Source organism: Pongo pygmaeus, chromosome 2 (genome assembly GCF_028885625.2).
Source record: "Pongo pygmaeus isolate AG05252 chromosome 2, NHGRI_mPonPyg2-v2.0_pri, whole genome shotgun sequence".
Lineage (NCBI taxonomy): Eukaryota > Metazoa > Chordata > Mammalia > Primates > Hominidae > Pongo > Pongo pygmaeus.
The window spans coordinates 55831638-56258098 of NC_085930.1; the positions used below are offsets into that span (position 1 = coordinate 55831638).

General features: G+C 46.6%; 3 protein-coding genes across 10 annotated transcripts; 2 read left to right on the plus strand and 1 right to left on the minus strand.

The window, feature by feature from the left end:
• Positions 1-14798: 14798 nt before the first annotated feature.
• Positions 14799-110611, plus strand: PDIA5 (protein disulfide isomerase family A member 5). Its single transcript, XM_054481593.2, has 17 exons — positions 14799-14994; positions 36906-37032; positions 39943-40030; positions 50040-50123; positions 50380-50425; positions 54394-54486; positions 58588-58648; positions 63865-63932; positions 71927-72018; positions 72133-72204; positions 78557-78693; positions 93562-93632; positions 94140-94300; positions 98282-98412; positions 103482-103552; positions 109830-109964; positions 110387-110611. Exons 1-17 carry the CDS (start codon positions 14953-14955, stop codon positions 110465-110467), a joined length of 1560 nt encoding a protein of 519 aa, XP_054337568.1. The 5' UTR covers positions 14799-14952; the 3' UTR covers positions 110468-110611.
• A 48632-nt stretch (positions 110612-159243) lies between these two features.
• On the plus strand, positions 159244-229562 carry SEC22A (SEC22 homolog A, vesicle trafficking protein). Of its 6 annotated transcripts, none has more exons than XM_054480633.2 (8): positions 159330-159458; positions 162170-162267; positions 166629-166829; positions 180999-181162; positions 182558-182752; positions 202808-202923; positions 216505-216570; positions 228473-229562. In XM_054480633.2, the coding sequence occupies exons 3-8, from the start codon at positions 166648-166650 to the stop codon at positions 228671-228673; spliced, it is 924 nt and encodes a 307-aa protein (XP_054336608.1). In that variant the 5' UTR covers positions 159330-159458; positions 162170-162267; positions 166629-166647; the 3' UTR covers positions 228674-229562. The 6 variants fall into 6 exon arrangements, with proteins under 6 accessions (XP_054336609.1, XP_054336608.1, XP_063517740.1 ...); XM_054480637.2 differs by having other exon boundaries at positions 159340-159458; positions 162170-162238; XM_054480638.2 differs by lacking the exon at positions 228473-229562 and adding an exon at positions 217819-218504 and having other exon boundaries at positions 159340-159458.
• Positions 229563-239271: 9709 nt separating this feature from the next.
• Positions 239272-406252, minus strand: ADCY5 (adenylate cyclase 5). 3 transcript variants are annotated; one of them, XM_054480641.2, is made up of 22 exons: positions 404581-406252; positions 309814-309963; positions 305145-305266; positions 289865-289976; positions 288200-288327; positions 285959-286117; positions 284935-285076; positions 282615-282755; positions 278021-278043; positions 276944-277088; positions 275289-275386; positions 271445-271532; positions 261217-261333; positions 260216-260380; positions 257281-257456; positions 254516-254545; positions 254142-254216; positions 253239-253371; positions 248130-248393; positions 246768-246972; positions 243669-243793; positions 239272-241727 (listed from the first exon to the last, which is right to left on the minus strand). In XM_054480641.2, exons 1-22 carry the CDS (start codon positions 405715-405717, stop codon positions 241599-241601), a joined length of 3864 nt encoding a protein of 1287 aa, XP_054336616.1. In that variant the 5' UTR covers positions 405718-406252; the 3' UTR covers positions 239272-241598. The 3 variants fall into 3 exon arrangements, with proteins under 3 accessions (XP_054336616.1, XP_054336615.1, XP_054336614.1); XM_054480640.2 differs by lacking the exon at positions 254142-254216 and having other exon boundaries at positions 257281-257402; positions 404581-406251; XM_054480639.2 differs by lacking the exon at positions 254142-254216 and having other exon boundaries at positions 404581-406249.
• Positions 406253-426461: the final 20209 nt, after the last annotated feature.

The following is a 426461-nucleotide window of genomic DNA, read 5'->3' on the forward strand; positions in this document are numbered from 1 at the left end:
AGCAAATGGTCCCCGAGGCCCCTGGTGTTGTCTTATATAGAAGGATGACTGGTTAATGCTTTTGCCTCCCAGTGGGGTAGAAGAAGACAGGTGTTCGCTCCCTTGGAATCTCTCCCTGCTCCACAGCATCCTCCACACTGGCACCAAGCTGTCATCCTGAAATAAAGGCCCAATCAGGTCCTCCTCTGCCTACAATTCCTCAGTAGCTTCTTGTTACCTGCAGAATCAATTCCACACTCCTTGGCAAAGCCAGACACATTCTGTGCCTACTCAGCTTTCCAAGTTAACATTTCATAGGAGAGGGGGCAGAAGTAGTAACTGAGCATGGAGACCCTGGGCTCAACCATCTCCTGGCCATGTGAACTTGGGCAGGTCTCTGAACCTCATCTGTAGAGTAGGAGTGATGGTAAGGTACCAAGGTAGAGGTCACGGTGAAGGGAGCAGAGATTATGCACATCAAACATATAAAACAATGTCATGTATCCAGTTAGCTCTCAGTGAATGTTTGCAATCACTTTCCACTTTTCATCTGACTACCCCGACACCTTAGATTATTTCCTCACCATTCTCTGACCATAGGATCGTACTCTTCCCCTCCCATTCCTATATCTTCTCTACCCACCAAATTCTCCCCTTGTCTCTAGGATGAACTCAACTGCCATTCCTCTGGAAAGGCTCTTTCCAGCCCCTCCCTACCAATGTGAAACTTCTCCACCCTCTCTCGTGGTCCCATAGTGCTTTGTACCTCCACTGGAGCACTTATTCTGTGGCACCTGCTCCGTCGTTCATTCTTCAATAGGGGACTTTCTCCATCACTGCTGCATAAATATCTTCTTGCTCATCTCCAGGAACCTCCCACTGAGTGATGGGCACTTTGCACATTGGAGAGGACAGCACCTGAGATGACTGTCCAGCAGGTGAACATCCCAGCCCTTTCTCTGAGACATGCCACTATCCCCAGCAATATTTTGTGCAGTGCAACTTCAATCCCACTTCCCAAGCCACTGTTGATAGGGCTAGGGCTGAACAACCAATCCAAGCTGGCCTGATCAGTATATGCAGTCCTGGGAATCATAAGTGGATGGAACAGCTGCTGCTGGTCTGGCCAGCACTGCCCCATCCCCACCAATTGTGGGTTGAATTGTGTCCCCTTCCCACCAGATAATGTTGAAATCCTAATCCCTAGCACGTGAATGTGACCTTATTTGAAAATGGAGTCTCTGGAAATAGATGATCCAGTTAAGGTGAGGTCATTAGGGTGGGCCCTAATCCAACATGACCAGTGTCCTTTATAGAAAGGGGAAATCTAGACACAGAGACAGACATGTACAAAGAGAAGATGACAAGGAGACAGGGGAAACACCGTCTATAAACCAAGGAATCCTGAGGCTACCAGACACTAGGAGAAAGGCAGAGAAAAGATTTTTCCTCACAGCCTTCAGAAGGAGCCAACCCTGCTGATACCTTGATTTCAGACTTCTGGCCTCCAAAACTGAGACACTAAATATTGTTCTAAGCCACCCAGTTTGTGATACTTTGTTACAGCAGTCCTAGGACACCCTAGTTTTGATGCGCTTCTCCTCCCCTCTCAAGCATGTGGTTCGAGAAGAAGTTACTCTTTTCCTCCTCCCCTGTGTTCATTGTCATTGCTGTCATCATCATCATCATCATCGTCAACATCATTATCATCATAACTAACCCATACAGAGCCTAACTTTGTGCTGGGCACTATTCTAAGCAGTCCAAATTTAATCTTTATAAAATCTATGAGATGCATCCTATTGATATCCCCACTTAACAGACAGGAACACTGAGATATAGAGAGGTTTAAGTGCCAAGAGTCACACAGCTAATCAGCAACAGAACCAGGATTTAAACCCAGGTAGTCTGACTTCGGAGACTATAAGGGGTAGAAGCATGTCCCAAGCAGGATCAAGTAGAATTCTAAGGGTTTTTTTAAAAAATTGAAATTTGGGGAAGAAGAGTCAAGCCTCTCAGGTGGTAAGATTTATCAGTCATCATCAGGGGTTCATGGCCTTCAACATGTGTAAAGGGCAGGTCTGTATTAAAGAAAGGATGCTCACAGTCAGAGAAAAGAAATGGGGATATAAATGATATCCAGTCCCTGTCACCCTCTGTCAAGGAGACTTAGTTCCAGCCCTGCCCTTTCCAAGGCTTGTTTATAAGAGCCCATAAATTATGGTTTTGTCTTAGCTGGTTATGTTGGGTTTTCATCATTTGCAAGCAGAAGATCCTGGACCAGCACACCTGCAAATTAAAAACTGGGACTGAAAGACTCCATTTCTATTGGGAGTGGTCTTTTGAGTGGCAGGGATAAAAATAAACCTTGGCTCCTTTGAGACAGGAATCTCATGCAAGAGACTGGGTATCAGAGAAAGCTGGGCTCTGCAGCCGGGGAGGAGGCAGTAGATGCCAAGAAAAGCAGAGAGGGGATGGAGAGAGAGCATGCCATGGAGTCCTGAGACTTTTCCAGTTCTGAGGCTTGGCTGCGTTCTCCCTGAATCCGTGTAATCCACACCCCCTTTTCAGTTTAAACTGGCACAAGTTGGTTTCAGTAGGTTGCATGCAAAGAATCATAAATAATACACATGCAATAGGAACTCAATAACTGTTGAATAGAATGCAAGGTTTTTAAGTGAGGCAGTAAGTAAGATGAAGATTATTTCTTAGGAATATTGCTCTGGAGACTGTATGGCGGGGAGATGAGGTGGTGGAGTGCAGACAGGGGCAGAGATTCTAGAGATACCCACGGAGGGGAGAGGCCAGCGTGGCTAAGAAGGGAAGTGGGGGTGCTGAAGGGAAGGACTTGGTGGGATTCCACAACCAAGGAGATGTGGGAGTAACAGGAGAGAGGATGTCAAAGATGACTGGGAATTTGTGCCTGATTTCCAGAAGGAAGGATGATACCATTAATAGAAGGAGGGAAGTCAGGAGAGAAGGTGAGCAGGCTCTGGCTCTCACACACCGATGCTGAGCTGAGGCACCAGTGATGGAGCTAATTAGCGTTAACTGAACAGAAAGAAATGGGGCCTGGTGTTCGGCAGAGAACTCAGCTGCAGAATTAGAAATTCAGGGATTCCCCTTAGCTGAGAGCTGAGGCCTGAGAGAGGCTGAGGCAGCCCAGGGAGAGCGCAGAGGAAAAAACCAGGGCAGACACATTATTTAGGAAACGAGAGACTAAATAACCTAAAAAATAAAGAGCAGGTAGAGAGGTGGGGCAGAAATGTAGCATGTGTAACACAGAGGAAATCAAGGAAGGAGAGGGTTTTCAGAAGAGGATCCTGGTGAATGGTGCTCAAAACCGCACACAGGCCAAACAAGGACGTTCTCAGGGGACTGAGACAAGGTGATTTAACTCACTGAGGAGGAGACCTTGGGAAACCTCCCAGGGAGCAGCAAGTCGATGATGAGGGTGGAAGACAGATGGGAAGGCCTTGGGGCAAGGAGGCTGCAAGTCATTTAATGCCACAGTGGTCTCCAGCTGTTTTTGCCTTCTCAGGGAGTGGTGACAATGATTTTACAACTAGGAAAATATCTGGATGCCCTGTTTGTTGAGAAAGGTTGAAGGCTCCAGGACATAACCTGGATATGCCGGTGAGGTCATGAGAATCCTGAGCTACCCTGCCTGATAAACCGGGTTGAGGGGTTGGGGCTGTGGATTGGGGGTGGAGGTTAGCAGCCACCTCATTAGTAGAGGGAGAAGATGTGGAGTGGTATCAGACAGGACTCTTGTTTGTAAACAACAGAAATGGACCCTGACCCTAGCTAACTTAAGCAGAAAAGAAATTCACAGGAAGGCTCACAGAATCCAGGAGAAGGCTGGGTGCAGTGGGTCACACCTATAATCCCAGCACTTTAAGAGGCTGAGGTAGGAGGATTGCTTGAGCCCAGCAGTTCGAGATCAGCCTGAGTAACATAGTAAGACCCCATCTCTACTAAAAATACAAAAAATTAGCCAGGCGAAGTGGCATGGGCCTGTAGTCCCAGCTACTCGGGTGGCTGAGGTGGGAGGATGGCTTGATCCCAGGAGGTCAAAGCTGCAGTGAGCCATAATGGTGCCACTACACTGCAGCCTGGGCAATGGGAGTGAGATCTGTCTAAAAAAAAAAAAAAAAAAAAAAATCCAGGAGAAGTATATTAGCTATTATGGTACATAACAAATTACCCCAAGGCTTGCAGGCAAAAAAATAACACACATTCATTGTCTCATAATTTCTGCGGGTTAAGGATTAGGGAGCAATTTAGCGGGGTGGTTCTGGTTTGGGATCTCTCATTAGGTTGTAGTTATGATGTCCGGTGGGCTTCAGTCTTCTGAAGTTTGACTAGGGCTGGAGGAGCTGCTTCCAAGATGGCTCACTCACTAGGATGCCGACAGGAAACCTCAGCATTTCACTGGCGGTTGGCATGGGGCTTCATTTTCACACAGGCAGGACTCTCCATAATCCCACCTCAGAGTCCTTAGGACATGGAAGGCAGCTTCTCCCATATGGGCAATCCGAGAGACAGAAAGGAGGAAGCCACAGTGCCTCTTCTGGCCTGGTCTCTCAAGTCACACATGGTCACTTCTGCCATATTCTTTTTTTTTTTTTCTTTTTGAGACAGAGTCTCACTCTGTTGGTCGGGCTGGAGTGCAGTGGCACGATCTTGGCTCACTGCAACCTCCGCCTCCTGGGCTCAAGCAATTCTCTTGCCTCAGCCTACCGAGTCGCTGGGATTACAGGCGTGTGCCACCACGCCTGGCTAATTTTTGTATTTTTAGTAGAGACGGGGTTTCACCATGTTGGCCAGGCTGGTCTCGAACTCTTGACCTCAAGTAATCCACCCACCTCGGCCTCCCAAAGTGCTGGGATTACAGGCATGAGCCACCACGCCCGGCCCACTTCTGCCACATTCTTTTCATAAGAAGAATGAGTCACTAAGTGAGTCACTAAGTCTAGCCCATCCTCACAGACAGGGGAAGTAACCCCCAGCTCTTGAAGGGGAGAAGTTATCAAATAATTTGTGGACATATACTAAAATTAAAACTATCCAGGAAAGTTGGAGAATGAGACTTGAAAAACAGGTAGAAAGCTGGACAGCCAATGCCCCAGCCAAGGCCACACCAAGGAGTAGCCTGCTCAGGGCTGGACACCCTAGGCCATGTTGCCCAGACATGGGTCCCGCTCTTATAAACTATAAACATTCCTTCCGTTATTCATAGCACTCACTCCAAAGATACGGTCACTGGCCTAGGCAGCTGGTTGGCTGAGTTTAGATCACTGTGCCCACACGTCAGCTACAATATGGCCTTCGGGGATGCTGCAAATATGAGGCAGGATTCTGACTGTCACCAAGATCTGTATGGTTGCAGGTCTGCCAAACACACGTACATGCACAGGCACCACTAGAGCAATCCCCATCACAGAAGGGTTTCTGTCTGATTGTCCAACCCCAGATGGGTGTCCAAAAATTCAATTCAATTCTAACACTGACTCCCAGAGTTAGTGTAGACCCCAAAGGTTAAGGGGCCGCATCATGTTTGTGTCAGCACAGGATGGAAAGAAACCAAAGTGCCAGTATCTCTAGCTCCAATATTTTGTTTCCACTGAGATATAGGAGCTAGAGATGACAAAGGAAAACATCTCATCCCTGAGAGCCCCCAGAATCCCTCTGTGAGAGTCCTTGATCGAGACTCTCCAAAGGTATTTAGTGGGGAGAAGGTGCTGGGTTGTTTCCCATCATAAGTGGGAAAAGGTTTTGAGTCATTTAAATGTAACTATTAACAGAAGGGTGACCCCACAAGATAGAGGATCTGAGGATATCCTGGATGCTGACATTTGGCTTTAAATATAAACTTGGAGTCTTCAGTAATGTGAATGTTATCGTTAAGGAAGAAAATGATGTCTTCCAAGGTCAGCCCTAGATTTAGTTATAGCAAGTCAATGTGTTTTTGTTGTTGTTGTTGTTTTAAATGAGCTAGAGCCTGGGGCCTTGTAGGTAAAATCAGTTGGCGAGTTAAGTTATGAAAAAAAATGGGGAAAGTGAAAAAAACACAGACACATTAGAGATATAGTTCTCAAGGGAGACCTTCTGAGGAGGATGAAGTTCAAATGCACTACCACAGGGTCCTCTGGTTTCACTTAGGGTCCATGAAAGAGGCCCAAAAGCACAGGTCCTGGAACCATGACTGGGTAGAGTTTGTCTGGGGGACTCCAGCCACATGAAGGGGTGGTCATAATTCTAACTGAAGGCCAAGGGGTGGGCCTGCAGGACTACAGGGTTAAACAACTCACCAGCTGGAGTCAGGATGGGTAGGTGGAAAGGAGGGCAAGATGGTCAGAAGAGATAAGGACCCAGACTGGGGAGGACAGGCAGAAAGCACACATACTAACTTGAGAACCGGGCTTTGTAATGTGATGTTTTCTCAATGAAATGTCAGATGCAGGCCCTGCAAATGAGTCTATGATGAATGTCCAATCAATGTCCAATAATGAGTTACTAATTATTGTTCCATAACCAACCATGCGCTTCCTAGGCCTGCCCTGAAACAAAGGTTGACCGTTGTCACGGTCAGTCTCTCCTGGAGGATGGGCTGCTCACCCAGCTTCATTCTCCTGAAGCTGTCCTTCTATGTGCTCATTTTTGGAAGGACGTAGCCTAGCCCAGGTCCGTGACAGTTCTTCTTTGGTCTTAAAATTACTTGATCAGTTTGTTCCGCTGTTTGTCTATATTCACGTTGAGAGGGTTTCCTTGTCTGTGTTGTCAAACCCTCTTGCTACAGTTCATTTCAGACATTTAATGAGCTCCTACTATGTGCCAGGCACTGGGGATGCGAAGACAAATGAAGTAAACCAGATGCTGTGCCATCTTTTTCCTTAAGAGTTCACACCGTGTGTGTGTGTGTGTGTGTATGTGTGTGTGCTCACATGTGTGTGTATGTTGGGATATGGGTGTTGGAGTGGTTGAGAAACTGGACATTGTAGGAAAATATAATATATTGTAAAGAGGACTATCAAAGAAAAGCTAAATATCCATCCAGTACAAATGCTAGCTAGATATTTTACACAGATCATCTCATTTACTCATCAATATAACTGTAAAGAAAGTACTGTTATTATTCCCATTTTACAGAAGGGGATGTGAGGTCATGTCACTTCTCTAAGGCCACACAGCTAGTAAGTGGCAGAGCCAGGACTCATATGCATGCCTTTCTAAAGTCACAGTTTTTTTTAATTGTAGTAAATACACATAACATAAAATTTACCATCTTAACTAGTTTTAAGTGTACATTCAGTAATATTAAGTACATTCACATCGTGGTATAACCAATCTCCAGAATTCTTTTTATCTTGCAAAATAGCAACTCTAAACTTATTAAACATCTACTTCCCATTTTCCCATTTGTTTCTCCCCTGACTCCTGGCAACCACCATTCTAGCTCCTGTCTCTATGAATTTGACAATCCTTAGTAATTCGTAAGTGGAATCGCACGGTATATGCCTTTTTGTGACTGGCTTATTTCACTTGAATAATGTCCTCAAGGTTCTTCAGTGTTGTAATTTTTATCAGAATTTCTCCCCTTGAAGGATGACTAATATTCCATTGCATATCATATTTTGTTTATTCAGTCATTCATCAGCGGACAGTTGCATTGCTTCCACGTTTTGGCTCTTGTGAATAATGCTGCTATGAACGTGGGTATACAAATATATCTTCAAGACACTCCTTTCAATTCTTTTGGATATATGCTCAGAAATGGAATTGCCGGGTCATATGGTATTTCTACATTTAATTTTTTGAGGAACTGTCATACTATTTTCCATAGTGGCCGCACCTTTTTACATTCCCACCAGCTGTGTACAAGGGCTCCAATTTTTCCACCCCTTGCCAGCACATGTTATTTCTCCATTTCTTTATTTAATTATTTTTTCCTTCCTTCTTTCCTCCCTCCCTCCCTTTCTCTCCTCCCTCCCTCCCTTCCTCCCTCCCTTTCTTTCTTTCTTTTTCTCTTTCTTTCTTTCTCTTTCTTCTTTCTTTTTCTTTATTTTTTCTTTCTTTCTCTCCTTTCTTCTCTCTCCTTCTCTCCTCTCTTTCTCTTTCTCTCCTCTCTTTCATCCCCCTCTCCTTTCTCTCCCTCCTCCCTCCCTCTCTCCTTCCTCCCTCCCTTCCTCCCTCCCCTCCCCTCCCGTTCCCTCCCCTTCCTTCCTTCCTTCCTTCCACTATAGCAGCTATCCCAATAGGTATGAGGGGGTGTCTCCTTGTGGTTTTGGTTTTCATTTCCCTAATGATTAGTAATGTTGAGCATATTTTCATGTGCTTCTTGTATATTTTCTTTGGATATGTCTATTCAAGTCCTTTGCCTATTTTTAAATGGTGTGTGTGTTTGTGAGTTCTTTCTATAGTCTGGATATTAACCCATTATTAGATATATCATTTGCAAGTATTTGCTCCCATTCTGTAGGTTGCTTTTTTACTCTGTTGATTGTGTCCTTTGAGGCACACAAGTTTTAAATTTTGACACAATCCAATTTATCTATTTTTACTTTTGTTATTCGTGCTTTTGGTTTCATATTTAAGAAATAATTGCTAAATCCAATATCATGAAGCTTTTCTACTGTGTTTTCACAGTAGAATTTTATAGTTTTAGCTCTTACGTGTAGGTCTTTGATCCATTTTGAGTTAATGTTTGTATATGGTGTGAGATAAGGGTCCAATTTTATTCTTTTGCATGTAGAAGTCTAGTTTTCCCAACACCATTTTTTGGTTCTCCATTGTTAGCCACTACTAAGTGTACCATTCAGTGGCATTAAGAACATTCATGTTGTTGGGCAACCATCACCATTATTCATCTCCAGAACTTTTCATCATGCCATACTGAAACTCTGTACCCATTAAACAATAGCTCCCCCGCTCCTGGCCCCTGGAAACCATGTTTCTACTTTCTGCCTCCATGAATGTGTCCCAGTCTTTGTCTTGAGGACCATGTTCTACATGGGAAATTGTAAGAGCACAGAGAAGGGACACTTAGCTCTGGACTGGTGGGGTGTCAGTAGGAGGATGACAAGTGTAAGAAAAGGCTTTTGAAGGAGAGGTGATCAAGCTGGGTAGGTACCAGCCAAGCAAGGGAGTGAGAGGGGAGCTGCATGTCAGTAGTTGGGATGAGCGGAAGCAAAGGCTTGTGAGGCAGCTTGGGGTATTCTGGGCACCATGAGTTGTCCCGGTCAGTCCCTCTTGGGGGGATGGGCTAATCGCCCAGGCATTGAGGTTACCGAATTATTTCCCAACCGTTTCTTCTTTGGGATCCCACCTTCCTTTCACCTTCCCTGTTCAGAGCTGACTTTTCTTTCCTTCCGTCTCATTCCTCCTCTTTTTTAAAATCATGAACTTCTTTGTGAAATGTAACATATGTACCTTGTATTATTAGTCCATTCTCGCACTGCTATAAAGAAATACCTGAGACTGGGTGATTTACAAGAAAAGAGGTTTAACTGGCTCATGGTTCTGCAGGCTGTTCAGGAAGTATGGCAGCATCTGCTTCTGGGGAGGCCTCAGGGAGCTTTTACTCATGGTGGAAGGCAAAGTGGGAACAGGCATCTTCACATGGCCAGAGCAGGAGGAAGAGAGAGAGGGGGGAGGTGCCACCCACTTTTAAACAACCAGATTTCACGAGAACTCACTCACTATACAGTACCAAGGGGGGAATGGTGCTAAACCATTCATGAGACCACCCCCATGATCCACTTACCTCCCACCAGGCTCCACCTCCAACACGGGATTACAATTTGACATTTGGGTGGGGCAACAGATCCAAACCATATCGTACCTTATAATCCATGGATGAGTGTGATTAATTCTCACAGTGTAAACATGCCCGTGGTGCCCTGATTCAGACGTGAAATCTTACCAGCAGCCCAAGAGACCCCTTCCCGTGACTACTGACATCCTTCCCCCAAGGGTAACCACTATTTTGACTTCTAACAAAATAGACATGCTTTGCCTCGTGTTTCTCATATAAACGAATCCTACAGAATATACTCTTCTGCGTCTGGCTTCTTTGGTTCAACATTCCTCCTTTTCTTTCTGGGCCGATTCTTATCTTGCCTGAATGCAGAAATTGGTCATTGTGCTAGTCCCCATCCCAGCTGAGATGATGGAGGGGAACTGGCTACACAAATATAAGGTGGTGTCACAATTCGCAATAAACTGCAGGACAAGAAGTGTCTCTGGCCTGGCCCCACGGGGCTGCTGCTGGAAAATGGATGGTGCCCATTGAGGGCTCTAATGGAGGAGGGACAGTGCTTGCCCTGTGCTATTCTCCTAATATTTCAAGAAGAGTGAAGCTTAGAATTGGTAAGCATTCCCAGAAGGGCTACAAATTGCATTTTAGCTTGTTTCAATTGCAGAATGAAATGGCTTGTTTTCTTGGAAATTTTTATTTCCCCTCCTCGGTCCCTTGCCCTCTGTTTCCCTGGCTCTCAGGTGCACAGCTTCCTTCCTCCCTTCCTCCCTTCAACTCTTCCCCCTTTTGGCAGTTACATTTCTGCAGAGTTCAGCCCTCCCTGGACCCAGGAACTTTTAGCCAGTCTTGAACTTGGAAGATACAAGAGCTACGAGGAATCCTGAAGATTAGCTGATTCACACCACCCTTCAATGTTTAGACTTAAGAAAAAGACTGAGAGATAGTGTATATAAAGTGTAAAATCTTAGTATACAGTTTAGACAATAAATCAATTCAGCTGGAATAATAAATTAATTTCAACACATGTTAAATGTCATGTAACTATCATTGAATCAAGATACAGGCTGGGCATGGTGGCTCATATCTGTAATCCCAGCACTTTGGGAGGCCAAGGCAGGCAGATCACTTGAGCCCAGGAGTTCAGGATCAGCCTGGGCAACATAGCAAAACCCTGTCTCTACTAAAAATACACAATTAGCCCGGTGTGGTGGTGTGAGCCTGAGGTCCCAGCTACTCGGACGACTGAGGTGGGAGCATGACTTGAGTCCAGGAGATGGAGGTTGCAGTGAGTGAGAGTGCATCATTGCACTCCAGCCTGGGTGGCCGAGTGAGCCTGTCTCAAAACAGAGAAACAAAAAAGCAAGATGCAGAGCATTTCCAGTACCTGGAAGATTTGTTCATGCTTTCCCCGCAGTCTGTCTCTATTCCTCATCCATTTGTTTTCTTTTATCATCACAGATTGTACTTGCCTGTTCTTGAACTTCAGATAAATGGAATCATACAGTATATATTATTTTGTGTCTGGCTACTTTTGCTCAACAATAGGGTTTTGAGATTCATCCACGTTGTTGCATATTATCAGTAGTTTGTTTTGTCTCTCTCTCTCTCTCTGTCTCTCTTTTTTGCAGAATATGCTATCGCTAATTTATCTACTTTCCTGTTCTGACAGTTGGGTTGTTTCCAGTTTGGGCTACTGTACCAGTTTGTTAGGGCTGCCATAACAGACCACCATAGACTGGGTGGCTTAAATGACAGAGGTTTTTTTTTTTTATTATTCTGAAATCTAGAAATCCACGATCAAGGTTTTGGCAGAGTTGATTTCTTCTGAGGGCCTCTCTCCTTGGCGTGTCACTGGCCGTTCTGTCTTCTCTCTGTGTCCTCACATAGTCTTTCCTCTATATATGTGTCCTACTGTCCTCTTTTTATAAGGATACCAGCCATATGGGATTAGGGTCCACCACAATGACCTGATTTAACCTTAATTACCTCTTTAAAGGCTCTAAGTACGGTCACATTCTGATGTAGTAGGGGTTAGTTAGGACTTCAACATATGAATTTGGGGGGGACACAAGTCCATAACAGCATCTGTGAATAAAGCTGCCATGAACATTTTGGCACAGATTTTGTACATGTACAGTTGTCCAAAGTAGGTGAGCCAATTTACACTCCCACAGCAATGTGTGAGTGTGCCAGTAGCTCTGCATCCTCACCAACCGCTTCATTTTACAGATGAGAAACAGAGACCCACAGAGAGGGGTGCAAGGCTCACTTTCCCATGTGCAGATCATAAGTTTGAGGTTGCAGAGCAGAGCGTGCCAAGGAAGCCCTGTCCCCAAACTGCTTTAGGAATTTCTGACACTTCCCAACACATTACCTCGCTCAATCATTCAGTCATTCATCAAAAAGAACAGTGAGAACCATCTGTGGCTCCGTCCTGTGCTAGGTCCTGGAAGCAAGTTGATGAACAGAGAGACAGGAAACTGACATTCAGGTTGGAGCACAAGACAATGAACACAAGGACTCAGTAAGTCTTGTGGATTGTAGTAGGTGCTGGGCAAAGAAGCAACAGAACCTAAGCAGAAGTTGAGATAGACGAAAAGGAGCTTGGCGGTGGGGAGGGTAAACTCACCTGTAGATGGGCTGCTCTGAAAGGCCTCTCTGAGAGGGGATAGATGGGAGAACCCTGAAGAGTACCAAGGTGCCAGCCAGACAAAGGCCAAGGAAATTGCTGAGGCAAAGAGAATAGGAGGAGCACAAGCCCTGAGGCAGGAGCAGCTCTGGAGAGGGGAGGGGTGAGGAAATAATGGTCTGTGTAACTGGACCCAGTGGACAGGGGTTGGGGGAGGCAGGAGATGAGGTGTACCAGGCGAGGGCCTAGACCATGCACGGCTTGCAGGTCGTGGGAAGAGTTTGGATTTTATTCTAAGGGTAATGGGAAACCACTGGAGCGTTTCAGGGGAGGGGCAAGCAAGATCCAACTGACATTAACAAATGGATGGCATGGGGGAGAAGCAGCCACACTCTTTCAGAGACTGTTACCCTTCCCTAGGTGACAGTCACTGACATGTCAGCGACTTAGACTTCGGAGGTGGCAGGAGAGATATATTTTGGAGGTAAAATTGACAGAATGTGGTGAGGGGTTGGATGGGCCTGTTGAGAATAGGAAGTGAGTGATGGATAACTTCTAAGTTTTGAGCTTTGACTCTCCTGACAGAAGGCAAGGACCTTTCAGCTATAACTTACCAACCTCTGACTGTGCAGTTCTCTTGTTCATCTCACTACTGGATATCTTGAGCCTCAGGACATAGTAAGTGTTCAATAAACATTCTTGAATGTATAAACTGACTGCATGCAAGAATGCTTTAGCACAGCAGGGCCCAACCTTTTTGTCACCAGGGACCGGTTTTGTGGAAGACAAGTTTTCCACAGATGGTGGGGGGGACAGGGGATGGTTTTGGGATGAAACTGTTCTACCTCGGATCATCAGGCATTAGATTCTCATAAGGCACCCACAACCTAGATTCCTTGAATGTGCAGTTCACAATAAGGTTCACACTCCTATGAGAATCTAATGCCACCGCTGCTCTGACAGGAGGCAGAGCTCAGGCGGTAATGCTCGCTGGCCTGCCGCTTGCCTCCTGGTTCCTAACAGGCCAGAGACTGTGCAGAGGCCCAGCGTTTGGGGATCCCTGCTTTAGCACAGGGAATGGGTTCAATAAAGCGTTTTTTTCTTTTGAAAATTTTTACTCAGGTGAAATTCTCATAACATCAATTAACCATTTTAAAGTGTACAGTTTAGTGGCATTTAGTACATTCACAATGTTGCGGAACCATCATCTCTATCTAGTTCCAAAATGTTTTATCACCCCCAAAGGAGTCTCCATACTCATTAAGCAGTCATTCCCCATTCCTTCCTCCCCACCCCCAGCCCCGGGCAACCACTACTATGCTTTCTGCCTCTGTGGATTTACCTATTCTAAATATTTCATAAGATGTAATCACATCATATGTGACTTTTTGTGTCTGGCTTCTTTCATTAGCATACATTTTTGAGATTCATTCATTGTGGCATGTATTAGCATTTTATTCCCCCCCCACCTTTTTTTTTTTTGAGACAGGGTCTCACTCTGTGGCCTAGGCTGGGGTGCAGTGGCATGATCTCGGCTCACTGCAGTCTCCATATCCCAGGTTCAAGCAATCCTCCCGCCTTAGCCTCCCGAGTAGTTGGAACTACAGTCCCTTGCCACCACACCAGCTATTTTATTTTATTTTTATTTTTAGCAGAGATGAGGTCTTGCTATGTTGCCCAGGCTGGTTTCAGACTCCTGGTCTTACACGATTCTCCTGCCTCAGCTTTCCAAAGTGTGGGATTACAGTCATGAGCTGCCCTGCTGGGCCACTTTATTCCTTTTAATGGCTAAATAACATTCCATTAGATGGATGTATCACACTTTGTTTATCCATTCATCCTTTGACAGACGTTAGAGTTGTTTTTTGGTTATTGTAAATGGTGTTGCTGTGAACACTGGTGTACGTGCATTTGTCTGAATACCTGTTTTCAATTCTTTTGGGTATTTGCCTAAGGGTGGAATTGCTGGTCATAATCTATGTTTAACTTTTTGAGGAACCACCGAATTGTTTTCCAACAGCTCAGTAATGTTTTACTGAAGTTGAATAGAATAAGCAGGGGGGGAGTCTGGGAGGCAGGGATGAGGGCTTTTCCTGTCCTTCACAGGCAGCCCTGGACTCTGCCATTTACCGGCTGTGTGATCTGGGTCAACGTACTTAAATTCCCTGGGCTGCCTCCTAATCCTCAAAGTGAAGAAAATAAAACCTAATTTCTGTGAGCTGCGTGAGATACTGTTTCTGAAGCTCCAGGCGCAGAGTAAGCCACCGCGCATTAATTGCCTTCCCTTACTCCCTGACCTTGCCTTTTCGCACTTCACTCGCTGCCACGTGGCCTCGGAGCCCAGTCCGCACCCGCAGCCCCCAGCTGAGCCAGGCTGCAGACTACAATTCCCAGCGAGCACTTCTTCCCGGCCGCCTCTCCCCGGCTGCTGCGCATGCTTTGGCAGACGTGGCACCGGGAACTCGGAGGCGGGGAGCGGCTGGGAAGTGGCCGTGGTGGTTGGCCGCGGTGGAGCTAGCAGGCGGGCGGGCGGGAGCGGGCGCCGGAGTGGAAAAAGGAGCCAGCCGTGGGCAGCGCTGCGGGGATGGCGCGGGCCGGGCCGGCGTGGCTGCTGCTGGCAATCTGGGTGAGACTGTGGGGCAGGGGTCCGGGCCGGGCCGGCACGTGTGTCCCGCGTGCCCTTCTGCGCTCTCTGCTCCAGCCCTCTCCGGAACGTGCGGGGAGCTGCCCCGGGGCACCGGGATGAGGGCGGTGCATGCCAGGCAGGCGGGCACTGGGTGCTACGCGGGAGACAGCGGGAGTCCCGGTGCCCTCCCCGCCAAGCGCTCCCGGACGCAGGGGCAGGAGGCAGCTGTGGGACGCCGGGCGATCCCTGGCAGGGTGCTTACGCCACGGCCACAACTTTGCGGGGATGCAGGTCGGAGAACAGCCGGTCGGGCAGGACGCCGGCGGGCTGCGGGGTGAGCTCCGCCCCAGACTCCGAGCTCTGCACCTGTGTGAGTGCGGGGTGGGGTGGGGGTGCTTACTACCTGCACTGCCGGAAACCTTGGTTTAGGGCCACCTTGTTCTTGGTTTCGACCCCAGGCGTCTGGGAAACTGCAGGCCACCACCTGGGCCTCCGCCCACAGGCCAGGCTCGGTGGGCTGGGTGGGGTCGACGCAGCCCGCCCCGACGGAGGAGCTGCTCCTACACCCAACTGAGGCTGGCTCAGCCTCAGCCACTTTCTAGCTGTGTGACGCGGCGGTTCATTTAATGTATCTGAGCTCGTCTCCTCATCCATGATATAGAAAGGCAAAGCTACCCCCATAGGGTGGTTCTGAGAGTCGGATGAGGTCTCAGAGGAGGAAGCTGTGTAAACTGCAAAATCTTACAAAAGTGGAAAAGGAGTGGACTCCAAGAGTAGTTTGCTGCACTTGGTGGTGGGACTCCAGGCATCCCTGAGAGAGGTCAGAATGGGTGTGCCTGCTGGCCCAGGACTGGGGTTTAGCCTTCGTTTGGCTGTGGGTGTGTGATGAGATATTGTGGCCTCCTTCCCCATCTTTTCCATAACTTATGCCCTCCCTTATTTTAGGACCATCCTGGTCCTTTTCCCCTGAAGTTCCAGGGAACTTCCTGCCCCTGGCACCCTCCCCCCAACCCAGATTTTCCCGTTCTTTTCCATTTGGGTGTGGCAAGGACACTTGGCAAATGGGAGGAGAAAAAGTGTGGGTTGAGTTGCTTGAAACACTTCCATCTCCCAATACCCTGGCCTTTTGGATCACCAGTGAGGAGTGGCCTGGTACTCTCTGGTTGGAAGTGGGTGGGGAAGGAAGCCCCCTGTTCTCTTCCGTCTGTGTTCTCCCTCTCGGGGAGAACCAGGCTAGAGTGGGGCAGTGTCACTTAATTGAGTCTGGGTTTGTTGAACGCTGGTTTGCCATCAGTTCCCTGGAGCCAGTTGGTCTGGGCGGGTCTCTGGGCCAGGAAGAGGGAGCTATCTCCTGAAATGCACCCCCATCGGTCTTTGCACTTGGGCTGAGTTGGAGGTCCTGCTTTCCTCCCTTTCCCCTCCCTCTTGTGAAAACAAACGGCTTGAGAATCTGAAATTTCATTCGGCAGACATTTATTTACCAATCACATTGTTTGGATTGATATTTTGCCCTCCACTGGGTTAGATTTTGGGTGGAGAGCAAAACACACATTGTGCCTGCCGTCTGGTGTTGCCCTGGATTGGGCAAAGGAGTCAGTCCTGTGAGCAAATAATGACAGAACAGCAAGTGCTGTGACCTTAAGTACTGGTATCGTTCACTGAACGGGAGCCATACATTGATTTAAAGGGAGGTCAGCCATGGCTTTCCTGAGGTGGTAGGGTTGAACAGAGTCCGAAAGGAGTGTGGTAGTTAGCTAGGCAGTGGAGGGCTGCAGGTCCCCTTCACCGGGAGGTGCGGAAGAGCAGGTAGGTTTGCTGAAAGCGCTAGAACCTGGGAGTCCTGAGCAAGCAATTTCAATCTTCTCCTTTCCCTAAGCCCTAGAGTTGGCTTAGCAGGTAGGAGGTGGAGGGAGCATGCCAACAGGAGAAGTGGTGAGTGATTGCTGGACAGCGGGTTGGGCCTTTGTAAATTTAAATGCTGTATCTATCTGATAAGGGCTCCCCAGGTTCCTGGAAGCCGGTTGGGTTTCTTTGTTCACTCAATATTTACTGAGGGCTGATATGTGCACAGGACTGGGCTGTTACCTGAAGGGTATAAAGGCATCTGCAGGGATTCGTGCACAGGGATATACACCCACCACATTTTTTACAACAGCAAAATGTGGAAATGGGTTAAATGCTCAATAATAGTGGCATGGTTAAATAATATCTTGCCTTGTCTATATCATGGAAAGTGATGGCCTGCTATAAGAAATATCCCATAGACTGGTGGTGTAGAACAATTGAAATGTATTTTTCACAGTTCTGCAGACCGAAAGTCCGAAATCAGGGTGCCAGCATGGTTGAATTCTGGTGAGGACCCTCCTCCAGAAGACTGTTGACTTCTCATTGTATCCTCATATGATAGAAAGAGGACTAAACAGTTCCCTTGGGTCCCTTTTTCAAGGAAACTAATTCTATTCATGAGCAATCCACCCTCATGATCTAATTACCTACCAAGGGCCCCACCTCCTAACACCATCACTTTGGGGGTTAGGATTTTAACATATGAAATTCCAGGGGAATGACAGAAATATTCAGTCCTGGCCAGGCACAGTTGCTCACACCTGTAATCCCAGCACTTTGGGAGGCTGAGGCGGGTGGATCACCTGAGGTCGGGAGTTCGAGACCAGCCTGGCCAACATGGTGAAACCGCGTCTCTACTAAAAATACAAAAATTAGCCAAGCGTGGTGGCGGGCGCATGTAGTCCCAGCTACTCAGGAGGCTGAGACAGGAGAATCGCTTGAACCCAGGAGGCAGAGGTTGCAGTGGGCTGAGATCTCGCCACTGCACTCCAGCCTGGGGGATGGAGGAAGACTCCATCTCAAAAAAAAAAAAAAAAAAAAAAAGAAGAAGAAGAAATATTCAGTCCATTGCAATGTTTATAAAGAATATTTATATTTACCAGAATATTGTTTATTATGAAAACATTTTATGATGTTTATGAAGAATATCTAAGGATGTGGAAAAATGCCCAAGTGTGATAACTAACGGAAAAGCAGGATGTAAAACCAAATCCCAGGGTGGCTGAAGTTACGTGTATGAAGAATTAGCAGTGCATCAAAATGTTAACAGTCATTGTTTTGGAAGGTGGAGTTGTGATGACTTCTGCTTCTTTGCTTATGCTTTTCTGTGGATTCCAAGTTTTTCACATGAATATGTATTAGTTTATAATCAGAAAAGTTAGTAAAGATTTTTTAAAATGTTGCTTTGGGAACCCTCAGCCTTCCAGAAGAATACTGGGGAGGAAGGTGTCACAGTCAAACACGTGGGATAGGTTAGTTCCAAGAGCTTCCAGGCTGGGTGTCTGTGCCCTCAGAGGCTATGGGTGGCGGTGCCCTCCCTGCCAAGTGCTCCTGGACACAGGGGCAGGAGGTAGCCCTAGGGCACAGGGCGATCCCTGCCGGGTCATGCTGCCCTGCTCCCATCCCTGTGCTGACTGCCTGCTTTCCTGCTGTCCAACTCAGCTGCTCCCTGCAGCTGACCCTTCTCTAGGGCCATCCATGCTGATTGTCCTGTGGGCTCCATCCAGCCTGTAGGATGGAGAAACATCGAGCTGGAGCGAACTCTAGGTCTCCTAGCTCAGTGGTTCTCAAGCATCGGGCCAAGGACTGAAGCTTGGCTGGGATAGAGTTTTCTGGTCTGCAGTCAAACTGGAAAAAAAAATGGTGTATTTTTTTGTTTGTTTGTTTTTCATGAATCCAAATGTTTTCAGTTTAAAAACTTGTCAATTTTTCTGACATGATGACCATATTTTGAGGGGGAGGGGGTTACAGCATCCTTTTGAAAAATGAGGCCGGTTGTAGTATATTGTGATTTCTTTTTAAAAGTCCTTTCTTGATAAAATTTATTTTTAATAATATAAAATCCATTTTATATTTAAAAATATATATATTCTGCTGATCTGTGAGATTCAGAACTGATCTAACTCAGCCTTCTCCTTTTATAGGAGAATAGCGAGGCTTAGGGAGGGAAGGGACTCACTCAAGGCCACCCAGTTAGTGAAGGCAGAGCTGGGAGAAGAGCCAGATCTGCTGAATGTAAATCGGGTTCTTCCCACTCCTCCATCTCCCGCCTGCTTCTCTGCCTCTGCCCCTGATGGTCGCTTGAAGCTCAGACCCTGGAGGACAGTGGGTGGAGGTGCAGGAGGCAGATGTTTGCTCCTGGCATCTCCTGTAGAGCTTTTAAGGTACACTTATTTAGGTTCCGTACTTCTCTGGAACCATTATATATTTAATAGGCTTTTGTGGGTTGGCCTGAGGACTGAATTGCCATTTAAAATGCTGTTTGGAAACTGGAGTGCACATTTCCCACAGAAATAAACACATTACAGCGGAAGTCTTAAAACAGACCCGGCATATAAGGTGGAAGTGTGGCTGAGTGCCATAAGAGCGGCAGCCCCCGCGTGCCAGGGATCCAGGACGAGGCCAAGCAGTGGGACACCGAGTGACCAGAGAAGGCCCCAGGAAAGAGCAAGGTGTGGGCTGGCCTCACAAGGAGGGCAGACTTGGAGCTCTGTGACAGCAGGGAGCCCCCTGTCCTGGCTGTGGTGTCCCCAGCATCTAGCCCAGGGCTTGGCATGTCATCGGCCCCGGTCCGTGTTTGGCCGATGGAATTAATGTCGCAGGCAGAGAAGGAAACCTTCCAAGCCAGAGACATGGTAAATGAGGAATGATAGGCCAGGCTAGATGGAGGGAGGGTTTGAGTCTGGGGATGAGGGGAGTAGGACTGAAAAAGTGGATCGTAAAGAACTTTAAATGCCTGGCAAAGCTATGGGGACTCGATTCTGTAGGTAATGGAGAGACATGATGAAAGCTGCCCTTTTAATAACAAGATCAATCAGGCCACATGTAGGGTTGGGTGGGAGGGGGAGAGACTGGATTAATTTTCCCAGAACAACACTTTCATCCTTACTTTCCTCTCTGTTATCTACAAGATAAATTCAAGTGTTATGTAGTGGAAAGAACATGGGCTTTTAGCCAGCTAGACACTCAGGAGCTGCGTGACCTTGGGCCCTGCCTCAGTTTTCTTGTTTGTAAGTGGTGGTAATGATATCCATCTTGCAGTGTTGAAAGGATTAGAAAAAATACAGGAAGCATCCAACACAGCGCTTGGCACGTGAAAGTGCCCAGTCACTGGGAGTCTCAGCAGTCATTGCCAGTTGTTGAGTAAGAGATGATGGGGAAGGCATTAAGAGGAGGAGGTGGGCAAGGAAGGGCCGGAGAGAGGCTGCATGATTTGAATGCCAGAGGCCCCCTGTGCTGCTAGGATTCTCCCCACGGGAGTTACTTGGAGCTGAGCTCTTGACTGCCTCCTTGCCCCCTCTCTGCCAGGCCGCTGCAGAGATCCCAGGTAGGGGGGTTGGTGCAGAAGGGCTCAGGATGTAAGTGTGCTTGGTTTCTCTCCCCTTTCTTCTGAAAGTAGATCCCCTCTTGAGAATGAAGACACCAAACACACTATATCCCTGGAGGGTTTTGCCCCAGCTTTGTGGTTTTATTTTGTTGGGCTCTTGTGTCTTGCTTGGTAGTTGTGGTAGCTTTTGAGGCTGAGTGACAGTGGGCCAGAAATAATGCATGGGGTATAAGGAGAGGCTGAGGTTCTTCCACATAACCTGGACTTGGGATGGTTTATTTGCCCCCCCACCTCTCCTTCTGTGTGTGTGTGTGTGTGTGTGTGTGTGTGTGTGGTGTTGTTGTTTTTAACACCTGGCATCTTAGGTCCCAATGGGAGAGGGAAGGAGCAGGAGTGCTCAGCCCTGGTGGGCTGGCCCTTCCCTTCTGCCTGGCCATCTTTCAGCACTGCCTGGAGCCTCTGGCTCCCCGTGTGATCTGTTGGCAGAATTGTCACATGGGATGCATTTGTAGAGGGCTTTAGAGTTTGCAAAGCGTTTCTACGTATTTCACGACGGTGTGGTTTTGAGCCCCATGTAGCTTGGTGAGGTGAGTAGGCTAGCCCAGTACCGTTACCCCTGGAGAGGGATGGGTGGCTGGACAGGGAGGTGGGAGGCAACATGCCCTTAGACGAGGTTGAGGTGTCTGTGGCCTGGAAGGTGAAGGCATAAAGAGATAGGTGAGGACCACAGTCAGAGTTCTCAGTGCCTGGCTTGAATGTGTAAGCAGCTGCATTGGCAGCCATTTTCCAGGAGTGTCCCTGAAACTTGCTTTTCAGCTGCTCCCTGGTGGCTTTGGCATTGGACAGGGGTGGCCAGCCAGGCACGTGCTAGCCTGTATCCTTCCCCCAAGGAGCTCCAGTTTACTGTCCCTTATTGCCACCCTACGTCAGCAGGGCCTCTTTCCACATATCAGTTTGCGACCACTTCTAAATAATTAGCTTTGTGATCTTGCATTGGGGGATTGAAGACACTCATGGAGTGTGGGGTTAAAAGAGCCTTTATTCCTCAAAGTCATACTGAGGCCCCAGTTTGATGCACATTCCATTCCTAGATGGTGTGATGGTGGGCCTGTGTCTGGCTTCAGAGTTTCCAACTCATTAGAGCTGCGGAGGCACAAGGGTGGAGTGTCCATTCCCTGCAAAGAATCCTACAGTTCCTCCAACCCCTTGGTGCAGGCAGATTTCTTGAATTCGTGAGCAGGTCCTTTAATCCTTGTTGGAAGATGTTGATGAAAATCAAGGTTGAGGGTTGTAAACTGGGGCTTAAACATAAAGGTGATCCAGTATCTGAGCCCAGATGTGGGCCTGGTAGGAAAGTTCTGTTGTTCAGGCCAAGTAGGGAAGGGTCTTGAGGAACAAGTGGGTTTGTTCTCATCACAGGGTCTAGTCTTACTGGGTCCTGGGCAGAGTATTAGTACATGCCCCCTATTTCAAAGGAAGGTGGACCAGCATCAGCATCCTACATGTGCCACAGATGTTCATTCATTCAACAGATACTTCTTTTTTTTCCCAAATGGATATTTCCTTGAGAATCTTTTATGAGCTAGGCCTCATGCTAAGGCATTGGGGATAACCATAAATAAGACAGACACCATCTCTTTCTCTCATGGCCTAGTGGGACAGCCACTGATTAATTATTTAATTCAGGTAGTAAGTGCTGGAAAGAGAAAGTGTTAATATAATGTGGTAAGACAATGTATAACAGGGATCCCTAACCTAATTCAAGGAGTCAGGAAAGACTTCTCCGAGAACCTCTGGGTCTTTCTTAAAATAATGTTTTTAAATGTGTAAAGTAAAATGCATAGAATTACAAAGAAAGCAGTTATATTGAAATACAGTTATCAAAATATAACAAGGTTGTGATAAAATAATATTTATGTTTATTAATGCATCATATAAAAAGATCGAAGGTACAAGCTTGACAACTTCTATAATTTTAAGTTGTGATGAGCATAAATAGTGTTTCAGGATGTCTTGTAATGTGATAAGAAAATATGATTTCTGTTGGTGGCAAAGTCACAGACACTGCTACCCTAATTACTACTATAATTTGTTATCTACATTCATAAATGTAGAAAGCATTTATACATTTATAAATACATTCATAATACAGGAAAGGCTAAATTTCAGTTAGAGGTTAGTGAAGACAAAGATGTCATTTTTCTCCATCCAAATTCGTAGACTACAGTGGAAAAAAATTATATAACACTTGGAAATGAAAGATGATTTTGTGACATTTTAGTATCATACTGGAGTATTGTATAAGAAACCACCTAAGGACCAGCTGTGTTCTAGGGGATGTAACTCTGTTTATTATTTTTTATGGGCCATACTTTGTAAAGTTAGGTAGGATGCAAATTATTTCTGTTTGGTAAAGAAGAGAAACACAAAGATTATTGCCCTGAAGGACATTAACCTGTTGGTTTCTAATGTAGCAATCTTATATCAGGATTATATCCTCTTTTTTAGGGTCTCTTATTAGCGAGTTAAGCAAAACTTTGAAATATGCTCAATACCTATTTGTATGAGAATTAGGCTTTTAACATTTTAGAATTATACTTGACTCCAGTTCAACTGCTGAGTGAGCAGGACGTAAAGATGTGTTGCTTAGAAGAGAGGTCTGATCTGGAGATGTTAATTTAGGGGTGCTGTTCAGGAGAGTGGGTGAAGTTGCCTAGGGGACCATATAGGGTAGGAAGAGAGGGTAGACTGAATGAGCTGTGGAACTTCAACATTTAAACAATGGGGAGAGGAGGGGTTACAAAGAAGAAAGGAATGATTGCTAGAGAGGTAGGAGGGAAACCAAGTGTCCATCCAATTCAAGAGGCCAAACAGGATGAGAACTGGAAGTGTCTGTAAGGTTTATCTATAGGAGGTCATTGTTGAGCCTTCACCAAGAGCTTTTTTTGTGGTGGTTGTGGGGAGGGCAGATTTCAGAGGGATGAGCAATGGAAGGAGGAAGGAGAATGGGAGGAGCAGGGGAGATGGAAAATTCTGGCTGTTAGTGGAGAGGGGAGTGATGTGGGGTCCAGAGAGAGAGTTTTTAAAAGATGGGTCAGTGATGGAGTTTCTTCACCTTAAGGAGATATGTGTAAAACGGATTCCTGGGCTCCCAGCCCCTGGAGATGTTTTTCTTCAAGAATAAAGCCCAGGAATCTGTATTCCCAGAATACCGAGCTCTGCAGTACAGCTACAAAACTAGACACATTTCCAAGTTAATCTTACATGGCTGGTGGTATTTTGCCAGCCGAGGTGGGTGCTCTCGATTGAGTGTGTAGCACAAGTTCTGCTCACATTGGAGCTGTGTCACCATTGTCTGCTTGGTGTCACTTGGCCTGAGCACGTGCTTTTCTCTGAAGGGATTTTGGGGTTTGTGGACATGCTGGTAGCAGAGGGAAGATGGATCAGGTTGTCATTGTGGCTCTTTTCAGCAGGTCACGCTCAATAGCTAGATTGGAAGGGACAGCAGTCTTGCCAGTCTCTCGGGTATTATTCTGGGTGGAGCAACGGGGAGTGGACGATGCTCCAGGGATGTCTGTGGGAACTATTCACATTGACAGTCCAAGAGAAAAGCATCAGATCTGTCCTGGCGGGGTCCTGGCTCTACTGTTTTAGGCTTAATCCGAGGCAAATCCCTTCTCTGAGCCTCAGTTTTCACATCTCTAAAGTGGGGATAGTACCACCTCCGCCTATAAACACTCATTGTTTATGACAGTTTTTCAACTCCTGCAAGAACAGTTATACATTTTACAGCGTAACCCAGTACATATTGGGTTCACTGAATGCATAGTGTTGCTATCTATGCTACTCACTGATGTTTTCTAGTCAATGTAATTTTTTAAAAATGCTAGTGTAACTCACTGATTTTATGACTAGACTCCTGAGTTGAGACCTGAAGGGTGGAAACAGTGGCTTAGACTCTCAGCTTTAGAGGATGAAATGAGATCATGTGTGTAAAAGCATGGATGTACACCGTGGGTCATGAACACTGAGTTGTTATTTTCTTATCAGTTAACGGAGCTTGGAGGCAGAGTTGATTTCCGGAGTGGGAATTCACCTGCTCTTCCTCCCTCCCTGCTGCCTAATTCAATGTTCCCTCTACCAGTTCTTCCTCGTTAGCAGGCCTGGCACACCAAGCTGGCAGTGATCCAGACCCCTCTTGGCTCAAGAAGAAGTTTTCCGAAACATTAAAAGCTTTAGGGACTTAAGTCCTGGCTAAATGCACTGCAGTTGCAATTTCAGGATAAGAAAACCTGCTTTCATAAGCTCTCAGATAAGTTGCCCTGCCCCTGAATTGTCCATTGTTGACAGCAACATTTGTGCCTTGGGGAAAAAAAGAGGGGAGAAACTGTGCTGCATAGCCCCAAATATAAGGTGTGGCTTTTTAAAGGAAGCGAAATATAAGAAATGCAGCTGGCCTTGTATTTACAGCAGCAGGCAGTAAGATGTGTGTGGCTCTGGGAATCTGTCTTCTTTACGCCCCAACTCTGGTGCTGGAGTCTGTCAGACTTGGGTCTGAATCACAGCTCTCTTACTTGCTGTGTGACCTTCAACAAATTTCTTAACTCCCCTTAGTCTCAGTTTCTTTATCTATAAAATGGGAATAATAAAAGTGCTTACTTCATACACTTGTCAAGGTAATTCAGTTAGATAACATGTGAACTGCTTAGCTCACTGCTGGTCATACAATAAGCACTCTACTTTTTTTTGGCTGTTATTGTCATCATGGGCTAATCCCTAAGCCCTGGATTTGGAATTAAAGGATCCTCTTTTGGGTTCTGTTCCTTGACAGGTGCTTTTGCATTTCTCTTTGTTAATAAGCACAGTTAGCCCCCTTGGCTCCCACTAGCCAAGGGTCTCACATCCCAGGGCCAGCCTCTCCTCCCACCTCACACACACACACACACGCACACACACACAACATCACCACCATTCAGGGACTCATGGTGCTTGGTTTTATTTCAGAGGCTGCTGGGTAGACATTTGAACATTGGGAAGCATCGGTAGTGAGATCCCCAAGCTTGATTTAAGGTTAGGCCTTCACTTCTTGTGAAGAGTGGTGTTAGCTATGGTGGCTCATGGCAGATGTTTAGAATTTACCCTTTTAAGGGGCATACAGTATGCATATTTTAAAATTAATGTTCTTTTTTTTTTGAGACAGAGTCTCGCTCTGTTGCCCAGGCTGGAGTGCAGTGGTGCGATCTCAGCTCACTATGACCTCTGCCTCCCTAGTTCAAGTGATTCTTCTGTCTCAGCCTCCCGAGTAGCTGGGACTACAGGCACGTGCCACCATGCCCAGCTAATTTTTGTATTTTTAGTAGAGATGGGGTTTCACCATATGGGCCAGCTTGGTCTCAAACTCCTGACCATGTGATCCACTCACCTCAGCCTCCCAAAGTGCTGGGATTACAGGCATGAGCCACCGCGCCCGGCCTAAAATTAATGTTCTTTCTTGTATCTCTCATCAAAACCATTCTACAAGTATTTGCTAGGTATGTGTTGCGTGCCAAGTACTTTGCAGATTCCATATAATAGTTATGAAAAAAATCAAACCATGCAATGTCACATGAACGGAGGCGAGACAGTTCAGCTAGCAGCACAGAAGGACACACAAGCACTGCGCATACGTGGGAAAGGGCACAGAGCAAGCGCTGGGCGGGGAGGAATCAGAAGGCCCATGTAAGAGCTGGGGGCAGTATCTGGTTGTGTTCTGGAAGCCTCTTTCTTTCCTGTCTTTTTTTTTTAGACAGGTTTTTTTCTCTTTAACTTTTATTTAGAAATAATATCAGATTTATAGAAGAGTTGCAAGAAGAATCCAAAGGATTGTTACATGTCCTTTATCTCAATTCCACAAATATTAATATTTTATCACATTTGTTTTTATCATACTCTTCCTCTACATATATGAAGTTTATATATGATGTTCCTTTGCCCTCTAAATACTTCAGTATTTCCTAAAACACAAAGACATTCTCTTATGTAACCACAGTACAACGATCAAAACTAGGAAGGTAGTATTTGATTCAGGACCCAAACCAGAATCACACACTGCATTTAGTTGTCCTTCTTTAGTCTCCTTTAATCTGGAACAGTTCCTCAGTCTCTGTCTTTTGTGACCTTGACATTTTTAAAGAATTTTCCTCAATTTGGTTTTTGATGATGTTTTCATTTAGTGCATTGTATCAGAGGGCACCTGACGTCAATTTGACCCATTACTGGTGGTGTTGCTGTTGGTCCCTTAGTTAAGGGGGTTTCTGCCATGTTTTCCCACTGTAAGGATACATTTTCTGGTGGGGAGATACTTTGAGGCAGTTAATTATTTTCATAATGGTAGCCAAGTGGTGGTAATTTTTTTCTTTAAACATTTAGATTGGACATGCTTATTATGGCAAGTTGAAAAATAGAGAAAAGGGAAGAATAAATACTACTGAGGGCAAATCCTCTGTGTTTTTCTGAGCATACTTTTGTTTACTTACAGTTATGGTTATACCACGTATATTTTGAATTCTTTTTTTTTTTTTTTTTTTTTTTTGAGATGGAGTCTCGCTCTGTCGCCGAGGCTGGAGTATAATGTGCGATCCCGGCTCACTGCAAGCTCCGCCTTCCGGGTTTACGCCATTCTCCTGCCTCAGCCTCCCGAGTAGCTGGGACTACAGGCGCCCGCCACCACGCCTGGCTAATTTTTTGTATTTTTAGTAGAGACGGGGTTTCACTGTGTTGGCCAGGATGGTCTCGATCTCCTGACCTCGTGATCCGCCCGCCTCGGCCTCCCAAAGTGAATTCTATTTTTAAAGACAACATTAAAGGAAATATTTTTGCATTGCGAAGTCTTTAAAAACACCATTTAAATAAAATACCATCTAAATGATTTATTCTTCTATTGAGTGGTTTACTCTGTGTAACCATTCTGTTGTTGCTGGACATTTAGGTTGTGTATAGGTTTTAACTCTTATGAGTAGAAATGAGTCATATGTGTGTCAGACCTCTGCTAATTTCCTCAGGACACATTCCCAGAAGTGGAATTACCAAGTCAAAGAGCATAAATACTTTAGAGATACAGATAAATTGTGCCAGCTACCTTTCCAAAAGAATTGTACTAGTTGAGGTTTCTGCCAGCAGTATATGACAGTTGGGCTCCATATTTCAAGAGATTCACTAATGGTGTTTCTCAACCTTTTATTTTTTTTAAACTGTGACCCACCAATGAAGATATGTGTTGAGATTAATTTCCTATATTTTGACTTATGAGAGCCTAGGTATTTATTTCTAAAAATAAATTATGGTATAAAATAGCACATTACTCTTTTCAAGCTGTAACAGTCTGAAACAGAGCATTGGGAAGAGCTCTGAGAATCACTGAGGTGGCAGTGTCTAGACAGTGGGGATTTGAGGTCACACGTGAGGAATTAGGATATTTCACCTAGAGAATCCTAAAAGAGACATGTTTGCTGTCTTTGGAGTGTGATAGGCTGACAGATGGGTGTGTGTAGGGGGGGGATTTAACATTTCTAATGAGGAGCCCTCCAAGATGATATGGGTATGGTGTAGGACATGGGACTTATACATGTTAACATATTGAGTTCCCACAGCCTTCTGGGTCCAGCTGAGTTGAGTGGTCTCAGGAGATTTTGAGTCCTTGGCTCTGGAGGGCTACCTGGAGACTGGAGACGGTATGTGAGAAATTTTGAGGGGATTTCTATATTTGCGTGAAACTAATCAGCCCAACTCAAATCTGAATTGAAAGAGATGTCCTGGCTTTTCTGTCTCCAGCAGTGGTCCTCTTACCAGAAAAGGGCTGAGGTAAGGAAATGGAGAGTTCCCGGGCTAATTCTTCTTTCATTTGTGGATAGCTGGCACCAGGTGACCAAGGTACCTGATAAGAACAGGCACACTGAAAAGTTGGGCTACTAGGAAGAACACTGGGTAAATCAATCCCTTGACAGTCTCTCTGTCTCCTTCCTAATAAACAACATATCTAAAGTTTAATGCATGATTTGGTGCTTGAGGCACTTTGAAATATCCCAATTGGAACAGATGTTTGTATTTCTTTCTAGTTAAAGCTTTTGTTCAGTGGGCACTCAAGATGTATTTGTATGTGTCCCAGAAGACCCAGAATGAGAGCTCCTTAAAAAGATCATTTATTTCACCCATGCAGAAGCCTGCACAGGGATATTCCAGGGCCAGAATATCCCTCTGTGGTGTCAGGGACCGAGGTAACATCTATCTTGTTAGCGCCTCTTAGGAGGCCCTTCCTCCTCATTGTCTCAAGGTGGCTACTTGAGTTCCAGCCATCTTGTCCAAATTCCAGCTGGCAGGAATGAGGCAGGGACTAAGAAGACTTGTATCAGATGTCTGTTAGGGACAGTTTCTGAAAGTTGCCACATCACACTTAAGCTTACATTCCAGGGGCTGGAACATGGCCCCCTTGCTGCAAGGGAGACTGAGAGGTGAGGCTTTTATTGCGGGTGGCCACAGGCCCAGGGAAACTCAATGGTTTCTTCACAAGGTCTGATTACCTCACAGTACTTCTCTGGTGGTGGTCGTGAGAATAGGTTTACCAAATGATATGATTGTAAAGAACTTTGGAAATCACTTTCAGTTCCTCAGTTTTCCAGAGTAGGAAACAGACTTGGAGAAGGAGAGATGACAACTAGTAATAATCAAAGTCAGCGTAAAACTTGAGCTTCTGACTCCAAGTACAGTGCTCTTTCCGCCAAACCACGAGCTCTAAATTCTCAGCCCGCTCAAGTTCTCTGACCTTGGATTCAGGGCCACATCTGTTTTCTTAGGTCCTCCTCTTTTCCCTGAGTCCCTTTAGTACCAGCTTCTTATGAGTCTAGACTTAGATTCTGACATTTCAAAACTATTTTGAGCAAAATGTGGGTTAAACTAAATTAAACCTGTTTCTTCACAGTTCTTAACATAAGGGTATCTTTTTTTCAGGTGGCAGAGCAAAAGAGGTCGAGTCCCACCTTCATCCTTCTTCCTCAGTGTTAAACTTCTGTTCCCAAGTCTTCCTCCGTTAGCAAGCTGCTTTTACATAATTGAATATCTCTGGCTTCATGGTCTGCATTGAATAGTAAATCTATAATGACAGCGGCTTTGCTAGTTACGGAGAATGTGAGGGTGCTGGCACGTGCCCCAGAGATGAGGAGCTTTTTAAAGCTGAGGTGTAATGTGGCAAGGACTGTTCTCCCTGATTATCTTCCAGCGTGCTGGGACTCTTATCTCTTTAGTCTGATGGTGATGCTGGGTGGCGATCAGCCTCATTAAGTGAGCTGAGTGAAGAGAGGAGTTTGTGTGTGCTATGTTAGTAGATTGGGAGGACCACACACTTCCTGCACACAGTCTTTGGCTAGGAACAGACCTGGGCTAATTGCCACGTTTAGGCTCTTCATGCTCTTGGCCCCAGGAACCTTGGGAGACTCCAGGATCTGCTGGACTTGGCAGAAAGCAGAGGGTTAGTCTAAACCCCTGCTGGGACCCTCCTTGCCCTGGGATTCTGGGAGATGGGGGCATTTCCTGGTTGCTTCGGCAGGTCCTGCCTTGGAAGGAGATGTTCCTTTTCTGCTTGGGTTGTGCCATCTGTTGCAGCAGTCCAGGGAGCTTGTGGGGTTGAGAGAAGCAGGCCTCCTCTGGCCAGGAGTTGGGAGGCCCAAGTTCTAGTCCTGGCTCTGTTACTTACCTACTATGTGACCTTGGTAATTAATGTAACCTGTCTGAGCCTCAGTTTCTTCATCTGTGGGATGAGGCGAGTACCTACCCACTGGGGTATTGTGAGGGGTAAACGAGTTAGTGGGTATGAAACCTGGGAAGTGTGCTCTAAATGTGCCGTGTGACCTCTTGGTCTGGGTCGCCGTGCAGCTGGTGATGATTCGAGGTTTTCTGGTGGCTGAATGTGTGTACGTGTTCGCTCCTTCCTGCCTGGACCTGCTGCCCTGCCTGATTGCAGGCAGGGCCCCTGGAGAGGAAGAGGTGGTCCCCGTGTTACTGCTGTCCTTGCTCCCCTTGTAAGTGGTCTCGCTAATAAAGAGAAATGCAATTATTCTGTGCTTCTGCATGCCAAACATTATGTTAGATTCTTTGTCATCTCCCCCCTCATGTAGTCCTGAGCCACCCTGCAAGGTGGGCATTGGTATTCTCCTCTCCACCTTGTAGGTGGGGAGTTGACACTCAGAGGTCGAGTAACAGGCCTGAGGTCATCTTGCTGTAAATGGTGGCACCTGGATTTCCCCCCACGTCTGTCCGACTCCTGAGCCAGTGCTCTTTCTGTGGTGTCTGGAAGACTGCAGAGGGAGAAGAGAGTGGGTTTCTAAGTGGGATGGTGGTTTGTCTGGCCGGCCCTGAATGAGCAGGCACCTGTTACAAGAGCACGGCAGGGAGTCTGGAAGATGAGGAAGGACTCAATCTCCACCCCATTGCCTCCAGCCATGGCAGAGGTGGGCAGTAAGGACCTCCTTCCCCGGCACTCTTGTGCTGCTGGGCTCTGAAGAGATCCTGTACTCAGGGGAGGGATTGGGTGGTGGAAGGGGACTGGTGCTCAGGGCAGGGAAGTGGGGGGCAGTGAAGCTCTGTGAGGGGGTTTGGAGGTTGGAGGCATTGGTGCTCTGACAGCGATGTGCTGGTTGGCTGATAATAGGCAGGACCTGGCATTGGGGGCCTCTATTTCCCAGCAGCAGAAAAGGGGAAAGCCATTTTTCCCGGCAGTGTTCTGCCCTGCACCAGGGAGATGCTTTATGGGTCTCAGCCCAGCCAGCGGGGGCAGCTCAGCCCTGGTGTAAATACTGTTAAAGCTGAGGGTTGTGAGCAGAAAGAAAGCAATTATTGGAGAAGGTCAGAAGGAGTTTGCATGGTGAACAAAGGGGATCTTTTTTCTCTCCTCTACCTCTAGAGCAATTGACTTCAAATGTAAAGAGGCTGCCAAGCCCAGGAACAATGCCGTGGCTGGCATGGAACCCTGGCTGCCTTTGGAAGCACTTCTCAAATCCTTCCCTTTCCCCCCAAGGGCTTGACAAAGGAACAGATAGTTTTTGCATCATTAACATTGTTATTGTTGCTGTAGTTATTGTTGTTATCAAGGTTTGTGGGTTGTGACTTATGAAGTCTGCAGTAAGGCTCTTGGCAAGGTGCTCCGAGGCATGTTGGGACTGCATCTTAAGGAAAGGAAGGAGCGTGCACATTGGAAAGGTTAAAATAGACTGAAGTGGAGGAGAAAGGAGAATGTTAAGTGGCAGGAGGAAAGTCCCCTTGGGCTTATGGGGAGGGAGGAAAGGGCTCCCACTTGTCTGCATCTGTGGTTGTTTGCTAGGGTGAAGGTCTATCTGAGGCCAGACACAGAGGGGCCTTTCATCCTTCTCCTTCTCAGAAGCCCAGTTAGTGTCTTAGCTCTTTGGACCCCATCTCCCTGGATTCTCCCTGATTGACCTATCCTGATTATTTTTCCTCTCTCGTTCTCAGATCCTGCCACTCTAGGCAAATCCTGCTTCTCCTGTGCCCACTAACGCCCACATGCCCCCATCTTCATGGGATACAACTTATCCTTCTTCTGACCCTGTGGCACTTCCTTGCACCTTCCCATTATCACTCCAGCTCCTGTGCTGGGTAGACTTTCTCTCTTCTACAGCCTGGCTTCCAGCTCCCGCCACGTGTACCACTGACATTCTCTCCAGTGTTCCCAGGGACTTCACAGCCTTTGGCCATGTCCCAGCCTCCCCACTCTGCCTGCCTGTAGATCACTCCCTTTTCTTTAGAAGTGTCCCCTCCCTGGTCTCTGTGGACATAGCCCTCCCCACCTCCCTCTTGGTCCTGCCTCCTCCCTCACTGAGGGTGTTTCCTGTCTCCTCCCTCTGAGCCCGGCCCATGGGGACTTCATTACTTGGTGGCTCCCCTTGCAACCTGGAGGAGGCCTGTATTTGATGCCCCACTGTCTACCTGTCCAAAACCTGAGCCTATTATCATCTTCCTTAATGTAAGAGAAAAGCCTCCTCTGCTGCTGCTTCTCCATTCTTCCATCTTTGGCTGTTGTTGCAGCCTCCCAGCCCAGAATTCTAAGAGTCATTTTAGACTTTTTTTCTCTTTCTTCCTCACTTACCTATGAATAGTCATTGGGTTTTGTTGTTTTTCCCTCTGAGGCTTTTGCATTGATCCATGTCTCTCCACGCGGGCAGCCACCCAGCAGGGCCCTCCACCTCCGGCCTCCCTGGCTGCTGCCCAGTCTGAGGTCACGGCCAGATGAGTCTCTACAATACCATGTTCATCCTTTCACTCCCTTGCTAACTGGGCAATGATGCTTCCCACTCTCTTCCTGTACCAGGCCAGGTCCGTGGGCAGGCTTTGAAGAGCCCAGCCTGCCCCCCCGCCTTCTGCCATGCTCTAGCCCAGACACCCCCTGAGCTGTGGTCTGTGTGGCTTCCATCAACCCTTCTGGGCCTCCCAAGGGCTGCTGTGGACTCACCCCATCACATACTGATAGTGGGTGACCTCTGCTAAGGCCAGGAGTGTGGTAACAGTGTAATTTGTCATGTTTATAATACTGGTCAAACATTTCCTGAGGGCTTTCAATGGGCCAGGCCGTGTGCGGGGGCCCTGCCCTCCTCCAGAGCTCTTAATCTTGGGGATGGGGGTGAGGGTAGGGAGGAGATGGACCCTTCATAAGGCTTCAAAACCAGATTGGCTGTGGGTGATGCCCAGTCTGAGCCCCAGTGTCATGCCCAGTGATGGTTTTCAAGCAAAGTAAATTTGCTCAGCGCGTTTCTGGTTGGGCTTAACTTCTCTACTGTGTGACTCCGAATGCTGGGTGAGGAGCTTGGCTGACTGGCTGGAAGGTGGTTTGTTTAATCTCATTGGCCCTCGGTTGGATGACATGCGGGATGGACTGGGTTTTATGGGAAGGAAGCTGAGGGTGAGCTGTGAGCCTCAGCCTCTAGTGGTTTCTCTTGTACACACTTTGTTGTTGCTGCGGCTCAGCTGCACACAGCGCTGCCTGGGCAGATGAGCTCTGGGCTCACCCTCCCTCCTGCCTTCCCTTTTCGTTCTCCCCAGTTCCAGAAGTGTGGGTGCCTACCAGCCTCAGGAGGGGCTGGGCTACAGGAAAGAGTCCTGAGAACCTGGGCAAGAGCAGTTGTTGCTCTCCACTGGTCAGATTATCTGAGGATTAAAAACAGCAGTGAGGCAATGTGTTTTTCCAACAGATTATTTTTTTTTTCCCTTTAATCATGTGCATTGAGCTGTGGAGTTTTCAGTCTGAAGTCCATTAGCTCCCTGGGAGCAGTAGGATAACATGTAATAATAATAAAGTTTAGCAAACTTTTTGGTGAGCTCTTAAGGTGGCCTGCATAAGGGCAGCGGGTCCTCAGGCATTTTACCCTGCTCTGCAGGGTGTGATGAGGGAGAAATCATTCCTTGGCTTCCTCCTGGATGGCTTTGCTCTGGAGAGAGGGAAACTTTGAATTCCAATGGCAGATTATAATTAGGAACACTAGAATATGGTAATGTTTCAGTCTTCTTCTCTGCTGAGATGGAAGTTTGTGTTATATATTATGGTAACTGCTACTCTCGGAGTGCTTTCTGATTTATAAAACACGTTCAATAAATTATCCTGTTTCATCCTCATAGCAATCCCATGAGGGAAGTATCATTATCTCTATGTGAGACAGGAGTCACTAAGCCTCTGAAAGGTTGAGTGACATTGGCTAGGCATCTTAGCTATTGAGTGATGGGGCTCAGACTCAATCCAAGACTTCTGGCTGCAAAGAGGCAGGAGGCTGAGAAGGCGTGAGCTCATATTAGAAAGACTGGGATTCAGATCCTGGCTCTATTTACTAGCTGTGTAATTTTGGTCAGATTATTTTTTTAAAAATTTTTTCTGGCAGAAATTAAAACTCCTCTCAGTATGACAAAGCATATCAAATAAGCTATGGTTGCCTCTTTTTTATTGACCATGTTCCTCCATGAGCTCCGTCCTCGCTCTGTTCTGGTCTGGTTGCTCTGCAGGCTGTTGAACAGTTGTCATCCTGGGATTTCGCTTGACCATCAACGTGGTAATCCTTTTGCCTCTCTCTTTCATTGAATTCTTTGTTTCCTAGTTTCCATGTCTAATTTTTCATTTACTTTTTGTTGTAGTGGAAGATGGGTCCCAGTATCTTTCTGAGAAAGGGTGTACTGGTGGTAAATGTTATACATCTGATATTTTCATCTGTTCAAGTCTATTTTCATGATTGATAGATAGTTTGGCTGGTTACAGAATTGCAGTTAGAAATCATTCTCCTTGAGAACTGTGAAGCCAATGCTTGTGTGCTGATGAACAGTCTTATGCCAATTCTGACTCCTGATCTTTTGTATGTTGTATTTTTTTTTTCTTTGAAATGGTTGGGATCTCCCCTTTGTCAGCAGTGTTCTCAAAGTTTTCAGTGATGTATTTTGGTAAGTCTTTTTATTCATGATGCTGGGCTCTGCCAACTGAAGACTCATATCCTTCAGTTTTGGAACATTTTCTTGAACTATTATTTTAATTTATTTGCTTTTTTAGAGATTGAGTCTCACTGTTGCCCAGGCTGGCCATGAACTCCTGGGCTCAAGTGATTCTCCTGCCTCAGCCTGCTGAGTAGTTGGAACTGCAGGCATGAGATGCTGTGCCAGGCTTCGAATTAATTTTTTGATAATTGATTTTCCTCTTTTTTTTTTTCTTTTTCTTTTTCTGGAGTCTCTTTAATTTGGCTCTTGTGCTTAATGGGTCCATTCTCTTATTTTTCTTAAGTCCTTTTTTATTTCTTGATCTTTTTGTTGTATTTTCTAGGAGGTTTTTTTTTTTCAATTCTACTTCCAACCCTAATTATTTCTGTGATAGTTTTACTTTCCAAGAGATTTTCATGATTCTCTTTGAGTATTTATTTTTCTTCATAACATTCTATTCTTATTTTATGGATGCACCATTTTATTTCTCTGAGAATAGTAATTTTCTTGTTTTCTTCTGTTCTTTTAATTTTCTTTTTCTTCTACATGTCATCTTTCCATTGGTTTGTTCTGGTCTCTGTCTTTTGTAACTGGTGAACTTTGATTATCTGTCTGTTTTGAAGAGCAAGGCACTAGCACATTGACTGGCAGCTCTGTGAGTGTGTGGAGGGAGTGGAGAGTGCTTGTTTACTGGGAGAGCCTCACAGTGGAGATTTGAGCAGGAACTCAGCTGTTTCAATTGAGGATCTCCAAATCACTGTCTTTAGGTTGTTTTTCTTATGCTCCTCAGTTTCCCCAGAGGGAAATTCTCTAATTTGTTGCCTGGGGAATAAGACTGGCAGGTGGCATTCCAGAGAAGGGAAGGGAGATGCTGGGGACTGGGAGCTTGGAGGAATGAGTGATCTCAAGGTTCAGTTTGTAGACTTTCTTTGAATCCCCCTGTCTTTTCTGAGAGCCATCCTCCCACCCTCTGCCAGGTTATCTCTCAGTGGAACTTTTCTTACTCAATCTCTCCATATAGTAACCCTCTTGCTTTCTGACAGGTGGGCAAGGGGCTGTTGCCCAGCTGTGCAATCTAGGCAAGGGGATCTGCTTTGTGTCTACTCCTTATTCACACTTTTAATAAACCCCCACCCATTGCTTTTAACCTACCCTTCATTGTGCCTGCAGAGGTGCCCGATACCTCCAGTTCCCAAAGTTTTCCAGGGTTCTCTGGGGGAGAATTGGCTCATTTCTTGTTGACTGACCTCCTGAGATCACCTGGCTGAGTAAGAAAAGCTAAAAGCCTCTCACCCATCTACTCCCACCCTAAGCATTAAGGGATGATCTTATTTCTCTGTGTATTTTATGCTTTGATGCTTCTAGATGGGATGGAGTTTTTACATTGCCCCAGCATATGGCATTGGGGTAACATGAGGAATATGGACAGACATTGACCTCCCAGGGGGCTCTCGACTAATGTGTAACAATGCAGAATGTTTATACAAACCTTCCTTGGTATCCTTGAGGGATTGGTTCCAGCATCCCGCCTCCACAGGATACCAAAACCCATGGATGCTCAAGTCCTTTATATAAAATGGCATGGTATTTGCATCTAACCTATGTATGACTTCCTGTACACTTTAAATCATCTCTAGATTGTTTATGATACCGAATGCAATATAAATGCTATGTAAGTAGTTGTTATACTGTATTGGTTTTATTGGTATTATTTTTTACTGTTGTTTTTCAAATATTTTCCATCCATGGTTGGTCAAATCTATGGATGTGGAACCTGTGAGATAGAGGGCTAACTGTTTATATCTGCAGTCCATACAGCCTTATAAAAGTGCATGGAGGGGAAGGGAGACTGGGAGTGGGCTGGGGAGTGTCCCTAGAGGTGAAGAAGTAGGTGTGGTGCATGAGATGTGCTGGTTTGTCCTCATCCTCTGGAAGTAAAGCAGCTCTAGACAGCACATCCATGGGCACCGATTCTTCTGGGGCCCAGCCAGAAGCTGGAACTCACGGTCGTTGGCTCCTTGATCCCCAGGTGGTCCTGCCATCATGGCTGTCCTCTGCAAAGGTCTCCTCGCTCATTGAGAGAATCTCTGACCCCAAGGACTTGAAAAAACTGCTCAGAACCCGGAATAATGTACTGGTGCTTTACTCCAAATCTGGTGAGTGTCCCTTCCTGGCCTTGAGGTCAACCATCGGGGTAGGATGGGATTCAGGGGAAGGAGGGGGGCGGAAGTGGGAGGCAGGAGACCTTAGAATGAAAACCACTTAGGGAGGGTCCAAGGGACATGGGATTTGTCACCTTTCCTCAGAAGACAGAGGCAGAGGCACACAGAGGCATTAGCTCTGCCACTCTCTGATCCCAGGGGGTGGTTCCATTTCTTTTTTATGAGTGTTTGTTGGGAAAGTCCTTTGGAGCCCCTCACTCCTCAGGAGGGAGAGGGCGTGTGTGAAGTAGGATGGAGGATCACAATGGTGGGCACTGGGAAGGGATGTCCTGGCTCCCTGCACAGGCATGGGGCTGAGCCCTGCCAGGGTATTCTTCGCTAGAGCTGTTGATTAACTGGCCAGGCCAGTCTGTTGCCAGCTGAATGGGTCCCAGGCTTGGAAGCACTCACCCCAGCTGGCAGCCCTGGCCCTGCCCAGTCCATCTGTCCTGCTCTGGGGTCAGATGCAAGACTGAATTTGGAGTGGGCTCTAAGCTTGGGACACAGCATTTCTTGGGGGCAGGAGCAGCGGCCTGCCTCTCTTCTGACCTTGAGACTGGCAAGGACATAGCAGATGGAGAGAGGTTTGCTTGGCTCTTGGCAGTGACTTTGGGGGAAGGTGAACGCTGAGTCTGTTGAAGTCATTCCAGCAGAGTTAAGTGTTTTTTGCTGCTTCTAAGGATGCCAAGTTTTCTGTGGCCCTGGAGAAGCAGCAGTCAGTGGCTGGGCCAGTTCCGGGCACAGCTTTCCCCAGCAGCTCGGCCTCAGCACTCACTGGTACCTGGGGGATGATAGAGGCTCCAGACATGCCTGCATCCTCCAGGTATCCCTGGCACGTGGGATGTGTTCATTGCCACTTGCGGCTGCTGCTTCCTCTTCTGAGGGTCTGGCACACATGCCCCGAGTGCATTGTTGGGAGCCCAGCATGTGACTAGCATTCCTCTGCTGTCAGGAATGGGGGTGAAATCAAGGGAAAGGGGAAGCAGTATCCTCCTGAGGCCTGGGGCATAGGGCCCTGAAAACATGTGGCTTGCTGCCTTGGATACTCCCAGAGTTGGAACTAGGATGATTGTCAGTGATAGACACGCTACATTCCTTCTCTAGGGTAGATCCCATCATCCCATCATATAAGCTCATCATAATACAGTCTCATTGGCTCCTTTGCCGTGAGGGAGGCAGTGCAGGTTGTCAGAGGACATCCATTATACAAATGAGGAAATGGAAGCTGGGAGTAGCGGACTCGTTTGAGATCTTCCAGCAGCAGGTGGGAGCTGGTCCCCTATGCCCCGCTGTCTCTCATTTTCTCTGATGGAGGATGGGAAGAGAGTATTGATTCTGCAATGACAGAAGGGCTTTGAGATCAGATTGGGGTTGAGGCCGGAAAATCATTATGGGAAGTTAGAGAGTGGAAAGGTGGGGCCCTGTTGTCAGGAGCTTGCAGGGTAGGAGATAGCACCTAAGCTCTCTTTCCCTCACCCGACCCTGTCTTGAGCCATTGAGAATAGAGCCCCCGGTGCTTCCCACTTGTCAGCCTACCTCCTGCTGTCATTGCCTGATGGGGCCTGGGCAGTTATTTTAACTTCCTGCCTCCTTGCCCAGGCCTGCTGCACGAGAGACATGTGACCTTCAGTGGGGTTTTTGAGCAGTGCAGAAACTGGATTTTCTTTGCTCCCTCCCATCCTTCTAAGCAGTGCCTCCCTTTCCATGGTTAAAATGCAGGTTAGGGCAGGGGGTACTTTATCTTGCTGTAGTTTATTTCTCCCCATCCCCTGCTTCCCAGAACCCAGTCCGAGCAGCAGAACAATGGCTTTCCCCTCTTCGGTGGCTCGCCCTCCTCCTGTCACCCTGGCCGTGGTTTCCTGGGAGTGCCTCCTCTGAGTGACTCCATGCATGTCTCTTGAGCGATACTTTTGTTTGCTTCTGTGAAAGGCTCAGTATGCTCTGTATTCACAAACAGCTACCATTATCCACACTAGAAAAGGCGATCTGCGGAGGCACATAATTCAGACATCATTTCTGCTTGGCTTGGGGATATATCATATGGTTTTTGGCGGGATAAAGCAGCAGATCGTTCTCCCCACCAGTCTTTGTCTGGCAGGCCTTTCAAGTGAGCTCACAGGTGTCGCCTAGGAGAACGTGACTCAGGAGCCTGCTGGCCACAGGAATCAAACACTGGCCACAGCCACTTTGCAGTGGATCATTGCAGGCTGGCAGTGCTGAAATCCTGGCCACAGAGGCTCTGTCCCTAAGACCCTGCCCTCCCACAGTAGTATCTGGGTGCCTTGCCCTGACCCATTAGGATTGACACCTGCACCAACGAGAAAGTCTTCCTTTATCATCAGGTTGTACTGAGCTCCTAGATGAGTGTGTGCTGCACAAGTAAAGGAAGGATCTGATCCCAGCTCTCGTCAGCTCCTAGGTGGTGCATCAGGACAGATGAACGTGCAGTCAGCAACATCATTCCCTGCTTTAGTTATAGGATTGTCATTGTTTATGGAATTGTCAAAATTTATCCCAGAAAGACATGAGTCAGAAACTTTACTGGCCTTGAGGATCTGGCTGAGAGATTCTTGGAAGAGTAAGGTGTGAGGTGTGGATTAAGGCAGGGTGACTTCGGGGTTCCGTGTCCAAGAGGAAGGCCCCTGAGGATGGTGGGATCAGGGGTTTCTGAGAAGAGCCAGGACTATTCTTGCAGCACAGGCCCTGGCACTGCTGAATGCAGGGAAGGGTGTTTTACCTGGGGCTCAGGACTTCTCCACCCCCTCTGGGATTGGTCTCCATGCTTCCTCACCCCTGAGGGAAGATGGCAGACATGACCCAGTGCCCTTGGGCACAGATGTTTAATTTTTTGTTTTTTTTTTACAGAGGCGGCAGCTGAAAATCATCTCAGGTTACTGTCCACAGTGGCCCAGGTGGTGAAAGGACAAGGCACCATCTGCTGGGTGGACTGTGGGTATGTGCTGGGGCCATGTGCCATGGTGGCTGCTGGGCAGGGGGCACTTGGGGCTTTGATGGGTGGGGACAGGAACTGTCTCTTGATTAATGATCTGGCAGAGAGGATGCGATGGAAAGATTCCATCTAGTGATACTTTGAGGTCACCTCTGGACTGGAAGAGCGGTGCCTGGCTTTCCACCCCTTTCTTCCCAGCCCAGCCCCATTTCTTCCCTTTTTCCGTAGAGCTTTCACTTTCTTCTATTTCCATGTGTTTCTTTCTTCTGTCTTCCCAGAGGGAGGTGAGTGGCAGAGGGGGCCTTCCTGTCTTACAGAGGGTGGCCTTGATACACAGAGAGGCAAGGTGATTTTCAAGGTTACCCAGTGGGTTTGCCTGTGGTGGGTCTGCAGCAAGAACCATGAGCTTTACCCCCAACGCAGGACATTACCTGACGCCTCTGCTGCCACCATGCAAAGGTGGAATCAGTGGGTCAAGCTGCCTATGCCTTGGCTTCTGAGGGGGCCCAGGCCTATAAAGGTCTTCTAAATCTTTAATGTAGCTATTATTGCCTGAGTCATAAGCCCTGTCACTACCCTGCAGGTTAAGCGAGCTTTTCTGGCACCCACTCCAGTGTAATCCTCTTCCTCTTCAGTCTGAGTTCTCAATGGTTACTTTTCGAGTGAATTTTTCGGACACAACTGATTTATAAGTTGATGACCTCAAGTTTGTTCTGCCTGTGATTAGAGAGCATTGAAGGAGATTCATATTTTGACAAAGCACTGAGTGAAACTAGGATGATAAGTCTTAGCCGAGTGGTGTGTGTGTGTGTGTGTGTATGTGTGTGTGGCCTCATACTTCCAGATTCATTCAGATACTAACTGAATAGAAAACGTTGCTCACCAGGCAGTAGGTGAGATCTTAGCCATTGGTTAATTCTAGTTCATAGTTGGTCCAAAAGTGTGCTTGCCTTGACCAGCCGTGCTCTGTGTGACTGGCAAAGTAAAAAGCCTATTAGATGAAGCAAGGCACTTTGGAATTTCCATATCTGAAGATGACAGCAGTTCTGCCAAGCTGATGGAGGCTTATTGTAGGGAGTTCTTATGAGGCTTGTAGGTGGCAGAAATGGGCAGAGGAGCTTTGACTTAGTTGCTGTCTCCACCTGGGTCCATGTAACAGACAATACTGGGCATTTACTACGTGCTTTGAGAATACACAGATGGATAACTGCATCCTCAAGGAGCTCAGTGTGTGAGGAGAAGGCAGACACTTAGCCCAGTGATTACAATGTCAGGTGAACAGTGCCACAAACACAGACTATATGCATGGAGGGAAAGCCCCTCCATTCTGCCTGGAAAGGTTGAGAAAAGCTTCACAGAGGCGGTCGAGTTCACATTTGGTGCAAAGACCTCGGAGCACAATACCACGTGCTCACAGTGCCCTGGCTTTCGCTGCAGGCAGCCACCTATGGAGTGGGCCCCCAGAACTGCCTGTGGAGGTGAAAGGCCTGCTGCTGTCCCTGAGCGGCCTGGAAAACATGCAGCGCAAGGTGCCTGAGTGAAATGGGGTCAGGAGTAGTGGGTGAAGACAGACTATGGAGATTCAACTTCAGGACTCAAGTTTGGAAACATGATGTCTAGAGTCAATAAAAGTGCCAATGAGAACATCCTGTGAATTTCGATGTGCTCAAATTAAAATTGGGGCAGGGAAGCACCTTGGAGCTTGAAAGAGTTAACCTTAAGACAGAAAGATGGACTATTCCATGTAGTTGCCTCGCTGTGTTGAATTTATGCCTGTAAGAGGAAACAGAAACTGAAATGTTAGATAGCTTTTAAAATAGTGTGGATAAGTAGGTGAATTATGGAGCCAAAGTAGATTAAGTTGGACTCAGGAATATCTGGGTGTGAGTTTGAAATTAGAGTCAGGGTGCAATCTTTCCAGAGTAGCCCAAGGTTCAGAACTCTGGGCTGTGGCCCATGTAGTACTCTAGGTGGCAGCTGTCACGAACCACTGTTAGAAAAGGAGATCTCCAAGAACCCAGCTCCTGCCCTCTAGCTCATTCACTCCTGCTCCTAGACTTCTAAACTTGCCTGTAATCATCAGGGCATGGGGAGCCCCCGTGTTAGCTCCACAGAGCCCTGCAATGACAGCTCTCACAGTTGTCCTAAGTGTGTCCAGTCCGTGTCTGTGGGTCTGTGAATGAGACACACCCAGGGATGGGCAGAAGTGGTGTTGGGAACTTTGCTTTCTGGTGCTGTCTGCCAAGGAGCGAGTAGGTGGCACAGGGCCATGCTGCCTTCTTTATCCTTGTTACTGTGAAACAGCAGGTAGCCAGCCAGAGCTTGCCTCCCTCAAATCGGCCCTGCTGAGGCACCCATCTGTCATCCTTTCCAGCTCCACTTCCTGCCCTATCCACGAAGGGTTGGTGGCTAGGATGGGGACAGGGCTTGGGGCTGGGGTGACCAGGAAGGTCAGGAGTGCACAGGCCACCCTGCTTTTCCCTTTAAAAGGCAGGTGAGGGGAACAGGGAGCATCTGGGGTGAGAGAAGATGCTGCTCCAGTGTTGCGGTATCTTTGAAGGTTTGTAGAATAAGGGAGAAAGGCTTGGGCTTAGGAGGGGGCCTGGGCTGACTGCTAACTAGTTAGTTAGCTGTGCTGCTCACTAGCCCTGTGACAGCGGGCAAGTCGGTCACCCTGAGTCTGTTTCCTCAGCTGTGAAATGGGACAGCGATATGCATTCTGCCTTCTTTCCAGGTCTGTGATAAGGATCGGGTAAATGAAAGTTCTTTCTTAAACAGGAAATACAATTTAAATGTGAGACGCCATTCTCCTAGTGTTTTTCATCTGGACAAGTTTGTTCAGGAGGAAGCTGGAGGGGGAAAAATGGTATGCTTGTTCACTCAGCAACTGTTTACTGGGTGAGGATCCCTTGGTTCTTGTAAGGATGAACCTGAAGAAGGTTTTGGGCATGGGAGTGAGCCCCAGGCCACGGGTGTTTTGCTCTGACCCTTAAGAAGTACAGGGTACAGGCTGGGCACAGTGGCTCACACCTATAATCCCAGCACTTTGGGAGGCCAAAGCAGGTGGATTACATGAGGTCGGGAGTTGGAGACCAGGCTAACCAACATGGAGAAACCCCATCTCTACTAAAAATACTGGGCGTGGTGGTGCATGCCTGTAATTCCAGTTACTCGGGAGGCTGAGGCAGGAGAATCACTTGAACCCAGGAGGTGGAGGTTGCGGTGAGCCGAGATCACGCCATTGCACTCCAGCTTGGGCTACAAGAGCAAAACTGTCTCAAAAAAAAAAAAAAAGGTACAGGGTGCAGTGGAATTTGTAGGACTAAAGGTCAGAAGACCCAGCTTTGAGTCCAGGCTCTGACATCAAATAGCTATGGGGCCTTTGGCAAGTCACTGCCCTTCTCTGGGCTTCAATTGAATCTTCTGGGAAATGTAGAGTTGAGTCTTCCAAGTTGCTCTCATCCCTAAATAGCCTGGTTCCGAAAATGCTGGAAGCTGCCAGGCTTGGTGTGTGTGTTATAAGCATGGCGGTGGGCATGTGCCTTCTAGTCTTTGAGGGGTGTTTTTTTCTCTTTGTGCCCCTCCCTTCCCATTCCCCATTTTGGAAGGGTGCCTATCCTTCTCTCTGAGGTTCTCTCCTGTCCCCTTCTTTTCTCTCCCCTTATTAGGTTTCTGTTCCCTTTTCCCAATCCTGAGTCCAGGACTCCCCCTGCACCGCCCCATTGCACGGCCCTTTTTGTTTTTGAGACGGGGTCTCACTCTGTTGCCCAGGCTGCAGTGCAGTGTCACAATCTCAGTTCATTGCAGACTTGACCTCCTAGGCTGAAGCCATCCTCCCAGCTCAGCCTGCCCAGTAGGCGCATACCACCACGCTCAGCTAAGTTTTGTATTTTTTTGTAGAGACCAGGTTTTGCCATGTTGCCCAGGCTGGTCTTGGACTCCTGGGCTCAAGCAATTCACCTGCCTCGGACTCCCAAAGTGCTGGGATTACAGGCATGCGCCACTGTGCCTGGCCTGGCCTTCTTTTGGCCTCTTTTCTCCTTTCCCCTTTCTATATGGATATTTATTTTCCTTTTTTTTAAAAAATTTTTTGCTTTTCTGGCTCTTCCTCCCTATTCCTCTATGTGCACCTACAGGAACACACAAACACTTCTCTGCTGGTTTTCCCCCTGGTCCAGGCCCTGTAACTTGTTGCTGTGGGGTGTCTGTAGGGCGTCTGACTTCTGTCTAGGGTTTTGTCAGCTTTCCTTCCCCCTCACTCCACTCTTGGCTCAGACCTCAACAGCCACGCTCAGTCTGGCTGGTGGTGATTGTCCGGCTGTTAAGCAGGTTGTGTGTGCAGGAGTTGGTATTTGCCTCGTGCCCTGCCAGCTGGGTGCTGGGGCTCGGGCTTGGCGTGGAGTGCTGCTGTCTGGGAAGTTGAGCTGGAGCCAGCATGGAGCTGTGCCTGGTTTGCTAATTCCTGAGGCTGCGTCTCACAGGGGGCAAGGCTGTCCTATCAGGTGCTTGCTACTTTCTTTTCGTCGGGGCTTAAGGTCATTGCTTAACCACATCTGCTTTCTTTCCTGCTCTCCTCCCCATCTGCTTGATTTCTCTGGAGCAGTGACAGCTTCCCAGATGCAAGATTGGGGGCTTGCCAGAGCAGGCATAACATATTTTAAAGACTTATGTTTTCTCCTAAAAACTATTTGAATTTAGCATTTGCTCCTAAGCATGTTCAACATTACTTACCAGGGGGTAAAACAGACTCCCAGAAGAAGTGTCGTGTTTATCTTGTGGCTTCAGATACCTTCCAGCACACCGCCATGCACTTGTTGGAGTGACACATCCCCTTGAGGAGCAGAGCCTTAGAATTGCTGGGCTGGGAGGGCAGCAGAGGGGAGGCACCTTACCTTACATGTCTGCAGAGAAGCCATGTTCCTCTCTCTTTTTCCCACCACTCTTACTAACTGTACTGTGTAATCCAGACCCTGTGATGTGCCTTCTTGAGGCACGTACCAAGGGAAACAGCCAACTCGGGGAGGAGCCCTGTTGTAGGGAATCCTAACTTCAGAGGGTGCTATGTGACCACCATTGCCTGTCCAAGTTCAAGGTTCAGCTCTTCCAGGACTTCTCTCTCATTGCCTCCTGCCTTTTATCCTCTAGCCACATTCTTTCACATCGTCCTTGGTACTTGGCATCAGGCAATCACCCAGTATTTCTTGCTCAGCACTCGCCACCCCCCCCGCCCATTTTCTTCAGGTCCTTGAAGTGAGGGCACTTTCTACCTTTCTTCTCCTACCTGTCCCCAGGGGATCACAGGTCCACCTGGCCAGAAGCTTGCCATGTTAGACTGGAGCCGGTGGGAGGAAGAGAGTTATCCCTTCTTTGATGGGGAAATGGAGCTAGAGAGGCTGGGATAGTCGTGGGCACAAAGTTAATGTTAAGGCAGGCATAAGCCTTCCTTCTGGTCTTCAGTGTAGTCTTCTTTCTACACCACCAGGAGGGGCTGAACGTGGTCTGCTGTGGACATGAGAACCCCAACTGTGGCTGACTAAGGATCTGGTTGGGAGGCGAGGAGAGAAATGACAGGGGTTCAGAGGTTTTTTTGTCTCCATCTTTTGCCCCAGGTTCTGGCTCCTGGTTCATGTGTCAGGATATAAGGCAGCCTGTCTCAATGCTTTATTTAGTCTGACTTGACCCTGTAGAGAAATCAAGCTCCATTCAGCTTATGTGGATAACTCCGGCATTTTGCAACTCAGGAAACTAAGGGTCCCGCCAGAGGTCGCTAATGGCAGAGCCAGATGTTGAAGCTGTCATTCTAGTGGGCTGTGGTACTTAGGCTGGACTTGTGAAAGACCTCAGACCCCCACCCCCCGACCCCACCGTCTCCCAGACCTTGTTTTTTCTCCTTCTTCCTGCTCTCATCCCCACTTTGATCCCTGGGCCTGACTCTCAGGAGTGTGTCTCGAGTCTCTTGGATAGTAATTACTGCACAGGAAAATCCAATAAACACAGCACTGTATACCTGCAGCAGCTACTCCCGACTAGCAGCCAGCTGTCCCACGGCAGATTCAGATGAAAACACCCAAGCCCATGTGTCTGTCTTGGTGTGGGGGTGTGGGGTGGGGAGGGAAGTGTGTACAGGCCTCTGCAATCTTTCCTTCCGCATTCTTCATGGAAGAGAGCCAAGTGAGGTGGGGAGGGATAGGATGGAGCAGATCGGCCGCCTTGATGCCTCATTCCTTGGAACAGTGGTGAGTAAATGGGCAGAGGGATGGCTGGTTCTTGCAGGACAGGGGCCAGGGGGGTGGCAGGTGAGGGTCTTTGCACTGCCGGCCCCTTCTCCATGACCCATGGTGTGTTTTCCATTCCCTCAGTTCTAGCAAAGCATCTCATTTTCCTGCTTACTGCTTTGTCTCCTTTCTCCCCTAGAACCTCGGTCATTGGCTGGGGGACGGAGGTGGGCAGTAGGTCAATTAATTGTACTTAATCTCTCAACTCAGATCCTTTTAAGTCTCTGAGCTTAGGTAATTTTCTCCCCTACTTGAACTCTTCTGATATTTATTGTCTGCACTGCACAATTAGTGTGTGCACACATGCTTGCACACACACACACTACTCACACTTATACACTTTGAGAGACAGAACTGTGGGAAGGAGGGGAGCAGTGCCGAGAGAACATTGTCAGGAATTGTCACCTGGCAGGATTCCTGGAGCTCAATAGACAGAGCCCAGAGATCCCAGAAAGCCAGAAATGCAGAGCCTCATCCCAGCAGCGGTGAGACAATATCATTCATTGCAGCCATTCAGCCATTCAGTCAGGTGATTTATAGAGTGCCTACTGTGTGCCAGCTGCTGTTGTACCACTGGGGAGATAGCTGTGCACAAAACCAAGCCCTTGGCTTAACGGAGCACATGTTTCTGATGGGGCAGGCAGTGGACAAGTTGGTCAGATGCTGATAAGCGTGGTGGAGAGGAAGACAACAGGGGAGGGAAGATTGGGAGTGCTGGAGCCAGTGGCCCTTTGGTTTGTGCCAGAAGTGTGCTCAGACGGGACAAGAAGCCTCCTCCCCACTCACCCCTCAGGGAGAGAGAGAGTGCAGGGGATGGGGAGAGGAGAGAATCCTTAAGAATGTTACATAACCTAACAAAGAAGGTGGCACAGAGTCTGCAGTGAGGGCTCATGGGGTGCTTTCTCAGGTGGAGTGAGGCAGGAGACTGTGCACTGGGCTGAACCTTGGAGGCCACGCTGAAGAACAGCCAGGGGTGCCTCTGTGCCCCCAGCTCTACCAGCCAACTTAGTTGGTTTGGAATGTTGGTCCTAAGCCTTGCCTGGGCTCTCAGGGAACCTAAGACTGCCGTTGTGGGACTTTTCCGTGGAGGGGTTTCCCACAGAGTGGACCGGGATTGGCGTGGGAATGAACCAAGCCCCTGTTTCCTCCCTCTGCTTTGTGATAGTCACAGGCAGAGGCTGCCAGCCAGGCTTGATGGAAGAGAGAGGAGCATGGGGTGGGGATTCTCCCATCCAGTTGCTGCCTTGCAGCGTCTGAGCCCCCAGGCAGGAACTGCAGTGTGAACGGAGAGGCGATGAGCAAGCCTTTCGCAGCCGCTGGTGCCAGGATGGGGCCGATGGGGCTGAGGGAGGCCGCGCACATCCCATCCCAGCCTTGGCCCCTGCCCCAGCTGCTGTTTGTTGTTGCAGTTGGATGGACGGTTGGTGGTCACAGAAACAGTGGAGCACAGCAGAACAAAGGCCAACGAGGAAGGTGCCAAGTGAGTGGTTGTAAACATTCCAAGTTGAGCCCTGTGTCCTAGGGAATTAACTCAAACAGGGAAAGGGCACCTCGTTCGCAGTTGTTCTCAAACAGACCCACCACCTGTCCGTGCAGCTTCACCACAGAGTCCCTGCGGGATGGGGCACACCTGAACTGTAACAGCGGTCGTCAGAAGAGGCATGTGTGGACCTCAGAGGGCTTAAGGATAAGAAAGTTTTCAGCGGATACCTTGGGCTGCCTTCTGCATTTGGAGAGCCCACTCCCAGCTTGCCCCTTCTCTCTGGACTCTATCCTAAAATGTCCTTGCCACCTTGGGGGAGGAACTATTGCAGTGTCATTAGCCTTTCGTCTCTGGATTCCTCATGCATTTCATGAGTCCCCACTGTTTGCCAGGCCCATGGCTGGAAGCTGCAGTGGCTGCAGCGATGGCTAGACAGCTGGGACTAGTAGGGAGGAAACCCCTGGGCCTGGGGGAGGAAGGGGGCAGGGAGACACTCCTTCTCTCTGACCACCACACACCTCTCCAGTAAGACATGCTTCTTGAGTTGCAAATTGCATCTTTACACTTAAAATGAGGTCCTGCATTTTTTACGTGTCCACTGATGAGTGTTGCTTTTAGAATTGAGCTGAGTGGTTTAATTAGTCCATCTGTTCTGGGCTGGTGCACAGCTGTGTGAAGCTGATGGCTGTTGGTGGAGGTGAGGCATGTAAGCAACTGGGGGATACAGCACCTTGTCTCAGATGGCTGTTGTACCTGTTCCAACAAAGTTCCCCAAAAGATGACTCCAGTTGTGTAGTCAATGGTGACCAGTGGGCACTGGGTAGCCGAGATGCCCTCACTGAGTCCTTTCAGGGCTGGGGAGATGGCCCCCAAGTAACAAGAGCTCTCTGACTGGCTGAGTGCAGGCAGGATGGGGAAGCTGTGAGAACAGGTCAGGTCTTTAAGGGGCTGGTTTAGGGCATAGGGGAGCCAAACCTTGTGGAGGTAGGGGAGAAGAACATGAGCCAGTGAAGGAGCTAGTCTAATGCAATGAGTGGTTTCCAAACTTGAGCACACATCAGAATCACCTAGAAGGTTGTTCAAACGCAATTGCTCAGGTATCCCCAGCGTTTCTGATTTAGTAGGTCTGGGATGGGGCTGATAATTTGCATTTCCAACAGGTTCCTGGATGATGCTGGTGCTACTGGTTCAGGGACCACACATTGAAATCCATTGTTCTAACAGGCAGGGCACCAAGATGAGATGAGGTTGTGCACAAGTGCTTTGTAAACGGGGAATGGCTCCTGACAGGCATTTATTATTGGAAGAGAGTGTAATATCCCAGATGCCAAGGGAGGGGCTCCTTTAACCACAGCCTGGCCCTTTCTCCTTTTGCCTTTTGTCAATACCTGGCCAGATTCATAACTTCTTCAACATGGTAGCATGTTTTCCTCTTACCTTGGTCGCATAGTATATAGCAGATAGCCTATGTCAGAGCTCCAAAAACAAAAATCTTTCTTGTCCACCCGCGACAGAGATTCCAAATTAATAATCAGGGGAAGGCCAGGGCATCGATCTTTTTAAAAACTTGCCTGATAAATCTAAAGAGCGGCCAGGATTGGAGTTTATTTTCTTGTTACCATGAGCTGTCCACCCCTTAAGCTTCTAGGGCACCTCCTTTGTCTGGACCTGTCTGTGTTGCCACCCACAAGTCGTGACACACATGCTCCTGTCTGCTTGTCCCTTTCCTTTCCTTTCTTTATTGCCTTTTTTTTTTTTTTTTTTTTTTTTTGAGGTGGAGTCTCTCTCCGTTGCCCAGGCTGGAGTGCAGTGGCATGATCTTGGCTCACGGCAACCTCTGCCTCCTGGGTTCAAGCGATTCTCCTGCCTCAGCCTCCTGAGTAGCTGGGATTACAGGCATGTGCCACCACGCCTGGCTAATTTTTGTATTTTTAGTAGAGATGGGGTTTCACCATGTTGGCCAGGCTGGTCTCAAACTCCTGACCTCAGGTGATCCGCCTGCCTCAGCCTCCCAAAGTGCTGGGATTATAGACGTGAGCCCCTGCACCCAGCCTCTGTCTTTCTTGATCAGCCCCTAGCCTGCTAGTTAGTCTCCTCCCTCCAGTTCTCACAGCCCATCTATAGTAAGGCCCTCATCTGCTATTGAGAATTCCAAGTTACCCAGCTTATTTCTTAGGACACCAGCAGATTTTGCTGTCAACACCTTTGTGAGGACTTCAGGTAATAAATGGTTCCCGACATTTGTGTCTTTCAGTGATGCAGAGAGTAGGAAATTGTGCAAGAAAATGAAAGTTGACCTGAGCCCGAAGGACAAAAAGGTCGAATTATTCCATTACCAGTAAGTACACATGGGCATTTCCAATTTCCAAGTAAGTGCTGAGCGCTTTCATTGGTATTTTCAGCGAACAGCAATTTTTAGTTAGATTAATTTTATTTCAGAATGGTTTTCTTCCTGTGTTTACAATTATTTCTTTAAAAAAAAAATCCTGAACTGCGTTCAAAAGCTGAATCTTATTAAGATGCTGCAGGAAACCAAAGGTATGTATCTTCACAACCATTCTTAAAGTTAACACATTTTTCTCCTCATTTGACAGGGATGGTGCATTTCATACTGAATATAACCGAGCTGTGACATTTAAGGTAAATTTACCTCCCTTGTTCTCAGCAGAGGTGGAGTCTGAATGGACGCCCAAAGTCTGGCAGGTTTTCTCTCTGAGAAAAGAAAGGGCAGATTGTACAAATAGCTCTTCTAAATGACCTAAGAGATTCTTATCTCTAGAGCATATGTCAGCAGAATATCTGGAAAAGTTTGTAGCTCTTAACACAACAGATTGACCCAGCTTTGGAAATAGGTTTGTGAATGTATCAGCAGTTGTCCAGTAAGGCAGGTGATGTCACCTCTCTCTTTGCCAAAGGCCTGGGCCTCCTTTTATTGTAGCTTCAAAGTCCTCCCCTCATCTCTGTGGTAGTGGCCACCCTCAGGCTGGATGGGACGTACAGTGCCCAGGTTAGCACAGGGTATCGCACATGGGCAGGTTGACACCTTTGGGCTGATGCAGCTTGTTCCAGATGAGATATGGGTATCATTGAGGAGTTCCCTGCTATCAATCCAATTTAGAAGTAGATGGAAAAGCATAAATGGAAAGAAATATGAGATCCTGTGATGTATACATGCTTTGTAATCACAAAGCAGCTGCCCCAGCCCTTAGTCCTCCTGAACTGCAACTCTTCTCCTTCAGGGTCAGGATTCCCTTCCTCCAGCCTGTCTTCTGCTTTCTGGTCCTGCGTTGGCTAAAGCCATATATTTCTCCTGGTCCTGACGTGTTTGAACTCACTTCCTAACCCTCCTGTTTCCCACACTGGGTTGGACCCTGTGCTCCTGTCTCTTCATCTGTCCCTCTTTCTCCATCTGTGTCTCTTCCATTTTTCCTATCTGTCCATCTGTCTGTGCAGCTGTCAGTGTCCCTCTCCCTCTGCCCTTCCTTCTCCCTCTGTCTCTCCCCACCATCTCTCCAGGTCATTCTTGCTTATCCACTAACACTCATTCTTTTTTTAAATTGCTACAGCGTTCACCTTATATAGGGACTCAGCCTGATTAGTCATCACCTTAACACCTACTTAGACACTTAGAAAGTTCTTCCAACTAGTGTTGCTCAGCCCTTCTTATTCTATGTTAAGACGTCAACCGAAGTTGTTGGAGAGAACACATGTTCCCCAGGAACAAGATTTAGTTGGGTGGGATGGGGGAAGTGCTTATGCAATGATGGAAAGAGGGCTGGGGTTTTGTTTTGTTATTGGAGGCTGTGTATATTTTATGTTTAACCGGGACCTCTGAAGAATCTGTCTTGGGCTTATGGAGCAGGGAGTTCCGAGCGGCTACTCATAACTGTGGTAGCAGAGAAGAAGCAAGGAGCCCAGGAGGCCCCACCATGCCACTGGGTGTCTGGGTGGAAGAGGCAGAATCCTGGCTTCGCCCCACTTCTTACAAAGACCAGATGTGTGAGGTCGGCGTTCTCTTGACCTTCCCGTGATTTAGTCATCAACAAGGTGAAGAAGTGGCTGAGCATCATATGGGGCCAGAGTCTTCAGTTTCAGATGGAGAGAGGGCACTCTTAGTCCCAGCATCCCCAAGCAGGACTGGGGCAGAGTCCCTGGAGTTCTCCAGGGCAGAGGGAAGGGGACAGGACAGTTCCCTGACTGCTGATGGCTTCTGCTTTTTCAGCTTGAGACAGCTGAGATCAGAGCCCACCTCAGTCACTAATTAACTTTCCATTCAGGGTTTCTCCTGGGACCCTGACTCCAGAGAGATGGAGGAACCCCCAACAGGAGGGGCCCATCGTCTGCAGGCCCATATTCTGGCTGTGGTTTTTGTCAACCCACATGACTGGGCAGAAGCCTGGTCACAGATGCTGTGCCACGGCACCTAGAGAGGTCATAGGCCAGTTAAGTGAGAAATTATCTCCCCACTGGCAAAGAATAGGAAACTTGAAGTGGGGAATGTCCCCTTTAAGCTGCCCTTTCCTTGTTAGCACATACTCCCCAAATCCTTACTATAGAAGTGGTAAGGGCCAGAGGTGCCTGGCAGTCTGGATTCAGATGACTCACTGATGACCTCAGGGTCCAGTAGCTGTGAGCCAGGATTACAGCTGTGAAGGCCAGATGTGGTGTCAGACAGTGCCTGGGACTCAGAGCACCCAGAATAAGACAGTTGAGGGTGGGCTTCCAGGTGCTGCTCCCCGCAGACTTTCCCCCTGAGGTCTTGTCCAGTTAGATCAACTTGGAGAGGACCTGTGGGTGGGGTTATTCAGCTTCAGTTAAATGAGAATAATCCTCACCTGAAAAACAAGGTTGTGTGTACGAACATGTCAGTTGTTACATTAAAAGGTCATTTATCTCCTTTTTCCATCCACTGCCGTCTTTTTTTCTTGATGCTGAGGTGGAGATGGGGGAGGAGGGCTGGGCATGGGGCCAGGACCCACCCCAGAGCAAGCAGTTCCTAACTTCTTCTGGGGTCCTGATCCCACTGAGCACCTACTGAACTCCAGACCTTCTCCCTGAAACCGTGTGTGCATACAAATCAAAGTCAATGTTTTCACATGAGTCTGGGGCTTCACCGACTCCTGAAGTCCCTTGTGCACCCTAGATTAAGAACCCCTGCACCGGGTATTTCTGGAACCCCAGGCAGATGGGCGCCTACCAGCATCTTTCTCACATGGCCTGGTGGACAGGTGCCTCTGCAGCTGTGGGTGAGTGTGGGTGTCGGGAAGACCCTGCCAATTCCATAGTTCCTTATGTTGTCATGGCAAAGCCTTGACAAGGGACTGAGAAAGGGTGGATCTGCCTTTTGCTGTGGCAGAAATGGCTGTTCTCTTTCCAGGAGGCGTTTCACAGCTCCACTTGGACAGGCAGGAAGCACTACCTGAATGAAATCCTATGAAGTCTTGGCTGTCTGCCATTCTCCCTTAGTAGTTCTTTCCAAATAGAGTTTCCAGAAATAATAAGGTCCTCTCCGTGTGTGACCGGTGGATGGGCTGAATGCACACCCTTACTATTATAGAAGGGCACTTCCCTTTCTCATCTCAGGCCACACACATGCACGCGCACACACACACACACACGCACGCACACACACTCAGTTCAGCATCTGCTCACTGGAGCGTGGTCAAAGTTGACAGAAGTAACAGAATCTGGCTGGGGTCTGGTTCCTGATCCTGGCTCTCAGACTTTGAGCACCGTCTCTGAGTGACTGAGGGGAAAGGGAATGCTGCTTCTGCCCTGAACCAGTGAGAGTGGCAGGGGGTACAGAGGAGGGTGGAAGGACAGTGCCGCTCTTCCCTGCCCCTGTGCATCTTCCCCACAGGGAGTGGAGATTTGAGTCATTGTACACATAACAAAGGCCAGCGAAGCCCTTTATCTGTAAGAACTTTGTCAGATCTTCAATCCAGGCAGTCTAGAAGAGGGGCCCCAGGACGAGAATAGCAACAAGGGTGAGGCCACATTGGTGCCCACCCTGCCCTGGGGGCTTCCCAGCCTGGACCCCACTCATTCACATATAGCGGAGGATAATCAGGATTTAATCCACTCCAAAACCAGTTTAGATCATGAAATACCAAGCAGGTCGTAAGTAGGTTTGATGATCTGCTTATGGGATGACAGTTTTAGTGGCTGCAGGAATGTGGAAATGTCTCCTTTGGACAAGACTGAGACCATTATTCCATTAGTCAGAAAGACTTCTTGGAGGAGATGAGATTTAGTAGAAGCACTAGTACGTCTCTGGTTTGAATAAGCCAACTCATTGTCGCAAATTTTCTCTTTTTTGTCCATGAAGATGCATAGTAGGCATGGACCACCTGGATGGAGTGAGCAAGGTGTCTTGTGATTGAAAAAGCCCGATGCGAGTGGTGGAGGTGCATTTTTTGGGCACTTATCCATGATGTCAGTGGACAGCGGAAATAACACACCCTCCAAGCTTATGCCACATGCAGTCCTGAGCTCAGCACCTGGTGTGCCCAGGTCTCCAGGCAGGGAAACAGGACAGATTCCTGATTCCCCCACCTCCCTCTTTTCAGGGCTAAAATGCATTTTCTCTTCCCTTTTTTTTCCCTCAGTCCATAGTGGCCTTTTTGAAGGATCCAAAAGGGCCCCCACTGTGGGAAGAAGATCCTGGAGCCAAAGATGTTGTCCACCTTGACAGTGAAAAGGTAATGTATTCCCCGTCAGTTCTGATGGATGCTGGAAGTTTCCCTGGTACCAGGGCCTCCCAAGGAAAGGAGCCCAATGAACTGAGAAATGGGACTATTCCAGGATCACTTGTACTTTTCCTCTAGGGAAGCTAGGCCAGGACCCTAATATTTGACTCCCCTTCCCAGCTCCATGTTGTAACCAGCGGTGATCACAGGTTGTTTGAGAATTTTCTGCATTCTTCACCTTCCTTATTTAACGTATTTGAACACGTTTAGATTTTCCATACATTAATGTAGATTTAAATGTTCTCTCTCTATTGTGTAATCCAGATGTTGGTAGGATTGGCTTTACATCTTGTTTTTTTGTTTTTGTTTTTTTTTAAAGAATAACCTTGAGATTTGCGTTAGATTTCCAGAGACTTGAGGCAGATCTCTACAATTCTGGGTCATTCTATAGCTTTCAACCAATTATTTACCCTCTTAAGCTTCCATTTCCAAATTTGGCCAGGGGTGGAGGTAGAAGGGTAGATCTAGATTATAGTCTTTATTAGTTCTTAAGTATTTAACAAAAGCTATGACAGGCCGGTTGTGGTGGCGGGTGCCTGTGGTCCCAGCTACTCAGGAGGCTGAGGCAGGAGGATCGCTTGAGCCCAGGAGTTCAGCCTGGTCAACATAGTGAGACCCCATCTCTAAAAAAATAAAGAATGCAAAGGTGTGACGCACATTGCCCCTCCGTCCACAGCCTGCCCACCTGACCTGAATGTGCATCTTTAGCCATGTGTATCCGTGTTTGTATGATGCCTTCACTTGGGATGGGCAAGAACTTCTCTGTGATAGTCCAGATGGTCTGTGAGGCAAGCAGTGCTTTTTGTAGATGGAGGGAGAGGGTTCATTCCTATCTCGATAAAATAAAACATAGCTTTCATCTTTCTCTTCCTCCTCTCCCCTTTCCTTTAAAATTGTTGACTTTTTTTGTTTTTAGAGACAGGATCTCGCTCTGTCACCCAGGCTGGAGGAGTACAGTGTTGTGATCATAGCTCACTGTAACCCTGAATTCCTGGGCTCAAGCAATCCTGCTTCGGCCTCCTAAGTAAGTGGGACTACAGGCGCATGCCACCATGCCCAGCTAGTTTTTAAATTTTTTGTAGTGATGAGCTATCACTGTTGTCCAAGCTGGTCTTGAACTCCTAGCCTCAAGCAATCCTCCTGCCTCAGCCTCCCAAAGTGCTGGGATTACGGGCATGGGCCTCTGTAACTTGCCTATTGACTGTACTCTTAATGCTTGTTGGCACAGAAGAAAATGATGCCTTTTTTTAACCTTCTGGAGGAAGGTAAAATGTGTCATCATTGTGGGCCAACCTAGTGGATCAGTGGTGATTCAAATTAAGGACTGGGCACAACATTCTCTGGGATACAAAGAACCAGTATTGTCATCTTGAAGATGTCTTTTTTTTTTTGAGACAGAGTCTCACTCTGTCACCCAGGCTGGAGTGCAGTAGCGTGATCTTGGCTCACTGCAGCCTCTGCCTCTGGGGTTCAAGGGATTCTCGTACCTTGGCCTCCTGAGTAGCTGGGATTGCAGGTGTGCGCCACCACGCCTGGTTAATTTTTGTACTTTAGTAGACATGGGGTTTCACCATGTTGGTCAGGCTGGTCTCGAACTCCTGACCTCAAGTGATCCACCTGCCCCGGCCTCCCAAAGTACTGAGATTACAGGCATGAGCCACTGTGCCCGGCCTTAAAGATGTCTTTTTAAAAAGCATGTGGGCCCGGCGCGGTGGCTCATGCCTGTAATCCCAACACTTTGGGAAGCCGAGGCGGGTGGATCACAAGGTCAGGAGTTCGAGACCAGCCTGGCCAACATGGTGAAACTCCATCTCTACTAAAGATAAAAAAATTAGCCAGGCATGGTGGCACATGCCTGTAATCCCAGCTACTCAGGAGACTGAGACAGGAGAATCGCTTGAATCTGGGAGGCAGAGCTTGCAGTGAGCCAAGATCATGCCATTGCACTCCAGCCTGGGTGACAGGGCGAGACTCCTTCTCAAAAAAAAAAAAAAAAAAAAAAAAAAGCATGTGGGGGCAGGGAAAGAGGGGCAAGTGCCAGGAGAGAGTGGCACATGTGCTACACCCATGGAAATACAAGCAGCCTAAACGGAGTGCTGCTCCTGTAATGATGAATGTTGATAGCTTCTCTGAAAAGTGATTGCCTGGTGCCTTCCTCCCCCAGATACAATGTCCTGACCTTCCTAAGGTTGTTCTCTAACCGTAGGAATATCAAGCGGAAATATTTCTTTCACACCCGTAGGGAATCCTCTTGTTCTGCTTTGTGCTCTTTTCTCTCCTATGGAAATAAGTATAGCTGGTTCTCTGCTAATAGAATGTCCACATAAATAATGAAAAGTTCCAAATTCAAGTTTGAATTGCTGATTCAATTTGTAGGCTTGGAATTTCATACTTTGTAAAGGTAATTAAGCATCTTTGAATGTAATATCTGTTACTACTCAGGGTATGAAACCAAATTGCTATAGGCTCAATAAAAATCTCTTATCAGGTCTTTTACTAGCTTTTATCTCCAGAAATCCCAGAAGACAATTTTAGAAGTGTTTGCATCCTGTACCCCTAGTTAGGGTTAAATATCTTGGTTACTAATTTTGTTTGGAAATTAGTACAAACAAAATTTGTTTGAAAATTAGTGCCTTAACGCTCTCTCTAGTTACGTAAACAAGGGTAAACTTTTCCAGAATTTATTCTAGTGTTTTGGATATCCACAAAAATTTAATCTTTTTTTTAAATCTAACTGAAAAATTTTAAGTTAATGCACATTCATTGTTGAAAATTTAGAAAATGCACCTTCAGCAGAAAGAAAAAAACAAATCACCTCATACCTTTACATCAAGAGAGATGCCTGCTGATATTTTTGCAGTCTTCCAGACTTTCAAGATAATGTGTACATGATGTTTTTACTCACTAAGATGTCATTACATTTTATATGCTGTTTTGTAACTTGCTTCCCCCCCCCTTTAGTGCACCGTGCACATCTGATTGTGACATTAAACACTCCTCTTTATCGGTTTTAATGATGCAGTAGTATCCCATTGTGCGGGATGTGCCATCATTTATTTACCTAATGCCTTCTTGCTGCCAAAAAGCTGCATTTTGAAATTTTCTTATTTTCCTTATTATTCAAAAGAGAAAACCCTCTCATTTTCTTCTGTAAAATGTGGTTGAGCAGCTTACTTTAATCAAAATATGCTCTTATCATCGTGCTTCACTGCAGTCCTTGATAGAGTTGCTTTTTCCCATCCATCATTGGCTCTCGTTGAAAGAAAAGTCTCTCTACCCTGTTCACACACTCAAGTCTTTACATGAGCACTGTGTGGCCATTTGTCTTTTTGCCTTTATTGTATATATCTAACAAATCATTATGTATTGCTTAATAACATGGCTGGCACTGTTCTAAGGGTTTTACAAATCCATTTTGCCTGTAACCTCCTGGAGGGTGGAGCAGGCCCCCTCCTTCTGCCCTGCGTGCTCCATGGACTCCTGGGGATAAGGATGGTGGTGGCAGAGCTGGAGCCTGGGAAGAGATTAGCAAGAGATTAGTGGGTATGGGTTAACCCGTCTTCCCACAGTGAGTGGATCCCCATCTGCCAAGTCAGGCACACATGAAAACAGCCACCCGCAGCACAACAAAACCGCTGTGTAAGTCACAGGAAGGGGCAGCCTATTCAACAGTCTCACGGGACCAAATCCCCTCTTTGCCATCTTTGAACTGTTCAGGTGGAGCTGCAAGGAAAGCCAGCAGCCTGGTCCTCACGACTCCCTCTCACCAGGTCGCCAAAGCCATTTGTTAGCTTGGGGCCTCAGTTTTCCCATCTGTAATACGTGAGGGTGGTCTCTAATAGATCACCTCTGAGGTTCTTCCAGCTCCTGGCCTGCCGCGGCTCTGCCCCCACCCGCAAATCAGCTGCCAGCGTATGCTTTCTGAATTGCTTACTCCCCCTCCCCTCCCCATCCCTACCCTTCACCCCCCTGTATGCAGGAGGAGTGGGGAGGGGGTCTCATCCTGTTACTGTGTTGTGTGTGAGCTGCTGGTATTCTCTTTTTGTGCCTCAGGACTTCAGACGGCTCCTGAAGAAGGAAGAGAAGCCGCTCCTGATCATGTTTTATGCCCCCTGTGAGTGAACTTTCTCCCTTGGGCCAGAGCTAGTTGTTTAGTCTCTTTGTGGGTGGGAGGCAGGTGGGGGTTGCGGGCGGGGTCTGAGGGACTAGCCTGGGTGCCTCGCTTAGAACGCTGAATCTCATCTCTCCATCTGCGCCTCTTTTCCTTTATCTTTGCCTTTTCATCTGGCTCCTCCCCTCCTGCTGTCTGCCCTGCATTCTGTCTCCAGTAGAATCTGTGTCCTTCTACCCTCTTTATCCAGAGCTCCACCCTGTTTGGTCAGCTCCACCTTCCCCCGCCATGTCCCGTTTCCTGCTGGTGGTGCCATGCCTCAGTGGCGGTCACCCTGTGGCTGTTCTGCCACCCCTCGGGCATGGCGTCACGGTCCAGAGCCTGGCCCGCCTCTGGGGGCAGCAGCTCATCTAGCTCTGGCTCCTGCATCCTCTGCTGGCATCCTCTGCAGGTGCCACCTGGGAGGAGCGGGGAACCAGGAGCAGAGAGAAACTGGTTCCAGGATTTGGGCTCAGTCCCTGTATGAGGCAGGAGGATGTGGGAAATGGCAGGAGGATCTTTCAGATGACAGCCAGAACATGTGGGTTTGAATCCCAGCTGTGCCACCGCAAGCCGGGTGAGCTTGGCCAAGTCCTTCACCTCACTAGGTCTCAGTTTCCACATCTGTAAGAGAAGGGACTGGATCACGGCAGTGGCTTTCAAACTTTTTGACTGAATTTCACAGAATTAAAAATGTTTTATATTGCAACCCAGTACTAGAAGTATATATAAATTATATGCAAATAAGCTGAAACAAAAGTTTCGCAAAACCAGTCTTGCCCTTACTATTGTCATCTGTTGTTTACCAGATGTAATGCCCACTATTTTCTCTTCTGTTTATTTAAAAAATTATTGGTTGTATGTACTGCTTCATAATCCTCTGACAAAGGGTCAGCAAATTATGGCCCACGGGCCAGCTGCCTCTTTTTGTAAAGGTTTATTAGAACCCAGCCATGGCCATACATTGATGTGGTGTCTGTGGGCACTTGCAAGCTATACCAACAGAGTTGAGTCTTGTAACAGAGACGGTGGGGCCTGCAAAGCCTCAAATATTCACTGTCTGGGCACCTCCACAGTCTAATGGGTCCCAACCCACAGATTGAAAATAACCTTGGATTTGAGCCTGGCAAGGCCCTTTGTGCTGCACCTCTGTGAGCTGCATCGGCCCTTCACGAAGCCAGCAGTGTCAGTGTTTCCCTGAAGGCTGAGCAACAGAGGGGTTGTATATGATGCAAGGCAGGTGTGCCCAGGTGTGTGTGTGTGGCTCAGGAGGGTGTCATAGGATCTGGTTTGTCATAGCAAACCAGAATTCTGTTTGCTCATGAAAGCCCATCTCGAATCCCACTTCCTGAGAAGTTCTTTAAACAAAGGCTCCTCCCATCTGTGCCCTGGGGATGACGCACCCCAGCCGGATGCCCCTCTATGGCATTCTGGTGGTTCTGCCTGACTTGAGCCAGTAGCTTATTCGCCATGACAGCAGCCTTTCCCCAGCCCTATTCTTTTTTTTTTTTTTTTTTTTTTTAGTTTTGAGATAGAGCCTTGCTCTGTTGCCCAGGCTGGAGTGCAGTGGTGCCATCTCAGCTCACTGCAACCTCCGCCCCCGGGTTCAAATGATTCTCCTGCCTCAGCTTCCCAAGTAGCTGGGACTATAGGTGCCCGCCATGACGCCTGGCTAATTTTTGTATTTTTAGTAGAGATGGGGCTTCGCCATGTTGCCCAGGCTGGTCTCAAACTCCTGACCTCAGGTGATCCGCCTGCCTCGGCCTCCCAAAGTGCTGGAATTACAGGCTTGAACCACCACGCCCGGCCCCCCAAGCCCTGTTTTGATTGCTGGGTGTCCTCCAGCCCCAGCCTCCTCCCCCAGCCTCCTTGCTGACCCCAGGGCTGTGCTTACCTTTGAAATGAGGCCCTGGTGTCTCACTTGCTGTAGATCCAGCTCTGCCCTGAATGGTAGCTACTTTAACCCTCGCTCCTTCTCTTTATTAATGTTCATTAGTTGGTTTCACCCCTTTTTGTTTCTTCTTGGAGGAATATTACTAACTACCCAGCTGTGAATTGCTTTAGGAATTATCCTGTCCACACAGCCCCTAGAGGATGGGCCTCCTTTGGTATATCTTAAAGCCCTTCAGGACTCAACACATTGGTTAAATGAAGCTGTAAAATGGAGTGTATGTCAACATGCAGCGCGTGCCACAAGACGGCATCCGGGTGTAACCAGGCAGGTCTCAGTGTGATGCCATTAGTCATTTAGAAGTGGTGCACGGGCAGTTTGCGCCCGCGTGCTGTGCCCTCTCCCGCCATGTACCCATGCTGTGTGGCAGTGTGCCCATCCCACCCTTCACAACAGAGAGGTGAGCACAGTTATCATCTTTATAGAAGAGAAAGCTGGGGCAGGGGAAGTTAGGTACCTCACAGAGTCACAAAGCTTATTGGTGGTAGGGGAGGGAGGAGAAAACTCGGAGATTAAGTTCAACTTTTGGTGGAGGGTCAGATCGGTTGCACTCCTAGGTCCCAAGGAACCTCGGGACTCTTTTTTTGATTATGCACGTGTGTATGATTTTTTACAAAATGAAACAAACTTGTGCTTTTAGCACACTAGTCTAATCAAGTCTCCATGGCATCATAATTCAGCTAATTCCTGGGATACACAGCAGTTCCCTAACTGGGATGTCTGTTAGGACTCTGTGACCCTTTGGTCACATGTTGGGTGAATGGGCCCAAAGGCATTGAGAACCTTTGGTGGTGACAAGGAACCTGGCTCCCCAGGATCTACCGCTTATTCAGGAAATGTTTGCTCACTGAATTAATGAGAAAATAAAAAGGCTGACTACTCTGACTTTTCAGGTTTGAGAGTGATAATTAGTCTTACCTCTCCCCTGCCTCCCAGTGGAATCAGCTGGAAGATAAACTCAGGAATCACAGGGCCAGCTCTATTTTTGGTAAAGTTAGATTGGAAACTGGCTTGGCCTGTGGTTTCCTACTCCTCCTCCATCACCTCTCCCCAACCAATAACTGCTCCACCCAGCACCACTGGCCCTGCCCACAGGGACAACTGGCCGACTTATCCTCTGTTTCAGGGTATTGTTGCTGCAGGCTGCAAACAGGCAGAACAGGAAGAGAGAGGCCACACTGTGGAGACAGATAGTAAATAAAGTTCTTGATAGATGAATGTGGCCCAGTGGGTGTCAGACTTAAGTCACTGAGCGAAGAATGAGTGAAAGGCTGCAGGTGTCTCCCCTTATTTTCCCTCCTGGGGAGTGGAGCAACACCCTCTTCCCTCGGTGGAAGTATTTCCCCCACCATGGACTGGGAAGCACCACCCCAAATCCTGGCGTTGGACTAAGATGTCTCTGCAGGCACTGAACGTTCCCTGGCTCTATCTAACACCTGCAGGGCACCTATCCTCACTGCACAGATAGGGAAGCCGAGGCTTGGAGAGCCCAGGCCACTTGCCCAAGATCACCCAGCCAGCGGAAGTTATGGGGAGATGCAGACCTCGGTCTCAGCCTCATTCTTCCCAGTGCTGAGCTCCTTCCTCTGCGCCACCTGCAGCCTCCTGTTTTCCACCCGGTACATTTCCCCCTGAGCGTTGTTCCTGCTTCTGTTCTCCTCTTTCTGAATCCCCACAGTAGAAACAATGCCCCTGACAAGTGTCATATCCCTTCCTTCATGCCACTGATGGTGTTCACACTGAGGTGGCAGGTCCCGAGGAGAGGTGCCTCTTATCTTCTGAGGGCATATTCAGCAGGCTCGTGCTGCAGGCTGGCCTCGAAACAGCCCCTTTTCTCCTGCCAGGACTGATGGCAGAACATAAGCCCAAGGTTCACATACTGGGGTGTGTGTGAGTCCATTTGTCAGACAGGAATGTCAGGAGGGGGCTGTGGGGCATTTTTGGAGCCTCATGGCCAAATGTCCTGTGTCTGCATCTTGTCCGGTAAGCTTGGTGCTGGGGAGGTTCTGGTGGCCCAGAAGGAATGTTGGCCTTCTGGCTTCGCGGCTTGTCTAGGCGTCAGCTAAGCATGGATTGGAGCTGGGCTGCCTGTCGCCACATGGACCCTGTGCCCGCTGTGCCAAGCTGAGATCAGCCTGACACATGGTTCCAGGCAGCTTTGGTTCTGTGCTCTTCAGATGCATCTTAAGCCCTGTTTTGTAGCAGAGAGGCGGTCAGAAAGGGTAATAGCCTGGCACTTCAGAATCCCTGCTGTCTGAGGAAACTGCTCATGTCCTGTGGCATCAGTGCTGAAACGTGGTCTGCTCTGGTTTAAGGGAAGCAGTTTAAGGTCACTCTAAAGTTTTAGTGGATGTTTGGGACCTGGCCTTCCTGGTCGCTTGAGTCCAAGAGTTCAAGGCCCCCTATCAAGGCTGCAGGTCTTCACCACTAGGAGATGAGTGCGACCATGGTAGACCACAGAGCCCCGGAGGGCTGAGCCAAGGCCATCGCAGACAGAATCCTTTGCTGTCAGAGCTGGAAGGGGCCTGAGGTTGTGTGGTCCAGCCCCCTTCATCTGCCAGAAGAAACAGCCCAGAGAGAGGAGGTGACTTCTCCAAGGCCTTTAGCAAGTTGAGTGTAGATCAGAGTCCGCGTGGCATCCCGATTCCTGGCCCGATGCTCTTCCCACAGGCCAGAGCCAGCACTGTTCACCGTCAGCCTGCCTCCGGTCATTGCTTAATTATCCTTGTTAATGAAAGAGAAAGGAGGCATGGACATCCCAAAAGTGATTGTATTCGTGGTCACACATTTTTCTTCATAATGGCGTTTGACTCCGGCTCATTTGCAGGCCCTGCCTGGGCAGTGAGGGGTGGCTTTTTGCTGTGCACGCAGCAGTTGCTCTCTTGACACCTGTTCTGGTTTTCTGAATCTCTGTTGAATTCATTATCAGCGCTGAAGTATTCTGGGCTCTGCTCTTCTCCCATCGTGTCATGTTTGTTTTTTCAGTCCAACATTTATGAGTGGCTGCTGGGCAGTGCCTTGTTTTGCACCACTGATACTGTAAGCTCTTTGGGGGCCGAGACTCCCACCTCCTGTTCCTTTTGTGTCCCCAGGGTCTGGAATAGTCCTGAGCTTCTCAAGGCTGGATAAGTGCTTGTTGGGTAGAGGATGGCCATGGGGAGGCAGGGCAGGGTGCAAGGGCTCAGCTGTCCCTGTAACAGGATGTGGTCTCTCTCCTGCCTGTGACCAGGGTGCAGCATGTGCAAGAGGATGATGCCGCATTTCCAGAAGGCTGCGACTCAGCTGCGAGGCCACGCCGTAAGTGAGGCGCCATTGCCTGGCAGGGCTGGGTCACTCTTGGACTTGGCGGAGGAAGGGTGCTGGGGATGGGGTGGGGGCAGGTTTTGAAATGGTGAGGATGACTGACCCTGCTGCCTGGGCCGTTGCTGAATCGCAGCCTTGCATGGAGCTCAGAGACCTGTTCTCTGTGAAGGTTGAGAACTCCACCAAGTTGCTGGGACCAGGAGAGTTTGACACCTGCCAAAGGCCAGTGATGAAATAGGACACCAGCAAGATGCACATGTGGCATTGTCGGGGGGCCAGGGATCGAGGTCAGAACATCGTGGGTCCAGAATTTTGAGGGCTGGGCTCTGAAGTGAGCTGAGGCAGCTGCTGTGGAGCCCAGTGGCAAAGAAGAGGATGTGATGACCTTAGGGGTGGACCAGAAGCATAAAGGGGGCTCACAGAGGCAAAAGCCTATCCTGGCTCCCCAGGCTCTGTGGTTCCTGTGGGGCGGGAAGAACGGTGGGAACCAGAGGAGGAGGAGGTGGGGCTGGATGGGGAGCGAAAGACCTGGGAATGCAGGCATTCTCCCAGAAGGAGTGTAGGGAAGGATAGGCAGAATGGAGACACATGTGTCCTAGGGATGCCCACCTCTACAGGAGGAGGAAGAGGAGCCACTAAGGAAACGGGCCTTCAGAGAAGTAGGAGCAGCTGGGATGGGGCGGGGAGGTAGGAGGGGATCCTGGAGTGTTGTGGGGGAGAAGAGAGCTGGGAGGGGGGATGGACCTCACACGGAAGGGCCGAGGGTCAGTCACCAAATGCTCCCTGGTACCTCTGTGTTCCCCCCGCCGCCAGGCTTTTTTGTTCTCTGCCTTGTGTCTATTATTTTTTCATTGTGGTAAAAAACACATAACATTACATTGACTATCTTAGCCATTTCTAAATGTACAGTTCAGTAGCATTAAGTATATTACACTGTTGTACAACCTTTCTCTAGAACTTTTTCATTTTGCAAAACTGAAATTCTGTACCCACTAAATACGAATTCTGCCTTCCCACCCCACCCCCTAACCTTGATAAACTGCCTTTCTACTTTCTGTTTCTATGATTATATATATGTGTGTGTATATATATATACGTATATATATACACATATATATACGTGTATATATATACATATATGTGTATATGTATATATGCAACATAGTGAGACCCTGTCTCTAAAACAGACAGGGTATATATATATACATATATATATATATATATATATACATATATATATATATATATATATACATATATATATATATATATATATACATATATATATATATATATATATATATAGTCTGTCTGTTTTAGAGACAGGGTCTCACTATGTTGCCCAGGTTGGACTTGAACTCCTGGGCTCAAGCGATCTTCCTGTCTTAGCCTCCTGAATAGCTGGGACTTCAGGTGTGTGCCATCTAGCCAGGCCTATTTCTATGATTTTGACTATTTTAAGTTACTCCTATGAGTGGAATCTATGGTATTTGTCCTTCTGTGACTGGCTTATTTTGCTTAGCATTATATCCTCAAGGCTCATCCATGTAGCATGTCATAGGATTTCCTTCTTTTTTTAGGGCTGAATTATATTCCACTCTATGTACATACCACATTTTCTTCATACACTCATCTGTTGATGAGTTGCTTCTAGCTTTCTTGGCTGTTGCGAATAATGCTGCAGTGAACATGGATGTGCAAATACCTCTTTGGGATCCTGCTTCTAATTCTTTTGGATATCTGTTTGTCCATTTTTGCGCTTACCCCGAGTAACAGAAGTGTCTTGTTTTGATGGCAACGTAAAAACAGCTGCCGGCTCCTCTAGGGAGCGTGGAAAAATCCATCCATCTTTCATGAAAGGTTATCGAGAGGAGCCATCTCAGTAGTGTGGCCGAAGCCCCATTAAGGGAGACCTGAGGTCCTGAAACTGCATCATGATCTTTGTGGATCAAATTAAGTGGTGATTGGCTCAAAGTCAACTTAAAAAGTTTAAGTGGCAGCACCTGGGCATAGAGACTGCCCTGCTCGCCAGCTGCAAGGTGGGGCTGCAGAGAGCCAATGCTTTCTCTTTTGACCTCATTCTGGGGTGACACTGAGGTCCTGCTTGCTTCTCACTAATGAATTTTTAGTAACTTGCCTGGAGGCATTCGGCCTTGGGGCACACATACATCACTCCAGGGAAGTTTCACTTCACATTATTGAGACCTCAATAGATACCATATTTTGAGATTATTTAGCCTGGAGAAAAGACTTGATTACCCACAGTATTCTCTCTGCCTGCACCCGCATACACTTAGAAATCTGCTCAGCTCAACTTCCCGAATTCTGTGCTGTGGAAGGTAAAGAGCTCAGCCCCAAATCAGATCACAAGTTATTCTGGCCAAACCCACTGAAGCAGAAGAGAACTTGATGCCAGTCTCAGTGCATCTCGTGGGCCATTCTCAGCCAATGCTGCATCCACTGCCAAACTCAGTATTCTTCTAGGCCCCCTCCCATGCTGCCACAGAGCTTGGCCCTGTCACGCACAGCCAGATACGTTCATCTTTGCTTTTGTTCCAGATCACTTTGTTCAGCACTTGATACTAATTATGATATGTGAGTTTCTTGGGCACAGGAGTCGTGTTTGTGTCTATTTCTTTAGCACGTAGCACAGGGCTAAGCTCACAGTAGATATCCAGTATATGCCGATAAATGAATAGGCTTTTTGCTCATCACTCCTGGGGGTATGTTTTATTTTAAGCTCTATATTAAAAGTGATGGTCCTCTCTTTTAAAGGAATTCAGAGCATTTGTTATTAAGGCCGGAAGCATAGTGGGAAGGACGTTTGTGGGACAGGTTATAAGATTAATCGCAAAGACCACTCGTGTTCAGAATACAAGCTTCCAGCAGGGCATGGTGGCTCATGCCTGTAATCCCAGTGCTTTGGGAGGCCAAAGTGGGAGGATCACTTGAGGCCAGGAGCTAGATACCAGCCTGGGCAACATAGTGAAACCCCATGTCTACAAAAAATTTTAAAAATTAGCTAGGTGCAATGGCATATGCCTGTAGTCAATGCTAGCTACTTGGGAGGCTGAGGTGGGAGGATCACTTGAGCCCAGGAGTTTAAGGCTGCAGTGAGCTATGATTGCGCCATGCTCTGCGCAACAGAGTGAGATCCTGTCTCTAAAAAAAAGAAAAAATGAATTCCAGCTTCTCCTGCCTGGACCCAGGTCTAGAAATATAAAAGTTACCCATTCCAGTTCCCTCAACATTACAGAAAAGTCAGGGGCGTTGTCTACAAAGCTGGGCAAGTCAAGCTGTGACCAGGTGTTGGCTGCCTTGGCCTAAGACATCTGGGTTGTGTAAACTCATTTCTTTGTTTGTATATTTTCTTGCTTGGGGTTTGTTTTGTTCTATTTTCCCTTTCATTTCCTAGAAAAGCATCTTCTGGAAAGTTCTAGCCCTTTCCCAGCTACATAAAGAGGGAAGGGCCCTGGCCGCTGCAGGCATCACCCACGCAGGAGGCCCCTAGAGGCTAGGGCTTACTCTGCAGGGGCAGCTCATCAGAAACTTGGGACCTGGCTGGAGGGGTTGAGTGACCATAGGTGTCAATCGCTTTTTGTCTTCACACACAGAAAAGAGGTGGGACTAATAAATGGGCTGCTATTCCCCAGAAATCAAAGTTCACCCCCTCGCTGCTGAAACACAGCTGGATTAGGGCCTTCTGTCTCCTCTTCATCTCTGTCATCTTTGAGCCTTTTTGGCTGGCTCTGTCTCTGGCAAGGGGCAAAAATCTTCCTCCTCTACAGATTTTTTGGGAGGTGTTCAACCTGATGATATCATTAGGAAGGAAGGCATGCCAGGTCAGGGATGCACAGCCTTTGCCATTTCCAAACTTACAGCTGCCTCTTTTTTGCTGTCATTGACGTCTGGTGACTCATCGCGTCTGTCCCATCTACTCCTGCTAATTGACATCCTCATTAGCAGCCACGCTGCCCCCTATCTCAGAGCAGCTGTCAGAATGAGCCCTGTCTCCATCTGCCTTTTCCCAGCCTTGCCAGTTATTGACATCCGCACTGAGCCTTTGAGCTTTGCCTAGTCTTTGGTGGACCTCGGCCATGATGGGCCAGTCTGGGTATAAACACCATGAAATAGAACCGTCATGACGACCGATTTGTACAGACCAGGCTCTAGTGCTGGCTCTTGCTAACCAGCTGGGAGATCTTGGTCCAAGCTCCTTAGCCTTGGAGCCTCCATTTCTCCATCTGTAAAATGGAGATGATAATGCCAACCTTGCCCACCTCACTGGGTTGTGGTGAGGAACAAATGGGCTGTGCGGAAGAAGCCCTGTACCCCACAGAGCACTCATAGACACAAATGACTGATCCCCTCTCTTCCCTACAGCTGCCCTGCACCATGTTCCTTCCACTGGCTAGATGGGGGTGCTTCCAAGGTTCCGCTTTCCTGTTAACACATTGGAGCAAGGGTTTGTCTTATTGCAGTCTGCCTTCCAGTGACTGCATCTCTGTCCATAGCTTCAACAAAACGTAGCTCCATGGAGCCTAAGTCCTTCCCCTAAGTGCCAGTGCCACGTGTCAGATGGCTTGCTTCACATCTCCGTCTGGATTTTTTCCCTTGTGTCTCAAATGCATGTCTGAAAATTCAGTATCTTTCCATCTGGCAGACTGTGAACTTTGCATTAAGACCTTCCCCAGGGGCTAGGCTCTTTCCCCATCCCCCACCTCCACTTCTCTTTACTGAGGCATCATCAGGCATCTTCCTCATGCACCCTTCATCCTCTCCCTGCCCACCAGCCCTGTCCAGGCTCCAGTGGGCCATGCTAGCTGGTGGCCAAAGGCTGCTGACTTGTCTCCCGACCACAGCATTCCCTCATAGCTCGTCCTTTCTGCTTCGAGAGATGCAACTGGGTCGAGGGTTGCTTTCTTACTTAGAAACCCTTGGGAGCTCTCCATCACTTCCTGAATACAGTCCTGATTTCTTAGGCATTTCAAGCCTTTCCCAAAGTGATCCTGGCCAACTCACTCAGCCTTTTCTTTCATGTCTTCTTTCTGTGTATCCTCCCTTCCAGTTAGATGGAAATGTGCTCCATTTCTTGGGCCACATCTTTCTTTGCCTTGCCTCCAGTTCCCCATCCCGGGATGTCTGTTGAAATCTTACTCTCCTCTGAGTGCAAGCTCACATGTATCCCATGCTGAGAAGCTGCTGTGATGGTTCCTGGCAGCAGGGCTGAACACACAGAAGAGCATGTCACGCCAGCTGAGTGGCCCCAAGCATGCAGATGGCGGTGGGGGGCGGGGAGGCTGTGTTCTTATCTTCTCCATAGGCCGAGCAGGTGTTTCACCTCATTTGAGTTCACAAATTCTAACTCCAGAAAGTGTTTGTATGTAGTTGTTCAAAAATTTTTGTCTCATTAACTAATAGATGCCCCCAAAGTGGCACAAAAGTGCTACAGAAACTTGGAGAATTAAGAGCTCACCCCAAGCAAAGGTGGTTTGAAGAGGCTGCCCAGAGACGTGAGGTTTGATTTGCCTTAAGGGATGGGTGAGTCTGGGGGTCGCCAGGAGGCGGGTGATGGGCAGCCTCAGCAAGGGGACTGGAAGGCACCAAGTGGGGGCCAGGAGATAACAGCGAGTGTTCCAGAAATGTGGGCAGAAATAGAGCACCTCCTAGTCCTAGTAACAAAAATAGCTAATACATTTTGAGTGTTATTGATACTTCCCTTGTATTATCTCATTGAATCTTCTCAACAACCACATGAGGTGGCTGCAGATGAGGAAAGTGAGACACAGAGACAACTGTGACTCGTTCAAGGAAATGCAAGACCACATGGGGAGTCGGGACTCAAACCCAGGCGTCCCAAGCCCATGCTTCCAGCCACTGCACCATGTTGCTGCTGCACTTAGCAAGATGTCTGAGAAGGCAGACGGTCCAACTTCCTGTGCAGAAATCTCAGACTGTCTCGTTCCTGGGAGAATAAAAAATCTAGACCCTAACAGGTGTACAATGAAGAGTTTTGTAAGAAAGAAAGATTCAAAAATGAAATAGGTAACATATGGGCATTGAATATGGAGCTGGATTTTAGCCTATATTCAATGGAATTGGAAGGTTTTGTGCAGGGAAGTGATGTAATGAGCGAGGAGGACGTGTAAGATTAATCTGTGGTGAATGTGCACTGACACTGGGGAGATCAATTAGGCAGAAAAAAAGGACTTTTAAAGAAGACAAATATTACTGGAACAGGCTGCTGGAGCAGTCTGGGAAATTAGCAGAATGACTTTTATAGAGCATTCCAGGGCTTCAAGTAAATTCGAATTCAAATTTATCCTTCCTGTATTATTTGCTGCATCCTAAAATGGGCTAGGAAAAAAAACAACAGTGATTTAGTGAGCATTTATTGTGTCCTTGCTGTATGTGAGGCCTTGTGCTAGGGACTTAAAACAATTGGAAAGATATCCAGGTGCCCCTAGGAATGGAGAGGCCGGAGGCACAGTGGCTTCCATCACCAGGAAGACTTGGTTAGGAAGATGACAGTTACTGAGCTCCAGTTTTGTGCTAAAACCTCTCAACTCATTTAGTTCTCTAAAGAGCCCTTTGATGGTCACATCTTCCAGCAAGGGACCTCAGTGAGGGTGAGTGACTTGCCCAAGGTCACATGACTCATAGGTGGAAGCTGTCTTTGCAATCAAGTTTATTGTCCGCTGAAACCATTATTTATTTTCCTCTCTCTCTGTGTCGTTGTATATTATTCAGTAAAGTTCAGCTTCCTGGGTTTCTTCTCTCTGCTTCTGTAACTGCTGCTGGCTTTTTTTTACTTACTTTTCCCTCGCTTCTATGCCACTCTGCTTTGTGGAACATCCTTTGTGTGTCTGGCCATTTTAGCTATGTTCTCTGGTGAGAACAGATTCAAAGTCCTGGCTGGGCATACTGGCTCATGCCTGTAATTCCAGTGCTTTGGGAGGTTGAAGTGGGAGGATCGCTTGAGCCCAGGAGTTGGAAGCCAGCCTGGGCAACACAGCAAGACCTCATCTCTACCAAAAAGAAAAAAAAATATTAGCTGGACATAGTGGCACACGCCTGTGGTCCCAGCTACTCAGGAGGCTGACGGGGGAGGATTGCTTGAGCCCAGGAGTTAGAGGGTGCAGTGAGCTATGATCATGCCACTGCAGAGGGAGTTTTAGGGGATTCCTTATTTGAGTCAGCCTTAGTATTTAGCTACATCATCAGTTACCCAGCTACTAAAATACTCTTTCTGATTCAGGGATAGTGGACATGTGGACCCCTAGAGCCAGAATATGTTCAGAATTCTGAGATGATGATCCAGCCAGGCTGTGGGTAATGGTCACCAACAGGAGGAAACATTGGGGAGACACAGCATGGCCTGGAGGGAGGAGAGTTAGGCAGGTGCCTCGTTTCTCATGTCGTGTTATGAGAACCACACAGCCTCCCTGGCCACATATAAGCTGTGAGGTTTGAAAATGTCACACTCAAGCCTAAGTGGGCAAACCGTGAGGTATCCAGGAAGGTGTCTAAGGACGTTGTGCAGAGCTGAATTGGTGTATGAAAGCCACTTATTTCCATTGCCTAGGAAAGAGTACAACCGGAGTTGACATGAGCAGAGAAATAGGTGTAACACATACTTGGCAGTGGCCCCTCTCTGAGAGTAATGTGAACTTGACGGCAAGGCCAGGCTTCTTCCGCAATCCTCAGAACGTTGGTTTTGCTCTGGGGTGGTTCTCCCTGCAGGGAGGCAGAGGGAGCCGGCATGCGGAGTGCAGCACTCAGCCCAGCTGCCTGACTTCTCCAGCGCCAGGTCATGATTCCCGGCTGGCTTCGCTGGCCTTGTTTCTCAGCAGCCCTGGTGCACATCAGTCTGTGGGGCTTTGTCCCGTATGTCTTCCTGGTGGGACAGCAGCTGGACAGATGGCATGTGGACTAGAGGGTGTCTCTGGGTCACAGGTTCCACACGGCTGTTCTCCACTTCCTCCCAGGTGCTGGCCGGGATGAATGTCTACTCCTCTGAATTTGAAAACATCAAGGAGGAGTACAGCGTGCGCGGCTTCCCCACCATCTGCTATTTTGAGTACGTCCCCCACTTTCGTTCTAAAGCTCACCTCCCTCCCTGGTGATTGACCATAATCTCAGGGTGGCATTTGCATCCGTGACTGAGCCCACGTTGTTTCTCCACGTTTCACAGGAAAGGACGGTTCTTGTTCCAGTATGACAACTATGGGTCCACAGCTGAGGATATCGTGGAGTGGCTGAAGAAGTAAGTGGGGTGTGTGTGTGTGTGCGTCAGTGGGTGTGGACCCAGAGGGCGGGGCATCTGCTGGGCCTGAGGGTCGCAGGGCTCTGGCTGGAGTTGGGGGAAAGAATGAGGAAGGGAATTGTGGTACTGCCTACACAGCTGTCTCTGGCTTGAGTCTAGGTCACTATGGGGATTGTGGGAATTTAGGTTGCAGGAGCCATGAGGATTTGGTGTGACTTTGGCCTGTGATGATCAGACCTGCCTGGGTGTTGGGTGTGTAGTCTGTCTCTCCTACCTCCCTTCTCCACGGGTTGGAATTGGGGAGGGGCTGCCTAAGCCTGTCAGCTCTTCTAGAATAGTCAGGGCCTTTCTGAATTCTTCCCACATTTCACATCAAGTTTCTCCTCAACACATCTATCTGATGGATAGAGGTATTTCTCACCCAGGCTACCAGGTTTGAGAGAGGTTCCACTGCAGGTCTCTCTGAAAATAGAATTGTCAGTTGAACACTTATTTCAGACAGCACTGTCTTAGGTGCTGTGAAGGTACTAAGAAATATTCTAATGCCTTAGGTTTTCTGAGTGCTTTACTGTTCAACCCCCACAGGCATTGCTTCATAGCAACCTGTGATCCCTGTTTTATAACGTGATTAGATCCTTGTAATGCCAAACCCCACCACCCTGTTGGCCCCTGCCTCCTTACCTGGAGCCTCCACTGTGCTAGGCCTGCTGCTTTGTCCTGCCAGATCACCCCATTCCCACTTCTCACTAGCACTTCCACGACAGGCTCACGATGTCCCCTTCTGGAAGCCTCCCCAGGCCACCCTCGCTGAGCACGCACCCTGCTCAGGCTGCGCTCTGTGTGTCACGAGTTTGGCACTTACCAGCCACTGCTGCTTCATGGGTATTTGTGCATATGTGCTGGAATAACAACAGCCAACATCTTTTGGGCTCTCCTTTGTGGCTGACACTGTTCTAAGCACTTTACATGGATTCTCATTTAATCCTCACGATAGCACTATAAGGAAGATGTTACCATTCTCTTCATTTTATGAATGAGGTCCCTGAGGCACAGTAAAGGGGTGGTGCTGCCAGTAAGCAGTAGCAGGGCCCTGATGGATCTCCGCCACCGACCCAGCTCCCTGCAGCCCCGACGGTCCAACTCAGCCTCCTCAAGTTCTGTTCGGAGCCCCTCCCCTCAGCTGCCAGCACAGTGAACATTTATTGACATCATTACCTTAGGAACACAGTGTGCAAACCCCAGGGTTAAAGAATTAGTTATCCAAGATATGGAGGTTGAAAATGTGTATTTTCAAAATGGGAAAGAAGGGTGGGTTTTGTACCAGGAAAAAAAATGCACATGAAACTAACTGTTAGGTTTCTAAAGGTGGAGAATCTCCATCTTCTGTTCTGCCTACTCCCGGGAGATAAGGCACAAGTGCTAGCACATGTTTGCATCATGTCTTTTATTTCTTGGAAGCATTCTCACATCTCTGTCCCCATCGGCTACCTCATTTCCAGCCCCAGCCTGGGAAGGCTGCTGCCCATTATCATGTGTTCATTGTCTTAACCTGGGCCTTTGCTTTCCTGTTTTCCTTTTTCATTTGATAATAAGCGTGTCCTCTCCTCCAGCCAGACACATCTCATTCTGCTTTGGGAGAAGGTCTCAACAAATAGCAATCTCATTTGTCACCAGAGCATAAAATCTGTCTGCTTCCCCTCCCTTCTCTAACCTTTTCTGATTTCAAAACACCCTCATATCTTTTTTGGAAGGATAAGGTTTGTGTGGTTTTTTTTTAAGTATTCAGAATTGCCTGCTAACCCTAGACAAAGGGAGCACATCAATGGCATTTCTGAAACAGGCTATTATCTCCCCCCGCTGGAGCCTCCTACCCCATCCTCCCACCCCTCTCCTCTCGGCACACCCCATCCTGGCTCCCCCACCCGCATTGCTCTGGCTGGCCTGCACCCCACAGCTGCCTCCAGACTCTGGTCCTGGGTACCCCATCCCCACTTCCTACTTCCCCCCATCCCCCGCTGTGGGAGAGAAGGAGCTCTTGTTAACGGCCTTATCCTCTGCAAGAGCTAGCAGTCATTCTGCTACCAGCTGGCTTAATTTTTTAAAGTCTTTTCTGATTTCAGAGATACTCAACTAAGATAGGCTTATTATAGAAAAACCTAAAAGTGTGGTTAAACAAAAAGTCCTCCCCCACCCTATTACCCAAAGATAGCATATTGTTATTATTTTCCCTACATAGATCCAGCTCTGCATGTGGGTTTTCCCAGTCCCACGTGGATTAAGCCTTTTCCAGTTTCCCCTCACATCCTGGTGGGCAGTAGTGACCTCATCTTTCCTGCTTCCCTAGGTTTCTCCATTGGCCCTTAGCTGCTCAGGGCTTCTGTGCAACCAAGTATACAAAGATGAGGGTGAAGCCAGCCTGGCTAATTCTCCAGATGTCTCTCAAATGCCTAGGAGAGAAGACCTAGGTCCTGCCCTTCAATGCGTGACTCTGGTGGTTGGACCAGGGAAGGGTGGCACCAGATGAGGCAGGGCAGGGAGTCAGCCCCTGGCGTCTGAGTGTATGAGGGCTCTGGAGTAGATGTGTTGATCGTGGCACTGGTGTCTTTTGTGTTCCTAATGGCCACGTATCTCATTGGCCACTTGAAGCTGTCACTGGTGAGTTGGGCTAGCAGACAGGTGGAGGGGTGCATAAGCAGTGATCCATTTTGGGCGGGGCCATTTTGGCCTGTGTAGCTTTATACCAACCAGAAGTGAACTGAATTAGCAAACACCAAGTTTTCTGGACTCATAATGCTGAGAGTTGCATGTTCTCATCTATGGCACATGCATCTCCCTTAAATGAGGGTCTGATTGTGTTACCCTCCCAGTCCTAGAAAGCCTGGGACAATTGCTGTCTCCAAACTGCAGAGCTCATGAAATCAGTCGCATGAAGGCAGATCAGTAGGGAACATACAAGTCATCAAATCTGCCCCAGCAATTCTCCTTTCAATGTTTGCATTTCCTCACTCCCATTGGACTCATTCTGAGGTTCCCCATTCATGCTTGAATGACTGTTATGATTTAGGTGATAAATGATATATAGGAGCATTTTGGTAGTACTTTATAAAGTTACAAAGCATCTCACATTCATTCTCGGCCTAGCTGAGCCTGAGAGCTAGGTAAAGAAAGGACCACAATGCACTGTCTTGTCACTGTTTTAAGCTGTTTGATTGTGGCTAGTGGAGGAAACGGGACTCAAGTCAGGTCTTCTGACTCCCAGTTTGGCCTTCTTTCCCTCTCTGCTGTAGACAGAACATTCTTATTTACACCAAACTGAAGTTTCTCTGGAGCTTCCACTTGTTAGTGTTGGTTCTCCTCTTCAGGGCCCTAGAAAATAAATCTTAATTTCTTTTCTTAATGCATTTTGGAATATTTGACGATAGCCACTGTGTTCTCTTATGTCCTTTCTCCAAATTAAACACTTCCAGTTCCTTAAGCCGTTTTTCCCTGAATGAGGGAAATGAGCCTTCCCTCATTCAAGGAATGCTCCTGTTCAACGAGCATATATTGAGTGTCTGCTGTGTATTGGGTGCAGGAGTTAGTAAAGAGGTGAGGAAGATCCCAGTCTTCAAGGAACTCACGGCCTGGGGTAGGCAGGGAGTGAAAAGCATCATCTGGTGTTTTGGGTTCAGACTCCCACTCAGTCCCTCTCTTCCCAGTACATCCTCTTACCACGGTGCCCAGTTCTCCAGTCCTCTCCCAGAAAGAAACTTCCAGTCATCTCCTGGGTGGGAGAGGGGAGAGCCCTAGGATCTGAGGATCTGACCACTCCAGTGACCGCTAAACCTCCTGTTTTCAGCCGCAGGCTGTAGCTCTGCTTCAAGGAGCGGGCCCCTGGGCCCTTCAGAGCCTTGTCTTCTGTGTGGGTGTGGTTCTTGGGCCCCTACTCTGCTTTTTCCGCCCAGAAAGTTTTTTGTTTTTTATTTTAAAACTCCTGAACTGTTATTTTAGCAGTTTTAGAGTGTATTCGCCTCTGTGTTTAACTAGAAGTTCCTCCAGTTCTTTCCTTCTGGTGCCTGTACTCCTGCAAAATATAGGCTTCTCCATCCTATATTTGTGCACTTGCTGGACTTTTTAAAAATTTAGTTTTTGAGTCAATTACATTCACATAATTCAATTTATTTTTTATTTTTTATTTTTTTATTTTTTTAGATAAAGTCTTGCTCTGTCACCCAGGCCAGAGTGCAGAGGGTACCATCATAGCTCACTGTAGCTTTGAACTCCTGGACTCAAGCGATCCTCCCACCTCAGCCTCCTAAGTAGCTGGGACTACAGGCACAGGCCACCATGCCCGGCTAATTTTTTTATTTCATATTTTTGTAGAGATGGAGTCTCACTCTGTTGCCCAGCCTGGCAAAATTTTAAGGTGCTTAAAAACGATACATTCAAAAGTCTCACTTTCACTTCTTTCCTCCTTATCCTCCCTCCCATACCCTAGAATTTACAGCTTAGACCAGTTTCTTTCATGTTCTTAAGAGTGTTTCTTTATGTAGATATTAGCAAATGTGAATAAGTATATTTTATCTCCCCCCTTTTAATGCAAAAGTTAGCAAATTCTAGACTGTTCCATCCATCTCCAACAGTTTGTCCACATCAGTGCATAGAGAACATCATTCTTTGCAGTGCTCAGCCCTCCCTCGTGTAGATGGACAGCAGTTTACCTAACCCGTCCTTCCAGTCTTCGCTATGACAAATAACCTGCAGTGAATGCCTTCAGATGCACATAATTTTGTATGTGTGCAGGTGTATTGTAAAGATAAATTACTCTGAAGTGTAATTGGTGGTGTTTTGAGGGGTCAGTAGTTTGAGCCCAAGTATAGGAACCTAGATTGCATGATGTTTGTCTAGGACCATTGTCTGGCTGGTGACTCATTCTGAAGCTTGATTTTGTCACCAGTCCCATCTGACATTGGATATGCATGGACTGAGATTGATTTGCCCTCTCTCTGCCTCCTTCCATTTCTTGGGACCTGGGAGGCCGTGGGGGCCAGTGGGGCCCAGTCAGAAGGGCCAGAGAGGGCTTCTGAAGGCGACATCATACCCGGCTGCGGAGGGAAGGGGATGGCAGAGTTCCATTGTGTCAGCCACTTCACTCCCTCTGGATTTTCCAGCCCTGGCTGCTGGAACTTTAAAATATTTCCTCCTGTAGGCTCTCAAAGGTGCGACACAACGGTTGTCTTTTCACATTTGTCATCCTTGAGGGTTTTTTCAAAGCTGCAATTAAGGTGCTCTGGCAAAGGTAGTTGTGACAGTAAAGCAGCAGGGAGACTGTGTCACCACCAGCCACCTTGTCCTGAACTTTGGGGCAAGGGAGGGCCCCTGCGAGCCTCCCTCCTCCTAGCAGATGATGACCTAGGACTGGCACACAGTCACGCTGCGGAAACAGGCTCCAGAGAGGTCAGGCGGCTGCCTAAGGTTTTGCAGCTGATGAGTAGTAGAGTTGATTTGGCTTCTGGGAGAACCAAATAAGTTGGTTGTTGGCCTCTGGGAAGGATTAGTGATGTAGCGTACACGCTGTCATAGTTAGGATACCCCCAGCCTTGCTTCCCTCACTGCCACCTTCCCCTGCACCCCCATGTGGCAGCTTCCCCTTGCATGGCCTAGATCTGATCTTTCTCAGATACCTGGCCTCTCTCTCTCCTCCTCACCCTCTTCCTCCCCTCCTGTAGGCTCTCAAAGGTGCGACACAAGGGTTGTCTTTTCACATTTGTCATCCTTGAGGGTTTTTTCAAAGCTGCAATTAAGGTGCTCTGGCAAAGGTAGTTGTGACAGTAAAGCAGCAGGGAGACTGTGTCACCACCAGCCACCTTGTCCTGAACTTTGGGGCAAGGAAGGGCCCCTGCGAGCCCTCCCTGTACCCTCTCTGTACCCTCTTCCTCCCCTCCACTGCCCAGTGGGCAGTTTTAAACACAACGGTGAGCTTTTCCAAAGGTCACCATTCACTGTTGCTATTTATTCTTTCCAGTTTGCTGAAAGTTTGAAATAGGTTGAGAAAGCTAACAAGCCCCTAGATTCCCAGGAGGAAGTGAGATTTCTTAGGCTATCTAGAGAGCTGTAGTCAGGAGCCACTGTTTGTAACAGGAGATCAGCTAAGTACCTGTCTGGGGCTTTGCGGGGAAGGTGGAGGTGGGCAGGGCCACACCACTCACCCCACGACACCTCCATGAGGGCAGTTTCTGGTTTGTTAAAGGCTGAGCCCCTGGCATGGGCCATCCTGAGCCCGTGGGGAGCTTCGGGTCCAGGGGGCTGGAATTAGAAGGGCTGCCAAGGCCCCAGGGCCTGCTCTGAGCTCTGCCTGTTTTTGGTCTTCCAGTCCGCAGCCGCCACAGCCCCAGGTCCCTGAGACTCCCTGGGCAGATGAGGGCGGCTCCGTTTATCACCTGACCGATGAAGACTTTGACCAGTTTGTGAAGGAACACTCCTCTGTCCTCGTCATGTTCCACGCCCCATGTGAGTGGAACTTTGCTCCTCCCCCTCCACACCCTCCCCTCTCTCAGAGTAGGATGAGTGTGGCGCTTTGCAATGTGAACCCAGGAAGCACTTATTTGTTGGATGCCAGGACCCGTGCTAAGCCAGGAGATGCAGTGGTGACAGGCGAGGTCCCCACCCTCATAGTGCACATGGCCTACCCCTCATTGCCGTGGAAACAACACAAAAGTCCTGATCAGGCTTTACTTGTCCCTTAGCTAGAGCTCAGTGAGTCTCCACCACCCTAGCTCTGAGCATCTTCCTCCCAGTCAGCATGAATTGGAGAAATTAAGCTGGAAGCACCCTGAGATGTTACCTAGAACAGACTGGGCCTGGAAATAAAATTAGGGCTGATACCTCATATGGGGGCTCATGCCTATAATCCCAGCACTTTGGGAGGTGGAGGCAGGAGGATTGTTTAAGGCCAGGAGTTCAAGACCAGCCTGGGCCACATAGCAAGACCCCATCTCTACAAACAATTAAAAATTAGCTGGGCGTGGTGGTGCACGCTTGTAGTCCCAGCTACTCAGGAGGCTGAGGTGGGAGGATTGCTTGAGCCTGGGAGGTTGAGGCTGCAGTGAACTGTGATTGTGCCACTGCACTCCAGCCTGGGTAACCAAACAAGACCCTGTCTCATTAGCCGGGCGTGGTGGCGGGCACCTATTATCCCAGTTACTTGGGAGGCTGAGGCAGGAGAATCGCTTGAACCTGGGAGGTAGAGGTTATAGTAAGCCAATATTGTGCCATTGCACTCCCTCCTGGGCAGCAGAGTGAGGCTCCATTTCAAAAAAAAAGACCCTGTCTCTAAAAACAATTTTTTAATTAAAAAAAAAAAGATATTATCTAGGGCAGTAGTCACCTCTTATCTTACAAGGAGTCGTGGGCTGAGGCCCCAGGAGGGCCTGTGCTTGCCCAGGAGCTGAGAGGGCATGGGGAGGCCAGGCTGGAGCTGCAGATCACCTAGCATCTAGAATGCCTTCTGTCTGCTTCACCTCGTTGCAATCTCATCCTGAAATGACCACAGTGAATCACGGAAGTAAAATCCTGTAAATGCTATCAAACGTGCTTGCGATAAGGGCTGGAAGGCCTGTGGCTCAGGAGTTTTCTGGAGCAGTGTCCTCCTACTCCCATGGAGAGTGGAAAATTGACCATAGGTGGTTTCCAAGAGGGATAAGGCTGCCTCTGGGAAGGCAGACAAGGCCGCGTGAGAGCCAGGGGATGGCAGGTGTGGGCACAGAGTGTTGTAAGTAAGAGATTGTGGAGGAAAAGCAAGAGATCAGTGCCTCATGGAGCAGGGCCGAAATCGCGAGGTCACAGTGCATGAGGACGGTTAGTCCATAGGGGCATATTCTATGAGGAGGAAATGTTATTACTCCTTAATCATAGGGTCCTCATGCCAACAGTTGTGTGTCACCCTACAGCAGTAACACATTGTCTTCCTGAAGGGTCATCTTTCGTTTTACCCAGAGTGCCACAAAGTGAGTACAATTAGCCCCATTTTACACATGAGACTGTCACGCAGAAAAATGACATAGACCGCCCACGGCTCTGTGAGTCCTGAGCTGCTTCAGGCCTCAAGAGCCTTAGGTTCCAGGAAGAACAGGGTCAGAGCCTGAGCCCCGGTCTCCTGGCCGCCTCCCCTTCCCCCACAGTATCTGTGGGTTTGGCTAGCCTGGGAATTGCTCATAAACATACTCTTACTGTGGATTTTCCTAACTCTTTATTTCTTACAAGTGCTAAATTCTTAGGAGAATCCAAAGGAAAGGTTTCCTATAGCTCTTTTTCTGAGTTCCTAGAAAAGAGACCAAAACAAGCCCCCAGAACTAAGTTTCAAAAACCCTCCAGTCTTATGGGCCTCTCCTGATGAAGCGCAATGAAGGGCGTCTGCCTCAGGTCTGCTAGGGCCTTGGTGAGGGCATCCCCGAGGGTAAAGGTACCCAAAAAAGTGCCCGCCATGAGACCAGTCAGGTGGCACTCCAGTGCTCTTCCTAGCTATAAAATACGCTTCCTGGCCAGCCTCAGAGCTGCTGCTGGAAGCAAGTCTTGCAGGAAGTGATGTTGAATCTAGAGCTGAAATCACCCTGCTTGCACCCCTGTCCCAGCCGTGACAGCAGCTACTGGCTGGCTGTTTTCAATTCCTCCTTGGGAACCTCCAGCGTCTTCATCCCCATGTGTCTGTCCTTCCAGTTAGAGTCGGGAGAGGTCACCAGCCCCCTGGCCATTCATGGTTCTGTGCGTGTGGGTTTATTTCTGCTGGGCTGGCAGAGTGAGAGGGATCAGGGCAAAAGTATGTGGTTAGCTTCCTGATATGCTGCCTGTTAATGTTCCCGTCAGATGGTAATAGCTCTGGATTAATTCCCTTTCTACACACTCCTTCATTAAGAGCATGGTCTTTAGCCTAGGAAGGGATGGAATGTACATGCTTTAGGGAGTTTGGAGCTCAGGACAGGTGAACTGAGAGCAGAGAGCTCGTAGCTGCCTGGCTTTGTACCTCATGCCAGAGTGCTTCTGAGAACCCCCGGTGATCGAGAAACCACTTTTGCAGTGTTTGAGGGACCTGGAGTAAAGCGCAAATGTCAAGAGGCCAGAGACCAGCAGTGTCATCCTGGGTTTCCTAAGTGCAGAAAGGATTCTTTGCACTGTGATTCTGGAAATCACAGTGTTCCAGGTGTCAGTCTCAGGCCAAATATGGAGTGATTTGGAGACAGACCATTTTAGAGACTCACAGAAACAAATTGGGATCCATCAACATAGCAGACCACAGCTTCTACTCCAGATTGCTGAATGCGCCGCTTGGTTTGTTTCTTGGGATAGGATTGCTGAGCTTGATGAATTAGCGTGTCTTTCTTTTATCAAGACATTTGACAAAATGAGTTGCTGTTTTCCTCACTGTGATGGGCAGAATCAGACAGGATGGAGCTACCCTGAGGGGAAGCATCCCCTGGATACATTGTGACTGTGAATCTGCCCTGAGTCTGTCCAGAGGGTGTGCACTTGTTTTTAATCAGCAACTTTGTTAATGCTATAAAAAGGCATACTTTCACATTTGGCAGGGTTAGCCTTGGGAAAAGGCTAACCAGCTGAAATGTCAGACCATGCATTGACATTTTGAAGTACCCCAACAAACCGAAATAATGGGGCTCAAACTAAAAAGCTGAATTTATTTTCTATGACTCTATGCTAATTATAAAAGTAATACATGTACATTTTATCAAGGGATAATGTAGGAAAGTATAGAGAAGAAAATTAAAATGCTTCCTGATACTGATTCCCAGAGAAAACCTGGTCTTTCTTTGCAGTGTTGTTTGTTTTCTTTACTTTTCTTTTCCTTTTCTTTTCTTTGTTTTTTTGACATAGGGTTTTGCTCTGTCTCTCGGGCTGGAGTGCAGTGGCACAAACACAACTCACTGCAGCCTCGACCTCCTGTACCCAAGTGATCCTCCCACCTCAGCCTGCTGTGTAGTTGGGACTACAGGTGCACACCGCCACACCTGGCTAATTTTTAAATTTTTTATAAAGACGGGGTCTCACTTTGTTGCCCAGGCTGGTCTGCATTGTTGCTTCTATGCCTGTAGTAAGTACCCGGTCAATGTTAGTTTCTTTCCTGGTCCTGCTTAGAAAGGCCAGGAAGGGAAAGGGTCTTCAGCTTTCCTCTGACCTGTGTCGCCCCAGGGGGGTGCTCTCTGGCACCTGTGGGTTCCAGAGGCAAGGCACTTGCTTCTCTGCCTGGAACTGATTGGACGCTTGTGAGGCCGCCCTGCTGGGCTCTTGGCAGGAAAGGCACACGGCACCCCTCCCCGTTCTGTGTTACCCATCACCGTGAGTGATGACTGACCTGGAGATACCATGGGCCCTGCTCCTTTACCCTCTTCCCAGCACTCCTGCCACTCACATCCCACCTCAGCCACCCCCGTCTCCCCATTGTCTTCCTTCCCTCTCTCTCCCAGTGAGAGCCCATTAGAAACCCTCCACAGATACTTCAGTGGCCTCTCCAACTGATGCCTAAGTTGTCACTAAATAAATGAGCCCAGGGCAGCCACGGTGCTAGGCCCTTCATATGGGTGATCTCTATTCTGCCACAGGCCACACTGAGATTTACAGCCAGGTTTGCCCCACAGCCCTGTCCCCCAGGAGCTGGGCCAGACCTCCTGGGCAGGACAGGCCGAGTATGAGCAGAGGGCTCTGAGAGGGGCGTGTCTGTGGTGCTGCTGGTGACAGAGCCTGGACCCAAGGCCAGGAGCAGCCTCTCTTGCTAGCACTTGGCTTCCCCTTTGTAGTGAGGCTTCGTGCCTGACCTCCCTCTGGTCCTCACGGTGGGGCCTCACGCGCAGCCCCAGGTGCAGTTTTCCCACCCTGCAGGTGACAGAGATGCTGTCTGCAAAGGGTGTGTCAGGAGGACACTGGCTGCTGCCACCCGTGGCACCTTTTTGTTTTTCTGCAGCGTTCCATATGAGAGAAGTCAGAGTGTGCGTGGCCACTCATCTCCTCTTGTCACTGTTTTTTGTCCCTCTCTAGTAACTTCAGGTCTGCATTAGGAGGGGAAGGACAAGCTGCCATGGCACTAACTGAGTAGACATCATTTATATGGGGATGTTCAGGGGAGCAAGGGGGGCATCCCAGAGAGGGGTGTTCCTGAGCAGCTCGTCTCTCCTAGGCCCGTGGACACCCATGCAGGTGCTGGGGATCCTGAGGACCCCCTGCCCTTCCTCTCCCCTGTGCTACAGGGTTTCTTGGGGGCCACGTGGCTCTACCCTTGCCCACCCCCTGACTCATCGACCCATTTTCCTTGGCAACAGGTCTGAGATGGAATGTTTTCCTTGCCATATCTTGCCTCCAGCAGGTATCTGCACTGCCTTCCAGGAGCTGGGCTGTTTCTGGCAGCAGGTCCCCATCAGACTCAAGATTTTCTGCTGTCATCTTTTTTTTTTTTTAAGCTTTTAACTGTATTTTTGTCTTATTCTCAAAGCAATATATCACCTTTGTAGAAAATCTAGAAGGTATAGTAAAATATAAATGATTAAGGAAAGAAACTACCTATAATCCCCATTATCCAGAGGTAACCACTTTTTTTTTTTTTTTAACTTTTTGGCATCATTCTTGCTAGTCTTTTTCATTTGTTTTTTTTTTTTTGTCTTGTTTTTAACTTTTATTTTTTAAAAGAACATACCATAAAATCGACCTTTTTTTTTTAATCGCATGTATAGATTTGTGTAACTGTCATGCCACGAAGTGCCTTCGTGCTGTCATTTTATTTTATTCATTCATTTATTTCTGTTTTTCTCTTTTCTTTTTTTTAGAGACAGGGTCTCACTTTGTTGCTCAGGCTGGCCTCAAACTCCTGGGCTCAAGTGATCCTTCCACTTCAGCCTCCTGAGTAGCTGGGACTACAGGCACGGGCCACCACACTTGGCTACTTTTTTGGATTTCTTTTTGTAGAGATGGAGTCTCCCTATGTTGCTCAGGCTGGTCTTGAACTCCTGGGCTCAAGTGATTCTCCTGCCTCAGCCTCCCAAGCAGCTGGGATTATAGGTGTGAGCCACTGCACTTGGCCACTTGTATTTTCTAATTGCACAAATAATTTAAGAATAATATTAACAGCATTCTTGTTATCAGCAGTGCAAGGTTCAAGAGATACATAAGAATATAGTGCAGACAGTGAAAATCCCTCACTCCCCACGCAGTGCCCCTTCTTAGGGCTGGTCACCACTCACAGTGGAGGATGGATCCTTCCTTCTCCTTCTGCAGTGCTTCTACCTAAACAACAGGGGGTTGGTTGGCCGGGCACGGTGGCTCACGCCTGTAATCCCAGCACTTTGGGAGGCCGAGGTGGGTAGATCATGAGGTCAGGAGTTCGAGACCAGCCTGGCCAAGATGGTGAAACTCCATCTCTACTAAAAATACAAAAATTAGCCGAGCGTGGTGGCGCACACCTGTAGTCCCAGCTACTTGGGAGGTTGAGGCAGGAGAATCGTTTGAACTCAGGAGGCAGAGGTTGCAGTGAGCCAAGATCATGCCATTGCACTCCAGCCTGGGTGACAAGACGAAAAAAAAAAAATAGGGGGTTGGGTTTTTTGTTTTTGTTTTTTAACATAAGTAGGACCACTTCCTATCCATTTTTCTGTGATTTGCTTTTTTTAACTTGTCAATAGGTCTCAAAGATATTTTCATGTAAATGTAGATATTGGCACATAAATCTACCTCAATCTTTTTAACCATTGAATAGTATTTTATAATTTGGATATGCCAGAAATTTTAAACCATTCCCCTATTGATAGGTATTGTATTTATCTCCAGTTTTTCACTATTCAAACAATACAATGAGCATTGGTAAACATATATAATTGGGAACACGTGTAAATATTTTTGATTAATTCCTAAAAGTGAATTTCCTTGGCCCTGGGGTAAGTAAGCTTGAGCTTTGGCAGATGCTACCAAATTGCCATACAGAAAGATTTTCCCAAACCCAGCGGGTGACAGAGCCTTTGTCCTTTGCAGCCATGGATACTATCTGCCTTTTATATTTCTGCTAAGCTGGGCAAAACAGCAACTTGTTTACAGCTATCTGACCTCTAGGGAAGCGGGACATCTTTTCATGTGATAATCAGCTTTTCATGTTTCTTCCATGGACCACCTATTCATACGCTTTGCCCATTTTTCTGCTAGGTCTTTTTATTTATTTGTCTTTTTATTCTTGACCTAGAACTCTACAATTATAGATATTAATCTTTATCTGTTTTCTGTGTTTTCCATGTTCCATTAGTCTATTTCTTGCTCTAATTTTGTTTATGGCGCCTTTCATTGTACAAAGCTTTACATCCTTTGTAGCTGAGTAATAGCTATTATATTTATTGGTCACTGATCACACTTACTATGGATCAGGCGTTGTTCTAGGTACTTTCCATATTTTAACAGATTCAGTCTTCATAAAAAATTCTGTGAATTTGATATCATGATTAATTATTCTCAAATAAGTAAGGATGGGGAGACACCAAGAGGTCAAGAAACGTGCCAAAGGTCACATAGCCAAAAAGTGCAGCCAGGATGAAATCCCAGGCTGTCCCAGAGGCCACAGCCTAACCACTGAGCCATTCTGCAAGTCTGCCTTCTCCCATCCTGACCTCTGGGATTTGTGGGTTGTTTAGGAAATTCTCCCTTAGGATATTAAAATAGTGACCTATATTTTGTTATAATGTTTTTATTTTTTAATTTCTTTCTTTAATTCATCTCTATTTTTCATTTGTCTATTGTGCCAGGTGTGATGAAGGGATTTTTTTTTTGAGACAGGGTCTCACTCTGTCACCTAGGCTGGAATGCAGTGGCATAATCATAGCTCACTACAATTTCAAACTCCTGGGTTCAAGTGATCCTCCTGCCTCAGCCTCCTAAGTAGCTAGGACTACAGGCACACACTACCACACCTGGCTAATTTTTAAAATTTTTATAGCAGTAGAGTCTCACTATGTTGCCCAAGCTGGTCTCAAACTCCTGACCTCAAGCAATCTTCCTGCCTTAACCTCCCAAAGTTCTAGGATTATAAGCATGAGCCACTGCATCTGGCCCTAATTTTATTTATTTAAGTCTTTTCTATTCATCTTTTTCCTTTACATATTCCCCTTAACATTATCTTGTAGGTATTTTCATGTTATTAAAAATGCTTTTTTTGTACATGCTTTTTGTGGCCACATAATATTCCACTGTAGAATATAATGACACTGTAAATTGGTTAACTAGCATCATAATGTTGAAAGTTTGAGTTGTTTACCATATTTCCCATTATAAATCATGCTGCAAAGAACATTTTAATGCATAAATATTTGTCTACATGTCTGATTATTTCCTTAGGATAGGAACCTGGAAGTGAAATTTTAAAACTTGTTTATCCACATTTTGCGCTAACATAAAGGAAAAAACAAACTCTTTGCATAAGAAGAGGGGTCATGTGATGAATAGAGGCATCTGTGAGTGTGTGAGTCTGCCCCAAGATGCCTGCAACTGTCAAGGAGTCCACTTTGGTGCTTCTGCATTTGGAAGCCTTAAAAGAGCTCTGAGGTCTCTGTAGGCCCCTCCACGTCCGTATTTCTGCTGGCATTTGTAGGAAACCCTCCCTCCCTGGCATGCCCCAAGCCAAATTCCAAGCAAGGCAGGAACCAGGCTCTTCTAGAGGCCCAAGTACTACCCCAGTACCCTGGCTACCAGGGAGCTCTACAGATTAATCTGGTCCCTTGGGAAATTCTGGTTCCAGCATCCAGGAAAGCCCTATAGCGGGCCTGTAATAAAATCATAAGTATAATTGAATTTAATGAAATCCAGAGGAATCCGAGGGCTTGGGGTTGACAGGAGGCCAACATTCCCACAGCCAGAAAAGAGCACGATCAAGGAGTTGATGCGCAGACCTCTATGCCAGATCACGGAAATCGGAGTAAGTGCACTTACACAGATGATAAAAGCCCAACAAGGAAGTTTAGCAATAAAACTTAATGGCCTCTCAAATCACAATCAGGACACGAAATGCAGTGGGCCGGACTCCCACTCCCTGCGTGTAACCCTCCTCCTCCAGCTGTCCCACAGCCAGGGACATCATGAAGGCCAGGCCCAAGGAGGCTGGTCCTCAGGTCACCACCAGCTGTATTCATCACCCGCGGCTCCCCAAGACAGGAGGGTGTCAGGGAGGGAGGTGTTTGCTCAGCCAGACCTTTCTCCTCCTCTGGGCCTGGCCAGGCTCCTCATCTTAAACTCTGTTTGCAGAAGTTTATTGCTTAGCCTTAGTGTCTTATTCAGGGTCAGAAGGAATTGATGCTACAATTGAAAACCTTAACAATATCAAGAGAATTCTAGGGTATGTATGGGAAACTTTAGAACAGCATCCTTAGATGTTAGAGATTTTGGGAGACATTTTTCTCCTAGTGAGGTGCAGAGGAGGCGCAAAGATGGTAGTGGGGAGGGGAGGAGAGGGGATGTGCATAGTAACCGGCTTGGTTGCCAGTTCTACTAATTAGAGGTGTTTAGTCAAATTAACGACTATTTGAGTGCAAGCGATGACCCTTGCCCATAAAGAATTTAGTCCTGCCAAACCTCGTGTGCGCAGGTGTAACCCTAACAACCTAACAAGTCATGAGGCTGATTCATTCAGAAAGTGTGTGGAGCAGCGTGGTCAGTATCAGGAATATGGTGGCCAATTAGACAAGACAGCTGAGCCCCTGCCTGCACATACGGAGCCTCCATTCCAGTTGAGGGGATGGGCAAGGAACAAGTGAGCAGATTACTCCAGCTGCTTTGAGTACAATCAAGAAAACAAGACAGGATATTGGGAGAGGGCATGATAGCATGAGTCGCCTTTGGGATAGGTGGTCAGGGAGGGTCTCCTAGAAGGTGAAATTTGAGTGGAAGCCTGAGTGGCTGATGTAAAGGGGTAAGCTGCACATAGACCTGGGGGAAGATGTTGGTATGTATGCTCCAGGTGGGGGAAAGAACATGTTCCAGGGCCCTGGGGTATAAATGAGCTTGGTGTGATGGGAGAAGAGAAGGAGAGCCAGAGGCTGCAGTAGAAGTGACCTGAGTTGAGGGTGAAGGTAGGCAGGACTCAGATTGTGTGGGGTCTGTAGCCATAATAAGTTAGGATTTGAATCTACCTGTGATAGGAAGCCACTGGAAAGTTTTAAGCAAAGGGATCTGATCTGATTGATGTTTTGAAAATTATACCCCAGCTGCCCTTAAATATCAGAAGACAGCAATATCACAGTCACAAAGCAACACAAAATTAAATGCCATAGAAATATCTGAATAAGAAATATTTTGTAATTAGAAGAGAAACAGATCATTCGATGGGGCTACCGTGAACTGGGAAGACTCAAAGCAGGGGCCAGAACCAAGGTAGGATTGCGAGGGGTTGTCCAGGGTGGATGTTACCTGTGGAGAGGTCCCATCCATCAGGGCAGGGGCTGGGAGGAAGAGGGGGCAGGTGGTGATGGCCCTGGGGTATTTGTCACTTCGTCTTCCAGAGCCACTATTTCGGGCACTGTAAAACGGACCTACTGAGCTGTGTCGTGTGTCTGGTGGGGCTGCTGTGATAGAGTGTGGAAGCCCAGCACAGACAGCGAGTGCTTTCCTTATAGAGGTGGGGAATTCTGGGAGCTGAGGCCGAAGTCCAGGAGACAGCCATGTGTGCGAGCTGCAGAAACTGGAGGTCTCCTGGTATTGACCCCAGCTGGCTTCCCATGTCTGTGGCAGACATTGCAAGTTGGTCACAGCTCCTCTTCCCAGTGAGCGAGTTCTCAGACTCAGCCTCTGTCTCAGGCCCACCACTGATGGAAGCTGGCAGGTGGAATGAAACCCACTTGCCACCCTAGCAGGGCAGTGGCGTCAAAGGCCTGGAGCCTGATAAAGGGATGAAGTAAACCTCCCTACCAGCACACAGTGAATTCTCATCTTCAGGAGTCCTGCCACATCAACTGGGTCACTTTAGAAAGCAACAGTGATTCTCAGTGAATGGCAATGGCTGGCTTTTCTTTGTCTTCCCTCCCCCGATTCCTACTCCCGTCCCACTGTCCATCTTGACCATGGGCCCTGCCACAGCTGGCCTGACAGCACCATCCACATCATGGAGGGTATGGGGAGAGTGGTCAAGGGAGCCTCTCCTTCCTGCCTCTCCCACCTCCCATGGAGGCCACCCAGGGCCTCATGCCTGCGTTTCCTGAGGCCTCCCCGTGTATTCTCCACTATGTGCTGCTGGGCTGAGTCAGTCTGTCTCAGGGCAGTGGACCTTTGGGGACTTTGCATGGACCACTCACGTCTCTCCAGAGCAGGTTGAACTCTTGGGCGATGGACTCACTGCCGCAGGAGGGTCTCTGAGCTTCCTTCTCCTGCAGTTTGTTTTCATGCATGGTGAGCCCCCTCACTCTGCCCCAGTCAGGGGAGGTCAGCCTGAAAGCAGGAGAGTGGGGGGCTCACCTTGGACAGGTGCAGGGAGCAGCAGCTTGGGGTTGCCCCCGGGGCAGGGAGATCCCTTTAAGAGCTGTAGAACTTTTTCATCCTGACCATGGCCCCAAAGGATGGTTTTTTCTCCACTCTATTTTAGTGAGAGGCAAAAAAATAATTTGTTAATCTTAATATACCTCATATTAAGTCAGTAGAACCTTCTGCAGATTATTCCATTTACTCCTGACATGTGGGCCAGTGTGGAAAGACATCTAAGCCTGGGCCCCTGTGCATCAGCTCTCCGTGTTCTTCCACTTCGCCTCCCATTGGATAGTGATTGGCTTGGAGTCCGGTGGCCTCCTTTGTCCTGGGCTCCTAACCCCAGTTCTGTGAGCACGTTCAGGGAGTCCAGGATCCCTCTGGAATTGTACATACATGTGGAGTATATGCATCAGTGTGGGGAAGGGGAGGAGAGGCTTTTGTGACAATCTCAAGAATGTCAGTGCCCGGGAGGCGCAGACTCCTGCCCCAGCTCTCCCTGGACCCTCTTGGAGTTCTTCTTCCTCTTACTGCTGAGGTAGGGGCCACTGCCTAGAGGGAGCGGCCTGCCTGCTGTCCCCACTGGATCTCGGGCTGCACGTGTCCCATTGGGAGCAGGCTCAGGGAAATACAAATAGCACTGCATGCTTTTATGTTTCAGGTGCATCCTATTAAATGGGCTTTTGTGGTTGCCCCTGGGAATCTGCAAGTAATCGGTGTGTAAAATTGTTTCTGTGGGGAAAACAAACAGCCAACTTACCAAAACAACCCTTTTGTGACTGGATTATTTAGGTAACACATGGCTTGTGATGATGCTAAATGTTCACTTCTGGAAAGTGATATTCTTGTCATTCAAAATAATGATGACCTTGATACCTCTACAGCTCATGATGGGGGGATCCCAAGTGGGGTCTAGTCAGACCGTGAACTCCCAAAGTCGTCTAACCCTGTATGCATTTTTCTGGAAGAAGGGTTTACCACTTTGATCATGATCTCCACAATGTCTGACTGCAGGGGACATTAAGAATATCTGCTGTGGAGAACCAGGCCAGGAACAGCCAGGCTGCCCTGCCCTGCCCAGGGGCAGCCTCTGCGGGGGCCGAGCTCAGCAGTCCCAGAGGAGCCCTTAGGAGCACTTTTGGGGCTGTGTGCCTTGCTCAGCCCTGGCAGCGGAATTCTGCACTGCTGAATTGAGCGTGGGGACGTCCTCATTTCTCTGAGGCTGCCCCTGCCCTCCTGACTGGGCCCTCTGTCCTCTGTCTCTAACTTGCCCACATGTGTCCTTTCATCTGCCACCTCCAGGAGGTCTTCTCAAGCCCCTGGTCACCCCAGGAGTTGTCTACTAATTATTTAATTAGATCTCTTCATTGCTGACCAGTAAATATTTATCGTATATCTATTAAACGGTGATCCTTTTGCTTCATGGGGAGGTACAAGGTAAAAAAAACCTCAGGTCCCACCTTTAGAGAGTCACCATCTGGGGCTGGGCACGGTGGCTCACGCCTGTAATCTCAGCACTTTGGGAGGCCAAGGTGGGTGGATCACGAGGTCAGGAGATCCAGACCATCCTGGCTAACACAGTGAAACCCCGTCTCTACTAAAAATACAAAAAATTAGCCGGGCGTGGTGGCACACGCCTATAGTCCCAGCTACTCGGGAGGCTGAGGCAGGAGAATCGCTTGAACCCAGGAGGCAGAGGTTGCAGTGAGCTGACATCACGTGCCACTGTACTCCAGCCTGGGTGACAGAGCGAGACTCCATCTCAAAAAAAAAAGATAGCCACTGTCTGATACCTAGAGCCCAGCATGATGAGTGTGTAGTGTGGGTACAATATGTAATAGGGCTACAAGCAGCTGCCGGCTCCCCTGGGGCTGCCAGGGCAGGTGAGGAGTGCTCTTCCTCTGGTTCATCCCTTGAAGGCATCATGTGTGCCATTATATTCCCCTCTGGACCAAAGACCATGGTCCTGTCTGTCATTATGCTGGAAGATTCTAAGGGCCGATGCCTTTTCTACCCTTTCTTCTGCATCATAGCCCAACAGGAGTAGGGAGCTCCCTAGATAACGGCAGCAGAGGTGCCTGTATACCCAGCAGTTCCTCCTCTTCTTGTTGTGGAGGCTCCCAGTTGAGGGTTAGCAGTGTCTCTCTTCCTTGGATCCACCTGGGAAGAGTCGACGTGTTGGTGTGGCTAAGCACTGTAGCCACTCCCTGGGCTGCATTCCATGAGGGTCAGTGCCCTTGACCCAGTCATGTCTCCAGTGCTCTGTCCAGAGGAGGAGCTTCACAACACTGCCTGGGAGCTCAAGGATCAGTTTGGTTTTCTGTTATCAGTTAAGTGGGGAGTAGCCACTCTGGGGTCTCTTGTCCCTGGGAGGGACAGGGTGAGGATGAGCTGAGGAAGCCAGGTACAGGCAGGAGTGAAATGGAGAGATTAAGAACAAGACAGGTTCATGTCTCACCTGGAGCTGAGTTCTGCAGAAATGGTCTTGGAGGAGGAGACAGAAGCTTTCATCCCTGCCGGGTGCTCAGCTGGAGGCAGGAAAGCCGATTCCATAGCTCAGTGGGAGGTCTCCTCTGATTATACTGTTTGACTTTCTGTCTTGCTTTCTTCTTGTCTTTCTTTTTCCTAACAATCAGTAGTAGAATTATAGCGTTCTCAGCTCCCACACAGTGGCACACCCCTGAGAAGGTTGAGTCACGACCTGTCATCCGCTGATCCTAGTTAATGCATGGTCCCCGCACAGCCAGGCTCACCTTCTGAGCAGCCTCCATCCTGAGCCAGTCTGCAGACCCCTCACCTCCCAGTCCCTCCAGCATCAGAGGCCAGAAAGTACTCTTTCTATTAAAATGAAAACAATGTACAAATGTCGAGGTCTGTCATCTACACAAAGTGCTTAATTTCTTTTTAATGCATCAAATTTTATTATTTCTGACATCTTACTGTGTTCACATGGCTGTAAGAAAAGGACAGAGCAGGCCGGGCATGGTGGCTCACGCCTATAATCCCAGCACTTTGGGAGGCCGAGGCGGGCAGATCACGAGGTCAGGAGATCGAGACCATCCTGGCTAACACAGTGAAACCCCATCTCTATTGAAAAAGTACAAAAAAAATTAGCCGGGCGTGGTGGCAGGCGCCTGTAGTCCCAGCTACGTGGGAGGCTGAAGCAGGAGAATGGCATGAACCCAGGAGGCGGAGCTTGCAGTGAGCAGAGATGTGCCACTGCACTCCAGCCTGGGCAACAGAGCGAGACTCCATCTGAAAAAAAAAAAGAAAGAAAAGGACAGAGTAGTTTCTATCCCAAAAAAATCCCATCATGTCATATGGGGACAATTAGAATGTAATTATGTCCCATACTTATGCTTCTGTGAATTTTTATGCCCAGCTCAAGGCCTCAGACTGCCTTCTGTCCAGAGATGATGATGGTGATCCCAGCATGGTACCACAACCTACACGCTGCCTGCAGCTGGGGCCTCCCACCAGACTGGTTGGGTTTTCAACCCAGCTCTGTGACCATGGCTGTGTATATGGCCTTGGGCAGTCACCTGCCCTCTTGGTGCCTCAATTGTCTAATCCATAGAATGGAGATAATGTCAGTTCCTACTTTGTGGGGCAGTTATGAGGCTGTAAAGCACTGGTCAGTACCTGGCACACAGGCTACATACATGTTGCCTGTATTATTTATGCAGTTGTTTTATTTTTGTGTCTGGGGTACCTTCTCGCTACCCCAACCCACTTCTGGTGGATTATGCAAACTATTTCTTTTCTTTGAGCTGGTGCTGCTGCTGCTTTTCTCTGGTGTCTGGGAATGGGGCTGAGCTGCCTTACGGAGGCAGTGCAGGGGAGCATCCCGAGGGCCTCTGTGCCATAGGAATGGTTTCTTTTGATCTCTCCCCACAGGGTGTGGCCACTGTAAGAAAATGAAGCCAGAGTTTGAGAAGGCAGCAGAAGCCCTCCATGGAGACGCGGATGTGAGCATCCTTTCCTTCCCCCTCACCGTTCTCTTTGAAAGAATCACTGACAGGTGGAATCATCATGACTTTCCCCTGCAAGCCCTGCTGCAGCTCCCGTGGTCCGTGGAGGCCAGCAGTACCTCTGTGTGCCCAAGTAGAACGTCTTAGACAGATGGGATCCTAGAGGGGGGCAGAAGGACTACTGGGCCATGTTCCCGTGCCCGTCCAGGTGACCTCTGCCTGCTCCTTCTTTTCTCTGGGACCCTGGCTAACAGGAACAGGTGCCAATCTACTCAACATGGCTGGTGGGGCAGATTCAAAAGCCTCATCTCAGCTCATAAATGAGAAATGATGGCCGTGCCAATGTTCAGTTGTTCCCTGGGATATGGGAGCCCACTGGGCTAGCCACCCCAGTTAAATTCTGGCAGGTCCAGGACGGGTTGTGGGGGCAGCGTCTGGGCTCCTGTGTTCCACCAGCACCGCATCTGAGGCTGTAATGCATGGTTGGCCTTTCCCCCATCCCAGAGCTCTGGTGTCCTTGCAGCTGTCGATGCCACTGTCAACAAGGCCCTGGCAGAAAGATTCCACATCTCAGAGTTTCCTACATTGAAGTATTTTAAGAATGGAGAGAAATACGCAGTGCCCGTGCTCAGGACAAAGAAGAAGTTTCTCGAGTGGATGCAAAAGTAAGTGTTATGATCTCAGTAGTGCATCCTAACTGCCAGCTGGCGGCCTCTGGAGACCACCTTGAGGAGGTGAAGTAAACTTTATGGTCAATGTCCTGGGCTCAGGCCCATAGGAGTCAAGACAGATCTGACTTCCTCAACCCTAAAATCACCGTTTATATGCTGATCACGTGTCTTGATCAGGTCACTGCTGGCAGTCCTTCTGGACGCAGCTTCATCGACGCACTAAACCGTGTGTTGCTTTTTCTCTGTCTTAGTCTCCTTAGGCCCAGGTCTTATTGTCTGCATTTTATTCCATTCCCTTTGAGTAAATGAAGGAGACACAGCTCTTCATATCCAGAACTAGACTCATTTCGTCCAGGTTTGCTAGCAGTTGGCTGGGCCTCTAGTGATGTCCACAGGGCAGGCTGTGGTGTTTTGCAGCTGAGGATAAAGATTTTGAAGAGCCCCCTCAGCCTGTGTATTAGTTTGCTAGTGTTGCCATAACAGACCAGGTGGCTCAACAATATAACAATATAACAGAAGTTTATTTTCTTACAATTTTGTTTTGTTTTGTTTTGTTTTGTTTTGTTTTGAGACATTCTCACTCAGTCACCCAGGCTGCAGGCATGATCTCGGCTCACTGCAACCTCCACCTCCCAGGTTCAAGCGATTCTCCTGCCTCAGCCTCCCAGGTAGCTGGGATTACAGGCACATGCCACCATGCCTGGCTAATTTTTTGTATTTTTAGTAGAGACGGGGTTTCACCATGTTGCCCAGGCTGGTCTCGAACTCCTGAGCTCAAGTGATCCACCCGCCTCGGCCTCCCAAAGTGCAGGGATTACAGGCGTGAACCACCATGTGCAGCCGATTTTCTTACAGTTTTGGAGGCTAGAAATCAGAGATCAAGATGTTGGCAGGGCTGGTTTCTTCTGAGGCCCCTCCCCTTGGCCATCTTCTGCCTGTGACTTCCCATGGCCACCCCTCTCTATGTATCTGTGACCTAATCTGCTCTTCTTATAAAGACACCAGTCATGTTGGATGAGAGCCCACCCTAATGACCTCATCTTAACTGAATTATCCCTTTAAAGGGACAATTTGTCTCTAGATATATTCACATTCTGAGATAATGGGGGTTAGGACATCAACATATGAATTAGAGGGGGACACAGTTGAACCTATACAGTCTGAGCTACTTTGTCAGGACATTGGTCAGATATGAGATGTTTATTTAAAGCATAGACTCTGAGACTCTTTGATTCAGGAAGTGTGAATGGGACCCTCAGCCATGGTGTTCTGAGAAACACCAGCTTATGGAATGGCAGCAAAGTTGCCACTAGATTCAGGGGAGGCCCCTGGCAAGAGGGGAATGGACTGATGAGATCCTGGCCTCAGCTTCTCCCACTTTGTCCTGCTCATCCACTGGGAGGATTTGGAAAGTAGCCAGGCCTTTGTCTCAGGGACCAGAGGAAAATGATGGTTTGCCTCTGAAAGGGACAAGGTGCTCACTCACCCCTCAAGGCCTTCTGGTGTCTGAAGCAAGTGGCTTGTTCACACCCACTTTTCCAGCCTTGCTCTGGTGCCAGGGCTGGTTCACTGGAAAGGACTGGGTGGGGCGGGGGATCTGGCCAGGTCCCTGTGATGCTTGGACTTCTGGTTAGAGAGCCGAGGGAATCCAGAGTGTTGATCATCACTAATCAGTGCTCCAGAGTCTTGGCCACAAACAGCGAGCATGAGGGGCCTCTGTCCTTTCTGTGTGCCGCTGCTGCTACTGAGAGCCTGAAAAGCACTCAGGCTAAGTGCTTTCAGGTTTAAGTACTTTCTTAAGTGCTTTTAGGTCAAGAGCATGGGCTTTGGAGTCTGAGAGACCTGGGCTCAGATCGTGACCCTGAGCCATTTCTTTGACGCCTCTAAGCCCCAGTTTCCTATCTGTAAGATGGAGACAGTAATTTCCCCATACACTTGTCTAGGGAATTAAATGAGACTCCTGTGAAAAGTGCTCAGCACAGGACGTGATGTGGAAGTACTCAAAAAAGTTGAAACTGGCTGGGCACGGTGGCTCATGGCTGTAATCCTAGCACTTTGGGAAGTAGAGGCAGGAGGATCTCTTCAGTTCAGGAGTTCAAGACCAGCCTGAGCAACATAGTGAGACCTCACCTCTACTGAAAATCAAAAAAATTACCTGGGCATGGTGGTGTGTGCCTATAGTCCCAGCACTTTGGGAATCTGAGGTGGGAGGATTGCTTGAGCCCAGGAGGTTGAGGCTACAGTGAGCTGGGATGGCACCGTTGTACTCCAGCCTCAGCAACAGAGTGAGACCCTGTCTTAAAAAAAAAAAAAAAAAAAAAAAAAAAGGTTGAAGCTATTTTTATGACTGATTGTGGACTTCTCATGACTGACAGTATCAATACATAAGTGATCACAGCAGCCAGCCTTTGCAGAATGCTCTCCTATCTCTTGCTCCATTTCATCCTCAAGTCCTACTGAGGCCAGAGTTTTTATTCCTATTTAATTGGTGAAGAAACTTAGGTTCAGAGAGGTTAAGGGCCCTATCCAGGGACAAATAGTAGTTCTTCCGGCCACTTGGAGGGGATCCTTCAGGTGGAGTGTGAACAGCCGATGGCTTGGGGGTAGAGAACTGAGGCTCATCACCCAGAAGCAGGGCAAGCAGACAGCACCAGAAAAGGTGGATGGCATTTACAGGCAGGTGCATAGGCTGCCAGGCTGTGGGTAACTGAGATGCGCCTGCCAGCAGGCCAGCCTGGGGAGGCAGCGTTCAGGGAAAAGGCAGAGCAGAAAGGTCAGATGAGTGGTGTCAGCCATGGAACCAGAGAAGCTGGAGGACAAAGACAGGAAGGAAGGCTGGGAGGGGCCCGTCTTAGTCACCAGCACAGGAGAAGGTGGGAGGCAGGGAGACTGGTTTGGGAGGAGGAGGGAAGAGTAATGTGTTCTAAGTCATGGTGGATTTGAGGTTGCAATGGGACTTCCAGCTGGAAATGCCTGAAAAACACCTGGAAATAAGGAGCTTGGATGAGAGGTGAGGCCTTAAGTTCTTCTCGGCCATGGAAATCACTGGAGCCATGCAGAGGAATGAGATCTTTGAGAATTGCAAGGGCTCAGAATAGAACTGGAAGCAGAGAGAGGGCTGCACTCAGCTGGTGCAGGGGCTGTGGCACAAGCCCAGTGGGAGACGTGGCAGCGTGGGTGCAGCCCTCTCCCCAGAAATACTCCAAGAAGGGGAGCTGGGTTATAGAGAGGAAAGCAGGGGAGCAAAAGCTATTGCAAGACCCTGGAGATCCATCCTTGCATGAGGCAGAGTGGAGGGACCCAGTGGACAGCAAGAGACTGAGAAGCAATAACATTTATCCAATGACTGGCATTTATTAGAGCGTCTAGGCTCTCAGTAAATATTAGTTCCTTGACTGAGTAGATGCTTTACATACATTCTCTACTCTTCATAAAGATCCCATTGTCCTCATTTAACAGAAAAGAAAATGGAGGCTCAGAGGGGTTTAGTAACTTACCTAAGGTTGCACAGCTTGTAAGTCATCTGGACTTGAACCCAGGCCTGCCTCACTCCTTGGCTCATGCTCTCCACCAGAACAGAAGCTGAGAACCAGGAGATAATGAACGATATGTAGGGTCCTAGAGGGGGCAGGAAGGAGGGGCCTGGGAGCCCAAGCGGAGGTGCCTCTATGCTCTTGTCAAGGAGTTCGTGGCCCACAACTAGGGGGGCTGCCCTTCCCTAAAATGGGGTCAAGTCTTCCATATTTTACAAAATGGCTCCTTAATGGGCTCCTCAGAGGGAATCAGGGAAGGTCTTTGCTGGTGGCACAGATTTGTTTGTGTTTAAACTGCGGTTTTAAAATGAAATTTTAGAAGGATTGTAGTGGTTTCTTCATGCATGTTCCCCCGAGTGGTTGGGACATTGAGGGTGGATTTCCTTGCCCATCTAAAAGTCTCTCCTCATGGCTGCCTCCCTGCTCCCCTGGCTTCTTGCAGCCCTGAGGCCCCCCCACCCCCAGAGCCCACGTGGGAAGAGCAGCAGACAAGCGTGTTGCACCTGGTGGGGGACAACTTCCGGGAGACCCTGAAGAAGAAGAAACACACCTTGGTCATGTTCTACGCCCCTTGTAAGTAGATTGGGTGCTCACTGAGTGGCACGGTAAGAGGGGTTTGGCCCCCACCAAACCAAGAAGACCAGCACACCCACCCCAGGGACCAAGGCAGCCACTGATGGATCCCAGGGTCATCTCCATTATGAACCAGGCTCTCCAATTTTATTCCAGGCTGAGAGGTCCTTCAAATCCAGGGCCTCCTTTTGTCAGCCTTGTCGGGCTCTCCTTCCTTTGGGGCAGCCTTTCTCGTGTCTGTCCTAAAGCCCTCTGCCTCTGTGCTGGTCGCCTCTTGTCCCTGGGCTCCTCCATGCCCCTGTCCCCTACCTGCACACTTCCCACCCCTCAGCTGCCCCCGCCCCCTCTTCCTCCTCCAGGCACTGACTTATCTTCGGCACCTTGGAACCCGCTCTCCCTGCCCTTCCAGATGGCTCTGGAGCCGTGGCATAGGCACAGCCACATTCGCTCCTGAGCTCCTGTGCTGTGCTCGTTTTAATCAGAGCTTAAGCTGGGGAAGTGACACGTCTGCCGACATTGGCGTCGGTGACCTCAGGTTTCTGTGTATTCCCATTTTGAAGTTGTTAATTGATACTTACAATGAAAGGTTCTTAGAATTTCCCACTCTCTGCTGCCCTTCTCTCTCTCCCCCAGGTTACAGCTCAGCTTAATGGAGTGAGGATAATAAAAGCTGCAGTCTACAGAGAAGCCAGGCAGCTCCATCTAGCCATAAACCCGCTCAGTTGTAGCCGGCCCTCCTGTTGGCTCCCCCTGCCCCCACCTTTCAAGTATCAGTAATCTGTGGAGTCTCTGTGTTCTCAGGGTCTGAGAGGGGCCGCCACAGCCTCAGCCCCTCCCTGAGGCAGCCTTCCTGCCCATCTCTTTCTGCCTTTCCTTCTCAGAGTGGGACTTGTCCTCTCCCAGTCCTTTAGAGAGCTTCCAGCTGTCCTCTTCGGTCTGTAGAGTGTGCCCAGAAGCCTGAAAATTTTCGGGAGCTGACATCTTCCTTCTGGCACTGGGGGGTGGAGGACTGAGCCTTGCCCAAGGCCATGGGACAAATTAGTGGCAGGCCCCTCCCGCAGCCTGGATGGCTCTCTCTCTGTCACAGGCACAGTCCAGAGAGTGAGAGTGTTTTCAGCAGCAAGTGAGAACCTGGCTGCAGGAGTGGAAGCCCTTGACCAGATGAAATACTTTCCCCCAGACCTCTGGACCAGAGCCCAGTGCTTCCTCTGCCTCTCTTCAGCTCCTCCCTGAGTGAGGGGCCTTCATAGCAGACATAAGCCCCCCACCACCCCGACCCTGGCTGCTGGGGCAGACAGGTGCTTGAATCCCCAGGGAATCTGGGAGAGACTCTTACGCTTTTGGGCTGCCAAAGATCTACAACTCCTTCCTTCCTTCCTTCCTTCATGCCTTCCTTCCTTCCTTCCTTCCTTCCTGCCTTCCTTCCTTCCTTCCTGCCTTCCTGCCTTCCTTCCTGCCTGCCTTCCTGCCTTCCTTCCTTCCTGCCTTCCTGCCTGCCTTCCTTCCTTCCTGCCTTCCTGCCTGCCTTCCTTCCTTCCTGCCTTCCTTCCTTCCTTCCTGCCTTCCTTCCTTCCTTCCTTCCTGCCTGCCTTCCTGCCTTCCTTCCTTCCTTCCTGCCTTCCTTCCTTCCTGCCTTCCTGCCTGCCTTCCTTCTTTCCTTCCTTCCTTCCTTCCTGCCTGCCTGCCTTCCTTCCTTCCTGCCTTCCTTCCTTCCTGCCTTCCTTTCTTCCTGCCTTCCTGCCTTCCTTCCTGCCTGCCTTCCTTCCTGCCTTCCTTCCTTCCTTCCTGCCTTCCTTCCTTCCTTCCTTCCTTCCTTCCTGCCTTCCTGCCTGCCTTCCTGCCTGCCTTCCTTCCTTCCTTCCTGCCTTCCTTCCTTCCTGCCTTCCTTCCTTCCTTCCTGCCTTCCTTCCTTCCTTCCTGCCTTCTTTCCTTCCTGCCTTCCTTCCTTCCTTCCTGCCTGCCTGCCTGCCTTCCTTCCTTCCTGCCTTCCTTCCTTCCTGCCTTCCTTTCTTCCTGCCTTACTGCCTTCCTGCCTTCCTTCCTTCCTTCCTTCCTGCCTTCCTTCCTTCCTTCCTGCCTTCCTTTCTTCCTGCCTTCCTGCCTTCCTGCCTTCCTTCCTTCCTTCCTTCCTGCCTTCCTTCCTTCCTTCCTTCCTGCCTTCCTGCCTGCCTTCCTTCCTGCCTTCCTTCCTTCCTGCCTTCCTTCCTGCCTTCCTTCCTTCCTTCCTGCCTTCCTTCCTTCCTTCTTTCCTGCCTTCCTTCCTGCCTGCCTGCCTTCCCGCCTGCCTTCCCGCCTGTCTTCCATCTATCCATCAAATATCAGCTCTGTGCTGTGCAGTGTCTAGGGCCCAGGGTACAAGGGAGGGAGACATGTCCCTGCCAGGCCTTGAGGGGCTCACTGTCTACCCTGACAAAACTCTAAGCACAATCCATCCAGGGCAGGGTCACTGAGTGACTCAACCTCTGGCAGAGGGCTTACAGTTTCTTCATTTCTCTTACTGCATTTTTCTGTCCCTAAACCTTGCCCCAGGGACATACATCTTTATCAGTGGGTTACAGGGGGAAGACTTTTCAAGGACAAAAAAGATACATCTTTTGACTTTTTAATAATGAAAATAATAATACCTATTTTTATATATAAATATAGCATATACTATATAGTTTTTATATATGAAGGATCTAAACACTACAGAAATGTCAAATAGTAAAGTCAAATGCCTGATAGAGATCTAAAGGAAAAGCAGCCTGCCCACACGTTCCTGCTCCCCTTCTATCTGCCTCACCCCAACATCTTACCTCCCTTCACATCTCTCCACCTCCCACATCCCTTCTCCCACCGTGTCTGCCCCTGCATCCTGTCTCCCCAGCTTCTGCACAGTTCTTCCTCCTGCTGTTTCATTGTTCCTTTTACGCTAAATGGTCTGGTCATGGTGACTGCCCTTCTCAGGCCAGCTTGGTGGAGTCTCTAGAACTGCAATTGTCCAGCCTGTCCTCAGTCTTTGTTCCTCTTTCCCCACTCTGGGAGGCGTCTTTGGTTTTCTGCTACACAGAGGCAGTGCCTTTTTTTTTTTTTTTAAGCCCACATTAAATAAAAAAAATCATCCACATCTGGCCCTCCTGACACCTCTTGGAAGCATCTTCATGCACTTTCTGAAACAGCCCTCCCTCCCATTATTCATTGGCCCCGCTCTTTCTTTCAGATAATGAGAAAATTAGATGCAACAGAAAGCCATTAATCTGAGGCCTAGATATTTTAAATTGATGGTAACAGGAATTTACACTAGGCAGACAGTTACCTTTAGACTTTCAATGAACAAAGAGGTTAAAAAGGAAAAATTAATAGTGAAACCAGGTTTTGAGGAAGGAGGGGTGGTTATTTTCCGCCAGCCTAATGCTATTATGGGCATAGGCCACACACAAGGGGCCTGCAGCTGCCTGCAGGAGCTGTCTGTGACGTACCTTGTTAACCAGTAGATTGAGCTCTTTAAGTGTTTTGAAAATTTTATAACATCATCCCTTTATAGTGTGACATTTTCATGAATTTAAGCTATTTTTCTTTCTGTTATGTCAAATTAGTGAAGTGTTACTTGTAATTGCCATTTTAGGCTATTAAAAACTCATCCAGTCTCTGCCATGAGCTAGGCTATGCTAGGCACATTGCTAAGCTGTGCTTGTCTCATTTCTGATATAACCCATCACTGGCCCAGGTCTCTTCTGCTCCTTCTGCATGAGACTTGGCAAATCCCTCTACACCCCCACCCCCCATCACCCCCCACAATGCTCTGGGCCAGCTGGCCACTCTGCCAGCCGGGCCATGTGGGTGGTCCTGCTCATCTCAGGACTGGCTCAAGGGCTAAATTCAGATTAAACTTGTAGCTTAGCCTTAATTTGGTTTCACAAAACCCTTTGAAATGCCAGTCATTATTATCTAATTTTAAAAAGGAGAAAGTAGATAAGCAGAGCCGTTTCTGTTCCCACCGTGGCATCTCTGCCTTCCCGAGGCTGAGGGAGGTCGGCTGACCTAGAGGTGTGGGCTGGAGCCTCCCCTTGCTCAGGGAAACCCTCCCCTCAGAGCCCTTCTGTGCCCTGGGCAGTTCTGTTCACCAGTGACTGGGAAAGGGCTGAGAGAGGAGAGGGGTTTGGGTTCTGATCTGTTAGTGCTGAGGGAAGGGCTGGATCAGCCTGCAGCTCCTGGGCTCACCAGGACAGGAGGAGAAAGTGGCCCCCACAGAGGTCCCTACCCGTCTTCTGAGACACTGAGGTCAGAGTTGGGGCTCAGGGTGATGCCCAGAACAAGAGACAGATGCTGGAGGTAGGGGCCCCAGTATAGCTCAAAGGCCTTAGGCTGCTCTGACAAGCCTTCTCCCAGGGACAGGGACCGTCAAGGGATCTGAGGACTGCCTGGTGACTTCCTGTAGCTCCTCTCCCTCTTACCCTGACCATGGCCTTCCTCTTCCTGGCTTCGAGGTTCTGGTTATTGTAGAGCAAAGGGTAGATGGAGACCTGGGGACCAGGGCCTGATTTGGCTGCTCACAGTCTGGGCTGGGTGGAGGTTGCTAGGAACGCAGAAGTTAGCAGCAAAGCATGAGCAGTGGGTGCAGAGTGGTTGCCCCGAAATCCCCCCACCCTGCATTTCCTAACGCCACTTCCCCTCAGTCAGGAAATGGAGAGATTTGCTATTGTCCCTGGAGCAAGAGAAGATTGTAGCAGGCTCTGAGAATCCCGTGCCTTCCTCTTTAAGCCCAGAGCTCCCTCTGCCCCCAAGATCAGGCTGTTCCTCGTCCTCTGTGGAAGGAGCAGAACTAGACTACAGTGACCATCGCCCCCCAGCCTGGGCAGGAGCATATGATGCTTGTGACAGGGACTCCTACCAGTCCCCCCTACCAATAGATCAGACATGGGTGGGAGGTGGTTAGAGTGGCAAGGTTGACAAAAGGACCCTGACAGTGTGGCGGGCAGGGGTGGGGCTCCTGGAGAGCCCTCTCTGGAGCTTTCAGGAAGGGCCCCTGGCCCTGCAGCCTCCCTGCACATGCATCACTGTCCTGTGTGCTCTCTTCCCCTCTCACACAGGGTGCCCACACTGTAAGAAGGTCATTCCGCACTTTACTGCTGCTGCTGATGCCTTCAAAGATGACCGAAAGGTAAGGACAGCGCTCTTCATCTCTTGATCTGCCTCCAGCTAATTCCTACACCTTCCTTCTTGTCATTCAGGTCCCTTCCCCAAACAGGGGCAGGTCAGCTAAGACCTGTAAGCAGGAAATTCCTTGGGAACCAGGACATTCTCTTTAGAAGGAAGATAGGGCAGGCTGGATTTATGCTGCAAAATCAACTAAAAGGGATATGCTGAACCGTTCCAGCACTTACTTGGAGGAGAGGGATGGTTAAAGGGGTCATCTGTTTACTTTTTTAGTGTTTGAACCTTTTTACTGTAGGATTGTCATCATGCATTACCTATATAATTAAAAATACAAATTTAAAAATCCAACAAAAGTCAACTGGAGGATGCCACGGTGGAGGAAAGCAAGGCTATGTCAGTGGAGCCTCGCCCTGCCTAAGTGAAAGGCTCCTGCAGCTGCCGACTGATGAAGCATAAAATTAACAAGCTAGAGCTGCAGATTGGATTAGAGTGCAGGGCCGCCAGGCGCGTCCCCCAGGCGCATCCCCCAGGCAGCTTGTGCAGTGGGGGCTGCTGCTGGGAGAGGGCTTGTGGGGCAGGGAAATACCCCTGAATTCAGGGAAGTGTGATTGACTGCCAGGCTTCGAGTTCCCTTCTCATCCATGCCAGGCGGAGCGCTGGTGCAGAGGACTGCAAAGATTCCTCCCAGCCCTGAGACTCAGTCATGGGAACCTCTGGCCTAACAGGCCCTAGAAGCTGGCAGTCACGTGGGATCCGCATTCACACACACCCAAACCCAGAGTCACGTGCGGGGGTGCTTTACTTTCCTGGGTGGAATCCCAGGTGGGGCCAGGGCAGGCTGGAAGGAACCAAGGCCAGGCATAAGCTGAGCATAGAGTCCTAGATGATAAACAGGACAGGCAGGCCTAGACGGAGATTCAGCCAAGGCAGGAAAGGGGAGCTGGTATTAGTGGAGCAGCACTCAAAAGCAGAGACAGATGACCATCCCAGGGCCGAGTGGGCAGGGTTTGAAGTTTTGATCAAGGCCAACAGAAAGTCAGGCCTAAAGGTACCATCCAGACCTTGTGGGAGCAGAGAAACAGGTGCTAGGATAACCTTAACAGGCCCAGAGATAGTGGCAGAGATGGGGTAATGAGAACTTTATAGGGACATAAAGCCAAAGGAAGCCAGGCTGGGGACAGGCCCATGCAGGGAGAGTGGGGATGAACTGGGGACTTGATTCTCACTTAGACCCAGAGCCCAGGACTCTCTCTGGAGTCAGGAGGTCCCATTGTTACCCAAAAGCCCTGGCTGCAGCTTTGAGGCACCCCTCACCCCCACCAGAAGGGAGTACAAGGACCAGAAGCGTTTTCTCCTCTGCCTGCCCCTTTCCCTGCACGGAGTGGGGTATGGCAGCAGGGGCTTCCTTCCCGTGTCCATGTCCCTCATTGTTCCCACCCACTTGTGCACAGCACAGGGTGGTTGCTCCTGCTTGGTGGTCCCACGATATCCAGCATGGCCTGGGCTGCCAGTCCACAGGACCGGAATAGCTGCCACTCTGTATTGACGTCCATCACGCCCCACCCAGAATTCTGGGTGCTCTGGGCAGCAGGAGAAAGGCTGAGGTGTGCCATCTCCCTGTCCCACTGGACACTCAGGTCTCCATAGGCCCCAGGAGATCTGTGAGGGTCCTGAGGCATGACTGGCACACGGATCCTGGGCTTGCCCTCCCAGCCATGCTGGGGAGCATGGTGTCAGAGAGCGTGGTCCAGCTGAGGCACCTAGGGGGCTGGGGAAACCCCGAAGGGGCAGCCCCATTGACGTGGCCCCTTTCTGCCCACTAGACCGCCGCTGAGGCTATCCTGTGGCCTGACCCACATCAGTACAGGTGAGGCCAGACTTGCCAGGCCTCCAGCAAGCAGCTGAGAGCCCACGTCTCCTCTTCTCATTCCCCCTCCACTGCTACATGGGGGCCCATTTCCTTGATGCTCCCCTCCCCTTAGACACTGACACACATTTGCTTGATTGTCTTGGGCCAGTGGTGTTGTGGCCTTTTCCTGGGTTCAATCCCCCTGTCTCTTATTCCCTCTGTCTCTCCTTTCAGCTTCCTTTATTCCAAGCCAGGGATCACTCTCACTTGCATTCAGGAATGCACTTCATAACCTCTCTGTCTGAGGCAGGTGGCCTGCCTGGGTTTCCTGGAGGTTACATTCATGACATCAGGGAAGCCAGCCATCTGGCCTGGGGGCCTGAACTTACTGGTGCCCACTCTGTGCTCCAGGCATGGCACTGTGACTACTGGGTCCCATCCTACAACTATCAGATCAGAGTCTCTGGGGGATGGTGCTGGAAATTTGTGGGTTTTAAGAGCTGGCTCTTGTGCTGGCCACAGGCTGGTGTGTGGGGACTGTTGGCCTGTCCCCTCTCCCTTTACTCGTGAGGGATCCAGGCCCAGAGAGGAGCTGTGTCCCTTGCTCAGGAATGCCCAGCGGGTCACTGACCACCAGAACTGGGTCTCCTGACACCCCAAGCTGCCACTTCTTAGCTGGAATTGTGGGGTTTTTCCACCCAGAAGCCAGCCCCTGTTCCTTTCCCAATCAATATGCAGTCGGTTGTTCACTTCCATTTTCATAGCCAAAGCCAATATTAGCTCCTGCAGAGATTTATTTTACTGAATCAATAAAGCTGTGTGTGGCAGCTCATATTTTAGCCAGGGAGCCTCCACTCCCTCCCAGGAGCTTACTTGGGGACTTTATCGGTTGGCACACTGGTGGGGAAAGGACTGCAAAGTGTTAGTGTTGGAATAGATGGTGTTATTCCAAGGGGCAAGGCAGACAGGACCTGTGGGCTGGCAAGCAAGTGGGGGGCTCACCTTTCACTGCACGTCAAGGTGTGCAGCCTGGGGGTGGTGTGGGGCCAGGTGTGAAGGTCACCCTTAGAGGGAGGCCCTGAGGCAGTGGGGGCCCCACCTCTGTGATGGGCCCACTTCACTGCTGGAATCTGGCCATGATGTGTGGGTCCTCCTGTTTATGAGGCTGGCTACTGCCTTTTCCGAGCAAAAGCTCCCTGAGGACAGAGACCTCATTTGTCCTTGAACTCCCCACAGTCATGACACCTTAGACCTCTGTAAATGTTGACTAGATGAAGGAACAATATAACATATTTGATATTTACTGAGAGCTCTTCTTCCACTGAAAGCATTTCTTACATCATGTTGTCCTTACAATAGCTTGCTCAACTAGGTATTGTTACAGTGCTCATATTGCTGAAGAGGTGATTGAATCTTAGAGAGATCATATGCTAGTTTCTCAGCCGGAAAGGGGCAGAGTGAGAATCGCAAACAGGCATTGTCAGAGTTTGAGTTCTCCCAGAAGCAGACCCTGCTGCTGGGCTCATCTGCAGGAAATTTATTTGGGAAGTGATCTTAGAAAGTTCAGAGAGGATCCTGGAAGTGAGACACGAAAGGGGAGGAACCAAAGCAGTTGTTTTATGGGCAGATGACTGTATGAGTCACTAAGGCTCAGTCCCACAGGAGACCTCACCAGGAAACGTGACACAGAGCTATTCCACTCAAAGGCCAAAGAAGCCAGGGTCCATGTTCTAGACCCCCATCTGTCATTGGCCTTACGTCCAGCTCCTTGAGGCTGGGAGGATGCTCTGAGGCTGAGAGTAGCAGGTGCTGTGGCAAGGGCTGGTCTGAGGGGATGTGGCAGGACACCAGCAGCGTGTGCCCCAGGATTCGTACCAACCACCACAGAACAAATTAAGAAATCATAGGTGTTCCGTGTTGCAGGTGATCAGTGCAAATCTTGAGTTGGGTGTAAGGGGGCAGGCATTTAGGTGAAATTTCAATAGCTGAGAAGAGCTTTATTTGCTGCCTTCTTTCCAAAGAGTCTAAGCTGCTGCCTTTGGGGAGGATGCATTTTTCTCCTCTTCTGTGGAAACTGTGCGTGGATTCGCCTTTGCAGCTGGAAGTTGCATTCCATGTGTGCGGCTGGCAGCTAGTTTAGGTGATTCAGAACAAGTATACATTTCTAATTTAGTAGATTTATAAAACCATGCACTATGTTTCCAACAGCTCCAGGGCATGTATACAAATTAAATTCATAATTTAAAGCAGATGCAGGGAGAGCAGCAGCCCAGAGCCATGTTTGTCCAGCACTTTCACAGCGGAGCAGCAGCTCCCGGCCCGGGCTGGACATGGGGCCTTAGCCTCTGGCTGCAGGGAGGGAAAGTATGTGGATGCCCGTGTCCCTGGGCAGGGCTCCATAGCACCTGCCCTGAGAAATGGAACCCCACAATTTGGCCAGGGGAGCATCCGCCTCATGTTTTTAAATAATAAAGTGCTTTAGAGGTGGGCTGCGGTTATCAGAAGTGCGTAGGGGCCAGTCTGGTGGCCGGGGTGAACTGGGCTCCAGGGGATGCTGGGGAAGGTACGTTTAGCCTACCTGAAGGACAGCTACCTCTCCGCCCAGCCGGTTGTCGCCTATGAGACTTCAGGGTAAGTGCCATCAAGTCTTCTGACTTTTAAAGAGAAGCTGGAGAGCCAAATTGTTATATTGAATCTTCTGGCTCCATTTCTGTGTTGGAGCTAATTCAGATTTATTTTTTTTGTTGTTGTTAAATTCAGTGTGGGCCAAATAGAAGAGGACTGAGAGCCAGATACAGATAGCAGGCAGCAAGTTTGTAAACTCCATTTTAAAAGTCTCACCATATAGAATGTTACATAGCTGAAGAGTAGAAGGGAAGCGCGAGGGTGAGGGGGGTGAGGGTGGCACCTGGTGGCCAGGGGAGGCCGCACCTCACTCTTCTCTCCAGCTATCCGTCTGGCCGCTCACCTGGGCATGAGGGACATGATGAGTAAACGTGGCCATGGGGGCCCGCAGGATTCTCCTACCTGGAAAGGGGCCTTTGTCCAAATGCAAATAACCATCAAGCAAAGAACTGTGTGAATCATGGTTATTCAACAATTTTAAATTATCTTATTGAATCACCCTCTTTTAATTTCTTCCAAGCATTCATGGAGCTCTATCTAAAATGATCTAATTTGTCATACAGCAGACGCTTGATAACTGGACTTTGTCAAGGTCAATGTTGTCCCCCAGCATCTAGAACAGGCTTGGCACACGGCAGGGTTTCAGTGCGTGTTGCCTGGTAGGAGGACTCCCTCTCATGGGAATCTGCCCCATCTTCCATAACACCTCTATACTGGGTATGGCCATTGAGGACCCCTTCTCCGGCTTCCCTGGTGCATGACCCTCAACAGGAAATAAGTTCTCCATTTCTGCTTTATACTGTCTTCCTTTGAAAAAACAACAAATGATGAGGAAAAGCTACCCAGCATGTGGAATTTGCTAGATGGTCAAGAAGAGGCCAGTGGCCAATGTGGGAACCACTTTCTGACCGAACATTCTGATGGCTTTACTCATGCGGGGCTCCTCCAGTTTCCACATGTGCTTCCCTGGTCTCCTCCTCTTCCAGTCTTGGCTTGGATGGTGAATCATACAGAGCGCCTTTGCCCCACTCACCTGGGACCTGGACCACCTCCCTCATCCCTCACATCACATCACGTTGGAATTGTCCCTTTATCCAACCCCTGCCCAGACACTGAGCCCCTAAGTGGGGACAGAGCTTGTATATGGGGTCGGAAGAAGTGACTGTAATAGCAGCTGACATTTCCTGACCATGAATCTGGTGCCAGGTTCTGTGCTCATTGGCCTCACTTGAATTCTCTTATTCAGTCTTTGCAATATCCTGATAGCCTAGATACTGTTATTATCCCCATTTTACAGCTGAAAAAAATGAGGCACCAAGAGGCTGGGTTATTTTCCTTAAGTCTTAATGTCCAGGCAAACCAAGAGTGCACTTGGGGAACTTGACTTGAAAGCTCTTGCTCTTAACCTTGGCACTATGCTGTCCCCCAAGCAAATGTTCCGGAAATATTAGTTGAGAAATGATTAAATCCTACAGTCCCTTACAGATAGCACCACAGAACCTGTGGTGTTTACAAATGCTTTCAAGTCATCATTTCCTTTACGATCATCATACTCTTGATTTTAAAGGACAGTCTAAAGGCACTCCAGGCCGAGTCCCCTAACCTTACCCATCTGGAAATTGAAAACAAGCACCATCAGTCTCCAAGGAGTCCTGAGCTGGGGGTGCTTTGGTTCAGTTCCTACCTGCCACTGAGGAGAAAAATCACAGTGGGCCTGTGACGTGGACTAGATGTGCAATCTGTGTTGTGGGGTCCAGGCCTCAGCCTGGGGACACCCTGTGCCAACTCTCTTTACCTTGCCCCCTAGATCGCCTGTGCCGCTGTTGACTGTGTCAAAGACAAGAACCAAGACCTGTGCCAGCAGGAGGCTGTCAAGGGCTACCCCACTTTCCACTACTACCACTATGGGAAGTTCGCAGAAAAGTATGACAGCGACCGCACAGTAAGTGGGGGAGAGGTGTCTGCCCAGAGCTCTCTCTGCTGATGGGCAGGGAAACTTCCACTGAGGAGGGGCAGCACTGGGCAGCATCCCAGAAACCGCGGAAGTCAGCTGGAACACTGCACCGAGAGGCCCAGGCCCTGGGCCTGGCTGAGGCTTGACATTGTTGGAGGAGAGTCCCAAGGGGTTTTCACAGATGTCCTGTCCCCAGAGGCAGGCTGGACTCCAGATGCCAAGAGTTTTCTCACTTGCTGGTCAGGGCTGGTGCAAGCCACACAGACCCTCTCCACCTTGCAGAAGTCTGCCCACCTCTCCCTGTCATAGGAGTGACCCCCTAGAGGGGCTGGGGATGTGGGGAGAGAGAGTGCACAGCCAGCTCAGGGATTAAAGCTCTTTCTCTCTCTCTCTCTCCCTCTTCCCTGCAGGAATTGGGATTTACCAATTATATTCGAGCCCTCCGGGAGGGAGACCATGAAAGACTAGGGAAAAAGAAGGAAGAGTTATAATTCCTGCCTCAGAAAAAGCTTTTCCATTACACTGTGAATGATACCTGTTTTGTTGTTTCTGAATTTCCACATGTTCTGAAGACAAATTTTTTATAGCCGCTTATGGCCATTTTGTACAATTTTGAAATAAAATTAAACCATTTATTTGGTGGTATGGTTTATTTTCGTGGAGCCTGTACTAACAAAGGTGGATACTCACATCCTCCTCATTCCACCACCTCTGATGGGAGGTACAGAGCTGTGCTCCAGTGCCCCATCTGCATGGAGGTGACTCCTGAGGGTGCCAGCCCCCTGTCAGTCATTTGAGAGCAGAACAGGGAAACTGGACCGCAGAATATCCTGCTGGAAAATGACAAGCTAATGAGAGGAAATATGTCAAGATGATCAACGACTTTGGGAGGCTGAGGTGGGAGGATCACTCGAAGCCAGGTGTTCAAGACCAGCCTGGGAAACATTATGAGACCTCATGTCTACAGAAAATAAAGTTGCTGGGCATAGGGATACATGCCTATAGTCCCAGCTACTTGTAAGGCTGGGAAGGGAAGATTTCTTAAGCCAAGGAGTTCAAGGCTACAATGATCTATGATCGCATGACTACTCCAGCCTAGCTAGAAAGCAAGACCTGTCTCAAAAATAGAAAAAGAAAAAGAAAGAAAAATACAAAAGATGATCAGGGAAATTGGGATGCTGAAGCAAATGGTTACCAAACACTAGCTTCTTCTGGATCATTGTGGTTTCAGCATTGGTGTGTTTCCTGTGTGTGTGTTTTCCTGGAACTTAGGTATTTATCTTTCTCCAGCTATTTGTCTTCTCTTCCTCTCTCTGTTCCCTCCCCGATCTCCCTTTAAAGAAAATTAAGTTGCCGCTTCAGGGGCATGAATGGAGTGGGGGAAGGGGGGCTCTGTGCCAGCTGCTTGCTGTGCACCCCGGCTGGAAGGGATGGTGTGTTCTCAAGGTGCAGATGTTAGATCTGCTCACCAGCCCCCACCACCAACCACAATAACCCCAAATCTTTACGCCACATTTTCCATGGATGGGTGCCTCGCTCGGCCTCCTGCCTGTGTGCATCTCCTTTTTGACCCACCTTTCTGGTGAGTCCTCCTGCTTTCTGCATGCCTGTGTGACTGACACCCAGCCCTGTGCCCAGCGGTGCAGGCAGAGCCTGAGCACAGCAGTAACATGTTTTGTCTGCTTGGTGGTATTTCTCCATGGACAGCAGAGCGGCCTTGCGCTAGTATCTTGTCTTTAGTTATAAGTAGCGGTCCTAGAGTTGGATTCCTCCAGTAGTTCAGGGGGCGTTGCTTAAGCTGCAGTACTTGGAAGCACGCTCTGGTGGCCTTGATGGGGACTTGGCCTGCAGGAACAGCCCTCCTTTCCTGGACCCAGCTCCCTCCCTCCTGGCCTAAGTCCTTCCTGCTGATGAATCTGCTAAGAGGAGGACAGAGCCTCCAAGTTCTTCACAGCTGTTCTGACGATGGTGCCACTGTGGGTGGTTTCATTAAGGGAAATCAAGGTTTTGAGAGCCCGTGTTCTGTGCAGTTCTCCACCTTTCCAATTGACCCTCCTGGCAGTTCAGCTCTTCTCTTTTCCCCTAAGCACCCACTTCCTTGGCAGTGGCCCCTGGACTTCACCCAAGGATTGGATATGAAAGACAGAAGCATACATTTAGACATCATTGAAACACAGTTACTGAGTCCCTTCCTGTTGGGGACCATGAACATCTTACAAGGTGTCATTTAATCCTGACACAGGTGTTTACCATTCTAGCATGTGTGTGTGTCTGGACATGGGTCTCCTTCGTTATTTGGAGTATTTGTAGGGAGAAAATATTTGCTTGTGTTTTTCAAAAGAGTTTTTGTTTGTTTGTTTTTGGGTGTTTTTTTTTTTTTTTTTTACTGCACCTTTTAAATAATAACCTCACAAGAGTCACTTCCTGGCTGAGGACCACTAGTGCCCACCTGCGAGGCACAGGGCTTACTTTCTGGCCATTCCACAGCCTCAAAGTTCAGATTTTCCTGGCCTAGCTTCTGTATGAAGACTTAAAAACATGAAATATTGTCAATTATAGATTTAAAAAAATTTTTTAACGCATCATGAAATGGAATCCTCTTCACATTCCTATTTATTGACTTTGGGCTTGACCTCAGCAAATTCATCGCAGCTCTGGGCAGCTGCCCCTGCAGACAGAGCTCCCTTCCTCCACTCACCCCCACCTAATACATCACACACACACACACACACACACACACACACACACACACACACACACCCCCTACACACACACACACACACACACACACACACACACACACACACACACACACCCTACCCCGATTCTGGGAACTCTGTGCAGATCAAGCCAGTACTATGGCATCCGGGTTAGTTCTACTCCCAGCCACCATGCTTGGTTCTTTGGGGTTTCACTGATGTTTAGTGCAGACCTCCTCCCTCTCCCCCACTGGAGGGCTTGCCATCACCCTCCTCTGTTCCCCTGGATCCTGCATTGCAGGCTGATTTCTCTGCAGGAAGTACAAGAGTTAGGGGAGAACTGATCCCCATCTTTATTCTGGTGCCCCTTGCCCAGCAGTGAGTCCCCATCACCACCTAACTGGAGCCTTCAGAGCAGGACCCCAACTCTTCTTACCTTCCTCATGCTGCTCCCTCCCCTTCTAGAGGTGTTTGGCTTCCAGGAGCTGTTCTGCGCCAGGCACATGAAGGTGATGCTTCCAGGTTCAGAAGTTGGTTTGCTCCACTGCAACGTAAGAAGAGGTGGAATCTCATCTGGAAAGCATCAGGCCCTCTTAGGAAGACAAAGCCTATGTTCAGGGGTTACATCACCTGCCCACATCACATGGAATAACACAGGTGCCAGCACTGCCCGCAGGAGGCTCCCAGTTTGAGAGTGAGTGCGCATTGCTGCTCAGAACCCAACTCTGTGCATTGTGCTCTTACTGTTTCCCATTCTTCTATTGTGGACTAGAAGAAGGAATCTGATATTCTTAAGCTACCTGTCAAAACCAAATTACGCTTGTGGTCCCACCAAATATATGTCACCTCCAAAATCCTCTATTTTAGGCCTGTGTTATCCAATAGCCATTAGCCACATATGAGTATTGAGTACTTGAAATTTGGCTACTGCAGCTGAGTGAAGGTGTGTATGTCTATGCCTTTTTATATTGTGGTAAAATATACATAGCACACAATTTACCATTTTAATCATTTTTAAAGGTACAATTCAGTGGCACTACGTACATTTGCATTGTTGTCCAACCATCATTACGATCCATCTCTAGAACTTTTTCATCAACCCAGACTGAAACTCCTAACCATTAAAGAATAACTCTCCATTCCCCACTCCTCCTAGCCCTGGTAACCACTATTCTACTTTCTGTCTCTATGAATTCTACTATTCTAGGAACCTCATATAAGCAAAATCATATATCCTTTTGTATCTGGCATATTTCACTTAGCACACTGTTTTCAAGGTTCATTCTTGAAAGTATGTAGCATGTATTAGAATCTCATACCTTTTTTAAGGCTGAATAATATTCCATTGTATGTGCATACCATATTTTGTTTACCCATTCATCCATCAATGGACATTTGGGTCAGTTTCACCTTTTGGCTATTGTGAAGAATGCTGCTGTGAACATAGATGTATAAGTAAATACCTCTGTGACATCCCATTTTCAATTCTTTTGAAGGTGGAATTACTGGGTCATCTGGTAACTCTATTTTTAATTTTTTGAGGAATGGACAGACCATTTCCCACAGTGGCTGCACCATTCTGCGTTCCCACCAGCAAGGCACGAGGGTTCCAATTTCTCCTCATCCTCGCCAACAGTTATTTTCTGGTTTGGTTTCATTTTTAATAGTAGCCATCCTAATGGGTGTGAAGTGGCATCTCGTGGTTTTGAAATGCATTTCCCTAATGATTAGTGATTTTGAGCATCTTTTTTTATTTTTATTTTTATTTTTTGAGACAGAGCCTCATTCTGTCACCCAAGCTGGAGTGCCATGGTGCCATCTCGGCTGACTGCTACCTCTGCCTCCCGGATTCAAGCAATTATCATGCCTCAGCCTTCTGAGTAGCTGGGATTATAGGCGCCTGCCACCACACCTGACTGATTTTTGTATTTTTAGTAGAGACGGGGTTTCACCATGTTGGTCAGGCTGGTCTTTAACTCCTGACCTCAAATGATCTGCCCACCTCAGCATCCCAAAGTGCTGGGATTACAGGTGTGAGCCACCTCACCCGGCCTTGAGCATCTTTTCATATGTTTATTTTCCATTTGTCTATCTTATTTGGAGAATAAGATATTCTCTTATTCTCTTGAAGTTGTTGCCCATTTTCACATTGGATCGTTTGGTTTTGTGTTGTTCCCTTGTAGGAGTTATTTATACATTCTGGATATTAATCCCTTATCTAACATATAATTTGCAAATATTTTATCATGTTCTGTGAGTTGTCTTTTCACTCCCTTGATAATGTCCTTTCATGCACAAAACTTTTAATTTTTATGAAGTCCACTTTATCTTTTCCTTTGTTGCCAGTCTTTGGGTGTTATATCCAAGAAATCATTGCCAAATTCAATACCCTGCAGTTTTCTTCGTATGTTTTCCTCTAGAAGTTTTATAGTTTTAGCTCTGAAGTTTAAGTTTTTTATTCATTTGGAGTTAATTTTTATGTATAGTGTAAGGGTCCAATTTCATTGTTTTATAAAATATATATAACTTAAGATTTACCATTTTAACTATTTTTGAGTATACAATTCAGTGGCACTGATATTAGTTTTGTTGTTCGAGTCTTAACAGTAAAATAATGGGAAACAGTAAGAGCACAATGCACAGAGTTTGGTTCTGACCAGCAATGCCTAGTCACTCTCAAACTGGGAGCCTCCTCTGGGCAGGGCTGGCGCCTGTGTTATTCCGTGTGATGTGGGCAGGTCACGTAACCCCTGAGCATAGGCTTTGTCTTCCTAAGAGGGCCTGATGCTTTCCAGATGAGATTCCATATCTTCTTATGTTGTGGTGGAGCAAACCAGTTTATGAACCCAGAAGCATCACCTTCCCATGCCTGGCACAGAACAGTCCCTGGAAGCCAAACACCTCTAGACAACATACATAACACTTTATGTTATGTGTATTTTACATAACATAATGGATATCCAGGCTGGGCGCAGTGGCTCACGCCTGTAATCCCAGCGCTTTGGGAGGCCGAAGTGGGTGGATCACCTAAGGTCAGGAGTTAGAGACCAGCCTGGCCAACATGGTGAAACTCTGTCTCTACTAAAAATACAAAAATTAGCCAGGCATGGTGGCGGGCACCTGTAATCCCAGCTACTTGGGGGCTAAGGCAGGAGAATTGCTTGAACCCGGAAGGTGGAGGTTGTAGTGAGCCAAGACGGTGCCACTGCACTCCCACCTGGGTGACAGAGTGAGACTCCATCTCAAAAAGAAAAAAAAAAATGGATATCTAGTTTTCCCAGCACTATATGTTGAAAACACTGTTCTTTCCTCCCTGAATAGTCTCGTCACTCTAGTTGAAAATCATTTGATTACATATGTGAGGGTTTATTTCTGGGCTCTCTATTCTATTTAATCAGTCAGTATGTCTGCCTGTATGTCAGTACTACACTGATTACTATAACCTTGTAGTAAGTTTTGAGATCAGGAAGTATGAGTCCTCCAGCCTTGCTCTTCTTTTTTGAGATTGTTTTGGTTTTGGAGCGGTCCCTTGAAATTTCATGCAGTACCATTTATCACCTGTGTAGATTTGCATAACTACCACTGCAATCAAAATACAGAACTATTCCATCACCACAAGACATCTCATGCTACCCCTTTATATTCACACCCCTCTCCACCTCCCCTAAACCTTGGCAGCCACTAACTTGTTTTCCATCTCTATAATGTTGTCATTTGGAGAATGTTATATAAGTGGAATCATATAATGTGTAACCTTCAAGATTGGCCTCTCTCACTCTACATAATGTCGTTAGCATCCGTCCAGGTTTTTGCTCCTTTTTATTGCTATGTAGTATTCCACGGTTTGGATGTACCACAGTTTATTTAACCATTTACCTGTTAAGGGATGTTTTGGCAGTTTCTGGTTTTAAGCCTTACAAAGAAAGCTGCTGTGAACATTTATGTATAACCTTTGTGTGGACATAAATGTTCATCTATCTGGGATAAATCCCCAGGAGTATGATTGTGTTTAGCTTCTAAAGAAACTGCCACACTGTTTTCCAGAGTGTTTGTACCATTTGCATCTCACCAGGAATGTGTGAGATCCAGTTTCTCTTCATCCTCACCAGTATTTGCTATTGCCACTTTTAAAAAAAATTTTAGCTGTTCTAATTGTATGTAGTAATATCTCATCATGGTCTTAATTCACATTTTCCTAATGGCTAGCAATGTTGAATATTTTTTCATGTGCTTATATGCCATCTGTGTATCATCTTCAGGGAAATGTCACTGCATGTCTGTTGCCCATTTTCTAAGTGGATTGTTTTATTACTATTGAGTTTTGAGACTTCTTTACATATTCTAAATACATTCTCAGTCAGAAATGTGGTTTGCAGATGTTTTCTCCTAGTCTGTAGCTTGTATTTTCATCTGCTTAACGAGTCTTTCACAGAGCAAAATTTCTTAATTTTGATGAAGTCCAATATTACAATTTTTTTATGGATTATGCTTTTGATGTCACATCTAAGAATTCATCACTAAGCCCTAGATAGCAAAAATTTTCTTCTTTTTTCTTAAGTTTTACATTTCAAGATATGATCAATTTTAAGTTAATTTTTATATAAGGTGTGAAACTTAAGTCAAGGTTCAGTTCCCAAGCCATTTGTTGAAAAGACTATCTTTCCTCCACTGTATTTCTTTTGCACTTCTGTAAAAAATCAGTTAACTGGAAGCCAGGTGCAGTGATGCACACCTGTAGTCCCAGCTACCCAGGAGGCTGAGGCAGGAGGATCACTTGAGCTCAGGAGCTCAAGGCTGTGGTGTACAATGATCACACCTGTGAATAGCCACTGCACTCCAGCCTGGGCAGCATAACAGATTGCAGCTCTAAAACAAAACAAAACAAAACAAAACAAAAGATTAAAGTTGTAAATAAAAAAATATGTATCAGTTGGCTGTACTTACACGTGTATATTTCTGGGCTATTTTGTCCCTTTGATCTATGTGTCTATTCCTCCAGTAATACCACACTGTCTTAACTTCTCTATAAAATGCCTTGAAATCAGATAAACTGAGTTCTCCTACTACTTTTGTTTTTCAAAACTGCTTTAGCTATTCTAGTTCCTTTTGCTTTTCATATAAATTTTGGAGTAATCTTGTCCATATCAAATTTTTTCTGGGATTTTGATAGGAATTATATTAAACCTGTATAGAAAAATTATCAAATGATTCAGAAAAACAAATGTACCTATGTGTATGTATGTTTGTATCTGCTATACTATGTAGATATATTTGTTTTTCTGAATTGTTTATCTACTATGTAGATACCCACATACACACACTTAAGTACAAACACGAAGAGAAAGAAAAAAGGCAAAATGTAAACAACTGGTGAATCTGGGGAAAAGGTGTGTGCGATTTTTTATAAGTTTGAAACTACATCAAAATAAAAAGTGCTTCCTAATCTCCCGCCAACTAAATATTATACATGGAAAAAAGAGCACACCGTTAATAACTCAGCAACCCATTTTAGCAGGAGGGCTGAGTCAAACTCTCTCCAGGCAGGCCTGCTTCCTGTGTGGCCAGGACCCAAGATTTCCTTGGACCTCCACAGAAGGTTGCAGACAATGTCTGGGAGTCTGGCTAAGGAGCTTACTAGATTGTGTGACCTCAGTGAGATCACAGGCCCGCCTCAGGGATCCACAGCACAAGGGGGAATGAGGTGATGCCAGTGAGCGTGGAAGACAAAGGGCTCCAGCCACGACTAGAGAAGGAAGGAAAGTGGCTGAGTCTCAGGCTTCAGCAGCCACCACCCCGTGCAGTGTTGACTGGCAGAGGGAGGGAGGATCTGCAGGACCAAGGGTGGACCCTCTTCCCTAACTGTCACCAGGACAACATGAAAGTTTGTCCACACCTCATGGGGAAGGGAGGAGGGGAACTCTGAAACCCTGAGCATTCACCCAGAGTCATCCCAGAGTTACCTAAAAATGACTTTCAGTTTATCAGATCAGACTGAGATCATCATTTCTACTAAATCAAGGAATATAAACACACACACACACACCCCTTTCTCTGCACAATAGGCACAGCATAAATATGCAACTCCTCTATGCCTGATAAAATGTGGTGCCCAGCCCTGAACACAAGGCTCCAGGTGAAACCTGGCCCATGCAGGGTAGAGAGGACCGTGAACTTCTCATTCCAAATCTTACATCTCGGTTAATCTAATCTAAGAACGTAGGCTCACCTTCAACAATATCCATCAAAGCTTTTTCACACTGCCCACAGAAAAAGCCAATGCTTGATAGTTCATTTTCACCGAATATTTTTATTTGCTGGTTTTCAAGGTAACCACACGTGTTGTAAGAAGCCTGGAAAAGTGCAGAAAAGCACACAGAAGGAGGCTTAAATCACTTGTAATCCTGGTACTCATGAATAACTATTAAACGTTTTTTTCCACACATACACACACACACACACACACACACGAAAATCTTACCATTTTGTAACCTTTTAAAATAAGTTTTTACAAGATATTTTGAGTATTTTCCTATATCATTAGATATTCTTCCTTAACATAATTTTTAAAGACTATGCAACAGGGTTTCTCGACGCTGGCACTATGGACATTGGGGTCAGGTAATTGTTGTTGGGGGCTTTTCTGAACATTGTAGGATGTTGCAGACCTCTGACTTCTACTCACTGGATGCCTGTAGCACCTCCCCACTCTGCTGCACATAACAACCAAAATTGTCTCCAGACATTTTTGTCCCTTAGAGGGCAAAATCACTCCCAGTTGAGAACTGTTGCTGTGTAGTACTTTATCCTGGGTAAACGTGATCATTTACTTAGAAATCCATCTTATTAGATATACATATTGTTTATAGTTATTCCAAGCTATGAATAATGCTGGATATACCTCTCTGGTTTTGTTATTTTACACATTTTTGAATTTTCAGAAGTGGCCTTCTGGGTCAAAGAATATGCGTGTTTCTAAAGCCAGTGATAGGGCCGGGCACGGTGGCTCACGCCATAATAGCAGCACTTTGGGAGGCCGAGGCGGGTAGATCACTTGAGGTCAGGAGTTCGAGACCAGCCTGGCCAATATGGTGAAACCCCGTCTCTACTAAAAATAGAAAAATTAGCCGGACATGGTGGTGGGCGCCTGTAATCCCAGCTACTCAGGAGGCTGAGACAGGAGAATTGCTTGAACCCGGGAGGCAGAGGTTGCAGTGAGCTGAGATCGCACCATTGCACTCCAGCCTGGGCAACAAGAGCAAAACTCTGTCTCAAATAAATAAATAAAGCCTGTGATATATTGTCGATTTCCATTAAAAAGTTACCTATTTATGTTCTTACTAAGAGTATATGAAATAACCTGTTCTCCTAAACTCTTGTCAGCTCTGGAAATTATAATTTTTAAAGATCTTTGCAAATTTTATTTTTGCTATAAGACAATTATTTCAGTTAAATTTTTTCTTGAAAATTTTAGTTTGCCAGGATGTTTTCAATCCTGTCTCTGTCTCTGATAAGTTTTCTATCTTTAACTTCATGTTACTTGCAAATTTGACAAGAATTTAAATGTTGTAAAAAAAATAGGGTTTAGCCTAGAATCCTGTAGCAGGCCAACAGAAATTTCCCATCAATCCACTAGTTAGTTCTGCATCCCTAGGTACAATCATTCAGCAAGTCCCTAACCCACTTAATTACCTCAGTCTCTAACTGATATTTTCGAACCTTTCCTAAAGGGTACAATGAAAGACAATGTCAAATATTTTGTTGAGGTCTGGATTTAGTATCTACCACATTTCTCTGGTGAACCAATCTAATAACCCTATGAAAGAATAACTCTTTACTTGTGTACAACCCTTTACAGTTTGGACGCATTTTTAAATTCATTTATTTTCATTTGGACAAATGAAAATATATGTTGCACATACTCAGCCCATCCCCCTATTTTCAGCCTCCCTTTCGGATGTAGTTGGGGCCTCCAAATCCTAAGCCTTTCCAGAGTTCTGTAGCATGAATCTGTTTCTTGGCTTTTTCACTGCCAGGTTGGGTTTCTGGTCTGCTGAGCCAGTGCCACCCAACCCTGTTCTTCCCTTAAGAGTTACATCTCCTATGAGCTAGGCACAGTGGCACACACCTATAGTCCAGCTACTTGGGAGGCTGAGGCAGGAGGATCACTTGAGCCCAGGAGTCTGAGGCTGCAGTTCACTGTGATCACACCTGTGAAGAGCCCTGCACTCCAGCCTGGGCAGCATAGCAAGAGCTCATCTCTTTAAAAAAAAAAAAATAGTTAACATTTCCCAGTCTCCCTCACAAGCAGGACTGCCAGGAATAGGTCTGCAATTCCTGAAGATCGAAGCTGTTGCAATTTAGGGGCCCACTTTTTAAAAAATATACAAAAATGGCCCAGACAGGGTGGCTCACGCCTGTAATCCCAGCACTTTGGGAGGCTGAGGCAGGCAGATTACCTGAGGTCAGGAGTTTGAGACCAGCCTGGCCAACATGGTGAAACCCCGTCTCTACTAAAAATACAAAAATAGCCTGGTGTGGTGGGGGGCGCCTGTAATCCCAGCTACTCAGGAGGCTGAGGGAGGAGAATCGCTTGAACCCGGGAGGTGGAGGTTGCAGTGAGCCAAGATCCAGCCTGGGCGACAAAGTGAGACTCCGTCTCAAAAAAAAAAAAAAAAAAAAAAATATATATATATATATATATAAACACACACACATACACACAAAATTGGGTCAGGTGCAGTGACTCTTGCCTGTAATCCCAACACTTTAGGAGGCTGAGGTAGGTGGATTGTTTGAACCTAGGAGTTCGAGACCAGCCTGTGGAACATGGCGAAACACCATCTCTACAAACAACACAGAAATTAGCTGAGTGTGGTGGTGTGCACCTGTAGTTCCAGCTACTTGGGGTGGTGTGCACCTGTAGTTCCAGCTACTTGGGAGGCTGAGATGGGAGGATCACTTGAGCCCGGGAGGTGGAGGCCACAGTGGGCCGATGGCACCACTGCACTCCAGCCTGGACAACAGAGTGAGACCCTGTCTCAGAAAAATATATAAATATATGCAAAATTTGTGACAATGGTAAATATCTATTTACTTGAAAAAGGAAATCACAAGTTAAACACTTAAAAAGCTGAAATATACCACAAATAACACAAAATCCAGAAAAACAATACAATGTTTTTATTTCTATTTATTTTTTCTTAGGGGTCTGCTCACGGAACTCTCCTCTGACCAGTCTATATAAAGAGCCAGTCTCCATTCTTCACCCTGCTTTCTTTTATTCCATAGCATTTATCCCAAGAGCATCACATCTGTCTTATTTGTTCATGTGTTTTCTTTCTTCCCCTCTAGAATGTAAGATCTAGAGGGCAAAAACATTTTCTGTCTAGTTTGCCATTTTGCCCCCAAAACCAGAAAAGGATAAGTACTCAATGAGTGTTGAATAAATGTTGGAAATTTTCACATAGAACCCCATAGCTCACAAACTGTATGTAGAGTATGATCCAGTTTTCGTTTAAAAATATGCATAGAAAAAAAAGACCAGAAATAGATCAAAATATTTAAAGTGATTATCTTGGGATGATAAAACTAGGATTGACTTTCATTTTCTTAATCCTGTTTTTCTAGATATTCCAATTTTCATTTCAGTGATGTATTTAAAATTTTACATAAGTGAAATGCTCATGATGAAAAAGCTAGAAACAAAATGTATCTACTATGATCCTGATTTGTTTAAGACATATTTTAATTAAAAAAAGACTTGAAGGAAATGCAGCAACAAATTGAAAATGGCTACCTCTGAAAGTTGGAATAACAGATGGTTTTCATTTCTTTCTACTTGTTTATGTTTTTGCAGATTTTATAATGAGCATGAATTACTTTGATAATGCATGATAATAAAAACAACAAATGTTACTATGGAGGAAAGAATGGGAGTTGAGAAAAATGAGGTTCCATTAAATTAGAAGTAAGGCTTGATATTTATTTGGTAGTGTTCAAAGAAAGGGCAGGGAAGACAAAAAAGAGTACTAAGAAAGAGGGAATAAGGTAGGAATGGGAGGCCTTGATGAGATCAAAATAGTAATAGGGAAAGAAAGAAGGGATGAATATAATAATGTAGGTGGAGCAGTGGAGCAGAGGGAGTAAGTTGGGCTTTCCCTCATTTGGATTGAAATGAAAGCCCACTCTCAGAACTTCCTAAAGCAGCCCTAGAATAATATATTAATGAGAATGTGAAGGGAGAAGTCCAAGTTGAGTAGTAAGTAAATGGATATCATTTTATAAACTTCTTTTTTTTTTTTTTTTTTTGAGACGGGGTCTTGCAGTGTTGCCTAGGCTGGAGTGCAGTGGCACAATCTCGGCTCGCTGCGCACTCTGCCTCCTGGGTTCATGCCATTCTCCTGCCTCAGCCTCCCAAGTAGCTGGGACTACAGGCACCCACCACCACACCCGGCTAATTTTTTGTATTTTTAGTAGAGATGGGGTTTCACCGTGTTTGCCAGGATGGTCTTGAACTCCTGACCTCATTATCTGCCTGCCTCAGCCTCCCAAAGTGCTGGGATTACAGGTGTGAGCCACCTCGCCCAACCCATTTTGTAAACTTCTGATGGGCTCTTTTAAAAATCAATGAAGAAAAAATATATTCTGAAATTGCTCCAAATGCCTTCTTATCTCTAGTTTTTCAAGACAGGTTTCTGAATCAGGATATTCATGACTTAACTTAATTGTGCATTAATTCAGGTGGTAATGATTGACCGTAACTGCAAATAACAGGACACATTCTTGTGGTCTCCTGAGGACCACCTGGGTAATGGAATAATAATGACAATTAGGATATGGTGAATCCACCTTCTCACTATGAAATAGAATGCCAAATAGAAGTAGTTAGTATTCATTGAAAGCAGCATGTGAATAATCAGATAAAAGAAAACTACTTAGTGAAGGCAAGAAACACTTAGTGAAAAGTCTTTTAACATTTATTTTTGTAGCACAATAAAATAAAAATGTGAGTTAGTTTTAAAATTCATAGCTTATCTAAAGGAACTCCCCAGGACTTATTGCCTACATATAAAGTTACTTTTAAGAGAGAAATAGAGACTGTATTGTAAAATAGAAAGAATTCAAAGTTCCTTTTTATTAGAATACACATTGATATGTGAAAGTGCTTTTAATTAGAGATAATTAAAATAATAGGCTATATTTAAAATAATTACATACTAAAAGATGTCTACAAAATGATGGGAACTTGGCTATAAAATTTTAACATGAGCAATATTAAGCATAATAATACCTTATCTACATGAATATGTTTTTTTACTAATCTATCTTTTCACCCCACTTGCCCTTATTCTGCCTAGAAGGGAAAAAAACTCACCAATTTACAGACCTTTATTCAGCCAGTATAGAATAAATTTACTGGAGTTATGTCTCTATGACAAAGTTATAAACATAAATTTCCCATTGAAATAAAACTTAAAAATACCAGATCGCTTGAAATATCTATCTATACACATATCTATAGAAATAGATAACTACATATTTAATATATAACAGGTCCGTGTTCCTTACATTGATAGTTAACTTAAAAGAAAACAAAACTAGAAAGCCCTACCTAAGAAGAGATGTTTAAGTATAATCTAAGTAGTAATAAAGTGAAATACAAATTAAAACAAGGATCTTTTCTTCCCCCACTCAAATTAGCAAAGCATTTTTTAAATGATAGTACCCAAAGAATCATTATCAGTCATCACCAATAGCATTTTAAAGTGGTTCAAACATTTTGTAAAGTAATCTGGCAATATACATTGAGAGGCACAAAAAAGATTATAACTTTCAATTTAGCAATTCCGGCTGTAGGAATGTATCCTAAGGAAATAATCTCAAACATGGAAACAGCTACAAGCAAAAAATAATAATCGTCTAAGCATTATTCATAATAGAAAAAAATGAGGGAGGAGAGAACCCTGAAAAAATTGGAATAGCTAATAAAAGAACATGTAAATTATGGTACATTCATTTGTTATATTCTGCAGGTGGTAAAAAATGATAGTTATGAAAAACTAGGGGAAAACATGGAAGAAATCTTATGGTGGGTTAAATTTTAACAGCAGAATGTCAATTTGAATATATTTATGATTGCAATTCTTCAAAAATATGCTTTTTAAAAATACAGAAGAAAATACATGAAAAAGATAATGATAGGGCTGTTAGGTGATGAGCGTATGGATACTTTTATTCTTTTTCTATACTTACTACATTTTTGTGATGTGATTATATTACTCTAAAAATAAAAATATTGTTAAATTTTTGGAATGGAGATTTACTGGCTTGGAGGTGTTGGTTTTTTTCCCCAGTGTTTTTCCACCTTCTTCTTCTCCTTTATTTTATTTTATTTTGTATTTTATTTTATTTCATTTTATTCATTTATTTTGAGACAGGGTCTCACTTTGCTCCCAGGCTGGATGGAGTGCAGTGGTGCAATCACAGCTCACTGAAGCCTCAATCTCAGGGGCTCTAGCCATCCTCCCACTGCAGCCTCCCGAGTAGCTGAGACTACAGTCGTATGCCACCATGCCCCGCTAATTTTTGTATTTTTTTGTTGAGACAGGGTTTCGCCATGTTGCTCAGGCTGGTCTTGAGCTCCTTGGCTCAAGCATTCCTCTTGCCTCAGCCTCCCAAAGTGCTGGGAATACAGGCATGAACCACTGCACCTGGTCCTCCAGCTTCTTCTTTAATGCCACTAAATCTCTGAGGCCTTGATAAAACTAGACAGCATAAACATAAAGTCAAATGGGGGGATGGGAATTTTTAGGTAAATACAGCTGAAAATGCTTATGATGAAATATGATATTAAAAAATTGTATACAAAGCGATGTATCTAATATATTCTGATTTTCATTTGTTAAAAATATTTTTATCAAAAATAAGGTTTGACCTTAGATGTGACAAAAAGGGCAAGCAAGAAAAGAGAAAAATAGATAAATGAAACTTCATCAAAATTAAAACATTTTGTGCTTCGAAAGACAAAGTGGGTGCACTTTATACCCACTAGCATGACTATAATAAAAAGATAGACAACAGGTACTGCTGACGAGGATGTGGAGAAATCAGAATCCTCATACATTGCTGGTAGGAATGTAAAATGGTGCAGTTGCTTTGGGAAACAGTTTGGAAGCTCCTCAAAAAGTTAAACATGAAGTTACCATTTGAGCCAACAATTACATTCCTAGGAGAAATGAAACATATGGCCAGAAAAACTTATGCATACGTGAAAGTTCAGAGAAACATTATAAATAGTTCCAAAGTAGAAACAACCCAAATGTCTATCAACAGACCTATGGATAAACAAAATGCGACATATACATACAATGAAATATTATTCAACCGAGTGAAGTTCTGATACATGTTACAATATGGATGAACTTTCTTGTTGTATTTTTTGTTTGTTTGTTTGTTTGTTTGTTTGTTTTGAGACAGAGTCTCACTCTGTCCCCCAGGCTGGAGTGCAGTGGCACAATTAGGGCTCACTAAAGCCTTGACCTCCCAGGCTCAAATGATCCTTCCACCTCAGCCTCCTGAGTAGCTGGGACCACAGGCGTCCACCACCACGCCTGGCTGATTTTTGTATTTTTTGTAAAGGCGAGGTCTTGCCATGTTGCCCAGACTGGTCTCCAACTCCTGGGCTCAAATGAGCCTCCTGCCTCAGCCTCCCAAAGTTTTGGGATTACAAGAGTAAGCCACCACACCCAGCCTCATGGATGGACTTTGAAAACAAGCTGAGTGGAAGAAGCCGGTTCCACACTTTTACACTGTTGGTGGGAGTGTAAACTAGTTCAACCATTGTGGAAGACAATGTGGCAATTCCTCAAGGATCTAGAACTAGAAATACCATTTGACCCAGCCATCCCATTACTGGGTATATACCCAAAGGATTATAAATCATGCTGCTATAAAGACACATGCACACGTATGTTTATTGTGGCACTATTCACAATAGCAAAGACTTGGAACCAACCCACATGCCCATCAATGATAGACTGGATTAAGAAAATGTGGCACATATACACCATGGAATACTATGCAGCCATAAAAAAGGATGAGATCATGTCCTTTGTAGGGACATGGATGAAGCTGGAAACCATCATTCTCAGCAAACTATCACAAGGACAGAAAACCAAACACTGCATGTTCTCACTCATAGGTGGGAATTGAACAATGAGAATACTTGGACACAGAGTGGGGAACATCACACACCAGGGACTGTTGTGGGGTGAGGGGAGGGGGGGGGATCACATTAGGAGACATACCTAATGTAAATGACGAGTTAATGGGTGCAGCACACCAACATGGCACAGGTATACATATGTAACAAACCTGCATGTTGTGCACATGTACCCTAGAACTTAAAGTATAATTTAAAATTAAAATTAAAATTAAAAATAAAAATAAAGAAGCTGGTTCCAAAAGACCATATATTGTATGATTGCATTTATATGAACATCTAGAATATGCAAATCTATAGGGACAGAAAGTAGATTAGTGGTTTCCCAGAGCTGGGGAATTGCAGGGTGGGAGAATGGATATAGGGCTTCTTTCTGGATCCATGAAAATATTCTAAAATTAGACTGCAGTGATGGTTGTCCAATTTTGTGAAGGTATTAAAACTGTTGAATTCATATGCTTTAAGTGGGTGAATTATATTTCAATAAAGCAGTTTTTTTTAAAGTACAACACCTCTATTAGAATGACTGATGATTTTCATTTTCATCTGTTTTTGGGTGGTAAGCAGTGTTCATAACAGGCATTGTCTAATAAAGTGTTATCAATGATAATAGTTATGTATTATCAAAAAGCCAGTGAGGCAGAGCTGCTGAGCACAAGTAAGCTCAGAAGCCAGCAGAGATCTGGATCACAATCCTTGGCCAGGCTGCTATTAACTATTAGTTGGGTGATCTTGAGCAAGTCACCTAACCTCTCTGGTGCCTTAGCTTCTTTCCCTGCACAGAGAACAGCATGATGATTTCTTCATACTGGGTTGTTTTGAGCATTAACGTAGAGTTTGCTTAACATGGCATATGGCAAACTCTCAATAAATGCAGGTCAGCAATAGGAGTAGGAATGGTAGAGGTATTAGTGCTAGTGGTAGTCATCATAGGGCATCCATAGTGCAAAAAAGGTTATGAACCACCACTCTCAGCCCACATCACGGTTGCAAGGCACTCTCTCTGCAGGTTGGTAGGTTGTCGTAAGTGAGGAGGTGGGAGAAGATGCCTCCCCAGTTCATATGGCTTTTGCAGAAAGTGTTGAAAGAAGCATTCTTTTGGCTTTCTGGGTATTTTGAATTCCTAATTCTGATTATTTTTTTTTCCTCTCTGCTTAGGAGAGGCCAGAGGGAGGCCTTTCTCTGAGCCCTGTGGAGGCCAGTAGGTAGAACATTTCTTTCCATTTTGCTGCTATGTATATTTGTTTCTTTCACTTTCTTTCTTCTTTTTAAAATTCACACCAAAATAAATGATTGAATTTAGATTTTTTTCCAACTTAATAAAATTACCTTGGGTTCAAAAACTATATTTGAGAGGTATAAAGTAATGGACCTCAATGGAATATGAGGTTTATCACTATCAGGTCTGTCCTATTAGGAGCCTCATATATTCTACCATTTTACAGAGCTCTACATAATTAAGGAAAAATTAGGCTGGGTTTTTGCTCTTTTTAAACTTAGATTTGCTGTCTATAAACACATGGTCACATATTCTAGAGAAATTCCTTCACATGTACAAAAGAGGATGTGTTTGAGAATGTTCGAATCAACGTCATTGGTCATGGCAAAAATAAATTTTAATCATGCAATTAAAAACAGGTGGCAATGGAGTTGGACTGAATTAGAGCCATACTTATTAACAGGAAAAAATCACCAAAAATTAAATTAAAAATTGAAAGATATTGGGAGTATCATCTCATATATACAAAGCTTAAAATCTACGAAACAATACTATTGTTTTGGATGCCTCTATAAGTAGTAAAAGCTAAAAGAGTTGCATGGGAATAATAAACACAAAATTCAGAATAGCAGTGATTTGGGCAGTGAAAGAATGGAGGGGAATGGAGTCAGGGAAGTGCCTTCAACCGTATTTGTAAGATTTTAGTCTGAGGGCTGGGCATAGTGATGTTCTTTATATTATTTTAATGGCTTTTCATATATTATTTCATACTTCATAAATTATTTTTTAAAGAAAAAATGTGGAGGCATGTAGTTTGTTCTACTATTCTCTCTACTTTTCTGAATTTTAACATTTTTCAAATTAATAAAATACTATATTTTAATGTAAACTCTACATGCATAACTTCCCCTTTTTGTTACCTATGTTTTAGTACTCAAGTGAATTGAAGGGAAGATAGAGTGAGGTAGTGATATTATTTCAGAAGTAGTGAACCAAGGCCTCCTCTGCTGGAACCGGAACTTGAAATAAATTAGGTTTGGTTCAGTCTGGAGTATTAATTGGATTTAATTATTTATGAGCTAAGTGTCATAAGGGTCCATGATCCTTAAAAGAATTAATCACATTTCAAAGGGCATTGAAAACCATATAAATGCAATAAAGTTGCATAGTCTATTCATCAGCACATTACCTTAAAGTCCTGTGGAAGAAGCGGTCTATTTAACATTCTAAAAATTAGTCCAGACTTTTGTATCAGACTTTGTGCAATGTCATTTACTACCCATGGGAAAGAAATGATTACACACATACCATAACACAACACATATTTCATAAAGATACATGCGGATTTAACAACATATATATGAGATACATGGGTGGATGACTACCTGGAGGGTGGAGGAGATTGGCTAAAAATAAAATGCCTTCTGGGAGGTCTGGCCGGATTCCCACTGGATTAGCCCGCTTCTAGAAGGTGAGGACGGCCTGAGGCAGTGGAGGCTTGGGTCTTGCTCACTTCCTTGGCTGGCGGTGGTGGGAGAAAGCTGAAGACCTATATTGTTGCTCAGACTGCTAGGGAGGGGGAGGGGCCAGCCCACTGCACCCCAACATTGTCTCCACTTGACTAGAGCCAGGAGAGGAGGAGGAGGTAAGGGTTGTCGCTGGGCTCTTCAGTTCTTGCTACTACCGTTATTGCTGCGGTGCTACGACTAATTATACCGCTTCTGTTTCTGCTAATGACACCGCCGTGTTTGAGCCCTTCCTATGTGCTGAACATGGAAAGAAGAGATTTGAAATTCTCATTTGATCTTATTCATTCTAAGGGATGCGAGTGTTGTTAAAACTATTTTACAGGTAAAGAAATTAAGATGCAGAGAGGTCAGGTACCTTACCCAAGATCTCATGACGAATTACATGGCACAGCTGATCTGAGCTTTTCTTTATGTCTCTGGTGTCATACCTTGCAGCTGTTGTCATAAAATGGGGCAGTCACGTTTTTATCAGCTGCAGAAATTCTCTCTGTCAGAGAAGAAACCAGCTCCAAACCCAGCCTCATCAGGTGATAAAAAAGTTTTTCTTTTTAATAGCCTGGACCACATAAAAATTGGTAAATGTACTTAGGAACTTGTATTGATAATCAGAAAAGTTGTATATTCTGTGACCCAGCCATTCAATACTACGAGGAATATATCCTAAGGAAATCATTAGAGACAAGAGAACGCATTTGTTCACAAGGATGGACACTAGAGCATAATTATAGAGGTGAAAAAGTGAAAGCCACCCTCAAGTCCAATAATAAAGGGCTGATTAAATTATACACACAGCTTATAGACATATCCATATTTTAATAATTGCTAAGATATATTAAGTGCTTACCACGTGCCACTGATTGTTATATGTTATATATATATAACATAACTATATATGTTAACTCATTAATGTTTTAAAGAACTATATATATATAAACTCGTTTAATCTATGTGCTAGATTACAATGTGATCCTTACAAAAATATAATATAGGAATATTTATGACTTGAAAAAATGTACATGATCTATTGCTGAATGAAAAAAGCATATCACAAAACTGTTTTAAAACTATAGACAGAAGCAAAAAGGCAGTCATTAGAACTGAGGCATGAAATTACTGTTTTTATTTTCTTCTTTGTGATTTCGAGATATATCAAAATTTTATATAATAATAATCTATTACTTTTTTTATAAACTGATTTAAAAGTAAATACATAGCCAAGGTATTAGGCCATGCCTGAGGACCTCACACCCCAGCAGTATCAGGCCTCCCCCAGGAGGTGGGGCCACTGATGAACAAATAGGTGAGGAAGCCCAGCTGGTGCCATGGCCGGGGAGCCAGTGACTCCTAACGAAAGCCAGCTGTTGCCTCTCTCTACCAAGGGCCCTGCCCACAGCCCTATTTATTAGGAAGCTCTGCTGCTGTGAGGCTCTGGCACCAAGACCTGGGTCACCAAAGAGAGTTCAGTCATTCTGGACAATACTAAAAACAGAGTTACACAGGCTGATGCTCTCAGGACTGTGATCAAAGGTCTTGTAAGAATTAAAGAAAGAGGAAAGAAACACGAAAGGTGGCTCAGCAGTCAAGACAGGTTTATTTTAGAGAAAACAAACCTGAGAGGAGCTTCTGGCTGAGTTAGATCAGAGGCACACTCTCTTACAGACTAAGAGTTTTTAAGGATTCAGGGTGGGAGAGTTTATCAGAGGCTTGGACAGCTTGTGTTTTTTTGTTCTGCTTATCTGGGAGGGAGAGTTTTGTGTCTGTTTCCATACATGTTTCTGCAGCTGCAGGCGTAATCCCCGAGTCTGCTTTTAGCTTTCCTATCTTAGTGCACCTGAAGGGAAAGGAATGTGCTTATTAAGGCTCACTGTTTTACTGTGGCCCATTGTATGAGGGTGAAGTTTGGCAGTTACGCAAGAGACTTTTCCCCCACCTCCCTCTGTGTCCCAGCTGTCTTATCTGTGTTTTGCTGTCTGCTCTTTCTGGCTGCTTGTAGTTAGAAGAGAAGTGATTTCCTTGAAATGCATGAGGCTATAAAGGGAGCTGGAAGTTAAAGTGGCGGTGTTTTTCCGAGATGACGGTGCTCCTGCTCTGTCAGGTCTTATTCCCGCTTTAAGAGGCTTTCACTGTCTGTCTCTGGCTCCTGCTGACTTCTTGAACCCAGTTTCCCATGACTCTTTGCAGCCCTCCACGCTAGAAAGGCCATTTCCTCCTAACTTTCCCTGGTACCTGTGATGCATTTTCTCCTTCTCCATATTTTCCAAACTTTTCTTTCTAATCCTCTGCTCTGAAATGTCTTTCTCCAAGCCTATGGATTATTCCGAGCCTATGGATGATGCTGACAAAACTGATAACAGTGTCGATGCAACTGCTATAAACGTAGGCGTAATAGCAGTAGCAGCATTTAAATAGTATTTAAACAACACATAATAAGTGCTACTACTATTAGATGGTAATAGCTTTATTTAGCAGCTAAATAAAGCTACTATTTATTTAGCACTTACTATGTGTTGTTCAAATACATTAAATCCCGTTTAATCCATATAGCTCATCTGTGCACAGATACTAGTGTCTTCGTTTACAGATAAAAGATCTACGGCTCAGTGAGGTGAAGTAACTTTTCCAAGGTCCCGCCGTCAATAAATGATAGGAGCAAATCTCAAACCTAGGTCTGTCTGTGCAATTGACAAAGCACTTCGCTATCCATGACCTCCCAAAATCTGTGAGGATGGCAGGCATGATCATCCCTGTTTGACAGTTGAGGAATCGAAGTCTGGTTGCTGATAAATGGTGATGAGGAGAGGATGTCTAAGAAGCCCGGTTTCCTGAATCCTAGGTGCAGAAAACATTGATTATATGGAAAGAGTTGTCATGGCTGCCTTAATGTGAATTCAGATGAATCTGGAGTTCAGAATTTCATCTACTCTCTTAAGTGCAATTCTGAATTCGTCAATGCCCAGGAAAGGCACAGATAGAAAACGTCACCCTGTGAATGGACTATCAGATATGTGTACATATGAATGTGATATATATGCATATAGAGAACAGTCTTGTGAGAAAGTATCTACCAAAAAGCTGGGTACAAAGAGATTTAAGGTTAAATTTAAGGAGAAATAAATATTTTTGCTTCTTTTTCTAAAAATATCCACTGAGGTCCTATGAATGGGGAATAAGAGGTCTCACACTTGGTGAATGTGTGAACTTTGACCCCTGTTATAGGGAACTAGAACTCCATCTGTCAGGAGTCCTGTGTTCCAGAGTAGATACGCCGATAAGACAGTTTGCCAGGCGTGGTGGCTCACACCTGTAATCTCAGCACTTTGGGAGGCCTGGGTGGTTGATCACTGAGGTCAGGAGTTCAAGAGCAGCCTGGCCAACATGGTGAAACCCCATCTCTACTAAAAATACAAAAAATTAGACAGGCTTGGTGGCACATGGCTGTAATCCCAGCTACTCAGGAGGCTGAGGCAGGAGAATTGCCTGAACCCAGGAGCCAGAGGTTTCAGTGAGCTGAGATCATGCCACTGCACTCCAACCTGGGCAACAGAGCGAGACCCTGCCCCCCCAAAAAAAAAAAAAGACAGTAAACAAGGATTACTTAGGGGTCTGAGTGGCTTGTCCTCTGACCCTGCAGTTCCAGGCTGTCATATGAAATATCTGATCTATTTCTTTCTTACAAAACTCTCATGGGCCACGAATTCCTTGTGTTGGACTCTCAAGGGAGACCCAGGCCTGTGGTTCATCTCTTCCTTACGTGCTTATATAAATATGTTCAGTTCATTATTTACTTAGACTTGGTAACTTCCAGTCAATGTCCCAGGAAAAGCATAAAGTGTCCCAGAGTGGAATGAATTTTCAGGAAACGCTCAAGCCAAATCCTTTGTCTGATTTCACCTGTCACCAGGACTGGGGTCTCAGCTCACTCTGAGTGGTCCTGAGCTCAGCCAGGCCTCTGTGTCCTGCTCAAGGTTTAGCAGGAAGGAAGAGTGCTCCAAGAGTATGGATCCAGCTTGAGGAAGTGCACTGAAACAACTGCTAAAATATATGCTTTACACACACACCTGACATTCTTTTCTTAGAGGATGTGGCATTTTCCTTGGGAGACGGCATTTACGAAAAAGTATATGACTACACCTTGTATTTTATTTTGTTTTCATACATGGGTTTGACTGAATTAAAGAAGTGACATCTTTTTCACAGGTGCTCTGTTACCGCAGGTGATTGAATTTGACCCACATGTGTATCCCACACTTCTTATAGCAATTCCTGCCTTAAATATGTGGTAATTGAATCATATTTTTAATTGCACTTATTAAGTCTGACAGTTAAGGGAATTCTGTTGTAAATTAAAGTAAGGGCTCTTTTTAAAGTAACTAGTCCCTTATTTTTAAAATGGCTTTATTGAGATATCACATACTTTACAACTGATTCGTTAAAAGTGTGCAATTAGGCCGGGCGCGATGGTTCATGCCTGTAATCTCAGCACTTTGGGAGGCCAAGCCGGGCAGATCACGAGGTCAGGAGTTCGAGACCAGCCTGGCCAACATAGTGAAACCCCGTCTCTACTAAAAACACAAAAAATTAGCCGGGCATGGTGGTGGGCATCTGTAATCCCAGCTACTCAGGAGGCTGAGACAGGAGAATCGCTTGAACTCGGGAGGCGGAGGTTGCAGTGAGCTGACATCGCACCATTGCACTCCAGCCCAGGAGACAGTGCGAGAATCTGTCTTAAAAAAAAAAAAGTGTGCAATTATACCAGGAAAGGGAGATGGAAAAAATAATAAATAAAAAAGTGTGTAATCCAATGGTTTTTAGTATGTTTCACAAAGTTGTGGGACCATCACAATAAGCAACTTTATAACATTTTCATCACCCCCAAAAAGAAACCCTCTACCTCGTAGCTATCATTCTCCAGTCTCCTAACCCCACCTCCCAGTCCTAGGCAATCACTAATCTTATTCCTATCTTTATAGATTTGCCTATTCTGCACATTTCATATAAATGGGGTCATACAATATGTGGTCCTTCGTGACTGACTTCTTTCATTTAGAATAATGTTTTCCAATTTCATCCATGTTGTGGCATGTATAAGTTCATCATTCCTTTTTATAACAAATAATATTCCATTGTATTGGTATATTATATTTTGTTTATCCATCAGTTGATGGACATTGGGTTTTTTTCCACTTTTTTGCTATTATGAATAATGCTGATATAAATATTCATAGGCAAATTTTTGTGTGAAGATATGTTTTCATTTCTCTTGGGTATATACCTAGGAATGTGTTAAAATAATTCATTGGGAGGCCATTAGGCTGAGATCACTCCAGCATGTTGGGTTCCTATGTAAGCAAACCAAAACCCAACTCAATGTCAACAGTAAAACAAAACTTAAGCTTAACCAATCAGAAACCAAGTAACCACCAGCTAGGGACTTTCCACTTTAACCAATCAAATTTTTCTTTGTTTTGCTTCCACAAACATTTTAGATTTATAAATTTATAAGAATTTCCCCTCATATTCCTTCACTGAACTGCTTGTGGTATGGTATGGCCAGATTCCTGAATTGCTGAATGCTCAAAGAAACTCATTAAAAATTTAATGTTCTTCAGTTTATTTTTTAACAAATGGAATTACTGGCTCAAATGGTAACCTATGTTTACCTTTGGAGGAACTGCCAGACTATTTTCTTTCTTTTTTTTTTTTTTTTGACACGGAGTCTCATTCCGTCACCCAAGCTGGAGTGGAGTTGTGCAATCTTGGCTCACTGCAACCTCCGCCTCCCAGGTTCAAGCGATTCTCCTGCCTCAGCCTCCCGAGTAGCTGGGATTACAGACAAGTGCCACCATGCCCGGCTAATTTTTGTATTTTTAGTAGAGACGGGGTTTCGCCATGTTGACCAGGCTAGTCTCAAATTCCTGACCACAGGTGATCTGCCCGCCGCAGCCTCCCAAAGTGCTGGGATTACAGGCGTCTAAAGTAGATACACCGTTCTACATTCCCACCATCTATGCAGCGCGATGTACAGGGGTTTTGCTTTCTCCGTATTCTAATACTTGTTATTAGCTGGCTTTTTGATCAACGCTATTATAGTGGGTGTGAAATAGCATCTCATTGTAGTTTTGACTTGCATTTCCCTGATGGTTATGTTGAGCATCTTTTCATGTACTTGTATATTTGTATATCTTCTTTGAACAAATGTTGATTGAGATTCTTTGCCCATTTTTTAATTGGGTTATTTGTCTTGAGTTGTAAGAGTTCTTTGTAAGTTCTAGATAGATGTCTCTTATCAAATACATGATTTGCAAGTATTTTCTTCCATTCTCTGTGTTATTGTTTCACTTTCTGGATAGCATCCTTTGAAGTAAAAAAGGTTTTAAATTTTGATAAAGTCCTATTTATTTTTTCTTTCATTGTTCATGCTTTTGGTGTTATATCTCAAAAAACATTGCCAAATCCAAGGTCATGAAGATTTACTCCTATATTTTCTTCTAAGAGTTTTCTAGTTTTAGCTCTTAAATTCAGGTATTTGATCAATTCTTAATAAATTGGGAGTCCAAGTTTATTCTTTGGCATGTAGATATCTACTTGTCCCAGCATCATTTGTTGAAAAGATGATTCTTTCACTTATTAAATTGTTTTGACACTCTTGTTGAAAATCAATTGACTGTAAATATGAAGATTTCTGGATTCTCAGTTCTATTGCATTGATCTATATGTCTATTTTAATTCCAGTACCTCACATCTTCATTACTATAGATTCATAGGCTTTGAAATCACAAGTTTGAGTCCTACAACTTTGTTCTTTTTCAATTTTGTTTTAGCTGTTCTAGGTCCCTTGAGTTTCCAAGTGAATATTAGAACTAGCTTGCCCATTTCTGCAAAGAAGTTCAGCTGGTAGGGGGAGGAGTACACTGACATAGATTGTGTTAAATCTATAGATCAATTTGGTGAGTATTGCCATCTTAACAATATTTACTCTTCTGATCCATGAACATGAAATGTCTGTCCATTTATTTAAATCTTCTGGCCAGGCACGATGGCTCACACCTGTAATCCCAGCACTTTGGGAGGCCAAAGCAGGTGGATCACCTGAGGTCAGGAGTTCAAGGCTAGTCTAGCCAACATGGGGAAACCCCATCTTTACTGAAAAAAATACAAAAATTAGTCAGGCATGGTGGTGCAGGCCTGTAATCTCAGTTACTCAGGAGGCTGAGGCAGGAGAATTGCTTGAACCCAGGAGGTGGAGGTTGCAGTGAGCCAAGATCACGCCACTGCACTCCAGCCTGGGCGACAGGGTGACTCCTTCTAAAAAAAAAAAAAAAAAAATCTTGTAACATTTTTCAAGTGTTTTGTAATTTACAGAGTATAAATTTTGCACTGCTTTTATTAGATTTACTCCTAAATATTTTATTCTTTTTGATTATATTGTAAATGGAATTTTTAACATTTTATTTTTGGATTGTTCTTGGCTAGTATATAGAAATACTATTGATTTCTGTATATTGTGCTTATATCCTGCAACCTTGCTGAACTTGGTTATTAGTTCTAATAGTTTTTTAGTGGATTTCTTAGGATTTTCTGTACATAAGATTATGTCATTTGCAAATAGAGATAGTTTTTCTTTTTCCATTCCAACATGGATGCCTTTTATTTCACTTTCTCACACCCCTAAGTTTATTTATTTTATTTTTTTTCTGTGTTTAAAAGGATTTTGCTTACTGCTTTATTTTTACAAGTGCTGCCATATCCAAAAATTTCTTCTTTTTGCCAGCATTTGGCATGTCTAGAAGAGGTTAGAAAAAGTTAGAATCTATAGAATTGATGTCTAAAAATAGGAAAAAAAAATGAATATTTAAAAATTCCTCATTTGGATAGGTCCTAAGTTGAAATCACATTCATCTGCAAAATAACTTTTAGGTCAGAATGCTATATTTTTAACCACAGATGCTGATCTTGACCTTGACTGGTAAATATTTCCAGGCACCATATGGATGACAGGACGGACGCCATTCAGTTGGCCAAATCTGATATATGCCCTGCCTGGCTTGTGAAAATCTTTAAGTATCTGTTAACCCCAAACCTCCTGGTTCTCTGAAAGCGATTGTCTTAATCTGATTTCCAATACTTTTAAAAACAAATAAACAAAATATTCCCTGAAAGATCACACATTTAAGTATTTGTTGCCTGTGAATAGATACAGAGAAACCAAGTACAAATGTGCATTAACAATTCAGCAACGTAGCTGTGGATTTCTGGATGGCTATGTAAGCTGTGAGAAAGTCCCCCACTGGCTTTGCACTTGCCGCACACCAGAGGTGACCAAAGTTTAAAAAAGTAACTCCTAAGTTCATTTTTGTTTTGCTTAAAACAAAGTTCAATATCAATTATATCTCAATAAAGATGTTAAGGAAACATTTTAACTTTCCTTAAAACTATCACATATGGTATGCGTGTTAGGGAGAGCTGTTGGCCTATTTTCTTCTATGATTTTTCCAGGTATATCTGGATGCTTAGATATAAAAATAATTGGACTCATGCTTTATAGATATTTTCTGATCCTGGCTGGGCGTAGTGGATTGCCCCTGTAATCCCAACACTTTGGGAAGCGGAGGCAGGAGGATCACTTGAGGCCAGGAGTTCAAGACCAGCTCAGTCAACATAGCAAGACCCTGCCTCTACAAAAAAAATTTTAAATAAAAAATACATTAGCCAGGCATGGTGGTGTGTGCCTATAGTCCCAGCTAGTTGGGAGGCCAAGGCAGGAAGATCACTTGCACCAAGAAGTTCGAGGTTGCAGTGAACTATGATCATGCCACTGCCCTCCAGCCTGAGTGACAGAGCCAGACCCTGTCACTAAAAGAATAAAAATAAAAATAGATAGTTTGCCATCTTGCTCTCAGGAGCTCAATGCACAGTCAAACCCTTCTCAGGATTAAGAGGCTTTATGAACGTTAAAAAAAAAAAATCATATTCCTATTGGATGAGGGTGTCCTGAAATAGGAACTGGTGGAGGGTCTGTGGGTCCAGCTGCACACAGGGAACTGCTCCTACTGTGGCGGGGTTGTGTCTTTTGGCCTCAGGGATAGCACAGCATCCAAGTCCCTGCATCCCTCCCTTGGCGTAAAAATGAGGACTGCACAGGCTGCATGGATTTATTGTGCTCTAAATGTCCAAATACCCTAAAATCTAGTTTTCCTACTACTCTTCAATCCATAGATGAGGGTCTAGGGACTGTGCTTCCAGGATGACCTTGGAACTAGGGGCCATGAGGAGATGGGAATACACAAGGTCTGGCTGGCAAATACCCTCATGATCTCCTCTGCTAATGCAATCACCCGGCATTGTGTGAGGACCCAGGCTCTTGCACTGCATGGTTCCAGGGCAATCTCCTGTGACTCAGGAGGTCTGAAGAGCAAACCAATCAGCTATGGTATGGAAAATTGTTCTTATTACTAGTGTCCTTTTATTTTCAGTAGGTTTTTATGTGACTCGTTTGTGCTTCTGCTCAGCTCTAATCAGTTCACGTTCTGTGCAAAGGCACCCCCTAAATATTATTTGACTGGAAGCGATATTAACATTTTCCTGTGTCAATAAAAATGCTTCAACAGCAGGATTTTCCATGGGTGCAAAATATTACATCGTCTGATTATATCATAATTGAATTAACCAGTACCTCTAGAAAGAGGTTGGGATCGCTTTGGGGGAATGCAAGCAGTAAGTTCTTAATATGTCTCTTTGGATAAGGCCGTGTGTCACCAGCATTGGTGACCAGCACTGCAGTTGCATCCACCTTTCTAACAAAGACAATCCACAGACAAGCCCCATCACTTAAGCATGTGGCCAGGACTGTCCAGGACATGGCCCTCGGTTCTGGTTCTTCTGTAAAATCTACAACCTTCATAGTGTTTGGCCACAGAAAAAGAGAACGTTTTCCTGATGGAATGTATTAGGAGAACACCACTCTAAGGAGAAAAATTTACTTTTTATATCAATCCTGAAATAAATCAGTGACAAAATTCCAGTCAGACTCTGGCTGTTTGTGTTTCTAGGAACCTAAGGAATTGCCAGGTGACTCCATGTGAAGCTACCCAGGTACCAGGGTCTGAATGTGTTAACACTGGACACTCAAAGTGGACAGAAGGGCAGACAGGCCTGGAAAGCTCTCTGCATGTCCAGCAAATTCCCTGTAGCCTCATGGTGTTGTTTGTAGGTCTGGATAGACCCTCCGTGGTTTCTGCCCATCATTTTTGCCTGGCTCTTACCTCCGTGGACCACCTCTCCAGAGAGCTGCTCTCATCATCCTTCCAACCTGGGGACACGATTAGCAGTGCCAGGGCAGGTAGCTCCTCTCTTGGCTTTTTTTTTTTTTTTTTTAAATTTACAAGATTCCCTTTTGTCCCCATGTGCATCTCCCTCACCAGTGTGTGAGATGCGTCTGTAAGTAAGGATACGAATGTCCTTATGAATATGTGATGTCATTGTGTGTACTGACGCATTTCAAGTAATGCGAATGGCATTGGGCTTAAAAATGATATAAAGCAAGAGAGGGGATTTAATGGACTGATCATGATAATTTGCTATGAATTCAGGAACTCTTGAAATGATTATGATGAACTCTCTGCACTCAAGGTTAAAAAACAAAAAACCAGATCCCTTGACCTTAAGGTCAAGGTTCTCTTCTTCTTGGAGCAAAGGGACATGATGAGTGCCCCATCCTGCAGCCATCAAGCAGGCTTTAAGGGCCAGATTTGTTCCAGCAGTAATAAATAATGTTATCAGTTATAAGAATCTAACATCAGGTACCCTCTTTATATAGGATGCATTGAGAATGACCAAACATAATATCCTTGCCAAAGAATGCGTAAGCTTAATCTAATCATAAGAAAACACCAGACAAACCCGAATGAGGAACATTTTACAAAACAAGTTAGCAGTGCTTTTCAGAAGTATCAAAGTCATGAAAAACAAGAAAAGAGCAAGGAAATGTCACAGACTGGAAGAATCTAAGAAGACATATAACTAAATGCAGCCCAGGATCCTGGATTGAATACCAAAACAGAAAGAGGACATTCATGGGCAAACTAGTAAAATTATGTAAGTTTTTAGTCTTTTTGTTACAGTACCAATGTTAATTTCCAGGTTTCGATAACTGTACTGTAGTTATGTAAGCTGTCGACAGTAGGGGAAGTCGGTGAAGATTATACAGGAACTCTCAATGCTATTTTTGCAACTCTTCTCTAAGTCTAGGATTATTTCAAAATAAAAAGTTTTTTTTTAAATCTAGGCCTAATGCCCTTTTGAGGAGTCAATTTTTGATGACTGATTCAATGTTTAAATAGTTATTGGTCTATCTAAATTTTCTATCCCTTCTCTGAAAGTTTTAGTAATTTATATTTTTTTCTCAAGTTTCCATTTCAACTATGTTTTCAGAATTTGGCATGATATTCATTTACATAATCCCCCAATAGGTTTTGAAGTCTCTGCTAGGTTTATAGTTATATCACCCTTTTAATAACTAGCTTTATTCATTTGTGGGTCTTTTACTCTGCTTTCTCCTTTGGTTGGGGGCTAAAAGAGCTTTGTCCCTTTACCTTTCAAATAATCTGTTTTGGTTTTGGTAATCATCCCATTATTTACTTTCTACTTTCAGTAATTTCTGGTTTCATCTTCATTTTTTCTTCCTTCTATTATTTTTAATTCATTCTATTACTCTTTTTCTAACTTCTTGAATTGAATGCTTTGCTCATTAATTTGCTTTCTCATTTTCTAATATAGACAGTCATAAGAATGTATAGTTATTTTTTCTACTTCTATTTGCATCACTTAAGTTTTAGTATGTGGTGCTTTCATTGTTGTATAATTTTAAGGGTTCTCATTTCTTCAACTCACAGATTATTTGTAAGTATGCCTTTTCCTTCTTTCCTTCTTTCCTTCCTTCCTTTCTTTCTTTTTCTTTCCTTTCTTTTCTTTCCTTCCTTTCCTTTTCTTTCTCTTTCTTTCTCTCTCTTTCTCTCTTCCTTCTTCCTTCCTTTCCTTTCTTTCTTTCTTTCTTTCTTTCTTTCTTTCTTTCTTTCTTTCTTTCTTTCTTTCTTTCTTCTTTCCTTTCAAGACGAGGTCTCAGTATGTTACTCAGGCTAGTCTAGAACCCCTGGGCATAAGCAACCCTCCTACCTTGGCCTCCCAAAGTGCTGTGATTACACACATGAGCCACCATGCCCGGCCCCTTTTCATTTCTAAATATATGGGACTTGTATTTTTTTGTTGTTATTCCTAATTTTATTTTATTAAAATATGAGTATTTGTCTAAACAGTATCCTTGTCATTGGCACAAGGTTCAAAATGCAACTTTAGTAAATACTGTCCATTTGCTCTTCCCCTTCCCTCCAAAAGAATTATTGGTTGCCTGAAATGAGAAAAGTGTTCCAAAATAGAATATGCATAATTGACTGAATAATCTGAGGTTTCATCCTTGACTCACCCTCCCTACATCTTTCCAACAACTCTGTATACTAATGAAGAATATTAAAGCACACCTTCAGCTTGATTTGTAATTCAGTTCACCACCTTCAAACAAATTACAGCCAATAAAAGTTTTCAAATTAGCATTTCCTTTCTGGCACTTGCAGGTATCAATGACACTTGTGTGCGGATGGAGGTTATAAAGATTTGTGATTGTGCTGAAGAATATAGGCCCGGAATCAGTACTTATTATTGCTGGTGTTAAAGTATGACGAGTAATATCCTAGTTAATTTATATATTCCCACTACTTGAAACACTGAGCTAAGCTGGAATCTGAAGACAAGGTCAGGAAAGTCACTCTAAAATGGAATCTAATGAAATTTAATATGCCGGGCCTGGTGGCTCACGCCTGTAATCCCAACACTTTGGGAGGCCAAGGAGAGACCGGCCTGGCCAACATGGCAAAACCCCATCTCTACTGAAAATACAAAAATTCGGCTGGGCGCAGTGGGTTGCGCCTGTAATCCCAACACTTTGGGAGGCCAAGTTGGGCGGATCACCAGGTCAGGAGATCAAGACCATCCTGGCCACCATGGTGAAACCCCATCTCTACTAAAATACAAAAAAATTAGTTGAGGGTGGTGGTGCACGCCTCGGGTCCCAGCTACTTGGGAGGCTGAGGCCTGAGAATTGCTTGAAACTGGGAGGTGGAAGTTGCAGTGACCCAAGATCCCACCACTGCACCCAGCCTGGTGACATAGCAAGACTCTGTCTCAAAAAAAAAAAAAAAAAATTACCCGAGCATGACAGCACATGCCTGTAATTCTAGCTATTTGGGAGGCTGAGGCAGGAGAATTGCTTGAACCCAGGAGGCAGAGGTTGCAGTGAGCCGAAATAATGCCATTGCACTCCAGCTTGGGCAAGAAGGGCAAGACTCCATCTCAATAAATAAATAAATTAATTAATTAATTAATAATAGACAAGGGAGGGGAGTTTTTGCAACAGATGTACTCTATTTTGTGGTTCTGAATGTTCTTTTCTATAAGCCTTAGGTGTCAGAAGTAATGGCCCTAACTTATACAGACTTAAAAAAAAAGTGCCAGTAGTGGTTATTCATCACTGCCTGTATTAGTCAGGTTCACCCCACAAACAGAACCAATAGCTTGTGTGTATTTATAGAGAGATTTATTTTAAGGAATTGGCTCATGAGGTTATAGAGGCTGCCCAATCTGAAATCTGCAGAATGGGCTAGTACAGCGGTCCCCAACCTTTTTGACACCAGGAACTGGTTTCATGGAACACAATTTTTCCATGGATGGGGTGGCGGAGATGATTCTCATAAGGAGCACATGACCTAGATCCCTCACAAGTGCAGTTCACATGCACTCCTATGAGAATCTGATGCCACCACTGACCTAATAGGAGGCAGAGCTTAGGCAGGAATGCTCTTGCTCACCTCCTGCTGTGTGGCTCAGTTTCTAACAGGCCATGGACTGGTACCGGTCCATGGCCAGGGGGTTGGAGACCTCTGGCTAGGAAATCCAGAGAGCGGAGAGCATGGGTGCTGCAGCTCAAGTCTGAAGGCCATCTGCCAGTAGAATTCCTTTTTGCATGGGGAAGGCCAGACTTTGCTCTATTCTAGCTTTCAACTGATTGGATGAGACCCACCCACATTATGGAGGGCCGTCTGCTTGACTACAAGCAGATGAGTAATGTTAAATGTTAATGTCACCAAAAACACCCTCACAGAAACATCCAGTATAATGTTTAACCAAATATCTGGGCACCATGGTCCAGCCATGTTTTCGTTTTATTTTGTTTTGCTTATTCATTTTATTTTTAATTTTTGTGATTACATAGTAGGTATATATATTTATGGGGTACATAAGATGTTTTGATACAGGCATGCCAAGTGAAGTAAGCACATCATAAAGAATGGGTTACCCATCCCCTCAAGCATGTATCTCTTGAGTTACAAACAATCCAATTACTCTCTTTACTGTAAAATATACAACTAAGTTATTATTGACCCATTGTGCTATCAAATAGTGGGTCTTATTCATTCTTTCTATTTTTTTGTACCCATTAATCATCTCCACATTCCCCTCAGCCCTCTATTACCCTTCCCAGGCTCTGGTAACCATCCTTCTACTCTCTATATCCATGAGTTCAATCATTTTGATTTTGAGATCCCACTGTTTCGCTTTTTTAGAGACCAGTTCTGGCTTTGTCACCCAGGGTGGAGTACAGTGGTGCAATCAGCTTACTGCAGCCTTGAACTCCTGGGCCCAAGTGACCTCCTGCCTCTCAGCCTCCCGAGTAGCTAGATGGCAATTTTTTTTTTTTTTTTTTTAGTTTTTTTTGTAGAGACAGGGGTCTCCTTATGTTGCCCAGGCTTGTCTCTTCCTGGACTCAAGTGATCCTCCCATCTCCGCCTCTCAAAGTGCTGGGATTATAGGTGTAAGTCACTGTGCCCAGTGGCCCATCCACACTGATACAAAAATTGACCATCACTGCTCAATGGGGTAAGGGCTGTGGTCAGTTGCTGTTAGCATTTAGTCTCTAGGAGACAGAGTACCTGAGAGGAAGAGGAAGACTTTGATTCCCAGCTGTGAGGCTTCCTAGTTTTGTGACCTTGGGCAGTTTTGTTAACTTCTTGTAGCCTCAGATTCTTCTACAATAAAATAGTAGGGTTTTTTTTAATTATTATGTTTTTAGAGACAGGGTCTCACTCTATTGCTGAGGCTGGAGTGAAGTGGCGTGATCGTAGCTCACTGCAGTCTTGACTTAGTGGCCTCAGGTGATCCTCCCACCTTGGCCTCCTGGGTAGCTGGGACCACAGGCGCACACTACCACGCCTGGCTAATTTTTTGTGTTTTGTATTTTTTTGTAGAGACGGGGTCTTGCCATCTTGCTTAAGCCGGTCTCAAACTCTTGGGCTCAAGCGATCTGCCCGCCTCGGCCTCCCAGAGTCCTGGGATTACGGGAGTGAGCCACCATGCCTGATGAGTTGTGAGATTTAAATGATATAACCCATATTCAACATCTGAGGGTCTCTCTGTAGATATTCAGTAATTGTTCGTTTCTCTCTGCTTCCTCAGGAAGCAGTATTCTCCAGTTGCTGCCTCAGTCTGAACCAAACTTGTGAGATGATCCAACATGCTGGGTTCTGACAACTCTTCTCACAAAGTGACATTCTGATTAGTCATTACATTTTCCATGTGTGTCGGCACAATTTTCCTTGGAAAGGAGCATCCCGTTGTTCATGAATACAATGGCATTCTTATTCATAAATCAGAAACTTATGAATTTCTGGGTCAGAAATTGTTGGTAAGAAAAGCAATCCACTCTAAGAAACTCAAATAAAAAGAGGGTTTATTATCAACACCGGGGGGAATCTTGCAGAGAGTTAATTATAGGAAATAGCCTGTCTTCACTGGAAACCATAAAATGAGATACCTCTCTCTGTCTCTCTCTCTCTCTCTCACCAGAGACATATAATTTTATTCATTTCTCTTTGGCTTCCTTTGCTATGTTCTAAATGTCCACTCCCCTGTAATTTGGGCCACAAATGGCACTTCACGGGCTCTCCGGCCAGCTCTCCACAGGACCTTGCAGCTCCATGCCCATACCATCTGACTCACTCATTCTCTGTGTTTCTTAAAACTCATGAGAGAATCTAATTGGTTGCTGGCTGACTCCTTTGGCCACATGTTCCAATCCACTGTGGCTAAATGGAAATGAGTTGGCTCGTAATTAATAGACGGATCCTTTCAGGAATGTGAACCAAAAATTTAAACCCAAAGGGTTAATTGGTTGTGGTGGTGAAGTAACCTGCAGCTTCATTTCTAGTAGGGTTGCTTGGCTGGGTCAGTCAATGCACCTTCAAGAGCTGTGCCTGCCCTGTGCTGCTGCATCCCTAGCCCAAGGATTGCCCTGATCTCCCAACAAGCGTCCAGACGCACACAGGTTGGTCTCCCGCAGGGAGAGGAGGCAAGGCTCTCAGAGGCCTTTCTGCTGCTTTAGTTCCTCAGGACTCCTGGTTGCCATTTGGCTGGCCTCTGGGGAACCCTGACCACTCCACGATGTGACTTCCAGCCTACTGCTGTGATGGTTGGAGTGGACCAGACATCTCCTGTGGCATGCTCTTTGTATTTCCCATCTCCCCACCTCTGTGGCTTCCCTGGCCTCTGACTCCTCACCCCTCCACAGTCCTGGAGATTTTGTCTGTACTCACATTTTCCCCAGCAGCCAGCTAGGTCCCTCAGAGGATGCCCCTAGCCTAGTGCTTTACCCCATTCCCGGATGGACCAGCTCAGAACATTGGCTTTCTGAACTTGCAAAGCCAAGAGACAGACTTGACCTGGGCTGGATCTCTAAGACATATGAGGTGCCCCAAGGGTACCTCACACTGCCTTCTCCATCCTGGAACCCCCAAATGGAAGTGGCAGCAAAGCATCATGGAGAACAGAGCCTGCATGTGAGCTGGCAGGTCTTGATGGGAATCTTGGCTCTTACATTTACTCGCTGTGGGAAATTGCACAAGTTTTTTGGGGCTTAGTCCTGTAAAATAAATTTTAAAAAAATACTGAAAACATAAGGCTGCTAGGAAAATTCAATGCGTACAAAGTAATTAGCACATAATAAACAAACAGGAGCAGTTATTTTAAAATCATTTTTGTCAGTATTAATAACAACATCTCGTCCTCCCCAGAAAATAGTGAAAGAGAAGGTATTGCTGTACCACACAGCCAACTCCTCGTTTCTGAGAAATAGGCTTTTCTCTTCACTCCATCTATCCTACAAGGTCACTGCCGTATGGAGGCGGTGAAGAAGTGACTGATATATTTATAGCAGTTAGGGAAACCATATTTTGGATCTGGAGAACATCCCCCACTTAAAACCCTCTCCCGTAATAAAAGTTTAAAGTCCTTTCCTTGCAGCTTACCTTATTTTTTTTTTCTTAAACTACAGCAGCAATGTCACATTGAGGTTTCTCTCTCTGTGCAAACACCACTGTACTAAAACATATTTCTTACTAAATTTTGGTTGGAGGACAATTATTCCTAAGTCATTTTTCCTATGTCCAAGAAGTATACAGTAATTAAAACCTTATTTGTAAACACAAACAAGAAATAATTTATAGCCTAGGTGCAATCGTTTCACTCTTTCATGAACTTACATATTTACGTGTTTGAATAAAACCTATGAATACTAACTGGCTCTTTATTTCAGTAAATGAGACTGTGGTGAGGAGTGAATTGAAGGAGGAAAGTGTGGGGCACATAATTGAAAAATAAGATGGAGCAATGGATTTTGGATGCATGTCTGCTAGTGAATCATTCTGTGACTTTAAGTACAACACTTCGTGCTCTGATTCCCCATCTGGAAAATTATGATAATATAACTATCTGCAAAGTATGTCATGAGATTCTATTTTTTAAAAAGAGGAGAACATCAACTTTTTGGAATTTTGGATCCAAATAAGCAAACATTCAAAACAAGAGTCTAAGAAATGAGAATACTTGTTTCAGGTGAAGCCTGAAACATTTTATCCTTAGTTAACAGAATTTGTAATATTTTAGGGAGCCACTTTAAATCTAAGGTTCTATGAAATTAATAACAGTATTCATATATTGTTTAGGCAAAGGGACAGATTAATAGGTAATTTATGTAGAATATGATCTCATTTTTTGAAAAAGCTGTGTATGAAAAAATATTCACTGAGTAAGAGAAAGATTGCAGAAAAGGGGTGACTTTTCATTTTTTACTTTATATACTTCCACATTATAATTTTTATGGCAAGTATAAGCGATTTTTGTTGTTAAAATCATTTAAGGCTGGGCGTGGTGGCTCATGCCTGTAATCCCAGCACTTTGGGAGGCCAAGGCGTGCAGATCACGAGGTCAGGAGTTCGAGACCAGGCTGACCAACATGGTGAAACCCCGTCTCTACTAAAAATATAAAAATTAGCCAGGCATGGTGGCTCATGCCTGTAATCCCAGCTAGTCACGAGGCTGAGGCAGGAGAATCACTTGAACCTGGGAGGCGGAGGTTGCGGTGAGCCGAGATTGCACCACTGCACTCCATCCTGGGTGACAGAGCGAGACTCCGTCTCAAAAAAAAAATCGTTTAAGACAGTATGTAATTTTATATAAACAGGCTTTTGCAACTCTCATTCTCAGCCCATGCCCCGCACTGCATCAGGTGAAACTGATGCAACCTTCTGGGTTTCTCTTCTTGTTTTGGGAGGTGTTTTCCTATGAACAACATTTCCCTCTAATTATGAAAAAGAATTTTTTTTTTTTTTTTTTTTAGACACAGTCTTGCTCTATTGCTCTATTGCCCAGACCAGAGTGCTCTTGGCTCACTGCAACCTCTGCCTCCTGGGTTCAAGTAATTCTCCTTGCCTTATCCTCCCGAATAGCTGGGGTTACAGGTGCCCACTACCACACCTGGCTGATTGTATTTTTAGTAGAGACAGGGTTTCACCATATTGGCCAAACTGGTCTCGAACTCCTGACCTCAGGTAATCTGCCTGCCTTGGCCTCCCAAAGTGCTGGGATTACAGGCATGAGCCACTGAGCCTGGCCAAGAATATCTATTTATTATTGAAAATGTGTAAAATACAGAAAAGTAAAAAAAAAGAAAAAGAAAAAGAAAAAAAAACACTTATGTTACTCTGAGATAAATTGTACATATATTTTGCTGTATTGTCTTCCAGTCTTTTTTCCATATATTTGAAAAGATTAAAAATCTATAGCATTATATACTGATTTTCCACTTAGCATTTTATTATGTGCATTTTCCTATTATTGCCAGTTTTTGGCAATTTTCATACTTATAAAATATACTATATTATGATGTCACATCCGTTATTTAATATTGAACATTTTGGTGGTTTCTAACTTTTCGCTATTATAAACTGTATGTATGTATATATGTAGATAGATATTTCATTGCGTCTCTGATTATTTCATCAGAATACATTTATAGAAAAGAAGGGCAGGAGTTCGAGACCAGCCTGGGCAACATGGTGAAATCCCATGTCTACTAAAAATACAAAAAATTAGCCGAGCATTGTGGCGCACGGTTGTAATGCAAGCTACTTGGGAGGCTGAGGCATGAGAATCGCTTGAACCCACGAGGTGGAGGTTGCAGTGAGCAGAGATCACACTACTGCTCTCTAGCCTGGGTGACACAGCAAGACTCTGTCTCAAAAAAAAAAGAAAAGAAAAGAAGGAGATATGTACAATTGCCATGAATATATATATAGTTTTTTTTTTTTTTTTTTTTGGAGACAGGGTCTCACCCTGTCACCCAGGCTGGAATGCAGTGGAGCAATCATAGCTCACTGCAGCCTTAAACTCCTGGGCTCAGGCAATCCTCCTGCCTTGGCCTCCCACATTGCTGAGATTACAGGTGTGAGCCACTGTGCTAGCCTGACATGAATATTTTAAAGACTCTCAATACACATTGTTAAATTAGCTCCTAGAATGGCTGAATTAATTTGTACTTGTACCAGAAAAGGATTAGACTGAATGAAGCTTTGGCCATCCTACTCTTACTAATGGTTTTATTTTTAATTTGATAAATAATGAAAGGAAACTTTGGCCTATTTCACAGGTAAAAATGAAAAGTTTTTAAACGTATTTATTTGATTTTTAGTGTAGTCAAAAAATTTTAAATATATTTTATTCATTTGTGGTTTTAAAAAGAACATTTACTTCCATAGTCGAAAAGCATTATCATAGTTAACAAAAAAAAAACAATTTCTTAATATTACCTAGTATCTATTTCACAGTTAAATTGCAACAGTTGTCTCAAAAATGTCTTTTCTGGTTTGTTTAAAACAAAAGCCAACCCAAGACTGTGCATTGCACCTGGTTGTTATGTCTCCTGAGATTCTTTTAATCTATGGTTTCTTTCTGTTTTTTTTTTTTTCTCTCTCCATACACTGACTTATTGAAGTTGCCTGCAGAATGTTTTATTTTTCAGGATTTTTGTGGTTGCTTGCTTGTAGTACTGTTCAACTTTGTCCTCTATTCCCTGTAACATTTGTAAACGGGGAGCTAGCTGTGAAAATGTGATAGATTAAAGTTAAACATTTTTGGGAGAGATACATAATAGGTGATGTGGTATACTCGTTATTGGGTCACATCAGGAGATTGACTCATGACATCTTGTTGGTCAACGATGAGGGCCACTAAGATTGACTCCTGAATTATGGTAGTGGCAATCTGCTTCCTTCATGCAGGTTTTCTCCTTTGAATCAGAGAGTAATTTCTGTGGTATTCTTTGGCACTATAAGAACGTCCTCCATCCATCTACTATTCATCTAATGACTTTAACACCAATACTTAATTTTTGTCTAAATCACTGTTTTCATTTGGGGTTGAAAGTGATTATTTTCTAATTCTATCATTCCTTCTATTATATTTATTTCCCATTTTTTTTTAAAGTAGAGCTTTCCTTTCTCAACTGGAACTACTTGCTTACTCCAAAATGAAATACAACTTCCATTAATACTAGAAAGGCAAGATATTTCATTTTTTCCCCTTTAATTATCATTTAATTGTTTGTTGGCCAGTTATAGTTCTTTTGCAAATTGTTTTCTCAGGCTTGTTGCCTATTTGCAATGGAAGTATTCCTCATTTTCTTATTATATGTGGGCATTCTTTGTCATATATGGCATATATTTCTCTCTATTTGTGGTTGGAATTTTAATTTCATTCTTTTTTTATGTATAGATGTTTTATACTTGTCAATCTGGTCTACTATCTTTTTATTTGTGGTTTCTTCATTGCTTTCATGCTTAGAAACTCTTCTTTATCCCAAAGCCAAATCCATCTTTATTTTCTTATAGCTATCTTATAACTGTTTTATGGTTAATTTTTTAACAATTATAGAATACGCTTATTTTAGAAATACCAATCCAGTCTTCTTATTCCTCTGCTGAAAATCCACTGGTGTCTTCCCATTGCATGCAGGAGAAAAGTCAATCTTGGCAATTTGGCATATCAGCTCTTTGGAGTCTGGCCTTTGTTTTGGCTTCATTTCCTGTCTACATTTCTAGCAATAGCAGGCCACTTAAAGTTCCCTAAATAGTTAGTGCTATGCTTTACAACTATGGATTCTCTTCTCCATGACCTGCCACAGTCTGCCTGATAAGTGATTATTCTTCCTGTAATTCTCAAATATCACCTCTTTTTGTAAAATGTGTTCCATGTTTCTCTCTAGCTCTGTCCCTTTGGAATCCTCCCAGAGCCATTTGGTCAGGTTTTATTGGCATTTATCTCATTTGGCTGCTGTCTTAGTCTATTTGTGCAGCTATTGCAAAATATCTCAGACTGGGTAATTTATAACAACAGAAACTTAGTTCTCACAGTTCTGGAAACTGGGAAGTCCAAGATCAAGGCACCAGCAGGTTTGGTAGCTGGGGAGGGCCTGATCTCTGCTTCCAAGATGGCACCGTGTTGCTGCATCCTCTAGAGGGGACAAATGCTATGTCTTACATGGTGGAAGAGTGGAGGAGCATAAATCCACTCCCTCAATCCCTTTTATGAGGGCCTTCATGATTTGATTACCTCCTAAAGGCCCCACCTCTTAATGCTATTACATTGGCAATTGAGTTTCAACATATGAATTTTGGAGGATACATTCAGACCATAGCAGTTGTCATTGTCTTTATACATGTTTCTCTCCCCATCCTGTGAGTGCCTTAAAGGAGGGACCATATCATATTTACCATTGTCATTGCCCAGCACAGAGAGGATGCACAATGTTTGTTGAATATGTGAATTAATTAAAACACAATGTTGAATAATAAACCATTTATACCACAGTGGAAATGTTATTTCAGAATTTCCAAGATACAGATAAGAAACTTTTCTTTCTGTTTTTTAGAAATATTGCTGTCAAAGATGGTGCTAACCTGAAAGAAAAATAACATAATATAAATATGACACCTATGTGTTAAGGACAGCTCTAGACATACAGTGTTGGAGACAAGGAAACGATGTCATGGTGGCAAAACTAATGATGCAAATGCAGCGTTGAGATATCCCTGCTTCCATCCCAGCCCCCGCCTCTCCAGCCCCTCCTGCTGGCAACTCTTTTCCCCTGGTTCTGTAGCGCTCTGTTCCAAGACTCAGACATAATCCTACCCAAATACACATCTGCTCCTCCCTCCCCTAGCAACTCCACCTGGAGCCTGGCGGTGGAGTTGGGGGCTCCCTCAGACTGGCTGCACAAAGGTGACTTCATAGTCTTAACCATTTATCTCCCGTCACAGTTTAAAAGCCCAGGCTGTCCAGAGAGCCGGCTCACATACCAATAGAGAAATCTCAAAGTGTAAAAAAGACACGGGATGGGGGGAGTGCTAGAAATAATCTTGATTATATATTATGAAAAAGTAACGGTATAAAACAGTGCTGTCCCATAAAAATACAATGTAAGCTACATATGTGATTTTTTCCAGTAGCCATCTTAAAAAAGTAAAAGGAAACAGATAACATTGACCATAATATATTTTAAACTACATATCAAGATATTATCATTTCAACACATACAATCAATATTTTTAAAGTTCTACATTGCTTCAATTTTAAAACTTTATCTTAACTAAAATAAAATTAAAATGATCAAAATTAATAAATTTAGTATTGATACAGTACTACTATCTAATTTACTGTCCATATTCAAATATCATCAGTTGTCCAAATAATGTTCTTTATGGCTATTTCTTCCTCTAGTCTAGGGTCTAATTCAGGATCCTACACTGCATTTAGTTTTCGTGTCTCTTTAGTCTCCTTTAATCTGGAAAATATCCTCAGCCTTTCTTTATCTTTTTAACATTGACATTTTTGAAGGGTATGGGGCCATTTGTTATGAAAAATGTCTTTCATTTAGGGTTACTTTAATGTTTCCATGTGATTATTTTCTGGTTTCGCATTTTTGGTGGGAATCCTATGGAAACAATGTATGTCTGTGATAGACACAGAAATTCCCTGTCTGGGTCCTCCTTCAGGGGAGGACTTGCCACCCAGCTGCAGGGAGAGTCAGCAGGTAGCTTCCAGCTGATAGCTTTTTGTATGTGCTTCACCTTTGGAGAGCTACCTTGTTTGATATCATGCCCATCTTGGGGGAATCCACATCTGGTGACTTTGTGAAGCAAGGATATAAAAGCCTGACCATTCTGATCCGACATAGGACCAAGGGTATCAGACATTTAAGATATATGGAGAAAAGAGTAAGTAGAGGATAATGTATCAGATGGCTTTTTTTTTTTTCTTTGACACAGAGTCTCACTCTACTGCCCACACTGGAGTGCAGTGGCACCATCTCGACTCACTGCAGCCTCCACCTCCCAGGTTCAAGTGATTCTCCTGCCTCAGCCTCCCAAGTAGCTGGGATTACAGGTGCCCGCCATGCCCAGCTAATTTTTTTTGTGTTTTTAGTAGAGACAGGGTTTCACCATGTTGGTCAGGCTGGTCTCAAACTCCTGACCTCAGGTGATCTACGCTCAGCCTCCCAAAGTGCTGAGATTACAGGCGTGAGCCACCCCGCCCAGCCCTAATATGTATCTTTAACTTATCATGTTCTACCTTCAAATACAGTTACACCACTTCATGTATGGTGTAAAAATCTTGTAACAGTATATATTCATTCCCCTTTCCCTTACAATATCATTAACATGTTTTACTTCTTCGTTTGTTATAAACATTTTTATTTTTGTTACAAAACAAACAATTTGTTACCACTTTTGCTTTACGTGGTTAATTATATACATTTTCAAAAGAGGAAAAGTTTTATATTAATTCATATAGTCACATTTTCTGATACTTTTTGTTCCTTTTGTGTGAATTTGAGTTTCTTTTTTTCTTTTTTCTTTTCTTTTTTTTTTTTTTTTTTGATACGGAATCTCGCTCTGTCGCCCAGGCTGGAGTGCAGTGGCGCAAGCTCTGCTCACTGCAAGCTCCGCCTCCCGGGTTCATGCCATTCTCCTGCTTCAGCCTCCAGAGTAGCTGGGGCTACAGACGCCTGCCACCACGCCCAGCTAATTTTTTGCATTTTTAGTAGAGACGGGGTTTCACCATGTTAGCCAGGATGGTCTCGATCTCCTGACCTCGAGATCCGCCTGCCTCGGCCTCCCAAAGTGAATTTGGGTTTCTATGTGGAATCATTTTCGTTCAATCTGAAGAACTTTCTTCAACATTTATTATAATTCAGGTATGCTAGCAACAAATTCTCTCATCTTTTGTTTACCTAAAAATATCATAATTTCACTTTTCTTTCTTTTTTTTTTTTTTCTCACACAGAGTCTTTGTCTGTCACCCAGGCTGGCATGAAGTGGCACAATCCTGGCACACTTCAGACTCAACCCACAGGCTCAAGCAATCCTTCCACCTCAGCCTCCTGAGTAGCTGGGACTACAAGCACGTGCCATCATGCTTGGCTAATTTTTTTTTTTTTAATTTTTTTGTAGAGACGAAGTCTCACTATCTTCCCTATGCTGGTCTTGAACTCCTGGACTCAAGCAATCCTCCCATCTTGGCTTCCCAAAGTTCTGAGATTATAGGCATGAGCCACCAAGCCTGGCCACACTTTCATTTTTTGAAAGAATTTTTCCTAGATATAGAATTCAAAGTTGACAGAGTTTTTACTTTCAGGACTTTAACATTTTTATTTCATTATATTTTGTCTTTCTTTCTTTCTTTCTGAGGTGAAGTGTGAAGTCAGTAGTACCTCTTATCTTTGTTCTATATACACAAGGTGGATTCAATGTTTCCCTGGTTGCTTCTAATATTTTCTTTTGATCATTGGTTTTCAGTAGTTTGAGTGTAACATGCCTTGGTGTAGCTTTTTTTGGTGTTTATCCTGTTTGCTTTCTTTCTTTCTTTCTTTCTTTCTTTCTTTCTTTCTTTCTTTTCTTCCTTTTTTTTGATAGCATCTTGCACTGTCACCCAGGCTGGAGTGCAGTGGTGTGATCTCGGCTCACTGCAACCTCTGCCTCCCGGGTTTAGGCGATTCTCCTGCCTCAGCCTCCTGAGTAGCTGGGATTACAGGCACGCACCATCCTGCCTGGCTAATTTTTGTATATATACATTTTTTTAAGACGAAATTTCACCCTGTCACCCAGGCTGGAGTGCAATGGCGTGATCTCGACTCACTGCAATCTTTGCCTCCCAGGTTTAAGAGATTCTTCTGTCTCAGCCTCCCGAGTAGCTGGGATTACAGGCATGCACCACCATGCCCAGCTAATTTTTATATTTTTGGTAGAGACAAAGGTTTCACCATGTTGGCCAAGCTGGTCTCGAACTCCTGGCCTCAGGTGACCCGCCCACCTTGGTCTCCCAAAGTGCTGGGAATACAGGTATGAGCCACTGTGCCTGGCCTAGTTTATTTTCTTGAATCTATGGGTTTATATTTGTTATCAAATTTTGGAAAATTTTGGCCATTATTACTTCAAATATTTTGTATCACCTCTCCTTTCTTTCTGAGTCTCTGATTATACATGTTAGATAACTTTGTATTAACCATAGGTCACCAAGGCTCTGTTCATTTTATTTTAAACTTTTTTTCCGCTCTGCACTTTAATGAGATAATTATTTTTCACTGTTACTTTGTTTACTGATCTTTTCTTCAGCAGTTAATCTGCTGTTAAGCCCATAGAGCAAAATTACCAATTCAGATATTGTAGTTTTCTGCTCTAGAAGCTTGATTTGGTTCTTTTTATGGTTTTCATTTATCACATTATTTATGTTTCTTTAAATTCTTGGCCATATTTATAATAGCTTCTTTAAAGTTCTTATCTTACCTGCTTGTAACTCCAGTGTGCTGATGCCCTCTAAAACTAAAAAAAAAAAAAAAAAAAAAAATTTAAAGAAGAAAAGTGAAGTTCTTATCTGCTTTGAAAACTAATTTCATCCTTGTCATTTCTGGGTCTGTTTCTATTGACTGATTTTTCTCCCATTTGTGACTCATGTTTCAATGCTTCTTCACATGTGTAGTAATTTTTTATTGGACACTAGGCATTGCATATATTACATGGTTAAGTAACCTGAATTTTGTTGTCTTTCTTTAAAGACTGTTAAGTTTCATTCAAGAAAGCAGTTAATTTACTTGCAAATCAGTTTTTTCAGCTTTGTTCGAGTGGGTCTAGAATTGTCTTTACTATTGGGCTAATTTAGCTTTAAAGTGTGGCCTTTTTAGGGTCTCTTTACCAAATGCTTCAGGTTTTAATAAGATTTAATAAGATTTCCCATTCTAATCAGTCAGAGCCTAAATGTTTCCAAACTCTATTCAAGTTCTTGTAGCTGTTCAGCTTAAATTTCCCCAGTAATTGTTATTTACCAGCCTCATACAGTCTATCCTTAAAGTTATACCAAAGATTCACAGGAATCCTTATGTATATTTCTGGAGCTCTTTGTCTGGCACTCTGCCCCACAAATATCATTTGCCTCAATCTCTATTAATTCCAATTTCTGTGTCCTCAACAAACCCTGCTTGGCTTTCTTCTATCCTGCGCTTACCTCCAGAAAGAAATCTGTGGATATTCTGGGGACTCATCTTGTTTGTTTTCCTTCCTTCCAAGATCACAATTTTACTATGCCAATTGTCCAATGCCTGGAAACACTTGTTTCATAGATTTGGTCCAGTTTTCTATTACTTGTAGTGGGAGGTTTAGTCTGGTATCACTTACTTATTCATGGCTGGATTGCCCTTAACATTTGGAAAAACATAAACTTTCTATTCAATAGTAAAATACATACTGGAAAATTTCATAAATATAGAATACAGCTTGATGAATTTTCTTTCCTTTTTCTTTTCCTTTTTTTTTTTTTTGACACAGGGTTTCACTTTGTTGCTCAGGCTGGAGTGCAGTGGCACAAACATGGCTCACTGCAATATTGACCTCCAGGACTCAAGCAATCCTCCCACCTCAGCCCCACAAGTAGCTGGGACTATAGGCGTGCACCACCATGCCTTGCTAATTTTCAGAGAGGGTTTGGCCATGTTGCCCAGGCTGGTCTTGAACTCCTGAGCTCAAGCAATCTGCCTGCCTCGGCCTCCCAAAGTGCTGTGTTGGGATTACAGGTGTGAGCGAGCCACCATATCCAGTCCAGTGAATTTTCATTAATTGAAAACACCATGTAATCAACACCTGGATCAATAAGAACATTACTAGATCTCCAGTAGCCCCTTATTGCTCCTTTCTAATTATTAACACTAATAATTATAACTTATTGGTTACCCTTGGGTAACCAATATTTTACTTCTATTACCTTATATGATTTTTTATTTTGAATATTATGTAAATTGAATCATATAGTAATGATTTTTTGTGTCTGACTTATTTCACTCAATTTTTATGATTGTGAAATTCATGCATGCTTTGCATATGGTTGTAGATTATTGTCTTTCCTGTATAGTATTCTATTATGTGAATATTCTTCTTCCTTTTTTTTTTTTTTGAGAAGGAGTCTTGCTCTGTTGCCTAGGCTGGAGTTCAGCGGCATGATCTTGGCTCACTGCAACCTCTGCCTCCCAGTTTAAGCAATTCTCCTACCTCAGCCTCCCAAGTAGCTGGGATTACAGATGCCTACAACCATGCCTGGCAAATTTTTTTTTGTATTTTAGTTGTGATGGGGTTTCACCATGTTGGCCAGGCTGGGCTCAAACTCCCAACCTCAAGTGATCCACCCCCCGCCCCCCCTCGGCCTCCCAAAGTGCTGGGATTACAGGTGTGAGCCATCACGCCCAGTCAGAATATTCTAAAGTTTATTCATTTCATGAACATTCTTATACATATGTTTTCTGGTGAATATATGAATACATTTATGTTGAGTATATATCTAGGACAAAATTTATGTTAGTTCAGGCCTTTCTTCTGAACTGTAGACCTACATATCCAAATCTACTTGACATCTCCGTTTATAGGCATTTCAAATTTAACATATTCCAAACCATTTGCTCCTCTTTCTGTGTTCCATGAGTGAGTAAATAGCTTCTTAATCCATCTAGTTACTTAAGGAGTCATCCTTAATATTCCTCTTTCTTGACCCTTCCCGGCAAACCAATCCGTTATGAAGTCCCTTGGATACCATTTCTAATTTATACATATCTTAAAATTATCTACCTCTTTCTGTCTCTAACTCCCATTACACTAGTTCAAGCCACCATCATTTCTGGCTTTGCCTGATGCAACTGCCTCCAAATGGCCTTCTAGCAGCCCTTCTTGCCCTCTTCCAAACTATTCTCCACAAACAGCCTGAGTGATTCTTAAATATGCAAATAGGATCCTACTTAATAGTCTTTTATTAGCTGCCCATTGACCTTGGGCTGAGACGAGACAAGGGCCAGACCATGCTGGCTCTTATTGGCCACATTACAGATTTCAGGCTGTATTTTGGAAGATATCTTAAGGTCAACGGGCAAAGTTTCTCCTTGCTCCCCACACTCCATCCACACTGACTTCCTTTTAGTTCCTAGAGCACACGAAGTTCTTTCATGCCCGAACAACCTCACACATAATATTTCCTTGGCGGGGAACATTCTCTAAGGCTCTTTAATATGCCTGCAGCTTAAAAGGCACTTATTCAGAGGTCTCTTCCCTGACAGTCCAAAGTTAATTGATCATTGCACCCACTAATTTTCCCTCCCAATACTGACAATTTATAATTCTGTAACTATTTATGCTTTAATGTCTCTTGCTCCGATTACTCCTTAAATTCCATCAAGTGTTATGTCCACTCCTGTAACCCCGTGCTTAACACGGTGCTTGGCACATGGTAAACAGTCAGGAAATGCCTGTTTAATAATGCATGACCGATGCGAAGGCTGGAAGGGGTCGCAGGGTCAGCATCTGGCACTTCTCTGCCATGGTTAGTTTCCTTTTTGTGTGTGGGAACAGACGGGGCCAGGTCTTCTCCTTGCTCACCCAGAGGGGGCTTTTCTTCCTGTTCCCTTCATAAGTGTCTGCTGTAGGGCCGCGTGTGAAAGACAAAATGCCTGCAGATACAGGGCGGCAAGCGGAAGAGATTGGCCCTATTTCTGAAGTCCACGTAGTTCTGTCATCAGAGGACTCTGTATTTTTCTGGCGCAGGTGCGAGAGAAGCTGCCAATCTCTCCTGGAGCGGGTGGAACTAAGGAGGGCCCCAGGAGCTGGAGGCTTGTTGTGTCCTTCCTGCAGAACCTGATTGGCCTGGGCGAGCTGAGGGAACGGGGGCGTGGTTTGATTCCGCGGGCGCGAGCCACGTTGGACGCGCCGCAGCCCAGCCGAAGGGTCCCTCCCAGGCCCCACAATGCACTGCTGGGCGCGTCACTCGGAGCGGCGGGTCCCGTCTCGACAGGTACTCCCCGGCCCCTCCCAGTCCTCTTCTTCCTTTCTTAGGGGTCGTTCGAATCCCTGCCGGCCTCTCCCCTCCCTCTCCCTGCCTCTCGCCACAGCCTCGGCCTTCGCCCTCGGGACTGAAGACCTACCCCACAGGCAGGAGCCAAGTCTGTGCCTTTGGGGTGGGAGTCGGGGCCGCGGAGCTCTGGAGGGACGGGCAAGCGGGGACCCCGTCCCCTTCGACTTGAGGGTTCTCTGGGGCCAGGCGGGCGGCGGTTGCCCCTCGTCTGAGCCGCCTAGGGTATTGGGCAGCCAGGGAAGGAGTGTCTGAAGGGGAGGGACAGTCGCACTTGGCTGTCAGCATGGTGGTGGGGATTCCCTGGCGCCCAGGTGTCAGAAACACGGTGATCTACCTGTGTAGGTGGCCCACGAGAGCTTGAGGTGGCATTTCCTATTTCTTTTAGGCAGAATGGGACTTGAACCAGTGTCTTACTTCACGTCTTGTGGGGATGGAGTGAGCACTGAGCCCAGATATTTGCCCGCGTTGGCTCACGGAAGTCTCTTGAGACCCTGTCTCAAGAGTCACTTTGGGAACGATGTGGCAGAAGGGAGACCTGAGCAATTGGCTTGGCAAGTGGAGGAGGCTTCAAAAAGAAAAGGACAAGCCCCAGCTGGCTTGAATCTCTCTGTCAGTGAAGACAGCTTAAGATAGTTTTTCTCCTGCTGCTTAGTTTCCTGGATCATCCACCTGGGGCAGGGGGCGAGCTTGAGAACCAGTCCCTCCTATGCCTATTCAGCCAAGGCAAAGCCTAGCCCAGAGCAAAAGTGTCAGCCACCAGACTGGAGATGTTGGGATCTTCAGTCAGGGAAACAGCCACTTTTCAAACTCTGAATCACTTTCCATGTTGTTGATATTTGCTTACATGCTAAGATTGTAAGGAATCAGGCAATGCCTTAAACGGTACCTACAATTTCTGATATATTAAGATTCATTCAGTATTTGACTCTGACACCTGTGACCATATCCTAAAGTAATGGGACATTAGGGTATTTCCTATGTTGAAAACCATCACATCTGTTTAGTGCCTTTTTTGTTGTTGTTGCGTGCAACTGGTTAAAATCAAAGTATATCTTATGTTGGTATATGAAAGAGGCCCAGGTCTTATCACAGGGGTGCCTGTGACCTTCATTGAGTGTCTCACAGAGTTGTTAGAATTGGGCCTGAGTTTAAATCCCTACTTTGTCACCTACTAGTTTAGGGATTAAAAAAAATTCCTTAAGCTTTCTGGGCTTGAATTTCCTCAAAGGTAAAATGGAACTAATGATACCTACCTCGCAGGTTTTTGGAAGGCTTAAATGAGGTAATGTGTATAAAGTGCGTGGTCCATGGAGAGTAATCAATAAATAATATAGCAAATATTTAATGTAGTGCTTTTAGCATGTTACAAGGCAATGTTTCAGGCCCTTTACATGATCCTACAAGATAGATACTATTGTCATCTTTAAAACAAGCCTGTGAGATAGATACTACTAGTAGCCACAATATATAGATGTGGAAATTGAGATATAGAAAGGCAAAGCTTGCCCAAATTTACATGGCTGGTACATAGTGGAGCCAGGATTAGAACCCAGGCAGCAAGTGAATAGCTGGTTTCTATATCCCTGGTTTCTTGCCTCTTGTTGGTTTTGGGAGACTGATGAAGCATAGTGATGTAGAAATACTAGAAACTTAGACCAAAGTACCATTTCTGCTATATACTAGCAGTGTGACATTGAGAAAGTGAGCCTTGGTTTCCTCCTCTGTAAAATGGTGGTTCTACCTACCCAACTGTGAACTATGTGGCACTATAAAAATGTTGGGATTGACACATTTGAGCATGTATTGGGGGCCCTGTCCTAGATGTGGGTAAAATCTGTTGTGAAGCCTGAGGTCTTATACATACTGTGCAGTGCAAGCACCCATAATAGGAATGTCAAACAGTGCTAGTGAGGTAGAAAGCATAGGCAAAATGGCAAAAATTCCATCCTCTTTATCACCCAATTTATCCCCCACCCTCACCGAGCACTTTTAATAAAATAATATGTACCATATTGGTATTGTTTCCCAAACTTTGGTACTGTCACATATGCAAGATAATTTGATAAGCAAATGAACATTAAAAAATTCTCCCAAAATTTTCACACACATACATATTTGAATGAAACAAGTTCATTTAATTTAAATTAGGAGAAAAACTTAACATCTCAAAACTGATTTCACAGATATAATTGCTAAAAAATAAAGGACAAGAAAAGTAAGTCAATTCAAAGGCCAATATTAGGTAAATAGTACAGGTGGATGAAGATAATTCTGAAAGTGGTACTTGGATGATTGAAGACTGGGAAGTTATGAACTAAAATAAATATGAGTGCTTTTGCCCCCAGTATAAAATGTTTTTATCTTAAAAGTGGCATTTGTGAAAGCATTTGGTTAGAACATATATACAAAATCCACTTACATGTTGGGCTTTGTTTATTACCTTTTGAGAGATACCTTCCTGAGACATTGAGCCCATAGTCATTACCCCCACAAGGTTCTGAAGAAGAGGGGTGTCTTGTTATCCTGGGTCCAAGAACTTGCAAACCACTACTATAGTAGTTTGGCATTGTGGGAATTTATTTTCCTCAGCCTTTATATAAAAGTTTACCCAGATTTACCTAGATTCTAACTTGTGCTTTTTCCTCCAACAGTTGCTGATGGGGAGAGGAAAAAATAGCCACTGTTAAGGTTCCCTATGAGTTAACTGCTGCTGTACAAAGGCAGGTGTAATATTTTCTCTGTATTAAAGGTGAGGAGAAATGGCCCAGTGCCCTAAACATTTATCTATGGCCCTGATAAGCTAAAAACTCCTAAATCTTCTCATGCAGTTGTTGTAATCTCTTGCTTTCCGCAGTTCCACTGGTTCTTCCCTGGGATTTTCCCAACCACAACCCTCCTTAGACCTTAAAGATACTTTAACCTAGCTTAGGCCTGACATGGACAGATTTCCTTTTCTGCTAGCACAGTCCAGATAAGATTAGTTTAAAAAAAACAACAAACTATATTATGAATCCGTGGTAAAAAGAAAAAAAGTAGGGGCATGTTTATTGAATTGATGGAGAGACAGCTTAGCCTAAGGTGATTGGAATCTGTCTACAAATTAGTTAAGCCTGACGTTGATCATTGAACATTCATCCCCGTTTGTCAGGCTTAAATTCAAGTGGTTTGGATGCTGAATCAAATTACTGTGGTAGAAAGAGGTTTCATTTTTTCCCTAAGAAAAATCTTATCTATGGATAAGTAGAAACAATTCTCTGACAACCTTGTAATAATTTTGACAGGGAATGTAACTGCTGTGTTCTGCTTTTGGTTAAAGGCTGAAGTACGTATTAGGAAAATTTGAGGCTGGGCGCAGTGGCTCATACCTGTAATCCCAGCACTTTGGGAGGCCGAGGCAGGTGGATCACTTGAGGTCAGAATTTGAGACCAGCCTGGCCAACACAGTTAAATCCCATCTCTACTAAAAATATAAAAATTAGCCAGGCGTGGTGGCGAGCACCTGTAATCCCAGCTACTTGGGAGGATGAGGCAGGGGAATCGCTTGAACCCAGGAGGCAGAGATTGCAGTGAGCCATTGCACTCCAGCCTGGGCGACAGAGTGAGACCCTGTCTCAAAACAAAACAAAACAAAAAACAACAACAAAAAGGAGTATTTGAAATGTAAGTTTGTCCAACTTTAGTTTTCCAGTTAGTGAAGTGGTGGGCAACACACCTGCGTTGTTTGCTCTTTTCATCTGAGTTTCTCTAATTGAGGAGTGATGTTTCTTGATAGTAGGACTCTTCATTCCTGCTATCTGGCATAATTCATGGGACACATTAGATATTCAGTAAATGTTTGGTAAATGAATGGAACTTACAAATTGTATTCTTTTTACAGTATGTGTTTTAGAAAGTATGGATCATGTATTTATTGATCTGTCCTCCAAGTCACTAAAGAATAACTTTGAAGACTACATGAAATTTGGCAACCTATTAATAAAGTCTATTCATAATATTTCTATTAGGATCCTAGAGAGGCCGGACATAAAATAATACAGTCTACTTTTATTTTACTTTTTGAGACAGGATCTGTCTCATTACCCAGGTTGGAGTGCAGTGGCACAATCATAGCTCACCGTTGCCTCGAACTCCTGGGCCTGCTTCAGCCTCCCCAAAGCAAGGACTATAGGCGTGTGCCACCATGCCCAGCTGATTTTTAAATTTTTTTGTAGAGACAGAGTCTCACCATGTTGTCTAGGTTGGTCTTGAACTCCTGGCCTCAAGCAGTGTTGGGATTATAGATATAAGCCATGGCACCCAACCCAACTACTTTTAAATACTAAAATGTGGGTATTTAGAACTGTAAGTTACAACTCACCCTCAAATTAATTCCCAGAATGGTTGTGTTGCAGTGTACTTCTGGAAAGACAAAAGTTTTATAGTTAAATAATAAATGCTTAAGGGTATAAAGTAAGACATTTTCCTACTTTCTTAGGCTAAATGTTACAATTGTGATTTAATAATTAAATAAAACATGGTAAAAAAAATTTGAAGAGGAGTTTTTAGTATAGATATCTCTTCAGGGATCCCAGCTTTTTCATGCTACTGCTTTTAGGAGAGAAAAAAACTAGATGAGTGGAAAAAAACACCGATTGGGATATGTCACACTGGGACTTTAGTTTCAAGATTCCACTGTAGTAAAAAGACTAATTTGCTTTTGGATATTTTTCTCTTTAAATGAATGGAGGGGCTGGGTGTGGTAGCTGATGCCTGTAATCCCAGTACTTTGGGAGGCTGAGGCGGACAGATCACTTTCAGGCCAGGAGTTTGAGACCAGCCTGGCCAACATGGCAAAACCCCGTCTCTACTAAAAATACAAAAATTAGCTGGGTGTTGTGGCGCATGCCTGTAATCCTAGCTACTCGCGAGGCTGAGGCACGAGAATTGCTTGAATCTGGGAGGTGGAGGTTGCAGTGAACTGAGATCGCACCACTGCACTCGTCTGGGTGACACAGCGAGACCCTGTCTCTAAAGGAGAAAAATATTAAAGGGTAATGACACAGTAACACCTAGAGATTTCTCCTTTTTCCTCATGAAAAGAGGAAAAAGGGATAGTGAACTTAAGGCATTAGCTTTATTAGTTGGGTTAATTTTTATTGTCAGATCAGTTATCACCATGAATGGGAAGTCAGATTTTGACTTCACACAGCAGTGAAAACTATCAGCTTCTGATTTACAAGCTTTGTAACAATTGGTTTTCTGTGGGTTTTTTTAAAATATATATATATTGCTAACTCATTTTTTCCTTTTTGGAATGAGATAATATTGACCTAGATTAAGTGGGCAGATAAGGATTAATTTAGTCTCTAAGAGACAATATTTTTGGAAAAATGCCTATGAGATTTTTATCAGATTTTTGAATTTTCACCAGTTGCCTCACCACTAGTGAGGAAGCTCTTAGTGACATTGTGCTTTGATGGCCTGACAGAGAAGAGTTATCACTTAATCTTAGATAGTGAACATATTTTAATGTTTTTAAAAGTATGGGCCTTAGACAATAAGCAGATTGTCAAGCCCTATCCCACAGTCAGTGGTTCAGAATTTTGAGGGCAGAGCCCAGAAATCTGCATTTTTAACTAAACTTTCAACTTCTTATGCAAGCTAAAGTTTGAGAGCCACTGTGTATTTTATGAAAGGTTGAGTGACTGTTGACCTGAGTTCCTTCAGACTCAGGCCTGTGAAGTCCTTTCATCTGTTTTTGTAAAGCAAGAAGAGAATCCAATAAAATAGGCCATTAAGATTTACTTTCTGGTAAAAAGATTGAGAACAACATTAAAACCAATATTCCTTTAGCTTTAGGATTTATTTTAAATAATTTTTTTCTGATTATAAAAGTAGTATATTTTTATACTGTGACTATTGAGAACATTTAGGAAATTATAAAATAATAATTACCAATAATACCATTTCTTAGAGGTGAGCATATTCTTAATTTGGCATCTTTTTCTGCATCCATTTTTCAATCCCTTTTTCCTTCTCTTTATCTTCGTCTCTTTATGTTTGTGTAAAAACATTTGCAATTTTTATCCTGCTTTTTTCTCCTTAACATATAAGCATTTTACCACATTATTAAACTTTCTCCACAAACGTTAACTTTTAGTTGCTGCATTATATTCTGTTATATGAATATACTATAATTTACTTAACCATCACCATTTTATAGGATATTTAGATTGCTTTCAGTTATTTGAGTGGAAGAATGTCTTTCTGTTTAAAATTTTGCCTGGATTTCTGATTATTTTTCTCAAGACAGGTATATATTTAAATTTATTGAGGTTAAAAGGTATGCCTTCAGACTCCTGTTGAAATTGCCAAATCATTTTGAGAACTGTTTGTACCAGTTTTTACTTGCATCTGTACTTATGAGAATGCCAGACAGAAGTATTATTTTTTAAAAAACTAATGTGGCTGGGTGTGGCGGCTCATGCCTGTAATCCCAGCACTGTGACAGGCGCCTGTAGTCCCAGCCACATCCTATGCTGTGGCATGGGATCCCAGGCTGAGGCGTGAGAATTGCTTGAACCCTGGATGGGGTATGTTGCAGTCAGCCAAGATGGTGCCACTGCACTCCAGCCTGGGTGACAGAGCAAGATACTGTCTCAAAAAAAAAAAAAAAAAAAAGCTAATATGTTAAGTGAAGCATAGTATGTTGTTTTAATTAGTTTTTTTTTTTTTTTTTCCTCCTGAGACGGAGTCTCACTCTGTTGCCCAGGCTGGAGCTCAGTGACGCGATCTCGGCTCACTGCAACCTCTGCCTCTCAGGTTCAAGTAATTCTCCTGCCTCGGCCTCCTGAGTAGCTGGGATTACAGGTGTGCACCACCACGCCCAGCTAATTTTTGTATTTTTAGTAGAGAAGGGGTTTCATCATGTTGGCCAGGCTGGTCTCAAACTCCTGATCTTGTGATCCGCCTGCCTCAGCCACCCAAAGTGCTGGGATTACAGGTGTGAGCCACCGCGCCTGGCCATTTTAATTACTATTCTTATATTACTAGTAAGTTGAACATTTTTACATATGCTTATCAAGTTTGGCTTTAATTTTTATGTAACCCAAATTGTTCATTTTGTTTTAGGTCTTCTCTGTTGATTGAAATGTCTATGATTTTATCTGCCTCAGTCATTCGTGTCAGAGATGGACTGCCACTTTCTGCTTCTACTGATTATGAACAAAGCACAGGAATGCAGGAGTGCAGAAAGTATTTTAAAATGCTTTCGAGGAAACTTGCTCAACTTCCTGATAGATGTACACTGAAAACTGGACATTATAACATTAAGTAAGACTTCAGTTTGCTTTATTTGACTTATTTGCCCAGTAGTTGTCATTTTAATGAAGTTTAAGTGGTTGCAATAGAAAGGAGTGATTAGGAAAACCTGTTCAAGTCGAGCATCATATTGTTCTGAACTTATACTAAATAGTCATCATGTCAGCAGCAGCCTTTTTGTAGTTTCTTTGTATTTATATCTGGCTCTGGGAAATTGTATAGTTGTGCAGATCATAGATATTCCTCTTATAAGTTGACCACTAAATATTTATTTGCATTCTTACATACCTAGGGTTGTAGTAAGCAAACTATAATTGGAAATAAAAAATTTTTACCTGATATCTGCCCTCAAAGAACTGAAGCCGCTTACATCTAGTGGGAGGGGGTAGCACTTATCACTGAGTCATGTACAAATCAAGTAAAACTGGGCAATGGGATAAAGAGTGACTATTTATGGTGGTCAAGGGACTCTGTGAGAGGGTGACATTTGAGCAGAGACCTAAAAGATGAGAGAGGAGGTAATTATATGAAGGATGCTGTGGATGAAGAGCAAGGCAGAGATAGCAGTCAGTGGAGAAGCCCGTTTTTACTTGCCAAGAGACAGAAAGAAAACCAGTGATCCTGAAGAATTATGAACAATTAATAGAGTTGCAGAAAGTGAGGCCAGAAAGGTAGGAATGGGGCAAGTTATGTAGTGAGTTTGGAGTCTATTAGTCTGTTTAGTCTAATGCAGTAGGAAGCCATTGGGTAGTTTTAAGCTGTAGAGTTACATGATTTCATTTGGCTTAGAGTAGATCATTCTGCCTGCACTGTGAAGAATAAAGGAGAAAGTGGAAGCAGAGAAGTCAGATGGAAGACTCAGAGAAGTTCAGGTGGGGGTGCTGATTGTAACGAGCTAGGGTGGTAATGAATAGAAATAGTTAGATTGGGGCTATATTTTGGGATTAATACCAGCAAATCTTCCTACTGGATTGAAATGGGATGTGAGGGCAAAAGAAGAATAATCACCGTAGTTTTTTGGCCTGAGGAACTGGATGAATAATGTAGCTGAAATGAGCAAGAAAGGAGAGGATAAGTGCATCTCATTGGTAAAAAGTAAGAGTTCTGTTTGGACATGTTAAATCTGAGATACCCATTAGACATCCAAGGGGCACTGCTAGGTAAGCAGCTGGATATGTGAGTCTGAAGCTTAGTGAAGAGGACAAGTATAGATATTTAGATTTGGAAGTCAGCTTACAGTTTGTGATTAAAACCATGGGAATGGATGAGACCACCTTGGAAAGCTTAGACGTGAAACAGTTAGAGAACAATTAACGTCTGATATCAAGCTGGATATTGATTATGCCTACAGAAGGAAATAAGGTAAAAACACAGTGCATATAGGATATAATAAGCAGAGGGCTTCGTTGTTGAGATGAGACATGAGCCATGTCCTGAAGAATTAATAAGAGTTGGCTAAGGCAGGGAGGAGAGCATTCCAAGGTGTACGGAGGAGAGGCAGAATAAGCAAAGAATGTGACTTAGCATGGTAGGTGTATTAACATGCTTATCCTGGGTCAGTGAATGGTGATTTATGGATAGTTGTGAGACATGTGTGATAATCATTTTGGGGCCAGATCCTGGATCGCCCTGAAAGTTCAGATTGAAGGATGTGACTTTGATGTAATATGTTATAGGAAGTTCTGCTGCAGGTTCAAGGGAAGTGACTTGATAAAAAACAATCCTGAGACAGTGGAACTTAGGGTGAGATGGACCGTCCAAGAGGAGAGAGATAAGGCAGAGAGGCCAACTTATTAGGGCCTGAAGTAAGAAAATAAACATGCAAATGAAAATTAGAACACCAAAAGAACTAGAATGATAATGAGAAATAGTTTGATTGGGGATCACTTTGAAGTTGGATCACTTCAAAAGAAGTGACCAAGCTGGATAGGATGGAATACCAGAGATGAAGGAAGGGGCAAAGATGACTGAAGCCTTGGAATTGGACAGAATGATGGTGTCATTGCCAGAAATGAGATCTTTGGAACAGACTGTTTATGAGGTGTGAGGCAGAAGAGAAAGATAATGAAGCTCCATTTTGATCATTTTTTTAAGACACTGGGGCTTGCTCTGTTACCTAGGCTGGAATGCAATGGCACGATGACAGCTCACTGAGCCTCAACCTCTTGGGCTCAAGTGATCCTCCCACTTCAGCCTCTCGAGTTGCTGGGATTACAGGTGCACACCACCACACCCAGCTAATTTTTTATTTTTAGTAGGGATGAGGTCTCACCACGTTGCCCAGGTTGACCTCAAACTCCTGGGCTCAAGTGATCCTCCTGCTTGGCCTCCCAAAGTACTGGGATTACAGACATGAGCCACTGCACCTGGCCCACTTTAATTATTTAAATTGAGGTTTTAGGCCAAGCACAGTGGCTCACACCTGTAATCTCAGCACTTTGAGAGGCCGAGGCAGGCAGATCCCCTGAGCCCAGGAGTTTGACATCAGCATGGGCAACATGGGGAGACCCTGTCTCTACAAAAAAACAAAAAAATTAGCCAGGCGTGACATAGTCCCAGCTACTGTGGGGACATAGGTGGGAGGATCGCTTGAGCCTAGGAGGTTGAGGCTGCAGTGAGCCATGATCTCACCCCTACATTTCAGGGTGACAGAGCAAGACCCTGTCTCAAAAAATATATATAAATAAATAAATTGAGGTTTTGACAGGGTAGTTCAGTGGAGATGGGATAGAGATTTTGGAATCATTCACGTAGATGTGGTTGATAATTGTGACAGGAGAAGTGCCTACTGGGTTTAGAGAGAGGCCCAGGTTAGAACCTTGGAGAGTGTCCACAATTTCTTAGATCACCTGGATAATGGTAAGATAATGGTAAGATGTTATATTTAATTGGGGTTTCTGAGGGTTTAATTAGAAAATATTGTGATTATGGTGATTAAAATATATGTAAAATGATGTCTCAACCTACTTCTATTTTTTTAGAGGAAAAACTTGAAATATTTCAATATTTTATTTAATAGGCTCTGTTAGTGTCCTGGGTCATTATTCTGAGTTTTATTTGTGAATGTATAGTGGTATAAACAAATATCAAAGTTATAGGAGATTGGCTTGAATGTATATTAATTCTGGTAGGTGTGCTGGACTTAAAAAAAACTTTTGCAATTTTTTTTTCTTTTGACTCTCTTTTTTAGAATTAAAAAAATTTATTTTGACTTTTCTTAAAAGTAAAATGTAATGTTTTAACATCCCTTCATTCTATTTAACTGAAAATTCTAGATTTTGTATTATTTAGTTTTATTTAGTTGTACTCCAGCTTATTCCACACAAAGGATTTGAGGCAATTTAGGAAAAAAAAAAAATTCAAGGGGCCAAGTAAGGGAGTCAGAAGAAGGAAAATAGAGATAGGAGAATAATAAACTGAGGTAACATTTCCTTCTGGAGATGCAAACTAGATAGTCCATCCATTTGTTAGGAAAAGGTTGCAGATATTACCATTGAGTTTCCTTGTGGCCAAAGCAAAGGGGGTAATCCATAGGATTTAGTGTCCATTGGATAAAAACATTGTTTTTCCTGTTATTGAGACCTGAAGTATATAAAGAGGACAGCATTTGGATAAACATTCTTCCAGCAACCATAATTATTAGAGTTTATGAGTGGGATAAATCAGCAGAAGTCTAATCTGGTCTAGTTCAAGAATACAATTCAGATAAGTCAAAAGGAAAAGATTACCTGCATTTTTCTATGCATTTCAGAGCCATGCATAGAAAAATTTCTGTGCATGTTTTTTTGTACCAAACCTTCAATAAGGATTGGAAAACAGAAGTTCTAGTTCTAGTTCCTGACAAGGACCTGGATTTCATATATTTTCTATCATTGATAAGAGATCTTGAGGTTTAGTTTCTGTTTAATGAGGTTGTTACCTTATATGACGTTGAGCTTAGACTGAAATGCGTAAAATTGAGAATTTGTGTGTGTTACCTGACTTAAAATTCTCACAGCACAACTGTTTTTCTAACCATTATGAGTTTGCTAGATAAAACTCACAGGTCTGCCGTAGCAACATCATAGCACAGCCCGAAATTGCCACCATTCTGTCTCTCTTTTCTCCTAGCCATATTAAATGCTTCTTTCCTTCAAACCCTACTTCTTTTGAATCACCTTCTTTCTCATTACTATTTCTATCTCTAATGATCTCACTCCTTTCACAGATCACCTGTAGAAGTCGGTTGACTGCCTTTTTCATCACTTATTAAAATTTTTTATTTTTAATTTAATTTTTTTATTTCTCCATCCTCTCTTTATAACAGAGTTGTAACTCATTGAGGGAATTGATCTGCCATGGCTTATACTATTTTTGATTCCTCAACTCTTGGCATTGTGGTTTTCAAATTTGTATAGAAATGGAGGTACTCTTTCTTCACAGAATCTCAAAATCACTAAGTATATAATTATGTGCCAAATCAGTTGATACCTCACATTAAATTCTAGTTGAATAGGCAAGGGAAGACCAGAGTTTGAAAGAAAAAAAAAATCGGGGGAGTAACATTTAAAATTGAGATAATTAGGCTGGGTCTGATGGCTCACGCCTGTAATCCTAGCACTTTGGGATGCCAAGGCTGGCAGATCACCTGAGGTCAGGAGTTTGAGACCATCCTGGACAACATGGTGAAACCCTGTCTCTACTAAAAATACAAAAAAAAAAAAAAAAAAAGCCGGGTGTGGTGACAGACATCTCTAATCCAAGCTACTCAGGAGGCTGAGGCAAGAGAATCACTTGAACCCAGGAGGTGGAGGCTGCAGTGAGCTGAGATCGTGCCACTGCACTCCAGCCTGGGCGACAGAGTGAGACTCTGCCTCAAAATAAATAAATAAATTTAAAAATAAAATAAAATTGAGAAAATTCCTTTGGTTTTCTCCTCCTCTGTATTGGGAAAATGATGAATTTCAAATGAATGTAGTAGCTAGATACTTCTGTTTCGCCAATGAAGGACATTCTGTGGAGCATGGCTTGTGCTAGCACAGTTCCTTGCGCATGTCGTAGTAGCTACTAAATGAGGGATGGTTGTTTTGGGAATATGACAGCATTCAGAGTGCCAGAGAAACCTTATTGATTGGGCAGGATGGTGTGTAGTGTGGGGTATTCAGTTTTGTGATTTCTTCTCACATTCTATAGTGATATTCCAATTCTCTCTATATAAAATTTTAAGGAATTCATCTGTTTTAGAAGTCGAAGAGTACTTTCCTTAGAATGTAGTGAATTTTTAATGAATAAACTTATGTTACCACTTAAGAAAAAAAAATGGCTAAAGTAAGTATGAACCATATGGAAATTGGGTTGGGTCATCTGAGATCTTTAAAACTTTGCAATTGGCTTTAGAGATTTAAAAATCATAGTTGTACATTTTGAAATCTCTTTGTTTAAACAGTAAGACGCTGAAAAGACAAATAAATACCTTTTGGGAAGACAATCATATCCTATTGTGAATTTTAGTGCAAGAAGTAAAATTTTTTAGTTCTTTCACTGTGAATTCATTTGAAGCCGGATAATCGCTGTGAGCCTCCTAATGTTCTTTCCTTGCCTGAGGGTTCACTTTCTCCCTACACTGCTACCTCCGGCCAGGAATACTATTTTAGGCTTACCTGCGTTTTGGCTTTAGTGTCTAGCAGTGTTTCCCTTTCACTCCTTCGGGAAATTTTCTGATTACTAAAATAACAACTTAAACTATAACCCAATTATTGAGTACTTGCTATTGCCAGGTACTTTACTGACGTTATCATTAAGCTTTCTAACAGCTCTTTGAAGGGCTATTAAATAGAGCTCTTTTCCATTGCCAGGGGCAGACACACAACTCACATTAGCTTAAGGAAAAATGGGTATTTTGAAGGGTAGTGGTGGAGCTGGCTTCACAGATGTTATCAGGAATCTTTCTCATTTCTACAGTCTCTTACCTTTTGCAGATAGATACTCTACGACTTGAAAGCACTACACAGACAGCTCCAGGCTTACTTCAGTCCAACTGAGCAACTCCTCTCCATGTCTCAAGAGCAAGACATTGTCTTTGCTTGTATAATTGACCATTTCTAGACTGATTAATCATTGTGGTCAGAGGGGATGAGGTACTCTTATTTGGCTAAGACTGCATCACATGTCCTTACCCCTTTGAGCTTTACCAAAGCCATACAGAATGGCGCTGAAGGTAATTCCCCAAAGGGAAAGAGGGAAGGGATGCTGGGCAGATAGATGCTGGGTAGTGCTATCACTACCCTATTTTACAGATAAGGTAAATGAGACTTAGGAATGTAAAGCAGCTCCTTCAACATCACAAAAATAGTAAATGATATATATGAACCACAATATTTTGGATTCAGGAGTCACATTATTATCTGGTAAAAAAAAATGGCTGCTGCTCTTTACCCTTAACCCCTTTCTTGGCAGCATGTGTTCCTAATTCTCCTAATTCTTTTCACTTTATGGAGAGAGAAATGAACCAGGGAAGAGAATGAAGGGACATACCACCCCCCTCTTTTTTTGGTCGATAATAATGAGGAACAGAGTATCTGTGATTCCTAAAATTGATGGGACAGCATTGTGTCATTGTAGACTAGGTGTGACAGGAAGAGGGTGTGGCAGGGAAATGCAACCAACCTATAGCTACTGAACCAGTTGGGGGAAGGAGATAACCTGGGTATTCGATTTTCCTATTTTGTCTCATTACTAGTATCACATTCCTTTTCTCCTGCTTATTATGGCAAAATGTACAGCTTTTCAGCACCATATATGTTAAATAGGCTCTTGTGAACTGGCCTGGGAACCTAATTACTGTTATAGTACAGTTTCTGTGGGAAAATGAGATCTAGGTGCAATAAGCTTTGGGAAATACACCCAATTCATAAGTTAGGGATTATCTGATCAGTTATCTAAAAAAGTCAGGATCTTCATTCTCTGGAGTGTGGCTGTGTTAGGGAAGTGAGAAAGGGTGAATTGGGAGATTAACTCTGAAGAAAAGGAAATAAAGATGTCAAAGGCAAACTTTGCTTGTTCTGTGTTTTATCCAAGTCTCTCATGGTGTAATTACCATTGACTTCTTAAAAAGATCTCAGATTCTCCCTTAGGTTACTGTTGTAAGTTACCATCATCTGGCATATTTCATATTAATAAATATTTTCCTTTTTAATGATGTTAAAATTTGTGGCTAAAATGGGTCTTTTATTCATAGGATGATTTATTCATGATTTGACGCTTCACCATTGGAGGGTAATTGAAAGTTGGCCATGTAAGAAAGGAGTAAGTGAGAAAATGGAAAGTTCCTGGTAAAATGCTACATGTAGTGGACACTCAGTGTTACTGAGCCCTCATTCTTATCTCCTTACTGTTCCACTAGTGGCAAAGTCTTTTGTTTTCATCTTGTTTTCTATGAGACGTATTTGGTGATAATACAATTCATAAGATATGCTCACTTTGTTAATGTTGAGCCTCTCTATTTAATATTTTATTTTTATTTTTAGAGATGGGGTTTTGCTCTGTTGCCCAGGCAGGAGTGCAGTGGTACAATCAGCTCATAGCACCCTTGAACTCCTGGGTTCACGCGATCCTCCTGCCTCAGCCTCCTGAGTAGCTGTGACTATGGGTGTGTGTCACCACACCTGGCTAATTTAAAACAATTTTTTTGTGGAGATGGCATCTCACTTTGTTGTCTAGGCTGGTCTCGAACTCCTGGGCTCAAGTAGTCCTCCTGCCTCAGCCTCCCAAAACATTGGGATTACAGGTGTGAGCCACTGCGCCTGGCCCTATTTAATATTTTAAAGTTTCAACACTTTATTTTAGAGAATGGAATTCAATGTGGAAGGCTGTATTCCAAAACATTTTTTTTTTGAGATGGAGTCTCGCTCTGTTGCCCAGGCTGGAGTGCAATGGCACGATCTTGGCTCACTGCAAGCTCTGCCTCCTGGGTTCAGGCCATTCTCCTGCCTCAGCCTCCTGAGTAGCTGGGACTACAGGTGCCCGCCACCACACCCGGCTAACTTTTTTTGTTTTTTTTTTTTTTTTTATAGTGGAGACGGGGTTTCACCGTGTTAGCCAGGATGGTCTCGATCTCCTGACCTCATGATCTGCCCGCCTCGGCCTCCCAAAGTGCTGGGATTACAGGTGTGAGCCACTGCGCCCGGCCCAAAACATTTTTTTATACTTGGCAAATTTAACAGTAGATTAGAGATGGTATGTCCTATTAAAGAACTTTTCTGCACCCAGGAAAGCTATTCACTGGGCAAATGTGACTACAAAGGATAAGCAGAGTTTCTATGTATAGTGGCACAATTATAGCATGAAAATTACATGTTATATGTAATACAAATAATATATCAGTTCATAAATCAGTTTGTAATACTAAATCATTTGCTATCTATGTATCTTGTCATTTAGCATGCCACATTTTATGTATATATCTTGGTTTGTAAATCACTGTGATAAGCACATCCCCAGTAGTAGTATGTTAAGCTCCTGGTAGGCAGGGACTATATCTTTGACATCAGAGCCTATGAAGTAGAATGCTGGGCCTATGCTAGGTGTTCTGTCTGCTGAGAGGAAGATATTTGCTATTACTAATTATTTAGTTTGGTGCAGCAGGCCAGAATTGTCCTAATAATGTCAGTGTTTAATTGGTGATATGTAAAATTTCTTTGACAGTTTGTAAATAAAATTAGATACTAGAAAAAAGTTTATTGTGTAAAACCATTTATTCATTTTGTTGAATGTAGGAATCACTTGTGGAATGGCTTGGACACATTATAGAATTAGCTTTTTAGCAAAGTGATTAGAAGGGGTAAATCTCCTATGTCTGGTATTTGGACTTCTGCCGGTCTTACCTGTTAGGTAATACTTGACCCTAAAGAAGTTCCTAGTGGGTGTGCCAGGGAGGAGAACCAAAAATGTAATGAAATTGGATAAATTCCTCAGGTAAAAGAAAAGCAGTACCAGTAAAGACCAAACCCCATTGGCACCAAAGCCCAGAAATGGAATGGAGCTAAACAATATAAAGGAAATTAGATCAAAGTAGGAAAAAACCTTGGCAATTTAAAAATTGTGCCCAAGATAGAGAAAAGAGGAGAGAGTGTGTGTTTGTATGTGTGTCTGTCTGTGTGTGAGTAATGACAGTGTTAAAGGGAGAGCAGACAAGTCTTTGAGACCTGCATAGCCATTCTCGGGGTACTCACTGTGAAGGTGAGTAATTCCACATGGCTCTTGAGAACATCCCTCTCTTAAGGACATGTCGAAGATTCACTGACCTGAACCCTAAATAAAGCCTTCTGGAGAACAGTAACTAGAAGATAAGTTCTACTCTCTTCTGTCATTTAGTCAAGTATTTATTGAGCTGCTGCTTTGTGTAGATACCACTAAGCTGTACAATTACCGGTGCATGATATACTCAACAAATTAGTGTATAAATGAGTAAAGGAATGATGCCACCTTTGCACTCATTTATTTACTAAGCACTTATGGTATACTAGACACAAAATATTCTAAGAATATAATGGTGAGCAATACAGAAATCATCCCTGCTCTCATGGAGTGTGTATATTAGAGAGACATTGCAACAAAAATATATTAATATACAATTACAAATTGGGTTAGTTTGTGAAGAAAACTAACAGCTGCTATGATATACTGTAGGAGTGGGATCAGTTTAGATTGTGTGTTCTGGGAAGGACTTTCAGTCTAAGAACTGAAGGATATGTAGGAATTAGCCAGTTCAGAATTGGAGCATTGCAACTGGGGAAGACAAAATCATGAAGTTTCTCAGTTTGGGAGTGGGAGGGCTGGGAGTGGGTTGGCATCCTTGGGGATCTGAAGTAAGGCCAGTGGGTGGCTGGAATGTAGAGAGGGAGGAGTAGAGTTGTACAAAATAAAGTGGAGTGTTTGGGAGGGCTTCCAGAAGATAACTGTAATACAGGTTCCAAAACTCTGAAGTTTCATTACTCTTAATTTAGGGAATAAAATAGAGATTGATTTGTGGCTTGGAAAAAGTGAAAAAACATTGGTGAATTAGGAATAATTGGTTAATCTATACTACATGGAAGTTGGTATTGTATTGTGGAAAGAATGTGGGCCTTGGAATCAACTAACTTCATCCTATCTTTGCTTCTTAATGGTGTGTGACCTTGGATAAATTACTAAGCCTCTCTGAGTTTCTTTTCTTTCATTTGTAAAATGGAGATAATAGTGCCCCTTTATTGTGAGAACGAAACTAAATATGTAAAATACTTAGCAAAGGGCCTAGCTCATACTAAGCGGTCAGTAAACTATGTGGTGCTATTACTCTTACTACTATTTCTCTTCTTTCTCCTCAAGGCAGATAGACATCCGCCGATTGTCTATAAAATATTAGCTAGGTGAACCTGATGAACACAGCAAAAGCATGCACAAACTGGCATGCCTGTAATGACTTTAGACTATTTTATGAGTAGTCCTCAGTGAAGTGGTGGGAGTATTTCAATCTGTCCCATGATTGTTGAAAAAGCAGAATTTTTTTCATCACAAACATAAATGGAACTGTATATACTTTGGGAAAACTAGCTTTGCATTTCAAATAAAGCATTATAAAGTTAAATTTACTATGAAAAGCCATAATGTTATAGAACACACTATAGCCTTTTCAGAGAGAATCTTGCAACTGTAGTAAGATAAAGACTCCCTGAAAATGCTCACATGCCATGTTAAAGACATAGGGTTTCCTTTATTTCACATACAATTATCTAGTTACATTTAGCACAAGTAAGATAAACCATTTGGGATAAACTGTCATGTAGGCATCTGTGGCTGACTCTGTTATTAATATGGAAATACAGTAAGACTGACATAATACAAAAAAAGGGTTCCAAAAACTTCAGTCATATTAATGGAGGATAATCAAATAACTCCTAGCTAACCAGTTGGGAGTTCCTAGGATGTGCAAGCCAATTACCAATTGTCTTTAGGTTATTGAGGTTATTATGGGGTATATTTGAATGCTAATAACATGTCAAAGAACTTTGATAATGACAGTGAAGATTTTTTTTGGAAAGAAAATCATTTGAGAAAGCATATTTTGGCCTTTGATTTAGATACTAATTTGTAGAAAAAGGCAATATGCTATGGCTAAATTAATTTGACTATGATCCTTAAGAAGAGATACATTTTACTTTGTGAATGCTATATATACACATATAGGAAACTAAAACAAAAGTTTTATGAAACAATATTCCAGTATTTTCTGTTATATTTTATTTCAATTTCTGGAAAATGCTGTAGTTCACTAAACTAGTTTTATGACATAGTGGTTTACAACTTGCACTTTGAAAAACAGTGCACTAAATGACTGTGTATTAAGTGATGCTTCAGAAAGGAACAACCAGGTTACTCTAGAACCATAAGATCAGCGCTATTTCACCACTAGTATATCCCATACCACTAGTAATAGATGACTAGTAGGTGCCAAGCCCATTTGGCTGCCTAGGATGGTCTTTAAAAAAGGACTCATATATATATATCTCACATGTATATATTCACACACATATTTACTTACACACAAGCTCTCACAGGAAGGATACATAAGAAATTATTACTAACATGAATTGCCCAAGGGAAGGAGAACTGGGTATCTGGGCAAGAGTGATAAGACACTTTAAGTGCAGTATACCCTTTTATTTTTCATTCTTGTTAAATTTGAATCCTGTGAACATATTTATTCTAAACATTAATAAATTCTGCTTCTATGTTATTCGAGAAAGAAAATTGTAAGGTGACCAGTATGGATCAGAGTTTTACAGTAAAGATTACTGTGTAGGCTGGGCGTGGTGACTTAGACCTGTAATCCCACCACTTTGGAAGGCCAAGGTGGGTATATCACTTGAGGTCAGGAGTTTGAGACCACCCTGGTCAACATGGTAAAACCCCATCTCTACTAAAAATATAAAAATTAGTCAGGTGTGGTGGTGTGTGCCTGTAATCCCAGCTACTCAGGAGGCTAAGACAGGAGAATCACTTGAACCCGGGAGGCGGGGGTTGCAGTGAGCCGAGATTGTGCCACTGCACTCCAGCCTGGGCAACAGAGCGAGATTCCGTCTCAAAAAAAAAAAAAAAAAAATGATTACTGTGTAGATTAGCAGAGTCCAGCATAGGAGTGGTGAATTACATCCTGCATGCTGTTTACTGCCCTGATCTAGACCAGCTATATTGACGGTGCTATGCAATGATGTTTAGGCGACTCATTAAAAAGGGTTACTTTGTGTTTTGTGCTCTGCTTATTTATTATAGTGGGGTATATACTAGATTCTAGAAAGCTTTTTTTCCAATAGAATATGGTTAATTTTCATGTTTCAGTGCTTATTTTTTCATTTTTAATTTCTAAATTTGTTATTTAGAAGTAATTTCAAACTTACAGAAAAGTTTTATGAATAAGAAAAGTTCAAATAACACCTGTTCCCATAGTCACCTTTGGTCAACATTTTACCACATTTGTCTTCTCATTTTATCTACCTACCTATTTAACTATCTGATTTATTTTTTTTTCCTGAACCATTTGAGAGAAACTTATAAATACCATGCCCCTTTCTTCATAACTACTTCAGAGTATATTTTCTAAAATTAGGGATATTTTCTTACTTAACCACAGTACACATATCAGCTTCAGTAAATTTAATGTTCATACCATACTTTATCTACTCTACTGCCAACTTTCCTTTTTTGTTGGTTGACCCAGGAATATGCTTTATAGCATTTTTTTTTATTGCTTTTTGGCACAGGATTTGGACTAGCGTTAGGTATTGTATTTAGTTGTCACATCTCTTTAGCTTTTTTTTTTTTTTAGACAGAGTCTCTCTCTTGTCACCCAGGCTGGAGTGCAATGGTGCAATCTTGGCTCTCTGCAACCTCCGCCTCCTGGGTTCAAACGATTCTCCTGCCTCAGCCTCCTGAATAGCTGGGATTACAGGCATGCACCACCATGCCCAGTTAATTTTTGTGTTTTTAGTAGAGACGGGGTTTCACCATGTTGGCCAGGCTGGTCTCAAGCTCCTGACCTCAGGTGATCCGCCCACCTCAGCCTCCCAAAGTGCTGGGATTACAGGCCCCCACCACGCCCGGCCTCTTTAGCTTCTTCTGATTGGCAACATTTCTACATTCTTTATTTCTTTTTTATAACCCTGGCACTTTTAAAGAATATACTTTTTCCTTTTTAAAAATAGAATGTTGATCATTTTGGTGTTTTCTTAATGATAAAACTCAAGTTATGCATTTTCAGAATATTATATAGCTGATGTGTCTTTCTCAGGATATAACATCTGGAGACACACAATGTCCATCTAACATTAATGATGTTAGAGAGTACTTGGTGAAGGTGTTATCTAGTTTCTACTGTATAATATTTTCCCCTTGCAACTAAGAAACAATCCATGGAAAGACATTTTAAAGCCATGCAAATATACTAATCCGTGAAAATTTCCCCCTAGATTTAACATCCATGATTGTCCTTGCCTGATCCAATCATTACCATGTTGGTTGCAAAATGCTGATTTTTCCCTTGCTAGCACTTCCTCTACGTTTACCAGTCAGCACTCAGCATTCTGCTTTAAGCCATAGCCCTCATTTCTCCTTTTGTTTTTTATATAAACTCATAAATTCCCCCCTCCCATGGTTCATAATTAATTACTGTGTAAAGTAGAGGATTTGATTCTGGGGCGTGTCAATGATGACTTCAAGAGGTCAGTGATCACCTTGAAATTGTGTGCAATCTTCTGTGTTCTGGCATCTTTCTAGGGAGAGTGTTCCTGTCATCAGAATCTTGAAAGGGTTCTGGACTCAAAAGTGGAAAACATATTGAAGGGTTAGACTTTAAGCTATCTGTAATACTTACAATACATTTGTATATCCATTCCCCTGCTTTTTACCCCAAGTGATAACTGAAATGTTAGAACCGTATTGTGTGTCCCTCTGTAGTACATTCTATTTTTTGTCTTCTGTTTTTAAACCACAACTTAAAATAGTACTATATTTTGGTTCCTTTAAATTTTTTCCTAGAATATATAATAAATGTTAAGATCTTCATTGCCACCGTAGTAGCAGTTTATGGTGTATAGAACCAGTCTTGTGAAGCAGTGAATTACCTTGATTTAATTTGAAATTTTAAAACCAATGTTTTTTACACTATAGTTTTATTAGCTCTCTGGGAGTGAGCTACATGATGTTGTGCACTGAAAATTACCCAAATGTTCTCGCCTTCTCTTTCCTGGATGAGCTTCAGAAGGAGTTCATTACTACTTATAACATGATGAAGACAAATACTGCTGTCAGACCATACTGTTTCATTGAATTTGGTAAGGGCCTGATTTTTTTTTCCTTTTTATTCTATCTGCATCCAATCATAAGCAATTTTAAATCTAATATTGGGTGGAGGGGGGACTTCTGCTGTCTTGCTTTTAATAGAATAATTTGGTAAATGATCTATAAATTATGGTAACTTTTTACTTAGATGCTTATTAGAAAAAAATTGTGTTTGAGCTGTGAAGGGGATTGTGAGTACTGGTCCCAAGAATTAATGCCAGAGGATAACTTCTCAATGAGAAATTTATAAGCCAGAGATTCAGACTTTTGTGTTTCTGTAATAATCTTTTATAGTCTGCTTCATGTAGAACAGGGGATGGCAAACATTTGCTGGAAAGGACCAGATAGTACATATTTTAGGCTTTAAGTATCATGTAGTCCCTGTCACAACTATTCAGCCCTGCCATTGTAGCTCAAAAGCAGCCATAGGCAGTACATAAATGAGTGCAGTTATATTCTAATAAAACTTTACAGAATAGTCAGCAGGCTAGATTTGGCCTGTGGGCAGTAGTTTGCTCAACTTCTGATGTAGAAGGAAAAAAAAAAAAACACCATGTTGTAAATAGTAAAAATAAAATTCCACTTGGAAAATATTTAGGAAATGTCTTATGTTAGTTTTATTCAATTTATTCTTTAAAACCTACATTCTAATGGTGTAAGCAATAAAAAGAAAACAGATTTATAAAAACGTGCAACTTCTAGTGTGTGTTCTTATGTAATTGCAGCTGGTAAATCTGACAGATTTAATATTTCATGAGATAGGAATCTCTATAAAAATCAAGACTTTGGGCCAGGTGTGGTGGCTCATGCCTTTTATCCCAGCACTTTGGGAGGCCGAGGCAGTAGGATCACTTAAGGCCAGGAGTTCGAGACCACCCTGGGCAACATAGAGAGACCCTGTCTGTACAAAAAAAATAAATAAGCTGGGCATGGTGGCTCACACCAGTAGCCCCAGCTGCTTGGGAGACTGAGGCAGAAGGATCACTTGAGCACAGGAGTTTGAGGTTACAGTGAGCTATGATTGTACCACTGCACCCCAGTCTAGATGACAGAGCAAGACCCTGTCTCAAAAAAAAAAAAAAAAAAATTCAAGACTTTGGTTTAAAGTTAAAGCTGTTGTTTGTTTTTGTAATTTCTTGAAGCGGATGTAATACACTTAGGTAGTGTTAAATCCTTAGTTTATTTAAAATTACTGATTTCTAGAGGGTAAAACTGATGATTCCATGATATATTAATCATTAAACACAAGTAATATTGGACTATTTCATGACGAATTGAACAATTTTGAATAATAAACTACCTGTAATATTTACTATCCATAAACATCATATTATGAAATGATTAATTGACAAGTGACTGCAAGGAAATTTATTTTTTATTTTACATAGATAACTTCATTCAGAGGACCAAGCAGCGATATAATAATCCCAGGTCTCTTTCAACAAAGATAAATCTTTCTGACATGCAGACGGAAATCAAGCTGAGGCCTCCTTATCAAATTTCCATGTGCGAACTGGGGTCAGCCAATGGAGTCACATCAGCATTTTCTGTTGACTGTAAAGGTGCTGGTAAGATTTCTTCTGGTGAGTTCTGGATCTCAGTTATTTTATTTTTAAAAAAATCTTTGGGAAAAACTGAGAAACTCTTGAAAATGAATTACTTTATTCTAATATTTTAAATCAAGTACATGAGAGAATATAGAAGTTCAAAGCAATCCTTTCAGTGATTTATAAAGTAAGCTACCAGATATGTGACTAATCAGGAAAATACTTTCAAATAGCAACCTCAGAGGATCTCTTTGCTAGAAAAACATTTTTTTAAATTTAAAATTTAAAAAAGTTAATTTTCATGGGTACATATTCAGTGTGTAATATATTTATGGGGTACATGAGATATTTTGATACAGGTATGCAATGTGTAATAATCACATTAGGGTAAATGGGGTATTCATCACCTCGAGCATTTATTATTTCTTTGTGTTATAAACACGTCAGTTGTACTCTGTTATTTTTAAATGTACAATAAATTATTGTTGACTGTAGTCACCCTATTGTGGTATCAAGTACTAAATCTTATTCATTTTAGCTAACTATATTATGTACCCATTAACCATCCCCCTTTCTCCCACCCCCACTACCCTTCCCATCCTCCGGTAACCAAAATTCTACTCTGTTATCTCCATGAGTTCAGTTGTTTTAAATTTTAGCTCCCACAAATGAGTGAGAATATGTAAACTTTTCCTTTCTGTGCCTAGTTTATTTCAGTTAATAAAATGTCCTCCAGTTCATCCATGCTGTTGCAAATGACAGGATCTCATTCTTTTTTTATGGCTGAATAATACTTTGTTGTGTATGTGTGCCACATTTTGTTTATCCATTTGTCTGATGATGGGCACTTAGGTTGCTTCCAGGTCTTACCTGTTGTGAATATACTTCAGTAAACATGAGAATGCAGATGTCTCTTCGATATGCTGATTTCCTTTCTTTTGGGTATATACCTAGCAGTGGGATTGCTGGATTATATGATAGTTCTCTCTTTAGTTTTTGAGGAACCTCAAAACTACTACTGTTCTCCATAGTGGTTGTACTAATTTACATCCCCACCAACAGTGTTCCCTTCCTTCCATGTCATCACCAGCATTCACTATTGCCTGTCTTTTGGATAAAACCCATTTTAACTGAGGTGAAATGATGTCTCGTTGTAGTTTTGTTTTGCATTTCTCTGATGATCTGTGATGTTGAGCACCTTTTCATATACCTGTTTACCATTTGTATGTCTCTTTTGAGAAATGTCTATTCAGATCTTTTGCCCATTTTTTAATTGGCTTATTAGATTTTTTCATATAGAGTTGTTTGAGCTCATTATATATTCTAGTTATTAATCCCTTGTCAGATGGATATAGGGATTCACATTCCCTTGTCAGTTTGCAAATATTTTCTATCATTCTGTGGGTTGTCTCTTCACTTTGTTGTTTCCTTTGCTGTGCCGAAGCTTTTAAACTCAATATAATGCAATTTGTCCACTTTTGCCTTGGTTGCCTGTACTTGTGGGGTATTACTCAAGAGATCTTTGCCCAGGCCAATGTCCTGGAGAGTTTCCCCAGTGTTATCTTTTAGTAACTTCATGGTTTGAGGTCTTAGATTTAAATCTAATCCATTTTGATTTGATCTTCATATATGGCTAGGAAAACATTTAAGGTTTCTTTGTAAACATTTTTCTAGAAATGAAAAATAGGTTCTTTGTACTGCATATTTATAGGCATGTAAAGTGCTTTGCATTTTGTTAAAATGGCTACATTCAAGGCCAGGGTTCTTGACTGTTGCGGAAGGTGTAAATAATTTAGTGATCATCTGCTCAAACCTCCCATCCCAAAGAAGGAATACTATCTTCAACAATTGTGAAAGGATATAAACTTTTGCTTAAAATGAACACCTCATTATTTTATAAGGTAGCATACACCATTGTCAGACTATTTGTTTAAAAAAATTATTCTAATCTAAGGCTTTAGGAAAAAAAATCTTCCTTATATAATTGAGCTAAAGTCGGCTTCCCTATGTCTACCAGTTTGTTTTGTGATCTGTTTCTCCCTTCCTTCAGCAAAACCAGAATAACAGTTAAGTCAGCAACTGTGTGTCCTTTCCATCCTCTTAGACTAGTCTACTTCATATAAATATCTCCAATTCACCAATGAGAACACATGGACACAGGGAGGGGAACATCACACATGGGGGCCTGTCGAGGGGTGGGAGGCAAGGGGAGGGATAGCATTAGGAGAAATACCTAATATAGATGATGGGTTGATGGATGTGGCAAACCACCATGGCACATGTATACTTATGTAACAAACCTGCACATTCTGCACATGTATTCCAGAACTTAAAGTATAATAAAAAAAGAAATAAAAATGTAAGACAATATCAACTACAGAATACAAGGCAAACACATTTATCATTGTATATTGACAAAAGGCAAAATTTTCAATTAAACTGTAACAAACATGCACCTTTTTGAATCATGAGGTCAGGAGTTCAAGACCAGCCTGGCCAAGATGGTGAAACCCTGTCTCTACTAAAAATACAAAAATTAGCTGGGTGTGGTGGCAGGCACCTGTAATCCCAGTTACTCGGGAGACTGAGGCAGAGAATTGCTTGAATCCAGGAGGTGGAGGTTGCAATGAGCTGAGATCGTACCACTGCACTCCAGCCTGGGTGACAAAGCGAGACTCCATCAAAAAAAAAAAAAAAAAAAAAAAACTCCAGTTCACTTAGCCTTTTCATTCATGGCATTTCAAGTTCTCTCCATCCTAGAAGCTTCCTCTAGATATGCCTTAGTTTGTTAATATTCTTTAAATTTGGACTGAATACAACACTTCACATACAAATGTGGGAGAAGAGGGTAACAAATTTCATTAAAATAATCCAGTCAGTTAGTAAACAAGCAGATAACAATAACAAGCACAGTTGGTCAGGGGTGGTAGGGGGAGAGTGGGCTAGTACCCAGATTGTTACAATATGTTATCTAAAATGTCCAATTTCCAGTAAATTATAAGACATGCAAAGAAACAGGAAAATATGGCCAGGTGTGGAGGCTCACACCTATAATCCCATCATTTGGGAGGCTGAGGTGGGTGGATCACCTGGGGTTGGGAGTTCAAGACCAGCCTGACCAACATGGAGAAACACTGTCTCTACTAAGAAAAAAAAAAAAAAAAAAAATTAGCTGGGCATGGTGGCACATGCCTGTAATCCCAGCTACACGAGAGGCTGAGGCAGGGGAATTGCTTGAACCCAGGAGGCGGAGGTGGCAGTGAGCTGAGATTGCACCATTGCACTCTAGCCTGGGCAACAAGAGTGAAACTCCGTCTCAAAAAAAGAAAAAAAAAAAGAAACAGGAAAATATGACCCATACACTGTGGGCGCGGGGTAGGGGGGACAGAATGTAGGTAACAGAAACTGCCTCTGAGAGCAATCAGGTGTCAGATTTAACAGACAAAGTCTTCAAAGTAGCCATTATAATCGTATTCAAAGACTAAAGGAAACTATTAAAGGAGTAAAGGGGGAGGTATGATAATGTTGCATCAAATGGACAATACCAATAAAGAGAAATTATTTTTAAAAAACAGTGGAAATTCTGGAATTAAGTAAAATTACTAAAATGAAAAATTCATTAGAATTTTTCTAAGGAATTGAACTGGCAGAAGAGTTAGCAATTTGAAGATAGATTGATAGAGATTATTTAATCTGAAAAACAGAAAAAATGAAGAAAAATGAACAGAACCTCAGAAAAATAGGGGGCATGCTACCATAGGTGTGACAGGATACCGAAGAAGAAGGGGGAGAAAAAGCAGAAAAGATATTTGAGGAAATAATGGCTGAAAAGTTCCCAGATTTATTGAAGAACATTAATCTGCTCTTCCAGGAAGCTCAGTGAACTCCAAATGGGATACAGATAAGAGATCCACAAATAGATGAATCATAGTAAAATGCTGAAAACTAAAGACAAGAGAAAATCTTGAAATCAGCAAGAGAAAAAGAACTTGTCACTTACATGAGTTTACCTGTATAACAAACCTGCACATCTATCCCTGAACCTAAAATAAAAGTTAAAAGGAAACCAAAATTCATCACTTACAGTGAACCTCAATAAGATTAACAGCTGACTTCTTAGCAGAACCAATAGAGACTAGTAGGCAATGGAATGACATACAAAGTGCTGAAAGAAAGAAAATAAAAACTATCAGTAACCAAGAATCTTGTATCTAGCAAAGTTATCTTTTAAAAAAATGAAGGCAAAGTAAAGACATTTACAGATAATTGAAAGATAAGAGAATTTGTTACTAGCAGAAACACCTTATAAGAAATAATAAAGGAAATTCTTGGCTGAGCATGGTGGCTTACGCCTATAATCCCAGCACTTTGGGAGGCCAAGGTGGGCGGATCACGAGGTCAGGAGTTCAAAACCAGCCTGGCCAACATGGTGAAACCCCGTCTCTACTAAAAATACAAAAATTAGCTGAGCATGGTGCCACACGCCTGTAATCCCAGCTACTCAGGAGGCTGAGGCAGGAGAATTGCTTGAACCCGGGAGGCAGAGACTGCTGTGAGCCGAGATCGTGCCACTGTGCTCCAGCCTGGGCAACAGAGCAAGACTTCATCTCAAAAATGATAATAATAATAATAATAAAGGAAATTCTTTAGGATGAAAACAAGTGACCCTAGAAAATAATTTGAATCCATATGAAAAAAAGCAAAGAACAAGGGTAAAGCTAATTAAGTAATTAAAAAAGACAGTAAAGGCCAGGTGTGGTGGCTCATGCCTGTAATCCTAATATTTTGGGAGGCCAAAGTGGGAAGATCCCATGAGCCCAGGAATTTGAGGTTGCAGTGAGGTAGGCTGCCCTCCAGCCTGGGCAGTAGAGCAAGACTCTGACTCGTAAAAATACATTAATGCATTTTTCTTCTACTCTCTACTCTTAACTGATGTAAAAAGTGATCATATAAAACAGTGTATATATAATGTCATTTGGGCCTATAACATATAGAAATGTAATATGTTTTCACATACAGCAAAAAGGACATTGGTGGTAGTAAAGTTGTACTGGGATAAGGAAATTACTCCAGATGATAATTCAAATCAACAGGAACTAATGAAGAAAGCCAGAAAGATAAGATAAATATTAACAAGAGCTATAAACATATAATTACTATCCTTTCTTAGCATTTTTAGAAGACATAAAATTATATAAGGTCATAATTTATAACAATGCATTATGGAGTTTGTGATGTTTATTGATATGTATAACAGCAATACCACAAAAAGGAGATAAAGGGAATAGAGCTATAAAGGAGTAATGTTTCTGTGGCTCATTAGAATTTAGTATAAATTCTTGCAGTTAAGATGTACATGGTAAGCTTAGAGCAACCACAAAGCAAATAAAAAGTAGTGAAAAATTATTAAAGTAAAATACTGAACTGCCAAATATTCACTTAATGCAAAAAAAAAAAAAAAAAAGTGAAGGAGGGATAGAGCCAAAAAAGGCATGAGATGGATAAGAAAAACAGGAAAAAATGGCAGATGTAAATCTATATCAATAATAATATTATATATGAATGGATTTTAAAAGTGTTAATATATTAAATAATCCAGTCAAAAGATGGAGATTGTAAGATTGGAGTAAAAATAAAAAAAGATGCAACTATATGCTGTCTTTAGGAGACATACCTTAGATTCAAATATACAAATAGATTGAAAGTCAAAGGATAAAAAAAGATACATGAAGAGGAAAAGAGAGCTGGAGTACCAATACTAATATCAGACAAAATGGACTTTATGACAAACATTGGTATGAGAGGTAAAGCATGACATTTTATAATGATAAAAGGGTGAATCAATTAAGATAGAGCTATAAACATACATGCATTTAACAACAGAGCCCCAAAGTACATTAAGTAAAAACTGCCAGAAGTGAATACAGAAATAGACAATTGAACAATAATAGTTGGAGACTTAAATACACAACTTTCAATAATGGATAGAACAATTAGGCAGAAGATAAGAAAATATAAGACTTGAACACCTGCACCACCGTATGCCAGTGAGACATAAGAGACATCTATTAGGATACTCCATTTAACAACAGAATTTATATTCTTCTCAAGTGCATGTGAACTATTCTCCAGGATAGACCTTATGCTAAGCTAAACAAAACAAAAAGAAAAACAAAACCTTCATAAATTTAAAAGGATAGAAATAGTACAAAGTATGTTCTCCAGCTACATTAGAATGAAATTAGAAGTGAAAACAGAAAGAAATTTGGGAAACTCACAAATATGTGGAAGTTAGACAGTACATTCCTAAATAGTGAATGGGTCGGAGAATAAATCAAAAGGGAAATGCGTACTTTGAGATGAATGAAAATGGAGATTCAGCATACCAAAACTTACGGGATGTAGTAGCAAAAGCTAAATTTAGAGGAAAATTTATAGCTGTAAATGCCTATGTTTAAAAAAACAAAAACCAGATTTGAAGACAACTTTCCACTTAAAGATAATGGAAAAAGAAAAGCAAATTAAACCTAAAGCAAACAGAAGGAAGGAAATAACGATTAGAACAGAAACAAATGAAATAGAGGATAGGAAAACAGTAGAGAAAAATCAACAAAACCAAAAGTTGGTTCTTTGAAAAAACTGACAAACCCTTAGCTAGACTGACCCAGAAAATAATTACTCAAATTAGAAATGAAGGGGCCAGGCACAGTGGCTCATGCCTGCAACCCCAATGCTTTGGAAGGCTGAGGTGGATGCATCACTTGAGGCCAGGAGTTCAAGACTAGCCTGGCCAACATAGCAAAACCCCATTTCTACTAAAAATACAAAAAATTAGCTGGGCATGGTGGCACATGCCTGTAATCCTAGCTGCTCAGGAGGCTGAGGCACGAGAATTGCTTAAAACCTGGGAGGTGGAGGTTGCAGTGAGCTGAGATCACACCACTGCACTCCACCCTGGGTGATTGAGCGAGGCTCTGTCTAAAAGAAAAAAGAAATGAAAAGGAGGGCATTTCTACTGACCTTCTAGAAATAAAAAGGATTATAAAGAATACTATAAACAACTGTATCCCATTAAATTCAATAACTTTGATGAAACGGGTAAATTCCTAGAAAAACACCAACTACTGGTAATGATGCAAGAAGATAATATGAATAGATCTATAAAAGCAAAAAGATTCAATTAGTAATAAAAACTACCCACAAAGAAAACTCCAGGCACAGATACATTTACTGGTGATTTTTACCAAACAGTTAATGAAGAGTTAATAACCAGTTATTTACAAACAGTTCCAAAAAAACAGTAAAGGGCCAGATGCTGTGGCTCACACCTGTAAACCCACCACTTTGGGAGGCCGAGGCAGGTAGATGGCTTGAGCTCAGGAGTTCAAGACCAGCCTGGGCAATGTGGTGCAACACTGTCTCTACAAAAAATACTTCTGTATTCTGTGAGGCCAGTATCATCCTAATACCAAAACCAGGCAAAGTCATCACAAAGAAAGTAAAATGCAGACCAATATATCTTATGAATATGGACACAAAAGTCCTCAACAAAATACAAGCAAACCCAATCCAGCAATGTGTTTAAAAAGTTAGGCCAGGCGCTGTGGTTCATGCCTATAATCCCAGCACTTTGGGAGACTGAGGCAGGAGGATCACTTGTGCCCAGGAGTTTGAGACCAGCCTGGACAACATAGGCAGACCCCATCTCTACAAAAAATTTTTAAAAATTAGCGTGGTGGTATGCATGTGTAGTCCCAGCAACTCAGGAGGCTGAGGTTGGAGAATCACTTGAGCCCAGGAGTTCGAGGCTGCAGTGAGTAATGATGACACTACTGCACTCCAGCCTGGGTGACAGAGCAAGACCATGTCTCTAAAAGAAAAAATTGTAGTTATGTGCTACATAACAACATTTTGTCAATGATAGACTGAATATATGGTGGTGATTTCAAAAGATTATAATCGCTTATTTTTACTGCACCTTTTCTATGTTTAGATACACAAATACCATAGTGTTACAGTAGTCTACAGTAGCCAGTACAATAACATGCTGCATAGGTTTGTAACCCAAGAGCAATAGGCTATACCATATAGCCTAGGTATGTATTAGGGTATACTATCTAGGTTTGTGTAAGTACACTCTATGACGTTTGCACAGCAATATCACCTAATGACACATTGTTCAGAATGTATCCCCATCGTTAAAGAATGCATGACTGTACACCCTGACCAAGTGGGATTTATCCCAGGTGTGCAAGGTTGCTTTAACATCCAAAAATCAATTAATGTAATATATTCCCAGGTGTGCAAGGTTGCTTTAACATCCAAAAATCAATTAATGTAATATATGGATAGAATAAGAAATGAAAAACACATGATTATTTCAATACATGCAGAAAAAGCATTTGACAAAATTCAGCCTTTCGTGGCAAAAAAACAAAACAACAACAACAACAAAAAAAAAACACTCAACAAACTAGGAATAGAAAGGAAGTTCCTCAACTTGATAAAAGTCACTTATGGAAAACCCACAACTAACATTATATCTAATGGTGAAAGACAGGATGTTTTTTCCTAAGATCCAGGGACAAGACAAAGATGTCTGCTTACACTACTTCTACTCAACATTATACTGGAAGTTCAAGCCACAGCAGGCCGTTGGACAAGGACAATAAATAAAAAGGCATGTAGATTGCAAAGGAAGAAATAAAATAACTCTATTCACATATGATGTAATCTTTTATATAGAACATTCTAAGGAATCCACTGAAAAACTATTTGAGAACTAATAAATGAGTTCAGTGAGGTTGCAGGATACAAGATTAATATAAAAAACAATTGTATTCTATACACTAGCAATGAACAATCTGAAAATGAAATTAAGAAAACCCTATATACTGAAAACTTTAAAACATAATTGAAAGAAATTAAACAAGACCTAAATTAATGACAAATAGTCTCATGTTTATGGATTGAAAGACAGTATTGTTTACATGGTTGTACTTCCCAAACTAATAGAGAGATTCAGCACATTCTTTATAAAAATCCCGGCTTTTTTTGTAGAAATTGACAAGATGATCCTAAAATTCATATGGAAATGAAAGGGATGGAGCATAGCCAAAATAATCTTGGAAAATCTTGGAAAAGTACAAAGTTGGAGGACTCACACTTGTAAACTTACTACCAACCTACAATTATCATGACTGTGTGGTTCTAGTTTAAGGATAGATATATAGATCAATGGAGTAGAATTGAGAGTACAGAAGTAAACTCACTATGGTTAACTAATTTTCAACAGTGATGCCAAGACAATGGTGAAAGAATAGTCTTTTTGACAAATGGTGCTAGGACAACTAGATATCCACATGCAAAAGAATGAAGTTGGACCCCTACCTCAAAAAAATATATAAATTAAAATGTATCAAAAACTTAAAATTAACAACAAAACTATAAACCTCTTAGGAGAAAACATAAATCTTTGTATAATCTTATATTAGGTTTTTAAGACAACACCAAAATCACAATGAAAAAAGAAAAAATAGGCCAGGTGCAGTGGCTCATGCCTGTAATCTCAGCACTTCGGGAGGCCAAGACAGGCAGATCGCTTGGTCCCATGAGTTTGAGACCAGCCTGGGCAACATGGCGAAACCTCATCTCTACAAAAAATACAAAAATTATCCAGGCGTGGTGGTGCACGCCTGTAGTCCCAGCTACTTGGGAGGCTAAGGTGGGAGGACGGCTTGAGCCTAGGTGGCGGAGGTTGCAGTGAGCTGAGATCGCACCACTGCACTCCAGCCTGGGCAACAGCCAGACCTTGTCTCAAAAAAAAAAAAAAAAAAAAAAAAAAGATAAGGTGGACATCATCAAAACTGAAAACTTTTTTGGAGACAAGTTCTTACAATGTTGCCCAGGCTGGTTTCACGCTCATGGGCTCAAACACTCCTCCCACCTCAGCCTCTAGAGTAGTCTGGATTACAGGCATGTACTACCTCACCCAATTCAAAATTAAAAACTTTGTTCTTCAAACGACACTATTAAGAAAATGAAAAGGCAACCGACAGAATGGGAGAAAATACTTGTAAATCGTATGTCTGATGAGGAACTAGTATCTAGAATACTGTTACAACTAAACGATAAAAAGACATAATCCAGTTTAAAAATGGAGAAAGGATTGGACTAGGCATTTTTGCAAAGAAGTTGTACAACTGGACAATTAACACATGAAAAGATGTTCAACGTCATAGTCATTAGGGAAATACAAAGCAAAATTACAAGGAGATGCCACTTCATACCTATTAGGATGGTTAAAATTAAAAAGAGACAATAACAAGTGTGGAAGAGGATATAGAGAAATTGGAACCCCCATACTTTGCCAGTGGGGTTGTAAAATTATGCAGTCACTTTGGAAAACAGTTTGGAAGTTCCTCAAAAAGTTAAAAAGAGTTACCATATGGCCCAGGAATTCTACTCTTAGGTGTACCCCAGAGAAATGCAAACATATGTCCACACAAAAATGTGTGTATGAATGTAGCATTATGCAAAATAATTCATGAATAGCAGCGTTATTCAAAGCCAAAAAGTGTAGGCACCCAACTGTCCATCAGCTGATGAGTGGATAAATAAAATGTGGTATATCCATATAGTGTATTATTATTCAGCCATAAAAAGGAATAAAGTACTGATACATATAACAACATCTGTGAGCCTTAGAAACATTATGCTAAATGAAAGAAGTCAATCACAAGAAGGTCACATATTAATCATTCTCTTTATATGGAATGTCCAGAATAGGCAAATCCAGAGAAACAGGAAGTAGATTAATGATTGACGGAGCTAGAGGAATGGAGGGAAATAGGCAGTGACTACTAATAGGTATAAGGTTTCTTTTGGGGGTGATGAAAATATGGAATTAGGTATTTATGATTGTTGTACAACTCTGTGAGTCTACGAAAAACTCCTGAATTGTGTGTTTTAAAAGTATTAATTTTATTGAATGTGGATTATATTTCAATTTTTAAAATCACTAATAAATTCTATTATTACTTTGAAGACTTCCAGCTCTAGTAGTGATGGAGTAGGTAATTCAGACCACCAGTCCCACTGAGTACATGTAGAAAAGCTGAATGAAATGTATATATTCTATAGAATATATATGTCTGATCTAATATAGAATTTAATCAAATATAATCTTCCTGATATCTATGGAGATCCGACAAGATTACTAAGAATTAGTGGGATGCAGAGGAGGATGGAGGCCCAGGGAGGTGAGCGCAGTGTTCAGAGCTACTTTTTCCTTTGGTGCTTTTACCCATTTTGGAGAGCGTCTCTCCAGCTTTGGTTTACTACCTCAGATTTTTGCACCCTAGAAATATGGGTAAACTTAGTTTTGAATCATATTGTTCTCTAAAATTGGAGTGAGGTGATTCCACTGTGCTAATGCTCCAAAGGTCCAGTAGAAGCAATCAAATATCTTTCTTGGAAGAAGATAGTGTCATAAGCTTCAAATTATGTCTACAACAAGATTTTGAAAATAAAATGTTTGGCAAACAATCATAGATAATTAAGCACCTTAAGAGACTACACTACATGAACATAGACCATAAGAAACACTCATGCACGCACACACACGCACATATACGCACGATCTGATAGAAACAATGAAAGCCAGAAGACAACTTAATGATAACTTTGAAAGGATGAAAGAAAATAACTGCAAATGTAGAATTCTATGCTTTACAAAATGAATGAAGTGAACAAAAAGAAGTGGCAAGAATAGATATCCTTGTATTTTTCCTGATCCTGGTTTTAGCAGCAAAAACTTTCAGTCTCTAGGTTTTGCAGGTCATATGGCCTCTGCTGGTATAACACATGAAAGTAGCCGTAGATGTTATATAACAGAATGAGTGAGGCTGTGTTGCAATAAAACTTTATTTACAAAAATAGATGGTGGGCTAAATTTAGTCTGTGGGTCATAGTTTGCCAGCCTTTGCTGTCTGCTAATCTTTGGCACAAAGTTGACATAGCCTTGTGAAAATATGGTAAATATACTGATATCTTTATCAGGTAAAAGTAAAATGCTTCTGATTTTCTCTATTTATTAGGATAGAGAAAAATGTGTTACCAAATTAGTACCTACAGGTCAGAGAATGAATTGCTTTGTTCCATAAGAAGACTGCATTTGGAAAAGCACATGCAGTTGAAACCTACACTCTGTCATCCTCCAAGACACATCCATTTTGGAGACTTATACTGGACAGTTAAATGGGAATATAATAGGAATTGCTACCTATACATCCTTTAAGCCTTGGATGGTGGCACTGATCTCTGTAATTACCTTGATGATATTTGGGTTGGGGGAGCTCAAAAACTTGCATTGGCCCTTCCTTCTCTAATAGTTCTAATTCCATGGGTCTGGCAGTCAATATTGCAAAAGATATATCTGTTCATTAATATATACTCAGGATTCAGGAATATAACCTAAATTAGGGGTGGGGGTCCAACTTGACTTACCAGGAGGTAGACTCTGTTAGAAACTCCATGTATCACCTAACTTCCATAAGTCCCCACCCTGACCTGTAGCTGACAGTGGCATCCTGGATCACCAAACGTTAGACATTTGGAAAATGGGGAGAGTCTGGTATTTGTTATTGTTTTAAGGAAGTGGGGCCAGATGCAGTGGTTCACGCCTGTAATCCCAGCACTTGAGGAGGCCAGGGTGGGAGGATGGTTTGAGCCTAGGTGTTTGAGACCAGCCTGGACAACAAAGCGAGACCCTGTCTCTACAAAAAAAATTAAAAGATTAGCTAGGCATGGTGGCACGTGACTGTAGTCCCAGCTACTAGAAAGGCTGAGGCAGGAGGATTGCTTGAGCCTGGGAGGTTGAGGCTGCAGTGAGCCTTGATCATGCCACTGTACTCCAGCCTGGGTGACAGAGTGAGACCCTGTCTCAAAAAAAAAGTTTTAAAAGTAACTCACAACTAGAACTTACTTTATTTTTATTTTTATTTTTGAGATGGAGTCTTGCTCTGTCACCCAGCAGGCTTGAGTGCAGTGGCGCAATCTCAGCCCACTGCAACCTCCACCTCCTGGGTTAAAGCAATTCTTCTGCCTCAGCCTCCCGAGTAGTTGGGATTACAGGTGCATGCCACCATGCGTGGCTAATTTTTGTATTTTTAGTAGAGACAGGGTTTCACCATGTTGGCCAGGCTGGCCTCAAACTCCTGACCTTGTGATCTGCCCACTTTGGCCTCCCAAAGTGCTGGGATTACAGGTGTGCGCCACCGCGCCCAGCCTAGAACTTACTTTAATATAACTTTAAATTTACTTTTAATTCAGACCAAGCCTACATAATATTTTCTATAGTCCCCAAGTTAAAATATATTTTTATGTTTTGGAACTTCTAAATAAAACTATTCAGTTTATTTTAGAATCTGGTTAATAGTTACTTGATAAGCATCATTTTTCAGGGTTTTCCTCCCTCTGTTACAGTATCTTACTCTCAGTATCTTTTTTGTATTTCTTTTTTTCTCTTTCTAATCTTTTGATCCTCTCCCCACAGTCTGGCATGAATGTTTTTATCTTGCCATACTTATTTTCTGAAGTCTACAGATGTTGTTCATGGGGTTAAAATATTAAATGAAGAGTACTGTGTTCTGCTTTTGCTTCTTTTAAAACTGTTTATTATGGAAATTTTCAAAATAAACAGAATAGTATAAATAAACAGAATGGTATAATTAACTCTCATGTACCCAACTATAACAACTATATCAACATTTTGCCATTCTTTTTTCATCTGTACTTCTACCTACTCCCCACTCATCCACTCCGTAATTTATTTCTATATTTTTTTTTGTTTAAGGGAGATTTACGTATATTAAAATGCACAAATCTTTGCTATGTCCACCCTGTTTTAAAGTATATGTTTCATTATTACTCAGGTATGGTGAGGAGGAGATGACTGTCATAGAAAAGATAGTTTGTTATACTCACTGATCCCTAAAGGGAGCACACAAGGATGTACCAATGTGGGTCAGGAGGCAGAGGGAACAGGAGGAAAATGTGGGCAAGAACTTTTATTGTGGTTTTGGTGGTAAGGAATGGGTGAGGCAGGGTAAGGAGGTTTTGAGTTTGGCTAGTTTGAATAATTTCAATTCAATTATTGAACTCTGGGGCATAGGTTCTATCTCTAGTTGTCTGACATGTGGCCCTGGGATGATTGGGATAGGGAAATAATGGCCCTGGCTGTGAGAGCCTTATAGAGGAGTTGGTTGGTAGTGTGAGTCTGGATTGATTGGAATGCATATGAAAGGTGGACTCAGACAAGTTGTTTGCCATTACTAGGAATTAGCTATCCCTGGGAGAGGCAGTTCTTCCATGGTCAGCAAGGCCCTAGAGGTCAAAGCATCAAAAATACAGAATAAAAAGACATGATTAATAAACACCCTTATCAGAATATAGGACATTTCCATCTCCCCCAAAAAGTTTCTTCGTGTCCCTTTTCAGTTAATTTCCACCATCCTCTAGACAACGACTGTTTTTATTTTTTTCCACTTGAACTTTGTTTTGTTCCAGAACTTTATATAAAAGAAGACTACATTGTGTGACTATTGTGTTCAGCTTCTTTTGCACAGCGTGATGTCATACATACATGTTGGCTGTCTCAGTAATTTGTTCCTTTTTATTCCTGAGCGGTATTCCATTGTATGAATCTACCACAATATGTTTATTTATTCTCTTGCTGATGGACATAAACTTGTTTCAGTTTTTGTTATTGCACATAAAGCTACTGTGAACATTCATCCTTTTCTTGACATATATTTTCATTTCCATTGAGTAAATATTAGGAGTGGAATTGATAGGTCAAAAGGTTGCCTGTTTAAGAAACTGCCAGTTTTCTGAAGTAGTTGTAAGATTTTACTTCCCCAACAAGCAATTTATGAGCATTTTGACTACTCCACATCTTCACCAACATTTAATGTTGTTAGTCTTTTTACTTTTATGTTGTGCTTTAAAAAAAAACTTCACAAAACCCTAAATTTAGGATTTAAACTGATAGAAACACTTCTGTCAGTCTCTTTGACACTTGTATATTTTTCATCTATTTTATCATTTTCTAGATAATTTGTCAGTTGCCTGAAAATGCTGCACTGTTTTGGCTGGTGCCCAGAAGCCAAATAGATTTACTAATCTCTCTTTCTTACACACACGCACCCACACACGCACACACACACAGACACACACACAGACACACACACGCACCCCTCATAATCCAACAGGTATTTATCATTTTTTTTCTCTAAAGTATTATGCTAAATTTTGTGGAGGCACTTTTTGGAAATAGAGTAAACACATTAACTGTACTCAGAATGAGAAAGGGAAATACAATCCAATAAGTAAAACACAAAGTAGAATGTGATACATGCTCCAGAAGAGGTAAGAAGGAAGACTCTTTCAGGTCTTGGAGCCTTGAAGGATATGCATGATTTTTACAGGTGGTGATGATAAAGAAGGGCCTCACTGATGAAAAGAATAGTGTGTTTTTGTGCCAGACTGTTAGTCTCATTCAATCATACTTCAGTAATAAATTAGGCTCATTTAGATGGAACTGACTTGAAAGTTCTCTCTTATCTTCCACAGACTGTTTCCCTAGGCATTTTGGGCATCTTTGAGATTTCGAATGGTACCATCTCTTTGAATCATCATAAGGACTATTCTGGGACTTTGCTTCATCAATTATTTTTCCTTTTTCTTGATTCTTCTATTTCATCTTCACTGAATTATTTCATTCCACCTATGTATGTATTCAAGTCTTCCTCCCTCCCTCCAACACTGTAAGAGAAAAAAGAATCCTGTTATCTCTGTTAAGCTTTCATCCTGTTTTTCTCTCCTTTAACTTCAGTAGTATTCACTTAATGCTTCCACCTCTTAACATCACCAGTTGTTCAACCTCTTGCAATCTGAATTTGATAAGGAAAGTGTGGTTCATATACACAATGGAGTACTGTTCATCCATAAAAAAGATGAGATCCAGTCATTTGCAACAGCATGGAGGGAACTGGAGATCATTAAGTAAAATAAGCCAGGCACAGAAAGACAAACATTGCATGTTCTCACTTATTTGTGAGATCTAAAAAGCCCTCAACCACTTTTCTGAAGAAAAAAAAAAATTTTTAAGGAGAATCCTAGCATCTCCTGGTCAATAAGTCTAATACTTTTTACTTTAAGGTCAGATTTTTTTTGGCCTATCTATAGGCACTGTTAGCCATGTCTTTCTTCTTGATGGTCTCTCCTTCCTAGGTTTCGCTTGATTCTCCTGCATCTGCCTTCCCTGACTCTTCTTCCATCCCTTACTGACAGTGTTTACCAAGGATTTCCCTTGGCCTGCTTCTTTCTTTGACCCTCATTTAAACCTTTCCCTTCAGCTGCAGACCTCGTCTGCTTCTCCAGCTCTACTGCTATTCCATTCTTCAGTTGCTTGTTAAACACGGCCCATCATCACCTCAAATATGATGTTAAAATGTCCCCATTTTTTATCAAACTTAAGTTTCTTCCTGTGGATCTGTTGCTAAGTACTCTCATCTTTCCGATCACCTAGAGGTAAAACCTCAACATTTCTTTGAATTTTTTTCCCCTTTTGTTTGCCACATCTAATTAGTTGCCAAGTCTAATAATTTTAACCTCCATGACATCTTACTTCTTTTTCCCCATTTCTTTTTTTTTTTTAATTTTAGCTTTATTCTTTAATGAACTCCCAAGCACTCAGATTCCCATTTCTACTGTGACTATTCTGATTTAGGCCCTGATTTCATTCAGTCTTTTGCAGTGACTCTCCCACAAACTTCCTAATGTAGAACTGTAGAAAGAGCATGGGCTCTGCAGTCAGATAGACCTAAGTGCTAATTGTGAAGATGGTCCTTCTGGCTGTCTGACTTATAGAAAATAATTTAATCTTAATTTACAGATGAGAAAGTTTAGGCACAGAAAAGTTAGTCATTCCAGTTCAGTCACAGAGAAGTTAGTCATTTCTACCTCATGAAGTATGCCGTTCTGAAGGGTAAATGGGACAACGTGTGCTTAGTGAGAAGGTACTCAGAAAAATATTATTTCTCCCTCCCTTACTTTTGATCTCTTTACAACCCATTAATAGATTAATCTTCTTTAAGTATAACCTTCATTATATGAGAATCTTGTTCTTCAGTGGTTTCCCATTGTCTAATTTTCCATAATTCTTAGCCTAGAATTGTATACTATCAATTTGTGTCCACCTCCCTTTCTGACCTTATTTCTCCCCACTTGTCACAAACATCGCTTTGAGCCAAACCAAACCAAACCACTAGCAATGCCCTATAGCAGAATGGCTGAGAACATGAATTCCAGAATCATCTAAATCCCAGTTCACGTACTTACTTTGTGCCCATGAGCAAATTATTTAATGTCCCTAAACCTTTCCTATTCCGGGGGTGAGGGGTGAGCGGAAAACCAGGATAATTATAGTGCCTACTGCATTGGGTTGTTGGAAGGATAAAGTGAGACCAAGTATATAAAGCACTTGGTGCCTGGCGTGTTGAGAGCAGTCACTGTTGGTAGAAGTAGTAGTTGTTGATGCTGTTGTTACTCGTTTCTCCCATTTCCATCTCCATCACATTTACATTCTTTTCTCTGCGTGGAATGCATTTCTTCCCCTTTGTACTTGACTACATTTTATCTATCTTCAAAGCTCTTTCCTGGTTCTAGACCACCCTCCCCCTACTTTATCTTTCCACTTCATCATTCCTTGCCTCTTTTAGCTTTGAATGCTTATTACTTTCATATACTTATCTATTTTATCTCTTTTATAAAAGACTAGAAGTGCCTTGAGGGCGGAATATGTAATTCAATTTTTTTATCTTTTAAAGCATAGCATCTTACACAGAACCAACCAGAAAGTATTTACTGAATAAATATATTAATTTACTGTAACCAATAGCTCTTTGGTTCCAAGGGGTTTATTCTTACTTCTTTAGGAACTTTTGCAGAGTCTCCATAAACCACTGGTACATTTTCAGAAACATTTAATTTTGTTACCAACATGCCATCCTTGGGTTCAAGAAGACTAAAGAAAAGACTTTGTAGCAGAAGGCAATAATAACAAAAGCAAAACAAAAACTGACCAGATGACACTGCTTTGGATTCAGCAAAATTATTGTTTTTCTACACTGCCTCTCATTTGTTATTGTTACAAATACTCTACACCGAATATTATAGTACCTGGAATGGTGCCAAATTAAGCATTTTTGGATAATAGTGGATCTAAGATCTGCTTTACTGAAGTAAAAAAAATAGCATAAATAGTTAATACATTAAAATATGATTAAATATCTAGTTCAGTTTGTTAAAATGAGAAATTATTAAGGAGTGTCACCTTCTTATGTTGTGGGCAGATGGAGTATTCTCTTGATAACTTCTCAAAGTACAAGCCACAGAACCTGGGAAGTGGGTGGGGGTGGAAGTGGGGGAATCTCTAGAATTTCTTCCCCACAGTGATTTGGCACAACGCCAGCTGTCCTTCAGCAAAGGTGTACTGTGTTCTTGTTAAAGGAGACTTATGCTTTTTAAAGGCTTTTATGCCTTTAAATGTATAGACGAATTAAATAGATTTTTAAATCGTGAAATTTTTTTTCTTTACTGATATAACACTTGGAAGCAATATTGAATAGTGACATTTAATTTTCTGTTTTCATATTAAAATATCAAGGAAATTTATTGAGAGCAGGCAGTTTGGGCACCAGAGAAGTTTAAGAAAATGTTATATAAGCACTTTCTGCTGAACTTGGGGAATAAATACTTTTTTGTGATATGTAGATTCTTGTGTTTTTATAACTGTTTAGGGAAGATGTTCTGCTGTAATGGCTGAATATAAGTTGCAGAGATTTAAACCCGCCCTTATATTAATGTTCCACTTCATTAACTTAATTGTTAGGGTGTTTACACTTCAGTGATTTAAATAAAATACTCTAAATGTGATTCTGTTGTCTTTCCCTCTGTCTCCCGTTTGAGGTCTAGATAATTATGTATTTAGTTTTGTGTTTTCATGTAGACCCTGTTGTTAATTCTATTAAGCGTAAGATGATGATGAAGGGAAGCTATTGTATAACTTTTGTGCTGCTGAAGCCCTGGAAGATAAGGGAATGTATTTATGAAAATAAAATGGTCACTTATTCAGCTAGTGTTTTGTCATTTTTACCTTCCGGTGTTATTCAGAGGACCAGGAACTTCATAGCTATAAGACTCCATTCTGTTTTGGAGTTCAGATTGCTGATTATATATGAGCTTTCACACGTATCCAGTGATATTTATAGCCCTAGAACCCAGATAAGGCAAAGTTTTGCTTAAAAGTAAGCTATGTTTGTACTTAAAAATGTTTCCTAAGCATTTTCAGAAAAAATAGGATTATGCAATGAATTTCCAAGCAAAGTCACCTTTACAAATACTTTCACCTACTTGGAAATAGTAGACATATTATGCAGTAAGGTTTTTTCTAAATGATTTACTGCCAGTTGTGAGCATCCCTTAGCACTGTCTATCCCAAATGCAAGTTACATGTCTTTGTTAAAAACATAGAGAAAGGCCAGATGCAGTGTCTCATGCCTGTAATACCAGCACTTTGGGAGTCCAAGGCCAGAGGATCACATGAGGCTGGGAGTTCAAGACCAGCTTGGGCAACATAGTGAGACCCTGTCTCTACAAAAAATTCAAGAAAAAATTAGGCAGGCATGGTGGCACATGCCTGTAATCGTAGATAGTTGGGAATCTGAGGCACGAGGGTCGCTTGAGCCCTTGAGTTTGAGGCTTGTAGCAAGCTGTGATCGTGACCCTGTCTCAAAAAAAAAGAAAAAGAAAAGAGAAAAATAAGTTAATTTTTCAGGGAAATGAAGCTTTTATGTTGTCAAGCATTTTTCATTTTATAACAGTATTTAATTGTGAATATATGGTGTTAAATAATTCTGTGAAGTATCTGCTTGACCCATTTAAGTTGAGCAGTGAATTTCTGTTTCACCTAAGTTCATCTTTGTGAGGTATTGGTGTTCATTTCTAACTATTTCTTTTATTTTCCAGCTCACCAGCGACTGGAACCAGCAACACTGTCAGGGATTGTAGGATTTATCCTTAGTCTTTTATGTGGAGCTCTGAATTTAATTCGAGGCTTTCATGCTATAGAAAGTCTCCTGCAGGTACTGTGCTTTTTTTGCAATTTCAGGTGACTGTGCCTGTTCATTCTACTGGTTACATAATTGACTTGAATTGGATTGGGTATTAGTATAATTTACAGTGCATACTCAAAATCTTTGTTTTTTTATATCTGCTTTAGCCTCCTTCTAAAAACACTGGTTGGCTTCTTTGATTCCATCGGCACATGTTTATTTATCATCTCTCTTTAGGAGGCACTATTTATAGGCACCCTGCGGACCCCAAGATGTGTGTGACATAGGCCTTGCAGTCTCATAACTGAAAATTGGACTGGGGAGGCAAGGAAGTAATTGCGAAATACACAGAGTTGGGAAGGGGGAGAGGTCAGTATAATCAGGATTGGAGAAGGAAGGTTTTGTGGAGGAGAGTTGAGCTGGCCCTGGAAAGATCTGACCAGACAGAGAGCAGTGGAAGAATGAAGAGGGCACACGTGGGCTGTGTTTGTTCCACTTCTGTGTATTCCTTACTTGGTTCATCTGCTCCTTTTTCTTTTTTTGTTAGTGGCTTCTTAAAACTTGAGCTTCCTAGAAAACCACAAATTTATTCAGATATTGCTAGCTATTTCATTTTCAAGTGGAGTTCCTTTCAGAAGCTATAGCTGTCAGAATATACTAATTTTTTCTCTTATGCTTTTTGTAAACTTTTTGAAATTTTCTTTAAGTTTAGCACATTTGAGACTGCACAGCTTTCCTTTCCCTTATTTCTATTCACTTTCTCTGAAGAACTCTTGACACTCCCACATTATGAATCAGTCCTCTTTTTTTGGTCAGCATTAAGTGCAGAATACCATTTGTAAAAATCCACTCAGCACACTTTGTATTCGGTTTTTAAGTTGCTGTTAGTTTGGGGAACCCTCAGAGGGTATCTTTCTGCATCTGTTTAGCCATGTAAAGCCAACAGCAGATGACATCACAGGTTCCAGCAGCAGAGCTGTTCCTAAAGGAGATGGACAGGACTTCTTATGACTTCCTACTTCCTCTTCCAAACACCCTTTGCCCTCAGGTTAAAGCTCCTCTCCCCTTTTAGGCACAGGACAGCCGGCTGCCATCCCTCGGCCTTTCTGTTTCCTGTCGCCATGCCAGATCAGATTTATTCCAGCAGAAGGAGTTCAGTTTTCAGCTGTTTAGATGACCTAACAAAAAGAAGAAACAAACACAACTTGGAGACTGCTGATAGAAAAAGCTTATAAATAAGATACTCTTTTTTTTTTTTTTGTACTTAACGTAGTAGAAATAACAGTAGTATAGGGGTATGAAGAGTTGTTGGTGAAGCAGGCCTGGGCTTGGGTGGAGAAAATCTTGACCCCCGCAGAGCTTCACTATCTTTAACTTATAAAACAGTACACAAGTTATGGAACCTGGGGCTTAGACTGCATTACATTTAAGTTAAAATTCAGACAAGGCTATTGTATTTCACAAAACCAGTTTAAAGGAACAGTACTTTATTTCAGGCACTCAGATATTATATCCCTCCTCTTCTTGGACTGATTTCTTTTTTTCTCCTCTGATTTAAAACTTAAAAACTGAGGAAAGTAGTATAAATTACAGCTTTCTTGCTTTTGAGATACTGCAACAGGCTAAAACCTACCTTGTTTCCTAATTTTTCCTTGTCTTCCCTCTGATCAGTAATGTATCTGGCTCATTGCAGTTGATAGAGTTTTAGGTTTCAGAAGAACAATAATCTTATTGAACTAATTACCACTTAAGTGTAACTGACTGATAGCTCTGAGATTTCTCAGCCTATTATACATTTTAAAAAGACAACTTTACAGACCATGAATATAGATACAAAATCCTCAACAAAATACTATCAAATTGTATCCAACAATGTGCAAAAATAATTAACACCACAATCAGGTGGAATTTATCCCAGGTATGCAGGGCTAGTCACCCTTAGAAGCCAATTAATCCATCATCACATCAACAGACTAAAGAAGAAAAATCACATGATCATATCAGTAGGTACAGAAAAAGCATTTGACAAAATCCAAACCCCATCCATCATAAAAACTTGGAGCAAACTAGGAATAAAGGGAAACATCCTCAATTTGATAAAGAACATCTATTGAAAGAACGTACAGCTAACATCATCTTTAATGATGAGAAACTAGATGCTTCCCCCTAAGACCAGGAACAGGGCAAGGATGTCCCCACTTACCACTCTGTCCAACATCATATTAGAAGTTCTAGTTGATGCAATAAGATGAGAATAGGAAATAAAAGATATACAGATTAGGAAGGAAAAAATAAAGCTGTCTTTGTTCACAGATGACATGACTAAGTAGGATATGCCCAAAATCAACAACAATAGCAAAAACCTGGAATTAATAAGTAATTATAGCAAGATTGCAGGATATGAGGTTAATATACAAAACTCAATTGCTTTCCTATATACCTACAAAGAATTAAAATTTGAAATTAAAAATACAATACCATTTATAGTGACACCAAACAAAAAGAGACACTTCAGAGTAAATCTAACAATGTATATACAAGATCTTTATGAGGAAAATGATAAAACTCTGATCAAATACATCAAAGAAGCTCTAAATAAATGGAGAGATATTCCATGTTTATAGACAGGAAGACTCAATATTGTTTAGGTGTCATTTCTTCCCAACTTGGTCTGTAGATTCAATACAATCCCAATCAAAATTTCAAGTTATTTGATGGATATTAATAGTGATTCTAAAGTTCATATGGAAAAGCAAGGACCCGGTGTATAGGGAAAAACAGACTGTTTGCTTCTGTACTCTCACAATTCTCAGTACTTCCAGAACTTCATTTTTGACACCAGATGTGTGAGAGGTTTTCTCACATCAACATATTCCTCAGTACCAGCTAGGTGTCCCTTAATTCAAATCACTTTTAACACTATCTGCCTAGCGTTAACCCAGATGTCACAGATAAAGAGTTCAGTCCCACAAGAATGCCCCCACCTCAGATGCTAGTTGCAAGTTCAGGTTGTCACCAATTGGAAGTTCCCACAACCGCCTCCTTGGATTCAATAATCTACTAGAATGGTTCACAGAACTCAGGGAAATATGTTTACTGGTTATATGGAAATATGTTTCCTATTATAAAGGAAATTACAAAGAATAAAGGTGAATAGCCATGAAGAGGTACATAGGGGAAGGTCTGAAAGAGTCCTGAGCACAGGAACTTCTATCCTCATGGAGTTCGAGTTTGTCACCTTCCTGGCACGTGGCACCCACCCAGAAGCTCTGTGAACCCCATCTTTTAGGGATTTTTATGGAGGGTTCTTCATGTAGGCATGATTGATTATTAATTCATTCTCTAGTTTCTCTCCCCTCCCCAGAGGGTGGTAGTAGGACTTAAAGTTATTAGCTTCTAATCATGGCTTAGTCTTTGTGGTAACCAGCCCCCATCTAGGATCTCACCAAGAATTGCCTGATTAGAATAAAAGATGCTCTTATTACCTGGGAAATTCCAAGGGATTTAGGAGTTCTGTGTCAGATACTGTTTTTTATCATATATATATATGATATATATACACACACATATATGATATCATATGTGATATATATCATGATATATATATGATATATATATGATATCAAATATATATATATTTATTTGAGATGGAGTCTCATCCTGTCGCCCAGGCTGGAGTGCAATGGCACGGTTTCGGCTCACTGCAGCCTCTGCCTCCCAGGTTCAAGCAATTCTCCTGCCTCAGCCTCCTGAGTAGCTGGGATTACAGACGTGCATCACCATGCCCGGCTAATTTTGTATTTTTAGTAGAGATGGGGTTTCACCATGTTAGTCAGGCTGGTCTCGAACTCCTGACCTCTAGTGATCCGCCCACGTTGGCCTCCCAAAGTGCTGGGATTACAGGTGTGAGCCACCTTGCCCAGCCTCAGATGCTCTTATCACTCAAGAAATTACAAAGGTTTCAGTAGCTCTGTGTCAACACCAGGGTTAATGACCAAATATAGGGAACAAAACAAAAAAGACCAAATATGGAAACAAGAGTCTCCTAGCATGTTTATTTACAAGAGTTTTAGGAGCTCTGTGTCAGGAATCAGAGGCAGAGGAAAGAAGAAAAATATATGGAACTCTCTGCTTAATTTTCTGTAGACCTAAAACGGCTCTTAAAAAGTCTATTTAAAAAATCCATCATTAAAACACAGACTTTCTCCATAATAAGATGTTGGAGGGGCTGGGCACAGTGGCTCGCACCTGTAATCCCAGTACTTTGGGAGGCCTAGGCGGTGGATCAGGAGGCCAAGAGCTCAAGACCATCCTGGCCAACATGGTGAAACCCCATCTCTACTAAAAATACAAAAATTAGCTGGGTGTGGTGGCGCACGCCTATAGTCCCAGCTATTCGGGAAGCTGAGGCAGGAGAATTGCTTGAACCTGGAAGGCGGAGGTTGCAGTGAGCCAAGATCGCGCCACTGCACTCTCAGCCTGGTGACAAAGCGAGACTCCGTCTCAAAAAAAAAAATTAAAAAAAAAAAGAAGTTGGAGGAAAACTGGAAAGGGAGGAATGTTCTCACTCTGGGCTTTGATATTCTTTAGTTAGGTGTTGCTCCACTTGGCAGTTACAGTAGAACCTGTTGTGCCCAGCCCACTCTTAGGAAGCGGTGGATTGGGCCTTCTCTTCCTATGGAGGGACGAGTCTTCCTCTACACACAGGCCAGGTGAGGATAGTAGATCTCCAGCCATAATGGAGCCTGAAATCAGGAATTCATGTTTCAAGGTTACATGTACAAATGTATGCCCTCTCAGAACAATGGCCATTTTGAGAAAGTCAGTGAGAGACAGCCAGACCAGGTCCTCTGGCCTAGCACCCACCAGTCCCTGCCAGCTCAGCCCAAGTCTCCTCACCTAGGATAGCTTGATGGAATAACAATGTATTTTAATTTGCATAAAGAAACTCTGGAAAGATAAGAGACTAATGAACATGTTAGGAACTGGACAGATGGAAAATGGAGTGGGAATAGACTTTTCCTGGTATATATTTATGTGTATCTTTTTATATGTTATTTTTAATTTTTGAATCATGAATATTTCACTCACATTTTAAATAAATATTTATTAGCACCTGTTATGTAAGCAGAAAAAAAGACAACTTTTGTTAACTTGATTAGTAGATTTTTAAGCAACAAACATTTCAAGAAAGTAAAGGTAAATATTTTTGTTGGGGAGCCTGAATATTTTGCAGGGCATTGCAACTTCTTCCTGCACCATGTTAGATTTCAGTTTCCCTAGAAACTTAAAGAGATTTTTTTGTTTTTTTGTTTATTTAAAACAGTTCATCACAACTATGGTGGTGGAGTGTGAAAGAAGCATGGGGTATAAATTATGAATGGGGAAAAGGTTAGAGTGGTCTTTTTTATTAGTAGGTCATTTATAATTTGGAAACTCTGTGTGTAGGCTTGTATGTTTCTGATGGTTTATACAGAATCCTTTCTTTTGTCTTAGACTAAATTACTCCAACATTTCTTACTTACCTGATCCAGGGAACTGTAAATTGGTTCATATGGGATTCTTAGCTGTCTGGAAAATGAGGGCATTGGTACCTGCCTCTGTGTTCCCTTAGCACTTAAAGTCTTTGTTCTGCCACCTAAAGTATTCCACATACACTCATTTAGTAGTTGAAGTTCCTGAGAGAGTGATTCTAAGAGGAGCAAGGAAACAACAGAATGCAAAGTTGGGGATAATGTAGTCCACAAGTAGTTTGTCATTCATAGGTAGTTTTAAAAGATTTTCCAGCAAATTCTGATCCTCTCACCTAAATGAAAATCAGTACCTTTGCAAATCCACTTGACCAAAAGTAGAAACTCCCGTTGTTCCAGTTATCAAGGACTTTATATCTGCATTGAGTACAATGTTCTGGTAAGTGACTGGTGCTTGGAAATATTTTTCCTTTCCTTTTCCCACTGTGAAGATAAATGAAGGAGCACTATATAGTGTTAGAATTATCTGCTTTGTAAAGATTCTGTGTCCTAAAAGATGGAATGGATGATAAGTGAACAAAAGGAGAAAATGAAGTGTCAGAATGTAAATGGACACAATGATAAACTTTAGAGCTTTAAACCAGATAGGTTCAGGAGTGCAAACTAGAGTAATTTTCCAAGTATATCCTTAGCCCGACTTAACCTGAAAGAAAATACATACAAAATTGGGAACCTGAGGTCTCTTACTTTTAATTTTCCCTTATTGAAGTCTGTTTTATCATTGTTCACAACTTGTATTGGATAAAATATCCTTTTTATTTTCACTAAAGCCATTAGTCTTAAGACATACTGTTAGCCTTCTTTCTGGTTGATCATTACATTTTACATTAGGAATAATCTCAAACGTCACTCTAGATAATTTTTGGTTAGTAAAGGTAGAACTTTCTGAGGTAGTCTGCTCTGAAGACTTGAGTGCAAATCACAGGACACAGGACTTAAAGTTTTATCTATTTTGAAGTTACCTACAGTGGTGTTATTCACATCACAATGGTGATAGAGGAGGGGGAAGGGCAGTACCCCAGATTGAGTGGGCTTACTGCTTCTCTGATACTTGATTTAAGAGCAAAGGACTTATTTGGGAATTATAATTTTAGATCTGACTGAAAATATGTAGTGTATTTCCTGAGTTTGAGTAATATATAGACATTAAAGTTCACTTTTTTAAAGCCATGAATTCTAAACACTCTTTCTGAGTGCTAAAAATGACTGCTACATTTATCTCTAGTATCTTGAGGCTCATTTAAATTTGAGGACCCACATGAATCAACATTCTTGCATGTTATTAATGGTGTTTGAAGATTCAGCACAAGTTCGTTTCTTCCAGATTATTAACTGCCTCATAGGGTGATAGCAAGGGGTTTATTCAAATATGCAGCACTGAAGTTTTTCTTGGTATCTAAGTTTAAACTGGGGAGGCTTAGGATGGGTATAGTTTTTTTAAGTTCATAAGTTTATTTTGGTGTCCACAGTAATATATAAATTAGTTTATTTTCACTTCCTAACTTTGCTCTGAGTTTAGAGATGGTAATAAGTTTCTTGTGAATTGATACCTTATGAAGGCATAAGCTTTTATCACATTGGCTTATATTACATGTATTTCTTTAAGGATCAACCTTGAAACAATTACATTAATTAGGCTAATACCTGGAAGTAATTTGCATATAGCACATTAGAAAAAAAATGGAATCTTCTGATATCTCAGTAGAAATGCTGACCTGGAAGTTAAGATACCTGCCAGTAACTTTGTGACCCTGCATGGGTTATTTTACCTTCTTGTATCTCATCTTGCAATTCTGCAAGGTGAAGGTTTTAGACTACGTAAGCCCAGGGACCATTTCTTAGGTCTTAGGACAGACAGTCTAAGATTTCTCTGATTCTAAAATTGTTTGCAAAAGCTTCTACAAAGCAGAAGTCATCAACTTGCTTTTATTTCTTATCTTCTTTTCCATAGACTTGTTAATATCTTTTAAAGAAATTATGTCCCCGCTGGCCAGGCATGGTGGCTCACGCTTGTAATCCCAGCACTTTGGGAGGCCAAGGCAGGTGGATCACGAGGTCAGGAGTTCGAGATCAGCCTGGCCAATATGGTGAAACCCCATCTCTACTAAAAATACAAAAATTAACTGGGCGCGGTGGCAGGTGCCTATAATCCCAGTTACTCGGCAGGCTGAGGCAGGAGAATTGCTTGAACCTGGGAGGCGGAGGTTGTAGTGAGCCGAAGATTGTGCCATTGCACTCTAGCCTGGGTGACAGAGCAAGACTCCATCTCAAAAAAAAAAAAAAGAAATTATGTCCCTGCTAATACTTAACAGAACTTTTTCATTTATTTAGTGACATATCTATGCTAAGGTGTGGTGCCTACTTTCTTTCAAAAGAAATAAAAGTGTTTTTTCTGATTATATGCTAATTCATTGTTAAAGAATTAGGGGATCATACAAGACAGTCCCATGAAATAGAAGATAATAAAGATTAAATAACATTAAAAAATGGAGAAAGAAAATTAAAAAGTTATAAATAAATAAAAATAACATAAAAAAGAGTTGGGGGAAATGTATAAAGAATAAAATTAAAATTATCCCCAAATTTTCATACATGTACATGTATCCATTATGTCCTTTTTTCACTTAATATTAAAAAGTAAATATTCCCTAATTATTATAAACATTTTAATAGTATCTTCCTAATACATTGTGTGGCTATTATATGAGGCTTTTGTTTACCTTCATCCTCACCTTTTTTTTTTCTTAAAGAGACAGGGTCTTGCTGTGTTGGCCAGGTTGGTCTTAAACTCCTGGCCTCAAGTAATTCTCCCACCTTGGCCTCCCAAAGTGCTAAGATCATAGCATGAGCCACTGTCCCTGGCCCCATCCTCATCTTTAAAAGAAAATGTCCTTTATTTGTTTTCAGAGCAATACATTGGTACTCTAGTATCCCCTAAAGGTGAATAGTGACATTCATAAAAATTCGTATTGGAACTCCTTACCTCTGCCCTCTTCTTCCTCTCCTCTGCCTTCCTTCCTGTCTGTTTCCCCACCCCTGTCCGCTCCCACTTTTGTCCCTGTTCCTAACCTCTGTCCACCTTCCAACCTCTGGCTATTCCTTCACCTACATTTCATCTGCTGCTTCCCTACTGGCTCGTTTCCCTCAGCCCTGCTGTTCTTTAAAAAACAAACAATAACAAAACCAAAAAAGCCTCTTTACATATGCTCTTTTCTAATTTTTTGAGAGAGTAGACTACATTTGTTGTCTTGCTCCTTTACCCTCTATTTCTTTTCTTTTTTTTTTTTTAATTATACTTGAAGTTCTAGGGAACATGTGCACAACGTGAAGGTTTGTTACATATGTATACATGTGCCATGTTGGTGTGCTGCACCCATTAACTCATCATTTACATTAGGTATATCTCCTAATGCTATCCCTCCCCCCTCCCCCCACCCCACAACAGACCCCGGTGTATGATGTTCCCCTTCCTGTGTCCGAGTGTTCTCATTGTTCAATTCCCACCTATTAGTCTTAGTCTACTATGATCTCTTTTCTGCTCCTGTAATTCTCTCAGATATCCACCATTAAGCTCACCAGTATCCTTTCAATTGCCAAATACAGCAGAAACTCTTTAGAGTCTTATCTTATGTACCCTCTCTGCCTCATCTGTCATTATGGTCTTCCTTTTAAACATTTCCTTGTTTAATTTCAAAAAATGAATTTTATTTCAGGAAACATAGACACAAGTCACTGTTAATAGTTTAATGTATTTACATTTTTCTTCTTGACAAATATCTCATCCGTTCATTTTTATGAAACTGTTTTCTCCCGTTTTGTTTTGTTTTGTTTCCCTCTTTCTCTTCCTATTCCTCAGTTTATTTGATACACTTTCTTCCTCCACCTGTCCTTTATATAGTGGCATTCTCCAGTATTCTGTCCTTGGCTTTATATTCTTCCAACTCCATGCCCTCTTCTTGGTTACTTTCATAATGGCGTTTTTGAAAAAATACACATACATATACACACACACACACACACACACACACATACAGTAAAATATGCACATAAAAATTTCAAAGGCTGTAAGAGTTGATATTTTCACAGAAAAGTAATTGCCTCCCAACTTTCTTCCTCAGAGTCAACCTCCTAGGGAGATTATGTGTCTATGTTAGTATATAGGTATTTATATATTTACTTATACAATTATTCTTTAAAAATTTTTATAGAAATGATAGCATACTCAATACTAATTTGCATCTTTTTAAGTCTAAAAATATGTAGGAGTTTATTTCACATCAGTACACAGAGATCTGTTCTTTTTAGTGGCTGCATGACTTTTTATTAAATATTTGCGTTTTCCTTTCACTGCACCACATAACATCTTATTTTGAAAGAATTCAAACTTACAGAAAAGTTTAAAGAACAGCAGAATTAACATCCACACCATATACCTACCTACCATTTTACTTTCTTCTTTCTTTTTTTTTTTTTACTGAGTCATTTGAAAGTTAATACTGTAGGTATCATCTCAGTTTATTCCAAAATTGAATTCAATATGTATGTCTTAAGGGCTAAGATTCTTTTACGTAATTATAATACCTTAATCACACCAAAGAATTTAACATTAGTGTAGTATTACCTAATAGAAAATCTGTATTCAAATTTCCACAGTTGTCCCCAGAATGTTCTATATAGTGTTTTGTTCCTCTTTCTAATCTAGGAGCTAATCAAGAATTGAGATTTTTACTTGGTTGTCATAGGCCTTTCATTTAACTACTATTAAAATAGAAGACTGCCAAGTTAGATCTCTGGATCAAACTCTTTCCTGAAGCAGACTGAAATATCTGCTAAATATAATTATTTGGATGTCCCACTAGCAGCTCTAGAATAGCATGTCCCACAGTGAGCTCAGTATTTTCTGCTCTTGAATTACTTTTCTTCCTATACCCCCAACTTAGTGCATGGTGTCATTCAAATGTTGCCTAAACAAGAAGCCTCTGAGTCACCTTAATCTCCTCCCTCTTTGACACTGTACACACTACTTCCTTTGCCTTTGATTCTCTTCCTTCCTTGCCTACCTGGTTCAGCCTTTAAGACCCAGGTTAAGCTTTACTACCTCTAGAAGTCTTCCCTGGCCTTTCTTTTTTCTCTATGCAGAATTAGATGTGTCTCCAATCGGGCTCCCTTAGTATCCTCTACACATACCTGTGCCATCAGTTATCACTTTGGATGGTAATTATTGACTTAAGTATCTGTCTTCTTAATTAGAGTGACCTCCTTAAGTTGGTGTGGACTTAACTCTTTTCTTTTTCTTTCTTTTTTTTTTTTTTTTTTTTTGAGGTGGAGTCTCGCTCTGTCACCCAGGCTGGAGTGCAGTGGCGCAATCTCGGCTCACTGCAAGCTCCACCTCCCAGGTTCACACCATTCTTCTGCCTCAGCCTCCCGAATATCTGGGACTACAGGCGCCCGCCACCACGCCCAGCTAATTTTTTGTATTTTTAGTAGAGACATGGTTTCACTGTGTTAGCCAGGATGGTCTCGATATCTTGACCTCGTGATCTGCCCACCTCGGCCTCCCAAAGTGCTGGGATTACAGGCATGAGCCACTGCGCTGGCCGGACTTAACTCTTTTCTGTACCTAGGGATAGTAACAAAGTACCTGGTTTGTAAATGCTTAATAAATATTTATTAAATGGAATAATATGCTAGTAGACAGTCTTCTCTTTGTCAATTAAAGATTTTTTAAATGACGCAGACAGTAACCCCAGGGAGAGAGGAGTTAGTGAATGTTTCTGAGTACTTACTATGTACCAGTTACTTTTCTTTGTATTTGCAAATGTTATTTCACTTAATCTCTACAACTTTTATTTTTCAAAAGAGGAAATTAAATAAGTGTCCCAGATTATAAGTAAAGATTTGAACCCAAGTCTGACTGACTCTAGAAATATGCTCCTAAGTGTTTTAAAGGCATTTAAGGCCCGGCACGGTGGCTCACGCCTGTAATCCCAGCACTTTCGGAGGCCGAGGCAGGCAGATCACTTGAAATCAGGAGTTCAAGATCAGCCTGGCCAACCTGGTGAAACCCCACTCTCTACTAAAAAATACAAAAATTGGCCAGGCATGGTGGTGGGCGCCTGTAATCCCAGCTACTTGGGAGGCTGAGGCAGGAGAATTGCTTGAACCTGGGAAGCAGAGGTTGCAGTGAGCCGAGATTGCGCCACTGCACTCCAGCCTGGGTGATAGAACGAGACTCAGTCTCGAAAGAAAGAAAGAAAGAGGCCGGGTGCAGTGGCTCATGCCTGTAATCCCAGCACTTTGGGAGGCCAAGGCAGGCGGATCACAAGTTCAGGAAATGGAGCCCATCCTGGCTAACACAGTGAAACCCCATCTCTACTAAAAATAAAAAAAATAAAAAAGCGTAGCTGGGCATGGTGGCACGCACCTGTAGTCCCAACTACTCTGGAGGCTGAGGCAGAAGAATCGCTTGAACCTGGGAGGCGGCAGTTGCAGTGAGCCAAGATCGTGCCACTGCACTCCAGCCTGGGTGACAGAGCAAGACTCATTTAAAAAATGAAGGGAGGAAGGAAAAGAGAGAGAGAAAAGAAAGAGTGATTAAGAGAGTTAGAAAGTCTAAATTTAGAGAAAAATACAGTATCCAATTGTAGGACAATAAATTATGGTATATCCCCACAATTAAAGGTTATATAATCATTACAAATCGTATGGTTGAGGAATATTTACTGTCTTGGGAAAGTTTATGTACTAATGTGAAGTACTAAAAAGTAGTATATAAAAGTATCAATCTATTTTTAAAAATGTATCTACATACACAGAAAAGACTGGAAGGAAATACATGAAAGGGTTGGCAGTAATTTTCCCAGAGTTGTGGCATTTATAGGTTATATTAATTTCTTCTTTGTATAGTCTGTATTTTCCAGATTCTCTACAATGGACATGAACTTTTAAAATCAGAAAAAAAGGTCATTTAAAAAGTAAAGGACTAAAGAAAAAATAATCAAGCAGAACTTATTTAAGGTTTTAGAATTATTAAACTGGAAAGGTTTGGTGTTGGCCTTCCTTGCCTCTGGGGTGCAACTGGCCTGAGCATCCCAGACAAATGAGTGGTTCCTATTTTAAGATCTTCTCACTAGGATAAGCGAGCTTTCCTCTGCCTTACAGTCAGTTCTGTTGCCCAATAACCAGTGCAAAAGGAATTTTTCCTTTATACTATTTTATGAAGAAATGATAATGAGATACTCTTCTATGTCTTGTGGAAATTTTCATTGTATAAAGAGATTTTTTTTTCTCCCTGATGTAAGAAAAGGGCTAAATTAATGTTCCTGCCTGGAAGAAAAAGAAATTTAATGCTCCTGCCCGGACTTTATGTTTTACTGTATAAAAACATTGAAAGAAGTCGATAATGTAGATATTTAAGAAGAACCAAAAAGGAATAGGAAAGCGTGGGTTATTACATGTCTCCATTAGTTTTCTTTTCAGAGACATTCTATGCATGAGGTATCTCTGTTTTTCCTCTGGGTGGCTGTTTTTCTAGCATAGCATGCAAGACTGATTAGTCTTAATTTTTCACGTTGGGATTTAGCACACTCTAGTGGACAGTAGCTTTTCAGTTTTCACAGTTTTTAAAGAAATCCTATCAAATTACTTTATTGGACAGTTCAGTGATATACTTACTAGCAGTAAAGTTTGTCAGTATTTGAGTCAAGTAATGACCCTAGTGAGCTGGAGTAACTTTGTCAGTCACTGGGGTGTTGTACATTTGTACATGATTTTTTTAGCAGTAGGAAGAGAGGCTTTTAACATTATGTCAGAACTTTTCCCCAGTGGTTTTCCTCTTTTGAGTGGAATGAAATTGATGGGGGTGGCCAAAATGTAGAGGAACACTTATACCTCTACCTCACACTCTTTAGGTCTTAGAATGTGCTTTATGTTTTCATTTTAGGACTCTTGAGAATTTTTATATACCAGTGTGTGACAATTTTGACTGTGTGTAAATATTGTTACATCCTATCTTGATGGATTGTTTCTGGAAATGGGCTCCCACTGGAAACAAAAATAATCTTTTATTTTGCTTTTGCAGAGTGATGGTGATGATTTTAATTACATCATTGCTTTTTTCCTTGGAACAGCAGCCTGCCTTTACCAGGTAGGTTTTCTTCCATTTTAAAGAAACACTTACCATTATTGTTTACTTCGGGTATCAATTCTAACAATTATGCATTTTAAATAAATTATTAAAACTCTGAGTTCTTTGCTTCTCTTTTAATTTGAGCCTCTTTTAACTTTGTGACCTACATCTCCATTTTGAGTGGACATACATCCCAGTGAACCTGATGTTAACTTTCTTCCTGTGCTGAGGCTTCAGTGGTGGTGTGTCATCTGCCTGTGGTAGTAAAGACTACTTCTAGGCTGGGCGTGATGGCTCATGCCTGTAATCCCAGCACTTTGGGAGGCCGAGGTGGGCAGATCACTTGAGGTCAGGAGTTCAAGTCCAGCTGGCCAACACGGTAAAACCTTGTCTCTACTAAAAATACAAAAATTAGCCAGGCGTGGTGATGTGTGCCTGTAGTCCCAGCTACTTGGGAGGCTGAGACAGGAGAATTGCTTGAACCCAGGAGGCGGAGGTTGCAGTGAGCCAAGATCGCGCCACTGCACTCCAGCCTGGGCAACAGAGCGAGACTACATCTCAAAAAAAAAAATAAATAAATAATACTAGATTTTCTGGTGGGTGATTATTCAGCTTCCAGGTTCTGCTTATACTCTAGGCTGAGGATTTTGTATTGGAGGGAAGTTTTTGAATAGAGAATGGCACAGCAAAAGCAGGATTTTAGGATTCAATTTAGCAGTACTGAATAGAATGGACTACAAGAGCAGAGAGACTGGAAGCAAGGAAATTGGTTTGGAATTATTACTACAGGTAGAAAGTAATGAAAGCCAACATATGGTAATGGACGTGAGGATTAAAAAAATAGACATTGAGAAGGAAGACTCACTGGGATTTGAAGACTGTGAAACTTAAGGAGGGAAGAGATTTGGCACCTGGGTGACATGGAGACTGATAGTCACATTTCCAAGGCCAGAGGAGGCACACATTTGTAGGAAAGGAAGTTACCAGTTACCCAAATGCAAGAATGTCTTTGTTAAAACACGTTATAGCAAGCAAGGCTTTTTGACCTAACTTTTTTATAAGTGACACATTTTTCTAGCTTGAATTAGAAAAAATGTTAAGAGTCAGAACTGCAAATATAAGACTAACTAAAGTTCAGTGGACGTCTTTAGGGACATATTTTGAATATATATATTTGACTTTTATGTAAAGACATTAGACATTTTAGTTCCAGTGGCCCCATTTTTTAAAATCACTTGATTTTTTCTTTTTTTTTTTTTTTTTTAGAGAGAGTCTCGCTCTGTCGCCCAGGCTGGAGTGCAGTGGCGCGATCTCAGCTCACTGCAAGCTCTGCCTCCTGGGTTCACGTCATTCTCCTGCCTCAGCCTCCTGAGTAGCTGGTACTACAGGCGTCTGCCACCACGCCCGGCTAATTTTTTGTATTTTTAGTAGAGACGGGGTTTCACCATGTTAGCCAGGATGGTCTCGATCTCCTGACCTTGTGATCCACCCACCTCGGCCTCCCAAAGTGCTGAGATTACAGGCGTGAGCCACCGCACCCAACCAAAAAATTGCTTGATTTTCTTCACCATTTATATTACCTTCAGAAATTTTCTGTCAAATCTGACAGATTTAATCATGATGAATGACACTTCCTGCAGGAAATGTGAAAACTTATATTTGTTAATGTCACATAGTGCTTTAATTTTATGAAATATTATTGTATATATTTTCTATTTTAATTTCTATCCTGTCACAAAAGGGATAATATCTCATTTTTTAAAGTGAGAAAACTGAGACAGTTTCAGTACTGTCCTGAGATCACATAGTCAGAAAGTGGTAGAGTCAGGACTTAACTCTGAGTCTCTGATTTTGAGTATTGTGTTCTGTCTACTATATCATGCTGTCTGTAGGCAAAATTCCTAATTTGTGTAATTTTTATAATGTAATAAAGTTATAATTTTATAACTGTACACATGATCTCATTTGATTTTTATCTAAAACTGTGAAGTATTTAATATAATTTTATGAATAATCATTCTTGTAAAATACAAGTTTTGGTTGCTTTGTCTTAAGTAATTGTAAATGCTTTAGTAATAATGGCAGAATGTATTGAGCTCTTATTTTGTGTTAAGCCTTTTATAGTCATTGTACCATTAAATCCTCACAAAAAGGAGGATATACCATTATATCCTCCTCACTGAGGTATAGACAGTTCTTATAGCTTGTTAGTGACTTGAACCCAGATCTTTGTGACTTCAGAGCAAGTGACTACCAGGCTATAGATAGGCACACCTCTGTTACATTTCCCAGAACAGCCTCAAGTAGTTCTGAGAGTTGCTTCATAGTAGAGTGGTGTCACTCAGGTGTTCTTTTACTTGAGAGAAGTAAACAAATTCATGCTTTAAAAAAGAAAAGCAGAAAACTAATTTCCTTCACATTGAAAGGCATGAAACTGCCTGCTTTCTAAATATGATGAGCAGGGTGATAATAATGCTGTTTTTTTTTCCCCACGGTAAAACTTAAGTAATTATGTTTTACCATATTAACATGCTCTGTCTCCAGTTGTCAAGATATTTTTAAATCCTCTTTAGATGAGATCTGAAAAGCCATTACCGCATGGTTTGTCACCTTTTTCTTCAGGATGCAGGTGCTTATGGAAGCCCAGAGCTCAGACTGATAGGATTAATCTTGATATGGAACATTTCAAATAGGAAAGCAAAGGATCAGTGAAGAAACTAGAGACTTCCTGTTCCCTCAATGTTTTACTTTGAAAACTTGAAACTTACAGAAAAGTTGAAAAACCAGTATACTTAGAGTCATCAATTGTTAACATCTTGCAACACCTTCTTTATCTCACTCTCTCTTTATATGTATGTGCATATAGTGTGTATAAACACACCATCCCTGACTTGGAACTTTTTTTACTTTATAATGATGCAAAAGTGATATGCACTCAGTAGAAACTATGTTTCAGGTACTCACATGACCATTCTGGTTTTCAGCACACTATTCAATAAATTACATACTTGAATAAAATAGGCTTTGTATTAGATGATTTTGCCCAGCTGTAGGCCAAAGTTCTGAGTGTGTTTAAGGTAGGCTAGGCTAAGCTATGATGTTTGGTAAGTTAATTGTATTAAATACATTTTTAACTTAGGATATTTTCAACTTATAATGAGTATATCAGGATGTGACCCTATCGTAAGCCAAGGAGCTTCTGTAGTTGTTTATAAAGTAAGTTTTAGACATATATGTATGGGTAAAGTTTTTCTAATTAAGCTTTTTATTTTGGGATAATTGTAGATTTACATGGAGTTGCAAGAGAGATCTTATGTACCCTTTACCTGGTTTCCCCCAATGTTACCATCTTGCAAAACTACATAAAACAGTATCACAACCAGAGTATTGACACTGATATAGTCAAGATACAGAACATTCCTGTCACCACAGGGATCCCTCATGTTGCCTTTTTATAGCCATATCCACTTCCTTAATCTAACCCCTCCTTAATCTCTGGCAATTACTAACGCATTCTCCATTTCTATAATTTTCTCATTTTAAGGACATTATATAAATGGAATTATATAGTATATAACTGGCATAGTTCAGAATGCTATAAGAAAATATCATAGATTGGGTGGCTTAAACAACAGACATTTCTTTCTCACAGTTCTGGAATCTGGAAGTCCAAGATCCAGATGCTGGCACGTCATATTCTTGCTGAGGGCCCTTTTCCTGGCTTGCAGAAGGCTGCCTTCTCAGTATATCCTCACACAGAGAAAGTGCTGAGATCTCTTCCTCCTCTTACATGGTCATTGATTCCATTATGGGGGCTCCGCCCTCATGATTTTATCTAAACCTAATTACCTCCCAAAGGCCCCAGTTCCTAATACCATCACATTAGGGATTAAGGCCTTCAACATTTGAAGTAACCTTTTGTGATAGGCATTTTTTTGTTGGTTTTTTTTTGGGACGGAGTCTTGCTCTGTCACCCAGGCTGGAGTGCAGTGGCGTGATATTGGCACACTGCAACCTCCGCTTCCCAGTTCAAGCAGTTCTCCTGCCTCAGCCCCCTGAGTAGCTGGGATTACAGGTGGGTGCCACCATGTCTGGCTAATTTTTGTATTTGTAGTAGAGACGGGGTTTCAGCATGTTGGTCAGGCAACTTCTGACCTCGTGATCCGCCCACCTCAGCCTCCCAAAGTGCTGGGATTACAGGCATAAGCCAGATAGGCATTTTTTTAGTCAGCATAATTCTCTGGAGATTCAGCCAAGTCGTTGCATAATCAATTATTTGTTGCTTTTTATTGCTGAGTAGTATTCTATGATATGTATTCAATGTAGTATTAAATGATTTGTTCCTTTTTTTTTTAAAGACAGGGTCTTGCTCTGTCACCGAGGCTGGAGTTCAGTGATGCCATCATAGCCTCACCGCAGCTTTGAACTGGGCTCAAACCTCCTGAGTAGCTAGGACTATAGGTGTGTGCCACCACACCCAGCTAATTTTCTAATTTATTTTTGTAGAGATGGGGTCTTGCTATGTTGCCCAGGCTGGTCGTGGACTCCTGGCCTTAAGCAATTCTCCCACCTCAGCCCCCACAAAGCTCTAGGGTTACAGGTGTGAGCCACAACATCCAGCTTCATTTACTTATTGAAGGATATCTGAGTTGTTTTAAAATGTTGGCTATTATAAAGCTGCTATAAACAATTATATGCAGGTTTTTGTGCGGACATAAGTCTTCACTTCTTTGGGATAAATGCCTAGGAGTACAATTGCCAGATTATGTGGTAGTTTTATTAAGAAACTGAAAAACTTTTCCAGAGTAGCTGTACCATTTTACATTCCCTCCAGCAATGTGTGAGTGATCTACTTTCTCTGCATCCTCACCAGCATTTGATATTGTCACTGTTTTTTATTTTAGCCACTCCTATAAGTGTGTGGTGATAGCTCATTGTGGTTTTAACTTGCATTGTTTAACATCGTTAGCTAATGATGCTAAACATTGTTTCATGTATTTGTCATGTGTATATTCAGTGAAATGTCTACATCTTTTGATTTTTTTTTTTTTTTTTATTTGAGACAAGTCTTGCTCTGTCACCCAGGCTGAAGTGCAATGTCATGATCTCGGCTCACTGCAACCTCTGCCTCTCGGGTTTAAGCGATTCTTCCACCTTAGTCTCCTGAGTAGCTAGGATTACAGGCACCCACCATCATGCCTAGCTAATTTTGTTTGTTTTTGTATTTTTTTGTAGAGACAGGGTTTCACCATGTTGACCAGGCTGGTCATGAACTCCTGACCTCAGGTGATCCACCCACCTCAGCTTCCCAAAGCTCTGGGATTATAAGCGTGAGCCACCGTGCCCGGCCTTGCTTATTTTCTAATTGGATTCTTTGTTTTTTCACTGTTTTTCTTAAAGAGTTTTTTATACAATTGACCCTTTATATTTGTGGGTTCTGCATCCATGGATTAAACCAACCATGGATTGAAAATATTTGGGAAACATATTGCATCCCTGCTGAACATGTACAGATTTTTATTTCTTTTCATTCCTTAAAGAATATAGTATAACAGCATTAACATTGTAGTAGGTATTATAAGTAATCTAGAGATTATTTAAAGTATACAAGAGGATGTGCATAAATTAAATGCAAATATTGTGCCATTTTATATCAGAGACTTGAACATCCACAAATTTTGATATCTGAGGGAGGTCCTGAAACCAATCCCCTATGGATACTGAGGGACAACTGTATATTCTAGATACTAATCCTTTGTCAGAAAGGAAGTGTGCAGGTATCCTTTCCCAGTCTGTGTTTTTTTTTTTTTTTTAATGGTTTCAGATCAGTCTGTATATTGTCTTTTCATCCTCTTAACAGGGCTTTTCCCAGTCAGTGTTTTTGTTGTTTTTTTTTTTAAATGGTTTCAGATCAGTCTATATCTTATCTTTTCATCCTCTTAACAGGGTTCTTCACAGAACAAAAGTTTTTAATTTTGATAAAGTTCAGTTTATCAGTTTTTCCTTTTATGGGTCATGCTTGTGGTGGTCAAGTCTAAGAGCTCTTTGCCTACCCTAAGTTTCTCTATTATGTTTTTTCTAGACCTTTTATTATAGTTTTATATTTTACGTTTGTGATCCATTTTGAGTTAATTTTTGTATGAGATGTGAGACTTAGCTAGCTTCAGTCAAGTTTCCTTTGTCTATATTGCTCCAGCACCATCCATGGCAAAGGCAATTTTTTTCCCTCCATTAAATTGCTTTTGCACCTTTGTAAAAAATCAGCTGGACATACTTGTGTGAGATTATTTCTGGGTTCTGTATTTTGTTGCATTGATTTCTTTTTGTCTATCCTTCCACCAGTACCACATAGTCTCGATTACTGTAGCAGTATAAGTCATAAATTTTCTTAGTAGTTATAGAACTATTCAAATTATGTTTCATGTTGAGTGAATTTATGGTAGTTTGTGTTTTTTTGAGGAAATGGTCCATGTTATCTAAGTTACCAAATTTATGTGTTTAAAGTTGGTTGTAGTATTCTCTTACTTGACCTTTTGATGTCTGTAGGGTCTGTAGTGATATCTCCTGTTTCATTCCTGATAATGGTAATTTGCATGTTCTTTTTCTTTGTCAGTCTTACTTGTTAATTTTATTGATCTTTTCAAGAACCAGATCTTTGTTTTATTGTTTTTTCCTACTGTTGTTCTGGTTTCAATTTTATTGATTTCTGCTTTTATCTTTACTATTTTCTTCCATATGCCTGCTTTGCATTTATTTTTTTCTTTTTCTAGGTTATTGAAGTAGGAGCTTACATGATTGGTTTGAGAATTTTCTTTTTTATAATGTATGCACTAACTCCTAAAGATTTCCGTCTTAGCACTTCTTTAGCTGTATTCCATAAATTTTGATATGTTTTTTTTTCATTTTCTCTTATTTCAATTTTTAAAATTTCCTTAAGACTTCCTCTTTGACCTATGGATTATTTAGAATTTCATCGTTTCACTTCTAAATGTTTGAAGATTTTCTTGTTATCTTTCCCTTACTTTGTTCTAGTTTGATTCCATTGTGATCAGAGAACACACTGTGTGATTTCACTTCTTTTAAATTTGTTGAGGTTTCATTTATGGCCCCAAATGTGGTCTGTCTTGTTGTTATATGTTCCATAGCCACTTGAACAGAATGTATATTCTACTGTTATTGGGTGAGTGTGTTCTGTAAATGTTTAGATCATGTTGCTTGGTATTGTCAAGTTCTATATTCTTGCTGATTTTCTGTCTAGTGTTATACCAGTTGGCTAGAGAAGAGTATTGGATTATAGATTTTTCCATTTTGTACTTCAGTTCTATTGCTTCATATATTTTGTAGCTATGTTGTTTGGTTCGTACACATTTAGGATTGCTGTGTCTTCTTGGTGGGTGAGCCCATTTATCATTATATATGTTCCTCTCTGTCCCTGGTTATTTTCTTTGCTTTGAAATATTTTGATATTTATCTGGTATCAATATAGCCACTTTTGCTTTCTTTTGATTACTGTTTATGTGATATATCCTTTTCCATCCTTTACTTTGAACTTTCCTATGTTATTTAAAGTGAGTTTCTGACAGACAGCATAGAGTTGATTCATGTTTTTTCATCTCCTGCCAATCTCTGTCTTTTCATTGCTGTACTTAAGTCATTTATAGTTAATGTAATTATGGATATATTAGGGCTTATTTTTTTTCTTTTTTCTTTATCTTCCTGTGGGTTACTTTAACATTTTAAAATAATTCCATTTCAGTTTATCTGTAGTATTTTTTAGTATATCTATTTGTATAGCTTTTTAAATGATTGCTGTAGGCATCATGTAATACATACTTAACTCTTCATGGTCTTCTGGTGTCAACATTTTACTGGTTCAAGACACCTTATCTCCCTAGATGTGTTTTTGCCCTCCCCTATTTATAATTGGCTTAGATATTTCCTCCACATATATTTAGAACCACATCAGCCAGTGTTATAATGATTTTTGTTTTAACCATCAAACATAATTTAGAAAACTCAAGAGGAAAAGGAAAGCCTATTGTATTTACCCATATTTTTGCATACCATGTCCTTTTTTCTTTCCCAATGTTTCAAGATTCCTTCCTTTTAATTGTTTTCTTTCTATTTAGAGAGCTTCCTCTAACCATTCTTTTATGGTAGCTCTGCTAGCAACAAATTATCTTAATCTTTCATCTGGTAAATGTTTTTATTTTCCTTTTATTCCTAAAGGATATTTTTGTTGAATACAGAATTCTGGATTTGGCAGCATTTTTTTCTTTCAGCACTTGAGAAATGTTCTACTTTTTTTCTGGCCTCTGTGGTTTCTGATGAGAATCCCACTGTCTTGTTACTGATGAGAAATGAATTATCTTGTTACTGTCAAGTGAAGGTGGATGTCCAGAGTCCCACGTGTTCTCCACTGATATCACAATAAGAGGGTAGAGGAGGGATTCATTACCATCTAGTGGGAATGAAAGTCCTGGCTTCTACTTGCCTTCTCTGAAGCCATGCTGAAGGGTTAGAGCATCTGCTTACAATGTTCTAGGCTCTCAACATTTGATGGTGTGGGTATGGGTGGGTCACAGGGGTTTTTTGTGTGATGTTTGGCTAGAGGATAATAGTTACTGTTTAAAAGTTTTCTGTCTTGCTAAGGTGCCTCTTTCCTGGTCTTTTACCAGAGAGAGCAAGATCTTATTGAGGGTCTTTTTTGTTGTTTGTTTGTTTTGATATGCATGCATTGGCATTTCTAGTTGCCAGCTTCTTCAGCTCCAAGTCTGGGATATATGAAGCAAAAAAGAAAACTCAGAGAACCTACCACTGTGGCATTCTTAGATCTCAAGATCCTTTATTTGTCTGTTTTTCCTCCACAGTTCAGTCTTCTTATAATGTCCAGTGTTTTTATTTGTACTTAGTGGGAGAAACAGGGAAAAGTGTGTCTACTCCATCTTCCCAGAAACAGAAGTCCCTGAGCAGTTGTTTTTAAAGTAAGTTACAGACATCATGATATTTTTTACCTTAAAATACTTCATGATGTATCTTCTAAGAATACAGACATCTGTCTACATAGCCAGGACTTCATATCACATCTAAGAATTTAACATTGATAACAATATTATCTAATATAGGATTCCTATTCAGATTATTTCCATTGTCTCCAAAATGTTTTCTGTGGCTATATTTCTCCTGATCCAGGATTATGCATTTCATTTGATTGTCATGTACCTTTTGATCTATGATACAGTCTCCCAGCCTTTTTGTTGTTGTTCTGTTTTAGTTTGGTTTTGTCTTTCATAACATTGACTTTTTTAAGAGTTCAAGCAAGTACCATAGTTCAGGCAAGTACCACAATCTGGATTAGTCTGTTACTCATGATTATATTAAGGTTAAATATTCTGGCAACAGTGCTGTATAGTATAATATGTTGAATATCTCTCATTGCTTCAGTCAGGAAACGTGATAAGTTTGATCATTTGGTTAAGATGGTGTCTACCAGATCCCCATTGCAAATATATCTTTTTCTTCTTTGTAATTAATAAGTAATATGTGAGGTAGAGACCCATTATTTTAAAAGCCCTGGAAAACCATGAATTAAATATATATATGTGTATGTATATATATATATACATACACATATATATTATTTTTTTAATTACTGGAAAAGCTAGCTCATTTTTACAGTAGCATTCCAAGCAATAAATATAGATAAAAAATGGAAATATAAAATCACCATTAAGCAAACACCACAGTAATCATTGTTGCAGGCAAGAATCATTAATGGATACTAAAATTAATGGGCAAAAGTATGATGAGATAAGATATTCACATAATCTCAACTCCCTGCCCCCAAGACAATAATTGCAAAGGGAATAGATACCACCTTATTAAGTAATCTAATTTAATATGTAATAACATGTATTGCGTATCACCTCTGATATTCTTGCCAAAATTGTATAACCTCATTTCAATCTTGACAAAACATCAGACACACCCAAGTTGAGGGACATTCCTACAACATAAGTGATTAATACTCTTCAAGACTGTCAAGGACATGAAATTTTTTTTTTTTTTGAGACGGAGTCTCGCTCTGTCACCCAGGCTGGAGTGCAGTGGCGCAATCTCGGCTAACTGCAACCTCCGCCTCCCGGGTTCATGCCGTTCTCCTGCCTCAGCCTCCCGAGTAGCTGGGACTACAGGCGCCTGCCACCATGCCTGGCTAATTTTTTGTGTTTTTAATAGAGACAGGGTTTCACTGTGTTAGCCAGGATGGTCTCGATCTCCTGACCTCGTGATCCGCCCACCTGGGCTTCCCAAAGTGCTGGGATTACAGGCGTGAGCCACCGTGCCCAGCCGAAAGTTTTTTTAAAAAAAAGATGGAGGAGCTGTTACAGATTGGAATATACATGACAATTAATAGAATACAGAATCCCAGATTAGATTCTGGACCAGAAAAAGGACCCCAGTGGGACAATGGGCAAAATCTGAATAAAGTCTGTAGATTAGCTAAGAGTATTGAATCAATGTTCATTTCCTGGTTTGATGATTATACTATGATTACATAAGAGGATAACAGGGGGAACAGGGTCAAGAGTATACAGGAACTGTTTTTGCATCTTTAAATCTAAAATTATTTTGAAAGAAAAAGCTATTTTTTTCTATTTTTTCAATCTTATATGATGAAAATCACTGATAAATACTTCCAATTCATTTTGCTTGGATAGCAGTCTTCTTTTTAAGTAAACAGTCCAAATTTGTATAAGAACTAAACATATTTAACAGAACATTTCCACATTCTTTCTGCATTATAACAGACACTGGTATGTCCTTCACATTCTGAAGCCTGGATACAGTTTCACAGAGAGACTTGGGCCTCTCTCTTTAAACTTTGTGGTTCCTATACTTACCAGGTTGTGGATTTTAGACATCTTCTAGAAAACAGTTTATTCGCTCAACACATTGAGCACTTACTATGTCCCAGGCACTGTTCTGGGCACTGGAGATAAATGAGTAAATAACAGTATAAAATCTCACCCCTCATGAAACAGATTCTATTGAAAGCCTATGGATGACAAACAAAATAAGCACATTTCTCAACTATGTTTATAGTATGTTGTGGAAAAAAATAAAGCAGTAAAGGGTGAATGCCAGGATGGGCAGGAGCGGTGAGCAGGGGAGTACTTTCTTTACTATTTCTTCTAAAATAGCACCCACTGTCATTCTTATTCCCTATCCCTTTTTCCTGCTTTCTCTTTTTCAAGATATAACTGTTTGATATTATGTATTTAAAATACATTTATAATTCTTCCCCATTAAAATTTAATATCCATATGAACAAGGGCTTTGTTTTACTCACAGCTGAAGAACAATGCCTGACTTGTAGCAGGCCCTGAGTAAATATTTGTTGAATGAATTCTCCCTCAAATGTTCAGTCAGATGCTGTACCTAGCATAGTTCCTTGTACTCAGTGGGGGACTAGTAAAATGTTGTGGATTTTGTTAATACTCAGACTCAGGTTATATAAGAGTCCATTTTGTAGAATAGCTTGTATGTGCTTTTTGTATTTTCCTGGGTGAGAATGGAACACTCGCAGACCCTGGGAATGCTTCTTAGTTGCCTGTCACCATGGGGAATTTGCTCAGCCTGTTTGCAAGGAAGTCATTCCATTGTACTTCCATTTAAAATATGATACAAAATGCTTTTCTTCTGAAAAATGAAAAACATAAGAGGAAAAGTCTATTTCCTTTTCAAACTGTGAAACTTTCATAGCTGAATGTCTTAGATATATGCTACATTATCTTATCCCTAGATAAAAAATAACCTTATCCATTCTTATATACTCTCTGACCTGTTACAATTTTATATTAGAAACATCTGTTTCTTTTCCTGTAACCCTAATCATCATTCATTTTTATATTTTGAACAGTGTTATTTGCTTGTCTACTACACCGGCTGGCGGAATGTCAAATCTTTTTTGACTTTTGGCTTAATCTGTCTATGCAACATGTATCTCTATGAACTGCGCAACCTCTGGCAGCTTTTCTTTCATGTGACTGTGGGAGCATTTGTTACACTACAGATCTGGCTAAGGCAGGCCCAGGGCAAGGCTCCCGATTATGATGTCTGACACCATCCTTCAGATCTATTGCCTTGGCTTCAGGGGAATAAGAAGGGAACATATCATAACTGCCACTGTGATGAAGAAGCTGTTCCCCACAGAGGAGAAGCTCTGCTTTCTTTCTCTCCAACTTTCCTTTTTTAAAATCAGCATGGTGTGCCTGTGAGCATGGAAGACCTGCTAGGAAGAGTCCTCTCAGAAGAACGTTGGCCATGAGATTATCATTCAGAGGAGGAGGAGATTTCTCTCTTCAAGGCCATAACAGTGGAAGAACAGTCATATGCCATTGGAAGTCTTGGCCAGCAGTCCTGAATCCTTCCTGAAGAGTTCAGAAAATAGATGTGGTATTGCTCTGAGGACCAGGCAGGAGGAAGTCTACAACCTGAGTTTGCCTTTGTGAGGCCTTAGTATAGACCAAATAAAAAGCTGCAGAAATTGGAAAGTTTATGTTTTAAATAAATGACTGTGATAAATATCAGATTATTTGCACATTTATGGTACTAAGAGTTTATAAAGTCCAAGATGGTGTGAAATTGGTTCTTTTTACTTTTATATTTTTGCTTGAATCTTAACTCTGGAAATCACCTGATGTAGAAGAAGGCTGTGATGAGCTCGTCTCTGGAACATCACAAGTATTGAAAATACAGTAATGGATGTTTCCTTTCTAATCCACGTTTGTTGTTTCTTTTGAAATCACGTCTAAAAAATATGACTCAGACTATAGCCGTTGTTTCCCAAACTTCAGTCTCTTTAGTACTACTTGTATTGTTTTCTTAATATTTATCTTTTAAATTTTAAAGTTTTTTTTAAAAAAAGAATCCTGCTCCAAGTGGAAAACCAGTATCAGTTTGCCATAAATAAAAGGTAACCACAAAATAAATAAAATGAACACAAAAAATGTTGTTCAGTTCTAGCTAGAAACTAATGCCTAGAAAGCCTCCGAATCTTAGGCTCTTTCTTTGTGGCAGTGAGGGAGATGTTACCAGCACCAGCATGAGGCACTGTCTCTGGAATAGTCAGAGGATAGAAGGAAACTGTAAAGGGAATGACATTCTCACTGTGATTCAGCATTATTCTATGTTGTGCATGACTTAAAGACATGTTGTGTGCCACCAGTGGCATGGGTCCTGCACTATGGAAGTGCTTGACTGTACTAAGAATCAGAAGGTGGCTTTCCTAGCAACTCATTATTTTATGGCTTTAAGGAATTAAGCCCCTAGTATCTGAGAGAACTTACTTGTTTTTTGATAACATTTTAAAGATTGTTTAAGCAGTTATGAATTAATAATATAGGAAGCCCAGTTTGATTCCACTAGCATAATCTATAACTCTCATGGTTTTGGAAGTCATCTTCATGAGTGATTTTTCCTTTGTTTTTTAAAGAAAATATTTCAAACAAGGAATTCATAGGATACTGAAATTTGATATCATCCAGAAAAACAGATCCCATTACATTGTAATTGTTGTTACTGGGCATATTTATTAAGTAGAAGAAATAGTCCAGAGGGTAAAAAGTTAGTGAACTGTCCTGTTTGCGTGAACCGGTATTTGTGGATATGTCTAGAACTGTAAAATCTTGCTTAACTAGAACCTTAGTCTGCACCCTCTTAGGAGAATGAGGTAAAAGGAAGACAATAGGCTTATGATATCAGGGATTCATGTAAAACAGGAAACTAGTTGGCTCCAGTTTTCTCCTCTAACAAAAGTATGCATATTCTGAGAGATACCCCAAGGCATCACAAGATCCTGAATCATCAAAACACCATTGAATTGTGTTGGGCATTTTGTAGCCAGGAAAGTGAAGTGGTTCAATTTACAAAGGGTTTCAGGCCAGGCACGGTGACTCACGCCTGTAATCCCAGCACTTTGGGAGGCCGAGACAGGCAGATCACTTGAGACCAGTAGTTTGAGAACCAGCCTGGCCAACATGGTGAAACCTCATCTCTCCTAAAAATACAAAATTTAGCTGGGTGTGGTGGCGCGTGCCTTTAGTCCCAGCTACTTGGGAGGCTGAGGCAGGAGAATCGCTTGAACCCAGGAGGTGGAGGTTGCAGTGAGCCAAGATCACTTCACTGCACTCCAGCCTGGCCGACAGAGCGAGACTCTGTCTCAAAAAAGAAAGGTTTTCTAAACTAATGGTTAAAACAGAGTTTTCTTGTAAATAGGGAGGTTGGAACATTCTGATTAATAGAGATTTTGCTCTGTATTGACACAGCTCGCACCAGTTTGGTTCAGGAGCTACCTCCTTGTCATTGAATTGACGAGTTACAATGTTTGGTATTCAGATACATTCAGCAAGAACACTTGAAAACTCCTCCCCAACTATTTTTAAAGGCTTACTTTGTTTTTGTTTTTATTTTTTCACTGGCTCTTTTGGATAAGAGGATATTTACATCTTAATGTAAAAAAATGAAAACAGGTATAAATGTTTTATGTATAGAAATGTTTTCTTTCATTATTTGGTGCCTGTATCTCCGTGTTTATATCATTTCTCTACCTGTATCATGCTGCCAAAAAAAGAACTGTGAATTTAGAAAAAGAAATTGGTGTAAAGAAGTCCTGGCTGGGCACGGTGGCTCATGCCTGTAATCCCAGCACTTTGGGAGCTCGAGGTGGGTGGATCACGAGGTCAGGAGTTTGAGACCAGCCTGGTCAACATAGTGAAACCCCGTCCCTACTAAAAATACCAAAAAAATAAGCAGGGTGTGGTGGCAGGCACCTATAGTACCAGCTATTTGGGAGGCTGAGGCAGGAGAATCGCTTGAATCCGGGAGGCGGAGGTTGCAGTGAGCCGAGATCACACCACTGCACTCTAGCCTGGGTGATGGAGTGAGACTCTGTCTCAAAAAAAAAAAAAAGTCCTTAGGCTCTTTAGAAAGAATCACTTTAGGCCTCCATGGTGTATGATCTTCTGTTTATGTTGCACTTCTAAGAGCAAGCCTGAGTTTACCTCCTCATAGTGAGTTTTGTAGCATAGGAGCAGTAGTAGCTGCCCTCATTCTAAGGGGGAGGACACAGAGGTGATCAGATGATAATGACTTACCCAGTTCACATAGCTAAGCACACACAACCCTGATCTAGTGCAGGGCTCTTCGCATTAGCATAGAACTAGTGAAGGTGACCAGTGTTATATTCAGGGAATATGACTGTTTTTGGTAAAGCCAAGGAGTTGAGGGGTTCTGAAATTGGTGAGTCCAGGCCTGCTGCTGGAGTATTTTATCCTAATAGGTGTATTTTATTTTAATTTAGATAATTCCTAAATACTGCTTTTTGATTAAGGTGTACCATGAGAGCAAAGATACCCTCTTTTATATACTAAAATAATTGCAATATTTGCTTGCTTTTTTCGGTCTGTATTTGAAATATATATTTACATTAATACCTGGCCTCTTTCCCAAAAGCACTTAAAGCAGCATACCAAGAAAAGACATATACAGCCATGTTAATGAAATATGAACAGAAAGGGAAGAAAAACAAATGAAAATTGAAGGGAGGGTTTACATACATTATTGTATGTAAAATTTGACTCTGGAACTTTCTGGAAATCAAGGCTAAGGGTAGGGAAATAAGTTATGCACTGCCCTATCAGTAGGTGAAAAGCATACCAGTTCCTTAGGGGAGAGCCTTTCCTGATGCCTTCTAGTAAAGATGTTCTCACTGGGGGTCCTGTGAAGTGCTAAAATGAACAGAATTCTCGATTTTCACACATTTACATGTTATGACTGTGCCTTGGATCCTTACCTTGTACCAGCTTTCAAAGGCTTCCATTTCAGGATTTGGGGGGATTTGTGTAGGTGTGGTTAATAAAGGATTTTGTTTTCATAAGTAAGAATCCTAAGCTGAAAACAAGTATTAAACTTGAAAATCATTTGAGACACATGCCTTAAGACATGGAGAACCTTTACCCAATTCTGTAATTTATAAGATTGAAAGTGAGTGTGCTATCCCTGGATTAGCACATTTATATTGCAGTAAATGTGGTCTCCACAGTGGAATCTAGTGTGGAGAGATGGACGGCTCCATTTCTGTTAGGCTGCATGTGGAACCCCATTAGACTCCTACTTCGTCAGGGCTCCACAGAGACCAGAAGTTTGTCATAAGGGACCTAACCTCCGTGGCTTCTGAGGTCAGCTCCTCCCCTAAAAGGCAATTGCTTGGCCTTCATTTCAAAAGGTTTACTAAGTGACCTAAGGTCATACTCTGAGCTGTTGGGTTTCCAAGGAACTCAACAAAGGTTGTGTGTGTGTGTGTGTGTGTGTGTACACCTTCCTTGTTACTTTTTTAACAGACTTTTGGTTCACTGTAAGAGTTAGAACTTCTGTGGAGTGTGTGGTAAAAGAACACATACATTCAAGAGCAGCCACCACTCAAAACCGCATTGAACACTTAGCCTTACCACAAGTTATAGGTCACTCTTTAGGGCCACATTCTTTGTCTGTGTTCAATGCTTTGTGGTATTTTTCTGCCTTATTATCTCTAAGGAACCAAAGTCTTTCTCCCTAAAAATGCTGTGGTAAAGTAAGGTCTGATTTTAGGGTTAAATTGACTTTAGTAATATCCTCGCTAAAAGTTAACAAAAGAAACCCGGCTCCAAGGGTTGTGACTGAGTTTGTGTAAAAGGACTGAGTGAGCTGAGAATGTCACTCTGAGCATTACCGGTAAGGTTGGAGGTGTGTGATCATTAATGTTCTGGGGCTGCTGTTGAATGCTAGCAGATTGCAGCCTCCTGTTTAAGCATCGAGTTTTTCCAAAGAGAAAAACTGGCTGCCACTCTTGTCTCTTTCTCGAGTGGCTGAGTTTTCTAGGTTATTTAGCAGATGAAATCAAAAGAAACGTGGAAACACTGTGTGGTTGGAAGCCACGTGGCGCACATCCTCCTGCTTGTTAACAGTGAGTGGTGTTGATGCGTGGGCATTCATGTTTCTTGTGCGTTGGCAATGCTGATGTGTAATCAGTCGTCTCAGCACAATTGGGGGTTTTAGGAAACTCAGAGATCAGCCTTAGTTCTCAGAGTTTTTGAAATCAATATCCTAGCCTTATGAATCGTTCCTTGTGTTTCCTTGGCAACAAACAGTATTTTCAGCCCAAACCCACCCACAGTTTACATTCGCCCCTTTCTCCTGCATCTCACAGCACAGCCATACAAGCATCACCCAACAGAAAGCACATTCAGGCACCACCTGACAACGGGAAGCAGGACTCAGGCATTCCACTCCCCATTTGCTCCTGGTGTCCCCTCCCCAGCTCTGCCTTGCTTGCTTACCTTCTTTGTGCCAGCACTTTTCTTTGAGGTTGGGTTGCAAAGGACCTTGCCTAAAGATGAACAAAGTATTTCACTCTTGCACTTTGAATCCCTCCAGCGCCTAGGACTAATGAGGAGAATGCTTATTAGCTCATTTTGGGCTAGTGCTGGGCTCTCCATAGTTCATCCTTATGGCAGCATGAGGTGGAGAGGGCACTATCTCATCTTCATTTGAGGAAACCAAGACTCAGGTCAAGAACTTGTCTTCGTATGGCATGACACTTAGTGGTGGATGTGAAGTTCAAATTTGGAGTTGGGTTTAAGTCGCTTACAAGTTGGTGCTCATTTTTCTATGCCACAGTGCATCTCAGAAAGACACTTCTTAGGGATTGCGTGTGTGACTGACGACAGCTGGGTTCTTACTGTTTTAGCAGCAGTGTGAACAGATGAAGCAGACATGAAGGGGGAAATGGCAGTGTATACTGTGTGGCAAGCACTATGCTAAGCATGTCATCTTTACTGAAAGCATTTATGAAGGTTTTCTCTTTTAAAAATGAGCCACCTGGGCCATGAAGAAGTTAAGTCACTTGACCACAATCACAACCTAACCCATGTGGTAGCATCAGGATTTCAGTCCAGATCTGACTCAGAACTCATGCTCTTAACCACCATGTGATTTTAAGCTGGATAACGTGGAAATATGTTTAAATATATAAGGAATATATGTAAAGGTAATATACATTACTTTTAAATAAGAGATCAGGTCAGTGCTAACTCCCACAGTATAGATGTCCCAGGTTGAATAAAATAGTTTCCTAAAATCTCTGTAACAATGACATAGGACAGACAGATGGCTGCAAGAGGTATGGTGAAGCTTATGTATACCTTAGCTATTAGGGCAAGAAGTATACATTTTAGTACTTGTACTAAAACTAACATAAATTAATGACTTGATGTGGAAAATAAAAGCATTATTGGTGATTTGGTTGTTACAAACATTTGCTTTTCCTAGCAAAATGCCAGAATAGGTTGATTCTTTGACTTGATGTCATTTAATGGGAATTCTGTTAGGTGATTAGGGAATTTGTGATCCCTCTGAAAACATTAACCAAAAAATAGAAGGGAACTTTTCACAGTGTAAAATAGTGTTTAAGAGTTTGGAGCCAGAATCATCCCTGGCTCTCTCTTCTACTAGCATGGTGACCTCGGCAAATTACTTAATCTTTCTGCCTCAGTTTCCGCAGATGTAAAGTGGGGATAATAATCGTACCTTTGGCAAAGCAGTGTTGTGATGATGGAGTGCGTAAACGTAAAGCACTTAGAGACTGGCACATCAAGTGCTAGGAAAGCGTTTGCCACCACGTTGTGGTCTTCCTTGTTGCAGTTAAAGGTGCTAAGAGTCTTTTAAATTGCAAATGCCCCTGAATGTCGTAAATCATTGCACAAAACTTTTCAGAAGCCACCACTTAAGTAAGAATCCCATTGAAATATCTAGCAGGCAGGCACTTGTGGGCAGACTTCTGGTCAGGGCACTGGAGGTGCATCCAAAGAGAGAAGAGGGGGTTGAAGGACTCACATTTGCCAAATGCCTGCTGTATGCCAGGTGCTTTGCCCACCTTAAAGTCCTCCTGAGGGAAGGAAGCAGGATGAAGCCCTGTGTCACACACCTGGGAGTGGTAGGCTGTGCTTGCCAGTACCTGCAGAGTCTCCCAGGCACTGGGGTGCTGGTGAGTGAGGGAGGTGCCTCTAGGAACCTTGCCCTATCCAGCATGGAACCAGCATTTTGGTCCCAACACACCTGACTTGGAACATTCGAATCTGATCTACAATTTGCTCATGGATGGCGGCAGCCCTCGTGCCCACACTCTAAGGGCTCTCGTGAGTGTGCACACGCGTTGATGGGAAGGTGAGGGGGGTGGGGAGGCAGCCACAGCCTTCAGCTGCAGTATCATGCAGATGCTGGGGACGTGAGAGCTGAAAGGCGCTCTTAAATTGCACAGATGCAACATGGCTTTTAAAAGAATCTGAGGCAAAAGGCACCCTCCAAAAAAACCCATGTGAGCCGGGAGGGGACTGCCACTATAGCTAACAAAGTGGGGAAGCAATTTTGCAAAGTAAGAGAACTAGTCTCAGGCTAACCAGAGATACTGACAAACCTGAGATTCCAGGCAGGTCTAAATTAGAAATCGGTCAAGGGAAAACACAGTGATAGTCCCCCTTATGGATTCCAGTGAGAATCCTTCAAATTCATGGCCCTGATGGAGTAGCAGTAGGAGAGAGAGGCCCTGGGGATGCAAATGCCCTCAGTGGCTCAGCTCTGCTCACTAGACACTTGGGCACGTGAGGTTGGGCGCTGGGAATCCCGTGGGGGACAGGATGCCTGCCTACTTGGCCCTCAACTCTAGGTGAATCCTATCCTTCTCTTCACCGTCTTCCTCCCCTTCCCTCTCTGGACCCTCTGCTTGCTCTGTGAACCTGGATTGATCTCCACTCACCCCTCACTCCTGAATGGGGCCCTCGAAGGGAGACACCCCTGTCTGTGATGATGTTGTGAACGCTGCTGGGCCAGACTGGTGTCTGCAGGAGGACAAAGCAAGGGCTGGTTCTGACTTTGGTTTGAAGGTGATTTTCCCACAGATCCCCCTTGGCACGATGCTTTTACCTCATTTGTCTCTGTGCCTTTGGCTCTAAATCTTAATGTCTTAATTAGATTGTGTTTACATTTGCACCATACATGTGGTCTGGCACTTGAAGATTGGATAGAGAGTGACACAAATATTTAGACTCAGGGAGTACCAGTGGAGGGAGAGAGCCTGGAGACCGGCTATTCCAATGCCCTTATTTGCCTTTGCTCATGTCCATCTTGTCAAGCAGGGTCCCTGCAGGTGGGAAAGAAAGATGGCGAGAGGACAGCCAATATCACATTTTCCTTCCCAAGACAGGGATGAAAAGCCACCAAGAGGGCTTTTGTGAAAATCTGGAAGGACAAGAAAAGCCCACTTTAGTCATCGGATCTCATTTCATCTATTGTTAACCTTGAGGAGTGGTGAGCCCGCTGTTCCTGCCACGCTCTTCAGTACCCAGCTAGATGGGCACCCTGAACAGAAGTGCTTCTGGACTAGTGCCATAGGGACTGCTCTGAGTACCAGGGTGGCCTCGGGCAAGGCTCTGGTCCTTTCTCGAATGGCTTCCCAGACCTGAGGAGGCACAGGTGAGAAAATGTGTGTGGAAGCTCTCTACACACCGTGAAGTTCATCCAAATGGAGCGGGATGGTCTCTCTGGTCTGCTGTGCCCTCCCCCTCCCCACACCTATAAATAACAGCAGCCCTTCCAACTCTCCTCCTGATCCTGTGCTCAGTGATGGGGGCCTTGCGGTGGGCAGCCAGGGCCAGCACGGCCAAGCCCTGTCAGTCCCTTCCCTCTGAAGGTGAACTGGACAGCATTTGTTCTCTTTAGTGTGTGATTGGGATTTAGACAAATTCAAAAGCTGCCGGATTTCAGAGCGTGTTTGTCACTGCCATCGTCGTTCTTTTGTTCAGGCAGCAGTGAGAATCTGCTCAGCACTTGTGAACACTATATGTTGAAATGCTTGAAAAGGCTTTCCTGCCCTGCAGGGACCCGGGCTCAGCACCTTTTTAAGGCTCCAGGAAGCTCATATCCCGCTGATGAACAGCTTGTGGCCATTGCAGCACTATGGAAAACCCGCAGCTCCTGGCGTCATTTGACTACATGCCACTCAGGTAATTTTGCTTTTGGAAAAGTTCTGTGAATGTATTTCTAACTTTGAATGTCTTAAGAGTAACGTGGCTAGCTGGTGAATATTTACTTTCAGCCTCTCCAATGCACCAGGATTCACTGTCTTCCCACTAATTAGCTGCTAACATCACACTACAGTCAAATCATCACCATGTTGGCCAAAGTCTGGTCTTGGTTTTAGTGATGTTTGCTGTCAGTGGGCATTAAAGTGGTGTTCAAAACTCACCCCACCTATCAAAAGCATCTTTTCAAATAAACTTTTTGCTTATTAGTGTTCTAGATATGAATATGCTTTTGGAAAAAAGACCCTCGTAAGGGAGAAACAAGTAGGTTCTCTGGGACTAGCTCAGTGGGGATGGGGTTGGAAAGGGCTTTTGCTGGTTTTGAGTTGCATTTCCTTGGTATCTACATGCGTGGTTTCATGGAGCCTGCCTGAGGGCCTAGTCTCTACTGGCTACAGCAGGGTGGAAGTTCTTCAGGAGCTGAGGTTCCCACGTAGGCCAATTGGCCCCTAAAGTTTGAACATTTTATCATTTGGTCTCCTTTTCTAATGAATGTACTCCCGCATGAAAATTTCTCAGACTTAAAGTCTTACCTCAGTAAAATGACATCTTTCTGCAGGCACATTGAAGTCCTAATGATGTCTACCTTCTTTGGCCACATGCCCAGGACTGTCACATCTATGTCCCCACATGGCTATTGGTCAGTGAAGCTGTGAAATCTTTTTCACTGCTGCCTTTATTTACACCTGTGTTCAACTTAATGTGAGCAACCCCCTCTGAATTTCTTTCCTTAACCCAAATATAACCTGGCATTTGATGGCACAGCAGGCAGGAAGTGCTGACCAGGGCCCCTGACTCCCCTACCACCTCTCCCTTCCTCTCAGCAGGGAGAGGAGTCCTAGGTCTGCATGAGGTTCCTTGCATGGGGTTTGATGGCAGACAGGCCTGCTCTGAAACTCATCTCTGTTCATTACTAGCTGTGTGGCCTTAGGCAAATAACTCAACCTCTCTGTACCTCAGTTCCTTCATCAGTATGATTAAATGAGATAATGTTTGTATGGTGCATATCCCAGTGTGGCACACAGAGAGTGCCATCATTATTAGCTATGCAGGTCAAATCAGTTCACTTCTGGCCTGCAGCTTGTCCCCACTCACCTTTCTGGGTCCTTTCCATTATCTGTGTTCCATGCCTGTGTTTTCACCTTTCTTTCCCGTGGCATATAAACGTGTTTGGCTCATCCAACACATAAACATGTTAGAGCATCCTTCCCTGGACCTGGTCTTTTCTGGTCTGATCCTGGATTTTGTATCCCCTTCACTTCTGGTCCCTACTCAGCCCTTGTTCCTCAGCCTCCTGCCCTGGGTGCACCTGCTCCCCAGCCCCATGCACTGACTCTTGCTACGGTCACCAGTGTTCTCCCACTGGCCGCCACAAGGACCGCAGTCTTCAGCCAACATTATCTCTACAGCAAGGTGCTGTCCCCCACTCAGGGGAGTTCTCTGCCCTCTGCGGCTCCCCTCCCCAGCATCCCCAAGGCTGGGTACACTGTTCTTCAACCCAGGGCCAGGCCCCCCTGGCTCAAGCTGCAAATCAGACCAGGACACGTTACCAGTGAAAGTGTTTAATAGTTAAATTATTTAAATAGACTTTTCAATTTCCATGGGAAATCATAATCGTATCTGTTTTTGCAAGAGTAGGAATAAAAAGAGTGCACACCCTTTAGAGGGAACGAAGAGCTAGCACTGCACCTGCACGCTGTCACCAGTCACTGCTGGGATGGGAGAGGGGTCCCCATGGGGCCGGGAGGCCATGACCATGGGAGAACATGTGATGAACTCAGCACACACACTTTACTCAGGTTGGAAGCAGAACGAAAACCCAACACCACTGGCGGGCGATGTGGAGGGGCAGGGAACTTGAGAACAACAGCTGGAAGAAAGCAGGCCTCCTGCGGCTGACGGCAGGACAGCAATGCAGAACTCAAAGGATGGAGCAGCAGAAGCACGGGACAGACTCAGGCTTGGCAGTTTTGGGTCCACACACTTTGCTTCTCAGAGCTGTGTTCAATTGGTGTGTGGGGAGGGGAGGGTGGTGCTAGAGCCCAGTGAGAGGTGGTGCAGGTGGACATCAAAGTCACATTGTGGCAGCTGGCATGGAGCCACTACCTCATCGCCTCCAAGCTCATGTTGGAGGTGAAGATCATTCTAACCTGAGAAGCAATGGAAAGATTTGGCCATGGGCCCTAAGGATTCCACTGAATTCTGTGCTAGAGTAATCATTTTCCAAATGCCTTCCTCATAGGTTATAAAAATAGTATTTTTTTCTTGGTATGTTTAACTGCCCCCCTACCAATAAAACAAAATTCCTGCTAGCTTTCCCTGTGGACTCTAAAGCTGGGCTCTACCCATTCCTCTGCCTGGTTTGCCGGTGGAGGTCAAGGCCACTCCCTTTCCTCAAACCTGAAGGCTGCACATTGCATCCCCCAGTCTGAGTGAACATCTCCGGGAAGAGCCACCTGCACCTTGGCCAACTGAGTAGGCCAGGGAGGCTTGGCTTCCTCGCCCCAGCCTGCAAAGCACCTGGCCTTCTGTAAGCACTCTGGAATCCGTGGGAGCTGCCTCTGTAAGCCGCAAACGTCTGAAATCTCAGGGTGTGGAGGGCGGAGGATGGAGGCCGCACTGGCTGCTGCAGGATGAGATTGCTTCCCTTGGTTCCAGCTCGGCCTGGGATGGGAAAGCAGCTTTTGGTTTTCTTATTCCATCTGCGTTTTGCTTAGGGGAAGGAGGGTGTGTGCATGTGTGTACACACGTGTGCGTGTGTCAGAGAAAGATGGGGCAATGTGTCCATGCATCCTCCTACTTAATCTGAGCATATGGTACCCCAAAAGCACACACCCACTGCTCTGGTGGTACCTGGGAAAACCCAAAACTGCCAAATCTGAAATGACGGAAATGCATCCTGTGTGAGACCAGTTCCACAGCATGAACACACACACACATATACACCAGTACATACACCGACATACACACAGTACAAATGAGCACACACGCCCTGCTGTGCACAGCTGTTTTCTGACATAGAGAATTTACAAAATATAGAATTTGGCATATCTGTGAGATCTCCAAGGCTTTCAATAATACAAAATAAAAAATACAAAAAAGACAAGTGGGGATCCCCGCCCTCCCCCCGAGTGGCGTCCTCGTTTGCTTGTGTGTCTCTTACACGCATACGACTAGCATAGTCTAAAGAAGGGCACGGAGAACTTGTTTTGTTTTATTTAATAAATATTTTTCTCAGAATCACCACTCCTTGCTTGGCGTCCTCTTGCCTCCCCCTCGTAATTAGTTCTGTTTCCCTCCTAGGGCACTGTCTGTGTGCGTGGAGGTGTGGGCAGAGGACCACGATGAAGGCCACAGTCCCTCCAAAGCCAGCACTCCTGCCCCAAATACCCTGCAGGTGCAGGGTGGTGGCCTGTCTGAAGTTTAAAGGCTCACATAGAAAAGCAGACCCCTGGGGCCCCTAGGCTCTCCCAGGCCAGAGTCGAGCCCATCTACCCCCAGCTGAGTCGGAGGTCCCTCCCTCAGCCCTGCCCTTGTCTGGGCCGTGCCACACACACATTCCCACGGCTCCTTTCCACCTGTGCAGCAGCACCTGTTAGAAAACTCAAGCTTCTGACCCAGTCTAGCAGAGTCTTCTACAGAGGGAAACATCTTTGGTCAGCTGGGTGCTCGCAGGACGCTGGCACCCCAGGGCCTGGGACAGAGGCCGCTGCCCACCAGCAAAGGCAGAAGCTGCTCTGGAGTCCAAGTGGAAAATTTCAGCAGCGCAGCCCTGCGGGCTGGAGCATGGCTTCCCCGCCACCCCCAGCACACAGAGAAGCTGCTTCCATGCCTCTGGAGGCCAAGCTGCCTGGCACCATTGGCCAACAGCTGCTAACTGAGCGGGGGCCCTCCATTGAGGAAGTAGGTCATCATCTCGCCTTTGCCCTTGACCTTGACCACGCCCCGGCACTCCAGCTGGTATGTGTTGGCAGCCAGCACCTGGTACATGTCTGTGGTGACCTGTGGGGGAAAAGGAGGAGAGAGGGCAAGCCACTGATGGCCTTGGCCATGAACTGCTGTGGGGTAGAGCCACCTCTGACTGCCCAGCCCTGCTGCCGCCCCTGACACAGAAGGAGAGGGGCAGCTGCCCCACTGTGGCGCTCTCAGGGACTGACAGCAGCTCACCATGGAGGGGATCCTAAGAAAAGAGCAATGCCAGCTCTCACCCTCAGCACCTGCTCGTGCCAGGCACTGTGATGGGCAGCTTGCGTGTGCTGTTTCAGTGTGGCCTGTGGTCCATGGACTGACTGCCCTGAGTCCAGAGTAAGTTCAGGAGTGGACAGTAAGTGCCGGGGAGCTTTCACAGCCATCTGACCTGGCTGCAGCCTGTCTCCAAGTGTGTCCCCAGTGCATTGTACAAAAGCATCCCTCTGTGACAGATCAGAAAGATTTTTAAAAGCTGTTTTTTCACCATAGGTCGTTTGACAGCCTTTGCTTATCTCACTGCATCTTCCTGTGAGGTGACTGTTATTACCCTCAGGCTCAGAGCACCTAAGTCACGAGCCTGAGGTTACACAGTGAATAAACGGCACGGCCTGGGTTTAGGTCCAGGTCTTGTTGTCTGGCTCCGCTTTCGCTTTCGGAACAAAGAAGAGAGCTCACCGATGGCCTCGTTAATTTCACTATCCCATTGCTGGGTGAAAGAGAAGAGTGGTGGGGGACCGGTGTGGGGAGGGGCAGCATAGCCAGTGGCTCCTGGGATGACCCAAGAGCTGTTTGTGAGCATCGTCAGAGCTCCCCACCCCAGCCACGCTGCAAGCCCACCGGTGAGTGCGAGCGCCAGGGAGCAGGGATAGGAGTGCTGGGTGGGCTGCTGAGAGGGGACCCCACGGTGTTACTAGCTGCAGTTCCTGTGTGGTGAGGCCCCACACAAGGTGAGTTGCTGGGTCATCGTGGTGGCTGCTGAGAGAGTCCCTTGCGCCTGTCCCTGAATGGGCTGGAAGCCTTGGAAACACACATGTCCCTTGCTCCTATCTCTAGGCCCATCCTGCTGCCCTTCTCTCCTTTGCACAGGGATGGAGGTGAGAAAAGGCCATTAAGGCCAGGCCCCTCGGCCAGCATCCACACCCCAGCCAGGTCAGGCTGAGTGGACCAGGACTGTGCTTGGCGTCAGGCCCTTTATTCAGAGGCCCTGCGGGGGAGAGAAGTCGGGACATTTAAGCAGTATCACCAGTGTTGGCAAAAGGCCTTAAAAGCAGCACAGTTAGCACATGGAAAAACAGGCCAGGCAAGCTGACTTCCCTCAGCTTCACACAGAACTGGGGGTGAGTGCTGTGCAGGAGGACTACTGCCCAGGGCGGTGCCTCTGCCATCAGACTGCAGCAGAGAATCAAGGAAGCCTCAAGAAAAAGCAGCAGCTGAAGAACAGCAGGCCTGGAAACCACAAGCCCAGCTCACAAAGGAGGGAGCAAGGGGAAAAGGCCTCAGTCTGTGGCCAGGGCCCTTGGCTGCTGGGGCTGGGGGAGGTACCATCCCAGGGCCAGCAGCCCCCACTGGCTCTCCTGAGCCAGGCCAGGAGTGCTGCAGGCTCAATGGGTAAGACTTGCTCCCTGCAGACATCTTTGCATCCTCTCTGTGTGCCTGGGCTAGGAGGCACTGGGGCCTGCACGTGCACTCTCAGCTTGGCCTCTACAATCAGATCCACTCCCAGCAGCCCCCAATCCCTTTCATGCCCAGTAGAGGGCTCTGCAGAAGCCTGAAGATCTGTCCAAGGTGCTGAGGGCCTGAAACACAATTGTGTTCTCCAAGCTTCCAAGACATCAGCGTTAACAGCCCCATCACCCTTGAATCTGGCTGCAGACATTCTGACTGGGAACTGTAGGTGGCCTGCCCTGAAGACCTCTCGGTGTCAGACACAGGCCCTTCCATGGGGTGAGGGGTGGTGGATGCTCCTGCACTCACCTGGATGCGGTCGGGTACACCGGTGCTGTCCATGCGGCTGGCCACGTTCACGGTGTTGCCCCAGATGTCGTACTGAGGCTTTCGTGCCCCTATCACCCCGGCCACCACGGGGCCAATGTTGAGCCCTGCAGGGGACAGGAATCAGCCACAGTCATCACACCTCTGGCTTGACCTCGCCACCATCTGTCTCCCCACATGCCACAGGTCCTTCTGACTCCCAACCTGAGACACCCATGGGCCTCCAGGCCCAAGGCTGTGCTTAACCCTGCAGCCTCCCGCTACCCTGCTCCTATCAAATGCCTGTGAATGCAAGACACAAGGAGCCTGCACCTGTGTCCTTGACACCCCTCACCAGGAGTGCCCTCTTCAAGGCCTCTAGTGACCTCTTGTGCAATGCAGTTGCCTTTCCCTAATCCTCCTCCTCTTGGAGCCATTTAGGCTCAACCTATCAGACTGGCTGTGTCCCTCTTCCTCATTCTTCTGTTTCTTTCCTGGCCATTCTCACTCTTAGATCCTGGCCAACTCCTCGCCCTGTGCCAGTCTCCTCTCTCCAAGTCCTCCTGCTTCCCCACCTCTGAGCTGGGGCAGGCACACTGCAGCGACCAAGCTCCGGCCACCACTTCGGCTCTCCTCTGCCCACCTTCCCAATCCCACCCAAGGCAACGCTGAGCATCACTGCCTCTGAGCCTTTGCTGAGCTGCTTCTCCCTCCTGAGGTGTTGTTCTCTCTCCTCCTCCCCAGGCTAAATCCTGCCCCCATGTAGCTGGCTCAACAGATGTTCTCTAGACATTTCCTGCCCTGTCTCCAGGCACGGGGCATTCCCTCCTGTGTAACCTGCTGGTCTCATACTGTCCTCATTAAGCCTCACTGTTGCCTGTTTCTTGTGTGTGAAGGGCAGGACTGAAAACACAGAAGCTCCAAACTAGGCCCCTGGTGACCCTCACTTGGTCAGCAATGCCATCAGTCCTCAGAACTTCCTTCCACCACCCCCCTCATCAGTCCTTCCAAGCTGCAGGCAGCTTTATACCCCATGTGCCATCACCAGGCTGGACTGTCCACCTTGCTGACTGGACTGAACCCTGATGGCTTCTATTTCCCAAAGCCACACCACCCAGGGAAGACAGGCCTGAGTCTGTAGGAGGGGAGCTGCCACACAGGCTCCCAGCTGCCTGCCCGGCTCCTTATCTACCTCTTGGCAGATTCTACACTCAGTCCCCAGGCCTGGTCCAATCGAGGAGTTGAGGCTTTTCAAAAACACACACTGGGAGAAAAATGCAAACCAAAGCAGGTGGACAAGATGGGGTGAAAGGAAAACAAGAATGGCAATGTTACACAAGACCAAGAGTGCGTGACGTTAATGCAAAAATGGAGGCTGCACATCACTTAAAGCAGACTCCCAGCTGGCTGTGCTCAGGGCCGCCAGCAGCCAGTGCAGGATGCAAACCTGGCCAAGCCCACAGAGCACTGTGCCTATGGGATAGAGCAAGCCAGCTGGCCCAGGGAAAGCCCGATTCCTGACACTCAGGCTGCAACAAAATGTCTCCCAAGGACACGAATGATCACAATACCGGTTTTTAGTCATCCAATATTTCGGTATAATGTGTTAATTTTGAGAACTGAAATGCCGGTACTTTTGTGGGTGATAATTGTAATTTTTAAAAATTTGAAATCTGAATCATTGATGGCTTCAAACATACCCAGGGAGTTGATAATGCATTAAATGGCTCATAGAACAAAGGTCTGCTCTTTCAGAAAGCTTTCTTTACCTCCACAGACCTCAGGAGGAGCAACACTCCACCAAGTCAGCTTTCTATTGCAAAACTAACTTGTGCTCCATCAGACTGTACACCCTCGGTAAGATCTATTCTAAGGACAAACAAACTGCAGAAATACCTCGGGCTTTGTGGAACGAGTTCAGAGCTGGCATTCCACAGTTATTTTATGGGCATAGCAGGGTGGAACACATGGGGAAGTGTGTACCTGGGTTTTCATTGTACCATTCAACTCTTCTGTAGAGTTGAAACTCGTCAAAATAAAAGGTTGGGGGTAATGAAACAAAACTGACTTTAGAAAAAGAAAAATACATATGTTTTTGGTTCAAAGACTTTCTGAGCAAGAATATGGTCATGACTATTTTGAAACTGATCCAGGACCTCTGCCGGACACCACAGAGGTATCGGCACAGCCCCTCCAGAGCCATCCAACCAAGGCATGTGACAAAGAAGGAGTCCAGGGAAGATCCAGGGCTTTGACCTATCACAACCTCCTCACCATTTCTTTCCCCAGTTTGGATGAGCAGCCACTGGAAGATTTTGCTCACACCTCAACTCAACAATAACCCCACTGACCCATTTCATAACTTGTATAAAAAGAGTAAAAAATAACTCTTTTTAAAAAGTCAGAATATAATCATTTCACGGTCACTATCACATGATTCTTTAAATGTTTAGTTTTTTAAACTATTTCACTTTATTTTGCTAACGATTTTACAGATTACATGTTTAATGTTCTAAATTTGCAAATTTAATGACTGGTAACATGTTTATACATTTTGTATTTAAAATGCATCAAGTATTTGATTTTACTGTTTTCCATTTTTACTGAATGAATGTGGAATACTTTTAAATAAAACAATGCTGTTAGGTCAGTATTTCTCGAAACAAATGGGACTGCCATCTGCTGTGCTGCAATCACCAGAAGGCCCCATGCCCTCGGCACAGAGCATCCCTCACAAAGCCCTTCCAGCAGGCACAGCCTGGGTCCCACCAGGCCGACCCTGCATCTGAGTGAGGTGGGAACTCACCAGGCCGTCCCTGCATCTGAGTGAGGTGGGAACTCACCAAAGGGTGTCCTACCCATGTGGCCCTCATGTCAAAAGGCAGCAGAGGCATCGCCAGGCTCTGGGCAGATTCCGCTGGGAGTGACCCATGCCTGCCCCCACCTACTAAGGGCAGGGAACACACCACATCAGCCTCTGCTGCCGCCTGGCCTTCTACCTTGGGACCACAATGGCGGATGCGGGATGGGGTATGGGGGAGCCCCTGCCAGCCCTCTGCCTGACTGCACCCTGGGCTCAGCACTCCCTGGGGCCCTGCTCACCGATCTTCATCTGGAAGTTGTTGAAGGAGTGCTCATTGATGTACTTCATCTGGTCCATCAGCTTCATGGCGAAGTCGGCCAGTGCCTTGATGTGGGTCTTGCCCACCTTGTCGTAGGTAGAATCGTTGAGGCCGGAGGCGGCCATGTAGGTGCTGCCGATGGTCTTGATCTTCTCCAGCTGCCGGAACCGATCCTCGCTGATGATCTGGATGAAGGAGGCCAAACCTGGGTCACCCCAAGCCTGGGACACCGAGGGCCACAGGGAGGGACAGAGGATGTCCAGGGAAGTGCAGCAGCATGGCCCTTCATGTGTCCCCTCTTCACACAGTGGGGCCTGTCTCCATCCTCATCAGTGTGATGCCCGCAACCCTCCTGACACAGCCAGGCCCCTCCACACTCACTCACCCGCTGGACAGTGCCTGTGGGCTACCTGCCCACCCTCACTCCAAGACCCCCGAAGACAAGGTCACTAATCACCTCTGGGTCTCTTGTCTCCCCTTCAACAAGCTCACACCTCCATCCCACCCAGGGAAACCTCCATTTGTCCAGCAGGACACTCTTTCCCTACCCCCTGGCCCCGGCCCTCCTGGAAGCCTTCCCACACTCAATTCAGCCAACTCCCATCACTCCACTGCCCCGGGAGTCTTGCAGGCCGTTCCCGACACTGCCTGGCCCAGCTCCATCATCCTGCTTCTCCCTGTGTCCCATGCCCAGGCCCTGCGTGCCCGCTGGGGTGGCCCCTCTCATGCCCATGACTCAGGAGCTCCTGGGGTCAAGACTGCCCTACAGGGCTCTGCATCCCCAGTGCCTCCACACGCCAGGTGCTCAACGGGGGTATGAGAAGGAAATGGAGGAATGCCTCAATTCGGCCTCCGCTACTCAGGGCCTCGCATCTTTGTCCTGCCTCCTCCCTTAGCCTGAGGACTCCTCCTTCCTTTGGTTCTCTCAAAGCCCTGGGCACAGACACTGGGTTGTCCCAGGCCCTGGGACCCCATGCACCCTAGATGGCATGAGAGGAATGGCGGTCAGCGAGCCAGTCAGGGAGCTGCCAAAGGCGAAGTTCAAACAGTGTGGGCTGAAACCCTAGCTCTGCCACTTACTGGCAGTGACCTCAGGCCACACACTTGAGTTCTGTGGGCCTCAGCTTCCTCATCTGTCGCATGATGATGAGAGAGGCCATGTGTGCAAGGTGCCCATTGCAGCACCTGGGGACACGGTCAGGTTCCCGCCAGCAGAGCTCCCATCATCACTGCTTATGTCAGGACGGTAGAAGGGGGCTCCAGGTCTCTTCACATCCCTCCCATACCAGGGACCTGTAGGCCCCTCCCGGGAACACAGCCTGACCCAGGCCCCACTGTGCACCTCATCAAAGTCAGCGATGATCTCATTGAGTAGCCGCAGGCACTCGACACCCTCGTTGTTGGCCTCCAGCTCAACGTAGAACTCGGAGAAGTTGGCGATGGAGGCGAACATGACGGCCACACACTCACAGGACTGATAGTAGAGCTCATCATTGCGCCGCTCGCGGGCCAGGAAGTGAGCAGCCACGTCCTTGGGCAGGATGTTGTGCAGCAGCCGCCGGTTGTAGGCCTGCAGCTCCTCCATCTCCTCCTTCTCCTCTGTGGCCTGGGAGAAAAAGACTGCAAGTCACCCAGATGCCAACGCGAGCCCAGATGTTGGCCCCTCCACCTCCTCCTCTCCATGGCCTGGAGAAAAAGCGCCAGTCACGCAAATGCCAACTTGTGCCCAGGATGTTGGCAGGTACCGCTGTCTCTCCTCCTCTCTCTGCTGTTTCTACTTCCAGGTTTTCTCCAAAGAGCAGGACTTTGACAATCAGAAAAGACATTTCTGAGCATTGAACTCTCTCTGCCGGCCTGTCTGGGGGTGCTGAGCCTGCAGCAGGGAGCCCCGAGCAGGAAAAGGCCTAGAGGCGAGGCTGCAAGGATCCTGTCTGCCAAAGGCCAGAACCAGGCTGGAAGGGAAAAGGATCCAAAACACAGCCCACACAGCCCTCCAGCTCCCCGGTGCTCCTCCACTGTTCACTGTCCTCTTAATATCAGGAAATGGAATCAAAAGCCAGTTACCTTAATTGACGGACCTGTGGGGGAAAACAGCCCAAAGCCCTGCCCAGTCTCCCTGCCTCTCAGGAGGGCAGACTTGCCCCAGAGCCAGGTGCAGCCAGGAGGAGCAAGTGCCATGAGGGACCCCCTGGGATGAGGATGGGACATCACCAGTGACTTTGGTTTTCCCCCAGTTTGGGTCCTGGATCTGTGCAATGGGATTTTGTGGTCACCCACCCTCCAGGTTAAAGGGCAGTGCAGATCCCTCGGGTCAAGAGGCCAGTAGTGCCCTACAAGGGGCTGAAGGGAAGAGGTGTCACACACCGAGGTGTGGCAAGGAACCATCTGACAAGAGTGTTCATGAGACACTGCATTGTAGTGGTCAGCTGGCTTCCTCACCCGTGATGGAAGATAACACGGCCCCCTTTAGCTGGGAGGCACCGTGTTGGCTAAACCAACCAGGAGAGGATCATTAATTAGCAGAGCCACTTTGAAAAGTCTGGCTGGCCCACTTGGGCTTTTCCTAACTAAATGAAGACACTTTTCAGCTTGGCTGCAAGTAGAATCTCCAACAGGACCAGGACTGACTCTCAGGGCCCTGGCTGTCCCCGTGATGGTGGCTGTCCATGGGGAAGGAGCTGGCGCTCCTTTCCAAGGCTTCAGGACCTGGGTCCAGCAGGGAGGAAGAGCTCCCAGGGCAGAAGATCCAGGACCCCAAGGCTCAACAGCCAGCCCTGCCCCTAAGGTAAGTGGGCTCCTGACTGTGCTGCCCATGGCCTGGTGGCCTCCTGGAGTCCCTGGGAATGTGGCTGTGAGGACTGGGATCATCCTGAGGGCTCCTGGATGCTAAAGGGCCCCGCCTTCCACCGCCACCCACAGAGGCACGGGGAGCCAGGTGTCTGTGCTGTCTTCTTGCCTAGCCTTCCTGCCCAGGTGACCTAAGCTTCTGGGAGGCAGGACCCTTTACCCATGCCCCTCCCCATGAATAAGGCTACCTGTGTCTGGCTCTGGAACAGCTGTGCCCACGGGAGAAGGCTGGGGGAGGGGGCGGGGGGCATCCCTGTGCTTCTTCTCATAGGCTGTCCCATGGAGGAGCCCTGCAGTCAGTTATTTGCCTCTGAAAATGCACAAGACTAGACAGTCCTGCTCCTACCTCTGCTGAGACACATGCCTGGGGGCCCAGGGATGCCAGGAGCACTACAGCTCCTTTGATGCACCCTGCAGGTGGCAGACAGCATCAGCCCAAAGTGTCAGACAGAACGGAGGTGGAAGCTAGGGGCAGGGCCGCTAGAGCAGGCTACGGCTGGGGGCAGAGCCAATCCCCAGGGCCAGGCCAGCTGCTACGGCCACCTCTGCAAACTCCACTCCAGCACAGGTGGGCTCCTGACAATGCAGCCAACTACTTCTGGGGCTGGGCCCTGGCAGGGCAGGAAGGTTCAGGGGGCTACAGCCTCTTGGTGGCCCCACTAAGGTCAATGCTGGAGGAAGGGACAAGAGCAGGCTCTCCTGAGAACTCAGACCCTGCAGTTAGGCCAGGAGGGGGCCAGGCAGGGGCCAGGCGGGTCAGAGTGCGTTCCTTGTGCAGGTGCTTGAAGAATGCTGAGGAGTCCGCCTACCAGCCAACTGTTCAGGGGCTGCTAAGCCAGCCTGGGGGTGGGGCAGAGACTATCACTCGCCCATCCCAAGGGCCTGCTTTCTGGTGTTTCTTTCTTGGTATCTATGTGATGATGGCTCCCTCTCCCAAAATCCCAGGGGAAGGATGGGCAAATGAGGGACCTGCTGGAAAACTTGAGGGAGAGAAGTTGCCATAGGCTGGCAGGTAGACACAGGCTCACTCACACATGCACATGCACACACACACTCATGTGCATGTGTGTACACACAGGTGAGGAGGGGGCGGTGGGGGTCACCACTGAGCAAATAAACACATATATGAAAGATAATGGGAGGTGAGTTTCTCATTGCCAGAGATGACACTGCAAGCACGGAACAGGGAAGGCTGGGAAGAAGCCTGAGGTATTGGATTAAAATGGGAGGTAGCGGTATGAATTTAGGATTATTAAAAACAGATCTATACAGATGGATACTGAAGTAGTATAGATACATGTGTACACATGTTTCCACGTATGTTTCCACACCTACAAGCAGCGAGCACGCCAAGCACTCAGACCTTGGTTTCTAAACACCACTCTCTACTATGAAGAATGAGGGAGGACTCTTTGAAGAAATCACAGATTCCTGGGCTGGAACAGGGAAAGCACAAGATTAGCCTGAGGTCGTGTGTGTTGGAAAGTCAGGAAAAGCTCAAAGAGTGATGGAGACCTGTCAAATAACACAGACACCAACTTGAAATGCACATGGGCCAAACCTAGGACAATTTGAACATTAAAATAAATAGTGAGGGTTGCAGATGATAACCCACTGGATTACATGGGAATCTGAGAGTCCAGGCTGAGGTAGAGAAGTGAATAAATAAGCAAATCAATGGAGGAGGAGGGACAGCTCTTCTGTGCAGTAGAATGCCAACCAGCAAGTCCAGAAGGAATGGCGGACACTGGGCATTGCTATCGGGCATTTCCACAGCAGGCGCTGAGACAACAGGAGCCACCAATGGATGCAAAGGCTACTGGGCAGAGATTTGCTGAGGATCAGAAAATTAGTGGAATATCGGACTCTCTTTCCATAAAGTGCTAGTCAAATACAAAGGGGGAAAAGGGGACTTGACAGTGGAGAAATCTGGCAGATGCTGGTTGAGCAGGCCATCAGGGCTGACATCCCTGGTGGTGGGATGGGTCAACACGGTGGAGTCTCTCAGTGTGAGGCACCAAGGGGTGCCCGGCTCCATTTCTGTGTGCTTCCCCCAGGAAGGCTCAGCCTGAGTCTGGACATGGGTTTGAAGGTCCCAGAATAACAAGTTCTTTAAGATTGGCAAGGACCGTGAGATGAGGAGAGACTGAGGATCTACTGCAGACTGGAACAGCTCGATGCAGAGGACCCGTGCACAGGATCCTGGACCAGCATCAGGACAGTCAGCAACACTGAGAGGGGCCTGCCGCACCCCTGCTGATCGCCCGATGGGGAGGGTGCGCAGGAATGGCGCAGGGAGTGACCTTGTTTTTGCAAGGCAGACATGGGAGTATTTAGGGGTGATGGGGCATCATGTCCGAAAATACATATGGCAGCGGGTGACAGAGCAAATGCAGAAAAATGAGAGCCTCCTGAAAATGTTCCCAAAGAAGCGGGGATTGAAGGAGGAGGCAGAGGCCTGACAAGGGGCAGGCTCACACAGGATCTTCCGCAGGGTACCCCAGCCCAGAGCTTCACAAGGGGCATTCTACACAGAACCCTTCTGGGATTCTCCCTGGTTCCCCCAAACTCAGGGGACCCCTCAACTGCAGACCTCCATGCTCAATTCCAGCCAGAACCCATGCAAAATACTCAGCAGAAGGGACAACCATTTGCCCCCATCCTCACTCAGCATCCAACGAAAAGCAGGGCCTCCTGCTCCAGCCCAAAGACTTCCATCCTGGTGCCTCTAAGAAGTCTGGGATGGAGCAGGTCAAAGCGAGCTGTGGGTGAGCTCAAGTGGTCTAGAGATAGGGGCCGGGCCAGGAGAGGCAGAGGCCGGGCCAGGCTAAGCTCTGCACAGGGTTGGGCTGGGCTGGAATAAAAGGTGTGAGGCAGCCCACAGGAAGACAGGGCTGTCTCCTGCTGAGTGCTCTTGGGCACTCCCTCCTGGCCCTTCCGAGATGCTCCAGCAGGTAACCTGGCCCACAGGCACCCCTTCCTCCAGGGAGACACAAGGCACAGGGTACAGGGCACGCAGCCTGGACAGCCAAGTGCTGGCTGGAATTCATGCATCATGGTCAACAGTCTTTGCTCCTTCAGTCCATCCCCTCTGGAGAAGTCTTCCACCCAGCTCTGCCTAGGTCAAGCCCTGCTCAGAAACCTTTGGTGCCAGTTCCCTACCCTGGCCAGGTTCCTCCCCTACTCCTCCACTCACCTCTTGCCACTCTTCCTTCCCCCACCGTCCCGGATGCCTCGCTGCCCCCACCACAAAGGACCTGCCCGCACCTCCCCTCTGTCCCCGCCTGGCAACACACATAGTAAGTGCCCAGCCAGTATTTGCTGACTTCAAAGCATGTCTCCTGGACCCATCAGAGTCCCAGCACTGTCAGCATGGGTTTGTCTGCATGGAGTAAGTCCCAGGGTTTTGCCTGTTGGCTCCAGAGAGCAGGGAGCAGACCCACGGGGACACAGGGCACCAAGTGGCTTTAATGGGGTCTGAGCAGGACAGCTTGTCAGTGTAAGACGAAGGCCCGGCTTGGCCTGGCCCAGCAGACGAGCCTGTTGTCTCCGTCACCTGCTCCCAAATGCCTCCCTCCCCAGGTCCAGCCCCAGGGCCACTCACCTGCAGTTTCCAGAGGAAGTCGAGGCGAGCAGTAGACTCCACCTGCTGGGCGTGCAGGTACAGGGCCAGCACAAAGACTGAGATGATGATGGGCGTCACCACCTTCAATGCCACCTTGGTTGCGTGCTCAGGGCTGTGGGTGAGAGGTGGACAGGCCTGAGACCGCCCTGGCTCCTCACAGCGGGCTCTGAGGACCCCACCCCCACCCACTGCTGGCCCTTTTTTCTTCCTCCCGCTATACCTTCCCCTCTTCCTTATCCCCCTGCTCAAATTTTGCCGCACACGTGCCTCCTCCAGAAAGCCTTCCTGGATGGCAGCCCCATCTCAGACCCTGCTTGCACCTGCAGCTCAGGCAGCCATTACTCCTCTCCTGATGCCTTACAACCCCCCATCACTTGGGAGCTCCCCTCTGGTCAGATCAGGGGATGAACTCAGCTTTCTAAAAGGCAGCATGTACATCCAGATCCTTCTCTGGACAAGACAGGGGCAGTGGGTGCAGTAAAAGGGGATCAGGCAGGCCATGCTGACCCTGTCTCTGGACAACCTTGGGCAAGTGTCTTAATCTCTCTGAACTTTAGTTTGCTTATCTGTACAACAGGATAACAATACCCACATTTCAAGATGGTAATAAGGATTAAAGAGATATTATAAACAAAATGCTTAGCACAGCATCTGACAAACAGTAGGTGCTCCAAAACTAGTAGCATTATTGTCTAATTCTGTTTTTGTTACTATTACCAATAGATACTCTTAACAAAAGCAGCCATTCCAAATCCTACGTCTTGTGCCCGCCAAGAGCTCAACCCCTGGAAGGCTGCACAGAGGCTCCAGTGACCCCCCGCCCCTTGCCCAGGCAGTAGCCCTCAATGCAGGGACGGGTCCCACAAGCACTGCAGCCCTCGCCTTTGTTCCTCGACTCCAGAAGGAAAGTAGGTGCCAGCTTCCACTCTCCTGTGACTGAGGTTCTCACACAGGCTCCTGGGGAAGAGCTTGAGGCTAAATGCTTTAACATGAAGCCTATGGAATGATCTGAAGCCGGTGATCCCAATCACAGAGCCTACAGATCACCTTGGCAGGGGTCATGAAAGTGACCAGGGCCTCTGCCCCCTGAGGACGCCTTGCTACCCCAGGAGGAACCAGCCTCCCTGTCCCTGTTGGCCTCCTCCTTCACCACCCACTTTGCCACCAAGGCCCCTCCCACCTGGGCACCAGCTGCCTTCCCTGTCTGCTCTGTGCTGAGGGCAGGGAGCGGCCCTGTCCGAGGAGCATCAACTCACCACTGGGAGGTCCCATTGTTGAAGAAGTCTCTGTGAAGAGAGTTGGGGAAGACTGGTCAGGGCCACCCTTCTGCATAAGGCAGCCTCCACTCCTGCTCGGCCCCCACGCCCTGCTCTGCTGTCCCCATCACTGCTGCTCCTTGGCTCCCCAGCCCCATTCCCCCTCCATATCCAAGGACATTTTCAGGGTGGGAGGTGGCAGAAAGCCCAGCCCCAACTAGCATTGGATACTCATGACCACAAACCACCCAGCTCTTACCTGAAACCCTGCCTTCCCAGACCCCAGCACATCTGCCTGGGTGGAGGCCTGCCTGCCTCTCCCCCTCCCAGGCCTTTGCTGCTATCCAGAGGGAGTGGAGGAAAGATCCCACAGCTGCGCTGCTTGGTGGGGCAGCCGCTGGCCATGTGCAGCTACTGAGCCTTAACATGGGGCTGGTGCAAGTTAAAATGTGCTGTATGTGTAAAACATACACCAGGTTTTGAATAATTAGTGTAAAAAAGGTAAAATATTTCATTAAGAATTTTATATTGATTATATCTTAAAATGATATTTTGGCTATATAGTACTTGTTAAATAAAAGTCAAATTATACTTTTTGCCTTTTCAATATGGATATAAGAAAATTTTAAATTACATAAGTGGCTTTTCTTTTTTTTAATTTTTTTGTGACAAAGTCTTGTTCTATCTTCCAGGCTGCAGTGCAGTAGTGCAATCTTGGCTCACTGTAACCTCCACCTCCTGGGTTCAAGCTATTCTTGTACCTCAGCCTCCCAAGTAGCTGGGATTACAGGTGCATACCACCACGCCTGGCTAATTTTTATATTTTTAGTAGACGTGGGATTTTGTTGGCCAGGCTGGACTCAAGTGATCCACCCACCTCAGCCTCCCAAAGTGCTGGGATTACAGGTGTGAGCTACCGCACCCGGCCCACTTTTTATCTATTGGACAAGGTTGCCCTAGAGCCAAACCACGGTCTCCCAATCCAGAAATAACCTTCACTGTCTGTTGCCAACTTCAGCGCCTGAAGAGATGTTGAGGATGGGAAGGAGCAGTAAGAGGAGGGCAACATTCCCTGCTCCAGCCGTGAACCAAGGGTAGAAAGTTCCTGGACCTCCTCTTCCTCCTCAAAGGACTGCAGCCTGTCCATGCTCCACTGTTCCATGTCTTTGTGGTCATCTGCCCATAGCCCGCACACAACCACCAAGAAGTTCTTCCTTGAATATGACTTAAACCCTTCATTACACCTCCACTTTCTCAGGGGACCTTCCCAAGAGAGGAACATTCCTGAGAGTTTTCTATTTATCCACATTGTACCTCCACTGCCTAGCTCAGTGGCTGGCACATAGCAGGCCCTTAATAAATATTTTTGAATGAATGAATGGGTGAACAAATGGATGGATGGATGAATCCCTTCCTCTCACTCAAAGAAGGTACAGTTTGCTGCATTTTCTCAGGGGACACAAAACTGTCACAAAACTGTCACTTTTTTTTTTTTTTTTGCACTTCTTGGTGTGTGTATAGGGAGTGGTGATGCGTAGAAAAGCATATTACGAATCAGGCACTTTAAATACATCTTACTACTATGGGTGTTGATAATCTACAGTTCACATTTGCCAGGCTTCCAAATTAACCTGCTTCAGGGAGGTCTTGTGATTTACGGCAATATCCTGCCCGAGTGAAGAATCTTATCTGAGCTCCTCAAATTGCTGATGTACTGATTAATGCATAACCTACTGACATGAAAATAGGTTCGTTTTCTGAATCATGAAGTTGTACTGATTGCTGGCATGTAGACATTTTAGTCTGTATGTTGCAATCTGTAGCCAATGATTGTAACCCTCCAATGACAAAGGACAACTCTGATCTGAGGAGTCCCCTTCCCTTCTACTTTCTTATGAAAGCATTCCCACTTGTAACAGCTTCTGGAACACGCCCAACTTGGTGCGTGTGTCTTCCTGGCCGATCCTCACATTCGGCTTCCAACAAAACTCGATCAAATTATTTCTGCCTCAACCACCTTAGTTTGGGTTGACAACATTCCCATTTTACAAGGAAAAAACTATGAGGCTCAGAGGAATAACCAACGTGTCTGAGGCTGAGATTCTAACCCAATTTCACCGAAGCCTGAGGTCTTTCCCCTCATAGAGCCCCCTCCCTTGGAAATCTTACATCTGTCACATGACCATGCTGCCTGCGGGACCAGACAGCCGTGGGGCCCACCTTCACGCCCACCACCTCCAGGACGTGGGACCTAACCTCTGCCACCACAGCCAGGAGCCTTTGAGTAGTGCACAGATGCCTAGCCTAATGTGGTGGGCCTGCCTACTTGGCTGGGTTGCTGGAGGATGAAGAGGAACAGCGGATATCCAGGCACCCGCCTCGAGGTGGGACACAGAGCCTGTGAACAACAAAGCTTGTCCCTCTGCTCCCACACTCCTTACTGCCCGGCTCTGCTGGACCGTGACTCCTCTGAGCCTGGGGCAGCTGGACTGAGGTGAAAGCAGCCCACGGAGGCTGCCCTGGCAAGGGGGGAGCAAACCAGAGAAAGAAACAGAGTGGGGCCTGGTGACCTGAGGCCACTCCAACTACTGGGAATGGGAAGGAAGGAAAGAAACAAGGCCGTTTTCCCAGATGTCAGGGTTGGGGAGGAACAAGATACTCTCCTTGCAAGTTCCCTGTGGTGCCAGAACCCTAAACCTCCTGCTCTTGCCACCTCCCTGCAATGTCCCGTGCCCAGTGGGGAGCATGAGGGAGGTGACCCGTACATGGCATTGGCGGTGACAAGCAGGTCGGCGTTGTCGAAGAGCGTGACACCTGGCACCTCCACGATGAGCACATAGATGAGCTCGATGGCCAGCATGAGCACCAGCTTCCCGATGCAGCTGATCTGCAGGAACACGGAGCAGGCCAGCAGGCTGAGCAGCACGCTGTAGGTGAAATACTGCGGGCAGAGGGCAGCAGCATCAGCTCCCCAGGCCCTGCCCGACCCCTGGCCCCATGCATCCTCCAGTCTGAGCTGGCTCAAGTGAGGCCTGGGCTGGGCATGTTTCTGCTGATGTAAATTTCCCAACAGGTGTGATGTAAAGCGAAGGGCCCTGGTTAGGAACCAGGAGATGGGCTCCAGCTGGAGTCCGGCCATCGCCTGCAGGACAGCCCCACGTTACAGCTGCGCTGCAGGCCCAGGCTGCCCTGGGTTTCAGGCCTGATCCACACTGGGCTTTGTGCGCCTCGGGCTGCGTGCTCAGCCCCTCTGAGCCTCAGTGTCCCCTCTGCAAGGCTTCCTATCTCATGGCTTGCTGTGATGAACACATGGAAGGAAGCCCTCGCTGCAGTGTCCGGCACCCTCAATAACCGTGGGGAGCCCCTAATCTGCAGCTTTGAACTCCAAAGCTCCAAAAGCTGAATGTGTTTTCATGACTCCTGTAGAGGCCATGCCTGAACGGAGCCGCTCTGGTGGCAAAAGCTGACCTCACTTCTGGGATGCTAGTTATCATCTTTATCCTGTCCCCTGTGACATGCAGACATGCTACTACTGTGGAAATATGACCATTTCATGATCAGACTCCACTTGGGGTGGGAGGCAACCTTTTAAAATCTGAAAAATTCTGAAGACCAAAATATATGGGGCCCCAAAGGTTTCAGAGGAGGGATCGTGCTCTGTGCTGTTCCCTCTGGGGAAGCTCCTTCTGGTCTCTGAGCCTCCGTTTCCTTCTTAGACAACTGAGGGGCTAAACCAGGTAATCTTGGAGGTCCCTATCTGCTGCTGTCCCTTGATGCTAACCCTAAGCACGTCAGCATCAATTATTATTATTTTTTCTTTATTATTTTTATTATTTTAATTTAGCACCATTGTTTCTGAGTCAGGCTTCCAGATGTTTACTCTTCGCCCACGGCTTCTGCCCTGGGCTGGGGCAGCCCCTAGGGTGGACCCTCAGCCACCTCAGGCCTTCTGGAGCCAAGGAAGGACTGCCAAGGGCCCCTGGGTGATTGGATTGTGGGGGGAAGCCTCACATCACCACTGGGAACAGGAGCAGAAGAGCGAAGGAGGAGGGCATGCCCAGATGAGTCAGCTCAGAGCCCCAGAGCCCCAGTCTCTGGGAGGAGGGATGGGAGCTCCAAGAGCCAGCCTGGATTCTCATTCAGACCTTGGCCCAGACAACCAGGAGGCCAACACTGGATGCTGGGGACCCCCCAGGGTCTGGTCTGTGAGGAGTTGCTGCTGAATCACTAGCAACCTTTGAGGGGGGTGGTCAGCTGGTGGGGGCTGAAGGCTGGCACCAAGCCTCTCCCACAAATGAGGAGCCAGGACCTGCCCACTGCCACCCTCTCCCCCCAGGCCTTAGCCTCACCAGGGGAGCCACCACCAAGGGGCAAGTACGAGACTGAAAATGGCCTCTGCTCCTCATAAACAGCCCTCAGAAAGCTGAAGAGCTCCTGTGGGCTCTCAGCCAGATATGAGAGGCAGCAGAGGCTAGGGAGGCTGGGGAGGGGAGGCTAGGAAGGGGAGGCTGGGTGCAGCATGGCTGCCTGGAGGAGACAGAGAGCTTGCCACCAGCCCAGGGGTGGGGCGGAGCGGGGGTGGGGCTGCACCTGCCTAGGTGAGCTGGGGCCAAGCCCTGCTCCTCCCTGGGCCTTCCCTGCCCTATATGTACAACTGAGAGCCAGATCCCAGGCTGGGAGGGAGGCCCACACTGACAACCCACAGCACCCCTCAGCTGCAGTCACAGGCCCTTTGGGAGTTGGATGAAAACATGGACCTTCTCCCCAGAAAAAGGCAAACTGCCCCCATCTTACAGGCTTCATGTGTGCACCCATAGGGAGCTGGGGGTTTGGGAAGCGGGGGGCTGGAAGCCCAGCCCAGCTGCTGACAGCAAACTGCTCCCTGGCAAACGCAGCACGATGAACGAAGCACCTTGCACGCCACAGGTGCTTCATATATGCTGTTTTCCGAATAAGGATACGTGGTATTATTTTTAAACCCAAATGCCTGTAGGCACAAAATTTCTTTTTGGGGTGATGAAAGTATTCTAAGATTAGATGATGATGACGGCTGTACACATCAGTGAACACACTAAAAGCTACTGAACAGTGCACTTTGAACGGGTGAGGTTTATAGTAGTGCTGGTTGGGATCGGGTTCCTTTGCTCCCCTCCCTCCTCTCTGGCCCTAACAGCTGGGGCTAAGGTGGGTTCTCCTGAGGTGGGGTAGGGGCTGCTAGAGAAGCTGAGGGTCTAGAAAGTTTTGCCCTCGGATCAGGAGCACGAACTCTGTCTGGAGCTGGACAACTTGAATGAGAGCTCCAACTCTGTTGAGTCCTGGCTGTGTGATCTGGGGCAAATTACTTAGCCTCTCTGTGTATCAGGTTCTTTGCCTCTACAAAGGAGATAATATAACACCTATGTCGTAGGCTGTTGGGAGGATTTAATGAGTAAGTGCATGTAGAGCTCTTAGCCACAGTCCCTGGTAAGCACTATAGAAACAACAGCTACACCACTGTCATAGTCATTGTCATACGGAGGAGGCTCCCCTCGTGCCCAGTGTCTGGCATGTAGAAGTAAGAGATACTGGGGTAAGCAGGCCTCTAGAAGACAGTGAGCTGGTGAGACCCTGTCCTTCAGACTGTCCTGAGCAGCTGAGGGGACAGTGGGGGAGGGCAAGGGTCTCTTCACCACTCCCTTCCAGCCCCTGTGCACCCAGTACCTCGGGGAAGTTGCAGTTGGGCCAGGGGCTGCCACAGAAGCCCTGCTCATCGCCCAGGCTGTAGTTGATGGCCGACTCCACCACGTGACATGCGTTGACCTGGCTCGTGCTGATGTTGTGCTCCTGTGCCAAGCAGCCCAGCAGGTCCCTGGAGTTGCACGTGAACTGGGGGGAAGGAGGAGGGTGATGAGGGGAAGGTAAGCTGCTGAGGGACAGGTAGAGCAGCCCAGCCCACCAGGCCGCAGGCTCCCGCCTGTCCTCCGCCTCAGGTGCAGCATGACACTGATGGGGACAAAATCTGAAAGAGGCTGAAGAACGGGCAAAGTCTGCTCAGCTGCCCTGGCTGGAGGGGGTGTGGCTAGTGTGCCCTCCCAGGGAGGGGCTCTTAAACATGCCTTGGGGGCATTCCCTAAACTCTTCCTGGCCCCACTAGGCTTGAGAATGAAGAGCTAAGACCTTCACTTAGTGGGAGAGTAGCCAAGCATAGTGGCTCATGCCTGTAATCCCAGCACTTTGAGAGGCTGAGGCCCGCGGATCACTTAGCCCAGGAGTTTGAGACCAGCCTGGCGACCAGCCTGGCAACACAGGGAAACCCCATCTCTAAAAAAAAAAAAAGACAAAAATTAGCTGGGCATGGTGGTGCACACCTGTAGTCCCAGCTACTTGGGAGGCTGAGGCAGGAGGACCTCTTGATCCCAGGAGGTGGAGGTTGCAGTGAGCTGTGATGGCACCACTGCACTCCAGCCTGGGTGACAGAGTAAGACTCTGTCTCAAAACTGGAAAGAAAATAAAAGAAAAGAAAAGAGAAGAAAAGAAAAAAGAAAAGAAAAGGAAGAACTTGTGTGAGGCACATTGAGTCAAAGCTGATCCCAGACCCAGGTGCGACACAAATAAGAACTTCCAGGGAAAGTCTCTCCTAGCCCTGCTGGTCGGGTACATGGCTCCACTGGGTTTGATCCAATGGGGCTGCAGAGGTGCTGGGAGGTCGTGCAGCCACCCACCATGTTGACAAAAGCCGCCAGGAACACCAGGATGATGGTGAACACCCCAACCAGGGTGCTGTTCATCTTGGACCGCACGATCTTCCTGGAGAGGGTCTGCAGTGGGGAGGGGAAGAGCTAGGGTGGGGGCAGGGGTGGAGAGGGAGGGAGGGAGAGACGGAATAGCATTCAGCAAGGACTCCACAAATGGTCCCGGGAGTGCAGTGGACCCACCTGTGTCTCTCCCCAGCATGACCCCCAGGCCTTCCTGGTGGCCCTTCCAGCCTGCAAGGCTCCAGCCTTGAACCGCTGCACCATTGCTTCCAGGTCAACGGCAGGGCAGATTCTGCAGCTGACCAGGAGCGGGACTACGTGGGGAACCCAGGTGAGAGAGGCAGGATGAGAGGAAAGATGGTATCTTGACCCAACAGAGAAATCAATAAAAAGCACATTGACCCGCTGTGTGCCATCAGGGAGGGGCGGTGGGTGGCAGCTGAGGAGTCGTGGAGGGCTCAGAATGTTCCCAGGAGGGTTGAGAAGGCTTCTGGGAGGGAGTGGGCAGCGGTGGGTTTAAGGATTTGGAGAGGACTAGGCCTCTGGGCTCGGGAGGAGGGACTGAGCAGCGAGGAGCAGGAAGGAGGCAGGTGTGGCCCTGAGCACTGAGTGAGCTCTGTCCTTAGCACCAAGCTCCAAGGACTTGCCATTTCCCTCACTCTCTCCTACTCTGTATTCTTCCACCAGACAAACCATGTCTACTCAAAGACCCCCTGCAGCTTTGGTAATTAAATGATTGGGCTCCTAAGTCCCATTTCTGCCACCAAATCTGATGCAGCTGGCCTTGTAAATGATGTCCCCCTCATCTCCCATGCAACCTAGGCTGAAAAAGAATCTGATGGACAGAGAAGCAAAGCAGTGGATCCAGGATGCCCTACCCCTACCTGCCCCAACCCTTCCTGCTGAGGCCTATCTGCTACAGACACGCTAGGTGTCTATAAAACCCCCCAAGGGCAGACAGGGTGGTTGAAAAAGCACTGAGCCAGGAGTTGGGAAGCCTGGGCTTGGCTTGGCTTTTCCTGTGTGTTCCTGAGCAAGCCACATCCCATCTCTGAAGTCTCCTATTTGTAGGGCTCTTGGGACCTTTGGGCATCCCCAGCTTTTGTGATGAGTGAAGCAGGCAAAGGTCTCTACCCCAATCATGGGCTGTGAGCATCCCTGCAAATTCTTGCTTAAAGTGCCAGACCACAAGGCTTCTCCGTCCCCTGATACTGACAGCGTCTGTAGTTGGCCACACTGACAGCTAAGTAGGTCATGGGGCCGTAGCATGACCACCATGTGACCACTCACTCCCAGTGGGGAGGGGAACTGGCTTGTGTGCTACAGTATTTGCTGCCAACTCAAAAAAGTGTCGGGCCCTTGGTCCAGTGTTCTTCAGCTGCAACCCAAACCCACTACATGTACAGCATCCATGAGGGCCCATCACATGGGACTTCAGTGGCAAAGGGACTTCAAACACAAATATGCTGACACTCATGCTGCTGACTGTAACGTGAGTAATAAAGTTTTTGTCTCTGACCCAGGAGTCTTGTGTCTTCTGCCAGCCTCTATGAAATAGCAACAAGCAAACTCATTAGCTTGTAAATAGACAGAGTTCTTGACAAAAAGTCAGGTCCCTGCTCACCCCTGGGTCTTGGGGGCTTGGGGCTGGCTGTGTGCACAGAGAGGGTGTATATCTTTCTGACCCCAGAATCCTCCTCCACCCTTCCAGCAAAGCCATTTCCTATCAGCACAGGGAAAGAGGGGACCCCAAAGATGGATAGATCACAGGAAGAGCTGCTGCCACGGCAGAGGCCTGGCAGTGCTCCGCCTCCCAGGTTCACGCCATTCTCCTGCCTCAGCCTCTAGAGTAGCTGGGACTACAGGCTGAAAGATGAAGGCCTGGGACTCCATCTCCCCAGCAGGAGAGCCTCCCAGGTATGCTCCTACACCATCAAGCCTGTGGCACATGTTCTGAACAAACACTGGGATAATAAAGGAGACCCTCTGGGATAATAAAAGAGACCCTCTGACCAAACCCTCTTATGTGGTAGAAGGAAAGGTGTGATCTGGAGAGCATAAGCTTGTATTAAAATCCTGCTTAATAGTCATAAAAATAAATCAAATAGATTGAGGGTCCAGAAATAAACCCTTCCATTTATGGCCCAATGATTTTGACAAGGGTTCCAAGACAATGGTGAAAGGACAGTCTTTTCAACAAATGGTGCTGGGACACACAGATATCCACATGCAAAAAATGAAGTTGGGTCCCTACTGCACCCTGTACAAAAATTAACTCAAAATGGACCAGAAAACTTAAATGTAAAAGGTAAAACTACAGAACTCCTATGGGAAAACATACAAGTAGACCTTTGTGACTTTGGATCAGGCAATGGTTTCTTAGAGATGACACCAAAAGCACCAATCAAAAAAGAAAAAAACAGATAAATTGGACTTTATCAAAATTAATTATTTTTGTCCATCAACTAACACCATCAGGGAAGTTTAAAAAAAGTATTGGTGAGGATGTAGAGAAACTGGAATCCTTGTGCATTGCTGGTGGGAATGTAAAATGGGGCAGCCACTGGGGAAAAAATTAAGGTAGCTCCTCAAAAAATCAAGCATAGAATTATCATGTGATCCAGTAATACCACTTCTGGGCATATCCCCCAAAGAATCTGAAACAGGGACTTCCACAGATAATTTGTACACCCATGGTCACAGCTGTATTCTTCCTAATAGCCTGAAAGTGGAAACAATTTAATTGTCCATCAATTGATGAATGAATAAACAAAATGTGATATATCCATACACCGGAATATTTTTCAGGCATAAAGAGAGTAAAGTGCTGTTACATGCTACATGGATGAACCTTGAAACTAATATGTTAAGTGCATGAAACCAGTCTCAAAAGGCCATGTGAGATTCCCTTTATGTGAGATGTCCAGAACATATGAATCACAGAGACAAAGTAGATGAGTGATTGCTGGGGGCTGTGGTGATAAGGGAAGAAGGAGTGACTGCTAATGGGTCTGGGGGTTTCTTCTGGGGATGACAACAATGTTCTGGAATTAGCACCAATAGTTGAATAATTTTGTGAATATACTAAAAACTAGTGTATTAAAAGTTCATTCACCTTCATAAAGGTGAATTTTATGGTATGCATATTATGTCGCAATGAAGCTCTTATTTTTAAAAATCTTGCTCAGCCTCTTATTGGCTGTGTGATCCTGGGGCGTTACTCTACACTCTGAGCTTCCGTCTCCTTATTGGGAAATTGGGAATAGCTCTCGTGGCTATCAAGACTTAGTAAAGTAATGCATTTGAAAGTGCTCTGTAAGCTGTTAAATGCAACAGAAAAGTTAGTTAATATTTGCATTTTAAAGAGCTATATTGCCAATAAGAATGAAAGTCCTTACTTCCCATTTAAACGAATTTTTGGTTTCACAGCTGGGGAAGTGTTTTGGCACTAGCATGAGGATCTTAGTCTGAAATGGTATGACAGATGGTTTCAAATCGTTGGCTGCTGAAAATTTTGTCATTCTATCTCCATCCCCTTCCCTCGCCCCCACCCCAACTCCTAAATGTTGTTTAAACTGTTCAGTTCTGATCACCCCATCCACTGATTGAGAGGCTTCCCTCATCATTTTGCAACCACCAATGTAATGACTGATAGAGGCAAAGGTTACTAATACGTGCTAAAACTTTCTTAATAAAAGGTGGTTGGGGAATAGGGTATGCACGTTAGCTTCCTGGTGAATATGGGACCAGGAGCCCCACCAGGACCATCCAGAGGCGAGGAGAAGAACTGCAGGCTTAAAAAAAAAAATCAGTGTTAGATGTGGCTCTACCATCTAATGAATGACTGAGTGTGCACTGGCTTGCTTGCTTTCTACAAGCCAACTTCCTCCACACTCTTTTTTTTTTTTTTTTTTTTTTTTGAGACAGAGTCTCGCTCTGTCGCCCAGGCTGGAGTGCAGTGGCATGATCTCAGCTCACTGCAAGCTCCGCCTCCCAGATTCACACCATTCTCCTGTCTCAGCCTCTAGAGTAGCTGGGACTACAGGCGCCCGCCACCACGCCCGGCTAATTTTGTTTTTGTATTTTCAGTAAAGACAGGGTTTCACCGTGTTAGCCAGGATGGTCTTGATCTGCTGACCTCGTGATCCGCCCGCCTCAGCCTCCCAAAGTGCTGGTATTACAGGTGTGAGCCACTGCGCCCGGCCACACTCTACACTCTTTAAAAAGACTTTCTCTTGACTTTAAAACCTCAGTAGGAACTCAGGAATTACTGTTCTTTTGAAGTCTCCAGAAGATTTGACATCCTGTCTTGATATCAGTTTAAAGAGTGTCTCATCTCCTATAATTAGAGAGTTCATCTGTATGTCAGCCCTAAATCTAGATTTTACTAACCCCAGTTTGGATCTTAAAACTCTTGGCCAGGCGCAGTGGCTCATGCCTGTAATCCCAGCACTTTGGGAGGCCGAGGCGGGTGGATCATGAGGTCAGGAGATCAAGACCATCCTGGCTAACAAGGTGAAACGCTGTCTCTACTAAAAATACAAAAAATTAGCCGGGCTTGGTGGCAGGCACCTGTAGTCCCAGCTACTTGGGAGGCTGAGGCAGGAGAATGGCGTGAACCCGGGAGGCAGAGCTTGCAGTGAGCCGAGATCGCGCCACTGCACTCCAGCCTGGGCAATAGAGCGAGACTCTGTCTCAAAAACAAACAAACAAACAAAAAACAAACAAAAAGAAAAAACAAAAAAACTATTTGCCAGGGGCAAAGTCTCTTCCCAGGGCTACACCACAACTGCAGTCAGATCGTGGAGAGAATTTTCCAGCAGGATAACTGCCTGCACCAGCCAATCACTTAATGCTTGCTCACAATCAGAGCCCAGAAAAAGAACTGATGTTCAAAAAATAAGTTCAGAACCAGTACATTCCCAATCTGATTAATTCAAATCAATTCAAAATGAAAAACAGGAGTGGGAACATAGTTAATAAACCATGATTGGGGTAAGGAACAGTTTGATCCTGGCCTCTTTGAGTGTCTCCAGGTACATCGAAGACCTCCCTGGGCCCCTGTCTGTGATGCGGGGCCAGGGTATTGCAAAGATAAAAGGAGGGGATGAAATTGGATGGCAAAAAAGTTTAAGAATACAGCCTCTTTGACAAGGAGCTAATAAAAGAAGCAGTAGCTCCTACTTCAGAAAAAGAACAAAAGGTAAGAAAACCACAGAGGTCAAACCTGGCAGGCAGAAGGGGCCCACACCAGTGCTCTCATCACTTGGCCTTTCAGGAGTCAACTGGATATATTAGCACAGGCAGTGTCCTGGAGGGGAGGCTCATGGGCTCTGAAGTAAAAACCACCTGGGTTTAAATCCTAGCAATAACCACTTCCTAACTCCAGGATCTAGAAAAAGCTGTCTAACCTCTCTGGGCCTCAGTTTCCTCATCTGCAAAGTAGATTCAATAAAAGCTACCTTTGAGGCTCAGGAAACACAGCTCCAAGTAGCATAGCTTGGATGTGGATCCTGGACTGTCCTGACTTGAAAAACACAGGGAGAACCTATAATATGCCTCCTGGAACGGAGACCTCTCCATCTCCTAAATGAATGACGTGTATGATGAGATGTGCATGGTGAGAGGAATGTGCCCCCTGAGCATGCAGGGGGAAAGGTGAACATGGGAATCCTAAAATCTTCACAGGATGGAAGACACCTAGGAGGGGAGGGGTACTCGTTGCACAGTTAGACCCTATTTTAGAAACTGTGGACTAGGAGTTGAGTTGCAGTGGTAGAAAGGAGAACCAGCAAGGTGGGCTTAGCTACATGCAGGCTGCAAGGAGAGGAGAAGAGGCTCTGTCAGTGACTGCAGAGCAGACAGGGCCCACAGGAGGCTCTGGTCACAGATCCCAGGTGCTCATACGATCAGGTCCAGGGGATCAGTACGATGTAGACCAAAAGCAAGCCATCAGACTGGGGGATAAGAGAGATTTACACACACACACATACACACACACACACACTGGGGGATAAGAGAGAGATTTACACACACACACACACTGGGGGATGAGAGAGATTTAAACACACACACACACACACACACACACAGAGCTACGCAGCTGAGTTCCCCACAGGGCCATCTATACCTAAGTCCCAAACTGCTGGGAAGGAGTTTGGCCTTCTAATGAGCCACAGTAAAGGTGCCTAGACCAGATGGTGGGGAAAGGGGAGACACCCTTTGGGTGGTGGCGGCAAAAGTACCAGCACTGTCAGGTATAGACCAGGGCTGCTTCACCAGATGATGAAGCAGGAGCTCCAGGGAATCCAGTGGAACATTCGGAGCTGGCCAAAGAGGGAAGGGGCTGCACTAAGGAGCTGTAAGTGAGCTCCCTATCCCTGGAGGTGATCAAGCAAAGCAGAGGCCGGCCCACCCCTCGCAGGGTTATCACTCGGAATTCCAGCCTCAGGTGGGTGGCTGGGCTCTCTCACTGCATGGGCCCCTTCCAACCTGAGATTCTCTGAGTTGTGGACAACGTGTGATGGTGAGCAGGGCTTTAACATGGTTTTCTCTAGTAAAAGCAGTTCTGGGGTCCAGGTCAGGACAGATGTCAAGGGAAGGAGGGGGGGTTCGTGCAGATGTGCAGATGTGCCCTTTAAGACAGCATCTCCAGAAGGAAAGCACTCAGGGGGACGGACGGTCCCTAAGGCAAGGCATCTGAGGGGCAGTGGGGGCTCTGCAAGGCAGCCGAGGCTCAAGAGTGAAACCAGGACTTGAGGACACGATGAAGACCAAGGCACCAAGTTAGCCCCGCTGAGAAATCCAGGGGAGTGTGTGAACTGCACTGAGCTGTGTCTGGAAAAGACTGAAGAGGCCCGAGATAAAAAGGCCGCCAGAGCACTTAGTAAGAAGGGAAAACCCGGAAAGAACCAGGGAAAACTGCTCCCCGACAGCCAGAGAAGACGACTCACTCTGTCAACACTCTCGAATTTCTCTCTTTGAAAAGGTTAAAATATGGACAGTTCAAGGAAGTCAGTCCATGTTGTTCTGGGAAAATGGAAAAGTAAATGAAATAGAGAAAGAGACTGACACTAACTGGCTTGGGGTTAATTTAGGAACTGTCGCATCTCATTGCAAAGCCACTCCCCGTGACTCCTGAGAGACCGGGAAAATGAGAAAAAGTTTCTGAGTTCTGGTAAAACCGCAAATGTTTTTCAAAAAGAAAACAGAAGGACCCTAAACACTGCAGGCTAGTCAGCTTCGTGTCAGCACCTGCAAAGGTGAGAAAATGAACTTCATTCGGTCAACCCACCGCAGTGAGTGTGCCACGGTGCTCAGTGACAGGCTGACATCCACAGCGGGGAAGAAGGGGTACTCTTCCCCGCCATGCACATGGCAGGAAGTAGAGCCAGGGAGACGCTCCTTTCATGTCTTCACGTGCAAGCTGTTTAACCCACAACATGAAAGAGGGAAGAAGAAGAATTCAGTGGAAAGAAGTTCATATTACAAATGACTTTTCAAATTGGGCTCTGTGTTCCAGAAAGTGGATAAACCCTGAGAAGAGGCTAATCAGGCCAGGAGAGAAGGAGGCGGCAAGGATGGGAGCCGAGGGTGGGTGCTGGAGTCTATTCAATGGGTGGACCACCAGCCCAGAGCGGCAGGTTCCAGGTTTCATAAGCCACTAAAATTCTTTACTGAAGCCTTCTATCTGTAAGATGGAAAAAGCAGGCTCCCTGGCTGGATGGTGTGGGACTGGGGGGACAGTGTTTGTGTGGCCTGGGGGTGGAGGGCAGGTATTCCATCCACCGGCCCCCTCCCCCACCCAAGGAAACTGAGGCCTCTGCAGCACGGAGACAGCAAAAATCACTGGGCTAGATAAAAGAACTGAGAACATGCTCAGTGAATTTGGCATTGATAACAAAATAGGCAAATTCAACAATACAAAAGAAGGCAGGGATGATTTTCATAACTCATCTTGAACTGTGGGAAAAAAACTTATTAGACCAAAAATGGCCAGTGAAGGTGGCTGCAGGCAGAAAATGGGCCCATCCTTCCCCTCCTCCACAATTACTGCAAATCAGGAAACTCAAATGGAATGAAATCAGTATAGCTCAGGTTCATCTAAGCCCCTAAAAGAAAAGAAAGGAAATTTAGGTTCAAGCTTAAAAAATGGCAGACTATGCACAGCTTTGATTCTGATTTGAGTGGGCTAATTAAGTGCCTGAAAGAAACAAACAAATAATGACTTTGCCTCAGTTCCTTACTTAAAAAAGAAATGTTCTCTTTGGGGTTCAGCAAAAGAACTTTTAACTATGGTTTACTTCTTTTGTAGGTGGTTGTGACTTTTCATTGTGGCAATATTTATACAACATAAAATCTGCCATTTTAACCATTTTTAAGTGTACCATGCAGTGGCATTAATCACACTCATGTTGTGCAACCAATATTGCTATCAATTTCCAAAACCCTTTCATCACCCCAAACAGAAACTCTGAACCCATTAAGCAATTACACCCGTTCTCCCTCCTGCCAGCCACTGGGAATCTCTGGTCTGCTTTCTGTGTCTATGAATTTGCCTGTTCTAGGCACTTCATATAAATGGAATCAGACCATACGTGTGACCTTTTGTGTCTGGCTTCTTTCACTCAGCGTCATGTTCTCAAGGTCCTTCTATGTCGTAGCATGAAACAGCACTGCATTCCTCTTTATGATGGAATAACATTCCACTGCAGTTTACAGCACGTTTTGTTTATCTATTCATTTGTTGATGGACGCTTGGGTTGTTTCCGCTTTGTGGCTACTGAGAAAATATGGTGTCCTTTCATAGCCACAGGATGAAGAAGTGGAACTGTCTACTCTGGATAAAGCAGGCTGGGGGGGGCCTTGACAACAGAAAGACCAAAAGGCAGGAGTGGCTGAACATGGGGCAGGAGGGAAGCTGTGGCCTTGAGGAAGGAGGGTCAGTGGAGAGGCAGGGAACCAGCTAACGTTAAGACCTACGATGCAGCCTATCAGATGCTGCAATACTAGCAACGGATGGAGCACGCGGCTCAGCGTGGCATGCTTCTCACAGACATGCCCGATGGCTCTGGCTGACCCTGCCCTCTCTGGCTGCCCACCTCTGCACCTGCCAGGGGAGGTGAACCACACCAGGTGATTCCTAAGGTCCCTTCCGGCTCTGACAATCAGTCCACCAAGACCTTGACCATGACGTGACTATACAGTTAACAGACTAATAAGGGCCCTCTCTGGAGGGTGGAGAGAGGAAAGGGGACTTTGGAGGGGATGAAGATCCAGTTCCTCCAGAAGGAAGACATGGTGCTCACTGCAGAAGCGGGTGCAGCTTCCAGGGGGCCCCACCGCCCACCCCAGAGGCTTGGCTCCTAGTGAGTGTCAGGGAGGAGTCAGAGAGGCTCAGCAGATGTGGGAGAGGCACAGCTGTGCCCCAGGGATGAGTGCTTCCCGGAGGCCAGGCTGGTGCGTCAGGGAATTCTGAAACCACTAGTGAAGAAACTGAGGGAAAGGGCTGATGGGCAGGGCAAACAGCAACATAAGTGGTTTCTACCACAGACCAGAGTGACCCAGAGCCAGGTCGCATTGAGGGACACGGCCTGGACCGGGGACACAGCGCACCTAAGAGATATGGGAGAAAAACTCAGAACAAGAGCTACATTTCTGCTGCCAACACCAGCTGGCTGCGTGGCCTGCTTGAACACAGCGAATCACTCTAGGGCCACACTCCTCCTCTATGTGCTGGGTGGCTCAAGACCTATAATCTCTGAGGTCCCCTCCAGGGAAAATTCCAGAGCACACGGGAGCACCAAAGCGAGTGTTGAGAGAGACCTCCTCCACACCCATTCTCTCAGCTAATATTCACTGGGCACTGCTCTGTGCCAGGCTTGGTGCTCGGTGCCCTTCCTTCCTTGTGCATAACATGAACAGGCGCAGCAGCCACAGCATCTTCTGGTTGCAGAGATTTGCCAAGGGCAAGTTAAAGCAGCCAGTGAAGAACAGGCTCCCACTGACCATTTGCCAGCCTCCAGGCGAGCTTGCTGCCAATGCCAATGGAGAGGTGTGGCTGGCATCAGGCACTCTCCCACCCCCGCCAAACACAATGCTCGGGCCCCTTCACATTTTGGCCCCTGGGTAGGGCCCCTAGTGCTGAGACAAGTGGGAAGAAGGTGGCTGCAACCCAGCTGTCAGCTACACTCACCTTTACGCAGGAGTAGATCACAGACACAAACACCACCAAGGTCAGCAGCAGGGAACAGGTCAGGTAGAAGCTGAGCATGAACACGGAGCTGGAAGGAGAGAGTAGGGGAGGGAGAAGCCAGGCTCAGCTGGCAGGGCTGCAGCTTCTGGGGGGGGCCCGCCTGGCAAGCAGGCCACAGGTCCCCCGTGCCATCCTCACAGCTTCAGAGGGCCTGGGCTCTGAAATCCGGAGAGGGAACCTGAAGTTGCTCCACCTCCCCTAATCCACTGCCCAGCCTTTTGCACTGACTCCCTGAGTATGGCTTACACAGCCTTGCAGGTGGATTCTGGAACCCCCCCATAACGGTATGGTTCCCTCCCCTTCCGGTGGGGACAGCAGCCCACAGGAAGCTGAATGGAGAACCAGGTGATGCCTGATAGGTATTTTGACTAATTCTCAGCTATTCACTGATGTGCTTCATTTAGCTTGGAAGAACCACCTGGTTATTCCCTCCAAGTCGTCACTCACAGCTCCATAAACAACTGTGAAGGCTGAAAACTGATTGGATCAGTAGCCTTCATTTCTAGAAATGCCTATGTCAGCAGCACAGCCAGCCACTCTTTGAGAAACAGGGGCGGCTGTCTCTTTAGAAGGGCAGAATCTCTAAGCCCCACCCCCTTTCCACTGCCAGGTCCCACAACAAGTCCCGCAGTTTTTGCTCCTCGATTCCTAGCCAGTTCAACAAGCAATATGCAAGGTTTTCCCTCTGCCCCTCCTTCAGATGCAGATCACAGGTGACCTTCACGGCCACCACAGGTGGCCACCCTCAGACAAAAGAGCTGTAAGTGACTTTCCATCTGGAACTTCCCATTGGCCCTCCTAGGGCAAGGGCTGGCCCGGGGACAACACACCCCACCATACCACCAGGTGGCCTTTCAAGGGAGGAAGAGTGGCCTGACGATGCCAGGTGTTGTTATGGGGTTAAAAGCCAGTGGGGGGCGTGAGAGGCAGGTGAACACCTCTAGGGAGGATTCAAATAGCGTCTTTGTTCCGGGCCTCCACAAAAGCCGGCACTTCGCTGCCTTCAACGAATGGAACAAGAGAAACGACTTCTCTTCAGAGGAAAAGAAAGATCTTCAGAGTGGCTTTTAAGGCTTTCCTAGAGAGGAGGTGGCTAGAGAATGACCTCTGCCAATGTCTAAGCCACTTGGAGCTGTGTCCAGAGGAGGGAATGAAGCCGTTGCGGGCAGGGCAGGTAACTGAGATGACCCAGCCCCCAAGCCGCTGCAGAGAAGGAAAAGCAGCAAAGAGGCAGGACTATGCACTCAAGCTACAGGGACTGTCAGTTGCAATGGGATGAAAAACCAGATTGCTTTTTTTTTTTTTTTTTTTTTTTGAGACAGTCTCGCTTTGTTGCCCAGGCTGGAGTGCAGTGGTGTGATCTTGGCTCACTGCAATCTCTGCCTCCCAGGTTCAAGTGATTCTCCCGCCTCAGCCTCTCGAGTAGCTGGCATTACAGGTGTGCACCACCACGCCCGGCTGATTTTTTGCATTTCCGCTGTGTTGGCCAGGCTGGTCTTGAACTCATAGCCTCAAGTGATCCACCTCCCTTGGCCTCCCAAAGTGCTGGGATTACAGATGTGAGCCACTGCGCCTGGCCTCCAGGTTGCTTCTTGATACTTGTGGCTCCACATCAGTACAGAAAGATGGGGTTTTATGCCAACAAGGACCCCAGCTCTGCACAGCCTCAGTGCAGCGGTCAACCAGGGTGGAGCTGGCTGTCAGTGCCTGGTTTTCACCTGTGGCATCCAACAGAGTCATGGCAGATACAAATGTAAGGGGGATATTTTCATTCTTTTAATAATATCATTAAAAATAAAATACATGTTGACATCATGTACCTCCTGCTATGGTACATGGAGAAGGACACATCATCGCTTCAGTGGGAGCCTTGTCAAAATGTAGACCCCCCAATCTAATAATGAAAAAACATCAGACACACCCAAATTGAAACTACAAATTAATTGGCCAGTATTCCTCAAAAGTGCCAAGATCATGAAGGACAAGCAAAGGCTGAGGAACTATCACAGATGGGAGGGGACCAAGGACATGAATCAACTACATGCCATGCGGGATCCTGAACTGGCTCCAGGAACACAAACTGGATAATGAGGGGAAAATGATGAATTAGAATAAGGTCAGTAGATGAGTTAATAGTATCGTTTTAGTGTTAATTTCCCGGTTTTGATCATTACATGCAGTTACAGAAGTTGTCAACATTCGGGGAAACTGGATGCAGGATGCACAGAATCCCTCTCGGCTACTTTTGTAACTTCTCAAATACCATTATTTCAACATGAAAAACAGAAGGTACTGGCTTCGGGGACTCTTTAGATGAAGCAAGGCTTAGAAGATATAACCAAATGCAATCAGTGGATTTTGAGTAGACCCTGGCTACAAATAAACTGAAAGTAGAAGACATTTTGGGGGACAGTTTGGGAAGTTTCAATATGGACTGGGTAGTAGATGATAGCAGGGAATTGATGTTAATTTTTTGGTATATAAAGTATTGGGGTTAAGGAGGAAAATGTCCTTAAATTAGGAGTATATTGAGGTTTTTAGGGGTAAATGTCTTTGTGTCTAAATTTACTTTTTAAAAAATCAGAATAAAAATAGATGAAACAAACACTGCAAAATAGTAACAGTTGTTCTATCTAGGGGGATGGGTACTGATTAGATTAATTACTTTTCTGTGCATTTGAGGAATTACATAATAAAAAGTAAAAATATGTATTTATACATATACTTATATGTGTGTGTGTATATATATACGTATATATGTGTATATATACACGTATATATATGTATATCTATATACACACACCAGAGCCATATATATATATATGTATAGGTGTGTGTGCATGGGTGTACATACATAGGGCAATTATATTTCTCTCCCAAGCAAGACTCTAATGTGAATGACAATTTAACAAACACCTCAACCTCATTTCCAAAAGCCCACTGCATACTTCAAATTACTCCCCATAGAAGCCACAGGCTTTCTTGGTGACACAGCCAGTCCTCAGAAGAGTTCAGAAACACCTCTTTGTGAAATACTTTCAGAACCTGAAATCCATTCTTAGAAATATCCACAGTAGTAGAAAACCTGCATCTTTTGAAGATTTTTTTTTCTTTTTCAAGAACTAACAGAAAGCAGCCCAGGGAATACTTTGGGTGACTCAATTGTCAGTGGTGGGGTGGGTTAATGAGACGAGACAATTAAGTGATAAAAAGGCGTCTCTTGACCAGGCGTGGTGGCTCACACCTGTAATCCTAGCACTTTGGGAGGCCAAGGCGGGTGGATTGCCTGAGCTTGGGAGTTTGAGACCAGCCTGGGCAACATGGTGAAACCCCGTCTCTACTAAAATACAAAAGATTAGCCGGGCGTGGTGGTAGACGCCTGTATTCCCAGCTACTCAGGAGGCTGAGGCAGGAGAATTGCTTGAACTTGGGAGGCAGAAGTTGCAGTGAGCCAAGATCACGCCTCTGCACCCCAGCCTGGGAGACAGAGCAAGACGCTGTGTCCCCACCACCCCCACCCCCCCAAAAAAAAAAGCATCTTTCGTGCAGCTGTGCAGTGCCTAGTGAGAGTCGCCCACCCTGGAATGAGCACATCACCTTCCCGCCCAGAGAGGTCAGACCCCTGGCTTCCTACCCCACTGAGGGCACACTCAGAAACTTCTCTCCCTGCCTGAGCAAGTGCAGGCCAGACTCCCTGCTCTGTTCTCCTAAATGACCACCCCCTCCCACTCCTGGGATTCCCTGCAGCCAGAGGAAAGAGCCCAAGAGGGACGGGGATACTCACTGGGGCACGATGGTGATCTGGACAAAGCAGATGAAGAGGAAGACGAGCGAGGCACACGCCACATAGGCACCAAATCGGTCGTCTACCTGCTTGGAGTACTGAGAGGAGACGGGCAGGGTGAGAGGGGCCAAAGTACCTGGCCTGGTCCGCTCCAGCCCTGTCAATCCCACACACCCGGGGCAGCCACTCAGGGCTGGTCACCTGTGCAGCCCACTCCCACAGCAGGGAAGACTCGAGAACCAGAGCCAGACTTAGACCCCAAGAAACCAGTCCAGATCACCAAAAGGTAATGCCTATGGAAAGGGCAGTTGAGACGGACCTGAAACCTTCTGCAGGTGGGTCACCTTCAGAGTAATCCATAATGATCATGGCTGAACATGACTACATGCCATCTACATGCTAGGAAACATGCCAGGTGTCTACAGGCATCATCCAGCACCCCCACAACAGCCCAAGAAGTTGGAATAAAACTGCTGTCATTTCTTCTTCAGAGATGAGCAAGCTGGGCCTCAGAGAGCTCACAAGACTTGTCCAAAGTCACATCTGAGGCTCCCAGCCCCAGCTCCTCCCATGATACCAAGCAGCCACGGTGATGGAGGTTGGGCTGGCACAGTCACCCAGAGTAACACCCAAGTCAGGTCCATATACTGCTGGTCCCTTTCCACAGCTTCACCTTGCTAATTCAGTTTGCTTGCCTGGTTTAATGCTGATGAGCATACCACAAGTCCACTTTAACTGAACCCTGGAGAGACGCTGCCACGTAGTGCAAAGAGAACTGACTGGACCAGGGTCTGGCTCCAGCTCTGTCACTACATCAGTGGGGGGCTGAAAGCAGGTCCCCAAACCACTCTGGGCTTTAGCTTTCTCATTCACAATGTGAAGAAATGCAACAGAGAGATCTTGAGTGTCCCTGCCAACTTTAACACCTTGAGGTCCCAATGTGACAAAACAGTTGGGCTGTCCATTGACAATGAGAATAACAATAATGCAAATAGCAACTAATCTGCACCGAACGCCTACTATGCGACAGATACTGTTTCATACATAGAAACTCTATTGGGCATGGTGGCTCACACCTGTAATCCTAGCATTTTGGGAGACCGAGGCGGGTGGATCACCTGAGGTCAAGAGTACAAGATCAGTCTGTCCAACATGGTGAAACCCCATCTCTACTAAAAATACAAAAATTAGCCAGGAGTGGTGGCAGGCACCTATAATCCCAGCTACACAGGAGGCTGAGGCAGGAGAATCACTTGAACCCCGGGGGGAGGAGGTTGCAGTGAGCCGAGATCAAGCCACTGGACTCCAGCCTGGCCAACAGAGTGAAACTCCGTCTCAAAAAAAAAAAGAAAAAAAGAAAAAAAAAGAAACTCATTTCATCCTCACTATGACCCTATGAAGTGGGAATGTTAACTGTCCCCATTTTCCAGATAATGAAACTAAGGCACAGAGAAGTCAAGATGTATCCCTTCCAACCAGGGAAGCCTCCCTAGAACTCGCATCTCTCTAGGTAGTGCAGCATCAGAGGTGGGGAAACTGAGGCCACCCCTTCCGTGGTGCTGAAGGCAGGAGGAGGGAGCCGTCCTGTTTTCTTGCCCTCCTCCTCCTGGTCCTGGTTCAGCACAGGGGCCTCCTTCCCACCCAGGGTGCTGTACCTTCTTCTCTAAGTCAGGCTCCCTGAAGGTCAGGAGGAACTTGCGGACGTGCTCAGACCGAAGCCTGTCGATGCTCCTGGCGTCAATGGCGCGTCCCAGAAACTCATCCACTTCATCCTCAGGGTTCGCACTCTCCTGGGCATTCCTGGGGAGCAGAAGGCACAGGCGTGAGACAGGCTGACCACAGGGGCACCGGCAGAGGGCTGGCTCTTCCGACCATCCCCCCAGACTCTCGGAGAGGCCTGGCAGCTGTCCACCATCAGCCCAATCAGGGCAGCGGGAGCTGAGACTGAGACCAGAAGCCTAAGCCGTGCTCTTAACAACTGCACAGATGAACAGACAACTACCCAAGACTCGGCCCCCTTCGCGCTGAAGGGCCTTGTTGACAATAGGCTTTTCTGACTCTGTTAACATATTATATTAGCATAACAATGTGAGCTACCATTGACGGTTTAATTGGACTTTCCCTACAGCTAACAGGCTCTGCTCTTTACCCTCTAGCTCTGCTATCCTCCTGAAAAGAAGCCATAGATCGGGCAGTAAGAGTTTCTGCCAGTTTCTGCCACAGGGACTGTGGCCCAACTGTTTTCTTTCACCCAGCTCAGGGCACTCTTGAGAAGCAGGTTTCATAGACTTGAGTGCTGACCTTCAACACCCTGTTTCTCAGGGTGGAGGCCAGTCCTGGAGTGGAATTTCTGACAGTCCTGAGAACCGGAAGTGAAAGAGGGAGAAGAGGGCATTGCCTTGAGGCACTGGATGCCAGGCACTGCTGACCAGTGTGTAAGGTCTGCACTTTCCTGAGGGAGCCATGTGTGCACACATGCATGAGCGTGTCACGGAGATAAAATGGGCAGTGCTGAGGCCCTGTCCTGCTGGGTGGCCTGGGCTCCTGGGCTGCCTTGGCCTGTCTGGGGCTGCTGCTGACCACCTGATGGCTAGAGTGGGCTCCATTCACTCTCAGCTAAGACTGCAAGAGGGGCCATTTTCCATGGAGTGTGGAGAAACCAAGTGATAAGATGGATTGGGAGATATCCCCCAGACCCAGGGAGCAGGAATAAGGAAGGGCATATTACTCACTTGTCCTTGGGGTCTTCAAAGCCCTAGAAGAGAAGGATAGAAAGAGAAAGAGAAGAGAATGAGAACAGAGAGAACTGAAAGCTCAGAGGCTTCTAGATGGCTGCAGCTCATTTCCTCTCTACAGTCTCCCAAAGGGCGTGGACATAGAGAGGATTGTCATTCAGCAGCTCTTTTCCTTCCTTCCTTCACTTGGAGAATACAGCTGGGTTCTCCCTAAGAGACAGGTGCTGTGCTAGACGCCGGGGATGCCCTGAGATTTCACTTCATCCACCGGCACAATCCATGTGTCTAAGCTCTTCCTGCCCCCATGCTCAACTCCTTTGCTAAATCTCTCCTCGCCATCCTCCTGCACCCCGGGCTCAGAGGGTCCCCTCTCAATCCTGCCTCTTACTCAGATGGAAATCGGGAATTGCTGGGCTGCACAATCTCTGTCACACGGACACACTCATGCACACTCACCTCCTCGTGTACATCACACCGAGCACACATAAAATCTCCAGGAGTTCGCACATTTTGCACTTTAAAAAATTACAGTCTAGTTACCTGCAACAGCTGTTTTACTAACTGAAAATCAATGTTTTCTTGTAAGGCCAGGGTTGGTTGGGGACTCAAAGGGTAAGGAACCCACCTGCCACAGATCTGACTGCTGTTCTATCAGAGGTGAGGGTGGGAAGGGCCCTTACCGGCTGTCAAACTCAAAGCCCTCTTGAATCTATGAATTCCGCAAAGGAAGAGATGTGTGTCGGGGTCTCACCAGTGGTGGCAGAATGGAGGCTTCTCCACTGTGGGGAGGGGTGGAATCTCAGAGGTGGTGCGGGAGGTGACAAGTAGCCCCAAGACTTGCTGTTTAGATTAGCCTCGGGATGCCAGGACTAGAACAGAGGATGCCCCTTCCCTGGCAGCGTGGAGCACTCTGCTGGGCAAACAGAGTTTGGCAAACACTGGGTGAACCCAAAATCCAAATGAACACACCGCTCTTCATTCCCAATGAGGACACGGTTTGAAAATACAAAAAGGGGATTTATGTTCCTCTCCATGAGCCAGGGCCACCAGGCACTAAAACAGACATGGGGCCCTGGTGGCACAGAGGCTCTACCCCCAGCTGAGGGCTCCAGGGAGCCTCAGCAGCCTCTGGAGTCACCTCCAAGTGACCAACTATGGGCTCTGACCTCCTCCCGGGCTGCCAGCACCGGCCCAGCATGGCCTGGCAGTTGTCTGCCTAGGCAAACTGCACCCTTCTCCTTGTCCTCTGAGAATGGCTGGGCCCTCCCTCCAGGCTGTAAAGTGGTCCCACGTCACCATCCCAGCCCTGGGCTGGAGGCGTAGATGTCACTCAAGTGAGCGCTCCCTCTGGGGGGCAGGCCCGTGCCTGATGCTCCCAGGATCCCTTGGAGCACAGGTGTGGCAGGCAGCAGAGAGCTGGACAGGTGAGCTCCCTGCAGAAGACCCCCTGCGAGGGGTTGGCCCACTCAATTCCATTCCAGGAGCCGGCAAAAATTTTACTACGGAACCAAGAAGAACTGAGCTATATTACATATATGCTGGTCTCTCTGGTTCAAAAATAGGCCGAAATGTTGTGAATAAGCCTGTTCTGACCTTTCCCGATGCTCCTTTGCTCATCTGCTGAGGCTGGCACATGGGACCCATTTTTTCTCCCTGTGCTGAGTTGGGGGCTGGGACCATCCTAACCACACTGCTTGCCATGTTGGTGTGGAGAGCTCAGTGCCAGGTCGGCATGGCGAGTTGGTAACAGTACAGAAAATATACTGGTCCACAAACCATGGCAGGGGGACCGTTAAGAACACAACGGAGCAGACTGGGCTCAAATCCCGCCACCTACTTACTCTAACAGTTCCAGGACAGCGGCTGCTTGGCCTCTCCCAGTCTGCCTACACTCCCTCCTGCAGTACCCAGGCCCCACCCTACCGGCCATTCCTGGGTTTGGTGAGAGGAGCTCAAGCCCACATGTGTCTTCCCACTGGCGACCTTTTTATTAATAAATAACCTTAAGGACCTTATGACACTAGTGCCTAAGCATCAACCAGCACAGCTCATCCCTGTTTTAAAAGCTGGGTAAAAGCTGGAAAAAGATTTAAAAGGCCCTGCTGACTCCGACTTCAAACCCTCTAACAGCTCTCACTCACTACTTTGCACTCCCGGCCCCCCATCCCTGCTTCAGTGGACTGTTTCTCATAAAACTCATCCAGTGTGGGCAGCTCAGGGTGAAAACTCGCCTTCTGTGGATCTCTCTCCAAGATTCCAGGCACGTGTAGCACAGAAAGCCCAATGGCCCTCACGGCACTGAGGAACCTGTCTTCATCCCCAGCCTAGATATTCCCACTGGCCACGCTGGAGTGGGGCCCAGAGGCTGTCCACTGGTGGCAGCCCCCTCAGGGGACACCGGGCCCAGCCAGGACAGAAGCCTCTGTTCCCACAGCCCTGTTCTTCCACACTCCTTCCCCTCCCCGCTGGGCAAAGCGATGAACGCCGTGGAGGAGATTTCCTGGCAGCCTCCTTCTCCAGAGACTGTCCCTTCCCCATGACAGTCCTGACTGCGAATTCTTCCAAAATTCTTTGTCCTAATGATGAGTAATACATTTGCCAACCCAGTGCTTCTGGTCCAAACTATCTCCTTTAAGACTCCAAGATAACTAAAGATATAGCTTATATCAAATATCACTAAAAAATAACTTTCCAAGGATTCTAAACAGAAAGACTCTCACCACCAGGCCCTGCCTCCCTGCCGGCTGCTCCCTGCTCTTCCCTGGCCACCTCCCTGCCTTCTCCTCCTCCCCATCTCCCTCTCCTACTCCCCATCTCCCTCTCCTCCTCCCCATCTCCCTCTCCTACTCCCCAGCTTCCCCTCCACTTCATGCTCAATGCCTCCTCTCTCTTGGCTCTCCTGCCCCTCTTTGCTGTCCCTGCTCTCAATCCTTCCCCCTTTCCCCCTTTCTCCCTTATTTTTATTTTTATTTTTGAGATAGGGTCTCGCTCTGTCCCCCAGGCAGGAGTGCAGTGGCGTGATCATGGCTCACTGCAACCTCAACCTCCTGGGCTCAAGTGATCCTCCTGCCTCAGCCTCCCGAGTAGCTAGGACTGAAGGAGTATGCCACTATGCCTAGCTAGTTTTCCTTTTTATTGTTTGTAGAGACAGGGTCTCACTATGCTGTCCAGGCTAGTCTTGAACTCTTGACTGCCCTAACCATGTGGGTACCGAGTCTGCAGGAGACTATCAAAGGGCTGGGGTGACAATGGGGAGGGTCGCCAACTGCTCTTTGCTTAGGGGAGGGAGGATGGTGGCTGGAGCCCTTAGTGGCACTGACCAGGTCTGTGGACATTCAAGTTTGGAGCCCTGGGGAAGGCCAGGTTTCTCCACTCTGCTGTCTGGTAACCCAGGGCCCCCCCAAGAGGTGTCTCTACTGTCAGAATGTTAAATGGGGGTCTTGGCTCAATTCACTTTTCCTCCTGTACATTTTCCTTAAATTCGCATCATCTGCTACGTGTTGGCTAACAAGGAGCACAGCGACTAGGTCCCCAGCATGTCCCTTTCTCCAGGCTCCTGGCTCTTGTCTGCTGACCCCGCTGGATTTCCATGGAGTCCGTCTCTGATCCCTTCTGCCACAACCTCAACCCAGTCTGCTCCACAGAGCCCAAACTTGGAGCCACTTGTGCAACATGCCCCTCCTTCACTAAGTGGCCACACAGAAACCACACACACACACAGACACACACACACACACACAGTCCCTGTGCCATCCCTCGGCCCTTCCTTGGTATGGGTGACTCCCACCTGGGAACCTGGTGCCCCCGAGCTAAGCAGCATGCCTAAGGGGCAGAAGCCAACCTCTCAGACAGTAGGAGAGAAAACACCACTGCGGTAACATGGCTTCTTCCTCCTCTTCCCACCAGGAATCCATCTTCCTGTCATTGCTGCCAGAGCCCAGGCAGTGCATCCTGAATTCACTTGTCCCGGTGTGTGCAGGCAAGGTCCCTGGAGGTGGAGCTGACACCTGACCATGGCCTCCCCAACTTGCTCAGCCCACATGCTCCCACTGGAAGGCTGGCATTAGTGGGGGGTCTTTCTCAGCACAGAGGGCAAAGGGGACCACCACCTGGCACTTCCCAGAAAGCACTAGGATAGTTTCTGAGCAACTGAACCAAAAGATGTGGTTTCACTTGCCTGGGAAATGCAGGAGGTGCTGGAAGAAGGTACGACAAGCTGGTGCCCACCCAACTCCTTGGGGCCTCACCAGACAGTGCCAAGAGACAGCTGGAGACTGTGGCTGGCCGAGTCTAGCCAGACATGCCTGCTTCCAGGCTGTGCCGCAAGCTCTGCCAAGAGGGAGGGAGGAAGGGGTGCTGCCAGTCTGTTCCAAAGCCTAATGAGGCATGCCACGGGGTGGCGGGGAGAGCTTGGGGCCAGAAGCAGGTGCCCTACTCCTAGTCCAAAGTTGGGGCAAACCGCACTTGCATTTGCTTGTCTGGCTCCCCAGATTCCCTTGGGCAACACGAGGCATCTGGTGCGGGTCTCATGCCCACAGAAGGCCCTAGCCTTGGAGAGTGTTGCCCACAGGCTGTCCCACCAGCCACTCACCATCCGCTTCATCTCCTTGGACACCTGGTTGCCACCCAGGTGGTTGTAGAAGGGGCGCTCAGCCCCCCAGTGTGGTGGGTTGTGCCCGATGGAGTTGGTTCTCTGGCGGTTCATCTTGGCGATCATGGCCTTCTCTTCTTTCTGGAAGACGAACACAGATGCATCAGCCTGCGGGCAGGGTCACCTGAGTCCAAGCGGGGGCTTCTCATCCTCCCCCAAACATGGTACCTGGCCAGGTAAGGGGCTAAGGCAGCTGCCCTTTCCTCTCTGCACAGCCCTGGAGCCCAGAGCTCAGCCCAGATCCTGGAACTCCCTAGGCAAGCGTCCTGGATCTCTCCAAACTCCCTAATGCCAGCCCTGGCTGGCTCAGGTGGGAGTGGCAAAAGATGATGAGAGTTGGTCTTGTGAGAAAGCAAAGAGCTTGGGAACATCTGCCATTTGCAAGGAGTTCTCCCTGTAAGTTTGACTGTAAGATTCTATCCTGGGTGCCCTTCTCTCCTCTGGATGGCCTAGGCTCCAAAAGGCCTGAGCTGACGCACCTGGCTTCCTGCACTGTGCTTCCTCCCCCTACTCTGGGGGGCAGGGTGATCAGCGAGCGCTGAGCTTGGGTCTCCTAGGCAGCCAGGCCAACTCATGCCTAAGCCTCCCAACTTGGTCCCTGGCAGGCTGTGGTGTCACATCAGGCTTTGCTCATGAGCAGGCCAGGGTAGGGCTCTAGCTACAGCCTCAAGGGTGGGTGGGGCCTGATCTGAAGGTGTCCAGGGGGTACCGGAGGGAGAGGATACCTGGGATCACAACCTCTGCTCAACTTCTCCAAAATATGCTATAATAGAGAGGGCACTAGGACACACCCCGGGGCCCAAGAAGCCACTTCCAAAGAGGTTTGGTTAAGTGAAGTTATGAGATTCAAGAGCTGACAGGCATTGTACAAATACACAAACAGAGTCTCAGTCAGCTATCTATGGGCCAACACACTCCCCAGGGTCTCATCTATCTGTCTGTCTGTCTATCCATCCAAATGGGTGCAAGAGAGCTGGAGACCTGAGGCAACCCTCCCCTCAACTCCCTCCCTTGTCAGATAAGATGACGGTGGGGACACACAGCCTGCTTCAGCTGACATTGCTGGTGGGGGTGCCTGTCACTCTTTCTGTCTCCGTTTCATCCTTTTTGGACTGCTTGTCCAGCTAGAAGAATCAAGAGCCACGGAACTCAGGGTCTAGGGCAGGAAGCTGCGGGAGGCCTTGTGACCCAGGCGCCGAGAGGAGAGATGTGGGTAAAGAGCCCAGAGGACCCAGTTCATTGATACTATGGCCAAGGAACTGGCCAACGCTTACAAACGTGTCAAGGAAACCATGAGGAGCTGTCCGCACAGGGCCCTGAATCCTCCATTCCTCTTCCTGATGCCTGTGGAGGGTCTGACACAGCTCCCGTGAAGGGCCCCTGCAGCCAGGATCTGTCCCCTGGGGTGCTGCATGGTAGGATAAGGTGTCCCTCTGATGTCCCTCTTGGCACGGGCACCTGCCCTCAACAGCCGTGCCTGCCTCCCTTTAAAAATCACCTTTGCTGTCATCCAAGACTCTCTGAACTCTTCTCACCGCTTAATTTTGTCTTTCGTTTCACTTCTTAGGAAGAGAAACGGGGAAGCTTTTCTCTATCAAAGGGCACTGACTGACAGATAAATTCAACAGAAAGACTCGTAAGTAAAAGGCATTTTAGTTTAGGGAGAAATAGAAAATGTTCTTTTGATTTGCTTTAAAAATTAAGAACATGGAACATGACACTATTAAAAATAGAACACTAAAGTCTGCTAATAATTTAGCTTTATATTTCAGCAAGTGTGGGCTGAGACAAAGGCGGAAAAAGAAACAGACTAGAAAGGGAAAGGGGAAAATAGGTTCAAGAAACAAAGACATAGGCACATGTGGAGATGGACGCCGACCTATGGATCAGAGAGGGAGAGATTAAGGCAAGTGTCCACCCCAGTAAAAGGCAAATGAAAAGGAGAGAGATGGAGATAAAACATACGGTATCCACAGACTCCCTTGATGCTGATTTCCAGCTTGTGGACTTCTGATGGCTTGTTGCTAACTGATTTGAGGCCTGTTGTATTTTTCCAAAAGAAGCAGTATTAAAAGATTCCTTCTTTACCATCCTTTTTGCAAGGCCTAACTGCCGGGGTCCTTTTTAAGATGCAGGAACCACAACTGCATAAGAAATTCATGACTTCACTCAAGGAACGAGAAGGAAGCAGCAGGTCACGAAAATGTTCCTCCCTGGAGGAAGGGAGCCCCTCAGCCCCCCGGCTCCCCAGCCCACAGACCCGCTTCTGGGTGCAGCGCAGGATGAGGAAGGTCTCAATACTGTGCTCCTTGAGGTAGGCGTTGCGCTCGCCCCCACAGCCTGGCTCCACCTCGTAGTCCCCATTCAGGTAGTTGAGTGTAGCCTTGGTGATGTGGATGCGTCTACAGGGGGGCAGGGATCAGGGTGGAGAGGGCAGAAAACTCAGTCAGAATGTCAGCTCCCGTGAAAAACCAAACTGCAATTAGTGGGTTCACCACAATTCAAACCCTAGGGCCCCAAGCTCTGCTCAAATCCTAACCTCAACCTCGCATGGTACCCTCCATTACTATCAAGTGGGCTCTCATGCCCACTGCAACCACACTATCTCACACTGAACATCCTGGCACAGACCACTACATTAGCTTGCCCAAGACAACATGGCCTCCAGTCTTGCAAACTTTGCAAGCCTCTCACTCCTGCTCAGAAGCCAGCAGTGGCTCCTGTGCACGAAAGGACGGAGTCCAAATTCACGAGCCTGGCACTCATGCCTTCTGAACACAGGCGCTGTTTCTCCTAGCCGTCCCTAAAAGGCCATCTGCTCTTCTCCCATTCCTTGGAAATGCTGTGTTCCCCACACCTGTGCCTTGCCTCGCTGTGTTCCCTCCGCCTAGCAGCAGGCGCTTCCCACCCCACCTTCCTCACCCCTCCCAGTCCTGCCTCCTTTATGGTCTAGCCATCCCAGAAACTATCTGTGCTTCCTCCCTCCTCCAGAACTCTGTCTATCACACCTCACCAGCCACCATGGTTTGGGCCAATATCTTCTGGGTCAAGGCTGAGGGAAGGGTGACATAATGCTCCCACAACTGGCCAATGGCAGCACAGGTGATTTGGCAAGTAGAGGAATTTCTACTTCCACTGTGCTCACCCCAGCCCCTCCCCAGGTGCTTGCTGCCCATCCTGCCCACCCCACCCTTCCCCGCCTCGCCTCTGCAGGATGGTCACCCTGGGTGGGCTTGAGTGGGAACCCAGGTGGGGGCCCCGAGCCGCCCACAGCCGTCACTCACCCCGCCTTGCCGCCAGCCTCCATGTGGTTGGCTAGCGTGACATCATTAGACCAGACGTCGAACTGCCACTTCCTGAGACCAAGGACACCGCAGTGTACTCGCCCGCTGTGAATTCCTACACGCATGTTCACGTTCACCCCTGTCACCTCCCGGACCAACCTGGGGATGGAGTAGGGATAAGGCTGGGAGAAGGCTAGAGGCCAGGCACACAGAGTGGGGGTGAGGCTGCAGGTGCAGGGAAGGTGAAGGTGCGGGGGTCAAAGAGGCTTCTCTGTCGCATCCAGCCCTAGAGTCCAAGAACGTTCAGCCTGAAGGGCACTGGAGCGGGCGGCAGGTGCAGTCGGCTGTGAAAGGTGCTGTTCCTGGCTTGGCCACAAGGTGGCGCAGTGCCACACTAAAACCCAGAGCCCTGCTGCTTCCCCTCCAGGAGGACACCTCTGGCCAGCACTGCTCTGTCAATTAAATTGTGATTGGAAAAATGCAAATGCACGTTAGGGCCGACTTGAATTAAACAGGGAAGTTACCACCACTCCAAACCCTATTTGTATAATGCTCTTGTGGGTAAGGCAGAAATGGCTTTTGGATTATCTTTTTATTGGATTTATCCACACTGTCGCTTCCAAGATGTTAGCAGGATGATGGCAAAAGGCAGTTACCCAGGTTTCAAGGGTATGGCCTGCTCAGGAGGGAAGGGGAGCCTGGGCAGCTGCAGGGGTTTAGGGTGCTCCATGCCCTAGAGGAAAGCTGGTCCCGGCCACATGCACCACATATCCATATCTAGGAGCTCCCAGTAGACAGGGCAGGCCTTCCGTGCGCACTTATAACTCCTCATGCTGGGAGAGCAGTGGATGCGGAGTGGGAAGGAAGCCATACATCTCCAGGTGCATGTCTGAGGCCCATGGGAACCTGCCTAGCATCTGCAGGAGAGGGTGCAGGTGCCAGGAAGTAGGGTAATGGACGAACTCAGATTGCACTTTCTAGGGCCCTAGACCCTCCCTGACACCTGGGGCATGGGTGCACTCAGCCAGCCATGGGACCAGCAGTCTGACTTGCCCCAGTGGGTGGGACCACCACTGAGACTCCCTGACCCCATCCCACGCCATCAGCAAGAGGCTGACACCCACTGCAAGGGAGACTGAGGTCATCCATCATTTCTCTTGTCCTGGATCAACTTGGTAAATACCTCCACTGCAGCAGAATACCTTTACTGAAATACTTTCCATCCATAATGCCTTTGGACACTTGCTTAGCTTGACAATGGCTCATTCTGTCTTTTTGGCTTAACTCCACGGCCACCTCCTTCAGGCAAACTCTCTCAATCCTCTCAGTGGAATCAACTGTCCCCTCCTGGGCCCTCCTTTAATAGTCTGCCTCCCTTACCTCGCCGTGTCCACATGACGTGCCTCATATCTGAGCACCAGGAGTCCTAGTCTCTCTCCCTTAAGGTTCTGTGCTTCCGGGGAGGCTGATTGTCTAGCTCAGGCATGCCGGGGACACTTGGCAAGTGCTGCGAGTAGAACTGAGCCAAACCAATGGACCCGGCTGCCTTCCTGGCAGCCACTCCCGCCTCTGACCTTGCTCTCTGTGACTTTTTTCTCTGCCCCTGCCCAAGCTATTTCTAAAGCCCAAAGTCTCTGACTTGCTCCCTTGGCTGTCACATAAGCTTGCACCACCCATGTTTTTCAGTGACCAGGGCTCCTTCTGTGGCCGGTGATAGCCATGAATTGGCCAAAGTGCCTTTTTGCTATGGCTCACAGGCAGGGTGATCTCTCTAAGCGGAACACCTGCATTTGAATCCACCTGCCTGGTAGTAGCACCCTGGGGAGTTGTCTAACACCTGTGAGCCCAACCTTTCGCATCTGGGAAGAAGTGGAACCAGCAGTTCGATGCCTGGCTGGGTGTCTGTAGGAAACATGAGGCCCCGGAAGTGCAAGGTCCTCACACGGCACAGGATCCTCACACGGCTGCCAGCCTCTCCTCCACTCCTGGAGTCTGCAGAGCCCTCCCTTCCCACACACTTCCTCTGGGAAAAGCTGCCCAGGCTGCTGTAGGGAACAGGAACCCTGGAGAAGGCAGAAAGTCTGGTGGCACACGCCAACCCTCAGCTTGGCTGGGCACCTTTGGGAGACAGTTTCACCCCACTGTTTGCCTGCCTCCAACTAGGCAGCCGGCAGGTCAGTCAGTCGCTTGGGCTGTGGACAGTCCCAGGGAGGTAGACGGTACCCAGGGGTGGACACTTACGAGATGGCCTCGATCATGTCCATGCCCATCTCCACGCAGCAGTGAGCGTGGTCAGCCCTCGCTTCAGGCAGCCCCGAGACGCAGTAATAACAATCCCCGAGGATCTTAATACGTAAACAGTGATTCTCCTGGAAAGCAAATTAATTTTACAAATTAAAAATAGTAGGAAAGAGAAGTGGGAGGGAAAGAAATGAGAAGCAAACAGATTCACCCCGTGCCTGGAATAACTTGCCTTTTAGGGCAGTGAGCACAGGCCCACGCCGGAACTCGGCATGGTCCTGGGACAGGCTTATCAGGAGACATTGGGGAGGGAGGGATTGTGGGGATGGAGGGATGGGCTGGGCAGCCCTAAGCGGCATTCCAGCTCCCAGACTCAGGAGCTCACTTTTAAAGATCCACTCCAGAGCCCCAAGAGGAATTTGGCTGGTCGAACTGCAGCTCAGCCAGCAGGGTGGCCTTATCAGCTTCAGGAAGGCCCCAAGCCCCAGTACAAGGGTCTCTGGTCCCCTCCACACCCCAGGAGTCACTCTGATTCGTTGCTTGAGATTCTATTAAAAGTTGTCTGATTCTCTTCCTTTTACAAAAAGACTGAAGCAGGCAGAAATGAGCTTTAACCAAAAGCTCACTGACTCTCAGCCTGTCTGACATCTTTATCAAAAGAGAATTTTGCTCAACTAGTAAGCACATGAGTGCCAAGAATCCAACAGAGCTGCTGCTGAGTGTCAGGTGCCACAGGGCCACCTGCAGGCCACCACCAATCCGTCGGTGGCATTGCGATGGAATATCACTAATCATCAACTATGAGCGGTCCAACTCTGGCTCCCAAAGATAGTTGAGAAACAGGGATTCAAATGCCCTTGTGGCCTGGACTCATTTCAGACCCAAGTGCCAAGCAGGTACTATTCACCTCATTCAGTTCAGTGATAAAACCCACAGGCGAGTATATGCGCTCCACCACGGAAGCCCCCAGAGACTGGCCTGACGGCACCAGCCTCTCATCAATAACCCGGCCTGGCGTCCTGTGTGGGCCAAGGGGAATGTGTCCACCTGTCAGTGGCCGCTGACATTTAATCACTCTACAAAGGCCTAGAGCTGGAAAAGGATAACGGAGGGGTGAATAGGGGCCTAAGGAATGAACTTGTCGTTCACCACTCCCTGCCATGGAGTGTTACTTCCAATTTATCCAAACGTTTAAGAGTCCTCTTTCTGGATGCCTCTAGGGAATGGCACACAGCCGCCTGCAGGCCAGCTGGGGATTCAGACTCATTCTCTTATCAGTCTGGCCAATCTCATCAGGAATGTGGCTTGATGGCACTTAATGTGCCCCAGACAAACAGCTTATTCCCCTGGGGGTTTGGGCAGTGTGACCGGCAGGCCTCACCACCCACTTCCATGGATGGGGGCATGGAGGGCTCCCTACACTCTCGCTTGTGGTCAGGGACAGTGCTGAAAGCAACTCAGCTGAGTGTGTCTCCAGGGCCCACGCAGGGCGTGAGGACACAGCCACAGCCTGAGGGGCCCCTCTGTCCATTACCAGCAGGCTCTGCGCAGCAGGGTACACCCAAGCACATGCCCATCCCTGGGGTTCAGCAGGTCCTCGACCACAGCAGCCTCCCTCAACAGCCCAGGTCAGGCCACCCCCAGCCCCGGCTCAGGGTGACTCACTGCGGCTAGCTTGTCAAAGCGGGCGAAGAGCTCGTTGAGGGTCATGACCAGTTCCTGTGCAGTGCACTGGGACGCCAGGCTGGTGAAGCCCTCGATGTCAGCAAACAGGATGCTGGGGAGACAGGCAGAGGAGGAAGACCCTGCTATAGGCTGAATCTTTGTGTCTCCCAAATTCATACATTACATCTTGTGTTTCTTTTTTTTAAGAAGAGGTCTTGCTCTATTGCCCAGGCTGGAGTGCGGTGGCGTGATCAAGGCTCACTGCAGCCTTAACTTCTTGGGCTCAAGGGATCCTCTTGCCTCAGCCTCCCAAGTAGCTGGGACTACAAGAGTGTGCCACCCTACCTGGCTAATTTTTTTTTTTTGGGGGGGGGTAGAGACAGGGTCTCGCTATGTTGCCCAGGCAGGTCTCAAACTCCTGGGCTCAAGCAATCCACCCACCTTGGCCTCACAAAGTGCTGGGATTACGGCCATGAGCCACCACACCTGGCCACATTAAATCCTAATGCCCAGTGTGATGGTATTAGGTGGGGCCTTTGAAAGATAATGAGGTCACAAGGGTGGAGCCCTCACGAATGGATTAGTGCCCTTCTAAGAAGAGACATGAGAGCTTGCTTCTTTGCTTTCTGCTCGCCACTTTGTGACGATATGAGAAGGTGGGCATCAGCAACCCGAAAGAGGGCCCTTGCCAGACCCTGATCATGCTGGCACCCTGATCCCAGACTTCCAGCCTCCAGAACCGTGAGAAATACACTGCTGTTGTCTGCAAGCCCCCGTTCTTTGGTATTCTCTTAGAGCAGCCTGAACAGACCAAGACAGACCTCCATGAGGGAGGAGAGGCAGGGCTTGTGGCCAGGGCCCAGCCTGGCGCTCCTTGGGCCTGAGAGGGCTGCCAGCCAGCAAGAGTGCTGGGGGCTCCACGTGGCTGCTGGGCAGGGGACAAAGAGGCCCTGGCACTGGAGGGCCAAGGACGCTGCCTCTTTCTGCCGCTACCCTCCTTCTGTGCTCTAACGGCACCCTCCCCCAGCCCAGGAGGAAGGCAGGGGAGGGGCGTGAGGCCTGGGTGTGTGCCTCAGGAGGGTGCGGGACAGGGGGCCAGGCCCCAACTCCCAGTCATCTCTCAGGCCTGCCCGTTTGACCTCTGAGCACACCCCGAGGGCACTGGGCCTGCTCCTGGGGAGGAGAAGCCTTTCATACCTCTGCTCCGGGAGGCATTTCAGGCCAGAATGGTGGCCCTGCAAACTCTGACTTCCCAGTCCCACACAGAAAGGACTCTAGCCCCAAGCCCTCCATCCTGAGGGAGTCCTCTATCCCCTACAAGAAACACAGTAAAAGAGGCCCAGGGAGGAGAAAGGAAGACACAGCCCGTCAGCGTCCCTGGAAGCCCCCAACTCCTCCCTCCCAGTTCCTCAGTGCACCAGCTGGTGATAGATCTTTCACCTATCCCTGTGGCTTGTGTTCCCTAAGTTGAAAACATTTTCTTTTTCCTTTGAAATGGGGTGGGAAGACCCCAGGACCAGAATCTGTAAGGGCCCCTGAAGTTATTTTTCTTAAAAGGGACACAAAAATCTAAAAACTGTCATGTACTGAGATGCTCCTGGCAGCCAAGTGCTGAGCGGGAGGCTTCCAACATGTCATCTCACTGAGTCCGCGCAAGAGCCCTGCAAGCGAGGGGTCAGTGTCCCCATTTCACAGATGGGAGCCGCGTCTCAGAGCAGCCAGAGACAGCGGCGTGGCAGGATTCTTCCTCCAAGGTCTGTGCTCCTCCCCAGGCACCTCGGGACTCCTGAGGCTCCAGAACCCCGTCTCAGTTTTAAAATTAATGATGTTGAACTAAACATATTTTGTCCTTTATTCTAAAAATGTGTGTTGGTACATTAAGCGTGTCTTTTTAAATCAAATATTGGGCTCACGCCTGTAATCCCAGCACTTTGGGAGGCTTAAGCGGGCAGATCACTTGAGGTCAGGAGTTCAAGCCCATCCTGGCCAACATGGCAAAACCCCATTTCTACTAAAAATACAAAAATTAGCTGGGCGTGGTGGCATGCACCTGTAATCTCAGCTACTGGAGAGGCCTCTGAGGCAGGAGAATCACTTGAACTTGGGAGACGGAGGTTGCAGTCAGCCGAGATAGCGCCACTGCACTCCAGCCTGGGTGACAGAGCTAGACTGTCTCAAATAATAATGAATGAATGAATGAATAAATAAATAAATTAATTAATTAATAAAATATTGACAAATGATAATTGTATATATTTATGGGGTGGGTGCAAAGCGATGTGATATCACATTCCACAGTGTGGAATGGTTGACTGGGCTAATCAGCAAATCCATCACCTCACATACTGCTCATTTATCCCTGCTGTCGGCTAACTGGAACATGGTACTCTTTACTAAGCCTGTCTTTATATTCTCATGCTTTGACATCCAAGGCTCCCGAGAGTTGGTGCCTCCCAAGACAAGCCAATTCCCAGAGACAGTAAACAACTTGCCTTAGGGTGTGCCTTTCACACACAAACCAACCAACCCAGAGTCCACTGCTGACGACAATCCCCTGCCCTCGCCACCCCAGGGACAGGCACTGGAGTCCCAGGCAACTTGGGACAGCCCCTACATCCCGAGCCAGCGCAGACATTCTTCAAACCAGCCAAGCAGCTGCCTTGCTACCCTTCCTTCCCACACAAACCACAGTAACGGGTCCTGCTCCCTCGGCCTCCTGACTGCCCTGGTGCCTCCCCCTGTGGACTCTGTGTGGTGTGTCTCCTCCTCGTGGGAACTGTGAGTGACAATCTTAGCGGCAGTCCTCTCCCGATCTGTTGGCCTCATCATCATAAAACCTACATTTTAAAACAGTCAGACACTATTTTAAGCTCACAGAAATATTAACTCGTTCACACCTCATAACCACCCCGTCAGGAAATGAGGACACAGAAAAGTCACCTGGCCAAGGCCACACAGGCACTGGCTCCACACTTTAGGAGTTGAACCAATCAAGATGATGCTGTCTGTAGGCCCCACAGACATCTTAAATGGGCAAAGGTACAATCCAACACCCTGGCACTGTGAGGGAGGTGGGAGGACCCGTGGGAGCTGCTGTGGTCCCGGACAGGTACAGGACCCCCCTGAGAGGGGTCACTCTCAGCAGCTGCTCACCAGCTCACACGAGGAGAACCTTTTTTTCACAGGGCCTGTGGAAACAGGTTGGGCAACCAGGGAGTGCATCCCAAGGCTTCAGCCAGGCTGTCCCACCTCCCAGGAGAAGCACAGGAGGGCAGCCCCCAACCACTGCTGTTTCCCCAAATCCTGGCTCCTCTGGCCACTTCAATAGAACAACCAAGGCAACTGTAAGAGGGAGGTCAGAAAGAGTGGGAGAAATAGGGACAGGGACAAGAGATGGAACAAATGAGAGGGAGAGAAGAAAAGGTGAGGAGATGGAGCAGAGAGGACAGGCCTTATCCTGCTAGGCCAGGGGACTCAGGACAGCAGAGAGCTGCTCCAGCGTGTGCAGCTGTGGGATGGGCCCAGAAAATGAAAGGGAATTTAGATTCTCCATAAGCTCTGATGCCCGGTGTCTGGCGTGGCTGGTGGGCCCACCACCCTGGCCCAGAGGTAGGCTATGCTGGCGTGTGCATGCCTGGGGGAGGGTGCCTGCAGACCCCCATGCTGGCCCACCCTCCGCCTCCCAGCCTCCCAGGAGGCTGCCCTCTCCACCCAGGGAGAAGGAGAAGGTCTCTCCCACAGTTTGTGAAAGCACCCATTCCGTAGTTGTTCTGGAAATTCTTCTTCATCTCTCAGGAAATCAAAACCAAGGGAAGCTGGGGTCCAGACTGGCTGCACATGAGTCAAGGAGCATGTTCAGTGAGTATCCCCTTGGCCAACACCAGTACTTCAAACACAAAGCTGGCAGGCAGCATGACCAGTGGCTGGTCCACCCCCAGCCTGAGGCTATGCAGCAATGGCCTGGCTTTAGGGGCTGGAGATGCCCCCAGGGTAGGAAGGAAAAAGTCCCCTAATCTGGCAGAGGTAGGACTGCCACTTAGCAGAGTAACACACAGCACCAGGCAGAGCAGAGGAGGTGAGAAGGGAGAGGGTGGGGCGCCCCAGACACACGAGGCAGACACATGTGGTCCCAGGGGCTCCCCTGCACTCCAGCCTCCTGTGCCTGCCTGGCTGACCCAGCCACTCAGGTGGGCCAGGCCTCTGCCCACCCGTGCACTGGGACGGCCAGGCCTGTGGTCAACTCATTCTCCACAGATGACCCTGCTGGACCTTGGCAAGCGCATTCTTCCATGGCAGCTCTTGTCACAATAGACCATAAGGTCCTGGGACCAGGCATCTCATAAAACCACCTGGGGAGCTCTTACCCGGAGAGGCCCCCTACCCCCAGCCCCAGAGATTCCAACTTAATCGTCTGGGGTGGGCTCCACTGTTGATTGTCTTTGTTCTGTTTTATTTTCAGCTTCCCTGGTGACTACACTACGCAGCCAGGGTTGAGAACCACCACACTACTTTAAAGGTTGCCTCAAGAAAGCTTCTACCACCTCATTTACATTTACAACCCTTCCCATCTGTCTATCTCCCTTCTCCACCATATTTTTCTCCACTGACTATGCTGTGTATTACTGTTGTTTATTATTATGCTCCGGTCTGTCCCCTCTCACTCAAATGTAAACTCTTTGAGGGAGAGATTTTATCTACTTGATTCACGGCTATGTCCCAGCCTTTAGGAAACATGCAGCTGAATGACTGCCTGGATGCGGCGGGCCATGCCTACCTTGGACTCTGCTCTGCACCCTGCCCGACACCCAGCACAACACCCAGATGTGAAAGGTGCTCCCAGTAGTTTCCTCAGGCTGCTGTAACAAAGCACCACCAACCAAGTGGCTGAAAACAACAGATTTTTATTGTCTCGTGGTTCTGGAAGCTGGAGGTCTGAGATCAAGGAGTCGGTAGGGCCCTGTTCCCGCTGAAACTCAACAGAATCTCTCCTTGTGTATTCCTAGCTTCTGGAGGCAGCCACCATTCCTGGGCTTGCAGCCGCATCACTCCAGTCTCTGCCTTGGTCCTCACCAGGACTTCTCCCTGTGTGTCTGTGCTTTCACAAGGCAGTCTCTTCTCACAAGTTCACCATTCCTATTGGATTAGGAGCCCATCCTACTCCAGTATGACCTCATCTTTACTTGATTTCATCTGCAAAGATCCTGCTTCCAAATAAAACTAAATAAAACTGCTTCCAAATAAAACAGGTACCAGGGGTTCAATGTATCTTGTAGGGGGATAAAATTCAACCCACAACAGTGCCTAATACTTATTTGTTGAAAGGAAGGAAACTTTCCTGTTTCCAAAGCAAGAGGCACAACTAGTAACTCCAAATTGTGAGCTCTTCCTTCTGCCCCACAAAGCCTCTTGGAGTCTCAAGCATGTCACCTGAGACAGGAGCCCATAAAGTCCACAGCCTGTCCCCCAGCAGATGCTCCAGCCATATGCACGGAAACCAGTGGCTGAACAGGTACCAGGGACATGGGGACATGAGTGGCCTCTAGTTGTGTGCCAGGAGACATGAGAAACAACATTGGTATGTGAGGAGCTCCAGGTGCCTTTGAAAACCTGCACCTCCCTGCAGCCTCCTGGGAATCTACTCTTCCTGGCCAGCTGCTGAGGAACCAGGGAGGGGCAGGTCACCGCCCACCAGGGAAGAGCCACTCAAAGCAAGGCTTCTATGCCAGGTGTGCGGAAATCCAGGCAAGGTTGCTGCTGAGGCCCTGACTGTGAAGCCCCCAAAGCCTCCCCACACATTTATATAAATCCTGCCACCCCCACATTCCCCCATCTCCTGTCAGAGACAAAGTCACATTTCTCTGCAGCTTTGGGGGAGGATTCTGCTTAATGACTGTCACTTCTGCAGGCTCCTGGGTTTTACAAGGTTTACCCTACAGCAGACTGTCTGTTCTGCTGGCCAGGATTTCCTGATCTGCCCCGGAGTAACTCTGAAGGCCATTTCCCAACTCAGCGCTGGCCCAGACGTGCAAGAAGGTGCTAATTCATCTATTAGCTCCCATCTGAGAGCGACTCTTGGAAACAGGATCAGGCCCTCATGGCAGGCGCACAGAACTGGGGTAGGGCCACCCTGGCTGTGCACGCTTCCCTAATTGCCTGCCATCCATCACTCACAGTCTCCTGCATTCTATTCCAGGGGCAAGAGCGGGGGGAGACAGAGTCCCAATTACCACAACAGGCCCTTCAGCCCTCCAGAGCAGCTTTGGCTCAGCTTTCCAAACCACGTGCACTTTTGGTGAAGTGCATTTCCTCGTGGTTGTTCCATCTTGCTGCCAACAGGCCCATGACTTTATGAAGCTGTCAGAGCCTGGCCCTGCTCCTGTGCACATCCTGCAGCACCTTGGACACCCAGGTGCTGAGTTTTCCTAGGGGTCTAGAGGAGCCTGCGGTGCTGATCACCAGCTCCTCTGATCTCCTGCAGCCCTTGGCATTGTCAGAGCTACAGGACCACATCAAGAACTGTGCTGAGTGGTGGAGGGTGGGAAGGGAGTATGGCAAGGTCTCAGCCCAACTCCCAGGAAGTTGGGAACTGAAGGTGCTGGGGAAGTACCCGGAAGGGTCCAGTGTGGGCTGGGGAGGCTAAAGTGGCCACACCTCTGGATGGGCCAGTGGTCTCTTTTTGACCAAGAGTGCTGTCCCCTGCAGCGTGCCCCCTCCATTTGCCCCGTATCATCCAACCTGAAGAATCCTTTAGGCTCATATGCCCCTAGTAAGGTACAAGAGGAGCAAGGAGTCACTCATGTCCTTTAGGGGAGTTAGCACAATCAGGTGTGGTCTTATTAACACTGGGCTGAGGTCAGACACCAGAGGGCTGTTTTCCAAGGAGTGGCACAAAGAAGATGAGAGAGGCACATGTGAACTGGCAGCAGCCACAGGCCCATCCAGGGGCACAGGCTGGGAAAGGGAAAGGGGGAAAGGCCTATGGGAGCCTGCTGGATACAGAATGCCTGCACAAAGTCCACCGACAGGGAGAGCCTGCCCTGGGACAACCGTGCTCTCTCCACTCTCACAAGGACAACAGGACGCCTTTCTTCAGCAAGTGGAAACCAAGACAAGGGGCCCAGTGACTGGTTTGACTGTCAGGACTGGGTCCAGGGGTCCTAGGTCGAGGCATGTCCTAGATTTGACTAAGGGCCTCCTGCAGGCCCCCTCCCACCCACCCAAACCCCTCTCTTGTTTCTGCCTACCCAAATCCTACCCCTATTGTACATACGATGGAACACCCCATAGCACCTACAGACATTCTGTTTAGAAAGTCTAGAAAGATTTAGGGAAATTCTCCCTGAAGGAAAATCACACAAAAGGAAGCAGAAACTGCAAGACCTAGCAATAGTTAGTGACCTCAGGGGGTGAGTCTATGAGTGCTTTTTCTTCTCCATACTGCTCTTATTTTCCAATTTTTCTACAAAGAACATATATTCTTCACATAATAAAAATGTTTATTTTTTGCCACGCACAGTGGCTCATGCCTATAATCCCAGCACTTTGGAAGGCCGAGGCAGGAGGAACACTTGAGCCCAAGAGTCGGAGACTGGTCTAAGCAACATAGTGAGACCCTGTCTCTGCAAAAAAAATTTAAAAATCAGCCAGGTGTGGCAGCGGGCACCTGGGGTCCCAGTTACTGGGGGCTGAGGTGGGAGAACTGTTTGAGCCCAGGAGGTCTAGGCTGCAGTGAGCCATGATCATACCGTTGCACTCCAGCCTGGGTGACAGAGTGAGACTCTGTCTCAAAAAAAAGTAAAATAAAAAAGAAAAGTGTTTATTTTTTAAAAGGTAAAAAACAAATCACATTCTTCTTTTAGGGCCTGATTCTAACCCTTTCATCTTCATGATGTCTTCCTTGACTGACCCAAGCCCAGAATAATACTTCTTATGTCTAAATTTTTATTAGAATCGTAATCATACATAACAGCTGATTCCAGCTGTTTCAGAGACATAGCCGGGCAAATTCAACTGGTCAGCGCCTCTTTGCTCTGTCTTCCCTCCCTTCTTATCTCCCACAGGGCCCCTCATTTTGAGTTCAGAGAGCTAAAATAGTAAGTCCTTGCTGGCTGCTGACTCCAGTCCCCACCAATTAAGGAAAACTGAGGTCTTTTGTTGGAACACAATCCCAGGTAAGGATGTGGAAGAATTTGAACCCTTGTGCACTGCTGGGAGGAAGGTCAAATGGTACAGCCCCTCTGGAAAACAGGATGGCAGTTCCTCCAAAAGCTAAAGATAGAATCGCCGTAATGATCCAGCAATGCCATTCTAGATATATACCCACCAAAACTGAAAGCACAGGCCAGGCGTGGTGGCTCACTTCTGTAATCCCGGCACTTTAGGAGGCTGAGGCAGGCGGATCACCTGAGGTCAGGAGTTCGAGACCAGCGTGGCCAAAATGGTGAAACCCCGTCTCTACTAAAAATACAAAAATTAGCTGGGCACGGTGGTACGCACCTGTAATCCCAGCTACTAGGGAGGCTGAGGCAGGAGAATTGCTTGAACCCAGGAGGCAGAGGTTGCAGTGAGCCAAGATCATGCCACTGCACTCCAGCCTGTGTGACAGAGTGAGACTCCATCTCAAAAAAAAAAAAAAAAATTGAAAGCACAGATATGAAAAATATATTTGTGCACCCATGTTCCTAGAAGCACTATTCACAATAGCCAAAAAGTAGAAGCAACCCAGTGTCCATCAATGGACACTTTGTATGGATCAACAAAATGTGGCATATTCATACAATGGAGTATTATTCAGCCCTTAAAAAGGAAGAAAATCCTGACACATGCTGTAACATGGATGAACCTTGAAGACATCATGCTAAGTGAAATAAGCCAGTCACAAAAAGCACAAATACTATATGTTTCCACATACATGAGCTACCTAGAGTAGTCAAAATCATAGACAGAAAATAGAATGATGGTTTCCAGGAGCTTGGGGGAGGGAGGATGGGGAGTTAGCGCTTGATGGGTATACAGTTTCAGCTTGGGAAAATAAAAAAAGTTCCAGAGATGGATGGTGGTGATGGTGGTTGCACAATAATTTGAATGTACTTAATGCCACTGAACTGTACATTTAAAAATGGCTAAGATGGTAAGTTTTATGCTATGTATTTTTATCACAACTAAAATAATCCATTAATTTTTTGTTTTAAAAGACCCAACCCTAGTGACTCCACCAACAGGGCCCCCTGGGCTGTCAAGCTGCTGTTCCCATAGCACTTAACTCCCTCACTGTGAGGGCTGGATATTCCCTAAGGAGCAGAGACAGTGTCTTTTTCATACTGGCAGGCTGTATATAGTAGCAGCTCAGTAAATGTTTGTGGAATGACTAAAATAATAACATAAAGACCATTTATATCTATAACTGGTATGGGAGTAGAGTTCAGAATACTTAAAAAAAAAAAATAGAGACAGGGTCTCGCTCTGTTGCCCAGGCTGGAGTGCAGCAGCAAGATCTTGGCTTGCTGTAACCTCAAGCTCCTGGGCTCCAGCAATCCTGTTGCCTCAGCTTCCCAGTATTCTGGGCCTGCGATTACAAGTATGAACCATCGTGCCCGGCCCAGAATACTTTTCTTCATGTCAGGTTTGAGACAGGAATGCAGGGTGTTCACAGCCCCTCCTCATGTGGTCTGTTGGCTGAGGGTGTGAGTGGAAGGTAAACATTTTCCACCCTCTGCCTATAGGGTGCACAATCCGCCCACGGGTATCTGAGTATCTCGGACACTGTCGCGTGGTCATTATAATTCAGAACCACACTGCAGCAGAGCCAGACACCAGAACAACCTGGGGAATGCAGCCAAGTCCTTGAAGGAGACAGGAGAGGAGATAATAACCGTAAAAGCAGGAGGTGTTGGGGAAAGACTGAGGAGACAGGGGATCTCTCCCCAAGACCCTGCCCCACCCCTGATGTGTGGGGAGAGGGGCTGGCTACCTCATTGCCACACCAGGCTTGGCAGCCCCTCTGCTGGGACCCTGGCTGCAGATCCACAGGACTCGGGTGCCTGATCCAAGTTGGTGAACCAAGATCCCCCCACCCGTGCCCCATCCTGAACCCCGGGGCCCTGTGGGGAATGTTTCTTAGGCAAAGGACCATCACCCACTAGAGGAGACAGCCTTCTCTCCCTTTACACAAAGAAGAGTCTGGAATGATCTCTCACCCACCCACCACCTACCACCTTTAAAACCTCAGGGCTCCAGCTCAGGCACAGACCAGTCAAGTGCAGGGTCATCCACAGTTAAGAAGGAGCTCCTGTGAAAGCAGAGAATCCTTCAGAGCCCTCTCAGGCCTGGCTGGGGCGTTCTCTGGCCCCTGAAACCTTTGGGGTGTTGAGTTACCTGACCTTGACTCTCATCTGGTTGTCCACCCTGCCTCAAGGGCAATCAGTCTGCAGCCTCCTGGGCTGCACGGGGCTGGGGACCTTCCATGCCCTACCTCACCTCAGCTCCCAGCAGCCCTGCAAGGAGTCCTGGGCTAGCTAGCTGGGCCCCCTCTTACGGATGCTGCTCCTCTGTGCCTTTTATCACAATGATAACAGAACAATAGGGCAGTACGTTGTCTAACATTAATACCCTGTGAAGTCCGTGTCTCCTAGTCACTAAACCCTAGCTCCCATAAGAATGTGATCAACTCAGTTGACTATTCATTGTTTAGTGTCTTCTCTAACAGAAGATGAGCTTCATGATGCCAGCGATGACGTGTACTTTAATCCGCGTCACACTGCCCGCCTCTAGCTGAGTGTCCTGCAGTGTGGCTGGTGGTCCCCACTGATGAGGCAGAGGTCACATATTAGCTGAATGGATGAGTGAATGGCCATCCCATGTTACAGGTGAGGACCATCCCCATCCCATGTTACAGGTGAGGAAACTGAGGCTCCGATTAGGTGCCTTGCCCAAGTTCCCACAGCCACCAGGCGGCAGAGCTGGGTATGGACCTGTCTGCTTAACACAGGTGCTCATCTTGGTCCCTTCCACTGACTCCTGGGCAAGGGTGAGCTGGTGATGCCAAGGTCTGTTTGCATCTACCTTTGCTGTGACCCACGTGGTATGGCGCCTTCTCTGGCTGTGAAGGCTGAGGCTGACTGAGCTCTCCCCTCCCCAGGCAGAGCTCCAGGAGCTGTCCCTCCCTCCAGAACAGCCTCTGCTGGCATGGCCCAGAGGCCCTTGTCCCTCCCAGGTGTGGGGAGGGCACAGCTCCCCCAGCCCTGGCACTGTCAGCTGCAGCAAGTGCAGGTATCTGGGGTGGGGGAGGACAGGCAGGAGGGCTTGCAAGCCACTGGTGGACATCCCAGCATGGGCCCCCGCTCCAGCTGACCTGCCCCATCAGAAAGGCTGAAACATTTCCATTTGTCACCACACATCAGACAGGGGAGACAACTAAGTGTCTCAGGGGTCTCCAGGGGTCCCCTGGCCTCTGGCCTGCCTCTGCCCACGGCCAGTGGTGGCTCAGCACCAAAACATCCTACAGGCTCCTTGGCCAGTCCCTGGCTGCGCCCCAGGGAGGTGTGTGCTGCACAACTATTCTCCTCAGGGCCAGGGGAGAACGAGGCCATGGACAGTGGTGGCCCCTGCCTGACACCCCTCCCTACCCAAGACAAACTCTTCTCCCCAAACCCCCATCAGTCTCTTCCTCTTCCTTAGATCCAGGTCCAGCCTGTCATGCTGTGGAGTTGATTTATTTTTCTTGTGGCCTTGTTCTCAGTGGGGCTAGAGAACAGCATGTCATCACCCTCTCTAAATATTACAACTCTGCAGAGAATTGATGAATGTGACTCATCACCCTCCATTCTCCAACTAGAGAATCCCCAGGCCTTTCTTTGTTGATACGAGTGTGATCATAATCATAAAAATAACAGTAACAATAATAATGGCAGCTCACAATTACTGAACACTTGTTATGTGCCAGATACTGTGCTAAGCACTTTCCCCACATTATTCCATGTACTCTTTGCAACCCTATTAAGTAGGTACTCTTCCTATCCTATTACGCAGATGAGGAAACTGAGGTTCAGAGTGGCTCAGTGCTTATAACTTGTCCTGGTCACATGGCCAGGAAACAGCAGAGTAGGGGCAATGTGCAGAACTGCTTAACCCCAGAGCCTAGGCCTAACCACTGTGCCCCACCGGCTCTCCATGAGCCCAGCCCCAAGGGGTGTTTTTAAACTATGGTGTCACCCCCCATCTCCTACTTAACCACCAACCCAAGCCAAAAGTTCAACCCCAAAACAGAGACCAGGTCAAGCACTTCGTTTCTACCAAGGGCTACAACCAGTGCTGCTGATGGAACAGGGAAAGAGGCCCCAGAGGGACATTTGCATATGATTGCTTGCAGTTGGCCTCTGATGTGTACCAGCCACCTCTGTCCCTGGCGATGTCAGAGTCAGAATCGTCTCTGTCCCCATGAAAATTATAGCATCTTGATTTTTCCCTCCTTTCATCTCTTTCCTGATTGCTGTCATTGATCCTGGCACATCCCAGACAGAAATACCCCCACTGTGGCAGGGGTCTGACGTGCAGGCCACTCTGTGATTAGCGCAGTGTTCTTTTATCAACCCAAAGTCACTGCCTCCATGGGAGAGAGACAGAGGGAGGAGTCACCCCAAGGGCAGTCACCATAGAACAGGCCTGAGTCAGCCCCTCTGACCAAACACCCTTGCTGGAGGGCTGGGGGCCCAAGAGCCAGCACCGTGGAACGAGGAATAGGAAGATGCCTGCTGAGTGGGAGAAGAGATGGTGAGAGAGGGCAAGGAACTGGGCCAAGGCGCAGGGGTGGCCGATGAGCCAGCTGTGGCGGCCGAGGCAGGCTGGGAACCTGTGCTGGAGGTGCCAGACTGCTTCGGAGCAGCAAATTTTCTGGATTTCCTTTGTGTTCCACTGAATGAGTGAAACCTGCACAAAGCTCTGCGGAACTGAGAGCAATCAAGGAAGCACCTTTGTCCACACTGTGCCGGAGACAGTGCCTGGGCCAGTGAGGTGGTGAAGACAGGACCAGGAGAGAAAATTCCAGAAGGGGGAGCTCAGTGGCTTGGCTAGTATATGTTGGGACCACTTGGTGGGCTATCCCTTCCCACTTTAAACTTGAGCCTATGGGATCTGTTCTAACAGGGAAGTCTGTTTCCTCACATGTCCTAAGGGGGAGACCCCTGGATTTTAGGAACTGCCATCAGACAGGAAAGGCCCCTGGTGGCTCCTCAGTCACAGAGGGAGACAGACAGACAGACACACACACACACACAGACACACACACACACACACACACACATACAACCAAATCTCTCTCCTGCCTCTCCTCTGAGTCTCCTGTTAGCCTGAGGGCTCCCCAGACCTCCTTCTCAGATTCCTCGGACACACTCCTTTCTCCTGGGCATGTAAAAACATCTGTGCGGTAGTCAGGCTGGGTAAAAACTAGTATCAGAAAGCGTTCCAGGGTATTTCTCCCACTTAACCAATGATGGGATCTTGGACAAGTTACTTCATCTCTGTGCCTCAGTTTTCTCTCCTGTAAAATGGAGATAATCACAGTACAGCCCTCTTCTTTGCTGTGAGGTTTAAGTGAGTAGATTAATGCACGTAGGGCGGTGGCTGGTTCAGGCAAGCTCTGCGTAGGTGTGAGCTCTCACTGCTAGTGATCGTTCCACCATGGGAGGGCCAAGGTGGGTGGGAGAAGCAGCAGGAAAACGGCACATCTGCACTGCCTGAAGGGCTCAAGCCCAGGAGTCCAGCCACCGACTCCACTTCCCTGAGCTGGGCTCAGCTGCAACCCCCTCAGGTCCTTCCCAGATGTGGAGATTCAGCCAGGGGCAGCCTTCTTCCTGGGAGACCAAGGTGACTGCTGCCTACACTGTCCCTACCTGACAGAGAAGCATGGGGGGTTGGGAGACCCCCAAAACTGGGGTCCAATGTGTTATGCAGATACATGTCTCTCCCAAAGGCTTAGAGTCTCAGTTTTGAGAGACAGACGGAAGACATGCAGTCAGAATCCACAGTCTCGGATCCCAGGGCAGACTTGGGAACTGGGCAGTTCTCATTCTGCCTGAAGAAAACAGTGCTTCCCTCACCCCTACTGCTGTCAGCCTCACCTTCTCTCTCTCTCTCTCTCTCTCTGTGTGTGCGTGTGTATGTGTGTGTGTGTGCACGATAATTTGCACTATTTAATCACTTTCTTGAAAACTCAGGCCAAGCCTCCAAAGAGTCCTCTTTACACCAACCTTAGAGGACTCGTGAGTCCTAGGGAAACTTGCCTGGGGAGAAGGAACTCTCCGGAAGACAAACACAGCAGCTCCTTTTCTGGGCATATGGGAGGATTATCGGGCTCTCCAGGAAGCCATGCTGGATGAAGGCCACTGTATTGCTTCGTGTCCCCGTGGAACTCATAAGCAGATTTTGCACTCTATTAATCTACATCTGTTTGCACGTCCCTGCTGTCAGCAGCTTCTGTCTAGGGAGGTGGCAAACATGCAGTGAAAGGAGCATGGGCTCTGGAGCGGCCACTTGGGTGCAGCCTGGCTGTACCACTGCTGGCTGGGGGACCTTGAGCCCTGGAGTCTTTTAATCTAGAATGCCTTCCCCACCCTTTTTTCTTTCTCCATGACTGGCTTTTTAAAGAGTACACAATGTAGACTGTCCCACGTTCTGGATTTGTCCAGTTGTTTCTTGGTGATGTTTTTTTTTCTTTAAACTTTTTATTACAGAAAATTTCAAATAGAGTATATATGAAGTAAATAGCATACATGACCCATCTATCAACTGGGTGTGCTGATAAAGGTAGCTGGCTTGCAGTGCTGTCAGGAGGACTGGTGATAAGGTGGGCAGAGCCTGGCCCAGTGCCTGGCACGCACTGGCTTAGGAGGCATGGAAGCTGCCAGATGGTGGTGAAGATGAGATGATGGTGGTGACATTCGGGTCCCAGTCTATGCTTTCCATCTCTCTTGGTAGGCTAGGAGCTCCTCCCCAAAGCGGCTGGTGTTGCTTCCTCCTTTCTCCTCTTCCTGTTTTTATTCTCTCCCTACAGCCTCACTGTCTCCCCCTCTCCCCACCCCCCAAAAAAGTTACATGGGACACCATGATAATTCACTCATTTAACAGACCTGGAGGGGTGGGGCTGGCATGCTCTAGATGACACACTCTCCAAAGTCACCAAGCCACCCTGTTGGGCTGTGCCCACTTGAAAGGAGGGAAGTGGGATGTCTCCACGGGGGTCCAGCTCTCCCTCCCTTCCATCCTCCTCCCCCAACTTCACCCCTACCTCACGTTGTCATGTTTCTGGATGTAAATTTTATGGAACATCATATCCTCCTGCTTGGCGTTGATGTCTGCTTTCATCTCCATGGCAACATGACGGGGAAGGACAGACAGCAGGAGCCGTTCCTGCAGAGGGAAGCACATGCTTTCATCACCGCGCCTTCTACCTGCCTGGCAAGTGCTCGCTCCTCCACACCTATGCCCCTGCCTGAGGGCCCTGGAAAACCTCACAGGCTCTCCCGGGACTCCTGGGTTAACTGTGTGTGTGTGTGTGTGTGTGTGTGTCTGTGTGTCTGTGCATGTGTGTGTATGTATGTGCAGGCTACCTGTCCCCCATCTCCCCTCCCCGGGACACCAGCTAATCCTTCCGCCTCCTTCGCCACGTTTCTCGGGCAGAAGCGCTCCTGGTGAACCTGTGAGTACTGAGCACCTCGGGTTAGAATCCTGGATGTCACCTGAGACTCTGCGTGACCTTGGGCAAATTACCGAACTTCTCTGAGCCTCAGGTTGCTCGTCTGTAAAATGGGGATGGAGTTGTTGAGAGCATTAAATGAGACCCACTCCATCAGTTATCAAATATTTATTGAGCACCTACCATGTGCCAGGCACTATTCTGGGGACCGAGTGAGTTAACACCAAGAGTGAGACAGGCAAGGTTCCTCCTTCAGAAAGCTTCCGGTGTCGTGGGGGTCTGGGGCGCCACTATGGGGGCACTGAGCAAGGACACCTGATCTCCACTGGAGTAGTCAGAGAGGGCTTCCTGGAGACTGGAAGGATGGGGTGGGGAGGAGGTGCTCCAGTTCCACCTGGGGGACAGTGGCCCAGGAGAGTGGGAAGGCAAACTGACTCAGAGAAACCATGTCACAACCAGTGGCAGGGGAGGTGGGAGAGAAGCAAGTGGAGGGGCGGGCCACATCACAGAGGCTCACGTCAGCCTGTTACGGAGTCTGGACTATGCTCTCTTTTTGAGCTCCTTTCCTGGGCCTGCCCTGCTCCAAGATGCCCAGCTGCCTCCCTGCCAGGCTCCCCGTCAGGCTGGTGCACATCATTCGCTCATCCCCAGCCTTTCATTCTGGCTGCCTCCAGCCCTCCTCATTCTCCTGTCCTTCACTCTGCACCAGATGCTAGAGTCACCCTCCCATATGGCCCTGAGATTCTTCCGCTTCTATGTCATCTCTGCTTCCTCTCCCTCCACCTGGCCCCAAACATGGCATGTCCCACCTCTGTCCTCGCCCCATTCACGCCTGCACTCTGGGAGTAAGTCCACGGCCAAGGTTCCCACTATAGAGGTGGCTATATCAGCCACTTCCCACATCCCTACCTGCCATCCATGGCTTGCCAGCCTCCAGCTGCCCACCTGGATGTCTTGCCACTGTCACCCTGACATCACACCCAAACCACACTCGCTTTCGCACATTGTCATTCCCCAATCACTTTTCTTTCAATTTCCCTGCCTTTGCCTGGGACAGCCCCATTCTGCTGCACCAGTGTCAAGATCCTGCCCGCGTAAGTGGCTTTTGCTTTTCAGATCTTTCCCTCTGACACGCATTCCTTTCCCCTCAGCTGCAGGCCCTGTCCAGCACTGATGAAGTCCTACTCATCTGGAAACAGCTCTCGCACTTGTCCTTTCTGTTCTGTGCCTTCCTCCACTGCCCACATGCAGTTCTCACCTGGCTCTTGGATGCTGGTTGTGACACCCTGGACAGACAGCCTCCCTCTGCCCTCCCTGACGCCTGCACAGCCCTGATCTCTCTGAAACACTACCTGTGCTCAACACCTCCACAGGTTTTCTAGTTTCACCAGCCACATCACATATAGGTTCTTCCAGACCCACTGAACTCACTCTTCCTTATTTTACACTGCAAATCAAAGCCCATGTCCCCCCCACCCCCTTGCTACGCCTCATGCTTGCCTGGCCTGCTCCTGCCACCCCCAGACTGGCTGCTGCTCCTCTCCTTGCTGAAGCACCCTCTCCACCCAAACCTCAGCCTGTTGCTGCCCAGGCCACCTTCAGGGCCAGACTGGATGACCAGGGCAGCCTCCAGATCACTTTCCTTGTGTCCAAGCTTGCTGCCTCTGGTCCATCCTCCCCACTGAAGCAAGCAACTGCTTTTCCTAAAATACGCCAGACCATGTCGCCTTCTAAGCCTCCTGACGCGGCTAAGATCAGCCCATGCCCACAGCCTGGCCTGGAGGTTTCCATGACCTGACTCCTCCCTGCCCTTCCACCTGCTGTCCCAGCAGCACTGAAATGAAATCCACACTCCACTCCAGATAGAGCAGAACACAGAGGCCCCCACGCTTCCTGGGGTATTTCTTACTGTTGCTCACAAGCTCCTCAGCTGGCATCACCCTCCTCCTCCGCTGCTCCTCACCCTCCTTCAGGGTCTCCCTTTTCCCAGGAGGAGGTCCAATTCTGGCTGCCGGCATCCCCATCCCCACTCGCTGAAACCCCACATCAGTGGCCTGTTAACTGTGTGTGAGGAGAGGCCACCTTGGGGACCGGAGCTGCGTCTTGTCCAGTGCCACAGCCCAGAGCCTTATGCTCAAGAAGCTGATACATTAGTGAAGGGCGGTGTTCTCTGTGGGTCGGTCTGGTCTCCCCAAGCAGCAGGAAACACGACCACCAAAGGCCAACTCTCAGTAAATAGTTACTGGTGACAGAAATAGGAATTAAAAGACAGTGTGGGATGACTGGGAGAGACTGTGCTACAAACCGTTTGGCTTCATGAGAGGCCCTCCTACACTTACAACCACCTCTGGGGCCGTGGGCCAGGAAGGGTGGGCAGGGGGCCGCTGGGGAACAATTCTGAGCCCACTCATCACAGGGCAGCTAGAAGCTTCCCCCAGGGAGCCCCAGCAGCTCTTTCTGCACGCCTTGCTGGCTATGGCCGGCTAAGAAGCACCTGTCCGCAGAAAGCTTCCCCTCCTCAGCACATTGGCTCCAAATATGGAATGGCAAAAATATTTTCTCCCCTAAATTCCTGTGGATTTGGTGGAATGTCTAGACTGGCCCAGGCCACAGCAAGGAAACTGTGGCAAGCTGTAAAATGGTAACTCTCCTGGAGAAGTGAGAGGTACAGCCCCAAAAATGGAAGAAGGAGGAGGTATCCTGATGTCGGGTGAGAGACGCTGAGGCCTGGAATGGGGATGATGAGGAGCTTTTCAGGAATGCTGAGGCCTAGGGGTGAGTGTCGTGCAGTGTGCCAGAGGTGGGGTATATGTGTCAATAAAGGGCAGTGGGAGGACCCCAGGGACACTGCCAGCAAGGGCTTCCTTCAAGATGCTGGACCAGAAGCTCAGACAGGGCCAGAGTGAAGGGGGAGAGCCAGGCCAGGGACTGGTCAGCGTAAGTGGAGACCTGACAAGACATGGCGACCACTGAGGCAGCGCTGGAAGGGAAGTGGGGACAGGTGGGGACTGGGGGCCCTAGAGAGGTACTACAGAGCTTTGCCCCCTCGTTTGGCTGTCTGGATGTCACCAGCCATGTCACTGTGACTCACTTAGCATGCAACCGGATGGCATCAAGGACGCCCCCTGCAGTAGTAAAACATTCTGCACTCAGGGTGGCCACAGCATGTGCTCCATGCCAGCCTGGAGCCATGAGTGACCACTGCCATCTTGGCCATTTCTCCGTGTCCCCCACACTCAAAGGCAGACCGTCCATGTTTGTATCAGCCATGGGGGCTGACGCAGCATGCGGCACTCAGGTGAGCTCCACTGATGCTTGCTGAGGGTCTGGGGAGATGGTAATCTAGGAGGGGAGGGAAGGCTTCTGGTTTGGAGCAACCTTATCTCTTATCTCTTATCTCATAGGAGCCAGTGGGAGCCCCATCGCCCTGCAGACCCGCCCACTCTCTCCCCTAGGCCACATAGCCCCCCAGGCCTCCTGTGTGGGAGCCATGACTTAGAGTCACCAGACCCCTACCTGATTCACACACAGGAGAGGAGACAGTGGGGATCCAGACGTGGAATCCAAACAGGACTCCACCCCCAAAGAGGGAAGTGCTGGACCCCTGATGTGGCCCTCAGCCCTGCTCCCACCCCACCCAAGAGTGATGCATATAGGGCAGGTCCCTCTTTGCACCAGGAATCTGTGGCCCTGGGAATGGCCTGCCTTCCCTGACCCAGGCAGGTCTAGGAAGAGATGGGACTTTCTTCTTTCTCTGAACCACCAAACCCCAGAACTCAGAGAGAGGAATAGCCAGGTGTGGGGTGTTTCAGGGGATGACAGCTCCTGTCTCCTCTTCTTCTCCCTCATCCCTCCCCTGCAGAGCCCCTTAATCCCAGTTAGGAATGCTGGCTTCTCTCCTTACTCCAACTCAAGGGGGGTGCAGTGCGGGGAGGGAGTGGTGAGCAGTGTGGGGAGGGAGTGGGAGCCGTGTAGGGAGGCAGAGAGGGACCCTCTTGCTGCTGGGCTTGTTTGCAAACCACAGGGACACCACATGGCTATGGCACCTGGCCTTGGGCATGGGCAGGGTACAGCTCCCTTCCCACAGGGCCTGGAATGCTGGACTCTCTCCAAGGGAAACATTCCCCATGGGTTGGGCCCCTCCCGGGGAGTGGGGCTTGCAGCCGTAATGAGCACCGCCTGCCCCAGGCCAGGCGCTCAGCTGAGGTACATCTCAGGTCTCAACTCCTTCCCACTGCGCAAGGGCAGGGGCCTCACTCACCTGCTGCTGGTTCTCCCTCTGCGAGTGGAGCCGCGCCTGGATGCACTCTCGGGTCTCCTGGAAAGCCTGTCTCTGGGAGACCTCAGCCGGATAGTGGGTGCAGACACCCACGATGTTGGTGCAGGAGAATATGAGAACATTGGAGACAAGCTGCAGAGGGAGAGAGGAGCAAACCGAGCTCAGATCCTGACCTTCCTGGTCCCAAAGCATGGAGCCCTCAGCCCCTGTCTCAGCAAACTCACACCTGGCGCTAGCAAACAAATGCTGAGGGCACCCCACACGTGGCCAACCACTGTGAGCAGCTGAGCATAATCGATCAGGCTCTCTGATGTCCTCAAAGCCAGAAGTTTGGCTGGCTTGTCATGGGGTATGTCCTCTAAAGACACTGAATCACCTAATGATCATACTAAACATGCCTATAGTACCAGAAATTAAAAGGCTACATGTACTGTGACACAGCTGTGTGTGTGCTGGGGGCAGGAGCGCCACCGCAAGGAAGGTGCCACAAGGGTGCTGGGATTTCACTTTTGAAAGTGTGATAGAGTCCAGCACAGGACAAAGGGCCACCCTCCCCCAGAGATCAGCTCCGATGAATCAAGGCTTCTCGAATCCCCTCAGGTCCCCAGCACTGTGCTAAACGCTCTAGGGAACGAAAGGGCAAGGCTGGCCAGTCGGGGTCCATGGCCACAGTGGGTCTCCACTCCTTCCTCCCTAGGCTTCTGGTCTTTCTGTTGCCAGCTCTCTGACAACCACCGCACCAGCCGGCCAGTGCCTGCCATCTCCCCCGCTCCCCAACAACTGAGATGTGTGTGTGGAAAAATACCACCGACCCTCCAGGTCAGCAGAGTCAAAGCTGGAATTCTTTTGAAGGGAATACTTACTGAAAAGCTAAGGGAAAACGAAACACAATACAACACGACATGGAAAGCAAGGTTATACGGTACATTCAGATCCCAGTGAGGGATGTGTAGGCAAAATTTCTCTTGGCAGGTAGAGCTCCTGGATATCTGAGTACATGGGTCCTGTTGTCCTTGACTTGGGGCCACATGGAACAGAGCCACACAATGATGCTCCGGCTCCTAGGCTGTGGGGGCTTTGAGCTGCACCTCAGTTACTCCCACCAAAAACTTCCTTAGTCCCAGCTCCAGAAGAGGAGCCCGGGTCAGCCACTGCACCTTCTGCTGTGGCTCCCTCAGCCCTCAGGAGGCCTGTGTTAGTCCCAAGTCCTGGGGTAAGGAAGGCACTTGGCCATTTGGATCCCAAAGAGTCTTGCTGTGGGATGTCGGCTGCCTGGCAGTGGCCCTGGCAGATGACTCCTACGCTCTTCTCTAGGGGCCTCTTGGCTCTCGACTCAGGTCTGCTTTCTACCAGAAGGCTTTGCCCACCACAGCTTTGAGATGGTCCTGCCCTTGCTCTTTGCTGAATGTGGTACCATCTTTCCCTGGAGACATCCCATGGTGTGTGTGCCCTGGTCAATGAAAAGACTTTCTCTTTCCCATTTCAGGCTCTTACTCCCTCCTGGCTGAAGAATGCCCTGAGCTCCGCATGTGTCTCCTGGATGTGCCTTCCAGGAAGGGGCAAGTTTGGATTTCCAGCTCCACTGCCTCAGACGACTACTGTTGCTGACTCATAACTCCCATATCCTTCTACCCCAACCCCGTCTACGCTAGAATCCCATTGCTGTCATTTTATGTAAACACATGGCATAGGAAAAGCCAACCTATTTATCATAAGGAAAGAAGACCCCTGCTCTTCAGAAACTTACAATCTACTTGAAGAGTGTTATAGATGGAATGTTTGTGTCCCCCAAAAGGACGGCTGAACCAAAGAATGGTTTCTGGATGATTCATCAGAGGCAAGAGTGCAGGAATGGGAGATGGGTCCAGATGCTGCCACAGAAGCCCAAAGCATGAGGGAACAAAGACCTGCACGTGGCTGGGAGCCATTCAGGGCAGAGCTGACTCAGAAGGAAGAGCCCCTAAGACCAGGGAGAAGAAAGTCCAGGAAAAAATAGACCATGGCCTGAAGTAGTAACCAATGCTGTGATTATGAAGTGAGACCCCAAAAACAGGTCTCTGGGAAGTCACTGGGAACCACTGGGAGAGGATAAGGAGGAAGAGATGAGGAAGTGAAGGCTGAGGGGTAGGCCACAGGGAATTCTGAAGGATGATCTAGTTAGAGGAGATCTGTGTGAAAAGAGAGGAAGGTTCTTGGTGATAAAAACAGGAGTGAGACAGGAGAAACTGGGAAGAAGAAGATGAGGAGCTAGCCTCAGACAGGCTAGTGCATCATGAAAATACTATACAACATGACCAAATGGGCTTAATCCCAGGAATGAAGGCTGGTTCAACTTCAAAAAGCAACCAACGTAATTTTCCATATTAATAGACTAAAATTTAAAAACCGTATGATCATTTCAACAGTTTCTAAAACATCATTTGGCAAAATGCAACATACATTAATAATTTTTAAACTTACCAACTTAGGAATAGAAGGGAAGTCCCTTAATCTGATCAATAGCATATACAGAAACCTACAGCTAAATTATATCAGCCTTAATGGTAAAAGACTGAATGCTTTCCCCTAAGACCAGCAACAAAGCCAGGTTGTTCCCTCTCATCACTCCTATTCAACATCACACTGGAGGTCCTAGCCTATGCAATCAGACAAGAGAAAGAAACAAAAGACACACAGATTGGAAAGGAAGAAATAAAACTGTCTCTATTTGCAGATGACATGATTGTCTATGCAGAAGAAACTCAAAAAATTCAAAAAACTACCAGAATTAATATGCAAGTTTAGAAAAGTCATAGGATACAAGATCAATATACAAAAAGCAACCTACTTTTATATATGAGTAAATACCTATTGGAAGTAAAATTTTTAAAGGTATAGTTGGCTCTCTGTATCCACAGGTTTTGCATCTGTAGGTTCAACCAACCTTGGATCAAAACCCTCCGATTTGGCAACTGTACATATTTTCCATCCATGGCTGGTTGAATCTGTGGATGCAGAACCCACAAATACAGAGGGCCAACTGTACTATGACATTTTATATACGGGACTTATATAAGCATCTGAGGATTCTGATATCCCCAGGGGGTCCCAGAACCAATGCCCTGTGAATACAGAGGGCTGAGTGCACCATTTAAATAGCAACAGAAACCATGAAATACTTAAGTAGAAATCTAAAAAAAAAAAAAAAAAAAACTAATAAAAAGTCTAAAATTGGTCTTTATCTAAGACCTGTTCACTGAAAGCTATGAAACACTGATGAAAGAAATTTTAAAAGACTTTAATAAATGGAGAGATATACCATGTACAGAAAAATACCATGTTCCGATGTCAATTTTCCCCAAATTGATACACAGATGCAACACAATCACAATCAAAGCAATAAAAATAGCCAAAATAGTTTTGAAAAAGATTGCCAATCAAGTTAGCAGACTCATACTACTCAATTTCAAGACTTACTATAAAGCTACAGTAATTAAGACAATGTGGTACTAGCATAAGGGTAGAAATATAGATATATGGAATAGAATTTAAGAGTCTAGAAATAAGCCTTTATATTTTTGACAAGGGTACCAAGACAATTCAGTAGGAGAAGAGCATTACTTTTCAAGTAATCTGGGAAAACTGGATATCTACATGCAAAAGAATGAAGCTAGACTCCTTACCTCATACTATACACAAAAATTCACTCGAAGTGAATCAGAGACCCAAATATGAGAACTATAGATATAAAACCCTTAGAAGAAAACATAAGGATAAATCTTTATAACCTTGGATTAGGCAATGATTTCTTATATATCACACCAAACATACAAATAATTAAAGAAAAAAATAAATTGAACTTCATCAAAATTTTAAAACTTTTTGTGCTTCAAAGGGCACCATCAAGAATGTGAAAATAAAACCCACGGAATGGGGAAAATATTTGCAAATCATATTTCACACCTTTAGTTTTGACAAATGTATAAAGGCAATTACATGAAAGGAGTCTTTTAAAAAATTGTGCTAGATCTTCACTTGTATGGCAGTGAGTAAAAAAAAAAATGGTGCTAGAACAATTAAATATTCATATGATAAAAACAAACCTCACAAAATATACAAAATTAACTCAAAATGGTTCAGAGGCCTAACTGCAGAACCTATCATAGAAATTTTTAAAACAACGAGTACTACCACATACTATTAGAATGGCTGAAGTTAAATTAGATTAAAAATGGAAAGAAAAGAAGAAAGAATGAAATAACACGTACTGGTGAGAATGCAGAACAACTGAACTCATACTTTCCTGGTCGAAATGAGAAATGGTCCAGCTACTTTGGAAAACAGTTCAGCAATTTCTCATCGAGTTAAATATGCACTTGCCCTATGACCCAGCAACCTCACTCTTAGGTATTTTTTTTCAAATGAAATGAAAAGTTATGTTCACACAAAAATCTCTGCATAAATACTCAGCTATAAAAAGAAACAAATCACTGATACGTACAACATGGATGCATCTCAAATATATTATGCTAAAATGAAGGAAGCCAGACTCAAAAGCCTACAGACCATGATTCCATTTAGATGTGGGCAAAACTGTGGGCACTGCACATAGATCAGTGGTTGCCAGGGAGCAGTGGGTAGGGCTGACAACAAAGGGGCAGCACAGGGAAATCTTTTGGGGTGATGGGACTGTCCTGTATCTTGATTGTGTTAGCAATTACACATCTGTATGCATTTGTTACACCTGCAGAACAATGCAATAAAAAACTGAATTTTACTGTATGTAAATTATACCTTAACTAAAAAAAAAGGGCAGGAGTCATATCCAGGAGACTAAGAGAAAAAATGTAAGCAGATGGCTGGACAGAGAAAGAGTGGCGTTCCCTCTTTCTGAGGCCAGAAAGAGAGGCCAGAGTCTATTTTGAGGCATGATCCCCAAAGTAATTATCAAGTGTCTGCTGCAGCATCTCTGTACTAATCCTCCGGGTCTCTCCTGCTGTAATCTGACTCTTCCTATAGCCAGAAGGCCAATGGCAACAGACAGTGCAAATCCAGGTAAAAAGATGCGTGGTAACCCAATAGCCGTCCAAATGGCTTTGCTAAGCTTAGTGTGCCTTGGTGTTCATCTCTCTTTCACTAAACACAAAACCAGGCAGGCAGAAAGAGAGTGCTGTGGTTTGAGGGTGGGGTCTTGAGCAAGGCTATTGGAAAGGGGGATTTCAGCAAGTTGGACCTGAAAGTGAAAAAGAGATTAATAGCTGCCTCACACACATACACTCACACCATCTGCCAAAAAAGCAGGAATCTGGGCACCAGGTCTTAAAGGGTGCTAAGGTCCCTGTGCAGATGCTCCGGTTATGAATAGTGAGGAGGTATCAGTAAAATCTGATGGAATTCTGTTTACACACAGAGGGAGTCTGAAGTTTAAAAATGATCCTACACCTTGGCGACAAGGAAGGATGTCCAAATGCTGCCAGGCTCTCTTCTCCACTCAGTGATCAAATAATGAGCCCCTTTTTACACCCCCATAAAGACAGGCAAAGTAAAAGTAAGTATAAACCCTGTCCTTGTGTAAAGGACCTAATTAGTAAATAATAACAGATATCAGTCACTGCTGAGGCTTCACAACAGCAGGTAAACAGGGCCTAATTAAGGGTTTATTGGTTTTCCCTGTGCTGGCCTCACGGGACACATCTAACCACATGGAACACGTGTGTGTGTGTGTGTGTGTGTGTGTGAAGGGAGTTGGTGGTATGGCGGAGCACGTGACATATACCCACGTTACACCAAGTGGAGTGAAAAGGAGACCCAACAATACAGCAGACTGCAGCCCTGGAGTAGCCTCAGCACCTGCTTTAAAACAAGCAGCCGGATGCGGTGGCTTACACCTAGAATCCCAGCACTTTGGGAGGCCGAGGTGGGAATATCACTTGAGTCCGGGAATTCAAGACCAGCCCGGACAATATAGTGATATCCCATATCTACAAAAAATAAAAATAAAACAAATATTCACCAGGTAGTCCCAGCTACTTGGGAGGCTGAGGCAGGAGGATCACTTGAGCCCAGGAGGTAGAGGCTGCAGTGAGCTATGACCATACCACTGCACTCTAGCCTGGGCAACAAAGCAAGACTCTGACTCCAAAACAACAACAACAAAAAGTTTAAAACAAGCCCTGCAGATGGATGGGGTCCGAGTGGACAAGGTCCAAGGGGTCCCAGGACCACACCAGGAGAGACCCCACTAGAGGGGGAATGTTTGGAATTCTATTCTCAGAGTCAAAACCAAGGGGAGATGCCTATGAATATTTAATACTTCTAAAACCCCAGCACTTCTGAAACCCAATCTCTGGCTGCCCGCAGGCTGCAGGTTTGATTTGAGCCAAGAGTGGGAAGTTACAGTGCTCAGTTTGTGCAGTGTCTCCTTGGGAAGACTCAAAGAAACCCCAGCCACTGGCCTCAGGCACTGTGATCGCTTCTGCCTCTCCTCTCTGAGTTTTCAGGGGGCTCCATGGGCCCACTGCAATAGGCTTGCTACTGGATAATCCTGGGAAAGGTGCAAGGCAAAGGGGAATGAGAAATGCATGGTTTTGCAGTAGAAGGAAATGAGTTGGAGACTAGGGTTGGGGAAGACTCCTGCTCAGTTTGCTCTTTATGCAGTTCCTGTTCCCGATAAGTCAGCTTGCCCCTTGCAATATGGTTCACAGGTAAATGGTGGTGGCTGTGGTGGGAATCAGAACTTCCTGGGGAGCCAGATTTAGTGATGGGGGAGGGAGCAGGATGTTCAGTTAAATTTGAATTACAGACAAACAACACATACATCTTTTAGTATAAGTAGGTTCCAGGCAATATTTGGGACCTACTTATACTAAAAAAAAAAATATATATATATATATATATATATATTCATTGTTTATCTGAAATTCAAATATAATTGAGTGACCCATATTTTACTGGGCAACCCTACCAGGGGTCCTTTTCAAACCACATCTGCCCTCCCCCAGTCGTGACAACCCTCTCCCCAAGCTCCTGCCCACTCTTCCCTACTCCCTCTTCCAGATCTTCCTCCACTTGCGAGGACAGAGTAGACAGACTGCAGCGTTTTCCGTGTGCATCAGCGTCTGCAATCACCCCGATGAAGTGCAAGCCAAAGAGGTGAGATCTGATTTTCCAAATCCACCCAAAGACCACAAGAGGCTGGACCACCTCAGGGACACTGCGGGCAGAGAATCAGCTCCCCCTGCTCTGGGCAGTAGAAAAGGAGGAGAGGCTCTCTCCTGCAAGGTGTCCCCTGGCCCCAGCCCTAAAGACAGGCACAACTCCTTCCTGTTCTAGTCCTTTGTCGGTTTACAAACACATAAAACTAACAACGAAATGAGTCCCAAATAAAAGAAGCTGACGTCCTGGCAAGACTTCCTTCCTCCTACACTGGATTTCATTTGTCTTACACAGTGGTGGTGCAAAGCTCAGGGAACCTTGGTGGAACCCCATTAAGATATAATATAAAATAATTCAAGGAAGAATAATCTTAAATTATATACTCTTAGAAGGCATATCCGCATGGTTCCTTGTACACTGCACCATGCTCGATTAGGTGCTTAATGATTTTTTTTAACTATTATATATTTTTAACTGTTTTTCTAATCATAATGAGTGACACCTCTAAAATTTTTCCTTTCACAAAGAATCAAGATTCCTGTTACGTGTTTTTGGTAATCAAAGCTGTATTATCTCTGCTTGGGGGCTTTTGTGACAAGGTCCTCTTTCAAGGAGGTGGCCAGTTCTATACCACTGGCTCTGGACAAACATCATCAAGCCCATCTCTCTGCTCACTAGGGTCCTGCTCAGACAACATCCCCCTTCTCCTCTCCTTACCAGCTAAGATCTAGCTGCTCTTAGATTGTCACTCTCCCTTGCTCTGGAACTCCCCCTCAAGAGCTTAGGATGCCTCCTGAGGGGCCTCCAGCCTCTGTGAACACCATTCTCTATGTCAGAGATCCTCAAATGATACCCTTAACATCATGACATCTTCCTACCCAAAAACCTGCCAGGACTCTCCATTACCAGTAAGATAAAGCCCAAACTCCCGTGCCGGCATTAACGCCCTCTAACTCTTATCATAGACCACATTCCCTGTCTCATGCCTACCCCAGCTACTCACTGTGTCTGAAAAAAACCAATCTACAATACGATTCTAAAGTGTAATGTTTATTTAATACAACTTTAATGTTACTAAAATTAGAGCATGAAATATTGACAAATCAACAATTAGCATCTGCTTAATACATTTTAAGGAAAAACAAAATAGAGTAGAATGTGAAGAAAGACAAGTATCTAGGAATGACTGGGTACAGCAATATATAGTCTGCAAAACACTTTCTCACATGTAGTTCATTTCACCCTCATCAAATCCCTGTAAGATAAGCAAGTTAGGCAGCATCATCCCCCTCTGCCAATGAGGAAACTGAGGCCCAAGGCAGGGGTCCTGCCTTGGATTACACGGCAAGGAAGCTGCAGAACTGGGATCACAGCCATCTCTTTCTGAGCTCACAGCTCATCCTACTCTACTGTACTAAGCTGTTATTTATCCCAACCTAATTTAGATCTAGTTTTGTTTTATTCTATTTAATAAAGAGACACTCAACTTTCTCTCACCCTTGTCCCAGGCGCCCCAGGCCTTCTTCATAGATCCTGGTCACATAAAGTACTGCTGATTAGGGACCTACTCCCAGCCACTGCCAGATTCGATGAATGTCCTCCAGGGGCACGCTCTCCAGGGAACTCATGGCTATGGGTGAGAAAGGCCCATCTGTCTCACAAAGCCAAGTCTTACTCTAGTGTAGCTTCCCTTCATTATTTTTTTATGGAGATACAATTCACATACCATAAAATGCACTCTTTTAAAATGCAAAATTTAGTAGTGTTTAGTGTATTCACAAGGCTGTGCAACCATCACTACCAACCCCAGGACATTTTCAACATCCCCAAAAGAAACCCCATGCCCATTAGTCACTGCCTATTCCCCACCCCACCCTCCCCCGGCTCCTGGCAACCACGAACCTACTTTCCACCCCTGTGGATTTGCCTATTCTGGACACTTCATATAAATGGAAGTGAACAATAGGTGGCCTCCTGTGTCTGGCTTTTCTCACTTAGCATATTTTCAAGGTTCGTCCACGTGGTAGCACACATAGGCTGAGAATCCTTTATCCGAAATGCTAGGGACCAGAAGTGTTTCATATTTTGGATTTTTTCAGATTCTGGAATACTTGCATATACATAATGAGACATCTTGGAGATGGGACACAAGTCTAAACATGAAATTCATTTATGTTTCATAAACACCTTCTATATGTAGCCTGAAGGTAATTTTATACATTTTAAAATAATTTTGTGCATGAAACAAAGTTTGTGTTAAGTACTTATGTGTGGAATTTTCCACTGTGACGTCATGTCAGAGCTCAAAATGTTTCAGATTTTAGAGCATTTTGGATTTCAAATTTTCAGATTCAGGATGCTCTCTACCTGTATGTATTTTGTTCCTTTTACAGCTAAATAATATTCCACAGCACAGATCTACCATATATTGTTTATCCACCATCAGGTATAGACATTTGAATTGTGTCCACCTTTTGGCTATTATGAATAATGTTGCTGTGATGAACATTCATGTACAAGTTTTTACATGGATATATTCTGTTTTCTTGGGGATATATCTAGGAGCGGAATTGCTGGGTCACATGGCAACTCTATGTTATTGAGGAACTGCCCAACTGCTTTCCAAACACCTGCACCACCTTACATCCCCGCCAACATTACATGGGGGTTCCAATGTCTCCACATGCCCTGCCAACACTTATTTTGTTTTCTTTTTCATGACAGTCATCCTAGCAGGAGTGAGGATGGTATCTTATTGTGGTTTTAACGCCCTTACATTTGTAAAGCAAATAGCAACAATTACAAGGGAGAGAATGTCTTCTATAACTTGCACAGCTGTGCCTTTAGAGAGAAGTGGCCACATTGTACATTTTATTTTTTGTTATTTTTAATTACTTATTCCTAGGAAGACCCCACGCTTTGCGCAACCAGAGAGAAATAACAGCTTTCATGTAATAGTGCTTATGTGAACAAGACAAACACTGATTGAGTGCCCAGCACTGGGAAACCATGCTGCTGGCCACGTTGCCCTCTAGGACTCCAGATCTGGTGGGGAAGTCAGACAAGGCATGGAAGTGGTTGGGAGGACATAAACTCTGCAGGCTCCACAACCTCTATTCTCTATCCTCAAGTTAATTTCATAAACATTCGGTTCGCAAAGAATATGCCAGAGGAAATACCCTTAATATACAAAGTATTTTGCCAATTAACAATAAATGGGTAGAATTTAACAACAAAAAAAGGCTGGGCACAGTGGCTCATGCCTATAATCCCAGCACTTTGGGAGGCTGAGGTGGGTGGATCATGAGATCAGGAGTTCGAGACCAGCCTGGCCAACATGGTGAAACCCTGTCTCTACTAAAAACACAACAAATTAGCTGGGCGTGGTGGTGCGCACCTGTAATCCCAGCTACTCGGGAGGCTGAGGCAGGAGAATCACTTGAACCCAGGAGATGAATGTTGCAGTGAGCCGAGATCACACCATTGCACTCTAGCCCAGGCAACAGAGCAAGATTCCTTCTTGAAAAAAAAAAAAAAAAAGGAATTGAAGAACAATAACAAAAAAAATGGGTAATGTGGATGAATAAGCTATTCAAAGTAAAAATACAAATGACTTACAAATGTGTGATATCAAAAGATGTGAACCCTCACTAGTAAGCAAATAAATAACAATAAAAGCAGTATTTTGCCTATTAAAATAGCAAAGCTTTCTTTTCATAGTAATAATGTTGGCAAGAATGCAATGGAATAGGTGCCCTCCTACATTATCAGTGGGAATGCAAATCGGCATAACCTTTCTGGAAACCAATTTGGCAATATGTATGAAGAGCTTTCCAAATATTCATACCCTTTGACCCAATAAGTTAGTCCCCTCCCAGGAATCTATGCCACAGAAACCTCAGTAGCTTGAACAGGGCTTTATGTCCGAGGATGATTATAAAATTTAACAATTAGGAACAGCTAAATGTTGAAAAACTAGAGAACAGTTAAATAAATTATGGTGCTGTCACCAGGTGCAGTGGCTCATGCCTGTAATCCCATCACTTTGGGAGGCCAAGGAAGGAGGATCACTTGAGGCCAGGAATTTGAGACCAACTTGGGCAACATAGGGAGACCCCCATCTCTACAAAGAAATAAAAAATTAGCCGGGCATGGTGGCATGCACCTGTAGTCCCAGCTACTTGGGAGGCTGAGGTGGGAAGATCACTTGAGCCTAGGAAGTGAAGGCTGCTGTGAGCCACGATTACGCCACTGAACTCCAGCCTGGGTGACAGAGCGAGACTCTGCATTAAGATGAAATAAAATAAAACTTTGGTGCTCAATACCCTGGAATATCTCAAAGCCTTTAAAATGTTTTATTTAAATAACATTCAACATTGTGGGAAATTTTCCAAAATACAATGTCAAGTGGGGGAAAAAAGAATATGAAATTGCTTACACCTCATGATCCCAATTTTTCACATGTATACATTTCAAAATGTTAACAGTGATGGAATATCTCTAGGTGGTGGGATGATAAGTGCTTTTTTACTTTTTTTCTTTGTACCAATGAATACTCTCCAATGTTTCTATTGTATATATTACTCTAAAAAGAAATACTGATAAACTTATATAAAGAAAGAAAAAAGTACACGCTTGCGCTGTGAGCACGGCTGGCCGAAGAATCTTCTCTTCTGACAGAAGAGATAAAATGAGAATGAAAATGCCTGTAAAACCAGACAGAATAAGTCAAATGGGAAAAGAGATTCAAAACAGAAAAAGGAATCATGTCTGGGCAGTGGGGACTAGGACCCTTCCTGGAGACGTGTCTGCAGATGGGCAGGACCTGGCCAGCAGGCATCCCAGTAGAGGGGGCATACAGGTGATGCAAACAGCATCAATATGGATGGGGCAGAGGAAGAAGAGTCCAGGGTTACACTGGGAACACCAGGTAGTCACTGCTGACCAGAAGCAAGGAGAGGACTGGCCAGAGATGAGACAAGGCGGTTCATGGCCAGATCATGAAATAATTTTTTCTATGGGAGAGTAAGGAGCCAGCACATAATCTAGGAGGCATTAAAAACTCTTGATGGCTGCATTTACAAAAATAAAAAGTATATTCATTGCCCAAATTATAAAATATACATTCGTTATGGAACACTTCAAAATCATAGAAAAGGAAAAAAAATCAATTATCACCCAAAGACAACCAGTATTAATGTTTCCATTTATTTCTTTTACTTCCTTTTTTTAAAAATCTACTTATGGCTTTTTGTTTTTGCTTTCATAAAACTGTGATCTTACTGTTTACATAATTTGGTATCCTGTGTTTTTCACTTTTTTTTTTTTTTTTTTTTTTGAGACGGAGTCTTGCTCTGTTGCCCAGGCTGGAATGCAGTGGCGAGATCTTGGCTCACTGCAAACTCCACCTCCTGGGTTCAAGTAATTCTCCTGTGTCAGCCTCCCGAGTAGCTGGGATTACAGGCGCCCACCACCATGCCCGGCTAATTTTTGTATTTTTAGTAGAGACGAGGTTTGTATATTTAGTAGAGATGGGGTTTCACCATGTTGGCCAGGCTGGTCTTGAACTCCTGACCTCAGGTGATCCACTCGCCTTGGCCTCCCAAAATGCTGGGATTACAGGCGTGAGCCACCGCGCCCAGCCTTCACTTAATATTGTAACGTAAGCATGTTCCCCTGTTATTACAACTTCTAATGCTGCCAGCTTTCAAAAGGGAAATGTGATCACAGCAGAACTTTGGGTAGATTAAATTGACAGCTGGAAAGGAGGCAGTGAAGAGGAAGATGCTAGAAGTAGAGAGACTAAAAGAGGGCTGTGGAAATAGCACAGACAAGAAGCACCAGGGGCCTGGGAGAGGCTGGAGCTCTATGAAGGGAAAGCACAGTGGCCCCCAAGCAAGGCATCTGCAAGGAGTATTTGAGCCTGGGTGATGTATCTATGAGAAGAAGAGAGCTTCAGTTCCTAATCCACTTAGGGAAGTCCGGGAGGAGCTGGCTTTGGGGTGAGTGGGTTATGAGTAATAAAGTGTCACAAAAGCTAAATGCAAGAGTAGGAAAGTCAACAGAATCAGGTGTTGTGGAAGAGGCTGAAAAGAGATGGATGAGCAGACTGGGTAGAGGAGGAGTTGAGCTGTAAGGGGTTAAGTCATGAGGTCATGAGGGGACGGTGAATGAAGGTGACTCTGGATGTTTGGCAGTGAAGGGAGAGCGAGTGGGCCACAGCTTGAATGAATATGGCATGGAGGTTAGGAAACTTGATTTATCCAGAGGCAGAGGGAGGGGAGGGGCCAAAGAGGTAAATGAGGGCAGCACCGTACTTCCCTGCAGAACTGAGCTGTCCACCAGGGGAGCCACTAGCCACACGTGGCTAGGAACATTTGCAGTGTGGCTGGTCTGAAGTGAGGGGTGTTGTAAATACAAAACGCACTGGAGTCTGAAATTATTTTTTATTCATTACATGATAAAATGATATTCCAGATATATTGGGTAAATAAAATATATTATTTAAATTACTTTCACCCATGGGTTAGTTTGTTTTCTTTGTTTTTACTTTTTGGCCCACTGGAATAGCTGGAAGGATATATGTAGCTCTCAATATATTTCTGTTGGACAGCACTGCTGTTGTACAAAGGGGAGGCAGGACAGGAGGGACCTGGAGCATAGTGGATGAGGGACAGATCCCAGGTTACTGGCAGAATATCAAACTGCTGAGCAATTGGTGGCCCACCTTAGGCCCACAGAGTGATCTGCCTCCTTACTTCCCCTGAGGGGGTCATTCCCAAAGGCTCAGATTCATCTGCCAAGCTCAGGGCTGATTTCAGATGGTACACCCAGCACAGCCACTCTCTGTGGCTTTCAGAAACATGAGATGTGGTGACAGAAAAGGGAAGGGGGGCTGGAGGCGAGGCCCAAGGGATATGGAGGTATATGACAGGGGCTCAGGTATGATGACTGAGGTATCTAGGACAGTCTAGAGAAGGGTATCAGACTGAAAATTCACTTATCTTACACACCACGAAACTTGGGACTTGGGGAGAATATACGAATTTAAAACCATGGGGAGAAGGGCATCCTCAAGAGCAATGAATGAACATCTAGAGGCAGCACAGTGTGGAGAAAGGCCTGGGAACTTAGGTGTGAGTTCTCAGCCTGGATCTGCAAACAAACACGTGGCTCTGGACAAGTCACCTTTCCTCTGGGAACTTCAGCTTCCTCATCCATAAAAACGAGAGGCAGTGGGTGATGGCCAAAGTCTTTGCCACCTGGGACAGTCCATGGAGTGGCCAAAGCCTGGGCCTCCGGCTGCTCAAGCAGGGACAATTTGCATTCCCCTCTAAATGGAGATGCTACTTAGAAAGACTTTCAGAGAAATCCCTGATTTCAAATCTTCTGCCTTCCGTTCTCCTGCAATGCAATGGAATGCTCAGCATTGCAGCATATAAGCTACAGCTTTAAGAAGGCCTGTCATACCTGGAAGTCGTAAAAAAGTCCCCTATCCAACCGTGCTAGATCCATGGGGAATCCCAGAGAAAGCCAGAGTCCTTCAGAATCTATGCCAGGCACCGGCCCCCACCTCATCCCCGGACCAGGCATGGGAATCACACATACAAAGCAGCAGAGAAAGGCAAACACGTTCCCATACAAACCAAGGACATGAGTTGGGGCGGGAGGACAAGAAGAGGCTGGCATGGCGGGAGTACCTTGCAAAGGTTTTCCAGGGAAGCTGATGATGCTTCGCCCACCCACAAACTGCTTCTCCTGCAGTTCTCTGACCTCTGGGATAAGGAGACGTTTGCTTTGTGGCCTGGCAAGAAGTTTTGTGGGCTAGAAGTTTATTTATCCTCCAAGTGCAATCAAGTTGCTCTCTTCCAAAAATCTCATCTTGGAGAATAATTATCCCCACTCCCCCAAGCTCTCCCACCCTCAGCTTCCTCCTCCTCTCCCGGAATATCAGGCAAATCTTCATTGTTTCCCGTGAGTAGTGGTGACAGCTGAGGGTGGTGCCAGCCATGTAGGTGGAGGGAGGGGGCTGACAAAAGGCTGGAGTCAGATTCAGGGGTGGGAAGAAGGAGCCCACCTGAACTCGGAGTTCTGGTTCCCACCCTACACAGGTGAAGTGCAGCTTCCCTCGTGCCTTCCCCCATCCCCTAGCCTGATCCACTCATGCCCACATCTCCTCCCTCTTTCCATTCCTCACCTCTGGGGCTCATTTTAGGTCAGCAGAATCCAGAAGGAAAAAAAAACACTAAAGAGAAATGAAATTGCCACCAAGTGCTTACCTTACCTCCAACTGAGTGTGGAACCTAGATGGGGCCATGTCTTCTGTGGGACAGGCCTGGGCCCTACCCAGCACTACACAGGCTGCTCTGTGGGGATGGAGGGGACCATGGGCACCTCAGCAGGGATCCAGGGGCCCCAGAGATTGCCTGGGGGAGACAGGCAGGAAGATTCAGTGAGAGGAGTGCTATGCTGGGAGTCAGGAGCCCCAGGGGCCAGTCTTGTGACTTGGAGCCAGTCATGCAACCTACAGGAATCTGAATGCGCTCATCTCTATAATGGAGCTAATGACACCTGCCAATAAGACACCAGTGCTAACACTGTACAGGTGTAAACCAACACAGGCTGGGACTAACAATGCCATTAGAGATCTGGAGGGCTGAGAAGTAGATGGGAGGCCAGGCATGGTGGCTCACGCCTGTAATCCCAGCACTTTGGGAGGCCGAGGCGGGTGGGTCACTTGAGGTCAGGAGTTTGAGACCAGCCTGGCCAACATGGCGAAATGCTGTCTCTACTCAAAATACAAAAAATTAGCTGGGCATGGCGGTGCACACCTGTAATCCCAGCTACTTGGGAGGCTGAGACAGGAGAATCGCTTGAACCCAGGAGGCGGAACTTGCAGTGAGCCAAGATCGCACCACTGCACTCCAGGCTGGGCAACAGAGTGAGACTCTATCTCAAAAAAAAATTAGCTGGACATGATGGCACATGCCTGTAGTTACAGCTATTCGAGAGTCTGAGGTGGGAGGACTGCTTGAACCCAGGAGGCAGAGGTTGCAGTGAGTTTAGATGGTGCCATTGCACTCCAGCGTGGGTGACAGAGCAAGACTGTGTCTCAAAAAAAAAAAAAAAAAAGGTACATAGGAGCCAGGCCTCCTCTGCTCACTGTTGTGTCCCTATTATCCAGGACAGAGGCTGACACACAGCAGGCCACAATAAATTCTTGTTAAATGAATACATGGATGAAAAGAAAATTGAAGGCTGCAGGGTACCTTTAAGGCCTTGAATATTCCAACTCACAAGAGAAGACAGTCCCAGACTCCCAGTTGCCTCTGATGGTGAGCATCAAACACAAGGTGGGAGATGGGCTACAGGGTCTCTGCTATGGTTTTGAATGTACCCTGAAATTTAATGTGTTGGGAACTTAATCCTCAAATTCATAGGTCAATTGGAGGTGGGGCCTCTGGAAAGTAATAAGGATTAAAGTCATCAGGGTGGGGCCCCCATGATGAAACTGGTGGCTTTATAAGAAGAGGAGGAGAGACCTGAGCTAACATGCACACATATGCTCTGCTTTGCCATGTGATGCCACCCACCACATCATGATGAACAAGAAGGCCCTCACCAGGTGCTGTCACCATGCTCTTGGACTTCCCAGTCTGCAGAACCATGAGCTAAATAAACCTCTATTCTTTATAAGTTACCCAGCCTGTGGTGTTCAGTTACAGCAACAGAAAATGAACTAAGACAATCCTTACCTGCAGGAATGCCCAGGCCCACATCAGAATTAAATGAAAGATGAGTGTGGTACTAACTGCCATGGCCACTAAGCATTTGGAGATGGTTTCCATCAGGGAGATGAGACATGAAACAAGTCTGTGTGTCCCTGTGAGTGTCTGGAAAGTGGGAGAGCTGGCCTGAAGTATTGGAGAGTCCCTTATTTGCTGGCTGACCTTGAGCATATCACTAGGAAATCCCCAGAAGAGATTGAGTCTATAGGAGAAATGAGCTAATGTGCAAACGAGTCTCTTGGAAAGGCCTGGTGAACAGCAAGAGGCCTGGATTGCTGCAGTGCAGCCCTTCTCCTCACAGGCTGGGCTAGCTCAACAAACTCCTCTGCTCTCTGGGTCCTATGAGGTTTCTTTCTATGTAAAATGGGAGAATGTGACCAAACAGCTCTCACCTGCTTCCCAAGAGCACTGACATCCTGAGGACTCTGGGGAGTCTTATCTGTGATGTGATTCAGCCTCCCAGAAAGAAACCAGGAGGTTCTGCCCGGGTCTCCACTCTCTCCTGGCTGTGCTGCTAACAAGGGGGTAGGAAGGGTGACCAGAATTGGCACCATGGCCACAGGAAGCACTGACTGCCTTAATTGTTGGGACATGAGGAGTAACAGTGTTAAGTCTTCTCTCCCAGGGCCAATGGAGGCATGACCTAATGCCAAAGGATGAGCCATGAAACTCAACCATTATGATGGAAGACTATAAAAACAGCCAGTGGGAGGAGTGGCAAATGTTCATCTGCAGACTCACCTGCCCTGTATACTCCCTAGCCCCTGGAAACATATTTTCAGTTTGAAGTCCAAGTGATGGACTACAGATTATCACACCACCGCTCCCTTTAGAATAATTAAGATTAACCTTTTTATTTAAAAATAATAATTTTTAAAAGGCTGTGGCAGAGACTGTAAGTTGTCCAACTAAATTCCTTGCCCTGTTCTTCCCAGGCAATACACAGTCACTGGGCACATGGCTGCCCAGCCACAGACAGCATTTCTCAGCCCCTCTTGCAGCAAGGTGTGGTCGTGACTATGCCAGTGGGGTATGAATGGAAGTGCTACATGCAGCTCCCATGTCACCTCCCATTCCATTATCAAACGCTTTCTTCTGGGCTAGAACACAGATAGGCTCCAAACCCAGCTTGACCATATGAATGAGGATAATGTCCTTAGAAGTGGTGGAGCAACCCCATGGAACTGAATCATCCTACCAACCTGGACCCCATCACTTTGAGACTGACACAAGAGAAATAAATTCCCGTCTTCTTAAAGCCACTGTATTTTGGTGTCTCTTTGTTACAGCAGCTTAGCCTTGACCCTAATACACCTGCAAACAGCAGAGGTTTCTAGGTCTGAGTATCGAGATGGCAAGCCCCTATCCCATCCCTCCCTCCCCTTTGCCCTCTCCCTTCCTCCCCCACTTCCTCCTCCTCCCTTCCCACCACATGCTCCGGGGCAGAAGGGAGAAATCACAACACACAGGGCACACAAAGCCAAGGGAAGGCAGGATGAGGCTGGAGGTGTGAAAACACTAAGGCCACTCCAAGAATGGTTGAAGGCATCTGAGCAGTGCTCCTGACAAGACCTGGGACCAAGCCCAGAAACCAGAGCAGAGACAAAGCAGACAGAGGGGCTGATTCTCAAGACGGAAGGAAGCACAGTGGCCGGACTCTGCACGGTAACAAACAGCGGCCCAGAGGAAAGAAGGAGTGAGCTCTGCGGTATCTCAAGAAGGCGAAGCATGCTGTGGGGAAAACGTGGGATCTGGTTAGGACCTGGTATCAAAGACCTCAGTTCACATCCTTTTTCCCATGTGTGGTGGTGACTCAGTAACTTAACCTTAGTAAACCTCAGAATCTTCTCCTACAAAATAGGGATGATACTATCTACTTCTCAAGGACTGTGTAAAGATTAAGGTGATGGACTAAATAAGGCGATAATATAAAATGTCAGGAAAGCAATTATTCTTCCACTGCCTATCTAGGTTTAGTAAAAGCAAGAAACTGAGAGCTCCAACCAATTGATCGCAGTCCCCTGAGGAAAGTGGAGAAGATAAGAACATCGGTAATTTGTCAACCGTCTTGAAGCACCAGGTACAGGCCTGGGTGCTTTACCAGAGTACTGTCTCCCAGGGGAAGTGGCACGTGGCCGGACCCGAGCCGGGTTCCGGTCTTGAGCCTCGGGGCATTGCACATGGCAGCCGGTATCTCTCAGCCAGGCCTGGAGGATGGGGCAAGAGCTGGGGATGAGGCTGCCACTTCTGCACCCATTGTGGGCAATGCCTCAGGGCACTCCCCATCAGCAGCGAAGGCCAGGCCAGGTGTAGATAGCATGGGATCTGAAGCTCAGTTTCCTGCCTGATTGTCCCTCACCCCCACCCCTGCATATCTACACAGTGAAGGGTAGAAAAGCAAAAGGTGCCCCAGGGCCTCCCCTCAGGGATAGCTGGGCCCTGGGCTGCTCCTAAGCCAGATTTGGGGCAGGGGAGAGGGGAGTGAGGGGATTTGAAGAAGGTGGGCAGGCGAAGTCCCTGGGGTCTGCAGTGAGCACAGAGGAGGGCTTGGGGGCTTGGGGCCCTGCCCCACCTTCTGCTGGGCCATTATGCAGAACCTTTGCTTCTTAGCCCCTTGTTCATTCGGCTGGTGTTCCTCTGCACTTGCTGACACTGCACTTACTGCTGGACTTGTCCAGGAGCCCTTGTTGTCTCCTGAAAGGTGAGCCTCCATGCTGGCCCAACACTTCTCTCACTTCCATTTGCCCCATGTTCTCTGCTCGAGGGCCCTAAACATTGATGCTCGTAATCCCAGCTGCCAAAGGACAGGCATCCATCAACCCCCAGCCCCAGGGACCCCCTCCTCTCTCCCAGGACTCAGAAGCAGCCCACAATGCTCTGACCCCCAACACATAAGCAGAGAATGACATTCCCCAGGATGCAGGAAGATCCAGGGAAACATCACAATGCCCGATTGGGCAGGCTATCAGCCCACGCATGGCACCCACATCCTGAGGGCACCCAGGCAAGGAGATAGGGGAGTGTCCCTTTTCCTTCCTATTTGGAGGAAGCAGCACCCCTTCCCAGAGGGAAAAAGCCCCGAGTCCTCAGAAAGGCAGACTGGAGTGGAATTTAATCCCACGACAACAGATGCTATTCCCCGCCACATGCCTAAGATGACAGAGCAAGAGAACCTCAAGAAGAACACACACGCCTGCCTCCCACCCCCAAAACCACTGGGTGCCTGTGCCACACACCAGCAACAAGGGCAGGTAAGCCCATCTGGGCAAGAGGCTGGCAACAGGATCATTCCTGAAAGTCAGCTGTCAGTCAAAGTCTGCACCAAGGAAGCTGCTGTGAGAAGAAACCCTGGGTGTGTCCTTTGTACTCTGCTATCCTAAGCAAATGACCACTCCGTTAAAAAATCAGCATTGGCAAGTCTGAATGTGTGTCAACTGGTTTTTAAAATTTTTTAAAAGAAGGCCACAGCTACAGCAGAAAGTAGAGCCTACAAAGCCACCTTTGAACCCAGACAAGCTGAACCCTGACAAGCAGAGGAAAAGGCAGGGATACTGCGAAAGGTGGGCAATGCAACACTCAACCACCTGTTCTCTCCTGCCTGGTTAAGGTTCTCATTCACTCTAGGAATTATCCACAGCAAACCATTCCTCCAAAGCCAGCTAGGCTGGGGCCAAGTCTCATGGAGCTGCCAGTACCTCCACAGCACCTAGCATGCAGCAGGTATTCAATAAGTGTTCCAGTAGGAACAGGGGCACACAAATCAAGTAATGACTGGTTGTCCCAATCACAGCCATTTCCAGGCAGCCGGTATGTACATGAGGAACACAGACTGATCTGACTTCAGCATGAGCCAAAAATAATGAAGAGAGGAAGTCTGCTATAAATCATCTAGCGCATTTAGAAGTCCTCTGCCGCTGGGCATTATCCATGCCATTGGCTTTCCTGCTTAATGCAGCAAACTGGATTGATACCAGAGGGATGGAGAACTCTTCTTGGAGTCTCCAAGTCTCAGCTGGGCTGCCCCAAGAGCCAAAACACAACTGGAAGGATGAAGGCCACGGAAGGGACAGATTCTCACGCCCCCATACACAGGGTCTCACAGAAACGACTCCTTGCCCTGAAGGGCGCTGGGGAGTTAGGACAGAGGTCCTTGACAAAGGAGTGAGTCAGGTCCCTGTTGTGAGCACCCCAAGTGCTAGCACAAGTCACTTAAGCTAAATTGCTCTTGTCAAAACAAGCCCTCTGCCAGCACTCACAAGGCTGGGCCCGGCTTTCATCACCGACACTTGCTGAGCTGTGGAATTTAGCCAACAGGCCAGAAGCACCACGCCCCCCCGCAGGTAGCAGAGGATCAGGACTGGCGAAGCATAGGCTCTGGGCTGGAGCTCTACTCCCATTTCTACCACAGGGTGATTTGGCAACCTTGGGAAATATCTCTTTACCTTTTGGTTCCTACAAAATCAGGATAGGGCTTCCACATATTTGATGGAGAAGTTTCTAGTGATCATATGGTCAACTCCCAAATCTCCACATTAAGGGAGGCAACAGTACATGGGCAACACCATGGGACATACGCACTCATGGTTAAGGTAGAAAACATAGGAGAAACCACACAAGTGGATGCTGAAGAATGACATGGCTAAGTTCAGATTGCAAATGCCTCTGTCGGCCAAAGAGGTCAAGACAGGCATCAGGGAAGGGGTCAGGTTTGGGCTGGGAGCTGAGTAGGGTTGGGGTGTGGAGGGGAAACTTTTGAATGAAAACAACAGTCCTCAAAAAATCACAGCAAAGGTGGGGCAGTGAAGAGGCCACCATAGCAGGATCAGAGAGTGATAGATGATGAAGCTGCATCAGTCAAATGGCCCAGATGGTGAACCACTGTCTGCCAGGATGGGAAGCTTGGCTTGGTCCCACAAGCAATAAGGAGCCACTACAAGCTGGTGATGGGGGTTGTTTCATGATATTTAATAACAGCTACTCTCTACCGGATGCTTACAGTGTGCAGGTATAGCCTCATCTAATCCTCAGGACAACAGTATGGGCTGGGTGTAATTAGAACTCTCACTTTACAGACAAAGAAAGTGAGGCACAGTGAAGTTAAGCAACTCGCTCAAGGCCACACAGCTAGGAAGTAGTGGCACTGGAACTTGAACCAGGGCCAACTGACTCTGAAACCCATGGTCTTAATCACTGTGCTACACTGGCTCCACCCCAGAAGGAAGAACTATTTGTCTTCCTTGGCAAAAGGGGGGCAGCAGCATTTGTCTGGAGGCTGGGTCTGCAGACTAGGAATGCTGCTGCACTCAGGAGACGGGGCTGGGGCTGGGAGGGAGGGATGAATCCAATAGATTCTATAAGGGAAGTACCGGCGAGATTTGAGACCGACCCACCCAAGCCTGGGGAAACTTGAATGTTTATGAAGACCTTGACAGAGACGGAAAGTTGAGAAGGACACCAATTATGGGGCACACGATGAGCTCACATTGAAGGGTTGAGAAGTGCCCATCAATGGGCACTCATATCTCTCCTTGAGAAGTTCCTCTTCTCCCTTCTAACTTAGACTTCACCTGCAGCCCAGGTCTTCACAAATTACCCTCCAGAGGAATGAAGCCTCTCACCATCTGTCAGCCCCTTCACAGGCCCCATCTCCTGGTGACACCTCCACCCCTGCCCCCAGCCCCTTTTCAAGGGCAGCACATCTGTCCCGAGGAGAAAGGGCTGGGATCTGGTTAGCGTCTGCTCACTGCTGAGAAGTTCGATGTGGAGGACTCATTTATCTTCCAGTCTGTGTGTGTGAAAGTATGCATGAGTGTGTCAAGAACCTGCAGATATAAACAGCTCTGCCTCAGAGAAGGAAGCATATTCTCATTTTTCCTCAGTGGACGACAAACAGAGATAAACCAGACGCTAAGTTTTCCCAGGTCCTGTTGCCAGTAATCTCAGACAAGGGGGCGCTGGCAGGGCATGCTTCCTGAAGACTCTGGGACCCAGTGGTCCTCAAGGCATCACCCCAACAGCCCAGTGCACCCTGTTTTTGGGCTCAGCCACCAGTCTGGGGCAGGCCCCCCATTCCCAGTTCTCAAAGCAATCTGGAGAATGAAGGATATTTATAATCCAAGTTCAGCTGGTGCCATCTTGCTTCTTGGGAAAGAATGTCTCCAGCTAAGAGTCTGCCCCAAGAATGCTCGAGGGGTCAGAGGGATGAGTCATTCTAAGAGCTTATTTCATCCTTCAGTGTTTCCTGAGGGCCAACTGTGCTGGGCACTCTGGCATGTGGGGATGCTGGATAGGGCATTTGCATAGCAAGTGGATAGCTGAAAGGCTGGGCAGAGTGACCATGAGGGCCTCATTTAGCCCTGGGTAGTGAATGCCTGTTTCCCTGTCCATGTCAGTATGTCTGTCCTACTATCCTAGTGATTCTTAGGTACTCACTGTGAGGAAGGCAGCCCACAGTCCCAGAGCTGGGACTCCACGTGAGCCTTTGGAGCATGGCAGGAATCATGGTAGTGATGGTGATGAGGAGTTTTAACCCAAAAGCTATTGAGAGCATGTGTGCAGTAGCCCTGAAAGGCCTCAATCTGCCTGCTCACCAGGGCAAAGGCTGCCCGGGTGCAAGGGAGACTGGAGGTCTGCTGGGAAGTCCTGCCTGTTTCAGCGGGACTGTGACTAAGGCAGCCCTCAGTTTGGGGGCCCACAGAATTGAAGAGCAAGGAAATGCCAAGAGTGTAGCTGAGATGGCCACAGTTAAGCTAAGGGGCTACTGCACACATGCTCTCAACAGCTTTTGGGTTAAACTCCTCATCACCATCGCTGCCATGATTCCTGCCACGCTCCAAACGCCTGCGTGGAGTCTCAGCTCTGGGACCGTGGACTGTCTTCCTCACAGTGAGTGCCTAAGAATCACTAGGACAGCTAAGGGGTTCTCGGCCTTCGTGCATTTGTAAGAGAAATCAAAATTTCTTCCAAGGAGCATATGTTCTTTCTGCCTGAGGCCCAGGGTGGTCTCCCAGTCCAGACGGTATATTTTTGAGAAAAGTGTCATTAGAAGGAGGGGACACCTATTCCTAGAGGTCCCACCCCACTCAGGGCCTCAGGACATCGTCTGCTGAGTGGAAATCACCGTCAGCCAACGGGCCACCCTCCTACTATGTGTGTGCCCAGAGAGGCCCAAAATAAATAACAATGAACGCCTCAACCTTAGTCCCAGGTGGCCCCAGAGCAGAATGGCTGGGTGAGTGAAGATGATGAACTGGCCAGAAGGAGGATGAGAATGGGGAACAAAAGTCTGGGCAGGCAGGAGCGGGGAAACCAGGGCGAGCCCTCATCAAGACCAGGCAGGAAGATTACTTTTCACTGAAATAGTCCCAAAGCCTAATTTTAGACAATAGTTCCTTTCTCCACTAGCATTCTTCCCAGAACTAGGATTTGTATTCAGTGAACTCCTGTCATCCCCTGGGGGAAGCTGCATCCTCTGGTGTTTGGAGTGCTTTTTCTCTGTGCTGAGCCAAACAATGAGGAGATGTGCTCCAGCAAGAAGAAGGAAGGCTTGGCTCCAGCCCTTCTAAAATTGCACTCGTGTTCTCCGCCACACACACACACCTGTCCACCTCCAGCTGACAAGCGCACAGCAGACAAGAGCTGGAGCTCCACACAGCAGCCACGATGATGATCTCAAAACACACATCGGATCATGTAAACTGCACTTCCTCTCCCACTTCAAACTTTGATAGAACTTCCAAGTCTCTTGGAATAAAAGCTCCTTAATTCAGCTCTCCGGGCTTGAGTCATCTGGCTCCTTCTGCTCTCCAGTGTCATCTCACACCACTTCTTGTTATCACTGCCCCTGGCTCCAGTCCCTGCTCCATCCTAACAGGGTTTCTGCATGTGCCAGGCCCTCTCCCAAGAAAAGCCCACCCCACCTTACTTTGCCCAGTTACCTCCTACTCTTCCTGTGGACTCAGCCAATATTCAATTCCTCTGAAAAGCTTCTCTGACCTCTCAGAGTGGCTCCCCCCACAACAGCCATCATAGGCCCACACCTCCCTCCCTCTGAGTGCTGTGATCAGCCACCATTCCACCATGACCAGTGTGATTTTCCATCAGTGTGCAACTTCCCTGCTAGACTGTGAGCTCCATGAGGGCAAGGCCTGTTCTGCTCACCACCTGGGGAAGTTGCATCCTCTGGTGTTCCAAGCATGGAGTGCTTTTTCTCTGTGTGGAGGCAAACAAGGAGACATAACCCAGCACGAAGAAGGAAGGTGCTTAGCACAATGCCAACATGGTGAAACCCTGTCTCTACTAAAAATACAAAAATTAGCTGGGTATGGTGGTGTGTGCCTGTAGTCCCAGCTACTCGGGAGGCTGAGGCAGAAGAATCACTTGAACCTGGGAGGCGGAGGTTGCAGTGAGCCGAGATCGCGCCACTGCACTCCAGCCTGGGCGAGAGTGCAAGACTCCATTTCAAAAAAAAAAAAAAAAAAAAGCTCAAAAAATATTGCATGAATGAATGGATAGATGAATGAATGAACAAACAAAACAATCAAACTGGTATGAGCTTTGGGCACTCTGCAAAGCTTTAAGTAAAAGCACTCAAACAAAGCTTCTGAACAAAGCTAAAAACCAGCTCAAGTATAGCAGTCGCCTGCTCTCATTCTCACCCTGAGCCCAGAAACCGTTCCTCTCCACAATCCTGAGAATCAGCACCCATGTGGTCACTCAACTCTCATCTTCACAGTCTGGCCAAATCCCAGTCCCTGGGAGGGGTGGATGCCCTGCTTCTTCAGGTGAGGAAATGGGTCCAGTGTCCAGGATCACACTGTCAGGCATCAGAACAGCAGGGTCTACACCAGGACCCTTGACTCTAACATGCTATTCTATTAGTCAGAACAGGTGAGACCACACCACAGGCCTCGAGAAAAAAAAAGAAAGAAAGAAAAGACTTCCCACCCAGTCTGGGAAGCCAAGTTGCAGAGAAGGCTCAAGGGGAAGGCCAGACTGTTCCAGACATCAGCACGTCATCTTCTGGATGGCTGCAGAGTGGAGGGAGAGGGACAGATGGAGGGAGGTGATGATTGAGCTCCCACCTTACTGCTCTGACCCTCCCGATCTCACTCCTCGGGCTCCAGATGGCCTGGCTGGGCCTGGCATGCAGGAAGGCAGTTTGACACTGTCTTAGGGAAGCCTCACTTCATTGTGAAAACTCAAGGCTCAAATCCTGGTCATTGGCCAGAGATGTGGAAGGACTGGCAGGGAGGGGGAGCCCTGGCCTAGGAAACCAACCCTGGATGCAGGTCCTGTCCCCAGCTCTGACTGGCCAGATGTCATTAATTATGTCTCTTCATGCCTTTGTTTCCCCAAAGGTCAAAGGGAGATGCTTGGCACCAACATCCCCCCTTGCCAGGGTTAGTGTACAGATTAAAGAAGAGGTGAGAAATGCCGTTCCCATGCAAGTGACATCAATTATTATAGATGGAGAATGTCACCTAGAGCCCCAGGGAAGATTCTTCCCTTCAGCGGTGCCTGGCCCTGTGGAAAAGGCCCATTTTGTCAGTCCCCTGCCCTCCTCTACACTCTGGTTCTCAGAGTGTCCTACCCTAGTTTCCACGAAGGCTGAGATTCTCCAAGCTGCGTGAAGTCCTGGGGACTGGCCATGGTACCATGGGACTGACCAGGGCAGCGGATGTGAATGTTCACTTTAATACACGCCTGTCATGGGACTGGCACTTCACTCCCCCACACACATACAGGTTCCTGCCACCCCCAGCGAGGAACACAGGCCACTCAGAGGGAGACACTTTTCCATTCTCACCTGGTCCTTTGCTGGTGGAGTTCCGGGGGTTGGGGGGTGGGTTGGTTAGGGGGTGGTGCTGGTATAGAGGACCCCGGAGTGGGGTTTGGGGAAGTGGGGGAGCATGACCTTCTTGGACCATGACCTCCCATTAGCTCCCCTCGAGGAATGTTTCCAAGCAATTCTCTCTGCTTCTTTGAAATCACACTCAGTCTCTCTCCCTGGGGGAGGAAAGCCTCATGAGATGAGCAAGGAGCAGCGGGTTTGCAAGAATCTTGTGAGAGCCCAGAACAGCAATCCAGCAGCCGCCATCGCTGCTGTGAGGTGCAGGGAGCAGTGGGAAGGGAGAGAGGAGGTGTGGAGAAGGGGGTGGGTGAGGCAGATGAAGGAGGTTGTCAGGAGAGGCTCTGTGACTGCACAGAGTGGGGGTGGGTGTGTGGGTGAGGGTGGGGAGGCCTCACAGGGCTCAGAGATGGGACTTCAGAAGTTGAGAAACCCAACTGGAGCCTCCAAGTCTCAGCCAACTTCTGATCAGACCTTCTGTGAACAGCACAGACTCCAGCCTAAAAAGGCTTCTGGCATGGCATTTCTCTTCTTGTTAGCTAACACACAGGTTTCTAATCAAGCCTACTCTAATAGATTCTTCTCATTTTTACAGAAGAACCAGAGACTCAAAGGAGAAGCCAACTCAACTCAAGGAGACATAGATAAAATATAAAGGCAGGGTCAGAATTCAAATCCAGGCCCCTCTAACTCCAAAGGACACAACCAGACATCTCTAGGTCTGATTTTCCTCCTCCCAACAACGGATGAGATTCTCCTATTTAGAGCCACTTCCCTAATTAGAAGTAATGAGGAAACGTCCCTCCCCAGTCTTCTCAGAAACAGGGAGTCCAGATTTGAACACAGTTTGGTCTCCTAGGAAAAAATAAGCCATAAAAATCCCAGTTGCAATTACCAATGCCATCCATGTGATTATCAACCACAAACGTTTACAGGGAGCCAGCTCTGGTGAACGGGCTTGCGTAGGGGAAAGTGACCACCAGGCCCTCTGCCCTCAAGTGGATTCCATCCCATCCCCTACAGCCAAGCCCTGAGTAGCTGGCATTTGGAGTCTTGTAGATCCTGGGCTTCCCAAGGCGAGATGCAGAGAGAAGAGGCCTGTAATCCCAGATGACCTAAACGATGTCCTACAAAACTGCCCACTGCCTTAGCCCTCTAAACACAAGGCACTGTTGGCTTCCTCTCCTGAAGTCAGGATGCCCGGCAGGGCCACCCTCCTAAAATCAGGGCAGGCATACACCACAAAAGCCAGAGCCTAGGCCACCTCCACTGACCTTCCTCAGATCCTGTCCTTCCCCACGAGAAGTGCAAACGTCACAGTCCCCTCAAGGTGCTTTACCTCTCCCCATGGCTAGTACCTGTCTGTGCCTCAGCTGACTCTCCTGGGAAATGGGGACCCCTCTCTGGGTCAGTGTGAGACTTAAATAAGCTATCATATGTAAAGTGCTAACTGTGCTCAATAAACATGTCATCAACATCATTACCACTGAGAAGGGGATAGACACAGATGGGCCTGCAAGGATGGGAGATCCAGCCTGAGAGATACTTGCCAGGAGAGGGAGGGGATAGGAACTCACGCTTATCAGGGTTAATGACAGGTCAGGAGCACATGCTAAGGAGACGGCAAGCCTGGGTCCCATTCCTAGCCCTTCCACTTCATACAGTGACTCTGGGCAAGTTACTTAACCTGTCTGAGCCTCAGTTTTGTCATATGTATCATGGGGATAACAGTGGTGACAGCTTTCCCCATAGAGTGGTTGAAGTAGTATAGGCAATAATATGTGCCTAGTGCTAGCACACTTTAAAAAAGAATTTAATAGTCTGTTTCAGCTCTTCTATTATTGAAGGGCAGTAGTTTCTTTGCTCTGCCCTCTTCTAGTAAATGCCAAGGATTTTCACTTTTCCTTTTATCAGAGCCAAGAGGTCTCCGTCACAGTACACCGGGGGTCAGGGCAGGAGTTTGGCATCTGCTTCAGCCACAAGCCTTCATCTCCATTCTCCAGGGAGTCTTTACCTGTGGCCTGTACCACGTTCAGGGGAAGAAATCACTATACCTCTTTCTCACAAAAGCCAATCCCAGAAGCCTCTCCCCAAAGACGTGGCTGGGAATTGGCTCAGTGGCAGGTGCCACCTCTACACTTGCACAACATTGACAACGAGTATCTCCAAATCCCAGTCCTGCTCATTGGTCTGGGAGAAGCTGGATGGTTTAGCCACAGGGCCAGCTTCACGCATGTGTGATCTGTGCAGCTGCACAGGGCTCCACACTGAGTTTAATACTCTGTTGTTTCTATCTTGAAATTCTCAGTACTTTTTGTACAAGGGGTCCCATATTTTCATTTTGCATAGGGTCCCACAAATCGTGTTGCCAGTTTAGCATGCACACATCTCCCGCTGGCTTCCATCACTCCTGAGAGCCGCTGCCAGCACTAGATCCAGGCTGCACATCTCAGACCTTTCCTCAGGGTCAGCTCTCACCTGGGCACCTGACTGCTCTCTGGCTTCTACCCTTGGGCCTGTACTCTCTTTTCAACAAAGCAACCAGAGGATCCTTAAAAATGTGAGTCAGAATCACATCACCCCTCTGCTTAAACCCTGCAATAGCTCCCTTCTCACTCAAGGGAGAAGAAAGGCCCAAGTCCGGCTGGTGGTGGGCAAGGCCCTTTGCGGTCTACCTCCCTCCCTTACCTCGCTGACTTCATCTCCTGGGGCCCCCCTGTTGTCCCTCTGCTTCAGCCATACTGGCCTTCTTGTTCTTCTGAATAGACTGCAGGCACATTCCCACCCCAGGGCCTTTGATCTGGCTGTTCCTTCTGCATAGGACACTCTTAAGCCAGATATTCATCCCCAAGAAAGGACCAGATATCCTTTTAATGCCAGAAAAGTCCTCTAACATCATCTCATCTATAAAGGACAACACTTAATCCAGCCTTTTAAAAAAGTATGAAGTGTTGGTGAGAATGGAGAAATCGGAACCTCCAGGCATCGCTGGTGGGAATAAAAAATGGTGCAGCCCCTGTGGAAAACAGTGTGGTGGTTTCTCAAAAAACGAAAAATAAGATTACCACAGGATTCAGCAATGTTCCACTTCTGAATTATATACCCCAAAGAATTGAGAGCAGGGGCTCAAACAGATATTTGTACACGCATGCTCACAGCAGCACTATTCACAATAGCCAAAAGATGGAAACTACCAAGGTATCCATATCAGATGAATGAATAGATAAAATATGCTATCTATACACAATGGAACATTATTCAACCTTCAAGAGCAATGAGATGCTGACACATGCTACAACAGGGATGAGCCTCAAAAACATTATGCTAAGTGAAATAAGCCAGACACAAAAAGACAAATATTGTGGGAAATACCCGGACTAGTCAAAATCATAGAGACGGAAAGTAGATTAGAGATGACCAAGGGCTGGGGGGAGGAAGGAATGGAGTTGGTGTTTAATGGGTAGAGTTTCTGTTTGGAATGATGAAAAAGTTCTGGAAATGGATTCTGGTAGTGGCTGCCTACCATGATGAGTGTACATAATGTCACTGACTGGCACACTTAAAAATGGTTACAAGATAAATTTTATGTCATATGCATTTTACGACAAAATAAAGAAAAATAAAACAGCATAGGTGGAAGATTCAATTTAACATGAAATCCACTCCGGGCCCTGCACTCCTTCCAGGCCCATATCTCCCACTAGCCATCCTCAGCCTCCCCCACCCCCACCCCCACCCCATGCCCACCCCAGGGCCCCGAGCCTTGCTAACAGGTGATCCCTGACCACCACGCACAACCGATGGCCAAGTCCCAGCCCTGTCCTGGTGGGGGTGAGTGGGTAGACAGGGACACACACATACACAGGAATGCAGCCCAGGCTATGGGGAGGAGTCGCATTTTGGAAATCTGAGCCCTGCTCCCAGGACTAGAAATTCCAGGGAAGCCAAGTCAGTAGCCATAGTGTGTGTCAGAAAGGGAGGGAGGAGGCATCATTCCCTCTGCAGCCAGGCCCACAGCTGCCCTCCTCGCCTCCTTGGGAATGTGAAGTACGTCCCTGTGGCCTTGCACTTGAGGCAAGCGCCAAGGCCCACTCTCTCCACTCATGGCTTTACGTGGCAACTGTCAAGGCTTAGCGGGGAGGGGTAAGATTCTTCTGATTGCCTGGGAAAATGTGAAGATGCTCACAGCTCAGCCTCAATGCCAGGGTGAGGTGGGTAGGGGCTGCCCTGGTATTCCAGGCTCCCACCTTACTGGAGATGGACAAGCTCTTTAGGGAGAGGAATGCCAGATGGCAAAGTGCCCGCCCACGGGGCTAATTTTAGGCTCATCTCCACAGCAACAACAGTGACGGCTCCCTGTGCAAAGCCCCCTGCACAACTCAGCTAGGAAGGTTTAAACCACTGGGCAACCCAGAGGGAAAGGAAAATGTACACAAGCCCATATCCACATCCACACATGCAGGCAGGCGCACACACACACATACACACACACACCCTTCCTCAAGGTGCGCGTGCGCACACACACACACACCCTTCCTCAAGGCGCGCCCACACACACACACACAAACACACACGCACGCTTTCTCAAGGTGCGTGCACACACACACACCCTTCCTCAAGGCATGCACACACACACACACACACACCCTTCCTCAAGGCATGCACACACACACACACACACCCTTCCTCAAGGCAGGCACACACACACACACCCTTCCTCAAGGCACGTGCACACACACACACCTTTCCACAAGGCGCGTGCGCGCACACACACACACACACAAACACAAACACACACACACCCTTCCTCAAGGGTGGTCTTGCAAATGATCTTCTCTGCCCTGCAGAGGGGAAGGACAGACAGGGGAAGTCTGTCCATGCTCCTGGGACAGTACTGACTGCTCCTTAGTCCCTGCAGTTCTGAACCCAGTAAGGAACTCCCAAATGTTATTACCATGTGACCCTTAAGATTCCTGAGTCAGAGGGCCTGAGGTCACTAGGCCCCAAGAAAAGACCCTGAGAGAGATTTAAAAATAAACAGCCTTTAGCTCACAAGTACAGGTGGGACCTGCTGTCTCCTCTGACAACAGAACAGGTTGGCTGGACAGCACGTATTATCAAGGAATTGGGTTAGACTTGAGGGTGAATCTTCCAACCCAGGGGAACCAAAAACATGGAGCTACAGAGGCTCCTCTGGCACGATGACTGAGTTGCCCTGGGCCAGGGTGAGTGCAGCCAGCCGCAGACAGGAGGTTGGCTCCATGGCCCCAGAAGCCCTGCTGGTATTTTCACCACTCCTTGCTATGCCCTTTATATACATTACCTCGGGCTCTTGCCCAGGTCACAAGGGCCGGAACTAGGACTCAAAGCCAGGTATGTCCACAGACACTGCCCTTCCTCTGACCCCAGAACCAAGCTCCAGGGGACTACTGGACCATCTAAAATTCACTACGCCCACAAATTATTCCTGTGTTGCCCCCTCCCCAGTAAAGCCAAGGGAACTGGCCTCAAGCTCCAGGGCACCTCTTCTTTTCCACCTTCCCACTCTGAAGTGCAGCTCTGCAGACAGTCTCTGAATCCCAAGTTTTCTAACTTTGGGAGCATGAAGAGGCCACTAGTACCACTCTGGCTTCCTTGTTATTCTTGGAGCCAACCTTTGTCCTAGGACCCCTTGGCCCGGGAGAGGAAGGGGGGACAACAGGACTGTCAGGGGGTGCAGGCACAAAGGAGGACCAGCCCTTCAGTCTCCTTGAAGTCCCTGGGACCCCACCCTGGTCCTCAAAGTCATAATATTTACAGGGAACACTGCAAAGCCAGCCACCCAGCAGCTCTGCCTGGCTGGCAAGTTACTGCAAACAGCAGATGGCTCTGAACAATTTGAACGCAGGCCCCCCTCTCCTTACAGCCGGCACCCCAGCCCACCCCCGGTAAGTAAATAAACAAGCAAGAAACTCCAGAACGAGGCAGAAGCACAGCTCTGGATGGCTCTAAGCAAGCTGCCCTTCCTGCAGAGGCCACCCTGGAGCCAGAACCACACATTCACACTGCGGGGGAAAGCCAGTACACATCCTTCTAGGGGCAAAAAATGTCCACTGCAGACACACACACACACACACACACACACACACACGGCCAGTGCTGTAGTCTGTGTGTGGCTGTGAGTTTGTGGGAGCAGGGCAAGTAGAGGGGATGGAGAAAGGAGAGGGAGGGAATGTTAATAGAGCCAAAGTGCTTATTTTATTAAAACCTTTTATAAATAAGCCTCACTTAGCCCCAGCCAGACACATAGTCTTGGTGCCTAAAATCATGACTCCTTTACATTCTAGAGACCTAGATGGTGAGGCAGGTGTGTGTACAGGGTGGGAGAGGAAACCCACCAAAGTTCTGAATGCCTACCCCTGCCCCTCCAGCTCCCAGAACTCCTGCATGGGGCCCCATCCATCCGCAAGTTAGCTAGAAAAGCTGGAGTCCAAATGCCACCATACCACTTACTGGCTGTGTGATCTTGGACAAGTTACTTAACCTCTCTGTCCTTCAGTTTCTCATCTGTAAAATGGAGAATAATATCTGTAACCAAGAGCTGCAGAGTTAAAATAGATACTAGCTATCAGGATAATTCTCCCATTTTTCATTTTTCTTACCTCTCTCTATAGTCTACAAAAAAGACTTCTTTTGTGGACAGGCTGAGAATCATTGTCACCACCATCACCCTGTGTCTAATCCCAAGACAGCTCTCCAGGGTAGGTGTTCTTATCCCTATCTTATTGATGAAGACACTGAGGCTCAGAAAGGTTCTGACACTGACCTGAGGTCAAAGCCTAAGTGACGGTGCCACAGGACCGTCAAAGAGGCAGAGCGTGAGAGCCCAAGCAGGCCCACGGAAAGGCTTCCAGAAGATGCAGCTCTCCTCAGAACTCTAGGCCAGGAGGAGGTCAGGAAAGGCTCAAAGGCATGAATGAGCCCGAAGCAGCTTTAGGTGGACAGGAGGGCACAGGGCCAGCTGCCAAGCTGGGTGACTCAGCCTTGACACTTTACTCCTCCTGGGGCCCAGGCACTGAGCCCTGGCTCCCCTCATCCTCAGCAGAGGCCACCATCCTTTAATGTCAACCAGGAGCCCCGAGGCCCAGCGAGAGAGACCCCACGGCATGCCAGTGGCTCCAGGGATCCTATCTTCCACCCGGGCCGTCTCTCGGCTTCTCAGAACACTGTCCATCGTGCTGCCACTCCCCACCCATATGTGCTCTCTGGAAGGAACTGGGGTGCCCCCAGAACTGGCCCATCTTCTACTTAGGAGACATGTTTCAATTTGCTCAGCACAGTGTCGTTATGCCTATTGTCTGGAACAAATTATTAACAGCACCCTCTCTCCTTCCACTCCCAAAAGAGTCCCGGTTTTGATGCTAAATCATATGGTCACCATACCCCGACCCTCCCTCAAGGCTACCTGAGCCGTGGGCCCAAATCTGTTAGCCAACGAGGGGCACCTCACCCTCCTTGGGCAGTTTCAAGGACGTCTGGGAAACACCCCTGACCAGTCTTTTTTACTTTGCAGGCTGCAGAAACTTTCTTCCCACGCTGCCTGCCAGCGCCCCCCACCCCACCCTGTTTCCTGTAACTTCTCCTAGATGTAGCCCAGCTGGGTCTTCTCATCACAATGCAAATGACCCAAGGTCTTAAGCCCATCAGCGTGGAAGGGAACCTCCAGCAGAAACCGGCCACTCCAAAACAGAGAAAGACAACAGCCACAGCCATGACCCAGCACAGCTCATGCAAACACTAGGATCCATGAGAAAGTGCTGGGCCTTCAAGGAGAGGAGAAACAGGTACTCCCTCAGGCTCCAGTCCATTCATTTCTTCACTACTTCATTCATTCAACAAAAATTGATTAAATAACCAGGTTCAAGGCTGCGTCCCTATAATCAATGGTACAAATATAACATCACACAGAATTAGGATGTAGATACACACAGACACATGTATGTACATACACAGATTTCATTATTCATGTGTGTGGGTTGAGAGCTATTCCAAGAATAATCTGAAAATCATTGGTATCAGGCTTTGAAATGCATCCATGCTTTTTAATACATTTACCTCCTTGGTGATGTTTGAGCCCATGTGATATTTATTACATTGTTATTTAAATGAGCCTAGATTCTGAGACCTCTTCTACTTTCATAGAAAATGTCAGGGTTGGGGAAGCTAGCCAGGGGAAAAAAAATCAATCCAGCCAAATCCATTGATTTGGGAGTAGGTATTAATTGCCCAGGATTTGATCAGCACAGCAGGAGGCTGGGGGTAAACTGCAGAGTGCAAAGTAGGTGACAGTAACAACAACAACAACAAAAAATACAAATCTACAAGGCTGCAGAGCAGCTCATCTCTTGCCTAGGAGGACATTCATCCTGACCCGGCCCAGCCCAGTCATAGACAAACATGAGATACTCAAACCAAGGGAAATAATAAACCCCCTTAAAAAGACCTATTGCAGATGCAAAAAAGAATTTCTTTTCAGCATAACATTAATTAGGCAAACATGTACTAAAGCCAATGGCAGGCCAGGCACTCTGCTAGGACTGGCAAAATCAGCAATAAATAAGGCCTATCTTGGGTCTTGAGACACACCCAGTCTAGGAGGAGACAGATAAAACCAGGAGAGTACAACAGCTGGTCACAGTGTGTGGTCACATAGAAGCACCAGAAAGGAAAGGAAAGAGTCCAACCCTGAATGCTGGAAGGTGACCAAGGAAGGCTTCCCGGAGGAGGTGATATTTGACTTGGGTTCTGGAATGCAGATGAGTAGCAAAGGGGGACAAGACACTGGAGGGACAGAAAGCATTCTAGAGAAGCTTGGCAGAAGAGAACAGCTGTTCAGGGGTGTAGGGCAGATGGGGGGAAGCCAGTACTTCAGGCCAGAATGGCAAGGAAGTGATGTGCTCAGACCTGAATTTTGGAAATGTAGCATTACAGCTGAATGGCAGGTGGCCCAGAGCTAAGTAAAGGGCTGTGCAATGGTCCAGATGAGAGATGATGAAGGTCTAACCAGGGCAGGTTGGGAGGGGCCGCGGAGGTTGGAGGAATGGAGGGGACGTTTCAGAGCCAAATCCATCAGCACTGTATGACCAACTGAAAGTGGGAGGCGAGGAGAGGGAGTTGTCAAGGATGACTTCAGTTTCTAAGCAGGCAACAGGGAGAATGACAGGAAACAAGACAGAGAAAAGAGGCAGTGGAGGAGCCGGTCTCCGTGAGGACAGTGGGGTGGATGAGTGAGGGGTACACATGATGGGTTTAAGGTACCCCAGGGAGCAATAACTGACAGGCAGCTGGAAATGTGCAGGTGCATCTCCAGAGAGGCTGGGCCAGAGGGACAGATATGGGGATGGTTAACAAAATCACAGAGATGGACAAGATGAGCCGGAAGAAAAGAGCCCAAGATGGAGCCCTGGGAAAAACAAATGCTTGAGGAGGAAAAGAAAAGAGGAGGCCAAAACAAGAGAGAGTGGGAACAGCCAAAGAAAGACGAGAATGGGAGTGGGGCCAGAGCAAGCAGTGCCAGGTGAAGGAGGCCCATCATGTGGCAGCCAGGGGCCCCCAATATGAGCGGCAAGGGCTGCTTTCACCATGAGGGTCCTCTGTGGGATTGGGGAGGCACATACGCTGAGAACTACCCTGTCAAGAGGGCCAGTGGGGAGCTGGAGGAGAGAGACATGAGAGATGGAGGCACGCTGGGAGTGAAGGAGGTGTTTCTATACTGGGGACCTGTGTCCCTAGTTAGCCTCTACAAGAGGAACCTGGGGAAGGAGGCGGGGCGGGAGGCCAGGAATCATGGAAGGAAGGAGGGAGGAAGGTGGCCAGAAGGAAAGAATGGAGGCCAGGCTGAAGGAGGGAATGCCTCGGGCAGAAGAAGGAACTGGGCTGCTCTGAGAAGCCTGGAGATGCAGGACGTCGGCTGAGATGCAGAGGGAGGGCTTATGACGTCCTCAATGAGGCAGGAAGTTTCTCTGCAAAAAAATGAGGGCTTGGTGGAGACACAGGACTGGGATCTATAGAGAGGACAGCAGTAAGGATTCAGACCGGCCACTCTGGAGAAGAGGATATGACTAAAACGGCACATCTCCTCGGAAGATCCTTGCCAAAATGTCTGGCCCAGGAGAGGAACTGGTTCAGAAGAGTTAGGAACGCAGCTTTGAGACTTTCCTCTGGACTAGGATTTGTAGTCCTGACCACTCTCCCTGCCTCAATCTTCAAACCACTTTTTCCCAATACCAGTAGGATCCATTTGTACAGGGAGAGTTTTCACAAAAGAGAGCTAAGCACCTCCACACCCCTGCTGCGAGCACACACACATGCGCACACACATTCCACACCATGCTGGGCACTCCTGGTTCCATACAGGCCCACATCTGTTTCTTGCTCTTGGTGAAGCCCCCAGCAGAGCGGCACATGTGGAGAGGCATGTGACAAGCAGATGAGAGGGACACTAACCCCGAGGTTAGAAAAACCTATAACTTTCCCCCTCGCTGACCACAGGGTCAGTCAACTCTACCAGAACTAAGTGCTTCTCTGTCCGTGGCTCTGAATAGGACAAACTCCAGCCTAAAGTGAATACCACCAGAAACTAATTTAACGGACAGTGCACAGATGTCCATGCAGGCCTTCTGAGCTGCAACTACAAAAAACAAACGGTGCAGTGCTCGCTGGGGAGCTTAGCTCTATGGGGGGCTACAAATGGCCCTTAGCCTTCCTCAAGAGTGGAGAGAGGAGAGGTACAATGAGGGCAAAGCCATAGGAAGGGCCTGGCTTCCTGCAGGGCCTGTACAGGGCTGGGTGCACCAGGACAGAGCAGGTGTTCCCAGTGATGGGGGTGAGGATGACTGCCAATCCCTGAGCCATTATGACACCAGTTTCAGCCTCAGGCCAGGAAGCTGGACAGACACTTTGGGCCATCAGCTAGAGGAGAGAGGCCGTCCCCTACGACTCTTCCCCAGCAGACGCAGCTCACAGCCAAGCCTGACATTTTCTTGTGGAAAAATGGGGGAAGAAGAGGGAGCTGGTCATGCCTGGATGCTGTGCTAGTGGCCGGATGTCAAAGCAGCCTTTATAATCCCCTTGATCGCCCAGTTTGGTGTCCATCTTTTGCTCACCCTAAATGAATGCTTCCACTGCATCTTCAAGCCCATTTTCCTCCTGTGCATTCTGGTGGAATGAGCCATGGAGGGCCAACTCCTCATGGGAGACCTGTTTGGCAGGAGCTCTGCTGCCATGTGCACAGGTGGCCTTTGGGAGCCTAGATCCTCCTAAAATGGTTTTGAGCTTTCTCTGCATCCACAGAGGTGCATTTCCCTGCAGGGAAGGATGATACATCCTTAGATTTTTCAGAGGCCCAAAGGAAGATAAAAAGTTGCTTTGGGGGATTAAAAGACACCATGGAGTAAAGACAGAGGGCTGGGCTTGGCCTCCCCCGGAGCGTGGCAGATGTGAGTGAAGAACCTTCCTCATAATCCCATGGTGATCCTGGGCCATCAAGGCTGCAGGTGCAGCACGGCCTGAGGCTGGGCCACCCAGTCCCATCCTGGGAATGGACTCAGCTCCTTCTCACCTTTGCCCATTCAGGACAGCAGGCTGAGGTCTGCATCCCCGAGGGTTCATCTCTGAGGTCTGCCCTCACATTGCCAGTCAACCTGCAACTGGCACGCTATAAACAAGAGACACGTGGGGTGTGAGATGGACATTTCAAGGCCTCCCTCTTCCCTGGAATAAGGTGCCTAAAGCTGACTTTGGAAAACCAGAAGCCAAACACTACAAGGACACTGTGCTGACCCAGCCTTGGGCAGAGGCCAGCACACTTCCCATCTGCCCCTCCAGGGGCTTGGGGGCCGCCCAACACACCTGCACATGAGGACCAGCTGCCCAAACAGACTGACCAGGGGTTCCCGGAAGCTCAAAGGATATACAGGGCATGCTGATACCTCTAGGTGGGTGGGAGGGGAGGAGACGGAAGGGAAAGGAAACAAAAGTGTGTGAGTCTGGGGTGAGGAAAGGGAGCTACATTCTGAGAATTTCAAAGCACGTGCCACTCCTGAGACTTTCAGGCCACAAAACCTGGCCAAACTCCCCCTTTCCAGCCTGATGACCACAGACTGTCTAAACACTTCCAGATGTCCTTGAGGGCTGTGCAGGGGACGGCAAGTGCAGCTTGGACAAAACAGAGTGAAAGATCACCTCTTGGGAAAGATAAGCTATAAATTACTATTATGACTTCCCACCCAGAAGGAGGGAGACATCCTGGGGCTGAAGACTGAGGGCGGCTGATGGAGATGTCCTTCCCAGGAGGACACCCAGTGAAGGACACTGCCTGGGCTGTCTCCAGTCACCTTGTTCCAGCCCAGCCTCCACCATCACCCCTTCCCAAGGTCTAAATGCCACAGTACAGAAATATTACCAAAATATTCTCATCCTCACCCCAAGCAATGGGCTTAGCTGTTTCCAGGGCCTGGGGGTTCCTGTTAGGTCAGAGTAGTAACACAGGCAGGCCCTGCAACTTTAGTCTAACCTCCGCTTGCAAAACTCCAGGGGGTGCCATTCACAAGTGGGCCACATCTGAATGACGGCCCTGCAGGTACAGGACCTTATGCTATAGTCCCACCGGCTAACAGTTCACCCTGGGGTGGCCGGTGGATCTACAACCAGCTCTCCTCCACCATGCTCCCAGCTTGTTTGTCCAGCAACTTCATCTCTGTCCCAGGGTACCCACAGGCCCACCAGAGTGTCCTGGGGCCCTCAAAGCACCCCCATCACACTGGGACTCTGGCAGTAGGGGCAGAGTCAGCGGCTGCTGAAAGCCTGCTTGCTCTGGACGAGCGCCTCCTCCTCACATCTAAAGCATTTGTCTTAATTTACTTTATGTAATTAAGAAAAATCCACTACTGTTGTGGCAGGAGTGGGGGAAGCAAGTTACACAACAGTATAGCCTCCGTTATACTAATTTGTTTTAAATGATTTCTAGAAAGAAATAGCAAAATGTGATAGAATTAAGGGGGATTTTATCTTTTCTCCTTTATACTTTTTTAACTTTCCAGACTGTTCAAGTGGTGTCTATGGCTTTATGATCAGAGAAACACGGCTATGAATGTGAGCAAGTTTTTTTCTTCCCCTAGAGACACTTTAGATGTAAGTTCTGGGAGCTCCTGGAAGGCTACAAACCTGCCTGGGGTTTAGAAAGTCTGAGGAAGGGCTTAGATGGGCTGGGTCTGCAGGCAGCACAGGTTAGGCAGTGATCCACGGGGTTCTCATAAACTGCAGACTTAGAGAGGCACAGAGACCATCCCCAGCTCTCATCAAAAGGTCAGCTGACCAAGGCTAGAGGGCACAAGGCTTGCCTAAGGCCAGTCAGCCGATGAGTGGTGACAAAGCTGGAGTCTGAACCCAGGCCCTCGGCCCCCAGGCAGACAGTGTTACTCCCCTTCTCTGCATCTTTCTTTCTCTCTGCATGTCTCTCTTTCTCCAACTTTCTGTCTCTTTCTCAGTCTCTGCCTCTCTGTCTCCCTCTCCCTCTCTCTCTCCCTCCACCACCACCTCCCTCTCTTGCATGCTATAATACCTCCAGGCCTCACTAAAGACTCTAATGGTGCCCCTTATTCATGCTCCCCCATAGGACAGTCACTTTTTTGTGGCAGGAGAATACAGCATCCGCAGGAGGCCACCACTTTTTTAACTTTCCAGATTGTTCAAGTGGTGTCTATGGCTTTATGATCAGAAGGGGTCTCTCCCACCCCCCAGTGACTCTAAATGCACTGAGCTGAGACAATGGCACATGCTAGGAAGACTGGGAATTTCAGTCCCTGTAATCAGACCACAAACAAGGCAACAGGTGAGGCAGGCACAGAGGCCCATGTTCCTGCCACCTGCTCCCCCGACACACACTGTACCAACAGTCTTCCCCCAGTGATACAAAAGAGCCCGGGGTCAAGAGTGAGGCAGGCCTTGGTTCAAGCCCTCTCACTCAAAACTCTGCAGCCTTGGGTTCATTAAACCTTCTTGGAATCCCTGTGTCCTCATCAATAAAATGAGGGTGTTGGCCAGGTGCAGTGGCTCCTGCCTGTAATCCCAGCACTTTGGGAGGCAGAAGTGGGAGGATTACACAAGGACAGGAGTTCAAAACCAGCCTGAGCAACAGAGCAAGACTCTGATTCCATAAAAAAAATTCTAAAAATTAGGTGGGCATGGTGGGGTAATGCCTGCAGCCTTAGTTACTGGGGAGGCTGAACCAAGAGGATCACTTGAGCCCAGGAGTTTGAGGCTACAGTAAGCTATGACTGTGCCACTGCACTCCAGCCTGGGCAACAGAGTGAGACCCTGTTTCTAAAAAATAAAATAAAATGAAGGTGTGAGGGACAGCATCACATGCGAAAGAGATAACATGTGCAAAGTGCCCATATGGCCCGGCAGGTGCTTACTACATGGAGGTCATCCTTGTTATGAACTCAGGCCTTCCTGCAGACCAGACTCCCCCGCACCCTGCCTCCCTGCCATCCCTGGGCCCTGGGCTGGCTTCCCCTCCCTCCCTCCAGCCCCGGCTGCTGAGGACCCTTCAGGAACTATGCACAACAACAACAGCTTTTAAGACAGCGGCTGGGCGCAGTGGCTCACACCTGTAATCCCGGTACTTTGGGAGGCTAAGGGCAGATCATTTGAGGTCAGGAGTTCGAGACCAGCCTGGCCAACATGGTGAAACCCTGTCTGTACTAAAAATACACACACACAAAATTAGCCAGGCATGGTGGTGGGCACCCATAATCCCAAGCTGAGGCAGGAGGATCACTTGAACCCATAGGGTGGAGGTTGCAGTGAGCCAAGATTGTGCCACTACATTCCTGCCTAGGCAACAGAGTGAGACTGTATCTCAAAAAAAAAAAAAAAAAAAAAAACAAAAACAAAGTTAGCGACATTTTAAATTTGTTTTTCTAACTTTAAAGTGATACATATAATTTTCTTTCTTCTCTCAACTCAATTTGATTTTAAAACATTTCTTTTCATCCAAATCAGAAATAATAAAGGATATTGCCTCCAATCCTACCACCTTAGCAAATCAACTGTTTGTATGTTTCCTTCTGGGGATCTCATTGTTTTTGAATGAATTTTTTAAAAATGCATATCTAGGGTAGCACCTCATCCATCTATAGCACAACTGAGAATGGGGAAATAGCCAAAAAGGCATCTGATGGGACAAAGTAGCTATCACTTAGACTCCACACTCACATTCATGACTTGAACCAGAAGTGATCATCTCAGATTGTCACAAGTACCTGATAACTGTTGGTGTCCAAAAATTCTAATAATATACTTGTCAAGCTCGTGCAGTTTAGAAATAGCAAACTGGAAGGGAAGGTAAGATGGGGGCGGGGCAGAGCCACTTTGGCAGGCACTGTGATAACACTGAAAAGTGGTAAGGCACAGTTTATTAATGAGGAACAAGACAGAAAATGAGTTCTTAAAGTAAGCATAAGTTATCAAAACACCCAGTCGGACCTCTCTAGGGTACGAGCAAACCTCCTCCGACCCTCCTGAGGCCTGCTTTGTATTGTGGCAGGGGATGATAATTAACTAATGCAATGGTGGCCTGAGTCACCCAGAAAAGGTCACATCAGCAACTACTTCAGGAAGTGGACAAAGCGCGTACTTTCAGAAGACTTGTATCAGGAAGAATTATAATAATAAATGCTGGCATGAATTTTTGATTATCCAGAAAAGCAGGCCACACAGAATGGCCCATTTCTCAAGGGTTCTGAAGAGAAGGTTGTTACTGAGACCCTTCATTTTTTAAGTGAAAATGACCCTTTGGACAGTCCCCACTTTTGGTGGGCCTTGTGTGATGTGCAGAGGGGCTCCCTAACTCTCAAGGACATAGACCTCTCCCCACTCAGAGGGCTGAGCCCTTCAGGCCAATGCCCAGACCCAGAGGGGAATGTCAGTCCCTTGTCCCCTTGTCTAACTATCTGATAAATGGGCAATCCAGGGCCTTCAAGGCCTCCCAAATTGGTCTCCATGTGGCTCCACAATGGCTTATCTCCCAATAAACAGCTAAGCTGTAACCCCAGTCTACCTCCTCTCCCCTAAACACGCCCATCCTCCTTCACAGCACCTGTTCAGCCTGCCTTATATCTCCTGCCACTTCCCTCCCCATCAAAATCCCCCTCTGCCTGCTGAATCCTCCTCCGCCTCACAGGCTCCTTTCCATACTGAGTGGATGGCGCTGCCTGTACACCACCTCCTTGGCTCTGTAAGCTACGTGCAGACAGACACTCAGCCTATTTGGTTCCCTATAGGAACAGCACTGTCTCAGCACCTGGTGGACCTTCAATAAACTTTTGCTGGATTTGAAAACCCATGTCAGCCAGGCATGGTGGCTCACGTGTTACATAATCCCAGCACTTTGGGAGGGCGAGGTGGGAGGATTGCTTGAGTCCAGGAGTTCAAGACTAGCCTTGGCAACATAGTGTGACCCCATCTCTACAAAAAAAATTTTTTTAATTGCCAGGCGTGGTGGCATGTGCCTGTAGTCCCAGCTACTCGGGAAGCTGAGGTGGGAGGACCACTTGAGCCTAGGAAGTCAAGGCTGCAGTGAACCATGATTTCACCCCTGCACTCCAGACTGGGAAACAGAGTGAAGATCTTGTCTCAAAAAAAGAAAGCGAGAGAGAGAAAGAGAGAAAGAAAGGAGTGGAGAGAAGGAAGGAAAGAAGGAAGGAAGGAAGGAGAGACAGAGAGAGAAAGGAAGAAAGGAAGGAAGGAAGAAAGAAAGAAAGGGAGAGAGAGGGAGGAAGGGAGGGAAGGAGGGAGGGAAGGAAGAAGACAGAGAAAGAAAGAGAGGGCAAGAGAGGGAAAAAAGAAAGAAAAGGCAGACAGACAGACAGAAAGAAAGAAAGAAAGAAAAGAGAAAAGAGAAGAAAAGAGAGAAGAAGGGAGGGAGGGAAGAAGGAAGGAAGGAAGAAAAGAAAGAAAGAGAGAGAGAGAGAAAGAAAGAAAATAAAGAGAAAAAGAGAGAGAGAGGGAGGGAAGGAGGGAGGGAAGGAAGGAGAGAAAGAGAGGGAAAGAGGGAAAATAAGAAAGAAAGAAAGAAGAAAAAGGAAAGGAAAAGAAAAGAGAAGAAAAAGAGAGAGAAGGGAGGGAGGAAGAAGGAAGGAAGGAAGGAGGGAAGGAAGGAAGGGAGGGAAGAGAGAGAGAAAAGAAAGAGAGAGAGGGAGGGAGGGAAGGAAAGAGAAAGAAAGAAAGGAAGGAAGGGAGGAAAGGAGACAAAGAGAGAAAGAAAGAGAGAGAGGGAAAGAGGGAAATAAGAGAAAGAAAGAAAGAGAGAGAGAGAAAGAAAGAAAGGAAGAAAGGAAGGAAGAAAGGAAGAAAAAGAAAGGAAGAAAAAGGAAAGGAAAAGAAAAGAGAAAAGAGAAGAAAAGAAAAGAGAGAAGGGAGGGAGGAAGAAGGAAGGGAGGGAGGGAGGGAAGGAAGGAGACAGAGAGAAAGAGAGAGAGAGAGGGAAAGAGGGAAAATAAGAACAAAAGAAAGAGAGAGAGAGAGGGAGGGAGGGACGGAGAGAGAGAAGAGAGGAGAGAGAGAAGGGAGGGAGGGACGGACAGAGAGAGAGAGAAGAGGAGAGGGGAGGAGAGGAGAGAGGGGAGGGAGGGAGGGAGGGAGGAAGGCAGGCAGGCAGGCAGGCAGGTAGGCAGGAGAGAGAGAGAGAGAGAGAGAGAGAGAGAGAGAGAGAAAAGAGAGAACCCATATCCATACCACAGTGGATCAGGGGCCCTGCTTTCTGTAGCACACAGGGGCATGCACGCCTGCAGGCACTTCACACACATGCCTCACCCTTCCCATGACTTTGGGGAAACGTCTGTACAATGTGAGCTCCCGGAATTGGGAAAGGAAGAAAGGTCCCGCCGAGAAGGAATTCCCCTTGCCCAATAAGGATTTATGCTATTATTTTTCCTTCCACAAACCCTCAATAAACAGAAGAGCTAAATTTGTCTCTGTCCTGACATTCCTAAGAATGGGTGGAACTAGGTGGAAGGGAAGGGGCCCTGCCAGCACTTGCCTCTGTGCCTCCTCTAGCTGACTTTTTCCTTACTGCTCGCTGCGGCACAGCAGAGGGGGAGGCACAGAAATATCCAGAATCACTTGCCCCTCTTCGGCCCCACTTCAAGCAGGAGTCCTGCCTGTACTCAAAGACTGCCAAGGAAAGGAATGGACTCATCCATGCCAGCCCTTAATCACCATGGCTGGCCGGGCGCAGTGGCTCATGCCTGTGATCCCAACACTTTGGGAGGACAAGGCAGAAGGATCACTTGAGCTCTGGACTTTGAGACCAGCCTTGGTCAAATCAAGACTCTGTCTCTACAAAAAGTTTTACAATTAGCCAGGCATGGTGGTGTATACCTGTAGTCCTAGCTACTCGGGAGACTGAGGCAAGAGGATGGCTTGAGCCCAGGAGTTCAGGGTTACAGTGAGCTGTGATCACACCACTGCACTCCAGCCTGGGTGACAGAGACAGACTCTGTCTCAAAATTTTAAAAGTTCATATCTGGAAGTTCTTCCTAGTGTCTGGTTTAAATCCCTTCTTCTGTTCTGCAGGGAAGATCTTCTTTGCCATTCTCAACTATTTCTTCCTCTGATCTAAAGTCAAATGGACTTTTTCAAGTCAGAGGGGAGGAGGTTAAGGAAGGAGACTGAGGAAAAGGGGGCTTTTGTAACTCTATCCCTGGCTCAAACCCTGGCAGGACAGATGAGGAACTAATAGGGTGAAAACAGACAGTGAAGGGGACTGTGTGGGTGTAGACACAGCACAGAGGCTGCTGGGAGAGTAAAGAAGAGAGGACCAAGAGAAGAGCAAGAAGGGAAATTTAAGGGTTAACCCTCCTGTTGAAAAGTCTACCTGACTGCCAGACACTGACAAAGCTGCTCGCGGGTGTCTTGGGGTTCAGGCACCCCTTTGTCTGGGGCACTCTACTGCCTCAGCCCTGCAGCACCAAAGCAACCATCTGCTGCCCTCCTGCACACAGCATTGGCAACCTGTGCCCACTGCCATGGCAACCAGCTCTCTCAGTACCTGGAGGTCAGGTCTCACCAGCAATGAGGCCCCCATGTGATTTCTAACAAAGTCCCCCCTCTCCAAAACCAAGTGCTCCCCCTGCCCCTCTAATGGGACCCACACACTTTGGCTGCAGAGTGATGGAGGGACCTGAGGGTGCCCCAACTCGAACCGGTCACACACAGCCATCACATGGTCTAGGGGGTCTGCCCTGGGTTCTCCTGGACTGAGACAACACAGGATCCTGAATGGGGCTTGGTTCTCTGCAGTTCTGCAAGAACAGATCTGAATAACGTCTGACCATTCATGATCACTGCACCCCAGCCCCTTGTCGCCTCCAAATCATGCAGCACGCAGGGCCACTACCACAGGGATAATCTTCAAATACCATTTTCATCCAATCACTCTTCAGCTCAAGTGCCTAAAATAGCAGCCCCAGCTTATCAGATCAAATCTAAATGTTTATAATATTTCCACCCCTACACACACACTCCAACCTCAACCCTAGGTCCTCACCATTCAAGTCACGTACATCTCCTTTCTGTCCCAATTTTCTTGGCTCTTCCATGTTTTCTTTGCCCATGCCATTAACCCCCTCCTGTGATGTCCTTGTCTTCTGGGTCATATCCACCTCCTTTAGCAAGCCACATTGCAGTCTGTCACTATAACTATTTGTACCTACCATGGTGTTAGGTGCAAATGAGTAAAACTGTAAAGGATCATCTTTCTGCTTGTGGGTTCCAAATTTCACTGCAAGCTCATCAATGGGAGAGCTTTCTCCTTCATTAGGCCTCGAGAATCCCCTGTTGGACTGGGAGCTCCCACAGGGCCGGCCATCCAGCTATTCCCTTAGAATCTCCCAGGGGCAGGACTGGGGGAGCTCTCTCCATACCCTCCCCATGCTTCAGCCCCGCACTGGCTTCTCTAAGGGTTCCAAGGCAAGCTGGAGGGCCAAAGTCTAGAGTGGTGCTGCCCAGTGGAGCTCTCTGCAATGCTGGAATGTTCCATAGATACCAGATTCCAAAGACTTGATGTGAACAAAAGATGTAAAGTCACCCACAGGTATTTTTTACATTGGTTACCTGTTAAAATGATAATATTTGGATATGCTGGGTTAAATAAAGTATATGTCTAAAACTCAGTTTACCTGTTTCTTTTCCCTTTTTAAAAAATACAACTATAGAAAAATATTAAATTACACATATAGCTCACATTATGTTTCTATTGGACCATGGTTGTCTATTTTATGTTAAAATGGTCTCTACCCACTGAAGGGTGTAATGAGCGTCCCATCTGAATTGTCCCTAGTTCTTACTTTCTTTTCCCTCTCCATACTGCTTTGTTTTCTTAAATTTGTTTGTTTTTTTTTTTTTTTTTACTGTGGTAAAAAACCCATAACATAAAGTCTACCCTCTTACCACATTTTGAAGTGAATAGTACAGTATTGTTAACTATATGCATATTACTGTACAGCATCACTTTTCTCAGTTTAGTTTTCTTTAACCTTGATGTCTGCTTCTTTGATAGATACCTCCAATTATTTCTGGAACAAACTGGTATTACCAGTTAGTTAATTGACTTAGAACTTTAGTGCCCTAATGCTGAACCTTTCATCCCAGGAATGCTTCAGGAATAACCATAATCATAACAGCACATTTCATTCGTACTGCTTATAGTATGGGTGTGCTTTTTGCATGAGTCAGTTCATATAACGACCCTGTGGAACATGCAAGTCTGGCATTAATATCCCCAAGTCAACAGGTAAGGAAACAGAAGGCCAGGGGTTAAGGGCTGTGTACAAAGGCAGTTGCACAACTAAAGTTCAACCCCTGGACCCCTGGCCACTTTCCATTCCACGCATGTAGTAAGCACAATGATCATGGGTTCAGATGCAGCAGTTACATGTTCTCTTGCCCCATCAAGAATTGTCTCTGCAATAGGAGGGACTGGGACACTGCTGATAAAAAGGGAAGTGTTACTAAGATAGGAGTAGCTAGTGAGGAGAGTTAAGAGGTCTAAAACAGAATCTGTAGGTCTGGGGTCCAGAATCACCTCTGCTCCCAAGTAACTGCATGCCCTTGGATCACTGCTTTTACATCCTGGGCTTTGGTTTCCTCATCTGTGCTACAAGCAGCCGGATGCTTCAAGACGCAGCTAGACCAGCACCACTTGCCCTTCTAGTGGGAATGCGAACCAGCTCAATCCTTTTGTACAGCAATTTGGCAATATGTGTCAAGAGCCTCAGAAACTCTTTGACCCAGTAATTCCGCTTCTGAGAATCCTAAGGAAATAATCCTTAAAAAGGAAAAAGCCTTATGTGCAAAGACCTTCATCTCAGCACTGTTTATAACACTAACAAATTGGAAATGAGCTAAAGTCTAATAATAGGAGAATGGTTAAACTGTGATATGGTAAATCCTTTTAATGAAATATTATGCAGTTATTTAAAATAATGCAGCATCTGTAGAAAACATGCATTTGGCCATGTGAAAGAGGCAGGATATTAAAAAGCTGATATGGGTCAGGCACGGTGGCTCACACCTGTAATCCCAGCACTTTGGAGGCCAAGGCAGGCAGATCATGAGGTCAGGGGTTCGAGACCAGCCTGACCAATATGGTGAAACCCCATCTCTACTAAAAATACAAAATTAGCCAGGTGTGGTGGCACACGCCTATAATCCCAGCTACTCAGGAGGCTGAGGCAGGAGAATCGCTTGAACCCGGGAGGTGGAGGTTGCAGTGAGCCGAGATCACGCCACTGCACTCCAGCCTGGGCAACAAGAACAAAACTCCATCTCAAAAAAAATAAATAAAAATAAAAATAAAAATAAAAAATAAATAAATAAAGAGCTGATACGGTATGAAAGCAGTTAAATTTTAAAAGGATCACTGCACTCCTGTGGGGACACACATGTATATGTCCACAAAAAGCTGGAAGATAATTCACTGTAACGCTAATAGTGGCTATTTAGAGTGACAGGACTAGAGGTGTTTGTTTTTCTTCTTTTCTCAGTTTCCAAATATGCATAAATAATTTTGAAAAACTTACATAGCAAGGATCCTGGATTTGAAGTTCCCCAAGAGCACGCATGGCTCTAACATGTCCGGGTAGGTCAGGCAGGTGGTAAATGAGGTTGCACACTAACCCAGGCTCAGTGCTGGGGGCTTAGGGAAATGCCAAGCACCTGAGGGCTGGGGAACCAGGGACCAGCAGAGCCCCATCCAGATGAGGAATGGCCATTCCTACCACCCCGTCCCTCTACTTTAAAAAATGAGAGGGAAGCGCCATTTTTGTGGCTATGGGCACTTAGGATGAAAAACAAGCATCTGTGTGACCATCCTTGGAGCCCACATAGTGGCTGGAGTCAGGTAGGGGAGCTGGGCAGGGAAGGGAGAGACATCACCCTCAATGGCTATTAACAGCTTTGCCCAGGGGCACCTATATAAGATTTTGTTGGAACGAGTGGTGGATAGGTCAAGGCAGCTCTTCTTGGGGGTAGGGAAGAGAAGCTGGGATCCCTCCTGAGTCCTAATCTCCCTCCCTGGTCAGCATTCTTCATGGCAGGAACTTTTCCCCAAACTTCCCAGTGCCTTTTGGCTGTTCTCTGAGACCTCTGCTCAGAGGTAGTGAGGAGAGGTAGTGTGGCAGGTAGCTGTTACCGAACCCACCTAAAAACCCAGCCTGTCTCAGAAAGGGTCTTAGAAATATACCGAAAGACTCAGATGTCCCCCTAGATGACTCCCCCCAGATGACTCCACGGTGCCTGTCCCCGCAGAATCCACAGTCAAAGACCCGGTGCCCAGGTCATACATTGAGGCCGGTGCTCAGATATGGCCTCAACAGGCTGCAGCAAATCCAGAGGACAGAGTCACATGGACAAGGGATATGAAGAGAAGCTTATCCACAAGTTCCTCCAAGACCAGTGCTGGGCACCCCTGAGAGCTTAAAGGTAATGTGATTAGGACACAAAAGGGAAGTGTGTTATGAGCTGGATGGGGAACCATGGCCCTCGTCTCTCTATGAGCTGAGATAGGCTGAGAACACAAGAGGCTTAGGGAGGGTTCCAACATGTTAAAGAGAAGGCAGAACCACAATCGGTTATCAGGGCATGTGAGAGATGCCTAGACCACAAGCAGGACCTTTTAAGGTCGATGGCAAGGAGGACAACCCTCAACTCTCCAAACATACTGCCTGGAGCAGACCCAGAGGTGGAATGCCGGGGCTGCAGAGCATGGCTCCAACCCAGAGTTACTATTCTTGGGATCAAATCTGGCTGCCTGACAGCACTGGATTGATGGTGACTGGTGGCCATGTGTTGACAATGCTGGCAGGATGCTGGAAGCCAAGGGGGCCCAGGAAGGCAAGCACGGGCTTCTTTTGAATCTCTCCATCCAAGGAAGAGCAGCTCATAGGACCAGGTTGGGAAAATGTTTAAAGAAGCCCTAGTCGTGCCTACAATTTCTTCTTTTTCGCAGGGAAGATGTATTTATGTTATATTTATTATATAATTAGAGATTGGTGATTTAAAAAGAAAAAAAGGAAAGCAGTAAAGCATTCCTCAACACTGTGTGATGGCAAGGAAATCAAAAGATGTCTTCACCAGTGTCTCCCCATCTGTCCTCTGCATCTTGCAATGTCTTGAGCAGCACTTAAGAGCACAGATTGGCCAGAAACGGTGGCTCACGCCTGTAATCCCAGCATTTTGGGAGGCCGTGGCAGGCAGATCCCTTGAGCTCAAGAGTTGGGGACCAGCCTGGGCGATATGGGGAAACCCCATCTCTACAAAAGATACAAAAACTAGCCAAGTGTAGTGGCACACGCCTCTGGTCTCAGCTACCTAGGAGGCTGAGGTGGGATTCCTTGAGCCTGGGAAGATGAGGCTGCAGTGAGCCATGATTGCACCAACCACTACATGCCAGCCAAGGCAACAGAGCGAGACCCTCTCTCAAAAAAAAAGGAGTACAGATTACATATTTAGAACCAGAAAGCCCTGGGTTCATTCAAACTGTGGCTCCACCACCTATGGCCTGTGTTGCCTGGGCTTTCCTCACCAGTAAGAGGGGATGGCAATAATACCCATGTGAGAGGATGGCTAAGAGGAAAAACTCAGGGAGCACTGTCGAGTGAACAAGTGAGGTGTGCAATCAGTTCCTGGGTCTGTCCCTCTAGGAATGCCGCCCTCTCCTCCCAATACCCCCGACACCACTGCCGTGAGAATCAATCAGCCACATCACTCAAAAACTCCTGGAGGGTCCCTGCTGTCCATGAAATTAGGAATGAACTCCTGAGCTGGGCTTTCCCAGCCCACCGGGAGCTGCTCCTCAGACAGCCGCCCTGCATGGACCCCGGGTCCCTCTTTCCTGTACGTCTTTGTCACACTCTTCTATCCCTTTGGCTCTCAATCTCATCCCTCTCTGGAATCCATATCCATCCTCTGGACCTTCTCTGCTCTCTCCAGCCAGAAGGGAATTCTCTCTCTCTCTCTCCTGTAGCCTTCCTTACATGCTATTCTGACTACAGCCAGCTACAAAGGTGTTCATCTTCCCGACTATAGCAAACATTTGGATTTACAAAGTGTTAGTTTATAAGAAAGGAGTAAGACCCACTTCTCTTCCCTTGAAGAACCTGAAATCCAGTGAGGAAGATCAAGATATACCCACCCAGGAAACATTTAACAAAGCAGAACAGCCGATTACAAAGCACCAGCGAAGGCCACACAGTCAGCACTGTGTCTGAGTCACAATTGTCACATTACCTCGAGGCTCTGGAAGGGGACTTTCAAATGCAGACCAAAAGGCTGGTTGACAAGCACTGACCAAGCACCCCAAGTGCTGAGAACATAAGACTCAAAAAAGAGACAGTTCCCTCTTCACCGAGCTTTCCGACCTTGGACAAACACCATCCTTGCCAGACACAGGGGGTGAGCAAGGTAACCCCTCAAGCCACCGGTCAGTTCAGAACACTAAGCAGAGGCCCTCCTGGCAGCATCTTCAGCCCTTACCTTCTCACTGCTCCATCCAGACCTCCCACTCCACCATGGTCAGGGGCCAGGAGGTGGGCAGTCGGCCCATGTCCCCTGCCTGTGTCTGGGGCCCAGCTTCTGCCTTGCCCCATCTCTCCAGCTGTGTTCCGGAGAGAAGAATGTGCACTATGACCAGAACAAACACTAGCACAGGCCTCCTGAGTGGGAAGGCCGCTGGGGAAAGAAGTGGGAGGCTCCATCTTCTCAGACAAGAGCTCCCAGCCGCAGGGGCTCTGAGGGTGTTGTGGGTCCACTCTGAGTTCAGCACTCAAGAATTTTTGGATTAGGTGGAGGCTGATGGGAAAAATCACAAGGCCAGGGCTCACTACCTTGGCCAGCAGGGAAGACAGACTGGAGGAGTCAAGCCAAATGTGGACACATCTGGGCAGGAGACCCCTCTGCTGAAACACACATTTCTGTTTTATTCTATCTTTTCAGACCCCATCTTCAACTGGCTCTGAAAAAGAGACCCCACCAGTGTGGTCTGACCAGTGTGTTTATCTTGGGGTCTCAGCACCTAACTCTGGGCCTCAGTTTTCCGACGAACCTGCCCCCCTTGTTTCACCAGTGCTGCTGGAACGGTAGGGCGATGCCAGAAGGGCAGGGCAGAGGAACGAGCCTGCGAGAGCTGCTGGAAGTGCCACCTGTCACCGTGCTGCTGCAGTACCTGCTGAAGCGGCCCTGAAAACAGAGCAGCTCAGCGAAGGCCGGTGAGGCCAAGCAGCACAGGCTCCCCAGTCCTGTCCTCTCTCATGCTGTGGCTTTGGTTTTCATGCCAAGGGACTCCAGCCCTCCACCAGGCTGCAGCAGCCTTGTCCCGCGGACTCCCTTGGCTGCATGGCCAGGCTCTGAGCACCAGTCTAGAGCATAGGATGGAGAAGCACAGGCAAGGCGTGTCAGGCTGCAGGGTTTCCATGTCAGAGTTCTTCCCTTGCGTGGAATGCAAATGCTTCCAGACCCAGAACACTGGCACAGAGAGGACTAAACACCAACTTGGTTCTCTCCTTTAGGACCTGAGAGATCTGTGAGAGGTGAGGAGGGAGCAGGACAGGAGGGTAGAGGTGCCTCCTGCCAGGCCTGAGCAGGGCCATACCAAATGCAAGGCCCGTGGCCTTCCCCACTAGACCATCATGCCATTTTATTTTATTTATTTTATTTTATTTTACTCTATTTTATTTTATTTTATTTTATTTTATTTTATTTTATTTTATTTATTTTGAGTCAGAGTCTCGCTTTGTCGTCCAGGCTAGAGTGTGGTGGCGTCATCTTGGCTCACTGCAACCTCCACCTCCCGGGTTCAAGCAATTCTCGTGTCTCAGCCTCCCAAGTAGCTGGGACTACAGGCATCTGCCACCAGGCCCGGCTAGTTTTTGTATCTTTAGTAGAGATGAGGTTTCACCATGTTGGCCAGGCTGGTCTAAAATGACTGGCCTCAAGTGATCCGCCTGCCTTGGCCTCCCAAAGTGCTGGTATTACAGGTGTGAGCCACCACACCCAGCACTTTTTATTTTTCATCTCTGATACTTTGACATCTGGGGCCTCGCTGACCCTGAAGGGACTGACTGCTCTTCCCAGGCCTAGCCAATTCCTAGAGACAGTAAATGACTTGCCTGTGAGTGTACCTTTCATATGCAAACCAACCAATCCAGAGGCCATACTCCCAACCACCTTCTTTATTGGGTTCTTATACTCAAGGCCATTACTTTCCTACCCTAATCACCCCAGGGTCAGGTACTGAACAACCAGAGACAGCCTCTAGGCTCCAGAGCCTGCTGTAGTTATTCAAACTGCCAATCCTAAACCTGCTGACCCCACCTCTCTGTTCCTTCCCTGGAAACCACAATAAAGGCTCTTGCCCACATTTCTCCCTCGCTCCCTCTGCCTCCTGACTGACCCTGGCATTTCCCCGTGTGGCCCCCGCATGGCGTAGCATGGCATGTGCCCTCCTCTTGGGAGCCATGAGTAACAAACTGTCTTTTCCACGGTGGTTGTCTCCTGATCTGTTGGCCACACCGTACCTGAACAATAATAAAACCTACGGTTTAAAATACCCACATGCAGGGCTCCCCAGGCAGTCACAGAGATTATTGTCTGGTGCCCCTGATCAGCAAAGCGGCGTTTTCATTTCAGTTGGAGAGAGTGAAGAGGAGAAGAAAGGGATTTTTTTCTTTCCTCCTGAAATTGGGCTCTTGGGACTCAAGGTTATTCCCTTTCCATGTCTCCCATGGTCACTCAAAATGGCACAAATAATGGCTTAATGAGCACTGGCTCTGTTGTAATGATGGGAGGGACAAGGACGCTTGGCTGACTGGGGTTGAGCAAGTCTTCACTCCCATGACTCCACCCAGCTGGACTCCTAATAAGGCCCTCTCAACAGTGCCTGGGCCCTCTCCACTTGAGCTGGCTCTCCTCCAGAACATGCCACTGCCATCCTTGGCCAGCCTGCCACTAGCTAGCACACCCACCCTGCAGGCCAAGCCGCCACCACTGCTCCTGCTCCTATGGGAATCCAGGACATTTTCCATCTGGGCACCAGGTCACTCCTTGGTTTTGGACCAAAATGATCCGCTTTGAAACCATCCACACCCAGACCTGCAGACATCTTTGGAGTTCAGCCACCACATTTCCCTGAACTGGCTGCTCCTCTATTCTAGGAATGTGATACCCCCTCAGCTGCCCCTCCTGGCCAAGCTTTATCCTCCCACTCTGACCTCTGGATCCCTCAAGGCCACATACCCAGCCCCAGCTCTAATCACCAACTCTCCCTTCTCCAGACACCCTACTGCTCTCAGCCTCCCCACAGGCCATGCCATCGCCATCAGTGCACACCCCTCTCCTGAGATGCCCTCTCTTCTTAAACATGCATCACACTTCAGCAACCAACAGTAGCACCTGGATTTCTCTGGTCACCAAAAAGAATGGGATCAGATAAACGAAATGTCCTCTAGCTATAAAATGGAATATTATTCATCCATAAAACACGAATAAAGCACTGATTCATACTACAATGTGGATGAACCTGAAAAATATTTTGCAAATGCCAGGTATAGTGGCTCATCCCTATAATCTCAGCACTTTGGGAGGCCAAAGCAGGAGGTATCGCTTGAGCTCAGGAGGTTGAGACCAGCCTGGGCAACATAGTGAGACCCTATCTCTACTAAAAATAAAAAAAATTAGCTGGGCATGGTGGTACGCACCTGCAGTCTCCGCTATTAGGGAGTCTGAGGTTGGAGGATTGCTTAAGCCAGGGAGATAAAGGCTGCTGTGAGCTATTATATGATCATTCCACTGCACTGCAGCCTGGGCAACAAAGCGAGACCCTGTCTCAAAAAAAAAAAAAAAGTTGCAAAGTGAAAGAAGTCAGACACAAAAAGATACATATTGTATGATTCCACTTATAGAACATATCCAGAATAGGTAAATCCATACAGACATAAAGCAGACTAGTGGTTGCCAGGGGCTGAGGGGAGGAAGAAATTGGGAATGACTACTAATGGGTATTGGGTTTTCTTTGGGGCTGACAAAAATGTTTGGGATAGACAGAGGTGGAAAATTGAATTTCATCTCAATTCTTTAAAGTGTGGTTTTAGAAAATGCATCAGTTATGTACAGTGGCCACATAAAAAGAAATATCAGAGGTGGTCTCAGAGAATACAAAGAGCCCTGGACCTACAGTGAAAAATCTAGACACCAGTTCCATGTTTGATGCCTGGGACACATTAAGCAAATCATGGAACATCACTTCCAAGGGATGCTCTACTGCATGAACATGGTCATAACACGTATTTTCAGTGTCGTTATGAGAATTGAGTGAGATAATGTAAGAATAGCACACAAAAGACATTCATTTGTACACTCAGCAAGAAAATTAGTATACAAATGTTACGTTTAAAAAAAAAAAAAAAAGGCAGACATTGGCCGGGCACGGTGGCTCACGCCTGTAATCCAAGCATTTTGGGAGGCCGAGGTGGGCGGATCACGAGGTCAGGAGTTCGAGCCCAGCCAGCCCAATATGGTGAAACCCCATCTCTACTAAAAATACAAAAATTAGCTGGGCATGGTGGCATGCGCCTGTAGTCCCAGCTACTCGAGAGGCTGAGGCAGAAGAATCATGTGAACCCAGGAGGCGCAGGTTGCAGTGAGCCAAGATGGCGCCACTGCACTCCAGCCTGAGCGACAGAGCAAGACTGCATCTCAAAAAAAAAAAGCAGACACAAAGTTCTAGCTATACTCGGCCGGGCATGGTGGCTCACTCCTGTAATCTCAGCACTTTGGGAGGCCGAGTGGGTGGATCACCTGAGGGTGGGAATTCAAGATCAGCCTGGCCAACATGGTGAAACCCTGTCTCTACCAAACATACAAAAATTAGCCAGGCGTGATGGCAGGCAGCTGTAATCCAGTTACTAGGGAGGCTGAGACAGGAGAATCGTTTGAACCCAGGAGGCAGAGGTTGCAGTGAGCCGAGGTCCCACCACTGCACTCCAGCCTGGGCAACAGAGTGAGACTCTGACTCAAAAAATAAAATAAAATAAAAATAGCTATAACAAACCACATTTACTTACATAAAAATGTATCTCTGTAGATAAAGTATAGAAAAGATTTAGAGAGCTAGCTGGTGTTTTAAGCTTATGAAATATTTTCTATAAAATTATCTATACAGGCAGCCAGGCTCTTGATCTGGCTCTGCCTATAACCAGCCTGGAAAGTCTTTATAAAATCCGCTCCCCATCTGACCCTGGGTTTTTAGAAAGGTTTAACCCTTATAAGGGTTTGTTTTAACTACATCCACTCAACACCTAGTTCCTCTATGTGCTAGGGGCTGTGCTAGGTGCCATGGGGGTCCCCAGGGATTGGTAAGAGTGAGTCCCAGTACTCCAGGTGTGTACAGTCGCGGGCCATGAAACCAGGTAGCATGTGGGGAAAAAGGACAGATGGCCCAGTACATGCTAGTTCTCAGGGTGGCCACTGGAGAAGGTATCCTTGGAGTCAGGGTCTAAAGGTGGGATGCGGCTTTCACAGGTGGAAAGGATGTGTTCCTGCTAATAGTCCTGTCCAAGCAGCACAGATAGGTAAGGGAAGCACCACCAAAAATCCTCGATTGATTATCTAGCGCAGTGGTTCTCAAAGTGGGATACCCAGAGCAGCAGCAGCTGCAGCATCACCCAGGAAGCAGCTAGACATGCAAATTATTGGGCTCCACCTCCGACCTCGTGACTCAGAAACTCTGGGAGCCCAACAAGCTCTCCAGGAGGTTAAGATGCCCACTCATGTTGAGGTGCCCCTCTTGCACCTCACCTGCTTCCTTAACAGAGGCCGGGCAGAAGGTAGAAACTGCCCCAGAGACATTCCCTCACTCGCCGGCCCCTCCCACCCTCCAAGCCCCAGTTGGATGAGCTGAGAAAGTTCCCTGTGGTTAGAGGAGCTAATCTATCACCTGGATATAAATTAACTCGCCCTCTCCCGTCACCAGCCCACTGACCTGGGAAAGGCAAACACGCAGCTGGCAGGGAAAGAGCAGTAATAAATCTCTTTTTCTACAGGTCCTCCCACACCCACTTCCCCATCTGAGACCTGTGTTCCCTGAGGCAGTGTGGCCCCATAGCCCTGAAGTCCCTCTGCTCTCCCACAGGAGCAGGTGCTGGATCCGGTCAACCCAGTGGGAAGCCCCCATCTGCCCTCAGGGCCTCCACTAGAACTAGAAGAATGAGAAAGGGAGGGAAGGATGGGGGCTGGAACACAGCTCATCACCCTTAAGGAAGGCAGAGTGACTGGAAGCTTCCTTTGTAGAACTCATCAGGAAACAGCCCACAAAGACTCCCTCCAGGGCAGCTCTGTCTTAGTAGAGTTCCGTCCCCCTCCTCCTCCTCCCCCAACCCTTATCCCCCAATTCCTCCTCCTCCTCCTCAACACAGCAGCCTGGGGCCACTCCGTACCTCCCAGGCATAAGTAGGAATGGTAGAGCCATATCCTAAGGTGAACTGCCTGTTTGGGAAGGGCTAATCTCCTATTATTCCAACGCCCTTGGCCACATCCTGCACTCTGTCTGCCTTTGGAATGACCAGGTGAAAACCAACATAACATCCACCTTAGAAAGCTGCAGTAAGAATGAAATCTAACAGGACACATAAAGGACATAAAATAAAGGCTCAACAATGGCAGCTCTTAGATTAATCACCATCACATCAATTCTTTTTTTTTTTTTTTTTTTTTTTGAGGTAGAATCTCACTGGCTCTGTTGCCCAGGCTGGAGTGCAGTGGTGCAATCATAGCACACTGCAGCCTGGAACTCCTGAGCTCAAGTGATCCTCCCACCTCAGCCTCTTGAGCAGCTAGGACTACAGGCATGTACCACCTTGCCAGGCTAACTTTTTCATTTTTTGTAGAGATGCAGTCTCACTATGTTGCCCAGGCTGCTCTCAATCTCCTGGCCTCAAGTGATCCTTCTGCCTGGGCCTCCCAAAGTGCTGGGATTACAGACGTGAGCCACCTCACCCCATCCTTATTCAAACAACTTAAATAGCTATCACCTACTGGATACAGCCTAAATTCCTTAGCACTAGCCATTCTAGCACCCACTCATCTCCAAAGCAGCAGCTACACCAAATCACTCAGGTTTGTCAAATATGCCCTCTACTACCAAGCCTAACCCGTTTCCTCCATGAGCTTCCTGTTTCAGTCTGCCAGAAAGCTCTTCCGCCTTGCCCTGTGCCTCCACCAACCTCTTCCATTGCAGTTTCCCTGGGCCTCCTGGAATCCACAGTCAAGGGCGTACTAGTGCCTGCTTCGAGGAGAGCCTGCCATCTACCATTGGGGTCCACTCACAGAGGGCTGAGCAAGTATAAGAGCAAAACAAGTGTCTGGCAAGTGGACTGGATTCCCTCCAGTTCAGAAGGGAAACCAGAGCCTCAAATAAGCAGGGAGCAGACCCCTGACAGGCCTCACCCATCACTGACTAAGGAGTTAGATCACCGGGCTGGGGGCCTGTCCTCGGCACCTAGGGGAGGTAACACTCACAGTGCCCAGCCTGAAACAGAAACTCCTGAGACAACAGATGCTGACTCAGCCTGAGGGGACAAAGGACAAAGGCCTAAGCCTGGCCCAGGATCCCAGTGCCTACCTTTCTCCTTCCCCTGCCTCTTACCCCCAACCCCCAGCCAGCAACATGTTTTAAGTCCAAGCTCCCACAGAGTGCCAGGCCCAGCACCCCCAGTCCAACCCCAGGACTTGTTCCAGAGGCAAAGCAGGGTGGGGCAACAGTTGCTCCTGTCCTCACAGCCTGGTGACCAGGGTGGCCCTGGGACCAAAGCCTCTGGGCTCACAGCTTAACCTAATGGGACACCTGAGCTGACATGTATTCAATACAGGTGAGCAGGCCCATGTGGGGCTGTCCACCGTTGACAGCACAACAGAGTCCCAGGTGGACTCACTGTGGCCCTGTCACCCATCCCCCGCCCCCGCATAGCCCAGTGTCCATCCCCGCAGCCTGTGGGCCCGGGTACCAAGCCCACCCACACAGAACTCCACCTTTGGAACATGCCCTCTCCCCAGACAGGCATCAGAACTATCCTACTCTAGGCTCTGCCAGCATCCAGGAGCTCAGGATGCCTGCCCTCTCCTTTCTAGAAGGTGCCAATAAGCCCCCACTCCACATAGGGGAGGATGGGAAGAGACAGCAGGAGGGAACGAAGCTAGACCTCGAGGCTTCCTGACCACAACGGGCACGCTGCGGCAGGAAAGAGGACACTTTGCCTCATAGGCCTCTCTAGCCACGGCCTGGGGGCCCTGTGTCCTACTGCAGATTCCTGCCACCAGGCTGCCCTTAGAGAAGGTATTTGCCCCAACAAGAGACAGGGTGTGGTGGGAGAATTAAGAACAGACAGTAAGAGAGAAAGGACCCAATAGGACGTCCCCGTGGGCTCTCCCCCAACTCTGAATAGACGCCAGACAACGCAACCACCGTGTCCTCCAAAAGCCCAGAAACTAAGTACACTGGGGTTCCCAAAGGGGCCAGGGCCACAGGGATGGTTTGGGAGTGAGATTTCAAGCGTATGAAGACAGCAGTTACAGCACTGACAGCCGCTGTGTTGTGGTGGCAGAGAGAGCTCGGAGAGGCTAAGAGCAAAAACCTTGGAGGAAGATGTGCTGGGGAGCTGGGAGTCGGGCTTAATGGGGGTCTGGTGCAGAAGAAACCTGAGCCCCTATTGAGGGTCATCTGGTGATGTGGAAGCCTCTGGGATCCAACTCCCCCATCCCTCATTTCCTATCTCTGTTCTTCAGCTTTACCACAAAAAGACATCTGCAGAACTAGAAACATCTGGATCCTTCCTCAAGCTAAAAACAAAACAAACAAACAACGACAAAAAAAAATAAAAGGCAGTCATGGTTATGTGCTTCGTTCAATGACTGCCCTAAATAGCCCCATCCAGGAACGTGCCTGTCAGAACAGCTGGTGACGGCGTCCCTCTCCCGGCACAGACGCCTAGCACAGCCTGATAGAGCAGGCGGCACAGGCCAGCCTGCACTGTCTCCTGGTTAAATCCACATCTCTAAGTCACGGAGCACCCTGGAGATGCCCTCACCGTCCTCAGCAGACACAGGCTTCATGACGCCGGCTCCTCCGGGACGGGACCAGCCTCACTCCCCTGTTCTGTTTTCCCATTTTCATCTTGGAAACTCTGCCAGTTCGTGGGAGAGGAATCACAGCCCATCTCCCAACAGATGGGCCAAGCCAAGGACCAGGCTGTTTTCTTAAGCAGTGACCTTTCGGAAGGCAGGAGCTGAGCGTGCCTAAAACACGGAACACGGAACATTTCCCCAAATCCTAATCTGAAGCAGGCAGGAGCACTTCCCGTCCCTGACCAGAGAGATGGCTAAGCCAAGAGCTCAGGCCCCTGGGTGGGCTGGGCCCAAGGAAGGGTGGTTGATTTTTGGGAGGCCTCTGATCCCAGCCTGAGCAGGGAGGGAGATGCCCCCTCCCAGACAGAATTTCCACAGTAGAGTCACAGAAAACCTGGCTTGCAGAGGGCCTCCCCTCAGAAACCTGAAGCCTGTGTTGAGAGGCCAGGTCAGGGGGGGATTCCGTATCCAGAGCTGCACAGGACCCCAGCAAACAAATCCCAGAGCAGTGAGGCTCTCACCAGAGGGAGCAACCGATTAACAGCCTTTGGAAATGAGACTGCAGGCCCATCCAAGTCACTCTGCCTCGCCTGCTGTCAGTCTAACCTAAATCCCTCAGGCTACAGCTGAGGCCCTCTTGCTCTTCCTCAGTGAGGGCAGGGAAAGCAGTTCACCTGCCTTTGCTTTGTTCTACAAGCCTGACCATGTTGGGTGCAAGAGACATGAAACCCAGTGTCTGTCCCTGAAGGAGCAAATGGCAGCAGAGAGCTGGGGAGACAAAGGGGTGGGGGGGCTGCAGAACGGACAGAGTGAGGCCCAGGAACTGCACCCCAGCCCAGCTGCGAACTGTGTGATCCTGTGTGTTCAGCCTCACTCTCAGATGGGACGATGCAGAAAGAGTTTGGGGAGATGACTGTGAAGTTCCCTGCTAGCCCTGATTCAGATAAAACGCAGAAGGGAGGAGGGAGAGAGACTGAGAAGGTGGTCTGGACAGTATGTCATGGGCTAAAGACATAAACTGCCCGGCATCTGCCTGCGATGAGTCAATGAAGAAAGACATGCCACCACTCCTCAGTCCACCCCAGCCTTCTCTGCTCCCAAGTGGACAATCCCAGCATGGCCCTCCTGCCAGCCCCTCTACACTCATCTCACCTACTAGCTCGTCCCACACCCATGCCCCCACCTGCACACTTACTGTGCAGCTCTGTGGGACCCTTTATCCTCTCTAAGCCTTTTTTTCTAAACTGTAAAATGGGGATGATAATAGTTTCCACTTCCCTGACACTCCAACAAGCTAACATATGGCAAATGCTCCTCGGAAACCATACAGATGTTCCTTCGGTCAGTGATTTCCTGTGTCCAGGACTAAACACCAGGGGATGAGGAGCTCCAACTCAGGGGAGAGAAAGCAGCATTTCTGAGGACCACTTCTAAGCTAGGGCTTGACCTGATGGCTTATCTTTTTTTTTTTTTTTTTTTTTTTTTGAGACAAAGTCTGGCTGTGTCGCCCAGGCTGGAGTGCAGTGGCATGATCTTGGTTCACTGTAACCTCTGCCTGCTGGGTTCAAGCAATTCTCCTGCCTCAGCCTCCTAAGTAACTGGGATTACAGGCACGCACCACCATGCCCGGCTAATTTTTATATTTTTAGTAGAGATGGGGTTTCACCACGTTGCCCATGCTGATCTCGAACTCTTGACTTCAAGTGATCTGCCCGCCTCAGCCTCCCAAAGTGCTTGGGATTACAGACACAAGCCACCCTGCCCGGCCCTGATGGCTCATCTTTAAAGCAACCCTCCCGAGGATCTACAGATGAGGAAACTGGGGCCCTGAGGGGCTAAGTAACCTGCCCAAAGTTGCACAGGTAGTCATAGCCAGAAGCAGGATTTGAACATATGGCTCACTCCAAAGCTTCCACCACCCAAGGCGGCCCCTTGGGTCCCTAGAGAGAAGATCCTTGGGGTGAGCTACAGCAGGGCCTGCAGCCACCCCTCATCACCAGGGAGAGGATCCATGGATTCTCCCACAGCCCCCACTGGCCCTCGGGTCTGATAGGAACTGTTTATTCTAGACCCATATTTTCTGTAAACACGGCTTAGGTTGCCAAGGGAGGGAGAGAAATGCATTTGTTAGAGAGGAATGGGATGGAATCATAAAACTTCCTTTGGCTCAGCTGGGGACCAGGGGACAGGGCGGAACCCTCTGCCATGCCTGGACAGAGGGTTTATCCAGCCTCTCCCCCAGCTCCACGGTACACTAGTACCACCTCCATGCCAGAGCCGGAGTGGGCCCGCCAGGTGTCAGTGTGCCTGTGGTCTCGGCCGATCAGATCACTTCTCACCAGAGCCCTGGGGAGGGCTTCATGGCACAAAAGAAAATGACCCAGATTCTTTCTGAGCTTGTCCTCCCAGGGGTGATGGCGGCCCCAGGGAGAACTAATGAGCCTCTCTTCAGCGTCTGCGGGACCATTTAGAAAATGATTACTTTTCCTGCAACCAGAAAGAGGGGGTGGCATGTCCCACAGCGCCTCTGTGGCCTTGGGGAGGAGCTCCAACCAGAGAGAAGGCAGTTTAATGACAAAGCCCGGGCCTCCGGGTCTAATCTGGTGCACCTTCTTACTACATTGTTTTTCCTTTTAAGTCCTCCTTCATTTAACCCAAACACCATGCCCTTGGAGGTCATTCACAGTGAGGAAACTGAGCATCTTTAGTGGACCCAGGATCACAGAGAGGCAAAGATCAAATTCAGGTACAGATTGTTTTCAGAAATACATGCTAGGTGTATAGGGGTAAATGGACATGATGGCTGGAATTTGCTTTACTATACTTCAGCAAGAAGAAAAAAAGAAAAAAGAGTAAGTGAAATCAATGCAGCAAAATCGTGACAACTGCTGGTTGAATGGTAGGTATATGGTAGTTCATTATTTTCTCTACTTTGAATGTTCCATACCAAAAAATCCAAGATAAAGGCCCCACCTAGGGTCAGGGGTTACAGCACAGGCCCCAGGTGAGGTGTCCAAGAAGGGGGTAGGGCAAAGGAGAAGGAGAATCAGCAGAAAGGGACAGGTGGTGTGGGAGGCCTGAGGTGGCCATGACACTGACCCTCCGTGGGGCCCACTCCCCTCCAGGACCTGTCTGAATGGACAGGTCACCTCTGCTGCAACAGCCCTCTTTCTGAGACTTCATTCCTCAGGACTTACTTCCAGATGCTTCCCCAAAAAGGGGCTAAAGGCAATAACCTCCTTCCCTAGGACATTTATAGCCAGAACATTTTGTCCCCTTGTCTTGGGGAAGACACCAGACTGCTTAACAGTGGAACAGCCTGGACAACCTCCCAAAGGGCCTCCCTGTCCCTGATTTGATGAGAAAGGAGGGAGGAGGCTCTAAGGCACTGAGGGACCAAGAACAAGTCTCTCATAGAAACTGGTAGAGACCTCAAGATTTTGAGCAAACTCCTACCCAATAGGGCTTTCATGCTGGGGACAAGGCAGCCTGATAGAGGAAAATACCAACCCGTGGCTCTTATTATTCACAAACTCTCTCTGCCACAAACTGAATTATGGTCCCCAAAATTCCTCTGTTTGAAGCCCTGTCCAGGGCTTGTGAGGGGAGGAGGGCTCACTGGCTAGCGGGCAGTTATCTCCCTCACTGCCCCATTAGGGACCCCAGGAAGAGGAATCAGGAGAGAGGGTGGGAGTGTATTTGTGTGTGTGTATGTATGAGTATGAGTGTATTTGGCGATGAAGTCTTGAGGGAGGTAATTAGGCTTAAATGACGTTATAAGATTGGGACCCTCATCTCATAGGAAAAAGAGTAGGCTCCAGAGATATCTCTCGCTTTGTGAGAACACAGAGAAAAGACCCAGCGAAAGGCAGCCATCTGCAACCCAAAGGGAGAATCCTCATCCGACCCCAATCCTCTGGCACCTTGATCCTGACTTCCAGCCTCCAGAACTGTGAGAAAATACATTTCTGTTGTTTATGCCCCCAGTCTCTGGTAAATGTTACAGCAGCCTGAGCAGACGAATAGCTCCTTCCCCCGAGAGAGCTGAGAGCCAAAGGTGCATTGCAGTTCCATCTGTCCCCACAGCAGATCTGTCTAGCTCAAGAGCCCCTAATTTCTTGGCATCCCCAAGCTACCAGGTTCCCCCCTACCCCACCCCCACCATGTGATCCAGGGCAGGAGGCATGAAAAGGCCACAGGTGGCTCTGCATCTTCAGGAAGTCAATGATAGGCTCGCACCCTCTCTCCTCATTCCTCTTCCTGGGCTCCCTAATGGGGCAGTGAGGGAGATAACTGCCGCTGGCCAGTGAGCCCTCCTCCCCTCACAAGCCCTGGACAGACAGGTCCCCAGAGAGAACATTACCTTAAGCCCTTGCCCCCAGAACTCTGTAACTGAACAGATACTTGCACAGGCCAGTCATTGTCCTTCTCTCATTCAGGGACAAGTCCTTACTAAATGTCCACTTTGCTGAATGCTAGAGATGGATGCGTCATTCCTGGCATTGAAGTGGCCAGAAATCTACAAATAAAGGAAGTAACATGGAAAAGACATGAGCCATGGGACAGTATCTCAAGTCAGAAGATGGCAAGTCTAAATCCAATCCATTCAGATGGGTCTAAATCAGCCATGGAATAGCCATGTGACCCTGGGTGGTCACCTCACCTCTCTGGGCCTCCATTTTTTCCTCTGAAAATGAGAGGGCTGGAGATGATGGTTATACTTCTTTCCAGCCCTGACATTCTAGAATTTTATGAAATAGAACTCAGAAAATGATATAAATGAAGGCTTGTGAGGTAAGATGGCCTGGGATGCCTGCAATGTGCTGGAGGAAAATGCAGAGCAGGTGGCCTTCCAACAGAGCGAGACTCTGGACCAGCCATGACTACCAACAATTCTGCAGGCAAGGAAACAGCCATTCACAGTAATCAGAGTGGGCTAATTTCCCTGGTGAACCCAGCCACTGTGCCCCATCAGCAGGTCTAAGTTACAGAGCACTCAGACCCCAGGAGCTGAGACCCACACTGATCACTGGTCCCTGGAAAGACCAGTGGCACATGTTCACCAAAAGATCCCACCTTACCACCTGTTCTATGTTCCCACCATCCCTGGCATGAGGGCTAATTTTACATGTGAACTTGACTAGGCTAAGGGATGCCCAGATAGCTGTAAAACATTATATCTGGGTGTATCTGCAAGGGTACATCCAGAAGAGATTAGCATTGGAATCAGCCGACTGAGTAAAGAAAATCGCTGCCTTAGTACATTTTGTGTTGCTGTAACAGAATACCTGAGACTGGGTAATTTAGAAAGAAAAGAGGTATATTTAGCTCATGCTTCTGCAGGCTGAAAAGTTCAAGAAGCATGGCACCAGCATCTGCTCCGCTTCTGCGGAAGGCTTTTCATGCTGTGTCACAACATGGCAAAGATCAAAGGGGAAGCAGATACATGTGAAGGAACAAAACCTATGGGCGCCCTAGCTTTACAACTCACTCTCCCAGGAACGAATCCAGCCTCAGCAGAGTGAGAACTCACTCACTACCAGAAGAACAGCACCAAGTCATTCGTGAGGGATCTGCCCCCATGACCCACACACCTTCCACTAGGCCCCACCTTGCAACACCACCACATCGGGGATCAAATTTCAACATGAGTTTCAGTGGAAACAAACTCAAACCACAGCAATCGCCCTCACCAAATTCAGGTGGGCGTTATCAAATCCACTGAAGGCTTGAATAGAGCAAAAAGGTAGAGGAGGGGAGAATTCACTCTCTTCTTGAGCTGAGACATCCATCTTCCCCTGCCCTTGGACAGCGGGCTCCTGGTTCTCAGGCCTCTGACTTAGGCTGGGACTTACACCATTGTCTCTCCTGGGTTTCAGGCCTTCAGGCTTGGACTGAAACCACATCACTGGCTTTTCTAGTCCTCCAGCTTACAGACAACAGCTCATGGGTCTTCTCAGTCTCCATAACAGCATGAGCCAATCCCTCACAGTAAATCTTTCTATATGTCTATATAAATCCTAAGGGTTCTGTTTCTCTAGGGAACGCTGATAGTGCAGCCGGTGCCCGAGAGAGCACTGCATCCCCTCCCCCCATCATGATTCCAGGCCCCCATGCATCTGAGGAGCACACAGTCAGGTGGCACTCAAGGCCCTCCCCTCCAAGCGCCCCCACAGGCCAGGGAAGTGCCGTCCGCCCACCCACTTCTCTTTGAATGGCAGCACTATTCCATCACTCTGGCTCATCTTCCACGCCTCCTCTTCCTCGCTTGCCAAATCCTGTCACTTTTCCAACAGAAATGTCTCTCCCTTCACCATTTCCTTCCTACTCCCACCTTAGGCCCCATACCCACGTTGCCAGACTTGCATCAGCCTCCTCAATCCTGTAAATGCTCCCTGTCCAACCAACCCTTCTAAAGTACAGCCTGCACCATGCACTCCTGCCTGCAGACCTCAGTGGATCCCCTTTTACACTTCGGTTCTGTAGATACTCCTCACCCCAGCATGTGAGGGCAACCATGATGTGTCACATTCCAGCCTCAACTCCTGCCTGCTCCAGGGAGGACCCTGTGCTTGGGTCACCGGGGAAGACTCTGTGTACCCGGACATACGTGGCACATTCCAGCTTCCAATCCCTTCTTCCGCTGCTCCCCCTGCCAGCAAGGCTCTTGCTGTGCGGCTCCTCTCAAAAGTGACCTCCTTCATGAAGCCTTCCCTGGGCTCTCCCACATCCAGCCCTCCCCAGCTGCTGCTCAGCTCCCCTCCTCCTCTGAGTCGCTCTTCCCACTCCGACTCTCACCTTGCACTTCCCCCGTGCTCATTTTATTCTACCTTGTATTGAGTTATTTGCACAGTTGTCGTAGACGCCCCCCACCCCTCCACCCAGCACAAATGATGAGCTCCCTGTGGGTGAAGCCTGCACCATCCTTATCACTGTATCCCTAGGCTATGCACACAGAGATCCTCAAGACATATCTGTTTCCTCAAATGAAACTGAACAAACCGTTCTTTAGAGGGAGCAGGCGGGGCAGGCTGCCAAGGTGTGCTGCGGAGGGCCTTGGCACTAGCTGCTACATCAGGAGCCGGCATCACCCACCCTGGGGACAGGTCTCCTCTGTCCAGCACAGCTTGATTGTAAGTTTATGAGTCATGGTCATGAGGCCACAGCAGCTTAATGAAGGACATTCTCTATCCACACTCACATGCATGCACAGACACACGGATACACCCTAGACAGGCAGATCATTTCCCGCTTAGAGATCACAGTTAAGCCTCCAGGAGATGGCGAGAAGACGGGTAGAGATGCTCAGGCCAAAACCCTGCTTTGGGTTGTCCTCTCCAGAGATTTGTTACCTCCTTTCTCCTTTTCCTCCTTCCTGGAGCAGGTAGGAAGTGGGCTAAGAAAGAGGTGAGAGGCAGGAAGGTAGGGTGGGAGGTGAGGGGTGAGTGATCTGTGCCCCAGGCTCTACAGATGGCCCCATCTCCATTCTCCTACACGGCCAAAAGCCTGGACCATCTCAGACAGATGCCAGAGGCTTGAGGCCAGCCGAAGCCTCGCCACCCCGGTCTGCTCAGTTCTGACACTGTCTGTCCCTGGGAGTAGCAAGCAGCTGAGGGCAGCGGTGAGGGGCAGTGGCCACACCATACCCCCTTCAGATCCTGCACTAGTCTGCTAGGGCTACTGCAGCAAAATTCCACAACTCAGTAGCATAAACAACGGAAATCTATTGTCTCACAGTTCTGGAGGCCAGAAGTCCAAAATCAAAACGTTGGCAGAGTTGGCTCCTTCTGAGGGCTGTTTCCCCAGAAGGAAAAATCTGTTCCCTGCCTCTCTCCTGGCTTGTGGTAGCCTCAGGTGTTCCTTGGCTTGTAGATGGTGTTCTCTCCCTGTCTTCAGGTCATATTGCCTCTGCGTATGTCTGTCTCTGTGTCCAAATTTCCCCTTTTTATAAGGACACCAGTCACACTGGATTAGGGCCCACCTTGATGACATCTTAACATTGTCATTTGCAAAGACCCTATTTTCAAATAAGGTCATAGGTACTGTGGGTTGGGGTTTCAATATCCTTTTTGGGAGGCAGTTTAACATATAACAGACCCCAAGGGTGGGAATCACTCCAGGTGCTTATTGTTCTGTTGAAAGAATGACTATAAAAGAGTAAATCTTTGTAGGACTTACCAGGTGCTACACACTATCATAAGCATGTTTACCAGCACTGAGAAGTAGGTTACTTTTATTATCTCCACTTCCTACTGAGAAAGCTGAGACCCAGACAGGTTAGGTAACTTTCTCAAGGTTGTACAGTACATGAATGACAAACCCAGGATTCAAACTCAGGTGGTCTTTAGCCACTACACTACAATAATCACATCATACTATGTTAGCACCTGTGCTGGTTCTGAGCCGCACAGACATTATCTCATCATGACACCTAGTCCTAAATCTAGTACCTGGGTGTGGTCCACTATGACCATCAGATTGAGCCATGGGGAGTTCTCACACGGCAATTGCTCCCTGTACACTGGCTCACATTGTCACCCAAGGGTGGGTGGTAGGCAATGACTGGGTGGGAGGAGTTCTGAGTGGGCAAGTAAAGAGTAAAGGGCATGGGGGCACAGGACAGATGGAACCCACTGCCTTCCTTTTTGAGAGCTCCCCCACTGGCCTCCCAGGTGGGCACAAGACCACATTATATCAAACCCACTGCTATGCTATAGTGGAAAGGATTTATTGATATGTCCTGTTGGCTTTTTATTCAATGGGGGAGGACTGTGGGAGAGAGTTGAGCATGAAAAGCCTGAAATTCACTGTCTTCAAGCGCCACAGCCATCCCTGGTGTGCTAACCACAGCCCTGGCCTGGAGCCAGCCCCTCAACTCACGGCCTTCTCCGTAAATGTGTGTGCTTGTTGGTGTGCTGTTGTTGTTATTGTCACTGTTGTAATAATCACATTACCCGGTGTTTCTCCCCTGGTCACTCCAGGGACAGCACAGACATTAGCTCATAATAATGCAGTCTTTACTGGGAAGCAAAAAACTGTGCAGGCACTGGGACTGTCAGCTTCCTCCTGGGCAGAGGGGCCCTTGAAGGGTTCTGCTCAGCTCCTAATGCTGCCAGGCTTTCTCCCCTTTCTCTCGGCAAAGTGGCACCAAAGCTGAGTCTAGATTTGGATGAGCAGTTAAAGCAGCCAGAAGCTAAAATGAACAAGATCTTGAAAAACTGAGGGCAGGCACAGTGGCCAGAGGAGCTAGTCATTTAGTAGACGTACCTCCTCTCGGGCTGCCCACGGAAGTCCCATGGGCCAGGAGGTAGGTTAGGGTGTTTTAGACAGATTAGCAAACAAATTCTCACAACAGCCTTGTGGAGTGGACAGCAATAGCTCCAAGTGCTAGATGGGGACACTGAGGGTCAGACAGTTGTCATCACTTCTCCAAGGCTCTTGTATACAGGTAGGTGGCAGAACTGGGTTTCAAATGCAGAGCCACCTGACTGGAATGCCCCGGCACCTACCATTAAACCACACAGCCACTGAGTCACAACTGCAGGGCAGAGGCAGTGAGCTTAGCTCATGTCTGATGGCAGGGGGCGCTGCGAATCCCCCTCCTCAACCCCAACCAGAATGCCCAGCTGTAAGGACTCGCCTCCTCCCAGACCATAGGATAACGGCTTCCAGGCTGGGCCCACCCGCAGCAGGCTTGGTCTCTCTTCTCATCAAGCCTTAAGAGGCCATAAGGCTCCAAAAGAATCCAAGGCCTGTGGCCATTCCAGGGCAGGGGGTGAGCATGCCAATTAATGAGATTGTCCTTTCTCAAGTAGGGGAGATACAGACACAGAGATACCACCCGATAGGAGGCCAGGAATTTTGTATAGCAGAATCTGGACACATGGTACAGAAACTTCCCTGTTTCCCTCCTGGGGAGGAGCATCGGGGCTGACTTCACAGAGGAGAGACTTCCCTGCACCTTGCAGTGAGAGGATAGACCAGTTACTGGAGCCACCCTGGCCCCGGGCTCAGGAGTGGGTCAGACAAGGCAGCAGCCCAAGAGGATACAGGAGGTCTGGCCTCAGTCTTGAGCCCACCACGAGGCACCAGCCCAGCCCTCCCCAATTGCCGGCCCATCCCACACTCACATCCGCCTCTTCCTTACTCATGCCCACGCTGGGCACGAGCCCAAGCTGGGCACAAGCTCCACTGGCTATCAGGCTTGTGGAATCCTGACCCCTGGCTATAAAACCCATCCCCGCCCCGCCCCTGCGGAGAAGGGGAAGTGGAGGGAAGACACTAAGGGGATGTGATTCTGTGCCGTGGGAGGTGGGACGTTTCTCTCTTTCCCGCATCCCCAGCTACAGCCTTGAGGCCTCCACATCCCACAGCCTCCTTCCCAGATCTTCAGGTGCCGAGGACTGGGCACCTTCTGCATCCCACAGCCAGAAAGTGGGTCCTGATGGGAGGGAAGAGGGGGTGCAATGCCATCCTCAGGGGGCTCTCAGACTGAGGTGCAGTACCCGTTTCTGTCCTCAGAGTTCCCAATCTGCTGAGGACAGACAAGCCCCTGCCCTCAAGAGCTCCCTGACACTATTCTAAGAAGGCCTGTCACCAAGCCCCAAGGCAGAAGGGACCCAGAGGACAAGGCCCGGCAGTTGGCAGTCCCTCTGCAGTAAGAATCCAGTCCCAGGAGCACAGTGTCTTCCTGAGGCCAAGAAGGGTTCTCGGGTATGAGGAAAGAAGGGCAGGGGAGGGTGGCCAGCTCAGTGGGAGAGCATAGGTGGCCACCCCAGGACTCAGCCCTGACACAGCACCTGCTCAGCCTCTGATGTCCTTGGAGTGGCAGGAAGCACCATTCCCATCTCTTCCACACACAGGCCAACGCCCAGTGAGAGGCCTTGGGCAGCCTATGGCAGAAGGTCTCGCTTTTCATTCTGTCCTCCCTGTGGTGCCATGCCGGCCTTTGAGCATCCCGGTGCCAGGTGTGGGAGAAGCATGGTGAGGCCACCGTCCTAGAGCAGATGGCTGGGCCTGAGACAAGGAGACTGGAAGTCAGCATGAGGATTATCCCACGGTAATCAAGTGTCTGTGCCATGCACACGTACATGGGACTGTGGGGGCCAAGGGGTGGGCATTTGCCCTGAGATGGAATGGTGGGTGGGGCTGGGCACACGCTGCCCCTCCGCTCAGGCCTGTGCCTTCCCATACCCTTTGCTCTCAGATGCCGAGACAGACCCAAGCCTGCTCCTTTCACGAGCAGAGTCCTGGGCTATCCTCATTAGGCTGGGAGCTCTCTGAAGGCAGGAGCCAAGTTTCCCTCCTCTAGAAGATGGGGGTTTGGCGGGGTCAGGCAGAGAAGCAGACTTTGGGGCCTCCCCAAGGGGAAGGCAAGTGCTCTCCTATATCCTAGCAGGGGGTGCTCAGAGGTCCCAATTCCCCATGCCAATTTCCCTGGAAAGATGGTCCAGGCAGAATGCACAGTCCTCTCACACATGAGCCCTTCCCAGGGCTGAACACCTCTGAGGGCTAGAACAAGCACAGCGATGCCTTTGTGGCTGGGGGTATTTCTGAGGAGGTGGCTGCCTCCTACCACCCCTGCAGCCCTTCCTCCAGCCTTACCCAGAATGACCGTCCTCCTGATGGCTTCTCCTTCTCCACCTCATGTTCAGCCTGGCGAGTACACGCTGGCTTTTCTCATGGGCTCCAGGTTTGAAGGGTGTGTGTGTGTGTGCGTGTGTGTGTGCGTGCATGCACGCGTGCGCATGTCAGCATGCCCGTGTGCCCATCTGTCCTGGGGAGCAATAATAGTTAATAAATAAGTGAATGGCAAAAATAGCCTCAAAGGAGCTGACAGGCAGAAGGCCAGAGAGGCCGGGCGTGGGGCCAGCACCCTGAAATGCCAAATGTTAATTTAGCCAAAAAGAAAAAAGGTTCATTTCGAGACTGACTCCTTCAGCCAGAGTCAGGGTCTGTTGTGACTTCTGGCGCACTGGCACAGCCCCTCCCCAGGCATCCTGAGTGCAGCCCAGGCATGAGGGGCCCCTCTCAATGTTAGGGTAACTGAGCACTGCAGAGACGGGCCCATCCTGGTGCACACAAGGTTATGGATGGGCAGGAAGCTGGCAGACCGCTTGCCAGCAGTTCTCCAACCATCCACCCAGTTGGCCAGCCCTGTGTCCACAGGTCCAACCAGCCAGAGGAATGTTCTGGACATCATTATAACCTCACACCCAGGCATGGGTCCTGCCTCACCTAGACACTCACTTGGGGGAAGGGGATTGGGCTCATTGTCTCGGTTATCTCCAGCCCTCGCCAGATCCCTCGGGTGTCACATTTGATGTCTCAGGTCTTTGCCATGCACCGCCTTCTCTGCAACAGGCCTCACAGGCGCAGAGCGCTCTGGCCACTGAGGCCTCTGGTGGTCTGTGGGTGGTTTCATTGTGTTCCACTGCATGTGTGCATGTCTTGATGAAGTTACAGAAGGAAGTACATCTGGAAGAAGCAGCTGCATGGCTTTCCTCTCTGTCCCAGTGGCCCCAGCCCTTTCAAAACCATCCACAGCTTATTTACCAGATCCTCTAGAGCAGTCCCCAGAAGGGATGCTGGTCACAGGGCTGACCTCGCCACAGCCTCCCTCAGCTGCAGCCACCCCCAGATTCAGGAGGACCTGGCCCAGCCCACCCCCCCAGTTCACACCACTCACCCCAGGGAGCCCTGGCCCCAGCTTACAAGCTGGTCCCAGTCAGGTTCTGGGGGCAGCCTGGCTCCTGGAAGGTCTGTGCTGGTCACTTGGTGGCCAGCAGCCAGAATAAGGACAGGGCCAGGGGAGGGTAAAACCCATGACCCAGGACCTAGCTCTTCTTCTACTTCTTTTTGGAGGTAGTGCAGTTTTCTTCTCGCCTGTTTACTGCCATCCAAACATACAGGCAGTCCACAGAAACACAAGATCTCCTGGAATGTGTGGGAATTTAAAAGTACAAACCATCCACATTTGGGACAGACCCTGGGTCATTTACTGAGGGCTTTGTACAGTCCCTGTGCTAAGTGCTCTGCCTATATCATCACATGTAATGCTCTACACAACCCTCTGGGGAGCAGGCATCATGATCTCCCATTTCATGGAGGAGAGCACTAAAGCCCAGAAAGGGCAGGGTGCTTGCCAAGGAGAAACACCCTGCAGCATGGCAGCATGGGGGTGGACAGCAGTGAACAGGATGAAGTTCCTACCTGTAGGAACTGACATTCTTTTTTTTTGAGACAGAGTCTTGCCCTGTCGCCCAGGCTGGAGTGCAGTGGTGTGATCTTGGCTCACTGCAACCTCCCCCTCCTGGGTTCCTATAATTCCCCTGCCTCAACCTCCCGAGTAGGTGGGACTACAGGCGTGCGCCACCAAGCCAGGCTAATTTTTTTTATTTTTAGTAGAGACAGGGTTTCACCATGTTGGCACAGGCTGGTCTCAAACTCCTAGGAGACCTCAGGTGATCTGCCCGTCTTGGCCTCCCAAAGTGCTGGGATTACGGGTGTGAGCCACCGCACCCAGCCAGAGCTGACATTCTAAAGAGGTTATGGACGAAGGAGGGCAAGGAATAAACAGAAGAGTTAAGTATATAATTTGTCAGGCAGCCCCTGAGAAAGGAAGCTATGTGGAGGTTGGCGCAAGGAGCCTGTAGGAGTACCAGGAGCTCTGCTGGGGCTTGGGGTGCCCTAGACACCAGGGTCCAAGGAATGAGGTCCTCAGAAGCACCCAGTGGGGGCTGGCGAGAGTGGGGGCTCCCAGGTTCCAGAGGGAGGAGAAGCTAGGAGGTTGACTCTTCGGGTGCTTAACACCTGGATGAAGGCAGAGCCCTGGGAATCTGAAGGAGGGAGGCTGTTATGGAATATTTAAAGCCCAAGAAAAGAAGGAAGGCCTTTGGGATCCATCCAAGTCCCCTGGGGAAGAGGTGATATCTGGTTCCCCAGAGGCTAGGGAGGATCTCCTGATTGGGGGACATTAGGGACAAGCTTTAGCGCCACTGGTAACCAAGGTAGAAAGACACTAATAGGCAGATGCCCAGGGGCTCCCTGTGGCCCTAGCCCTCCAGCTCCCTCAGTGGGCCTCCTCCAGCCTCCCTGGACAAGGGCAGCAGCCAGCATACCCATCACTGGACTCTAGGCTCTCCCTCTGTAGACCACCTCCATGCCCTAACACTAGAGCCACCTTTCTAATCACAGGTGGGACCATATCTATTTACTCTCCTACACACAGCTTTCTAGAAATCTCCTTTCCCTCCAAGAAACCCAAATGTATTGGCGCGGAAGTCTATACACTTCCCAACCCAGTCCCACTTACCAGCCAGCCTCGCCTTTGCTGCCATATTCCTTGGCCACTCTCCCTGGCCCCTGGTTTAGTTTCTTGCCTCCACGCCTTCGCTCCTGCTGTTCCCTGTGTGAGGGTTGCCCTTTCCCATGTCTCTGCACATGGAAACCCCTATTCATCCTCTAAGCTAGCTCAGAGAACATCTTTTTTGGGAAGTCTCCTAGGACCCTCCACTGGATTGGGAGGTGGTGATGTATAAGAGATCAGACTCCAGAGTCAGGCTGCCCAGTTCCTTGTGTGAGCTTGGGCAAGTTACTTAACCTGCCATACTCAATGTCCTCATCTTCAAGATGTGGGTGACAATATCAGTGCTTACTTCATAGGACTACTGTGGAGATTAACTGAGTTAACAGAAGTACTTAGAACACAGCTTGACACAGATGGCAATATTTACAGGTTTGCTGTTGAGGACAGGGTCTGTGACTTGTTCATCTTGGTTTCCCAGTGCCTAACACATGGTAGATATTTGTTAAATAATTCAGTTCAACAATCATTTAACACCGGCACCTAGGCAAAGAGAGAACTGATAATAACGAAAATAAAGTCAAGTTAGGGATGATGAGGAATTTTGTTTGGAGGCATGCTAGGTTCAAGCAAATGGAGGGACAGTGACTAGGAGGATCAGTGGACAGGGACCCATGTCTGAGGTCGAGTCTAGAAAGAAATATTTGAGAACCATGCGCCACCTGGCCTTGTGACTCTCTGCTTCTCCAGGTTTGTAGTACTTTTGTCCCCATAGCACTCCCGGTCCCTGGAGTACAGTCCCTTCTTATTTGACCCAAGGGCACCCTTTATGGCACACACAGGCAGGCCCTTCAGGGACCGTCTGATCTTGCTGTACAGACAAGGAAACTGAGGCAGGGGTGGATGTCTTCTTGCCAGGACTTTTGTGCCTGTAGTCATGCACTGTAGTGTAACAATCGGTGTCCCTGCAGTCACCTGAAAATCCCTTTGTCTGCCTCCTCTCTCTGGCTGTTGACATACGTTCTGCTACCAGGCTACCTCCTAGCTCCTGCTCTCTGGATTAGAGTGTCTCCATCTCCTCGCTCCCTTGCTTCCTCTAAAGCCTCCTCTAGCCCTGTCCTCTGAGAATCACCAGGCATAGGCTCAGCAGGAAGTTCCCCTCCACTCTCAATCTAACCATCATATTGTGCCTTTCCTGAGCCCACCTCCTGGTGCAGTGAACATAGATACTTCTGTCTCTCAGAGGGGCCTGGGACTCCCCATCACTTCAGGGAAAGGAGAACCCGATAACTTCAATCTGTTCTCCCCCTGGGAAGAGCACTGGATGGTAGAACTGCATCCCCAGGGCACATGCCTCTAATTTGGGGGGGGTGCCTATTTGGGATACAGATTCCTGGGCTCTACTCCAGACTCACTGAATCAGACTCTCTTGACGAGGGGCCCAGGAATCAAATTTTTAAACAGAGTTCCTGGGGAATTCTTGCACACCCACGTTTGTGAGCTATCGGAGTAGTGGTTCAGAGTGCGAGCAATGGAGCCCTATCATATCACTTTTTAACTGGGCAACCTTAAGCAAGTTACTTAGCTTCTCTGAACCTCAATTTCCTTTTCTATAAAAGGTTCTCATCAGAAGAAAAATAAAAAGACAATACCTACCTAATGGGAGACTATGAGGGTCAAATGAGCTACTAAGTGTTCAGCACCATGCCTGACACTCTGCGTGTCATAAATGGTAGGGATTGGCAGTATTTGTATTGCCTATTATTTTTAGGCTGGGCATCTCCCAAAAGTAGATTTCCATCAGACTGAACATTCCGCAAAGGCAGGGACAAAGCCTCCTGTTTCCTCTCCATGCCCAGAGCCCTAGGGGCTCATTAGGAAAGTGCACAGGCTGCTGCATGGAAAAGAAAGAGCTGCTGTTCCCAAAGACCGCTAGATGCCATGGTCCATCCCACACCTGGCTGGCTATTAGGATACTTCCAAATCCAGAGGGGACCCCAGATAAAAGGAGGATCCCCCCAACCCTGCCCCAGTGAGTGCCTGTGCTCAGCCCCCTCATCTGAGACCACAAAGTCTGCCTCTCCTCAGAGCAGAAGGCAAAGTAAGTTCCCTCATCTCAGGAGCACGCCCCACCCACCCCCACCTGACAATCACGCAGCATCCTAAAGGCTTCTTCACTCAGGGGGCCTGGAGTTCACAGAAACACAGAGGCTGCCACATTCACAAGTGACAGAGCAACAGAATGACAGTGACAGAGTGAGGCATCTTCCTCTAAAACCATCTGATGGCCCATCTTCAAGAGGGCAGGGGGCAGGTGTAGTCGGGGGACAGCAGGTGGAGAGCATGGGCTGCATATGCCACCATCAGGGTGGCATATCCCACCTGTGTGGCCGGCCCAGACTTCTCAGCTTCTGAAAAACCCAAGACTCTGAGCAACCACACTCTGCTGGGGAAGAGGCTGCCCCACCCTATACCCACGCCCAATCCCAACTGTTCCTCCCCAGCTCACCTGCCCTAACGACTGCCCTGGGGGTGGGGTGTGGAGACCCAGCAGGAGTGTCAGCGGGGGCAGCTCGGCCTGGGAAGGGAGTGAATGCCGGCCTCAGCCCTTTTCCCACCTCTTGACAAAGCATGCAGGTCAGCATCTCCTCCATTCCCCCACACCCCAGCACAGCCTCCCACATCTGCCCACGGCAAACACATGGAGACCCTCTTCCTGCTCCACAAAGGAACCTAGAGGAGACCCAGGGAACACAGGATGAGCATTCCATATCTTTCAGTTCCCTTAAGATAAACTAGACCTGTTCCTTAAGTCCCAGACTGAGGGTGACTTCCAGAAGACACAGAGGGAAAACAAAGAGCAAAAAGACTGTGGGGAATACAGGCCAGACTCAGCCTTACAGATCTGGACTCACAGGGACAGGCCTCGCCTAGACACCATCGCATCCTCCGATGTGGCTCCCCACCACCCCACAAGCTTGCCTGGCTCCCGGACACCCCAGGATGGAAGCAGAGGCTGACACCACTTCAGGACCAGCAGGAGTTCCCCACAGCACTGTCTGCCAGTGAAATCACCCTGAGGCCTCGGAGAAGGAGGACCGAAATCAGCCCCACAGGCGTCAGGTGGGAAAGAAGCAAAGGCAGCAACACCCCGCACGGGGAAGATGTCAGATGGTGACTAACGGGCTTTTCTAGGCCATTGTCACCAATGCTGGAGAAATATTCCACTTTAAAAATAAGTGTAAAGCAAAATCCAAAATTAACTCTCCCCAGATAACCCCTTTCCAAAGAAAGACCACATCACAATCCACATGTGGTCATTCGTGGAGGATTTAACCTGAGGACATCTTCCTGTCCTGACTAGGGATGCTTCCCAGACCCCAGGCCCCAGCCCCGCAGCTGGTGCCTGCCAACCTTTTCAGTCCTCAGACAGACCCCAACTTCATCTGCTTCTCTGTCCTCCCAGAGCCCGGACCTGCAGCAGAAGGGTCCTTGCCCTTCTTGCCCTGATCCAAAGGTGCTAGAAAATAACTGTCCACACAGTGGACAGGAAGGAAATCCTCTGAGGGTACAAGCCCCATCCTTTCCTCACCCTGCACATCACCTTTCTTAACTTTCCTAGTCTTGGCCACACATGCTAACAACAAATGCATATGGGGAGTTGCCAGCTATATAATTCCGTGCTTCTCATGAGCTACAGAGGTGAAGAAAAAGTACTAGTGCCTGACTAACACTGCTATCTACCTGTTGAGTAAACTGGAGCAAATTCATTCATCCAGCCAGCAGCTATTTATTGAGCATCTACTGTAGACACTTCTAGTTTACAGTGGAGTCAAAGAGAGATTCACAAAGACTAATGAACACTGCTGAGGGTATTAAGGCCACAGGTGTTTATGCAATTTCTCCCTATTCAACAGTGAAATATCATATCCCCCCTACTCAGGAGGCTGAGGCAGAAGGATCACTTCAACCCAGGAGTTCAACACTGTAATGCACTATGATCATGCCTGTGAATAGCCCTGTACTCCAGCCTGGACAACAGAGCAAGGCTCTCTCAAAAGAAAAAAAAAAAAAAACCGAGAGAGAGGAGGAAAGAGCTAATAGAGTTAATATTTGACGGATCAATAGGCATTTGTTTGTAGCTAACAAGCCTTCAGGAATGTTGAGTGAGGTTTGCTGTTCTACTAAAATGGTCAGTCTATCAGCCATGTGTAACAGTCATTTCCTAAAATATTCTTGCAGTTATTATAGCACTGCACTAAGCCATTTATCCAGCCACATTTGGGGTTAATTGCTGGTGATAAGAGCAACATAAATATACTAAGCCACAGCCTTGCCTGACAAGGTTTTTATACCAACCACCAACCAAGTTTTCTTCCCCTCTTACACGCCTGCAGTCATTTTTAGTGGCCATCACTCCTTACCGAATCACCACAATAAACCCTTTAGATATAAACAACTTGCCTTTCAATACAGCCATAAATCAGACTCGGTGTCATCACATGACCCCTCTGCTGATGAGGGAGGCTCAGGGCAGTAGTTCTCAATCCTGGCACACATCAGAATCACCCACAGCGTTACAAAACGCTGATGCCCAACCACTGCTGATGTACTTGGGCACCGGGATTAGGTGAAAGCTCCTGGACGTGCCTTTACTTCCCACACCTTAAGCTCTGACGGACTCCTTGAGGTTAACCCAGCCAGAAAGCCTAAGTCTCAGCCCTGGGCATTCAAGGTGAAAAATTGAGGCTGACACATGCACCATAATACATGGCAATAAACTATAAGGAAGTTGAAAAGGCACGGCAGGACTGCTATTTCCTGGGACTGCTTTGAAAAGAATGAACAATCCTCTTTGGAATTTGTGTACTGATCCACACTCATATTTATTGTCCTTCAATATGCCCAGGAACTTGCCTCTTGTCAAGTCTTTGAGGTCCTCCCGCATCTTAACAGCTGCCAAGAGAGAAGTGGGGAGGAGGCAGCGGGCAGGAAAAGACACCAGAAGAAAGACTGGAGAAGGAACCGGGTGGAGGGAGAGAAAAATGGTGCAACAAGCCCCTCCTGACATGGCCTGACAGCGCAGTGGGGGATCTCAGAAAGGGAGAGGAGATGAAATCCAGTGTTTTCTATGTTTTTTTACCTATTTTTATTTATTTTTTTTATTTAGACAGGGTCTTGCTCCGTGCCCAGGCTGGAGTGCAGTGGGGCGATCACAGTTCACTACAGCCTCGACCTCCTGGGCTCCAGTGATCTTCTCGCCTCAGCCTCCTAACTGGGACCACAGGTACATGCCACCTTGCCTGGCTAATTTTTTCATTTTATGTAGAAACAGGGACTTGCTATGTAGCCCAGGCTGGTCTCTAACCCCTGGCCTCAAGCAATCTTCCTGCCTCTGCCTCCCAAAGTGCTGGGATTATAGGTGTGAGCCACCGTACCCAGCTGAAAACCAGTGTTTTCTAAGGCAGGGCCCAGGCACAAGGAAGAGAGGTGGGGCTCTGGTAGAGGAGATGCCAGCCCAGGGAAGAAGCACCCAGAGGGACCCCTTCCTGCCAAAGTCAGAACTCCTGTGGAACCTGAGAAATGGGCACTATCTGCCTTCTTCCCACAGTGTTGCGCAAGTAGGGATCTAAAAATCAATAACACTCAGCAAATATTTGGGGATTGAAAGAGACAAGCTCCCTGCCCTCAGACAGCCAACAGTCCAGTGGAAAGACACATAAACAAACCTACCAAGAAAAATTACAAACCAGCATAAGTGCTACAGAGAAAAAGAAGGGGATGTTTCTAATTTAGATTCACGATATCAGATGCCACAAAGGCAGGCAGGGCCCCAGAGGGGTGCAAGCCCACACTGTTCACCCAGGACTCAGCTCAGGCCCCTGTCCCTCTGCAGCCTGCTCAGCTGAGGTGCCAGAGCCAAGACACTTCCCAGCTAGCATCACCTACAGGGAGCCAGTCAAGGGGGCAGATGGATTCCTTCCACTCAGCGTGGTGAAATGCTTACAGGAAAGGGACTTGGCCAGAGGAAGACTGGGGACTAGGGCACATTAAGTGAAGAAACAGCCTTCCCATCCCCAAAAGAAAATGTGAAAATATAATCTCAAAGATCTACTTAGCAAACGAGTTTCATTTTCCTTTAGTTTTCCTGAGAAGAGCGGCAGGAACAGAAGTGAATCTGAAGCACAGCTAAAGGATACTGGGGTATTTCTTAGGGTGTTGATGGTGCTGGGGAACTGGGCTTTAGAGACACCCTAGAAACGCTCTAGTAAACACCAAGCTTCGTATCTACTGAAAGCTACTCAAGAGAGAGACCCCGGGTCAGACTTCCAGGGCTGTACCAAGAGGTGATCCTGATGGGTCCCCAGCAGCCTCCTCCCTTCCCTCGCTGTCCCACTTATGCCACCAGAAGACGGGCTATGTGGCAGCCTCACCCCAGAGCTGAGCAGTTGTAACATCACTTCTGATACCTCTTCTGGGTCTCAGTCCCTACTCAGTCATCCATAAAACCACTCAGAAACTCTTCATAGGTAAACAGTTGATCCCAGCTGCCCCCTAAACAAACACTTCAGCACAGCACCAATGCCGGCTCAGGAAATGACAACCCATTTAATGCCCGTCTGAGCCAGACATCATGGGGAAAGGAGGGCCGTCACAAATAAAAAGCCATGCATTCCGAAACCAAACTGAGACAACTGCCTGAGAGCAGCTGGGCCCTCCACACAGCTTCTGAAAGCACCACAGGGAGGACCTAGCACTGCCCTAACTGTGAAAAGAGCACTGGGTTTGGAGTCAGAGATCTGAATTTGTACAGCAGCTCCAAAGTTAACTAACTAGCAATGTAATCTGAATGGGGTCAGTTCACCTCTCTGAGCCTCTTATTTCCTCCTCTCCAAACCACATCAGTATCACAGGTCTGTAACCCGCCTCACAGCTTACAGAGTGCCCTCACCTGCATTAAATTGTTTGGGGCACCCGGGAACAGATCCAGTCAATTAGGAATCTATCATCCCCAGTGTATACAGGAGAGAAAAAGGACTAAAAAGGGGTTAGGGCAACTCTGCCAGGATTACACAGTCAGGGCTGTCTCCTGGGCCTCCAGGCCCCAAAGCCAATGGTTATCTTGTTTTAACACATCACCGCGTCAGAGCTGCCATGAGAAGCAAATGAGATCACACATAAACAAGTCCTTTGTCACCTAAAAAATGCTAATTAAATATAAAGGTATTTGAGCCTTTTGGCTGGTATTTGAGCCATTGTCTAGTCCAGGTCTCAACCCTAGGAGTGCCCAAGCCTCATCCTGAGAGTTAAATATAAATAATCTGGGGTGGGCCTTGTTAAGGTATAGTTTCAAAACTCCCCAGGGGATTCAAAGGTGCACCCAGGATAAGAAATCTCTGGTCTATAGCCCTACTTTCCCCTTCCTCGCTCCATTACCCATACAACCACCCTAACCCTAACCCTAACAGACCATGCAGGATGACACAGGGACCCTCAAAAGGACCTGGGCCTAGGTCTTCCACTAATATGTGACAATCCCCTCTCTGGCAAGGGCTATGTTTCACTCCTTTGGGTATATGCCACATACAGTAAGAGCTTAATAAGTGAGCACTGAGGCTGGGTGCAGTGGCTCACACCTATAATCCCAGCACTTTGGGAGGCCAGGGCAGGCAGACTGAGGCCAGGAGTTCAAGACCAGCCTGGGCAACATAGTGAGACTCCATCTCCACAAAAAACACAAAAATTAGCTGGGCCTGGTGGCGCATGCCTGTAGTCCCAGCTACTTGGGAGGCTGAGATGGAAGAATCATCTGAGCTCGAGGAGGTCAAGGCTTCAATGAGCCGTGATTGCACCACTGCACTCCAGCCTGGGCAACAGGGCAAGACCCTGTCTCAAAAAATAAATAAATACGTAAGGCAGCACTGACTTGAACTCAACTGAGTTTTAGATGCTTGAGCACGGTGGTGTGGGCTGGTTTCATCTGAATAGTGCCAAAACTAGAGAAATGCTGAAGAGAGACTGCCTCCACAGACAAGGTCCCTGCAGACTCCAGTAGAAGATTTAACCAATGACGGAGTCCTCCACTGACCAAGAGATGTCACAGCCTCTCCAGGAAGCTGGCAGGCCCTTTAGCCAGCACATAACTTCTTTCAGAACCTGCATGAGATGCCCCAAATCAAGGGTCCTTGTTTCTCATACTAAGAAAACCTTTTTTTTAAGGCCACAAGTTCTGCTGCCACCTTATAACAGCAGCTTAGGAACCTGAAGACAGGTCAGAGTATAAATGAAAAAGGGCACAGAAAGCCACACATTTTTAAGAAGTAAAAATTCAGCTGGGCATGGTGGCTCACACCTATAATCTCAGCACTTTGGGAGGCCAAGGCAGGTGGACTGCTTGAGCTCAGGAGTTCAAGACCAGCCTGGGCAACCTGGCAAGAGCCCTTTTATTATTATTATTATTATTATTATTTTCTGAGATGGAGTCTTGCTCTGTCACCTGGGCTGGAGTGCAGTGGCGCTATCTCAGCTCACTGCAACCTCTGCCTCCCGGGTTCAAGTGATTCTCCTGCCTCAGCCTCCCAAGTAGCTGGGACTACAGGTGCGTGCCACCACACCCAGCTAATTTTTTGTATTTTTAGTAGAGACGGGGTTTCACTGTGTTAGCCAAGATGGTCTCAATCTCCTGACCTCGTGATCCGCCCGCCTCAGCCTCCTAAAGTGTTGGCATTATAGGCGTGAGCCACTGCGCCTGGCCAAGACCCTATTTTTATTAAAAAAAAATTACCAAAAATAGCTGGGCACGGTATTGTGTACCTGTGGTCCCAGCTACTCGAGAGGCTGAGGTGGGAGGATTGCTTGAGCCCCAGAAGCAGAGGTTGCAGTAAGCCAAGATCACACCACTGTACTCTAGCCTGCGCAACAGAGTAAAACCTTGTCTCAAAGCAAAAATTCAAAAACAGTAATTTGGCACTTTGGGAAGCCAAGGTGAGCAGATGACCTGAGGTCAGGAGTTCGAGACCAGCCTGGCCAACATGGCAAAATCCCTTCTCTACTAAAAATACAAAAATTAGCCAGCCATGGTGGGGCATGCCTGTAGTCCCAGCTACTTGGAAGGCTGAAGCAGGAGAATCTCTTGAACCCAGGAGGCAGAGGTTGCAGTGAGCCAAGATCATGCCACTGCACTCCAGCCTGGGTGACAAAGCGAGACTCCATCTCAAATAATAATAATAATAATAATAATAATAATAATAATAATAATAATAAATTTAAAAATAAATAAAGTAAAAACTTTTAAATTTCATATCATTCCTCAAGTCCAGCAACCAATCAGCTGTTGATAAGCACATGCTATCAAATGGAAGAGAGAGGCCCAAGGCAGGGCCAGGGATCCAACCCTGCCATGGAGGTCTGTACTTCATGCATTTTTGTCCTTAGTAAGCAGCCTCCCCGCCTCCCTGGTGTTCAAGTCAGACCGGGGTTAGAATGCAGGCTTCTCCACTTTCTGTTTGGATTCCCCTAGAAAAAGCCCCTGAGACGATTTGAGTACAAGTAACTTTTCTGGGAGGTGACCCCGGGAAACATTAGGAGGGGAGTAGGGGAGTAGAGAAATGAGAAAGGAAGGAAAGAAAGCCCCCAAAATGAAGAGTGTGTTATTAAGCCTGTAACCACTGTGAGCCATTAGAGATTAATCCTTCCAGAGAGTTCTAGGAGACCATGCAGAACACCAGCCTCAGAATAAGATTCCCCCAACCCCGAGGTCAAACGAGCTGGGGCATTCGTCTACCAGTGCCCAACAGCCATTGGTTGAATGCTGCTCTCAGGGGTTAATTCCCTGGCACTTCTGACCTACCCTATCAGCAGGCCCCAAGGTTTAAGGCCAGAGAAAGCGCTCAGGTGCTAGAAGCTGGAAGTCTGGCTGGTATGAGTGAAAGGTACATGCCCAGGGGATATGGGCAGGGTGCTGAACCATCTGTCACAAGCTTGCTGTGTGACCTTGGGGAAGTCACTTACCTTCTCTTATCCCAGTTTCTGCAGTGGTATAGAATTTAAAAAATGGGGATAAAAAATGTCTTCCTCATAAGGATAACATGAAGATTAGATGAGGTTATGCATGGAAGGGATTAGCCCAGTGCCAGGTTTGCAGTAAAGACTCAATATAAGCTACAGGTTATCATCAATATACTTTATGAGCTTCCTCCTTTTGGAGAATGGGGATGGGAAAGAAACATTTGGGGAAGGCTGATCTGGAATGGTCCAACACTACTTCCCCATGGGCAGCCACACACTCAGTGCCTTGCTAAGGAAAAGTTCCAGAAAGACATTCAAGGGACCCCAAGCCCACCAAAGGTCATTGTGCAGACCCAACCTCTTCTGATGTCTAACAACAGCAGAAAATTCCTAAAAGAAACTGATGCAAAATAAAGGAGGCATTCCCCTAGTCCCTGCCAGCCCCCTCAATTTATTTTATGAAAGATTTCTGACCCAGATGGAGAATGAGACTTGAAAGCAGGCAGAAGGCTGCAGTCTAAGCAATCTCCTCCCTGAGGGAGGAGAGCCACCAAACAAATGCCCCCATCTAGATGCCTTCAGGTAGGCCTGGCCCAGAGGCAAGGGGCTAGATCTTGAGAAACTTCAAGGCTCCTCCCAGCCCCTGAAGAAGTGTATCCTAAAGCGTGTCCTAACAAACACTAATGCCCTCCCCCGAATAGGTTCCTTCGGAAAATGGTGCTGGAGTCAAATGTGTTTGAAAAAGTCTTCATGCCATAACCCCCTCTTGGCAAATTCTTATACCCATTACATACTAAAAGCTTTAAAGTCTAAGAATTCTGTTTAATCCAATATTTCCTAAGTTTATTTGACACAGACCATATGTGTGTAAAATAGTCCCCCTCTAACCTCAGTTTTGCTTTCCGCGATTTCAGTAACCCACGGTCAACCATGGTCTGAAAATATTCACTGGAAAATTCCAAAAATAAGTAATTTCTAACTTTTAAACCGTGCACCATTCTGAGTAGAGTGATGAAACCTCCCTGTCCTGCTTCATCCTGCCCAGGACATGAATATCCCTTTGTCCAGCAGATCCACGCTGTACATGATACCTACCCCCGCCCCATAGCCGGCTCAGTTATCAGATCAACTGTCACAGTACTGCGGTGCTTAAGGAACCCTTGTTTTACTTAATAACGTCCTCAAAGTGCAAGCGTAGTGATGCTGGCAGTTTGGATATGCCAAAGAGAAGCTCTAAAGCACTTTCTTCCTTTCCTTTTTATTTTTTTGAGACAGGGTCTCTCACTTTGCGGCCCAGACTGGAGTACAGTGGCACGATCACAGCTCACTGCAGCCTTGACCTCCCAGGCTCAAGAGATCCTTCCACCTCAGCCTCCCAGGTAGCTAGGACTATAGGTGCATTCCACCACACCTGATTAACCTTTTTAAAAAATTTTCGTAGAGACAGGGTCTCACTATGTTGCCCGGGCTGGTCTCAAACTCCAGGACTCAAGCGATCCTCCCATCTCAGTCCCCCAAAGTGCTGGGATTACAGGCATGAGCCACTGTGCCTGGTCCCACTGTGCCCAGACCCTAAAGTGCTTTCTTTTTTTTGAGATGGAGTCTCGCTCTGTCGCCCACCTAGAGTGTAGTGGCGCAATCTTGGCTCACTGCAAGCTCCGCCTCCTGGGTTCATGCCATTCTCCTGCCTCAGCCTCCCGAGTGGCTGGGACTACAGGCGCCCGCCACCATGCCCTGTTAATTTTTTGTATTTTTAGTAGAGACAGGGTTTCACCATGTTAGCCAGGATGGTCTCGATCTCCTGACCTCATGATCCGCCTGCTTTGGCCTCCCAAAGTGCTGGGATTACAGGCATGAGCCACCGTGCCCGGCCCTAAAGTGCTTTCTTTAAGGGAAAATGTAAAAGCTCTCAACTTAATAAGGAAAGAAAAAAATCATACGCTGAGGTTGCTAAGATCTACAGTAAGAACAAATCTATCTGAAACTGTGAACAGTATATCGTCAAAACTGTTCTATTGTATTATTAATTATTGTTAATCTCTTACTATGACTAATTTATAAACTTTATCACAAGTGTAGATATACAGGAAAAAAACATAGTGTTATACAGGGTTTGGTACTATCCACGATTTTAGGCATCCACTGGGGGTCTTGGGCTGTATCCCCCTCGGATAAGGAGGGACTACTGTATGTGAGACATCTATGAACAGCCCTCTAAGGGGCACATTTAGTGGGAGAGCCTGGGCTGAAGGCGGTCCTCAGAGCCACAACCCGTCATCTTTGCAACCCCATGACCTAGACAGTGCCTATTATAAGGTAGGCACCTAATAAATGATTATTATCTGAACAAATAGGGAGGAGTCTGAAAGAACGACTTAATGACGGTTTTCAAATCTGTTAAGTGATATAGTATCGGCAGTGCCAGGCAACAGCTCTGTTTCTAAGAAGGCACACATTTTAAATTGCAGCAGGAGGGATTTTGGAAGCCCTGCTCAGAGTTTAGGATTACAACCCACCAAAATAGGCTTCCAAGCCGAGCTGCGTCGCTTCCTTCTGTGGAGGTGTTGGTCTAGCACTTCGGCAGAGCTTAGAGTCTGCGTGCAGACGTCCACCCACCCCACCACCCATTCATTCATTTGCTTGTTCATTCAAACCCTCACTGAGCACCTACTGTGTGCTGAGCACCGATGGAGGTGAGGCACTGGGTCCCTCAGGATTCCCTCCAAAAGACAAGGTGGGACCTCATTGAGTTCTGTGATAAAGCCCAGGGAGCCCTGAAGGGGAAGGCAGAGGGGACCATGAAAGTGTGAGGTCAGGAGGCCACAAGCCCAGATGCAGCAGCTCATAACCCGACCAGAGCAAGAGGTAGTGGGCAGGGAGGGGGCCTATTACAGTTTCACACTGACACATGAGGCTGGCCTAAAGAATAAAGCCTCTACTGTCTCCTTGTGCTTGTTTGTCTAACCACCCCCCCTTTCTCTTGTGACCATATCTCATTGTTCCCAGAGAACAGCCCTGCCCCCACTTCCAAGTCCTTCCCCTCCTCATACTCACAGTTCCAATCTCCTCTTCCTTTCTTTAAGGCACACTCCCCTTCCTTCACACCACCTCGGAATTCTTCCCTATCTCCTGTCTTGCTCCTCCACCCCCTGAATTCCTCATTCTCCACACTCTATACCATCCCTTCTGGATCTGGGATGTCCTCAGTGGTTTTCATATCCACTCACCAGACGAATGAATAAACCAGAAGTCAAACCTAGGCCCATCTTTCTACTAACCTCCCCCTCAAAAGGTGAGCCACAAATTGTTTTGCCTCAAAAAGGAAGGGGGGATTGGGGTGAGGGGCAAGAGAGAGTCCAGGGCTGATCATCCTTCTCATCCTGTTTTACCACCACCACTATGACCCAATCGCCTTCCAGATCTCCATCTGTGCATTAGTGCACACTCACCAGCCCCACCTGGATGCCTCCCAACAAGTCTGCATGTATGCACTGATTGTGCTTCTTTTAAACAGGGGCTGAGATGGGCATGATAAGAGGACACCCTGGAGGACTTTAGGAGGTCTTGCCACTCTATTGCAAGACACTGACCCACAGAATTCCAGGCTTAGGTGTAACCTGAGCCGTCTTCTTGGCCAATGATCCCAAACCTAAGAGCTGGTCATCAAAATCACCTGGGGAGCTCTGAAAACCAGCTCCAAGTTGTTTTAAATAGAGATCCATTCCTGGGCCCTACCCTAGACCTTTGGAAGTTGTACCTTCCCAGTGGGGCCTATGAGTCTGCATTTTTTCAAAAACTTCCAGGTGATCATGATAAACCAAGGTTAAGAATCAGTGATGCAGTCAGTGACCCATCCAAACTTTCACCAAGCAGTCAATTTCCTCAGTAACAAGCCAAGGAGGTGGCCATCCAGTCTCCACTTGAACACCTCCACTGTCGGAGAGCTGGCTACCCTAAGGGGCACCTGATTTGGCTGCTGCAACCCCAATGGCTAGAAAGGTGTCATCTACCTAGAGCTGAGACCTGTCTACTACTTCCATCCATCTGCCACAAGCCTACCCTTGGGAGCAACAGAAAATAATTTAGTCCCTCTTCTAACATCTGAAAACACAGATCCCAGCAATAACACCTTGCCCTTCGCGTTAGGTTTTCTTACCTGATATGGTCTGCTTTTCTCCCAGCTAAATATTCTCCATTCTCTCAAATGCTCTCTCAGAAGTTTCCACTCCCCTTACAAAACTGGTCACTCTCCTTTGAAGTCTAGAATCAGAGGCCGTTGTATTTCAGACCAGGCCTCAATCCTCTGATGAACTGGATAAGGCTATAAACCTAACCAAGATCCTGTGGGCCTTTTCTAACAGCCATCCCAAAATGCGGGCTCACATTAAGCTCACTGTCCGCTAACTAGAAACCCCCAGATTTTCTTCACAATGCTGTAAAGAGAGATCTTCCCTGTCCTACATTTGGATATTGCCTTAAGGAGGAAAAAAAAAAAAAAAGCAGGGCTTTCCAATTTTGCAATTTTGTGTTTGGGAGCAGAATGAATGCTGATCCTGCCTTCTATGAGCCAGCTACCCTCATCTGATAAGCATGGATGAGACAAGGATGCTAGGGCCTCACTTATGTAACTGTACCCAAAGGATTTACGGGCACCATCATGTTGAAGCCCCCAGAGCAAACTTTTCTTTCTCAACACAGGCTACACTCCTGGGAAACACATGACGGCAGGTTGCACCCACCACCAAGATAAAGTTAACTGAAGTAGAAAGCAGGCAGCCACGGACAGGAAGGCACTCAGCAAGAGGCTGTGCCATCATGGGAGGCTCCCTTCTCGGGTCCCTGTTTGGTGAGGACCAAGGTGGCAGTTCCATTCACACCTCATGCGGGAGAGGAGGCCTGGCCCGAACATGGGCCACTACCCTGCGTGTGCTCCAGCTGCATCCTCGGACAGAGGGACTCATGGCCAGAGCTTGAATGCATAGGAGAGTTCCTGTCCAAGTATTGTACACCGATTTTGAAACTCTCTGTGAGGTTGATGGGGTTTAATGCATCATCCATGTCCTCTTCACAGACAAACATGAACGCACTGTTCTGGGTCCCACAGCACACAGACCTCATGCTCCTGTTGCAGACGAACATTTAGATTGAATTGTTAACAGTGTACATTCCCACAAATACAGCAGCTGGGCATTGTGCCCCTCTGCTGAGTCTCCGCCATTCCTGAAGTCCTCCCCCAGGGATCAAGGCACTCTAGGGATCTAGAAGACGACCCCCACCCCAGCCACTTCTGCTCTCCTCCAAATACCCACTCCTAGCTTTTGGGAAAAAGAGGCGATCTAATAAGCAATAAGTAAATATAATCGGCAAATACAGTCAGCCTTGAGGCAAGAGAAGCAGATCCTCCTCCACTCCAAACCCAAAGCCAACCCCCAACCCCAGCCTGCTGCTGCACTGGGGTTGAACCTGCTGCTGAAGTTCACTGCCACTGAATTTCTCCTATCCAGAAATGCAGGTGATAGGGAAAGTAATTGGTGGCAGACAATACCCGGGCCTGTGGGTGAAAGTGTGTCTTCCTCCACTCTACCCAGCGTCTCACATGGGGCAGCCAGAGTGATCCACCAGACAGGTCTCTGGGCCAAGTTCCAGAGCAAGGTGGCAGCTCTTCAGCGGGGCTCATTGGGCTGGGCTGCTGAGCAGGTGGGTAGCAGGAAAGGGTCTTGAAAGAGAAGAAAGGGACTCCATGGAGTCAGAAGAGCCCCAGGTACTTCCCTGGGGAGCCAGAGGTCAAGGTCCGAAGAATCATCAAGGCCCAGGACCAGAAAAGCAAACAGCCAGGGGAAGCCAACTACCACCCAAGAATAAACAGGACAGGCCTGCCATGATCTCCTTTCAAAGTTAACACAAAGGCTTCCCAGGCCCACGTCCACCACCTGGGTCAGCCTCATACCAGATAGACAGATGCGCACGTGCTCACATACACACATGCATCCCTGAACAGCCACAGCCTCGATTCTTGGTCCATATTCCCACCCCCACCCCTCATTTGTCTCCTCGCTACAGACACACGTGCTCACAGTCACAGAATTTCACCCACACAGCGCCTGTGCCTTTCTGATCACTGGAACAACTGGTGACAGTTGTAGGTTCAAATAGGCACAAAAGAAGAAATGCAGGAAATCACTGAGTGCCTCTGAAAGGGGTAGGGGGAAGGGCCTAAGAAGCTGGGGAAAGACAGGGTGGGGTGGGAGATGGGTTGTCCCACACTGCAGGGAAAACCCCTAGCGGCTCCCCCAAGCTCACGGGGACCCATGCAGGGTCAGAATCTTCTCAGAAACCATGTCAGGCAGGTTGAATGTGGATGCATAATAATAATACCCCATATTTGAACAGGACTCTCCACTTTTCAAAGAGCTCTTCCATCCATCATCACCTAGAGTCCAGACCGTAGAGCTGCTGCTCATCTCCTGGAGTGCAAATGACCACCCCACCCCCACAGGGCACAGCGATGCCTTCTCCAAAATAATCGTTAATAGCTAAGCATATGTAATAGTTGTGTGAGCATGCTTGTTTTTGTGTGAGTGCGTGCAGAAGCTTTATGTAGCAGAGTGGGATACAGTCAAACAAAAATGAGGTTGTCATGGCAACAGGCTCCGGCATCATTGCAGCCTATTAACACAAGTGAGGAATGTGTTTGGCAGATGCTCCAGTGTTATTTATGGTATGGGTGTAGCAGAGGGACTTCTAACAGGCAAAGGAGGAGAAAAAAACAACCCCGTGACACTCCTACTATACCCCAGCGAGGAGACAGGAGTCGACAGTGAGACAAGAGCACAGCAGAGGCTGAGAGGCCTCAAATGGGGAGGGAGAGATGGGAAAGCAGAGCCTGCAGGAAGGCAGCAGAGAGGTGAGGTGGGCAGACAGTAACAGGGATCAGAGGGAGAGGGAAGAGAAAGGAAGTCAGAGAGGAAAGGAGCAGGCAGAGAGAGAGAAGGAGCCGAGGGGGAGGGTGACAAACACTATGGACAGAGCCAGAGGGACAGAGAAGGGAAGAAACACCATCCCACCAAGAGGGGCTGTGGCACTTTGTGTCCTGTTCCTCCCTTGAGTCAAAACGGTCAGGAGCCACTGGTTAAGAAACCAAATGCTTCTCCTAATTGGAGCCAAGGGCAGAGCCCCACACATAAGAGAGGCTGAAGAAGAATAAAATACACAGGTCAGATAATGATGTTGAGGACCTGAGCAAAGGGGGAGAGGTCCAGCCTTGCAAGAGGAGCAGTGAAGAAATGCCAGTCCAGTTTACTGAGGGCCTACTATGTGCCCAAGCCACCAAAGGGAGAATTCCCAAAGCCCCAACATAGGAACTGCTCATTGCTACCCATTTCCCTGGACATGTGCCTCATCGAAGAAAAGAACAAGGCATCTAGTCCAAACCACTCTTACATGCCTGCTGCTCTGGAGTAACCTGAGGCAGAGGTTAATGCTGGACTTCCCCCACCAGCCAGCAGGGTTTGCTCAAGAAAGACAAATTTTATATGAGGCATAATCAAAAGGGTAAATCAAGTACAAACAAAAAAAGATACAGTTTTCTCTGAAGCCAAATAGAGGAAATGTTTGCATTCCCTTGTCTTGAACCACTCATAACAAGCTCTGCACCACTCAGGGCAGATGATATAAAGTAAGTATAAATCCACCCAAAATCCTACAGCCTTGCAAAAGTCTAAAGACCACAATGGGTAAAAGAACAGGGTAGGAGCCAGTGGGGGTGGGGAGAGAAGGGAGAGGGATTTGCCTAAGGCCTAAGAGGGATTTGCCCAGAAGGGGAAGTCAGTCAGACAGACACTCTGTTGCTGCAATGGTATTTTCATGCTAAGGTGGAATTGGGGCCCCCCAGGCTCAGCACCCCTTTCCTGGGATCTGACTCCAACCTCCCTCAGGAGAAACCATACCTACAGCTGTAATCAGACCTTGTGTCCCAAGTCTGGTTCACAAAATACCCCGAACTATCCTGAAAATCTCCATATGGATGACATGCCCCTTCCTCTGCAGAAAAGCTACATCCACCCAAGTCAGGAGCAGTCCTCAAAGATACAACAACCATCTGAAAGCACGAGTCCTCGGGTCAAAAGAGTTGGGACTTTTATAAGCACTAACAATGGTAGTAACTTTAAAACCACCACCTCTCAAAAGTCTTCTTCAAAGCTGGTCTCTAAAGATTTTTTTTTCTTCTGATCTTAGATCAGAAAAAACTTTTAACTTAGCATCAACAGCCCCACCTACTCCACTCACTGGACCCCAACTATATTGGCAAACAATTATTAAATCCCTACTAAGTATTCTGCACTGTGCTTAGGTAAGGGTGAGAGAATGGAGGAGGAAAAACACATACACCTTGGGATTTGTGCATCCATGGAGGTTACACTGGACAGACAGCAAAACCAGTGGACACTGGAAAATGAATAAGTGCTCCACTCTGTGCCTCTGACTCTATTGTTAATCATGCAGAAGACCAAGAGGCCAGTGTGGCTGGAATGGAAGGAGAAGGTTCCTTGCAGGGGTACAGCTTGGGGCAGAGGACGTCAGAAGTGGAAGGGATATAAACAATCCTCTCATTCTCTAGAAAAGGTAGCAAAGGCCCAAAGAGCTTGTGTGTCCCCTCCATCCCAGTCACAGAGCACCTTGCAGGTTCAGCTAGAGCCCAGAGCCCTGAAACCCATAACAGTGCTATTCTCTATGGGAGAATACTATGTCCAGGAAGCCAGGGGACACAGGAGAGCAACTCAAGAAAGATGCGGTACACAAGAGGATAAAAGTCTAAGAGAAGGCACTAGAAGAGGGGAGACAGAAGAAGGCAATGACAATGGAAAACCCTTAAGAGGTTCTATTCGAGAAGGCAGACGCCAGTGGGCGGATGTGTGCACTGGGGTCCAAGGTGAAGAGACTTGCCTGTAGCAAAGGCCCAGTGGACTCTCACAGTGGTGCAGCATGCAAACAAGCAGGTTCAGAAGCAATCATGGATGAGGACCAGGAAACCAGACCACAGGACACTAAAGGGAGATATGGTATGGATGTCAGGGGGCTCCTCTCACCCTGAGGTCAGGATGGCCAACATGCCCTTCTCCCAGAAGCCTTTAAGAGAGCCACCAGCTAACCAGGCAAAAGTTGTATCTCTTCCTGAACCTACAGTTCTAGGCTCACCCAACAAATCCCAGCAGGGATAAAATGTCCCTACCACAAGCAATGACCAGGGGCACCCACTTGAAGGGGTCATGATGTTCAACAACAGCTTTCTGCTCAGGCCGGAAGGGGAACTGCCACCACACACATTTCGGAGGCTCCTTCCCACTTTAGCTAAGGGCAGCTTTTTGGCTTGGGGCACTTTGCTAACTGAAACAAACTTGTCAGTCCTTCTGCAAGTTCAGGGATATCTCCAGCTCCCAAATCCCCAGCCTTAGACAGGTGGCAGGCTCATGCTATCTCCTCCTTACCACTGAGCAAGGGGTGCAGGGTGTCCCCTCACCAACCCTCTATCCAGGGCTGGATTAACAAAGCAGCAGTGGCACTCACGAGGGGGTGGCTGCTAGAGGGTCCAGCCACTTTTGTAAGGGGCCTTTTGTATATAGGAACAGAAGCTCAGGAAGAGATGGGAAACACTCCTTATAATTTTCTCCTCCAACCTTCTTCACTGCATTCCCACAGTGATGGCTACAGTTCAGTACACGTTATCTAAGGGGCAAGGAACACTGCAAACGACACAAGGGCACTCTTTTTGTAAACGAAGCCGCTGGGGCTCAGAGTGGGGTAAGAAGCTCCCAAATAGCCTACATGTCCGAGCCCTGTCTCTCTGGCTCTTTTCACCATTCGAAAGGATGAGGGTGGGATCCCTTTCTTTGGAGTCAAGCTGAGGCCTGCCCGCCCCGCAATCCAGTCCCGGTGGCCAGGTGGGCCCCTACCTGCTTCAGCAGGAACTGGTCCTGGGCGTTGGTGCGCAGGGCGATGGCCAGGTGGAGGGCGGACAGGAGCACCCCGCTGAGCACTGCGGCCCGCATGCGCACGGGCAGCAGCGTGTAGATGGTGTAGATGAAGAACACGGTCCACCAGATGCCCTCAGAGGCGCTGCGCGGCTGCGGCAGCAGCAGGCCCACCACCTGGACAGCCAGCACCACGGCGATGAGCGCATAGCAGGCCAGGCCCATGTGGTCCTGGTGGAAGGCGGCGCGGTTGCAAAGCACAGCCATGATGAGGATCACGCCCACGGCGGCCGCCAGCACGGCCAGGTAGGGCAGCTGGAGCGGGGGCCGCGCCGCGTGGAAGGCCAACATGACCAGGCACACGAGCACCAGCACGGCCATGAGCATGGTGAGGCTGCTCTGGTTCAGGCGGAAGAAGTAGCGCTGGTACAGCCGCTCCAGTTTGTCCGACGGGAACTTCTTGGAGCGGAATATCTGCAGCAACGCCAGGCAGCAGGCGCCCAGGGACAGCACCGCGCCGGGCCCCGCGCCCGAGCCCGAGTCCGCCGAGCTGCCGCCATCCCCGGACCCCTCGCCGTCCTCGACGGCGCCGGCCTCCAGCTCGTCGGCCGCGCGCCCCTTACCCCGCCGCTCCTCCAGACCCACCTCCACCGAGCGAGGGCGCACCTCCGTCCCGCCCGCCGAGGCAGCCGCCGCCGCCGAGCCGCCGCCGCCGCCCGCAGGGGGCGCCCGGGTGCTGCCCCCGCTGGCCGCGCCCCGCCGCTGCCGGCGGCTGCCGCGACCGCAGTCGTCGCCGCCGCGCTCCTGCCAGGCGGACTTGGAGCGGAAGCTGAAGCCGAAGCCCCCGGCCAGGGGGTCGTCACCGCTCAGCGGAGGATCGTCGTCGTCGTCGCTGCGCCAGCGGCTGGCCAGGCGCTGCTGCTGCTGCTGCGGGGTCACCGCCCCCCCGGGTTTCTTGGTGGAGCCGCGGGCAGAACCCCCGGGGGCATGGGGGTAGCCATTCGCGCGGGAATCGGCCTCGCCCCACGCCGAGCGGTGTTCGGGGCCTCCCCGGGGCGCCGGCGCCGCAGTCTTCTGCGCCGCGTAGCCCGGGGGGCTCACGCTTTTGGAGCCGGACATCCCCCCCTCGGCCTCGTCTCCTTCCTCCTCCCCCGGAAGCCTGGCCGGGGGTCTCCAAGGGGAGGGCGGACGGCCGAGCAGGGGGACCAGGCTAGGGTCACACGTCGGGGGCGGCCCGGGGCCCTGCGCTGCAGCGGGGCATCTTGGCACCCCCGTCCTGAGCGGAGGAGGAGGGCACAGCCCCGAGGTGAGAAGTAGCTGAGGATCCGCGTCAGAAGTCCCAGGTCCGAAATGGAGTTGCCTCCGAGGTGGGGTCGCGGGAACTGGTCGGGCTGCTGCTGCGCCGCACGCGGAGAGACGTCCGGGATCCTGGCTCGCGTCGAGCTCGACGAGGGCCGGAGTTGCGGGCGAGACGGGACGGAGCGGTGTCCTTGCGGGCGGTGCCTCCCCGGGCCGGCAGTGCCCAGGCGCGGCGCTCGCAGATTCAACCTAAGCGGAGCCCAGCTGCTCTCGAGGATCGGCGGCGGCGAGGGCGGCTCGGAGGGGGTCCCGGCGAAGAGACACTGCGGGTGCCCTTTCCTCGCAGCGGACTGGGAGCGACTGGGAGGTGCGGGCGCCAGCCAGCATTATTTTCTTACGAGGGGTGGGGAGGTGGGATGGGAGGTGGAGAGGACGGGGGAGGGGGCGGCGGGCGGAGCAACAGCTCCGGAGCCCCGGGGGGGAGGGTCCTGGAGCCCGGGGGGGCCGTCGTCCGCATCCCCCACCTCCCGCGGCGAGAGTGGATGCGTGGCCCCGGCGAAAGCCGAGCCGAGCCTTCGGCGCGTCCGCGCAGGGGGCGGGGTCCGGGTCCGGGACCGGCTCCTGCGGTGCAGCCCTTCCCCTCTCGCCTCTCCCTTTCCCGCAAACGGAGCGGGGCCGGCCGGGACCTGCCGGCCCAGAGAGCTGTCGCGCCCGCTTCACAAGCCCCGAGCTCCTCGCCGCCGGCTGCGGGCCCACCGCGGCGGGCGCGGAACGACTAGGCGGAGGACGGAATCCGGCGCAGCGCTGCCGCGGTTCTGCCCCAACGCAGGCAGGCTTCTCCCGGGGAGTAAGGCATCCAGAGATCCAGGGCCGGGGCTCAGAAGCAGCCGGCCCAGAGGGGCCCGCCGGAGAGCCGCGGCGCCCGAGAGGCGCTCCGGGGGGGCCCGCGGGAGCCCGGCTCAGGGCGCGCCATGCACGCTTCGGGCCCTGCGCCGCTCCGGCCGCTCGCGCCGCTCCTCCCTTCTCGCCCGCTCGCCGCCGCCGGAGGGCCCTCCGCATCCCCTCCTCCCGCTGCCTCCCCGCCCCCCGCGCCGCCCGGGCCTCGGCTCACAGCCGCGCGAGGCCGCCTCCGCCCCCGGCCTGGCCATGGCCCCAGCCTCGGCGCCCCGCGGGCATCCTCAGGCCTGGCCGCGGGCACCCCAGCTCCCCTTCCTCACCTAAAATTCTCGCTGCGCCCCTCCCTCCCTGGGACTAGGAGCCGCATCCAGCCTGCGGTCCAGTCACCAGACCTGGGTGGAGCGCGGTCTTCCCCCGCCCTCGGCCAGGGCTCCAGCGCCCCCAGTCCTAGCTCCCCTCTTTTGTATCCCCCTTTAATCCCCCTCCCCCCATTTAACCCAACTTCAGCCCCGGCGCTGCGCCCCCCTTCCCTGGCCCGGCTCGATTGGCCGCTTCCGGAGCTGTCAGACTTCAGTCCGGCTTTCTTATTGGGCGATTATCTGGCCCGGCTGCTGTGCCAAAGGAGGGCGCACCGGGCGGGGGGCGCCTGGGCAGCGAGTGCCTCAAGGAGGAGAACAGAGTCCCTGGAGGGGTCGCAGGGGCCGGAGAGCCAGACCCGGAAATGGACGGGGGAGATGCAGAAACAGGACTTCTGAGACGCAGGAAGACAGTGATGGAAAAGATGGTGATGCAGTGGGTGAGGCCGATGCAGCCAGGGCGGGGCGGACAGGGAGGCTTTGGTGGGTAGTTACCAGGAGAAAGCCCCACAGTCAACACTGGAAACACCTGGCTTTTATAAAGCGCTCTTTGCCTGTTCATAAAGTCTCATAAATCTCACTTGGTTCCCGTCAGTAATCCTAGGATGAGACAGAGGACAGAGACCGTGTAGCTATTCCCAGCTTATAGATGCAGAAACTGAGGCTCTGGGAGCTTATTCAACTTGCCATAGGTCACACAGGTCTCCTAACTTGGCACCCAAAGGTCCTTCGTCAGGGCCAGACTGCCTCCCTAATCTAACAAGGTGTTAGCAGGAAGGATGGGCACCTGAGCAAGCTGGCGTGCCCACTCGGGAGGAAGCAGGGGAAGGGGAAAATGGCTGGATACACAGCACCAGCCACAAGAGGCAGGAATGGAGAGAAGGATTCGACTGCCAGGCAAAAAGGACCTAGGCCTGTAGAATGATGTGTCTACCCAGTTCCCTTTGCCTCCAAGCCATCCTGCTGGAGTTCTGACAATCTAAACCCTGGAGAGGTGGGAGACCACACCCCTACCCAGCCTGGGGGTAAACAGCTTTTACTTTCCCCTTCTTCATCCTCCAACTCTCTCCCCAGAGCTTCTGACAGGGAGCCTAGAGGTCTAAGTGAGCTTCCTTCTTTGTCTCTCTCTGCTGGTCATCTCTGCAGACTGGAAGATAATAAACCTTCCAGAGTTACAAATTGGGAGGAGAAAAATTCCAAGCGGTCAGAATAAACTAACCCTTGAGTAATCCAGCCTTTGAGTATTCCACTATTAGCCAGGTTGTAAAAAAAAAAAAAAAAAAAAAAACATGAATTTAGTCATTAAAAATTCTAGAGAACCCTCAATGTACAAAGCACTGTGCTAGTTGCTACCAGGATGGAGACTCGATGACCAAACTCTAGACCGGGAACAAGTCGAACAAGTCAGGGATGGAGAAGAGCTAGCCACTATCTCTAGGTCAGAGCAAAGTTCTGGGTTCAATAGAAGTCCAAACAGCACCTCGGGCATTCAGAGAGAGGGGGTGTCACTTCCCACTGTGAGGGCCAAACAAGGGCCTGGAGGTCAAACCTGGGTCTAGCAGGGAAGGATGTCTAAGAAAGGGAGGATGGACTAATATTTACTAAGCAACTATTGTATGTCTGTAAACATTTTATTGTCAGATAACTATTCTGAGGAAGGTTATCCCCACTATAAAGATGAGAAAACAGATTTAGGGAATCAAAAAGTGTGTCCAGCCACGCATGGTGGCTCATGCCTGTAACCCCAGCACTTTGGGAGGCCGAGGCAGGCAGATCATCTGAGGTCGGGCGCTCATGACCAGCCTGGCCAACATGGTGAAACCCGTCTCTACTAAAAATACAAAAATTAGCCGGGCGTGGTGGTGCGAGCCTGTAATCCTACTCTGGAGGCTGAGGCAGGAGAATCACTTGAATCTGGGAGATGGAGGTTGCAGTGAGCTGAGATCGTGCCATTGCACTCCAGCCTGGGTGGCAGAATGAGACTCTGTCTCAAAAAAAAAAAAAAAAAAAAAAAAAAAAGGCCGGGTATGGTGGCTCAAGCCTGTAATCCTAGCACTTTGGGAGGCCAAGGCAGGCGGATCACGAGGTCAAGAGATCGAGACCATCCTGGCCAACATGGCGAAACCCTGTCTCTACTAAAAATACAAAAATTAGCTAGGCGTGGTGGTGCGTGCCTGTAGTCCCAGCTACTTGGGAGGCTGAGGCAGGAGGATTGCTTGAACCCAGAAAGTGGAAGTTGCAGTGAGCCAAGGTCACACCACTGCCCTCCAGCCTGGCAACACAGCGAGACTCTGTCTCAAAAAAAATAAAATAAAATAAAATATATATATATATATATATATATATATGTTTGCCCAAAGCTCATAGTTGTAGCAGTCTGCTCGTTGTATTCTACCGTGCAGCAATGTAGCAGATATGACATGGGTAGCACCCTCAAGACATAGTCAACTTCACGGACAGGGGCCACATGGCCAGAGGTATCAAGGCTATTGATCAAGGTTCCATCCTTGATCCTCTCATCTTCTCATTCCCAGGGCTATCCCTAAGTCATTCCTCTTAATTTTATTCAATTTTTTAAAATAATCGTCTTACAACAAAAGCCATGTATGATTGATGTTGGAAAAAAATTAAAAAGAAAGAAAACACTCATAATCATATCACCAAAGAACCAGTATTGGCCGGGTGCAGTGGCTCACGCCTATAATCCCAGTACTTTGAGAGGCCAAGGAGGGCGGATCATGAGATCAGGAGTTCCAGACCAGCCTGGCCAACATGGTGAAACCCCATCTCTACTAAAAATACAAAAATTAGCCAGGCGTGGTGATGGGCACCTATAATCCCAGCTACTCAGGAGGCTGAGGCAGGAGAATCACTTGAATCCGGGAGATGGAGGTTGCAGTGAGCCGAGACTGCACCATTGCCCTCCAGCCTGGGTGAAAGAGCAAGACTCCATCTCAAAAAAAAAAAAAAAAGTATTAATATGTTAATTTTTTTCTTTAACAATAACTGGATCTTTTACTCTACAATTAGTGTTAGAGTCTACCGTTTTCTACTTAGCAAAATATTGTGGATTTTTTTCCATGTCAATAAGCATTCATCTACAATATCCATTTTACTGTCCAAATTGCATGGGTATAGTATACTTTATTTAACCAGTCCCCTACTGTTAGGCATTTTTCACTGTCATAGCAGTTTATAAATAAAAGTTTCCCCTCCTTTGCTGTTATAAACAGTGAGCATTTCTGTAGATAAATTTTCACACAAGCTGGGCACAGTGGCTCACATTGGTAATCTCAGCTACTCAGGAGGCTGATCCCTTGAGCCCAGGAGTTCAAGGCCAGCCTAGGCAACATAGAGAGAATGCTGTCTCAAAAATAAATAAATGAATAAAAATTTACACATATTCTTAGGAGAAATTCCTACAAATAGAATTGCTAGGCCCAAGGATAAGCATGTTTTTTTCTCTAAGATATTTCTGAAATCTGTATCTTCAGCCCTTGCCTCCCTTCCCAGTTCCAAGCTTCCCTCTGGCTACTGGAGAGCTCCCCATCGATGCTCCTTGGGACTCACCAGATCCCAAATTCACTGTTTCTGAAAATTAGGTCATCTCTCAAGTAGCTTGCTCCTCACTCCCTTTTCCTGCTGCTGGTGGAATTACCTTCGCCCAAACTCCCTGATCTTAAGAGTGGTAGTCTCTCCTCTGCCCTTGTCTTTTCGCCTCTGTCTCTTCTTCCACATTCTCTTACCACAGCCTTCATCCCAATCATCCCCTTCCTTGCCTGGATAATTGCCATCTCTCCCTCCTTACCCTCAAATCTGTCCTCCGCCTTGTCCTCATCTGATCTCACTCCCACTGAAATCATGTCCACAAAACAGCCTGTTCCTACCTGCCAGCTTTCACTGTGAGTTCACCACCTTCCTGTCACCCAGCCCCCACGAACTGCTCTTGTGCCTCTGCGGAGATAACCCTTTTTCCTCCACAAATCAAACTCAGCACCTGAGGGAAGCCCTCCCTAATGCCCCTCCCCTCCCTCCACCCCTCCCCCATGCCAATAGGCACTCCCTCCTCCTTCTCTGCCCCCAGCACACCTTGCTTATATCTATTATAGCACCTGTCACATTATATTATCTTGACTTGTTTACAAAACGGTCTCCACAGTCTGCTGAATGCCTTGAGGGTAGAGTTGGGATCTTATTCCATGCCCAGTGTTTAGCCTGGTGCCTGGCACATAGATGGTGCCCAATAGTTGCTGGATAAACACATGGTACATCTGGGGAATGGTAAGCAGGATGGAGTCTCAGGTATATATGTAGGGGAGGAGGACTTTCAACAGTGGGTGAAGATGGACAGGTGAGTTGAACTCTGGAACATAGTGCAGAGGAGGTTGGGCTTCAGTTTAAAAACAATAAGGAACCCCCAAGTTTAGGGACAGAAGTGTCCTGGTTCATTCTGTTTTAAGAGGCAAACTGGCGATAATGTTACTACATTCAAGAAACAAGATCCCTGTAATCCCAGTACCTTGGGAGGCCAGCACAGGAGGATCACTTGAGGCCAGGAATTCAAGACCAGCCTCAGTACCATAGCTGATAATAGTGAGACCCCATCTCTACAAAAAAAATTTAAAAATTAGCCGCGTGTGGTGGTGTGCCCCGGTAAAACCACCTACTCAGGAAGCTGAGTAGGAGGACTGCTGGAACCCAGAAGTTCAAGGCTACAGCGAGCTATGATCATGCCACTGCACTTCAGCCTGGGTGACAAAGTGGGACCCTGTCACTGGAGAAAAAAAAAAGTGTGGGAGTGTGTGTGGGAGACCAGTCAGGAAGCTATTGCAGAACAGATGTAGATTGGGCCAAAGATGACCTGGTGATGGGAATGATGCCATTGGCTGGAAGAGGCCTGTGGAGGGCTAAGAAAGAAACCCTGCAGGGCCAAACCCTGGGTAAAGGAGGAGTCTTCACAGTCAGAAGAAATCAAGAAAAGCTGAGGATCACAGGAATGAAAGGCTTTCAAGGAATGAGAGGTTTTCAAGACAAACTCCAAGATGTGCACCTGGTATCAAAAGGAAAGGATGAGGCCAGCACAGCAGCTCACACCTTTAATTTCAGCACTTTGTGATGCTGAGGTGGGTGGATCACTTGAGCCCAAGAGTTCCAGACCAGCCTGGACAACATGACAAGACCCCATCTCTCCAAAAAAAAAAAAAAAAAACAAAAATTAGCCAGGCATGGTGGCACATGCCTGTGGTACCAGCTACTCAGGAGGCTAAGGTGGGAGGATACCTTGAGCCCATGAGTTCTAGGCTGTGGTAAGCTGTGATCACACCACTGCACTCCAGCCTGGGCAACAGATGAAAATCCCATTAAAAAAAAAAAAAAAAAGTAAGAAGGATGTTGTCATCAGAGAGAATGCCGACCTAAGCACCATCTGTGGTCTCTCTCTTAAGTGAATGCTTAGTTTGCTGGAGGTATAGGGACGACAGACTCCAGAGCACAGCAGGCCCTTTGGGAGACCTGTAGATACACCTCTGTCCCCCTCCAGCCATCTTCCCCCTCGTGCCTCAGTTACCCTTCAGGACTTAATTCTTCACTCCCACAGGCTGCTTTTTATAAGAATATTTCTATTTCAGAAATTAGAATATTCAGATATTAATATTTTAGAATAATCAGAAATACTTTTAGAAGTGGGTAGCAATAATACTCCCCTACCTAAAAATAACTCCCCCACACACTGCTTAGAACTCCACTATTAGATAGTCATGCTTTGGGATAACACTCATTTGCTAAATTGATTCAAAATCAATGCAGAAAATTGAGAAACGGAAAGATTAGTGCTTGCCTAGGCCTGGGGAAGGAGAAGAATGGGAAGTGACAGCTAATGGGTATAAGATTTATTTGGGGGGTAATGAAAATGTTCTAAGATTAGTTATGGTGATGATTGTACAACTCCATAAATACAGTTGAACCTTGAACAACACGGGTTTGAACTGCGGAGGTGCACTTATACCTGGATTTTCTTCTGCCCCTGCACTCCTGAGACAGCAAGACCAATTCCTCCTCCTCCGCCTGCTGAAGATGAGGATGAAGACTTTTATGATGATACACTTCCACTTAATGAGTAATAAATAAATTTTTTCTCTTCCTTATGATTTTCTTTCTTTTTTTTCAGACAGAGTCTTGCTCTGTTGCCCAGGCTGGAGTGCAGTGGCGATCTCAGCTCATTGCAACCTCTGCCTCCTGGGTACAAGCAATTCTCGTGCCTTGGCCTTCTGAGTAGCTGGGAGTACAGATGTGCACCACCGTGCCCAGCTAATTTTTGTATTTTTAGTAGAGATGGAGTTTCACCATGTTAGCCAGGTCTTAAACTCCTGACCTCAAATGATCCACCCGTCTCAGCCTCCCAAAGTGCTGGGATTACAGGCATGAGCCACTGCGCCCAGCCCCCTTAACATTTTTTTTCTTCTAGCTTACTTTATTGTAAGAACACAGTATATAATACATATAACATATAAAATATGTGTTAATTGATGTGCATGTTATCTGTAGGGCTTCCAGTCAACTGTAGGCTATTGGTTAAGTTTTGGGAGAGTCAAAAGTTTATATGCGGATTTTTTACTCTGCAGGCACTGGTGCCCCTCACCCTAACCCCTGCATTGTTCAAGGGTCAACTGTATTCTAAAAAGCACTGAACTGCACACCTTAACCAGGTGAGTGTTATGGTATGTAAGTTATATCCCAATAAGATGGTTGGAAAAACGAATCCAGATACCCCTGGGAGGTTCAGAGATTTGTGGCAGGACATCAGACTTTGACAAGTCAGTGTAATGAGTTTTTGTTTTGTTTTGTTTTGTTTTTGAGATGGAGTTTCACTCTTGTTGCCCAGGCTGAAGTACAATGGCGCGATCTCAGCTCACCACAACCTCCGCCTCCTGGGTTCAAGCGATTCTCCTGCCTCAGCCTCCCGAGTAGCTGGAATTACAGGCATGCGCCACCACGTCTGGCTAATTTTGTATTTTTAGTAGAGATGGGGTTTCTCCATGTTGGTCAGGCTGGTCTCAAACTCCCGACCTCAGGTGATCCACCCACCTCGGCCTCCCAGAGTGCTGGGATTACAGGCATGAGCCACCACGCCCAACCTCAGTGTAATGAATTTAATCAGCCTCTGCTACTGCTTGGCCAAGGTTGTGGGCACTAGGAGAATGAATGCTTGCTATTTAGGAATAGGGATGAGTTAGGAAGGAGAGAAGAACCCTTGGGACCAGAGAGCATTTCCTGGTCAAATGAAACCATAGAATGGGAGACACTGAGTAGAAGAGGGGCTGAGGGCCTGGGTGCCTGGGAGCTAGAAGGAGGAGGGCAAAAATGAAAGCCAGTTAGGAACTGGGGGTCAAAAATGAACTTTGCCCCCTGCACAGTTTTGTCCAGGAGAGCCCTGCACTGTGAGTTATTCAAAAGGAGTTAAGAAACTCTATGAACCCAAGGCTCTCTTGAGACTGAAAAGGATCTTAAAGATCATCTCATTCCGACAGTCAGGTAGAAATGACTCTACAAAGTGTGCCCAACCTCTCCTAGATGTTTACATTTTGAGAGCAAGCCCCATGCTCCAAACTAGATAGATGACTTACCTTTCCCGCAGGGAACTATCTACTTATTTTCCCCAAGTCAGAGAATAGTTAACAGGATGGCGCATTGGGCATCTTGCGGGCTGGTCATCCATCAGGCGGTGGGGCCCAGCATCTTAGCCATCAGGTACAAATGACTGAGTCCCTGGGAGCCATCCTCCACTGCAGCTGGGACCCCACCATGAGCTCTGAACGTCAGCCCTCTTACTCTTGACCTTTGGCTTTGAAATCAAGGATGATACGTTTGTAATTAGCCATCTGGGGAACTAGACCCTAGATTTTTCCAGACCCCATCCTTATGTCTAAACCTCTGGGCCTCAGGGAACAGGAAATACTCAAAGAGCTCAGATTGGTGCTGAGGTGGAAATGGCTGATAATAGCATGATCTGCCACTCTCTCAGGTGTTGACATTTGCATTTTAATGGAGGCGCTTAAGGCCTCTAGTGCAAGGAGTGACTAATATGTTATTTCAATTGCTCCTGGAGGTAGGTGGGAGACCCTTTGTGGCCCAGGGCCTTTTGATGTCCCTCTAGTCACATCACAAGGACTGCACCTGATTGGTAGCTGCCAACCCTTTGGACTCTGATGCCCACATTCTACATTTTATCTTTGTTCCTGTTCTTGATTTTACTTTCCTTCTTGCACTTTTCCTGAATCCTTTTTTACTAAAAGTCTGGGAACATCCCCGTGAGTCATTTATTCTTTCAACATACATAAACTGATTACCCATTTGAAGCAGAAAACTATGCTGGGCACAGCTGAGTAGGGTGAGTAGGGGTCGCCTGCAAGGTATGTCAGCAAGATCCACCCCCAGGAAGTCAGAGGTGAGGAATTTACAGAAAGAGCTAGAGAACAGACAGCACAGCAGCAGCAGAGATGGGCCGTGCAGCTCTTGCCAAATGCTTCTTGAACACTCCAGACAAGAGGGAGTGAATTCATAGAAGAAAAATATTCCATAGGTTGGAATGAGCAAGAAGTCTTTGGGGAGGCTGGGCGTGGTGGCTCCCACTTGTAATCCCAGCACTTGGAGAGGCCAAGGTGGGCAGTTCGCTTGAGTCCAGATGTTCAAGACCAGCCTAGTGAACATGGCAAAACCCCGTCTCTACAAAAAATACAAAAATTAGCCAGGCATGGTGGTGAGTGCCTATAGTCCCAGCTATTCAGGGGGTACTGAGGCAGGAGGATCGTTTGAACCTAGGAGGCAGACGTTGCAGTGAGCCGAGATGGCAAAATTGCACTCCAGCCTGGGTGACAGACTCCATCTCAAAAAAAAAAAAAAAAAAAAATTAGCCGGGTGTGGTAGTACACACCTGTGGTCCCAGCTACTTGGGAGACTGAGGTGGGAGGATCACCTGAGCCTGAGAAGGTCGAGGCTGCAGTGAGCCACAATCGTACCACTGCACTCCAGCCTTGGGCAACAGAGTGCGATCATGTCTCAGAAAAAGGAAGGAAGGGAGGGAGGGAGGAAAGAAGGAAGGAAGGAAGGAAGTTCAATCTTCAGGGAATGGAGGTGGTTGGGGTGAGAAGGGGTCTTAAAATATGCATAGGAGTTGGATATATGAGACTGGGTTGAAAATATCCCACTAGTCACAAAAAAGCACATACTATATGATCTTGTTTATGTGAAATGTCTAAAAGAGGCAAATCTATAGAAAGTAGATCAGTGATTACCTGTGTCTAGAGCCTGGGGGAGGGAAATGGGGAGTCATTGCTAATGAGTACAACAGGGTGGCAAAAAGAGTTCTAGGATTATGGTGATATAGTAAGAGCTTCCATGACTCTGTAAATGTACTAAAAATGAATTCCACACTTGAAACTTGTGGTATGTAAATTATATCACAATAAAGCTTTTTTAAAAAAAATTGAGGGAAAAAAGCAGGGTCAAAGCAAAGCAATACTTCAGTAACCCTGCTTCATAAGTATGGAGGGAATATCCTAGTTTTAAGTCCCTCGTCTTTTTTACCTTTAAAGTGGGCCTGCATGACTTGTCATGAGGAACAGAACAATAATGTGATGGTCTTTTTCAAATTATTCACCCTTACATAAAATGGGAGGCATTCTTAATAATAGCAAATTAATAAGTTTGCTCTTAATAAATCAGGTGTTCATTTATGAGGTTAGCATGGAATGAAATACATTCCCAGGTCTCAAGCTCTTGCATACATTTATGGATGGCTGTGATAAATATTTTTATGTCTGTGCCGTATGTGTACCAACTCCTCTAGTAGTCTGGGAGATCTGCTCTTTCATCTCTTCTGTGTTCAAAGCAGGGCCCCCAGGGCCATGCAGATGAGGTCTCCGTTCTCAAAGACGTTCCCTCTTTCAGGATTCTGACAGACTACAGACTGCCTGCCCCGCAGACTGGAGAGCTGCGTCCTCCTGCAGGCGTGGGTGGTGATTAGAGTGGCCTGGGGGAGCCTGAGTGGTGCTGAGCGTTGTTTCTCCCTCAGTGGCCGCTCTGGCCTTGGAGTGGTCCTGCCCAGTCTCTGTGTGGCTAACTCTGAATCTGTGATTGAGGATGGCAAACCAGGCTGTGTTAGAGATCGTGCTGGGGCTGGCTGACCTTCCCCAAACCCGGATAATCTCTCTGCTTGGCAACAGGCTGGGGCACCGGGGGACAGTGACAGATTGTGAAATCCTGTGGCTGGGCTTTCTAGAATTTACTTAAAAAGAGAAAACGGTAACCATACCTTGCATTTGTGTCATGCTTTTGGAAACAAAGCAAGCAAGCAGTCTTTAAAAACTGCTCAAGGAGAAAACAGCTTTAGAAGTGTCTGGTAGAGAGCAAACCAGGTGGGTAAGAAATGTGTTGTCTTTTTCTTCTCCACTGAACAACATTGAGATGCCGAAAGTGTTAGGAGAAATCATTTTCTTGGGGGGATGCAGAGAAAGAGAGAATGGGAGTGACTTGATCAAGATCACACAGCATTAGGGGCTGCGTTTGACCTAAACTTCTCGACTTTTTTCATCAGCCCAAAGCAGGCAGACAGGATGAAGTGGGATGACATTACAGTTCACTGGGTCCACCTGAGAACCTGAGATTCTGGTATGTACACAGCTTGTGTGAGTCAGGTTGTGAACTTGGTCCTTTAGGGCACATGAGAATATGTCTTTGCTTATAGGTCTGAAGAGTAGGGTTTGGGGCATGAGAAAAATGGGCATTCTCCTGCAAAGTTATTTGCACTAAGTATCTTTAAGCAAGGCAGGACCAGACGCAACAGATAGGGATGGGTGGGACTGTTGCCTAGGGAAGCTTAGTGGAGTCTGGAGATTTAAAGTTGAGCAAACTCTGACCAGTGGGCCAAATACAGCCCACTACCTATTTTTGTAAATAAAGTTTTATTGAATCACTGTCACACTCGTGTATTTATTGGCTTAGTCTGCTTTTGCTCAGAGATCAGACGGCCCACAAAGACTGAAATCTTTACTATCTGGCCCTTTAAGAAAAATTTGCTGATCCTTGCTTCACACCATACACATAAAAAACTTAAAATTGGGCCAGGCGCAGTGGCTTACGCCTGTAATCCCAGCATTTTGGGAGGCCGAGGCACGCAGATCACCTGAGGTCAGGAATTTGAGAACAGCCTGGCCAACATAGTAAAACCCCCTCTCTACTAAAAATACAAAAATTAGCCAGGCGTGGTGGCACGTGCCTGTAATTCCAGCTACTCGGGAGGCTGAGGCAGGCAAATCACTTGAACCCAGGAGGCAGAAGTTGCAGTGAGCCAAGATCTCACCACTGCACTCCAGCCTGGGCGACAGAGCGAAACTTCATCTCAAAAGAACGGTCGGGGCGCAATGGCTCACGCTTGTAATCCCAGCACTTTGGGAGGCCGAGGCGGGCAGATCATGAGGTCAGGAGATCGAGACCCTCCTGGCTAACATAGTGAAATTTTTAGTACAAATATTTTGTACTAAAAATACAAAAAATTAACCAGGCATGGTGGCGGGCGTCTGTAGTCCCAGCTACTTGGGAGGCTGAGGCAGGAGAATGCTGTGAACCCAGGAGGCGGAATTTGCAGTGAGCTGAGATCGCACCACTGCACTCCAGCCTGGGCGACAGAGCGAGACTCCATCTCAAAAAAGAAAAAAAAAAATTAAAATTGGCCGGGCTTGGTGGTTCATACCTGTAATCCCAGTGCTTTGGGAGGCCGAGGCAGGAGGATCACTTGAGGCCAGGAGTTCAAGACCAGCCCAGGCAATGTAGCAAGATCCCCATCTCTACAAAAAAATTTAAAAATTAGTTAGGCACAGTGGTGCACACCTATAGTCTCAGCTGCTCAAGAGGCTGAGGTGGGAGGAGCCTGGGAGGTCGAGCTGCAGTGAGCTATGATTGTGCCACTACACTCCAGCCTAGGTGACAGAGTAAACCCTGTCTTGCAAAAAAAAAAAAAAAAAAATGAATTTATTGTAAGTGTAAAATGTAAAACCATAAAATTTCTAGAGGAGTGTACAGGAGGAAAATCCTTGTAACCTGGAGTTAGGCAACAATTTCTTTGATACAACACCAAAAGCAATTTATTATTTTTCAAATTATTCAAATTTTTTGATAAACTTTATTAAGAACTGCTCTTCAAAAGAAATTATTAAACGAATGAAAAGATAAGGCACAGGCTGAGAAATTATGAACAGATAACATATCTGATAAAAGATTTGGCTGGGATCGGTGGCTGATGCCTGTAATCCCAGCACTTTGGGAGGCTGGGGCAGATGGATCACCTGAGGTCAGGAGTTCGAGACCAGCCTAGCCAGCATGGTGAAATCCTGTCTCTACTAAAAATGCAAAAATTAACCAGGCGTGGTGGCATGCCCCAGTAATCCCAGCTGAGGTGGGAGAATTGATTGAACCCGGGAGGCAGAGGCTTCAGTGAGCCAAGATCGTGCCACTCACTGCACTCCAGCCTGGCAGCCTAGGCAACAGAGCAAGACCTCGTCTTAAAAAAAAAAAAAAAAAGATTTATGTGCAAAATTTCTAGAAAATGCTCTAAAGTCAGTAACAAGAAAACAACCCAATAAAAAATAGGCAAAAGATTTGAATAACCGCTTCATTCAAAATGGGTGAGGATATATGGATAACATATAAGGACATGAAAGGATACTAACATCATTAGTCATTAGGGGAAAGCTAATTGAAATCACAATGAGATACTACTACACACCTATTAGAATGGCTAAACTTAAAGAGTGGCCATACCAAGTGTTGGACAGAATATGAAGCAACTGGAACTCTCATACACTGCTGGTGAGAATGCAAAATGGTACAATCACTTGGAGAACAGTTTGACAGTTTCTTAAAAAGCAAAGCACACTCATACCGTAGAATCCATTATTTTACTCCTAGCCAAGAAAAATGAAAACATATGAACATATGTCCACAAAAAGACCTATATGCTAATGTTTATAGCAGCTTTATTTGTAACTAGAAATAACCCAGATATCTGTCAACAAGTGAACAGAAAAACAAGTTGTGGTATATTCGTGTAATGGAATAATACTCAGCAGTAAGAAGGGATGAACTATTGATAAATAACAACATGAATGGCTCTCAGTTATAACTATCCTGAGTAGAAAAAGCCAGACACAAAAGGAGTACATACTGTGTTATTCCATTTATTAAAAATTCTAAAAAATGCAAATGAATTCTATAGGGATAAAAGCAGATTGGTGGTTCCCTGGGAATGGCAGGGGGCAAGGAAGAGCAGAAGGGCTTGATTGCAAAGGGACACATGGAATTTGGGGGGTCATGGGTATTCATTATCATCATTGTGATGATTTCATAGGGCCATGTGTATGTGTGTATAATGTCAAAAGTTATCAAACTGTTCACCTTGATTGTGTACATTTTATTGTATGTCAGTTGTGTCTCAATGAAGCTATTTTTTAAAAAAGAAGAAAAAATCCTGATCGTGTCATTTCTTTCTTTAAACACTCTGTGTAGTTTAAGCAGCCAGTCCAACTCCCCAGGCTTTCTGTTTCTTATCTCACCACAGTGGCTAGCTCAGCAGCCACTCTGTCCTCTGAAGCCTTCCCCTTCATTCTGGGTGACCACAGGTGAGATCTGCATTGCCACTATGCGTGATATGGACTACCAGGTGCTATCTGCCAATGTAAATAGAGGATCATTGTTGCCTTCTAATCTAACTAGGTGAAAGAGCCAATCTCAGATGCTCATTTCCTTAAGAGTCTGTTGCTTGCCACCATCCTGGTGTCAAACACTGTATCAGGGAGGGTTAGTCACGGAAAGCAGAATCCACTCTACCTAGTTAAAACAGAAAATAATGTATTAAAAGATGCTGGAGACAAGTTCAAGGAGGAAGTTCTCAGCCATTTCTGCATAAGGGAATTACCTCAGTATATGAGGAATGATCTGACTGTAGAATGATGCTATCTCCATTACAGAAGTACCATTTAACGGTGCTTCTCTCCAACACATCATAACTTCCCAAGTCACCTTCTTATCAAACTGCTACTAAAACTCAACTTAGAGCCTTTGATGAGTGGCATATTCCAGGTATGGGGTAGGGAAAGGACAAGGTGAACCTGGAATACCTCATCGGGGTAGAAAGCAAAGATGTGCTCAAAGATTGATGGGGACATGTCAAAAGAACATGGGATGATACACATCTGTTAAAATGGATGAAGCAAAACAACAACAATAATAAAAATCTGACAAGGTTGCAAGAAGTGATTCCAGGCTCACTCCAGGATGATTCAGCGAACCAGCCGTCTGATGTAAATGAGACACCTCCCACAGAAGACCTGGACGTGGATCAAAGACACAGCATCAGCCTCCCTGGGAAATCTTTGAGGAAGCCACCAGGATCGTGTCCTGGTGGAAATCAGGAGTCCTGGGTGCTAGGCTGGTCCTGCTGCTTACCAGCTCGTGCCTGCCAAGAGCAAGTCTTTTCCTCCTCAGAGCCACAGGTGTCCGTGTGTGTTAATAAGTGGGGAGGGGTGGACCCTAAGAGTTTTCAAACTGTGTTCCCTGAAGCCCAGGACTCCTGGGGATTGCCTTGGGCTGCTGCAGGGGCCAGAGGGAACCGGGTTAGGGGAGAGCTGCACCCCGAACAGACCAGCTTTTATCTGCTTTATGTTTGGCAGGTTTCATTCTCAGTTGACAACCTCAGGGGGTGCAGAAAAATCAATTCCTTTACTTTCTAAATTTCTAAATTAATTTCTGACTCCCAGAACCCATCCCAGAAGGTAGATGAAGTGTTTACCCCAAATATTCTTTTTTTTGTTTTCGAGACAGAGTCTTGTGCTGTCGCCCAGGCTGGAGTACAATGATGTGATCTCGGCTTACTGCAAACTCCGCCTCCCAGGTTCAAGTGATTCTCATGCCTCAGCCTCCTGAGTAGCTGGAATTACGGGGTATGTCACCACACCCAGCTAATTTTTGTATTTTTAGTAGAGATGGGGTTTTGCCATGTTGGCCAGGCTGGGTCTCGAACTCCTGGGCTCAAGTGATCCAACCGCCTTGGCCTCCCAAACTGCTGGAATTACAGGCATGAGCCACCACGCCCAGCTAATTTTTGTATTTTTAGTAGAGATGGGGTTTCACCACGTTGGTCAGGCTGGTCTCGAGCTTCTGACCTCAAGTGACCCGCCCACCTCGGCCTCCCAAAGTGCTGGGATTACAGGTGTGAGCCATCACGCCCATTCAGATATTCTTAGGGTTCTCGGACAAGGGTGCCCACTAACAAGCCACATCTCTGCCCAGTGGCCCCTGTGGGCCCAGCTGTCTCTGCTGATTGTGTCACTCCTGAGACATGGGTGCCTTTTGGGAGTTCACCAGTGTCCCCCTGCTTTTCTCTCCTCATCCCACAGCCCCAATCCCCAACCTGGGAAAGCCTTTCCCAGCCTGGGGGATCTCTCCCTTTGTGTTTCTTCAATACATTCATTTAGTCTTTGCCAGAGTCCCCGTTATGGGATAAATTGTGTCTCCCCCATCCCCAAATTTCATATGTTGAAATCCTAACCCCCAGTACCTCAGAACAGACCTTCTTTGGAGGTAGATTCTTTACAGAGATAAGTTAAAATGAGGTCATTAGGATTGGACCTAATCCAATATGACTGGTGTCCTTATAAGAAGACGAAATTTGGTCACAGGCATGCATAGAGAAAAGATGATGTGAAGAGATGCAGGGAGTAGACAGCCATCTACAATCCAAAGAGAGAGGCCTGGGGCAGATCTGCCCTCACAGCCTTCAGAAGGAGATAACCCTCATGACACTTGGATCTAGGATTTCTAGCCCCCCCGAGCTGTGAGGCCATCCATTTCTATCATTTAAGCCACCCAGTCTGTGGTATTTTGTTATCACAACCCTAGCAAACTAATACAGATTCCTTCCCTGTCTTTACCTCTCTTGCAAACCCTCTAAGTTCTCCCAGGTATTACAGGCTATTCCCCTAATGTCTGTTTGAATGGGAGAAAGGGATAGGGAGAAAAATTTAAGTTACTACTTCATAATTTAATTCAGCTACACATACATAAGTTTTCGTTTGAACAGAGGACCAGAGGCTACAAAGAGTTTTAAAATGACTGGGTTTGGCTGGGCATGGTGGCTCATGCCTGTAATCCCAGCACTTCAGGAGGCTAAGATGGGTGGATTGCTTGAGGTCAGGAGTTTGAAACCAGCCTGGACAACATGGTGAAACCCCATCTCTACTAAAAATACAAAAATTAGCCAGGCATGGTGGTGGGCACCTGTAATCCTAGCTACCTGGGAGGCTGAGGCAGGAGAATCGCTTGAACCAGGGTGATGGAGGTTGCAGTGAGTCGAGATCATACCGCTGCACTCCAGCCTGGGCAACTGAGCCAGACTCTGTCTCAAAAGTAAATAAATAAATAAATTAATTAATTAATTAAATAAAAATGACTGGATTGATGAGTTGATGAGTGTTATCATTGGGTGATGGGTCTATGGGGGTCAACTGTATTATTCTCCCTACTTTTGTGTATATTTGAAAATCTCCATTATAAACTGTTAAGAGGGAAAACGAGAGTGAGAAAACATCACTTAGACTAGACGACTGAGGTGCTTCCCACCTCTAGAGTCCATCATGGCATCCATCATCAGTCCCTTTCCTTGTCCCTACCAGCCAGGCTCTGCTGACAGCATCAAGAGCCATCCTCCAGCCCCCACAACCCCCACTGCCACCAGAGCCCATGGCCTTCCTTCTCCGACTGGGCTTGGTGCAGAGGCCTCCGTATCCCCGGGCAGCCACAGCAGAACAGAGCAGGCATGGCAGCCAGACCCCCCAAGTACCGAGCAGACTCCCCAGGTGAAACTTGGCTGCCTCTCTGGGTCCTCCTGAATGGTCCCTGACCCCAGCTCCTCTCTCTCTTCTCAGGAGTCGTTTTCCCTGAATCCTGTATTACCATTTAAAATATCAAATCACGACTCCAGTGTTACTAATGACCACTCAAATCATTTTTCTGGGACAGCACAGTGGCTCTTGCCCAGGACTTCTCCTCGTTGAAAGCTCTTGTTGACCCCCAACAAGGTCAAAAGCTCCTGTTGACCCCCAACAAGGTCAGGGCAAAAGAACCCATAGAAATAACAGTATTCGTGGCATTTAAAATGAGTTCCAGATACTATTGGTACGAGGGTCACGGGTCACATTACTCCTGGCACTGCAAGGGTCATGTTACTCCTGGCACTGTGGTTAAATAGTTACTAAATAGCAGCCCAATCCTTCTCAACTTCCTTATGTCCCATTTCAGGGGCTACTCTTTATTTACTCCCTTTTAATTCCTCCTCTAAACTCACTTCTTCCTTTAGAACCAACACTAATGTTGAAATTTCCACTGACAAAATGAGAAGAGAAAAATGAGCTTTTCATGGGACTGATTTCATAAAATTTAAGAGACTGTCTTTTTTTTTTTTTAATGATTATCTTCTTACTTTTTGGTCTTAAAATATCTTTTCTTTCCTGACATGGTGGTATCAGTGTGTCATGATGTATCAGTCAGAGTTTAACTGCAGGTACAGCAATCACTCTAACTATTTTAAGCAGAACAGAATTTAACACGGGGATTTAAGACTTTACAACATTATTGGAGGGGCTGGTGGTGCAGACTGAGGCCAGGCTTCTAGGAATGCCTCCCAAACATGGTAGGACTGGTCTGTCAAGAGCCCCACCATTGATGCCAGCGTCAGGAATCTCGGGGGTCAGGAAGCCACTGCCCTCATCTGCCAAGTTCAGGACTGCATCACCAAAATGGATGCTGCAGAATCTGCCTCTTGACATCCACAAAACTGGAGATGGGGCCTGGGCTCTTTGCCACGTCTGCCCCAGGAAAATCAATCATCTCACCTCCAAGCTTTCCAAGAGAAACAGTGGAAGCAGAAAAAGCACAGGCTTGGCCACACTGCTGCCTTGCAAATCTCATGCCAGTGCACCTGCCTGCAGGGGGCTTGGGTCGTGTGTGGACCTGGAGCTGTAAGGCCTGCTGCAGGGGTGCAATGGAGTTGTGTGAACTAATCTGCAAGATTTGCCACTGGTGATAATTTGTTTTCCTTGGCAACATTGTGGCTGATCTGCCATATTATATTCATTTGTTAAATGCAAAATCTGAGAGTGGGAGGCATCAATCCTAAGAGAAGCCCCATCAAGGACAGAAATTAAACTACCTGTATTCATACCAGAATGTCCAGCACATAGGGAAAGGTGCTTCTCTTCACTGTCATCAGGGCAATGCAAATCCAAATCATGATTAAGTCACAACTAAAGTCATCACTCCATACCTTCTAGAATGACTAAAATGAAAAGGAGTGATGATGCCGAGTGTGCACAAGGATGTAGAGCAGCACGTGTATATTATTAGCAACGCTTTGGGGTGCCACAGTGCCTACTAGAGCAATGAGTGTGGGTGACCTCTGACCCAGTAATTCCATCCTGAACCCATCAGAAAAACATGTACTAGAATGTTCATGGCACCACTGCTTATTTATTTATCTATTTATTAAGACAGTGTCTTGTTCTTTTGCCCAGGCTGGAGTGCAGTGGCACAATCATGACCCACTGCAACCTTGGCCTCCTGGGCTCAAGCGATCCTCCTGCCTCAGCCTCCCAAGTAGCTGGGATCACAGGCACGCACCACTGTGCCCAGCTAATTATTTTTTGTAGAGATGGAGCGTTGCTATGTTTCCCAGGCTGGTCTCAAACTCCTGGTCTTAAGTAATCCTCATGTCTCAGCCTCTCGAGTAGCTAGGACTAGAAGCACATTCCACCATGCATGGCAAATTTTTAATTTTTTTTGTAGAGACAGGGTCTCACTACTTTGCCCAGGATGGTCTTGAACTCCTGTCCTCAATTGATCCTCCCGCCTTGGCCTCCCAAAGTGCTGGGATTACAAGCATGGGACACTGTGCCCGGTGGCACTGCTGTTTTTAAGAACCAAAAACTGTAAACAACCCAGATGTCCCTCAGCGGCAGGATGAATGAATATATTGGGGTATAGTCACACAGCAGAACTCTACACAGCAATGGGAGCCAACAAACACCACCGAGCAGTAGCATGGAGGAACATCACAGACGTGACGCCGAGCCAGTAAGGATGAACACAAAGAAGGCACACCATTTGTTTCCATTTATAAACCTCAAGAGCAGGGCCTTAGCAGTTAGCGCAGTGGCCCCCCTTGTAGGTGGATGGGAACTGGAAGGGAACACAAAGGGGGCTTCTTGG

What these genes read in the sequence shown, in the direction of transcription:
- ADCY5 (XM_054480641.2), bottom strand. Translation starts at nt 405,717, where the DNA reads ATGTCCGGCTCCAAAAGCGTGAGCCCCCCGGGCTACGCGGCGCAGAAG. An exon ending in TGATCTACTCCTGCGTAAAG is followed by an intron (nt 261,334 to 271,444) that starts GTGAGTGTAGCT and finishes CCCCCACCCTAG; the next exon opens with CTCTTCCCCTCCCCACTGCA. An exon ending in TCTGGAGTCGAGGAACAAAG is followed by an intron (nt 253,372 to 254,141) that starts GCGAGGGCTGCA and finishes TCTCACCCACAG; the next exon opens with CCCTGAGCACGCAACCAAGG.
- SEC22A (XM_054480634.2), top strand. Translation starts at nt 166,648, where the DNA reads ATGTCTATGATTTTATCTGCCTCAGTCATTCGTGTCAGAGATGGACTG. An exon ending in ATACTGTTTCATTGAATTTG is followed by an intron (nt 181,163 to 182,557) that starts GTAAGGGCCTGA and finishes TATTTTACATAG; the next exon opens with ATAACTTCATTCAGAGGACC. An exon ending in TGCTGGTAAGATTTCTTCTG is followed by an intron (nt 182,753 to 202,807) that starts GTGAGTTCTGGA and finishes TTTATTTTCCAG; the next exon opens with CTCACCAGCGACTGGAACCA.
- PDIA5 (XM_054481593.2), top strand. Translation starts at nt 14,953, where the DNA reads ATGGCGCGGGCCGGGCCGGCGTGGCTGCTGCTGGCAATCTGG. An exon ending in GGCTGCTGCTGGCAATCTGG is followed by an intron (nt 14,995 to 36,905) that starts GTGAGACTGTGG and finishes CTTGATCCCCAG; the next exon opens with GTGGTCCTGCCATCATGGCT. An exon ending in AGTATGACAGCGACCGCACA is followed by an intron (nt 109,965 to 110,386) that starts GTAAGTGGGGGA and finishes TCTTCCCTGCAG; the next exon opens with GAATTGGGATTTACCAATTA.